Source organism: Lissotriton helveticus, chromosome 3_1 (genome assembly GCF_964261635.1).
Source record: "Lissotriton helveticus chromosome 3_1, aLisHel1.1, whole genome shotgun sequence".
Classification (NCBI taxonomy): Eukaryota; Metazoa; Chordata; class Amphibia; order Caudata; family Salamandridae; genus Lissotriton; species Lissotriton helveticus.
The window spans coordinates 754,284,054-754,860,769 of record NC_136061.1 but is presented as its reverse complement, the minus strand read 5'-3'; the positions used below and the strand labels follow the sequence as shown (position 1 = coordinate 754,860,769).

At 46.0% G+C, this 576,716-nt stretch overlaps 1 protein-coding gene across 1 annotated transcript; it reads left to right on the top strand.

Annotated features, from left to right (window-relative positions):
• The first annotated feature begins 297,324 nt into the window (after nt 1-297,324).
• CTR9 (CTR9 component of Paf1/RNA polymerase II complex) lies at nt 297,325-560,585 on the top strand. The gene is made up of 25 exons (XM_078680945.1): nt 297,325-297,496; nt 322,993-323,091; nt 323,564-323,803; nt 324,734-324,851; nt 341,428-341,517; nt 360,552-360,700; nt 367,026-367,133; nt 369,137-369,244; nt 391,621-391,857; nt 417,005-417,094; nt 417,182-417,310; nt 417,971-418,154; nt 418,760-418,848; nt 440,250-440,435; nt 452,797-452,884; nt 456,809-456,957; nt 480,280-480,396; nt 481,100-481,245; nt 514,881-514,952; nt 523,319-523,454; nt 533,359-533,508; nt 534,783-534,940; nt 557,820-557,925; nt 558,971-559,083; nt 559,295-560,585. Exons 1-25 carry the CDS (start codon nt 297,452-297,454, stop codon nt 559,671-559,673), a joined length of 3,486 nt encoding a protein of 1,161 aa, XP_078537071.1. The 5' UTR covers nt 297,325-297,451; the 3' UTR covers nt 559,674-560,585.
• Nucleotides 560,586-576,716: the final 16,131 nt, after the last annotated feature.

Genomic DNA, 576,716 nt, shown 5'->3' with positions numbered 1-576,716 from the left:
CTTTTCACACACGGATTGACGTCATTGACTCCAAAATAATGGCAATGGAGGGCCGGCTGGACTCTGTTCAGGGTTCGGATCAGGACCTCCTCTTTCTTCACAGTAAGATCGTCGATTTGGAAGATCGCAGTCGTAGAGACAACATCCGTTTTTTTGGTTTTCCAGAAACCATTGAAAAACAAGATATGAAGTTCTTTCTTTGTAATGCCCTTCCTACTTTGACTGGTATTTCTTTCACTCCTCCTCTTAAACTCCAACGTGCTCATCGACTGGGTCCACCATGTTCTGGACCCTCTGTCAGGCCCAGACCAATCATTGCTTTTTTTCTTCGGCATGAACAAACCAGACAGATTCTATCACTGGCCCGTACACGTGGCCCCTTTATATTTCAAGGTCATACCATCCATATGGCTGCAGACTTCTCTAAAGAAACGAATGAACGGCGGAAGGCGTTTCTTTCCATGAGACCACAGCTACGTCAATAGGACATCAAGTATGGCTTATTTGAGCCTGCACGTTTTTGAATTACCAGGAATGGAGTATCCAGGGACTTTTATGATCCTGCACTTCTACAACAGTTTCTGGACGATATCAAATCCGATGATATGGAAACCCAGTCTTCTTCGAATATCCACCCTTCTTAGTCCAAGTCTCCATCTGCGAATATGTCAACGTCTCATTTGTATACATCCCCTGAATCTAGACAACACGGAAGAGATCCTACTCGCCTGCCTCGCTCTCAAGATGACAGGGAATCAGCTCTACACTATGTATCCTCTCTTACTAACACGCAGCAAAGAGAAAAGTCCAGATCGCCTCTTAAGACGCCTTCTGATGCTGATTGAAGGCCTATGGCAGTGTCTGTTGTTCATTATGTTTTCGCTACTTATTTCGCTTATTGCGACTTTAATGCACGATACAATAAGGTCCCTTCTACTTTGTGTTTTTCTATGTTGCTTCATGTTCTAATGTTCTTTCTATTCGATATTATTAGATGCTGACTGATATTTTTGCTTTATTGTATTATTGCTATTTTTTGGATTAGGTTAATTCCTATTATCTGATGCTTCAACTGGTTACTTCTTCACCAGTGGATCTATAGTATTATGAACTATGCGCATTGTTTTATTTTGTGATATCTATTTTATTGTTCTACTGTGAATTTCCAACAAATTAAAGTATTTATGCATTGTAGGTCTTGCTCATTATATATTGTATATGCATTACTTATTACACATGGGACTTACTCCCCATTTATGCCCTTTTTCCATGTTCTGGCTATTGTGTTTAGATGTACACTGTTCATCTGTTTTATCAGATACTTTGGGTTCTGACATGAAACACTTTTATTATATTGTCTTATTCACTTATATATATCTTGTCTCTAATCCTGCTCTCATGTTTCCCCATAAGTGCTTTTCTTCTTTTCTACACTAATTCTTTCTTTCTCTCTTCCTATGGCATTCTTTACTTTGTTCTGTTTCATACATTATTTCTCATGTTTCCTTTATATACCTTATTTCTTCTTTTTTTACTGTTTGCTATGGGGACTCCTTCACTTCCTTCACTTCCTTTAGTCTTCTTTTCTTATCTTCTCGAGTTATTATTGACTGCATGGTATTTATACCGTGCATTTAATCATTCTCTTTATTCATTGGCTGTTTTTTATGATGATACTTAAAGTTTTCACACGTTTTTGACAATGTTACCTTGCTCTATTTTGTTTCGTATATTCCATATTATCCTTTGCTCTCTAGATCCCCAGTTTTCTTTCCTCGAAGGGGGTCCGATTACCCATTGGCGCTGCTTTCAGTGCGCCCAGACCCGTAGATAACAGTCTAGGTTCTCTTCTCTTTTTTCTATTCTATTGTTTTTTTTCTTTTGTTGGTTTTTTCCTGATTTTTTTATCTTAGATACTTACTTTGCCTCTTTAAACTACTTCTGTATTTTCTTTTCCTCTTCTCTTCCTTTCTTTTCTTTTCTTCTTTTCCTTTTTCTCGACTCACTTTGTCTATTACTTCCCAGTGCAACATTTTTCTTCTCTAATCTTCGTCCACTTGCTTCCTTTCTTTTCTTTTTACCTCTTGACCTCCCCTACCATGTCCTCTCCTGATTCGTTGTCAGTGATTTCCTGGAATGTTAATGGTCTCACTCATTATATTAAGCGTAAAAAAGTACTAACATACTTACGATCTAAACATGTGGACGTTGCTTTATTGCAGGAAATGCACTTGGATGACATTGACTCTAGTAAACTCAGCAGAGATTGGGTCGGTAAGGTGATTCATAGTAGTGTCTCCAAACATGAACCCACCAACCCTAACCCTGTTCGTAAGTGCGGGGTGGCTATACTTCTTCGTAAGTCACTTCCCTTCACAATTCTCAACACGTGATCTGATCCAGAAGGTCGGTATGTATTTGCCAAGTTGAAGATTGGAAACTCTTTCATCTGTCTTGGTTCCATTTATGCCCCATTAGGCTCCAAAAAACAGTTTTTTCTCCGACTGAACCGTCTTTTCACGGAAATTGATGCCTCCCAGTTTCTTATTGGAGGAGACTGGAAACTGGCGCCAGATCCGGCTCTGGACAGAACAGGTTGTTTTAACACTGTTAATGCTCCAGATTGAGCCATTTTCCGGGACATTCTTGCTGATATTGGTCTAGTTGATCATTGGAGATTGAGTCATCCTCAGGACAAAGAATACACGTTTTTCTCCCCTTCGCATGGTACATTCTCGCGTCTCGATTATTTTCTTCTTTCACAACGGGCAGTCCAATTAGTTACACAGTCCCAGATCCTGGAAGCAGCCATCTCCGATCATTCCCCTGTTCTCCTATCTCTTGACTTGGGTCTTTCCAAACCAGGACGTAAACCATGGCGTTTGAATATAGCTAGGTATAGAGCGCCAGCAGGTGAACTCCCTTTGCAATCACAACTCCAAGATTATCTTATCCTCAATGATGCATCAGTCTCTTCTAAGAGAATGGTTTGGGCAGCGGCCAAGGCAACGCTTAGAGGTCAACTCATGCGGGACGCTGCTTTTCGCAATAAGGAAAATGCAGATAAGCAGACTGCCTTGGAAGAGGACATTCGCCGACTTTCTCAATCATATATTTTAAATCCAACCCTCCAGGTTCGGAAATCTCTGGAGAAGGCACGAATGTCCCTTAATAGTCTCTTTACTTCTAAAGCTGAATACGCTTTACAAAGAATGAAAGGACGTCATTATGAACAGGGGGAAAAGGCTGGTCGGCTATTGGCTGCGCAATTGAGACAGAGGGAGGCCAATATCGCTATCCCAGCTAATAAATCAAGTAATGGTGATGTGCTCACTCGACCACAAGAGATTGTTGATGAATTCGCTTTATTCTACAGATCTCTTTACTCTCCAAGCACTCATATAGATACACTTGCGATGTCTAATTTTTTAGATACAGTCCATCTCCCAAAACTCTCCGATGAGGGTAGAGCACTACTGGAGGGTGTTATTACAAAGGATGAAATATCTTCAGCGATAGCGGCATTGCCATATCATAAAGCTCCGGGAGACGATAGTTTTCCTCCTGAATTCTTTAAATGGGCCGGCCAGAATATAATCGACACCTTACATGCGGCATTTGGTGAGGCAGTAGAGGAATCTTTTCTTGGTCCTATTTCCAACAAGGCCGTCATAGCTGTCTTACCGAAACCTGGCAAGGATCCTTTGTTGTGCAGTAGTTATAGGCCCATCTCTCTTTTAAATTCTGATGTTAAGATACTTGCCAGCATTCTTGCTTCACGCCTTCGTAAAGTCCTACCTTCTTTAATCTATAATTCGCAGGTAGGTTTTGTTCCGGGTAGGTCATATCGTAACCATTTACGTACTCTGTCTCATACTTTGTGGTCAGCTAAACATCTAACTGACAATGCGTTACTTCTTTCTCTAGATGCCGAAAAAGCATTTGATCGTATTGAATGGGAATACCTTTTTTCTGTCATGCAAAGGTTTGGGTTAGGTGCTCAGTTTATAGATAAAGTGTGGCTGCTTTACGATGACCCATCAGCTCAGGTCAATTGCGGCGGTTTCCTATCCACTCAATTCCCAATCAGACGAGGTACTCGTCAAGGTTGCCCACTTTCCCCTCTTCTTTTTCTTCTCGCAATGGAACCCTTAGCTGCTGCGATACGACAATCCACTGAGGTAATAGGTGTTCCCCTTCCAATTGGTCACTCAAAAATGTATTTATGTGCAGATGATGTTCTCCTTTCACTCACTGATCTTCCCCGTTCCCTTCCTGCTTTCCTCCGAATCATTAATGATTTTTCTTCTTTTTCTGGTTACAAGATAAATTGGGATAAGAGTGAAGCATTACCCATGACTATTGGTACAACAAAGGATGTGATTTCTGGTTTCCCTTTTCATTGGCAACCATCCCGGCATAAGTACTTAGGAATCCTAATAAATAGAGGATTGGAGAATATAGTCACGGACAATTTGACTCCTTTAATCGTGCAAATGCAAAGAGACTTTGATAAGTGGAAGGCTCTCGGTTTGTCCTTGTGGGGGCGAGTACAGGCGGTCAAGATGGTTACTCTTCCTCGCTTCCTTTATGTCTTGGGAATGCTTCCTTTTCACATCCCCTTAACCACTCTGAGATCCATTGACTCCAAAATTAAACTTTTGTCTGGGGCACGGCTAAACCACGTCTTGCCTTTGCAAAATTAAAATCTCATCAGCTGCAAGATGGATTGGGCCTCCCTTCTATCGAGCATTACTCACTTGCTCTTCATCTTTCGCAACTTGTCTTTTTCCTACCCAAATCTAAAGATATACCTTAATGGGTCCCCCTTGAACGACACTTGTTAGCTTCTGGTCCAGGTTTGTCCCTTCTCTATGGTAAAGGGGTCAGTTCTTCTGATCCTAAAAACCCTATCTTATCTGCAATGTCCAAATCTTGGCAGAGGAGTCATCGTATACTTAAATCTAATTCACGCATCCATATTAAAGCTCCTTTATGGAGTAATTCTGCCGTTCGGGTTGGAGGTCGCACTCTGTCCTGGCCTATTTGGCAGGAAGCCGGTATTCAGACAATAGATCAGTTGTTTCACAATGATACTCTTATATCTTTTTCTCAACTATGTGAGGAATTCCATCCACCATCCACTCAATCTTACAAATACACCCAGCTCCAACAAGCTCTCACGAAACATTTGGGTCCCCCGCCTGACTTGATATCTGTATCTCCTCTTTTGTCTTATCTACAGTTGTGGGGGAATCTTAAAGGTGTGACTTCTGGTCTTTATAAAACTTTCTTACACCCTCTATTTTCACAACCTCTCTCACAAGCTCTCCAGTTGAAATGGCAGTCTCGCCTCTCGGTTACATATTCCAATACTCAATGGGATCAAATATTGGAAGGGTTACATAAGGGAGTTCTTGAAGCCCGTCTTAAATTTTGTGTTTTCAAAATTCTACACGAATGGCACTGGTCTCCAGTCAAGTTACACCGTGCTAAGTTAATATCACATACTTTGTGTTGGAGGTGTTCATCCTCTGGTTGTGATATTACGCATATTGTTTGTGAATGCCCTTATACAACACCTTTTTGGCTTTTTGTGCGGAAGACGTTGGTCACTACTATGTCACTCCCTCTACCCCTTACCTCTCTGAATATTATCTTGCATGATTTTCGTGGCCTTCCGAAGCTTTCTAGACCACAAACTCGTCTTCTCCATACCGCTCTGGCCACAGCAAAAATCTGCATACTAAGGCACTGGAAATCTCCTCTCCCTCCTTCACAGGAAGAGTGGTTGGTGGCGATGATGCAAACAGCTCTACATGAACGTACCATTTATAATTTGCAGGATCAAGCTTCCATTTTTCTCCAGGTGTGGTCTCCTTTCCTGGAAGCCACTGTGCATGAGGATCCTGGCCTTACTCCTCCTTCTCCTTTGATTGTTCCTCCTTCTTAATCCTGTTCTTTTGAACTCTTCCTTTTGTATTGCCCAGCTTTACATTTTCTTTCCTTCCCTCTTTTTATGTACCTTTGTGTTGTGTTGCTCTGGGATTTTTGTCTATTCTTTCTTGTTTTTTTTCTCTTATTTCTTCTCTTATTATTTTCTTTTTTCCATTCTTTTTTCCTTTCCTTCATTCTTCTTCTATCTTGTACTTATTTTATAATCTTTGCGTTATCATTGCATTTAGGATTATGGAATATACGTTATTTTTATGTTCTCATATTTATTATATTTTGTGTAATACTTTTCTTCATCTGTACTATTTTTTAACTACCAAAGATTTTACTTTGTATCATTATTTGCACCTGTACTTTTATCTTCAAATTTCTAATAAAACATTTCAACACAAAAAACAAAATACAATTGTCTATGACATTCTCATATGTACCCATGATTTTCAATTGAAAAAACGGATTAAAAAGAATGCTAGAGTGGCACACCCTCTGCAGTTCCTTGGAACCTCCCCAACGCTCTACCATGACCTGTCGGCTATCACCTTAAGTAAGCACAGGGACTTTAGGCCGGTTACAATGCATTTAAAAGAAATAGGGATTGCCTGCTCCTGGGGCCATCCTTTTCGAATTATCTTCCGGTAAGAGGGCAAGCTGCAGCAGATTTGCTCTCTCCAAAAGGCAAGAGAGGTTTTAGGAACGGCAAGGTCACAGTCCCCAGAGGCACAGCGCAATCTGCCAAAGGTTTCAGCCAAGCACATCTCCGTTAGCAAAAAGTTGGGAAACCATCATCACCACATAAACCAGACACAGTCAGTATTATCAAAGAGCGAGAAGTGGTCATCTCCTCCCTCTCCAGTGGCCCTCTTCAACCAGCTCACTGCTGAACGCAATGACGGAAGGCATCACAGAGTACATCCTAGAGGCGGCACCACAGACTGGGTTCTCCTCTCCTTGTGGACTCACTTAGGTCACTGCCCCTTTACTTGTTTTTTGATGACGCACTTTGGTCATCATGGACTATTGTTTTACACCATCCTGTTCGATGGTTGAGGGCTCAATGTTTATTGTTCTGGGGTTCATTTTTCTTTGGGTATACTGCACCGGTGCTGAGGCCCCCTGCCTCAAGATGGGGAGGATGTGTGCCGTTGGGTCGGTGCTACTCCGAGCTGACCGTGACTACCGGCCTTCTCCCCCATTAGGTACATATAATGGGTAAAGATCTTAAGGTCCTCTCTTTTAATGTTCGGGGGCTTAACCATCCCGTAAAGCGCTCGGCTATCCTCTCGCTGCTAAAGATGCAAAGGGGGACATTTGCATGCTACAAGAAACCCTCTTACTAACCAAAGACTACAAGTACCCCCAAAACCAGTGGGGTAGCTATATTGCTTAGTGCGAAATTTGAAGGTAAAGTCCTCTCAACACTTTATGAAGTGCGGGTAGGGTTCTTGCTCTTCGGGTGCAATGTGGCTCCACTCTTTTCACTCTCCTCAACATCTACTCTCCTAATACGAACCAGGAACCTTTTCTCATGAAGACTCTCACGGACGGGCTTGCATCAGCTGACGCAGCAATTTTCATAGGAGACGATTTTAACTTAGTAATGGATAATTACTGGGAGCGCTCTTGCCTGTGACAAGTACAGACAGAGGCGATCTCCACTGAGGGTAAGGGACGGCTTGCAGAATGTGGGCTGCACGACTTTGCCGCCTTTATTATCCAGACACATGAGATTACACATACTATTCAGCTGTGCATAAGTCCTACAGGCGCCTAGACCACTTCCTAGCATCAACAACACTCTTGCCTAGCAGACGGGAGACTGCAATAGAGCCTTGCTCATAATCGGATCATGCCCTAATCACAGTCACACTACACACAAGAGAAGCCACTCCCACTCCGACACAATGGTGATTGTGAGAGGGGCTGTTAAAATCACCAAACACAGCGAAAGCGATCCGGGGGGGGGGGGGAATTATGGAATATAAAAAGTATAAGGATAGAGCAGAAACCCAGTTAGCGGCAATTTGGGAGGCCCTGAAAATGGTGGTACGGCGGGAGTTCATGGCCATATCCCCTGCCGAGAATAGAAAGTGCAGGGAAACAAGACAGAGTATCACAGAAGAGATGAGGGAGTTGGAGGTGATACATAAACGCACAGGAGCGCTGAGGGTTTGGCGGGAGTTGGAAAGAAAGAGACTCCTATTAAAACGTCTTGACTTGGACAGGTCGGAGTATGCGCTACTGCGATTATGACATAGGTTTTACTGAAGCAGCAACAAATGTGGGAGGATGCTGGCTCATCATTTGAGGGCTCGGACACTGGCAGGGGCGATACCCATGATAAAGACATTGTCGGGGGAGGAGGTTTACGCAGATAGTCAGATAGCTGATACATTTAAACAGTTTTATCAATCATTGTACACTGAAGAGGATACAGGGCAGCCAGCCACGAGTGAGTACCTTGAAACGTGCAATCCCACACCCCTTCCCAAAAATCAGGCGAGTCAACTGGATGAGCCCATCCAACCAGAAGAAGTCATATCGGCCATAACTCGGTTGAAGTTAAACAAGGCCCCAAGGCCTGACGGGTACCCAGCCTTATTTTAAAGACCTTCTGTGTAGAACTGGACCCTCTACTCACAAGACTGTTTAACTCCTTTCTGGATAGTGGCATGTTCTCTGATTCCATGACAGAAGCAGCGATGTTAAACCTCTCAAAGATCCCAGTCAATGCAGGTCGTACCTTCCAATCTCCCCACTTCACCTGGACGCGGAGCTCCTTACGGGGGTGCTAGCTGTACGTTTAAGTCAAATGATGGCGGGCCTGATAGACCCGGACCAGACAGGGTTTAGCCCCACTCGACAGGATGGAGATAATACGAAGCATCTCCTACATCTTATGGACAGCGTGCACCGATCTGGGAGGGAAGCCCTATTCCTGTCAATAGACGTGGAAAAAGCATTTGACAGGGAACGGTGGAGCTACCTGTTCAATACTTTACGTCACTTCGGTTTGGGAGAGCGATTCATAAACTGGATCCAATGTTTATATTAGACACCTCGAGCTTTTGTTAGAGTTAATGGGACGTCCTCCACATCCTTTCGTATAGCAAGGGGCATGAAGCAGGGGTGCCTGCTTTTGCCCCTCCTCTTTGCCCTATATATGGAGCCCCTGGCCCAGTAGATCAGGAATCACACCCAAATAAAAGGCCTGTGTTTAGGAGGGTACATCCATTAAATAAGTCTTTATGAAGATGATGTGATTTTATCGCTAGTGGAACAACTCACCTCCCTACCAGCTCTATTGGAGGAGATGGAAAGTTTCTGGACCCTATCAGGTTTTAAAGTTAAATTGAGCAAATCGCAGGTGCTCAACCTCACTACCCCGCCAGAGCAGGAGGAGTCTCTACGGGAGATGTTCCCCCCTACAATGCTACCATGGGCTTCACAGCCGATAACATATCTGGGTATTCTATTAGCTCCGACGATCTCAAGGACGCTGGTACTGAACTATTCCGCACTGTTAGAGCAGACAATGAAGCCCTAGCCGGATTGGAGAGGCTAAAATTAACCTGGTTTGGTCATATAGCAGCAGTAAAAATGACATTGCTGCAGCAAATCCTATATATCTTTCAGCTGCTACCGTTGGTTCCCCCCTGAGGGCCCTGCGCTCCCTCCAGTTGGCCATCAATAAAGTTGTTTGTGGAGGGAAGAAGACACGCCTGCCCTTTTCTTAAATGTCAAAACCCAAGCAGGAGGAGGGTGCAGCCCTCCCTGTAATACAGAGATACCTACAGACCTCTCACCTCCGATATATTGTGGAGCGGAATCGACCACTCTCCGAAAAGCACTGGACCTTCATGGATCAGGCAGTAGCTGGGATTAACATCTGGAGGGAGGCCAGCCTGCCACGCAAATTGAGGGCTTGGGGTCTCTGCTCGTCACCAGTCACAGCAGCAACGATGAAGGTATGGGACACAGTGGCGCTCAGAAGGGGTCTGATGACATTCCCATCCCCATCCCTGGAGTGTGGACCCTTTTATACGAATATTCTCCAAAGAATTCCAGGAGGTAACATGCCCCAAATATCTCCAAATACTACACTTGCTTCCTGAGGAGAAAGATGCAGTGGCATCCTACAAAGGAAGGGTTGGGTCTTGAGCTACGGGTCATGGATGTGGATCGCTCCCACATTGAGAAGAATGCATGCCGGTGCGGATACCCCTTTATTCTTTCTTGTTTTTGGGAGGGAAGGGAGGGTTCTTTCTTTTTTCTTCGCATATATAATTTTGTTCTTGTTGTCAAATTGGTACATACAATCTACTATGCTGCCGGCCCCTGGGCTGTAGGTAAAGAAGCTGTGTTCATGTATTATGTCTGCGACTTTTGCTGCTGGCATTTATGGTTGTAGGCATACAGCTGTGTAATGCTAATACTGCAGGATTGTCACTTAAAACTAATAAAAGATTGGTTCCATAAAATCCAGGGATAAAATACTTAGGGACCTACTCAATAGGACATTCTGGAGTGGGGAGCAAGGCTGGATAATTTTTCCCACAGGACGCATCCTTGAGTGGCTCCCCGCAGGCCCCAATAATATCCTCCAAAATCCTGTCGTACACCACACAATGAACAGGTTTTTTGCTTCGGACTAGCAAAACAGTGAATGGCTGCACTGCTGGGCAGCTTCTCGCCCGGCTCTACGAAACCCCATGGTGATGATCGCACCTGGCACAGGGAGGGCCTGCTGGCTCAGTGCGCGCTGGGCGGGCCCACGACCAGGCCACCGGCCCCCTCAGGGAAGAGACAGACTCTCCTCATGGACCATGCTGTAGTGGCGGTGCAGCGGGTCGGCATAGCAGTGGAAGACAACACTGGGGTGTGACTGTGCCCAGCCCCCCACCTTATTACAGGTGTGGGGGTATCTAGAGTTTGCAGGCAGAGGAGCAGGGGTGCCTAGTGAGCACCTCCTGGGTTTTGCCGTAAAGAGACTGTTGGCTGTTAGACGGCATGGGGAGCCTTCCTTCTTCTACCCCCCGTAGAGGGCACCACAGGGGCCATGCCGCAGTGATCATGGAACCCAGTGCTTGGGGCCTGGGGGCTGCTCACATTGCAGCTAGATGGATAGCACGACTGGGGGCACGGCTGGAACTTTGAGGAGCAGCCCTTTCTTCCTGGCAGAGACTGGCGAGCCCTTGGAGATTGCCCTGATACATTTGAAGGATCCTTGAGGTCCTGCGGGGGCATCCCTGACTGGCTCTTGACCCTGTGAAGTTGAGAGGGGTGATTAGGCTGCACCTGGGATGTACCTGGGTGATTGGCCCACCAAAGAAAAAGTGCAGGAACAATGTTGTGGGGTGTGACCCCTGTGAGTGGTTGACGCTTGTTGTTCAAGGGCTTTGGCGTGTAGCTTAGGTATCCCCAAAATTGCCTTCCATATGAGCAAGGGAAAACCGCCAGGTTCCGTGCAGGGGAACACCATGGAACACTATATGATCCAAACACCAGCTTTGCATAGGCAGACTCGACAGGGGGGTGCTTGCAGTGATCCTTCGAGGGACCCACCCTTGGAGGGGCCATCCCATATGGACATCCTGGCAGTCCTTCAGTGCTCCCGAGATGGCATTGGAGGGAAAGATAGAGACGGTGTCCATTGAGGTGAACCTCCCGGATGCAGACCTGCGGAAAGTGATGGATAAGGTCAATGCCATGGAGGTGTCCATTGTCGAGCTTCAGGTAGAGGTGGCCTCACTTAAAAAGCAGGAGGCCACCATTACATCAAAAATTGGGACCCTGTGTCTGCATCACACAGTGATCATATGCTGACTGCTGGGACTCCATCACCCGGGTAAGAGATCATGAAGAATAGGAATGGGGCCAACGTTAAAACAAGGCATAAGGCTGTTGTCCTGGAATGCAAACTGACTGGGGGACAGATTAAAGAGGGGCATAGTAGTACAATACATAAAACATCATTCACCAGATTGGATCCTTTTGTAGGAGACTCACTTAATAGACAATGCTGGTGAAGCAATAAATAGGTGGGGATACCAACTCGTGGCTCACTCATCTTTTAGCTCAGGATCAAGTGGCGTCGGAATAATGGTAAAAAAGAACTTCCAGGTGGCAATTGACCGTATATGGAAAGACAACCTGGGCAGGTTTGTAGCGGTTTCAGGAAGATGGGAAGCTCGTATATTAAATCTGATGTCAGTGTATGTGCCGCCAGGCCCCCAAATATTAGCTTTTAGAGACCTGGGGGATCCCCTACTAATCCTCCCTGAAGGGAGATTGCTAGTTGGTGGGGACTTTAACTCAATTGTGTCATGACGCTTAGATCGGTGCCCACCAAAAGAGTTGCCGCCTTCCCATACACATATCCATGGTTTCCTGGGGGCGATGGTGCTGGTTGACACCTGGCCGGCACTCCACTCTATGGATGCACAGTATACATTTTATTCAGGAGCCCATCTCAGTCTATCTAGAAGTGATGACGTTATTATGCCAGCAGATCAACTGGGGCAAATCAGAAAGGTGCGTTACTTGGCGAGGGGCATTTCGGACCACACCCCAGTCTGGGCTCTTGTGGAGGTTAGGGAACCGCGGGTAGGCAGGACAGCCCCAATAAACCCATAATATCTTAAAAACCCACTAATTAGAGACAAATGTATGAAAGAATATGCACTTTATTATCAAGAAAATGAGGGCTCGGTAGAGTCTGTACAGACACTATGGGAGGCCTTCAAGGTGGTGATTAGAGGTTATGCAATCTCTCTGATTGCCGGAACCCACAATTAACAAGTTTAGAAACAGATACACTATACCTGGAGATGGAAATACAAAACTCACAATCTGAGGAGACCAAACATTTGCTGAGAGTGAAAACAAAAGAATACACATCCCTTGTTACGGAGGCTGCCATAAAGACGGGAAGCTGCTGACATGGCTAGATCGCCGAGAACAAGCCAGTAGGTTGGTGGTAGAATTGACAGGCAATTCCAGTCAACAGCTAACTAACCCACAGGAGATCGCAGACGAATTTGGGAATTAGTATAAGCATGTTTACAATAAAGCATAGCATCCACAGAGGCGGAGACAGACTCCCTGCTGTCCGATATGCCCCTACCTACTCTCTCTAAAGAAGACCAGGCTAACCTGGATATAGAATTAGTGAGCACAGAGGTACAGAGAGCAATAAGAGACCTTCCGGCAGGTAAGGCGATGGGCCCCCATGGTTTACCGATCATATTGTATAAATTGACCCCAAATAAACTAGCACCATACCTCACGAAAATGTTTTTGGAGAGTCGTGAGAAAGGGATTCTTCCGCAAGAGCAGAGAAGGGTCACCATCGTGGTCATCCATAAAAGTGGGAAACCCAGGGATAAGTGCCCCTCATACCGGCTTAACGCAGAGGCCAAGATCCTAGCGAAGTTATTGGCTACTCGCTTCCTCCAAATTATAGTATAACTCATGCATCCAGACCAGTCTGGCTTTATGACAGCACAAAACACTTCTCTAAATCTTCGACGTCTACATGGAGTAATGGGAAGACTGTACACATTGCAGGAAGACGCTATTGTGATATCCCTTGATGCCGCCATGGCTCTTGACACGATCAAGTGGCCCTATATGTTCGCAGTCTTACAGAAATTCGGATTTGGTCCAGGTTTTTTAAGCTAGGTTGAACTTCTATAGACGGGCCCACTGGCCCAAGAAGCAGTGAACAATAGGAAGTCCCCAGTGTTTACTCTTCAGAGAGGGACTAGACAGGGGTGCCCCCTTTCCCCGCTGCTCTTGGCTCTGATGCTGGAGCCTTTGGCGATGTGGATCTGGAAGGATCCAGTTGTGAGGGGTCTCCGGTGGGTGGAGGAACGGGAGGAACGCATCTCCCTGTACGTTGATTATGTTTTATTGTGTACGTCGTCACCTAGACATTGCTAAACAGGGTGCTGCTTATTATCATTAATTTGGGGAAATATTCGGGTTACTGTATAAATTGGATGAAATCATTCATCTTCGTCCTCTTTGGGAAATGTTCCTCCCTACCCAAGGGATATACCATTACTGAGGTGGTTGAAGTGTTTAGGTACCTGGGGATTTACATCACCAGCGACCCGACAAGTTTCTATGAACGCAACCTCTTACCTCCAACACAGAGACTCAAAAGTGACATTACCCACTGGAAGACACTCCTGCTCGCTGTTGCTGTTGCTGTTGCAGCGCTCTTTAAAATGATATCCCTACCACGTTTCTTATATGTATTGCAGAACTCTCCAGGCCCGGCCGTCTCAGAATACTTTAGAGCTATAGAAAGCTCCCAAAGGGAACTTTTGTGGGACAGTAAACCACCCTGAATCTCCACCCATTAGCTTAGAAGGGGATGGTATGATGGGGGAATTGGCCTCCTGGACATTAGGAGATACTACTGAGCTGCACAGTTAGCAGTCATCAACCAATGCATTTATAGGCCCCCAGCAGCCAGCTGACCTGGGATACCTGATGGATAGGGGGCTGCTTCCTGAAGAGGATTTCTCAAGAGTGCTGTATACTAAGCCCACCAGGCTGAAGCTGACCGGCCCCACCGCACAGGATATCCATATATGGCAGGCGGCGTCTAGAAGCCTGGGCTGCTAGGGTTGAATCACACAAGCCACTCCTCTCTGGGATAGAGAGATGATAGGTACCCTGAGTAAAACTGAGGGCTTTGACCGATGGGATGTTATCGGCATCTCCAAGGTCGGTGATTTGTGCAGGGTGGGTGACATAGTCCCCTTCACACAGCTACAGTCTGAGTATGAAATGGCAGGTACACTTTGGGTATCTATAGATACAGCATGCATTGTGAGCGATAGTCCCCAAAGGGGAATCCCTTTCAGAATCCTCTCCACTTGAGGACAGAGACCTGGGCAAATACATGCAGCGGAAATCCATTTCCATGACGTATATGGAACTAATTAATAATATGTCGGACCCCTTGATCCGGCTCCACACTCGATGGGAACGTGATATGTTTGGCATTGAGGACGAGGAATGGCTGGAGGCCTTGGCCTCCCCCAGGGAGACTGCCATCTCCTCCATGCTCAGATTTGTACCACTAAAAATCCTCCACAGAATGTATCTTATTTGCCCAGCACCAGTGAAGATGGGCTACAGGACTGACTCGGGTGTGTGAGGCGATGTGGGCCAGAGGGCACCTTAGAGCATACCATCTAGGAATGTGTACATATTCAGAAATATTGGCTGGAATTGATAAAGTGTATGGAGGAAATAATGGAAGTCAAAATAGAACCTACTATAAAGTTGTGTTCATTGAACATATGGGGACCCCAAGATCTAAACAGCAAATGGAGGATTTGGGTAAAGTTGGGTAAAATGATTGCGAAACAGAACATTGCCAAAAATGTGGGGAGCCCAGGAGACACCAACATTTTCAGAATGGCAGAGAGACATGGACTGGTGCATGTTGATGGAGCGAACAATATACAAATCAAGGGGATGCCCCAAAAAGTGGACTCAGACATGGGGGAAATGGAACAATTTTAGGGGAGGAATTTGCGAACCCCCATGGTTGGAACAGGACCAGGGCCCCTTGCAACTTGAGTAAAGTTCGATTTAACAGCTTTTTGCAGCAAATGTACGCACAGTGGTTTGTGACCAAATGTAATGATGCGGGCATACTCCTCACTGATAATGTGAGTAAAATTATTGTATGTGTAACGTAGTCATCAATAAAAAGAAGTTAAAAATAATAATCATTGGGACCCTGGAGTTGTGGGTTGAGGACATGGAGGAGCTGGCCACGCCACAACTTCCTTAACGGGATGAGGGTTGTGCAATGGAGAGCTTTACTAAACGCTGGATACGGAATACCCTGAAACCCTGCAATTTGTTGGCTTTTTTTTACCATCGAGAGAGAGCATAAGGCATTGTTGGTCTCCCCCGAGGCCGGGGGCGCCGCAGAGGGCGGTCATTGAAAGAGTCCTAAACTACAATGACAGAGACTGTATACTTCGCACAGCCAGAGAAACTGGCAATGCCCATTTTGAAAAACTTAAGATCTCCATATAAACGGACTACATTCAGAAAGTGCATTGGAATCAGAAATCCTTCCGGGAAGTCAAGAGAAAGCTGAAAAACATGGAACTCAACTACATGCTCTTGTATCCTGCCAGACTGTGTGTGACCTCAGAGGGTAGGGCTCACTTCATTGACTTACCGGAGGATGTCTGGATATGGATGCAGATATAAGACAAAGTGTCAAGGGACAAAGTTGGCTCCTGGAGGATTGGGGCTCGCAGCAAGGTGGGGCTGCACAGTCCAGAATGGAGGGTTAAAGCAGATCCTGAGGAAAGGAATGATGAGGGACATGAGGGCTGGAAGCCCTCGAGGGTTGTAATCCAGGGAGATGGCAACATAACGCTGGACTCCTCTGCAGCTGAGCCAGGTACGGGGGAGACTTGACCGCCCAAAGATGGACATGGAGAGGAATGACACTCCCACTTGACTGGGGCATCCCTTACTGCTTGTGCATTCTTTTGAGGGGGCATGATGGGGCGAAGGAGTCCTACTAGGGGTGTGCGTTCAGTTAAGCATGGTTTGCTTCCTAGATTCAGCATTGTTCCATTTACATTATGGGTTAGTACGGCTTCACACTTCTGCAAAGAGGTTCTGGGGAGCCTTCTTCATGTGAAGTGGTGGGCCATGTTCGAGCGGGAAGGGTTTAGGCTGTGGGTCTTGACAGCATCGACCTAAAGGGTTGAACAAAACAGTCTGTTGTTATGTTGTTTGTCTGGGGTGGGGGGAGTTGGGTGACCTTTGATGTTTCAACCTCTAGTTTTTGGGGAGGTCTGGTTTGTAATTGCAGTGCATGTGCTGGTCCAGGTTGCTGAGTTTCGTATGGAAAGGGTCCTTGGTTGGTTTGCTCTTTGAGAATTAGGCCTGGGAGGTGGACAGAAACTTCTAATGGCTAATTGCACAAATATTGTTACCTGGAATGACTGGAGATTGAAGGGCTACACCAAATGGCACAGGATTCACTCATATCTAAGGCACAATCAGGTACAAATTGCCTGTCTACAGGTAACACATCTATGGGAAGTGAGGCTCAGAAGTGGGTGAAAAAGTGGAGGGCACAATTTTTCTCACATGATCTACTCCTCTTAAACTAGGGGGGTTGCCATCTGGATCATACCAAGGATCGCACCTAGGGGGCTGTTTCCTCATACATACTGTAAAGGAGATGTAGAGGGGCACTACTTGTTGCTCCAGGACACGTTCAATGGTAAAGATTACTATTTTGAACACCCCCAATGTAGATGATGGGACGTTTTATGGAATAAACACAAGGAGATGATGGACGGAGCGCTGAAACTTTTCAGACACTCACCCCAGTAACAGATGAGTTGAATCCATCATTGTTCTTTAGCTCACTTCAGACACATCTATATGTAAATCAGTCTTGACCCTGTGCTTCATGGGAACAGCCCAGCCTGAATTGCCAAGCCATGTCTTACCTGGTTCAGAAACAAGCATCCTGGGACCAGTTTCCGGCTAACCTCCCTCATCAGCCTGGCGAGTTTGAATCCAGTGGCAAAGTGATCAAGGGACCCACGTCTGGGCATACCCTGCCAACTTAGGGCGAACAAAGCAAACATAAGGAGATGATGGACAGGGCGCTGAAACTTTTCAGACACTCACCCTCAGTTACAGATCTGGGTTAAATCCATCATTGTTCTTTAGCTCACTTCGCCACCCCAGTTCAGACACAATCATTCTTGACCCTGTGCCTCATGGGAACAGTCCAGCCTTAACTGCTAAGCCATGTCTTCCCTGGAGCGGAAACAAGCATCCTGGGACCGGTTTCAGGCTAACAGCCCTCATCAGCCAGGCTAGCTTGAATCCAGTTGAAAAGTGAGCAAGGGACCCAAGTTTTATGGAGTGGCACATGAACTGCTCAAGGGCAGTATAGGCTACCTGATAATCTGGGTGAGGGATTTTAATTGTGCCCTGGATGGGGACAAGAACCTGCACCGGTCAAAGCAAGGGACAAAGCCTCTCATGACGCGGTCACTCTCTCTGGTTATCCAAAATCTAGGGTTCCTGGATGGATGGCGCACACTCCACCCACAGACGCAAGAATGCACTTGCTATTCATTGATGCATAACATGTATAGTCACTTGGACCTTCTTGTTGCTGGGATCTGTCCCAAACGGCTGCAGGGACTTGTTCACTTGGGAAGGCTCCTCTTGGACCATGCTCTGGTACTGCTCTGCCTACAATGGGGAGGGGATGCACACCTGCTAAAAATTTGGCACATGCCTCCAGAGCTTTTGTCACGTGCGGTCTGTAGAGAATCACTGGCGCTCGTGCTCAATGAATTGGGACTCCACTACTACTAGGGCCACTGAATGGGGAGCCCTCAAGGCGGTACTAAGAGTTGTCTGCATAGGGACCACCTGCAGCACCCAGAGGCAACTGGGAGCAGATTTCAAGGTTCAGGAACAGCAATTAGCAAATCTCCACAAGGAGGAGGCGTGCATGGTGGATGTGCGCAGAGAGGTTATGGGGACTCAGCGAACCTTACATGCATTGTGGAATACCCTATATAAATGTACCCTTAAGGCTTATCTGCAGCGATTTTACACAGAAAGGAAGATAAACAGGGAGGTTTCTAGCCTGGATATTGAAACATGAACTCCGCCTATACTTCATCTTCGAACACTCGGGGGAGCTTGCTGACAAGCCATCAGAATATTGTGAATAACCTTGGGGCACATTTTTGGGATGTCTATCGTGCCTGGGAGGTTTACCAGGTGAGCGTGGTGGAGGGGTTCCTTGCAAGGGTTGACCTGCCACACCCATTGCCAGAATATGCATGCGACTTGGATGGTGCACTTACCCTGGAGGTATTGAGGTTGGCTTTGCGAGATCGTAATAAATCGAAGGCCCCCACAGGGGATGGCTTCCCCAGGGAATTCTTTCAGACCTATTCTGCGCTACTCACGGAGAGACTCTTGGAGGTCTTTCTGGAGGCACAGAAGGAAAATACTCTTCCCCTTACTATGCATGAGGGCATTACCTACCTCTTGTTGAAGACAAGGGGGGCCCCGGGGAACCCTTCTCATATAGACCACTCCCTATGATGAACTCAGATGTCAAGATACTTTGCAAATTGTTGGCGACAAGGTTGCGAGAGGTTGTACAGTAATTGGTGCATGAAGATCAATATGGGTTTATACCATCTCGTAATACGCCCCTCAATCTACGGTGGCTGACCCTAGTCCTGCGTAGACCGATGTATGGCGCTTGAATCAATAGACTTGGAGAAAGCATTTGATACCGTTAATTTGTGCTCTCTGATAGCAGTAATGCTGGGAATGGGATTCAGGCTAGCGTTTGGAGATTGGATGCAATTACTCTACACCTAACATTTGGTCTGTATCAAGGTGGGGGTGCAGTTTCAGAGGCCTGGGTGGTGGGTAGGGGCACTTGGCAGGGTTGTCCTCTTTTGCCGCTCCTATTCACCTTGGAACTTGAGCCTTTGGTGAGCCTACTGTGTAGGCAACTGGAACCATTTAATGCCTAAATGTAGATAGAATTTTGAAGGGCCTTACTGGGTCAATTGTGTTTTGGAATACATTGCCCCTTTGAGTTATGGGTCGGGCGGCCATTGCTAAGATGGTCTTCCCCTGAGATGCCTGTATATGGTACAGAATTAATTGTTTCTGCTTGGTCCAGGAGTATTACAAAAGCTTAATAATAGCTTGACGATTTCATTGGTATGGGTGGGAAGGCAGAGCATGGTTCACCTTGTTGTTCCTTAAGGGATACATGATTGAGGGAGGTCTGGGTCTCCCGGAAATTTTGTAACTCTATTACCTTGCAGTGCACTTGCAACAAGCCTCCTGGTGGTTAGTGGAGTCCGATAATTGGGTAAAGAGAGGCTTTTATGAGGCACAATTAGGAGGGACACGTTGGCATGTTTGCTGATGTTAGGGGACCGTTCAGAGATTTGAATTCCATATCTGGTGAAGAACACGGTCACGATATGGGAAGCAGTGGTTAAGAAGGTACTTTGTAGGGCTTAATTTGACATCGAGCTATGTCTTTCGGATGTTGAGCCATTTTGTACTATACACCTTGAAATGTCCATTGAATATTGGTGGACTGTTGGTTGTCTCCTAACTGGGGACCTGTACCTGGGTGAGACCTTTCTTACTTTCTACATGTTGTGTACTGGAGCCGTGGCTATGCACAGTTTGCCATTGCCTTCCATATGTGCATTCTTCACATAACGTAACATTCTTGTAGATGCAAACAGATCTAGTTTGGGGGGAATTGTGTTGTTTTTATTTTGAGAGTGCCAGGAAAATTCTTTCTGCTTTTATTTTGTTGTGCTCCATGAGTACTCTTACTTGGAGGACTTAGGCAGCTGCCCACCCCAAAGTTTTGCAGGGTCAAGCTCAGCAGAAAGTATGAACAGGAGGAATCAACTGCTGGCGTATAATCTCTCTTTGCTCATCTCCTTTTTGCTACTGAGAGTGTATGTAATCTGGATCATAGAATCCCACTAGATTTGTGACTTGCCATTTGCATGATTCTTCTTTTGTCTAATGGGACTAATAGTCTACAACTTTTTGTACACTTCTGTTGAACCAGTGACTTCATCACAGGTGGTGACTGATATTGAAACCAGATAGAGGCACTGAGAGGTAAAGGAGGGTGGGCCCATAGAAGTACTGAAGAGCGAAAGTTATAATATCTACCATGCAGCGGAGAAGATGCAACATGTGATAGATAAAACCAATGCATAAGGACTGACATGTTTGTTAATGGGCCTCTCTATGCTCTTCTCCCCAAGTACAAAAATGCTGACTTTTGTAATCACCCTGCTACTGTTGTGCTCCACAAGTTAATCAACATAAAATGTTGACTATGAAATCTACTTTTAGGACTGGCCTCTGAGACAGCTTAAACTGTCTCGCCAGACTATTGCTTTCCAACAAATTAAAACATATGCAGAGGAGCGTGTGATTGACAGTCTCCATCCATTCTGTTGAACTGTAAATTACATTTTGCTTCCACCTAGCATAGCATTCACATTTAGTGCAATGGCCAAACACTCTTTAGCCATTGGTTCTCTTCACTTTGAGTGACTGCATAAAGCCTGTGTATTTGAATGAATGAATGAATGACGGGCACTACTATAGCGCTCGGCTACTCGCAAGTGTACCCGGGCGCATTTTATTGGAACCCCTGCAGGTACAGTGGTACCAGGAACCAACTAAACATTAATTATGGCTAATATCCTTCATGCATTAGGACCCTATTATGATTAGGGGGGTCGGGCTGCCATTGTCCCGCCGCAGCCTCCAGCGAACTGCTGTTCCCTGGCAGTGGTGCAGCAGTTAGGAGGCATCAATATAATTGGTGGGACTGCCACAGTCATGCCAAACATATTAGGAGTCTCCTCTCTGCCATGGTTTCATGGCAGTTCATCCTCCATGAAAACCTTGGTGGTGAGGAAACATAAGGGTTTCTACAGGGGCCCCACTGTGCCTCTGTGCCCAGGGATGCATGCAGAGGGTCACAACATGTGCCCCGTGTGTTCATGCACCCTGGTTCGTGCACAGCATCAACTTTTCATTCCATGCTGTGCGGGAACTGTTTTTGGCTTTCCTATTGTGGTGCCCATTATCAGGACCCACTGCGGGAACATCAAAATAAAAGCCCACCAGACATGAGTTACACTTATAATCTGGCCGGTAGTCCGCCCACAGCTTTAGCGGTGCTGTGACGGGACGGACCTGGCGCTGCAACACCAAAGTCTTAATCAGGCCCTTAGAGTGGTTTTTGAGCAATAGTAAAAGTACTCCTGAAATGATCTCATAAGCCATGCCCCCTGCCTTCAGCCTTATTCCTCCCTTTCACCCAATCATTACTGTAAAGTTTTGGAGGGGGGGCCTCACTTTAAAACATTTTGCTTAGGGGGGCTCGGAGCAAAAAAGTTTGAAGACCTCTGCCCTAGAGAATGTGGTAGTGAATTACCAGCTCTCTGTCCCCACTAACATCCGAATAGGTATGTTTTCAGCTGTTTTTTCAATTTTGGTTCTTCTGGGACGAGCATCAGGTGTACAGGCATCTTGTTTCACAAACCTGCCACTTTGACGGTGAAGGGAGAATTCACATTTGTTTATATAGATGTTGCATAGTTCACATCTGCTTAGAATAGTTTCTTTCACTTCAGTGATAAAGCGTTTTCGATGTTAGCTTTCTTGTTTTTTTGTATACTAACTGTACAAACAGCTGTTCATTTTGGCTATACTGCAAGTATCTAGTTATTTGGTGACTTATGTCCTGTCTCTTTCTTGAAGTTGCTGTTGTAATGTGACATTGTAGCAGCTGGCAATTTGAGTTTGTGGTTAGATGATTTATTCTTGTCACCGTCTAAAAAAATAGCTAAATATATGGTGCATCTAAAAAGCTTGTGTAGTAAAACAGCCACATCCGAGAGTGTGTGAATCCAAGCATATAATGGCCACGTTTAGAAACCAACCTGCTTTTCTTCTTTTTATGTGCCTATGCTTACAATACAAAATAAACAACGCAAAAGGGTACTCATTGCACCGACATGTCAAGGCTAAACCTAGTGAGCTTTGCCAATGTTCATTCTTGAAAGGGACTTGGTTTGGGTACTCCCAGAAAGTGGCAGTGACGGATGAGGGGAGGCATGGATCGCGGTTATCAAGCCTGCCCTAAGATTTCACTTAAGATCATAACAGTAATAGCACAGGATGCTATTTTTGGAAGGCTATTAATAAAGTTCCTCTCTCCTGCATTCGTGAGGCAAGCTCATAAATCATATTTTCAACCGAAAAATTAATTTCGGACAACAAAGATCAGATAAATATTAATAAGTTATGAATTTAATATTCTGTTTTTGAGGCTGGATATGAAGTCGATTGTTCCTTGACATTTTGGTCAAGAAGCAATACAAATGCAGTCAGCTTACAGTACAGATACTTTTTCAAAATGTAAATAGTGATAGAGCCCCTTTGGTGACAAAGATCACAGAATTATCACTGTAAGAGTCCAACTTCCAAACTCAGACCTAGTCCAGATCAACGGCTTCAGTGCAAGGGCGCTGGAACTAGGGGTGCCAGGGGTGCTGCAACACCCCCTGAAATGATGGAGAAGACCAGCAGGAAAGGTGGGCAAACTCAGCAGTTAGAAGTGTATGTTTTGCAACATTTCTATGCAAAATAGCCTGCGAATTTAGATGTCAGAAGAAATGGAAAGCAAACAGGGACCAACGCTTTTAGCAAATGAATGCATTTTTTTTTATAATAAGGAGATCTTTGTTAATGATTGTCTAACCGACTTGGATCTAATGACACTGGCTTGGGTGAAGAAAACAGGGAAAGGAGAAGGTTAGTGTAAAAAAACAGCTGTTTCTTGCTTTCTGAGATGTGCAAATATTTTGAAAATGTTGATCCTCACTGGAAGGGCAAATAAAGCAGTTCATCTCTTAATTCTGAAGCTTTCAGGAGAGTTAAGTGAGCGAAGGTGGTACAGAGGTGAACATGGCGTGATGCATGCAGTCTAGACACAGACTCTCTTTTATTGCTTTTTCTTAAATGTTAGTTTTGTCAGTCGAATATAATACTTTTATAGATTCATAAATTAATGTATAAAGTGACAACATAGCAGTTCTGGTGACTCAGTGGACTAATACATTTGCTGCTCGTAACTGTGTTTAGCCCCGTGGTCACAGGTTAAAGTTTTGGGAAGTTTGTTCAGTCTTTCATCCTTTTGAGGTAAAAAAAACAGTACCATTGAGATAAATAAAAATAATCACCCATTATCTTTCAATGCTGCCAAATATGCAAACGTTCACTTGTTCTGCCCACAAGCTTCAACAGAGAAGAACTGTCTATCATAAGGTCATAATTACATTTGTTGGAGTTGCTGCAATGTTGAGACATAGGAAATATTATATGAATTATTGGCAGGGCCTCTATGTGGTAATTATCGGATGCAGAGGTCTGAGCGAGTGAATGTATACCTTACTATAAGCATGTACCACTCATAGGGTGTCCCCTTAGTGTACTAGGGCTGAATGTATCCAGGTGTTATCCATAGAAGAACTCTGCGTGTTTTGGGCAGTGTTATATGGAGCAAACATTTTTGCGCTGGAAAATTGACAAAAAGTAAATGCAAAGTAGCACCTTGGACTACTGTGCATTACTTTGTGTCAAGGTGGCATCTCATGGGTGAACATGGGCACGTCCAAGCTACCCCCTCCAAGGTTTTGATACAAACCCTTCTCCACTAAAATTGGTAGACATGGCTTTGTGCCAAAAAACATAACGCCTCCTTTAGGCAGGCTCTAATAAGAAAAAAAATAGTATTTCACTAACTTATCAAACATTGCATTTGTGCAGCATTACCAGAACACATCCAACGTGTAAAATGTTTTAATACATGTCTAAGCATAGTATTTTGTGTTAGAAGGGTACCCTTGCAGTGCAAAACCTATGCGGTACATTATGCACACACCATTAAACCGTGGTGCAAAGGTGGTTGCGTGATGCCAGGCAACTCTAAGGAGTACCAGAGCTGGGGAAGAGAGCAGCAGGGCCATATCTTAGTAGATATCACTCTGGGCTGCTCTCCCTCCAGCTCATCACAGCATCTATAGCTGCTGCGCTACTTTTGAGTAAATGTGCTCGTTGTGTATTACCAATACCTTACCTTTAATGGAGTTTGGGTGTTGTCAGGAGCGTAGACTGAATGAGTCTGAGTTTTTAGAATGGCGCTCACAGTGAGTGTTGGTATCAAGAGTAGAGCTCTGAGTGAATGAGTGCTGCTCATCCAGAGTTTCAAGTGGCCACACAGTGACCGATTCATGCGTTTCTGGACATTCACAAACTTACAAGGCGGTAATACCTTCAAATGCCCACTCTCCAGCAGTGAATGGAATTTAGTCCTACACAATTTACTGCATGATCGTGGGATAATATGTTGAAGTAAAATAATTTTCAACAGGGTAGTCACCATTTTGAATCTCTTATACTTGTAAATTCAGCCATTTGTGCCTATAAATCTGATTTACTTGTGCAAGTGAGTTTGTGAACTGCGCCCAAAATGTCTAATTACTAACTTGTTATGTCTATGAGTTAGGTTTCCAATCATTAATTCTAAAGATTTCCAATCTTCAACAGGGGGCCATTTAATAGTGAACATGCTCTCTATTAAAGAGCATTCCATACCACATAGTATGCATTGGATGCAGATTTTTGGGAAAATGTGATTTAAAACACACAAACACACCCATCCTTTCAAAAACGAAGTTGGCGACAAACGGTAGGGGCATCTTTCTCCCAAAGAAAAATGGCCAGTTCTATAATTACTTTTTCAGAACCACTATTGTTTAATATACTTGTCGTGTTGTGGGCGTAGGAGTGTCCTGGACGGTGAGGTGGCTCACTTGCCAGCCACCCCCACTCTAAAAATCATTCCAGCACCTCTGCTTCGATGGGATCTCGATGACAGAATAGCTTACTTACAAACTCACTTCTAGATGGGCCAGATCCTTCGCCAGGCTCTACCGGTGCTATGGTCACAGAGGCAAGGAATTCAGGAGAACCAGACAATCCATACTATACCTGGAAGGACTAATCCACAATGCTGCCACCAGCATCAAATCTATGCTACCATGCTAGGCAGTGGCAGCCCATAATGTGCAGCGGGGTTGAGGTGGGCACACACATGCACACTGCCATTCAAATGTGTGCACACATACAACCAGCACATTCACACACACAGACACACACATTCACAGCATGCACACATACACCAATACACAAACATTCATACATACACACATGTACGTACACACCCATTCAATGTTTTCTTTTAAATGTACTCGCCCACAGCGGTGATCTCAGGTGGTAGGAGAGTAGCCTCTGTTGTTTCTTGAAGGCAGGAACATTACAGGGCCTCCTCTCACTGCTTCCCTTTGTCAAAGGTCAGCCAAAGAGAGGAGGGCCTTCATTACCTCATCACAGAGTGGGGTAGGGTCAGTAAGAGTTGCTGACACAATCCACTCAGTGGCGAGCGTCACTAATGGACACATGGTCCTGGACACTTAAGGGCTTAAAACTGAAGTGCCCAGGTCGGGGTCTATCAGCGACGCGCCCTTAGTCATGAGCAGGCGCGGTGTGTCCATTGGGGCGTTGGGGCGTAGCCCCACTAAGCCACATGGACGCACGCCACGCACGCTAAGAAGTAAGTAAGCAAGCAGCACAAAAAATATCGTTAGTTTTGCCAATGCTCCTTAATCCTAGCTCACGCCCGAGTCGGCCGACTCAATCAGTCCGTGTGCTCCGCTTTGAAGCCAGGGGGTGGAGCGGCTGGGCTGCCGCAGCTTGAGTGACAGAGTCCAGACTCAGCTGCCGTAGTAGTGCGCTTGTGCATTTTTGGGCTATGATCAGCCCGAGCATGCGCTCACATTAACCTTCCTGGGACTCAAGGGTGCTGCTTCATACAGCAGCCAGCCTAACCAGAGCCGCAGCCCCCGGGTCTAATATGGGGCATTGGGGCGAATACTACCTGGGCCCCCCTAGCCAATCCTGGCGCTGCATGCAGCGCCAGGATTGGCTGGTCCACCGCGGTCCACCACACGCAGATCCATTATTGGGTGCCGCGCGTGGGTGGTCCCAAGACTGCATCGGGATTGGTTTTGGGGAGCCGGAGGAGGGAGGCTGCCTACAACGTGCCAGGAGCAGCAGGAGATAAGGTGGCGCGTGATGCGGTCGTGGAACTGGCTGCCGCTAGACGAACTTGGAAGGTAAGTTTAGGGCCCTATTATTATGCATTACGCCAGTGGTGGGAGGGAGTATTCTATAAGCAGTCCGTTTTCAAGACTAGATTAAGAATGCTCTTCTGTGACAGGTTTGAACGGCCTTCCCTGCTGGCTGTGCTTTCAATGACGGAAATGTCACCGCGCAATTTGATGCGGGAGGGAGTCTGGAGAGGATGATTCGGTGTCTGTTATAAATATCGAGCTACTAATTATTAAAGTCTTTTCAATGATTTCACTGAGTGTTCCGCACTCTTCACTCTTCCTGTGGGGCAGTGTATCGGGGAGTTCACTATCCCACCATCTCTGAAACTCTGAGGTCAGTGTGTGGGTTGTGCTTTTGGCTGTTAGTGGGCCTGATTTATCGTTCGGGGCGGGGGTGGCGGGGGGGACGTGGGGGGGGCGGTTACTGTTGAATTGCCAGATAACATCCCACATAACCTGCCTGCAACAATCACACATGCACTCAGTCTCCCATATACCGTACCGTGCAGAACATCAATACAGTGTTTTTTACATGTTCAAAGCTGCTCCGATTTGACAACGAGGACTGATTAGGCGGTTAAGCTTTTGGCAGAGCTGAATGGTGGGTGTTGTGGTGGGCATCATATTTTATTTCACCCACTGACTATTTAAATAGGTATCACCTTCTCTTTCCTCCTTTCGTTTATTTGCTCCCTTGTGAAATGGATCCAAAAAATAAAAACACTTGCTGGAAACGTACTGTTTTTCTGACATTTTTCCATTTCAAAGTGCAGCCTCAGGGTTGTGAGAACTAATACATGCAAATTCTCGTTGTATTACAATAGAATTAGATTAACATGCTGCTTGACAAGAACCACAATGTTTGTAAATCGGATCCCAGCTTTGGTATTTGGTATTTGGTATTTGGTATTTTGGTATGAACTGGATAAATGCAACACAATAGATTTGCGAGCACATTAAAAATCAAGGAAAGGCTGTTTACTTCACTTTGCATTTTGGAACACTTGAATGTAATGTTAGTTATCTTACATTTATAAGTGCAAGGTTACAACTACTAAAACTCAAATCAAGGCATGGCCTACTCACTGACATGGGACAAGCTGATATCTCTAAATGTAGGCTGTGATCTGTGTTTGCCAGAATCTGGAATTGTGAATTTAGAGAATGGGATAATGGGAAATGTATTTTTAGAAATTAACTTTCACTGACATGAAGAAAGTTTTAAGACAGTAAAATTTAGACTATCATCATTTTTTGCCAAACAAAACCACAGGTCTCCAATTAATGTTGACATGTTGTCTGTACATCTTGATATTTACCACGTCCACAACAGTTTTGCTGTACTGAATGATCACATCATATTAGTAACATGTATAAATTCCTTTGAGGTGGCCCTGGAGAGAATATCCATACATTTAATAATTACTCTTTGATGTCATTGACAGCTGTACCTGTTTTCTAACATAGTTCCAGATTTAATCAGTTTGTGAGAAAAATGCTAAGACTGAAATTGGAAGGGACCCTAGTTTTTGAAAGTCTGACTACTTCAGTGTGTAAAATGTTAGCTGTTGTGATAAAAGTCAGTGTAAGGCAATAACTGTGCAGGATGCCGTTTGCAATCACTCAACTCTATGTTTCATACGCCTGAAATCTGAGTGGAGAGCCAGACTGCCTCTTGGACTTGTTAGAGTCCCATAAGGGCATAGGAAGTAAAGCAGGTGACTCAGTAATAAAACATCAACCAGCAGGTTTAAGAATATTTCTGAGGCCCACAGCTGGAAGTGATATTTTAGAACCACTGCAGTCTAGGAGAGTATTTCAGGACTGATCTTGCTTTTGAAAGTTGTTGGCTATTTTTGAGAGTAAGACGATCCAAAGGAGGCAAAACACAATCATGTGTATATTGAAAATTGCAGGTCTCTTGAATTTAGTAGCCATCTTGCAGCCCAGTCACATTCTTTAAGAAAGTACACCTCCCATGTCTTTCTGGTAATGTGAGTTATGAAAAAACAGGACATACATCTAAAGGTAGTTTGTGCAACACAGGTTCCATGTGAACATTAAATTGTGAGTGTTTTGTATTTAAAAAATGCTTCCCTTCATTTATGAAGAAAAGCCAAAGGTGGTGATGGACGGAGCGTTGACAATACAAACACTCACCCCCAGTCAACTGATCTGGGTTTAATCCATCACCGTTTTTTAGCTCACTCCGCCACCCCAGTTCAGACATGGCCATATGCAAATCAGTCTGACCCTGTGCCTCATGGGAACAGTCCAGCCCGAACTGCCAAGCCATGTCTTCCCTGGACTGGAATCAAGCTTCCCAGGACCGGTTTCTGGCATTACAGCCGTCTTCAGCCGGGCTTGCTTGACTCCAGTGGCAAAGTGAGCAAGGGGCTCACGTCTGAGCATACCCTGCCAACTTTGCCTCAAGTTTGCCTCTTGAGTATTGAACGACCACTGATCTCTCACTGGCTGAAAGGACTTGTGTGACAAGCATCAGTTCCCAAAGTGGATGTGGTTTTTAATGGGATGGATGGATGTACGCTTTTAATGGGATATGCTAAAGTATTATAAAAGTATTCCTAAGTGCCCCCGGCTCCTGGTTTTGCAAGCACACCCGCACACAGCAACCTCGAAATGGAAGTAAAAAACAAAAAAAACTCAGAGATAGTGCAGGAGGCACTGAAAGGTTTGAAAAAATGGAAGAGGAGTGTTGGGAAAGGGTTAGAAGGCATGGGAAGGTGTGGCAGGCAACAAATGGCTAGGGGCTAATGGGGAAAGGGTGAAATATATTATAATAAGTTGAGCGGGATGGGGACGAGCGGAGGAAGCTATGGACGAGTAGAGGGAAGCAACAATGAAAGTGACGAGGTGGGGGAAACTAAAGGGGAAGCAGCACACAGAGGAGTGAGCAAGAGAACACACACATTCCTGAGCAAGAGACGGCAGCAACAAAATCTCTCAAAAGCCAGTGCTTCTCTCAGACCCAGAGCATTTCTGCTGCAGATACATGGCGGTGAATGCATTAAAACCACATAATCTTAGGGTCTCCCCCAGATTTGTGCACTGGTTCTTCTGGAGAGCCGTCCGACTGTGTTCATGGCTCTGTAGCCAGCCCTTGTAGTTCTTCTACCCTCTCTAGGAGGGAGAGCAGCCTACTGCTGTGTTGCTATTACATGCATATCAGATATTTTATTAATTTTACAGGTTTCTTTATCACGCTGTAAATTTTGCTCTGTCATTTTGCTTTTTTGCCCATGTATGTTTCCTATTCCTCCCCTGTTTTTTGTTATTTGACTAGTTCATTCATCCTCTTTTGTATGGTTTAAGGGAGAGGTAGTTCCACTTGTTTTGTTCTGCTATAGAATATGCTGTAGAACCGTGCATGGTCATTCTGTGGTTATACTGAATAAGCAGCTACCTATGTTATGCCATCTATTAATGTAATAACTGCACTTTCACAATTGCTTTATTAACCTTCCTGCTTTCTCAAAATTGCTTGAAAATGCACGATTTTTCTTCTTTTTTTTCAAAATTTTCTTGGGGGGGTTAACCCCCCCAAACACCCCTTTTGGGGTTCAGGCGCGCTCGCTGTGCTTGCGCGCTACGGTGCTGTATGCTAATCACTTTGCGCCTCACCACTTTGAAATGTCACCCACCGCCCCTGGTCATGAGTGGGAGGCTCACAGAAGTGAAATCTTCAGCCTGGCATATTTCAGCTCAAGCAGCTAGTCACCTGCGTGTTTAGCACATGTACATCGGCTGGCCTCCAGACCGGACCATAAAGACTATCTGTCAGGCTACCCTTTCCTCAGCTTGACAGACACTTTTCCAGCAAGGAAAAAGGTAGAGGGGTGGGCCCCACCTCTCTTATCGACAGGTCGTGGCTCATGCTATCTACATTTCCTGCTAGGTGACAACACCACTGAAAATCATCAGTGAATGTATTAAGCCAATTCTAAGCCAATTCGAATAAGTGTCACATTTAATGACTGTCACAATAACATGTAATTAGTTTATCTCAAGACTCCCTGCTTTAATTGAAAGGCCTTATTAACTCCTAAATGTGCCCATTTTATAAAGACAGCTGCTGCTGGCAAATCCCTAAACTTGGAAAAGTAAGCTGGAGCTTTCCTTTAGAGATTTCCTTGCCACACAAACATGCAGGAGCCTGCTGGTGTGGTACTTCCACAACCTGGAAGTTAGTGCTGCCCATTTTCTATTGGCTGGGGGAAACAGTCGGAACACTCTGATCTTAACCACGCGTGTTCCCACTAGGCAAGCTAAACCATGCGTGCCTTAACCAAGCATACGGACGGTCTAGCTGTTGGCTGCTGGGGACGGAAGCAGGAAGACCTCACCAGGAAGAGATCCGCAGTGAGGCAAGTGGGGCTGAATTGTAGTTTTCTGGGCTGGGGGGGTTGAGTAGTTTTCTGGGTTGGTCTGGGTAGTTTTCTAAGCTGGGGGGTCCGGGCAGTTTTCTGGACTGGGGGTTTGGGGCTAATTTTCAGGGATGAGGGACTTGGGGTCGTTTTCAGGGCTGTGGGGGTTCGGGCGAGTTTTCTGGGCTTGGGGGGTCGGCGGTAGTTCACATGGCTGTGGGGGGTTCTGGCAAGTTTTCAAAGCGGGGATGGTGTCGGAGATAGTTTTTAGGGCTGGGGGGTCAGGGCTAGTTTTTAGGGCAGGGGGTCGGGGTGGTTTTCAGGGCAGCCGGTTGAGGTAGTATTCAGGGCTTGGGAAGGGTCTGGGTAGTTTTTGAAATGAGGTTTTAGGGTATTATGCCTAAGGGCAGTGGAAGGGGTTGGGGTAGTTTTAGAGACAGCACAGGGGTGGGAGGGATAGTATTTGTTAAAGGACAGGGGGAGGGGAATGGGTAGTTTGTAGGGCTTAGGAGACTGCAGGGTAGTTTCCAGGGCTCGGGGGAGTCAGGGTAGGTTTTCAAAATAGGGGTTTGGGTTTTAGGCCTAAGGGCAGTGGAAGGGGATGGTGTAGTTGCAGGGACATCGCTAGGGGGTGGGAGGGTCGAGGTAGTGTTTAAGGGTTATGGACAGCATGAGGGGTTTGGAGGGGGTCATGGTATTTGAACCTCAGGGAGGGGAGGTTGTAGCTTAGGGTGGGGGAAGGAGTCACAAACTTACCCACACATACCACATTACCATTCATGCCTTTACCACAAAATTATGTGAGGCATGCGTGGTAAAGCAATGCGTGGTTAAGACGCATTCATAGTTTAGGCTGTGTGGTAGAGGCATGCGTGGTTTATCATACAACCCTTGGCTGGGAATAGGCTTCATGGCCCTGCTGTAGCTCTGCTGGCCTGCCCTTCCCTGCTGCTCACCTTATTTGCTTGGAACCCACCACCCTGACAAAGAGTGTTAGAGACGTGTATACAGTGCTTGTTATGCTCCCTCTCGAGCTTTCCAGACACCGTGGTGTAGTGTGCACCCAGAAGCCCCAGAGATTGTTGCAGGAAGTGCACTATGATTTCATAGTTTCATTTTATCTGTAAAACCCTGGTACTCCTGTTCCCTGTTGCTTCGGCCTCGGTTTGCTGCACATACGGAGCTGTAGCAGGCAGTGGTCCCCTTGTCTAGCAGCCGTGGTTTCTTTTCTCTTCAATATCCCCATTTTTTAGGAGGAGGCTTAAAGCGCTGATAACTCCCAGTCCTGTAGCTATTTTGTGAAGTTGACTTGCTTTGCTGTTATACACATTGTACCATCATCTGTGTGGAAGGTTTGCAAAGCTGTTGCCCCTGCACCATCTGAACTCTGAGGCTGGCGTGTACGACGGCTCACTCCCACTGCTGTACCAATCTTGAGAGCTTCTACACATGCTTTTCATGTTTTGTGTTTAGTTTGTTTGCACATCTATCGTGTTTATTTTGTGAGGGAGGCTTATACTGCTCCTTCTACTAACTGTGAGATGAAGGGTGGCACATTTGTTTCCTGTGTGGCACCTGTGCTGTGTGAAAGATCTGCATGCTGTACTGTACTTGCTTTGTATGAGGGTGTTTTTCATATCTTCTTTCCATCCTGTCAGAGGCGGTTTCTTATTTGGGGCACCGGGGCATTGCCCCCTTGTTTGTTTTGTTGCCCCTTGTTGGCGGGCCCCATATTAAATATTTAATAAATTACTTTTGATTCCATTTTTTTTTTGCTACATTGCTTTGTGTGGCCAGGGCCCTTTATACAAGAGAGTGGGGCGCTGGGTGAGCGGACATGGGTGGAGTGGGTGTTGAAGAGCTTGTGACACAGGTTCAGTTGCCGGACCTTCTTTCAGTGAAGTGCACAAGTCGAGTTTGACGAGTGTCTTGCTCTGACCAGCCTCACATGCGCACTTGAAACTTCGCCTACGTGCGCGCATTGTTGGATCCCAGGGGATTACAGCCACCGCCCCCAAGTCTGGCTGAGCCTATCTTCGTGCTGCTCTCATGCTGTTTACTAACATACACAGCAAGGGAGCATCGCGCAATAACGACAATCCACAACTTAATAGACTTAGCAAAAAAGGTCACTTTATTAAGATAGACGAAAACAGATAATCCTTTATTTAAAGCAAAAACTCGTTACGAGAGAAATACATTGACAAATTTCCAAAACATTTCCTCCTAAATAAATATATATTTGAAACATCCCAAAAATACTTATCAATAACCCACATACTGTACAATCCCAACATTTTCTTTCTTTCGTCTTTATGTTTCCATAACCATCTTTCCGACTACCCTCCCCCCACCCCAGAGGGAAAGGATAAGCCCGCTCTAGACTATCCATATCCCCCCAAAAAAGTGCCTAAAACCTATGAACAATAAAAGTATAAAACTGTCACCTGCCTTAACATGACGTGAATTTTTATTATTTTTTTTTAAACAAAAATAAAATAGAAGAACAGGTTGACAAGGGGATGGGTGGGTGGGACAAAAACAAACGCCGTCCCGAACCTCCTCCCTGTGACGTTTCCCGCCTGCGCATCTCCCACAACAAACACACACTTAGTCCCGCCCCTTTTCCCTACCTCGCCCAATCGCGCTAGGTGGATTGTCCCACGGCGCGAATCCTCCCAGGGGGACACCGGCTCGCGCCACGGTCCCTCTGGGTCCCAGTGTCCAGATTGGCTCAGGAGACGCGTCACATGGAGGTGGGTGTCCTGGGACGGGAGCGCAGAGCTGATCACAACTTCCATGCATGCCGGAAGGCAGCTCGCTTTAAGTCACGAGTCATCATTTTAAAAACTCAGCAGTTGACGTTCTGCCATTGTTGGCCTCTTTGGTAAGTGACCTTACTTTCACCAAAAACACATTTTATTGTGTATGCCAGGGATAATGCCCACCAGGACATCTTGGCCAAATATTTATATTATAAGAAATAGTTTGTACGATTTCTGGAAGGGGCTGTGACTTATAAGCCAAATACTGTGACAGATTGCAAACACTGAGCTCATTTATTAGTTCAATAATTATTAGTTTTAATCCATCAGAATGGAGCTCAGACGTTTATTAAGTGCTGGGCGTGTAAAGCGTGGCTTGGATGACATGTGCCGCCGCACTGTGCTGTACTTCTCAACAGTGGTAATTTCATCTCACTAATTACCTTCTACATCCCTAAATAGATGTTTGCATTGTAAGAAGATTAAAGTTTCATTTCTATCTGCGTGAAAGGAAGGTTGGAGAGCATGTCTTTTAATCACTTGGTTTATGGCCCTACCTTAATTCCATCATTTGTTTTCTCTGCCTAATATTTCCTTTCCAGTCTCTATCACTGAGGCAGTCCAATTTGTGCAAGATTTTCTCTTCCTCTGTACTTGGGTGTTTGAGTTTCATAAAAGCTTCCCTGATGGGACCAAAGATTGTGTGCGTGGCTGAGGCAGCTGGTGTAGAGTTCGGAAAGGAAATTTCTTCGTACCACACTCGGCCACATGAGATCTTAGAAGGAAAGAATGCAAGGTGAAAGGGAATGCTCCCACCTCATTTCACCCCACTGTGGCATGTAGAGATTAAACAGGAAGGAGAGTCAGCATAGAGCCAGTACATGCATTTTCAGAACGACTGTATACAACCTTTCAAGAATAAGAGGCCCCCCCCCCCCTCCCCCCCCCCCCCCGGCTAGGGGAGGGGGGCCTTTGGTTGGAATTCCGTGCCTGGAGAGTTTTGTTTCTCCAGGTCTTGTCACGGGGAGGGTCTCTCAGTAATGTGAGATGCCAGGGTGGGCGTCTGAGAGCCCTCCCCCCAAGTTAATAAAATTACGGCTCCCCAGGGAGTAGCCCTCTTTCGTCTCTCGCCTCGATTACAGGAAAGGCTAGCTGGATCAACAGTTGCAGGACAGGCCCGGCGGGGTTGGTGGCGATGTGTTGACAGACTGGCCCGGTGCCGTTTGGTGGCGAGCTGTGGAAGGACAGGCCCGGCGGCGCTGGTGCATCTGCAAGGTGAGAGACCGTATAGCGTAGCAAATGAATGGGGGGTAGCTCGCGGCATGGTAATGAAGGCCGCTGGGGCACGATAAGGTTTCGATGGGGAGAAGCATCACATGTCAGCAATAAACTTGGAGCTAGGTGAGCGTGGTGATGTGCAGTCGCTAATCAACGCAAGAGTTCCGGGATATAGGAGGGTGTTGCCTTGGCGTGAGGGAGAGAAAATGCCGGACACGGGAGGCGCAGCTGGTTAATTGTGACGTGAGGAGAAGAGCGGTTGATGGCGGACCGCGTGGTATAATGAATAAGGCGTCGGACTTCGGGGCAGAAGGGAGTAGGGTTCGAGGCCCGTCAATTACGTCCTGTAAATCATAAACAATGGGTGCATTATGGAAATCGGCAATTATACCGGCCGTTTCTATCAGGCTGTAGCTAATGTTAGTTGATTATGTTGGGGAAGGGGGGCTTGGGGGAGGGAGCCGACCGCCGGGAGGTCTCCTCCCCCGGGCGGTTTGGGAGGGCTGCGAGGGGTTTGCATTAAGAAGTTGCCAGAAGGTTCCAGATTTGGGCTGGTCTAGTAGGACCAGCATAGCCCAATTATAAATCCCCCAATCACTGCCTACCAGCCACCATTTTAGGTTTGGTGACCTGGTGGCTAGGAGGGCTTGTAGCTTTTTTGTCTGTCAGCTTTTTATAGAGAATATTGTCAGGTATTTCGGTAATTTTAGCTATCCTTGTATCGTTTACTTTGGCGCTTTAATTCCGAGATGGAAGACTACCGCGTTTTGGAGGCCATGCGACTGCTGTCGGAAGCAGGTCGCATGGACTTGTTGGTGGGAGAGGGGCCGGCGCGCCCCCAGCGCCAGGCCTCCGCCGGAGTGTCCGCTGCAGTAATGGCTTGTTCTTCGCCTAAAAGGAGGCGTTCTGGCCAGGTAAGTGAAAGGGGCCGGTCCCGTTCGAGGAAACCGGCCCCTTCCTTGCAGGCGCGTGTGGAGGCGGGGGAGGGGGGAGCGCCGGTGGATTTCAGCGCGCCTGGGATTGTTTATATGGAAGCGCGTTCGGCTCCGTTTGTTATCCCGCAGTGTCAGGTGGGGGCGGGTGGTGCTCCGGCGGAGGTGCATAGGTCTCCCAGGCATCCGGGTCAAGCGCCTGACGTGCGCTCGTTTTCTTCAGCGGGGCGGGTGGGTCTAGGCTTGGACGCTGAAGCGCCCGCGTCGGTTTCCATGGTAAAGGCCAAGCGGGGGAGGGGGGGGGCGGAGAGGGAGTAAGAAGCGCTCCGCTTCTGACCCAGTAGGGGAGCGCCGAGTAGAGCCTGAGATTGTGGTATCTGCGCGAGGGAAGCGCAGGGGTTCTATACAGTTGGAAGTGTGTCATGGGGCCTCTCAGCAGCACAATATGCCGGACTTGAATGTTGAACAGAGTTTTGTGGCAGAGACACATATTAATGTTGTTCCAGGCGCTAGAATGTTGCTAACACCTTCAAACCTTGCTGTATCAGGCATAGATGTGGCTGATGTTAGGGCTCCTAGCCAGCTTGTTACAGGTGGGTTGGGAAGACAGGTTGGTATGGAGCCTCATCCTGGCCAGGTTGTTTTTGCACAGGATGTTGGTACTGTTTATGGGGATGTGGACAGTAATGTGGGCAGCCCGTTATTATTCTCTACCCCTAGTTCTTATGTGGGTGCTGCTTTGTCTGTTGGAGGGGGTTCCAGAGGAGAGGGTGAGTGGGCCCAGATGGGTGAAAGTAGTTCTATGGCTGGTGAGGTTTTGGGCCAGGACTCTGCAAGGTCAGGGGCTGTTGTGTTTCCTGGTTTTCAGGAGGGGAGTGTCCGTTTGCGGAGGGATGACAGGAGATTGTCACAGGGGGATCATGGAACCTTTCATGGTGAGAGTCGGGGGTCTGCACCTGCGCATGGCCCAGGGTTGGGGGGATTGGGTAGGGCTGTAGTGGATGATTTTGTGGGGTTGGTTCACCCTGGTGTGAGGTTTGCAGGGGCTGTGGGTTTCTCAAATACGTTGTTGGAGCGGGAGGGGATTTCCAGGCAGGTGAGTGGAGGGCCTGTCCATGGGGATGCTAGAGGTCCTTATCTCATGTTCGGTTCTCCTGGATGGGAGCATTTCGGGACGGCAGGTTTGGCGCAGCGTGGTTTTCACAAGGATATTGAGGGCCACGCGAGGGGTGTGGGGGTCCCTCTGCAGGCCTCTTCTTCAGCGGCAGCGGGCGCTAACTTGGATGAGAGTGATGAGGAGGAGATGATAGGCGACTCTCCGGTTAGGGGAGTGCCATTGAAGGGTTGCATTAGGGGACGTTCTTTGGAGAGGTGTCAGGGGTCGTTTGTTGACGCTAATTTACGGAGGTCAAGGTCTGTTTCGAGTGTTCCATTTAGGGACCCTAGCACACCAGTCCAAACTTTTTCTTTTCAGGATAGGAATAGGGGCGGCGATCCAGACTTGGCAGGGCGCGGTCCAGTCCACTTTCGCCAAGGGGAAGCGACGAGAATGCCTAGCGCGGCCCTCTCTGTTCCACCGAGGGATCCCGCCGCGGCCAGCACACGAGGGTCTGGCGTGACCCCGCTGGCCCCAACGAGTAGCAGGTATAGGTGGCAGGCCTTGCCGGCGGCTATGGAGCTGCAGAGTCAACACGCGGGGAGGTACAGGCGCGTACAGCCTGCTCCCCCTCATGGAGTTACAAAATCTTTGAAATGTAAAGTTATTGATACCGGGTTGGGTAAGACCCGTGGTGATTTGTTGCATACCAGTGTGGATTCAGTGGTGTTGGACTACGATGAAGAGAGTCCTGAAGAAGGTGAATTGCGGGATACGGACGGGGGGGTGCCCTCTCATGCTTCTCATAGTGTTTTACAGGCTCCAGTGGTTCAGAGTACAGTGCAAGGGAGAAGAGAGCACGGCCCATCGGGTAGGGCGCCTCGCAGACCGGATGCATTGATCTCGGCGCCACGGGCGGAGCCATCGAGAGTGGTCTCTCTGTTGCCAGGTGAGCAATCAGCCACACAGGCCAAACCTATGATGGTGTCTGTGGGTACTGGTGGTGACACAGAAATAGATATTGGTGCTAGCCGTTTGGTCAAAGGTCGATACGTACAAGACACTGCAGTTGGTACAGATGATGTGGTAGAAATTACGAATAAAGTTGAAAGTGGTGTTATGGCTGGTGCTTCCAGCAAAGTTAAAGAGCCAGTGGCCAGTAAGGAGTTAAAGATCAAAAAATTGCCTTATATGGGAGTTACGAAACCTTTAGGTGCTCATTTAATGTTAAGCACCAAAGAACGCATTTGGAATGGTGAGTATGTGGAACTCCTTAAGCTACTGCACCGGGAAGTCCGGTCTAAAGAGGGATCTAAAGAGGAGGAATTTGAACTGGCTAAACGCCCTAGAGTGCCCTTGAATATCGAAAACTGGACAGCGGCATTCTTGATTTATGCCAGTGTATATTGTGAAAAGTTCCCTGAGCGCAGCGTGTCCCTTTTTAAATACATGGACGTCATTCGTAAGGCACAGATCACCGGGGGTGGTTTTGCTTGGTCTCAATATGATGAGGAATTTAGGGCCAGGATGGCTTGGGATCCTGAGGCTAAGTGGGGGGAGCTGGATAATGACTTGTGGCAACATACAATGGGGTCAGCGTCAGGGGGGAAAACCATTTTCACGGCCAGTGGTTTGCCATTAGTTTACCGGCCCTTTCAGGGGAAGCCCACCCGGGGAGGGGTGGGGGTCAATGCAACCATGCACTCGGGGTCTGGTTACTGTTGGGAATTTAACAGGGGCTCCTGCACCAGAGAGTATTGTAAATTTAAACATGAATGCTCAGGTTGTGGTAGGAAACATCCGTTGTCCAAATGTTGGGACAACCAACCCTCTGAGAGCCCCAAAGGGAAGCAAACGGGTTCAGGAACTTCAAGTACGACCTCGCAGTTTTCAGGGGGAAGGGGATACAGAGGTGCTAAGGGTGCTGGGTCCAAGGGCTCGTACACCAGTTAAGTTAGAGAGGCTGCACATTGCTTTACATGGTTACGAAGACGAGTCAGCAAAACTTACACTATTGGAAGGTTTTCAGTTTGGTTTCCGGCTAGGTTACCTAGGCTCTCGGGAACGGAGGTGGTCTGCCAATTTAAAATCAGCTGCTGAACATGCCACAGTGGTACAAGACAAACTTAATAAAGAGGTACATGAAGGGAGGATGGCTGGCCCGTTTCATGATTGGCCGATCCTTAACTTGATTGTTTCACCAATTGGAGTTGTCCCGAAGAAGGAGCCGGGACAGTTTAGATTGATTCAACACTTGTCATGGCCTGAAGGGTCGTCTGTTAATGATTTTATTGACCCAGAGGCAGTATCTGTCTCTTACTCTTCGGTTGACGTGGCCATGTCACTGGTTGTGACCGCGGGCGCAGCCGCTGAGATGGCTAAGTGTGACATCAAGTCTGCTTTCCGGCTGTTGCCTGTCCACCCGGACGATTGGAGCCTTTTAGGTATACAATTCGCTGGTAAATGGTACGTGGACAAGGCTCTGCCGATGGGCTGCTCCATATCATGTGCTTTGTTTGAGTGTTTTAGTACTTTTTTGCAATGGTACTTTTCCCATCAGTCCGGTCATTCACTTGTAACACACTATCTCGATGATTTTTTCTTTGTCGGATCCCCGGGCTCCGCGGAGTGCCAGAAAGCTCTGGACACATTCCATGGGCTCATGGAGGATCTGGGAGTCCCTTTGGCTCCCGAGAAAACAATGGGCCCTGCCACTGTCCTCTCCTTTTTGGGTATTGAAATAGATTCGGTGGTTATGTCAGCTCGCCTGCCCGAGGACAAAAGGGTCAACATGGTTGAATTACTGGATGTGATGTTGGCAAAGAGGAAAGTGTTGGTGAAAGAGATTCAAGTGCTTTTGGGCCATTTGAATTTTGCCTGCAGAGTAGTGAGAGCGGGCAGGACCTTTTGTAGAAGACTGGGCAGGGCTTTGGCAGGTCCTCAATTGCCTCACCATCGTGTTCGTCTGTCTGCTGGGGTTAAGGAGGATTTGAGAATGTGGAAGTTTTTCCTGAATTCCTTTAATGGTGTTCCCTTGGTTAGAGATGTTGACTTTCAGTGGGATGTACAAATGTTTTCGGATGCTGCTGGCAGTGATGGTTTTGGGCTCTTTTGGAATGGCAAATGGTGTGCTGAACGTTGGCCTGATGAATGGTTGAATGGTGGTCGTAGCATCACTTTCCTAGAACTGTTCCCTTTATTGGTCGCCTTGACCCTGTGGGGGGAGGAATTGGCACACAAGAAAGTGCTGTTTCGTGTGGATAACATGGCTGTTGTGGAGATAGTGAATCGCCAATCGGCCAGGGACGAACAAGTGTTGAAACTTATGAGAGTTTTCGTTCTGGGTTGTTTGAAACACGATATTCATTTTCGTGCCTTACACATTCCTGGCGTGGACAATGACATTGCGGATGCTCTGTCTCGTTCACAGTGGGGGAGATTCCGTGGACTGGCAAGGGACGCAGACAGATCCCCGACTCCGATGCCGAGTCATCTGTGGCACGTCGGCGAGGTCGGGTCATACAATTGGTGGTAGGTTCTTTGTCTGTGTCTACGCGTTCTGCGTATTCCCTGGCGTGGAAGGAATTCCTGGAATCTGGTGCTGTCAGAAGGGAGGATCTGTCGCGTCGGTCAGAGGATGTTGTTAATTTCATACTGGACCTCATGGATAAGGGTTTAACCAAAGTAACCATTGCTGGGAAACTGGCGGGGATTGCTTTCATGGGGAAGTTGTTGTGGGGCTATCCTCCATCAGCGGGGGAAATTGGTAGGAGGATGCTGGAGGGTTGGGCCAGGGAGCAAGGGCACGTTGGTAGATCCAGAGCCCCCCTATCTTGGCAAGTTCTTGCCAGACTAATCACAGTTTTGCCTTTAGTTTGTTCGAATGATTTTGAGGCATGTGTTTTTTCGATGCTGATGGCGTTCATGTTTTTTGGAGCCTTCAGAGTATCGGAGTTGCTGGGGTCGAAATATAAGTGTGGATTGTTTTGGAAGGACGTTTTTGTTATGATGAGGGAGTTCACGTCTTGTTGGCCAGTTCTAAAACTGATCAGACGGGTAAGGGGAAAGGTGTGTGGTTACAGGCACGTGCTCCGAAGCTTACTTGCCGTCTAATGCTGGCGCGGCGCTGGCGTTCATTATGTGGGGGTGGTGATGAGGTCCTTGTTTTCCGACATATCAATGGCACCCCTGTAACAACTTATCAATTGCGAATGGTTTTGCGCAAAGCTCTACAGCACATAGGTCTTGATGGCAATCTCTATGGTACTCACTCTTTCCGAATAGGTGCAGCCACTGAGGCTTTTAACAGAGGTTGGTCCGAGAGGGATATTATGCGATTGGGGCGCTGGTCTTCCAACTGTTTCCAGCGCTATGTGAGGAGCTCTGCTGAAGAGGTGCATGCGTCGTCCTCCTTCACATGATTCTAACTCTTTTTTCTTTTTCAGGATCCGTTGCTGGGCCTCGCTCCTCGGTGGTAACGGTCTGGATAGTGGGGCATTCCTTTGTCAAGTGGGCCAGAGTCCAGGCTGCGAAGAGTTATTTTGGAGATCTACTTGGTTTCAATGATCGAATGTTTAACGTGATCTGGAAGGGTAAAGGCGGGATGCTCTGGAGAGAGTTAATCCCTTGTTTGAACAACAACATGGTGGGCGGTTTATGCCCAGATATTTTAGTTATTCATTTGGGAGAAAATGACCTATGTGCTACGAAAGGTGTAGTTTTGATACGAGCTATGAAACGGGATTTAGGCCTCATTAAGGACCTGTGGGCTGGGTGCCATGTTTTTTGGACAGAGTTGATACCTCGTAGGATATGGAGAGGAGCTGTGAACCCCAGGGCTGTCGACCGGGCTAGGAGGAAAGTTAATTCAGAGGTGTCTCGTTGCTGTAGGAGCCTTGGTTTCAGCAGGATTTCACACAGGGACATTAAGTTTGAGTCTGTTGAGTTTTTTAGGGATGATGGAGTTCATTTGTCCCGTGTGGGCATGGATCTTTACTTGTTGGAGCTCCGTGAGGTATTAGCCCGGGCATTGGCTATGCAGCGTTGATTTTCTCGTTTCTCTTTCGCTTCGCGGTTGGGGGGGCAGAAAGGGAGGCGTGTCTTCCCCGCCTACCTTTCTGGGTGGCGGTGTTTTTGTGTATCATTACGGTTTTAGGCAGATTGCTGGTTGAGTATTAGTTCGAGTATTTCTTTGACAAGTGCTGGGGTATGTTGGTCATGGTTTGACCGTTCAGTTTTGTGAGGGGGGTATCTGCAGGAGTGCAGGGTCAGGCAGGGTTTATGGGTATGGAGGACCTGACCGTTGTTATTGCAATTGTGGTTTGACGAATAAAGTTTTAACGATGACGTATGTTTGATCAATGACAAAATGTTTTATTGATGACGTAATGTTTTATTGATGACGTAATGTTATAATGCTGTTATATTGTTTATTGATGTATTGTTGGGAGGGGGAGGGCTCAAATGTTTTAGGGGTGGGGGAGGGTTCGGGGGGGCTGTGTTTGTAGTTATTTATTTATTTAGTGAGGTTTAGTTTTGTAAGGCGTTGCCAAGGTTGGTATTTGTAATGTGCACCTGTGTCTTAATAAAGCGGCCTTTTACACACACAAACAACTTTTGGTCTACTTTTCTCCCACCCCTCGCCCTCACTCCCAAGGGGGGCTTGGGGGAGGGAGCCGACCGCCGGGAGGTCTCCTACCCCGGGCGGTTTGGGAGGGCTGCGAGGGGTTTGCATTAAGAAGTTGCCAGAAGGTTCCAGATTTGGGCTGGTCTAGTAGGACCAGCATAGCCCAATTATAAATCCCCCAATCACTGCCTACCAGCCACCATTTTAGGTTTGGTGACCTGGTGGCTAGGAGGGCTTGTAGCTTTTTTGTCCCTCCCTCCCTCCCCCTTTTTTGCATTAATGTTCTTTTTTCCCCTCGCTTCTCAGTTTTTTCACATTTTTGGTGTCTTTTGTTCCAATTTTCTTTTTCAAGAAAAGGCTGTTTTGTGGGTCACCGGTGTGCAGGGGGTTTTTTGCTTGTATTTGTATTCGTCGCTAGACACAGGTGCTGTGCGGTGTTTTTGTGTATCATTACGGTTTTAGGCAGATTGCTGGTTGAGTATTAGTTCGAGTATTTCTTTGACAAGTGCTGGGGTATGTTGGTCATGGTTTGACCGTTCAGTTTTGTGAGGGGGGTATCTGCAGGAGTGCAGGGTCAGGCAGGGTTTATGGGTATGGAGGACCTGACCGTTGTTATTGCAATTGTGGTTTGACGAATAAAGTTTTAACGATGACGTATGTTTGATCAATGACGAAATGTTTTATTGATGACGTAATGTTTTATTGATGACGTAATGTTATAATGCTGTTATATTGTTTATTGATGTATTGTTGGGAGGGGGAGGGCTCAAATGTTTTAGGGGTGGGGGAGGGTTCGGGGGGGCTGTGTTTGTAGTTATTTATTTATTTAGTGAGGTTTAGTTTTGTAAGGCGTTGCCAAGGTTGGTATTTGTAATGTGCACCTGTGTCTTAATAAAGCGGCCTTTTACACACACAAACAACTTTTGGTCTACTTTTCTCCCACCCCTCGCCCTCCCTCCCAAGCGCGGCCCAGTTGCGAAGAGGTGGCGCTGTCTTCCGGACATGCGGGCTTTCGGCAGGTGATCATTTATTTAGTTATGCGATTTTATATAGCTCTGACTTTACCCGAAGGTGTCAGAGCGCTTCACAATATGTAATGATACATGAGGAGGAAATTACAAGAGAACAAATTGCAAAAGCAAACGTTAAGTTACATGAGACAAAAGTGACAATAGTGAGCAACCAAAATAGTAGCGAAGCGAGGAAAGAGGTCGAAAGGAAGGGTGTGGTCAGGGCTTTATCCCGGGCAAAGCTTGGGGGCATTTTATGGAAATTACATCATAATGTCGCTAATGAGTCAACATCTAATTTTAATAAATAAAAGGCGGGTTCTTGCAATAAATTATGTTAACAACAAGGGGGCCTAATGGGGGCATAAACTAAGGGAAGGAGCTCGACAATTTCTAATATGTGTTCAGGTAGGCGATCAAGCGGCATGGCGCAGGCAAGCATGCTAGCCTGATATCGGGGGCATGAATACAAATTGGATATGCTGGCACGCCAAAAGGGGAATGATGGGCATGGCATGTTACGTTATTGACTTGGGGGGGCAATACCCCCAGGGTACTCAGCCAGTAGGTATGTTGAGCATCCCGTGGAGAAGACAACGCTTTCGTTGGCAGATGCATGTGGCATGGTATATGGTGGGGACGGTGCAGGTGGCATGGTGTGAGCTAGTGACATATGTTATACGGGGGCACTAGGGCGGTAAGTATCTCTGGTGCCCGGGTAAAAGGGGCGTGGCCGGCGCATGAAAAAGGAGGCGCGCCGGTGCAAGACCTGTTGAAGGGACACAAAGGTATTGACCAGTTAGTAATTTTGCTTTCTTTTATTAGTAGACAGGATGCCGCCCAAACAGACACGGGGGCAAGGAGGCCCAGCGTCAACAGAGGAATTCCGCTTGTTGGCAGCATTGTGGAAGGTCGCAAAGAAAGGAGGTATCGATTGGGCCCCGAAGACTCTATCTCAGGATGCAGGAACAAGCGGGCTACACAGAGTGCGGTAATGCCAACAGGGCCAGCGGGGGGGCTGGTAGTCGGGCAAATACGGTGGTACAGGAAGAGGGGGGCTGCATCTGGTACGACAGCGCGGGCTCCAGTGGAAACAATACAGGCCCCGGTGGTGGCGACACAAGGTGGTGGGGTGGCTCAGGTGTGGGTCCAGTCAGGGGGAGTATTGCAATTGCCTATGGTGGTGGCAACCACGCCTCAGGGCCCGGTGAGTAACTCAGGGGCTGCGGGGGCGGGGCTAGTTACGGTGACACCAGCGCCCCCCCCAGCGACGGTGGCGTTGGCGCATGCTCCTCTACTACACAGTCCAGTGTTGTACGGTTCGACATCATTGGCAGTGTCACCGTCAGCAAGTATAACTTGGCATGTGCCTGCGAATACAAGGGAGAAGATCTTTAAGGGGGAGTATGTGGACGTTTTTGATTTGATTAATGCGGGTGTGGTCCCAGGGAAGACCAGGTCCAGTAAAGATGAGGAACTGAAACAAAAAAAGGTTTGGGTTAAATGGTCGTTGAAGAACTGGGTGACTGGGTTTACGATCTACGCAGCAATTATGATTGAGCGGTTCCCTACATTGGCGGCTCAGTTGATAAGCTACATGTCATTGATTCGTGGGGCAGCTTCAGAATTTCAGGGGACGGCCTGGTTGCAATATGACACAAAGTTCAGGCAGATGAAAGTAGTGAGGCCTGAAGTAGCATGGGACCAGTGGGAGATTCATATATGGCATGGGGAGTTTTATTCGGCGGTGCCAGTTAGCAAACCTACACATTCCTTTCGGGGAGACAGGGGAGCCGGGGACAAGAAGCAAGCATGTTGGCAATTCAACAAGAATGAATGTAATAGAGGAACAGCATGTAAGTTCAAGCACATTTGTTCCTTTTGTGGGGTGCTCGGGCACCCAGAGATTAAGTGTTTCAAGAAAGGGAGAAAGCCCAAGGAACACCGCCCTCCCACAGCTACTGCTCAACCAAAAGGCCGCCCTACCCAATAATACTCAGAACTTGCCCACTCCCATACACCTGCCTGTATTAGCCCATCTGCTCGCCAGATATGAGAGGGGGGCAGAAGCGCAATTTTTGTATGAAGGTTTTAAATCTGGTCTTCGCATCCCGTCTGCCGCGGTGCCAAGTGCAGTTCCCCCGCGCAATCAACTATCAGTGCTAAGAAACCCAGAAGTGACTTGGGAAAAAATTGAAAAGGAGATAGCGTTGGGGAGGGTGGCGGGTCCTTTCCGGACTTTGCCAAGGCAGGACCTGGTCTGTTCACCATTGGGGCTGGTACCAAAGAAGGAAGTGGGAAAATATCGTCTCATACACAACTTGTCGAGTCCATCGGGCAAGTCAGTCAATGAGGGGCTGGATAAAGATTTGTGAACGGTGCGCTACACCACTTTTGACTCAGCGATTAAAAAACTGCAGAGGCTGGGTGGGGGGGCACTGATGGCTAAAGCAGATATTGAGTCAGCCTTTCGCCTCTTGCCAGTGCACCCGGATGACACTAGGTTGCTAGGCTTCACTTTTGATGGCAATTTCTTTGTGGACTTATGTATGCCTATAAGTTGTTCCATTGCATGTGCAATAATCGAAACATTCAGTCGTTTTTTGTAATGGACAGTGCGGGAAGTGGTGGGCACGCAAGAGGTCATGCATTACTTGGATGATTTCCTCTTTATGGGGCCAGCAGGCTCGGCAGATTGTCAAGAAGCATTGGTGGGTTTCCAGCGGATGGCGGAGGCATTGGGGGTGCCACTGGCGGCAGGGAAGACAGAGGGACCAATGACCCAATTGACTTACTTGGGTATTGAGGTAGACACGGTGGAAGGCGTGTGCAGGTTACCGCAGGACAAAATTAAAGCTTTTCAAGGGTCCCTGGATGAATGCTTAAGGGCACGAAAGGTTACACTGCATCAGTTGCAGGTTTTGGTGGGGCAACTTAATTTTGCGCTGCGGGTGATACCTATGGGCAGGGTCTTTTCAAAGAATATAGCCAGGGCAATGTCAGGTTTGAGGGCAAAACACCACCACACTAGGCTGACAGCTGAAGTTAAGGATGATTTGGTCACATGGAGTGATTTCTTGGAGCACTTCAATGGATCAGTGATATGGCAACAACCGGCACAGGACAATAGAGAATTAGAGCTTTACACGAATGCAGCGGGCAGTGTCGGTTTCGGAGCAGTGCTAGGAGCAAGGTGGTGTATGCGGCATTGGCCGGCGGATTGGTTCAGGAGGGGGTTGGTCCGCAATATCCCATTCCTGGAGTTATTTCCCATAATAGTGGCGCTTCAGATATGGGGTACATTTTTGGAAAATAAACGAATTGTGTTTTGGTCAGAAAGTATGTCGGTGTTCCTAGCGGTGAACAACCAAAGGGCAAAATGCCCGTGGGTACTCCGTTTGCTGAAAGTGTTGGTGCGGGAGTGCCTCAGGTGTAATGTGCATTTTACTGCCAAGCATGTGCCAGGTATGGTAAACACAGTAGCTGACTCTCTGTCTCGTTTTAAGACGACAGAATTCAGAGCGCGATGGCCACAAGCAGACGGTCAGATGACTACCTTCCCGGAAAGTCTGTGGAAGCTTGGTGCCCCATTGCTTTCGACCTCATAGCGGCTTCGGTTGCACCCAAGACTAAGAGTAGGTATCAAAGGGCATGGCAGGTTTACATAGCAGTCTTACAGAACAATGGGGGTGCAGGGGAGTTTACACCGCAGGGGGTTCTCATGATCATAGTAAGCCAGAGAGAGGAGGGAAGGTCCTTGACTCTGGTGCGCAGACACTTGTCGGCAATAGAGCCTTTCTTTGCAGGGATAAAAGGGGTAACAGATCCCACTAAGGACCTCAGAGTTAGAAGGGTATGAGATGTTGGGAACGACTGGCTCCAAGGGAGAAGGATACCAGGAGACCTATAGATTCCAACAGGTTGGTGAATATCTTGGGGGTCTTACCACAGGTATGTTGGTCGCATTATGAGGTGCAATTGTTGCGATTAGCCTATTCTTTAGCATTCTTTGGGGCATTCCGGATATCAGAGCTAGTGCCAAGCTCCAAGATGGACAGACAAGGGGGAATGGCTGTGGGGGATGTGGTGCTTGACGCGGAATTACTGCAGGTGAGAGTTCGGAGGTCAAAATCAGACCCGCTGGGGAAAGGGGTATGGGTGCAACTAAGAGCGGTTCAGGGGCGGGTTACTGCACGGTGATGTTGATGGGGAGGTTTCTGCAGATTAGGCTGGGGTGTGGTGATGATAGGCTACTGGTGCACGCAGATAGTACACCCTTGACGAAATTCCAGTTCACACGATTATGTAAACGGGCACTGGAATTGTTGGGTGAAGACATAGCTCATTTCACAGCACATTCGTTCCGTATTGGGGCGGCCACTACAGCAGCGGAATTGGGACTCTCATCGAGCGCAATGAAGAAGGTGGGCAGGTGGAGTTCATCGAGTTTTGAGCGCTATGTGCGACCACAGCTGGTGTAGGTAGGGTCGGTATTTGTGGCAGATTGGTATTTATGCACCTCTTTCTTTCTCTATTCTCTTTTGGTCTCGCATGCAGTGGTGACAAGTCAGAGGACGCAAGTACGCTGGTGTGGAGATTCGGTCATACTCAGAGCAGGGCAATGGTTCGGAGAGTCCGGGGTGGACAAGACGCAAAGGGCCATGGGAGTTGTTCATAATTGGATAGGGATTGAGGGGCAAAGGGGCCGAGGATGTCTCAGCTCATTTGCGGAGTGCGATCAACAAAGGTTTGCCTATTCCAGACGTGCTGGTTATTCACTCGGGTGGAAAGCATGATCCTGGGGGCAGGAGGGGAGCCAAGGAGGCCTTATTCTCTCTACTTACATGGATCAGGAGGGTATTGCTGGACACTACGATTATTTGGTCAGAGGTGCTCACTCGAGGAGTATGGGGGTGACGTTCCATCAGCCGCAGTGAACGCGTCGGTGAGGAAGATGAATAGGGAGGTAGAAAAACTGTTGAAGGGGTCGCAGATACGTGTTATCAGACATAGCCTGCTGCAGACATTGAACTCAGATGAGTACCAGGCAGGGGGGATGCACCTGTCCAGGGCAGGGTTGGAAGTGTTTGTGCAAACCATTCTGGGGGCCATTGCCTTACAACTTGGAAGAGTAGCAGGGTATTAGTGAGGGGGGAGGGCAAGAGCGCCAGTGGGGCTTCTTGCCCTGTGGTGGGGTCTCGGATAAGAGAAAAGGCCGGTGGACTCTTTTTGGGCGGAAAATGGATGACCCTGCAGCAGGGAAGCAAGTTATGGCGGTTCTGGGCTGGCGGGAGAGGGGGTCGTCCTGCTGGTGATCCTGGACTCTCTGGCCCTACCCTAGTAGCTGGTGCTTGGAAAAGGGGGTGGTGTTGTGTCCTGCTGGTACAACACGCCTCTAGAGATGCCGAATTGTAAATACATGTTAACCTGTGGCGCATATGTATGGAGCGCATCATTTATGTGTGAATCTAATAAAATGGTCAATGTGGGAGGGTTTAGCCATAAATAAAATGGTGTTTTGGTATAATAATAAAGCTACGCAGTGGACACCAGTCACTTGTAAGCATTTCCCCACTATGAGTTGACGACTTGAGCCTGTCCCTTGTACGCACAGTGGTAGGCAGAGCCACTGGAATTATAGGGTTTTGCGGCCGCAGTATTTTCTTCATAGTTATGGATTCGCTAAATTTGCACCATAATCCAGCATCAACTGGATAATCTGCAAATTAAAAAAAAAAATAGCTTCTTTCTTGAATGGATCAAAAGTTACTGAAATGTTAGCGATTTAATTCCTGTTTATATTTACATGTTTTACCTAATCTTGCATTCCCCAAGGGTGCTCAGTATTTCTGTATTTTTTTGTTTAGTTTATTTGTCTTGTCCAGTGCATACTTTGAACTGGCCACCATTCAGAGCTCCGGAGCAAAGGCTGAAAGTGGTGCAAATTTCTCACAGAGCCTGACAGTGGGTCAAAAAGGTGTTCAGAATACTTGGGGCCTTATTACGATCTTGTTGGATGGAATACTCCATCGCAAACATGACGGATAGCCTGTTTGCCATATTACAAATACCGTTGGTTATAATGGACTTGTAATACGGCAGACAGGATTTAGGTCACGTTTGTGGCAAAGTAACCCTGTCCAGCAAGATTGAACTCAGGTGCTTGGTCATCCAATCATTGGCCTCTTTGCAGAACAATCATCAGAGCAACGGTCACTTATTCCAGTTGCAATTGTGATTCTGTGCAACTATGTGTGAAGAAGGTGCACAGTTGCTAAAATATTGAGAAGGCAAAAGTAAATGAAAATACAGTGCTTAGAAGTGAGTCGGTGAGTTGTGTGTTTGGGGCTTGTGAAGTGAAGAAGATATGAGAAGTGCATTCAGGAGTCAGTGAAAAGAGGCTGCTGAGATGTTAAGATATGCAGATGGATGAGACACGGAGTGAAAAGGGTGCACATGTCTAAAGTAGAATGAGCATAACGGGCATGATAGAGACACTCTGAAGACCACTACCCTTTACACAGGCCTCAGTGATGTTTAATTCACAGACTCACTGCTTTGTTATCTCAAAGTCTGTTAAAGAGTTCTCTGGTTATACTGAAGAAGCAGCTACCCATGTAATTGTCATATGAAGTCTCTTTATTGAGGTCATAACTACACTTTTACAATTACTTTAGAAACCTTCTTGCTTCTCAAATTTTCTTAAAAATGCATCATTTACCCACTCTCTATTAAAAATAAAATTCCAGAGGGAAGAACTTTGCACAAACACCCTTTATAATGGTCAGGCTCACTTGCAATGCTCGCTCACCACAGGGCACTCATTCTGAACTTTTACACCCCATCACTTTCAAATATCACCAACCCCAATCTGCATCCTGTGCCTTTTCTTTATGTTGGGAAAACATGCACTGCAGCTGCTCATCTGTGGGTATGTAAAAGGAATTTGTACAGCTGATTGTTGTGCTGAAAACGAGCAACAGATGGGAAGTAACAAATAAAGAGGAAAGAAAAGGAGGACGCCAAGCACTGATATTACTGACCCTTTTAACAACTATACCATTTCTCTACTTTCCTTTCCAGCTTAACCTGTTCAAGATCATGTAGAACAACATGGCCTCCTCCACAATCAGCAGTCATACTTTAACCCAGGACAAAGCATGGAATTGGTGGTATTGCTGATTCTTGGTGACCTGGGAGGAGAGTTGGATCCTTACAATGTATATAAATAGGTACATTTTTAGATCTGTGGGCATCATCTGACGGTCAACCATCCTACTATCTTAAATTATTTAACAGAGATGTCTATCCAGAACACTGCCTCTTTATTGGTTGATCAATTTCAATCTATTGCACTCCTACCTCCTCACGCCCTCGGAAATCAGTTGAGATGCAGTCCCCAGGGCATTTGCCACGGGTCACGCAAGTCTCTTTTTGTTTGTTCTTTGAAATTTACATTTGCCCACTTAAAATTCTTTTACCTTCTCTTGTGGCAGAATTTATTGTGCAAGCTGATGGCACCTAAATTCTTTGTTGATGTCCAGCAGCTATAAGATGGCTCATAATTCCCCTGAATCTATTGCAGTGGTGCCTACCATTGTGATATGCTAAACTACCAAGAATTATATATGGCTACTTCAGCCAAACATGTAATCACCTTAAACTAAACAAAATCAGATGATATAACTCTAGCTCATGATCATCTTCACTGGTTCCCAGTCAGAAACCACATAAAATGTGAAGCGCTGACCACTGAGCTGTAAAGTAGTCAGAAGCTGATGAGGCATAAAGGGTAAGGTTAGAGTCCAGCTCATAATATGCAAATCAACAAAATGCTGAAGAGGATCTAGCTGCCTCTCCTCACCTGCTGGGCATGCGTTTGATGGAAACATAGATAGGAACAAAGTTGAAAGGGTAAGAATCATGTAAACTGCAAACAGTACGTGAATTTAGGATTTGTGTTTCATCATATCCATTATTGATTTTTACAAAAGCCCCGTAATCAGGTTCTGTCAGCTTTTCTGCCTAATGGTTCCTGAGCACCGGCTTGGAGCCTCTGGGATTAGTGAAAAATGAGGGCAGAAGGGGGTGGTGGTCTGGTTTAGTTTCTGTGCTTTTATTTCAGGAAAGACACATCAATTATGAACACAGTCACTACGATTTTAAAAAGAAGGCTTTATATTGTCTTCCTGTCTTAAATCCTACCATGAGATATTAAGGGTTAGGGATATCGGTATATTTTTGGTCATACCAAATGCTATGAATGTGAGATATCTTTAGGTAGACACTATTTCTGTCCCAATATAACAATCACATAGCACCTATGCTGAAAAGTGCTATTGCTGTCCAAATAAGTATATAGCAGATGAGCTGAAAATTGTTGCCACTGGCCGTTACTAATGTAACAGTTCAGCTAAAATGTGCAGACACTGCATTACTATAACCCATATTTCACAGACCAGGGGTCTAATGTTTCCACTGCAGCTATCTTTGTTCTACCTTATGGTCATAGGCTCGAATCACAGCATGACCACACATAATTTTACTGACGTTAATAGAGGGAATGCCATTGAGTAAGGTGGATTTTAAGTATCTGTAATTCTCCACAGGGTCCTTGAGATGAAAATGCACTTTTCGAGTATGCCTGTTATGCTGCCAGTGTAGGACAGTAGCACCGCTAGAATGTGTTCATAATGAAGCCTTTAATGCGTGCAACAGAGTTGAAGTGTACTTGTCTACCATATTTACGGTGTGATTGTGTCATGGTGGGCTGCCATTGAATTTCATCTGTCAGTCTGCTCATCAATTCTATTAGGAAGCAATTGAATATTCTGTGTGACTTCAACATCATATTGAAAATGAATTGTTTACAAATGTAATTAAAGTTAGTAATCACGGTAGATAAGTGAGGTAATGCTATTTCCGAGTGTGCTAAAGAAAGAGATCTGATGCACCCTATTCAGAACATCAAACTGCAGTACACCCACTGACGACCAGGCACTGAATCTATGGCTGCTCATAATGGTCTATGGCAGCACCTGGTGATGTTGCACCACTCATTAGTAACTAGATCTGGGAATTGGAGGCTGGATGTAGGTATTGGAAGCTGGAGATACATTTGTGGATATTAAACTGAACATTTGATACAGGGGCTTCCCCTTTGGATGCACACTAGGTCCTGGGGAAATTAAATGTTACTAGTGGAACTTCATAACACAATAACATAATTGCATTGTGTCTCCCTTAATTGATGTATTCTATGCATTAAATATGTTCTAAAAGACAACACATTTCGATTATTGTTAGACCTGTCCCCGTTAAAGCAGTCTTCGCACAAACATTTTTGCCATACTGTTCAATTTTTGCTGATCTCATTTTTGTTGGCCCTAGAACTCTGTGTACTTTACCACTACTAACCAGTGCTAAAGTATGTGTGCTCACATCCTAAAAATATGGTAACATTGGATTACACCCAACTGGCTTATGTGCTTAAAGGTCCCTAGTAACGTGGTACCACATGTACTCAGAGCATGTAAATTAAATGCTCCGAGTGGGCCTGCAGCAATTATTTTGCCATCTAATTAAGTAGCCCCTTCAACATGTCTCAGGCCCGCCGTTGCAGCCTGAGTGTGCAGTTGTGAGCTGTCATCTCAACCTAGCAAAATAAGTATTTTGCCAGGCCTAAACCTTCTTTTTTAATACATATAAGTCACCCCTAGAGTAGGCCCTAAACAGCCCATAGGACTGGGTGCAGTGTATTTAAGAATTTGGACATGTTTTACGTGTCCTGGGAATGAAAAACTCTTAAATTTGTTATTCATTACTGCAAGCCCTACTACCATGAGATTACATGAGGTTAACTTATGACATTTAATTAGTGATAACTTTCAAATGGGAGCAGATACAAATATCGAGTTTGGTGTCTAATAAATTTTAACTTAAACTCTTCTTTAATGGTAAAATCAATTTTAGGTCACAATTCTGAAAATTCCACTTTTATTTTTATAGCTGGCAGTTGGCTTTTGTGTAGTATTCCAAACAGTGAAACAAAGGGGAAAAGGTGTTGGAATGATAGGTTATCTCTGACTTGATAGTGGGGAGAGGCTGTAACCTACCACATTTACCCATCACAAAGACTCTGCCTCAGCACACTCACAAAGGGTTTAACAGTAGACTTGTGTGCTCCCAGACAAGCTAAGACGGGAAGCAGGAAATTCCAAATACCTCTGGGGATGGAAACCTCCAGAACCTTCTACTTCAAAGCTGCCACCAAGTATACATATTGGACCCTCAGACCCAACTCTTCAGTACACATCTGGACATGTGGAACACTCAGAAGAAGGACTTTGGTGCTACTCTGCTGCAAGAAGGACTGGTACTCTGTTGCACTGCTACTCTGCTGCGCTATTGTCCTGCTGCCTGAGTGAGAAGGACTGGATATACACCCTGAATCCAGGACCACCAGAGTGACTCTGAGGTCTAGTTGGCAGGCCACCTACTCAGAACCTTAGGGACAGAATAAGCTCTAACCACCTTGAACCCTGCACTTGGACTTTGCCTTTGCCTGCTGGGGGTCTTGCCCCCAAGTGGTGCCACCCCAGTTCTGGACCCTTGAATGTGGGCCTGAAGGTGCTCTGTCAGCCCAGCTGCGATCTCTGGGACAGAACTGAGGCAGCACAATGCAACTCCTAGAAGCACCACATCAGAACTTCTGCTGCACAACGCCTCAACCCCCCCAAAGCAGAACCTCGCTTCGCAGCCCGCAGCTCCTCAGAACTGCTTCTGGCCAACTCATCCCGATGCAGGACTACACATTGACAGCATGCTGAATGACGATGCAGGACCTTGCATCACAAACCCCATCGATGTCTTCATCAGAGCCGCTGTTGTGCAGTGCATCACTGGTATATGACCTTGCATTCCAGCCCGTAGCTTCTCTGAACCACTGCTTCACGTCGTATCCTCGACACAAGATCTCACAACGCTCTGCAACCAGTACTTAAGGTATTTTGTTCAGCTGGCCTAACCTGGTCCCAATGTCCAGCCCGCACTCCATTGTGGTAGGCCTGAATTTGTGATTTTGTACTGGTCGAGCGCGAGCAGATAACCATAGTTGCCACTTTGTGCCTCTAAGCACTATTTTCACTTAAATCTTTAAAATTCAATATCTCCGGTTTTAATGATTTGATGTTTTGGTCTCAAATAACTTATTACATTTCACTCTATTGTTCTAAATTGGTGTGGGATTTTTATTGTGCTATGCTTTCACTTCATTGCTGTTTAAAGTGCTGCATACATACTTTACACATTACCTTGCCTCTAAGTTAAGCCTGACTGATTTTGTGCCAAACTATTAGAGGGTTATGGGAAGGTTAATTTGGGATTGCTCGAGACTTCACCCTGATAACAATCGTGGCTGCTGCTTGAGTAGGGTGTCCCCCTACTCCCCGCAGCCAGTAACCCAATTTCCTATCATTATCATGGAACACAGATTAAAAATGTCATATTATATTTGTATAATGAAGTCTATAGTTTGCAGATATATACTAGGAACTAGTGGAGCACAGTATTTAAAGGCTAGGCATGTAATAACGTGCTTGCATATTTTAAGCTGTTATTGCATATGACCATTTGTGAGTCTGTGGTAACAAAGTCACTGGCATATTTTAGCAATATCCTACTTATAATAAAGGTCATATGTAAAATACCATTCATGTTAGTAACTGTTGTGTTATTGTACTAATAGTACACTTGTTATGGAGTTCTTAAAATCAAAGATTCCAATGTGTGATTAAGCAGACAGAATAGAGGTCATGAAAATGTAACTTTGTCATACGTTTTTGTAGCTCTCCACTATCTATTAATTACTTCAACATGAGTTAATTTTCAAAAATTGACTCTCCAACTTGTAATGCTAAAACAAACACAGAAAACTACAAAACGTGTTTCGTGACTTTGATAATTGTCCCTTCTTCACGGCTTACAATCAATCATCAATAAAATATCCCGGTGATAGATGTATTAAGATCCTTTCCATCGGTGCAAAATGTCTGGAAGGTTCTATACATCAATGAGGTGCGCTGGTGAGTAAATATATATCCTTTTCAGTGAGGAGTGTCTTCTACATCTTGAAATACAAATTGCACGAGCATGATATTTCTGACTATTCTATGTTTGTCGCTGCGTCCTGTTAAATTTAATGAATAAAAACTCAGGGACATTTCACAGTGGCAGAAAGGATCTTAAATAATCTACCACCACGAAATGTTATTGATGATAGATTGAAAAGGGAGGTGCCATATTTAAGACAAGAAATACTTGGCATTTTAAAGGCACAACAGTTGAGTTTGAAAATGCCAACAGCAATTAATTTTCAAAGTCAATAAATAAATTACAAAATGTTGGGTTTGTATTGTTGTAAAGGATTGAGGCATAGGATGGAATGTTCCATAGTGGAACCTTGGGGGGAAATCGGAATGTGAAGGCAGGAGGTCCTAGGATGGCAGTTGCTGCCTGGAACCCAGTGCAATAAAGCAATTTAGGTACCCTATGAGTTGTACATCCTTTTATGTGGCGACGAAAGCCAGCGGCACAGGGTTCAACATCTGCGGACCCTGAGGCGGTCCGGTCTGAATTTCCATCTTCAGGTGCCTGCAAAAATCGAGTTCAGCCATTGTGCCATGGCTGAAGTGAATACAGGTGTCTCGACGTAGCTGGGGAGCAGTGAGCACTTTTCCCGTGTCCAGACCCAGTGATAGTGCCTCCCAGATCCCAACAGTACCTTCCCGGATCAATCAAGACCAAATTAGGTAGCGCAACGCATGCGCGGTTGGTGGCAGTCATTTCACATCTGAACTTCAACCGAGTGCACACACTGAAGTGGCATACATCATCTTAAAGAAAAGAGGAAAGCTTTCCATATACTTTCCTGCCAGGAATTTCATGCCACTATTCTGAATTGGTGTGCATTTAGTGCCATTTTTAATCAGTAAAATTTCACTAAATTTATGCGACCATTTTAGGTTGGCCAGTTTGCTTTGAAGTTGAAGTTGCCAATTTTTCATATGCATTGTATTTTAACAAAGAATCTATAATTGAAGTTAAAAATTGAGTATATTACAGACTGTATCAGTGGGCATCTACAACAACAAATTCTTCTGATTTTTTTTTTACGGTGACAGGCACACCAATTCCAAATCCACATTTATGCTTGCATCAATGGGGATAGGCACATGATTATTCCTGCAACAAAATGTAATAGGAAACCACTCACCCAAACTATTTTCTGAATTGTATAGCTAAATTGGGTTAATCATGGACAAAATTGTAGCACCACCACCGTTTTTGGCAGTGCCTGGTACCCTTTCTTTGTGTTGGGAACAATGGAGGAAGGCATAAGTGGCATATTTAGTGGCCATTGATGGTGACACCCTCACTTCAAAGAAAAAAAAAACTTTATTTGTTCATAACCTTAGACCTAAAGGCAGAAGTGTGTCAAAAACTTTCCGCTTAGAAGTTGTGAATGTAAATAACGGTGCTGGGGATTGTGAAGGGGTGGTTATGAAGTTCTAGAGGAATACCTTTCTGTAATGAAAACTATAGACAAGAGGTTTAATCCTGAGAAGAATGTAGTTTTAAAACAGCACAAGTTCTTACAGCTGGTGCAACTTCCTGGTGAACCAATTGACAATGTTGTAGCAGCATTGAGAACACTTGCTGCAATGTGTAATGAAATTATGCACTATCAATTTATGAAAAAACTAACAATAGGAAAATCCAACAAAAATTGTTATCTACCAAAGTCCCACACTTAAAATAACCATTTTATCAAAGAGATGAATGTGAATGTTAGCTTGTGTGAAGTGAAGCTATTAGTGAAACAAACTGAGAAACCCCAAAAATCTGCGAATACACAATAGAAAGAGCACATAGACAAAGGGTCCCCCCTGAGTTTCAGTGTGCATGTAAAATTTGTTTGAGGAAAGAGTGAACAAGTTTGTTTTCGTTGTGCGAGCAAGACTCATTTGAGTAACAGTAAGAGTTGTCCTCCGTAGGTGGGGCTTTAAATGTGGCAAGAAAGGGCATTATGCTCGGGTATGTAAATCAGGAATAAATCAAAAGGTCACACCAAGACTACAGTGGATGATGTGGAGACTGAATCTGATGACAATTTCCGATTAACATTATCAACAACTGAAGATGAGGAAGGGTACAGTCACGAACGTTGCTTCTGTAGGGTCAATCGGAAAGAGAAAGCAACCTCTTTGTGACATATTGGTGAATGGTAGAAAGATCAAACTAATGGCTTATTTTGGGTCGCCTTACACTTTAGTGAGTACGGATGAATTTAAAGAATTTCCAGATATTCAACTTGAAGCATCCCAAATAGAAAGATTTGCCTATGGGGAAAAAGGGTGGAAGTTTTGGGTAGATTAAGGGCCAGTTTTGAATTTGAGCACAACTACACACAATGCACAGTATATTTTACGATTAATGTTTCAAACCTGGTAGAGTTGGATGAACAAGGGGAGCTTGATATTGTACTTGACTCCAATCACCACAAACAAGTAATTTTGAGGAAAAGGTTGTTCAGGGAAAATGAGTCAATCAAGTGCCAAAATCGGAGGCTCTGGGAGAGGAAGCAGGACAGTCTACCATCACAGGTGCCAACCAGGAGCTGGTACCACAGGAGGAACAGTGTTGCCATGTGTCTGTGGGTCTCTGTTGTATTTTTTTACTGTTTGCTGGATGTCAGTTGTTTGGGGTTTTATGATGTGGGAGGGGTGTTTTCCTCTCATTAAGTCTGTATCAATGTGGGTACCTGTTTGGTGCCATTTTTAGTGGGTTGTTGTTTACTTGCAAAATAAAAACATATACTTGAAAAAGAAGTGGCAAAATCTATCATTGGTATATGATTGCTGGTGATTACGGGTGGGGTATTCAATATCCCAGAATGTTCACCATTGAGTTAGGAAAGTTGAAGGGGTTTCAACATCGAATTGTTCTGAAGAAGAATGCTCGCCCGGTGGTGCACAAAGTATGTAAGGTGCCTCTGGCTTTGAGGAAGGAATTGAAAGAGGAGTTGGAGAAATTATGTGCGTTAGGTATAATCAAGCCAATTGAGGGATATGAGTGGCTTTCCCTCATAGTTATAGTGTGGAAAGTTGACAAGTCCATGAAGTTATGCGTGGACTTGCGCAACTTGAATAAAATAATTTGAATGGATCTGCAACCCCTCCCAAATATTAATGAAATGTTAACCACTCTAGATGGGGCCAACATTTTTACATCCCTCAATCAATCAATCAATCATAGCATTTGTATAGCGCACTACTCACCCGGTAGGGTCTCAAGGCGCTTGGGGGAAGGGGTCAGCTACTGCTCGAACAGCCTGGTCTTGAGTTGTCTCCTGAAGGCGAGATGGTCCTGGGTCAGCCGAAGGTGGGTGGGGAGGGAGTTCCATGTCTTGGCCGCCAGGTAGGAGAAGGATCTTCCTCCAGCGGTGGCTCTTCGGATGCGTGGTATGGCGGCGAGGGCGAGGCTAGTGGATCGTAGCTGGCGGGTGGGCGTGTAGAAGGTCAGGCGGTCGTTGAGGTACTTGGGGCCCAGGTCATGGAGAGACTTGTGTGCGTGGGTGAGGAGCCTGAACGTGATCCTCTTGTTGACGGGGAGCCAGTGCAGGTCCCTCAGGTGGCCGGAGATGTGGCTGCGACGGGGGATGTCCAGGATGAGTCGGGCGGAGGCGTTCTGGATGCGTTGGAGTCTTTTCTGTAGCTTGGCTGTGGTGCCGGCGTAGAGGGTGTTTCCGTAGTCCAGTCGGCTGGTGACGAGTGCCTGGGTGACCGTCTTCCTGGTTTCGGTCGGGATCCATCGGAAGATCTTGCGGAGCATGCGTAGGGTGTGAAAGCATGATGAGGAGACGGCGTTGACTTGTCTGGTCATCGAGAGGGAGGAGTCCAGGATGAAGCCCAGGTTGCGTGCGTGGTCTGTTGGCTTGGGAGTGGTTCCCAGGGCGGGGGGCCACCAGAAGTCGTCCCAGGCGGAGGGTGATGATCCCAGGATGAGGACTTCCGTCTTGTCTGAGTTCAGTTTCAGGCGGCTGTTTTTCATCCACTCGACGACGTCTTTCATCCCTTCGTGTAGGCTGGTTCTGGCGGTGTCGGGGTCTCTGGTGAGGGAGAGGATCAGCTGGGTGTCGTCGGCGTAGGAGATGATGTTGAGGTTGTGTTGGCGTGCGATGGCTGCAAGAGGTCTCATGTAGACGTTGAAGAGGGTGGGGCCGAGTGATGATCCTTGCGGTGCGCCGCAGATGACTTCGGGTGGCCTCGGATCGAAACGGGGGGAGGCGGACTCTCTGTGTTCTTCCGGCGAGGAACAAGATGATCCACTCCAGTGCCTTCTCTTGGATGCCGATGTTGCTGAGGCGTTGACCTAGGGTGCGGTGGCAGACAGTGTCGAATGCTACAGAGAGGTCCAGGAGGATGAGTGCCGCTGTTTCCCCGTTGTCGAGCAGGGCTCGGATGTCGTCGGTGGCTGCGATGAGGGCGGTCTCGGTGCTGTGGTTGGCTCTGAACCCGGACTGCGAGGGGTCGAGGGATCCGTTTGTCTCGAGGAAGGCGGCAAGCTGTCTGTTGACGATCTTCTCGATGACTTTAGCAGGAAAAGGGAGGAGCGAGATGGGGCGGAAGTTCTTGAGGTCGGTGGGGTCCGCTGTTGGTTTCTTCAGTAGGGCGCTGAGCTCGGCGTGCTTCCAGCTCTCCGGGAAGGTGGCGGTTTTGAAGGAGGTGTTGATGATGTTCCGGAGTTGGGGTGCGATGGTGGAGTCGGCCTTGTTGAAGACGTGGTTGGGGCAGGGGTCGGTTGGAGATCCGGAGTGGATGGTGTTCAACGTGCGGGCTGTGTCTTCGGTGGTCACCGTGGTCCAGGTGCGGAGGGTGGCGGTGGGGGGCGTTGGTTCGACGGTTGGGTGCGTGGATAGCGCGCCAAAGCTGTTGTGGATGTCGGCGATCTTGCGCTGGAAGAACCAGGCGAGGGAGTCGCAGAGATCTTGTGAAGGAGTGATGTCGTTGTTGCCGGTGCTGGGGTTGGAGAACTCCTTGACGATGCTGAAGAGTTCCTTGCTGTCGTGGGCGTTGTTGTCCAGTTGTTCCTTCAGTGATTTCTTTTTGGTGGTGCAGATAAGCTGGTGGTGCTTGCGGGTGGCGTGTTTGAGGGTGGTCATGTTGTCTGTGGTCTGGTCCCAGAGCCAGGCTTTCTTGAGGGTGCGGTAGTTCTTCTTGGAGTCCTTGAGTTCGTCGGTGAACCAGGAGGCCTTCTTGCTTCTGGGTCTGCTGGGAGGGTTCTTCAATGGTGCGAGGTCGTCGGCGCAGTCGGTCAGCCACTGCGTGAAGTTGCGGGCTGCTTCGTTGGGGTCCGTTGTGCTGGCGGGTGGGTTCTGGCTGAGGGAGGTGGTGAGCTGGTCGGCGGTGATCTTGCTCCAGCTTCGGTGAGGGACCTGTTGCGGGTGGTGGTGGGTCGTGGTTCTTCTGAAGCTGAAGTGGACGCAGTTGTGGTTGGTCCAGTGGAGTTCGGTGGAGTGGCTGAAGGTGATGTGCTTGCTGGATGAGAAGACGGGATCAAGCGTGTGGCCGGTGTAGTCGGTGGGGGTGTTGATCAGTTGCTTGAGTCTGAGGTTGGCGAGGTTGTTTAGCAGGGCGGCGGTGTTGCGGTCCTTGTTGTTCTCCAGGTGGAAGTTGAGGTCCCCTAGGAGGATGTAGTCGGCGGAGGGGAGGGCGTGCGGGCTGATGAAGTCCGTGATGTCTTCGCTGAATTGTGTGCGTGGTCCCGGGGGTCTGTAGACGAGGGTGCCTCTGAGGGTCGTCTTTGGGTCGGTGTGTATCTGGAAGTGGAAGTGCTCGGCGGCGGCGAAGGTGTTGTTGGAGTCGGTCGTGATGCGGATGGTGTTCTTGTGGACGATGGCGATGCCTCCTCCGGTCTGGTTGACGCGGTCCCTCCTGATGATCTTGTACCCGTCCGGGATGGCGATGGCGATGTCGGGGGCTGAGGAGGCGTTCATCCAGGTTTCCGTGAGGAAGGCGATGTCTGGTGATGTTGTGTGGAGGAGGTTCCAGAGTTCCACGGCGTGTCTGTGGACGGAGCGGGTGTTGAGCAGGATGTATTTGAGGTGGTTGCTGCTGGTTCTTGGCTTGGCGGGTGAGGTGCCGGTTCGGAGGCAGATGAAATTGCAGGTTTTGTAGGTGAAGGGTCCGTGGGTGTGTTTCGGGGTGGCCCGGCAGCAAGCGGGGTTCCGGCCGGCATTGAGTGCGTTGAGGGCGGCGGCGTCGTAGGTCCGTCGGGTCGTCTTGCATCGGCGGGGGCCAGGGGTCCTGGCACTGGGCGCGGTCCAGGCACGGACGGGCGCAGATGGGCTTGCCTTTGGCGCACCTTTGGCGCACAATCGGCGCGCCTGCTGCGCGTGACCGCTGCGCGTCCGCGCGGTCGCCATTTATGGCTAAGTGGGAGGGAGGAGCAGCTGGGTGGCGGGAGCGGGGAGGACACGGAAGGTGGCGTGGCCGCGAGAACGGCGGCGGCGGGAAGCGGAGAGCGGGGCAGGCGGCAGAACGGGAACAAGTACACAATAACAATTTTAAACACAATGACGCACAGAATACAACAGGTTTAACGCAAAAGTAAATCGAAACAGCAGGTGGACAGAACAGTGAGGCGGCTGCTAGGGAGGCAGGCAGACGGCAGAACGAGGCTGCGAGCAGCAGCTAAGGCGCACAAGGGGGCACACACAGCTGGGGGCCGTGCTGCGCGGGGTGTCCTGAGAACAGGTCACACTCACCTGCGCCGCGCGGTCGCCATTTATGGACAAGTGGGAGGGAGGAGCAGCTGGGAGGCGGGAGCGGGGAGGACACGGAAGGGGGCGTGGCCGCGAGAACGGCGGCGGCGGGAAGCGGAGAGCGGGGCAGGCGGCAGAACGGGAACAAGTACACAATAACAATTTTAAACACAATGAAGCACAGAATACAACAGGTTTAACGCAAAAGTAAATCGAAACAGCAGGGGGACAGAACAGTGAGGCGGCTGCTAGGGAAGCAGGCCGACGGCAGAACGAGGCTGCGAGCAGCAGCTAGGGCGCACGAGGGGGCACACACAGCTGGGGCCGTGCAGCGCGGGGGTGTCCTGAGAACAGGTCACCTAGATATGTCAGCAGCCCATCACCAAAACGATTTATGCAAGGAATCGAGGCATCTAACATCTTTCATTACCCCCAAAGGAGCTTACAGTTAGTTGAGTATGTTGTGCGGTTTAGCCTCAGATGTATTTCAGAGGTTGGTGGGAAATTTGTTCAAGGATATGCCTGGTGTAGCGTACGTTCAGGATGGCATATAGGTGTATGGCAAAAGTCAGAATGAACATGATTTGAGGCTTAATGATGTGTTGCAAATAACCAAAAGGACTGGGCTTACATTAAGGAGGGACATATGAAAACTCAGTCCATCAGGAGTAGACTATTTGGGACACCAAATATCGGGCAAGGAAGTAGAGCCTTAAATTGAGATCCTGACAGCAATTGAGGCTGTGCCCACACCAAAAGACAAGGGAGAGTTAAGATCATTCTTGGAGCTCATTGAATATTATTTAATATTTGTTGTTGACAATTTGCTGCTAAAAATATATGCCTACATCTGCTTTTAAAAAAAGGCCAGATTTCTGTGTGATGAGGAGTGTGATAAGGTCTATAAATCCATCAAGCAGGAAATCATTGCAGCTGACCCATGTAAGCCTTTTAACACCAGTGATGTATGTATCATCACCACGATGCAAGTAATTACGGCTTGGGAGCTGTCCTCATACAGAAAAGAAACAATGGGTGAGAAAAAATTATTACATTTGCCTCGAGCCTTACAGGGTGCTGAATATATTTATTCCACCATAGAAAAAGGAGGTTTGGCAATGTGGTGGGCCATCCAGTACTTTAAGAATTACATCTGGGGCAATGAGTTTCTAGTGAGAACCGATCATAACCCACTGGTAGATTTGTTCAAAACAAAGTGTGGTGAAAGGGCAACTACTCACATTACCAAATGGCAATACTGGTTGAAAGAGTTCCAATATAAGTTGTAATATGTTCCTGTGTCACGCAACTTTCCCACTGACTGTTTATCCACGTTGCCCTTTATCATCAATTTCATGAAGCTGTTCAGGACTCTGTGGATTTGGAATACATGTGTGCAATTGATGTGCTGTTGAATACTGCACTTTCGGAAGAGAAGTGGAGGAAAGCATGTTTGGATAATGAAATTATGCAAGAGGTCAGGAAGTATTTGTCAGGTACATGACTCTGTACTAAGGAAATGTGAGAAACCCTAATTTCCTTGTGGATAGTTGCAGAGGCATTGTCCATAATGAACGAAGTAATGCTCAGATGTGAACTTTTAGTTGTACCTTATGGTCTTCACAGCAAGATATTAAATCGTGCTCATGAAGGCCATTTAGGCATACGTGCCATGAAACGGAGAGTGAGGGCAGATTTTTGGTGGCTGGAGTAAATAGGGATATTGAGCATCAGGTTAGGAAGCGTTACATATGTGTTTTGAGTGACAAACTCAAGTAACAGTACCTGCTCCTCTCACGCCAGTGCAATGCGACAACGTACCATGAACAAGCAAGCATTGGACATTGCTGGGCTACTGGCCATTCGAGGGGCCACTCCTATGTTTTGGTCCTAATAGATTACATGTCAAAATGGCCTGAGTTAAAGTTAGTGGAAATGGTGAGCACCACCACAGTCATTGAATTTTTACATGAGGTATTGGTTAGAGAAGGCTACACAGACCCACTTTGTGTCTAGAGAAATGGGGGAATTTTTAAAGTCAGTAGGAATCAATCACATCAGATCCTCCTTATATCATCCCCACAGCAATGGGTTAGTAGAATGATTTAATTGCACCATTAAAGACTAGTAACAGTTAGCACTAGTTAACAGGTTGGATTGGAGGAAAGGTATTGGGATATGCTCTGGGCAATCAGAACTACGCCTCGTATACGTACTGGAATGTCACGTTTTCATTGCTTAGAGGGAGGATAGTGGGTTTATTGGTTGAACAAGGAATGGATGGATAGGAAGGTCATGGACTTGTATGAAGCTGAAAGGGTGGTGGACATAACAAGTGCAATGCAAGTACAGTACAGTTGAAAGCTCATGGAGAGCGTTACAAGTTAAAAGAGGGGGGCTGGGTGAGAGTGAAAAGCCTTGTCTGTAGCTAAAGGCTATTCCAGGAAATTAAAGACCATGCTGTGATTTTAGAGAACAGAAAGATCTGAAACAAAAGCATGATTGCTTTTGTCCCTGATGCCATGTCTGACTATGTGCGCAACAGCTTAAATGCCAGTTCTGACAATGGAGAGGAGTTGAGGCCAGATTGTTTCTACCTTTTCTCAGGGACAGAATCCTCTCAAATCCTCAGTGGAATTCAGGGAAAGTATAATGCCCCACCACTTTCATATTATTAGCCACTACTTCTCACCAGTGTTGAAAGTACAGTGTCATTGAGGGTGAAGATGATGGTCTCCTCCTCATCATTACTGACCTGTATGTTTCTGACATTATATTAAAGGGATGGGTCCAGAAGAATTGTTGAGGATGCGTTGAAATATATATATGTCTATTAATATCAAGTTCCTCCTCAGGTGATTGATTAAAATACATTTTGTGAAGGGTGAAAATCATTATTTTTGTAACCCAGAAGACTACATCTCCATGGCTCTCAAACACTAATGAAGGGAAATTTGCAGTGATAAGTTTTCTTTGATAAGAGCTCTCAAAACAAATGTATATACAAGTCTTTCAACATAACATTCATCGAGTAGATGTACTGCAATGGGTGTGCCTCATGAAAATTGAATCAACAATATCGATGTGACAGTGTCGTGTATTTCTATAGGTTCTGAATCGATCCCCCTATTCCTGACCCTATTCTGGTTAAACTTACTAGCTAGTTAACTAACAGTCAGCCCATGAGGCAAGAAATCCCCCATGATGCAGATACCGTTATCTGACGCAGTCACACTACGGCACAGGAACGTGTTATCTGATTAGGTCATAACGCTTGAGATCTAATTAGACAAGCGATATTCCTCCAGCCCCTGATAAGGCATACGACGTTCTCATAACAAATCAAACCTATGACAACCTGGATAATCCGTGCGGCCATTGTTTTGATTTCACAGAGAACTTTAGTAAAGAATGTGCTAACGAGCAAGTCGTATGACATCTTTATTGACGTACCTATGTCCATCCTTACGTCAATCCCGGCACCTTTAAGGTATAAATATTGCCGACCTTGCCCTATGCAAAACACACGCGTGGTGACAAGACGGAGCAGCCATACTTGCCGAAGCAGAGAGCCGAAGCAGACCCCGCAGGCAGCAGCCCCGCCTTCCTGACGCGCTGAGAGACGCGCTGCTATCTCAAGCCGAGAGACCCAGCACCGGCGCTTCTGGGCAGCCCTCGCAGGCAGCCTGGAATATCGAGAGCAGAGAAAGAGATACCATTCCTCATTCATCCTAAATTCCAGGTACAGAACTGAATAACCCCTCCTAGAGAATTCTTTAGTTATTCACTTGGCAAAAACAAACTTAACTTAAACTGTAACTTTCTATTCCCGCCCACGTATTAGAGTTAGGTCAGGTACACGGGGTAGGCGTATTTAGAAACACCAGTTGAGCACGTTTAGTCAAATGTATATGTGTATGTAAATATATTTTAATCATTTTAAACATCATATGGCTCAGAAACCATATCAATGTTTTTACAGTATTATTTTATACTATTGCTTCTAATGTATGCACTTTACTTAACTATAAGTATCGCAATAATATCGATCCATTTCTCTTGTACGAGAAAAGAGACTGATCAATAAATAACATCTTTTATTGAACACGCCCGTCTCTTCCTTTTCTCTACATTCTGATGAGACTAAGAATGCACGTACTGACTGAGTAAAATAATTGCCTTGTGCTCACACGACTCTTGAGATTGACTCTTGATTAGGGGAGAGCAAAGTTGTCATGTTCTATGGTTGTCAGAAACTAAATCCCTTCTTGTCTAATCAGGGAAGTTAATCCTTCCTTGAACATTCGAGAAAGTTTCTAGCGAACTCTGAGCTTAGCTGGCAAACCCAAAAATTAAGTCTAGTATCGACAGTAGTAGACCTAGTTAAACGTCTGGCCTAGGCCTTTACTGCTGTAGGTACTATTCCAATGCGCAGAGCCTATTGGGAAAATAGGAGCTACACTACATGGCGCCCAACGCGTTTGGAAAGGGCGATAAAACTAACGTAAGACATTTAGAGTAACTCAGTCGTGCTTTCTCACTCAGACCCCTTTTTCCAAATACTCCAAAGACGTCTGGAGTGGGTGAAAGGTTATTATATCCTCCAAAACCTCGCAGGAGGGAACTCCTATGTATGGTTTTTGGTCTAGTCAACGTTGAAGGATAAAACAGTTCCAGAATATTGTGCATCTAATCTCTGTTTCCATAAAAAACCTGATCTGCAAATAAAAATAATACCATCCTGTCAGTAAAATGGGAGACAGTGATGGAGAAAGAGAGGCAATTAGATTAGCTACTGAAATAGCAGATGCTGATGCTACCATGCAAGCAGCAGACGCGGATATAATACTCATTCCGGTCACCAAAAGAAGATCTATAACCTTAAAACTTATAGAAAATGGACTGACACCTAGAGGTGGCACAGTCATATTCGTAATCGAGGCACACGAATATCGGCAGACAGAGGTATACTATACATGGATACATTTTCCAGCAGCAAATGCTGTAACAAAGTACTTCCACTATTACAAAGTAGAGGAACCTCCTAATGAGTACACTCCTTTCGAGGAGGTGGAAGTACCACTCAAATTCCAAGAGCATTTGCTCTTATTTGATGGCGCCCTAAAACATAATAATCACATTACAAGGCTCGGTCCTTTAGGAAGACCAGGAGCAACGTGGCCGGTCTTAGCCGGATACACACCGCATCCAGACATCGAAAGAATGCCTGCAGCAGAGCTGTTAATACAGCTAAAACAACTACTAAAAATTCACAGACAATTAGTTCAGTATGTAATGCGGACTTCAACAATTCAGCCAGCGATTAAACTTCCACAGCTGACCCCTCACCAGGGGAACACAAATAAAATTACACCACAGAACATCCAATCCTGCCTAGGTAAAGTTCCAGCTAAACGGGAACAGATACCATTCTGGTTGGCACAGAAAATTACCCAAATAGAGGCGGTGTTTCCTGACACCACCCCGCTGGAAAAACACAGGATTCTGACTATATGTCTCCCAATGGGAATCGCACCACACATTGAGGACTGTGACACTTGGGGTACAGTCTTTGCTTCCATCTATACAAAAACACACGGTGTTCCATCCATTTCGGTAATACCAGATGTGCTTAAACAAATTCAAGATGAATACGGTCCAGAACCTGCTTTAACTCTTGGTATGAAATTACTGAAAGACTTCAAGCAGGTCTCGGCTATATTACTAGCCAACATAAAAGGTGAAGCAGCAAACGTGGCGATCCGCCAGAGGTTAAAAGAGACAGATATAGCAGACCAACCAGCTGAAATTGCCAGAATCATAGAAAAATTCTATGAAGAACTAGGCAGAGATAGTCTAGGTGGAATACCAGTAAAACCGCAACTGACTACAAGTCCAGAAAAAATGTTTTTTAATAATAATAATAATTCACCAAAAAAGAACTGGGATGGGAACAAACAATCCAATCCCAAAGAAAAGAAATTCCAGTCCAGAGGAAGGTCTCCTAGGCGAAGAGAGAAATCTCCAAACCCGAGACAAAGGTCACCTCAGAGTGACCCCTCTGGGAATAGATATAACCTTAGAAATAGGGATAATATTAAAAAACCTGATAGATATCAAGACATTGATACACGTCCCTCTCAATCTTTTCAGAATTCCTCGCAGAAATCGGAAAGAAGAGGACGATCAGAAGAGAACGCCAAGTCCAAAGACAAGGAACCTGCTCAACTGAAAAAGAAATCACAATTTCCAAAAAAGAAGGTAGCCAGTATCAAGGTAGTTAACAATGCCGAGAATACTGAGGACACAACTGAAAAACGGAGAATGGGCTCAGACAATGCTAGACAGCGCAGCAGAGGTGAGCATAGCTCGCAAAGTCCTTATGGATCATCTGGAGACAGTGGACACGAATGAATACCTTCAAGTGGAAACTGCAGATACCAGAGTTAGCAAGCCCCACAAAATATACGAGATAACATTACGTATAGAGGGAGATAAGACTAGGAAAATTAGGGGACTATTTTGGGATAACCTCACCAAAGGCTATGACATCCTTCTAGCTGAAAAAGACTGGCCACCAGAGTTTGTCAGGGAGTGCCCTCATGGCGAAGAAGTAATTATGCCTGCCTTCTCGAATCAAATACCGATTCATAAAAAATACACACTTGCTAGAAAGTGGGCAGTGGCCTTAGCACCTGCTTTATATAAAAATCATGTAGGATGGGATGAGGATTCTCCTCCTCACAAAATCCAGTTAAAATCACAACCAACTGCACAAAGGCAGTACCCAATTAAGCAAGAAGCTAAAAAACAAGTAAATGAAATACTAGATCAGCTAGAATACCAGGGGGTGATTGAAACTTGCACCTCACAAATGAACAATCCTTTGTTTCCGGTCTCCAAACCAGACAATTCGTACCGTCTAGTTTTGGATTACCGACACCTTAACACATGTTGCAAAACTTTTGCAGTGCAAAACTCACACAGTGCTGCACTAATGAATAACATAGTGCGCAAAAAATACAAAACAACCTTGGACATCTCCAACGGATTCTTTTGTCAAAACATAGCACCAGAGAGCAGATATTTAACTGCATTCTCAGTAAATGGCACTCAAAAACAATTCTGTCGGTTAGCCCAGGGGTACAAGAACAGCCCGGGGGTATTCTCAGCGAGAGTAACAGAATTACTACAACTATATGATGATGAAGCATTATCTTATGTCGATGACATTTACTTAACAGATGATGACTTGGAGACTCACTTGAAAAGAGTAAACACCATAATACTTGGTTTCGCTGCAGAGGGTTACAAATTCAACTTCAAAAAGTCCAGAATTGCCCATCTGACGGTCCTATTCTTAGGATATGAGTTATCAAGTGAAGGCAAAAGCCTGGCAGACAATTTCCTAGAGAAATGTGCCGTAATCCAAGCTCCTAAAACACTAAAAAACCTACAGTCAATTCTAGGCTTCCTAAATTTCGGAAGAACATATATTGCAAATTACGCAGAAAGGGTCAAACCCCTTTATGATCTAATTAAACCAGACTTTAAAAGATCCAGTTGGACTCAAGCACACACAGAAATTTTGAGATCCTTACAAACAGACATGCTAATTAAAACAAAATTAGAAACCCGTGATAATACACGCAACCTTGTGATCCGAGTCATCCCAGGGAGATGCGGATTCACATACCTGACTTCTAATGAAGGAGATAAGGTACCAATTGCATTCAAATCACATTTGTACACAAAAGCTGAACAGAGATTCAACAACAAAGGAAAAATTGTTCAAGCAGTTCAAACCGCAATAGCTAGAGAAAAAGACATAGCTGACGGTAGACATATCACAGTCAGAACAGCAGAATCAGCCTTTGAGGCATTAACAACACCGTGTAATTTACCAACAACAACATTGGATCCAGAATGGTTACAATGGGTAAATTCAATCACAACGGACAAAGTATATTACTTCTTTGATCCAGAACTAGAAGAATTAAAAAATCTAAAATATGAAAAAACGTATCCTCTGCCAATCGACATTCTGCCTCTACGACACTACGCCTGTGTAATCTATACAGACGGACATGCTCAACCCTCCGTTTGGGGAGAACATGCATACAATCCCACATGTGAGATTACAAAAGAAGTGTGGCACGGAGGTAAACTAAGACCTCTATTAACAAAATCACACTCAGTAGAAACTAATTCAGAACTACAAACTGAAATATTAGCTTTGAAAATGGCGCTAGATAATGCGGATCGCGAATTCCCGACACTTATAGTGTCAGATTCATATTTCTGCGTCAAAGCATATAACAAGGATTTGCAGACCTGGATTCAGAACGATTACAAAGATGACACGGATGCACCAATAAAGCAGAGACTGTTCTGGGAACAGGTAGCTCTTTTGAAAAAAGAACTACCAAAGACTCACGTGACACACTCACTGAGTCACCAGCGTGATGGCGTTCACGTTGTAGGGAATTCATTGGCTGAAACAGCCGCAGCGGCAGCCAGTAAACCGGCTCCCGTAGATCGGAAAAAGCGTACATTAAAATACATTGACGGCGAAACATTGCTGGCAGTAAAAACGTCATCAAAAGGCGACTGCTCGGCGTTACCGATCAACTATCCACTCAATTACACATACATCATAGATGCAAACTCCATTCCTTTTGCTCGAATCCCTGGAGTGGGGGATAGAGTGATTCCAAACATGGACAGGAGAAACTTGTTAATCGCAGACGCACACATGGGCGAGGGTCTCAGACACCTTAAATTAAAAGATTCTCTGGAAGAATTACAATCACGGTACTGGTGGCCAGGCATGAGCCTGCACTACACCATGTTTGTAAAAAACTGCCCAAACTGCAACAGAGATCGCAGTGGGGAGAGAAGCAGTTTAATACCTCGTCGTATCAAGGCAGATAATATTACCAGTAAAAAGAATGGCTTGCGATTAACATATACAGGCTAGTTCCCACTTATAATGTAGATCCACAGCACTCGGCTGACGTCCGGACTGTTATACAAGATTTGCGAGTCTAAATGGCATATACGCTAAGAGCATGCTACGTTCGACCATTTTTTTTTTTCTTTTTCTCAGGCAATCCAGCCTGGGGGAGGGAAAGAATGGCCAAATGAGCACAGCCCAGCGGGAATCTTCTCACTTCCTTCCTGAGGGTATGGGATGGTGTAAAGAAAAAACCAAGACAGAAAGCAATCTATAATAGAAAGGATATTAGGTTCGGGAGCTGGGTGGGTCAAACAAATAATAAGTGTCCAACGTAGTCTAAATAACTTGCCAAGAAATTCTCTGAAGGGATTCAGTCCGTACGAATTATTATTCGGAACTAGGATGTTGATCTCTGACCTTGATAGTCAGACTTCAGTGGTAACAGAAAAAAGCTTTGATGTCAAAGACCGTTTGGCTATTTTGCAGGACTTAAACAAAACAAGAAAAGACCTGAGCAACATACAGTTGAAAGAACAGCCAACAACCACTGAAGAATCACCACCTGTCCCAGCAAGACCTGTCTGGACTCCAAAAGTCGGGGATCTAGTCAGGGAGAAGATCGCGGTAAAGAAGGAATTTGGGCCTTCTTACAGAAAAGCAGTTCCTGTATTGTCTGTCAACGGGACAAGATCAGTTGTACTACCGCCACTTGCTGGAAAAAAGGAGAACCGAGTTGTATCCATCGACCTGGTAAAACCACAACATGTGGCCGATAACCAACGGTAGGCCAAGTGGACTCCCAATAAGTAGCAGAACACCAAGGTTTGCTACCAGTACAGAGGTCCTAACAAAGAGGCTCATCACATTCGAAACGCCTACAGAAGAACAACAAGGACTATGCAACAATGCAATAGAACTAAGACCTCTGAAAACCCAAATAAAGACATTTAGCAGAGACACACCAATCTATACAGAAGTACCAAGTGAAAATGCAAGAAACAAAAATCCTGAACCAATTGGAACAATTGACAGAACTGCATCTGGTTACTTCATCAACTTCGATGATTCCTCCGACGGTTTCAGCGAACAAAAGACACAGCCATCATCAAAATCCTTTAAAGACAAAGCGAAGGAACTTTTGAAACAACTAAAAGAAACATATCTGATTTCTCCATGGATTGAATTTTGGGTGGGTTTTGGTGCATTTATCCTCATACTTTGGCTCATCATGGTATTTACCTTGGGACGCTTCATTGAGGGAAAATATGCTAAAATGGACACAGCAAGTCAGAACATCAACTTGGTCCTCAAACCACACACATCTTCACACGTCGAGAAACGAGAACTTTCTTCAGAACTTTCTTCAGCCAACTTCACAGCAATTCCAATACCTGGTGGGGTAGCCTGGGACAACACTGACTATGAAATTTATGGTCCGGTCGAGATCCTGAAATATCCACACCAAATTAAGATCTCTTTGAGTGACTTTGCAAAACCAAACTCATTTGCTGATGATTGGGACTTTGATAGTATTAACAATATGATGTCTGACTTAGTAATGTCTGCTAAATTTACAAAACATGATTATTTGCAGGGTTCTACAAATTATGACAGCATGTACTGCTATAACCATTATGGTAACCATTTCGTGCATAAATCTGCACAACCTAGAAATGTTTTAAGTTATAATCAATGGGAACATTGTGCTACACCTCCAAAAGGGAGCTCTAGAACCGTTTATGACAAATATTCATATTTTTCAGGTTTTAACATAACTAATGCTGAAACATTTTATTACAAATTGTCAAACAAGACAGGGATGAAAACCATGATAACCAACACAAAATTGATATATTCAGATTCTTTCTTTGAAAAAATGAATACCTTTGGATTTGATTATTGGGACAAAAATGTTGATTTGAAAAGTGTTTGGGGTACAAAAGAATGGCAAGTACAGGGTTTAGAAGCTTTGTTTAGAGCCTGCATGATCCCAGAACAAATGATATTTTTAAATGACACCGTTCAACAAACCACCTGTCTTGGCCTAGCGAAAATCAAAGATTTAAATAACCTGTCTATTCCAAAGCCAACAATGTTTAGCAATAACTCTGATATAGACATAAACCATATACTTAACCAAAACAGAACACATCCTGATTGGAAACAATGGTTGATCTGGCCCACAGATACAAATAACTGTCAAGATAGATTCCTGAATAAAACACAGGGTTTCAAAATGAACAGGCCAGACACTAGATATCCCCAAAGACATCACCCAGGGATAATAACAACCTACAGTGTGGGCAAATTATGCCTTCAATGGCTACAAACTTCCACACTGCCTGAAATTAAGCAACACCTAACTTTACTTACTGATGGTGCTGACTTGCGTGATTTCATACTGGGACCACGCAAACAGCGTCATAAGCGTTTCATAGCAGCCTCTGTATATGCAGCATACAATGAGGCCTGGAAGGTTACTCAAATTGAGACAGCAGAAAGAATACGGGAAATTGACCGTATTAATTTGGAAAAATCACTTTCTGTAGTGCACAAGGGGTTAATGACTCTGTCCTCCAGAATTTTTTCATTGGACAGCATTGTGTCTTCAGCAATCGATATATTATCGCAAGACTTACTGTTATTACAACATGGTCAGTCACAATTGCGTTCTATTGTACAGCTTGGCTGGACGTTACAAAATCTGCGTTCAGGCTACGTGCCTTGGCGTTTAATCAACACTACGTCACTATTCCAAATCTTTAACCTTACTGATAGACAAATCGGTATGGCGCAGAAGGGTGCTGATTATACAATCTTGAGCATTGAAAAACTAGAAAGATTACCAATGACAATGTCAGAACGACCTGTCAGTGAATGGATAATCCACGGAATCATAAATATTCCAATCTCAACCTTCAGTTTTCAATACTGCCAAAAATATATACAGGCTGGCATGTACGAGAAATTGGGAAAGGGGTACCTTAAAACAACTTGGAACCTGCCCTATTCACATGCATGTGTCAGTAACAAAGGACAGAAAGTGTTTCTTAGTGGCAACAATTGTGCTATGTCACTAAGCGGCACGCTTCTGTGTAACGGTATTAGTTTGCACGGAGCCTGTGAAGGGAATTCATACAACCTTTCATGTCACCAGCAAGGCGCACCTGCAACTGAAATAGAACCATTCTTTCAAAGACTCTATAATGGGAGTTACATTCTTATTGTAGACCGCAGATGCTGTAGTCTTATGCCCGGGACTCCTTATCTCGTCACTACGACGGCGAAGGTCAAGTGCTGTGGACGTTCTTTGTTCCCCAGCTCCTTTCCAGACAGGGAGGCAAGGGCATGGCCCGGTCTGAAAATTACTTCTATTCGAATAGACACTTTAAGCAGAATGAAAACAGTGCTTCTTCAGACGCCTACAAGGCTCACGTCATCTAAAGAAACGTATGATCTACAAGTCGCAAGGACGACTGCAGAGATACATACATTATTATCAACCAATTCCCCCGTACATTTCGCGGAAATCCTGAGCGAAATCTTAAATATTTCTGATACCACTGGGGTCTCAAAGGTATTTAAGACAGTATTTTCGATGGCATTAACACCATTCAAAGCCATACTGGGTATCTTTCCAGATTTCGTCCATTCGATTTTTGGCGGACTTCCCCTGATCCTAGGACTAATTGCAGGAATCCTATTCCTGGTCCTTATTTTTCGTTATGGCAACCCATGTCACAGAACAAAATCTCACGACAATGGAAGATACGATCCTAGCCATTGGATACCGGGACCGGATATCAAAAATCCTGGGACTCTCCCGGCTTAGAGACATGACTTGGTTTCTATCATTTCGACCAATGTGGCAAAGGTGTGTTTTACCTGTACTAAGGTGTCTGCTATGCGGAGAAGAATGCGTGTTAGACACCTGTCTGACGCTACAATCGGATGCACCGGTGGATGCAGATACACTGTTGGTTCCTACCAAGGTTCACGCACTGTGCTGCCCTCAAAGGCTGCCAATTCTGATGACGGCATTCCTGGAATCTTCACCACTGCGATTGAAGAGTAGTGAAGTTCAAGATGAAAGCAGCATCGAACAGGTACGACCTTCTGTCAGCAATGCAAATCAGAATGTCAATGGAGACAATCATGCGCACGAATGCATGGTTACCCCTATTTCCGACTTAGAGGAACTTTCCCATGAAGCTGTTGACAGTTTTTTCGAAAGCCTGAATGATATGATGTTCTCTCCGGAACAGAAATAGAGACTTTTGAGTAAACTCGCACACGGCGTTCCCTGAATTCGGCCTTCAACTTTAAAAATAAAGTCACATGAACAATTACAATCCAGTTCACGGACAGCAACTTTTTTCAGCAAGCCCCTAAAATATTTTTCTATATATTTTTTTTTCCCGGGACACTGATCTTCTGCTTAAAGTAAGAAACTATTCCTAGAGAACTAAGATTTCTATTTTTTTAGATACTTTATAGACTTTATATAGACTTTAGCTGCCCACTGGTATGTTCACAATATATTTTATGTGATGAAATGGTTTCGACTTTTTTTCTGTATAGCCATATTAAGAGCCATTTCATGTGTATTTCTCATATACCAACAAGCAATAATGCATAACAATGCGTGTTTACTTTTGCATTTAATTCATAGCTTAAGTGCATACAATATATATGACTGCAATTTTCCAGTATATTTGAAAATTTCAAAATGCATTTATGTATTTTGGGGTGGTAAGGTATACACTATACTCTATAGTATGTTGTACTATGTTATACTATGCATAGATTAGTAGATATGACCATAGTTAGCGTGGAGTGGGTGTCGTGTATTTCTATAGGTTCTGAATCGATCCCCCTATTCCTGACCCTATTCTGGTTAAACTTACTAGCTAGTTAACTAACAGTCAGCCCATGAGGCAAGAAATCGCCCATGATGCAGATACCGTTATCTGACGCAGTCACACTACGGCACAGGAACGTGTTATCTGATTAGGTCATAACGCTTGAGATCTAATTAGACAAGCGATATTCCTCCAGCCCCTGATAAGGCATACGACGTTCTCATAACAAATCAAACCTATGACAACCTGGATAATCCGTGCGGCCATTGTTTTGATTTCACAGAGAACTTTAGTAAAGAATGTGCTAACGAGCAAGTCGTATGACATCTTTATTGACGTACCTATGTCCATCCTTACGTCAATCCCGGCACCTTTAAGGTATAAATATTGCCGACCTTGCCCTATGCAAAACACACGCGTGGTGACAAGACGGAGCAGCCATACTTGCCGAAGCAGAGAGCTGAAGCAGACCCCGCAGGCAGCAGCCCCGCCTTCCTGACGCGCTGAGAGACGCGCTGCTATCTCAAGCCGAGAGACCCAGCACCGGCGCTTCTGGGCAGCCCTCGCAGGCAGCCTGGAATATCGAGAGCAGAGAAAGAGATACCATTCCTCATTCATCCTAAATTCCAGGTACAGAACTGAATAACCCCTCCTAGAGAATTCTTTAGTTATTCACTTGGCAAAAACAAACTTAACTTAAACTGTAACTTTCTATTCCCGCCCACGTATTAGACTTAGGTCAGGTACACGGGGTAGGCGTATTTAGAAACACCAGTTGAGCACGTTTAGTCAAATGTATATGTGTATGTAAATATATTTTAATCATTTTAAACATCATATGGCTCAGAAACCATATCAATGTTTTTACAGTATTATTTTATACTATTGCTTCTAATGTATGCACTTTACTTAACTATAAGTATCGCAATAATATCGATCCATTTCTCTTGTACGAGAAAAGAGACTGATCAATAAATAACATCTTTTATTGAACACGCCCGTCTCTTCCTTTTCTCTACATTCTGATGAGACTAAGAATGCACGTACTGACTGAGTAAAATAATTGCCTTGTGCTCACACGACTCTTGAGATTGACTCTTGATTAGGGGAGAGCAAAGTTGTCATGTTCTATGGTTGTCAGAAACTAAATCCCTTCTTGTCTAATCAGGGAAGTTAATCCTTCCTTGAACATTCGAGAAAGTTTCTAGCGAACTCTGAGCTTAGCTGGCAAACCCAAAAATTAAGTCTAGTATCGACAGTAGTAGACCTAGTTAAACGTCTGGCCTAGGCCTTTACTGCTGTAGGTACTATTCCAATGCGCAGAGCCTATTGGGAAAATAGGAGCTACACTACAACAGAATATGGAGGATAGAATGTTGAAAATATAATATCAACATGTAAGTAAGGTAACATTTTCTATCAGTGGCGTGACTAGGGTTGGTGTCACCCAGTGCGGGTAACTAATGGTGTCACCCCCTCACAACTTACCGGATGGACCAACTCACCCTCAGCCTACACCATCTCACCCTCTGCCTGCACCATCTCCCCTCTGCCTGCACTATCTTCCCTCTGGTTGCACCATCTCTCCCTGTGTCCACACCATCTCCCCTCTGCCTGCATCATCTCTCCCTCTGCCTGCACCATCTCTCCCTCTGCCTGCACCATCTCCCCTCCTCCTGCAACATCTCTCCCTCTGTCTGCACCATCTCCCCTCCGCCTGCACCATCTCAGCCCCTGCCTGCACCATCTCTCCCTCTACCTGCACCATCTCACCCTCTGCCTGTACCATCTCCCCTCTGCCTGCACCATCTCTCCCTTTGTCCACACTATCTCCTCTCTTCCTGCACCATCTCTCCCTCTGCCTGCACCATCTCTCCCTCTGCCTGCACCATTTCCCCTCCGCCTGCACCATCTCTCCCTCTGTCTGCACTATCTCCCCTCCGCCTGGACCATCTCTCCCTTTGTCCACACCATCTCCCTTCCGCCTGCACCATCTCTCTCTCTGCCTGCGCCATCTCTCCCTCTGCCTGCCCCATCTCTCCCTCTGGCTGCACCATCTCCCGTCCGCCTGCAGCATCTCCCCTCCGCCTGCACCATCTCTCCCTCTGCCTGCACCATCTCCCTCTCTGCCTGCACCATCCCTCCCCCTGCGCCCCTCCCCCTCCTGCTGCTCTTTTAACCCTTTCCTAGTCGCCTTCTCCACCCCACCCCCCCATGGTTTCTCCCTCACAGCTCTCTGCTTTGACTGAAATGAACACATGAAATGTGCTATGAATTTGTGCGCGCGCCGCTGAGGATAAGTTTAAAAAGACACAGAGCAGAGGTTAGCCTGTAAATGTCACCTAAACGTCTTAACACGTCTGTTACGCATTTTCATATTACATGTTTAGGAAAACGCATAATAAAAATAATACTTCATAACACTTTTGTATGTTAACAAGTGTAATGGTCTACTTCCTAGCACCCTCGCTGACTGAAAGTCACATTTTACAGAATTATATAATTTCAGTGAATTATTGAAAATTTAAAAAAATAATGTATGACTCCATAGATGCAGTGGTGTCACTAGGGGGGTGCGGGGGGTGCGGACCGCACCGGGTGACACCCTCACCTGGGGTGACACCATCTGGCTACGTTACGCTGTGTATGTAACACAGCTGATCTCCCCCAATCCATAACCTTCAGGTTTTGCTCATCACCGCAACTTCGTTTATCTTGGCGCGAGGACATTCCTGTGCGTAGTTTTCCCGATATACTTGTTTTTTCCCGGCATACCGACTTGCATGTTTGCCAATAGATAACAGCTCGCAGGGATCACACATCACTGACAGTGGGCGCCAGGGGGAAGAATGGTCAGTCATTTAATGTTTTGAGTCTGTCGCTGGCGCAGGACGGTACGTCCGCCTGACCACCGTTATTCGCCAGATTTGTGCCAAAGTGAAGTCAGCTCGATGAGGGAACCCCGATGGGGACACTGGAGGACACCAGCCATGACGTCTATACTGCACCTGCTTATTAGCATGTGTTTACTGGGTCATACTGGTAACTGGAGCAGGTAATTTTCGAATGAGTGACGGAGTTCGTTCATTCAGACTCCGTTACCTCGGACCTACAGGGTGTGCGCAGGCCGCAGATTTCAGGAGCCAGTTCCATACTAGGTTTTACAGTACTGGCAGCATTTTACTCTGGTACATGATATTTATGGAAACAGGGAATCGGCCACCAAAGTGCTGTGCAGCACCATTAGACTCGCGGTCAGTCTGAAGGTAGATTCCCCCACGAGGATGAGGATGACTCATGGATTCAGGATGTTAGAGAGCCAAGGAGAAGCATAGAGGAAGGGGTGAAATCAACAAGGGGTGTTAACATATATAAGATGAAAAAGTTTACATATCTTTAGCAATGTTGGCTCAATTGAACTGAGCCATGTGGCCGTGCCCAGGGGGGATGTGTGCAGATATTGGTATCAATCAGCATACTGAGCCCATGGCATGACTGCAGGGCATACTGCATGCCCAGTGACAACTAGGACCTGGTAAACAGGAGATAGTCTCAAACAACCCCCTTGTTGATTTCACCCCTTCCTCTATGCTTCTCCTTGGCTCTCTAACATCCTGAATCCATGAGTCATCCTCATCCTCGTGGGGGAATCTACCTTCAGACTGACCGCGAGTCTAATGGTGCTGCACGGCACTTTGGTGGCCGATTCCCTGTTTCCATAAATATCATGTACCAGAGTAAAATGCTGCCAGTACTGTAAAACCTAGTACGGAACTGGCTCCTGAAATCTGCGGCCTGCGCACACCCTGTATGTCCGAGGTAACGGAGTCTGAATGAACGAACTCCGTCACTCATTCGAAAATTACCTGCTCCAGTTACCAGTATGACCCAGTAAACACATGCTAATAAGCAGGTGCAGTATAGACGTCATGGCTGGTGTCCTCCAGTGTCCCCATCGGGGTTCCCTCATCGAGCTGACTTCACTTTGGCACAAATCTGGCGAATAACGGTGGTCAGGCGGACGTACCGTCCTGCGCCAGCGACAGACTCAAAACATTAAATGACTGACCATTCTTCCTCCAGGCGCCCACTGTCAGTGATGTGTGATCCCTGCGAGCTGTTATCTATTGGCAAACATGCAAGTCGGTATGCCGGGAAAAAACAAGTATATCGGGAAAACTACGCATAGGAATGTCCTCGCGCCAAGATAAACGAAGTTGCGGTGATGAGCAAAACCTGAAGGTTATGGATTGGGGGAGATCAGCTGTGTTACATACACAGCATAACGTAGCCAGATGGTGTCACCCCAGGTGAGGGTGTCACCCGGTGCGGTCCGCACCCCCCGCACCCCCCTAGTGACGCCACTGTTTTCTATACCTAACTCATACACACATATATGCACTCATATATGTACTTATGCTGTATATATATCCTCAAGGTACATAGATGTGTAATTAGGAATATTAAATCTATATCTTCAGGCTATCTCCCTCACATATCGCAAAATCATAAACAATCAACCAGATCCTACAATATCATTATGTGCGAAATGGCAGACTGATGTAGGGGACCTGGATGATGCTGACTGGCAAGACGCACTCACCTCACCACGTGAAGTGGCAATATCCCCAAAATTAGGATGAGTGAATTAAAGATACTACATCGCATCTACTACATGACGGTAACCCTGTATCAGACAGGGAGGGCTTAGAGGACGTCCTGTTTGCGACAGTGTGGGGCAGTTGGTATCTTCTATCATACCACATGAGGATGCCCAAAGATAGTGGCCTACTGGTAAACCATTATGCGAGTTATCACAGAAGTTACTGGAGTGACATTGCATCCGGAACCCAAGAGATTCCTTTTGGGTTCTGTGGGAACTAACCAATCTCAGCCACACTGTGCAGGATTGGGTAACACTGGGTATGGTGTTTGCAAAACGTAACATAGCCAAACAGTGGGGATCACAAATTTCTCCAACGCCCCGAGAATGGTGTGAAGATATGGATGGGGCTATGGTAGTGGAAGGGGCGGCGTATATACATCGAAGTTGCCCCAAAAAATGGGAACGGGTGTGAGGTCCATGGAACGCCTAGAAAAAGAATATTTGTGCTCCACCCATGAATGAGTTAGACACAGACTCAAGTTAATTTAACGGGGGTGGCATTATGCCGAAGGTTGTCTCGCACGGTCACTGTCGTCGCTGAGCAGTTTTAATGGAAGATCAATGAACTGTGAAGTATGCTTATAAAACAAGATTTTATTTATGAAACTGTATTGCTGTAAAAGTATTCTATGTTTAATAAAGAGAATGGTAAAATAAATCTACATCTTCATTTATGCACTAATCTTATGATATTTTGTCCCTCGCTATTTTCTCCTTGATATTAGTATGCCTCGATATTGTTGTTGTCAATATTCAGTAGTACAATCATTGTAATGTGAATGCCTTCCATCACAAAGCAGTATTTATGCATGATTTAAAGTGGGAGTTTAATACAAGGGCACTACATATTTCTGAACAATATAGTTAAAAACCAAATTGAAGAAGGACCTCAACATGTCAAGTTACCTGTTTAAAATAGTTACTGTGTGTGTGGACTCAAGTGATAAAGTCTCTCTGCGAGCAGCAATAGAACCAAAAAAGCAGTCATTCTCATTTGCTTGTTTTGTTTTTGCATAACCTTATTAGAGGGGAAACTGCAAGGACAATATATTTAAAAACATGAATAAAATCAAAAATGTTTTTGGTCTGAAAAATCACACATTGACACAATAATGTCTGGGCCTTCAAGGAAAAACTTTGTATGTGGATGTGCTCATTTTGAAAGGGCAGACAGCTGTTGCCCACTGCGAAGTCATCCAATGGCTCAAGTGGGCTTGACTAATGGCTGAAGAGGCCTGCCTTAAAGTCCCCCACAAAGTAAGTAATACATATTTATATTTAGATATATATTTTCTTTTCACTGGAAAAAACAATGGTTACAGGGACCATATAGTTAGGCTCAGATTTCACCCTCACAAAACCATAGAAATTCAGCAGTTATAGTTACCTCAGTTAACTATAACTTACACCCCCTGCAATACACTGCTTAAGACCTCAAATATTATTTTACTCATGACATGGTCAGTGACATATTTTGCCTGGTGCGCATTGCACAGGGTTTTAAATTCAATTGATTTGCTCACTGGCAGTCAGTGGAGGTTGGTTAAAGCTGAGTTTGCAGATTGTATTTTTGGTAGGCCCGGCAGTACTAGGGCTACAGCGTTTTGAATAACTTGTAACTTCTAAATGATTTAGGTAGAACTGCCTAAGTAAAGAGATTTACCATAGTCTAAAAGTGGAAGTACAAGGCCACTATTCTCCAAGTTGCCACAGGGAGCCATTTGAGCATCTTTCTAAGGGCTCTCAGGGAAACAAAGCAAGTCCCTTCCACTTAATGTGCCTGCAAGGCCATGGTCAGGTCGTTATCTATTAATACCTCAAGACACTTCACTTCTGTTTTAGCAGGAGGGCACTCATCCAGGCACAAAGGCCAGAGAATATGGTCCCATAGTGCTGGGTTGATTTTAATAATCATAACCTCCGTGTTTTCACCATTCAGGTTAAGACAGCTAGTTCCAATTCAATTGTTCACCTGTTCCAGGTGGACAGTCTCTCCGAAGTTCAACTGGTATTGCGGGAGATGGGTGTCGTTGGCGTATGACACCATGGTAAGGCCTGATGAACAGATGCCTGCTAGAGGACGGATGCATGTATTAAAAATAGTAGGGCTCAGTGCTGAGCCCTGTGGCACTCAACATCTGAGCTGACGAACATCCGACAGACAAGGCTCTTCCCTGACCTGGAAGCTTTTCTATTATCCAGAAATTAGGTGAGCATTTTAGCGCCTTTCCAGTGATACCAACCTCCTTTATTCTATGTCAGAGGGGTTTTTTTTTTTGCAGAGTTTTATATAGCGCGAACTAGACCCGAACCGAATCAGGTATCAGAGCGCTTTACATATTTTTCCAGTTACGTTACATTTTACGTTTCCAGTTACTTTCATTTTAGGCACAGGGAGATTAAGTGATTTGCCCAGAATCACAGGAGGTTTTGGCGTCGTTACCGAGACTCGAACCCAGATCCCCAGGTCCGAGGTCGAGCGCCCTAGCCGTTAGGCCAACTCCTCTCCCCAAGGGTTGCATGGGAGACAGTATTGAAGGCTGCACTCATATCAAGAAGAATGGGAGCAGCTGTCCCTCTCTGATCTGGTGTTTTTTTATATCCTCTAAGGTCATTAAGAGGACTGTCTCTGTACTGTACCTGGGATGAAAGCCCATTTGCGTCTGGTGCAGTAGATTGAGCGTTGCTGGGAAGTCTGTCAAATAACTATCTGCTAATTTTTCTATGCTCTTACTATTGCCTGGGAGCAATGATATTGGTCTGTTATTCTCAAACTTGTCAGGGTCTAAGGAGGACTTTTTCAGCAATGGACTAATGATCGCATGATTCCAGGGGTTGGGCACGTATCCACTTTCTATTAAAGTATTATAGATAGTCGTCAAGGCAGATTTGATGGTGTCATCTCCTTTCAACAGTATATCTATCTATAGGAGCCAAAGGCGAGCCAGATTGGACTGTGCTCTCTGCTGCTCTGATGATGTTATTGTTCAATTCAGGTAAGGTTGAAAAGTCCACTGAGACCTTTTTATCCCATCTGGCCCAGTCAGACAAAATCCCAATTTAAGACAAAATCCTAACTTAAACTAAATGCCTTCTGTGAATACCAAAAGTAGTAAATTTAGGATTTTGTCATGAGTTAGTTCTGTGAATCAGGCCCCCAGAGTGCAGTCTTGGGGGCCGCGGGGTAGACTTAATGCTCCTGTGGTCCCTGCCGGCTCCTCGCCTCCAGCAGGAGCCGGCATTGCTCCAACATGCAAGGAGCAACCAAAAATGCTGCTTCCTGCATGTGGAAGAAATTCTTTCATCGCTCGCAAAACAGATGGAAAGCCCACTCCTAGCGGGCGGAAGCTGTTTTCCAGATTCTGCCTGCTGGGAGAGGACTTACAGTTTGCTCTCGCTTGGTGGAAGCTGTCAAAGCTCCCACCAAGCCAAAGGGAACAATTTTGACCCGAGGATGGGCACCTTGGGACATAGGGAGCAAGGCCTGGGGGTGGCAGTCCCCAGAGCCATTAATGGCTGAAAGAGGGGGGACATACTGCCTCCCTCCTTTGTTTAAGTAGGGCCAACCCTGTGGAGGTTGTGGTTACTGGGCTGGATATGACCCGTAGGTGGCCGCGTGCCCCCTCTTCAAAATACCCTTCGCACCAGGAAGGTGGTGGTCCCTGGGGCAATTTTAGTAAGTAAAAAAAAAAAAGTAGGGGGGTCTGAGCGGTCCCCCTCTTATTTTAAAACATGCCCCCGGGCAGTGGCGGTCCCGGGACCATAAAGTGCCTACAGAGGGTGCCCCCTCTCATAATTTCACATTGGCCTGGCCCTGGGAAGTGGCGGTACTTGGGGTCCATATCAGCCATGGGGAGGGGCTCTACATGTACCCACTTCCCATAATATATATCATAATATGCTCCAGAGACCTGACCCAGCTGGGGGCTCTAATACAAACAGGCATGGGAGACCGCACTTGTATTATTATTTTTTTTAGGTGATTTATGGATCTATGTGATGTTTGCCACAAAAATTACAAACTGTTTGGGACCCCATCACCAGGACTAGGGGGTCCGGGTTTTACTACCCTGCCCCTTCTCTTATTTTGTTTTACTTTATTTTGGAACTCGGCTGAGTCTGAGTCCCAAAATGGCTGCCAACACTTCCTTGGTTGCAGTGTTGGCAGCCAATCAGATCTCAGCATGAAGGGTCTGTGCCTCTAGATATACACATTTGTTTTCCTTTAATATCTCAAAAACTACTGAACGGATATACACCAAATCACAAAAAGCACTGTTTCTGGAACAAGATCTAGCTTTCTGGCATACTTGGTGTAATTCCTTTCAGATGTTCAGGCTGTAGTCGTGTCTAACGTCTCTATGGGAATTAAGAAGGGAAATGCACTTTTGTATACCTCTCCCCTTTTTCTCATCCCCTGCTTGACGGATAGCCCCAAAACTTTCCATGCTCAACTAGACAGAGTAGGGCACTTTTTTGGGAAAATGTTGTGAAGATTTGCCCAACAGCGCCAAAGTTATAAGCAAGTCAAAAAACATTTATGCCAGTAGGTAATATATAATATGATGCTGTATAAATGCATCTTCCTTATTTTACTTTGTCATATAAATTAAAGTCACTGTGCATTTTTAAGCAACACCAGAGTACATGTGTCTCTTGTGGAGTGGTACAGAGAAGTGAATTGACAGTTTCACAGGTTCCTCATCTGGATGTGCACCGCTGTCACCAGGGCGTTATATAGATATATTGAGATGGGAATCTTTTGATTGCCCTCTCTGGGTATGGTGTTAGCCAGGACCATATGACTTTAACAAAACTACATATGTATATTACCAAAACTATATAAAATCAAAAGTTCCTGGCTAACACTATACCTAAAGTGGGCAAAAAAAATAATCCTATCTCAAACTACAGCACTTTGTGGTAACACATAAAATGTATCTCCTAAAGACCATACAATACATTGTGACACGAACACTTGTCCTTTATTGAACTTTATTTTTATCTTCTCAGTCTCCTGATGCATACAGTCTGTGAACCTGTGCAACATTTTAAAGAGAATAGGAGACTTTTGAAAAACAGCCAAATCGTACAGCCCAAGACCAAAGGGTATTATGTGAAGGCAGGACAGTGAAAGTGCTCGGAAAGCTGCCTTGTGGGGCCGAATGTAAGTATGTTCTTTCTGTACAGTTCATCAGTATTGTGCCACAATTAGGAGCTAAGTGCCCAGACAGAATTGATATGCACTGGTGGTCCTTTTCCGCTGTCGCTTTCCATTATCTGTGCCCCTGTTTCCCATGGCTGAGGTGCTAGTCTCCTTGGCTCTTATCCACTGTACAATGGCTGCTGTGCATGGCCTCTTGAGAGCATCTGACCTAGTACACAGCGTTTCAGCTGCAAGTTAGACCTGCCCGCAAGCGTCTACACTTGGTACGGAAATGGTTCTCATGAGTAAGTGGCAGCACAAAATACCTGCAATACACGTATTGGCAGCAAATAGCATTTTTGAAACAACAGATAATTTGACTTTCAGTATGGTCAACAGCTTGACAGGGGTCAGAAATATGGCACACGTTCGGCATTTAAAAGCCATTTGACTGCTAGGTTCACAGAATGACCATTAAATGGAATTAGTTGGAAAAATAAAAAACACAAACAAACCCATTGCTGGAACTGAAGGCAATCAATAGCGGAGGAATTAGGATACCGTTCACTCTTGGAAAGCTGGGCGTAAAACTAGGCCTGGTATAGAAAACAAAGTGGTCCTAGACACAATTTATCTAACACATTTAAATGTAGTATTCATTTTTGCATCTGAGTAATCTTTTTTGGACTTAATCCTGAAAGAGAAAGAAAACCAACAAGCCAAATGCGCTTACAGTCTTATCAAAAATACCCAAAACAGATTGTATGACACTGAGTTCTGTATGGCAATATAAATTTGCAATTTATTTCATATTCATATATACATATTTACAGAAACCCGAAAGTTGGGTGAGTTCTGCCAGGCGCAGTAGAAAGTGCAAAAGTTTGTGCTCAAGTGAAAGAGAAAAAACGAGTAAAAAAGGATAACCCAATGATTCTGACAAAGACTAAGGTTCTATTCCCTTAGTGTTGCGCCTGCCCCACGTATATCAATCATACGGTTTGATTATAGTCTTTAAAAGGCAAGGGAAGGGGTGCAGGCATCAAGAAAAAGGGGGGATCGTCGACGTTTCGACCCTAACGCTGTGGAGGGAGGATCAACACCTCAGCTACGGGTCTTCCTCAGGACGGACAGAAGGAGGGGGGGACCTAGACTGCAGAGAGACAGCGCCCCAACAATGAGGGTGGCCACCAATTAATGGTGTGCTCCAGTGTTCCAAAGTTAAACACCTGATCTATCACTCATCCCTTACTGGAGAGGTCACAAGTAGGAAATGTATCCAAATCATCAACGGTGATTCTCGATTCTTGCAAACCAAAAAGCGCAATAATAATTTCAATTGTTTATAACCAAGAAACGCCAGTCCTTTATTTCCAAGGCGTGGTCCTGTAATTGATAAAACAGACCTCCTAGACGGGTGCCATCACAGACCCCAGCACGAAGAGAAGTCCCTTCCTAAGTCACATTGGGACTTGACAAGAATAACCCCTTGAGGGCTCAGCCAGTAGTTAACACCTTCTGGGCTAGAACTTTTGTTCTACAGCTGAAGGTGTATTGAGAAGTGCATCAAGGAGTGAAGGGATAAGTTGTGGATGTCTGGAGAAGGGCATCCCCTGGAGGTGAAGTGGTGTAATTGCACCTGAAATGCATTTACTAACAGTTATTTCTTTTAGAGGGACTGAGGGTCACATGTGCAATGTGAAGTGCCTGTGTAAGGTGATGTCATAAGCACAGTGGGGTTATGTTGTCAGACATTCCTGCTAGTGTGTCTGGCTGTATCTGTATAATCCTGTGATTTCATCTGTGATGCCTTTAGGGCCTGTAATTGGAATGCATTCTAATGATACACAAATGTGATGAGTACTGTCATTCTAAAGTGATGCTTAAGCATGTATTCTTTCTGCTGCGCTTAGGTGAAGAACCCAGACTGCTAGCCCTTAAGATGTGGAGGTGTATACTTCATGGTCAGTAGGAAATGCTCAGTCAGGGTTGTGTGTCACCAAGGCAGGGTTACCTATTTTAGATGCTTGTTGAGATAATGGGGTGGGACACCACTGGGATGGTGCCACTGCGCAGGGCCCTTGCTCCCTGGGCCGGACTGGCCATAGCGGGCACCGGGTAATCCCCCGGTGCGCCGCACAGGTGGGGGCCGGTTTTGGGCCCCTGGGGGCCATTTTTGTTACAGGGCCGTTTTTGCAGCATAGCTGCAAAATCGGCCCTGTACCAAAATCGACCGAAAACCGGCCCTGGCAAAGAGCTTGGCAGCACCTCCAACCCCCCGGAGACGGGGGGGCCGAGCACTTTGCCAGGGCCGGTTGTGGTTCCCAGTTCGGCCTGCTCGCACTCGGTTATGTTCAACTAAATGCAATGGGGGCAAGATGATGTGCATACAAGGGAGTGGTGGTACTAGACCCCATCCCCCTGTGGGAGGGGTGGAGATGTTATGCAATGTCACAAAGTGATTCCAACAGCTTATGTATATTTGTAAATTGGTGCATAGTATTTAGTAGTGCGTGTGTTTAATAAATGTACTCTTACTTTTAGAAAGCAAAGTACAGACTAGACAATCAATTATTGAGTTTTATTTCTGCGCACCTGCAAATGGCGATTACTAGCCCACACCACCTCCCTTGAGTAAGCCTTAGACTGCTCTGCAAAGCTACCCTCTGAGAGTCAGGTGCTGCCCTAGGGTGTTTGGTTCCCAGTGAAGGACAAATGTGACATGTTATTTGTGCAGGTCTCACAGATGCTGCCTCGTTTTCCAACACACACTCACAGCGAATCCTGTGGTAGGAAATACTGTTTTTCAAACTGTCTACATGTGTTTAACGTTGTTTTGGATTAAGTCGGACTAAATAAATCAACTATTTTCACCCGACTTCTCCAAAGCTGAATTTGCCAGTCCATGGGCAAATTTTCAACAGTGTCCACTGCTGATTTCTGGGATTATAAAGTGTGTATAATCAGAGGGTGACTGCGGGTGGTGTGCAAGGTTACTGGAGTGGTCAGTGATAAACCTGGTTATCCTTGTTCTGGAACATAGCACCGTGATCTCGCCACATGGTGTTACATCAAATGAGGTCTAAATCAGGGACCCAGTAAGAGCTCACCAAGGGGAGAAATTTGGAAACAACGAGCTTAAGGAGGGCTTCAAGGCTGTCACCACTAGTACAAGGCGACATCTGAGGTGTTGGAGAGGTGAAGGATGTGTGTGAAAATTAGGTATTTCCAAAAAGTAATGGACTTCAAGAAATAGTGTTAAAAATTAGCATTTCACAAAAGGCTGAAAGAGTTGGGGGAAAGCTATGATCTACATAGATGTTACAATATTCAGCTAGTTGGACTAAACCAATGAACCTTATATATATTTTTTTGTAATCAGTATTTTGTCCATCTATGCAGGTTTCCTAATTTTTGCAGTAAGTACAAAATATAGCCTAACAAGCAAGTTTACTAGCACTTCTGGATCACACTCTTGCATTCTGTGTTTTCCTCACGTAAAGGACAAGCTTGTTAAAGTCTTGGGGATATGTTTGTGGTGAGGCTGCATGTGGTAAGTGCAAACCTAACATCGCACAAAAACAAATTTACTCCAACGAGCATTTTTTTTAAAGATTTGCAACACCCTTCAGGTACAGCTAGCTGTGAAGGTTTATGGCATATCAAATGATTCCTCTGACGCACCCCACCACTTCTCAAAAAATTTGACTTTCAGAGAAACACTCAAAAATATAATTTCTATATCCTACAGAAAATCCCCCTACCCTGGTAGGAATCTTCTGTTAAAAGTACCTTCTTTCACACAAATCAGTGTGAAAATAATGAATTCCAGGAAAAGTATTTCCAAAGTTATGATCTGTTTAAATTTTCTGGATCAATCTCGTAGTCAACATTATGTTTTTTACGTCCAGTTGTTTGGTGTCAGCAATCTGAAACCCCACACTGGCCGAAAATCTTTAAAAGTATCTAAATAATACACACACAACAATACTATCTCAATACTCCTTAAAGCAATTTGTGAGAATTTGCACGTTAAAAAATCAAACTGATTATTGGGAGCCCATTAAATCTCTCAGTTTAAAGTAGTCAATGGACTCTGTTCGATCGTGCATAAAACACGAACTTCTGAGAATAACATTTTTCCAAATGTTTCAGAATGTAATAAAAGCCATCCAAATACTCATTAAAAATAAACTCAGTTGATGTCACTGCTTGAAACGTAATCACAGACACGAGGACAGCGTGTTCCATTCTTTGGGGAGCAAACAAATTTGCTACAGCAGAAAGGCGCAGGTTCGTATCGCTATATTGCCTTCAAATGCGCGTGCAGTATTAGAAATGCTCTTCTAGGTTTCTCTATGTTTACAAAAACGAGCGCAGTACAATCTGTTCTTTAATGGTTCAAAGGGGCAATTGTCGTCCATCTCCATTTTTCCACATTTATCTAAACTCAAAACATTGTGTCAGTAGTCTCTCCCAACTACAATATGTTTTGCTCTTTCGGAGTTAATAAAAAAGACGAGAAAATGGTAAATGATTTAAAACTTGAAAGCCCCAAACACCCTCTAAAACATGGGTATCTTTTACAATATTGAAGCATATGGTGTGATTTTCTTGAATGTTTTTTCTTTTCATTATATGATTTTAGCAATAACATCCCAACTACAAATACCCTGTTACGTTTTTGCTTCCACTTACTTTTAATTAAATACATCTCTTTTTCCTATCTACTTATGTGCTTCGCTCTGCCTTTTATCCCTTCCTGTTCTAAAAAGCACTCTGGCGCCTTTGGCCGTGTGTGCCCTACATAAAACTGCAAAATCAATACATTTAATAAGGTACATTATTCAATCGCATTCAACCTACCTTGGCAGATTTTCTTTTCTTCTTATCATCCTGGAAAAGACAGGGTGCTTTTCTCTAGTCGCTTTTAAAGAAAAGATTCAACACTGCCTCTTTTTCATGTAGTAGGCCACAAAAGGAAACGTGAACTTCGTTATAGGACACAGACGTGGGGCTACTTTTATGCAGATCGCAGACAGCGAATGTATTTCTCTTGATTTCTAGGCAATAATTACTTGGCAACCCTTCGCCACTCCAACGAACCTCATCAATTAAAAAGACTAGACCTAGCAACCGCTGTCTTTCATCTTCCTACTCACCTGAATTATCAATGACATTAGGGGTGATTTTGAAACAGCTGCCGCTTGAAATTAATGAACATCGTCAATGGAGTGTCTGAATGAAAGGGACGACGCAGTGAATGATGTCACAATAGGGTCCAAAACCCAAGCAGACATAATCAAGCAAAGGAACATTCGAGAAGGCCTTTTGCTGATGATTGTTAGAGATACAGGAGTGAGTGAAGCGAACTGTTTGTTCTCTACACCTGGACGGTGCCTATAGCGGAGCTCTCTCGCTAACCACGTGGTCTTGTTTTGTGATGTTTGCCTTCCGTTCTGCGTCCCAGATAGTCTCTTCAAAGATATTATTGAGTTATACTCCTACATCACAGCTCATGGAGATCGTCTACCTCTCTGGGACGTGTTTTCTTTCCCTTCTCAGTTCTTTCTCATTAATGAGGTATTTGCAATGGCTTTTGTGTCAGCACAGCTCTGCGGTGTCACACCATTACCTTTGCAAACCTTAGAAACATACAATAGTCTGTTTTAGGGAAAGTTCATTGAACATTTTCCAGAGCTGATAGTTATAAAGCCTGTGGTTGCCTTTAAGGTCGGTGTTTACATTCACCCCTCCCCTAGCCACCTGTGGGAAAGTCCACTGTTTTAATTCTCCTGCTGAATCTTGGGCAAGTAAGGGTGCCCTGTTTTTCTGGAGTGCCGTCAATAACGTTCAGCATGCTTTGCTCACAAGGAGGTAAAGTGCATCAGGGGACTGGTTCGTGAACAGCACAACACACGTGTGTTATGTGGAAGGGGGTTGCAGAAAGTGTTTTTCCAGAACATGCATCTGCGGACCTCCGATTTACATGCTATTCCTCAGCAAACTCAGAGGTGCTGGAACAATCGCCAGAGTGGGGGTGCTGACCAGTGAGCCACTTCACTGTCCAGGACCAGGAGCCTCCTCTACCCACAACATCACAGGTGTTGTATTCAATAGTGATTCTGAAAAAGTCTGTCAGATAAGGTGCCCACCCCTTGCCGTCACCTTCTAACGTTTTTGTGAGAATTGGGAGTGGTGGTGTATTTTAAATTATGTCTTCCCACAAATCTACATACAATGTGGTATGGACTGCTACCTTTTTAGAGAGCATGCTCACTAATACATTGTCTCTTGTTGAAACTGGGAAACCGTTAGAATTAATGTCTGGAAACCATAGACATTGCAAGTTGCTAATCAAAATTGCTTGGGTTCCGTCCACAAACTCTCTTGCACATGTAGATCAGATTTACAGGCACAAATTGTTGGATTTACAAGTGCAAGGAATTCAAAAAGGTTCATTGAACCCTAGTGTGCTAAGGGGATATTCCTTGAGTGGACATGCTTATAGTAAGGTATAGATTCACTCGCTGAAACCTCTGCATTTAATAATGAACACATAGAGTCCCTGCCAAGAATTCCTATATTTCCTATTTCTGAACAGTGCAGCAGCTCCAACAAATGTAATTATGCCCGTATGATAGACAGTTATTCCCTGTTGAAGCTTGGGGGCAGAACAAGTGCACATTTGGCAGCAGTGAAAGATAATGGGTGCTTATTTTTATTCAACTCAATAGTTCTGTTTTATTGACCAGAGAAGGATGAAAGACTGAACAAACATACAAAGGCGTTAACTTTTGACCATGGGACCAAACACAGTCACCAGCAGCAAATGTATTAGTCCACTGAGTCACCAGATCTGCTATGTTGGCACTATATACATTAATTTATGAATCTATATCAGGATTATAGACAACAGAAAAATACTAACATTTAACAACGAGCAATGAAAGAGGGGATGGTTCTAGAGTGCGTGCATCACGCAACGGTCAATGCTTTATTTGCCGTTCCAGTGAGGATCACATTTTTCTAAATATTTGTAAATTTAAAATGTTTTAGAAATAAATGTTTTTCTTAAAATCTAGCCTTCTCCTCTCACAGTTTTCTTCACCCAAGTCAGTGTCATTAGATGCAAGGTAAGAATGCTTCTATTTTGTCGGTTAGACAATCATAAACAGAGACCTGCTTACTATAAAACAAACTGCAGCAATTTGCTAGAACGCCTTGTTCCCTGATTGTGTTCCATTTCTACTGACAACTGACTGTGCAGGTTATTTTGAAATTAGATGTTTCTAAACATACACTTCTAAATGCTGAGTTTTGTCCACCTTTCCTACTGGTCTTCTCCATCATTTCAGGGGTGCTGCAGCACCTCTGGCACCCCTAGTTCCAGCGCCCCGGAGCAAACTAGACTATTGCAACAATCTGAGCAGAGGTTCCCTGCTTCTCCTTCCAATTCCATGGCAATGTTTTAGATGTATTAATCCTTGGACCCCGCCTACCTCCTTTCAGGTAGCCCAGCCACGCCTAATGTGTGCACAGGCCTTCTGCAGGCTCCTCATGCGGGTTTTCAGATCCCGCCACCAAGTGGCCTCCGCCCACCCCCTATCTTACTTGCACCACCTACCTCTATGCATGGGCCTGCTCCCCTCTATCACAAGCCTAACACTTCCTTACACCTCAAGATTCAGGCATTGTCCCCTGCTAGCACCCTCGAATGGAAAGCCCTCCCTTTCGACCTGACTAGGGACCCCATTGTGAGCTCCATTGAAAATAGCCTTCAAACACCACCTCCTTCAATTCTAAGGGGCTGATGCGGGTTGGCAAGCGGCCAGATCAAATCGGTTTGGAAATGGTTTCCGACCCACTCGGATCGGGAGAGTCCGACCTACGGAGTACGATGCATCCGGATGCTTCCCGATACAATTTGTTTGGACTCCCATTGACTTCAATGGGAGCATATGTTCCTAACCGCATCATAATTAGGCCCTTGGTCAGTAAGACATGTTCCCGATCCAAGTTGGAAGGAGCAAATGCCGTTAGTAGGCCTTCCTAAGCGCATCAGAATCAGGCCCTAGGTGGGAATGCTTTCCTAACTGCATCAGAATCAGGCCTTAAGTGTCCTGACTACTGTATCACCCGCACAAACTCCATCACTGCAACTCGATGGAATCATAATATATAATGTCCCATCATTGAGTGAGATAATATTAATCACGTTGTTTAGAGCGTTTGTAAACTCCAAAATTAATACATATGCTTTTTGTTTTGAAGGAAGTTCCATGACAGTGGGCGACAGGATCAAGAAACATTTGGATTTGTGGGCATTCCATCATGCATTCGATGGGCAGCTAGACAATACCCTGAGCCTGCAGGGCTCTAAAGTGCTTTGTCAGGGTTTTTTTGAAGTGTTACAGAAATGCAACTATCATACAGTACAGTGGCTGAAATGGATATACTTTATTTGGTATTCATTTGTAAGGCACTATCATTCTTCAAAAGCACAGAAGTGAAGGTTTTGTTCAAAAACATTTTTCACATATTTAAAATAATGAAATACTGCAACTTATTTAAAAATGCGATCGTTTTTTATTTCATTTTTTAAAACCAGATGAGTGTACATTCCACCTCTGAATGTATTTATTTGATAGAATCTAACGTGAAATATACCAGAGTATGCTGCAGAAAGTAAGAAACACAAAAATAGGGGCCTTGGGGCAGCAGTCCCCTTTCAAAAACAGATTGTTTTTTGATAGATAGGGGGGCACATGGATTTTTGTTCTCGGGCTGGCGGCCATGTAAGGTAAACTACCAAACCCAGACATTTCTGAAAACCTCAAATGGAGCTAAAAAATCTAATTTTTCTAACATTCTGTGTGAGATCACTGTGCCAGCACACATTTCATACCAACCAGCATTCCCCTCGGTCTCCCAATAAAACTGATAGCTCACTTGTGTGGGTCGACCAAGTGCCTATGACAGGTAAGTACAAAAATGTGTAGAGTTTGAAGGGGCACCACAGCGATTCTAAAAAGGGAGTTTCTTTAATATGTTTTTAGGCTAACTCCGCTTTGGGCACCCACACAAGTGAGGTATTATTTGACCAATGGGAACACTGGGTGGTAGGAAATTTGTATCAGTTCATTGATCCTTCAACTTTCCCACACAGACATGTGAGGAAAAGGTGACTTTTTAGCTAGATTGGAGGTGTGCAGAGGATTTGTGGTATGAAAATACTGGGAGATCCATGCAAGCCACACCGCCAGCTAAGCAACAGTTCACCAACACTGCCAGCCAGGTGCCAGTACATGCACACCACAAGTCAAGCGCCATCCACACACACCACCAGCCAAGAGCCATCCACGCACACCACCAGGCAAGTGCCAGATTACACACACGCACCCACATTCTAGTCCCCACACACCGCCAGCCAAGTGCAAGTCCACGCACACCACCAGCAAAATGCCAGAACACACATAGCCAGCCAAACACCAGTACAAGCAGACAGTCAGCTGAACTCCTATTCACACACACACACACACACACATAATCTTTCCCTGGTATCTAGTGATTTTCTGCCCTGCTTGGGGCAGATGAGCCTAAACATTTCACTGATCTGCCCCCAAGGGAGACAGAAACGGCTAAAATGTGGGCCCTAAAAAAAGGGGAACGACCCTTGACCATGGGGCCGCTCCCTGACATGCTCATAAACATATCCCTAGTGCCTAGTGGGATTTCTGCCCTTATCCGTGTGGGGAGTGGGGGGGGGGAGGGGAGCAGATAGGGTATAATACCATCAGTTGCCGCCCCAGGTGAAGCAGAAAGACTGTTCGCATTTTTTGGAGGGGTGGTGGGGGCATCAGCATGCCCCTTCATGGTAGCCCCCACCCCTGCACACAGAAAAAAATAGTCCCTGGTGTCTAGTGGGCTTTCTACCCTCCTGGGGGGGCAGATCAGGGGCTTTTTCCATGATTAGCCCCCCAAGGGGTGGGCAGAAACACCATGCCCATTTTTTGGGGCAAAGTGGGAGGGGGCACTGGCATGCCCATTCTGGGCAGCGCCCACCTCTACACTAAGAAACAAATACTGCTTGGTGCATATTGGGTTTTCTGCCCCTCCCAGAAGGGCAGATCGGGAGATATTGCCTCACCTGCCACCTAGGAGAGGCAGAAAGATTTCAGTCAACATGTATGTGGGGTGGGGGCATGGCTATGCCCTTTGTGGGCAGCCTTCACCCCTTTTATAAAAACAAAAAAATCCCTGTTATTTAGTAGGCTTTCTGCCCCCTTCCCAGTTGGCAGGTCAGGGGTAATAACCCTCATCAGCCCTCCAAGGGGGTCAGAAAGTCTGTGACTCTACCATTTGTGTTAGGGGTGGGCGGGGGCATTGGCATGCCCATTTCCCGCAGTCCCCATCCCTACATATTAAACAAAAATAACCCCTGGTGTCTAGTGGGCTTTCTGCCCCTACCAAGGGCAATAGATCAGAGGCTGGTGCCCCCATCTGCCCCCTGGGGGGGCAGAAAGACTTTTGTCTCAATTTATTTTGGGTGAGGGCACGGTCTTACCCCCTCACTTTTATAAAAAAAATCCCTGGTGTCTAGTGGGCTAGCTGCCCCCCCTTGGGGCAGGTATGGGGTAATAACCACCCTCTGCACCCGGGTGGGGGGCAGAAAGACTATCCCTTTTGTGTTTAGGGGCAGTGTCAATGGCAGGCCCATTTTGACAGACCCCGCCACTACTAATTAAAAAAAAAAAATCCTGGTACCTAGTGTGCTCTCTGCTCCCCCGGGGGGCAGTTCAGGGGCTAGTGCCCCCATCTGCCCCACGGAGGGGGGGGGGCAGACTGACTGAATTTGCCCAGAAACATTTGGGGGCAGCAAAGGCCATTGCCCAGGGGGGCGCTCCCCTCTCGCTGGTGTCTAATGGTGGATCACTGCATGGGGATCACCCTCCTGCGGTGATCCCCAAGCAAGGATCCACTAGGGAAGGGTACTATAGGAAAGGGGAGATTTCTCTCCTTTCCAATGATACCTCTGACTTGTGTTTCAGTGTTTGGGGGATTGAGATAAACCCACGAGCACCGAAGCAGTGAAAGCGCGCCATGCGTGTGATCGTCAATACATTGGGGGAAAAAATGCCTCGGATGGCTGTGGAAGCACTTCCTCAGCTCCCGAGGCTGACAAATAAAAAAGGAAACCCTACTGCTGTGAACAGCAGAAGGATTTCCTGGTTGTGTGCAGATGACAGAGCTGTTCCATCCCCAGCACATGACCACCGTGACTGAGGACGGAACTGGTCAGTCCTCAGCACTAAACCAGTTAAATCATAGTCTGGATTATCCCAAACTTCGTGCAAGGTATGTACACTGTCCAAGGGGATGTGGCACAGATACCTTCTTTAGAAAGTCTAATTTCATGATATTCACTAATTATTCTGCATTAAAGGAAGCTTCTCCTACTAAATAAATTAGTTACTTGACACTAGCATCTCGCCAATGTGCAGTCAGATTGACACCTTGATTTGTTACCTAATTCCATTTTAGGTTGTTTCTATGGTACAGCAGAGCAACTGCTTATGTAAAAAATGCCTAGCGCTAATAGCCCAAGTGTATATTGTGTGTGTTTGTGTATGTGGCATGTGTGGTAGATGCATTGTACATATAAGTGAAGCACAGTAACAGAGGCCTGTGGGTTCCATTCTGGAAGCCACTCTGCCCCAGACCGTTCCTGTGCACAAGATGGGGTTGAGGCGATTTTCCAAAATAGTGAGAGCGTATTGCTGACATTCTTGAAGTTGGAGGAAGAAGACATAGATACTAAAGTGGGGCCTAAGGAGACAGGACTCCTACAGATATCCCATTACATCACGCTGTCAAAAGGGGCTGCTAATCAGTCTTCCTGAGGCACTGGCACCTTGGTAGATGGTGGGAGTGAAGAGTGGAGCTACAGTCTCAGTTGTTTACAGTTATAAGGATTCTTTAGGTGAGGCTAGCCTTTTGTCTCCTTTTCCTGATCAAATGCTGCTTATGTGTGCTGCATACACAAATGCTGTTTAGCACTTTAAAGCTTGCAATATTGGCTTTTTCGATGCTGGGGAAAAAGTAGCAAACAGGGATTGCTTTTGGTATAGAAAGCATATAGAAGATAAAGAATAGAATTTGATAAGTAGTGTGCTGATTGAGTGTACGTTTCAGTTGTAAAACAGTCCCTCGCACATTCCAATGGAAGCCATTTCTGGAAAGTGGAATGATACACTAAATAGCGAATAGCATAACATGAAAAAGTAATACTTCTCTGGATGAGGCCAAAGTCCACTCTGTGTACATTTTAAAGACTTAAGGCATGACACAAAAGTAGCTTACACTTTTGAGTAAGTTTACAATTTTAAGTAAGTATACTTCTTTTTATATTAACTTACACATTTGTAGTAATTTACACTTTAGTACTAAGTTAAGCACGACACATGGCGAGCCATTGGTACTGCAACACCCTCTAAAGCAAATATTAGAGGTAGGAACTTAAAATAAAATCCCATTGGAAATAATATTGCATTTATATAGTAACAAAAAGTAATGTTAAAAAATAGATAAAAATTTAAACATAAATTCAAAATTGATTATTTAGAATTTACTGAATAAATATATATTTTTTTAACATTAAATTGTATTTATTTATATTGTTTACTATTTTATATAATTTAATTTAACATTAATTCCTATGAGGTTTTATTTTAAGTTCCCACCTCCATTATTTACTGTAGCTGCATTACCACTAGTTGCCCATGTTTAGTGCTGGACTTATTACAAAACTGTAAGTTACTACAAAAGTGAAGTTTGTGAATATAGAAAAATAGTAAACGTACTCAAAAGTGCATTTTGTGACTTGGCCTCTCTGTAATAAAACATCAAGGCAACATCTAAGCTGTTCATCCAGACATAACAAGTCATTATTCTTTTTGTCACAATACAGCCACAGGAAAACAAACTACAACTTCCAGCCTACCACCTCAGCCAGCTGGCACTCTGCTAGTGAAGCTCTTTCGGTATTAACTCAGAGCAAAGCAATGAACTTGGGAGAAAAAACGTAAAGACTTCCTGTCAGTGACCCATATGGTGAGGTCACCTTGTTATGCATTCCATGCCACTTCATGTAGACAAAAGAAAACACTTAAACTGGAGGGTTTGTGATAAGAGTTAGAGAAGCAGTAAACGCAATATTCCAGACCACCATGGAGAGAGCTGCAGTGGGCTGCCTTTTAACTCTGCTATTACTTGTGACCCGTAGCAGGGTTAATTGTGTAGCTGCCTGCAGTCCCTGGGAACTCAAAATAATCATTTACAGTGCTGTGTCAAACTGTGAGAGTGAGGCTGAACAGCTACCACACAGACCACATGAGCCTTGCATTGGGGCAAAAAGACAGGGAACATCAATTTTCACCATTTTAGCTTCTTGTGGGAATGAGATAAAAAGAAGTGATACTTCAAATGTTACTGATGGTGAACATGGTGGAATTGTCACACAAGAAAAGAGCCACAGGTCCAAATTAGGAGGAGGTTAATAAACTATGAGAGTGTAGTCTGTTGTAAAAGACATGGGGTTTCCCTTTTCAGGACGGTTCCCCTCACACACCAGAGGTGTCATGCTTCATCATAGGGGTGCCTCCTCAAGTGAAAGACCTAGTCTTTGCGTTGGATACGACCCCCTCTCTACGAGGGAGGAGCTCAGGGATGTTTTTATTGAGTAAGGCGGGGGATACTAAACCCCTATGTGACTTAGGTTTGTGTGCGGAGGAATGTGTAGTGCTGTGACGTGAAAGTTAAAACTGGCTACAGGGTTAGCTATATTAACTTTATTCGGCTACCCAGTGTCAGGATTAAAATCAGTAAAGAGCTGGTTACACAGTTGCCAACATTAGAGACAAAGTGTGAAATGCATCAGGGAAGTTAAAATGTGTATGAACACAATTATCACACCTTCACAGATCCACTGCCTCAATGCTATCCTCAGAGCTTTGCAAAGACATAATGCAACAATACAGTTGGGAATATAGCAGCTACATAGGAGATGAGATTAGACAACAACAACGTCATGCACGAGGCTCCTAAACCACTTCTCTGACCCCAAAACGATGGCATTATGCTTCTCCTTGCCTACTTCACTTGAAAATAGCCCACATGTCATTTAAATAAATCCCAACATAATGTGAAGACGTCAAACACTACAGTGGTAAAGGAATTGTATTGGTATTAACACCCTCCACCCACGAAGATGCCCATATACACAGTTTTCACAGCCAACCCACTTAATTTGTAAAGGAATACATCCTGGGGCCCAAAGTTTTGCTCAGAAGCCCACAGTAGCAACTACTTAATGTAGCCATGCAGAATACCAAAGGCTGCATACCCTTGAATCCACCCCATTCCTCTTTAATCCACACAAGACACTCCCTGCACCTTTATCTCACTTTTGCAGGTTTTTTTTCTTTCCCACTTTCTCCCCTTGACATGGGCCTTCCGTCTTTCTGTTCCTTTTTCTTTCTCATTGCATGTTTTTCTTACTCTTGATCTGGATTAAAGTCTGATGAGAAAAGATAAGTGGCGGTCCCCAAAAATGAGTACCGGTGCGGTGAGCCCCACCTGGAACCACCACCTCAAATTAAGCACTGCCAATCCCCACATGCAGGAGTAGATCGAAAAAGGCAAATTAAACCTCAAATAATACAAGCCTTTGTTCACGGCCTACTTAGCTTTGGGTGATAAGTTCTGTGTTTGTATGAAGGTGGGTGTTTTTCTGTGTGGTATTGGTTCTCTAAATATAGGTAGGTTTTTTGTATTGCAGGTTGTGTGACTCTCTGGTGTCTCAATTTGTCTGTCTGAGTCTTTGAATAATGGTGTGTGGTTGTGCATGTGTTTACCTACACAGGCGATCACTGGTGTGTAAACTTGTTATCACATCTGAGGATATGTGAGTTGAGATTTTATGTGTATGTGATTTGTGATTATGTGTGTGTGTATGTGTGTAGTTCTACATATCTTGAGTGATTTTGTTTTAACAGACATGTATGGAGGGCATCTGGGCAATATTGGGCAATAGTGTTTCCGAAACACACGCACGTCCATCCTAAACACGCAGGTATTAATACATATAGCAAGCATTTGCAATGCAATAGGTCTCGGGTTTATGAGAGTTTGAGCTATTGACATTGTAAATGACAATGCCTTTTATTTATGTGTTGTTTTTAAAACAGATAAATAAAAGGCTTTGTCATTTACAATGCCAATAGCTTAAACTCTGGAAAATGCGAGACGTATTCCATTGCTATGCGTTCAGCGCCCGTTCTATACATTATTTTTTTAACGTTATGGAGAGCGTGTCCTGCCTGCAAGAGCAGGCAGGACAAAGCTATTTGAGAAAATAGTGGTCGGAAGCTGTAATTAAAGCCTATCGAGTAACAGCACATGTAACAGGGTGTGTCGCCATGGGAGGTTACAAAATGAGACAAGGTGGTACTAAGGAGGGTCTTCAAAGCCACTTGACCGATGAACAGCCACAGTTTACAGTGGACAATGACACAAGCCAATGACAAATATGGGCGGAGAGTGGGCGGAGCTTCAAGTTCCTCCATGAATGCAGCATGCTTCGCAGAGCAGCGCATGCGCTGCCCAGGCTCGACCTAAAAATGTTGTATGGAAAGGGTGGGTATGATTCAATACTTTTTCAAATACTTTCGCTGCCAATGCTTTCTATCGAAATGTTTACTGTGATTCATTTTATGACACTCCAGTTAAAGGAAAAGGTAAAACATTAGGCTGACCCAAAGGCGACTGAGTAATATATATCTCTGCAAATTCGAGAAAGAGACGGGCACTGCTGGGCAAATTGTTCCTTGTGTACTACAAAGAGTCAACTGATGGTTCTTTTGCCACAGTTTCTGAGCAACTTGATTTTCCATGCTGTTCGTAGGAAAGTCAAAGATAAGAATAAGAGCTGTTTTTCCACAATTTACTCAAATTATTAATGGATTATAGGAATTGACAACTTAATAACATGTTTTGGTCGCTCAGTTATGCATTTACCACATCCTACCTACTAGTATGGAGGGAGTTTAAAACATGCCCTTTTGCCTGCTCACGCTTGGACATAAGTTCAAGTATAAAGAATCAAGGATAGACGAAGTCTCTTGCTCCAAGCTGATAAAGATCAATAGATATAATGTGACAGAGGATGGCACACCAACACTCAGATCACAGATTCATTTCAGTCATCAAGGTGCTTATCTGCCTTCCTGTTGTTAGTATATTATGATGAATATGTGTTTATTACTCCTTAACTGATAGATAGCTATCTACATTACCCAAAAGGCTGCCCTGCCCAGGGCCAGTCTCAGCCGGGCTGGTTTGTCAGTGTTTAATGAACAGCCAAAGTGGCTGTCTGTAGGCCTAATGTCCAAGGGACCACTTTAGCCTCACCTTCTGCAGAGGTGAGATCAGATAGCCACTACTTTTAGTGTGACCAGTGGCGTCTCCTCAAGGGAGTGCGGAGGGGCGGGGGAGGGGCAGGTTCGGGGGTAGTAAACTCCAGCATACGGCCTCATGAAGTTAAGTAACTAAACAAGCATTTACAATGCAACGGTTTTGCCTTTGTAAAAGTTAGAGCTATTGGCATTGTAAATGACAAATTTTTTATTTATGTGTTCGTTTTGAAAACAGATAAATAAATGGCATTGTCATTTACAATGGCAATAGCCTAATCTCTCGCAAATGCCACACATACACACCCACAGAGAGCCCCCCCACACAGAGCCCCTCCACACACTCCTCCAAAATCCCAAACCATCCCTCTCATACTGAGTGGGCGTGGCTCATTCGTGTTCTAAGTGTGATTCTTGGATTGTTCACGATCATTTCAGTGATGTAACATTGACGGCTGCTCCCCACGCTCTGAAAATTGCCTACAGTTTGCACACCACTGGTCCTTTTTCAACAAATGTGACATTTGCAGCAAAACAAAGCACAGGACGCAACAGGTTGATAGGCTGGGACATGCCATGTGACATCAAGGCGCCTAGAGTCTGATTCGAGCGCCGTGCAACCACACCTGTGCACCTACTGCACATACCAGGGTGACACCCAGGGGCCCACTACATGCCACCGGCTCCGCGGCACCCGGCACTAACACGTGGACGTCATGGATGGCGCTCGTGCGCCACTCCTGGCTACTACAGCCTTCGAGGCACCTTACATTCGGGGCCACTGTAATGACGTGTGTGATTGTGAGTGCGGTACGTTTCCTGCATAGTTACATTTGCATTCGCTTGCAGCATATTTCATCATATGTGGAATAATGAATAGAGTTCAACCAAAAAGTTTCAAAATGTAATATAACAAATATTACAAAACCGAGCATTGGGAAAGCCAACGGGTCTGGCTTTCCGTCCATGTCTGCCCACAATAGAGAGAGAGAAAACAAGAGAGAAAGATGGAGGGAGAGCGCAGGAGGAAAGAGAGGAAAAGGACGAGAAAGACAGAGAGAGCCAGAGAGGGAGAGAGAGGAGAAAGATGGAGGGAAAGGAGAAATGAGAGAGAGAAGGGACCGACAGAGCAGGGGGTGATAGGTTAGATAGAGATGGCGCGAAAGTTACAGAGCATGTGACAGACAGAGGAGAGAGAGAGAGGCGTGTCAGTATGACAGAGGGCAGCGAATGAGAGAGACGAACAGCCTGCCAGAGAGAGGGTGTTAGTGGGGATGGAGTAACAGATGGCAAGAGAGAGAGAGGAGAAAGATGGAGGGAAAGGAGAAATGAGAGAGCAAAGAACAGAGGAAACCGCCTCCTTCCAAGCACCAAACCTGACCCCTCAAGGCTGCTGGGTACTTCCAAAAGCTATTTTCTGCGAGCGCACAACAAATGTTCTGTACGTCTTTGACTTGAGGATGAGGTGGACTTCTAAGTGCTTGAACAGAAGCAGCCACAGAAAGGGAGAGGCCAGGACGTGCGGGCAGAGTTGTTTTATGGAGAAGGGGCTCTGATCGAGATGACCGGACACGGAGAGAAAGAAGGCAAGCACCGCAGATATACACACCCTCAAATCACAAGGATGCACATACAAACCCAAGCACCCCAGATAAACATAAATTACACATGCGATCCCAAATTGCAAATGCATGCAAAGCAGGAACCCGCAAATCCCCGAAGCAATTGTGCGCAGAAGAAACTACCGGCGGACCTATATTCACATGTCCATTAAAACAAGGGTAAGATCGACTTCCGCCAACCATGATTGAGGGGGTGGTGTGTTTAATGTTGAAGCCTGGTGTTGATTCTGTGGCTCCCTGCGCTTACAGTCCCTTAACTATGCTCAAAACAGAACTAAAAGTTCTATGCAAGATACTTGCACCACGACTGGGTGAGCTTACGCGGGACCTGGTCCACGAGGATAAATGCGGCGGCATGCAGGCTCGCAATACTCAGCGCACACTTCGTAGGTTGATGATGCCCTGGAGAGAATCGCGATAATTTACCGACAACGGACGGGGGGTGTGGGGGGGGGGCGGGAAAGGAACGGCCAGCGGGAGGGGCGGGAAAGGAATCCCCGAAGCAATTGTGCGCAGAAGAAACTACCGGCGGACCTATATTCACATGTCCATTAAAACAAGGGTAAGATCGACTTCCGCCAACCATGATTGAGGGGGTGGTGTGTTTAATGTTGAAGCCTGGTGGTGATTCTGTGGCTCCCTGCGCATACAGTCCCTTAACTATGCTCAAAACAGAACTAAAAGTTCTATGCAAGATACTTGCACCACGACTGGGTGAGCTTATGCGGGACCTGGTCCACGAGGATAAATGCGGCGGCATGCAGGCTCGCAATACTCAGCGCACACTTCGTAGGTTGATGATGCCCTGGAGAGAATCGCGATAATTTACCGACAACGGACGGGGGGGGGCGGGAAAGGAACGGCCAGCGGGAGGGGCGGGAAAGGAACCGACAGCGGGAGGGGGGACAGGAAAGGAAAGAAACCACTCACCTGGACTTCCTCGGCCGGCGGTCGGCCGCCAAATGGCATAAACAAACCTCGACGAGCCCAAAAAAAAGCCCCGCCCACCGCCGCATGACGTGGCCAAAAGGGAAAAATTCTCGGGAACGCCCCCGAATCTGGTCCGGCCTTGACGGACAGATCCGGCTCCCAATGGCTAGCCTCCATTTATGGAGCTAGCCAATGGGAGCAGGGGGCGAGTAGGGGGCGAGTCCCTGTTCCCCACTGTAAGACATAAGATTTTGCTAGCGCATGCGTACTTCGTACGCATTGCCAAGCAAAACCTAATAAATAAATATAACGAATTACATTGCATGCGCTGCAATGCCTAATGGCATTGCAGCGCACGCAATGTAATTAGTTTTATTTATTTATATTGGGCCAGATGTAGGTGGCCAATTACCGGTCGGTAACGGCCGAATTCGGCCGTTACCGACCGGTATTTGGCTACCGAGATGTAGGAGGACTGTAACGCTGCAAATCGGTAATTTTACCGGTCGGTAAATATACCGGTCGGTAAATTTACCGACCGGTATATTTACCGACCGGTAAAATTACCGACCGGTATATTTACCGACCGGTAAAATTGATATGTAGGTGGGACTCTTCTGAGTCCCACAAGGCCTACAAAATCAGTATTTTACCATCAAATTGTATTTGATGTTAAAATACCGATTCAGGTGTGCATGCACATGTGTGCATGCACACCTGTGCCATATGACAGGCAGACCTGCCCTTAGGGCAGGTCTGCCTGCCATATGGCCCCCGAACCTTTTTTGGGGGTGCCAGAGGGTGTCAAAGTGACACCCCCTGCACCCTTGTCAAAATCGGTATTTACCGATCGGTAAATACCGACCGGTAATGCCCCATTCATTCCTATGGGCTTCAAAGCCCATAGGAATGAATGGAGCATTACCGGTCGGTATTTACCGATTCGGTAAATACAGATATTTACCGATCGGTAAATTGGAACATCTGGATGTTCCTACATACCCCCCCTTCTTATTTACCGATTCTTATTTACCGAATCGGTAAAATTCGGTAAATAAGAATCGGTAAATAAGTTTTACCTACATCTGGGCCTTAGTTACTTAATTCCGTGTGGCCGTGTGGCCATATGCCGGAGTTTATAGGAGGTGTGACGCCCCGGCTAGGGCGACTGACTCCGGAATCTGGGGATCACGGTTCGATCCCTGGCACCGGCAGCAGATTAGCCCAGCACCATGTAACTCTGGGCAATAGCTTGCTTAATCTTCCCGATGGCCCCCAGCGCCTAAAGACCCTTACGGGTGATTGTGCGCTTTACAAATGTGGATTATTATTATTATTATTATTATATATTTTTCATTGACATTGAATGCAACAAAAAGTTCACTGTTTGTTTGGTATTGACATGTTGTTGTCGAGGAACTCCATAGGAAGCCTTTAGATCATTTTTAAAGCTCTTCCTGCTCATTCACTGATGAGTCTTTCTAGTGTTTATGTAACCATATTTGTTCTGACACCTCCAATGACATTAGGTCAGAAAGGACACAGTTATTATTCATTTTCAGGGATAGTGCTAGGATGGTGGGATTATATAATGTTTTATAACGCTAAATTTTGATTTGTTGTCATATTGCTACATTTGCTCACCCCATGCGGACTGTGCAATTTCTATTGTTTTCAACGGCCAGAATTGCTACAAAAGACCCTCAATTTGGGGGTGAGTCAGATCTTTTTGAGTCTCTACTGGGGATGCTGTCCATTTCTCTATCAATTTGGTACCCATTTTGGGCATAGTACATTTTTCAGATTTTGCTCATTACTACATCTATATTAAATGCAAAAAAATCTTTATGGTAATTGATTTTTATGTCTTGTGTAACTATATTTTTACCTTCAGTATTGCACTTTCATATTTTAATAAACCTTCATAGTTTTCCTATTTACTGATCTCAAACTGATCTCAAGATTGACCTGTTTGAGTCAATCTTGATTATTAGCTGCATTTTGAAATTCAGTTTTGAATCTTGTTTTTAGTTACACATTGCCTCATCTATTCTTAAGGACAAAAACATCTCCAGCAATGGCCGCTTCTGTTATGCAGATGAACTAAAAGGTAGCACTCCCAGATGACCTCATCTCTAATCCCATCCTTAGCCCTCGATCACCCTTCTAACTGATCCTCAGGGACTCGAGGAAGGGCAAGGAATGAAAACAACAGAAATTAAAGAGAGCTCTTACAGTGCCATTATCATTCAGTTCCTGCCGTTGCCTTCATGAAAGCGGATCATTGAGACTAGAGATTGCAAGATCAGCTCTAGGGAGTTAGAAAGAAAATATCAGGGCATCGGCTGATATCCGTGGCAACCCCGAATTGACTTTAATTTAATACACCAGTCTTTTTACCTTTATAATATTAGTTGCTTTATAAAAAGCTATACACAAGCTTTAAGGAACCCATCATTGAGCAAGGTGTTGGCATACCTGGTAATGCTTCATGCAGACACGTATTGTTATTAACTGCCTCTGTCTCGAACAGTGAATGACTATCTGGCACATGCATCAATCAAAATTGCCCTCGGTAAAATAGCGAATCAGTAAAACAGGCCGTTACTGAACTCAAAACCTGATTTACCAATGCATCAACCCCAATTCCGAATAAAATAAAGAATCGCAAATAAACCCACGCGCTAAATTACCGAATCGCAAAAAAGCGATTCGTTAATACCGAAAAATGCAATTGCTCCCGGAAATAGCAAATCACAATTAAAAAATCGCAACGGAATGCATCAAAATTCGCTATTTAGCATGAGCAGAATAAGGGGAATCTCAACCAGGAGGTAAAGTTGGTGAAAGATAAAAAAACATTTTTTTAAATAAAAAATTCCAACAGGTGGATACAATCAGAAACCCTTCAAATATGTATGTTATCCAAAATGGCTGCCCTCTATGTGCTTGCTAGGAGGAGGGGAATCAATGCAGCAGCACAGCACAGGAGGAGGATCCAGGAGAGGGTATTCAGAGTGCGCATCACATTGCTGGGCCAGAATGAGGACAAAATCTATGACAAGTACAGACTGAATTGTGCCATGATCATGCGCCTAATTGCTGACCTGGAACCACTACTGCAGCACCAGACTGGTAGGACCAATGCCATCCCTTCGCACGTACAGGTCCTATGGAGCCTGCACCTACTATCGTCTGGAAGTTTCCAGGGGGTTGTAGCGGTTGCCAGATGCGTATCGCAAAGCGCACTCTCACGCTTCTTTAGCAAATTCCTAGATGCCATGCTGACAATGATACATACCCACATTACCTTCCCCACAAGCCGACAGCAGTTTGACCGGACCAAACAGGACTTCTACCAGGTGGCACAATTTCCCCATGTCATAGGATGCGTTGACTGCACACATGTCTCCATCTGTCCCCCTCAGCCAACAAATATATATTCCGTAACCGGAAGTCCTATCACTCTATAAATGTGCAGGTCATGTGCAATGCCAAGCACATCATTATAGACATTGTAGCCCAATTTCCCGGGAGCACACACGACGCCTACATATTCAGACACAGTGGCATCCACAGGCGCCTGCTCAATGGGGAATTTGGAGAGGGACACCTACTAGGTACATACTTATACCTAATTTTGAACGCCATCATCACATATGTAATTGTATTCATGCCACTAACCCTTTGCTCCCCACCCTGCAGGTAACAGAGCATACGCCTTGCGTGAATATCTCCTCACTCCCTACCTCAACCCAGCTACACCTCAGGAGCAGCGCTACAATGCAGCACATATCAGTACCATGAATGTGGTAGAGCGAACCTTTGGTATCCTTAAAAGTCGCTTCAGGATCCTACACAAGACAGGCGGTACATTGCAGTATAACCCTGTAGCCTGCTTCAGGATAATAGCAGTGTGTTCCATGCTCCACAACATTGCTACAAGAAGGGGGATACCAATAGAGGTGAACGGAGATGACAACTTTTGTGATGAGCAACCGCCCCCCAAAACACCGACAGGGACACGTGCCAAACACAGCTGAAGGTCAAAGGAGGCGGACATACATCACACAACATCACTTCAGAGACAGGTAAGTATGAGCCTTCACTACATTTTCTGGTGTGCTAATGTTTAATACACATGAGTACTTGTCAAATGAATATGTTTAATACGTCAACATGATGATGACTCAACACATTGTGAGAGATACATATCCGTTGGCATCACAGGAGTATCTTGACGAAATGTAGGTGGCCCATGGTTACATCACCATGGCCAAATAGGCGGTAGTACATGTCTATTTGCGCCTTCCACGTACCCCCAGCCTCCTGTTGCGTGACTCATGTACATCCCCACGATGTGTGTCGGTGGCTGTAGAGCTGCGCGAACTGCGCCTCCTATCACTGGTCTCCGGAACAGAGACACTGCTGACGCTTGATGCCACCTCACTCCCCTCCTCCACTCCCAAGTTGCTGGCACTGAATGTGCCAGACTGCAGGTGCTTAACTGCAGTGGTCACCAGGCTTAAGGCCTTGGCCACATCACCGCATTAATGACCAGGTCTATCTGCAGTGATACAGATCTGCGTGACAATACAGCTGTGCTGTTGCAGATTTTGGTGACGACCGAGTCGCTGCATTTGAACGGAGCAAGTTCTGACAGTGCCTCCTGCGCTCGTTGTGTTGCCCTGCTAGGACGGTACGGGTTAGCTCCTGTAAGCACTGCTTGATATCTCGATTCCCCTCTGCTACGACTGTGGTCAGTTGACGCACAGCGTCTGTCATTGTGCACATGTTACTAGCCAATTTTGCAATGTTCATGTTCATTGTTCTCATGTGTCTCCCCTGCAGGCACTGAACACGCAGCATCTGGGACTCTACCCCACCGTAGCCATGTGTAGATTCTTCGGATCCCTCAGCAAGTCTTCCCAGGGGCCTGCGCCGCTGTCTTACACGGACACGTGCTAGTGTTAGAGCTGGCGGAGTGACATTTGACTGACGGGGAACATTTGTGGGTGCTGGCCTCTGCTCCGTCTCCATCACCTGCAGGGAGGGGACATGTGCCCTGCGTCTTGGTAGCATTGTCAGTGGTGGTGATGGTGTTGATGTCGGTGGTGATGGTGGTGGTGGTGTGGAATCACGTCCCTGCGGAGTCTCTCCATCAGTCCCTGCCGGTGTTTCAGATATGATGAGGCATTCGCTGTCATCAGAGTCCAGGGAAGATGCATCTGTGTGTGAAACAGTGCATTATTTTTATTTCTAACTGTATCTGTTATTCATTTTGCATACTTTCTACTTCATTAATGACATTTTAGACAGACTGTTAGACCTGTGCTGCTGGTCTCATTTCTTGCACATTGGTGATCATACATGCACATTTGGATGACATGACTACAATCCCATGATGCAACACTTCTGTGAGGCTATATGTGTTAGGCACGTCTTACTGTACACTGTGATTAGCCTAGGGGGATGGGCATGGGTATACATCAAGCAGCGTATCAGCACAGGCATGCATCTTACCTTGTTCTATGGTCACTGCGCCGGAAGGGTCCATTTGGGTTACTCCCACGACTGCCTCGGGTTCAATGGTCCCCTCGACGAGGTCCTCCAGGGCTGTGTTGGGAGTTACTCTGGATGTCCCCCCTCCAGTGGCAGCTGCATTCTTCACCTTTACAGCGATTTGCTCCTTCGCCCTTTTCCTGAGGTCATACCACCTCTTTTTCAGATCGTCTATGCTGCAGTGCGTGACTCCTACCGCATTTACCCTCTCCTTGATGCACAGCCAGATCTTGCACTTCTCAGCTTGAGGCACCTTGAGTGAGAACTTTCCAAAAAGCCTGTCATGCTTGCTGCTCACCCCCTCTATCAGAAGTTCTAGTTCCTTGTCTGAGAACTTTCTCATCCTCTTCCTGGGCGTGTCCGCGGTTTGGGGTGCATCCTTGTCCTTCCTGGATTGCTGTGGTGTGGCTGGTTTGTGAGAGTTGAGTATCTCTGCTCAGCTCCTGTGCTCTGCCTCCTCCTTTGACCTCCTCAGGGCACTGAATGAAGCATGGGCTGGATGACTTCCTGGTTGTGATGTCATCAGCCTGCTTCCAAAGTGACCTGTTTTTTGCGAATTCGCTAATACCGAAATCCTTAATACCGATTCGGTATTTGCTAATTCGGTATTTACTCATCTTTATTTTGAGCTCTCGCTATCGTGCTTTCGATATTTTTTAGCGATTTTTACCGATTCGGTAAATAATACCGAATCCGTTGATGCATCGCGAAAAACAAATCCTTATTTGCGATTCCTTATTTATCACTAATAAGGACTAGTTTTTCCGAATTTTGATGCATGGGCCCATATATGTTTACTTATTTTGTTTATCTAATGGTTAATTTCCGAGCATTTGCTTCACACTGCTTTACAGCTTCCTCAGAGAGTTTGTACATCCTTACAACAGTCATCAGTTACAACTCTCCTCGTACTTGTGGGAGCAAGCTTGTGTGACGTGTCACTTCTTCACAGTACTATCATTCATAAACAAATAGGTTAGTGAACGCTTTGACAAGACACTAAAAGCATGCTGGGAACTCTGCTAGAGAACCATGGGAGGAAGTGGGGTCTCCTCCTACAATGTCTCTTATTAGTCTTCAGACAAATCCCACAGAAGAGAATGAGATTCAGTTCCTTTGAAATACTGCTCTAGCACCTATGTGTGACCCACTTACCCTTCTCCAAGAGGGATGGGAATAGACTTCTGTGTCACTATAGAGAATGTGGTGGAATATGTGACTGGCCCCAGGAAATCGAGGACGGAGTATATGAACCATGCAAAGAAACACCTGTAGGCTAGCTAAGAGCTAATGAAGAAATGGCACCACTACAGAGCAATGAGGACTGTGCAATAGGATAGAAGTGCAGAAGGGTTCTGAGGTGAACTACCTGGCGGAAACCTGAGTCACACAGGAATCATGAATCAATGTCAAGTAGCTAAAGACTCACCTCTGGAGGGAATTTTCAGTGAACATTCATTCAATGGCAGAGTAGGCTGAGGAAGACAGTGAATAACTCTCAACATTTCTCCCTGGCCCGTTGAACAGTGACATGAAAGATGGTGCTGGTAGCACGTGTCTAAGCTGACTCCTAAGCAACTAGAAGAAGTTCTGGGTTGGTTTTCCATCTTTCTTGTAGACCTCGGTTTTGGTTCCTTCTGAATGCACAAAAGAAACATGGGGAGTAGTTTGCCTGTGAAGATGAAATCTTTAGGGTGTCATTCCAAGTCAAAGAGTGTATCACTGCAGTGGCTTCCAAGATGTTAGACCTGGGATTGATGGTGAATTCCCACAGTTCCTCGGCCAGCCCAGTGGTGTTGGTGTTACAACAAGGGTCAATGTACTTCACTTCTCCTTGGACCATAAGACACTCAATGGGTGACTAAGACCGATGCACACCAGATACTCCAAACTGATGAACAGGCAGGTGGGCAGGCTGTGCGCAACCCATTTCTTCAGTACCTTTGATCTGACTAGTGGATACTGACAGATTGCACTGGAGCCTAGTGCCAAGGAGAAGGCAGGATTCGAGATGCCAGAGGGCTTGTACCAGTTTAAGGTCATGCAATTTTAGCTGACAAATGTCCCTTCAAACCTGTACTCCAACATCAACAAGGGTATCATATGGCTTGACACCGCACTTACTGTCACTCTGGCATCATTTATCTTTAAGTAATACTTTGAAATTTCATATTATTTGTTCTCAATTGTTTTTCTTTATTTGTTAAATTATCAGCCAATGCTCACAAATATTAAATTGAAATGTTCAGTTGAACACACATTGTCATACTTCATAAGTTCGACACCTATGAATTTCAAGTTGAGAGATCTCCTTCAAGTGTCTTAAATCTGGAAAGGTGTATGTGGAATCAAATATACAGTGTGAACCATATTCAACTAATTGCTTCTACAATTATAACATAACAAAACTCTATATCATAAATGTACCAAAAGTGACCTACTATACATGCTTATAAGAAAATGGAACTTATGTAGGGAAGAACCCTAAAAAATGCTTGCTTATCATTTTTTAGTTTAAACCTGAAAATACAAAACATTGCATCGCCCAAAACTCATGCATTCGTTTTTCCAATTGTCCTTCAACATAGTACAAGGTTATGTACTTTAGTTTATAACATGTATTTGTTGTCCAGTGTGTTAGGATCTAACTCTCCTGTGCGGCTCACAGTATTATTTGTTGAGATAGGCATGCATTGATCACTATTGGCATATAAACATGGATCGATGTTTGCCTTTATGAATGTATGTCCTCTTTCTCCTGTGCAAACAGAAAGACATAATGTAGGAAGCTGGCTCTATATATACTATACCAAAATGAGTTATAGTGTGTACAGAGTCTAGTGGAACCCCAAAGGTAGGCAGAGGTAAAAGTAGATAGCACCTTACTCTCTTTTTGTAGTAGTGTGGGCGAGCAGTAAAGCTTTATCAGAGGGTAGTGTTGAGCATTTTTTGTACGCACTGAGTCAAGAAATGATGGCAGACACTCAAAGACTGAACTCAGACCAAATTGTTAGTATAACAAATACAGATTACTGTGCATGTTACTTTTTAGATTACTTTTTAAGTTACTTTTGCTAATCAGAGTGATATGCCTAGATATCACACTGAGACATTTCCTAGACAAAAGGTAAGTCATTCACTTTTAGTACATTTTTCAATGTTTCATACAAATAAACTCCACACTTAGAAGAATTTTCAAGGAAAAGCAGTCAATGAAATCCTGTGGAAGGAAATGAATTTAACTGGTTGCAGGTAAGTACTTCATTGTGGGAGTTGGTATTCTGGGGTTAGAGCCAGGTTTCCACCAGGCTCGAGGATGCACTCTCGGAACACCATCCGCAGGTCAGGGGCAGCTGGGTGCAGGGTGCTGTTTTGGCGTTGGGTGCCCTGGTGATTTCAATGGGGATTCTCTGGTTGCAACACATGATGCAGGTTCTGGGACGAAGATCTTTTGGAGGTGACCACCAGTTGGAGAGATAAGTTGGGATACCTGAGGATGCTGGGACACCGTCGGTTGTGCCACCTGAGGCTAGTGGACGTTGGGTGCAGGGGTGTCGTTAGGCATCGGGTTTTCTTACCAGCTCCGGTTGAAGTCGTGGGGGTCCTCCAGAAAGAGACTGCAGGCGTCGTTTGGAGAGTCGAGGCAGGTCAGAGATCACCAGATCTCAGGCCAGGATCAACAGGGAGAACTCCTCGTGGTGTTGGGCCAATCGAACTCGGGCATCAGGTGCATAGTGGTGCAGACTCGCTGATTTGTCCGGAGCCAGAGTCTGTGGGTGAGCAAATCCGGTGCTTACGGAAGGCAAAGTCTTGGTTTGAGAAGGCACGGCAGTTCCTCTGGGTTCTTGGTGACTGGTGACTGCAGGACACACCAGGATTGCACTGGAGCAGGTTCATGGTGGGAACAGGGCAGTAGGGCTGGGGCCAAGACAGTGGGCGTCCTCCTCTTCTTAGTTCAGCACGGCTTGTTCAGTCCTTCTTATTTTCTTCTGGTTGGTTCTTGTCTGAGGAGGCAAGGTTCAGGGTTGCCCCTAAATACTAGATTTAGGGGTGTTACAGGTAGGTCAAGACTAATGGATCCCTTCCTTGGGGTGGGTACACCCCTAATATGCCACCCTCCAGTGGGAGGGGGGCATAGGCCTCTCTCTGGTTGGCTGGGTCCCCCCAACTGCAAGATGGCGGGGACCTAGAGTTGTGCTTCACCTCGCCTCCCCTACCTAGAGGTGGGATTGGCAAAGGTGGGCACACCTCCCTTCCTCACTTGGTTTTCCCGCTGATTCTCCTGCCCAAAGTTGGGGTCAGAACCAGTGAGGGGCAGTTGCTGGAAGCAGCAAAGTGCTGGGTAGCTCACAAAGGCAGCAAGCCTTTGAAGCTTCCCCTTCGTGGACCCTTCCCATCCTGGGGGAGGAGACTTGGCACCTCGTCCGAGGATGTGCATTGTTTCAGACCCCCAAAAGCAGCAGGCTCTCAACCCAGGGGTCCAGAAACATGTCTGGTGGTGGCAGCTGGCGAGCAACCACTCAGCCAGGACACTAGTGTTAGGTTGTTTTTTTAGGGGGCATCTCTAAGATGCCCTCTGAGTGCTTATTTCATTAAAACCGACATTGGCATCAGTGTGGGTTTAATGTGCTGAGAAGTTTGTTACCAAACTTCTCAGCACATCATTCTCAGCATGGATAGTTCATAGATTCAGTTTTGTTCACTTTAAAAAAAATGATATGTCTTTCGTCAGCATCATTTATGATTATGCTTACCTCCATTCTTTGTTAATTTGTACGGAGGAGCATTTATCCAGGCAGGCAGCTAATATCCACCCTCTACGCTTGTTTCTATATCAAGGTTTCTCTTGCACTTACAGGGAGAGTGCTCAAGCACGCATGAGCCACAGGGCATGGCTCATTGATCGCTTCCTTCTACCCAAACTGTTGCAGACAGTTGGATAGCACTTGCTCCCGCACAGCCTGCAACATCTACTAAGCTACAGTTTGTTGTTGTTTTCAAGATTTAAACACAAAATACATTTGAATTGCTGACCAGATTCCGCCTCACAGGAAATTAATCCCTCCCTATACCTTTTTGAAAGTATAGGGAGTATTTCAACCTTCAGGCAGCTCCAAGGGAAAAGGCCAGTTTAAGAGCATCTGGATGCCATCTTGTTGTGGTGTTTCAACATTACCTCTCATTAAAAACCTCAGAGTTTCAAATAGACAATAATGTCAATCCATTCGTGACTGCTGAAGAAAGCTTGAGCCACATTTTAATGCTTGGTGAACCATGTTCTATAACGGCTTAAGGAGTACTGTGTGGCCTACTTGGACATTACTGCTGTGATCAGCAAATCATGGGAGGACCATCTGAGCCATCTGTTGGTCTGGATACAGAGGGTGAAAGGGGGCATCCTTCTTTGGTCTACTTTGGGCAACCTGGTTGCAATGGGAAGATGTGTCTGTGGGATGCCAAGATTTGGTCTTTTGTAGAGTAGAAAGTCCCTATAGCACAAACATGAGTACAAGACTTTATAGAACTAACTGGGTACTACAACAACTTTGTGGCAAACTATGAACCATAATAGTGCCCTTACTAGCCATGACATCCAAGAAACATCCCAGGGTAGAATCACAAATTTCTGAGCTGGTCTATCTCTTTGCGAGGACTAGACTTCATTGTGAAACACAAACCGACGCAGCAGCATGGGAATTCAGATAAACTTTTCCACCAGTTTTGATGATCCGTCAAGTGTACATCAACAGTGGAGTAAGGTTCCAGTTAGGCAGATCTGGGAGTGGCATCTGTTGGGGTGGGAATGTACCCTGCATGATAACTTAGATTTGCAACCCTTGCCATCAGGACATAGGATACATGCCCGCAGCTGCATATCTGTTATGCTGACATTTTTATTTTGGCCATTAGACACAACAATCATGCATGTATGTGGTGACCCAGGTGAGCCTGTAGGTTGTAAGACACAGCGCTCGGCTCTGTGGCCTAGACGGATGCATCAAGCATACCCTTGAACTGACACAAGAGGACTGTGTCAAGGGACATATACATTAAGTGGTGGAGGTCGCATAGCGTATATTTTTAATTGATAGTCTTAAGAGTCCTTTTTTCTGTTTTAAAAGATGGTGGTGCATACCAGCACCACTCGTATAAAGTGCTGTCTGAATGTACTGCCAGACCATATGCTGACATCCAGAGGGAATGTGTGCATGTTCTGTGTGTATGGCGTGCCGTTAGCAGTGCTCAATATTACATGTAATCTTGAACAGAGCTGGGGAGGGGGGTATTTTGATTGGCCCCTGGTACAGCATAGCGCAAGGTGAAAATATTTGCTTAGTCTCTTCAGACAAGGATTTGTATCTCGGTTATTTTTGAGCTGGAAATACCATTCCCTCACACTGAAGTATGAGAGGATGGAGGCAGGGGTGCTTTAGAACTGTGGCAGCGATCATTTAGTGAAGGGTATGTGATTATCTTTCTCAGGGCACTGCCATCGGGGCTGACAGTGGACAGGGGCAGATGAGTCAGCAGATTCTTTTCAGGTGCAAAGGAAATATTTCAGGCAAGACCTGCCCTTTTGTCTTCGCCCAAGGGCGACTCCTAGAAAGGCTGTTGACAGCCCTTGCAGACCATCAACATTGGTTGTGCTGCTGCACTGCATCAATTGGAGACACCCTCACCACTTCCTGCTGAAAAGCGCATCTCCAGAGACAAAGACTATGTCTATGCCACACAGGTGAAATACGTAACAACAAAAAAGGAACTACCCCAAACATTTCCACTCAGTTCCGGTTTCTTCATTGACGAAGGAGAAGACATTCTGAGGTCCAGGGCTGGTGTCTTGTACAGCCACTCTTCCAGAGATGAGGGGACATTGCATGAAGTCTGAAATATAAACGAGAGGAGCTGTAGGTCTGCCTGTGCTGGTTTGCTAAGAGAGGGAAGGAATGCACCTGCAGGTAGACAACTGCCAAGAAGGAAAATCCCAGATGCTGGGCCCAGGATCAGTGGAAAATGACGGACTAGGCAGTGGAGTGTAACCAGCGCTTACCTGAGTTTGAATGTGTCTGCCTAATCCAACCTCAAGTCATCTATTCATCCAGCAAGAGGTGTGATCTCAGCTGTGATGATCTGCTGGAGTGTTCTTCACCTATGAGCAACCATAAGCTCCAGTACGCGCAATTATGACCGTCCATGGCCTGAGGCACCTACAGTTACGAGCAACTTTGATCTGAAACACCAACAGCTATGAGACTGCTCCAGTTAAAACAAAGATGTCACAACCCAATACCAAAGTGACTGGTCCTGACTACCTATTAGCAGTGTCTCCACCTACCACTAGCAGAGTCCTCGAGTATATGGAAGGCAGTCTCGTGAGCTGCTGATGAGAGCACTGACAGGCTAAAAGAATCAGAAGAAGGTGTTGGTGCAGGGAACCCAGCTATTTTGACACCCCAAAATTTACCTCAACAAGATGCCCACAATGTAGAAGAATCAGGGATGGTGTTAAACTTTAAGTTCATGAGGCAATATGTCCCTGAGGTAAGACACCTCAAAGCATCAGAAATACTGTCAATTAAATAAAAGGGGCCACTAAATCAGTTCTAGATTAGTGTAATAGTTTAAATAATACGGTACAGGTTAATTGCCATGAGTGCTGTTAGCAAATAGAGCATTCAAGAGAAATGATAAATAAAAAATATTCTAAGTCCAAAGTGGACATCAAAATTGGGAGAGAAAAGGCCAGCATCCCTAGTAAAACAGAAAAGTCTCTGGCTCACCCCCAAAAGAGAGGTGTTTTATAAATTACTTTTACACATGAAATTAACAGAATTAGAAAATCACTCTGGTGTGAGCAAATGTAGCATTTCATTAGCAAATTAGCACTGGCTTATAAAACCTCATATTACCTTAACATCTATGCACTATCCCACTACATGAATACTTCTTCTGCCCCCCCCTATACTCATTTTGTCTGGAGATGGTAAAGCAAACTAGATACATAAACAACAGCATGTTATATGAATAAATAGGGTACCGTGATCTAGCCGAAGGACCTTGAAATAATAGTTGCAGTTTTGTGAATGAGCCAGGGAAAGTTAATCGAAAACAGCATAAATAATGACAATGGAAATAAACTAACAGGGACTATGCTTGAATGTGTTCTGCAGAAATAATAAACAGTGAGATGTACAGTTTGAAGACAAGGTTGACATCCATTTTGAACAACATGGCCAAATTGAGGCCTACTTGACAATAGTAGGCCAAACGCATTTCTGCATATCATAGGAAATTTGTTTAAAGACATTAGTACTATATCAGTGTTTACATGTGTAATCAAATGTGACTCTGCAGGGGGGCTTGGCTTAGGAGCCAACTCAAATGGTGGAGTCTTAGCGGAGCTACGGCCCATGGGTCATGGAAAGCCTTAAAATCCAACCGATCCTGTCGCGACAAAAAAGCTACTGATCTAAGTAGGAGCGCTGAGGGCCAGCAATCGTCCCAAATTGGCGGGGGCAGCGGCGCAGGAGGCATCCCTATTCGTACGGCTGATCTGAGGCCTGCAGAAAGAGAAGCGTACGCCCGGTGCAGCTGGAGGCCGGGAGATGAGTGAAGAATAACTGGTGAGGCATTGCGGTGCCGCCAAGCACCGCCTGCAGACGGAAGAGACGGGCGGACACCCATAGCGAGTGGTGCCGGGGCACAGTAATCCAGTAGGAGGCAGAGCGGACAAGTAAGCAGGCCTCGTATTGGAGGGAGCGGCCTTGCTTCCCTGCCTTCCCACACACCACCACAAGGAAAGACACGGCTACTAGGCCAAATACCCACCACACCCAGAGCCTGTAAACTCACGAGGCACTCCCAGCTATCTCCAACCTTTGTCTCCTGCCGGAGGCACAGCGCGCAGGGACACACACTGTCATGGTCTTGGACTGCCGGCCACCTCCCCCCTTAAAACACTGACTGAATTACCCAACTCAACCAGTCAACACATGGGGGTCTTTGGAAGTCAAGGGGGGGTACAGGGCCCCCCCCCCTGGCCGTATTTATTAAAATATAAAAACAAATCAAAAATTTTAATCAAATAAACATTTCTGACAATTATTAAAATGAACACTTTTCAGAAGATTAGATTGACATCCGTTTCGACATGGTATGATGGGCTAACCTTAACAAATAGCTAGTACAGCGTGTTTCCTAACGTAATCTAATCATCCTGAAAATTAAACTGCATTCTAATATTTTTAATAAAGTCCTACGGCAAGGTCGCCAACCGGTGTCAGATCCTTTTACAGCTGCGCTCTCACGTTGAAGATGCGCATGCGCAACCCAGGGCACGTTACACCCACGTGCGCTCCCTGAACTCCATTTAACCATAACAGGAGGGCCCAGACACTCGCGCACCTTAGTGATGTCATAGTGTTGTGAGGGGTGGCTACCAGCCTGAGGAAAGCGTAGACTCCCTCCCCCGCACCCTTTAAAACGGGATATCATATCCTGCCCCTGAAGTTCTGAGAGAGACCAATGGCCCCTCCCGCGGGCGGCCCCTTTCGTGAATGGGTCCGCCCCCCCGTAAGGACCTTAAAATGCTGCTCATCGATTAATGACCTTACCGCCAGACACACATAATAAATACGACATTGCTATTCTAAAAGGAAAAAGGCCTAAGGAGAAAATTGTTAATACACAGCAAAGCACAAAACATATACATATACAGATACTCCTGTAAGCGGGAAAAAAGGCCTAAGGAGAGAATTAGTTAAATATCACGGCACTGCACAAAATATTTACATCTGTTCTACCTTCCAGTAAACGGGAAATTCAAGGCCTACTGGATCAAACCCCCTAACCTATAGTCCGGCACATTGACAAACCTGATTCTTACCATTTGCCAGGCCCCAAGGTCTGCTAACAAGGGATGGAGGGTGGGGAAAATTACACGGCCCCACGGTGGGGCGAGGAGCGAGCCTGGGAGCGCGGGCACAAAGAGGCCGCTTCCCGCGCTCCCCAGGCTTTTAACCCTTTCGCCGCCGCGACCCCGTCCCCTCGCCCCGGAAGCACACAAGTACTTCCGGGGCGAGGGCGCGGGGCAAGCGGCCCCGAAAGGGACGGGGTGTGGGAGGGGCCGGGCCCCGCCATGCTTGCGTGGGGGCCTATTGGCCCCCCCTTGTATCATGGTCTTGGACTGCCGGCCACCTCCCCCCTTAAAACACTGACTGAATTACCCAACTCAACCAGTCAACACATGGGGGTCTTTGGAAGTCAAGGGGGGGTACAGGGCCCCCCCCCTGGCCGTATTTATTAAAATATAAAAACAAATCAAAAATTTTAATCAAATAAACATTTCTGACAATTATTAAAATGCACACTTTTCAGAAGATTAGATTTACATCCGTTTCGACATGGTATGATGGGCTAACCTTAACAAATAGCTAGTACAGCGTGTTTCCTAACGTAATCTAATCATCCTGAAAATTAAACTGCATTCTAATATTTTTAATAAAGTCCTACGGCAAGGTCGCCAACCGGTGTCAGATCCTTTTACAGCTGCGCTCTCACGTTGAAGATGCGCATGCGCAACCCAGGGCACGTTACACCCACGTGCGCTCCCTGAACTCCATTTAACCATAACAGGAGGGCCCAGACACTCGCGCACCTTAGTGACGTCATAGTGTTGTGAGGGGTGGCTACCAGCCTGAGGAAAGCGTAGACTCCCTCCCCCGCACCCTTTAAAACGGCATATCATATCCTGCCCCTGAAGTTCTGAGAGAGACCAATGGCCCCTCCCGCGGGCGGCCCCTTTCGTGAATGGGTCCGCCCCCCCGTAAGGACCTTAAAATGCTGCTCACCGATTAATGACCTTACCGCCACAGGCCAGGTAGTTTACCGACTATCTGGCCCCCCCCCCCAAACCGCCTACACTGAAAGGTCATAACTTCCTAATCCAAAAACCCTCTACCCCTGCTATTTAGTTCCCTATCCCTAGGGCATCCCCGACTCTGTCCACTGGACCCCCCACCCTGTGAGTAGAGCCTCTAATAAACGTCAACCCCTCATTATCAGCCGACTGTTAGTCTACTTGGTCCTGAGATGACCCCCTGTGGGATATTCTGCGATTAATGTGTATGAAATAGTTTCTCAAACCAAGTGTTGATCCTCTTTATCGAGTGATTCTTCACCGAGTGACTCCTTGCACTCGCCTAGTCCCCCCCCCCTTTTACGTGCAGCCTGGGGAAAACTGAGCCCCCCCCCTCTATGGTGCAGTCTGGGTCCTATCATCGTTACCCCATGTCCTAAAAATGAATGAGGGTGTGGGGGCACGCCTCTCGAGGCTCCCTGCAGATGCTATGACCGGGGGTATCCTGGTACTACCATTCTACCCTTCCCACTGGCATACTGTACAGTCCGCTAACCATCCACACCTAGCCACTACGCTCTGGAAAGTGTCAAGTGTATGGTACTACTTTTACGATGGAAATCCCTACTTCCTGAACAGGGGAAATGAGGCGTTGCAGAGGCCTATCATTCCTGGGGTTTCCTAGGCCAGGAATGCACCCCCTTGTGTACTGTCCCATCTCTACCGTTGTCACTACCAATTGTTGACTATGCATATACCATGCTGACACTGGTGGCCCTGCGTGCACAGGCGCCGTTATTGGAGGTATACAATATCCTGTTAAGGCAAATACTGCCATTTTTGTGAAACAACATCCTGCTACATTACTGCCGCCAGCCCAATTAGGGGCTTACACACCGAAACAATCAACTCTGTGTTGGCACCTCCTGGGTCTTTTGATCGCTCGCCCATCACACTTGCGTTGTTGTTTGCCATCCTCTACCTGACGTAAGCATCCCTTGGGCTGTCCACCTGTAGCAGCTGTTGTGATGCGGAGCACTCCAGATATCCACCATGGACCCGGCCATACATAAATGAAAAAGATAGACACAAACCATTAGTGTTTCTGGCGATAACTGCTGTACACGTGCTAGTCTTACATTGCCATCACTTGCTACGTTTGAGATACAATTAGCGTCAGATGCATACTCCTAAACACTTCCGACTAAGTGTTGAGCATAACCTTAGTTTGTGTCCCCTGTAGCGTGACTGTATAAGTGTTACGAAGAGTGCCCTGTAAAAATGGCCTTCATTAACGAATACTACCCAGTGTGTAGTGCAGTGACACAAAGCATGGAGTCGCCAGTGCATACCATAGCGCCCTCATGACTCCTTAAGGATGATTAGGATATCAGTTTAAAAGGAACAGTCAGTTTGTATTGGCACCCACCCACCCAATCACAACTTGATGAGATATACGTATTCTAAGTATCGAACCCCTCGCGCCTGACTGTTGGCTACGACCGTGGCTGACAGTGGTAACGCGTAATATAACTAAGGGGCAACCATCACCTATATGTATTATTCTTATGATACCAGACTGAGCATCATTCCCTTAACAAGTTGCAAGTAACAGGTGGCCCTCGAGCTGCCACACATGATTTTCCAATCAATTCATAGTATACCGCCACCTATTGAAAATCATGATGCAACATTAGTTTCACAGATCAGGGTTTAATGTGTTACCGTTCATTAACCCATTCTGCCTCGGCCCAGTTCAGGCCTGGTCATATGCAAATCTGTCCGACCCTCCTGCCCATATAAGAGCACCAGCAGTATCAAAGATGGGAGACTATGGTGAGTCCTTTGCGTGCTATATGTCCTCTGAGAAAATTGCCTGAAACTAACAGGCCTACTATGGCATGGCAATTCCCTGGCTGACATTTCGTGCGGCTGCCTTACTTAGGCAATCACATTTGGTACGGCTGCCTTACTTAGGCAATTGTACGGCTGCCTTACTTGGCAATCAAAACAGGGGGGGGAGAATTAAGTGCCACATGCCGATAAGTCAACCCGCAAATGCACACAGGAGACCCAGAAGTGCACACAGGAGACCCAGAACTAGCATTGTCAATATTCCCGATAGATATATCCCTTACCTGGCCACTTTACCATGTTACAGTTGGTAAGTAGCATTAACTTGTGCTACACATTTCCTAGATATGGCTCGGTCAATGTTTAAAGCATTTAGCACTATCTACAGAGCATCTCAATGAAAAGGAGTACCACTATAAACCAACTAAGTAATTCACCTTGTGTGGTACTACTTTAATTTCCTCACTCGTGAGAATTTTTAGACTGGTATACCAGCTGCTTTACCTCCCTAGCCGCCTGAGTCTGACGGCTGCTCTCCACAGCTACCACTAGGATAGCTTACTACTAAGGTTGTCTTTAACCTACCGTCAAAGGGTCGCCTAGACTGTTGCAGTGCGCCCCCTATACTGTCAGTCAACTCTCTCGCACTATGCTCACATAATCTGGCTCCCCTGATCTGGCTATATCAATGTTTAAGGCCTTCTGAACCATCTACAAATCCTCTCAAGGAAAAGGAGGAACACTACAAACAAAATCTAAGCAATGCAGACAACAAGAGTGGCAACACCCCAGATTCCCCTCAAGATTCACCAAAGAATGCACTTGCCAAGCCCTGGACGTCATAATCACCTGATATTCGTCGCATTCAGTAATGCATAAGGTTCAGAAGAGCAGAGTTGGATGTCCATGAGATAACCACAGGACGCCCCCACCTAGGAATGAGCCAGCTAACCACCTTTGAAAACCTTGTAGGTATGATGCTACTTGTTGTAGTATCATATATCTGGATGCAATGGCAGAAACAGCAAAACACAATTTAAGGCAGCACACCATGCTGAGCCCGGATGTTTAGCTTATGTAATTTTAAAAACGTAACATCGAAGTTCCTGTTGTCCCTACAGTCTTGAAAAACAGGGCACCTGTGAATAGGGCTCAAAACAGAGTCCGCTAAAGGCCAGTTTAGACTGCCGGTGCCTAGACCCAGCCCGGCGCCTGCGACAATGATTCTCGGTGTGTCCTGCGCTCACCTCCCTCAATAAAATCTCCTTGCTATGTTTTCCATCTTTACCCATAGCCTAAATCTAAATGGTATTTTATCAAACCAACCGCTTAGAGTAATGCAAACACCATCATTAGTGCAGATTCTGGCATCCCCATGTGAAGAAAGCCCCCCTTAATCATGCTAGCTACCCCTCTATCTATCTCGTCGGACCATCATGAAATTACAAATGATTCCGCACTTTTAAACTGGACCACTAGATGGTATCGCAGGCAGCTAGATATTGCTTCATGCATGCCAAAACAGAAACCCTATTCCAGGCTTTCGTCCATGCAATCTTCATTTTTCCCCCCATACATGCACATGTGCACACACAGATATACTACACATATGCATCTAGACATAAACACACACCCTGTCCCTAGTCCCCACTGGACATGCACACATGAAAAGAAAGAAAGGAGCTGACGAACCCTGGTGCAATGTTGTGCTCTGAGGTCACAAGTGGTGGTACGGCTACATACATACATATACACGGTGCCACTAAGCAATACACCGAGTTCACCAAAAGGCATTGAGAACCCACCCGTCCGGCTCCATAATGAGGTGCAACCGCACACACAGAGCAGCACATTCAGAAGCAGTCCACTGCTAAACCTGCATCCCATACCTACGCATTGGCGAAATCCTAGAAATACCTGTCCAGCCACTTACAATGCTGTAACCCTAATATGCACACAGATAACAGTGTCCCGCCTCCATATCTATGCAAAATGTTTTATGGAGCAGACGAGTAGTTCATGAATCTTGCAAAAGGCAGTGCAAACTGTGCTGGGTTAAAAGTTATCCTTCCCCCCCCTATGCGAGAAGAAAGAGGGAAGTCGCTTAATAAACAATATGCGGCTGTGAAACATTCCTGTATCTCATTAAACAAGAGAAAACAAAGTACACTCTGACGTATAATACTGCACAATGTGCTAAACACAAGAACAAGCGCCACGCAGGCCATGGTGGCATAATTTTTTTCCTCTGAAAAATGTCGCGCCCTATTATGGTCGCCCCTTTTAATGGAATACGAAACTGAGCTACATCCACTCTAATTTGAGGGTTTAATGGCATTAAATAAATAAATGGTGGCTACTACTTTGTTTTCAAATTAAATACGTACAGGTACTCGGAACCCAGTGGCCCATTTAAAGCACGGACTCGGCCCTATTAACTTGCAAAGAAACAACAATACCTTATAAACAATGGGTGGTTTACCTATTAACTTGCAAAGAAACCACAATACCTTATAAATAATGCAGAAATGAGAATTTTTAGGGTGCCTTGTAAGTCCGTCACCCCTCAGAGTATCTAACTATTTGATCGTAAATAATAAACTTGGAATTACCTATTTAAACTGTCCCTGAGACTTACAGATCACTTATTGATCAAATTGCAACGTTTCCCACCACACTCAAAAAGGGAGTATATACTCCTTTCACATATAATTCAGTAGAATGCCACTAAATTAGTTAAATCTCACCAAAACACTTTAAATATTGCTCGTTGTAACATTTGCTAACATTGAAACATTTCCCGCCACACTCAAAGGGGGTATATCCTCCTTACCCCTGTAATTTATAAGAGTGCCACTAAAACATCAAATAGCCCCAAACATAACACTTTCGATATCATCTGTTATAACTGAGGAGCATTCACTGAATCTCTCATAACACACCCTTTATTAACGCGAAAAAACGTCTTCCTTTAACCGGTCCTTCTTTGGTCTCCCATCCACTGTGTGCCCTAGCTGTCCCTGCTTCGCTTCGCGTTTAACCCAGCGTCAAACCTTCAGCTTTACACAAAGCAGATTATGCATATCGATCGCGTTTCCCCCCTCGAGAGTTCAGACCTACACAATTACACTAAAAGGCACGCAAAGACTGACATATATTTCAATTTAGCGCGCAATCCCGCAAGTGTGTATGAACCAACCGCGCTCACCCGCCTCACTTGGCTGTTCGTTAACAAGGCGCGCAAACACTGAACAGATATTCAGGATTACTTACAGGCAACCTAATGTGAACCTTCTTGCCACCTGGCCCTCTCTCACCGTTCAGTAGGTGACCGGCCGCCCGCCCCGCAAAATACCTCGTCTCCCTAATGCTCCTTGCTCCGAACCCCCTCCGCTCGACGTTGCGCCTCTGGGTGTCTTCACAGCTGATCCTGGCCGATTTTCTCTCTCTGAGCCGCCAAGACGCTGTCCGAGATCGCCGAACCCACACGCAGTCCTCCGTTGGTCAGGCTCCCCCGATCGCTGCCTCTCAAGCGGCAAACTCTTCCGGTCCCCGCGTCGATAACGCCAGACACCCGCAGTCCTCCGCAACAAAACAGTCCTCGGGGATGAAACCTGAAAAATAAAGGCAAAGAAAATTACACGGCCCCACGGTGGGGCGAGGAGCGAGCCTGGGAGTGCGGGCACAAAGAGGCCGCTTCCCGCGCTCCCCAGGCTTTTAACCCTTTCGCCGCCACGACCCCGCCCCCTCGCCCCGGAAGCACACAAGTACTTCCGGGGCGAGGGCGCGGGGCAAGCGGCCCCGAAAGGGACGGGGTGTGGGAGGGGCCGGGCCCCGCCATGCTTGCGTGGGGGCCTATTGGCCCCCCCTTGTATTTCTACAGGGACCAGTAGGCCCCTGAAAGGGGTGAAGAGGGGCGCGGACGGTCGGGACTAGGTCCCGGGGACCAGGGAGCTGGGAACTATTCACAGAGCCTGCGCTGACAAGAGGGGCTAGTGCCATATATTGGCGACCAACTGGACGGCACTGTGGTTGCTGGCCTTGGGGACTGGGACTCATTCGTTGGGGACTGGGACACCTAAAGAGTAACATTCATTCAAGGGGAAACGGCTGAATGATTGAAAGCGACAAGATGTAGTTGGGACTAAGACACAGAAGTACAGTGGACAGCCTGTACAGAAAGCACTAGGGGCGATACAGGAACAGCAAAGGTTCAAGACACCACAAGGAGGGGTCTACCCGCAGTGACAGGTACCCAGGCCCGGACTGGCGGTTGCGGGCACCGGGCAATCACCCGGTGCGCCGCACGGGTGGGGGCCGTTTTTGTTACAGGGCCGATTTTGCAGCATAAACCGGCCCTGGCAAAGAGCTTGGCGCCCCCCCGCAACCCCGCCCGGGGGGGCGGGCGGCCAAGCAATTTACCAGGGCCGGTTTTGGTTCCCAGTCCGACCCTGCAGGTGCCCCCCCCCCCCAGATACGGGAGAGGGGGCGAACCAGGGTACAAGGCAGCCTATGAATGAGAGCACATGTGCTGCGCAAAAGCATTGGCTATCCTAAGACAGGAGAAAGAAAATAGACAGCGCCCACGGAGGAGGACAGACTAGAGAACCGGAATCCTCAGACACCCTAAAAAATAGACGGTTGCCACAAAACACACACAAATGAAGCCAAAAGGACACGCAGGGGCGCAGACTAATAAAACGGATAAATATGCGGTCCCAGTGCAGGCAGCGACACCCCAGGCCCAGCAACCGGAAGAGCCGGCAGAAGCCTCAATGAGCGTGATTATTGCGGTCATTGCGGATCTCAGGGGCATGATAGAGCCTAAAATTGATGCAGTGACTGTAGACGTTAATCTCCTGAGGGCGGATCTCCGAAAAATGTCAGACAAGGTGGTCGCAACGGAAATGTAGGTTACACAGCTGAAGCCCAGCACGAAGAACCTGGAGGAACGGGTCCAGGCCCTTACTGTAGTGTAGTTCCTATTATCCCAATAGGCTCTGCGCATTGGAATAATATCTTCAATAGTATAGACGTAGGACAGAGGTTAACTAGGTCTTCTACTGACGATATTAGACTTAAGTTTTGTGTGCCAGCTAGCTCAGAGTTCACTAGAAACTTTCTCGAATAGGCGAGGAGGAGTTTAACCTCCCTGGATAGACAAGAAGGGTTTAGTTTCTGACAACCATAGAACATGACAACTTTGCTCTCCCTAATCATGAGTATATCTCCAGAGTCGTGTGAAAACAAAAGACAACTATTTTACTCAGTCAGTACGTGCATACTTAGTTCCACCAGATTGTAGAGAAAGAAGAGATGGGCGTGTTCAATAAAAGGTGTTATTTATTGATCAGTCTCTTTTTCTCATACAAGAGAAATGAATCGCTACAGGAGCAATACTTAAGGTTAAGTAAAGTGCATACAGTAAAAGCAGGATTATAAAATAATACTGTAAAAGCATTGATATGGTTTCTTAGCCATATGATACTTTAAAATGGATAAAAGATATACATACATATATACATTGACTAATCGTACTCAACTGGTGCTTCTAACTACGCCTACCCTGGTGTACCTGACCTAAGCCTAATACGTGGGAGGGAGTAAGTAAGTAGCAGTTTAAGTTAAGTTTGTTTTGCCAAGAATCTGACTCAAGAATTCTCTGTAAGGGGTTAGTCAGTTCAGTACCTGGGATTTAGAAGGCAGGAGGGCTGGTATCTCTATCTCAGGACTCGGTATCCCAATCACCCGCAAGGGCAAGTTGGAAATGCTGGAAGCTGGATTTCTCGGCAGGAGAAAAGGCAGCGTCTCTCTCAGCGCGTCAAGAGGGAGGGGCAGCGTCCGTGGGCTTCCTGCATCAGCTGGGCTCTCCGGCAAGTAGTCACTGTTCCAAGCTCATCATCACCGCGCCTTTGCTTAGGGCAGCGTCGGTAGATTTATACCTGAAAGGTGCCGGGTTTGACGTAAGGATGGACATAAGACGTCAATAAAAGATGTCATTAAGAACTGGTCGTTCTTACATTCTTTACAGGAGTTCTCGAACGAAATCAAAACAATAGCAGCGGGGATTTCCCAGGTTTGCTGGAGGCTTGGTTTGTTTAGAGAACTCGGTGTGCTTTCTAGGGGGCTGGAGGAATAGTGCTTGCTCAATGTACACAATGCACACCACTGGGGTCAAGCTATTCAAGCTGATGAAGGCTGATAGCCAGAAACCGGTCCTTGGATGCTTGATTCCGGTCTGGGAAAGACATGGCTTGGTAGTTCGGACTGGACTGTTCCCATGAGGCACAGGGTCAGAGCTGATTTGCATATAGCCAGTGTCTAACCCAGGGTGGTGTGGAGTGCAAAAAAACGATGGATTTAGGCCCAGATCCTTGTACTGGGGTGAATGTATGACATTGTTCTACATTCTGTCCATCAACTGTGTTTTTTGCAATTTTCACCCCGAGTGGGCTGGGTATGCTCAGACGTGAGTCCCAGGCTCTCCACACCACTGGGGTCAAGCTATTCAAGCTGATGAATGCTGATAGCCACAAACCGGTCCTTGGATGCTTGATTCCGGTCTGGGAAAGACATGGCTTGGTAGTTCGGACTGGACTGTTCCCATGAGGCACAGGGTCAGAGCTGATTTGCATATAGCCAGTGTCTAACCCAGGGTGGTGTGGAGTGCAAAAAAACGATGGATTTAGGCCCAGATCCTTGTACTGGGATGAATGTATGACATTGTTCTACATTCTGTCCATCAACTGTGTTTTTTGCAATTTTCACCCCGAGTGGGCTGGGTATGCTCAGACGTGAGTCCCAGGCTCTCCACACCACTGGGGTCAAGCTATTCAAGCTGATGAAGGCTGATAGCCAGAAACCGGTCCTTAGATGCTTGATTCCGGTCTGGGAAAGACATGGCTTGGTAGTTCGGACTGGCCTGTTCCCATGAGGCACAGGGTCAGAGCTGATTTGCATATAGCCAGTGTCTAACCCAGGGTGGTGTGGAGTGCAAAAAAACGATGGATTTAGGCCCAGATCCTTGTACTGGGGTGAATGTATGACATTGTTCTACATTCTGTCCATCAACTGTGTTTTTTGCAATTTTCACCCCGAGTGGGCTGGGTATGCTCAGACGTGAGTCCCAGGCTCTCCATATCCCCTGGGGTCAAGCTATTCAAGCTGATGAAGGCTGATAGCCAGAAACCGGTCCTTGGATGCTTGATTCCGGTCTGGGAAAGACATGGCTTGGTAGTTCGGACTGGACTGTTCCCATGAGGCACAGGGTCAGAGCTGATTTGCATATAGCCAGTGTCCAACCCAGGGTGGTGTGGAGTGCAAAAAAACGATGGATTTAGGCCCAGATCCTTGTACTGGGGTGAATGTATGACATTGTTCTACATTCTGTCCATCAACTGTGTTTTTTGCAATTTTCACCCCGAGTGGGCTGGGTATGCTCAGACGTGAGTCCCAGGCTCTCCACACCACTGGGGTCAAGCTATTTAAGCTGATGAAGGCTGATAGCCAGAAACCGGTCCTTGGATGCTTTATTCCGGTCTGGGAAAGACATGGCTTGGTAGTTCGGACTGGACTGTTCCCATGAGGCACAGGGTCAGAGCTGATTTGCATATAGCCAGTGTCTAACCCAGGGTGGTGTGGAGTGCAAAAAAACGATGGATTTAGGCCCAGATCCTTGTACTGGGGTGAATGTATGACATTGTTCTACATTCTGTCCATCAACTGTGTTTTTTGCAATTTTCACCCCGAGTGGGCTGGGTATGCTCAGACGTGAGTCCCAGGCTCTCCACACCACTGGGGTCAAGCTATTCAAGCTGATGAAGGCTGATAGCCAGAAACCGGTCCTTGGATGCTTGATTCCGGTCTGGGAAAGACATGGCTTGGTAGTTCGGACTGGACTGTTCCCATGAGGCACAGGGTCAGAGCTGATTTGCATATAGCCAGTGTCTAACCCAGGGTGGTGTGGAGTGCAAAAAAACGATGGATTTAGGCCCAGATCCTTGTACTGGGGTGAATGTATGACATTGTTCTACATTCTGTCCATCAACTGTGTTTTTTGCAATTTTCACCCCGAGTGGGCTGGGTATGCTCAGACGTGAGTCCCAGGCTCTCCACACCACTGGGGTCAAGCTATTCAAGCTGATGAAGGCTGATAGCCAGAAACCGGTCCTTGGATGCTTGATTCCGGTCTGGGAAAGACATGGCTTGGTAGTTCGGACTGGACTGTTCCCATGAGGCACAGGGTCAGAGCTGATTTGCATATAGCCAGTGTCTAACCCAGGGTGGTGTGGAGTGCAAAAAATGATGGATTTAGGCCCAGATCCTTGTACTGGGGTGAATGTATGACATTGTTCTACATTCTGTCCATCAACTGTGTTTTTTGCAATTTTCACCCCGAGTGGGCTGGGTATGCTCAGACGTGAGTCCCAGGCTCTCCACACCACTGGGGTCAAGCTATTCAAGCTGATGAAGGCTGATAGCCAGAAACCGGTCCTTAGATGCTTGATTCCGGTCTGGGAAAGACATGGCTTGGTAGTTCGGACTGGCCTGTTCCCATGAGGCACAGGGTCAGAGCTGATTTGCATATAGCCAGTGTCTAACCCAGGGTGGTGTGGAGTGCAAAAAAACGATGGATTTAGGCCCAGATCCTTGTACTGGGGTGAATGTATGACATTGTTCTACATTCTGTCCATCAACTGTGTTTTTTGCAATTTTCACCCCGAGTGGGCTGGGTATGCTCAGACGTGAGTCCCAGGCTCTCCACATCCCCTGGGGTCAAGCTATTCAAGCTGATGAAGGCTGATAGCCAGAAACCGGTCCTTGGATGCTTGATTCCGGTCTGGGAAAGACATGGCTTGGTAGTTCGGACTGGACTGTTCCCATGAGGCACAGGGTCAGAGCTGATTTGCATATAGCCAGTGTCCAACCCAGGGTGGTGTGGAGTGCAAAAAAACGATGGATTTAGGCCCAGATCCTTGTACTGGGGTGAATGTATGACATTGTTCTACATTCTGTCCATCAACTGTGTTTTTTGCAATTTTCACCCCGAGTGGGCTGGGTATGCTCAGACGTGAGTCCCAGGCTCTCCACACCACTGGGGTCAAGCTATTTAAGCTGATGAAGGCTGATAGCCAGAAACCGGTCCTTGGATGCTTTATTCCGGTCTGGGAAAGACATGGCTTGGTAGTTCGGACTGGACTGTTCCCATGAGGCACAGGGTCAGAGCTGATTTGCATATAGCCAGTGTCTAACCCAGGGTGGTGTGGAGTGCAAAAAAACGATGGATTTAGGCCCAGATCCTTGTACTGGGGTGAATGTATGACATTGTTCTACATTCTGTCCATCAACTGTGTTTTTTGCAATTTTCACCCCGAGTGGGCTGGGTATGCTCAGACGTGAGTCCCAGGCTCTCCACACCACTGGGGTCAAGCTATTCAAGCTGATGAAGGCTGATAGCCAGAAACCGGTCCTTGGATGCTTGATTCCGGTCTGGGAAAGACATGGCTTGGTAGTTCGGACTGGACTGTTCCCATGAGGCACAGGGTCAGAGCTGATTTGCATATAGCCAGTGTCTAACCCAGGGTGGTGTGGAGTGCAAAAAAACGATGGATTTAGGCCCAGATCCTTGTACTGGGGTGAATGTATGACATTGTTCTACATTCTGTCCATCAACTGTGTTTTTTGCAATTTTCACCCCGAGTGGGCTGGGTATGCTCAGACGTGAGTCCCAGGCTCTCCACACCACTGGGGTCAAGCTATTCAAGCTGATGAAGGCTGATAGCCAGAAACCGGTCCTTGGATGCTTGATTCCGGTCTGGGAAAGACATGGCTTGGTAGTTCGGACTGGACTGTTCCCATGAGGCACAGGGTCAGAGCTGATTTGCATATAGCCAGTGTCTAACCCAGGGTGGTGTGGAGTGCAAAAAATGATGGATTTAGGCCCAGATCCTTGTACTGGGGTGAATGTATGACATTGTTCTACATTCTGTCCATCAACTGTGTTTTTTGCAATTTTCACCCCGAGTGGGCTGGGTATGCTCAGACGTGAGTCCCAGGCTCTCCACACCACTGGGGTCAAGCTATTCAAGCTGATGAAGGCTGATAGCCAGAAACCGGTCCTTGGATGCTTGATTCCGGTCTGGGAAAGACATGGCTTGGTAGTTCGGACTGGACTGTTCCCATGAGGCACAGGGTCAGAGCTGATTTGCATATAGCCAGTGTCTAACCCAGGGTGGTGTGGAGTGCAAAAAAACGATGGATTTAGGCTCAGATCCTTGTACTGGGGTGAATGTATGACATTGTTCTACATTCTGTCCATCAACTGTGTTTTTTGCAATTTTCACCCCGAGTGGGCTGGGTATGCTCAGACGTGAGTCCCAGGCTCTCCACACCACTGGGGTCAAGCTATTCAAGCTGATGAAGGCTGATAACCAGAAACCGGTCCTTGGATGCTTGATTCCGGTCTGGGAAAGACATGGCTTGGTAGTTCGGACTGGACTGTTCCCATGAGGCACAGGGTCAGAGCTGATTTGCATATAGCCAGTGTCTAACCCAGGGTGGTGTGGAGTGCAAAAAAACGATGGATTTAGGCCCAGATCCTTGTACTGGGGTGAATGTATGACATTGTTCTACATTCTGTCCATCAACTGTGTTTTTTGCAATTTTCACCCCGAGTGGGCTGGGTATGCTCAGACGTGAGTCCCAGGCTCTCCACATCCCCTGGGGTCAAGCTATTCAAGCTGATGAAGGCTGATAGCCAGAAACCGGTCCTTGGATGCTTGATTCCGGTCTGGGAAAGACATGGCTTGGTAGTTCGGACTGGACTGTTCCCATGAGGCACAGGGTCAGAGCTGATTTGCATATAGCCAGTGTCCAACCCAGGGTGGTGTGGAGTGCAAAAAAACGATGGATTTAGGCCCAGATCCTTGTACTGGGGTGAATGTATGACATTGTTCTACATTCTGTCCATCAACTGTGTTTTTTGCAATTTTCACCCCGAGTGGGCTGGGTATGCTCAGACGTGAGTCCCAGGCTCTCCACACCACTGGGGTCAAGCTATTCAAGCTGATGAAGGCTGATAGCCAGAAACCGGTCCTTGGATGCTTGATTCCGGTCTGGGAAAGACATGGCTTGGTAGTTCGGACTGGACTGTTCCCATGAGGCACAGGGTCAGAGCTGATTTGCATATAGCCAGTGTCTAACCCAGGGTGGTGTGGAGTGCAAAAAAACGATGGATTTAGGCCCAGATCCTTGTACTGGGGTGAATGTATGACATTGTTCTACATTCTGTCCATCAACTGTGTTTTTTGCAATTTTCACCCCGAGTGGGCTGGGTATGCTCAGACGTGAGTCCCAGGCTCTCCACACCACTGGGGTCAAGCTATTCAAGCTGATGAAGGCTGATAGCCAGAAACCGGTCCTTGGATGCTTGATTCCGGTCTGGGAAAGACATGGCTTGGTAGTTCGGACTGGACTGTTCCCATGAGGCACAAGGTCAGAGCTGATTTGCATATAGCCAGTGTCTAACCCAGGGTGGTGTGGAGTGCAAAAAAACGATGGATTTAGGCCCAGATCCTTGTACTGGGGTGAATGTATGACATTGTTCTACATTCTGTCCATCAACTGTGTTTTTTGCAATTTTCACCCCGAGTGGGCTGGGTATGCTCAGACGTGAGTCCCAGGCTCTCCACACCACTGGGGTCAAGCTATTCAAGCTGATGAAGGCTGATAGCCAGAAACCGGTCCTTGGATGCTTGATTCCGGTCTGGGAAAGACATGGCTTGGTAGTTCGGACTGGACTGTTCCCATGAGGCACAGGGTCAGAGCTGATTTGCATATAGCCAGTGTCTAACCCAGGGTGGTGTGGAGTGCAAAAAAACGATGGATTTAGGCCCAGATCCTTGTACTGGGGTGAATGTATGACATTGTTCTACATTCTGTCCATCAACTGTGTTTTTTGCAATTTTCACCCGAGTGGGCTGGGTATGCTCAGACGTGAGTCCCAGGCTCTCCACACCACTGGGGTCAAGCTATTCAAGCTGATGAAGGCTGATAGCCAGAAACCGGTCCTTGGATGCTTGATTCCGGTCTGGGAAAGACATGGCTTGGTAGTTCGGACTGGACTGTTCCCATGAGGCACAGGGTCAGAGCTGATTTGCATATAGCCAGTGTCTAACCCAGGGTGGTGTGGAGTGCAAAAAAACGATGGATTTAGGCCCAGATCCTTGTACTGGGGTGAATGTATGACATTGTTCTACATTCTGTCCATCAACTGTGTTTTTTGCAATTTTCACCCCGAGTGGGCTGGGTATGCTCAGACGTGAGTCCCAGGCTCTCCACACCACTGGGGTCAAGCTATTCAAGCTGATGAAGGCTGATAGCCAGAAACCGGTCCTTGGATGCTTGATTCCGGTCTGGGAAAGACATGGCTTGGTAGTTCGGACTGGACTGTTCCCATGAGGCACAGGGTCAGAGCTGATTTGCATATAGCCAGTGTCTAACCCAGGGTGGTGTGGAGTGCAAAAAAACGATGGATTTAGGCCCAGATCCTTGTACTGGGGTGAATGTATGACATTGTTCTACATTCTGTCCATCAACTGTGTTTTTTGCAATTTTCACCCCGAGTGGGCTGGGTATGCTCAGACGTGAGTCCCAGGCTCTCCACACCACTGGGGTCAAGCTATTCAAGCTGATGAAGGCTGATAGCCAGAAACCGGTCCTTTGATGCTTGATTCCGGTCTGGGAAAGACATGGCTTGGTAGTTCGGACTGGACTGTTCCCATGAGGCACAGGGTCAGAGCTGATTTGCATATAGCCAGTGTCTAACCCAGGGTGGTGTGGAGTGCAAAAAAACGATGGATTTAGGCCCAGATCCTTGTACTGGGGTGAATGTATGACATTGTTCTACATTCTGTCCATCAACTGTGTTTTTTGCAATTTTCACCCCGAGTGGGCTGGGTATGCTCAGACGTGAGTCCCAGGCTCTCCACACCACTGGGGTCAAGCTATTCAAGCTGATGAAGGCTGATAGCCAGAAACCGGTCCTTGGATGCTTGATTCCGGTCTGGGAAAGACATGGCTTGGTAGTTCGGACTGGACGGTTCCCATGAGGCACAGGGTCAGAGCTGATTTGCATATAGCCAGTGTCTAACCCAGGGTGGTGTGGAGTGCAAAAAAACGATGGATTTAGTCCCAGATCCTTGTACTGGGGTGAATGTATGACATTGTTCTACATTCTGTCCATCAACTGTGTTTTTTGCAATTTTCACCCCGAGTGGGCTGGGTATGCTCAGACGTGAGTCCCAGGCTCTCCACACCACTGGGGTCAAGCTATTCAAGCTGATGAAGGCTGATAGCCAGAAACCGGTCCTTGGATGCTTGATTCCGGTCTGGGAAAGACATGGCTTGGTAGTTCGGACTGGACTGTTCCCATGAGGCACAGGGTCAGAGCTGATTTGCATATAGCCAGTGTCTAACCCAGGGTGGTGTGGAGTGCAAAAAAACGACGGATTTAGGCCCAGATCCTTGTACTGGGGTGAATGTATGACATTGTTCTACATTCTGTCCATCAACTGTGTTTTTTGCAATTTTCACCCCGAGTGGGCTGGGTATGCTCAGACGTGAGTCCCAGGCTCTCCACACCACTGGGGTCAAGCTATTCAAGCTGATGAAGGCTGATAGCCAGAAACCAGTCCTTGGATGCTTGATTCCGGTCTGGGAAAGACATGGCTTGGTAGTTCGGACTGGACTGTTCCCATGAGGCACAGGGTCAGAGCTGATTTGCATATAGCCAGTGTCTAACCCAGGGTGGTGTGGAGTGCAAAAAACGATGGATTTAGGCCCAGATCCTTGTACTGGGGTGAATGTATGACATTGTTCTACATTCTGTCCATCAACTGTGTTTTTTGCAATTTTCACCCCGAGTGGGCTGGGTATGCTCAGACGTGAGTCCCAGGCTCTCCACACCACTGGGGTCAAGCTATTCAAGCTGATGAAGGCTGATAGCCACAAACCGGTCCTTGGATGCTTGATTCCGGTCTGGGAAAGACATGGCTTGGTAGTTCGGACTGGACTGTTCCCATGAGGCACAGGGTCAGAGCTGATTTGCATATAGCCAGTGTCTAACCCAGGGTGGTGTGGAGCGCAAAAAAACGATGGATTTAGGCCCAGATCCTTGTACTGGGGTGAATGTATGACATTGTTCTACATTCTGTCCATCAACTGTGTTTTTTGCAATTTTCACCCCGAGTGGGCTGGGTATGCTCAGACGTGAGTCCCAGGCTCTCCACACCACTGGGGTCAAGCTATTCAAGCTGATGAAGGCTGATAGCCAGAAACCGGTCCTTGGATGCTTGATTCCGGTCTGGGAAAGACATGGCTTGGTAGTTCGGACTGGACTGTTCCCATGAGGCACAGGGTCAGAGCTGATTTGCATATAGCCAGTGTCTAACCCAGGGTGGTGTGGAGTGCAAAAAAACGATGGATTTAGGCCCAGATCCTTGTACTGGGGTGAATGTATGACATTGTTCTACATTCTGTCCATCAACTGTGTTTTTTGCAATTTTCACCCCGAGTGGGCTGGGTATGCTCAGACGTGAGCCCCAGGCTCTCCACACCACTGGGGTCAAGCTATTCAAGCTGATGAAGGCTGATAGCCAGAAACCGGTCCTTGGATGCTTGATTCCAGTCTGGGAAAGACATGGCTTGGTAGTTCGGACTGGACTGTTCCCATAAGGCACAGGGTCAGAGCTGATTTGCATATAGCCAGTGTCTAACCCAGGATGGTGTGGAGTGCAAAAAAACGATGGATTTAGGCCCAGATCCTTGTACTGGGGTGAATGTATGACATTGTTCTACATTCTGTCCATCAACTGTGTTTTTCGCAATTTTCACCTCGAGTGGGCTGGGTATGCTCAGACGTGAGTCCCAGGCTCTCCACACCACTGGGGTCAAACTATTCAAGCTGATGAAGGCTGATAGCCAGAAACCGGTCCTTGGATGCTTGATTCCGGTCTGGGAAAGACATGGCTTGGTAGTTCGGACTGGACTGTTCCCATGAGGCACAAGGTCAGAGCTGATTTGCATATAGCCAGTGTCTAACCCAGGGTGGTGTGGAGTGCAAAAAAACGATGGATTTAGGCCCAGATCCTTGTACTGGGGTGAATGTATGACATTGTTCTACATTCTGTCCATCAACTGTGTTTTTTGCAATTTTCACCCCGAGTGGGCTGGGTATGCTCAGACGTGAGCCCCAGGCTCTCCACACCACTGGGGTCAAGCTATTCAAGCTGATGAAGGCTGATAGCCAGAAACCGGTCCTTGGATGCTTGATTCCAGTCTGGGAAAGACATGGCTTGGTAGTTCGGACTGGACTGTTCCCATAAGGCACAGGGTCAGAGCTGATTTGCATATAGCCAGTGTCTAACCCAGGGTGGTGTGGAGTGCAAAAAAACGATGGATTTAGGCCCAGATCCTTGTACTGGGGTGAATGTATGACATTGTTCTACATTCTGTCCATCAACTGTGTTTTTCGCAATTTTCACCTCGAGTGGGCTGGGTATGCTCAGACGTGAGTCCCAGGCTCTCCACACCACTGGGGTCAAACTATTCAAGCTGATGAAGGCTGATAGCCAGAAACCGGTCCTTGGATGCTTGATTCCGGTCTGGGAAAGACATGGCTTGGTAGTTCGGACTGGACTGTTCCCATGAGGCACAGGGTCAGAGCTGATTTGCATATAGCCAGTGTCTAACCCAGGGTGGTGTGGAGTGCAAAAAAACGATGGATTTAGGCCCAGATCCTTGTACTGGGGTGAATGTATGACATTGTTCTACATTCTGTCCATCAACTGTGTTTTTTGCAATTTTCACCCCGAGTGGGCTGGGTATGCTCAGACGTGAGTCCCAGGCTCTCCACACCACTGGGGTCAAGCTATTCAAGCTGATGAAGGCTGATAGCCAGAAACCGGTCCTTGGATGCTTGATTCCGGTCTGGGAAAGACATGGCTTGGTAGTTCGGACTGGACTGTTCCCATGAGGCACAGGGTCAGAGCTGATTTGCATATAGCCAGTGTCTAACCCAGGGTGGTGTGGAGTGCAAAAAAACGATGGATTTAGGCCCAGATCCTTGTACTGGGGTGAATGTATGACATTGTTCTACATTCTGTCCATCAACTGTGTTTTTTGCAATTTTCACCCCGAGTGGGCTGGGTATGCTCAGACGTGAGTCCCAGGCTCTCCACACCACTGGGGTCAAGCTATTCAAGCTGATGAAGGCTGATAGCCAGAAACCGGTCCTTTGATGCTTGATTCCGGTCTGGGAAAGACATGGCTTGGTAGTTTGGACTGGACTGTTCCCATGAGGCACAGGGTCAGAGCTGATTTGCATATAGCCAGTGTCTAACCCAGGGTGGTGTGGAGTGCAAAAAAACGATGGATTTAGGCCCAGATCCTTGTACTGGGGTGAATGTATGACATTGTTCTACATTCTGTCCATCAACTGTGTTTTTTGCAATTTTCACCCCAAGTGGGCTGGGTATGCTCAGACGTGAGTCCCAGGCTCTCCACACCACTGGGGTCAAGCTATTCAAGCTGATGAGGGCTGATAGCCAGAAACCGGTCCTTGGATGCTTGATTCCGGTCTGGGAAAGACATGGCTTGGTAGTTCGGACTGGACTGTTCCCATGAGGCACAGGGTCAGAGCTGATTTGCATATAGCCAGTGTCTAACCCAGGGTGGTGTGGAGTGCAAAAAAATGACGGATTTAGGCCCAGATCCTTGTACTGGGGTGAATGTATGACATTGTTCTACATTCTGTCCATCAACTGTGTTTTTTGCAATTTTCACCCCGAGTGGGCTGGGTATGCTCAGACGTGAGTCCCAGGCTCTCCACACCACTGGGGTCAAGCTATTCAAGCTGATGAAGGCTGATAGCCAGAAACCGGTCCTTGGATGCTTGATTCCGGTCTGGGAAAGACATGGCTTGGTAGTTCGGACTGGACTGTTCCTATGAGGCACAGGGTCAGAGCTGATTTGCATAAAGCCAGTGTCTAACCCAGGGTGGTGTGGAGTGCAAAAAAACGATGGATTTAGGCCCAGATCCTTGTACTGGGGTGAATGTATGACATTGTTCTACATTCTGTCCATCAACTGTGTTTTTTGCAATTTTCACCCCGAGTGGGCTGGGTATGCTCAGACGTGAGTCCCAGGCTCTCCACACCACTGGGGTCAAGCTATTCAAGCTGATGAAGGCTGATAGCCAGAAACCGGTCCTTGAATGCTTGATTCCGGTCTGGGAAAGACATGGCTTGGTAGTTCGGACTGGACTGTTCCCATGAGGCACAGGGTCAGAGCTGATTTGCATATAGCCAGTGTCTAACCCAGGGTGGTGTGGAGTGCAAAAAAACGATGGATTTATGCCCAGATCCTTGTACTGGGGTGAATGTATGACATTGTTCTACCTTCTGTCCATCAACTGTGTTTTTTGCAATTTTCACCCCGAGTGGGCTGGGTATGCTCAGACGTGAGTCCCAGGCTCTCCACACCACTGGGGTCAAGCTATTCAAGCTGATGAAGGCTGATAGCCAGAAACCGGTCCTTGGATGCTTGATTCCGGTCTGGGAAAGACATGGCTTGGTAGTTCGGACTGGACTGTTCCCATGAGGCACAGGGTCAGAGCTGATTTGCATATAGCCAGTGTCTAACCCAGGGTGGTGTGGACTGCAAAAAAACGATGGATTTAGGCCCAGATCCTTGTACTGGGGTGAATGTATGACATTGTTCTACATTCTGTCCATCAACTGTGTTTTTTGCAATTTTCACCCCGAGTGGGCTGGGTATGCTCAGACGTGAGTCCCAGGCTCTCCACACCACTGGGGTCAAGCTATTCAAGCTGATGAAGGCTGATAGCCAAAACCGGTCCTTGGATGCTTGATTCCGGTCTGGGAAAGACATGGCTTGGTAGTTCGGACTGGACTGTTCCCATAAGGCACAGGGTCAGAGCTGATTTGCATATAGCCAGTGTCTAACCCAGGGTGGTGTGGAGTGCAAAAAAACGATGGATTTAGGCCCAGATCCTTGTACTGGGGTGAATGTATGACTTTGTTCTACATTCTGTCCATCAACTGTGTTTTTTGCAATTTTCACCCCGAGTGGGCTGGGTATGCTCAGACGTGAGTCCCAGGCTCTCCACACCACTGGGGTCAAGCTATTCAAGCTGATGAAGGCTGATAGCCAGAAACCGGTCCTTGGATGCTTGATTCCGGTCTGGGAAAGACATGGCTTGGTAGTTCGGACTGGACTGTTCCCATGAGGCACAGGGTCAGAGCTGATTTGCATAAAGCCAGTGTCTAACCCAGGGTGGTGTGGAGTGCAAAAAAATGATGGATTTAGGCCCAGATCCTTGTACTGGGGTGAATGTATGACATTGTTCCACATTCTGTCCATCAACTGTGTTTTTTGCAATTTTCACCCCGAGTGGGCTGGGTATGCTCAGACGTGAGTCCCAGGCTCTCCACACCACTGGGGTCAAGCTATTCAAGCTGATGAAGGCTGATAGCCAGAAACCGGTCCTTGGATGCTTGATTCAGGTCTGGGAAAGACATGGCTTGGTAGTTCGGACTGGACTGTTCCCATGAGGCACAGGGTCAGAGCTGATTTGCATATAGCCAGTGTCTAACCCAGGGTGGTGTGGAGTGCAAAAAAATGATGGATTTAGGCCCAGATCCTTGTACTGGGGTGAATGTATGACATTGTTCTACATTCTGTCCATCAACTGTGTTTTTTGCAATTTTCACCCCGAGTGGGCTGGGTATGCTCAGACGTGAGTCCCAGGCTCTCCACACCACTGGGGTCAAGCTATTCAAGCTGATGAAGGCTGATAGCCAGAAACCGGTCCTTGGATGCTTGATTCCGGTCTGGGAAAGACATGGCTTGGTAGTTCGGACTGGACTGTTCCCATGAGGCACAGGGTCAGAGCTGATTTACATATAGCCAGTGTCTAACCCAGGGTGGTGTGGAGTGCAAAAAAACGATGGATTTAGGCCCAGGTCCTTGTACTGGGGTGAATGTATGACATTGTTCTACATTCTGTCCATCAACTGTGTTTTTTGCAATTTTCACCCCGAGTGGGCTGGGTATGCTCAGACGTGAGTCCCAGGCTCTCCACACCACTGGGGTCAAGCTATTCAAGCTGATGAAGGCTGATAGCCAGAAACCGGTCCTTGGATGCTTGATTCCGGTCTGGGAAAGACATGGCTTGGTTGTTCGGACTGGACTGTTCCCATGAGGCACAGGGTCAGAGTTGATTTGCATATAGCCAGTGTCTAACCCAGGGTGGTGTGGAGTGCAAACAAAAAATGGATTTAGGCCCAGATCCTTGTACTGGGGTGAATGTATGACATTGTTCTACATTCTGTCCATCAACTGTGTTTTTTGCAATTTTCACCCCGAGTGGGCTGGGTATGCTCAGACGTGAGTCCCAGGCTCTCCACACCACTGGGGTCAAGCTATTCAAGCTGATGAAGGCTGATAGCCAGAAACCGGTCCTTGGATGCTTGATTCCGGTCTGGGAAAGACATGGCTTGGTAGTTCGGACTGGACTGTTCCCATGAGGCACAAGGTCAGAGCTGATTTGCATATAGCCAGTGTCTAACCCAGGGTGGTGTGGAGTGCAAAAAAACGATGGATTTAGGCCCAGATCCTTGTACTGGGGTGAATGTATGACATTGTTCTACATTCTGTCCATCAACTGTGTTTTTTGCAATTTTCACCCCGAGTGGGCTGGGTATGCTCAGACGTGAGTCCCAGGCTCTCCACACCACTGGGGTCAAGCTATTCAAGCTGATGAAGGCTGATAGCCAGAAACCGGTCCTTTGATGCTTGATTCCGGTCTGGGAAAGACATGGCTTGGTAGTTCGGACTAGACTGTTCCCATGAGGCACAGGGTCAGAGCTGATTTGCATATAGCCAGTGTCTAACCCAGGGTGGTGTGGAGTGCAAAAAAAACGATGGATTTAGGCCCAGATCCTTGTACTGGGGTGAATGTATGACATTGTTCTACATTCTGTCCATCAACTGTGTTTTTTGCAATTTTCACCCCGAGTAGGCTGGGTATGCTCAGACGTGAGTCCCAGGCTCTCCACACCACTGGGGTCAAGCTATTCAAGCTGATGAGGGCTGATAGCCAGAAACCGGTCCTTGGATGCTTGATTCCGGTCTGGGAAAGACATGGCTTGGTAGTTCGGACTGGACTGTTCCCATGAGGCACAGGGTCAGAGCTGATTTGCATATAGCCAGTGTCTAACCCAGGGTGGTGTGGAGTGCAAAAAAACGACGGATTTAGGCCCAGATCCTTGTACTGGGGTGAATGTATGACATTGTTCTACATTCTGTCCATCAACTGTGTTTTTCGCAATTTTCACCTCGAGTGGGCTGGGTATGCTCAGACGTGAGTCCCAGGCTCTCCACACCACTGGGGTCAAGCTATTCAAGCTGATGAAGGCTGATAGCCAGAAACCGGTCCTTGGATGCTTGATTCCGGTCTGGGAAAGACATGGCTTGGTAGTTCGGACTGGACTGTTCCTATGAGGCACAGGGTCAGAGCTGATTTGCATATAGCCAGTGTCTAACCCAGGGTGGTGTGGAGTGCAAAAAAACGATGGATTTAGGCCCAGATCCTTGTACTGGGGTGAATGTATGACATTGTTCTACATTCTGTCCATCAACTGTGTTTTTTGCAATTTTCACCCCGAGTGGGCTGGGTATGCTCAGACGTGAGTCCCAGGCTCTCCACACCACTGGGGTCAAGCTATTCAAGCTGATGAAGGCTGATAGCCAGAAACCGGTCCTTGGATGCTTGATTCCGGTCTGGGAAAGACATGGCTTGGTAGTTCGGACTGGACTGTTCCCATGAGGCACAGGGTCAGAGCTGATTTGCATATAGCCAGTGTCTAACCCAGGGTGGTGTGGAGTGCAAAAAAACGATGGATTTAGGCCCAGATCCTTGTACTGGGGTGAATGTATGACATTGTTCTACATTCTGTCCATCAACTGTGTTTTTTGCAATTTTCACCCCGAGTGGGCTGGGTATGCTCAGACGTGAGTCCCAGGCTCTCCACACCACTGGGGTCAAGCTATTCAAGCTGATGAAGGCTGATAGCCAGAAACCGGTCCTTGGATGCTTGATTCCGGTCTGGGAAAGACATGGCTTGGTAGTTCGGACTGGACTGTTCCCATGAGGCACAGGGTCAGAGCTGATTTGCATATAGCCAGTGTCTAACCCAGGGTGGTGTGGAGTGCAAAAAAACGATGGATTTAGGCCCAGATCCTTGTACTGGGGTGAATGTATGACATTGTTCTACATTCTGTCCATCAACTGTGTTTTTTGCAATTTTCACCCCGAGTGGGCTGGGTATGCTCAGACGTGAGTCCCAGGCTCTCCACACCACTGGGGTCAAGCTATTCAAGCTGATGAAGGCTGATAGCCAGAAACCGGTCCTTGGATGCTTGATTCCGGTCTGGGAAAGACATGGCTTGGTAGTTCGGACTGGACTGTTCCCATGAGGCACAGGGTCAGAGCTGATTTGCATATAGCCAGTGTCTAACCCAGGGTGGTGTGGAGTGCAAAAAAACGATGGATTTAGGCCCAGATCCTTGTACTGGGGTGAATGTATGACATTGTTCTACATTCTGTCCATCAACTGTGTTTTTTGCAATTTTCACCCCGAGTGGGCTGGGTATGCTCAGACGTGAGTCCCAGGCTCTCCACACCACTGGGGTCAAGCTATTCAAGCTGATGAAGGCTGATAGCCAGAAACCGGTCCTTTGATGCTTGATTCCGGTCTGGGAAAGACATGGCTTGGTAGTTTGGACTGGACTGTTCCCATGAGGCACAGGGTCAGAGCTGATTTGCATATAGCCAGTGTCTAACCCAGGGTGGTGTGGAGTGCAAAAAAACGATGGATTTAGGCCCAGATCCTTGTACTGGGGTGAATGTATGACATTGTTCTACATTCTGTCCATCAACTGTGTTTTTTGCAATTTTCACCCCAAGTGGGCTGGGTATGCTCAGACGTGAGTCCCAGGCTCTCCACACCACTGGGGTCAAGCTATTCAAGCTGATGAGGGCTGATAGCCAGAAACCGGTCCTTGGATGCTTGATTCCGGTCTGGGAAAGACATGGCTTGGTAGTTCGGACTGGACTGTTCCCATGAGGCACAGGGTCAGAGCTGATTTGCATATAGCCAGTGTCTAACCCAGGGTGGTGTGGAGTGCAAAAAAACGACGGATTTAGGCCCAGATCCTTGTACTGGGGTGAATGTATGACATTGTTCTACATTCTGTCCATCAACTGTGTTTTTTGCAATTTTCACCCCGAGTGGGCTGGGTATGCTCAGACGTGAGTCCCAGGCTCTCCACACCACTGGGGTCAAGCTATTCAAGCTGATGAAGGCTGATAGCCAGAAACCGGTCCTTGGATGCTTGATTCCGGTCTGGGAAAGACATGGCTTGGTAGTTCGGACTGGACTGTTCCTATGAGGCACAGGGTCAGAGCTGATTTGCATAAAGCCAGTGTCTAACCCAGGGTGGTGTGGAGTGCAAAAAAATGATGGATTTAGGCCCAGATCCTTGTACTGGGGTGAATGTATGACATTGTTCTACATTCTGTCTATCAACTGTGTTTTTTGCAATTTTCACCCCGAGTGGGCTGGGTATGCTCAGACGTGAGTCCCAGGCTCTCCACACCACTGGGGTCAAGCTATTCAAGCTGATGAAGGCTGATAGCCAGAAACCGGTCCTTGAATGCTTGATTCCGGTCTGGGAAAGACATGGCTTGGTAGTTCGGACTGGACTGTTCCCATGAGGCACAGGGTCAGAGCTGATTTGCATATAGCCAGTGTCTAACCCAGGGTGGTGTGGAGTGCAAAAAAACGATGGATTTATGCCCAGATCCTTGTACTGGGGTGAATGTATGACATTGTTCTACCTTCTGTCCATCAACTGTGTTTTTTGCAATTTTCACCCCGAGTGGGCTGGGTATGCTCAGACGTGAGTCCCAGGCTCTCCACACCACTGGGGTCAAGCTATTCAAGCTGATGAAGGCTGATAGCCAGAAACCGGTCCTTGGATGCTTGATTCCGGTCTGGGAAAGACATGGCTTGGTAGTTCGGACTGGACTGTTCCCATGAGGCACAGGGTCAGAGCTGATTTGCATATAGCCAGTGTCTAACCCAGGGTGGTGTGGACTGCAAAAAAACGATGGATTTAGGCCCAGATCCTTGTACTGGGGTGAATGTATGACATTGTTCTACATTCTGTCCATCAACTGTGTTTTTTGCAATTTTCACCCCGAGTGGGCTGGGTATGCTCAGACGTGAGTCCCAGGCTCTCCACACCACTGGGGTCAAGCTATTCAAGCTGATGAAGGCTGATAGCCAAAACCGGTCCTTGGATGCTTGATTCCGGTCTGGGAAAGACATGGCTTGGTAGTTCGGACTGGACTGTTCCCATGAGGCACAGGGTCAGAGCTGATTTGCATAAAGCCAGTGTCTAACCCAGGGTGGTGTGGAGTGCAAAAAAACGATGGATTTAGGCCCAGATCCTTGTACTGGGGTGAATGTATGACATTGTTCCACATTCTGTCCATCAACTGTGTTTTTTGCAATTTTCACCCCGAGTGGGCTGGGTATGCGCAGACGTGAGTCCCAGGCTCTCCACACCACTGGGGTCAAGCTATTCAAGCTGATGAAGGCTGATAGCCAGAAACCGGTCCTTGGATGCTTGATTCAGGTCTGGGAAAGACATGGCTTGGTAGTTCGGACTGGACTGTTCCCATGAGGCACAGGGTCAGAGCTGATTTGCATATAGCCAGTGTCTAACCCAGGGTGGTGTGGAGTGCAAAAAAATGATGGATTTAGGCCCAGATCCTTGTACTGGGGTGAATGTATGACATTGTTCTACATTCTGTCCATCAACTGTGTTTTTTGCAATTTTCACCCCGAGTGGGCTGGGTATGCTCAGACGTGAGTCCCAGGCTCTCCACACCACTGGGGTCAAGCTATTCAAGCTGATGAAGGCTGATAGCCAGAAACCGGTCCTTGGATGCTTGATTCCGGTCTGGGAAAGACATGGCTTGGTAGTTCGGACTGGACTGTTCCCATGAGGCACAGGGTCAGAGCTGATTTACATATAGCCAGTGTCTAACCCAGGGTGGTGTGGAGTGCAAAAAAACGATGGATTTAGGCCCAGGTCCTTGTACTGGGGTGAATGTATGACATTGTTCTACATTCTGTCCATCAACTGTGTTTTTTGCAATTTTCACCCCGAGTGGGCTGGGTATGCTCAGACGTGAGTCCCAGGCTCTCCACACCACTGGGGTCAAGCTATTCAAGCTGATGAAGGCTGATAGCCAGAAACCGGTCCTTGGATGCTTGATTCCGGTCTGGGAAAGACATGGCTTGGTTGTTCGGACTGGACTGTTCCCATGAGGCACAGGGTCAGAGTTGATTTGCATATAGCCAGTGTCTAACCCAGGGTGGTGTGGAGTGCAAACAAAAAATGGATTTAGGCCCAGATCCTTGTACTGGGGTGAATGTATGACATTGTTCTACATTCTGTCCATCAACTGTGTTTTTTGCAATTTTCACCCCGAGTGGGCTGGGTATGCTCAGACGTGAGTCCCAGGCTCTCCACACCACTGGGGTCAAGCTATTCAAGCTGATGAAGGCTGATAGCCAGAAACCGGTCCTTGGATGCTTGATTCCGGTCTGGGAAAGACATGGCTTGGTAGTTCGGACTGGACTGTTCCCATGAGGCACAAGGTCAGAGCTGATTTGCATATAGCCAGTGTCTAACCCAGGGTGGTGTGGAGTGCAAATAAACGATGGATTTAGGCCCAGATACTTGTACTGGGGTGAATGTATGACATTGTTCTACATTCTGTCCATCAACTGTGTTTTTTGCAATTTTCACCCTGAGTGGGCTGGGTATGCTCAGACGTGAGTCCCAGGCTCTCCACACCACTGGGATCAAGCTATTCAAGCTGATGAAGGCTGATAGCCAGAAACCGGTCCTTGGATGCTTGATTCCGGTCTGGGAAAGACATGGCTTGGTAGTTCGGACTGGACTGTTCCCATGAGGCACAGGGTCAGAGCTGATTTTCATATAGCCAGTGTCTAACCCAGGGTGGTGTGGAGTGCAAAAAAACGATGGATTTAGGCCCAGATCCTTGTACTGGGGTGAATGTATGACATTGTTCTACATTCTGTCCATCAACTGTGTTTTTTGCAATTTTCACCCCGAGTGGGCTGGGTATGCTCAGACGTGAGTCCCAGGCTCTCCACACCACTGGGGTCAAGCTATTCAAGCTGATGAAGGCTGATAGCCAGAAACCGGTCCTTTGATGCTTGATTCCGGTCTGGGAAAGACATGGCTTGGTAGTTCGGACTGGACTGTTCCCATGAGGCACAGGGTCAGAGCTGATTTGCATATAGCCAGTGTCTAACCCAGGGTGGTGTGGAGTGCAAAAAAAACGATGGATTTAGGCCCAGATCCTTGTACTGGGGTGAATGTATGACATTGTTCTACATTCTGTCCATCAACTGTGTTTTTTGCAATTTTCACCCCGAGTAGGCTGGGTATGCTCAGACGTGAGTCCCAGGCTCTCCACACCACTGGGGTCAAGCTATTCAAGCTGATGAGGGCTGATAGCCAGAAACCGGTCCTTGGATGCTTGATTCCGGTCTGGGAAAGACATGGCTTGGTAGTTCGGACTGGACTGTTCCCATGAGGCACAGGGTCAGAGCTGATTTGCATATAGCCAGTGTCTAACCCAGGGTGGTGTGGAGTGCAAAAAAACGACGGATTTAGGCCCAGATCCTTGTACTGGGGTGAATGTATGACATTGTTCTACATTCTGTCCATCAACTGTGTTTTTCGCAATTTTCACCTCGAGTGGGCTGGGTATGCTCAGACGTGAGTCCCAGGCTCTCCACACCACTGGGGTCAAGCTATTCAAGCTGATGAAGGCTGATAGCCAGAAACCGGTCCTTGGATGCTTGATTCCGGTCTGGGAAAGACATGGCTTGGTAGTTCGGACTGGACTGTTCCTATGAGGCACAGGGTCAGAGCTGATTTGCATATAGCCAGTGTCTAACCCAGGGTGGTGTGGAGTGCAAAAAAACGATGGATTTAGGCCCAGATCCTTGTACTGGGGTGAATGTATGACATTGTTCTACATTCTGTCCATCAACTGTGTTTTTTGCAATTTTCACCCCGAGTGGGCTGGGTATGCTCAGACGTGAGTCCCAGGCTCTCCACACCACTGGGGTCAAGCTATTCAAGCTGATGAAGGCTGATAGCCAGAAACCGGTCCTTGGATGCTTGATTCCGGTCTGGGAAAGACATGGCTTGGTAGTTCGGACTGGACTGTTCCCATGAGGCACAGGGTCAGAGCTGATTTGCATATAGCCAGTGTCTAACCCAGGGTGGTGTGGAGTGCAAAAAAACGATGGATTTAGGCCCAGATCCTTGTACTGGGGTGAATGTATGACATTGTTCTACATTCTGTCCATCAACTGTGTTTTTTGCAATTTTCACCCCGAGTGGGCTGGGTATGCTCAGACGTGAGCCCCAGGCTCTCCACACCACTGGGGTCAAGCTATTCAAGCTGATGAAGGCTGATAGCCAGAAACCGGTCCTTGGATGCTTGATTCCAGTCTGGGAAAGACATGGCTTGGTAGTTCGGACTGGACTGTTCCCATAAGGCACAGGGTCAGAGCTGATTTGCATATAGCCAGTGTCTAACCCAGGATGGTGTGGAGTGCAAAAAAACGATGGATTTAGGCCCAGATCCTTGTACTGGGGTGAATGTATGACATTGTTCTACATTCTGTCCATCAACTGTGTTTTTCGCAATTTTCACCTCGAGTGGGCTGGGTATGCTCAGACGTGAGTCCCAGGCTCTCCACACCACTGGGGTCAAACTATTCAAGCTGATGAAGGCTGATAGCCAGAAACCGGTCCTTGGATGCTTGATTCCGGTCTGGGAAAGACATGGCTTGGTAGTTCGGACTGGACTGTTCCCATGAGGCACAGGGTCAGAGCTGATTTGCATATAGCCAGTGTCTAACCCAGGGTGGTGTGGAGTGCAAAAAAACGATGGATTTAGGCCCAGATCCTTGTACTGGGGTGAATGTATGACATTGTTCTACATTCTGTCCATCAACTGTGTTTTTTGCAATTTTCACCCCGAGTGGGCTGGGTATGCTCAGACGTGAGCCCCAGGCTCTCCACACCACTGGGGTCAAGCTATTCAAGCTGATGAAGGCTGATAGCCAGAAACCGGTCCTTGGATGCTTGATTCCAGTCTGGGAAAGACATGGCTTGGTAGTTCGGACTGGACTGTTCCCATAAGGCACAGGGTCAGAGCTGATTTGCATATAGCCAGTGTCTAACCCAGGGTGGTGTGGAGTGCAAAAAAACGATGGATTTAGGCCCAGATCCTTGTACTGGGGTGAATGTATGACATTGTTCTACATTCTGTCCATCAACTGTGTTTTTCGCAATTTTCACCTCGAGTGGGCTGGGTATGCTCAGACGTGAGTCCCAGGCTCTCCACACCACTGGGGTCAAACTATTCAAGCTGATGAAGGCTGATAGCCAGAAACCGGTCCTTGGATGCTTGATTCCGGTCTGGGAAAGACATGGCTTGGTAGTTCGGACTGGACTGTTCCCATGAGGCACAGGGTCAGAGCTGATTTGCATATAGCCAGTGTCTAACCCAGGGTGGTGTGGAGTGCAAAAAAACGATGGATTTAGGCCCAGATCCTTGTACTGGGGTGAATGTATGACATTGTTCTACATTCTGTCCATCAACTGTGTTTTTTGCAATTTTCACCCCGAGTGGGCTGGGTATGCTCAGACGTGAGTCCCAGGCTCTCCACACCACTGGGGTCAAGCTATTCAAGCTGATGAAGGCTGATAGCCAGAAACCGGTCCTTGGATGCTTGATTCCGGTCTGGGAAAGACATGGCTTGGTAGTTCGGACTGGACTGTTCCCATGAGGCACAGGGTCAGAGCTGATTTGCATATAGCCAGTGTCTAACCCAGGGTGGTGTGGAGTGCAAAAAAACGATGGATTTAGGCCCAGATCCTTGTACTGGGGTGAATGTATGACATTGTTCTACATTCTGTCCATCAACTGTGTTTTTTGCAATTTTCACCCCGAGTGGGCTGGGTATGCTCAGACGTGAGTCCCAGGCTCTCCACACCACTGGGGTCAAGCTATTCAAGCTGATGAAGGCTGATAGCCAGAAACCGGTCCTTTGATGCTTGATTCCGGTCTGGGAAAGACATGGCTTGGTAGTTTGGACTGGACTGTTCCCATGAGGCACAGGGTCAGAGCTGATTTGCATATAGCCAGTGTCTAACCCAGGGTGGTGTGGAGTGCAAAAAAACGATGGATTTAGGCCCAGATCCTTGTACTGGGGTGAATGTATGACATTGTTCTACATTCTGTCCATCAACTGTGTTTTTTGCAATTTTCACCCCAAGTGGGCTGGGTATGCTCAGACGTGAGTCCCAGGCTCTCCACACCACTGGGGTCAAGCTATTCAAGCTGATGAGGGCTGATAGCCAGAAACCGGTCCTTGGATGCTTGATTCCGGTCTGGGAAAGACATGGCTTGGTAGTTCGGACTGGACTGTTCCCATGAGGCACAGGGTCAGAGCTGATTTGCATATAGCCAGTGTCTAACCCAGGGTGGTGTGGAGTGCAAAAAAATGACGGATTTAGGCCCAGATCCTTGTACTGGGGTGAATGTATGACATTGTTCTACATTCTGTCCATCAACTGTGTTTTTTGCAATTTTCACCCCGAGTGGGCTGGGTATGCTCAGACGTGAGTCCCAGGCTCTCCACACCACTGGGGTCAAGCTATTCAAGCTGATGAAGGCTGATAGCCAGAAACCGGTCCTTGGATGCTTGATTCCGGTCTGGGAAAGACATGGCTTGGTAGTTCGGACTGGACTGTTCCTATGAGGCACAGGGTCAGAGCTGATTTGCATAAAGCCAGTGTCTAACCCAGGGTGGTGTGGAGTGCAAAAAAACAATGGATTTAGGCCCAGATCCTTGTACTGGGGTGAATGTATGACATTGTTCTACATTCTGTCCATCAACTGTGTTTTTTGCAATTTTCACCCCGAGTGGGCTGGGTATGCTCAGACGTGAGTCCCAGGCTCTCCACACCACTGGGGTCAAGCTATTCAAGCTGATGAAGGCTGATAGCCAGAAACCGGTCCTTGAATGCTTGATTCCGGTCTGGGAAAGACATGGCTTGGTAGTTCGGACTGGACTGTTCCCATGAGGCACAGGGTCAGAGCTGATTTGCATATAGCCAGTGTCTAACCCAGGGTGGTGTGGAGTGCAAAAAAACGATGGATTTATGCCCAGATCCTTGTACTGGGGTGAATGTATGACATTGTTCTACCTTCTGTCCATCAACTGTGTTTTTTGCAATTTTCACCCCGAGTGGGCTGGGTATGCTCAGACGTGAGTCCCAGGCTCTCCACACCACTGGGGTCAAGCTATTCAAGCTGATGAAGGCTGATAGCCAGAAACCGGTCCTTGGATGCTTGATTCCGGTCTGGGAAAGACATGGCTTGGTAGTTCGGACTGGACTGTTCCCATGAGGCACAGGGTCAGAGCTGATTTGCATATAGCCAGTGTCTAACCCAGGGTGGTGTGGACTGCAAAAAAACGATGGATTTAGGCCCAGATCCTTGTACTGGGGTGAATGTATGACATTGTTCTACATTCTGTCCATCAACTGTGTTTTTTGCAATTTTCACCCCGAGTGGGCTGGGTATGCTCAGACGTGAGTCCCAGGCTCTCCACACCACTGGGGTCAAGCTATTCAAGCTGATGAAGGCTGATAGCCAAAACCGGTCCTTGGATGCTTGATTCCGGTCTGGGAAAGACATGGCTTGGTAGTTCGGACTGGACTGTTCCCATAAGGCACAGGGTCAGAGCTGATTTGCATATAGCCAGTGTCTAACCCAGGGTGGTGTGGAGTGCCAAAAAACGATGGATTTAGGCCCAGATCCTTGTACTGGGGTGAATGTATGACTTTGTTCTACATTCTGTCCATCAACTGTGTTTTTTGCAATTTTCACCCCGAGTGGGCTGGGTATGCTCAGACGTGAGTCCCAGGCTCTCCACACCACTGGGGTCAAGCTATTCAAGCTGATGAAGGCTGATAGCCAGAAACCGGTCCTTGGATGCTTGATTCCGGTCTGGGAAAGACATGGCTTGGTAGTTCGGACTGGACTGTTCCCATGAGGCACAGGGTCAGAGCTGATTTGCATAAAGCCAGTGTCTAACCCAGGGTGGTGTGGAGTGCAAAAAAACGATGGATTTAGGCCCAGGTCCTTGTACTGGGGTGAATGTATGACATTGTTCCACATTCTGTCCATCAACTGTGTTTTTTGCAATTTTCACCCCGAGTGGGCTGGGTATGCTCAGACGTGAGTCCCAGGCTCTCCACACCACTGGGGTCAAGCTATTCAAGCTGATGAAGGCTGATAGCCAGAAACCGGTCCTTGGATGCTTGATTCAGGTCTGGGAAAGACATGGCTTGGTAGTTCGGACTGGACTGTTCCCATGAGGCACAGGGTCAGAGCTGATTTGCATATAGCCAGTGTCTAACCCAGGGTGGTGTGGAGTGCAAAAAAATGATGGATTTAGGCCCAGATCCTTGTACTGGGGTGAATGTATGACATTGTTCTACATTCTGTCCATCAACTGTGTTTTTTGCAATTTTCACCCCGAGTGGGCTGGGTATGCTCAGACGTGAGTCCCAGGCTCTCCACACCACTGGGGTCAAGCTATTCAAGCTGATGAAGGCTGATAGCCAGAAACCGGTCCTTGGATGCTTGATTCCGGTCTGGGAAAGACATGGCTTGGTAGTTCGGACTGGACTGTTCCCATGAGGCACAGGGTCAGAGCTGATTTACATATAGCCAGTGTCTAACCCAGGGTGGTGTGGAGTGCAAAAAAACGATGGATTTAGGCCCAGGTCCTTGTACTGGGGTGAATGTATGACATTGTTCTACATTCTGTCCATCAACTGTGTTTTTTGCAATTTTCACCCCGAGTGGGCTGGGTATGCTCAGACGTGAGTCCCAGGCTCTCCACACCACTGGGGTCAAGCTATTCAAGCTGATGAAGGCTGATAGCCAGAAACCGGTCCTTGGATGCTTGATTCCGGTCTGGGAAAGACATGGCTTGGTTGTTCGGACTGGACTGTTCCCATGAGGCACAGGGTCAGAGTTGATTTGCATATAGCCAGTGTCTAACCCAGGGTGGTGTGGAGTGCAAACAAAAAATGGATTTAGGCCCAGATCCTTGTACTGGGGTGAATGTATGACATTGTTCTACATTCTGTCCATCAACTGTGTTTTTTGCAATTTTCACCCCGAGTGGGCTGGGTATGCTCAGACGTGAGTCCCAGGCTCTCCACACCACTGGGGTCAAGCTATTCAAGCTGATGAAGGCTGATAGCCAGAAACCGGTCCTTGGATGCTTGATTCCGGTCTGGGAAAGACATGGCTTGGTAGTTCGGACTGGACTGTTCCCATGAGGCACAAGGTCAGAGCTGATTTGCATATAGCCAGTGTCTAACCCAGGGTGGTGTGGAGTGCAAAAAAACGATGGATTTAGGCCCAGATCCTTGTACTGGGGTGAATGTATGACATTGTTCTACATTCTGTCCATCAACTGTGTTTTTTGCAATTTTCACCCCGAGTGGGCTGGGTATGCTCAGACGTGAGTCCCAGGCTCTCCACACCACTGGGGTCAAGCTATTCAAGCTGATGAAGGCTGATAGCCAGAAACCGGTCCTTTGATGCTTGATTCCGGTCTGGGAAAGACATGGCTTGGTAGTTCGGACTAGACTGTTCCCATGAGGCACAGGGTCAGAGCTGATTTGCATATAGCCAGTGTCTAACCCAGGGTGGTGTGGAGTGCAAAAAAAACGATGGATTTAGGCCCAGATCCTTGTACTGGGGTGAATGTATGACATTGTTCTACATTCTGTCCATCAACTGTGTTTTTTGCAATTTTCACCCCGAGTAGGCTGGGTATGCTCAGACGTGAGTCCCAGGCTCTCCACACCACTGGGGTCAAGCTATTCAAGCTGATGAGGGCTGATAGCCAGAAACCGGTCCTTGGATGCTTGATTCCGGTCTGGGAAAGACATGGCTTGGTAGTTCGGACTGGACTGTTCCCATGAGGCACAGGGTCAGAGCTGATTTGCATATAGCCAGTGTCTAACCCAGGGTGGTGTGGAGTGCAAAAAAACGACGGATTTAGGCCCAGATCCTTGTACTGGGGTGAATGTATGACATTGTTCTACATTCTGTCCATCAACTGTGTTTTTCGCAATTTTCACCTCGAGTGGGCTGGGTATGCTCAGACGTGAGTCCCAGGCTCTCCACACCACTGGGGTCAAGCTATTCAAGCTGATGAAGGCTGATAGCCAGAAACCGGTCCTTGGATGCTTGATTCCGGTCTGGGAAAGACATGGCTTGGTAGTTCGGACTGGACTGTTCCTATGAGGCACAGGGTCAGAGCTGATTTGCATATAGCCAGTGTCTAACCCAGGGTGGTGTGGAGTGCAAAAAAACGATGGATTTAGGCCCAGATCCTTGTACTGGGGTGAATGTATGACATTGTTCTACATTCTGTCCATCAACTGTGTTTTTTGCAATTTTCACCCCGAGTGGGCTGGGTATGCTCAGACGTGAGTCCCAGGCTCTCCACACCACTGGGGTCAAGCTATTCAAGCTGATGAAGGCTGATAGCCAGAAACCGGTCCTTGGATGCTTGATTCCGGTCTGGGAAAGACATGGCTTGGTAGTTCGGACTGGACTGTTCCCATGAGGCACAGGGTCAGAGCTGATTTGCATATAGCCAGTGTCTAACCCAGGGTGGTGTGGAGTGCAAAAAAACGATGGATTTAGGCCCAGATCCTTGTACTGGGGTGAATGTATGACATTGTTCTACATTCTGTCCATCAACTGTGTTTTTTGCAATTTTCACCCCGAGTGGGCTGGGTATGCTCAGACGTGAGTCCCAGGCTCTCCACACCACTGGGGTCAAGCTATTCAAGCTGATGAAGGCTGATAGCCAGAAACCGGTCCTTGGATGCTTGATTCCGGTCTGGGAAAGACATGGCTTGGTAGTTCGGACTGGACTGTTCCCATGAGGCACAGGGTCAGAGCTGATTTGCATATAGCCAGTGTCTAACCCAGGGTGGTGTGGAGTGCAAAAAAACGATGGATTTAGGCCCAGATCCTTGTACTGGGGTGAATGTATGACATTGTTCTACATTCTGTCCATCAACTGTGTTTTTTGCAATTTTCACCCCGAGTGGGCTGGGTATGCTCAGACGTGAGTCCCAGGCTCTCCACACCACTGGGGTCAAGCTATTCAAGCTGATGAAGGCTGATAGCCAGAAACCGGTCCTTGGATGCTTGATTCCGGTCTGGGAAAGACATGGCTTGGTAGTTCGGACTGGACTGTTCCCATGAGGCACAGGGTCAGAGCTGATTTGCATATAGCCAGTGTCTAACCCAGGGTGGTGTGGAGTGCAAAAAAACGATGGATTTAGGCCCAGATCCTTGTACTGGGGTGAATGTATGACATTGTTCTACATTCTGTCCATCAACTGTGTTTTTTGCAATTTTCACCCCGAGTGGGCTGGGTATGCTCAGACGTGAGTCCCAGGCTCTCCACACCACTGGGGTCAAGCTATTCAAGCTGATGAAGGCTGATAGCCAGAAACCGGTCCTTTGATGCTTGATTCCGGTCTGGGAAAGACATGGCTTGGTAGTTTGGACTGGACTGTTCCCATGAGGCACAGGGTCAGAGCTGATTTGCATATAGCCAGTGTCTAACCCAGGGTGGTGTGGAGTGCAAAAAAACGATGGATTTAGGCCCAGATCCTTGTACTGGGGTGAATGTATGACATTGTTCTACATTCTGTCCATCAACTGTGTTTTTTGCAATTTTCACCCCAAGTGGGCTGGGTATGCTCAGACGTGAGTCCCAGGCTCTCCACACCACTGGGGTCAAGCTATTCAAGCTGATGAGGGCTGATAGCCAGAAACCGGTCCTTGGATGCTTGATTCCGGTCTGGGAAAGACATGGCTTGGTAGTTCGGACTGGACTGTTCCCATGAGGCACAGGGTCAGAGCTGATTTGCATATAGCCAGTGTCTAACCCAGGGTGGTGTGGAGTGCAAAAAAACGACGGATTTAGGCCCAGATCCTTGTACTGGGGTGAATGTATGACATTGTTCTACATTCTGTCCATCAACTGTGTTTTTTGCAATTTTCACCCCGAGTGGGCTGGGTATGCTCAGACGTGAGTCCCAGGCTCTCCACACCACTGGGGTCAAGCTATTCAAGCTGATGAAGGCTGATAGCCAGAAACCGGTCCTTGGATGCTTGATTCCGGTCTGGGAAAGACATGGCTTGGTAGTTCGGACTGGACTGTTCCTATGAGGCACAGGGTCAGAGCTGATTTGCATAAAGCCAGTGTCTAACCCAGGGTGGTGTGGAGTGCAAAAAAATGATGGATTTAGGCCCAGATCCTTGTACTGGGGTGAATGTATGACATTGTTCTACATTCTGTCTATCAACTGTGTTTTTTGCAATTTTCACCCCGAGTGGGCTGGGTATGCTCAGACGTGAGTCCCAGGCTCTCCACACCACTGGGGTCAAGCTATTCAAGCTGATGAAGGCTGATAGCCAGAAACCGGTCCTTGAATGCTTGATTCCGGTCTGGGAAAGACATGGCTTGGTAGTTCGGACTGGACTGTTCCCATGAGGCACAGGGTCAGAGCTGATTTGCATATAGCCAGTGTCTAACCCAGGGTGGTGTGGAGTGCAAAAAAACGATGGATTTATGCCCAGATCCTTGTACTGGGGTGAATGTATGACATTGTTCTACCTTCTGTCCATCAACTGTGTTTTTTGCAATTTTCACCCCGAGTGGGCTGGGTATGCTCAGACGTGAGTCCCAGGCTCTCCACACCACTGGGGTCAAGCTATTCAAGCTGATGAAGGCTGATAGCCAGAAACCGGTCCTTGGATGCTTGATTCCGGTCTGGGAAAGACATGGCTTGGTAGTTCGGACTGGACTGTTCCCATGAGGCACAGGGTCAGAGCTGATTTGCATATAGCCAGTGTCTAACCCAGGGTGGTGTGGACTGCAAAAAAACGATGGATTTAGGCCCAGATCCTTGTACTGGGGTGAATGTATGACATTGTTCTACATTCTGTCCATCAACTGTGTTTTTTGCAATTTTCACCCCGAGTGGGCTGGGTATGCTCAGACGTGAGTCCCAGGCTCTCCACACCACTGGGGTCAAGCTATTCAAGCTGATGAAGGCTGATAGCCAAAACCGGTCCTTGGATGCTTGATTCCGGTCTGGGAAAGACATGGCTTGGTAGTTCGGACTGGACTGTTCCCATGAGGCACAGGGTCAGAGCTGATTTGCATAAAGCCAGTGTCTAACCCAGGGTGGTGTGGAGTGCAAAAAAACGATGGATTTAGGCCCAGATCCTTGTACTGGGGTGAATGTATGACATTGTTCCACATTCTGTCCATCAACTGTGTTTTTTGCAATTTTCACCCCGAGTGGGCTGGGTATGCGCAGACGTGAGTCCCAGGCTCTCCACACCACTGGGGTCAAGCTATTCAAGCTGATGAAGGCTGATAGCCAGAAACCGGTCCTTGGATGCTTGATTCAGGTCTGGGAAAGACATGGCTTGGTAGTTCGGACTGGACTGTTCCCATGAGGCACAGGGTCAGAGCTGATTTGCATATAGCCAGTGTCTAACCCAGGGTGGTGTGGAGTGCAAAAAAATGATGGATTTAGGCCCAGATCCTTGTACTGGGGTGAATGTATGACATTGTTCTACATTCTGTCCATCAACTGTGTTTTTTGCAATTTTCACCCCGAGTGGGCTGGGTATGCTCAGACGTGAGTCCCAGGCTCTCCACACCACTGGGGTCAAGCTATTCAAGCTGATGAAGGCTGATAGCCAGAAACCGGTCCTTGGATGCTTGATTCCGGTCTGGGAAAGACATGGCTTGGTAGTTCGGACTGGACTGTTCCCATGAGGCACAGGGTCAGAGCTGATTTACATATAGCCAGTGTCTAACCCAGGGTGGTGTGGAGTGCAAAAAAACGATGGATTTAGGCCCAGGTCCTTGTACTGGGGTGAATGTATGACATTGTTCTACATTCTGTCCATCAACTGTGTTTTTTGCAATTTTCACCCCGAGTGGGCTGGGTATGCTCAGACGTGAGTCCCAGGCTCTCCACACCACTGGGGTCAAGCTATTCAAGCTGATGAAGGCTGATAGCCAGAAACCGGTCCTTGGATGCTTGATTCCGGTCTGGGAAAGACATGGCTTGGTTGTTCGGACTGGACTGTTCCCATGAGGCACAGGGTCAGAGTTGATTTGCATATAGCCAGTGTCTAACCCAGGGTGGTGTGGAGTGCAAACAAAAAATGGATTTAGGCCCAGATCCTTGTACTGGGGTGAATGTATGACATTGTTCTACATTCTGTCCATCAACTGTGTTTTTTGCAATTTTCACCCCGAGTGGGCTGGGTATGCTCAGACGTGAGTCCCAGGCTCTCCACACCACTGGGGTCAAGCTATTCAAGCTGATGAAGGCTGATAGCCAGAAACCGGTCCTTGGATGCTTGATTCCGGTCTGGGAAAGACATGGCTTGGTAGTTCGGACTGGACTGTTCCCATGAGGCACAAGGTCAGAGCTGATTTGCATATAGCCAGTGTCTAACCCAGGGTGGTGTGGAGTGCAAATAAACGATGGATTTAGGCCCAGATACTTGTACTGGGGTGAATGTATGACATTGTTCTACATTCTGTCCATCAACTGTGTTTTTTGCAATTTTCACCCTGAGTGGGCTGGGTATGCTCAGACGTGAGTCCCAGGCTCTCCACACCACTGGGATCAAGCTATTCAAGCTGATGAAGGCTGATAGCCAGAAACCGGTCCTTGGATGCTTGATTCCGGTCTGGGAAAGACATGGCTTGGTAGTTCGGACTGGACTGTTCCCATGAGGCACAGGGTCAGAGCTGATTTTCATATAGCCAGTGTCTAACCCAGGGTGGTGTGGAGTGCAAAAAAACGATGGATTTAGGCCCAGATCCTTGTACTGGGGTGAATGTATGACATTGTTCTACATTCTGTCCATCAACTGTGTTTTTTGCAATTTTCACCCCGAGTGGGCTGGGTATGCTCAGACGTGAGTCCCAGGCTCTCCACACCACTGGGGTCAAGCTATTCAAGCTGATGAAGGCTGATAGCCAGAAACCGGTCCTTTGATGCTTGATTCCGGTCTGGGAAAGACATGGCTTGGTAGTTCGGACTGGACTGTTCCCATGAGGCACAGGGTCAGAGCTGATTTGCATATAGCCAGTGTCTAACCCAGGGTGGTGTGGAGTGCAAAAAAAACGATGGATTTAGGCCCAGATCCTTGTACTGGGGTGAATGTATGACATTGTTCTACATTCTGTCCATCAACTGTGTTTTTTGCAATTTTCACCCCGAGTAGGCTGGGTATGCTCAGACGTGAGTCCCAGGCTCTCCACACCACTGGGGTCAAGCTATTCAAGCTGATGAGGGCTGATAGCCAGAAACCGGTCCTTGGATGCTTGATTCCGGTCTGGGAAAGACATGGCTTGGTAGTTCGGACTGGACTGTTCCCATGAGGCACAGGGTCAGAGCTGATTTGCATATAGCCAGTGTCTAACCCAGGGTGGTGTGGAGTGCAAAAAAACGACGGATTTAGGCCCAGATCCTTGTACTGGGGTGAATGTATGACATTGTTCTACATTCTGTCCATCAACTGTGTTTTTCGCAATTTTCACCTCGAGTGGGCTGGGTATGCTCAGACGTGAGTCCCAGGCTCTCCACACCACTGGGGTCAAGCTATTCAAGCTGATGAAGGCTGATAGCCAGAAACCGGTCCTTGGATGCTTGATTCCGGTCTGGGAAAGACATGGCTTGGTAGTTCGGACTGGACTGTTCCTATGAGGCACAGGGTCAGAGCTGATTTGCATATAGCCAGTGTCTAACCCAGGGTGGTGTGGAGTGCAAAAAAACGATGGATTTAGGCCCAGATCCTTGTACTGGGGTGAATGTATGACATTGTTCTACATTCTGTCCATCAACTGTGTTTTTTGCAATTTTCACCCCGAGTGGGCTGGGTATGCTCAGACGTGAGTCCCAGGCTCTCCACACCACTGGGGTCAAGCTATTCAAGCTGATGAAGGCTGATAGCCAGAAACCGGTCCTTGGATGCTTGATTCCGGTCTGGGAAAGACATGGCTTGGTAGTTCGGACTGGACTGTTCCCATGAGGCACAGGGTCAGAGCTGATTTGCATATAGCCAGTGTCTAACCCAGGGTGGTGTGGAGTGCAAAAAAACGATGGATTTAGGCCCAGATCCTTGTACTGGGGTGAATGTATGACATTGTTCTACATTCTGTCCATCAACTGTGTTTTTTGCAATTTTCACCCCGAGTGGGCTGGGTATGCTCAGACGTGAGCCCCAGGCTCTCCACACCACTGGGGTCAAGCTATTCAAGCTGATGAAGGCTGATAGCCAGAAACCGGTCCTTGGATGCTTGATTCCAGTCTGGGAAAGACATGGCTTGGTAGTTCGGACTGGACTGTTCCCATAAGGCACAGGGTCAGAGCTGATTTGCATATAGCCAGTGTCTAACCCAGGATGGTGTGGAGTGCAAAAAAACGATGGATTTAGGCCCAGATCCTTGTACTGGGGTGAATGTATGACATTGTTCTACATTCTGTCCATCAACTGTGTTTTTCGCAATTTTCACCTCGAGTGGGCTGGGTATGCTCAGACGTGAGTCCCAGGCTCTCCACACCACTGGGGTCAAACTATTCAAGCTGATGAAGGCTGATAGCCAGAAACCGGTCCTTGGATGCTTGATTCCGGTCTGGGAAAGACATGGCTTGGTAGTTCGGACTGGACTGTTCCCATGAGGCACAGGGTCAGAGCTGATTTGCATATAGCCAGTGTCTAACCCAGGGTGGTGTGGAGTGCAAAAAAACGATGGATTTAGGCCCAGATCCTTGTACTGGGGTGAATGTATGACATTGTTCTACATTCTGTCCATCAACTGTGTTTTTTGCAATTTTCACCCCGAGTGGGCTGGGTATGCTCAGACGTGAGCCCCAGGCTCTCCACACCACTGGGGTCAAGCTATTCAAGCTGATGAAGGCTGATAGCCAGAAACCGGTCCTTGGATGCTTGATTCCAGTCTGGGAAAGACATGGCTTGGTAGTTCGGACTGGACTGTTCCCATAAGGCACAGGGTCAGAGCTGATTTGCATATAGCCAGTGTCTAACCCAGGGTGGTGTGGAGTGCAAAAAAACGATGGATTTAGGCCCAGATCCTTGTACTGGGGTGAATGTATGACATTGTTCTACATTCTGTCCATCAACTGTGTTTTTCGCAATTTTCACCTCGAGTGGGCTGGGTATGCTCAGACGTGAGTCCCAGGCTCTCCACACCACTGGGGTCAAACTATTCAAGCTGATGAAGGCTGATAGCCAGAAACCGGTCCTTGGATGCTTGATTCCGGTCTGGGAAAGACATGGCTTGGTAGTTCGGACTGGACTGTTCCCATGAGGCACAGGGTCAGAGCTGATTTGCATATAGCCAGTGTCTAACCCAGGGTGGTGTGGAGTGCAAAAAAACGATGGATTTAGGCCCAGATCCTTGTACTGGGGTGAATGTATGACATTGTTCTACATTCTGTCCATCAACTGTGTTTTTTGCAATTTTCACCCCGAGTGGGCTGGGTATGCTCAGACGTGAGTCCCAGGCTCTCCACACCACTGGGGTCAAGCTATTCAAGCTGATGAAGGCTGATAGCCAGAAACCGGTCCTTGGATGCTTGATTCCGGTCTGGGAAAGACATGGCTTGGTAGTTCGGACTGGACTGTTCCCATGAGGCACAGGGTCAGAGCTGATTTGCATATAGCCAGTGTCTAACCCAGGGTGGTGTGGAGTGCAAAAAAACGATGGATTTAGGCCCAGATCCTTGTACTGGGGTGAATGTATGACATTGTTCTACATTCTGTCCATCAACTGTGTTTTTTGCAATTTTCACCCCGAGTGGGCTGGGTATGCTCAGACGTGAGTCCCAGGCTCTCCACACCACTGGGGTCAAGCTATTCAAGCTGATGAAGGCTGATAGCCAGAAACCGGTCCTTTGATGCTTGATTCCGGTCTGGGAAAGACATGGCTTGGTAGTTTGGACTGGACTGTTCCCATGAGGCACAGGGTCAGAGCTGATTTGCATATAGCCAGTGTCTAACCCAGGGTGGTGTGGAGTGCAAAAAAACGATGGATTTAGGCCCAGATCCTTGTACTGGGGTGAATGTATGACATTGTTCTACATTCTGTCCATCAACTGTGTTTTTTGCAATTTTCACCCCAAGTGGGCTGGGTATGCTCAGACGTGAGTCCCAGGCTCTCCACACCACTGGGGTCAAGCTATTCAAGCTGATGAGGGCTGATAGCCAGAAACCGGTCCTTGGATGCTTGATTCCGGTCTGGGAAAGACATGGCTTGGTAGTTCGGACTGGACTGTTCCCATGAGGCACAGGGTCAGAGCTGATTTGCATATAGCCAGTGTCTAACCCAGGGTGGTGTGGAGTGCAAAAAAATGACGGATTTAGGCCCAGATCCTTGTACTGGGGTGAATGTATGACATTGTTCTACATTCTGTCCATCAACTGTGTTTTTTGCAATTTTCACCCCGAGTGGGCTGGGTATGCTCAGACGTGAGTCCCAGGCTCTCCACACCACTGGGGTCAAGCTATTCAAGCTGATGAAGGCTGATAGCCAGAAACCGGTCCTTGGATGCTTGATTCCGGTCTGGGAAAGACATGGCTTGGTAGTTCGGACTGGACTGTTCCTATGAGGCACAGGGTCAGAGCTGATTTGCATAAAGCCAGTGTCTAACCCAGGGTGGTGTGGAGTGCAAAAAAACAATGGATTTAGGCCCAGATCCTTGTACTGGGGTGAATGTATGACATTGTTCTACATTCTGTCCATCAACTGTGTTTTTTGCAATTTTCACCCCGAGTGGGCTGGGTATGCTCAGACGTGAGTCCCAGGCTCTCCACACCACTGGGGTCAAGCTATTCAAGCTGATGAAGGCTGATAGCCAGAAACCGGTCCTTGAATGCTTGATTCCGGTCTGGGAAAGACATGGCTTGGTAGTTCGGACTGGACTGTTCCCATGAGGCACAGGGTCAGAGCTGATTTGCATATAGCCAGTGTCTAACCCAGGGTGGTGTGGAGTGCAAAAAAACGATGGATTTATGCCCAGATCCTTGTACTGGGGTGAATGTATGACATTGTTCTACCTTCTGTCCATCAACTGTGTTTTTTGCAATTTTCACCCCGAGTGGGCTGGGTATGCTCAGACGTGAGTCCCAGGCTCTCCACACCACTGGGGTCAAGCTATTCAAGCTGATGAAGGCTGATAGCCAGAAACCGGTCCTTGGATGCTTGATTCCGGTCTGGGAAAGACATGGCTTGGTAGTTCGGACTGGACTGTTCCCATGAGGCACAGGGTCAGAGCTGATTTGCATATAGCCAGTGTCTAACCCAGGGTGGTGTGGACTGCAAAAAAACGATGGATTTAGGCCCAGATCCTTGTACTGGGGTGAATGTATGACATTGTTCTACATTCTGTCCATCAACTGTGTTTTTTGCAATTTTCACCCCGAGTGGGCTGGGTATGCTCAGACGTGAGTCCCAGGCTCTCCACACCACTGGGGTCAAGCTATTCAAGCTGATGAAGGCTGATAGCCAAAACCGGTCCTTGGATGCTTGATTCCGGTCTGGGAAAGACATGGCTTGGTAGTTCGGACTGGACTGTTCCCATAAGGCACAGGGTCAGAGCTGATTTGCATATAGCCAGTGTCTAACCCAGGGTGGTGTGGAGTGCCAAAAAACGATGGATTTAGGCCCAGATCCTTGTACTGGGGTGAATGTATGACTTTGTTCTACATTCTGTCCATCAACTGTGTTTTTTGCAATTTTCACCCCGAGTGGGCTGGGTATGCTCAGACGTGAGTCCCAGGCTCTCCACACCACTGGGGTCAAGCTATTCAAGCTGATGAAGGCTGATAGCCAGAAACCGGTCCTTGGATGCTTGATTCCGGTCTGGGAAAGACATGGCTTGGTAGTTCGGACTGGACTGTTCCCATGAGGCACAGGGTCAGAGCTGATTTGCATAAAGCCAGTGTCTAACCCAGGGTGGTGTGGAGTGCAAAAAAACGATGGATTTAGGCCCAGGTCCTTGTACTGGGGTGAATGTATGACATTGTTCCACATTCTGTCCATCAACTGTGTTTTTTGCAATTTTCACCCCGAGTGGGCTGGGTATGCTCAGACGTGAGTCCCAGGCTCTCCACACCACTGGGGTCAAGCTATTCAAGCTGATGAAGGCTGATAGCCAGAAACCGGTCCTTGGATGCTTGATTCAGGTCTGGGAAAGACATGGCTTGGTAGTTCGGACTGGACTGTTCCCATGAGGCACAGGGTCAGAGCTGATTTGCATATAGCCAGTGTCTAACCCAGGGTGGTGTGGAGTGCAAAAAAATGATGGATTTAGGCCCAGATCCTTGTACTGGGGTGAATGTATGACATTGTTCTACATTCTGTCCATCAACTGTGTTTTTTGCAATTTTCACCCCGAGTGGGCTGGGTATGCTCAGACGTGAGTCCCAGGCTCTCCACACCACTGGGGTCAAGCTATTCAAGCTGATGAAGGCTGATAGCCAGAAACCGGTCCTTGGATGCTTGATTCCGGTCTGGGAAAGACATGGCTTGGTAGTTCGGACTGGACTGTTCCCATGAGGCACAGGGTCAGAGCTGATTTACATATAGCCAGTGTCTAACCCAGGGTGGTGTGGAGTGCAAAAAAACGATGGATTTAGGCCCAGGTCCTTGTACTGGGGTGAATGTATGACATTGTTCTACATTCTGTCCATCAACTGTGTTTTTTGCAATTTTCACCCCGAGTGGGCTGGGTATGCTCAGACGTGAGTCCCAGGCTCTCCACACCACTGGGGTCAAGCTATTCAAGCTGATGAAGGCTGATAGCCAGAAACCGGTCCTTGGATGCTTGATTCCGGTCTGGGAAAGACATGGCTTGGTTGTTCGGACTGGACTGTTCCCATGAGGCACAGGGTCAGAGTTGATTTGCATATAGCCAGTGTCTAACCCAGGGTGGTGTGGAGTGCAAAAAAACAATGGATTTAGGCCCAGATCCTTGTACTGGGGTGAATGTATGACATTGTTCTACATTCTGTCCATCAACTGTGTTTTTTGCAATTTTCACCCCGAGTGGGCTGGGTATGCTCAGACGTGAGTCCCAGGCTCTCCACACCACTGGGGTCAAGCTATTCAAGCTGATGAAGGCTGATAGCCAGAAACCGGTCCTTGGATGCTTGATTCCGGTCTGGGAAAGACATGGCTTGGTAGTTCGGACTGGACTGTTCCCATGAGGCACAAGGTCAGAGCTGATTTGCATATAGCCAGTGTCTAACCCAGGGTGGTGTGGAGTGCAAATAAACGATGGATTTAGGCCCAGATACTTGTACTGGGGTGAATGTATGACATTGTTCTACATTCTGTCCATCAACTGTGTTTTTTGCAATTTTCACCCTGAGTGGGCTGGGTATGCTCAGACGTGAGTCCCAGGCTCTCCACACCACTGGGGTCAAGCTATTCAAGCTGATGAAGGCTGATAGCCAGAAACCGGTCCTTGGATGCTTGATTCCGGTCTGGGAAAGACATGGCTTGGTAGTTCGGACTGGACTGTTCCCATGAGGCACAGGGTCAGAGCTGATTTTCATATAGCCAGTGTCTAACCCAGGGTGGTGTGGAGTGCAAAAAAACGATGGATTTAGGCCCAGATCCTTGTACTGGGGTGAATGTATGACATTGTTCTACATTCTGTCCATCAACTGTGTTTTTTGCAATTTTCACCCCGAGTGGGCTGGGTATGCTCAGACGTGAGTCCCAGGCTCTCCACACCACTGGGGTCAAGCTATTCAAGCTGATGAAGGCTGATAGCCAGAAACCGGTCCTTTGATGCTTGATTCCGGTCTGGGAAAGACATGGCTTGGTAGTTCGGACTGGACTGTTCCCATGAGGCACAGGGTCAGAGCTGATTTGCATATAGCCAGTGTCTAACCCAGGGTGGTGTGGAGTGCAAAAAAAACGATGGATTTAGGCCCAGATCCTTGTACTGGGGTGAATGTATGACATTGTTCTACATTCTGTCCATCAACTGTGTTTTTTGCAATTTTCACCCCGAGTAGGCTGGGTATGCTCAGACGTGAGTCCCAGGCTCTCCACACCACTGGGGTCAAGCTATTCAAGCTGATGAGGGCTGATAGCCAGAAACCGGTCCTTGGATGCTTGATTCCGGTCTGGGAAAGACATGGCTTGGTAGTTCGGACTGGACTGTTCCCATGAGGCACAGGGTCAGAGCTGATTTGCATATAGCCAGTGTCTAACCCAGGGTGGTGTGGAGTGCAAAAAAACGACGGATTTAGGCCCAGATCCTTGTACTGGGGTGAATGTATGACATTGTTCTACATTCTGTCCATCAACTGTGTTTTTCGCAATTTTCACCCCGAGTGGGCTGGGTATGCTCAGACGTGAGTCCCAGGCTCTCCACACCACTGGGGTCAAGCTATTCAAGCTGATGAAGGCTGATAGCCAGAAACCGGTCCTTGGATGCTTGATTCCGGTCTGGGAAAGACATGGCTTGGTAGTTCGGACTGGACTGTTCCTATGAGGCACAGGGTCAGAGCTGATTTGCATATAGCCAGTGTCTAACCCAGGGTGGTGTGGAGTGCAAAAAAACGATGGATTTAGGCCCAGATCCTTGTACTGGGGTGAATGTATGACATTGTTCTACATTCTGTCCATCAACTGTGTTTTTTGCAATTTTCACCCCGAGTGGGCTGGGTATGCTCAGACGTGAGTCCCAGGCTCTCCACACCACTGGGGTCAAGCTATTCAAGCTGATGAAGGCTGATAGCCAGAAACCGGTCCTTGGATGCTTGATTCCGGTCTGGGAAAGACATGGCTTGGTAGTTCGGACTGGACTGTTCCCATGAGGCACAGGGTCAGAGCTGATTTGCATATAGCCAGTGTCTAACCCAGGGTGGTGTGGAGTGCAAAAAAACGATGGATTTAGGCCCAGATCCTTGTACTGGGGTGAATGTATGACATTGTTCTACATTCTGTCCATCAACTGTGTTTTTTGCAATTTTCACCCCGAGTGGGCTGGGTATGCTCAGACGTGAGTCCCAGGCTCTCCACACCACTGGGGTCAAGCTATTCAAGCTGATGAAGGCTGATAGCCAGAAACCGGTCCTTGGATGCTTGATTCCGGTCTGGGAAAGACATGGCTTGGTAGTTCGGACTGGACTGTTCCCATGAGGCACAGGGTCAGAGCTGATTTGCATATAGCCAGTGTCTAACCCAGGGTGGTGTGGAGTGCAAAAAAACGATGGATTTAGGCCCAGATCCTTGTACTGGGGTGAATGTATGACATTGTTCTACATTCTGTCCATCAACTGTGTTTTTGCAATTTTCACCCCGAGTGGGCTGGGTATGCTCAGACGTGAGTCCCAGGCTCTCCACACCACTGGGGTCAAGCTATTCAAGCTGATGAAGGCTGATAGCCAGAAACCGGTCCTTGGATGCTTGATTCCGGTCTGGGAAAGACATGGCTTGGTAGTTCGGACTGGACTGTTCCCATGAGGCACAGGGTCAGAGCTGATTTGCATATAGCCAGTGTCTAACCCAGGGTGGTGTGGAGTGCAAAAAAACGATGGATTTAGGCCCAGATCCTTGTACTGGGGTGAATGTATGACATTGTTCTACATTCTGTCCATCAACTGTGTTTTTTGCAATTTTCACCCCGAGTGGGCTGGGTATGCTCAGACGTGAGTCCCAGGCTCTCCACACCACTGGGGTCAAGCTATTCAAGCTGATGAAGGCTGATAGCCACAAACCGGTCCTTGGATGCTTGATTCCGGTCTGGGAAAGACATGGCTTGGTAGTTCGGACTGGACTGTTCCCATAAGGCACAGGGTCAGAGCTGATTTGCATATAGCCAGTGTCTAACCCAGGGTGGTGTGGAGTGCAAAAAAACGATGGATTTAGGCCCAGATCCTTGTACTGGGGTGAATGTATGACTTTGTTCTACATTCTGTCCATCAACTGTGTTTTTTGCAATTTTCACCCCGAGTGGGCTGGGTATGCTCAGACGTGAGTCCCAGGCTCTCCACACCACTGGGGTCAAGCTATTCAAGCTGATGAAGGCTGATAGCCAGAAACCGGTCCTTGGATGCTTGATTCCGGTCTGGGAAAGACATGGCTTGGTAGTTCGGACTGGACTGTTCCCATGAGGCACAGGGTCAGAGCTGATTTGCATAAAGCCAGTGTCTAACCCAGGGTGGTGTGGAGTGCAAAAAAACGATGGATTTAGGCCCAGATCCTTGTACTGGGGTGAATGTATGACATTGTTCCACATTCTGTCCATCAACTGTGTTTTTTGCAATTTTCACCCCGAGTGGGCTGGGTATGCTCAGACGTGAGTCCCAGGCTCTCCACACCACTGGGGTCAAGCTATTCAAGCTGATGAAGGCTGATAGCCAGAAACCGGTCCTTGGATGCTTGATTCCGGTCTGGGAAAGACATGGCTTGGTAGTTCGGACTGACTGTTCCCATGAGGCACAGGGTCAGAGCTGATTTGCATATAGCCAGTGTCTAACCCAGGGTGGTGTGGAGTGCAAAAAAACGATGGATTTAGGCCCAGATCCTTGTACTGGGGTGAATGTATGACATTGTTCTACATTCTGTCCATCAACTGTGTTTTTTGCAATTTTCACCCCGAGTGGGCTGGGTATGCTCAGACGTGAGTCCCAGGCTCTCCACACCACTGGGGTCAAGCTATTCAAGCTGATGAAGGCTGATATCCAGAAACCGGTCCTTGGATGCTTGATTCCGGTCTGGGAAAGACATGGCTTGGTAGTTCGGACTGGACTGTTCCCATGAGGCACAGGGTCAGAGCTGATTTACATATAGCCAGTGTCTAACCCAGGGTGGTGTGGAGTGCAAAAAAACGATGGATTTAGGCCCAGGTCCTTGTACTGGGGTGAATGTATGACATTGTTCTACATTCTGTCCATCAACTGTGTTTTTTGCAATTTTCACCCCGAGTGGGCTGGGTATGCTCAGACGTGAGTCCCAGGCTCTCCACACCACTGGGGTCAAGCTATTCAAGCTGATGAAGGCTGATAGCCAGAAACCGGTCCTTGGATGCTTGATTCCGGTCTGGGAAAGACATGGCTTGGTAGTTCGGACTGGACTGTTCCCATGAGGCACAGGGTCAGAGTTGATTTGCATATAGCCAGTGTCTAACCCAGGGTGGTGTGGAGTGCAAAAAAACGATGGATTTAGGCCCAGATCCTTGTACTGGGGTGAATGTATGACATTGTTCTACATTCTGTCCATCAACTGTGTTTTTTGCAATTTTCACCCCGAGTGGGCTGGGTATGCTCAGACGTGAGTCCCAGGCTCTCCACACCACTGGGGTCAAGCTATTCAAGCTGATGAAGGCTGATAGCCAGAAACCGGTCCTTTGATGCTTGATTCCGGTCTGGGAAAGACATGGCTTGGTAGTTCGGACTGGACTGTTCCCATGAGGCACAGGGTCAGAGCTGATTTGCATATAGCCAGTGTCTAACCCAGGGTGGTGTGGAGTGCAAAAAAAACGATGGATTTAGGCCCAGATCCTTGTACTGGGGTGAATGTATGACATTGTTCTACATTCTGTCCATCAACTGTGTTTTTTGCAATTTTCACCCCGAGTAGGCTGGGTATGCTCAGACGTGAGTCCCAGGCTCTCCACACCACTGGGGTCAAGCTATTCAAGCTGATGAGGGCTGATAGCCAGAAACCGGTCCTTGGATGCTTGATTCCGGTCTGGGAAAGACATGGCTTGGTAGTTCGGACTGGACTGTTCCCATGAGGCACAGGGTCAGAGCTGATTTGCATATAGCCAGTGTCTAACCCAGGGTGGTGTGGAGTGCAAAAAAACGACGGATTTAGGCCCAGATCCTTGTACTGGGGTGAATGTATGACATTGTTCTACATTCTGTCCATCAACTGTGTTTTTTGCAATTTTCACCCCGAGTGGGCTGGGTATGCTCAGACGTGAGTCCCAGGCTCTCCACACCACTGGGGTCAAGCTATTCAAGCTGATGAAGGCTGATAGCCAGAAACCGGTCCTTGGATGCTTGATTCCGGTCTGGGAAAGACATGGCTTGGTAGTTCGGACTGGACTGTTCCTATGAGGCACAGGGTCAGAGCTGATTTGCATATAGCCAGTGTCTAACCCAGGGTGGTGTGGAGTGCAAAAAAACGATGGATTTAGGCCCAGATCCTTGTACTGGGGTGAATGTATGACATTGTTCTACATTCTGTCCATCAACTGTGTTTTTTGCAATTTTCACCCCGAGTGGGCTGGGTATGCTCAGACGTGAGTCCCAGGCTCTCCACACCACTGGGGTCAAGCTATTCAAGCTGATGAAGGCTGATAGCCAGAAACCGGTCCTTGGATGCTTGATTCCGGTCTGGGAAAGACATGGCTTGGTAGTTCGGACTGGACTGTTCCCATGAGGCACAGGGTCAGAGCTGATTTGCATATAGCCAGTGTCTAACCCAGGGTGGTGTGGAGTGCAAAAAAACGATGGATTTAGGCCCAGATCCTTGTACTGGGGTGAATGTATGACATTGTTCTACATTCTGTCCATCAACTGTGTTTTTTGCAATTTTCACCCCGAGTGGGCTGGGTATGCTCAGACGTGAGTCCCAGGCTCTCCACACCACTGGGGTCAAGCTATTCAAGCTGATGAAGGCTGATAGCCAGAAACCGGTCCTTGGATGCTTGATTCCGGTCTGGGAAAGACATGGCTTGGTAGTTCGGACTGGACTGTTCCCATGAGGCACAGGGTCAGAGCTGATTTGCATATAGCCAGTGTCTAACCCAGGGTGGTGTGGAGTGCAAAAAAACGATGGATTTAGGCCCAGATCCTTGTACTGGGGTGAATGTATGACATTGTTCTACATTCTGTCCATCAACTGTGTTTTTGCAATTTTCACCCCGAGTGGGCTGGGTATGCTCAGACGTGAGTCCCAGGCTCTCCACACCACTGGGGTCAAGCTATTCAAGCTGATGAAGGCTGATAGCCAGAAACCGGTCCTTGGATGCTTGATTCCGGTCTGGGAAAGACATGGCTTGGTAGTTCGGACTGGACTGTTCCCATGAGGCACAGGGTCAGAGCTGATTTGCATATAGCCAGTGTCTAACCCAGGGTGGTGTGGAGTGCAAAAAAACGATGGATTTAGGCCCAGATCCTTGTACTGGGGTGAATGTATGACATTGTTCTACATTCTGTCCATCAACTGTGTTTTTTGCAATTTTCACCCCGAGTGGGCTGGGTATGCTCAGACGTGAGTCCCAGGCTCTCCACACCACTGGGGTCAAGCTATTCAAGCTGATGAAGGCTGATAGCCAGAAACCGGTCCTTGGATGCTTGATTCCGGTCTGGGAAAGACATGGCTTGGTAGTTCGGACTGGACTGTTCCTATGAGGCACAGGGTCAGAGCTGATTTGCATATAGCCAGTGTCTAACCCAGGGTGGTGTGGAGTGCAAAAAAACGATGGATTTAGGCCCAGATCCTTGTACTGGGGTGAATGTATGACATTGTTCTACATTCTGTCCATCAACTGTGTTTTTTGCAATTTTCACCCCGAGTGGGCTGGGTATGCTCAGACGTGAGTCCCAGGCTCTCCACACCACTGGGGTCAAGCTATTCAAGCTGATGAAGGCTGATAGCCAGAAACCGGTCCTTGGATGCTTGATTCCGGTCTGGGAAAGACATGGCTTGGTAGTTCGGACTGGACTGTTCCCATGAGGCACAGGGTCAGAGCTGATTTGCATATAGCCAGTGTCTAACCCAGGGTGGTGTGGAGTGCAAAAAAACGATGGATTTAGGCCCAGATCCTTGTACTGGGGTGAATGTATGACATTGTTCTACATTCTGTCCATCAACTGTGTTTTTTGCAATTTTCACCCCGAGTGGGCTGGGTATGCTCAGACGTGAGTCCCAGGCTCTCCACACCACTGGGGTCAAGCTATTCAAGCTGATGAAGGCTGATAGCCACAAACCGGTCCTTGGATGCTTGATTCCGGTCTGGGAAAGACATGGCTTGGTAGTTCGGACTGGACTGTTCCCATAAGGCACAGGGTCAGAGCTGATTTGCATATAGCCAGTGTCTAACCCAGGGTGGTGTGGAGTGCAAAAAAACGATGGATTTAGGCCCAGATCCTTGTACTGGGGTGAATGTATGACTTTGTTCTACATTCTGTCCATCAACTGTGTTTTTTGCAATTTTCACCCCGAGTGGGCTGGGTATGCTCAGACGTGAGTCCCAGGCTCTCCACACCACTGGGGTCAAGCTATTCAAGCTGATGAAGGCTGATAGCCAGAAACCGGTCCTTGGATGCTTGATTCCGGTCTGGGAAAGACATGGCTTGGTAGTTCGGACTGGACTGTTCCCATGAGGCACAGGGTCAGAGCTGATTTGCATAAAGCCAGTGTCTAACCCAGGGTGGTGTGGAGTGCAAAAAAACGATGGATTTAGGCCCAGATCCTTGTACTGGGGTGAATGTATGACATTGTTCCACATTCTGTCCATCAACTGTGTTTTTTGCAATTTTCACCCCGAGTGGGCTGGGTATGCTCAGACGTGAGTCCCAGGCTCTCCACACCACTGGGGTCAAGCTATTCAAGCTGATGAAGGCTGATAGCCAGAAACCGGTCCTTGGATGCTTGATTCCGGTCTGGGAAAGACATGGCTTGGTAGTTCGGACTGACTGTTCCCATGAGGCACAGGGTCAGAGCTGATTTGCATATAGCCAGTGTCTAACCCAGGGTGGTGTGGAGTGCAAAAAAACGATGGATTTAGGCCCAGATCCTTGTACTGGGGTGAATGTATGACATTGTTCTACATTCTGTCCATCAACTGTGTTTTTTGCAATTTTCACCCCGAGTGGGCTGGGTATGCTCAGACGTGAGTCCCAGGCTCTCCACACCACTGGGGTCAAGCTATTCAAGCTGATGAAGGCTGATAGCCAGAAACCGGTCCTTGGATGCTTGATTCCGGTCTGGGAAAGACATGGCTTGGTAGTTCGGACTGGACTGTTCCCATGAGGCACAGGGTCAGAGCTGATTTACATATAGCCAGTGTCTAACCCAGGGTGGTGTGGAGTGCAAAAAAACGATGGATTTAGGCCCAGGTCCTTGTACTGGGGTGAATGTATGACATTGTTCTACATTCTGTCCATCAACTGTGTTTTTTGCAATTTTCACCCCGAGTGGGCTGGGTATGCTCAGACGTGAGTCCCAGGCTCTCCACACCACTGGGGTCAAGCTATTCAAGCTGATGAAGGCTGATAGCCAGAAACCGGTCCTTGGATGCTTGATTCCGGTCTGGGAAAGACATGGCTTGGTAGTTCGGACTGGACTGTTCCCATGAGGCACAGGGTCAGAGTTGATTTGCATATAGCCAGTGTCTAACCCAGGGTGGTGTGGAGTGCAAAAAAACGATGGATTTAGGCCCAGATCCTTGTACTGGGGTGAATGTATGACATTGTTCTACATTCTGTCCATCAACTGTGTTTTTTGCAATTTTCACCCCGAGTGGGCTGGGTATGCTCAGACGTGAGTCCCAGGCTCTCCACACCACTGGGGTCAAGCTATTCAAGCTGATGAAGGCTGATAGCCAGAAACCGGTCCTTGGATGCTTGATTCCGGTCTGGGAAAGACATGGCTTGGTAGTTCGGACTGGACTGTTCCCATGAGGCACAAGGTCAGAGCTGATTTGCATATAGCCAGTGTCTAACCCAGGGTGGTGTGGAGTGCAAATAAATGATGGATTTAGGCCCAGATCCTTGTACTGGGGTGAATGTATGACATTGTTCTACATTCTGTCCATCAACTGTGTTTTTTGCAATTTTCACCCTGAGTGGGCTGGGTATGCTCAGACGTGAGTCCCAGGCTCTCCACACCACTGGGGTCAAGCTATTCAAGCTGATGAAGGCTGATAGCCAGAAACCGGTCCTTGGATGCTTGATTCCGGTCTGGGAAAGACATGGCTTGGTAGTTCGGACTGGACTGTTCCCATGAGGCACAGGGTCAGAGCTGATTTGCATATAGCCAGTGTCTAACCCAGGGTGGTGTGGAGTGCAAAAAAACGATGGATTTAGGCCCAGATCCTTGTACTGGGGTGAATGTATGACATTGTTCTACATTCTGTCCATCAACTGTGTTTTTTGCAATGCTCAATGTGACAGCATGCGCTATGACTTAATCTGAAAACGGGTTTCTGTGCCGTTGTATGGACATTAGTGAATAATAACCGGACAAGGGTCAGAAAATAGGAGTATCGATACAGGTCCCTAGATAAACATACTACACCCACTCCACGTTTTTATGTCCATATTTACTAACTAAGCAATAGTAAACATAACTAATAGTGCATGTTTTAACCAACCACCCCAAAATACATTTGTTTGCATTTCAAAAATGGCATATGCGAAATACACGAAAATTGAGTATAGGTACTGTATGCATTCAAGCAGTATAATCATTCAAAAAAGAGATGCACATATATATCAGCATGAATGATTTGCGAAATTACACATGAAATGGCTCTTAATACAAAAAAAAGGTGCGAGACCATCTCATCACATATAAATACAATTACTTGTACATAAGCTAGAGGTTGAGGTAACGTATTGTCCCTAGAGTTCCTAAAAATAGAAGCTCTGTTCTCTAAGAATAGTTCTACTTTAAGCAGAAGATAAGTGCCAAAAGGTAAATATTTTGGGTTTGGGAAAAAAAGTGTTCGTTTTTCAGTGAAGAAGGAAGAAAATTGTCAGTAGCTTTGTTTTTAAAGCCGAAGGCCAAATTCAGAGTTCAGGGAACGCTGTGTGCAATCTTGCTTAAAGTCATTCTCTCTGTTCTGGTGAAAACATAATTTCAGACAGACTCTCGAAAAAACAGTCTACCGCTTCTGGTGAAAGTTCGACCAAGTTGGAAAATGTCGCTACCATGCAGTCATGCGCATGTTCGCTTTCAGTGATGTTTAGACCAGTACTGCTTACAGAAGGTCGTACCTGGTTGATGCTGCTCTCATCCTGTACTTCACTACCCTTCAATCGTAGTGGTGAAGTCTCCACGAATGCCGTCATCAGGATAGGTAGCCGCTGGGGACAGCACAATGCATGAGCCTTTACTGGACCCAACAAAGTATCTGCATCCAATGGTACTTCTGATTGTAGTGTAAGACAGGTGTCCAACACGCATTCTTCGCCGCATAGCAGGCATCTTAATACAGGTAAGACACAATTCTGCCATACAGGTCTGAACGAAAGAAACCAGGTCATATTTAGATCTCTTAGCCGGGCTAATCCAAGGACTTTAGTTATGCGGTCCCGGTAGCGTATAGCTAGGATTGTTTCTTCCATTGTTGCTGGAGTCTTGTCTGTGACATGGCTTGCCATAACGAAGCAAGAGTAGCAAAAATAGGATGCCTGCTACGAGTCCCAACAGGAGAGGAAGTCCGCCAAAGATGGAATGGACGAAATTTGGAAAAATACCCAGGACTGCTTTGAATGGGGTTAACAGTCCCGAAAAAACGGTATTAAATACACTCGCGATACCATTTGTATCAGAAATATTTAACATTTCGTTTAGCATTTCTGCGAAGTGTAGGGGGCAATTTGTTGATAACAATGCATGTATCTCTCCCGTTGTCCTTGCAACTTGGAGATCATACGTTTCTTTTGATGACGTCAAGTGAACTGGCGTCTGTAGTAGCACAGTCTTCATTCTGCTTAAAGTATCAATTCGAATAGAAGAGATATTCAAACTGGGCCAAATTTATCCCTCCCTGTCTGGAGTGTCATTCGGAAACAATACTCGCTCACAGCAAATGACCATGGAAGTCACGCTTACTAGATAAGGTTTTCCTGGCAGCAAGCCACAACATCTGTGATCCACAATTATAATATAGCTCCCGTTAGAAAGCCGTCTAAAGAATGGTTCTATTTGCGCTGCAGGTGTGCCGAGCTGGTGGCATGAAAGGTTATTTGAAGTCCCCTCGCAGGCCCCATGTAAACTTATGCCCTGACACAGAAGTATACCACTTAGTGATTTTTCACAATTATTACCACTAAGAAATACACTTTGTCCCTTATTACTGTAACATGTGTGTGTATAAGGTAAGTTCCATGTTGACTTAATGTATCCTTTACCCAACCTTTCATACTGGCCTGCTTGTATATATTTCTGGCAGTATCGAAATTGGAAAGTCGTTATCAGAATAGTTATGGTTCCATGTATTATCCATTCAATGACAGGTCGTTCTGACATTGTCAATGGTAATCTCTCAAGTTTTTCAATGCTCAGAATTGTATACTCTGCATCCTTTTGTGCCAAGCTGATTTGTGTATCAGTAAGGTTAAAGATAGTGAATAGTGACGTTGTGTTGATTAAACGCCAAGGCACGTAGCCTGAACGCAGATTTTGTAACGTCCAGCCAAGCTGTACAATAGAACGCAATTGGGACTGACCGTGTTGTAACATCAGTAAGTCTTGTTCTATTATATCGATTGCAGATGATAAAATCCTGTCCAGTGAATATATTCTGGAAGACAGAGTCATTAACCCATTTTCCACAACAGAAAGTGATTTTTCCAAATGAACACGGTCAATTTCCCGTATTTTCTCTGCTGTTTCAATTTGAGTTACTTTCCAAGCTTCGTTGTAAGCTGCATATATAGAGGCCGCTATGAAACGTTTTTGACGCGCTTTGCGTGGTCCCATAATGAAATCACGCAAGTCAGCACCTTCTTTAAGTAAAGTCAAGTGTTGCTTAATTTCTGCCAGTGTGGATGTTCGTAGCCATTCGAGGCAGAGTTTCCCTACACTGTATGTAGTTATAATCCCTGGATGGTGTCTCTGGGAGTATCTAGGGTCTGGCCTGGTTATTGTGAACCCCTGTTTTTTGTTCAGGAATCTATCTTGACAGTTATTTGTGTCTGTGGGCCAGATCAACCTTTTTTTCCAATCAGGATGTGTTCTGTTTTGGTTTAAAATATGGGATACGTCTATCTCAACATCTGTAGTGCTATTACTGTCGGGTGTTGGTTTTGGAATAGACGGTTTGTTTAAGTCTTTAATTTTGGCTAGGCCAAGACAGGTTGTCTGTTGAATTGTATCATTCAAAAATATAATTTGTTCTGGGATCATGCAGGCTCTAAATAATGATTCTATACCTTGCACTTGCCAATCTTTTGTACCCCAGATCGTTTTTGTTTCAATATTATTGTTCCAGAAATCAAAACCAAATGTTTTCATATTTTCAAAAAATGTCTCTGAATAGATTAATTTTGTGTTTGTAAGCATGTTTTTCATTCCTGTCTTATTTAACAGTCTAAAATAAAACGTTTCTGCATCACTTGTGTTAAACCCTGAGAAGTATGAAAATTTATCATAAAATGTTTTTGAACTTCCTTTTGGTGGAGTTGCACAATGTTCCCATTGGTTATAATTTAAAACATTTCTAGGTTGAGCTGATTTATGCAGATAATGGTTCCCATAGTGGTTATAACAATACATCTGGTCATAATTAGATGAACCTTGTAAATAATCATGTCCTGTAAATTTAGCTGACATCACTAGATCTGACATCATATCATTAATACTTTCAAAGTCCCAATCATCAGCGAATGTGCTTGGTTTTACAAAGTCACTCAATGAAATCTTGAATTGATGAGGATACTTCAGGAGCTCGACCGGACCAAAGATTTCATAATCAGTTTTGTCCCATGCTACCCCACCGGGTATAGGATTGGCTGTGAAGTTTACTGAAGAAAGTTCTCTTTTCTCGATGTGTGAAGACTTGTGTGGTTTCAGGATCAAGTTGATATTCTGACTTGCTGTGTCCATTGTAACATATTTTCCCTCAATGAAATGTCCCAAGCATAGTACCATGATGAGCCAAAGTATGAGGATGAATACTCCTAGTGCCACCCAAAGTTCAATCCATGGAGAAATCAGATAGGTTTCTTTTAGTTGATGAAAGAGTTCCTTTGTTTTGTTTTTAAAGGTTTTTGTTGTTGGTTCTTCCTCAGGTTCACTCGGATCCTCAGAAAAATCATCGAAGTTGATGAAGTAGCCTGATGCTGTTCTGTCAATTGTTTCAATTGCTTCTGGATTCTTTTTTGCTTTTTGAATTTTCTTTGTTTCATTAGCATAGTCTGTGGTTACATCATTGTAGACTGGTGTTTCTTGATGTAAGATTTTGATTTGGGTTTCTAGAGGTTTAAATTCCATGGCTTTGTTGCATAGTCCTTGTTGATTCACTGTAGGTTTATCAATTGTGATTAGTCTCTCAGTTTGAACCTCTGTATTTGTAGCAAACTTTGGTGTTCTACTACTTCTTGGGAGTCCACTTGGCCTACTACTTATTATCGGCCACATGATTGTGGTTTAACCAGGTCGATGGATACAACTCGGTTCTCCTTTTTACCAGCAAGGGGCGGTAATACCACTGATCTTGTCCCGTTGACAGACAAGGCAGGTACTGCTTTTCTGTAAGAAGGCTCAAATTCCTTCTTTACCGCGATCTTTTCTCTGACCAGATCCCCGATTTTTGGAATCCAGACAGGCCTTGCTGGGACAGGTGGTTTCTCTTCAGTGGCTGTTGGCTGTTGCTTCAACTTTATGTTGCTCAGGTCTTTTCTTTTTTCGTTTAAGTCCTGTAAAATAGCCAAACGATCTTTGATATCAAAGCATTTTTCTTTAACCACTGAAGTTTGACTATCGAGGTCCTGGATTAACATTCTAGTCCCAAACAATAGTTCGTACGGACTGAGACCTCTCAGAGAATTTCTTGGCAGATTATTAAGACTACGTTGGACACTTATTAAATGTTTGACCCACCCAGCTCCCGAACCTAATACCTTTGCCGTTATTGATTGCTCTATGCCTTGGTTTTTTCTTTACACCATCCCGTTTCCCTCAGGAAGGAAGTGATAAGAGTCCCGCAATGCAATGCCCATGCTGGCCATACACCCCCCATAAGCTCGAGAGCTAAAAGCAGGGCAATGGTCAGAATGTAGCATGCCCCATGCGTATATGCCATTATAGACTCGCAAATCTTTTTATAACAGTTCAGACGTCAGCCAAGAGCTGGGGTCTACATTTTAAGTGACGATAGTCTCTATATGTCAATTTGACGCATTAATCATACTGGGTTTTATATATTTATTGTTTAATCCCGTCTTGAGCGAAACGCCATGGTAAAACTGCGATCTCTGTTGCAGTTTGGACAGTTTTTTGCAAATATGTGATGTTGCAGGCTCATTCCTGGCCACCAGTATGTGGATTGCAATTCTTCTAGAGAATCTTTAAGCTTAAGGTGTCTAAGACCCTCACCCATATGTGCGTCTGCTATTAACAATATTCTCCTGTTCGTGTTTGGAATTACTCTGTCCCCCACTCCAGGGATTTGAGCAAAAGGAACGGAGTTCGCATCGATTATTTATGTATAATTGAATGGATAGTTGATGGGTAGCGCTGAGCAGTCGCCTTTTGATGACGTTTTCGCTGCCAGCATTGTTTCCCCGTCAATGTATTTTCCTGAACGCTTTTTTGTAGCTACGGGAGCCGATTTAGTTGCTTCCGCTGTGGCTGTCTCAGCCAATAAATTCCCTGCAGCGTGAACGCCATCACGCTGATGACTCAATGAATGTATCACGTGAGTCTTTGGTAGTTCTTTCTGTAAAAGAACTACTTGTTCCCAAAGTGATTTTTGCTTTATTGTGGCACCTGTGTCATCTTTGTAACAGTTTTGAACCCAGTTCTGCAAGTCGTTATTGTATGATTTGACGCAGTAATATGAATCGCACACTATTAGTGTCGGGAATTCGCGATCCACATTATCTAGCGCCATTTTCAACGCTATTAATTCAGTTTGTTGTTCTGAATTATTTTCCACTGAATGTGTTTTAGATACCAGAGGTCTCAATTTATCTCCGCGCCACACGTATTTAACGATTTCGCATGTGGCGTTATAGGCTTGTTTTCCCCAAACTGAGGGTTCTGCATAACTGTTTGTGTATATTACGCAGGTGTAAAGTTGTATCGGCAGAATGTCGCTAGGCAGAGGGTATTCTCTTTCATATTCTAGATTTTTTAATTTTTTCATTTCCGGGTCAAAATAGTATTTCACTCTGTCTGTAGCAAGAGAATCTTCCCATTGTATCCATTTTGGATTTAGTGCCATAGTAGGTAAATTACATGGGCTTGTTAATGCCTCAAAGGCTGATTCTGCTGTTCTGACTGTAATCTGTCTGCCGTCAGCTTGGTATCTTTCTCTTGCTACAGCTGTTTGAACCGCATGAACAATGTTTTCCTTAATGCTGAATGTTTTTTCAGCTTCTGTGTACAAATGTGATTTGTAAGCTATTGGTACCGTTTCTCCCTCATTAGAGGTTAGGTATGTGAATCCGCATCTTCCTGGGATGACCCGAATCACAAGGTTGCATGTGTTATCGTGTGTTTGCAGTTTTGTTTTAACTAACATGTCTGTTTGTAAAGATCTCAAAATTTCTGTGTGTTTTTGAGTCCAATTGATTCTTTTAAAATCTCGTTTTATTAGGTCATAGAAAGGTTTAACCCTCTCCGCGTAATTTATAATGTAAGTTCTTCCGAAATTCAGGTAACCTAGAATTGATTGTAAATTTTTCAGCGTTCTTGGTGCTTGGATTACAGCACATTTCTCCAGGAAATTGTCAGCCAGGCTTTTGCCTTCACTTGATAACTCATATCCTAAAAATAGGACAGTCAGATGGGCAATTCTTGACTTTTTGAAGTTGAATTTGTAACCCTCTGCTGCGAACCCAAGTATTATGGTGTTCACTCTTTTCAAGTGAGTATCCAAGTCATCATCTGTTAGATAGATGTCGTCGACATAAGATAATGCCTCATCATCATACATTTGTAGTAACTCTGTTACTCTCGCTGAGAATAATCCTGGGCTGTTCTTGAACCCACGGGGCAAACAACAGAAATTTTTCTGCGAGCCATTTATTGAGAACGCGGTCAAATATCTGCTTTCAGGTGCTATATTTTGACAAAAGAATCCATTAGAGATGTCTAATGTTGTTTTGTATTTTTTGCGCACTATGCTATTCATTAGTGCTGCACGTGTGAGTTTTGTACTGCAAAGGTTTTGCAGCATGAGTTAAGGTGTCTGTAGTCCAAAACTAGACGATATGAATCATCTGGTTTGGAGACAGGAAACAAAGGATTGTTCATTTGTGAGGTGCATGTTTCAATCACCCCCTGGTATTGAAGTTGATCTAAGATCTCCCTGACCTGTTTTTTAGCTTCTTGCTTAATTGGGTACTGCCTTTGTGCAGTTGGTTGAGATTTTAACTGGATTTTGTGAGGGGGTGAGTCCTCATCCCATCCTACGTGGTTTTTATATAATGTAGGAGCTTGGGCTACTGCCCACTTTCTTGCAAGTGTATATTTTTTATGTATTGGAATGTGATTTGAGAAGGCAGGCATAATCATTTCTTCGCCATGAGGGCACTCCCTGACAAACTCTGGTGGCCAGTCTTTTTCAGCTAAAAGGATGTCATAGCCTTTGGAGAGGTTATCTCAAAATAGACCCCTTATTTTCCTAGTCTTATCTCCCTCTATTCGTAAAGTTATTTCATATATTTTATGAGGTTTGCTAACTCTGGTATCTGCAGTTTCCACCTGAATGTATTCATTCGTGTCCACTGTCTCCAGATGATTCATCAGGATCTTGCGAGCTATGCTCACTTCTGCTGCGCTGTCTAGCATTGTCTGAGCCCACTCTCCGTTTTTCAGCTGTGTCCTCAGGATCCTCGGCATGTTTGATTACTTTAATACTGGCTACCTTCTTCTTTGGAAATTGTAACTTTTTATTTTGATGAGCAGGTTCCTTGTCTTTGGACTTGACGTGCTCTTCCCTGTGTTCTGACCGTCCTCTTCTTTCCGATTTCTGCGAGGAAGTCTGAAAAGATCGAGATGGACGTGTATCAATATCTTGATATCTATCAGGTTTCTTCAAATTATCCCTATTTCTAAGGTTGTATTTTTTCTCAGAGGGCTCCCTCTGGGGAGACTTGTGTCCTTGGTCCGGAGATCTTTCTCTCCGCCGAGGAGACCTTCCTCTGGACTGGAATCTTTTTTCTTTGGGAGTGGATTGTTTATTTCCATCCCAGCTCTTTTTTGGAGTGTTTAGATTATTTTTAATAAATACCTTTTCAGGATTTTCAGTTAGTTGGGGTTTCACTGGTTTTCCACCAAAACTATCTCTTCCTAGTTCTTCATAGGATTTTTCTAGGATTCTGGCAAGTTCAAATGGTTGTTCTGCTATATCTGTTTCTTTCAGTCTTTGGCGGATCGCCACAGTTGCTGCTTCCCCCTTTATGTTGGCTAGTAATATTGCCGAGACCTGCTTGAAATCTTTCAGTAATTTCATACCCAGAGTTAAAGCAGGTTCTGGACCGTATTCATTTTGAATCTGTTTTAGCACCTCTGGTATTACCGCCATGGACGGAACACCATGTGTTTTTGTGTAAATAGAAGCAAATACTGTACCCCAAGTGTCACAGTCCTCCACATGTGGTGCGATCCCCATTGGAAGACAGATAGTCAGAATTCTGTGTTTCTCAGTAGGGGTAGTATCCGGAAACACTGCCTCTATTTGAGTGATTTTTTGTGCTAACCAGAATGGAATTTGTTCCCTTTTAATGGGTACTTTACCTAGACAGGACTGTATGTTCTGTGGTGTGATCTTATTTGTGTTCCCCTGATGAGGGGTCAGCTGTGGAATTTTAATAGCTGGTTGGACTGTTGAAGTCCGCATTATATACTGGATTAATTGTCTATGTATTTTAATCAGTTGTTTTAGCTGTACTAAAAGTTCTGGTATTGACATTTTTTCAATGTCTGGATGTGGTGTGTAGCTGGCTAGAACCGGCCACGTTGCTCCTGGTCTACCTAGCGGACCGAGCCTGGTGATGTGATCATTATGTTTTAGGGCGCCTTTAAACCAGAGCAGGTGCTCTTGGTATTTTAATGGGATTTCCACCTCCTCGAAAGGAGTGTACTCATCCGGTGGTTCCTCTATTTTGTAATAGTGGAACTCTTTTGTTACAGCGTTTGCTGCTGGAAAGTTTATCCATGAATAGAATACCTCTGTCTGCCGATATTCATGTGCCTCAATTACAAATATGACTGTACCACCTCTCGATGTCAGTCCATTTTCTATAAGTTTTAAAGTTATAGTTTTTCTTATGCTGACCGGGATGAGTATTGCATCCGGGTCTTGCTGTAGGAGACTTCTGTCATCCGCTAGGAGTTGAGCTGCTATTCTAGCTGTCTCCCTATCTTCTTCATTGTCTGACATTTTATTGACAGGAAGGTTTTTTGTTGCAGATCAGGTTTCCACGGAAACAAAGATTAGGTGCACAATATTTTGGAACACTGTATCCTTCAACGTTGAATAAACCAAAAACCATACATAGGAGTCTCCTCCTACTAAGTTTGGCGGATTTTTAACCTTTTACCCACTCCAGACGTCTTTGGAGTATTTATGGGAGAAAGGGTCTGTGTGAAAAGCACGACTGAGTTACTCTAATGTCTTGCGTTAGTTTTATCGCCTTACCAAACCGTTGGGCGCCATGTAGTGTAGTTCCTATTATCCCAATAGGCTCTGCGCATTGGAATAATATCTTCAATAGTATAGACGTAGGACAGAGGTTAACTAGGTCTTCTACTGACGATATTAGACTTAAGTTTTGTGTGCCAGCTAGCTCACAGTTCACTAGAAACTTTCTCGAATAGGCGAGGAGGAGTTTAACCTCCCTGGATAGACAAGAAGGGATTTGGTTTCTGACAACCATAGAACATGACAACTTTGCTCTCCCTAATCAAGAGTATATCTCCAGAGTCGTGTGAAAACAAAAGACAACTATTTTACTCAGTCAGTACGTGCATACTTAGTTCCACCAGATTGTAGAGAAAGAAGAGATGGGCGTGTTCAATAAAAGGTGTTATTTATTGATCAGTCTCTTTTTCTCATACAAGAGAAATGAATCGCTACAGTAGCAATACTTAAGGTTAAGTAAAGTGCATACAGTAAAAGCAGGATTATAAAATAATACTGTAAAAGCATTGATATGGTTTCTTAGCCATATGATACTTTAAAATGGATAAAAGATATACATACATATATACATTGACTAATCGTACTCAACTGGTGCTTCTAACTACGCCTACCCCGGTGTACCTGACCTAAGCCTTATACGTGGGAGGGAGTAAGTAAGTAGCAGTTTAAGTTAAGTTTGTTTTGCCAAGAATCTGACTCAAGAATTCTCTGTAAGGGGCTAGTCAGTTCAGTACCTGGGATTTAGAAGACAGGAGGGCTGGTATCTCTATCTCAGGACTCGGTATCCCAATCACCCGCAAGGGCAAGTTGGAAACGCTGGAAGCTGGATTTCTCGGCAGGAGAAAAGGCAGCGTCTCTCTCAGCACGTCAAGAGGGAGGGGCAGCGTCCGTGGGCTTCCTGCATCAGCTGGGCTCTCCGGCAAGTAGTCACTGCTCCAAGCTCATCACCACCGCGCCTTTGCTTAGGGCAGCGTCGGTATATTTATACCTGAAAGGTGCCGGGTTTGACGTAAGGATGGACATAAGACGTCAATAAAAGATGTCATTAAGAACTGGTCGTTCTTACATTCTTTACAGGAGTTCTCGAACTAAATCAAAACAATAGCAGCGGGGATTTCCCAGGTTTGCTGAAGGCTTGGTTTGTTTAGAGAACTCGGTGTGCTTTCTAGGGGGCTGGAGGAATAGTGCTTGCTCAATGTGACAGCATGCGCTATGACTTAATCTGAAAACGGGTTTCTGTGCCGTTGTATGGACATTAGTGAATAATAACCGGACAAGGGTCAGAAAATAGGAGTATCGATACAGGTCCCTAGATAAACATACTACATTACAAAACAACAAGAAACAACATAAGAGTGGTTGGGGTTCAGCAGGGCATGGAGAGGAACAGTGTAGACCTGTTCCTGGAGGATTTGATACTAAACCACCTGAAGTCAAAACGAATCTCCAACTACTTTACAATTGAGCATGCGCACAGGGCGCCCATCCCTAAGCCTAAGCCAGGTGCCCCGCCCAGGACAATTATTGCAAGGATCCTCAATTTCCGAGATAGGCACACCATCCTCCAGACAGCACGCTTGCATGGGGACCTACGATACGAGGACGCTGTGATACATTTTTTTCTAGACTTTACACTGAATGTCCAGCGGCAGAGATGAGTTTTTGAGGGAGTGAAGAGGGAACTCCGGGCCAAAGAAATCAAGTACTCTATGATATTTCTGGCAAAATTGAGAGTCATCGCCGAAGGGAAAACTTGTTCCTTTAACTCCGCAGAAGAAACATGGAAGTGGCTTGAAGGCTGGCGCAACATGGACCACAACTCCCAACGTGAGAGACGACGAGGAACTACAACAGAGGACATCGGAGAGCACTGAATAAGAGAGCACCGACCCTGGTATTGAGCAACGCAGAAGGAGGGCCTGGAAAGTTAAGTAGCCCATTCAAAACTTATACTGAGGACTGTGAAGGACAGGTCGTATGATACGATTATGGTAGGAGGGGTGGGGGGTCTACAAGACCGGACTCTCATCCTTAGAGACAATTTCGGTAGTTACAAGTAAATCAAGCTGATACAGGACTAGAACAAACATTTTGAGATTTGGGGAGGGAGGGACCTGGAGGGGGTGCCTCTATAGTTCGGCACCGGCCAACCCCCGTATAGTTACTAGGTTCAGGGCGACAAGCACTCTGAGAGTTGAGGAGGTGGGTGGTTGTCACACCCGCCAGCAGGGTAGCAGGGATGAGGGTAGTTAAAATTGGGAGAACAATGTGTTCACTATGTTTTTATTGGGATTATGGTTCTTATTTACTATTGAAATGTCGGTTTGTGATGTTAGTACAGCATGCTGATAGTGTGGTGGTGAAACCAGTACAGACATGGAATCTGCAGAGGCTGTGACATGCCACAGGAGGTGTCAGAATGTGAAAGGGCGACAACAGAGAGAGCATCGAGGGAATACTAGCCTTAATGTCATGGAACATGAATGGTCTGGGTAATCGTATTAAACGCATGATAGCACTACAGTACCTGCATCAACACTCCCCAGACGTGGGGCTGCTTCAAGAAACCCAACTAAAGGGTAACAGGTATCAAGCACTAGATAGATATGGATACCAGCTGGTTGCTCATGCTGGCTACACAACAGGATCCAGAGGAGTGGGAATACTGATAAAGACGAGTCTCCCACTGGTGGTGGGGAAGATTTGGCATGATTCCCTGGGTAGGTTTGTGGCCCTCACGGGAAAGTGAGAGGGACAGACTTATAATGTTGTCTCAAGTTACACACCTCCGGCCATACAGACAGAGTTGTTCTCAGCCCTGGGGACCCTATTGGTTGACCTCCAACCAGGGCTGCTGATGTTGGGGGGTGACATGAACTCCACTATCGACCCAGGGCTAGTTAGGAAAGTACGACAACTAGAAAGAGAGGAGGAGAACCACTTAGAGCATTCGTCGAAGCCATGGGCTTGGTGGATCTATGGTGGCTACATTACCCCAGAACTCGCAATACACCTTTTACTCAGCAGCACACCACAGCTACTCACACATAGATCATGTCTTAACACACAGGGGGGGTGAAGCGTGGTTCCGCAATGCCCGAATGAGTCCGCGAGGTATCTCAGACCACTCTATGGTGGTGGTGGAGGTGCGGGGCTGACAAGAAACAATACTTTACCACCTAGAATACATTCATGGTTCTATCAAAACAAGGATGATACCGAAAAAGTTAGGGATAGGGCGCAACTCTATTTTCAGGAGAATAAGGATATGGAAGACTCGGCCTGCACCCGGTGGGAAGCATTCAAGCCAGTCATAAGGTGACACGTCCAGGCCAGTATAGGTGGTACCAACAAGGAAAAAGGATGAAATGGGACAGACTGGAGAAGGAAGTGGTAGTAATGGATGCTTTTTTTATAGAGGGAAGAAGAATCGATCAAGTATTAGCCCACCGCCGCGACATCAAGAAGCAGGAACTGCAAGACATGGCCAACAACTCCATGAGATCGGCAGCACTGGCCATGCAAAGATGAGTATATGACCTTGGGGACAAGATCAACAAAATGATTGTCTGGTTAGAGAAGAGGGATAGAGACCAAAATTGGGTAGCAGAACTACGTGACAAACAGGGAGCTATGCACAGTACCGGGGAGGACATAGCGCGAGTCTTTGAAGACTACTATGAAGAGGTCTACACATCCACCCCTGACAGGACAGAGATGGATTGTAGGGAATACTAGCCGCAATAAGACTTCTGGTGTTGTCCGATAAGGATAGGACCGATATTGAGAGAGATATAACAACTGAAGAAATAACAGGTGCCATACAGGACTTACAGGCCGGGAAGGCCCCGGTACTGAATGGGTTACTCGGAGAGTTATTCAAATGTGCGGCGAGTGTGTTGGCACCATACCTATTAGATATGTTCAACGAGGTGAGCGAAAAGAGGGGTTCACCAACAGATCAACGAACAGCAACCATTGTAGTAATGCCCACGGCTTGCAAGCCAGCGGACCAGTGTGGCTTGCACCGGCATATATCCTTGTTGAATATGTAAGTCAAAATACTGGCTACAGTCCTGGTGAATCGCCTTCTGGGGCCAATCACGACATTAATACATCCAGATCAGTCTGGTTTAATGCCTCATCGCAGCACCAGGCTCAATCTTAGATGCCTCTATGGCGTAATGCACCTAGTAAGATCCAATGCTCGGATGGAAGCGGCACTATTGTCACTAGATGCTCGTATGGTGTTCGAGAGCATTGAATGGCACTGCCTGTTCGAGGTCCTGGGAAGATTAGGTTTTGGCCCCCGGTTTCAATCCTGGATTAAACTTTTGTAAAAAAATCTTTTGGCCAGGGTACGGGTGAATGGTTCAGTGTCCCACTCGTTTGCTCTTCATAAGGGGACGAGACAGGGGAGCTCTCTCTCCCTAGTCCTATTTGCACTGGCATTGGAGTCATTAGCGGTATGGGTGAGAGGGGATCCAGTGATCTCTGGAATTCCAGGGGGGGAACAATGGGAAGAGAAAATATCATTGTATGCAGACAATGTCCTCCTGTATGCGACAAGACCCCGATTCACAATAAGCCGGTTATTTCAGATTTTTTAATTATTTGGGGGGTACGCAGGATTTCAGATTAATTGGGATAAGTCCCTCATGTGTATGCTATCAAAAGACCCCCTGCCAGTGCTCAGTGAGGAAATAAAACTCCAAGACAAAGATAGCTTCAAATACTTGGGCATACTTGTTATCAAGACAGATACAGGATTTCTAAAAGGAAACCTACAGCCACAATTGGAACGCCTAAAACGAGATGTTGCCCACTGGAGGACTCTGCCGATCTCCCTGATGGGGAGAGCAGTCCTATTCAAGATGATTTCCCTACCAAGAATGTTGTATATCCTCCAGAATACCCCATATCCCATACCCGAAGACTTCTTTAGGGAAGTTGACAGCGAGCTAAGAAAATTACTGTGGGATGGAGGAGGGGCAAGAATTACGCTAGCAAAGCTTCAGAGAGGAGTATATGAAGGTGGTCTGGCTATACCATATCTCCAGAAATATTACTGGCATTGCAATTAATGATGATCAATGACCGGATATTCACAGACAGGAACAACCCAGCATATCAAGTAGATCATTGAGTGATGGGGCTAGAGGATACTCAGGAGCATTATATTGAGAGGCAGGAAAAGAAAGTATGCCGCCACCCACTAAGAATGTACTAGGTGTGTGGACAAGGGCTAACAAATTCCAAGGGTGGGACAATAGATTAACAGGAAGAACCCCGCTGTGGGATAGTGATATGTTACGAGAGGTGGGCAAACCGCAAGGTTTTAGTAAATGGAAATTGATTGATATAGCACACGTCGGAGACATATGGAGGGGACAGGTGATAATCTTGCTCACAGACCTACAAAAAGAATTCCAGTTAGAAGAAACGGAAATATATCGCTATCTGCAATTATGACTTGCACTGCACAGACATATCAGAGAAGGGGAACAACTCCCTGAATACAGCCCACTGAAGACCGGCTTATACTGGACCCAATCCCAGAGAAGGCACTATCCTGCACATATAGAAAGATTACTTGGGACACTACGGGAGGCATGGGAGTCTGACGTTGGTTTGCTGGAGGACGATGACTGGGCGGAGGCCATGCAAAGCCCTAGAGAAGTAGCGATTAGGGCAAGATTCCTACTGGTACAGTTGCGGATTCTCCATAGATCATACTCCACCAGCACACTCATGCATAAGTTGGGTCACACTCTCACCGAGGGTTGTCAGCGGGGTTGTGAACAGAAGGGCACCCTTTTCAAATAGTTTGGGAATGTCCTGCAATACAACGATTCTGGGGGGAGATAACGCGGGTAATGTCGGAGGTGATCAGGCAGACAGTCCCTATGGAGGCAAGATGGCACATACTATGTGTATCGGGGGATAAGACAAGGCCAAAATACCCCAAAATGTGGCTGCGGTTGGCATCAATGGTGGCCAAAAGGAATATCACTGGGGCGTGGGGAGCCACTCAACCCTCGACGATAGCTCAATGGAAAAAAGACATAGATTGGTGATGTGCAGCTGAGAAGACGATATACGAGAGTAGAGGCTACCCCAAAAAGTGTAGGGCCAATGGGATACATACAGGAATCCTTGAGGGAGGTGATGCTATCAGAGTGGGAGGGGTTAGATAGATAGGGGTAGACGGGCTTAGGGAACTATTAGGGAAGACTTTTGATCAGCTGGGATTGTCGCAATAAAGGGACTGTAGACTACGATGTAAGGTGGGATGCATATGTATAATCGAATAAGGAATGATGTAAAGCTGTAAATAATCACTGACATTTGTTTAATAAAAAGAAGTTTAAAAAAAATGTGACTGTATTCTGCACATTGTTAATGATGCACAAAAATATAAACGCACAAAAATCGTTCAGAAATGTGAGGCATCTTGCTGAAGACCACGTGCAGCCACTCATGGCATCGAAGCTACAATACCAAAGTAAAGCTGAGAACTGTTGTACGCCCATGAGTGCCTCGTGCATAGAACTAAAGTGGCTTCAGTCAAAGCCATAACCCCAAAGACTCAGCGATGGGACATTCGTTACAAAAGCAGGGAAGCTGCTTGCACTTTTGATAGTGGATCTGCATGTGCACTTAGGTAAGACCTGATTATTTGTGTAGATATTTCTAAAGTAAAGGTATAGACCCTTCTGCCTTCATATTTGTGTGCACAGCATTGCATTTTGAAGTGTATTAAAGTACTTCTTTCTTTCACAGCATGAAGCACTGGGCTACACAGTAATTGTGTCTGTTGCAAAACTGTTACGTCCTGAGACTCTGTTCCCACCCCTCACCCCCACACTGCCTCCCTGATAAGCCTTGGTCTGCCCGCCTTTCTACCACTGTGGGTCAACTGCTGAAGGGGTGTTGGTGGTCGTTTTGCACGATCATAGTATGAGGCAAAACGTCCTAAACCCACCACTGTCGATGCCCAGCAACCTCTGCTTGTCCAGTGGCCCCGAAAACATGCTGACCACCCATCTGGAGTTTTTCTCAGAACGACGACAGACGACTGGAGGACTATTTATTATTAAAATATTTTTCCAGAGACATACAATACCCTCTGACAACTGGGACCCTCAGCGTTACAGCAAGAACCAACTAGGTGCATATCCTGGGATATTATTCGAACCATTTGCTTTTCGGAACCCAATAATTGTGCAAAGATCAGGAGTTATTTAGCCTAACTTATGCCCAGTTCGTTTTTGTGTTTTCATAAGTATTGCACAACCCAGTTCTGACCTAGAGCGCCGTAAAAAACAATCATTAGTCCAATCAGTACATGTTAGCAAATGTATTTTCCGTTATCTGATCAATTGCTGCCACCTACTGGCACCTTGAGCACATTGTTGCGCTATGCACATATAGCATTGGCACTTTCATAGTGTTAAACCATGCAGAGGTGTCAACTATTTCACTATTAAAAACTTCACTAACCACTTTGATTGTATTATACTTGTATAATCTGTTTTTTATTCAATAAAAATTTTTGAAATAAAAAACTTCACTAACCAATTTTTTTAAAAAGTCAACACACAATCACATAAGGATAATACAATACAAATAAATATACACAAAGTGTGCGCTGATAAAATGACTGCAGTTACATGTATTGCTTGTTTATTCCTTCTTTAATTTCAAATTCAGGAATAAAAGGCTTTGAAGCCGCACAGAATTCTCCTATTTGCAAGCAAAATCGGGATTCTTGTACCGCCTACGCACAGAACGTGCCAATAGAGCATAATTGCAGCAGCTTAAAACGCGCAGTAGTAATTTATTTCCAGAAGAGGAATGGAGAGACTCCCATCTCGATGATAAAGCGTGTGCACACTGTTAGGTTGTCCTTTTACATAACATACCTACCCAATTTGCACCTGAAGACCATATTATGTATCTTCTGGACGCCTGTGAAAATGTAGATAGCATGTAATAGATAAAATAGTAAGTACTGAGCTGAGGGAGGGTGTCGGGTGAATGAAACATGTTAGCTGTGATGTGGTGTCACCTTCCTGAGAAAAAGAGTAAAATACGCCATATTTAAAACTTGGCCTCCGCGGGGACATGGGGAGATTTAAACTAAGACTAAGGGCCAGATGTAGGTCACTAAATACCGGTCGGTAACGGCCGAATTCGGCCGTTACCGACCGGTATTTGGTGATTGAGATGTAGGGGCCATTATTTTACAGAATCGGTAAATATACAGAATCGGTAAATTTACCGATTCTGTAAAATACCGAATCGGTAATTCCTAAGAGTGCCACAGGCCCTTAAGAGTCGGTATTTTACCACCCAATCCTATTGGGTGGTAAAATACCGAATTCAGGTGTGCATGCACATCTGTGCATGCACACCTGTGCAATGTGACACACAGACATGCCCTTGGGGCATGTATGTGTGCCACATTTCACGCATGCCTGTACTTGGGGTGCTAGAGGGTGTCAAAGTGACACCCCCTGCACCCTTGCAGGATCGGTATTTACCGATTCGGTAAATACCGAATCGGTATTGCTCATTGATTCCTATGGGCTTCAAGGCCCATAGGAATCAATGGGCAATACCGAATCGGTATTTACCGAATCGGTATATACCGAATGTTACCGGTTCGGTAATTAAAAAAAAGAATTACCTACATCTCCCTCCTTCAAATTTACCGATTCATAAATACCGAATCGGTAACATTCGGTATTTATGAGTCGGTAAATTGAAGTTACCTACATCTGGCCCCTTAGTGTCTTTCTACTCATTACCAGGAAAATGTTTATAAGGAATTAGAAACCTTTATTAAAACTCAGAAAGGACTGGCAGGTTGAGGATGAGAGGGTGCACAGACAACTTAGCAAATGTTATGTTTTAACTCTGCAACTTTTCCCAAGGTGCAAGGCTAGCAGGGTTAAAAAAAAAAGGAGAAAGGTTTAGCAGCCCGTGAATGCAATCGAAAAACATTCCACCCTATAGTGTCGTGCTGGATAGGTGGTTGTTTCTAGCCACTCCCCAAAGGCTGGCCTTACACCCACCCACCCCACACCCATCCAACACCGGTGTCACAGGTCAGTCAATAAAAGGGCCTAGGTCCTTCGTGTTTGGCACTATTAATCTCTGCTTTTGATGGGGAAAATGCTGAGAGGGCTCTGATTGGTGAGAGGAGGAGGGTGCAATAGACCCAGGCAGTGAAAAGGAGCGAAGCCGGGGATGCACCTGGGACACCACCTCTGTCAATGCAGGACCAACAGCTACTAGTTAATGATTTTATATCAGAGCAGGAGGGCTACGGGAAAGGCACCTAAAGAGAGTTTTCACTCATAAACTCTGGCTACAGTAGTTACCGCATTTAGGGCCTCATTATGATAGCGGATAATCCGCATACTCCGGGCCGGCGGAAGCCACCGCCGGCCCAGAGTATGCGGATTATCCGCCGCAGTGACTCGGAAGACCCACCGCCAGATCAGAATGGCGGTGGGAGTGCGTGTGGACCAGCGGCGGACGGCAGGTCCGTCCGCCGCTGATCCACGGTGTAAGGAGGGATATTTGGTGACGGTGTCTGCAAGACACCGTCAACCAAATCAGGATTTGCACAAACACATGCTTTTCCGCGGCGGCTTTTCTGCCGTGGAAAAGCACGTGGACTTTGGCTTTTGGGGGCCCGTTGCGGGCCTCCAGGGTGTCGGGGGGTGGGGGGTGCACATGGGGGGCACCTATGGTACCCCCCAACATTTACATGCACAAAGCGGCAGGCACCGCGCGGTGCCTGCCGCTTTGTGTATGTACATGTAAAACATGCAGTTTTAACATTGCGGCGGGTGCTGCTTCAAGCAGCACCCGCCGCAATGTTAAAACATACAGGATGTGACCGCCAGGGTGGCGGTCACATCCTAATTTGCACGGAGGGACCGCCGCTGCCCCTGCGGACGGTCCCTCCACCTCTGGGGTGGCGGACGGACGCAAGTCCGCCCGCCATCCTAATCGACCCCTTAGTGGGTATCATAGCATGTTGATGGCTAAAATGGCCCTTTATTGGAAAATCTGGAACCTGTTTTGGCTGCTAAAAAACATCGATGTGCAGCCGCTAAAATTATCATTGGAGTCTTCGCGTGTCTCCTTTTGGCCAAGTGCCTCAGGTGTTTGATTGGCAATAGGTATGCCTTTCCGGCCTGCGTCGAGGGCAGAAATGCACTTTTGTGCTCAATTGATATTGTGCCTTTGACCTTTATGTTACTTTTTTTTTTTTTTTTTGCAGAATTTATATAGCGCGAACTCGACCCATAGGTATTGGAGCAACGGTTAAGTTACACATTCAGGTAGGGGGAGAATGGGCTCGAGTAGGGGTACCACGCGGGTGGACGGCGTCCCCCCACCTATTTTACTAGGAGCTCGATTACTGGAGCCACACATTCAGTCTTTGGCCTCTCTGGGGCGAGATCGCAGCTCATTCAGAACGCTGCTCAGGCGCTGGGTTCTCTGACGCAATCGCATCTGAGGGGTGAGCGAGGGGAGGCAAGGAGTCTGATGGTGCAAGCCACATTTCGTGACGTCACTTCCTGTCGTGACGTCAACATCCCCCCCACTTATTTTTTTAGGGCTTGTGCCCTGGCCCCGGGAGATTAAGTAATTTGCGCAGAATCACAAGATGCGGACGCTACCCCGAGGCTCGAACCCTGGTTTCCAGCCCCAAAGTCGGCAGGCTAGCCGACGGACTAGTTCCTCTCCTCTTTGACCACTTGCCTTCTTGTTTGGAGAAACTTCACATGTATGACTGGTAGCCTTCTGCCTGGTTATCGCTGAGATTACAGAGCATTAATGCGTTGTGTCAGGATAACCTCTCATGTCAGACCAGTCACTGAATATATATAAAATAAAATAAAAACTGCACAGTTGAGTTTCCACACAACAACTTCCAACACTTTTCTATATTTGCAGATTAATTAATGAGCTCAGAGGCCAATGATCTGAGCATTAGTGTCTCACTTTTGTCCTTTAACCACGATGCACATTTTGGTCCTATTTTATTTTACCCAAAAACTCCCCTCATTTTATGAACTTTTAGAGGTATAACAGAGTGTCTACCACCTCGTAATCCCTGCAGAGAATGCCTGAGATTATATGAAAGTCATCCTATTTTCATTTAAACAGAGACTATGATGGAAGCTGGAGTTTGAAGTGACATTTTGGGAATTTGCTTTGCGCCTAGATGAATTCCCCTTGGCACCATGAGAAACTCCAACAAACTTCATCATATTTTGGTCAATTACAAGGTCATTCCGTTTTGGCGCTTTTCACTTACTGCCACTGCAGGCAGACTTTGATGTTTGTTTGCATTCAGATTTACACTGAGTGTAAATCTGAATGCATGGACATCCACTATACATCAGCAAGATAGCCCCCATGCTGAAATTGGACAGCTTTCAGCGCCTAACAGTTTGGGCATTAAGGAACTGCAGATAAAGTACATGAATGGTCAGTCAGTCGCAAGCACATCTCAAGTTGCCCATTTCTGTGCAAAACGAGCAATGCAACCACGATTGCTATAGTTACTTTTTTTTGTCTCAGTCTTTCATTTATAACCCCAGATTAATGCCTCATTTTCACATATTGCTATACTTTTTCTGATAGTCTTGGCATTCTAAAAGAAATCACTGAATACTTCAAACGATAACAGAATGCTCTGACACCAGCATACATTGAGTTTTCTGTGTTCAATCTGTAAGGAATTTCAGGAAATATACTTATAGAGGTCGCATCTTCTATGCGAATCAGTAAATAAACTCATATGTATTATGCATTAATTCCAAGATAAAATTTTAAAACCTTAAAATAGTAATCCAGTTAATAAATAAAACATAAAATATCCATAATGCAATAGAACACAATTCTTCTAGCAAAGTCATAACATCACACAGTAAGAACAGGGGATGAACTAACAACCCTTTGGCTTGCTGTGTCACTTTAGAAACAAATAAAACATCGGCAAATGATTCTAAGGGTTATTTACAGCACAAGAGATTCAGGCTTCTTGTTTCTGCATTACCCAGGCTCCTTTAAACCCTATATGAGAAAAACAACCAATTTCTAAGTTATAGACAACAACCGGACTTACTTAACTCTTAAAAATAAGAGGTAGGCTTAGACCTCACTTCCTGGCATAATCAGAGCTAGATTTTGATGCACACCTTAAAATAGAGGGCTAAACTGGGGTGGCATGGTGAGCAAAAGAATGATGGATTTAACCCAGCTCTCTTGACTGGGGGTGAATGTTTTGATTTGTTCTGCATTCTGTCCATCAATTGTGTGTCTTTCACTTTAAAATAGATTACATGATCCTACAATATCTTTTAACATCTAACAAATTCCTATTTTAACATTTAGGACCCAATTTATATCTTGACGGTATGGATACTCTGTTGCAACGACGAGAGAGTATCCTTTAACGCCAAGATAATGGCCCGCCCACCAGATATATAGGCGGGCAGACCACTGGTGTAACCCAGACTACTCCATCTTTACCATGGTTGAACCTCTCCATAAGTAAGTAAGTAAGTATGTAAAAATGTTATTGCACAATTATTTAAAATCATTGCAATATGCACATACAGAAAATGACATTTTAAGTAAAAAAGAAGTATTCAAGTCTGTTAGAAAGGTCAATAAAGTTAATGGATTGGGTAAAAGGAGGGTAAAGCAGAAAAGCCAAGGAAATGTCACTTAGGGGGGTTAAAATTCAAGCTTGCTCGGATGATAGAGTCGAGGAGTTAATTTCTGAGATGAATTTTACAAAACGAGTCGCCAATTGTGGCCAGTCCCCCCTCATACATGCCTCGAGCGCTTCTTGACAAGTCCTGATGTCTAGAGAAAGCCAAATTGGTCTCAGCCCAAATATTCTTTGCGCCCGGAGGTGATGGCAAATGCATAGAATGTGGATTAGGCTTTCCTCTCCCTGGTTGCAGAAACGGCACTGAGAGGAGGCTTCTTTCTTGTATCCTTGGCCAAACTTGTATGCCTTCAACGGAATTAAGCCAAACCGAAATCTCATTAATTGATGTTTAATATATGGCTTCATTGCTGATGCGAGATAAGATGGTAATATTTTCGGGGCATATAGTAGTGGAGTAGTGTGGCTCACTGGTTAGAGGCGGCAGGCCTGAGAGCAGAAGTCAGCCTGGGACCAGGGTTCAATTCCCGACGCGGCAGGGTCGTGGACCTTGGTCAGCGGACTCGATAATTCTCGCTTCGGTGCTTACTCTAATCAGGGGTTCCACTCGGCAACTCTGGGCATTAGCTTGCCTAATCTCCACAACGGCCCCACCAATTCCGGGGATGCCTGGCTCCACCTTGGGGACTCCCAGCAAGGGACCATCCCACAGGGAAAGCCAGGACGGGTTCCCCAGAGTTATACAGCGCCGGGACGCCCCGTTGCTGGGGCAGCTGTGCGCTTTACAAGTATACTACATTTACATTTACATTTATATAGTTTGGCAGCCCAGGGGCCGTGAAAAAGCTGGAGAACCTGTTGCATATCTGATTGATTTGATAGAATTTTGGCTTGCTTGGTTAAAAGCTTCGATTTCATTTCATCGGGCCAGGAAGAGAACCATATGTCCTCCGCTTCAAGGGAATTGAGGCAGAATGTCAAATATTTATTCCATGATGTAGTTGGATTGCTAAGCAGGAGCCATATGCAGTTCTTCAGCGTATGGGAGTTAGCTTGTTTCGTTTTCAGACAGTATGAGACAAATCTTGCTCCCATAATCCAGCGCATGGAGAATAAGGAAAATTCTTTCCGGATTTGGGCATGGGAAGTCGAATTTGGCAATTGAAAGACCCGGCGATAGCATGATGATTGTGCTCTGTCTAGCCAGTTGTTCATTTTGTCTTTGAAGATTATTGCGCCAAAGGAGATTGTAGACAGGAATTTTGCGTTTATTAGTTTTATCAAAGGGACAAAATCCTGGGAATGCAGAGCGCTCTTCGTTCTCATGAAGGCCCCCTCTAAACTGCGAGCCACTGCCTGCATCTCTGTTGTATGCACCGAACATCTCCCTTTATGATCAATCCAGATGCCCAGATATTTGTATGCAGTGACAGTCTCCAGTGGTTTCCCTTCTATAAACCACTTGGTTTTTTTTCCATTCGCAGGTGAAATTGCCATCGTTTTGGTTTTACTAACGTTTATCTCTAGCATATTGTTTTTGCAATACTGGGTGAGGGAGAACCTCTCCAAAACAGTAAGGGCCATTGAAGGCTGACCTCTATGTCCACCCATATAATTCAGAAAGGCAGACATACAGGTCAGTTTACACTGCCCTTCACCACCAGAAAAATCCTGTGGGTAAGGGGCAGTGAAAAATCCTCATTGCTTTCTTTGTCATGGGCGGTTCCATTTTGTTTTATTTTCAAAAAGAAAATCCCACTTTAGGATTTTAATTTCGAAAAAAAAAACTTTGACGGACAGCTCTGTCATGTTGACAGAGTTGTGCATTAAACTTAAACACGCATTGGCAGGAACCACTGTGATGACAGTTCCTGCAAATGCTTTAGTTATGACCGCCAGCTTGGCGGTCACTTCTAAATTTGATGGGAAGATTAGTCTCTGCCTGGCAGACGTTCATTTCTCCACCAGGCCAACGCGGATTACGTCCGACAAATAATAAACTGGGTCCTTAAGCATCACTCCCTGCCTTATGCGCAGTCCAGCTGCTGCAAGAAATCTATTTTCAAAAAATAATTGAGAGGGTGTTTATATGATTTGTCAAGTCCAGTTATAATATAAACTTAAGGCATCAATAGGTGAGTCCATAAGCAGCCCATTTCTTGATACAATGTTTAAAACATTTATGTTTTATAGTTGTCAAACCCTGTTCCTGCCTGACTGCTTTACAATCAATCAATCATGCCATTTGTATAGCGCACTACTCACCCGGGAGGGTCTCAAAGCGCTTGGGGGGAGGGGTATGCTACTGCTCGAACAGCCAGGTCTTGAGTTGTTTCCTGAAGGCGAGATGGTCCTGGGTCAGCCGAAGGTGGATGGGGAGGGAGTTCCAAGTCTTGGCAGCCAGGTAAGAGAAGGATCTTCCTCCAGGTAAGAGAAGGATCTTCCTCCGGCGGTGGCTCTTCGGATGCGTGGTACGGCTGCGAGGGCGAGGCTGGTGGACCGTAGCTGGCGGGTGGGCGTGTAGAAGGTCAGGCGGTCGTTGAGGTACTTGGGGCCCAGGTCGTGGAGAGACTTGTGTGCGTGGGTGAGGAGCCGGAACGTGATCCTCTTGTCGACGGGGAGCCAGTGCAGGTTCCTCAGGTGGCTGGAGATGTGGCTGCGTCGGGGGACATCCAGGATGAGTCGGGCGGAGGCGTTCTGGATGCGCTGGAGTCTTTTCTGTAGGCTTTACACAAGGCAGCTACGCATACTGGTAGTAAACTTTGCCACAGGACTCCCATTTCCTTCTCAAACTCCATCACAATTTTTAAAGGGGCATAGTCAGGCGCACAGTAAAATGTATGGACAGAACATTTGCTCCATACATACTTTTTAACACACTTCTATCACACTCTCCGATATTCCTATAAAAAATGTAAATGTCAATTGTCTCCTAACATAACTATAGTTTAAGGTGAAGTATACTATTATCCAAGATATGTATTCATAATGTTCAATCATGTGTTACAGTTACTTAGCTGAAAGCAGATTCAAATTTTCCGTCCTACGGTTAGTCAACGCCACAAGTTTTGATAATTTAACGTGAAAATTAAACAGCTCACAGTATTATGTAAAGATTACAGCTGCCTTACTGGAGTGAGTACAAATCAAATGTGATTATCCAGCTATAAGAGCATCTCAATTTTCTGTAGGTCTGACCTCAGGAATGTACCTAAAGATTGTTCAATCTTGTTTGAGATGTCTACAGAGTACAGTGAAATTAACAACAGAGCTGGAGTTAATCCCTGTTTTAATTGCTTATTGGAAGCAATGCTTGCTGTGTTATCACCTTCATCTCCAGTCTTTTCCAATCCTAACTTGAGTCATGGTGTGTAAAAGTTTAATTATATTAAAAAGCACATCATGGAGTCCTCCAATGTTCAGAGTTTTCTAAGATACTTCTATCAACCTAATCAAAGGCCATAAACGGTAGATCCTAAATAGGGCTCCCAGAAAATGTACCTGTTGATGTCCACAGAAAGCCTAGCTTTTTTGTCTGTGTGCCTAGCAAGAGGAAAGTGAAAGTGGCCTAGCCCCTGAAAGCAGCTAGGACTCTGACATGCATCAACTTAGAGAGGTATTCCATTATTGCATTTTAATTAATATAATGCATTGCACATTTCAACATGAATCAATACATTTGTTTCATACAGTTCATAAACACTGTTATTCCAAAGAATACAATTCAAGCTTAAGATTTACACAAAACATTTCAAAACATAACCCTATGCATTTCGGAACAATTGCGTTCCTTCGTCGGGGGTTCTGTTGAGACATAAAGATAAAGGAGAACATATTACTATTGGTGCCTTCTGCGGGGTCTGGAAATGAACACATGTCAAATGCGTGGGTTAATAAACACTAAGGGGAGCATTTGCGAGGAAGTGAGGTTTAAACTTAGTCTTACCAAATTGAAATGAAATTGAAGGTACTTTACTACGCGAAATGCCACTGTTCGTTGCTGGGACCTACATATAGAGGACAAAAATATAATAGCTATTTGGAAAATGAGGATTCAGAGTTTTGTTAAATTTCAACCTTATGCCCTTAGTTGGACTGCTTACCTGTGTCCACAGGTGTTTGGGTAGTGGGAGTGGCAACCTGAAAATATGAGCGATTGATATTCAGGTTTTTTTTTTAAAAAACGGCACACAAAAAAACATTGCGTGTCTAGTAATAAATGACTAACCTGCGTAGAATTACAATTAGTCGGGAAATACGACAAGCCAAGAGCCGATCCCGGCAGTTGCTGTAGAGTCAAAAATAAATGCACGATTGTTTAGAAACGCATCCTTGTTTCTAAGCATCGACAACCAGTCAATACCAAAATATGCACCACTTACCCGCAAACGCGGGATATATAGTCGACCCGCAAATGTGTGGAGTCTATGGGGAAATAGAATAAGAAGCGTATTTAGTGGTGCGTTCCCGTTTAGCTTAACACGCTTGTACTAAATAATGGTGGCTGAAGCCACGATCAACTTACCTCGAGCTTCAATGTGTTCAATCGATCGATTTCCGCCTCTCCTCGACGCAACGCGAGTGAACGAGTTCGTTCATCCTCCGTAATACAGACGAGTTTCATAGATGAAAAAATAGGACTAGAGTGACTACTCAGAGTATACGGGCGGTAATGGGGCGCCATATTGAAATGTTAAATATCGCAATGAATTCAAGAAGTTTCATATGGCTGTTAAGCTTAAAGAAGTCCGAAATTGATGGAACTTATTTGCTAAGCAATAATAATAAGCAATGGCTATTGAACTTAAAGAATTTCGGGATCAGTCAAACTTATTTGCAAAGCAGAAATAATACGCAATAGTTGTAAATATACCAGAAGATAGATGAGAAAAATGTATACTCCCACCTGGGGTGTATGATGATGTTACTTACAGGTCATCAACATGGTGATGTTATATTTAAAAAGGAAAGAATAAACAGATGGAGGGGGGGTGTTAGGGCCTGAGTGAAAAGTTGAAAGCGTAAGTCTGAACCTCAATTTCTTATAGCAACACACATATATCCAAGTCATCTATGTCTTGCACATATATAAACACATCTTCCTGTTCGTGTGTGTAATAAAGTTCTACGCAAGAAGCCTGAAACTCTCCTTTGGTGTTGTTAGCATATATCCGCATGTAAATGTATGTGTTCTGGGTACAATCTAAAGAAAGCATGCCATTTCCAATTTATCGTTAAGGCCAGAAGGAGCTAGAGTCTGTAGTTTTTTTATCCAAAAAACTTCACGTTGTAATAAAATTTTGGAATTATCCAAATCAAGTCTTTTAGGTACCAGTTCAATTATTTGGAATTTGATTTGTGCGATGGTGTGGCGATATTCCATCCAATGAAGGGCTAGCGGTGAAATCGTGCTTTTATTCCTTATTCTGCTTTTGTGTTCATATAACCTGATTTTCAATTTGCGCTCAGTTTTTCCCACGTATGCAAGTCCACATGGGCACTTGATCATGTAGATTAAATGTTCTGAATCACATGTGGATGTGTGTCTTAGTCGAATTTGCTCACCTGTCCTGGGGTGTGAAAGAGTATTTCCAGTGATCACGTTGTTGCAATTTTTGCAATTCTAGCACTTGCCTGTACCTTTATGAGTGTTCCCATCTCTCGCCACACTTGTTGTTGGACGATTGGTTAATAATTCTTTTAAATTCTGTGTTCTTTTATAAGCAAAAATAGGTTTCTCCTTAAACAGAGGTCCGAAGTCTTCTTCCATTTCAAGTATTTCCCATCTTTTTAGGATAATTCTCGCAATGTCTCTTGAGGCTGAAGAATATTTGGAAACAAAGACCATACGTTTCTTTGGTTTTTTGGTGTTTTTCTGCAACAAGATCGGTCTCGCCATTTCATTCACCTTCACGATTTGTGCATCGAGACGTTCAGGCTGATATCCTCGTGCTATGTATTTCTGCTTTTGCTCTACAAGTGTTTTTTTGCAAGTTATTTCATCTGAGGAGATTCTTTTAATTCTCATAAATTGAGATACTGGCAAATTGTTGATCAGTGGCATAGGGTGAAAGCTCCTGTGAAGTAATGCTGTATTTTTGTCTTTCGGCTTTCTATAAACAGCTGTGTGTATTGAGTTTCCTTTGAGGGTAACCATTACATCCAGAAATGGCAGCTCACATTTGTCCATATGATAAGTAAACTGAATTCTAGAGTCAACTAGATTGAGAGTCCTAATGAGGTCAACCAGTGAAGCTTCTGTTTTATTCCAAATTAAAAATATATCGTCGATATATCTTTTATAGTAAATTAATCCTGTTTGCCATGTTTGGTCTCCCATGATGTAATCGTTCTCGAATTTAGCCATAAAGATATTAGCGTATACACATGCTCCTGGAAACCCCATGGCTGTGCCATTTAGTTGAAGGAAAAAATCTTTTTGCCACATGAAGTAACTGTTTACTAAACAGAACTCGAGTAGTTGTATGATGAAGTATTTCAAGTTTTCAGGTTTGTCCTCTTGCAGCAGTGCCCACTCTATTGCTTCAAGTCCTAGAGCATGAGGAATTGACGTGTATAATGCAACCACATCAATGGTGCATAAAATGAGATTGTCTGTAGGTTCTAAGTGAATTGTCATCAAGTTTCTCAGGAAATCTGATGTGTCCTCGAGGTAACTAGGCCATCGTTGAATGAACGATTGCAAATGGAAATCAACAAATCTTCCAATGTTTTCAAAAATAGATTGGCATCCTGAAACGATTGGTCTGAAGGGTGGGTTTTTTAAGTCTTTGTGAACCTTTGGGAGAAAGTATAACTTTGGTCGCCTAGGAAAAGTTTGCCACAAGTACCGTTTGGTGGAAATATCAATCCATTCTAGCTTCTCTGCTTTATCAAGAATCATACTCAATTCATTGGTTATATCAACTGTGGGATCCTTGTCTAGCTTAACGTAGGTTTTATCATCCATCACGTGTTCCATGCCTTTAGCCAAATAGAAGTCCATATCCATGACCACTACTCCTCCACCTTTATCCGCTTTCTGTATGATGATTGTGTTGTTTCTAGCCAAAGTTTGAAGGGCACTATATTCAGCTCTTGAAAGATTTTTTAGATTCCTTTTATATTGTATAGCATTTAGATCCGTCTTGACTAGAGTCTCAAAAGTGTCCAAACTTTTGTGTGAAATTGGTGCTATAAATGTGCTTTTCGGTTTAAACTGAGATGTGGAGTTGTCCTCAGAGTCACTAGGATGTACCAACGTAAAGAAGTTTTTCAAACGAAGGATTCGCATACATTTATAGAATGATATCTCTGTTTCCAATTGTGTTGTGTGGTATGTGCTTACGAAAGTAAGTCCTTTGTTGAGTAATTCAGTTTGGAAACTTGTCAGTGGTTGCTGAGAGATGTTGATTATGAGATTTTCCCTTGGCTCCTCAAGCCTTTCTTTTTGATTTCTTTTTCTTTTGTCTGTCTGAAATGATACTCTCGTCAGAAGAAGCCGGTTGTGTTGTTTTTTTACCGCTGTATCTACGTTGAGCATACACTTCGGCCCACGTAAAGGCTTCGTTTAATTTATAGTCTATAGTATCCCTTTTGAATTTACGAAGTTTAGTCTCTTGAAGTTGTTTTCCGTATTTGTCAAGGCGTATATTCAAATCTTCCAAAAGCTTTTCCCAAGGTTCAATTTCCATTCTGTTAGATAGTTCCTTCTTGACATTATACATTTCTTCCTCAAGTTCATTAATCGTTTTTGACAACTCTTCAACCAGAAGAAGAATCAAATCCAAGGAACATTTATTAAGAATCATGTACCATTTTTCCATGAATTGTTTGTTGTTGTTCAATCTAAATAACATAGGACGGATGGCTAGCCTTAATCCACGTGGAATTCTCTTTACACAATGGTATTGAATCAAGGTCGAGGCGTGTAGACATTGATTGAGTTCACGTCTTGTTAAGTACTCCAGTTGGTGTAATTGTTGGGTAATTGATCCGCTTTGGGCATCAAATCAATCTGACATTGCACACATATCGAATTATCGAGTTAGTTCAGTTTAATAGTGTGCGATCTTCACACACATTCATTGTCTTAGCATTTTCTGCCCAAGTGAAAATCTGCACCAAGCCTTGGAAAATATGTCCTTCGAATCTATTGCAAGTATCACGGACAATCGTGCATCCACTAAAGTCTACACGGCGGATGAAGCCGCTGAAATATACAAACTTATAAAGGAAACTAAAAAAACAACACAACCAGCTTCTTCTGACGAGAGTGTCATTGCAGACAGTGACACCAATATCTCCAGACAATCTGCTAGCCAGTCTAAACTCATTGAAAGAACCACTGAAGTATTAACAACAACAACGGATCGAGTATCTGCAACAGCATCCTCCTCTTCTTTTTTAGACAAGGAGGGAGCACAAAGCAGACCACCAGAACAGCCAACACCAACAACAGCAGAAAAAAGATTAGAAGAGGAAAAGGAAAAAGAAATAAAAAATAAAGGCTTGAGGAGCCAAGGGAAAATCTCATAATCAACATCTCTCAGCAACCACTGACAAGTTTCCAAACTGAATTACTCAACAAAGGACTTACTTTCGTAAGCACATACCACACAACACAATTGGAAACAGAGATATCATTCTATAAATTTATGCGAATCCTTCGTTTGAAAAACTTCTTTACGTTGGTACATCCTAGTGACTCTGAGGACAACTCCACATCTCAGTTTAAACCGTTCATTCAACGATGGCCTAGTTACCTCGAGGCCACATCAGATTTCCTGAGAAACTTGATGACAATTCACTTAGAACCTACAGACAATCTCATTTTATGCACCATTGATGTGGTTGCATTATACACGTCAATTCCTCATGCTCTAGGACTTGAAGCAATAGAGTGGGCACTGCTGCAAGAGGACAAACCTGAAAACTTGAAATACTTCATCATACAACTACTCAAGTTCTGTTTAGTAAACAGTTACTTCATGTGGCAAAATGATTTTTTCCTTCAACTAAATGGAACAGCCATGGGGTTTCCAGGAGCATGTGTATACGCTAATATCTTTATGGCTAAATTCGAGAACGATTACATCATGGGAGACCAAACATGGCAAACAGGATTTATTTACTATAAAAGATATATCGACGATATATTTTTAATTTGGAATAAAACAGAAGCTTCACTGGTTGACCTCATTAGGACTCTCAATCTAGTTGACCCTAGAATTCAGTTTACTTATCATATGGACAAATGTGAGCTGCCATTTCTGGATGTAATGGGTACCCTCAAAGGAAACACAATACACACAGCTGTTTATAGAAAGCCGAAAGACAAAAACACAGCATTACTTCACAAGAGCTTTCACCCTATGCCACTGATCAACAATTTGCCAGTATGTCAATTTATGAGAATTAAAAGAATCTCCTCAGATGAAATAACTTGCAAACAAACACTTGTAGAGCAAAAGCAGAAATACATAGCACGAGGATATCAGCCTGAACGTCTCGATGCACAAATCGTGAAGGTGAATGAAATGGCGAGACCGATCTTGTTGCAGAAAAACACCAAAAAACCAAACAAACGAATGGTCTTTGTTTCCAAATATTCTTCAGCCTCAAGAGACATTGCGAGAATTATCCTAAAAAGATGGGAAATACTTGAAATGGAAGAAGACTTCGGACCTCTGTTTAAGGAGAAACCTATTTTTGCTTATAAAAGAACACAGAATTTAAAAGAATTATTAACCAATCGTCCAACAACAAGTGTGGCGAGAGATGGGAACACTCATAAAGGTACAGGCAAGTGCTGGAATTGCAAAAATTGCAACAACGTGATCACTGGAAATACTCTTTCACACCCCAGGACAGGTGAGCAAATTCGACTAAGACACACATCCACATGTGATTCAGAACATTTAATCTACATGATCAAGTGCCCATGTGGACTTGCATACGTGGGAAAAACTGAGCGCAAATTGAAAATCAGGTTATCTGAACACAAAAGCAGAATAAGGAATAAAAGCACGACTTCACCGCTAGCTCTTCATTGGATGGAATATCGCCACACCATCGCACAAATCAAATTCCAAATAATTGAACTGGTACCTAAAAGACTTGATTTGGATAATTCCAAAATTTTATTACAACGTGAAGTTTTTGGGATAAAAAACTACAGACTCTAGCTCCTTCTGGCCTTAACGATAAATTGGAAATGGCATGCTTTCTTTAGATTGTACCCAGAACACATACATTTACATGCCGATATATGCTAACAACACCAAAGGAGAGTTTCAGGCTTCTTGCGTAGAACTTTATTACACACACGAACAGGAAGATGTGTTCATATATGTGCTAGACATAGATGACTTGGATATATGTGTGTTGCTATGAGAAATTGAGGTTCAGACTTACACTTTCAACTTTTCACTCAGGCCCTAACACCCCCCCCCATCTGTTTATTCTTTCCTTTTTAAATATAACATCACCATGTTGATGACCTGTAAGTAACATCATCATACACCCCAGGTGGGAGTATACATTTTTCTCATCTATCTTCTGGTATATTTACAACTATTGCGTATTATTTCTGCTTTGCAAATAAGTTTGACTGATCCCGAAATTCTTTAAATTCAATAGCCATCGCTTAATATTATTGCTTAGCAAATAATTTCCATCAATTTCGGACTTCTTTAAGCTTAACAGCCATATGAAACTTCTTGAATTCATTGCGATATTTAACATTTCAATATGGCGCCCCATTACCGCCCGTATACTCTGAGTAGTCACTCTAGTCCTATTTTTTCATCTATGAAACTTGTCTGTATTACGGACGATGAACGAACTCGTTCACTCGCGTTGCGTCAAGGAGAGGCGGAAATCGATCGATTGAACACATTGAAGCTCGAGGTAAGCTGAACGTGGTTCAGCCACCATTATTTAGTACAAGCGTGTTAAGCTAAACGGGAACGCACCACTAAATACGCTTCTTATTCTAGTTCCCCATAGACTCCACACATTTGTGGGTCGACTATATATCCCGCGTTTGCTAGTAAGTGGTGCATATTTTTGTTTGACTGGTTGTCGATGCCTAGAAACAAGGATGCGTTTCTAAACAATCGTGCATTTATTTTTGACTCTACAGCAACTGCCGGGATTGGCTCTTGGCTTTTTGTATTTCCCGACTAATTGTAATTCTACGCAGGTTAGTCATTTATTACTAGACACGCAATGTTTTTTTGTGTGCCGTTTTAAAAAAAAAAAAACCTGAACATCAATCGCTCATATTTTCAGGTTGCCACTCCCACTACCCAAACACCTGTGAACACAGGTAAGCAGTCCAACTAAGGGCATAAGGTTGAAATTTAACAAAACTCTGAATCCTCATTTTCCAAATTGCTATTATATTTCTGTCCTCTATATGTAGGTCCCAGCAACGAACAGTGGCATTTCGCGTAGTAAAGTACCTTCAATTTCATTTCAATTTGGTAAGACTAAGTTTAAACCTCACTTCCTCGCAAATGCTCCCCTTAGTGTTTATTAACCCACGCATTTGACATGTGTTCATTTCCAGACCCCGCAGAAGGCACCAATAGTAATATGTTCTCCTTTATCTTTATGTCTCAACAGAACCCCCGACAAAGGAACGCAATTGTTCCGAAATGCATAGGGTTATGTTTTGAAATGTGTTGTGTAAATCTTAAGCTTGAATTGTATTCTTTGGAATAACAGTGTTTATGAACTGTATGAAACAAATGTATTGATTCATATTGAAATGTGCAATGCATTATATTGATTAAAATGCAATAATGGAATACCTCTCTAAGTTGATGCATGTCAGAGTCCTAGCTGCTTTCAGGGGCTAGGCCACTTTCACATTCTCTAGGGATGCCAGCAGACATCAATCTGACATTGCACACATATCAAATTATCGAATTAGTTCAGTTTAATAGTGTGCGATCTTCACACACATTCATTGTCTTAGCAAGAGGAAAGGCCAGTTTTATTTTTATTTTTATTTTATTTTTAGCGATTTCTACAGCGCCTGGTGACCCAAGGGTATCCCCGCGCTATGTAACTTGAACCTATTGAGACGGGAGGTAGTTGAGGGGTGTTACTTGGGAAACAAATGGGTCTTAAGTTTTTTGCGGAACGCCAGGAAGTTGGATTCCAATCTGAGGGCCAGGGGGAGTGCGTTCCAGCCTTTGGCCGCCTGAACGGAGAATTGACGGCCTCCTGTGCGGACTTTTTTGAATCTGGGAATGTGGACTCGATTCTCATTTTGCGATCGTAGCACTCTGGTTGCTGTATAGGGTGTAATCATGTTGCTGAGGATCGCTGGGCCGGAACCGTTGTAGAGCTTGTGTGTAATACACATTGCTTTAAAGTGCACCCTTTGGCGAACAGGGAGCCAGTGTAGGGTTTTAAGGGCTGGCTTGGCAGATGTTCTGGAGGGGGTGTTGGTAATCATGCGTGCTGCCGCATTCTGTGTCCGCTGGAGTTTCGAGATGGTAGCCTCGGGGGATCCCAGATAGACTAGATTGCTGTAGTCTAAGCGGGACAGCACTAGGCCCTGGATAAGGAGCTTTCTGGACATAGGAGGGAGTAGGGGCAGGATTTTACGAGTCTTACGCATGAGCCCAAAACATGTGCCCGAGGTTTTGGTAGCCTGGGTCTTCATCGTGAGTTGTGGCTCTAGCCACACCCCAAGTGTTTTGATTTCAGATTTGGGGGAGGGGGTTTCACCGAACACATCGGGCCATATCGTGGGAGGGATAGTTGTCCATTGCTTACCGAGTAACATTACCTCTGTCTTTGTCCCATTCAATTTCAAAGAGGATTCGTTCATCCAATTGTGGATGTTTATGAGGCAGTTAGTCAGGTTTTCAGGATGGTCAATCAGCTGGGACAGGGAGACGACTAGTTGGGTGTCATCGGCGTAACTCACCATTTTGATGTTAAATGGTGTTACCACGTCCTCAAGGGGGGCCATATAGACATTAAAGAGCGTGGGGCTTAGGGAAGAGCCCTGGGGGACGCCGCAAGTGAGTGGGAGGGTGGATGAGTGGTGACTGTCATCCCAGACTTGAAAGGTGCGTCCTGTAAGATAGGATTCGATCCATCCGATAGCTGTCCCGGTAAGTCCTGCCTTCGCCAGTCTGTTCAGAAGGACACGGTGGTTAACCGTATCGAAGGCTGCACTTAGATCCAGGAGGATCACTGCCACTGATCCTCCTGAATCTAGTAAGCCCCTTGCCTCTTCAATCACCGCAAGCAGTGCGGTGTCCGTTCCGTGGCCTGGGCGAAATCCGGTCTGGGATTGTCTGAGTAGTTTGTTTGTTTCCAGGAACTGAGATAATTGGATATTTACCAATTTCTTGGTGACTTTACTAATGCCAGGGAGTAGGGATATTGGCCTATAGTTGGTCAGGTCTGCTGGATCCAGCTGGGGTTTTTTTATGAGTGCTTTGACCACCGCACTCTTCCAGCTGTCGGGGACGATGCCATGGGAAAACGAACAGTTGATGAGGTCCGTAATGGTAGGAACTATTACTGGGGCTACTGTCTTAAGGAACCTGATAGGGGCTGGGTCCAGGGGCGATCCACTTTTCATTTTTACAAGGGTTCGCTCAACCTCTGCAGGGGTGACAGGTCGAAAGGTCTTAAGCGAAGGACGACAGATGCTTTCAAACATTTTGGGGACAGGATTGCTTTCCGTAAGGCTGGGAAGGCTGGAGGGAGGGAGGGAGGCCAGGATACGGGTAATTTTCTCGTTGAAAAAAATGGCTAACTCGTTACTTCTGTCAACTTTGGGCGTGTTAGAGGAGGAGGTGGTGGGGACCTTGGTCAGCTCTTTGACGATTAAAAAAGATTCTTGGGCTGAATTGGATGCTTCTTGTATACGAGTGGTATAGTAGGAAGCTTTGGCTGATTTGATAGCCTCTTTGTAAATTTTGACCGCAGCCTGGTAGTCTTCTTTGTTGGCATGTTGCCAGGTCTTTCTCCAAAGACGTTCAGCCTTTTTGCAGTTTTTACGGAGTGCTCTTAGCTCTGTGGAATACCATGGAGCTGAGCCATGTTTGCCGTTTTTATTTTCCCTGTTTCTGAGTGGAAGTATGAGGTCTAGGGAGGCGGTAATCCAATCTCTGAATCTTTTGTCTGCTGTATTTGGGTCTTCTGCCTGGGTAGGGATGTTTTTTTCCAGGGTCCGAGTCCATTCGTCCGTGGAGAGTCTGGGCCAGGTCCTATCCTTGCTAAAGGTGGGGGGTGTGCGGTTTTTCTTGGAGGTTACAGGTAATTGGAAGGAGACCATAAAGTGGTCTGTCCAGGGGAGGGGTAAGGCCTCTTTGGCTGACATAGTAGGTGAGTTTGTAAGTACGGGGTCTAAGAGGTGGCCCTTGTTGTGGGTGGCTCCGGAGTTTAGTAACCGGATGTCAAGAGCCGCTAGATCTTGAATCAAATCCAGGGCTACTGCGTTGGCCGGGTCTTCAAGGTGGATATTCAAGTCTCCGACTATCATGTAGTTAGAGAAGGAGTGGGCTTGGGTTGTAATTAGGTCCAGAAGCGAACAGATGAAGGGACCCGGAGTGCCGGGAGGGCGATAAATGAGGAGTCCTGTAAGGGAGGTAGTTGGGTTGAGTGTGACAGAAAAATGCAGGCTTTCTGCGTCGGTAATCTGGGCGTCGTAGGTTTTGAAGTGGAGGTGTTCTCGATGGATAATGGCTATCCCTCCTCCTCTACCTAGAGGACGGGGTAAGGACTGAATACAATAGCCCTGTGGGGTTGCTAAGACCATGTCAGATTGAGAGTGAGGGCCGAGCCACGTTTCCGTGAGGAAAAATATATCAATTTCATGGTCCTCTATGAGGTCGGCAATCTGAGTCGCGTGTTTGGGAAGAGAGCGGCAGTTTAGAGAGGCTAGGTTGAGGGTGGCAGGCTTGCTGGGTCTCGCGGGTAGCGTAAGCTGCGTTGGTTTGCATGAGGGGCAGCTAATGAAGGGTCCCTTGGGATTATGGATGTAATCACAGGACTGCGGGGGAGGTCTGAGGCTCAAAAGGTCTCTGCGGGAATACCGTATGATTGAGAGGAGGGAATCAGGCAGGGGTTCTGGCCCTAGGCCTTCGGCGCGCAAACGGCGCTCCCGCTGCGCTCGTCCGCTGCGCTGGGGAGGTCGGCACATTTGTGCTGGTTGTAGAGGGCGTGGCCTCGCAGGGGGCGTGGCTACACCTTTGCCGCGCTAGCGGTGAGGGCGTTTGCTCGAGTCTGAGGTCTGGTGGCGCTAGGAATCAGCGCTTTGGCACAGGTAAGCCTGGCTGGCTTTTGTGGGTTAAAATTAGTGCAAGTGCTAATAAATTTTTAAAAACAGAGCGAATAGTTACAAAATACCTCCGGCTTTCCGCCTCAGAGGAGTTCAGGTTAGTGAGGAATCGTTGCGCTGTCAAGCGTTTATATACTCGAGGTGATTGGTGGGCGTGGCCTCGCAGGGGGCGTGGCTACACCTTTGCCGCGCGAGCGGTGAGGGCGTTTGCTCGAGTCTGAGGTCTGGTGGCGCTAGGAATCAGCGCTTTGGCACAGGTAAGCCTGGCTGGCTTTTGTGGGTTAAAATTAGTGCAAGTGCTAATAAATTTTTAAAAACAGAGCGAATAGTTACAAAATACCTCCGGCTTTCCGCCTCAGAGGAGTTCAGGTTAGTGAGGAATCGTTGCGCTGTCAAGCGTTTATATACTCGAGGTGATTGGTGGGCGTGGCCTCGCAGGGGGCGTGGCTACACCTTTGCCGCGCTAGCGGTGAGGGCGTTTGCTCGAGTCTGAGGTCTGGTGGCGCTAGGAATCAGCGCTTTGGCACAGGTAAGCCTGGCTGGCTTTTGTGGGTTAAAATTAGTGCAAGTGCTAATAATTTTTAAAAACAGAGCGAATAGTTACAAAATACCTCCGGCTTTCCGCCTCAGAGGAGTTCAGGTTAGTGAGGAATCGTTGCGCTGTCAAGCGTTTATATACTCGAGGTGATTGGTGGGCGTGGCCTCGCAGGGGGCGTGGCTACACCTTTGCCGCGCTAGCGGTGAGGGCGTTTGCTCGAGTCTGAGGTCTGGTGGCGCTAGGAATCAGCGCTTTGGCACAGGTAAGCCTGGCTGGCGTTTGTGGGTTAAAATTAGTGCAAGTGCTAATAAATTTTTAAAAACAGAGCGAATAGTTACAAAATACCTCCGGCTTTCCGCCTCAGAGGAGTTCAAGGAGTTTCGCAAAGGAGAGGAACACCTCATCTCTATATGGGAGTGACTAGAAGGAGAGACTAGGATACCTCAAGAAGACTAGTACCATTTCGGTTAAGATATTCAGGAAAGGGGTTAAGTAAAATGAGAAAGAAAAAGCTGAAATAAGAGGTAGGAATTCTGAAAGAAAGTTAGCAGGTTTGAGTGTAGGAAATTCTTCAATCACTTGCTAGTGCAAAGAATACGACTGCCACTTCACAACATTCCTGGCCTTGGGAAAACAACACCTTGGAAAAAGTCAACTTAGCCTGACTAATGGAAGAAATAAGACTCAAGGACTTATGACTCCTTCTGGCACCCATTGACTGAAACTACTCTCCAAGGGTCAGGTGGCTGGCCTCCTGTTATCTACTATAAAGGCACAATAGACAGAAGGACGTGACTCCCATAAGGCCCAGCTGACCACTGTGAAATGGATCATGCACTGGCAGGAGAACATCTGGTGCTCAGAGGCCTACCCCAGTGACCTGACGAGAACAGTAGGAATGATCAGGAATGTTTTTGAGTGTTTTTCCCAGCACCAAGAACTGATTGTAACTGTAGGGAGGTGATACCTTGGGCATATGCAACATCTCACAAAACATGACAAATATATTATGGAAACCTCTCTTGCCTACAGGCAGCTGGCCATAATATACATCAACTTCAGGGAAGTCATGACGCCTGCTCAGCAGTATTGGAATGATCCGCCATCCATGCATCTTCTGCATAGTGGAGATGCCTTGGGTATACCAGTTCCCATGGGTTGAACAGGGGCTTCATATTCGGGGTCAGGGAACAGTCACTCATATTTTTTCATCTTGACTTCTAAAAGAGTTTATAAGGGATAGGAAAAGGGAAACCCAAAGAAAGTAATATTGCACGCTTCTGGCTGCTGTTTTGAAGAAAGTCTAGAATGCACTCCTACAATATAGACATCACCCTGTTGAAGGAAAACCATCACTCTGACATTAAAAGTGAATAGCGACAAAGAAAGTGAGTGGGTAGTGTGATTATTAACAGTCATACAATAATCCAGTTCACTGATCAATTGCCGTAGGCAAACAATTCCAAGAAATAAAGAGTGGCCATTCGATTCCACAAGTTTTTCTTCTACAAGATATTACAAACCTGGGCAGATATAGAAGGCAGATATGTCTACATTAAAATTTAATTTTCAAACTCCATCAGTTACAAATTGAAAACCTTTGACCAATAACTCTATTGAAAATAACCATTATATTAATAGCAAAGAACTTGGCCTGTAGACTCAGAAGTGTCTTCTCTTCTTCTATTCACAACTCCTAAGTTTGCTTTGTGCCATGTTTGCTCCTCTAGGAATCATCTTAGGATTCTCACCCACCTATAATGGCAATCCAAGGACAGCCAAGTTGTCACACTGTCACTCGATGCTGAACATGCCATTTGACCAAGTCAAATTCTTTAGTACATTGGAATGTGCTGGCCTGGATCAAGACTTCATTTCTACTCATCAATGGCAGCACAGGTAAACTGTGGGATTCTCCTAATGGCCCCTTATTGATCCTTAAAGGTGAAAGAAAGGGTGGCTTACTGTTCACCATTATGTTTATTGTGGCCTTTGAAAGAACTTTCTAAAGCAGTTTAAGACGCCACAGCAGCTAAGCCATAGCCACACTGGCAGTAGAATGAAAGGCTCTCCTATTTGCTGATGAAATTCTAACCTCACGAACCCCAATCATCCTTGCATTTCTTTCTTTAAGTGACAACTCTACCACTTTCTCTGGTTATAAAATCAATTGGGGGAAAAGTGTGGTTATGCCACCATCCTGAACACCTACTCATGCCCGGAACTTCCAATTGCTCCCATCTCATCGTAAATATTTGGGCATCTAGGTAAATGCACGCTTATGAGATATGGTAAATAAAGATTTAGGTCCTGTTTTAGATTTTAGAATAAGGAGTACCCCCTTAGCCAAGTCCTCAGTCCACTCACTTTATTTTGAGTGTGGTAAACCATAATTTTCCCAAAAGTAGTGCCCCGAATGGCTTTGCCGCTGGAATACGTACTCAGACAGTTCAACGGAGCAGGGCCCATCACAGAAAGGGTATCAAACTGCCTGCCCTATTTAGACAACATGGTCTAATGTTCTTTTTTCAGTCTGTTACTATGAGAGGGGTCTGTAAAAAAAACGGAAAAATGGTCTCAAACAGAAAACAAATAATAACCTATAAACCCTGGGGGAAAACTCCCAGGGTGTGAAGGATGTTCATTTTTTTATTTTTCAGAAACAAACTCCCACTTTGGAATTTTGTTTCTAAAAAAACAAATATGTTTGGTAAATGGCTCCCTAAAAGAAGTTGGCTACACATCAAACTTTAGCGCTTCCACAGGAGCAATCATGGTGGCAGCTTCTGGGAACGCACAGAGATCATCCCCGGGTTGGCAGTGATCTAAACAAATGGTGGTATTCTGAAAATCAGGGTGGAGAACGTTATATCCTCCACCAATCTTATGGACAGAGTAAATACTGCAAGGACTAAATGAGCCCGTTGGAACCTTTCATACTTACGATGAAAGCAGATTTCCACAGGTGGTCTCAACTCCAACTTTCACTTTGGGGCGGAGTTCAAATTGTCAAGATGGTCTGGCACCTTATTTTAATTATGCATTTGGAGTATTGCCTCCTTTCATTTTTGAACTTACTTTATGACCTATAAATAAATCCCTTAAATTCCTTCTATGGGGTGGCACCCACCCACATCTCAAACCCTCAATAATACGGGCCTGATTTAGAGTGCAGAGGAAAGGCTTTACTCCATCAGGTCAACAGATTAAAATATTCTATCTCCCTGATGGAGTACTTGTCCTTCACATTTAGAGATGTCCGCAAGCCCTCTGGACATCTCTTAACACTGGCAGGAACTACTGTCACGGCAGTTCCTATCAATGTGTTAAAAACTGGCCGCGCGGCCTGTCAAACATGATGGCTCGCACACATATTGTTTTTTTGTTTTTGTTTTCTCAAAAACAAAATCCCAAAGCTGGATTTTGTTGATGAAAAAACCAAGCCTAATGGACCCCCAAGCTATGGGGGTTGTGTACCATGGTATGGGGGTCATTTAAACCTTTTCCCTATCCCTTATTGCTGGGTTTTTTAGGTCAGTATGGGAGAGTGAAACCAGGCCATTTGACCGCTCCCACTAAATTGTGGGCGAGGCGGGGGCTGCAGTCAAACGGCCAAAACTCTGATGGCCCGCACTCCCTTAGACCGTCTGTAGAGTATGTCAGCAATGGAGCCAGAGTAGTCTCCATCGCTGACATAAACCCTCAGTCCCCCACCTGGAAATCAGATGGGCGAACTGAGGGTTTGGAGGAGAGGGTACTATGTTACAGTGGTGACAGAGTACCCTCTCTGGTAAACTCTAAATCAGACCCAATATATTGATACCCAATCTGCTGAGCTCTGTCAGTCTTACATTGAATCCTATTTTAATGCATACCTGATTTCCCTAGCAGAATAGCTACTCTTCAGTACTGGACAGCCACTATGAACAATACTAGAGCTCATCTCCTTAGAGGCCCACAGAGGTCTCCCCGCTCTTTACACTACTGATCTTGCTCAACTTTTTCTCTTCTCAGCTCCACTTTCATTCAGATGATGTTTGATTTAGTGTGGTAATTGAGTCAGCAAGTCTAGCAGTTCTAGGAGAATGCCTCCACTTGTCCTTGACATTTTTGTTCAACAAAAAAGAAATAACCACCTATGAATGGTTAATGTAGACTTAGTGGTACCTCTGGGAGAAATTGAAAGGGGAGGGAATGATGATCTCATATCTTGTGAAGCCGAGGGCGGGACAGAGACCAAGGTGCCTGCTACTTAAAAGAAATGTAAATGTGTGCAATTGGTTAATCACCAAATGTAAGGGCTGCTTGGGACCCGGTGTAAGCCTTAATTGATGGAGTCACTTCAAGTTTCATGATGACAAGTGACATAAGGGTATTGACTTCTTGAAAGTGTCCCTTTGATGGAATCTTATAAAAATGCTTGCACTAGGTACAGTCTGATTACCTATTACTAAATGTATGCTTTGAATGTCCATAAACACTAAACCCCGAGCCACTGGAATTATATGGTTCTATGTTTTTTTCCCGCATACTTATGGATCTGCCACATTGGCCACATAATCCCTCATCTAATGCATAAGCTGCACATTTAAGAAAAAACATTGTTTCTAGCTCTAACTGATCAAAAGTTACTAAAATGTGGTGACATATGTTCCTACGCAGTGTATTGCCCTGCACAATGGGTTACCTTAAATTTGCATATTTCTGTGTTTGGTTGTTAAACTGGTACAAATGAGGTCAAATCTTTGCCCAAATAGTATTACTATGTGTAAAGAGTACACAATAATAAAGTAATAGTTTACCGTCAGAAATCTATATTACCGTCAGAAATCTATAAAAACCTGCTAATGGAGGTGTCTCCTGTTCTGGTGGAACTGTTTAATAAGATCTTGAGGGAGGGAGAGGCCCCCCCAGCATCCTGGGATAACGCCTCGATAACACTAATCCTGAAGCCAGGAAAGCCCCCATCTGACTGTGGTTCGTATCGGCCAATATCAATTTTAAATGCCGATTATAAGATCTTTGCGGCAATATTGGCCAAAAGGCTTGGTCAGGTAGCCCCTGATATACTGCATCCCAATCAAAAAGGTTTCGTAAAGGGGAGGCAGCTGTTCGAGCTCACATATGACCTGGTGGGAGCCATAGATCTGGCGATAAAGGAGACTCTGCCCCTCTCGGTCCTCACCTTGGACGCCACCAAGGCCTTCGACAGGGTAAATTGGCTATACCTGTCGGAGGCCTTGTTGAGGTTCAATGTGGGGGACAAATTCCGCAGAGCAATAAAACTGCTGTATGGAAACCCTTCGGCCTCTATCCTGATCAATGGGGGTTTGTCTGAGCCATTCAGGGTAACGAGGGGCACGAGACAGGGTTGTCCTCTGTCTCCCCTATTATTCGATTTGTATATAGAGCCATTCGCACAGAAACTGAGAGAAAACCCACAAATCAAACCATTTGTTTACTGCGATTGGATTAAAAAAGTGGCCCTCTACGCAGATGATATCATGATCTTTACACCAGATATTAATACTGCGTTTCCAGTGGTTATAGATCTGGCCCTGGAATTTGGAAAGGTGTCAGGATATGAAGTAAATGCCTCCAAAACGGAGTCAATGTCATGGAACGTCAACCTGAATACACATAGTGCGACATCGAGTGTTAATTTGAGATACCTGGGGATAGTCATAGACAAAAATATAAATACGATAGCCTCTCTAAATTTTGCAAAAGTTGCAGCGCAGTGCCAAAAATTGATGAGAGCATGGGCACATCTCCCTCTCACCATCTTAGGGAAGGTAAATTTAGTTAAAATGTCCATACTGCCAAAGATCTCATTTTTATTCAATTCAATACCCCTGTTTTTTGACCCAAAATCAATTCTAAAACTGCAGAGCGAGATATCCTCTTTCATCTGGAATAATAAGAATCCAAGAATTGCGTGGAAAAAGATAAGGCGTCAGAGGGAGAAGGGCGGGCTAGCAGGCCCAGACCTTCAGGCTTACGCATGGGCCTTCCAGCTAACGCACGCACGCATGCTCTTTAAAACACCAACTGATACAGGTCTGGGCCTTATGTTTTCCACTTTGCTGAGGTGTGAGGGAGTGGGGCAGGCGAGTTTCTTGTTTAAGTTTGGTGACCCCAAATTTAAAAAATAAATAAAGTTGAAGGTACTACAGGGGATGGCCAATATGGCCAATATGTGGTATAGAGTGAGATACTCGATTAATCTAGGTTATTATTCAAGCAGAGCTTCTATATGGGATTTACCTGCACCCCCGGCCTGGGCGGAAGATGCATTAGCCCTACCACTTAAAGAGGCAGGAATTACATCATGGGGAGATTTATTTTTTGAGGGATCTCTGCTTCCATGGAACTACTTGACCAACAAAGTAGGGCCGAGATTTTCTAGATTTAAATATCTACAAATTTCAAGTTGGGCTCAAGCATCGAATACGCAGTCCTTACGTAACAGCAGGCTTCCTGTTGGGGGAGGGAGTGAACTAGAGGCATGCCTGCTTGACAAACCCCCTATAAAAAAAGAGATCTCGCTTTGGTACAATATGATTATAGAGGAATCAGATGGTATATTCTGTCTTCCAACACAATTGTGGGCAGAGTCGATGCCAGGAAAAGATGTGGAAGAACTTTGGCTAACCTCATGCAGAGTATTGTGGGATTTGGTTAAGCCAGCTTGGCTAAGAAGGAACCATATATTCACAATACATAGAGCCTACTACTCCCCGCAGAGACTGTCAAAATGTTCCCAGACAGGACCTGTCTGTTGCCCAAGATGTGGCTTGGTGGCTGCGTCCGACATTCACATGTTTTTTGAATGCCCACAAATTACCCCATTCTGGGATTCCATAAGTAGTAAATTGTCAGTGATTTTGGATTCTCAGGTTACCATCGACTTGGGCTTAGTCATTTTTGGCCTGAGTGGAAAAACTCGTAACGCTGCCTCCAACTTAGTGTTCTATTCCATTCTGGCGGCCCGCAGGGAAATCTGTAGACACTGGAAAGACGCTATGCCACCCACCTTTTATGAATGGCGTTCTTCAATCCTCCAGATCTCGAAACTTGACTTGGCAAGGGGAGGAAATCAGGGGAAAAGAGCCTTTTGGAAGCAGCTGGAGAGGTCATGTTGATACCTGTTTTTTTTTTTTTTTCCCCAGGTCCAATGATTAATGCTGACATCGCTCACCTTCTGGCTCCGCTACAGTAGTGGCGTTGCTTAAAGGGCCCTGGTATCCCGGGCATTATCGTCTAACAGAACAGCCCGTATGCTAGAGTCTCACGGCCTGCCCGCTGATACTGAAGGGATTTGGTCATCATCCCTCCTACGCTATCCCTGCCAGCTGATGATGAGTCAGTACAGAGGCACTGCCTGATTCTCTGTTCTGCGGTAGTTTTCTGTTTTGACAGATTGGAGCCAAGAACGCAAATGAGGATAAAAAAAATAAAATAAAAAAAATAAAAAATAAAAAAGTAATAGTGTCAGAATATATGCCGCATTATTTGCCTTTTCTTCTGCCATAATTTTGTCAACCCAGCTGCATAATTTGGCGCTCCCTTGCTTCACAATTCCAGTGGCTCTGACTAAACCATTCTGCAGCAGCCTATTTTATACTGTGTGTAATGCAGTTTCAAAATAATTATTTACATATTCACATTCACAGTGCTTTCTGTTACAGGCTGGGACCTTGTAGCACTATATATAAGCCTCTTTTCCCCGTGGTGCCCATCAGGATTCAATTCTGTAACTCTTAGGCCTCGCACATAAGACATCTGAAGTGATTGCATTAACCCAATTGAAGTTTCATAAGTAGCAACTTGAAATAATTTTTCTTTTACGGTGTGCATTATTTTATGTGCAGTTACCTGCAGATAAAAAACTGAAGAAAATAGTTGCACTATATTGTGGTTTTTTTAAATCATGTATTTGATCCTGCCATGCACTACAACCCACAGTTTGAAGATTTTTGGTATAGAAGAATCTGGAATCAGGAGACTTGCTGTAGAGATTTGCAGGAAATTCTTGAATCCAAGGAAAAGTCTAAGGAACAAACAATGGACCAAAAATACTAGTGCAAGTGGTGAAGCACGCAATGAAAAATACTATTGTTTGTGTTTCAGCACACATTTCTCTGAATTCAGCAGCCTTTTACAATAAAGAAACAGAAAGTGACATAACAGGAAGTTCAGGAGTCCTCATAGATTGAGAAGCAGCCAAAAGAAAATGCACCTTGGATTGGGAATGATTATCTTGTCAAGCTCCATCTATCCCTGGAGAACGATGGGATATGAAAGATTCCACAAAACAAGATGGGAGATCACAAGTCAGCTCCCTCTTGAACCGGAACACAAGCAATCCAGCAACCCAAGATCTGGATCAGACTCTTCATTCAGGTGTAGCTTGGCTCTAGTGGCACAGTGAGCACGGAACCCATGTCTGGATGTACCTGTCACACTTAGGGCATTACACTGAAGTATACGAAAAAGTGATGAGTTGAATGCTTGACTTATTCTCAGCTACTGGTATGTACTTGGTCTATCATTAAGTTGCACATCATGCCACCTCAATTTGGACTCAGCCATATGCAAATCAGTCTCGACACTGCTTCAATAGGGACAGACCACCAGAACTGCCAGGCCAGGTCCTCCCTGAAGCAGAATGCAAGCAACTCAAGACTGGTTTTGACCTGGTTGGAGCTCTTCAGTTGGATGTAGCTTGGTCTGAGTGGGACAGTGCGCTTGGGGCCATACCCATTGCACTTCCGGTGTTGAGGTTGCTCGCAGCCCCTTTTGGAGGGGGCCTTGCCCTGTCAGTTCGGGCCAGACTGTTCTCATGAGGAGCAAGATCCATGCTGATTTGCATAAATGCAGACCCTTGTTTAGAGTGGCATGGTGGACGAAAAACGATTGACTGGAATACAGCCCTAGTGATATCCAATAGCTGTGATTATTTCAAGCATTACATCCATCACCTTGTTCTTTTTGCAGTTGACACCCTAAGCATGATTATGCTCATACGTGGGTCCCATGTTCACTGTGCCATAGCACTCAAGCTACACGCTTCAAGTAGGGAGTGAAACCGGTCTGAGGTTGCTTATAGTCCGTTCTGGAGGGGGACTTTGTCTGGCAGCTCAGGACGGACTGTTCCAATAAGGAGCTGGGTATATACTGATTTGCAAAAGGCTCGCCATTGTCTAGAGTGGCATAGTTATTGAAAAATGATGGACTGGATTTTGGCCCGAGTGATTGCCAGTGCCTCAGATTAATTCAAGCATTCCATCTATCACCTTGTTTTGGTTGCATCTTGAATTGGGAAGCAGCAACAAGAATCCATAGCCCCCGCCATCTTGGATTGGGAAAGAATATATAGTTCAGCTCCACCCATTCTTGGAAACTATGGAACAGAAAAGGCAACATGAAGGATTCCAGAAGGAAAGTGAATGGTTGGGGGTGGAGTTTGGCCATGCTCAAGATGGCCAGCCTCTGATAATGAACACCATAAACCCGGCACCCTATTGAAGATTTTGATGTCCCTGGGGAATAAACGACCCTTGCACTGACAGCAATGTTATCCAAAGGTGTGGAGAATTAGGGGCTGGTGAGTCTGTATCTGTGATTGAGCTAATAAGCTTAACTGAACGTGGTGTTGAAGTAGGCAGACTCCAGACCCTCAGACTCCAAGCCGCACAAACAGGCTCATCATGCTGCTGACAGAAAGATCCTGCTAGGGTGGAGAAATGGATAAGTAAAAAGGAACGTAGGTGCATAGTGCTGGTGGAGGACTGAGACCGGAGGTGGCCTAGCCGGCGCAAAGACATATACACAGAGCCAAGTGGGACCCATTGAACCAAGACCCATCTTCTAAAATACAAAGTGGGCCGTGCGTAAGCTATGTTGCATCTGGGAGAAACCCAGGTCTTTTGGCCTGTATATCACTTCATCAAACAAGGACCCCTGGTGTAAGCGGGCCTGACCCCCACCCTTGTATCGCACATTCAGGCCCGAGGACTTGGAAAATCAAGGCCCATAAGTCGTTTAGAGCCTTGGTCTGCAGCTGATTGTTAATTGCCATATGCCTTGCTGTAACTAGCATGACAGGGTAGGAGAGGACAGTAGCAGTGAGGGACACATGGACAGTATACTACACTAAACCACCTAACACAATCCAGGCCTCTAACACCAGGCTGGACAATCTGGATGGAACCCACTCCTTCTATTTGCTCACGTCTGGCTAAGAGACAATATTTCAGAGAAGGCCCTACCCCCCGGCCCTATGAAGCCTGAAGAATACCACAGCAAGGAAGGGATCATCGTTATGGCCAAAGTGCATTGGAGGTCAACTACCACATTACACAACCATCAGAGCATGAAGTACATACTGTGAGAAAGATGCGCGTTTCCGTTACATTTGTAAGTAGCCTGTTTCTTACAGGCTCAAAAGCAGGGCACCACTAAAGAAGGCATGATTGACTTTATGAATTATTGTACCCAAGAATTCAGCCCTTTGACTGATCCCATCTTACTGCTAGCTGGAAGTATGCTCAAGGAGGACTGATTGGAGATACAAGACGAGGGTTATCATAGTAAATGAAACTCTGGGCTATGACACCATCTTCCTGGTATCACCAGCCGAAACTGTAAAAGCCAGGTCTCAGAACCAAGCCACATAAGACTTTTACACTGGAGCCATAGGGTACAAGATGGGGTGGGACCCCAAGTAATACAATTAGAGACAAGATTCGACAAGGAGAGAGCATCCGGGGACCCAAGAAAACTTCAGTGTCCCCTCCCACCATCATGAATACCCACAGGGAAGGCAGCACTCAATAATCTGATGAGAGTACTCACCTCCATTAAAACAACTATGGAGTCAGTACTCAAAGACACTAAAACAAATAGCCAGAGAGCTTAAAACTCTGCAAACAGTTCTGGGAGCTTGCAACCATGCTTGGGCATAACAGACAGGAAGTTGACAGCACTTTAACCCATGGCCCATTAGGGATTTCAACCAAATGATTTTCTTCTTCGAGCGACCTATGACCCTGCTCGCAGGCAGGTTGATCCCTACGCTGCTGCACGGCTCTGCCTGCATTGTTTTTGCCTAATCTTGTATTTTTCCCCTGTGCCTAACTTGCTTTCTTGCCCAGACTTGTTTTTATTCCCCTATGCCTGTACTTGCTTTCGTGCCCAGACTTGTTTTTATTCCCCTGTGCCTGTACTTGCTTTCTTGCCCAGACTTGTTTTTATTCCCCTGTGCCTGTACTTGCTTTCTTGCCCAGACTTGGTTTTATTCCCCTGTGCCTAACCTGCTTTCTTGCCCAGACTTGTTTTTATTCCTCTCTGCCCAGTTCTCCTGTGGCCCCCGTCCGTTTTTCCCGCCGCTGCGTCCCCACCCACCTGCAATCCCGTTCGCCGCCCCGCTCCTGCCTCCCAGTTACTCCTCCCTCCCACGTCTCCTCATATGGAAGCCGCTACGCGGCCGCTGGCGCACCTAAAGCAAGCCCGTCTGTGCCCGTCCGCGCCTGGACCGCGCCCAGCGCCAGGACCCTGGACACCATGAACGTCACAACGCTCGACACCGCTACGATGCCAGAACCCTCTACACATACAACACCGGACAATCACACACCTGCTTCCTGGCAGCCCTGAAGCACACCCACGGAGCTTTCACCTGCCGGAACCGCAGCTTCACAAGCATCCACCCCACCATGCTGCCGACCAGGAAAGAATCCAACCACCTCAGATGCATCCTTATCAACACCCGCTCCGCCCGAAAACATGCCGTTGAACTCTGGGACCTACTCGACTCAACTTCCCCAGACATCTCCTTCCTGACGGAGACCTGGCTGAACCCCGCCTCGGCATCCATCGCACCCCATCTCCGGAAAGTCATCAACACCTCCTTCGAGACAGCAACCTTCCCGGAGAGCTGGAAGCACGCTGAGATCAACGCCTTACTCAAGAAACCCAAGGCGGGCCCCAAAGACCTCAAGAACGTCCGGCCCATCTCCCTGCTCCCGTTCCTGGCAAAGGTCATCGAGAAGACCGTCAACGAACAACTGACCCGCTAACTCGAGGAGAACAACATCCTGGACCCTTCCCAGTCTGGGTTCCGCAGCAACCACAGCACCGAGACTGCCCTCAACGCTGCCACCGATGACATCAAGTCCCTGCTGGGCAACGGAGAAACGGCGGCCCTCCTCCTCCTGGACCGGTCAGCCGCCTTTGACGCGGTCTGTCACCACACACTACGAACACGCCTCCACAACGCTGGGATCCAAGAGAAGGCCCTGGACTGGACCACCTCCTTCCTCTCCGGCAGAACACAGAGTGTCCGCCTTCCCCCCTTCCGCTCCAAAGCCACCGAGATCATCTGCGGTGTACCCCAGGGCTCATCCCTCAGCTCAACCCTGTTTAACATCTACATGGCACCGCTCGCCCACGTCGCCCGTCGGTACAACCTCAACATCCTCTCCTAAGCCGATGACACCCAGCTGATACTCACCCTCACCAAGGACCCCCACACCGCCAAAACCAACCTTCACGAAGGAATGAAGGCCGTTGCTGAATGGATGAGGAACAGCCGACTGAAGCTGAACTCGGACAAGACGGAGGTCCTCATCCTCGGATCCAACCCTTCGGCCTGGGACGACTCCTGGTGGCTGACCGCACTGGGAACCGCTCCAACACCCACCGACCACGCACGCAACCTAGGGGTAATCCTCGACTTCACCCTCTTCATGACTAAACAGGTGAACGCCATCTCCTCCTCCTGCTTCAACTCCCTCCGCATGCTCCGTAGGATCTACAAGTGGATCCCCACTGAAACGAAAAGAACAGTCACCCAGGCCCTTGTCAGCAGCAGGTTGGACTATGGAAACACCCTCTACGCAGGAGCCTCGGCCAAACTACTGAGACGCTACAACACATCCAGAACGCCTCTGCACGCGTGATCCTCAACATCCCTCGCCGCAGCCACATCACACCCCACCTGAGAGACCTGCACTGGCTCCCGGTCAACAAGAGGACATCCTTCAAGCTCCTCACCCACGCACACAAGGCACTCCACAACACCGGACCAACGTACCTCAACAGACGACTCAGCTTCTACACCCCCACCCGCCAGCTCCGCTCTGCCGACCTCGCCACAGTCCCCCGCTTCCGAAGAGCGACCTCAGGCAGCAGATAGTTCTCCCACCTCGCCGCCATGACCTGGAACACCCTCCCCATCCACCTACGGCAGACCCAAGACCTGCTGACCTTCAGAAAACTCCTCAAGACCTGGCTGTTTTTACGAGCAGTAGCAGCATTCCCCACCCCAGCGCCTTGAGACCACCATGGGTGAGTAGTGCGCTTTACAAATGATATGATTGATTGATTGATTGATTGATTCTTTGCGAATCTTCCAATGCTTTTCTGATCTGATACACTCAGTACATTTATCAATAAACATGTCAACATCAAGATCCAAACCTGGCCACCAACAATCTCTTAGTATCTGTAGTGCCTGAGTGTCCTTTGTGAGCCAACCCCTTTAAATCGTTTTCTCAAAGTATTTGGAGGGAAAAATAAATCATGCCCCAGTAAAAGCCCTCCTTCCACAGTCAACTCATCAGCAATTTCAAAATAGTTTTTTAACTTGTGTTCAAGTTCCTCGTAAGTGGCCAACCATTCGTGATATATTTTTGACTAGTTGTAACGCTGTGGCATTATTAAAATTATCCATCCATTCTTTCTCTGAAATGGCTCCATCACTATGCTTAATAGCATCCAATACTGCCACCACACAATCACAGTCATCGTCCATGTTATCAGCAGGAAGAAATTATTAATGAAGAGTTATAAGTAATCAAATAAAGACCAAGATTTATCATGATTTAGTTCACAGCTAAGTTAAAAACTTTCAAAGAAGGTAATTGTGAGTAACGCTGTCAAAGTACCAAAGGGGGAATCCGTGTATTCATCTCTTGTACAGATATTTAAGACAACAAATAGTGCTATACTGTAGAAGGATGAAGGGTAGTGGAATAAAAGTGCAGTTGTCTTAGTAAAGCCTGGTCAAGACGTTTTATGGAAACACAGAGAGTACAATTTCTGTGATTCTAATGATGGTTCATCAGCACAAAAGTTTAATGAGAAAATAGCTGTTAAGTCTGAATTTGTAAGTAAACCTGATGTGGACAGAAATGTTACCAGAGAAGTAGTTCAAAATGAGATTGAATCTGGTATTGTAGAAGAATGTCATGAAGGCAATCGTGATGAAATGCCATGCAATATGTCTGTTGAGATTACTTTGCAAAGCAGTAGAGTGATATAAATGTGTAATGTATTAATTTCATTTTTTATTTTTCTGTTCTTCAGTTGCTCAGACGTGGGTCCCATGTTTATACTGTACATATGCCTGTTGCTTATATTGTGCACACGCTTGTCATAGAATGTAGAATGTGGAATGTTACGGAACATTATATATGATAGAGTAATAGAATGTTGGGGGAGAAGTTGTTGGAGCTCATGCAGAGAAACCGCCTCAATGTGCATCTGTCTCACGCTCGTTGACCTTATTGTATATGACTTGAAATAATAAATATTACTTTATTATTCATCAACTGCTGGTTTAGAGGCTTCTTTACAACACCCCTTTACCTTTCAGCAACTGGACACAATATAATGTACCTTGTGCTGGACATCTCTCTGTACCGACTGGTGAAAACACAATCTACATTGCAAACCCAGGTCCCAAAGACCAGTGCATAAAACGTTATTGTTCTATGGGTGCTGGGAGAGCTGGGTGGAGAGAGCAGACTAAAGAAAGTTAATAGTTAAGGAAGTTTGTAATTTTGAAATTGTCAACTTAAGAAACATTCTGAAAAGAGCCTGCTATAAGGCAGCATTTTGTGTTATAGCTATTACTCCTTATAAAATCATATTTCTGAAGTTAACCCCCCACACCACCACTCATAAGCAGGACTAACTTTTGTCTCTCTATCTGGCTTGGGTGTGTGAAACCCAAAATCTCAGTAGTAGTGGGCGTTATTCCTACTTCCCATTACAGCACAAACTGCCCAATACTACCTATTCAAAGCCTATCACGCCACAATATCACAACGAACTAGACTATACTAAGACACCATATTCTCAACTGAAGCACCTCCACATAACATCACACAATGTCAATGGCATGATCCATTACAATAAACTGAAAAAGGTGATTGCATACTTGACACCAAACACCCGGATATATCCTTGCTTCAGAAGACACATCTATCCAAAACAGAGTTGATATAAACTGAAAAGAGATTGGGTAGGCAAAGTAATTGGCAGAGGTGAGCCAGGGGAGCACCTTTAGGATATCCACATCTGGGTCTTCAGCGAACGAAATGTGCTACAGTCATCTTGTTAGAAACATCACTGTAATACACAGTGCAGAAGGCGTGGATCGACCCATTGGGCTGCTATGTCTTTGCAAAGATTAAAACAATGGACACGACAAAGGTGTTCAGAGCCAAAAATGCATTAAACAATGACAAAGGAACGTTCCTATCATCATTTTCCGGGCTCCTGACCAAATTTGTCTGTGTAAAAGTGGAGACGTGGGGGTTGGAGGAGAAAGAAGGGACTAGAATCTAGCCTTGAACCCCTACATAGACAGTTTCGGCCCATATGACAAACCAAATCCCAAAAACTGAGCCACTGACAGAAGATATAAAGGACAATGGCTTGACTGATCTATAGTGCTTTAATCACACAAGAGAAAAAGAATACACCTTCTTCTATTGTGTAAATGGGACAAGCTCCAGGATCAATTACTTTCTCCTGAACCACCCATTGCTAGCCATGCTACCACACTGCAGAGTTTTGAAGGGAGGAACAGCAGACCATGCCCCAGAGATGTTAGACCTGGAACTCAGTCATATTGCACCTATCGGAAAAAACACTGGGGATTAAAAATCTTCCAGTGCATCCAAAAAGCAGAAGCTCACCACGTACTTGCACCAATATCTGATGGACAACGAGGTCTCAGTCTTGTTACCTCAAGTTCGATCGGCCACAAGAAAAGCAGCTAAAGCCGGGCGAAGAGCTGATGATGGACTTCACCCAGTGAAAAAAAGAGGCTACTGGAGCATCAAAGACAGCTAGAACTAGATATAAGTACATTGACAAAATAATATAATGACCACCCAACCCAGCAGCTCCTACAACAACTTGAAAAAGCAAAGTTTAACCTAAACACTCATTTCACTTCCCAAGCAGAATACACTCTGCTACATTTAAAGTGGCTGCATTAAGAGCAAGGAGAAAAGGCAGTCTGGCTACTGTTGGCACAACTCAGCCAGGGAGAAGCTCACTTAGCCATGCCAGCCATAAGAGACCAAGAAGATTGTTTAGTGACCTACCCAGTAGAAATAGTGCAAAACATTTGCCTATTTTCTAGGTAAACTATAAAGTGCTGAGACTCCAGAAGATCCTCAGAGAAAGCAGCTATTTTTAGAAGGGCTATATCTCTCTGCCCTTTTTGAAGCCAGTTGGCAGATACTAGAGAGGGAAATAAAAAAGGAGAACATATCTAAGGCCATTTCAGACATGCCCTATAATAAGGAACCAGGAGATGACACATACTCCTCAGAATTTTATAAATTGAACAAACAGATAACAACTCCCATGTTACATAGGATCTTTGGGGGAGCTGAAGACACAGCCAGACTATGCACTGAGCACAATAAGGCAATAATCAGCCTTGTTTTGAAACTGGACAAGGACCACATTCAATGCGGCAGTTATCATCTGACTTCATAAAGATACTGGCCAAATTAATGGCACCCAGATTGAAAGGATTAACCAGAGTCTTGTCCATGACTCACATGTGGGTTTTGTATCTGTAAATTTTCAAAAAACAACATGAGAACACTGAGAGATGAAATATGGCAGGTGAGGGCAGATATAGATGAAAAAATCTTACTGTCCTTAGATGCCAAAAAAGCATTTGATCAAATCAAATGGGGTTATCTGTTGTACACGATGGAAAGGGGTGGAATAGGCCCTATTTTCTTGGCCAAACTCTTATGGCTCTATGGAGACAATTGAACACAATTTGACTTTGGAGGACACCCTTCACATACCTTCGCCATAAAAAGAAACACCCAACAGTGCTCACTCCTTGGATCACTTTCAGCAGAGCCCTGCCTTTGGCCTGGACAGATCACAGTGCTGTATTTTTTGAGTTAACTATTTCGAGAGAGACCTTCAAAGCACCTAACATCAATAGTACGACTACAACTCACCCACGGCGAAAAATAAATACTCTTGAATTAGATTTGGCCTTACTCTCTCTTACTCCCTGTCTAAACACTGATCCTGACTTTGCAGCCTGCAATTTTTAGGGCTGGATTGATTCAGCAGTTACTAAGCTCGCCCCTGAAAAACATATACGTAACCACAGGAAGCAGCCATCAACACCTTGGTATATGCCTGAGCTGAAGGAACTTAAAAAGAAGTGTAGGGCCCAAGAACGAATATGGAGGAAAGATTACTCTGCTATGGAAAAAGACCACTATGTGAAAGCTATTGAAAATTATAAAGAGGCAATAATCTCGGCAAAGTCACGCTTTTTTACTGGGAAAATTGGTTCAGCCCATAATTCAGACAGAGAGCTTTTTAAAACAGTCATGGCTTTGTCAACATTTTATGAAAGCAAACGGTACACCCCCAACGCAGAATTCTGTGATAAATTGGCAGATTTCTTTTATAGTAAAGTAAAAAGTGTATAAGACGAGTTCTGCAGTCATCAAGTTGGGGACGGCCCAGACGTGATGAGTGGTCTAGATCATGGTGAGGTAATTACGTGGGCTCACCTAGAAAAATGTAATTACCTCACGCCCGAACGAGTGGAGAGGAGTATTCTGTCTACTAAGTCTGGATCCCCTCTGGACCCCTGTCCGGTTATGGTTCTTCCTATGGTTCCTAGTACCATTGCAGGCCACCTTGCACCTCTTCTAAATAATATTCTGGACGCAGGATCCTTTCCAAACATCTGGAAAAAATCTTTAGTATGGCCTAGCTTAAAAAAATCCTATCAAGACCCTATGGAGGTCAAAAATTACCGGCTTATTTCCTGTCTTCCGTTTCCTTCTAAAAAGTTTGAGAAAGCCCTTAACTAAGACCTGCTACATTTCCTGGAGTCTAACGACAAAATGAACCCTGCAAAACATGGCTGTCCGCCTCTACACGGTACAGAATCAGCCCTCATTGTAGCCACTGAGGAGATCCGCACACAGCTAGATGGAGGATGGAAGGCAATATTAATCTTGCTAGACCTCTCAGCTGCATAACTACAGTAATCCATCAGCTGCTCATCCGGTGCTTATCTGAAATGGGGAGCACAGGAGGAGCCTCCAAGATACTAAGATAATTTTTTGCGAACAGAGAACAAACCTTAGCGATGGGAGGACATAAATCACATCCATAAGCCCTGTCATGCGGTTTCCCCCAGGGATCTTCTCTATCTCCAACCCTGTTTAATGTCTAGTTCGCCCCACTGGCTAAACTCATCCACTCTCAGGGCTTTATTGCTATCTGTTATGCGGACGACACACAAATAGTGGTATCTTTAACATCAAAGCTGGATGAAGTGGCAATAAAATTTAACAACTGTATGGTCCACATCATCAGATGGATGCGAGACAACTGTTTAAAGTTGAATACTGAAAAAACCAAGGTGATACTATTCAGTAAAAAAACAACCTCCTGGAACACAGCATAGTGGCCAGAAGTGTCTGGATCCAGCCCATCCCCAGTAAGGAAGGTAAAAAAACTAGGTGTCACTCTAGACGATCAATTGTCCTTTTCGGACCAGGTCACTCTTATCACATCATTTTGTTGTTTCACCTTCAAGATCTTAACAAAAATCTTACCTTTTATTCCGATGGATCTAAGAAAAACAGTAATTGTGGCCCTGGTGTTGTCAAAGATGAATTACTGCAATGCCCTTTATCTAGGTGCAAACAAGAGGACCATACATAAGCTTCAATCACTTCAAAATGCGGCAGCACTATTACTACTTAAGATACCCAAATTAAGGGCCCGATTACGATTGCGGTGAATCCGCATCCTCCGGGCCGGCGGAAGGCACCGCCGGCCCGTAGGATGAGGATTCAACGCTGCATGCAGAGAAATGACCCCCCGCCAGATTAGGATGGTGGGGGGGTCATCTGCGGCTGGCAAGACCGTCCGCCGCTTTTCCGCCGCGAGACCACTGCGGAAAAGCTCTAATATGGTGGCGGTGTCTATCAGACACCGCCAGCCATATTAGCATTTGATTAGGGATATGCCTTTCCGCAGCGGCAATGCCGCCACGAAAAGGCATACGGTCTTTTCTTTGGGGCCCCGTTGCAGGCCCCCAGGGTGAAGGGGGGGTGGGGGTGCACATGGGGGGTACCTATGGTACCCCCCTGGCATTTGCATGCACGAAGCAGCAGGCACCGCATGGTGCCTGCCGCTTTGTGCATGCAAATGCACTGCGTGCATTTTTAACATTGCGGCGGGTGCTGCTTGAAGCAGCACCTGCCGCAATGTTAAACATACAGGATGTGACCGCCAGGGTGGCGGTCACATCCTAATTTGCAAGGAGGGACCGCCGCTGCCCCTGCGGACGGTCCCTCCAGTTCTGGGGTGGCAGACGGACGCAGGTCCGTCCGCCATCCTTATAGTTTGGTGTCCCAAGGGATTTGTGATCTGCATTGACTGCTGGTACAGGCGAGGGTCCATTTCAAGTCCATGTGCATTTTTCACAAGACCCTGTATGAGGCAGGACCAGCCTAATTCAGTAATAATATTAGATGGCACGTTCCACAACGCCGTCTTAGGTCATCAACTGCCTCTTTGCTGGTTGTTCCCAGTGCAAAGACCGTAAAATGAGGTGGCAGAAGCTTCCTTCATCTGGCCCCTAAACTTTGGAACACTCTTCCTTTTACTCTGAGAAGCCAAACCAATAGACAACTGTACAGAAAGGCGCTCAAAACATGGCTGTTCATGCTTAACTTTTAACCACTGTTCGCTTTCTTTGCTCAGGTAATGACAGCTCTAGCGCTAACACGTCTCGGCATTCACGTGCTCTATATAACTTTCATTTAATTTCCTATTCTTCCTGGCCCTGGAAGCACTTGTGGCTACCATACAACAAAACACCTGAATTAAGACAGCAACAGGACAAAGTTGCGGGACAAAGGAAAATATGTTATATGTCGATGGCATCCTCTTGATACTAAGTGATGTTGATGTTTCTATACCATCCGTCATATCCCCAATCGATGCATTCTAAGGTTACAAAATTAACTGGAGCAAGAGTGAAACAGAGCCCATAATCAAATGTATGTCTAGGCGTGTTAGTGAGAAATATGGTTTACCTGGAAAACCTCCAATTCGAAATATCTTGGCATGCTGGTCAACAGGTGTCTAGAAAACATGGTGACAGATTACTTACAAACTTTGATGGTGAGAATTCAGAATGATTTCCTCAGGTGGTCCTCTCTCATGATTTACTCAGGTGGTCCTCTCTCTAATTGTCATTATGGGGCAGATTTCAAGGGGCAAAGATGCTAAGGGACCCCAGACTCATCTATATATTTGGCATGATGTCATTGCCAATACCCAAAGGGCTGATCTGTGCAATCAAGAAAAACATCAAAACGTTTGCGTGGGTGGGTTAAAACTCCTGACTTCAGCCCTAAAAACTACATGTAGATACAAGAGTTGGGAGGGGATGAAGTCTCCTTTATTTGTACTACCTGGGGCACCAACTGTCACAATTGGTCTAGCTGCTCAATAATAGCAATTTACAACCCACCTGCGTGTTGATGGTGCCCCACACAGTACAAGGCAGACCCAACTGGCTTGGATATTCTGTACAGTAGCAACCCATTGAAAACTACTCTACGATCTCCAGTGATCAATGTAATGTGGCTGGCCAGGAAGGACTCCCAAAATACTGGACTTGGATGTCTGTATTCATCAAGCAGCACCTCTGTGGTCTAATACAGGTAGTACGAATGGGCAGAAAATTATCAATTTGGCTAAATGGATCAGATGCAGGATACCAACTATAAGCAACCTATATGACCGAGACAACTTTAAGTCCTTTGAAACTCTCTGGTTGGGCAATAAGATCCCTCACTCCCATCATTGGCAATATTGACAAATACAACATGGCTTGAGAAGTAGACCTGGGTATGATCTCACGCCTTACCTGAATCAGCACTCCAAAATACATGGTAACTTGGGGAAAAGCAAGAGGCAGGATGTTGGAACGGAAAAGGACTCTGCATGGTAATGAATGTGTACCCCTGGCATGAGTGTCCAACAGTACTGTTGTGTAGATTTTTGTTGTCACAGGCAAACACGAATCATGCATGTGCATCATGACATAAGCCTGTCTCAAGTAGTGTAGTCTTGTTGAACCAAAAGGGGCACCCAAAGCGTTACTCTCATTGTGTTGAAAGGCTACCACCTTCACCAGGAGTTAAGCACCATAAGCGCAGTGGTGGCAGCATACCGAGTAGTGATCAGTAAGAGTGAACAAGTCCTTTATAACCCTCACCCTTTTAAGGTTCAGCTGCTGAATGCTTAACTCATCCTTGCCCTACATCATTTATCTGTGAAGTGCTGCACAGTGCAGGAGTGGTGACTCTGCGCTGGTTGTATGTGTGCCTTGGAAGGGTTCAGTACAAGGTTAGAGCAGAGCTAGGCAATGTGTGCATGGTGAGTGCAGGTACTGGGTGTATGTGTACCTTTGAGGAGTACAGTACAGTAAGGGTGTAGTGTTGAGCAGTGTATGCATGGTAAATGTGTGTGCTGGCTATAATGTGTGCCTGAAAGTAGCACAATGCACAAAGGCTACAGTACTGAGCAGAGCACACAGAGTGAATGTATGTGTTCTTGTGGTGGCACAATAGATGGAGGTAACAGTGCTGGACTGTGTGTGTGCTGTGTATATACACTGAGTGCAAGTGTTGCTGTAATGATACATTAAATGGAGGACCCTAGGTTCCATTTTGGTACACCCAAGCAAGCATGGTGAAGACATTAGGAGGTAGAGAAATATCCCAGAAAGATTTGTATATTGACGCCCTTTCAAGAGGGAGAGGAGAAATATGTACTTCTCATGAAGTGAAACTCCAACATTAAACTTCAAAGACCCTAATAATCACATTTAGTGTCAGGAAATAGACTATAAGGAGGGGAGGTCTTGACCCCAAAAAATGGTCATCTTTCCAGCAGCCAGATGGTCTGTGTCAGGAGGAGAATCTCTCCAAGACTAATACAGGGGACCAGAACTGGGGAAAAGCTGTGGAAAGAGTGCTGTGTGGAGAGAGAAAATCTGGTGTGGTACCACTGCAACCCTGTATGCCAGAAGGGGCAGTTGTCTAAGTTACTGCCTGATAACGAGGGCTGAATCTTGGGCGGGATTGTAGTGGCAACCCTTTGCGTTAGGAAGGGCCACCATGGCACAGGCTGCCATGCGGTGAGGGCTGGTGCTTTGGCGTTAGTGGCGTGGCAACCCGTATGCCAGGAGAGGCAGCCAGAAACAATCCTGTTGTGAAGATCAGGCCGAAGCCCGAGGACTGTAAAGCCACGATGGCCATTGGTTGTAACGTGCATTGATGACTGCACCTGACCCCGTGGACTGAGTGAGGACACAGTGGACGCATCACCATATCACTGGGACACAGATCAGGAGCATCGAAATCAACCTTGCCCTTTTGGGGAGCGCAGAACTTACTGTGCAGAAGGAATGCGGGAACACCTCCGATCACTGTTGGAGATGACTGCATGGGCTCAGAAGAGAGCCTGTGCTTACCCAGTGCGGTTGTGCCTCCCCAGTGAAGCTGACTCATGGAGCAGGACTGCAGCATTGTGAGTGCCTGCGGATGGGGCACCCACTGAGGCGCTGTACGCTTCCCCTCTGCTGAAGCTGGTATGAATAGTAATGGGCCTACCGGGCCCGGGGGACTCACTGCTAAGACACTTTTGACTATTTTCTAAGAGTCAAAGTAGACTCGGGATAAGGCCTACTAGTGACCATTGCCTGAATGTGGCCACCACTGAATGGGGAAGAACAGAGGCCACAATGCGAGGAGCAGGTGGGACAGGGATTTGCCAGTGAAAGACTAGAGCCCCCACCTCAAGGGGGAAATGTGCTATTGTTTATATATGTTGCAATCTGCCTTTGAATGTGTACAGTTAGAGATAAAATGTGTTTGACTGGACATTGATATATTGATACTGATGTGCACTCTTTCAGTTGTGAGACATGTTCACTACTCTGTATTTACATTGCCTCCCTCCCTTGAGGGAGCATTTGACTGCTCATCGGTAGCTACCACTGAGAGTCAAGTGCAGAAGGGGTACTTGGCCCAGTTGCTCAGGATCCATAGTAGGTCAGGCCCCATGACATCAGAAGTAAAAGGCCTCAACCACCATCGTTGGGTAACCCCTGCATGCCTGTAGCCCTCTGAAAGAGGTTCTGATACACAATCTCTAATTCTAATTGATGCACTATACTTACCACCTATGGCACGGGAGATCAAGGAACACTGGCAGACGAGACTAGAGATAGAATATTCCGATAAGGACGGGCCGATTCAAATGGACCACCATGACTATACCCTGAAAGATACTAATACTTCAAAGTACTTAACAACTGTTACTTGTCCACATATACACTGAAAAAAGCCCACCTTACCTAAACCAACAATTGTTGGAGATGCACATGACTGGAATGTGACCGTGTCCATGTATTATAGTAGTGCCATTGATTAGGTCGCTAATGGAATGACATATGGCATACACTACAAGATACCAGCAGCCTACACTTTAAGGAAAAAGCTAACCTAGTTATCCTACATTACACCCCGATACAGACTCATCGGAAGAGATGGATGTCCACCGCCCTTATGATAGCAAAAATATGTATGCTACGACAGTGCTACTCCTTACATGTAACCACACACCAGGAATGGGTGTCTGCACTTTTTAGGGTAGCCACGTATGCGCGATGAATACATGAACATCTCTCAATGTTTGAGGCTGTATGGGGTCCCTTCATTTATCAAGCGAACCCACAGGAAGTAGATACATAAACATCAGCCCCCCACCCACCGTAATTAATAGAAAGATGTGATGAAGCAGGGAACCACCCACCCAGGCCATATGAGAGAAGAATGTGGGAGCGTGAACTCTTTCATCTGTCTATGTTTCCTTTTCCTTTCTTTGTTCTTTTTCCCCTTTTACTAATGCAATATTTGATCTGCGGAACATCAGATCTACTAGGAGTAAGAAGATGCAATTTTAATGCATTTGAGATGTTGACGTGTACAATAATAACGAAAATGTATATCACAGGACGATGCGCACATTGTTACTTGTGTGAAAGATGAAAGGTGCAAAAAAGAAAAGAAAGCTAAGGGCTCCTGAAATAAATACATTTTCCCAACCAGCTTTCCCTCCTAAAATGTTCCTTTTATAGATTTAGACTTCTAGGTAAAAAACATTGAGCAGATTCGCATATCCGGAACACAGTAAAAGCATTCTCAGCATACACCAATATACTGTATATGTGTATTAATAATCCCAATTTTCAGAGGACGGGACAGGAAGAAAGAACGTGTTAGGCAAATGCATTTTTATGTTGGCGAAAGAAGCATTCAGGAAGTTATATTAAACGTGTGTCACCGTTCCTGCTTCTGTGCATGTTTTTCCGTGTACAGAAAGAAAGCAGCTGGCATGAATGTGTTGTTTTATAAGTCCCGTTTTTTTCATAAATACCGTATGTTTGCAACTGCTCCTGATGGTGGACATAAGTAACATCTATTTAATAATTAACAACAATATGTGTATCGTACGATCAGATACAGTTATAACTATGGACTTACTTGGGTTACGACTCTCGTCGTAAACCGTGCACTGATCTTTATACAGAAGAAGGCTCTAACCACCAACAATTATATATAAAAAAAAAAGAATCATAGGTATGAGCGTGAACGGGGACGCATCAGGCCTGGATGGCGCTGCGAAACAAAGTACATTTGCCATTGTGACAAAGGTTTCCAACGAACATGCAGAATACTTATTGAAAAAGAACACAATACTTGGTTGAGGAACTAAGGGGCAGATGTATCATCCGGTTTTTTTTGTCGCAAACGGTGCGATTCGCAAAATAGCAGCGTTTGCGACAAAAAAAACGGGATTTGGAATGTATCATGCAAAAAGCCTCGCAATATTAAGAAATTGCAAATTTTGCGATTCCTTAATATTGCGAGGCTTTTAAGAAATGGCAAATTGCGATTTCTTATTTGAAATGTATTAAGCATTTCAGTGTTGCGATTTTTGACTAAGAATTCGCAAATTACCACCAACTTGTAGTTGGTGGTAATTGGCAAATTCTTTTCAATATGCACTTTTTTAAAATTCTAAAGGTGCCATATGACGCTCAAATTCAGGGGTGCAGCAGGGTGTCCTTAAGACACCCTTGCACCCTTGAAATTATTCTCAAATTGCGATTAGCAAATTGCTAATCGCAAATTGAGAATAATTTCACATTCATTCCTATGGGGCTCCTGGCCCATAGAAATGAATGGGAAATTATTCCTTAATTGCGATTAGCAATTTGCTAATCGCAATTAAGGAATGTTAAGAAATCGCTAAAAAATAGCGAATTTCTACATACATACCATTTTGCACTTCTCAAATAGCGATTCCTTATGAATCGCTATTTGAGAATCGCAAAATGGTATCTTGATACATCTGCCCCAAAGCATATTTATAGCTTTTAATTGTATTGTATTGTATTGTAATTGCATTTGTACAACGCTTACTACCCCTGATGAGACGTCAACGCGCTTTTTTGGCGAGTAGTACAATACTTCGGGACCCATAGATGATTAGTGTTGAATTAGTATAGTGAAACATGCAAGTATATTTTAAGTGGTGAATAGGTTAGTCGTTATTTGGATTGGACCGTGTACAGCATTTGGAAGATACATGGAAGCAGGCAACGAAGCGTTTGGAACAGAAAAAGATTCTTAGCTGTTTTTTACGAGGTACATGACCTACCTCAAGAGTTGGGGTGCTCTGAAGAGGCCCTTGCTTGGGGCGAAATGCCTTGACTGTATTGTTTTGTTATTGAAATTTCAAGTGTGGAAAGAAGAAAAAAGAGAATAAGAACTTTCAAACGAAACTGGAAACCATGGATTAATTTATAGATTATATTGAAATTTGACTGGTACAAAAACAGATCTGGTTTGGGAGTGTGTTGCCTCTCATATTTTTGAAGTTAGGGCTGAGGGCACTCTTGCTGCAAATAGGGGGCAACACTTTGGAGCATTTTTTTCTGATAGGGACAGAAAGCCTGTTTCAAGGTTGGTTGCCATGATGGCCTGGCATGATGGGGAAGAGGCAAAGGAAACAGCCTTTTTCTCAGGACGCAGCTATCATTACTGAAGCAGGTGAATTACATTGGATCTTAGGAATGTGAGGGGGTCATAACATCCCATTTATGGGGTGCAGTGTTTTTGGTTTGTTTTCTGTTTGAGGCAATTATAGGTCTAACATTTAGTGTGGATTATGTGCTACAGACAAAGTACCACTGAAATAAGATCATAAGCCCAGTGCCCTGCACTCAGCCCAGTCTCTATCCTTCTCCCAATCCTTGCTATAAAGTTTTGAGAGGTGGGCGTCTTCAAAACCTTTTTTTAGCGCGACTTACAGCAAGCATTATGAAGACCTCTGCTTTAGGGCCTATCAAAAACAAAGGGAAGGTGGTCCAATGTTGGAGAGTCTTTTAAACTTTGTCGAAAAGGGGGGCAGTCCTCTGTGCCCCATCTGGAGCTCAGATTTTGCTACCAGTAGTGTTGTGTCTCACTTTGTCCACGCACACTAGGACCACAAGCACAGCTGGTAAGTTGAATGGATAATCTTTAATGTATTATCCTCTCCTTACGGTGCAGTGCACGCAGGCAATACCTTCTTCCTCGTGGGGCATTGAGAAGTGCCCCCATTCCCCTTCCCTGACTGAAGTGGTTTCTGGTGTCTAGTCCCCTCCCCATGTGTCCTGTTCAGGGTCCTAGTGGCAGTGCCCACCTACACATCGCTCTGATGTTTCACCCTTTCATGGAAAAGAAAGAAGAACCCAAAAGAAAGCAAAACTGAAAAGAAATGAAAAAAAAGAGAGAAGAAAAGAAAGGAAAAAGAAAAACACTTACAATAGTTACACACAACAATATTCATTGTTGGCTTTGTCCCTGATGTTGGCGACTTTCTGTCCCATCATTACATTTCCTCAATGAGCCATTTTGCTCTTCTGCTCACTCTCTTTTGGCAGGACATTTCTGTTTCCTCGTTTTGCATTTTCCCTGCCGCTCCAGCCCGGGCAGGTCCTTCAGTGCTGTGAGGTACTCTTTCCACACATTCCTCGTCTTCATCCTTTAGAGCTTTTGTTTTGTTCCTTGGCGATGCCTCGCTTTCCTCATCGACTGATGTTCTGAATCCTTTGAAGTGTGAGCTATTTTTGGTGATACTGTAATGTATCACCATAAATGCTACATTATCATGGGCCCTTTCATGTTTGTTAACGTTAGTGGTTGACTGGAAAAAAGACTGTCTGACTTCCTTGTTTGCCGTTGGTGCACTAGTACTAGATCTCCTTGCTTTAATTCAGTTGCTGTGGCATTACGCCATGCATCAGCGTATTGTTTCATCTTCTGCTTTGCCTCATGATCTCTTTCAGCAATGTCACTGTGTTCAGGTGGTGCTTTTGCTTTCAGTTGAGGCAACCTGGTCCTGCTTGTTCTCCCCAGTACTGCCAGGCATCTTCCAGTGGAATTGTGCAGTGTGTTGCGGTAGTCTCGCAGTATTTGGCACAGTGCTTGACCTAATGAGTTCTGCGCCAATTTTGCTAGTTAGATGAGTTTTTTATGTTGCTCATGAACCTTTCTACCATGTTGTTTGCAAGTGGCCACAGAGGTGTTATTTTCCTGTGAAGTATTCACAGTCACGCCATGTACCTACGGAATTCTTCTCCTGAAAATAGAGGTCCATTGTCTGTCTTTAGTGTCAGCGGGGTGCCCCATGCTGCAAATATGACATCTAGTGTTGTTAGGGTAGCGGTTGCTTATGTTGATGACACCTGACGTACTGTGGGAAACTAGGAGTATTCATCTATGATGATAAGCAGTCCCCGATGTCCAGTGGTCCATAGAAGTCAGCGACCATTTTCATCCACACCGCCAAGGGGAGCCCAGACATGCCTAGTTGTTCTGGTTTTGGTGGCCTTCCCGCTATCTGTTATAGGTGACAGCTTATGATCATGTCCTCGATTAGCATTTTTTTTAACCACTAGGCCCCTGTGGGATTCATGAGCCAGGCTTACGGCCTGCCGCCGTAGTGTTTTTGGTATCACTATCCTGGCTCCTCGAAGTAGAATCCCATGCTCTGTTTCCGACAGCTCCGCTTGTATTTGTTTGAACACTAGTAGTTCTTCTCTTCTGACTCCTTCACTTATTGGACTGCTGTTGTTTGCATGTCTCTACCTCTGTTGCTGTATTGTACTTTTGACTGCTTGTAGCATGGAATCACATTGTTTTTTGCATCAGTTCTTCAATTGTTATTGGGGCAAGTGTGTTTTGTTGCAGCACAAAATTGAGGTACTCCTCAGCCATGGACATGGTCTCTGGTGCAGGAGGTAGGGGATGCTGTTACATGTAATTGGCAGGGTTATTCTCTTTTCCTGGTCTGTGCACTTTTTTGTTTGGGTTACCATATATCGTGACTAGTGTTTGGTGGTCTGTCACGATGGTGAATGGCTTCCCGTAGATGAACATGTAGTAGTGTTCACACACACACTACTGCTACACTCTCTTTCTCTGGTTGCGAGTATGCCCTTTCTATGTTTGACAGGATCCTGATTCTGTGAATCGACCCATTTGCAATGAGAAAAATGCTTGATGCATCTGGCCCCCTGAGCCACTGGCTTAACTGCTTCCTTGATATGAAGAGTTATTTGCATGTCCTTCAGCTTCCCCAGCCCTTTTTGGATTGCAGGGTGTTCACTCAGAGTGTTGTGATGCTCTTCCATGTGGTATGTCATTGCTAGGAGGCCAACTACCTGAGCAGTGGCATTGCATAGTGGCGCTGGTATGTCTCCATGTAGGAAATGCACTTCTTCTTTTGGGATGCATCCATTATAGAGCAGTCATTACAATGACCTACCTTTACAACGCAACTGCCTTTACATTGCATGCCATTACAATGCATGCCATTACAACACATGTCACTACAATGCATGCCATTACAATGCATACCATTACAACGGATACCATTACCAAGCATGCCGTTACAACACATTATAAGGTAAGTAATGGAGATTTTTTTAGTATTAGGGTGGGTATGGGTTTTGGGGTACATGGGAATAGTAGTTTTTACTCCTACACTATCCAACACTTTCCCTACTATTGCACTCACTGCAGTGAGAATAGTAATTTTTACCCCTACAGTATCCAACACTTACCCAACTGTTGCAATAACTGGAGTGGGAATATTCATTTTTACCCCTACACTATCCAACGCTTACCCTAGTATTACCCAAAAAGTATTATGCATTGTAATGGTATGTGTTGTAATGGAATGCGTTGTAAAATCATGCAATGTAATGGTAGTTGGGATGTAAAGACTGCGTTGTAAAAGCATGCGTTGGATTGCACGCGTTGTAACGTCATTGATTACTTCTTTTATAGATGTTTCGAGGTATGTTAGTGTCTCTACAAATTTCACCACTGGTTTCATCGCGTCCCATGTGAAAACATTGATGGTAGAAGGTGATAACGGAGGCTTGTGTTTCAATTTCTCATATTTTAATATGCACATGATGTTGCATCTGGCTCCACTGTCTAGTACAAATCTCGTTGCGTGGCTACCAACCTCAATGTCCACTCTTGCTGTTTTCTTTATCTTTCGTTTGCTAATGAACTAGATATGGCTGTGCGTGTGATCTTGCGCTGGGACAACTAACATTAGATATAGTCGTTCCGTGGTCTCACGTGCATTTGCAGCATCTGAATCAGCTGATGGGCTGCAATTGTTTTTTTTACATGTGCCCTGCGTATCTGCTTGACTCACTCTGTTTTGAAATGTCTGCCCATGCAGACACTCGCAAAGTATTTTTTTCGGTTGCATTTCCTAAATTGTGTCCCATGGTAGGGCAGGCACCAGCATACTGGGATTCTGGTCTGCAGCAGTAGCATGTGTGTTCTTGTTTCTGCTTTAGTAGCGGTGATGTTTTGCCATGTCTGCTGCTGTTCCCAGCCATGTGATTAGCCTGTTCCATCGTCCGCGCTCTCCCATTTTTCATCTGCATGGAATGTGACGTGGCTCTGGCATCTGTGTGTGCCATTGTTAGTATACTGTCTAAGGTGTATGATTCTTTTAGTACTCTTGTACGCATCCCATCTGAATGACAAGCTTTGATGATGAGCAGCCGTATTGCCACTGCATTGCACATTTTTCAAATTCACAGTATGTGACCAGTTTGCGTAACCTCGGTCCCAAAATCGTGAAGGGACTTATCTGCCCGTTGGCACGCTGTGATGAATGTGTACATTTGAAGTCTACATTCCTCTGGGGGTCTAAACTGTTGGTGAGACACTTTATCTGGCTTTTGCATGTTGTAATTGCCTCTGACTGGAAGATAACAAGCAGATCTTTGACCTCATCACCAACGAAGTTTAGAATTAGTTCTTTGTTTTGTTCATCTGAGTTGTATTTGCATGTAGCGAGCATGTAGCAATCAAACTGGCTGATTCATTTCTCCCACCAAGCACATTTCGTCTGAGAGAGACAGAGAGGTCGAAAGGCAGTGGTCGTCAGAAGATTGCGCTTTAGTTGCCCTCTCATTGCGTTCCTCGTCATTGCTGTGGTCAGTGGGTCTCAACGATATGTTCCTCATTGGTAGGTTGCTGGTGGGCTTTTAATTCTTTGTTACCACTTTTTAGTTGGTTTTTCCTATTGGCACGCTGTTTTTTGCTTTGAATGCACTGTGTCTGACTTCAAAATGGCCACCAGCACTTTCTTCGTGCTGACTGACTCCTCTGCCTGACTTTAAAATGGCCACAGAGGTCTCAATAGATCGAGATTTGGCCTTTTCTGTGTGCATGACCTCAAGATGGCCGCCGGGCTTCCAATATCTCTATTGGGTGCCGCGCCTGACCTTAAGATGGGGGCCGAGGTCTCATAATATTTCAGTTTGCAATTTAAATCACTGTGGAAGACTCAGGCGGGTAAGCAGACAGTCGGGGGGCAGCTGAGGCCACTGTGGTGTGCACCGCTTGCTTGTAGGGCAACAAAGGAGGCGGTTGCAGCTATCACAAGCTGCAATGTCAAATGCTCTTATTTAACCCCTTCCATGCTGCCGCGATTCTGCTCCTGTGCTGGACATTCCAAGCACGGGTGTGTTCATGACGGCCCCCAGCCATCATCAGCACACGAGCACTGTAGTGCATGACCAGATGTCATGTCCTTCTTTGTAATACCTCTCACACAGGGGTCAAAAGGAAGTATATGCTACGAAATAGAGTGCATGACGGCTGGGGGCCGTCATCAGCATGCAAGGGGTTAAAGGCAGTGCCTTGGCTTGGTAGTGCTTACCGTGTTTGTTTTCCTTTTCTCCTCCACGTTGTGATATGGGGTGGGCTTACAATGTTGCTTCTTCTTTTGGTCATAGCGGTCCAGGGTCGGCTCCTGGCTCCGTTTTGATTTGTAGCTTGCCGGGATGTGGTGCATCCATGTCATGGCGCGATCCCACTGGATCGTCACCAGATGTCATGTCCCTCTTTGTAATACCTCTCACACAGGGGTCAAAAGGAAGTATATGCTACGAAATAGAGTAATCTATCCTATTCTACTTCCAGACAAATGTTACTCATACAAGATTTGGGATAGCAGGGTGCAACAAGAAAAAGGCTCTGGCAGGGGGGGCACAACAGGTGTTTGGTCGAGAACCCTCACTCACCCGAGGATGACATGCTTCATCATTGGTTTCCTCCAACACAATGGGACCGCAAGGTGCTCAGTGTGGGCTACAATGTCCCCTCGTGGAAGAAGCGGGAGTGTTTTATATAAAGCACGTAAGATTTAATACCTCAAGGGTGAAAGTGAGGGGCAGAGTGCAACAAAAAAGTGTGTGATTGAAACTGTCTCAGTAGGGACAACAAATTATTAATAGCATGATCCTAGACACTAGCTTTCTTAATTATGATGTCAGAAAAGGAGCTAACTGTCGGAGCGACGCGCAGGTTGGCACTAGGACCCTCCACAGGACACATGGGGAGAAGACTAGCCACCAGACTCTCTACATGCCCCACAAGGAAAATAAAATTGCTTGCATGCACTGCACCCTTAGGGAAGGATCATATAATAAAGAACATCCATTCCACCAAACTTACATTTTTCCGGAGTATTGGTTTACCGCCCCCCTGGCTCGGTTAGACAGTTCTTAGACTCTGCGCCTCCAGCAGTTGCAGATCTGGCCACTACATCGGCTAATTTCACGCTGTTGGGCGATTTAAACATGCACTTCGAAGACACCGACGATCACGCTGCCCAAGAACTAATTGCCGGCCTATCTGCATTACAGCTGACCCAACTCGTCTCCTCACCCACACATGTGAAAGGACATTTGCTGGACCCTGTGTTTAGCAACTGCCCGGGTCTAGTGATAGAGCCCCCTATTGTTCTCCCGTGGACAGACCATCGACTTGTCCCGTTAACTTGGTGCATCCCTAAATTGCCTGTTCTTTCGACAGGATTACGGGAAGCTCGAGATTGGCCCAAACTGACAACCGATGAGTGGGTTCATGAACTTCAAACCACAATACCTCTTATTACCACAGATCCGACAGTAGCCAATGACACCTTTAATAATTGGATAACCCAGTCATTGGACACCATTCTCCCAGTGAAAAAAACACGGGCCAAAAGATCTAGGATGTCAGCCCCTTGGTACACCACAGAGCTTAAGGAGATTAAACGTAAGTGTAAAAGGCTGGAGAGGAAATGGCGTCTGGACTATACAGATCTAGATAAAGCTGTATATAGAAACTCCATCAGGGACTATAAGCTGTAGATTAAGAAAGCTCAATCCCAGTATTATACGCAAAAGATCACTGATGCTAGGTCCAATTCTAAGGAAATTTACAGGATAGTAAAAAGCCTTACTGTCCTTCCCCAGCCCCCTATAAACAGTGATAATTTACAAGTCCGCTGTAATGAACTGGCAGACTATTTTTTTAATAAAATAGACCTTATATACTCTGCCTTTCCAATCACCCAACCAAAGACCCCAATAGCCACTTCTGGGCATTCCAAACATGGCATGACAGATAACATGTCACCAGTGCTGGAAAATTTCCCTTTGCTGCATTCGGACCTATTAGCCACCTTAATGACCCAGGTAAAATCGGGCTCCCCAGCGATCCCGCCCCTCCGAGCTTTTTAAGGACCGTTAGTCAAACCATCCTCCCGGTTATGCTGAAGGTACTCAATGCCTCAATCTCCACCAACACAGTTCCATCCAAGTGGAAAGAGGCTAGGGTAAAGGCACTTGTTAAGAAGCCTAATTTGAACATCAACAATCTCAGCAATTATCGTCCAATCTCGCTGCTCCCCTGGGCCAGTAAACTATTGGAAAAATATATCAACAGCCTCCTGACCAATTTTCTGGAGAAAAACAGTCTCCTCGATCCCTAGCAGACCGGCTTCCGCCCCAAACATGGGACGGAGTCGGCCTTGTTGGCGGTCCCGGAGGAAACAAGGGGCATTTTAGATCGGGGAGGATCGGTGGCGGTCATCCTCCTCGATCTAAGTGCCGCTTTTGACACTGTAAACCATACTATCCTATTGCAGCGTCTCCGGGACATTGGGATTCAAGGAGGAGCGCTGGAGTGGATTTGTTCATTCTTAACCAATAGAAATTTTCAGGTCTTCGAGGGAACTACCATCTCTACCAGCAGGCCCTTGGATTGTGGAGTTCCGCAGGGTTCTTCACTCAGCCCGACGCTGTTTAATGTCTATATGAGGCCGCTGGCTGGGATCGTCCGTCCATATGGTATTAAGAACGTGACCTATGCGGACGATACCCAGCTGGTGGTCTCTTTGGCGCGGGCTGGGGACCCTGTGGGTACAGTGGACCTGGTGGGCTGTTTGAGTGAGGTCAGCAGCTGGATGACCCTGTCTTGTCTCAAACTTAATGGGGACAAGACAGAGGTCATGCTGTTGGGCCACTCAGCTCCATCTGCGATCGATCAGATCTGGCCAGCTTGCCTGGGTACTCCTCCAGTCCCTCGGGATGCCATCAAGAGCTTGGGTGTCTGGTTGGACAAGTCCTTGACGTTTGACCATCAGGCTGTTGTACTATCTGCCACTTGTTTTGGCCTCATTAGAATGTTGAGGAAGATTCTTCCGCTGCTACCTTTTGAGGCGAGACAAATTGTGGTCCAAGGACTGATTCTTTCGAGGCTAGACTTCGGAAATGCGCATTATCTCGGGGCCCCAGATTTCACACTAAAGAAGCTACAAGTGATTCAAAACTGTGCGGCTCGGACCCTGCTTCAAATCCCCCGCAGGACCTCTGTGAAAGCTGGACTAACAAGACTGCATTGGCTCCCGGTGAAGGACAGGATTAGCTTTAAATCTCTTTGTGTCGCCCATCGGTCTTTCTGGGAAACTGGTCCAGTGATCAGTCGCCCTTTAATTACTCCTTACCTTCCTTGCAGACAGCTACGCTCCACCAATGCTTTACGTGTTGTTGTGCCAAAGGTCAAACGATCTAGATCAGGAGGTCGTTCCTTTTCCCTGAATGCGGCCAGGCTTTGGAACAGTTTACCTTTTTATTTAAGGTCCAACTCGGACCTTACTTCTTTCAGGAAACATCTGAAAACTTTTTTATTCAATAAATAGTCTGTTTTTGTTTTGCTCATCAATTCAACTGATAACACATTGTTAGCATTCAGAGCTTGGACGCCCCCGGGCAGCTATCTGCGCTCTACAAAACTCATTTTCATTTCATTTCATTTCACTTACTATACTGGCTTGTGGTTCTTGTGGGTTGGGACAAAGAGGAGGTGAGTGGGGTGCACTCTGGATAAATACTATTCTAGAAATTCTAAACTGGATTTAGCTCACTGCTGAATTGTGTTGGCTAACACAATATGTGAAAAACAGAAAAAGTAGACCAAGATCTACAAGAAGTGAACACTGTTCCTAGTGGAAATATTCCATTTTCCAACAAAACAAACAAATATCAATTTTCTGTTAAACATTTAGGTTTATAGTTTTCACAATAAAATAATATATACATTCAACTAATAAAGCGTGAATACATCAATCCTATTCACCTATTTAACACCTAATGTATGTTCTTGTGCAATGCTTTGCTAGAGTGTATTATTTCAAACAGAATACCTGTCTTCATACACAATTACAATTAGTTTTAGTGACAAACAAACTTCAAGGCATTGCTGTATACGTTTATATTACAGAGACAAATAGTGGTTTTGTAGCTGCGTTGCCCATGTTGGTGCATATATAGTTGTTGAGGATCGAAATTAGAAGTGCACTACATGTCCCATCACTCCTGTGATAACACGAACCTACCTTAGAACTCTTTATATTGCTGTATGGTATCCTTCCGCGGTAATCGACCACCACTTCGTCAGTCAGTGTCGGAGTTTGCAGCTTCTTCTATATCAGGTATGAGGCTCATATAATTAGGTACTTAGACTACTGACGTAATTTCACCCTTTTTTGCGATATAACGGTAGTGATATTTTGGTTTATTTCACTTTGTAGATATTTCCGGAGTACATTACATGTTACACTTAGCATTTACCTTGTACACTGGATGTTCGTTAGCTTGATTACTAGACCCCCTCATCTATCAATCTGGTCCAGTCAGTTTGCTTAAGCAGGTATGTGAGGGTTTAAGTTTTTCTCACACCGAAGTATAGATGAATTTGATAACATAGAGCATCTTGCAGACACTCGTGTTTTGTCATTATTTATAGCTCAAGTTCATATCATCACGATGACTTTCCTCCATACCGTCACGTATATCAAGCATTAGTTGAACATCAGGATCATTATCCCAAGCGCCAGGTATGGGCTGACTTCCCCCTGTTACCGTTTCGTAATGTACTACAGTTGTTTGTACTTAGTAAGGGCTATTTTTCTCTTCATTTATGCAGTATCTTGAACACAATAGCGAAAGGAGCACCAAGGGACCTATTGTTCAAATCTCAGCACATAGCTACTTAGAGGATTTTTCGCTGCAGCCATTTCTGAGGTATTACTCTCTCTTATTTAGTTGTGCACTTCACAGTCCTTTTACAGTCCTCTTTGTTTTATTAGGCTTATTCTCATTTGTTCTTATCTTTTAGTACTGACTGCCATTCGACCATGACGTTATTTGTACTGTTTACAATGCACAGCCTATTAGCAAGTAAGTTTATCCACTACATACCTAGGATTTATTTGTAGCTCAGGATCGTGCACTTGAGGCATCTAGGTATAAGCAGTATTCACAATCTCATTAAGGGATGAATATAGAGGTTCACCAATGAGTATCCTGTGGTCACTATGGTGCAACACCATCCTTCAGTTAGAGGACACTAGTATATGTAGTCTATTTTGTTAGCAATGATGTTCATAGGCTATAATTTCTGTTTGTCGTAGGCCATGGAATAGAGTATTTTTACAAATGTATCCCCTTTTGACTGTCTGATTGCTTTATTATCATGTGTAAGATGTTCTAATAACAACATCCTGAATAGTTCTTCTTTTGTATATTTTAGGATTCCGCCCCTGAAGAAGGGTACCTAAGGGTCCCGAAATGCATTGGGCAACGCAGCTACAAACCCACTATTTGTCTCTGTAATATAAACGTATACAGCAATGCCTTGAATTTTGTTTGTCACTAAAACTAATTGTAATTGTGTATAAAGACAGGTATTCTGTTTGAAATAATACACTCTAGCAAAGCATTGCACAAGAACATACATTAGGTGTTAAATAGGTGAATAGGATTGATGTATTCACGCTTTATTAGTTGAATGTATATTTTATTTATTGTGAAAACTATAAACCTAAATGTTTACCAGAAAATTGATATTTGTTTGTTATGTTGGAAAATGGAATAATCCCACTAGGAACAGTGCTCACTTCTTGTAGATCTTGGTCTACTTTTTCTGTTTGGGACAAAGAGGGACATGTGTTACTCACACAAGATGTAGGGTAGAAGGGTGCAACAAGAGAAAGGGGGGGCACAACAGGTGTTTGGGCAAAAACTCTCACTCACCCGAGGGTGACATGCTTCATCATTGGGTTCCTCCAACACACTGGATGCGCAAGGTGCCCAGTGTGGGCTACAACTTCCCCTCGGGAAAGGAGCGGGAGTGTTTTATATAAAGCACATAAGATTTCAATACTTCAAGGGTGAAAGTGAGGGGCAGAGTGCAACAACAAAAGTGTGTGTTTAAAACTATCTCAGTAGTGTGTGTTTAAAACTATCTCAGTAGTGTGTGTTTAAAACTATCTCAGTAGGGACAACAACTTTATTTTTACGTCCTACGGGATAGAGGATAAAAACAATGTGAGAAGGGGTTATGGATGTGGACCCTGTAGTATGGTCAACATGTGGGAGAAAGTGCCATCTTTGACTGAGTGTGCCCTGGGCTCCTGTCAATCAGGTGACAAGGGCCTGTGTTCCTTCCCTAAAACTGTGTTGAAACTAAAACCCAATTGGCATCTCTGGCCACATGTCAGCCCCTGGTAAATGGTACCCTAGTTACCCCGGGCATTGTGACCAGAGAAGACCCCTAAGGGCTGCTGCACTTATTGTGCCACCCTTAGGGTCCCTGCACCCTGACACACACACACACACGGCCTTTGCAGGCTGAGTGTCCTGGTGCAGAACTAAACAAAGAGTCGACATGGCACACATTCCTGTGTGCCATGCCCACAAACCCACTGCCCTGGCATACATCAGTCACCCCTCTAACTGGGTGCCCTATGCTAGTGGTGTGGGCACAGGTGCATGAGCCCTGTGCCCCTGCAGTACACAGGGCCATTCCTGGGCACTGTAAGTGCAGTGAAGATTTTAAGAGTAACCACATAAAGGAGGGGACCCCTCTAACGTTACTTTGAGGTCAGGGAAAAGAGGGGAAGGAAAATAACAATTATAACAAAAAATTCCCTCATGACCTATATACTTTGAGTTATCCACATAGTTTGATTACATATTGTTCCGACACAACAATAACCTCATAACCACTGAAAATTATTTCTTTAATCTTTTATTTCTGCTTTCTTTACTAATTCATTTTTCATTCTTTGAATTCATATTTGTTTGCCTTTTATTTACATTTCTTATAGCATCTTTTTGTCTTTTTTATATATATATATAGATGTACACAAGAACATATACCAATAATTACAAAAAATATTATACAAAAGATAGCCCCTTGGCTATAAAAACACAGCAATAAAATCTACTCATACCACAACATTCATCCTATCTATTTACAATCACACCATACCAATGCAGTATCCAAATAACTCATGGTATCATAAGGCAAAAACAGAAGAGATTTTTTTGCCTAATGTAAGGCCACCAAGTTGTTAAAGATAGCTTTCACGCCAGGTCGACGCGCGTTTCGGTGGGTTATCCACCACCTTCCTCAGGACCTATATGGATACAAGCATTCCTCACACAACCAGAGCCAGGGGATCTGAAATCAGAAAGGGAATGTAAGTATTGTTGTGCATATATACAACATCATTTTACAATCAAACAATATACATATTTACAAATGAGCCGGCTAGTGGTGGACACACTTATGACAGGTCACCTAACCTCTTATTAAACATAGAATAACTAATGCATAGTGAAATGCAAGTGATATACTAGAACAGGACCTCTACCAAAATGAAAGTAAAACGAGACAAGAAAAAAAAGTATGAAAGTCATCATGAATTGATTGGGTATATGTGACTTAATCTCAGGCCAAGAATTAATAAAAGAGACAGATATCCAAGAAATTCCCACCCAGTGCATTCTATTCACATCAGGATTCTAAGTTCACTGTTAGCACTACTTACTTTTCCTCTATATTCAGTGTGACCACTAATTTCCCCACGAATTAACCAATGGTACTGGAAATTACAGAAGCACGAGTTTCTCCAACAGAAAAATTCTATTTCCTAGGATGAAAGGGCGTAAATATATCAGATGACAATGTCAGACTAAAGGACCTGGTAGTTCCTGAGATAAACAAAAAACCCACCTTCTCTATTTTGAGGTGCGTCAGGAGATAATTTATAGGTTGTCCTATTGAGGCGTAGGGTTCCTTCTCATTGCTGATGATATAATGTATGTCACTCTTCTATAATCCTATAGGAGAGAGCACACCATCCAAAGACAGGCATTGGTATTTAAGCCGGTCATTTTGTAATTATAGTATACTAATACAGAAGGCTGCCCGTACTAACCTTTGAAAGACGTATTAATCAAATTATTGTAGTGAACAATAGTCCCTTCTTATGTCCACCAATCTTGATGTTTCCTAAACGTCACTGCAGCAACCTGCAAAGTAAAGAAGCCCACCCAGTCACCACGTCTTAACACATAATAACAACTCTTAAATCACCACTGCGATCGAAATGATCTTCCTCTCTCTTCAATACTAAGGTGTAACAAACGAGGTTTCTATCTAAGGTAATAGTCAGAAATATGCTACTCTCTATCTCTAACAGGTCCCGGGGTCCACTAATTCTAAGCACAAAAGTATGCACCCGCGGGTCGGCCCAAGACATGAAGCATTTTTTATACAGTCCGCTTAACCTGGCGGTAAATCGGCACCCAAATTTTCTCAAAACATGCGGACATTTCCAATGCCCAAGTACAAACAAACGGGTCCGTGTAATCGGATCCGTGTAGATGTATATGCAGCTCCACAGTTGGGTAGACGCTGTATAAACTAGGGACTAATTCCAAATACGGCCGATTGATTACTAGCGGGGCAATGCTCACCTTCCAAGTTAGAAGTCTTCCTCGTGCGGGCGTCTCGCGAAACCGTGTTTCTCCGAGGCAAAGAAAGAACACGGGAGGGGCGGCGTATATAAGCTCAAAAAAGTGCGCCAAGGTGAATATTAGTTGCAGCTGAGTCGCTGACCTTGTTTTCCTCTGTTGTTACTCTACTTAACATCGAAGACGGACTAATCCTCAAGATACACTGTGAGCGCCATCTTTGACAACCAAACAAATAATATATAAACACCAGTGTTTCTTATATAATGGCACATACTAAATTTAAAGCTCTACTAAATGGTCTAACAGACTCAAGAGTCTTGAAAACATAAGATAGCTAAAAAGTCTCTAAACTAATCGGAGAATCTAATGTGTATTTCACATAAATAGATTTTGATAATAATTCTAACTATTATCGTTATTAAGGAACATTTTGTTGTCCCTAATATACAGATGCAGCGCATATTTGTATGTAAAATAAAAATGACATAACACCTAGTTGTGGGGAAATTATTTACAAACAGGTCAACTATTTAAAAAATACCAATAACTGCTTCCTCTAACCAAGTGAACAGAATATCTGTTATATGATATTCCAAAAGAACTACGGTTATTTTGTGACATCACAAGAACGACACCCGTGTAATGCCATCAGAATGCCATGAGATATCATGGAAGGACTCATAACAATCAAAATATAACATATTCCAAAGAGAATCTCAAAATGACAGTTGGCAGACAGGCAGATATGTTCATCAGATTTCATCAATGTTCTAATCCAGCCATAATACTGATTACATAATACCGCCTGATATAAAAACTGGAAAAACCCATCCAATAATGGCTTTAGGTCTACATGGTAATATACCATGAAATATCCTCATTTAGACCTTGTTTTATACTGTCAAAATAAAAAATCCAGAACGTTTCTCGTTTTTTGCGAGTTATTTAATTTGATTGACTCATTTTAGCTTGTATTTTTTCCAGAATACACCATTTAAGTTCTGTTTCATGATGTTGTTTTTCCAAAAAATGTTTAACCAATGGTGCAGAGATCTTTTTTGTTCTTATTGCAGACTTATGTTCGCTGAACCGATGTCGGAATTCATGACCTGTCTCTCCCACATAGGCTAAACCACAGGGGCAAAGGAGTAAATAGATGATGTTACTACTCCTACAATTTGTAAGAGACCTAAGTTTCACACTAATGTTATTGTAGCACACAGATTCAGTGACCACAGCCGCGTCACAAGCATGGCAAAAACCACATTTGTGGTTTCCCAAAATAATTGGGAGACCAGTAAGAGAGGTTTGAGTTTCAGCTAATTTTGGTTTGTTCCTCGTGTGGACCAGTCGGTTCCTCAGATTGCGGTTTCTGCGATAGGCTATCAATGGTAAAGGGAGTTGGGTCTCTTGTTCATCAGAATTGAGAATTCTCCAGTTTCTGTTGATGATATTTGTGATTTTAAAGTTGATAGAGGAATGATTAATCACGCAGGTGACTCACCCATGGGGGGCTTGTGTGGTTCCTTTTAAAAGAGCATCTCTATTGTAATATTTTGCCCGTTTGAAGGCTTGGCGCACCAAGCGATGGGGATAACCACGTTTCATAAGTCTCATTTTCAGGGCTTCCCCATGTGTATGGTAGTCACTCATGTTGGAACAGTTACGGCGAATGCGAAGAAATTCCCCAAAGGGGATAGAATCCTTTTGACAATTGCGATGAAAACTCCCATATTGTAAAATTGTATTCTTCGCTGTCGGTTTCCTATATAGACTGACTTGGAGGCTACCACTGCTTCCTTCAATCAGAATATCAAGAAATTCAACCTTGCTTATACTGTAATTGGCAGTAAATGTGAGGTTCTGGTCACTCATATTTAGCCACAAGATGTATTCCTTCAGTTCTGTCTCATTACCTCTCCAAACAAAAAAAATATCGTCAATAAATCGACGCCATAAGAAAACATTTTCGAAAAACGGGGCATTCTCATTAAAAATATTCCTAAGTTCCCACTCTCCCATATACGTGTTTGCCACACTGGGGGCGCAAGATGCCCCCATGCTGGTCCCCTTGATTTGCATGAACAACGAGCCATCAAAATCGAAAAAGTTGTTCAATAGGACAATCTCCAAACATTTCAATATGAAGCCGTCAGGTCTATTGCAGGGGTATCTCTGCAATAGCGCAGCCACTGCTTGTAACGCTTGACACTGAGGAATGTTGGTGTACAACGCCTCAATGTCAAGCGTCACTAAGATCTCTGTATTGGGATTGAAAGGAATGTTCTCTATCTTGGAGATAACGTCTCCCGTGTCCTTGATGTATGACGTGTATTTTTGGGTCAATGGACACAAAAATGAGTCAACGTATTTCGAAAGAGGCTCTGTGCTTGAGCCTATTGTTGAAATAATAGGACGCATAGGGGGATGTTGTTCATTTTTATGGGTTTTCGGCAGCCCATATAGTGCAGATGTAACAGGACAAGTTTTGTTCAGAAAGACAAATTCGTCCTCACAGATATCACCATCATTTAAGGCCTTCTGTGTAACTTCACTAATGACTGACTTTAGTCTATTCATCTCTCTCATATTTGCTGGTCTATAATGTTCTGGTATAGACAACATTTCCAACATTTTTGCATCATAGTCTCTTTTATTCAGAATGGTGATCCCCCCACCCTTATCACAGGGTTTAATCACAATATCTGTGTTGGTTTCTATTTTTTTCAGAGCCATATTTTCAGTTTTAGACAGATTAAATCTGGGTTTGTTTGACCCCTTCAACAATCGGGAGACATCCTTCAGGATATTTTGCTCAAAAATGTGAACTTCAGGTCCCGCCATATCCAGTGTGGGAGTGAAAGTAGATGCTGGTTTGCATTTAGACAAGTTCTCATTTTCTATCATCTCTGGTCTATCCGCAAAGTATTTCTTCAGTCTCACCTTCCTGAAGAAGGAAAAAAGGTCCTCGTGTAACTTGAATTTATTAAGTACAGTACACGGGACAAAAGATAAACCCCGACTCAGAAGGGACAATTCTTCGTCATTGAAAACAACTGATGATAAGTTGTAGATAGGTAAGGCATCTTCTTTATTGACTGCCCTATTGTTAACCCCTTCCTCTACCACCAGTATTGCTGATTTCTGGTTTTGACATACTGCTGTTGAGGTTGAGGGCTCATCGAGTGGTGTCCCCCTCTGTCCTGTTGCCAGTGAACATTGCGTCCCCTGAATTGGCCCCTGGATAAAAAACCACGACCATGGCTATTCTGTGGTTGTTGTCTACCTCGAAAGGACCTTGAATTGTATTGTGTCCTACCATCCTCATAAAAGTTGTAATTGTCGGATCCAGAAGAGCCTGTATCAGAAAAGGTAGTATATTGTCGTCTGGGATTGTTGGCATACATAGGAGTATAGTTGGTTTGAGTGCCACCTTGATAGTACTGAGGATTCAAGTATGGATATATTTTTTCCTTAGTGAACCACCTGATATCTTTACGTAGTTTTTCCGATTTTTTATTCGTAAGGTAGGTATCGAAATCCTTCATTTCTACCTGGATTTTGTCTAATTTATTCTTAGCTTCCTCCATCGCATCGGATGATTTCAATTTTTCTTCCAGTTCCTGTATCTCTTTACTCAGACTATTCATCACATCCCTAGCAGTCTCAATGATTAACATCATCCAGTCCCTGGAGCAGCGGTTAGATATTAATGACCTCCGCTCCAGGAACTTACGAATTTCAATGAATAGGGCTGGTGCATTCCGGACTCTAAGTCCAGAGGGAATGACACCCACCTTAAGGTATTCAAACATATAAAACGCATGGGATTCTATGCGTTTAAGTTTCTTCTTCATATTGAGGAGATTTTGCCATTCACTATTGTCTCCTAATGAGGTGGTAGTAGGGGTTGAATTATCTATCACTTGGCCCATTAAAGAGGAAAATTCCTCGTCCGAAAACCCAAACGTCTGTAGGCCTTCCATCTTCCAACAGATATAATGTCTGGTATTTTCTGATATAACTAAGACAAATGGTACTATCTCAAAGAGAGATTACAAAACTCAATAATAACTAAACAGTGAGAATCCTCATCCTAAGTGCAACAAAAAGAAGAGAAAAGAAAACCAAAATTAAAATAAAAAGGAAACTCAAAAAAGAAAAAAAAGTGCTAGGACCTAAGCCCAAGGTTTTATAAGAAAACCAGTGGGGACCAACTAAATGTGTGCACCAAAAACCAGCTCGCAACGCCAAGCCCAAGGCTTAGACAATCTCTTTAATCAAAAAGAATCCCACAGTTCAAAAACCGTGAATGTAACCACATAAAGGAGGGGACCCCTCTAACGTTACTTAGAGGTCAGGGAAAAGAGGGGAAGGAAAATAACAATTATAACAAAAAATTCCCTCATGACCTATATACTTTGAGTTATCCACATAGTTTGATTACATATTGTTCCGACACAACAATAACCTCATAACCACTGAAAATTATTTCTTTAATCTTTTATTTCTGCTTTCTTTACTAATTTATTTTTCATTCTTTGAATTCATATTTGTTTGCCTTTTATTTACATTTCTTATAGCATCTTTTTGTCTTTTTTATATATATATATCGATGTACACAAGAACATATACAAATAATTACATAAAATATTATACAAAAGATAGCCCCTTGGCTATAAAAACACAGCAATAAAATCTACTCATACCACAACATTCATCCTATCTATTTACAATCACACCATACCAATGCAGTATCCAAATAACTCATGGTATCATAAGGCAAAAACAGAAGAGATTTTTTTGCCTAATGTAAGGCCACCAAGTTGTTAAAGATAGCTTTCACGCCAGGTCGACGCGCGTTTCGGTGGGTTATCCACCACCTTCCTCAGGACCTATATAGATACAAGCATTCCTCACACAACCAGAGCCAGGGGATCTGAAATCAGAAAGGGAATGTAAGTATTGTTGTGCATATATACAACATCATTTTACAATCAAACAATATACATATTTACAAATGAGCCGGCTAGTGGTGGACACACTTATGACAGGTCACCTAACCTCTTATTAAACATAGAATAACTAATGCATAGTGAAATGCAAGTGATATACTAGAACAGGACCTCTACCAAAATGAAAGTAAAACGAGACAAGAAAAAAAAGAATGAAAGTCATCATGAATTGATTGGGTATATGTGACTTAATCTCAGGCCAAGAATTAATAAAAGAGACAGATATCCAAAAATTCCCACCCAGTGCATTCTATTCACATCAGGATTCTAAGTTCACTGTTAGCACTACTTACTTTTCCTCTATATTCAGTGTGACCACTAATTTCCCCACGAATTAACCAATGGTACTGGAAATTACAGAAGCACGAGTTTCTCCAACAGAAAAATTCTATTTCCTAGGATGAAAGGGCGTAAATATATCAGATGACAATGTCAGACTAAAGGACCTGGTAGTTCCTGAGATAAACAAAAAACCCACCTTCTCTATTTTGAGGTGCGTCAGGAGATAATTTATAGGTTGTCCTATTGAGGCGTAGGGTTCCTTCTCATTGCTGATGATATAATGTATGCCACTCTTCTTTAATCCTATAGGAGAGAGCACACCATCCAAAGACAGGCATTGGTATTTAAGCCGGTCATTTTGTAATTATAGTATACTAATACAGAAGGCTGCCCGTACTAACCTTTGAAAGACGTATTAATCAAATTATTGTAGTGAACAATAGTCCCTTCTTATGTCCACCAATCTTGATGTTTCCTAAACGTCACTGCAGCAACCTGCAAAGTAAAGAAGCCCACCCAGTCACCACGTCTTAACACATAATAACAACTCTTAAATCACCACTGCGATCGAAATGATCTTCCTCTCTCTTCAATACTAAGGTGTAACAAACGAGGTTTCTATCTAAGGTAATAGTCAGAAATATGCTACTCTCTATCTCTAACAGGTCCCGGGGTCCACTAATTCTAAGCACAAAAGTATGCACCCGCGGGTCGGCCCAAGACATGGAGCATTTTTTATACAGTCCGCTTAACCTGGCGGTAAATCGACACCCAAATTTTCTCAAAACATGCGGACATTTCCAATGCCCAAGTACAAAGAAAACGGGTCTGTGTAATCGGATCCGTGTAGATGTATATGCAGCTCCACAGTTGGGTAGACCCTGTATAAACTAGGGACTAATTCCAAATACGGCCGATTGATTACTAGCGGGGCAATGCTCACCTTCCAAGTTAGAAGTCTTCCTCGTGCGGGCGTCTCGCGAAACCGTGTTTCTCCGAGGCAAAGAAAGAACACGGGAGGGGCGGCGTATATAAGCTCAAAAAAGTGCGCCAAGGTGAATATTAGTTGCAGCTGAGTCGCTGACCTTGTTTTCCTCTGTTGTTACTCTACTTAACATCGAAGACGGACTAATCCTCAAGATACACTGTGAGCGCCATCTTTGACAACCAAACAAATAATATATAAACACCAGTGTTTCTTATATAATGGCACATACTAAGTTTAAAGCTCTACTAAATGGTCTAACAGACTCAAGAGTCTTGAAAACATAAGATAGCTAAAAAGTCTCTAAACTAATCGGAGAATCTAATGTGTATTTCACATAAATAGATTTTGATAATAATTCTAACTATTATCGTTATTAAGGAACATTTTGTTGTCCCTAATATACAGATGCAGCGCATATTTGTATGTAAAATAAAAATGACATAACACCTAGTTGTGGGGAAATTATTTACAAACAGGTCAACTATTTAAAAAATACCAATAACTGCTTCCTCTAACCAAGTGAACAGAATATCTGTTATATGATATTCCAAAAGAACTATGGTTATTTTGTGACATCACAAGAACGACACCCGTGTAAGGCCATCAGAATGCCATGAGATATCATGGAAGGACTCATAACAATCAAAATATAACATATTCCAAAAGGAATCTCAAAATGACAGTTGGCAGACAGGCAGATATGTTCATCAGATTTCATCAATGTTCTAATCCAGCCATAATACTGATTACATAATATCGCCTGATATAAAAACTGGAAAAACCCATCCAATAATGGCTTTAGGTCTACATGGTAATATACCATGAAATATCCTCATTTAGACCTTGTTTTATACTGTCAAAATAAAAAATCCAGAACGTTTCTCGTTTTTTGCGAGTTATTTCATTTGATTGACCCATTTTAGCTTGTATTTTTTCCAGAATACACCATTTAAGTTCTGTTTCATGATGTTGTTTTTCCAAAAAATGTTTAACCAACGGTGCAGAGATCTTTTTTGTTCTTATTGCAGACTTATGTTCGCTGAACCGATGTCGGAATTCACGACCTGTCTCTCCCACATAGGCTAAACCACAGGGGCAAAGGAGTAAATAGATGATGTTACTACTCCTACAATTTGTAAGAGACCTAAGTTTCACACTAATGTTATTGTAGCACACAGATTCAGTGACCACAGCCGCGTCACAAGCATGGCAAAAACCACATTTGTGGTTTCCCAAAATAATTGGGAGACCAGTAAGAGAGGTTTGAGTTTCAGCTAATTTTGGTGTGTTCCTCGTGTGGACAAGTCGGTCCCTCAGATTGCGGTTTCTGCGATAGGCTATCAATGGTAAAGGGAGTTGGGTCTCTTGTTCATCAGAATTGAGAATTCTCCAGTTTCTGTTGATGATATTTTTGATTTTAAAGTTGATAGAGGAATGATTAATCACGCAGGTGACTCTCCCATGGGGGGCTCGTGTGGTTCCTTTTAAAAGAGCATCTCTATTGTAATATTTTGCCCGTTTGAAGGCTTGGCGCACCAAGCGATGGGGATAACCACGTTTCATAAGTCTCATTTTCAGGGCTTCCCCATGTGTATGGTAGTCACTCATGTTGGAACAGTTACGGCGAATGCGAAGAGAAATTCCCCAAAGGGGATAGAATCCTTTTGACAATTGGGATGAAAACTCCCATATTGTAAAATTGTATTCTTCGCTGTCGGTTTCCTATATAGACTGACTTGGAGGCTACCACTGCTTCCTTCAATCAGAATATCAAGAAATTCAACCTTGCTTATACTGTAATTGGCCGTAAATTTGAGGTTCTGGTCACTCATATTTAGCCACAAGATGTATTCCTTCAGTTCTGTCTCATTACCTCTCCAAACAAAAAAAATATCGTCAATAAATCGACGCCATAAGAAAACATTTTCAAAAAACGGGGCATTCTCATTAAAAATATTCCTAAGTTCCCACTCTCCCATATACGTGTTTGCCACACTGGGGGCGCAAGATGCACCCATGCTGGTCCCCTTGATTTGCATGAACAACGAGCCATTAAAATCGAAGAAGTTGTTCAATAGGACAATCTCCAAACATTTCAATATGAAGCCGTCAGGTCTATTGCAGGGGTATCTCTGCAATAGCGCAGCCACTGCTTGTAACGCTTGACACTGAGGAATGTTGGTGTACAACGCCTCAATGTCAAGCGTCACTAAGATCTCTGTATTGGGATTGAAAGGAATGTTCTCTATCTTGGAGATAACGTCTCCCGTGTCCTTGATGTATGACGTGTATTTTTGGGTCAATGGACACAAAAATGAGTCCACGTATTTCGAAAGAGGCTCTGTGCTTGAGCCTATTGTTGAAATAATAGGACGCATAGGGGGATGTTGTTCATTTTTATTGGTTTTCGGCAGCCCATATAGTGCAGATGTAACAGGACAAGTTTTGTTCAGAAAGACAAATTCGTCCTCACAGATATCACCATCATTTAAGGCCTTCTGTGTAACTTCACTAATGACTGACTTTAGTCTATTCATCTCTCTCATATTTGCTGGTCTGTAATGTTCTGGTATAGACAACATTTCACACATTTTTGCATCATAGTCTCTTTTAGTCAGAGTGGTGATCCCCCCACCCTTATCACAGGGTTTAGTCACAATATCTGTGTTGGTTTCTATTTTTTTCAGAGACATATTTTCAGTTTTAGACAGATTAAATCTGGGTTTGTTTGACCCCTTCAACAATCGGGAGACATCCTTCAGGATATTTTGCTCAAAAATGTGAACTTCAGGTCCCACCATATCCAGTGTGGGAGTGAAAGTAGATGCTGGTTTGCATTTAGACAAGTTCTCATTTTCTATCATCTCTGGTCTATCCGCAAAGTATTTCTTCAGTCTCACCTTCCTGAAGAAGGAAAAAAGGTCCTCGTGTAACTTGAATTTATTAAGTACAGTACACGGGACAAAAGATAAACCCCGACTCAGAAGGGACAATTCTTCGTCATTGAAAACAACTGATGATAAGTTGTAGATAGGTAAGGCATCTTCTTTATTGACTGCCCTATTGTTAGTCCATTCCTCTACCACCAGTATTGCTGATTTCTGGTTTTGACATACTGCTGTTGAGGTTGAGGGCTCATCGAGTGGTGTCCCCCTCTGTCCTGTTGCCAGTGAACATTGCGTCCCCTGAATTGGCCCCTGGATAAAAAACCACGACCATGGCTATTCTGTGGTTGTTGTCTACCTCGAAAGGACCTTGAATTGTATTGTGTCCTACCATCCTCATAAAAGTTGTCATTGTCGGATCCAGAAGAGCCTGTATCAGAAAAGGTAGTATATTGTCGTCTGGGATTGTTGGCATACATAGGAGTATAGTTGGTTTGAGTGCCACCTTGATAGTACTGAGGATTCAAGTATGGATATATTTTTTCCTTAGTGAACCACCTGATATCTTTACGTAGTTTTTCCGATTTTTTATTCGTAAGGTAGGTATCGAAATTCTTCATTTCTACCTGGATTTTGTCTAATTTATTCTTAGCTTCCTCCATCGCATCGGATGATTTCAATTTTTCTTCCAGTTCCTGTATCTCTTTACTCAGACTATTCATCACATCCCTTGCAGTCTCGATGATTAACATCATCCAGTCCCTGGAGCAGCGGTTAGATATTAATGACCACCGCTCCAGGAACTTACGAATTTCAATGAATAGGGCTGGTGCATTCCGGACTCTAAGTCCAGAGGGAATGACACCCACCTTAAGGTATTCAAACATATAAAACGCATGGGATTCTATGCGTTTAAGTTTCTTCTTCATATTGAGGAGATTTTGCCATTCACTATTGTCTCCTAATGAGGTGGTAGTAGGGGTTGAATTATCTATCACTTGGCCCATTAAAGAGGAAAATTCCTCGTCCGAAAACCCAAACGTCTGTAGGCCTTCCATCTTCCAACAGATATAATGTCTAGTATTTTCTGATATAACTAAGACAAATGGTACTATCTCAAAGAGAGATTACAAAACTCAATAATAACTAAACAGTGAGAATCCTCATCCTAAGTGCAACAAAAAGAAGAAAAAGGAAACCAAAATTAAAATTAAAAGGAAACTCAAAAAAGAAAAAAAAGTGCTAGGACCTAAGCCCAAGGTTTTATAAGAAAACCAGTGTGGACCAACTAAACGTGTGCACCAAAAACCAGCTCGCAACGCCAAGCCCAAGGCTTAGACAATCTCTTTAATCAAAAAGAATCCCACAGTTCAAAAACCGTGAATGTAACCACATAAAGGAGGGGACCCCTCTAACGTTACTTTGAGGTCAGGGAAAAGAGGGGAAGGAAAATAACAATTATAACAACAAATTCCCTCATGACCTATATACTTTGAGTTATCCACATAGTTTGATTACATATTGTTCCGACACAACAATAACCTCATAACCACTGAAAATTATTTCTTTAATCTTTTATTTCTGCTTTCTTTACTAATTCATTTTTCATTCTTTGAATTCATATTTGTTTGCCTTTTATTTACATTTCTTATAGCATCTTTTTGTCTTTTTTATATATATATATATATAGATGTACACAAGAACATATACCAATAATTACAAAAAATATTATACAAAAGATAGCCCCTTGGCTATAAAAACACAGCAATAAAATCTACTCATACCACAACATTCATCCTATCTATTTACAATCACACCATACCAATGCAGTATCCAAATAACTCATGGTATCATAAGGCAAAAACAGAAGAGATTTTTTTGCCTAATGTAAGGCCACCAAGTTGTTAAAGATAGCTTTCACGCCAGGTCGATGCGCGTATCGGTGGGTTATCCACCACCTTCCTCAGGACCTATATAGATACAAGCATTCCTCACACAACCAGAGCCAGGGGATCTGAAATCAGAAAGGGAATGTAAGTATTGTTGTGCATATATACAACATCATTTTACAATCAAACAATATACATATTTACAAATGAGCCGGCTAGTGGTGGACACACTTATGACAGGTCACCTAACCTCTTATTAAACATAGAATAACTAATGCATAGTGAAATGCAAGTGATATACTAGAACAGGACCTCTACCAAAATGAAAGTAAAACGAGACAAGAAAAAAAAGTATGAAAGTCATCATGAATTGATTGGGTATATGTGACTTAATCTCAGGCCAAGAATTAATAAAAGAGACAGATATCCAAAAATTCCCACCCAGTGCATTCTATTCACATCAGGATTCTAAGTTCACTGTTAGCACTACTTACTTTTCCTCTATATTCAGTGTGACCACTAATTTCCCCACGAATTAACCAATGGTACTGGAAATTACAGAAGCACGAGTTTCTCCAACAGAAAAATTCTATTTCCTAGGATGAAAGGGCGTAAATATATCAGATGACAATGTCAGACTAAAGGACCTGGTAGTTCCTGAGATAAACAAAAAACCCACCTTCTCTATTTTGAGGTGCGTCAGGAGATAATTTATAGGTTGTCCTATTGAGGCGTAGGGTTCCTTCTCATTGCTGATGATATAATGTATGTCACTCTTCTTTAATCCTATAGGAGAGAGCACACCATCCAAAGACAGGCATTGGTATTTAAGCCGGTCATTTTGTAATTATAGTATACTAATACAGAAGGCTGCCCGTACTAACCTTTGAAAGACGTATTAATCAAATTATTGTAGTGAACAATAGTCCCTTCTTATGTCCACCAATCTTGCTGTTTCCTAAACGTCACTGCAGCAACCTGCAAAGTAAAGAAGCCCACCCAGTCACCACGTCTTAACACATAATAACAACTCTTAAATCACCACTGCGATCGAAATGATCTTCCTCTCTCTTCAATACTAAGGTGTAACAAACGAGGTTTCTATCTAAGGTAATAGTCAGAAATATGCTACTCTCTGTCTCTAACAGGTCCCGGGGTCCACTAATTCTAAGCACAAACGTATGCACCCGCGGGTCGGCCCAAGACATGGAGCATTTTTTATACAGTCCGCTTAACCTGGCGGTAAATCGACACCCAAATTTTCTCAAAACATGCGGACATTTCCAATGCCCAAGTACAAACAAACGGGTCCGTGTAATCGGATCCGTGTAGATGTATATGCAGCTCCACAGTTGGGTAGACGCTGTATAAACTAGGGACTAATTCCAAATACGGCCGATTGATTACTAGCGGGGCAATGCTCACCTTCCAAGTTAGAAGTCTTCCTCGTGCGGGCGTCTCGCGAAACCGTGTTTCTCCGAGGCAAAGAAAGAACACGGGAGGGGCGGCGTATATAAGCTCAAAAAAGTGCGCCAAGGTGAATATTAGTTGCAGCTGAGTCGCTGACCTTGTTTTCCTCTGTTGTTACTCTACTTAACATCGAAGACGGACTAATCCTCAAGATACACTGTGAGCGCCATCTTTGACAACCAAACAAATAATATATAAACACCAGTGTTTCTTATATAATGGCACATACTAAATTTAAAGCTCTACTAAATGGTCTAACAGACTCAAGAGTCTTGAAAACATAAGATAGCTAAAAAGTCTCTAAACTAATCGGAGAATCTAATGTGTATTTCACATAAATAGATTTTGATAATAATTCTAACTATTATCGTTATTAAGGAACATTTTGTTGTCCCTAATATACAGATGCAGCGCATATTTGTATGTAAAATAAAAATGACATAACACCTAGTTGTGGGGAAATTATTTACAAACAGGTCAACTATTTAAAAAATACCAATAACTGCTTCCTCTAACCAAGTGAACAGAATATCTGTTATATGATATTCCAAAAGAACTACGGTTATTTTGTGACATCACAAGAACGACACCCGTGTAATGCCATCAGAATGCCATGAGATATCATGGAAGGACTCATAACAATCAAAATATAACATATTCCAAAAGGAATCTCAAAATGACAGTTGGCAGACAGGCAGATATGTTCATCAGATTTCATCAATGTTCTAATTCAGCCATAATACTGATTACATAATATCGCCTGATATAAAAACTGGAAAAACCCATCCAATAATTGCTTTAGGTCTACATGGTAATATACCATGAAATATCCTCATTTAGACCTTGTTTTATACTGTCAAAATAACAAATCCAGAACGTTTCTCGTTTTTTGCGAGTTATTTCATTTGATTGACCCATTTTAGCTTGTATTTTTTCCAGAATACACCATTTAAGTTCTGTTTCATGATGTTGTTTTTCCAAAAAATGTGTAACCAACGGTGCAGAGATCTTTTTTGTTCATATTGCAGACTTATGTTCGCTGAACCGATGTCGGAATTCACGACCTGTCTCTCCCACATAGGCTAAACCACAGGGGCAAAGGAGTAAATAGATGATGTTACTACTCCTACAATTTGTAAGAGACCTAAGTTTCACACTAATGTTATTGTAGCACACAGATTCAGTGACCACAGCCGCGTCACAAGCATGGCAAAAACCACATTTGTGGTTTCCCAAAATAATTGGGAGACCAGTAAGAGAGGTTTGAGTTTCAGCTAATTTTGGTTTGTTCCTCGTGTGGACCAGTCGGTCCCTCAGATTGCGGTTTCTGCGATAGGCTATCAATGGTAAAGGGAGTTGGGTCTCTTGTTCATCAGAATTCAGAATTCTCCAGTTTCTGTTGATGATATTTTTGATTTTAAAGTTGATAGAGGGATGATTAATCACGCAGGTGACTCTCCCATGGGGGGCTCGTGTGGTTCCTTTTAAAAGAGCATCTCTATTGTAATATTTTGCCCGTTTGAAGGCTTGGCGCACCAAGCGATGGGGATAACCACGTTTCATAAGTCTCATTTTCAGGGCTTCCCCATGTGTATGGTAGTCACTCATGTTGGAACAGTTACGGCGAATGCGAAGAAATTCCCCAAAGGGGATAGAATCCTTTTGACAATTGGGATGAAAACTCCCATATTGTAAAATTGTATTCTTCGCTGTCGGTTTCCTATATAGACTGACTTGGAGGCAACCACTGCTTCCTTCAATCAGAATATCAAGAAATTCAACCTTGCTTATACTGTAATTGGCTGTAAATTTGAGGTTCTGGTCACTCATATTTAGCCACAAGATGTATTCCTTCAGTTCTGTCTCATTACCTCTCCAAACAAAAAAAATATCGTCAATAAATCGACGCCATAAGAAAACATTTTCAAAAAACGGGGCATTTTCATTAAAAATATTCCTAAGTTCCCACTCTCCCATATACGTGTTTGCCACACTAGGGGCGCAAGATGCCCCCATGCTGGTCCCCTTGATTTGCATGAACAACGAGCCATTAAAATCGAAGAAGTTGTTCAATAGGACAATCTCCAAACATTTCAATATGAAGCCGTCAGGTCTACTGCAGGGGTATCTCTGCAATAGCGCAGCCACTGCTTGTAACGCTTGACACTGAGGAATGTTGGTGTACAACGCCTCAATGTCAAGCGTCACTAAGATCTCTGTATTGGGATTGAAAGGAATGTTCTCTATCTTGGAGATCACGTCTCCCGTGTCTCTCAGGAACTACCAGGTCCTTTAGTCTGACATTGTCATCTGATATATTTACGCCCTTGCATCCTAGGAAATAGAATTTTTCTGTTGGAGAAACTCGTGCTTCTGTAATTTCCAGTACCATTGGTTAATTCGTGGGGAAATTAGTGGTCACACTGAATATAGAGGAAAAGTAAGTAGTGCTAACAGTGAACTTAGAATCCTGATGTGAATAGAATGCACTGGGTGGGAATTTTTGGATATCTGTCTCTTTTATTAATTCTTGGCCAGAGATTAAGTCTCATATACCCAATCAATTCATGATGACTTTCATACTTTTTTTTCTTGTCTCGTTTTACTTTCATTTTGGTAGAGGTCCTGTTCTAGTATATCACTTGCATTTCACTATGCATTAGTTATTCTATGTTTAATAAGAGGTTAGGTGACCAGTCATAAGTGTGTCCACCACTAGCCGGCTCATTTGTAAATATGTATATTGTTTGATTGTAAAATGATGTTGTATATATGCACAACAATACTTACATTCCCTTTCTGATTTCAGATCCCCTGGCTCTGGTTGTGTGAGGAATGCTTGTATCTATATAGGTCCTGAGGAAGGTGGTGGATAACCCACCGATACGCGCATCGACCTGGCGTGAAAGCTATCTTTAACAACTTGGTGGCCTTACATTAGGCAAAAAAATCTCTTCTGTTTTTGCCTTATGATACCACGAGTTATTTGGATACTGCATTGGTATGGTGTGATTGTAAATAGATAGGATGAATGTTGTGGTATGAGTAGATTTTATTGCTGTGTTTTTATAGCCAAGGGGCTATCTTTTGTATAATATTTTTTGTAATTATTGGTATATGTTCTTGTGTACATCTATATATATATATAAAAAAGACAAAAAGATGCTATGAGAAATGTAAATAAAAGGCAAACAAATATGAATTCAAAGAATGAAAAATGAATTAGTAAAGAAAGCAGAAATAAAAGATTAAAGAAATAATTTTCAGTGGTTATGAGGTTATTGTTGTGTCGGAACAATATGTAATCAAACTATGTGGATAACTCAAAGTATATAGGTCATGAGGGAATTTTTTGTTATAATGATTTTAAGAGTATACGGTGCTGGGAGGCTGTCATTACGAACTCCACAGCACCAAAATGGCTACACTGAAGACTGACAAGTTTGATATCAAACTTCTCAGCACATTAAACCCACACTGATGCCAATGTGGGATTTAATGTAAAATGCACTATAGAGGGCGTCTAAGAGATGCCCCCTGAAACCTTAACTACAATCCACGTCTTGTCTGAGAGGCTGCCTGGGATGCCACACAGCAGACATGTTGCTGGACCCCTGGGTAGAGAGCCATCCTCTCTCCTGGGCCTGCAACAATGCACATCCTGGGCGAGGTGCTAGGTCTCCTCACCCAGGATGGGCAGGGAAAGCTTTAAAGGCATGCTGACTTTGTGAGCTTCTCCTGGCCGCTTGCTGTACTCAGCAACTGGCTCCCACCGGATCTGCCCCCCACACTGGCGGGAAGACAGGTGGGAAACTCTAAGTGAGGAAAGGGGGTGTTCTAGCCTCTGCGACCCTCACCCCTCAGGTGGGGAGGCGAGGTGAAGCACAACTCCGGGCTCTGGCCATCTTGAGGATGGGGAGCCCTGCCCAATCAGAGATTGGCTCATGCCCCCTCCCATAGGAGAGGAGCAGGATAGGGGGTGTACTCACCCCAGGACTGGGACCCATTGGTCCCTGCCCTTACGCTACTTGTAACGCCCCTAAATGTAGTATTTAGGGGCTCCCTGAACCTTCCTTCCTCAGATCCCAATTTCGAAACAAGAGGAAGAACAAGAAGAAGGACGACCTGCCATGCAGCTGCTAACCAAAGGACAAAACCAACTGACTTGGCCCCATCCCGGCCTGTTGATCCTTGAACCTGCTCCTGCTAAACCCCGGCGTCTCCTGCGGACAGCAACCTTGAAAACCCCAGAGGACCTGCCTGCCTTGCTCATCTAGAGACTGGGACTCCCATGAGCAGTGGTTCTGCTCAAACAAGCATCACCCCTGGTGCCAGCCAGGAACCGCAAATCCAGAACACTCAGCACCCGCCGAGCCCAGCCAGAGCCTGAGTGGACAAAGACCCTGAGGACATCCCCCCCGGCGAGTGTGCCTGAAATCCAGTGCCCAAGGACCCTCCTCGATGACCCAGACGACGCCTGCAGTCTCACAACCAGAGACCCCTCCAACCGCGACCAGCAGAGGGTAAGATTTCCCGAAGTCAAAAGACACCCCTGCACCCAGCGCCCCACGGCCCCCTGTGCCCAACTCCGTGGTTCCTACCTATCCTCCAAGATCCCAACTTACCCCTCGAAGTGTTGGTCGCTCCGTCCCTGAGCCTGCAGTCTTTGTTCATCTTCCAAGTCTTCCATTGAATAACATAAGTGTGGTCATCTGTCAAAATACTGAGATGGTAGTATCAAGAAACTACATATCGGGAGACATCTAGGCAAGTCAAAGAGATTATATGCCAAAGTACTAGAAATTTACTCAACAAAACCAAAGTCTGCAAGATCTATAATCTAGACAAAGCCCCGATGTATAACAAAATAAATAAGACCCTAAAGGAACTGACCCGGCTGAGGTCTGTCAGTTGGTATAATGGGGAGCCCCGAAAATTATCAAATGGGCTCTACAACCACCTGACCTGGCTAGAATATGTACAGCGTTGCCTTGCAGACAAAATCAGGCAGAGCAATTGACTACACTAACCTTACGTATCACAGTGGCGCTCCATCATAGCCTCTGAAGGGAGTGAGGAGACGCCTAGTCGGAGTGTTTTCAAGGCGGAAGTGGAATTAAAACCACGCCAAATTGGAATTGACTACGACATTCGCATACACGTGACTTCGAAAACAATGTGTGGATATGTTGTTGTCAGAGCAACGCAACCAAGGAGGGAGAATCCTCCGGCGCACTTGATGAATAGTTCCCATGGCAACATAATGAGAAAAAAACACCCGTTGGCGCTTAAATACACGCTCTGCTGCCAATATGGATTGTACTATTGCAAGGGCCCGACTCGATGATACAAGGTAGGACGCCAACAAGGCAATAAATGACTATCACCAGTCACAATTTACGGGGACAGCAGTAGTATATTAAAGGGGATGCAACCAACAAAATCAAACGGGCTTGTATCATAAACAAAGCCACAGAGCACTTGCATAGAGAAAAGAAAAAAGATCAGGAAATAAATCAGAACATTTTGAAGTAAACGGCCTCAGTCTACGCTGATGTATGATATATAGTTACCATTAATGAAGGAGAGCCATAAAGGTGCAGTAGAGGGAGCGGCCCAACAGTGTAACAGAAGGGCCAAAGAAAGCTCAGATAGCTGGGATAGAGTATAAACCAAAATCTGATAGCCATAGGGCACAAGTATATTATTCACCAGGTGCAGTGTAGAGAATACGGTGCTGATAAGGATGCAAAGCTGCAGCATGAGAGTCTAGAGGTACGCGATTTAAATGGTGCACAACGGTATATCATCGTTTAGACCAGTCTGATGGCTGCCTAGTCTAAACACCCAAGGATGTTCTCTGTGAAAAAGTATTGTGTCTAAGGGGCCCATGTCTCTGTGGTAGTGTGGCTTATCTAGGACCACCCATCTGAAATCCTCCTCTGTGTGTCCTGCATCTAAGACATGGCGTGTGAGTTTGGTGTTGGATTTCTTGTGCTTAAAGGAACTCCTATGTTCATTCATTCTGGTTTTGACCTTGCGGGTGGTCATGCCCACGTACTTCAGTTTACAGGGGCATTGGATCAAGTAGATAACTGCTTCAGAATTACAATTGTTGTGGTTGGTGAGCTTCCAGGGTGTTTTAAGTCCAAGATCCAACTGTGTACTCCGTGTTGTCAAGTGACACACCACGCATGTGCCACAAGGAAATTGGCCCTGTATGGGTGCCCCTGTCTAGATGGTACGTGGAATGTCTGTAGTATGGGGCTGGCAAGGTCTAGTGTGCACCAGAATGTTGCTCAGTTTCCTACTGCGTTTGAAGGCAAACAAGGGTTTCTCACAAAACTTCTTGCCTTTATTCAGTATGTACCAATTGGAATTGACAGCCTTCTTCATGGTGTCACTCAGGTGACTATATGTACTCACACAAACCAGGCGATCAGAGGGGATTTCAGTGTAGGTCTCTAGCAGCACTTGCCGATTATTATTGCAAGCCCTCTTATTCGTTCTGCGCACCTAATGAGAAGGATATTTGAGTGCAAGAAGGTTCTCGCTAAAGTTGTTGGCATGTTCCTGGTATTTGGTCAATTCAGTGAAGTTCCTCCTAAGGCGCATAAATTGCCCCACCGGGAGGTTGTCCCGGAGAGCTTGAGGATGAAAGCTTTTGTAATTAAGGAGTGCATTACGAGCCATAGGCTTCTGGTACAGTTCTGTGTCTATCCGTCCCTCTTTGGAATAGAGTCAAGGAATGGAAGTGATTCTTTGCTTGACTCACATGTGAATTTGAGATGGACATTCATGGAGTTGAGCGAGAGGGGGAAATCCTGCAAAGAATCCTGGTCGCCCTCCCAGATGACCAGAATATCATCAATGTATCGCTTCCACAGCACGAGTCTGCTGTGGAAGGGATTTAACGTTGGATAGATGTGGATTTTCTCGAACCAGTGCATGTATAGATTGGCCATGCTAGGGGAAAAAGTGCTGCCCATAGAAGTGCCAATCACCTGCCAGTAAAATTGGTCCTCAAAAGAGAAAAAATTCTCTCTCAAGGCAAGAGTGGCGCAGTCCATGACGAAGGATGTTGGAGTCTGGTCACAGCAAGGGTTATTTAACAGAAGCTGTTCAATTGTCCTGAGGGTATCTTCTTGTGGAATATTAGTATATAAAGCCTCAACGTCAAAGGAGGCCAGAAGGTGTATGTCAGTATCAAATTGAATGGTGGGCAAAAAGGACAGGACATTTTTGGTATCCTGAAAATATTATGGCATCTTGGCCACTAGAATGCCTGAGAAACCAGTCCACAAATTGTGACAGGGGTTCTAAAATATAATCGATGCCTGATACGATGGGTCAGCCCGGTGGAGGTCTCTGGGCTTTATGTATCTTTGGCATGATATAAAATGCCAGGATCCTCGGGTGGCTAGGTCTCAGGAACTCTGCCTCACTCTTAATGATCCAGCCAGACTCCGCAGCCTTGTTGATAATGTTGGCGATGGTTTCTTGAAATCTAGGTTTGGGGTCACATGAGATCGGCTTGTAGTATTTGGTGTCCTGTAGCTGGTGTAAACACTCAGCCCGGTACATCACAGCATCCATAACCACTGTGGGTCCACCCTTGTCGGCTGGCTAAGTAACAATCAGGGGATCCAATCCCAATTCTTGTGAGCACGGTTCCTCCTCCCTAGTCAGATTGAAGAAAGGGCGTCTAGCTGATCCCTTGTTGGAGATGAAGGACTGCAAAACTACTTTTTCAACGGCCACCACCTCAGGTGTTACTTGTTGAAGTGTTGGGAGAAATGTGGACTTGTTCCTAAGGCCCGTGTTGCAGGTAGTCTCAGGTCTGGTATCGGCAGGGTCATCAAAGAAAAAGGACAAATGTATCTTCGGAAAGAAGGCGAAGAGTTCCTGATGTGTTTTAAAATCGTCACCCATATAGGTAGGCACAAAACCCAGCCCTTTCTCAAGTGCTTGTGTTTCGAGTGGAGATAGGCATCTCTGGCTCAGGTTGACTATTAAGTCATTGTTGTGCTAGTGGACGCGCTTGTCATGCTACTCATGATCCATTGTTCTAGGTCGCGACCAGAACAACAGAGACCCCAGGTACTGTGGGATCCTGTCACAGAACAACGGATTCTGGCCATCTGGGAGGGTAACCTGGCTTCTTTGAAGGATTTCTCCCTCTGGCTCAACTCCTTGAATGTCCATCTCAAATCAAGTCAATCAAAGAATCACTTCCATTCCTTGATCTGAGACTCTATCCCAAAGAGGGACGGATATACACAGAACTGTACCAGAAGCCTATGGCTCGCAAATCACTCCTTAACTACAAAAGCTTTCATCCTTGAGCTCTCCGGGACAACCACACGGTGGGGCAATTTTGCCACCTTAGGAGGAACTGCACTGAATTGACCAAATACCAGGAACATGCTAACAACCTTAGCGAGAACCTTCTAGTTTTCAGAAATGTCTGGGTTTGGTAGGTTACCTTAGATGGCCGTTGAGCCCGGGACCAAAAAAACCCAGTTGACCCCCTTAAAAAACTAGGTTGTTATGTGGTAGATAGGTGGCACCTGTGTTTTTGGTCCCGGGTTCGAGGAACCTAAAAAACCCAGACATTTTTTAAAATGATACATCGTGGGAGTCCAGGGAGGTGTGGCTTGCGTTGATCCGCCAACATTTTCCTTCCAAGAAATCGCTGCATACCTCAAATTTAGTTAAAAAGTCAAATTTTCCTCTAATATCTGTGTGGGAAAGTTGTGGGATTACCGCATAGCACAAATTTACTACCACTCAGCAGTCCCCTCAGTCATCCGATAAAAACAATATCATACTTGTGTGGATGGGCCAAGTGCCTATGACATGGAAGACCCAAAAACGTGTAGAGATTGAGGGGGGCCCAAAGCGGATCCAAAAGGGCAGTTTGTTTATACGTTTTAGGCTAGCTCTTCTTTAGGCATCCACACAAGTGAGGTATCATTTTTCTTGGGAGACCAAGGGGATGCTGGGTACTAGGAAATTTGTGCCTGCGCAGTGATCCTCCAACTTGCCCACACGGAAATGTCAGGAAAATTTGACGTTATAAGTAAACTTGAGGTTTGCAGGGGATTCTGGGTAGGAAAATGCTGGGGGATCCATGCAAGCCACACTGCCAGCCAAGAGTCAGTACACACACACCACTATCCACACACACCACCAGCCAAGCGCCATTTACGCACACCACCAGCCAAGCGCCATCCACACACATTGCAAGGCAAGCGCCATCCATGCACACTGCCAGCCAAGTACCATCCATGTACACTGCCAGCCAAACACTATCAATGCACACAGGCAGCAAAGCAATATCCACGCACACCGCCAGCCAAGCACCACCCACGCACTCGACCAGCCAAGTGCCATCCCCGCACACTGCCAGCAACCAGCCCTGGCAGATTGCTGTTCGACCGGCACTGGGAGGTACAGGGCGTGCTAGTAAAAAGCACTGCTCCCGCTTCTGTTACTGGGGCCCGATATTGCAGCCCCCACCCCCCTGGCCCACCAGGGAAATGTCTCGTGCCCACCAAGGCAAGTCCAGACCTGCAGCCAAGCACCATGCATGCACACAGCCAGCCAAGCACCAGTCCACATACACCGCCAGCCAAGCGCTACTTCACGCACACCACCAGGCAAGCGCCAATCTACACACACCATCATCAAGCGCAAGTCCACCCACGCCATTAGCCAAGTGCACGTCCACACACCACCAGCAAAATGCCAGCCAAAGATCAATACAAGCAGAACGTTAGCGAAGCTCCAGTTTACGCACAAACAAACTCTCTCTGGTTTCTAGTGGATTTCTGCCCCCGCCTGGGTGCAGATGGTAAGAAAAATATCACTGAAACAGCCGAAATGTGTGCCTAAAAAAAAGGAGCGACCCTTGCCTAAGCAGCTTCTCACTGGTAGCCCATAAACATATCCCTGGTGCCTAGTGGGCTTTCTGCCCCGCCCCGCGGGAGGCAGATAGGGGGCTATTGCCCCGATCTGAATTTTGGAAGGGCAGAAAGCCTTTTTTGACAGTGGGGGCATTAGCATGCCCATTCTCGGCAGCCCCCACCCCTACGTATTAAAACCAAAAAAAATCCCTGATGCCTAGTGGGCTTTCTGCTCCCCCCTGGGGGCAGATTAAGCACTATTGCCCCATCTGCCTCCGGGGGGGCAGAAAGACTGGAATTTTGCTGGGGGGTGGGAGCATTGGCATGCCCATTTTGGGCAGCCCCCACCCCTACATCAAACAAAATGAAATCCCTGGCTTCTAGTGATCATTCTGCCCTCAAGGGGAGCAGAAAGACTGTTTGTTGCCAAAATATTTTGGGGGGAGCAAAGGCCCTTGCCCAAGGGGCAGCTCCCCAATCCCTGGTGCCTAGTGGCTGGATCCCTGATTCTATAAGGTGTATGCTCCATCTTTCTATCATTGGACATACCTTTGCCTTCGGATTTCCAAATATAGGGGCTCATTAGGATCGCGGATTTCCCGCATCCTCCGGGCCGGCGGAAGCCACCGCCGGCCCGGAGGATGCGGGAAATCCGCCGCGGATGCTTTAAAGACCCACCGCCAAATTAGGATGGCTGGTGGGTCTTTGAATCTGTCCGCCGCTTTTCCGCCGCGGTCGCCTTCCGACCGCGGCGGAAAAGCATTAACATGGCTGGCGGTGTCTATCAGACACTGCCAACCATATTATGATGGAGTAAAAAGTATGCTTTTCCACGGCGGCTTTTCCGCCGTGGAAAAGCATACGGATCTTCACTGGGTGAAGGGGGGGTGGTGGGTGCACATGGGGGGTACCTATGGTACCCCCCTGCATTTGCTTGAACAAAGCGGCAGGCACCGCACGGTGCCTGCCGCTTTGTGCACGCAAATGCCGTGCATGCATTTGTAACATTGCGGCGGGTGCAGCTTGAAGCTGCACCCGCCGTAATGTTAACCAAAGAGGATGTGACCGCCACCCTGGCGGTCACATCCTAATCTGCATGGAGGGACCGCCGCTGCCCCTGCGGACGGTCCCTCCTACTCTATGGTGGCGGACGGACTCAGGTCCGTCCGCCATCATAATCGGCCCCATAGTTAGGAGAGCTTAATGATCTATCACTAGAGTGAATGATTTACCATAAAAAAATAGATGATAATCCTCATAAGCACATACAACAGCAAGACTTTATTTTCTTGGTAGCGAATATACCATCTCCAGTTCAGTTAAACTTCTACTTGTGTAGATACCACGACTTGGTGAATCTTTTCCTGGTTAATGCTGAGCCGGAATGGCACCCAGTGCAACTGTACTTGCTTGTGCGGTTAATTAAGTGCATGAATTGAGGTTAAAGTAGGCCATGTTCTCTGCCGATGTTACTTTCTCTTTAACTTTGTAGAATATTTGTTTGCACGCTTGAGTCCAAATGTGCCTTCTTAGTTAGTTAGCTTAAGGGTGAACTATTTGCTGAAAACATACCTTGAACAGTAACTTGCCTTGCTCAGGCAAGATCTCACTTCAGAGACATAATTCTGTATGGGTGTATTACTTGCAGTCTATTTTTAAAGTGTAATTCCTGCTTTTTAAAAGATTTGACCAAAAAGGTTAGTTCTGTTTTGTGGAATTCACATTCTTTCTCCAATGTTAATCCTGCTTCAATCATATATCTGTACATCCCTTGAAAGCATGATATTGTTCTGTTTGATTTTTACGAGATACAAGAATGTCATCACTATATTTAAAACAATTATTTACTGGTCGATTCTCACAATTTCTTGAAAGATTCCCACAGCCAGAGATTCCAATTTAATTTTTTTATATTGAAATAATCCCACATGATTTCTGAAAGTGGTGATGTAGCGAGACTGTTTATCTAGTACCTATTGATAATCTTCACATACATCTAACTTATATCGTTGCTGAATACCCAATAAAAAGAAATTTAAAAAAACCTTTGAAAATATCGTAGCTCCACTTACACTACTAATCCTCTTACGGATCGGTAGCCAGTGCATGGCTTTCTGGGCCCGAACATAAGAATTGGCCTGGCTTCTGGACTAGGCGTGTGAGCATATATTCAGGGATTTCTAAGTAAAGACCGTTGGCGTAGTCCAACCTGGATAGAACTTGCACCTGGACCATAGTTTTTCTATGTGCTAGCGACAGAAGGGGCAAGAACTGCCTAAGCATTTTAAGCACTCCAAAATATGAGCCCACTATGGCTTGTACTTGAGAGTTCATGGATAAATTATCCTCCATCCCGACTCCTAATTTTTTGACAGTCTTGACTGAGGCGATGGGGGGGAGACATGTCCTGTGGCCACCAGTTCAGCCACACATTGTCTAATGGGAGACCGAAAAGGATAATCTCCAATTTATCGGGATTACACTTAAATTGATGAAGTTGGAACCAGGAGAACACCTCTGAGAGGCAGGCATTTAACGCTTCCCCTGACTGACTTCTTATCACAAGTGAAGAGCAGTTGAGCATTGTCCGCATATGATACGATTTTCGCTCCATGGACTTCCTCCAGATGCGCCAAGGGGGTCATATAAAGGTTAATGAGTGTGGGACTAGGGATTGAACCTTTTGAGACCACCACCTGTTAGGGAGGGGATGGGTGCTGCAAAAGGAGGAGACCAGACCGTTTGTTTTCCAGAATCGAAGCAAACCATCGGAGTACGGTGCCCCCGCGGCCACATTCTTGAAGTCGGAGAAGAAGCTGATCATGGGACACAGTATCGAAGGCCGCTGATAAGTCCTAAAGTATCAGCACGGCCCTCCCTCCCTCCCTGGTCTAAGGTCTCCTTGATGGCCTCCGAGACTCCTAGAAGTGCGGTTTCTGTACTAAAATTGGACTCTGGTGATTAGTTAACATATTTTTCCAAAACCTTCGAGAAAAAAGGGAGCAGAGATATTGGCCTATAATTGGTGGCTAGCTCCGGATCTGCTCTTGGTTTCTTCAGAAGGGGGAGTATTTTGGCATTCTTCCACCTGTTCTGAACCAGCCCCACTTCCAAAGAGGTATTAAGAATCCGATATGGCAATATTACATGCCATGGCTATAAGCCTTATCATCTAAGCAGTTACACTGCTCAACAAACATGATACATGGACATCTACTTTTAGAACATTGAATACTTATACTAAATAAGTAGTTCAATATTGGATGAGGTCTTCAAATCTCCCTACATTTTGTACCGTGTTTCTTGCTCCCCATTAAAACCTGTTCATAATGGTAGGTGTGAATGCTGGTTTTGTCACCAATCATTATATTCAGATACACAGATCATGTTGGATGTTGCACCAGTATCTAAAACAATTGTAGTACCATATGACAACCTTTTAATTATACTGAAGCTGTTATATTTATTTGTGATCCAGGAAATGTACTTGTTTATAACCATTTTTTCTTTTGTCTTTGTCCTCTATTAAATATAAACTTTCCTCTATATTTCTGATATGGGATACATCACTTCATTATCATTTTCACTTTTAATTTTTAGTATATGACAAGTTATCCTTTCTTTCATCCTTTCCTGTTATATAAAATGTTCGATCCATGGTGTTGGGTTGTTGACTATACAGACATTTGCAAAGTGATTTTTTTCCAAATTTTCACCCCATAACTGGACATATTTCTGAATGTGTAACCATCAATCTGCATCTATAATATAAGTTGACATCTTTAATTATTCATGAGGTTGTATAATCTGTCATCTTTCTACTTATATGTCGACTGTGTTTTACTGTTTTGCTTCCTCCAATTTCCATGTTGGCTGCTTGAGCTTCTGCACTTGCTTCAGAATGCGCCATATGCATTATTATTGGCAGGTTAAAATAGTCTCTTAATTTTATTCTGGATGCGAAAGAAGCACAGCCTCCAATGAAATGTAAGTGTATTGCTTCTTCATTATTGAATTTGTGAAAGCCACAATGTGTGACTGGTTTTCTTAGTTGTATCATAAATGCATCTATACTATCATCAGCTTCTTGTCACGTTATGTTAAATGTATATCGTTTAATGTCAATATTTCCATGGGAGTCAAAACGTTCCTCTAAGCATTTAGTTATCTCTTTATATGTTTAGATTTGTTCAGGAGGATGTGTTGTTAAGAACTCTTCTACTTCATCTCCTATTAAACTAATTGGTCTTCTGCTTGTTCACCTGTGTGTTTCTTACTAATTGCCCATTGTGACTCTATACTTTGTGAGTCAGACCTTTCAAATATTTCACCTGAAATAGTGTCTCTGTGTTGCCATATGAGATAATTTGACAAGAAACTGATAGTGTGATGTTTGACACTTTTGTTGATATTACGATTATTTGACTATTTATAGATAGTTGTTTTACAGTAATGTTGTTTTTCCTCCTCAAGTATTTGTGAACTTCAGGAACAGTGTTGTATTTTCCTTCACCATTTCAATATGGCTGCTCTATTATTTTTTTTTATTAAGTCTGTAGCAAATAAAAGAACTGTCTTTGTTCTGTCATCAGTTTCAACTCTTTGAGGTGTTTTAAGCACATGCATGTGCAGACACATGTTGTGCTTGAGTGTTTCTTGCATGCGCATGTGCAGATAAATATGGCGCGTTAGAGGTCACGTGCAATGTTTTCTTTGATGTGCGAGCCTTTACGCTCTATTCTGATATCTCGCTAACTTGATCCTTGACTGTGACGCTTCTATATTGAACGAAAGAATTAAATAAGATCACATAGATTCACATGCACAAGAAGATTTAGCGTTGATCATATCTTAACACTGAAGGCAAATCGTTGGATTTGTAAAACTGAAAATGTTACAAAGGGCTTGAATCTGGCTGTAGAGTGGCAAAAATTAGCGTCTATGGTTTACACTTGTTATAAATCTAATATCATTAGTCTTCTGTCTAATGGTCAGACTATCTAAACTTCAAACTGAAAGGCTTAAGGCTGATGATTACGTAATTTATGCCTGTAATTATGTGATTTTCCTTGCACATTGGAAGGAATGCTTTTTCACTATGTTTACCGTCAATTTCTGGACCTTGTATCTATCAATGCTCTTATAATGCTTTAATGATATATGGCATGCATTTGTGAATTTAAAGTTGAGCTGTTGATCTTAATGCATTGATATACACAATGAATGTATGAATCTTCTAGATCTTTGGTTGTTTCATCTTATAAATATATATGAAAACCAAGATCTTTGCTTGAACTAATATATTATGGATTAACAACATGCATGACACAAGCCTCCTCTTTCCTTTTTCTGTTTTTTACCCTCTTTCCTTTCCTATTTCCCTCTCCTCTCTGCCCCACCTCCTCTTTTTATTATTTTTTCTTTTCCCTCTTCCGCTTCCTTACATCAGCAACAATGCATTTGTTGCAGTCAAATAATATTTTTTCAATATATTTTATTCACTATCATCTTTTGAATGAATTCATGGATACTGTTTCCATACTAATAATATATACGTAATAGGATGACTTCCTTCAATCCTGAATTGAATAAAGTTATAAATCTTTTTGAGAAATACCTTCTGCAAAATGTTGTTTGTGAGACAAACACAGAAATTGTTCTATTTTTATGTATGCGGATGTCTTACTGAGATGGCCGCTGTTTTTGTATGTTAGTACTCTTTGAATTAATCTATGGTAACTGGGACTATACTTTCAAGATATAGAAAAGTGGCCATCAACAATGGCCTTCGATAATTCTGTGCTCGAGGAACGAGCCAAAAACCTTCCTGAAAATATCTGCTTAGTAAACTTAATATGTTATTTGTCAGATAACCACATCAACTGGTTTAGCTCGACTGATGTGGGTGCTGTACTAAATTGGCCGCCACGTTTTCAGTACGTCTGTTGCCATCTAGATTACATAACACCTGGAAGCATAAATAAGCTTCAACCACAACAATCAGAACAGCTGTTTCGCTGTGGCCAGGACGCTGATCCCGGATGGTATTGTACTTACTCGACAAGCAAGGTTTACAATAACGTTTATATTCTTATTGTTTATCCTTGAGCCAACTAGTTAGAGTACAAATGCTTTATCGCCTTTTTCTCTGCAGTTTTTTCCAGTGCAAGTGTCAATTCGCCAAATGGTTATTAGCAAAACCATATCCAGACCGCACATTGAAATTAAAGTATACCGCATGCAATATTAAGGTACTTTCTTTACTTGAATCACACTAAAGGGTCTCCTTGTTTTAAAAACGCTTCGTAAAATCACATTAGCACTTCTTACTTATGGCGGTTTTCTTGTTTATTTAAATACAAGTCCTGATTGATCAAATATAAAATGGCAAAACTATAGTAAGACCTCACATTGCTGGCAAAAATAAGACATTTCTTCTATGTCAATCAAACTTTTAGTTAAATGATCTTGACTAATGGCGGGTTACCTGTTACGATTCATTTATGATGATCGTGAAAAAATTCGCCCCCTTTTCCTTAAAAAGTTTTCCTGAAAATATTTATAAAAATCTTTTTAAATTACTAACTATCCGGAAATTGCATGCTATTAAGCATTTCATAAACACCTTGACTCCTTGTCCAACATGACTTTGATCTTACCGATCAAGTCCAACATTTGCAATCTCATAATTGATTTCCATTCAATTGAGCATAATCAGATAATGAATCTATTTATCTTTTAGATTGTTTTGATGTAGTTAATATTCAACTGGACTAATTGCTTTAAAGTCCTCACTTTGATTCTATCTTGAGTAAGTCTCTGCTAAAACTTAATTTCACAATAGGTGGCTGATGGATGTTCCACCCTTTTTCATACCCTTTTCTTTCGATGAATTAGATTATAAGTCTAAGTGATTTTCAGTTTTTCACAATAATCAAGTATTTCTTTTCTTTTTCACTTTTTGCAGGTGTATATCCTGGTTTTCGTGATGTCTTTATTTGATAAAAAGAATTTTTGTTTATCCATTTTACATAGGGGTCTTCAAGTCCACGTGTGACTTTCTTCGTTCTGAAGATGATCTATTAGATGTATCATGAGACAAGACCGAAACATCAACACATTTAACCCATTTTCTACCTCAAAACATTTTGTAATATAGGAATACATTTTTTAATGTTGAATGATAATTTCTATTTGTAAATAGGCGAGAGAAATGGGTTATTTACAAAAGGGATTTGAGACAATTTTATTTGAAAGTTTCTCAATCTCTGTCACTTGTCTATGTGAATGTTGTTTCGTACCCTGGTAATTATTTAATTATATACATTTCTACAAAAAAGTTATACACCCGCTGTTGTTCTTTTTGATATATTCACTTTTTAGGGCTCGGCTGAACGCGCGGAAGCGCGTCTCCGCCGAGAACTTATTGTGGCCGTGTCTCCTTTCCAGGAGACATTCCTGGCCGCGCGCATCGCCTTGGAGGCGATTCGAAACGAGCACGCGCATGCGAACGCGCTCGCTGCATTCACTGTAAACTCCTCAGACTCAGTGCAAGGCTGGTAGACGTGATAGCAACTTAATCGTACTATTCATTACATATACCGTTATGCCCGTTATAACCGTTGTGCCTACCAAGCATTTCCAGCCACGAGACGCACTATGCTTCAAAGTTTCCTAGTAGGTTTGTCCCATCAAATGACCATGCCATTTATTTTTAACTGAGTTTGCTTTCCCTCGCCCCCTCTCTCTCCGTCCATCTTTCTGCTCTTCTGTGTCCCTCCTCGCTCTCTCTCTCTTCTGCCCCCCTCCCTCCTCGCCCCCTGCTCTAGAAGCTTCTCCCTGTTGTACCACAGACTTCCCACGGCGCTCGTCGTTTGCACCAAGGCCCCCGTGGCCACTGCAGACATCAGTGGGAGCGCTGCTGCTGTGCTCTAGTCTAGCGCCTGCGAGAGGTAGCACTTTATATCAGACATCAGTGGGAGCGCTGCTGTGCTCTAGTCTAGCGCCTGCGAGAGGTAGCGCTTTCTATCAGACATCAGTGGGAGCGCTGGTGCTGTGCTCTAGTCTAGCGCCTGCGAAAGGTAGCGCTTTCTATCAGACATCAGTGGGAGCGCTGCTGCTGTGCTCTAGTCTAGCGCCTGCGAGAGGTAGCGCTTTCTATCAGACATCAGTGGGAGCGCTGCTGTGCTCTAGTCTAGCGCCTGCGAGAGGTAGCGCTTTCTATCAGACATCCGTGGGAGCGCTGGTGCTGTGCTGTAGTCTAGCGCCTGCGAGAGGTAGCGCTTTATGACAGACAGCCGCAATGATTCCGCCGCCGTACCTGCAGCTATCTCCTGGCACAGAGAAGAGGTCAGACCCCTGAAGGAATTCACGATGTATGGTACTCAGTAACTTGACGATCTTTGTAGAACATTCCCTGGGAGGGAAAGTGCTTCGAAGCACTTGCACCTTCCACAATGTAAATGGCAGCTCTAGAGTACAGGCTTTGAGCATTGGAGGCCGTGAGGCTGTGAGTGACGGGCCACCTTCTTGTAGGAGGAAAGGCCTTGCAGAGGAGCGAAGGGCCGAAGTTTCAGCCCTCTTCGGAAATGATGTGTCTGATGCTGTCAATGGCGGAATATCCTGCAGAAAGTGGAGTCCCCGCAATAACGTGGCCTAAACTTTGTGTGAACAAAATATCAAATACCAAATGCCCCACATATACTTTACAGAAATATCACCTGATTAGAGTTAATAATATAACATCTACACCCAAGGGCGAAGATCGCCACAATATTGATGTCAGAGGATATTCTGGGATCAATATTCCGACACACAGCCCTGCAGAAAGGAGTGAGTGGGAGCTCATTTTTCCTTGGCGTGCTTCTCTCTAAAGAATTAGGCATTTCGCATCGACTTTTACTCCCAAGGTCACTGGTACAGAGCAGCAGCCACCAGCACTGCTACAGTGGAGTCCTGTTGTCCTGTTTGCACTTTCAGCGAGGCGACTGTTTCTCGTGGTACTGCTGTGCCAGCCAGTGCAAGGTTCTTAAAGATATGAAAGAAGTGAGTAGTGAGTAGTGAGTAGAGTAGTGAGTAGTGAGTAGTGAGTAGAGTAGTGAGTAGAGTAGTGAGTAGAGTAGTGAGTAGAGTAGTGAGTAGTGAGTGCAGAGTAGTGAGTGCAGAGTAGTGAGTGCAGAGTAGTGAGTAGTGAGTGCAGAGTAGTGAGTAGTGAGTGCAGAGTAGTGAGTAGTGAGTAGAGTAGTGAGTAGTGAGTAGAGTAGTGAGTGCAGAGTAGTGAGTGCAGAGTAGTGAGTAGTGAGTGCAGAGTAGTGAGTAGAGTAGTGAGTGCAGAGTAGTGAGTAGTGAGTGCAGAGTAGTGAGTGCTGAGTAGAGTAGTGAGTAGAGTAGTGAGTAGTGTAGTGAGTAGTGAGTAGAGTAGTGAGTAGTGAGTGCAGAGTAGTGAGTGCTGAGTAGAGTAGTGAGTAGTGAGTAGAGTAGTGAGTAGTGAGTGCAGAGTAGTGAGTAGTGAGTGCAGAGTAGTGAGTAGTGAGTGCAGAGTAGTGAGTGCAGAGTAGTGAGTGCAGAGTAGTGAGTGCAGAGTAGTGAGTGCAGAGTAGTGAGTGCACATCATCAGAGCTGTATGAATAATAACTGTATCAGCCCCGTGCGTGAGGTGCATCATCCACATTGCTCAGGTCACCCAAATTCCTGCACTCTCTACCACACTGCTTTCAAGAACAGCATACTCTTGCACACACACTCACTGCTCACCAATTCAAAGTTTGCTAAACATTTTATGCAACGCATTGTCATACACAATGCCAATAACTCAAACTTTAATGCTGCGAGCCCTATTGCATTGTAAATGCTTGTTTTATTATTGCAATTGACTGCTATAATTCATAGATTTAAGGCCACTGGTTAGGGCACTTGAGCCTGATTATATTTAAACAAAAATCTTTGCAGGCACTGTTACCTAATAGAAATCTTTACTTACCCAAGCCTCCAAGGGTTTATTGGGTTGCCCAAATTACTTAATTGCATTTGTGCACAGACAACAGTCTGTTTTTGGGTAACTTTTTATAAGTGGTTTTGTAAGAACATTGAGTTGAACTTTCCCTCCTCCCTCTTTTTGTTTATTAAAACCTCATACATGTCATCAGACTTTTTTAGGGCAAGCCCGTCGAGGAACTGGACCCCCAAGGAGACAACGGGGCACGAGACGAGGATGGTATCAGAACCAATATACTCTGGGCGACAGCCAAACAATGAACCAATACTACGAATGGTAGAAACTAATCAAACAATAATGATTGCCCGTCGAGGAACTGGACCCCCAAGGAGACAACGGGGCACGAGACGAGGATGGTATCGGAACAATATACTCTGGGCTACAGCCAAACAATGAACCAATACTACGAATGGTAGAAACTAATCAAACAATAATGATTGCCCGTCGAGGAACTGGACCCCCAAGGAGACAACGGGGCACGAGACGAGGATGGTATCGGAACAATATACTCTGGGCTACAGCCAAACAATGAACCAATATTACGAATGGTAGAAACTAATCAAACAATACTGATTTTCAATCTATCAACCCATGTTCCTTCTCAATCTGAAATCTCACTACTTACATCAGGCCTTTCTTTTGTACCTACATACAGTAATGACACGTTTCAGACCAAAATTGAACTTTACAAATTTTCCCGAACCACAAGTCTTAAGAACTTTTTTGTGTCCCAAGAGACTATTACAGAAAAGGATACAACGCGCTTACGTAACCATTCAGCTTTCTATCCTTCTAATAAAATGATTTCCAAAGAGGTCCTTACATTTGAGAATGCGATTCTGACTGAAGTGGAAAACCTCTTCAGAGATTCACATTTCGTGAAATAAAAACTTTCCAAAGATGAACATTAGGCCCTACAGAATTTGCAGACTCTCCTGAACACTGTTATAAAGCCCGCAGATAAGGGTGGAGGGATAGTCTTTTGGAAGAAAATTTCTTATAGAGATGAGCCACTAAAACGACTCTCAGTATCAGATCACTATAAAAAAAACTCCCCAAGAATCCAACAATGGAATTATCTAAACTGATCTTTAAACTTAGTAAAAGTGGATCCGAGGGAGGTTGGCTAAGTGATAAGGAAGCCTCTTTCTTGATTAATATACACCTACAGTCCGAGTGATCTATATCTTACCCAAAATACACAAAAATCCTGTCAATCCACCTGGACGACCAATCGTCTCCGGATGTAACTCCATTTTAAAACCCCTTGCACAATATGCATATTTTTTCATAAGACCTTTTGCTATTGACAATCCCACATGCATCAGGGACACCACAGCTGTGATTAATTATGTGGAAAAACAACCATTCAATCCTATGAATGAGTTCCTGGTCAGTATGGACATCGAAAGTCTGTATACTAATATACCTCAACAAGATATATTAGAAATACTGAATGAACTCCGGGATTCAAGACCTCGACCACTTAATATACCCACAATATTCATTATGGAATGTATTGAAATATCACTGTGCAAGAATTTCTTTCTTTTTGAGAATGATTTTTACCAACAACTTAAAGGAGCGGTGGGAGCAGTTTTTGCTCTCAACATTGCAAACATCTTTGTCTCCTGTTTTTAAGAGCAACATATTGAATGTGTTACTAATCCATATCAAACTCATATAACCAAATAAATAAGATACATCGATGATGAATTGATGATATGGAGAGGTGCTCGTGAAAGTCTTTTAAGTTTCCATACATGGATCAATTACTTAAATTCAAACCTTAAATTTACGATGGAACAAGACAAACGTCAAATTAATTTTCTTAATATCACAGTCAAGATAAATGAAAATAATCAACTCTAACAACATTACTTACTAAACCAACAGCAAGGAATACATTACTTAAATACAACAGTCATCATCCCAGCATTGACAGATGGCTTACCTTTTGGACAACTTTTACGCTTGTGCAGAAATTGCTCTAAAGTAGATTATTTCATGGAGGTACAGAATTGAAAGAAAAACTGAGAGCACGTTGGTATCCTGCAAGACTTCTAAAACAAATCACTTAAAAGAGCTTGGTATAATAATCGATAAGCTCTGCTAGAAGTAGAAAGAACACTAAATTAATCACAATTAGTTTGTCTTTCCACATTTGGAACCCAATCAAATAAAATCAAAAGATAATAAATAAACATTGGAACCTTTTAAAAGGATTCCCATAATTCAAACATTAGCCTCTCTTTGCCTTTAAAAGAGGATCCAAACTATGGGGTCAATTAGGATGGCGGACATCCTGTTGGAGGACGGGACCGTCCGCCACAGGGGCGGAGGTCCCGTGCCTCGAATTAGGATGCACCCGCCACAGTGGCGGGTGCATCCCACATTTTTAACATTGCGGCGGGCGGTGCTGAAAGCACCGCCCTCCGCAATTCTAAAAATGAATGTTGTGCGTTTCAAAGCACAGCATGACAGGCACCGCGTGGTGCCTGCCATGTTGTATTTTGAAACGCAGGGGGGTACTATAGGTATCCCCCATGTGCACCCCCCACCCCCCCTTCACCCTGGGGGCCCGCAACGGGCCCCCAAATCAAACACCATATGCCTTTTAGTGGCAGCATTGCCACCACGGAAAGGCATTGTCCACAGCACATCCTAATATGGCTGGCGGTGTCTGATAGACACCGCCACCATATTAGACCTTTTCTTGTGACTGCGGCGGAAAAGCGGCGGACGGTCTTCCCGTCCGCCGCGGTCCCCCCCCGCCATTGTAATATGGCGGGGGGAAATAGGTGGCGGACAGGCACGGATGGCGGACGGATCGCCACCGCCTGCATGGCGGTGGTGATCCGTCCGCCATCCTAATCAGCCCCTTAGAGATCTTCTGGTCCAAGCGTATGACACACCAAACACAGCAATTGCAGACAATATGGCTTAACTGTAACCAGTGGTTGGCCATTTTAAATGTAATATGTATGTAGCCTGTAACACTACAAAAACCACAAAGACTTTATCCAGCAATGGCCTGCAGGTTACACAAACATATTTCAAACTGTAACACAAGTAATTTAGTCTACTGTATTCTATGTCCGTTTGGACTTCACTACATTGGCAAAACTACTCAACAGATTAAAAAACAAATATTACAACATCAATCGAGAATACGATGTAAGGTTGAAAATGTCCCTATGGTTGAACATTTAATCAAATTTAAACATTAAGAGAAATATATGGTTTGGTGGGTCACTGAAGTGGTAAAATCTTGAAAAAGAAGATCCAACGTTGATCATATCTTAACACTGAAGGAGAATTGTTGGATTTGTAAAACTGAAAACATTACAAAGGGCTTGAATCTGGCTGTAGAGTGACAAACATTAGCGTCTATTATTTTAACTTGTTTTAAATTCAATATCATTAGCATGATATTTATTGGTCAGACCATCTAAACTTCAAACTGAAATGCTTAAGGCTGATGATTACTGAATTTATGCTCATAGGAACGAATGCTTTTTCACTATGTTTACGTCAAGATATATATTATAGTGGTCATTAACAATGGCCTTCGATATTTCTGTACTCGAGGAAAGAGCCAAAAACCTTCTTGAAAATTTCTGTTCAATAAACGTAATATGTTGTTTGTTAGACAAACACATCAACTGGTTTATCTCGACTGATGTGGATAGCTTACTAAAATGGCCGCCACGTTTTCAGTAAGTCCGTTGCCATCTAGATTACATAACACCCAGAAGCATAAATAAGCTTCCGTCACGGCAATCAGAAACGCTGTTTCACTGCGGCCAAGATGCCGATCCTCGAAAGTGTTTTACTTACTCGACAAGTAAGGTTTACAATAAAGTTTATATTCCTATTGTTTATCCTTGAGCTGACTACTTTGAGTACAAATGCTTCATCGCCTTTTTCTCTGTTGTTTTGTCCAGCGCAAGTGTTGACTCGCCAAATGGTTAACGGCGAAAACAAGACCGCGCTTTGAAATTAAAGTATAACCCAGGCAATAGTTAGGCATTTTCTTTACTTAAATCACACTAACGAGTCTCCTTGTTTTAAAAACCTTTTCATAAAATCACATTAGCACTTCTTACTTATGTCGGTTTTCTTGTTTATTTAAATACAAGTCCTGATTGACCAAATATAAAACGGCGAAACTATAGTAAAACCTCACCAACGATAAGACATTTCTTCTATGTCAATCAAACTTTTAGTTAAATGATCTTGACTAATGGCAGGTTTCAAGTCAATTTTCATTCATGATGATCGTGAAAAAATCCCCCCCCCTTTCCTTAAAACGTTTTCCTGAAAAGCTTTATAAAAATCTTTTTAAATTATTAACTATCCAGAATTGCATGCTATTAAGTATTTCGTAAAAATCTTGACTTCTTGTACAACATGACTTTGATCTTACTGATCAAGTCCAACAATTGCAATGTCATAATTTATTTCCATTCATTTTAACATAATCAGATAATGAATCACTATCTCTTTTAGATCCCTTTGATCTATTTATTATTCTTACGGACTAATTGCCTTATTAAAGTCCTCACTTTGATTATACCTTGAGTATGTTTCTGCTAAAACTTCATTTAACAATGGGTGGGTGATGGCTTTTCCACCCTTTTTCAGACTCTTTTCTTGCGATGAATTAGATTACTGATCTAAGTAATTTTCAGTTTTTCACGATAATAGTGTATTTCTTTTCCTTTTCACTTTTTCCGGTGTATATCTTGGATTTCATGATGCCTTTAATTGACAATTCACCCTACTAATTATTTAATTATATACATTTCTACAAAAAAAGTATACACACGCTGTTGTTCCTTTTGATATTTTCACTTTTTTGATTATTGCATTTGTCTTCTATAATGCATATATTTGAGGCCACTGATTAGGGCACTCAAAAGTGACTGTGATAAATTGAGCCTAATCATCTTTAAACAAAATCCCTTGCAGGCACTGTTACCGGATAGAAATCTTTCATTACCCAAGCCTCCAAGGGTTCATTGGGTTGCCTAATTTACTTAATTGTAATTGTCTATATTGATTGAGCGCTTTGTTTAAATGTTGCAGTAATCCTTATCTTTGTGTGCAACGTGTCTACCCATTTAACTTCACTTGCCAGACATGCTTTTTCTCCTGCAGCTATGATGGGCTTTTCTGTCCTTCTGTATTTTGGCAGTCTTGTTCCTGATCAGCAGGGTAGGATAAAAGTTACCACCACTGTATACAAATACTGCTTCTGAATGTGTCGCCAAGACTTCAAAGATGTTGACCATGTGTTTGTCTCTTTGCTCGTCGCCAATGTCAAGAACCAGGTAACATCAATTTTCTTTTTAAATTCTTTATGGTCAACAGCCCTTAACTGTCCCGTCTCAGTGCTGCTCATATTCATCTATTCGCTGTGCCTCATTCTAGAATGGAGGAATCCCTACCTTACCTGCATGCACTAGAATGGAGGAATCCCTATCTTACCTGCATGCAGACATTTTCTCATTCTTTATTACATAATTACGAATGTCTGCTCTGAAAATAAACCAAAGACCAATGACATGCAGTCCTACAAATGTCAGAGATCGACCTGCAGAACTTGGAGGATATGGCAAAGAATGGCTGGCTAGTTATAGAGGATATGGCAGATGCTGATCTTTTGATTATGAAGCGTATGAGGTGAAGGGGCAAAGAAGACTCTGGTATAGAGTTTGGAAAGGCACCCGAATGCCATGTAAACTGCAGTTGAGATGACTAAAGAATGCAAAAACAGTACAAGACTTCAGATGAGGGTGGTACCTCCTTTGCAATGACATTCATATTGCCAACTATGTAGATGCCTCCATACTCAAATGGAATTGCCCTTCAAAAATTTGAATACCCTCTCCAAATAGTACGCCTCAATCGACTTCACAGGGATAACCTCTCTCTCCCTCTACCCCAAGCCTCCCTTCCCCAACTTCATCCAAGCATGACTTCAACTTTCAAGGAGTCAACAGAGGAAAACAGGTTTTTTTTTTTGGGGGGGGGGGTTATTACCTTTATTTATCTTTTCAACAAAGGCTCAGCAGGTGTACAGCATTAAACAGTACATACTGGTGGATTGTACAGGATTAGAGTAGGACCTCTCAAATTATGCTATAACAAAGCATCAGGAATCAAGGAGCCTGGCAGTATACTCAATCCAATTCCTCCTTTGTCGTATCCTCACTCATACCTGACTCGTTCTGATCACTCTCGTTCGAGTCAGCAGTCAGGAATGCATTACAAAGCTCCCTTCATGTTCTAAGATCCTAGTTTGTCATCTCTTCGACTAGCTTTCATATGGGCTTCCTTCGCCAGTGTCCATTAGCGCAAATCCCTCAACCACTCATCAACCTCAGGGGTATGCTTCCCCATCCACATTATGGCAACCCTATGCCTTGCTAACACTAGTAGCAGCTGCAAGAGTTTGTAAGCTATCTTGCTCTTCTTGGGTTTCCAAACGTGTCCCAGCGAGTAGTGCAGTGGTGACACCTCCACCCGATAGCCAGTGCCACTCCGCAAGCCTCTCCACTACCTATGTCAAAAATTGACTTACCGCAGAACACCCCCACACTAAGTACATGAAGTCCACTCCCACTTCTCAGCTCCGAGGACAAGTATCCGGGCGGTCTGGCACAATACGGTGCAACTTCACTGGGGTTATGTAGGCCCGGTCTAAGTAGTTGTAGTGTATTTGTTTGAAATGTGCATTGCATGATACTCTACGAGTGAGTGTACTTATTGCTTTCCACGTCGTTTCACCTAGGGACTCAGTAATGTCCATGTCGCATTTGCCCCAGGCGAGGTGCCTGTCAAGTCATCCCTCACTACATTGTAGAGGAGAGAGACAAGTCTGCGCCCAGCACCACATGTGAGCATTGTAACCAGCGTTTGTGTCATCTGTGGGATGGCGTGATACATAGGCCATGTTGCATTAAACAGGTCCGATAGTCCAGCATAATGTAGATCGTGGCCCAGTCCCAGCCCAAAGTCCTCACAAGCCTGTTCATAGGAAATGAATGTCTCGTCTGGATATAAGTCAGCCAATATTTCACAACCTCCCTCCCTCTAAGCCTGGAAGGACATATTGTCCATCATTTTCCGCACTGGAGCAAGAATCCATATTTTTAAGTTCAGAATGAAACGGAACGCATCTTAAGATCCATTCCACGAAACACTGCCAGAGGCTCGCTGTCTGTCTGACTACATACAGCATGTCATCGGGAAATACTGCCCCTTCCATCAACGCCGGTGGGAGCATGTCCGGCAGGACTCGTCCCTTCAGCAGTCTCTTTTCCCAGTTCTCCCTCATCCTGCTGCCGTGTTGCATGCTGTAAGTGAGCCACATATTAGTAAAGATTAAATCTAGGGGCGTCCAGTCCCCCCATCTCATACAGCCGGTTCGGAGTTTCCAGAGCCACCCTACTGTGACGTCTGGCCCAATAGAGGGATACTAGTTTAGAATTCAACAGCTTAAATAACAGCAAGGGGATAGGGCACAGCGAATTTTGGAGCATATATAAGCAACGCAGCAGCACTATCATTTTGGACACTGCCAGTCCGCCCTTCAAAGAGAGCTGCAGCTTGTTCCACAAGGACACTGACTGCCTCAAAGCATCAACCGTCCTGTGCACATTGAGGTGCAATAAAGGGCTACCACTTGACCAGTATTTTATGAGTATGGCTGATCTTTTTACGTCAAGGCCAATAAAAACAATGATATTGGCAAAATCCAGCCATTTTTCTGTCTGAAACATATAAAAAGCAAATACATGAAGAAATTACTTCAAACGTATAATAGCACTGTCTAACAAACAGAGGCATGGTAGTCACATTAACAAAAAAGATTAACAAAGACTTGACACTAATTTTAAAGAACCAGCTCCTGGTCTTTCCTGAATCTCAAAACAGGACTACATACAACCCTAGCATAAATTTGGTTCTGGCAGTAGTTAAACACTGACATTGAAACGTGCCTCTACCAAGCCTTATATTCATATCCTTAGCTAAGCTGATGTCTTTCTCACCATTGAGCATAATAACTCTTGTTTACATTTCATACTTCTTTTCATAATCCATCATTTATATACTGCTATTCCCTAAGGGTTCTTCTTTTAATCAGATGATGGGATTTGTAGTTGTAGCCGTGTAACATTACAGTCTTGTGCAGAGCATACTGCTGAGTCGCATCAAGGGGCTGGGTGAATTCAAGGTATACATGAGTGTTTGTGCGCTACTGAGAGCGCTGGATTTGATGTTGAATGCAATGTGAGTTTTCAAAGAGTGCCTATCACTAGCTCATAAAGTTTTTCAGATGACATGCTCATCCTTTCCTTGTCCTTATTGGAAAAGAACACAGAGTGATGCTCAAAGGTGTAGCAATTGCACTAACTTTTCTACAGAGAGTGTATGAAGGCAGTCCGAGTGTGTAGAGAGGCAAGTGTTATGTATGTGAGAGAAAGATGGTGAAGAAGTGGAGCAGATGAAATAAAGTACATGCTGAAGGAGAGAGTGAAAAGACTGTAAGAGCTTTAGAGTGTTTAAAACAAAATGTGTAATTAATGTTGCCAAAGGCAATTAATCTACACTTGAATTCACATGTGCATACTGGCATGGAGCTATTACAATTGAAACAAACTTGCTATGACATGTTAAAGTGGGTTTCTTGACTGAGGCTAACATGCCACAATTAGGCCTCAACGCCACCTTGTTCAAAACTGATGCTGTATCATGTTTATTCTATGTTTATATTTCTTGCTTGGCACTATGCGCAGCTAGAGGTGGATTGTTCGTGTCTGAATGGCACAGTTCTCGAAGGTCCTTCAGCTTGCATGCAGTAATGCATTCATTCACAATGGTTTGCTGTTGTTTATGTAACTAGTTTGTTCTGAAACCTCTGATGATATTAGGTCAGAAACGGAGAATTCATATTCATACAGTTAGTGCTAAAGTGGTAAAGCCAGGGCTTTAAATGGGCAGGTACTGCCTGGTACAGAGTACCAGCACTTTTTTATTTTGAGAGGGAGAGTACCGACACTTCTCAAGAGCGACGTAATACTTTTAATTGGACAGTAAAAGGCACTTTTCAAAAACAAGCAGGTACTCTGTTACAGAGTACCTACACTTCTATGTTTCCATTTTAAGCACTGGGTAAAGTTATGTGGCGTGTTACAATTTATAACTGGGATTTGTTGGAGCAATGATCGTACCATGCTGAATTTGCAGATTTTGTAGTTTCCTATGGAAGAAAACTGTATATAGAATCTTGCAATTGGAGGTGAGCCCCTAGGAATGATGTCCATTTTTTAATTGATTTTGCTGTACATTATGACTTAATCTATTTTCTGCTTTTGCCTGTTCTATATTGTTACTATACTGAGCGCTTACATAGCAAATGACTTTATGCATTTAAATTAGGCTGTTAAATGTGTATTTTACTATCTCTATATTGTACTTTTAAATTTAGTAAGATACATTCGTGGTTTTCTAAAGTCCGCTCTATAACTCACTTTTTGAGTAAGTCCTTTCCTTATTATTGACTGTATAGGGAATGTTGCTTTGAACCTTATCTCTGGGACATATTGCCTCATGATTTGAGGTTAACACTGTGCCAGATCCTCGCAACATCAGGGCACATCATTGAGTTGCAAATGTTCTATCGGTACTATGCGCCCACAACAGCAATGAAGGAAAGAAGATTAAGAGGGGGCATACAGAAAGATGTAGCGAGGAAAACGGTCTATGTCATTAAGAGAGAGATTGCAAAGAAAAGTTGTGTCAAAGTGTAAACAAGAGTGACAGCATCAATAAAAAGTACATCCATTCGATAGACATTTTGTATTGATTAATTCACAATGACATCTTTTCAGAATGTATACATTTTCAACTATATTTATTCACAATAATATTATAGTTGCTCTTTTATCTCACATGCCATAAAAATCAGCGCTAACAAGTGCTGGTAAAAACAATAGACCTGTTTTGAATTCGGATTACGTGGCCCTTGCAGTATAATGTCTGTATGCACTGACATAAAACACTAAAGCTGTCAAGTAGTAGCATGGTGTGCAAAGCAAGGGATCATAGCCTACACGATTTAGGCCACGCCCTTCAGTACACAGGTCATGCCTTTGTGAAGAAATTCTATATTTAGCTTTTCAGGCCATACCGGGTGATAGATCAACTTTTCGATCCTACTGAAAGCATTCAGTTCGATCAGAAATTCCGCTTTTGCCTTGTGTTTTGGTAATATGGCGCTGACACGTTACGTGAACTCGAGTAAACATTACGCGAGTGGATGCTAATTGTCGAAAATATCTAGACAGGACTCAGAGGTGTCTGCTAAAAAGGCACCCACTCGTGCACCAAAGAGGGCTCCTCCACGACACGCTTGAAACAAACGTGAGCTCCTCACCCCAAAGAAGACATGCCGAGCTCACAGGTAGCGCTTCCCGTGTGGGCGGGGGCTGCCCCGGAAGTAGTTCCAAGCAGTTGTCTCTGTGCTTGCCAGCCAATCTTGGCCTTGCTGCCGAGCAGCGCGGATCCAGTGGAAGCTGCTCCGAATTCAAGGGACGACCAGCACCCCAGTCGGGGGCTCCGCCAGCCGCAGCCATGTCTCGGGGCTCCATCGAGATCCCCCTGCGGGATACTGATGAGGTAATGTGGGGGAGCGGGTGGATCGAGGTCAAAGTGGGGAGGGTGGGGGTGCATGTGCACTGCAGCGCCCTCTTCCTGCTGTTGATTCGGCGATTCAGCTTCCGGGAGCCCGACAGCTGCTCTGGGTAGCCGAAGATAGAAACGAAGGGGACTAGGCACATTATTGATCTCTAGTGGCCTCACTGTTTACGAAATCTAGCGCAGCAGATTGTATCCTTCCCGAGAGGAGAACCTGTGGCATTTGAGGCGCGGCGTGGCATTGAATGCCTGCTCTCATAGTGGTTTCAGTGCAATGCTCTATTTGCCTTTACGGTACATATCCAAGACCACCGAAGTGCCACTTACTGAAACTCGCTTCTTTTACTCCTCTCGGTGAACTTCAGTGTAGTTGTTGACTAGCTAGGCTCATTTACTCTGATGACTCAAGGGCAGGTCATTTTATTCCTGGGCGTTAAGCATTTTGTACCACAGAGAGACTCGATAACCGATCACTTAATTTCTTTACACCGCAAGTTTATTTCTGTCAACGAACCGTGCCCGATTTTTGGACGACCGGGTTGTGTGCTTAAAATGTCGTGTTGCTTATAACTTCGCTAGCGATACCACAATAAAGCAATAGCCACCACTGCTGGTTAGTAGGCACTGCTATTTTAATGTAAGAAAGCAGGGGTACTGCAATGCACTCTTTTATACAGCCCCCACTCATAGTGTTATTGACAGTGATGTACAGACTAACACACCGGTGCACTTATGGAGGCAGAGCCTTGTGAAAAATGTATATTTGTGTTCAAAGTTATCTCTGTGAATGGCACAAATGTTAGGCTACCTTTTTGTATTTATTCCCTTGCTCGTATTAGTTTCTGAAAGTGAACTGGGATGTCCAGAGATAGGTAGAGAGATGTTTTCCAACTGACCAGCTTAATTTAGAAGGGGGAACACGTTTTAGGTTAATTTCGATGCCACTCCGAGTACAATATCCAATAATTATGGTCTAATTAAATTCCAAAATAAATTAACTGTAATAATGCTCATTATGTCATAGGATTCTATAATCAATGTATTAACACCTGGCGAATTCTTTTTGATACTCTTCGATTTATGATGTACCCAGTAGTCGATTATTAAGAAATTACATCAGAACGCAGGTGTAATAACTTGTTACAGCTAAGTTCTGACAACACCATACATACTTGCTGATCCAGCAGCCGATGGGAAAGCAGGTCGGGTCACGGATCATAATTAAAGCAGTTGTTTAAAGAACAAAAAGCAAAACTTTTTTTTCTCTTTATTCTGCTGTGCTTTTGTGGATGTACATTGGCAAGAAGAAAGAAAATATTTATGGCCGCATGTTCATTTTTTTGCCCTCCATGTCTAATTATAGAAACGTTATAATCTTTCTGCAAGTTTCTACTGCGCCTTTTTTTTTTAATAAAAAAAATATCAAAACTAACTTGCATTAAATTGCTTCTAATTTATTTTTGCAGTGTTTAATTTTGGACTAGAGATTCTATTTTTAGTGTTCATGTTTACATAAATGCGCTCTTTTCCATATGAAAGAGCTATGATCCAAGGATTGAAATGGTGTATCGGGAAGGTGATGATGTGACCATGTATTATAAGGAATAAAGTACCCTGTGCTGTTCATGATAAGGGGACTGCAAGTCATCCTGGGGTTCTATAACCTTATAAAGAAGCTTAACAGTCGGTCTTATTCCTTGGTATGGTCTTGGAATTCGCCAGTGACTTGCAATATCCTTATAATGTATGACAAGTAGGGGTGGGCATTAAACTCTGCTCCGCCGGCGGAGTTTTACCTGCTTTGTCTGGAGCACGAAATTCTGGGAAAAACTCAGTGAACTGCAGCATGGCGGCGTTTTGCTTGTATGAGGCTCACCACCGTTAAGTTGGTGAGCAAGGAAAAATTGAGCACTGGGACGAGTCACTATGCAATTACTCAACGCAGGCGGTCGCGGCAGGCTGCTGCTGTTCGCATTGAGAGAGCTGACACTCGAGTCAAAAATCTACTCGAGGAGTAGAAAGAAGCAGCACCCTCTGGTGCAGCGCAGGGTAATGTTGACGCAGATTTTATACGGTGGAACTAACTCGGTCGCTAAAAATCAGTGCGAGCAGCACAACATGCTGAAATGCCTCAGCTTGCGGAGTCTTGTGGAGTTTTTATGTAACTCTGCGGAGTAAAGCTTTGCGAGTTCTGCCCAGTCCTAATGACAAGGTGTATTTTTATCCCACATATAATAATAATAATCTGAATATGTAATTTAAAACAGTCATGCTACTCTTACCCTACTTTTCAAGTTGATGCATTTGTGTGTAACATTAAGTGGGTAGTGGTATGCTTGTTTGTATAGGACACTTTTCCTTGTTCAGCTCAAGCACATTTATTAAGTATGGTATGTACATGCTTAAAATAATGGCACAGTTGATTAATTAAGCAAATATGCTGGATTTCCAATTTGGGAACGTACAGAAATCAAGTTTGCTAAGAAAGGATTCATGTGTATTTATTTTTTAAATGAAGTTCCTACCTTTGGCTTTCCAGATAGCTGTAGTTTAATTCACACAATATAACTGTCTCAATGAGATTTTGAAACCCTCCTATAGGCTTGTAAGAAATCCAACAGAGACTCAGGAGGAGTATGTGACAAGAACGTTTATGCTTGCTATTGCGAAGCTCCAACAACAACCTTGGCCAGATGGGAACCACATTCTCTTGTTTACTCCGGTTTACCAGGACAAGGAACATATTTGGACTTCAGAGACAGGATGTTGGGACTAGACACCAACTATAATAATACAAAATGTAGTTCCTCAAACCCCCAGAAAACAGTGAAAGTTAGCGTTAAAACGACAGCCTGCTGCATCTGTTAAAGGTAATAAAATTGCAACTTTAACCTGAAAAATTATTTCTTGTATAAGAATTTCTTAACCTTTTGCTACTCATTTTAATTAGGTTAGACACATTATGACCCCAAAAATCTTTATACCAACCTGCCTTAAAGAGTCTTGGCTAATTCAGTCATCTGCTTTAGTGTGAATCTGTTCTCTCTAATTGTGTTTTTATCCTACTTTTATGACTCTCCGTGCTGCCAAATGTTCATCAGCCTGGCAAGACATGACCAGATTTCTACTTATTAGTGCTTTTTCTTCAGTTTAGTTAAAGAGAACTAAAACCATCCAATAGAATTGTGCCTTTTTCTTTAGTGAATATTCTCTGCCTAGGTGAAGACTGGACAGTACATGACTCCAAGAGGCAACCTTCATAGGTCAAGATGGGAGAGTGCCAGCCTAAGACATTTAATAGGCCAACAAACAATTGTTCACTAGCAACTCATTTGGACAACAAATAAAAACATAACGCAAGGAGTGTTAGTTCCTTGCATACAAATTAGAGTTTGTAGTTAGAACGGCAAATTGTATCCTTCTAACACTGTTATTATATAGGTTCAGAATCAATCGTTTTTAAAATTGAAGCCCACATACAACAACATTTCTATCAAGCCCACTTCAGCCGAACATGGACGTAACCTTAATTTTGGTTCGTGATATATATCCCCAAACAAAGCCTCCTTTAAAGATGCACTCCACAGGGGCTTGCTTCACAGAACTTTTTATTGCAAGAAACGGTTGTGACGGCCCAATTAATAACAATCCCTGACGCGTTTCAGTGCCTCTGAGACCTTAATCATAGGGCAGGCAGGCAGGAAGGAAAGCCAGAAATGAACTACCACATATTTTACCTATCATGCATGTGCTTTCCAGTAAGCAGCATGCTGGTAGTAATAGTTCCGATTTTTCCCCTCTGGTGGGGTCTGCTTTCCGCCGATAATTTTATTGCCAATGTTCATTTAAATGTTTTCACAGGCCTCTGGTGGGCCTCGGGTCCGTGCCACCATTCCTTAAATTACGATGTCCCCTGCGCTGGAACAAGCTGTGATGATTCACTGCTACACAGACCTCGAGTAGCCATGCGCTATACAAGAACCTTTCCATTCCATTCCATACCTTCCTCCGGTGTTCTCGGCGGAGCAATATTCCACGGCCGTAGCCGCCGTGTTAACATTCCCAAACAAAGCCTCCGCGCTTTAAAGATGCACACCACAGGGGCTTGGTTCACAGAACTTATATATTGAATGGGAGGAAGGCGCCTGCCTGTAACAATCTTAAGTGACTGCTTGCTTTAGTGGAACGCTATCTTTAACTCTCGGCTGTTATTTATTTCCTGGTTTCTCCTTCTCGATGGGTCGCGAGCAGCCCCTGAACGGAAAATGAGGACGTTCCTCTTGTCTTAAACAAGCAAATTGATTCCCTGTCAATTTATTCATGAATTCCGCGAGCATTTTTTGTTTGGACAACCTGTGCCATCACGAGCTGTTTCACGACGTGGACGCAGCCAGGGAGCGCGCGGGCGGTGACACGGCTGTCACTCAAGACCGTCAGGCAGAGACAGGGACGCTGGAAGAACCGGAGTGAGCAGGAGCTGTGCAGCGGGGCGAGGAGATGGAACAACATAAGCAGGGGAGAGCACGTGCGAAGGACAGAGACACGTTGAAAAAGAGAGTATATGTGAGAAAGAGAGAGAGAGACAGGGGAAAAAGAGGCAAGAGGGAGAGAGACAGCGGGAAATAGCGAAACAGAAGCGCGAGAGGCAATGACAGGCGGGAAAGAGAGTGATAGCAAGAACCAGATATAAACAAGCAGCAGCTATTTGAAGCACTTGTGCTGGCCTTGCGGGAGCGAGCAGCAAGGGTGCGAGGGCCATGTGTTTTCAATTAGCACGCGTGCCGCTGCTCGCTCCCGCAATGTGGATGCCAGCAAAAGCACGAGTGTGCAAAGGAGCAGGCTGATTTCTAAAGGTCATCTCCTAGAGCAGCGCATGCGCGCTTCCTGGGCGAGACCTAAGAAGAAGCAATTGGTTATTGGTGTAATGGGGGGGGAAGTCCCTTATGGAATAAAGTTTCAATCCATTTGATAGGATTTTCTTTCCTAAGTCCTAGGACTCTCCCTCCTATTGTAGTAGACCACGTTTCAACCCTCTCGAGGTAAGGGGTCTCTTCAGGACAAGGGGTTCTGGGGACTGTAATGGGACAGTTGATGAAAATGACAAAGGCTCAAATTGAGCTGTGAATAGGAAAGTAACCTAACGTGGGCTTACCCCAGGCATTTACATTTGGCCAAAGGTTAGGAAAGTTGTCCTTGATGTTGATGGTCAACGTATAGTGACCTGATGGAACAACTAGGCATGTTAGAATATGTGGAAAGTGTAGACAAACCAGACTAGGGGATAAGAAACAAAACCTAGCTGGATGAGCTTACCCTATCGTGGGTCATGCAGACTCCAACAAGGAATCCCTCAATAATGGCTTTCAAATAGATGTCTGGGGATATCTGTTGATAAAGTACCCTAATTAGGTGGATATGCATTATAATAGTAGGCAATGTGTGGGAAGAAAGACGCTTCCTGTACTCACCAGGAGTCCGGAAGGCAGTTGAGTAAGTATAGGGCACTGGCCACCCTGTCAATTAGATTACACAACCTGAAAAAATGTAATACATTTCCCTCATGCTGCATTCAGCATGGAGGAGTCTAAAAGACAGCATGAGTAATGAGCAGTAAAGTAAGGAAGGTAACCGTATCTTGAGGTATGTCAAAAGGTAGAACAGCAGTATAGTCTAGCTCACCTCAGTACTTAAGTATCGTCCTTCTCGATGTGGAGCTGCTAATTTCCAACCTGCTCCGATGTGTTTAAATGTGCCAGTGAGGGGCTGCGAGGTAGGCGCGTCATGGCCTCTAGAACCCTTGGAACTAACGTAAGGGTGGCGGCCATATTAGAGGTACCATGGAAAGGATTATTGCCCATTGTCTAATATTAACCGCACTGATAAAAAAAAGCCTCCATAGTTGAGGAATCCTCAAAATAGAGCACATGATGGTGACGATTAAGGTAGTGAGGCTGTAATATGTACTGCATCGAATTTCTCATGGTCAACGTCACATGCACGGACGCCTGGTGACCGTACAACTATGAACTACGTTGTGATAGTTGGCAGCCATATTTGGAGGGGCTAAGGAAAGGGCAATAGCCATAGCCTGGTTGAGATAGAATCGGAAGCATCAGTAATAATTAATTTTAGGTAACGGTAATGGAAAACCGCTAACAAGGATTTTGGTAACATGAGCAAGTGGATATGCTAGAACTATCTCTTCTAATGGATAGAAGAGGTCCTATATTAAGGTGTGGAAAAAGATGGACCATAACAAAGCAGTGAAAACACCTTTAATCTGACCCAGGAGGATCAAAAAATGTCTGCTTAGACCTGCGGTGGCAACCCGAAATTGAAAACCAGTTCATGTAAAATTGAAAGATTGGAGGCAACTCAGTGCCATTTACTAAGAAAGATCGGCCGTATTGGAATAGTATTCAGTGACAAGCAATGGTATTGGAATTTACAGCTAGCATAGCTATATACTATGTATACGCAGAGGTATGTAGTGACTTAGAGGGAGTGGTGCTATTAAGTCTTGAGAATTGTATACTTTAGTAAGAAGACTTCAATTCAAAAGCCCGTATGGTGCCAATTCTGCTCTGTAATAACCTCACAAAGATTGAAGTGAGTAACACCTATCGATGTAAGGCAATCTGGTGTCGTGATTCCCAATCCCTATTCTCTGGGAGACATACTTAGGGATGTCGTTAGTAATAGAATTTAATACATAATCACTTCATCATAGTAACATATGGGATAGAGAATCGTAGATAATGATGAAATGAATGTACATGGTCAGTTCATCACGGAAGTATGGTGGTTATAGTCGGTTACCATAACGGATACACCTTAAGTAGGGGACATAGACATTACTAGGGAACCCAGCAATGGTGTACCCTATAGAAAGACGTATTACCTCTAATTATATTCATAAGTTGAAAAGAAACATTTAGTGACCCTGCAGCCTTGACAATAAGCATAGAAGACATTCAATACTGATAAGACCTTGCTCTGATCACAAGATATTCATCCAAGGTCTAAAAAGTGCCTATTTAGAGAACATATACAGTCCTAAAAGTGGTCGTGAAGTTGTACTGCTATAGGGGTTGTCTGCAGTTAGTTTAAACTGATAAATTTGCGCAACTCCTCAAGGCTATTCAAACCCTTTCGGATGGAGTCACATTTCATGATCCATTTACACTCTAGGGCTTATAAAATCAGTGACATGTTACCACCTCTCTGTGGGGTCTTAGCTTTTTGCCTAAGACATTTAAGCCCTTGTCATGGAAGGTGGATCGCAGATTAAGGTTTCATTATGCTTTTCCGTGCTGGTACTCAAAATGACCAAAATGAACACATGCAAATAGTGGGTGCCTAAAGTTTCTTGTACACCTGCACAACAGGCAAGCTTCAGCTATGTGAAGGCCTCTATGTACTCTCCGAATCCCAAAACGACTAAACCATATATGCAACTTTTGGCACTACAGCAGGCAAAGGTGATATTAACATGAAGCAATTCACGTCTCTTTCTATAAGGTGTTTGGGAGGTCAGCTTCTACAACCCTAGACAATAAGCAGATATCTCATGGGGAGCCCGACATCTCTTATGCCTGACTCAGGAATCGGGTCCTGGTACAATTTTTGAGAGAGAGAAGGATAACCCTAGTTGGAGGTATAGGTTATGGTGATTTTCAACTTAACTCACTGTGGCAGACTGTTAAGTACTGGGCTAAGTCTTCTCCCACGTTTCATTCCTATTTTGTGGAAAGATAATTGTGAGGAGATGGTAGATATTGCTACGCATGAACGATAGCATTTTATTAATGGATAACATTTTAGCCACTTAGTTTTAGAATGATGTGAGTCTGCAGCTAGTAAAAGGACTGATGAGCCTGTGTGTAGGTGTTCACCCCTGTATAAGCTGTAAACCAGAATAAACGAGAATGCAAGCATTGCAGTGGAAATAGGTCTCACCTTTTTGCTTTGTCAAAGCATTTTGTTGACTCAATTCAGGGTTGATTCAGTGTTTGCAAAAGGAAAAAAATGGTTATTGCCTGCGCTGAACAGCATCAGCAAAACAAGCCCTAGGGACAATGATGTATATGCTTGCATGCATCACTATGCATGTGCATGTATCTGTCGATGCTGCTGTGACCCATTCTGATTATGTGTGCATGCTGCAGCACTTTCGTGTGCTCATACGTTATAAAGAACGTGCCATTTTGGGTGGTTGGCCCTAGCATGACAACATATGCTCTTGCGTGGGTCAAGGCGAATGCATGCGCTTGATTTAAGGCACTGTCATTATTCAAATTTACTTTGGATGAGGAGCACACATCTTTGAGCGGTTAAGGGGGAAAAAGTGCACAAAACCACATCTAGGGAAAGAGCACGCAGGTAGTAAATTGCAGCTGCTGCGTCCCAGAAAAAATCTTATGAAAATATAAAGCATGCAAATGAGAATGAGTGGGAGGCGGAGCATGTGAATGGCAGTGACAAGCAGTGGTGAGCAGGGAGTTGCAAGGGAGCAACAGAAGAGACCCTGGAGCTTTCATGTTTTCATGAACACTACTAGTGCAAAGGACTATCCTATAGGACTTGTGGCCAGGTTCCTGATGACAGGAGGACAGAGTTGAGCCACGATCCAGCTACAGAGCTCTGTTTAAAAACACAGCATTTTTCTACTTGGATGTCTGGTTTACACATGTCTGAGGGGAGTATTTCAACTACTAGTGGGGGTGGGGGAGGGTACTGCAACAAAAACTGTTTCCCACACCCCTCTCCCCAGCACACAGGCCAGGCCACTCAGCCAAACCTAGTAGAGTCTTCCTAGTCTGTCTGGCTAGGAATAGTAAGGAAACAGCCTCAATTGTTGCAGAGCCTAATCTGCCTTACATCCACCTGTTTAGGTCATTCCATCTGGGGAGCTGACCTACCTCAGCAGTGTTGGCACCAAATTTAAAATACCCTTTGTCTACTTCTTAAGTGTTCTCACCCTTTCTCTTGGTGTTGGGATCAGAGATGTGCACATTTGCTAACCCTATTTTTACCAGGGCTACCCCCAGCATACCCAATGAGGTTACCCACAACTTGCGTAACCCCACCATACATAGGGTCAGGGGGCCAAGCTTGCTCTTTGACGTGGTCAGTCCACCATGCCAAGAACAGTAAAGCTCGAAAGGCTAACGCACAGCAGTGGTCACTGTCAGTTGTCGGTGCCCAGAACTGCACCGTTAGCTCTTCACAAACAGGTGAAGGTGCTAACTCACATGCTTTTTGGGGCCTGTCTGCTGTTCTAGAGTGGGAGGTTACTACATCTTGTAGCGCACCCTCCTTCCACTCTATCTGCTGTTATCTGAGGAGCCATCATCTCAGGCCTAACAGTCGCCTGACTAGTCAGGATTTCTTGTGGATCAGGTGTTGCTGGTCAAGTGCCAACTTTGGAGTTCTCCCCTTCTGGTGTAGAATCTCCTTGGCTCCCTGGAATTTTGGCTACATGTTGCCCACCTGTCCTACACTACAGTTGTAATTACTTTTGGACTACTTTTGATTACTTTCAGGATTACTTTTTCTACTCAGTGTGATATGCCTAGATATCACACTGGGACATTTCCTGGATAAAAGGCAAGTAAGTCCGTTTTTCTCAAAACACAGTTTCTTAGGTTTTCATACAATTCTCAACTGCACAGAAAAACAGTCAATGCAGTCCTATGGGAGAAAATTAGGTTATCAATTTAAAGGTGAGTAATCTGTCGTGGGAGTTGACTTTCAGGGAGTTGAGTTTCAGGGGTTAGAACCAGGGTTCCCCCAGGGTCAAGGATGCACTCCAAGAGCACCCTCAACGGCACTAGGGTGGCCGGGTGCAGAGTGCTGCGGCCTAATGTTATCCAGTGGTACTAGCCTGGAGGTGGCATGCTTATCTGACTAGCTGAATTTCCCGCCTGTCCAGGTGCCAAGAGGGCTCTGGAGGGGGTGGGGGGGGGAATGGGGAGGGGAGAAGGGTGGCTTCCACTCATTTGGGGGAGCCAGATTCGCATTCCAATGGCGGCAGCTTCTTTGAAGCTTAGCGACCCAAGGAGGCTAATCAGTAAGTCATGCTGTGGGAGGGGGTATGTAGAAACTGGGTTTTTGTTGCAGCCCCCCCAGCCCCCCCCAAAAAACACTTTTTGCATTGAATTAGATGCAATTTTTTTTTTTTTAAACCTTTATTCGTAACAAGTGGTGGAAGACAAGCAGGAGATCATCAATGACATACATACAAAGCATACAATGATACAGGTGTGCTGGAGTGCAGCGGCGTACAGGAAGTGTCCAGGTGTCATATCCAGAGGGAGAAGTCCAGTGGGCAGAAATAAGGTCACGGCAACAGTAGTGGCCCGGGACGTGACACACCATGACAGAGCATACAAACATACCAATAATACGGACAGCGGGCAAATATCGGTACAAAGAGGAGATCAGTGGCAGGGTCGCGGGCACATACGCACAGCGCAGTGGCCCCTGAGGCAAGGCATCATAAGCTGCATCCCAGGAGAGAGGGTAGTAAATCCCCGTTCCTCCGCCAATGATCATAACATACTCCTCACATCGAGAGAGGTCGCAGTGCAGATATAGGGATCCTCACATCATGTGGACTGGGCAAGTAGCAGAGAAGCGTGCAATTCCAACAAACGAATCCACATTAACCCACCCCAACCCGATCAGCACTGTCCGAATCAGAATCCTGCACAGCCCTGGTAAGAAGGTACACCTGCAGTGGACTCCAGAAGTCTCTGGGCCTGCAGCGCACAGGCATCAATTCTGCGTAAATATTATATTGGTCCTGACAATAAATGACATCTCTCAGCCAGTCATCGAACCGTGGTATCCTGCCCCTCCCCCAGCAGCAAGCCACCCGCCTCTTTGCCAGCAGCAGAGTGACATCCACAAACCTACGATACATTGCCGGCACCGCCCTGGTATAACCCAACAACAGGACCAGAGGGTCAAGTGGCACTCCATTGTCGGTCATAGCCTGAAGAGCATCATGGACCCGCACCCAGTACTCCGAAACCACTCCACACTCCCACGCCAAGTGGAGAAAATCAGCACCTGGCGCATGACAACGAGTGCACCTGTCATCTTCCGCCAGTCGGAACCTGAGCTTCCTAGCCGGGGTGTAGTAAAAACGCTGTATGAATTTGTAGTGTATGATCTTTAGGCGGCAGCTAGAGGAGATGTTGGCGGTTACACCACAACAATACTTCCATTGGTCATCAGAAATGGAAATGCCTAGCTCAGCATCCCACTGGGTCCGCGCCCGCCCTGGCGAGACAGCACGTTGTCTCCTGATGGCACTATACAATCGAGACACCAGGTGACGTCCATCAGAAAGCAACAACTCATGAAGTGGCAGGGTCACACCAGGCTCTCCGGGGAACTCAGGCAACAGTGATCTCAGGCCCTGTCGTAGCCGGACATAGTAAAACATATCAAGTGGGGAGTACACCCCATCCCCGAAGAATTGCTCCAGGGTACGGAAGGTGCCCTCACGAAACAGGTCACCCCAGGTGTGAAGCGCAAGACGACTGCAAAGGCGTCGAAACCCAGCCTCCTGCAGAAGAGACAGGGCAGGGTGATACATCAAAGGCAACGCAGGCGAGTAAAGAAAAGCAACATCCAGCACCTTTGCGATGCGCTTCCAGGCATCAACAGTGCAGGCGACCGTCGTTTGGTGTGTGTCAATGTCCTCAGCACGACCTAGGACCATGCCCTCCAATGGGAGAGGGTGAGCGACCCACTGCTCGGCGGCCACCTGAGGCATGAACGGCGTGGGGCGCATCCAGTGGTAGGCGAAGTGCGCTTGAGCGCTGACATAATAAAGTTCAAACTCAGGGACGTCAAAGCCCCCATCGACATAAGGCAGCGTCAGCGTAGACCACGCCACTCGTGGCTGTTTACCCCCCCAGAATAGCCGAAGCAACTCTGAGCGGAGTCGTGAGAAAAAATAAGCCCCAGGATAATACGGAATGTTTTGAAACAAATACAGGAAGCGAGGTAACACCACCATTTTGATGAGAGATGCCCTGCCCGCCATAGACAATGGCAAAGAACTCCACCTCGTGATGCAATCTGCCAAGTTAGTGATAGCCACACCGTAATTTAACCGTAGTGTCTCCTCCTTGAGCAGTGACACAGCAATACCCAAATATCGCAGGCCGGAGTCACACCACTCCAGGGGGTAGTCAAGTGGGAAACGGTGGACCGCTGCAGTGAGTGGAAAGAATTGGGATTTCTGCCAATTGATATGAACCCCAGATATACCACCAAAGACAACAAACTCACGTAACAACGCATTAAGATTCGACTGTGGGTCTCTCACATAGAGGGTAACATCATCAGCGTACATGGATATGCCAATCTGCCGCTGAAGGCAATTAAACGCGCTCTGTTGATGCAATTGCCGGATCCTACACGCAAGAGGCTCTATAGCAATGGCGAACAAGAGGGGGGAGAGTGGACACCCCTGCCTGGTCCCTCTCGTGATCGGGAAAGGGGAGGACAACACACCATTTACAACCACTCTGGCCATAGGGTCAGTGTAGAGTAGTTTAACCCATGAGATAAATATTCTGGGAAAGCCCATCCTGCACAGGACGTCAATTAAATAACCCCATTCCACCGAGTCGAACGCCTTTGTCGCGTCTAGAAAAACAGCAGCCACCGGGAGCTCCGGGGAAATGGTCGGGATCAAGGAGAATAATGTACGAAGATTATGGGAGGTCGCCCGCCCAGGCACAAAACCTGACTGGTCAGGCAGCACTACAATGGGCATAAGTTCAGAGAGACGTACCGCCAATACCTTGGCCAGAATTTTAACATCGCAGTTAAGCAATGAAAGAGGCCTATAGGAACCCACATCAAGGGGATCCTTTCCGGGTTTGAGCAAAGAGATGATAGCAACTTCCCTCATAGACCCTGGCAGGCGCCCCACTTCAAGGGATTCCTTGAAAACCTCCCGCAACACCGGAGCCACAATATCCACATAACACTTATAAAATTCGGCGGGGAGACCATCTAGGCCTGTGGCCTTGCCATTATTAAGAGACATGATGGCACTCCTGACCTCGTCGACCTCCAGGGGCCTACCTAGAAAAGCCCTGTGATCATCAGAGAGCCAGCAAAGCGACAGCTCATCCAAAAATCCCCCATATCTCACATCTCCGGAGTGCTGGGAAGTGTATAAGTGTGTATAGTGTTGCAGAAATGCGTCCCGGATAGTCTCCGAGTCCATGCAACGAGTGCCACCAGCCAAGACCAGTTCCAAGACATCTGAGCTGTGCCTCTGGTGTCTCGTAAGGGCCGCCAGGACCTTCCCTGGTCTCTCACCCTCACAATACCGTCTAGCTACCCAGTATTTTCCCCTATGCTTCGCTTCTCTGGCCGCTTCTTCCTCGTATTCCGATAGTTTACTCCTAAACTGGCGCATGAGATCAGGGTCAGGGCCAGCAAGTAGACCACTCTCTAGGCGCTTTAGGTCGGCTTCTAAGTCAGTAAGTGTACGGACAATGGTCCTGAGTACCCCACAGCTCTTGGAAATAGTGAGCCCCCGAATCGTAACCTTGAATGCCTCCCATATTACCTCCACACTGTCCACAGACCCCTTATTCCTCGGAAAGAAAGCCTCTATCTCCTCGCCCAGCTCCGCCTTAAAAATGGGGTCCAGTAGGGCTGATGGGAATAGCCTCCAAGGCGGGCGCGGTCGGTGTAGGCCAGGTACCGACACCACAGCCCGAACCGGACAGTGATCAGAGAAGGTCCTGGGGAGGTGTGTCACCCCATGCAACCCTGCCACTAGCCCCCTGGAAAGGAAGATATAGTCCAGCCTCGCCCAGGTACGGGCCTGTGTCGTGAAATGAGTGCCCTCCTTAACAGTGGGGTGTACATATCGCCAGCTGTCTACCAGCCCTGCCTCTTCAACAATGCCCCGCATGACATCTCTGGCCTGTATATTGTACTGATGACTCCCCTCCGATCTGTCCTCAAGAGCCACCATTGCCAAATTAAAATCCCCCCCCCACACAATATGAGAAGCATCAACAGCAAGCACATGACCCCACAGTGCAAGAAAAAAAGCTGGAGTATCAACATTCGGTGCATAACAATTCACAAAGAGCACAGTGATCTGTCCAATCCTTCCCCACAACAGTACATATCTCCCATCAGAGTCCAAGTGTGATCCCAACTCCTGGAAGGCAAGTGACTTTTTAATCAATATTGCAACTCCCCTTGCATAAGAGGAGTACGATGAGAATTTCCTCACAGTGGCCCACCTCCCACCAAACGCATATGTCGGTGACCGACCCAGATGTGTTTCCTGTAAAAGTGCCACCTGTATGGCATGTCGGTCTAGATACTGCAACACATTTCGGCATTTCCTGGCATCATTGAGCCCACGCACATTCCAAGAAAGAATCGATATCTTATCCAACATTTCGACCGACATTACTCATAGGGTATACGTGTCAAAGAGCCCCGCACATTCGCAACAGGCACACCACACGAGCCATAACAGGAGGCCGTAGCCGCCACACCCCTACCCCACCTAGTAACATGAAAAACACAATCAGCCACGCCGTCTTCCAACCCCAGAACCAACCCCCCCCTCCCAAAACCGGACAACGCACAACCGTGCAACAGGCATGCAACGCCATACGAGAACATCCAGAGCGCATCGCATCCAACAAGTGAATGTAAAGGTACCAAAGAGTCCCTACCTCCCACAGCCCACCTGACCAACCCCAACCTGTCAGGACCCCCTACCGCCCCCCCTCCCCACACCCCAGGCATCCATCCATTCATACCAAACACCATCCGCACAACAAGGGAAAGTGTGAACATAGTAGGGGAATTCCCGTTGGGGGTGCCCACCAGAGGTGCACTTCACCACCCCCTCACACTACGCCGCCCTTCCAGCCGATGAGGCAAAGATACAAGGCAGGCACAGTGGTAGGGAGGGTGCCCGGAGCAAGAATGAAGCCACAACCGCAACCAACGCCAACCCAACAGTCACACCATGCAGCCTCTCGGAAAGGCACGGAGGCCTACCTATCAGCCCACAATATCACACGCTACGGAAAAAACAGCAGGCAGCAACAGGTGTAACAATGTCAATAGGAAGCGTTCAACACAGTCATCATGCCATCAAAAACCTGGTCAGGGGTCGTCTTCCTCTCCCGCCAATTGGCGATCATTCTGTCCCAGTCCATCTTGGCGGTCAGCAGCAGCACGTTCCCTCTGCAGCCGCTTCACAAAGTCTTCCGCCTGCTGCGGATCCGTGAAAAAAGTCTGCTTTGCCTGATGAGTGATCCTTAATTTGGCAGGGTAGAGCAAAGCGTAGTCCACCTGGAGGTCCCGAAGTTTCCTCTTAACCGCCAAGAATTTACGCCGTTGTTCCTGCACCATCGGAGTGAAGTCAGGGTATATAGTGAAATTGACACCCTCGAAGGAAAGTGAGCGGGAAGTGCGGGCTGCATGAAGAGCCGCATCACGATCCCGATAGTTCAGGAGGCGAGCAATGATAGGGCGTGGGGCCGCACCGGGGGCCGGTCGCGGTCCAAGCGAACGGTGCGCCCGTTCCACAATAAACTGGGTAGAAAAGGCTTCTGCCCCAACCAAGAGCCTCTCCACATACGTTTCCATTTTTCCAACATTCGTAGACTCCGGCACACCCACTACGCGAATGTTGTTGCGCCGACTTCTCGCCTCCAACTCCTCATTCTTAGCGGCTATTACACGTAGGATATTGTCCATCCTCGCCAACTGAGTGGTATGAGTGGCCGCAGTGTCGTCGTGATCGGAGATACGCTGCTCCGCCGTGGTCAGGCGCTCCTCATGGACATCAAGTTTCTGTACCACCGCGTCCATGCGGGAGGATAGTTTGTCCACCTTGTCCACAATGGTGGCGAAGCCTTGCCGCATCTCCTGCATCATCAGCTGGAAATCAGGGGTGGCCGGTTGCAAGGCAGCATCAGCGGCAGGCGGAGGAGGAGATCGCGAGGTCCCAGCCTCCTGTACAAGGCGGGTGCCCCTTCTGGAAGTCGCCGAGTCAAAGGAGAGCTTAGGTTGCTTATTATCAGGTGTACCCATGGTGGTACACACAACGCACGCACTAATGGCGTGAGCAGGGAGGCACGAGGGTTGAATCTCGAAAGCAAGTCCACGGTCAACCCAGCGATGCTCTCAGCAGGGGACGCCGCGCAAATAATGTCAACAGTGGGTCGTAGAGTGCACACCTCCGTACAGAACCACCAGCAATCACAGTACAGACGCACCAGGTCGATACTGTCAACAGAGTAGCCGCTGTAAGGATACCAGGATGTAGTCCAGAGGGGTCCAGTGATGACTCTGTCCACCTCACCTCGAAGTAGAGAGGGCTGTGCCACTCACTGTCCGCAAACAGAGACTGCGCGTAGGAATCAGCCCCAACAGTGTCCCGCCGGGTCCAGGGTGGTGCAGACCAGGATCACAGGGCAAATCAGGCACAGCAGGGGACAGCTATGGGCCGTGGTATGGGAATGGCGCGAGCGCTGCGCAAACCACCGGAAGGGGCTCGCCGCGCAGCCTAACACCGCCGGCTCCGCAATACAGCGAGAAGGGCGCCAAATGTCAAAAGTCTAGGTCCGCTGTGGTACGTGAGTTAATATCGCCCATAGACCGTATGCCAAAGTCAAGTGTTGAAACACAGCAGGGAGTGACCATGTAGTCCGCGGGGGTACGCCGCCAACAGACGAGTATAACAGGCTCCACAAGAAAGACAAACACAATGGTGCCAAATGAGCGAGCAAACGGCCCCCCCGTAGTGCAAACAGATGAAGTCCTCTCACCAGCAGCAGATCCTCCCAGGTCGCAGCACGACGTCCGCAGGCGCCCAGGAGTAGACCATAGAAGGGGGCACGAGCAGGCATGCATGCCCCGCCACTCCCCTCCGTGTTACGGCCGGTGGCCCACTCAGGGGCGACATCCACGCTCCCGTCAGAGCTCCTCAGTGACAGCCCAGCGTGACCCCCGCAATGCCGCCGCTTCACCCCTGCTTACGATCATCAGCCACAAGCGCCGCCGCCGGCCTCGTCCATGCAGGCAGCACAGGAAAGTCCCTGAGGGGGGAGGGGACAGGCCTCCTCCCCACGTGTCAAGCAGCGGGCTGGAGTAATCCGGGACGCCGGACAGCGGAGCGCCTGGTCTCCAGAGCAACAGGCGGTGATTCTGCAGGAGCCACGAACTCCGGATCGGACCCACCGATCGGCGCAGAAATCGAACCGAGTGCAGAATACAATCCCCCAAGGCAGATTCTCGGGTCAGATCAGGGGTCGGCGATGATCCGTAGGATAATTGACCGGATGAAAGCTCCGGGCTGCAGGAGCCTCACGGCAGTGCGGCCATGCTGCAGTGCGCCCTCTAGCGCCCCCCCCCGAATTAGATGCAACTTTGACTGAAGTGTATTTGGTTCCTGCTAACCAGGTCCCCATTACTGGTGTTCTTTCCCTAAAAATGTACAATTGTTCCCCAATTGGAAAATCTTTAGCACCCCCTGTAAGTCCCTAGTAAATAGTACCCTGGCACTTAGGGCCTGAGATATTAAAGAGAGTCCCTCAGGGCTGCAGCATGCATTGTGCCACCCTAACGCTACATGTCTTGGTGCAGACAAAAGTGAAAACATGACCTGTCACACATCCCTTTGTGCCATGTCCCCTACCACTGCATATGATATTTTAAGTCACCCCTACAGCAAGCCTGATAGCCCTAAGCCAGGGTGCTTAATATTATGTGAGTGTATAGAAGCATGAGCAGGTTTGCCCCAGTGCAGAGAGAGAGGCTTCAGATTGGTGCTTTTCAGAAATTACGACTTGTCTACTTGCTAGGGTTGGTAAGTTTATCCATCAAGTTAGAACTGCACTTGATTCCCACCAAAAGGCCACAGAACTCGAGGACCCTGTTATTTAGCAAACTAGTTGTCACCTAATTTAGGAATTTCTTGCAAAGCTACTGGAATCAGAAATTTAACCAGGGTCTTACAGGGGGCTTTTTAAGAACTTTTCTATTGCCAATTGGCATTATGGAGAGAATAACTCTGAACTTTCACACAACTTGAGACTCTCTGAGGTTTTAAACGGGGTAGGGTATTTTGGGTGGGGGGTGATGTTTGTGTTCTATACTGTATAGATTTTAAGTAATCGCACAGTCAATAAAGTTTTTTTACGTATTGATGCCCCAGTGCTGGTGAGCCCCATTGCTGCCAGTACAAATGCATGATCTTGGTGAGGGGTCCCTTAGGGTGGCACATTTGTGCTGCTGCCCTTAGAGACCCTCTTTAGTACCTCGGGTTCTAGGTACCAGGGTGCCATTTACTAGGGACTTACAGAGGGTGCTAAAAGTTTTGCCAATTGGGGGAACAATTGAAACGTTTCAGGAAAAGAAGACTGATACTGGGGACCTGGTCAGCAGGAACCCAGGACACTTTAGTCAAAGTTGCATCATATACTAGGCAAAACATGTGGGGAGGGGGTACTGCAACAAAAACCCAGTTTCCTACAGTTGGGTTTCAACTTCCACTGGAGGCACAAATGTTCCTCGCTATAAATAAGAGTACAGGATTTTTCACAACACTTGTGATGTCTGAGCTGACATGCAATTCTTTTATGAAACAACTTGGTGTGGTCAAACTTGTGTTTTTTGAAGCACCCCAGCGGCCTTGCCATCTTTACTTCATTACTTTAATTTAAGCCTCTTGAATTTCCACTGTTTAATGTTTTCGGTGCTAGGCAAGGGTCACATCTCTTGAAGACTTTTGTCATGGAGTGATCTGTGGTAGCTCAAGTATGGATATTCTGAAAGATTAATAACTTAGATTCACCCAGTATCTATCCCATCCGTATGCTGGCTTTTTCTTGGCTTCTGCAACACAGTTGGTGACTTTGGCTCCATTTAACTTTCAGCTTCTTCATATTGACTGGGGAGTTACTTGTGGCTCTAACTCTTTCCCCTTGCACTTCTCTCATGTTCTCCTTGCACTTCTATCCTGTGTCCCTGACTCCTCATACCACCAGTTTGCCAAGTCTTTAGTGCCCTGCAGCAAAGCCTATGCTTCTATTAAAAGAGAAGGGGATGGTGAGACGCCATCAAAAGTAACCCTCCTGAATTCCTTTAAGCAAGTAATCTCTATGGACTGTCTATTGGACCTACCTGTAAGGTGCACACTTAAGCACAAGCAAGGTACTGACCTCCTACCAGGATCCACCTGTCGGACCTCCAGAGATTGTTAAAATGCCTCTAATAATCCGAGCAGCCTTGCCAAAGAGGAGGGCTGGCCAGATCACAGTTGAAGACAAGTGTAGTACGATAGCTGCTGGTTATGATTGTGACCCACATTTATTACACGACACACTGCCTCCCTGGCCTCCCAATCCTATAGCATATCTATTCCACCTAAGCTGTAAGAACACATCTGATATTCATGGATATTGGCATTAGACCATAAGAGTAAACAGCCCTGCCTTCTTACCCTATATCCTCCTGGTAAGCCCCAATCAAACAGAGAGTTCTATAGGCAGATTGTCACCTACATTCGAAGAAAGTCTTGTTTTTGAAAAACCAGAGCCAAGATGAAACTCAACAAACGCTGCTGATCCCAACGGCAAGATGGCTTGGATTTAGGGGCTCCTGGACATTTAAAAAATCTGTACTGTGACATGTACTTTCCAAGATGTGTATCAGTTATCCTTGCCCAGTGGCCCTACCCACCAAATGCCACCAGCCCTCTGCTTCATGGAGGCACCAGAAAACCATCCTGTCACTGGTAAACAAAAGAAATGACAGGCTTATTTTGTATTGACTTGTGATAAATCCTGACTAAAATGTGCTAGGATGCCAAGACCTCCAAGACAACATTGAATCTCAGCTGTAAAAGTCATTGCCTATGGCCATGAGCCCTAAAATTCTCAGCAATTCCTGGACTTAATGAAAGGAAGTGTTTTCACCCTGTACTACATATGCTGCTGGTTTTAAGGCCTAATGAATACATTGGTATAGCATTCATTTCCACACTGGTCCACTGATCTAATTTCTGAAGCTGTGGGCCTTGCCTAGATCGACCCCAGTCCTTCTGAGGCTTTGGCAAAGCTTGCCCATATTAACACTGCCCCATTCATTTCAGTGTGTTCTAGCCCCTTGCCGTGTTTATCGGACAGGCTTGGTCGGAGAGCATTACATTTGAACTGTACCAGTCAGGCTGCTGTTTTTTTTTGCCATCATCTTTTCAACTGTTTTGTCTACCTACGTGTGCTTCAAAACATTGTTTTGAAAAGGATATAACTGAGTTTCTACCATTACAGACATTTTTATATTGTCTGGTATCGTCCTCCACTTCACCGGTCATGACTTATGCCTTTACTGTTTGACCAAATCTCCGTGCACACTCTGTCGCCTTACACACTCTGTTCCCTTACACTCTTAAGGATGCAGAATCAAGGGCTTGCAGGGAGAACCTGCTGTGTCTTCTAAAACGGCTTGCTGCCTCCTGCTGCCAGCAGTATGCGATTCTTAAAACTAAGAGCGTTTTGGCCAATAAACATGAACAGATCAAGTAAACTGACGTGGATTCTTTTATTGTTTTTTTCTTCACTTCTTTAGTTAACATTTGTACGCATAACTAAAATTATTTTGTTACGTTGCAAAGTAGAAAGTCCGTGTTCTTTCTCTGCACTAATGAAAGTGCACTTTTTAGGTTTCGCCTCGCCGAAAGCTGCGCAGCAGACTTTCGCGCAGGTGAAATCTTATGAGTTACAGTATGTATGTTTGTGCCGCCTCTCTGTTCCATTGGCTAGCTCCATAAATGGAGGCTAGCCATTGGAACAGAGATCTGTCCGTCATGGCCGGACCAGATTCGTGGGCGTTCCTGACAGTTTTTCGCATTTTGCCCACGTCATGCGGCGGTGGGCGGTGCTTTTAAAAAAAAAAAAAAAAAAAACTTTGTTTTCGCCATTTCGGAAGTGTCCTTTGCAGGGGTGGGTTGCGCGATGTCCCGCTGTCCGTTCCTGCCCCCCTCCCGCTGTCCGTGAGCCCGTTCCCGCCCCCCCTCCCGCTGTCCGTGTGCCCGTGTAATGCTGTGGATTGCTTAACCCGCTTAACACTAGGCGGTTTCCTACCCGACAAAAAAAAATGGGAGCGCCCGAGAAGTGGGAAGCCCCGCAGTATTCGGCGCTGTCTGAAAAAAGTAGCTCATTTATATTTACTGCACGATAGCAAGAAGCAATTGGACTCTTGGAAATCTGCTCCAAGGGCGGCGCGCTAGTAACTGATACAAACTCGTAATTGTTCAGAGAAAACGGAGCCCTTCAGCTGCAGAGGTCTGGATGGGTGAGCGGCGATGGCGCCCTCTGCAGCTTCCCACCCAGCCCTCCAGTTCCGGGGCATTTTTAGCATCGGATGGCTTCCGGTGCGCCTCGGAGGTGACTCGCCGCAGCGCGAAGGCTCCGAGTTAATGCCCCAACAGCTTCCCGTGAGTCCGCTCTTCTAAGAAGCCGAGTGGGGAGGGAGAAACCTGCTGACGAGACAGCTTGAAAGTGTGTTTGACGGGCACACCCTTGTTGGTTTCTGCATCTCTCAGCCTGCATTCATTTTTAATCACTTCCTCTGCTCGGCACGTAACACCGCCTCAAGGACTTACCCTTGCTTGACTGAGCTGTCAGCCGGGCCCCGCCGCCGTGCGGGAGGAGGCAGGCTGCTGGAAATCTCGGTCAGAGGTAACGCGGTGGGGCTCGGGCACCACGCAGGCTGTGCAGAGCAAACACACGCCAACATCGCTGGCCCGGTCACACATTTTTGCAGCGGGCGGGGGCGAAGTGGTATTAGCTTTTGTCAATGCTGAGACCCGCCCTTTGGACGGCACCCATGCCCTTGGAGTTATTGGACGGTTAAGATGGGTGATCCCACCTGGTGTCACCCAGAACCTCTTTACATTTCAGCCGGGTATGCCCAATTGAGTTTTTGACCTTGCCACCCTATGTTCGAGGTCAAATGCAGCAAATTAAGAAGGAAGGGAGGTTAGGGTTAAGTCCATGACCCTGGTCTCAGTTGTCCTGCACTGTGAGATCTAGAAGTTATTGTATTGTCCACCTCTACGGTGTTGCTTATGCCAACACAATGCGTTGCATTCAACCTTGAGTGGAGGAACGTCTGAGTTGGCTCTGCTCTGAATTTATCTTGGTATCCCACGCCTATACACTAAGATAGAGTCCCATGCTGGCCTTTACGTCCCCATTACCTCGTATTCACATCCCAAACCTCAGAGCGGAGCTAAGAATTTGCCACCACCACCCTCAGTTGTCTTTCCTTCTCACGGCATATTGTTGCCTGAGAGGTACCACCGTCCTGAGAACAGGGCATGCAGCTGTGGGTGCCCAGGCGAAGGAGACGGCAGTTCCTGTCTCACAAAGCAAGCGGAAACATGTCCGTGTGCCCGTGCTTAATGCTGTGGATTGCTTAACCCGCACCCCTCCTGCTGTCCGTTTGCCCGTTCCACCCCCCCCCCCCCCCCTCCCGCTGTCCGTGTGCCCGTGCTTAATGCTGTGGATTGCCTTCTCACGTACTTTTTTCAGGCTGTTTTTAACTAGACGTTTGAAATCTGTTTGGCTGCCTGTTGTCTCCTAACACCTCATAGTAAGCTATGTGGTGTGGGTTTGCTCGCTTGCAGTGTCAGGTCTGCTCACTCTTTCAGTTCCCTCTTCGAGCTTCCCATTTACTTTGATTGCTTCTCGGGTCCACAGCAAAATGGAAAGGTAAGACGTGTAGATCCACCCAGGAGGGCCCGTGCGCTTAGACTATGAAGGTCTGTCTCTGCAGACCCACAGTGGTACCCACAAAGCACTCCACTACAAAACACAGAGTTACCTGGCCCAGAAGATTGAGATATCGGGAGGTTGCAGACCTGCCAGAAGTGCCAAGGAGTTGCTGCTGAGGCCACCCATATTCAGGAAGAAGAAAACCTATGACAGAGCGTTCTCTGGGGCAGCCCCCAGAGTCTGGAACTCACTCCCTCCGAATATCAGGAAAATTACTAACATTATTACATTCAAAAAGGAGGCTAAGAGCTTCCTAATGAATAAGTTCCTTACATAGTCAAGTACGGACTTCAACGCCACCGCATCGGAAAGGGCCCACACGGAGCATCGAATGGAAACTAGAAACCATGTCCAGTAAGCAGTAACGACCTAGAGGCTAGAGCACAGAGAGAACTAGAAGAAGATCGCACAATCAAAGCCAAGACAGTATGGTCTATACAGGAACTTAGCATTCAATTTAATAGGATATTGAAGAAAAGTTATAACATTTATGTCAACCTGGGGATAGACGCAGGTTGAAAATTTAGCATTATGTTATCCCGGTGTTAGTACTAACCGAATCTACCTCATATCAGTATGATACGCCTATTACTTAAAGTATAACTAACCTACCTTAGTCCAGTAGGGCAATGCTATGTGAATTGTAGCAGTAGGTTACACCTAATATATGGAACTATAACTACCTACCTCATTCCCTTTAGGGTAACGCTATGTGAATGGTATGGCTAATCTAGCTCATGTATATGTATTCTGTATTTCTAATCTACCTCTTGTTTATATATTCTGTGAAGCGCTCTGATACCCATGGGTCACGTTCGCGCTATATAAAACTTTCTAAAAATAAAAAAATAACTCCAAATGTGAAGCTGTGTCTCCCTTTGAATTTTTTATTTTTCAAGTCTGACGTGGATTTGAGACCCTGGGAATGATTAAAATTTGGAGCATTAATGATATTCGGGAAATTAAGATACCTTCATTCAAATGTGGTTATTAGGGAGCTGTGATTCCTCCGGGGAGCTCTTTTTAACTAGTGCAGGGATTTCAGCAAGTTGCTGAAAAGTGTGGCGGGCAAGTGTGTGTAACAGTAACAATGTCCGTAGGCAATGCTTAGTAACTTCAGGAAGTCTTAGGACAATTTATAACAACCAGACGTAGACGCCAGTGGTTACTTTTCAACTACTGTAACTAGTTCTGTACTGTATCAGGGTCTGGGCGCCTTAGTGGAAGGATAAAGTGTCAAGTGTGAACACTTCCCTCAAAACCCAGTGTTTGTTTTTTCAGCAACCGTGTTTCTTACTCTGTCCTTGGATGGGGGAAGCACACACAGGGTCTAGGCAGATCGTGTTTGGTGACTGTGCCTTGGAGCAGGCGTCCTCTTTATTTCTGCATTGGGTGAGAAGCAGCGTTTGCACTTCTTGGTGAAGAGGCAGAGGCCCTCCCAGCTCTGGAGAAATAGAGGAAAGCACAGAGAGAGTTAAGTCACATGAGCCATCATGTTTTTTTTTCTTTTGCAGTTTTATATAGCGCAAACTCAACCCGAAGGTATTGTTACATTACAGACGGACACATTCATTTTAGGCACAGATTAAGTGTTTTGCCCAGAATCACAGTTTTGAGCAGACGCCGATACGCCAGAGTCGGCAGTTCTGATCGTTACGCCATATCGACTTGGCAGCGCAGCGCTGGGGGAACCAGTGCAGTGGCTAACACAGAGGCATGTGCGCCCCGGATGTCACTTCGCAGGGCTCTGTGTGTGTGGCTCTGTGTGTGTGGCTCTGTGTGTGTGGCTCTGTGTGTGTGGCTCTGTTGGTGTGTGTTGGTCTGTGTGTTTTTGTGTGGCATTTGCCAGAGATTAAACTATTGGCATTGTAAATGACAATGCCATTTATTTATCTGTTTTCAAAACCAACACATAAATACAAATGTTGTCATTTACAATGCCAATAGCTCAAACCTTTCAAAAGGCGAAACCATTGCATTGTAAATGCTTGTTTTTGTTGTAGGAGAGATCCTCTTTCAGACAGAAAATGAAAACCAGTGTGCAGTTGTTTCCTCGTTTTCCATGGCAAAATTCCAGTTTTATAAAAGGTTTAAACTTCTGTTCCTTACTTTAAGGGGGCATGGAAACAAGTTGTGCAGTTCTCTTTTGTGAATGGGCAATCCTGACTTGTGATTTCCTTCTTGGTGGATGTAGAGCATGATTGGCTTGCCTGCCTTGTTGCATTCCTTGGAAACATCCTTGGTATTGGCCCTTTGTCTTCTGTTGCATATTAGTACCCTTGCTCATAAATGAACACATTTTTTTGTGAGTTTGGTGCATTATACTCTTTTATAACTACTTGCCTGTGGTGAGTGTTATTATTCTTATCAAGTTTTTATTTTTAAACTTTAAACCCAAAAGTCTACGTATCATCCAATCAGTTTGCATGTTTGAAATGTATCATTGTGATATGGTGACAGTAATTTCCTCTGATTAGGGTGCTAGATGACTTTTTGCTTAACTGTGCTTTTTGCTGCTTCAAACATGATAGAATCAGGTTAAAATCTTAAGATGAACAATTGTAAATAAACATACTTTAGTAACATTTTCTAACTCGAAAAAAACTTGTTTTGCAGGTCATTGAACTTGACTATGACCAGTTACCAGAAGGAGATGAAGTTATAAGTATCCTGAAACAAGAACATACACAACTGCACATATGGATTGCTTTGGCGGTCAGTATTACTTCACTTAAGCTACAAGTTTTTAATAGGATAGCATATAAGAAAATGTCCATTCAGCTTCAATTATATATTGTTTTGAATCTGTGTTCCCGATTATCAATGGTGGCAAACTCGAGCTGTCGTCACTTTTTGCATGACAAAGGTATATTGTGGGGAAAATGGCTACATAAATAATTAAGTCGATCTTTACATTCCCAATAACGTATTGTTTCGGGGACTATTTTTAAACACAGCCAAGTCCTATAATTGTACAACAGAGTAAATGTTCCAAAATGTGAACAAAAGCAAGCAATAAGTAGAAAGCGTTGTTACCATTCTTTTTTGTAAAATAAGACTGCTGAATGGAATCTGCATGTGTTTGGGTATGCATTTGTCCTAATGTTGAACAACTTCATCAGAATTTATTGTAACAGTAGAACATTTTCAGAATCATTTGTAACCATCTGAATTTACTCCCTTCTAGCTGGAATATTACAAGCAAGGAAAAACCGAAGATTTCGTGAAGCTTTTGGAAGCTGCCCGAATAGATGGCAATTTGGACTACAGAGACCACGAGAAAGATCAAATGACTTGCCTCGATACTTTGGCTGCCTACTATGTGCAGCAGGCCCGTAAGGAAAAGAACAAAGATATCAAGAAAGAACTCATTACACAAGCGACGCTACTATATACAATGGCAGACAAAATTATCATGTATGACCAGGTAATTCTAAAGGAATTGTGTTTTGCTGTAAATTATACTCAAGTGGGTTTACAGAATAGGATTTACAGTTGGCAGACAAGACTGTCTACAAATGAACGTTTGATGTCCGGATAAATATTGTGAGTTGGTTGAGAGCTGACAGCAGCAATGATTACAGACAACTGTGTGCTTAGGGTAATTAAGACTGCAGGTGAAGGTGGGCACATAAGATTGTTGCGCATGTAACTGAACTATGGCTGTTTGAGCCGGAGATGTTACAGGACTCACTTGTATAGAAGGGATAGGATTGTCTCACTTGAAACTGTAAACAGTAGAGGTGTGATAATCCAGCTCAGGGCCCAAAGAGGAATCTCCTTTTCAGATTATTTGAATTATTATTTCTGAAACTGAAATGAAGCAGCTTGCTAAACCAAGTTGGCGCTGTCCTTCTCAAAGCCTTCTCAGGAGTCTATTGTCCACTAGGACTCTCTGGAATAGGAGCATTATTTTTTTTAGTTTTATGGAATTTATTTATTTTTATTTGGCTCTTGCTCTCACATGCATCGACTTTCTGCTCCTTGAGTTTCCACTGTAACGAACGTATTGCATGACATAAGTGGAGCAGGGCAATGGGAGAGAGAGAGTGATGTCGAATTGGAATAGTGGTTTCTATACTTCTAAGATTTGCATGAATGCAGTGATTGCCAACACTGGCTTTTTTTCTTGGACAGTTCATTAACATACATTCACCATTTTTGGTCGCACATTGAAATGATGTTGGTGCAGTCATTGGTTTAAGAGATTAAAAAAATGTTAAAGTGTCAGTTATTTTAACATATATGTAATGCCAGTGGCACACACGTGTTATTTTTTACGCTTTTCTATAATATTTGTGCCTAATATTAAAAAAGGTCTTCAGAGTGCTAAACCACATTTCTGTTTGTTGTTTAGAACCATCTTTTAGGAAGAGCCTGCTTTTGTCTGCTAGAAGGTGACAAAATGGATCAGGCTGACGCACAGTTCCACTTCGTTTTAAATCAGTCTCCAAATAACATTCCAGCACTTCTTGGTAAGGTGGCTTGGAAGGGTGTGGTATGAAATGTTCAGCTTTTTTAATAGTGTTTATTTGTTGAAAACAATTATGTTCAGTCTGTGTCTAAATTCTGTGTATCTTCTAACTGACTAATTCAACAGTATCATTTCTGACTTTGAGGTTTCACAGTTGTCCACAGCAGTGTGATGGACCTCTAGTTTTTCAGCATTAATCTTTTCTGGATTCACATACTTCGCCATCTAATGATTGGGTCCAGAATACCTCCTTATCTCTTTTTTTAGGTCTCGCCTAGCCAGCTTTTGCGCTGCTGTCTCTGCGAGACATGCTGTATTCAGGAAATGGGCTTTAAAAGCTCAGCCCATTTTCAAGGACTTTCTCTGTTTCCTGTGTTTGTACTCAGAGCTTGTGAGCACTATTTCTTTCTTTAAGCTGGAGCACTTGAGACCAGTGCTCGTGGTTTACAGAGCTCTATTGTAAACAGGGCTGTAAATCTTGCTCTTATCTTGCCACACTTAATGTGCATTTAAAGACCGAGGTCTGTTTTGGCTGCAACGGCCTCCTCCCTTCCTCCTATTATTGTAATGCACGGCCTGGTGTCACAGTCCCTGCCTTCCTGTGGCTACTGCTGCCTCCGTCTCAGAGCTCAACAAGCATTTGCAATGCAATAGGTCTTGCATTTACGAGAGTTTGAGCTATTGGCATTATAAATGACTGCCATTTATTTATGTGTTTTGAAAACAATGCCTTTTATTTATGTGTTTTCAAAACACATAAATTGATGTGTTTTGAATACTTGCAAGCGGTGCATATCACGCACTTTGTACTTCTAGTCGTTGCTTACGGAAAGCAAGGCTGGCAGTAACCACGCCTCATTGCTTCTCGTAAACGAGGACTCTAAGTACAAAGTGCGTGTTTACGCACCACTTCCAGTTTTTTTTAAAACATATAGATAAAAGGCATTGCCATTTACAATACCAATAGCTCAACCTCTCGCAAATGCAAGACCTATTACATTGCTGATGCTTGTTTTTTTTTGGCTTTGCGTTGTCTGCACCTATTTGGTGGTATGTCCATCCCCTTGTGATGTCAGGCATGCACCTGTTGGAATCCCCTGCGCGTGGTCTCAATCTTCAGAATTTTTCTATTTTTTGCCGTTTGGTCTGGATGCAGCAGCTGTAGCTCTGCAGAAACTGAAAAAAAAGCTGCAAGGATTTTGACGGACCATCTAACAAATTTGAGAACAAACAACCCACATAGAACTTCAGTAAGAACACAAGCGCAAAGTGCAGGAGAAAACCAAAAATCACAGAAAAAGTAGTTGGCCCACATGGTGACGGACATGCTGTCAGAGAACCCACAGATAAGGCTATAGTCCTCGACAGAGATGGAAAATAAGCTTTTTTCAGGTTCTGCCCAAGTGTCATCATAAATTTGCCTAGTGAGACAACCAACACTTATGCAATCTCTGCTTGCCAAGAAACCATATTACAGAGGGCTGCTAAGCGTGTTCAGAGACCGGTAGATCCTGGAGTAGTACCAGAGAAGGACGGCCTCCCTTGCAGAAGAGGGAAAAAAGTTGCCTATACTTGCTTGAGATTCGCCCTGGATGCTGCAGATCTGGGAAGTAAGCTTCCTGGTCATAGGGACAGCCCTGAGGAGACTCTCCTGGCTGCGAGTGTCAGCCTTGGGAACAGGCCAACATCATCAACACACCCTTAACAGGAGACCACATGTTACGGTACCAGTCTACAACACTGCAACATACAATGACAAGACAAAGGGAATGGGGGCACTGCAATTTCACAGACACCCATGAAGAGGGGAAAGCCCCATGAGAAGACCAACAGGTAGGGGTGTTTTCAAAGCTCAACACCGCAATCCACGTACCAGTATGCAGTCTCACAGCAGCAACAGCACAGTAGTGCCTCTTTCAAATAATCCAGAGACAGCCCTGTGATGGTTTTTACTTTAACCAAAGCGAGATAGATAGGGAATTGAATTATGGCCTTTGCAGTAAGACACGGGTCTTCAAAATATGTCAATTATTTTCTATTTATTTCAGAACAGGTAGTTGGAGTGCATTCTATGTTCACAACGAAGAACAAACTACTTAATCCAGTAGAATCCTTCTTAGGGCACAGTTACTCAGGATAAGCTGTTTCCACCGGCTATGCTGCTTCCACTCTGCAACCCAGGCCGATACTTCCCAAGAGGCAAGACAAACCGAGAAAAGAAAGGACACTACAGTCACTTATCTGTCCTTAATGCTTATAGGTTCTAAGGTGCTCCCCTTCACCAGCTTTTAGGATCACCACTATTCAGTGAGGTAAGGAAGGTAGGGGGTTGAACAGGTGTAGGTAACAAGGAGGGTGAGAATCATTCCATGCACTTATTTGCGCCAAAACCCCCACCACCCCTTTGCCTCCAACCTCTGCTTCCACCCCTCTGTTCCCGTCACTCGCCTGGGGCTATGGTCCCTGGTGACCATAACGTCGGTATCTCAGCGTCCTGTGCCTCCAGGGAACTACCAGATACTAGCACGGTGTATTTTGGGGTTCTTTTCTCCTCCTCTCGCTGCTCGGGATCCTCGGACTCGTCCTCGTACGTTCTCCTCTCCCTGCGCTCGCCTTCCGCTGCCCGCCGCGCTTCTCCTGATGAGCTCGTCCCACACCACCTGCGATAACAGTCGTTCTCCCCTTCGTCTGGTAAAGCTAGACCGCTGAGTGTTACGTTGTCGGGCACCATCTTGGAGTTCTCGGCGCCTCCTATATTACATTGCCTCTCTTCTTGGGATGGACGATCGGGCCATTCTGACACAGCGAACCTGGATAAGTAGTCCACATTTCCTTGTAATTTTTCTGGCATGTGTAAAGTCTGAAATGAAAAAGGTTGTAAGGCCAAGAACCAGCGTAAGACTTTAGCATTGGTGTCCTTGTTAGTGGCTAACCATATCAATGGAGCATGATCTGTTACCAGGAAGAAGGTACGTCCTAACAAATAGTACTGCAATGATTCCATGGCCCACTTAATGGCAAGACATTCCTTCTCCATTGTGGCATATCGGGTCTCTCGTGGAAATAACTTTCGACTTAAGAATAGCACTGGTTTAAGCAGGCCTTGGGAATCTGGTTGTGACAAGACTGCTCCTAGTCCTCTGTCTGAGGCATCGGTTTGGAGAACAAACGATTTCTTATAATCAGGACAGGTTAATACTGGAGCTTGGCATAATAAGGTTTTTAAGGTCTCAACACTATTTTTTTGTGCTTGACCCCATTGAATTTTGTCCCTGGATGGTTTGTTTCTTAACAGATCTGTAAGGGGACTAGCTACCTCTGACAATTGGGGAATACATCTTCTATAATACCCCACTAATCCCAGAAAAGCCCTCACTTCCCTTCGAGTGGTAGGTTTAGGAATCTTTTGAATGGCTTCTAACTTGTTTATTTGGGGTTTCAGGGTGCCCTCACTGATAGTGTATCCCAAATAGTCAATTTGATATGTTCCCAGTGTGGTTTTCTTTGGATTCATAGTGAGTCCTGCCTGAGTCAAAGTATCGAATAAGTTCCTAAGGTGCTCCAAATGAGTTCCCCAATCTGGGCTGTACACTACGATATCATCCAAATATGCAACGGCATATTTCTGGTGTGTTCGTAGTAGAACATCCATAAGCCTCTGAAAAGTAGCTGGAGCCCCATGTAGCCCAAAAGGCATTACTCTAAACTGATATAACCCAGAGGGTGTTGAGAAGGCTGTCTTCTCCTGAGCCGACTGGGTTAAGGGTATTTGCCAATAGCCTTTGGTCAAGTCGATAGTAGACATGACCCTAGCCGTTCCTAGTCTTTCTATTAATTCATCCACTCTGGGCATGGGATAATTGTCGAATTTGGAGTTAGCATTCACCTGGCGGAAGTCTATGCAAAAACGGATGCTACCTTCCGGTTTGGGCACTAACACAATGGGAGAACGCCAGTTACTCTTGGATGGTTCGATTATACCGGCTTGTAACATCTTTTCAACTTCCTGTTCTACTGCCTCTCTTCTAGCCTCAGGGATACGGTACGGTTTGATGTTCACCACCCTTCCAGGCGGAGTGATGATGTCATGAGTAACTAAAGAGGTCAACCCTGGATTGCCTGAAGTAAGCCCTGGGTATTGGTCCAACAGTTGTTCTAACTGTTGTTTTTGTTCAACAGACAGCTTAGGTCCCATGGTTGGTTTTTCGTCTTTCCCAGTAACTTCAAAACTTTGGGGTAAGTCTAGCTTTTTATGAATAGTCGCCTGACTGATTGTTTGGACTGATCTCTGGTCTGTATTGATCACCTCGGGCTCTTCCCATTTCTTGATTAAGTTAATGTGATACGTTTGCCCTATTGTATTGGTATGGGGTACAGCAACCCTATAGGAAACTGGAGTTACTTTTTGGACTACAGTATAGGGTCCCTGCCATGTGGCCAACAATTTCTTGTCTGAGGAGGGAAGGAGTATTAGAACTTTGTCCCCTACTGCTAATTCTCTCATGTGGGCAGAGCGGTCGTACTGAGTTTTCTGCCTATCTTGTGCCTTTTCCATATTCTGGTGAACTGTGTCTGTTAGACCTGTCTGGCTTTTTGGCAATGTCCTTCCTAATTTTTATTTATTTTGTCCCCTTTTTGCCCCTCATACCCTTATTAATTTTTGTGTCTACTGACTTTTTATAGGTGTTGGCCAGGGGGATAGGTGTTCCCTCTCCCCCTCATAGTTTTTTACCTCAGGTCCAGAGGCCTGTTCTGACAGGAAAGTTGGCACCACCTAAAATGGTGGCCACCAACTGCCCCAACTGTCACCAACAGAACTTGGCCATAGCCTAACATAGGGCATTCCAGAACCTTCTGGTCCATTCTGGACCACTGAAGGGCAGCCTATATAAGGCGGAATGCGGGGCAGCCATTTTGTCTACCTGTGGAAGTCAGCTGGAGGACAGGCTGTAGCCAAGGGTGGGAGAGGTCAGACATAGGGTTGACCTCCTAGATAGGGAAGCTGCCTTGGGTTGTCACCTCAAAATTCCCCTTTTGGGTTATTTGTCCTGACCCCGCTGTGTAGGATTACTGGAGACCCTGGGCGCCTAGCTTGCCCCTTGTCCAAACTGTACAGGGGAGGTTTGAGGAGAAGGAGACTGCAGTGCTGCGGTGCGCAGTCCTCTGCCCAGCAGAAAGAGACTCAGGAAGGATAACCTTTCTCCCTAAAATCCCAACCCCTTCTTCAACTCAAGTGCTAAGAGGACTTTGTGAGGAGAACTGGGTACAGAATCAAGCTAGCGCTGTCCCTACCTTCCTGGGTGCTGGGGAAGGCTGGTGTCCTGAGGAGCCCTGGCTGGATCTACAGACAACTGGTCCCTGGAGTCCTTGGTGGAAGGCATCAAGCGTTTTGGTAAAGCGCCCAACCCCGGGATCCACTGAGCCTGGGAAGCTTGTCAGGGCTTCCCTTCGAAAGCGGGACCCCGGGGGCACCTTCCGCGCTCCAGTCGCGTTAGCGAGTGGAGTCCCGGTTTACCAAGAAGAGCCTGGGCGAGACGCTTTGCTGAGGCGCAATCGCGCATGCCCAGTCGGCTGTAATAATCCCTCAGGAGGGGCCTAGGTCCGAGCAGGCCCAGTGCGGTGTCGCTTCTCCCCCGCGCATGCGCAGGAGAGCCCGGGGGCGTGTGGAAGCGCCGACGCGACGCTGAGGAGAGCTGTCCGGAGGCAGCCTCGGCGAGTGGCAGAGATCGAGTGGGGCGCCGAGGGACCGATCCTGGACGGTGAGGAGCAGCCCTGTGGCGAGGCTGCATCACCGTGTCTGCGCTCCGTTTTCTGTGTGCAGAAGAGGTCTCCGCTCCTCTGAGAGGGAGCGAGGGGGCCAAGTAGCAGCGGTGAAGAGCCCTCGAGTCCAGAGGGTGAGCGGAGGACTCGACTGTTGCCTGCTCATACAAAGTAAGCGGTGAGGAGTGAGGGGAGGCGAGGGAGAGCTGGTTAGGCCTCCTTTTCGTCTGGGTTCCTTTCCACACTGGTTGAGCCTGAAAAGAAGAAGGAGGGGGGAAAAGCCTGGAAAACGAGGGGCTTAACTGTGGAAACACTGCTTATAACAAGGAGCCTGGTTAGCTGAGGGGTGTAAAGAATATAAGAGTCCCAGTCAACCCCTGGCTCTTGTTCATTAATGACAGTTGCCCCCCCCTCTGATGGAATAGAGTGTTTGGAAGGCAAAACAGAAGCACATTGCATCATTAACTGTCCTATGGACTTAGAGGGGTTATCTACCAGACCTGGTTGTGGTGCACATTCAACTGTAAGGCGCTATTGGAATTAATTATCAATCTGCATAGTAATTTGAGAGTGTTATTGCTATTGCTGAGACCAGTTATAGAGTATAGGTCATCTTTAGAAACTATGCCTAATTAAGCGCTAGAAATGCTAGGAATGTACCACTGATGATTTAAGCTAGCACCTTGATAGAATCTGTAACAAATTCCCTGACTAATAAGATTTGTGCTTTCATCTCATAAGGAAATCTACTTGTATTTAGGTGTTGCTGGGGTTTTTCCTCCCAAGGTTCTAGCAGAAGTGATAAATAACCTGATTGATTCTAAGGTACAGGTTATCCTTATGTACAAGTGTAATAGGAGTTCAGGGATATAGCAACTGCTTTAAAGACAACGTGTTAATCTGCTATTAATTTCAAAAGTGTAACTGCTGATTCTAAAAGTGATCTGAAATGTTTTGAGCTAATTACATGTGAGATACTTATATTTGACAACCCAGAGAACATTATTTTTATATAAAGCAGTACGTATTTTCACATAATTATGATGTAGTGTTTTCTTTTTGAGTGCTATTGTGTGGAATTACTTTTGGGTGGTCTGCAACCTTTACACTGTGCCTCTGAATGTTAGTCTTGCCCTAGGCCAGGCTACCTAATTCCAACATATTGGTGCCTAGCGGTGGGATTGCGGACTTGGTTGCAGCTACTTACTAGTAATTTGACGTAATACACCTAACCTACACCAGGAGTTTTCTCCTTGCGGCCCTCCCAATTAGTCCTTTTGTTTTTTCTAAATTTATTCCTGGTGGTGGGTGGAGTTGGTTTTAGGTTACCCTTACCCCTCTGAAATTTCTGGTGTGTATCCAGGTTTGCCAGACTCACAATGGAGTTTGCAGTGGAAAACCTGGAAGTCTATTCCGTGCCCCAATTGAGAATGTTCTGCCAACAAATGGGGGTCTTTTTCAAACAGGGTGCCAGGAAGGGGGAGCTCCAGACTAGCCTTAGGGCCTGGGTGGAGGCACACCAAGAGACAAAGGAGGAGGATGAAGAGGTTGACCAGGACTTGGTGGGGGAGGTAGAAGAGTTATTCCGCGATGAGGGGGAAAACTTACTCACCGAACCAATGTCCTATTCCAGAAAGGGCAGTAGCATTTCTGGGAAAAGCCTAACAGAAGCCGAGCTCACCGATAGGAGGGAGAAAAGACAGCTAAAGTGGGAGTTGGCTAAGTTGGAGCAGGAGAAAGAGGAGAGGAGGATGGTCCACGAGTTTAGACTGAAGGAACTGGAGCTCCAAAGTCTGCGACGGGGGTCCTCTCCTGTTAGGAATGGTGGCAGCGAACCAAAAGAGTCAGCCAGGGAGACCAAACCCTATATCCCAAAGGACCTGATAGCGAGCTTCAGTCAGGGGGATGATGTAGCTAAGTGGCTGGCCGCTTATGAGGTTTCTTTGAAGGTTCATGGAGTGCAGGAGAAGCACTGGGGGGGTAGCTTGTACAAGTACATGCCTCCTGCTGGTCGGGACACCTTGCTGGCCCTGGATCCAGAGGAACAGACAAACTACCCCACCATGAAGCTGGCGTTATTGAGGAAGTTCGGGCTCACCCCAGAAAGGTACCGACAGAAGTTTAGGGGGAGCCACAAGATGGGCACTCAGAACTGGGTGGACTTCCTTGATTATGCCAGAAAGGCCTTAGAGGGTTGGGTCAAGGGCAGTGAGGTAAAGGATTATGAGGGGCTGTACAATCTATTTTTGAAAGAACACCTCCTCGAGAAATGTTTTCCCGAGCTGCGCCAACACCTGGTAGACAGCAAGCTGACCAATCCCCGGAAGCTTGCAGAGGAGGCGGACATCTGGACAAGTACTCGGGTGTCCTCCAAGGGGACTGGAGGGGAATCTCAAAAAGCCGGACAGGGCGCCCCCCAGAAGAAGGAGGGGGGGGAGAAAAAGAAAGAGTTCTCTAAAGGTCCCCAAAATAACTTCCAAGGGAAGGGAGCAGGTTTCACCCCTAGGGCAAACCCGCCCCGGAACCCTTATCCTGGCCAAAGCCAGCAGCCCAGGGTTCCCCACTGTTTTGAATGCGGTGGCGTTGGACATTATAAGGGAGATGTCAGATGCCCAAAGAGACCACCCCCTCCCACCGGAGGAAAGTCACCGGGAGTAGCTAGTGTAGCGCTCGGGGAGGAGTTGCCCTTAGATAAGGGGGGTGAGTGGGCGGGTGTCACCTTAGTGTCCCTGGGAGAGCGGGAGATGGTGCCAAAGATCCAGGTGCCCCCAAATACTACAAAGTATGGGCAATGGGTTACCATCAATGGCCAGAGAGGGGAGGCTCTGAGGGATACAGGAGCCAGCATGACTATGGTGAGAAGTCAGCTGGTGTCCCCAGAGCAGGTTGTTCCTAATGTACTCCACCCCGCCGCGATGGCTGACGGCAGAATGGGCCACTATCCAGTGGCTGAGGTTCCCTTTGAGTGGGAGGGGGTTGCAGGTTCACTTCGAGTTGCCGTAAGCCCTGCCGTGCCAGTCGATTGTCTGTTGGGGAATGACATGGAACACAACACTTGGAGAGAGGTGGAATACCGGACGCATTCTGCGATGCTGGGTACACCTAACTGGGCCTGTGTCAGCACAAGGTCTGCGACTGCCCGGAGAGGGAGTTCGCCTGGGTTGGAGCCTGGAACAATGGCCCAACCCGCTGCTAAAAAGGGTCAGAAACGGAGACAGGGACAGCCTGCTCCGGCTTCCACGCCCCATGAGACAGATCGGCCACCTGCAGTGGTAGGCCAGGAGTCCGTGGAGGGGGAAGTAGACTCTCTGGAGGATTTGCCCATCCCTGCTGAATGGCATGTGGAGGGAGGTCCTACCAGAGAGGACTTCTGTAGGGGGCAGAGGGAGTGCCCTACCCTTGAGGGACTGAGGCGTCAGGCCGAAGCCCAGGCAGCAGGTGATGTTACGGGACACTACCATCTTTACTGGGAGGATGGACTCCTCTACAGTGAACCCAAGGTACCTCTACCTGGCTCATCAAGGGCCTTGGTGGTCCCGCAGCAGTACCGAGCCTTTCTGCTGGAATTGGCTCATGCGATACCACTGGCAGGACACTTAGGCCAGGACAAGACCTTTGCACGGCTTGTCCTCCACTTTTACTGGCCTCGAATGAAAGTGGCGTCCGACACATACTGTAGGACATGTGTAACCTGCCAGGCCAGTGGGAAAACAGGGGTGAAGCTAAAGGCTCCCCTGGAACCGCTTCCAGTCGTTAGCACCCCCTTTGAGAGGGTGGGCATCGACATTGTAGGGCCATTGGATCCACCAACAACAGCTGGTCACAGGTTCATCCTGGTTCTGGTGGATCATGCCACACGGTACCCAGAGGCCATCCCTCTGAGGACTGTTACTGCACCTGTGGTGGCTAGGGCCCTGATGGGAATCTTTACTAGGGTAGGATTCCCAAAGGAGGTTGTGTCCGACAGGGGGACTAACTTCCTGTCTGCTTACATGCGGACCATGTGGAAGGAGTGTGGGGTGACCTACCGGTTCACCACTCCCTATCACCCCCAGTCCAATGGACTGGTTGAGAGGTTCAATAAGACCCTGAAGGGCATGATAAGAAGTCTGCCAGAGAGTTTACGGAGGAAGTGGGACGTCCTCCTACCTTGCTTACTGTTCTCCTACAGAGAGGTGCCACAGAAAGGAGTGGGCTTCAGCCCATTCGAATTGTTGTATGGGCACCCGGTGCGTGGGCCTCTCAGCCTGGTGAAGGAAGGATGGGAGAAGTCTCCCAGAAAACCTCCCCAGGATGTGGTGAGCTACATGTTGGCCTTCAGAAGCCAGATGGCCAAGTTGTGGAAGCAGGCTGCTGACAACTTGGAGGCCAGTCAGGCAGTCATGAAGGAATGGTATGATCAGAATGCTCACCCGGTGGAGTTGGAGCCTGGCCAGAAAGTCTGGGTGATGGAACCTGGAGAGCTAAGTGCCCTTCAGGATCGTTGGACAGGCCCATTTGAGGTGTTGGAGAAAAAGGGTAAGGCCACCTACTTGGTGGATCTTAAGACCCCGCGGCAGCCCCTACGGGTGCTGCATGCCAATCGCCTCAAGCCCCACCATGAGAGGCCAGAGGTCATCCTGATGTTGGTGACTGATGGTGCTGAGGAAGCAGAAAGCGAACCTCTCCCAGACCTCTTTTCATGTCAAGAGAAGGATGGGTCGGTGGAGGGAGTGATTCTCTCCCCGTCTCTCACTCCTGAGCAACGAGAGGACTGCCGACAGGTATTGGGGCAGTACTCTTCACTGTTTTCCCTTGTCCCAGGAAGAACCCACCTGTGTACCCATGATGTGGACACAGGAGACAGTCCCCCAGTGAAATCCAAGACCTATAGGCTGTCGGACAAGGTGAAGGCAAGCATCCATGGCGAAGTTGCCAAGATGTTAGAGCTAGGAGTGATAGAACCGTCCAGCAGCCCTTGGTCCAGTCCGGTGGTGCTAGTCCCAAAAGCCGCCCCACCGGGCACCACACCAGAACTGAGGTTCTGTGTGGATTACCGAGGACTGAACTCAGTTACCAAAACTGATGCTCATCCAATCCCCAGGGCGGATGAGTTAATTGACCGGCTAGGAGCTGCCCAATACCTCAGTACCTTTGACCTCACCTCAGGGTACTGGCAGATCTCCTTGACAGATGGAGCAAGGGAAAGGTCAGCCTTTTCCACGCCCGAGGGACACTTCCAGTTCTGTGTGATGCCCTTTGGTCTCAAGAACGCCCCTGCCACATTTCAGCGACTGGTGAACCAGGTCCTCTCTGGAATGGAGGGTTTCTCGGCTGCTTACCTGGATGACATTGCTGTCTTCAGTAGCAGTTGGGAGGACCACTTGCAACATTTGCAAGCAGTTCTCCAGGCGCTGAAACAAGCTGGATTGACCATCAAAGCCAGCAAATGCCAGATTGGGCAGGGGTCGGTTGTGTACCTCGGACACTTGGTGGGTAGGGGGTCCGTGCAACCCCTACAGGCGAAGATTGAGGCAATCATGGCCTGGGAACCCCCCAAGACACAGACTGAGGTCCGAGCTTTCTTGGGCCTCACAGGTTACTACCGTCGCTTTGTGAAGGGGTATGGCACTATTGTAGCGCCCCTCACAGAGCTCACATCTAGGAAACAACCTCGACGGGTAGTTTGGACAAAGGCTTGTCAGCAAGCCTTTGAAAAGTTGAAGCAGGCAATGTGCGAAGCACCGGTCCTGAAGGCTCCCAATTTCTCCAAGGAGTTTATTGTGCAAACAGATGCATCCGAACATGGCATTGGGGCAGTGTTATCGCAACTCAATGAAGAGGGCCTGGATCAACCTGTAGTCTTCTTATCCAGGAGACTGCTTCCCCGGGAACAGAAGTGGAGTGCCATTGAGAGGGAAGCTTTTGCGGTGGTGTGGGCTCTGAAGAAGCTGCGCCCATACCTCTTTGGCTCGCACTTCCTGGTTCAGACTGACCACCGACCCCTTCGTTGGCTGATGCAGATGAAGGGGGAAAATCCCAAGTTGTTGAGGTGGTCCATCTCCCTACAGGGAATGGACTTTCGGGTGGAACATCGGCCTGGAGTGGACCACGCCAATGCAGACGGTCTCTCCAGGTATTTCCGCCTTAGTGATGAGGACTCCCAAGGGGTTGGGTAGTTCTCCCCACTTTCAGCTGGGGGGGACGCGTGTTAGACCTGTCTGGCTTTTTGGCAATGTCCCTCCTAATTTTTATTTATTTTGTCCCCTTTTTGCCCCTCATACCCTTATTAATTTTTGTGTCTACTGACTTTTTATAGGTGTTGGCCAGGGGGATAGGTGTTCCCTCTCCCCCTCATAGTTTTTTACCTCAGGTCCAGAGGCCTGTTCTGACAGGAAAGTTGGCACCACCTAAAATGGTGGCCACCAACTGCCCCAACTGTCACCAACAGAACTTGGCCATAGCCTAACATAGGGCATTCCAGAACCTTCTGGTCCATTCTGGACCACTGAAGGGCAGCCTATATAAGGCGGAATGCGGGGCAGCCATTTTGTCTACCTGTGGAAGTCAGCTGGAGGACAGGCTGTAGCCAAGGGTGGGAGAGGTCAGACATAGGGTTGACCTCCTAGATAGGGAAGCTGCCTTGGGTTGTCACCTCAAAATTCCCCTTTTGGGTTATTTGTCCTGACCCCGCTGTGTAGGATTACTGGAGACCCTGGGCGCCTAGCTTGCCCCTTGTCCAAACTGTACAGGGGAGGTTTGAGGAGAAGGAGACTGCAGTGCTGCGGTGCGCAGTCCTCTGCCCAGCAGAAAGAGACTCAGGAAGGATAACCTTTCTCCCTAAAATCCCAACCCCTTCTTCAACTCAAGTGCTAAGAGGACTTTGTGAGGAGAACTGGGTACAGAATCAAGCTAGCGCTGTCCCTACCTTCCTGGGTGCTGGGGAAGGCTGGTGTCCTGAGGAGCCCTGGCTGGATCTACAGACAACTGGTCCCTGGAGTCCTTGGTGGAAGGCATCAAGCGTTTTGGTAAAGCGCCCAACCCCGGGATCCACTGAGCCTGGGAAGCTTGTCAGGGCTTCCCTTCGAAAGCGGGACCCCGGGGGCACCTTCCGCGCTCCAGTCGCGTTAGCGAGTGGAGTCCCGGTTTACCAAGAAGAGCCTGGGCGAGACGCTTTGCTGAGGCGCAATCGCGCATGCCCAGTCGGCTGTAATAATCCCTCAGGAGGGGCCTAGGTCCGAGCAGGCCCAGTGCGGTGTCGCTTCTCCCCCGCGCATGCGCAGGAGAGCCCGGGGGCGTGTGGAAGCGCCGACGCGACGCTGAGGAGAGCTGTCCGGAGGCAGCCTCGGCGAGTGGCAGAGATCGAGTGGGGCGCCGAGGGACCGATCCTGGACGGTGAGGAGCAGCCCTGTGGCGAGGCTGCATCACCGTGTCTGCGCTCCGTTTTCTGTGTGCAGAAGAGGTCTCCGCTCCTCTGAGAGGGAGCGAGGGGGCCAAGTAGCAGCGGTGAAGAGCCCTCGAGTCCAGAGGGTGAGCGGAGGACTCGACTGTTGCCTGCTCATACAAAGTAAGCGGTGAGGAGTGAGGGGAGGCGAGGGAGAGCTGGTTAGGCCTCCTTTTCGTCTGGGTTCCTTTCCACACTGGTTGAGCCTGAAAAGAAGAAGGAGGGGGGAAAAGCCTGGAAAACGAGGGGCTTAACTGTGGAAACACTGCTTATAACAAGGAGCCTGGTTAGCTGAGGGGTGTAAAGAATATAAGAGTCCCAGTCAACCCCTGGCTCTTGTTCATTAATGACAGTTGCCCCCCCCTCTGATGGAATAGAGTGTTTGGAAGGCAAAACAGAAGCACATTGCATCATTAACTGTCCTATGGACTTAGAGGGGTTATCTACCAGACCTGGTTGTGGTGCACATTCAACTGTAAGGCGCTATTGGAATTAATTATCAATCTGCATAGTAATTTGAGAGTGTTATTGCTATTGCTGAGACCAGTTATAGAGTATAGGTCATCTTTAGAAACTATGCCTAATTAAGCGCTAGAAATGCTAGGAATGTACCACTGATGATTTAAGCTAGCACCTTGATAGAATCTGTAACAAATTCCCTGACTAATAAGATTTGTGCTTTCATCTCATAAGGAAATCTACTTGTATTTAGGTGTTGCTGGGGTTTTTCCTCCCAAGGTTCTAGCAGAAGTGATAAATAACCTGATTGATTCTAAGGTACAGGTTATCCTTATGTACAAGTGTAATAGGAGTTCAGGGATATAGCAACTGCTTTAAAGACAACGTGTTAATCTGCTATTAATTTCAAAAGTGTAACTGCTGATTCTAAAAGTGATCTGAAATGTTTTGAGCTAATTACATGTGAGATACTTATATTTGACAACCCAGAGAACATTATTTTTATATAAAGCAGTACGTATTTTCACATAATTATGATGTAGTGTTTTCTTTTTGAGTGCTATTGTGTGGAATTACTTTTGGGTGGTCTGCAACCTTTACACTGTGCCTCTGAATGTTAGTCTTGCCCTAGGCCAGGCTACCTAATTCCAACAGTGTCCCATAGTGTAGCTAGGGTCTCTTTCAAGGTTTGTATGTAACCCAATAGAGGTTTGCCCTCATCTTCCTCCTCTGTCCACTGTTCTGCTGCCATATCTAAGAGAGTGCGGGGTTTTCTTCCAAACAAGAGTTCAAACGGGGAAAAGCCAGTGGACTTTTGTTCATGTGTTCGAATGGCAAATAACACTAAGGGCAGCTTCCGGTCCCAATCTTTCCCTGACTCTCCTATTAGTTTCTTGAGTATAGTTTTAATAGTCTTATTGTACCTTTCTACTAGCCCATCTGTCTGGGGGTGATATACTGCCGTTCGAATTTGATGAATGCCTAGAACCTTACATACCTCCTTCATTAGCTTAGCCATAAAAGGAGTGCCCTGGTCTGTTAACAACTCCGCAGGAAACCCCACTCGAGAAAAGAAAGACACCATAGCTTGGGCGACTGCCATTGTAGTCATACTTGTGAGAGGAATAGCCTCAGGGTATCTTGTGGCGTAGTCTACCAGGACCAGTATGTATTGGTGTCCCCTAGCAGATGGAAGTAGAGGTCCCACTAGATCCATCCCGACCCGTTGAAATGGAACATCAATAATTGGTAAAGGTTGTAACGGCACTCTTTTGTCTTTTGAGGGATTGACCAACTGACATTGTGGACAAGTGGGACAAACTTTTGCGGTCTCTCGATACACCCCTGGCCAATAGAACTTCTCTAATAAGTATCTCAATGTCCGTTCCTGTCCATAATGTCCTCCCCCTGCTTGGTTATGAGCTAACTGCAATACCTGTTCTCTGAAGGCCATGGATACCAGCAACTGCTCCGTCTTAACTCCCTTTCCTTCACTGACTTTGTACAACAAAGAAATATGGTCCTACCTTCTCTGATTCAAACTCCTGCAATTTTTGCAAGAATTTTTTCATTTTATATACAAAATCCTACACCATTAATCCATATTTGTATATAAAATGAAAAAATTCTTGCAAAAATTGCTTTAAATTGAATGAATAAATTGCTATTGATTAGCACCATCTCAGGTTGGAATGAGTTTTTCTACCTTATAGAGTACAAGTCGTGGTTCAATTCACATATCGGTTTAGGCACGTTTTTTTGTTTCTTGTTAATAAGTGCTCAGCCGAACTGATTAGAGCCAACTCCCTGTTGTTCATACAGCCCTAATTATCACAGCATGAGGCCCCAAAGTGATAATTATCACAGCATGCAGAGAGGCGCCCCACGCTGCTGGAGCACTCAACTGCACATTAATTATAGTTGAGTGCTCCAGCAGCCTGGGGCGCCTGTTGACATGCTGTGATAAGTGGGGTCTCATGCTGTGATAATTGTTACTTGCGGCTCAAAAGCTGTTCCACTGTGAAGCGCGTTCACAGACCTGAATCGGCTCGTGCCCATACTACAATCGGCTCGTGCACAGGTTTGTCTCCAGGTCTGTCTCCCTTGGAGGCAAACACGGTGACTATAAGTCTCGTTGGCGGCAGCGCTTCGCGCTGCAACGCCAGCGAGACCTAAAAATGAATGCCCCCTCTTTTATGAAACTTTGTAGGGAAAGCCAATTCGTCAGATTCATATAATTTACTTTACCTGCACTTAACTACAATGCTGCAGTAGGGATAGGAAGAGTTTTACCTCCACATTTGAGCAGAACATTATTTTTTATCTTTCCCAACTTTAGATTATTTAGTGAAAAGCATCCTAGTGTAAGGTAAACTTTGATATTCAGTTATCTTAATGGGGTCAGCAGCATTGATTTGATGTGCCTTCTAAATTAAAGGTATTTTTACAGAGATATTTTTGTAGCAACGACCTGGCAAGGTATTGTTTCAAACAGTAAGATACCAGTGAATAACATGCACAAAGGGCCATAATCAATGGTCTCATGGCATTTCATGTCAAATGTTCCTTTTCAAAAACCTAATGTCCAGGTTTACTGTTATCCACTTGGCCAGAACACTTTAGTCCCATGAAAGAAGAGTTGCTTTGGGCCTTAGAAAGCATTTGGTTCAGACAAGCTCAGTGATGACACATACCTGTTGTCTGAAAAAATGGACTTACCAATAGTACTAAAGTCATGCATAAAACAATGTACACATTTCTGGTGTATTGTCATATATATTTGCATAATTGACCTCGCCAAATGAGCATGAAACTTTGTTTGTCTGGATACATTGGATTTTATGATGCTATGAACACTCTGAAAAGTATGGGTTTGGTGGAGGAGCTATTCAAAAAGAGACCCTAAAGTTTGTGTTTAATGTTTATCATATTACAGGTAAAGCATGCATATCCTTTAACAAAAAGGACTACCGTGGGGCCTTGGCTTACTACAAGAAAGCACTGCGCACAAACCCGGGGTGCCCAGGTGAGGTGCATGATTACGATGACAAAAAGATGATAGTTTTACATTACACTTGTTTATGGCTACCTCAGAAATGCGATCTTCAATCTACAGAATGGTGACCACATTGATGGACCATTTTGTTAGCATAATAGCTTTCTTGTTGAGGGTACATAAAATAGCGGCAACAATTGCATGATTTTTATAATAAAAAAGATTTCAAAATGTTTCAGGCTAGTTTCTGTGGATGACGTAGTGAGCAAAGTTACCCAGCTGGAAGTTTACCCTGACATTGGTGAGGTTCTCCCTTTGAAAGGGCTTCCATTTGTTTTAATGCCATTGGGAATGTTTGATGTTTTTTCTTCAGGTACTTACGATAGCAAAAGTGCAAACTGTTGTGTATGTCTTTCAGCAATTTACTGTCCATTTAGATTTTGGAGTTTAAATGTTTGGAGCAACTCTTTCTGAATAGTTGAAGGATACAAAAGTGATGCCTTGCTTACTGAAGTAGATGAGCAAACCCTATTGGTTATAATTTTAAATGCCCATTTTAAGTTTGCGGTAAGCTTGCAATAGGCTTTTCCAACTCGGAGGAATCCATTTTACCAGGTGCAAGGACCAAGCAACTGGCTCGCATCTGGTCCAAACTTCCATTGGAATCTTGGGGGACACTTTTAAAGAACACCACTCCAATCCCCCTCTCAAGCCCCATTATTGCAAACGATAACTACAATAATTGGCTCGAATTTTCACTTAATACGGTTCTCACAAGGTAAGTGACCCAAAAAAAAGTTGGAGCAAAAGAAACACCTGGTATACTTCTAAACTCCGGATATTAAAACAAACATGCAAAAGACAGGAAAGAAATTGGAGGAAGGATTTCTCTGCTAACAGTAAAATTAATTACAAAATGGCGTTAAAATTTAGCAAAACTGAAATAAAAGCTTTTTATTCCCAAGAAAATATTACTTTGGCTGCAATCCCCCCCCCCCCGCGAAATTAAAAAAATTGCCAAATCTCTTTTCACACCCCCCAGTCCCCCACTATCTCTGATAACCCTCAACACCGATACAATGAGATAGCAGAATTTTTTTCTGCCAAAATTCTATACATTTATAAATTGTTTCTGAAGGCCACAAACCACCCCACTAACAGACATTTTAGTTACTGTAGTGAATTTTCATGAATATAAAGCGGTTTTAAAAGTTCACACTTGAAAACTTTTCAAGGTAAATCTGACAATCTTATCCAATGGGAGAAAATTCAGGTTGCAGGTAAGGTATGATCGTGTTACTTTTGTAATCCAGTACTGGGGTCTCAACTTAAAACAGGTAGGTAATTACATTTCAGTATTTCATAGGATTTTTAAAGAATATTTCAAGTTTTCAAAAGTAGACAGAAGAAATTTCAGAGAAAAGCATACAATGGATTCCTATGGAGAAAATACAGATTACTGATAAACCCGGTAAAGATGACTTTCCCGGTTCAGCACCTGGCTACAAGGTACAGAACTGGCTTCTCCCCTGATCACAGGTGAGTACCTTGGAATTCGGGTGATTTTATATAAATATTTCCAGTTTCCAAAACTTGACACTTAGAACATGTTCGAGTCAAAATGGGTCAATGTTATCCAGTGGCAGGTAAGTGAGTTACTGGTTTCCAGGCGAGTACCTGGCAGGTGAAGTTAAGGTTCTGGGCATAGACTCAGGGGTCTCCCAGGGTCAGGTAAGTACAGTTGGTTCAACCCCAGCAGGACGGGGCCGGCCGGGTGCAGAGGTAGTTAGGCCCAATGATATCCAATGGGGGAAAGGGGGCCTTCGATTGGTGGCTGCTGGCTAGCAGGCTATGCGGCTGTCGGAGCTTGGCTCCTGGTCACTTGCTCAGGGCAAGTGGGGAAGTAGGATAGGACAAAGGTGGCACAGCCAGCAGCACTCGGGTGGCTGGGTGCAGGGTGCTTTTGAGCCGTCTGGCGCTCAATGTTATCCAATGGGAAAGGTCAAAAAGGAACAAAGGCTGCAGGCTCGGGGACGGAGACTCTCCAGGGGCGACCAGCACTTCGAGAGGTAAGTTGGGATCTTGGAGGACAGGTAGGTACCCCAAAGGGAGGCACAGGGGGCTGTAGGGCGCCGGATGCAGGGGTGTCTTTGGGTGTCGTAAAAGCTTACCCTCAGGTGGTCGCGGTTGGGGTGGCCCCTGGTTCTGAGTCTGCAGGCATCGTCTGGTTCAATGAGGAGGGTCTTTGGGCACTGGACTTCGGGTCCCAGTCGCCGGGGGGACGTCCTCGTGGTCTTGGTTCGGTTGGGCTCGGCCCGGCGGGTGCAGAGTGGGCTGGTCCGGGGCTTCCTGGCTGGCACCAGGGGGGTTGTTGCAGCAGAACCTCTGCTGATGGGAGTCCCAATCTTCAAGAGGGTCAAGGCAGGCAGGTCCTCTGGGTGTCCCAAGGTGGCTGTTCGCAGGAGTCGCCGGGATTTAGGCAGGAGCAGGTTCCAGGATCAACAGGCCGGAAGGGCTGGAGCCAAGTCAGTTGTTGTTGTCCTGTTGTTAGCAGCTGCCCGGCGGGTCGTCTTCTTATTGATCTTCTTTCTTCTTTTCTTATCGGGATCTGAGGAAGGCCCCTAAATACTGAATTTAGGGGCGTTACAGATAGGGCAAGGACAGGGACCAATGGGTCCCTGCCCTAGGGTGAGTACACCCCCTAGCCTGCTCCTCTCCTGTGGGAGGGGGGCAGGAGCCTAGCTGTGATTGGGCAGGGCTCCCCATCTTCAAAATGGCCGGAGCCCGGGGTCGTGCTTCACCTAGTCTCCCCCACCTGAGGGGTGGGATTAGCACAGGCTGGCAACCCCCCCCCCCCTTCCTGACGTTGTTTTTCCCGCCAGTCTTCCCGCAAGAGTGGGGGGGCAGGACTGGTGGGGGCTGGTTGCTAGGTACAGCAAATGGTCTGGAGAAGCTCACAGAGGCGGCATGCCTTTGAAGCTTCCCCCTGCCCATCCTGGGGGAGGAGATCTAGCACCTCGCCCAGGATGTGCATTGTTGCAGGCCCAGGAGAGCGGGGGCTCTCCTACCCAGGGGTCTGCTGCGTGGCAGTCTCTGCAGCCACTCAGCCAGACATGGATTGTAGGTTAGGTTTTCAGGGGCATCTCTAAGATGCCCTCTGGTGCATTTTACATTAAATCTCACACTGGCATCAGTGCGGGTTTAATGTGCTGAGAAGTTTGATACCAAACTTGTCAGTCTTCAGTGTAGCCATTATGGTACTGTGGAGTTCGTAATGACAACCTCCCAGCACCGTATACTCTTAATGGCATCACTGCACTTACAGTGCCCAGGAATGGCCCTGGGTACTGTAGGGGCACAGGGCTCATGCACCGGTGCCCACACCACTGGCATAGGGCACCCTGCTAGAGGGGTGACTGAGGTATGCCAGGGCAGTGGGTTTGTGGGCATGGCATACAGGGATGTGTGCCATGTCGACTCTTTGTTTAGTTCTGTACCTAGGCACTCACCCTGCAAAAGCAGTGTGTGGGTACCAAGGTACAGGGCCCCTAAGGGTGGCACAATAAATGCTGCAGGACTTGGGGGTCTTCTCTGGTCACCATGCCCTGGCCAGGGTACCTAGGGTACCATTTACTAGGGGCTGATAGGTGGCCAGAGATGCCAATTAGGTTTTGTTTCAACACAGTTTTCAGGGAAAGAACTCAGGCCCTTGGTACCTGGTTGGCAGGAGCCCAGGGCACACTCAGTCAAAGCACATCAGCAGTCAGAAACAAGCATTTACAATGCAATGGTTTCGCCTTTGCAAAAGTTAGAGCTATTGGCATTGTAAATGACAACATTTTTATTTATGTGTTGGTTTTGAAAACAGATAAATAAATGGCATTGTCATTTACAATGCCAATAGCTTAATCTCTCGCAAATGCCATACACACACACCCACAGAGAGCCCCCACACAGAGCCCTCCCCACACACACACACCCACACAGAGCCCCCCCCACACACACACAGAGAGCCCCCACACACACAGAGCCCCCCACACACACACAGAGCCCCCCCACACACCCACAGAGGCCCACACACACACCCACACAGAGCCCCCCCACACAGAGCCCCCCACACACCCACACAGAGCCCCCCACACACTGCAAGCCCCCCCACACACTGCAAGCCCCCCCACACACTGCAAGCACCCCCCACACACACTGCAAGCCCCCCACACACACTGCAAGCCCCCCACACACTGCAAGCCCCCCCCCACACACTGCAAGCCCCCCCCCCACACACTGCAAGCCCCCCCCCACACACTGCAAGCCCCCCACACACTGCAAGCCCCCCCACACACTGCAAGCCCCCCCCCACACACTGCTGCTGTTTACAAGGAGGGGCCGCATGTAAAGGTCAAGTTGGACGCAAGCGGCCCCATGGGCCGTACATTGAGTATCACGGATTTAAAGTATACTCGCAGCAAGTTAGAACGGTAGCCGGGCCCTAAAGTAGCAAACCCATTACTTTCAATAAAAAAACGGGAAGTAATTATCACCGTGACCACTTCGAAATGAAGCAGTTTATTCCACCATGCATCTTCAGCAACAAAAACAAAAGACAATGGCACTTAACCAACAACCACAGCGCTTTTAACAATTTCACTTTTCTCACAGACTTTACCTACCTCCACTAGGCTGACCTGTGCTGAAAAGGATGCAGATTTGTTAATAACAAGCACCCCTACATCTGATTAAACTAATATACTTGATGCTCCACGATAGGTATTGTTGTTCAATCCACATCCTCATAAAAATAGCTTAAATTTACAACGAGCATGGACTAGGTAATCAGATGTAACTAGGGCGGATGGCATTTATGTTCAATAAACTTGTGAGACAGGGGTTGCATTGGTTTTAGATCTTAAAGGCACACAAGCAACGAGGGGGGGTGAGGAGCTCACGCACACAAGCAACGAGGGGGTGAGGAGCTCACGCACACAAGCAATGAGGGGGCAGGGGGTGAGGAGCTCACGTACACAAGCAATGAGGGGGTGAGGAGCTCACGCACACAAGGAATGAGAGGGGAGGGGGGTGAGGAGCTCTCGCACACAAGGAATGAGAGGGGAGGTGGGTGAGGAGCTCTCGCACACAAGACGGAAAACAAAGACGACAGCCACGAGTTTACCTTAAATGCAAAAACAGGAGCATACATACCAGGCAAAGATGGAAAACAGACACGACAACGAGCCACGCAAAGACGGAAAACAAAGACGACAACAAAAAAACAAGACGGAAAGAAGCCACGGAGACGACAATCGCGCAGCCCACTCCGGCAAAAGACACTTCGAAAAAGACCAAAACATGACGGCGTTGTTAAAAGGGCGTAGAGCGAAAAAAATCGCCGGAACGCCCACGAATCTGCTCGGACAATGACTGACGCATCTTTGTTCCAATGGCTAGCCTCCATTTATGGAGCTAGCCAATGGAACAGAGAGGCGGGTTAAAGCCCCATACTGAAACTCAAAAGATTTCACCTGCGTGAACACTGCTGCGCAGTGGACGCCAGGCGAAACCTAAAAACACAACCAAGCTTGACACCTCTACTTATTTTTATACGATTTGATACCCCAACATGATTTCTCCAGAAGCACCAAGATCAAGTATTTCTGAATATGGTTAATGGACAAACACCAACACTTCCAAATGCATCGCTCAATAAGGTGTTAAAGTGGGCAGGAACCACTGAGACTGGCTTTACCAGACTTTTTTTTAAATATAATTTGGACAAACACCCCCCCCCCCCCGCTCTCTTGTCTTCCCTTCATTCTCTCGCTTCTTTAACTATGAATGGCTTTGAAAAGTGAAATTATCAGATATCTATCAAAGCAGAAATTTTCTTATAGCTATCATCAGGGCTAGAGGCTCAAGACAATCACACTCACTAACTGCAAACTTTGTCTCTCACGTCCGGTTATCCCAAAAATGCACAGGCCTCTGAGCCTTGTGTCTCTATCCACAGGGCCCATATGCCACCTGTCCTCGCCAAAGATGGTTATATATTTACATTTCCCAAGTGCTACTTTTCCTCCATGGAAGCAGAATAGTAAGCCTGGCTCTGGTGTTCGGTGTACATCGTATATGTGCTGTGGGACTTCAGTGTATTGATGAAAAATCAGGGTTTCTTTAGCTACATACAGGTCATGCATAAGTAGTCTTCAGACGGTGCAGCTAATGGAAGTGAGTTGTACATACAATTTACCACACTTTCTACATAATGCACTAATCTACCATCCGACACAATTTGTAAATTTGAACAAAAATGCTTTTTGCATCTAAAAAGGAACAAACCTTATGAGCACAACTACTTTGTGTTGCAGTTTCATTCCAATCAACCTTTTTATTAATATAAGTTAATAAAAACCATCAAAATATTACATACAATAATTTCGTGAAACACGTAAAAAGCAATGAATAAAATTGACTCTATTGACTAGTTCAAATTTATTATAAGGTGCTAAGTGTTCTAAAATCAATCGTAATTAGAATAAGTGAAGTGCCATTGTGCATGCGGTTTATATCCTGCCTTGTTTATGCCACTAGGGCAGCCTAGGTGCCCCGCTGTCTTTAGTGATGTTCGCTGAACTTGCATTCATAGTAGTATCATTGTTCCCAGGCTGCCTTATGTATGGGTTAAAAGCTGACCCTTCGGCTGCACACATGCATGATTTTAAGTGAACACATTATCCCCTATAAATTGTTTAAAGCTGTTGCTAGGTTTCGAGTGGTGTTCCATACAGTACTGTGTGTTAAAATAACAAATAGCAATCTAACATGACTACAATGGGTTCCTCATACTTTCTCTCTTCTTGGCACTAAATCTAGTCAACACCAATGCATAATTCCAATGATCCTTCCTACATTCAGTGAGAGCTAGGGAAAGGCTATGTATATTAGAGGTGGGCGAGACAAGAGGTTTACAGGGAGAGACAAGCCAAGGGTCTGGCTTGGATCTTGGAGACCATGCACGAGCAGAGGCATGAAAAGGTTTGCTATGTAAACCACATAACAAAAATCATGAAAAATATGATAAGGCCTTTTCAAAATTCAAGGAAGTGTATTTCCTCAAAATTTGAAGCTTTGACATTAATAAATCCCGATATAGCAGAGAAGTATTCATTAAAAATTATAGTTTTTAAACATGAACCATTGGCATACTAAGAGGCAAGACAATTTTCAGATAAACACTAAGTAACCCAGATAGTTATAGAGCAACATTATAGTCTATTAAATCAAGAAATTAGGTTTTGTTCAACTGGTATTCTTTACTCACATACTTGAAAGAACTTTTTGTAAAACGTTTTAGTTAAATAAAATATTTGCCTGAGATCACACAATGTAAGCGGGGAGACACATTTTATTCAGGGTTTCTCGTTTTACTTTGCACAAATCAGCCAGGAAATGGGTATCTATTTGTCTTTCCACTTGTTAAGGCTTTGCTTTTTTTTGTTTACCTTTGTGCATTTTCTGCAATTTTTATATAGCGTGAACTTGGAGCGCTTTAAATTAGCGTTAACTAAAATACAGTCATGTTCATGGTTTATAGGCAGGAGAAGATAAAGTGATTTGACCAGAAACTCAGGATGTTGAGCAGAAGCAGACTCTCGAAACTGCTTGGCAGTAACGCCACATCCTAGATAGAGGGAGGCAGGAAGACCCAAGCAGTATGAAAGTTTGGCCCGTTAAGGTCTCGAGGGTCCAACAAGACCTCGAGCTGAGCCAAGCTTCAGGCTTTAGCTGTCAGTGTCTCGCCCACATATAATGTATGTTTGTTTACATGCACACTGTACATATCAATTGCATTCAGATTGCAGAGGATATGTAGTGAGTCAGTTTGCTGGCACTGCCTTTCTTGACTGTGATGTAGAAAACGTGCATGTTTCTATATTGCTTGTCCAGGACCTCTGTGTAAGTGATCTTCAACTTGTATACAGAACACGGAAACTTGATTCTTTACTACGTGAAGATAATGCGACATAGCATGTCTGTCCATGCCACAATTGTGTTTTATGATTACGGAGGATGTGAAATCCGTGTTTACATACACACTTGCCACGTGCCTCAAGGATGGGCTCAATTGACATCTTTGCATGCATACACACCCTTCATGTGTCGTCCATGTGTGCAGCGAATTAACGTGCATACATACGAAAGGGTGCTACAATTCCTTGAATTATGGCATGTCCCTAAATCCCTCGAATAGGAAGACTTCAGCACTCACCGTCTGATGATACGAACTGTCCCACGGCTGAGGAGCCTCCCCCACTGTTCTCCACGAATTGCACCTCGGACACGATGATGTTGTCCTCCAAAACAGAGCCACAGCCCGTGCACACAGCATCTCCGCGGGCCTGGTCCACGTCTATATCAGCACAGCCGCAATTCTGGCACACCCGCCGCCCGCTCATGGTGGCGGCTCACCGGGGACCGGGCAACTCTAGGGTACTAAATGTCCCTCTCAACACAATAGCGGTCACCCAAGTTGCTACGAACTGAGCACACTAGTGCGCCTAAAAGAACCCCTGTCTTCCTGTTATTCTGCATTTGCCGCCAGCACTTCATAGGCGATGCACACACGCTGCTGCCGAGCAGCAACACTGAGCTTGAAACATCCGACCCGGCACAGCTACAGCTCTCACCAAAACTAACTGCTCTCGCGAGAGTTTGCTCCAGCTGAACACATACAGGAAGTGGAAGGTAGGAGGCGTTTGTGAACACAAAAGAAGGACGACAAAAGCACCACGGATAAAGGCTACCGATGAACTAAAATGAAACTACAAGGCAGGACAGCAGCAAGCACGGCACGGCCGGACCAGATTCGGGGGCGTTCCCGGCTTTTGGCTGACGTAGCATGACGTAGCCAAAAGCCAAAGATTCTCGAGAACGCCCCCGAATCTGGTCCGGCCATGACGGACGCCTCTCTGTTCCAATGGCTAGCCTCCATTTATGGAGCTAGCCAATGAAGCAGAGGGGCGTGTTCAAGTCACCCATACTAGAAACTACAGATTTCTCTGGAGGCGGAGCTTACAGCTCCGCCCTCCAGCGAAACCTAAAAAGTGGGGGCATGGCACTTTCTCTCCCCCCCCCCCCCCTAAAAGCGAGTGGCCGGGTACGGTGAAATCTGACCTCAAAAGTCACCCCTGCATCCAACTGCCCTGCTCGCTCCCTGGAGAAGAGAACCCGAGGTGCACCTATGTTCCAGAGCCCCCCAACTTACCTGCCCAGCTGTTGGTTCCTCCTGGGAGACTTCCTGGACCGAGCCCGCAGCTAAAATACAAAACCATCAATCCCCACTATCCCCACTTCCCCACTGAAAACAGGGCATCCGATGCCAAAACAGCACCTTGCACCCGGCCGCCCCAGTGCTGCAGTGGGTGTAGCTTGTGTGCTAAACTGGATCCCCCTTTGCCCTCAGCACTCTGCACCCGGTCTCCCTGGTGTAGCAGAGGGTGCTTTTAGAGTGCCTCCTCGACCCTGGGGGAACCCTAGTTCTAACCCCAGAAACCCAACTACCACAACCAAGTACTTGCATGTAAACCTATAAATTCATTTCCTCCCATAGGATTGCATTAACTGCTTTTCTTTGAAAATTCTTCTAAGTATGGAGTTGGTTTGTATGAAACCTTGAAAAACTGCAAATGTACAAAAACTGATTTATTTAACTTTCTTCTATGAAATGTCACAGTTTCATATCTAGGCATATTTCGCACTGAGTAGAGAAAGTAACTTAAACAATTAATCTAAAAAATAATGTACAGAGTAATCTGAAAAGTAACTGACCAGTAATTCAAACTGCTTTACAACCAGTGACTTACCTGTAACCAAACCAACTGCATTTCAATTGTATTTCAACTGCAATATACCTGCAAAGTGTTATTTTACTTACCTGCACCAGGCCTGGCCTGGTTCTGGAAATAAAATAACTAAATAATAATTGTGTACAAATTAAATTGGTCTGAGTTCAGTCTTTGAGTGTGTGACATCATTTTGTGCCCGAGTGTTTACAATAAATGCTTAACACTACCCTCTGATAAAGCCTTACTGTTCACCCATGTAGGAAACTGGCTTTATATGTACTACACCAAAATGAAATGAGGTATAGTGTGTATAGAGTCCAGGTGACCCCAGAGGTAGGCAGAGATTAAAGTTAGATAGAACCTTACTCTCATTGTGGTAGAGTGGTCGAGCAGTAAGGCAGTATCATAGGACAGTGTTAAGCATTTGATTACACACTCAGTCATCAAATTAATTCACACACTCAATAACTGAACTCTAGGCCAATGGTGTTTGTATACAAATACATACGTTTGTTTTGTTTTTAGAACCAAGCACATCTGGAACAGGTAAGCATTAAATACTATTCAGTAATAAGTTACTGGATATAGAACAGTTTGAAAATGCAATAGAAATTGTACTTTGTTTAATTTTGCAGGGGATGCAGTAGGATGCAACACTTAGCCTATTAATTTCAATGTACTGTATTTGCTTTCTCCGTAAATTACAGGTAAGTTACTTTGTAAGTTACATTTTTTACTCCGTGCTGGGTACCTGAATTCAGCACTAGGCCATTTCCTGTAAACAGGTAAGTAAATACGTTTTGGTTATTTGTGTGGTTTTTAAGGAATATTTTTAGATTTAAAAACTCCACACTTAAAAACTTTTTGGAAGAAAATTGTCAATGTTATCCTATGGAGGAAAAACAAGTTAACGGTTCACAGGTAAGTAATTGACTGTGGGAGTTAAGGTTCTGGGGTTAGACTCAAGGTTTCCCCAGTGTCAGTGATGCACTGTTGTTTCACCATCAGCGGCACTAGTGTGACCGGGTGCAGGGTGTCGAGGCCCAATGTCATCCAATGGGGTGTAAGGGGCGTCCGGTTGGTGGCTGCTGGCAAGCAGGCCCCTGTGTTGTGGGAGCAAAGCTCCTAGGATTAAGGTCAGGGCAAATGGGCAAAGTAGCACAAAAGGAGCACCCTCAGCGGCACAGGGGCGCCCGGGTGCAAAGTGATGTTTTGACGTTGGGCGCCCTGTTGTTTTCTATGGAGAACCTCCGGTTTACAAAAGCACTGCAGGCAGGGAGACGAAGGACTTCTGGGTGCGACCACCACTTGGAGAGGTAAGTTGGGAAGTTAAGGGTTGGTTAGGCACCGTTGGCTGTTTGTGCACCTGAGGAGCTGATCGCAGTCCGAAGGGCAGAACTTTGATCTGAAAATGCATTGGTCCCACCTTGAAACGCAGGTACTGGCGATGTTGTTGGATTGTTGGGACATGAAAGTATGCGTCTTGAAGGTCTATGGTGGTCATGAAATCCTCGCTGGATAGAAGAAGCAGGATTTCCAGTAACGTCAGCATGTGAAACGATTGGGACTTCAGGAACTGGTTGAGAGCCCTCAAATCCAGAATTTATTTATTTATTGATGCATTTTTATATAGCGCGGACTTTACCCGAAGGCGTCAGAGCGCTTCACAATAGGAACAGAAATGAAACATAATGAGAAACATTACAAAAGAACAGATTACAAAAGCATACGTTACGTTACATAAGGTAATAGTGATAATTGTGAGCAAACAAAATACATGAGGTAGTAAAAATTGTGAGCAACCAAAAATACATGAGTTAGTAAAGGTAATAGTGACAATTGTGAGCAAACAAAATACATGAGGTAGTAAACATTGTGAGCAACCAAAAATACATGAGGTAGTAAAAAGTGCACAAGAGGAAAAAGTGACAAGTGTGCAGTTACAAGAGAAAACAAAGTATAATTTGAGGTATAATACTGCAATAAGTGCTAGACACTCAGGCACAAGAACAAGCGTTACGTAGGCAAAGGTGGCACTTGTGCAAGTATCAAAGGTAAAAACATGTGAGAGGTAGCAAACCGTGTGTTACAAGGGCAAAGTGGTGTGTGCATGTTACAAAAGGGCACCAAACACAAGTACATGGAAAATACTGCAAAAAGGCAGACACTCCAACCACAGGAATACACTGGGAAGGCACTTCCATGGTCATGGAAAGTAGAAATTATCAGTAGTGGGAAGTCTTCCTCCAAATAACAAGAGGACATGAATTACTGTTGGAGGTGTCTCTGGAGGAGGAGAACTTTGAGGTCCCTTTTGAAGGCCTGGGAGGAGGCGGTGGTCCGGAGCTGAGGCCGGAAAGGAGTTCCAGATTCTCACCGCGTTGCCTGAAAAGGATTGGGCCATTGTTCTTTCCTTCTTGAAAGTGGGAGGTTCAAGCAGTAGATTCTCCGCATTGCGTGAAGGTCTAGAGCCTCCAGAGAGTTTCAGTTTATTCGCCAGGTAGCGGGGAGAGGAGGAGTGCAAGGCTTTGTGGGTGATACAAGCGGTCTTGTAGATAGCTTTAGCCTCGAAGGGAAGCCAGCGGAGGGTGCATAACATCGGTATGATGTGATCGCTTCTTTTGGCCCCATAAATGAAACGAGCTGCTGAATGGAAGACAGACTTAAGTGGGGACCGGTGAGATTTGGGGAGGCCCGTAAGAAGAGAATTGCAGTAGTCTAGTCTGGAGAGGACCAGCGATTGCACCAGGGTTATAAGGTCCTGCTCCGGGAAGAAGCGACGGATTCCCCAAAGAAGGCGCAGTTGGTAACGAGCAGATTTTGCAATAGAATTGATGTGGGGAGTTAGATTGAGTTTTTTGTCAAGAATGACACCAAGAGTGGAATGGAATGGAGTCAAGAGTAGATCTTAGGATGGAGAGATCATGAGTGGAGGCAACCTTGAGGTAGAGTTGAGTGTCGTCTGCATAGAGATGATAGTGAATCCCGGATTTGCTTAGGAGGTTTCCCAGTGGTTCTAAGTAGAGATTGAACAATGTGGGTGCAAGTATAGAGCCTTGGGGAACACCTTGACCCACCGCCACAGGAGAAGAAAGACTGTTCGCTATTTTGATCATTTGAGATCTGTCAGAGAGGAAGGATGCAAACCATTTAAGCACAGTGCCCTCCATGCCTATTCTCTGTTGAAGAATATTGAGGAGGGTGTTGTGATTGACAGTGTCGAAGGATGCAGAAAGGTCAAGGAGAATTAGCAGACAGGACCCCCCCTGAGTCGAGAATCCTCAGCGCATCATCAACCACTTGCAGTAGGGCTGTTTCAGTGCTGCAGTTTTGGATGAAGCCGGACTGACAATTGTCAAGAAGATCATTGTCCTTGATATGACGAGAGTTGTTTTGCTACACATCTTTCTGTGATCTTCGCAAGAAAGGGAAGGTTAGTGATGGGGCGGAAGTTGTTGAGGTCATTCGCATCAGCAGTGGGCTTTTTAAGCAGAGGGGTGACCTGCCCAGTTTTGAAGGAGACAGGAAGGGAGCCTTGCCAGAGGGAGAGGTTGATCAGAGTGGTCCAATAGGAAAGGGAATGGGTATAGAAGTCAAAGGCAATGGCACTGGGGATAGAGTCAAGAGAATGGTTGGAGGGCTTTGTTTCGCGTATGCACTTGAGAAGGGCATCTTCAGATATGGGGTCATAGTTCTGCCAAATGGCTAAGGATTTGCGCTCCTCTGGAGGTGTAGGATGAGCGACCTGATCCCCAAGTGATTTCACTTTTCCATCGAAGAAAATAGCGAAATCCGCTGCTCTCTTTGTAGAATCCTCCACCTTGGAAGTTGGGGGAGAGCAGCTCAGAATCTTGATGAGATCGAATAGTTTTTTGGGTCTATTTTTGGCGTAGTCAAGGCGGGTTTTGAAGTGCGTCGCTTTCTCAAGGAAGATGTGCTTGTGGTACTTGGATCTTGCTGTGCGAAGCATTGCTAAATTGTCAGTGGAGGGCAATTGCCTCCATTGCTTCTCCAGGAATCTTAGCTGCTTCCTTTCCTCATAAAGGGATTTGTTGAACCAAGGTGCTGAGGGAGTGAGCCTTGGGAATGGGTCGCCAATCTCCGGTCTTCTTGAGGATGAGGAAGAATCGAGAGTAAAAACCCTTCCCTCTTTGATGTTTCGGGACCACTTCGACTGCACCTTTTAAAACAAGAAGACGGACCTGATGGTAAAGCTCCTCGAGATGTGGAGGAGGCGGGCCACGAGGTGGAGTACAAGGAGGAATCTCTACAAACTCCAGGGTATGACCCCGTTTTACAATGTCCAAAACCCAGCGTTCCGAGGTGATCGAGGACCACTGAGAGTGAAACCGAGAGATTCCTCCTCCAACACTTTGAGGGTGACAAAAGTCATTGGCGTTTAGGATTGGATCCACGATAAGAAGACTTTCCTCTGTATGGTCTGGAGGGCTGCTGACGAGACTGCTGATTGGGCGTGTAACGTTGGCCGCTCTGATTGTAGGAGCGGTATTGTTGCCCACCTCGAACGTTGGAAGAAGTGCCGCGTCCGCGCGCACCTCGAAAGGACTGCTTCCGAAACTGCAACGTGCCCAAAGACTTTGCCGTATCGGTGTCCTTCTTAATGGACTCAAGGGCGTCATCGATATGGAATCCGAATAATGATTCCCCATCATATGGCATATCCAGTATTTTGGATTGGACTTCCTGCCGGAAGGAGGTGGACTTTAGCCAGCCCTGTCGTGCGGTAGAAAATCTGAGGGCTTGAGCTTCTGAGGAGAAGGTTCTAGAGGGTGCTGGCGCCTGATTGGCTGTAATTTGGACTAACATAATGACACTAATGTGTTACAAATAGTTTTTCTCTTTACCATGCATTCCTATGTAGGAATCGTTTTTAGAGGATTTCAGTTGTATTTCCTTTTCTTTATCTTGTATTATGTTTATATATGTTTATATATATTTAGCATTATTGCTATTTTATTTACCGTGGGACTCCCACTTCGACGACGGGGAATATTCAAGCATGTGAATCTATGAAAGACACCAATACTGGAGAACCACCTGTTTACAGGTAAGTAACAATTGTTCTTCTCATCCAAGGGTTAATTCTCTCAAGGTTGGACTACAGTAACGCCCTCTATTTGGGCGCACCTGAAGCCACCATTAACAAGCTCCAATTGATTCAAAATTCTGCAGCCAGGCTGCTTACAGGCTCATCTGCAAGGTCCTCAGCTAGACCTGCCCTAAGATCTCTGGCTGCCAATACGCGAGAGGATAAAGTTCAAATCCCTGTGCATTGTCCCCAAATCCCTACAGGGTAAGGGACCCCCTATCTTGAGGAGCTTAGTGTGCCCTTACAAGGCTAACAGGGCCCTTCGATCCGACCATGGGCATCTTGCCACTGTCCCCAGAGTGAAGAGAGCTCGAACAGGAGGACGTAGATTCTCTGTCAATGCAGCGACTCTGTGGAACGCACTCCCTCTTAGGATTCGAACTGAACCCAGCCACTCAAAGTTTCGTAAGCTTCTTAAAACCTTTCTCTTTCCTCAGGACTCCTAATTTAGTACTCCCCTCACAGTATTCTCTGCTCTATATCGCTGGGACGCTCCCGGGTAACCACGCGCTTTACAAATCTGTTTCTATTCTATTCTGTTCCTCCGGGTTTCTTGAGGTTGCTGGCTGCAGGACACTTGGATTTAGCAGGAGCAGGTTTGAGGGGGGAGACAGGCCGGTAGGGCTTGGGCCAAGTCAGTGGGCGTCGCCCTCTTGTTAGCTCTGCACGGCACTTCGGTCCTTATCTTCTTTCTTGTCTGGATCTGAGGAAGCAAGGTTCATGGTGCCCCCTAAATATTAATTTAGGGGTGTTACAGGTAGGTAAGGGCGGGACCAATAGGTCCCTTCCCTGGGATGAGTACACCCCCTATCATGCCACCCTCCAGTGGGAGGGGGGCAGGAGCCTGTCCCTGGTTGGCTGGGTCCCCCATCCTCAAGATGGCGGGGACTCAGTGCCTCACCTCTCCTCCCCCACCTGAGGGGTGGAGTTGGCAGAGGTGGGCACACCTCTTTCCCTCACTTGTTTTTCCCACCGTCTCTCCCGCCAAAGTGGGGGGTAGAACCAGGGAGGACCAGTTGCTGAAAGCAGCAAATGGTCTGGGGAAGCTCACAAAGGCGGCATGACTTTGAAACTTCCCCGCTCGTGAACCCTGCCCATCCTGGGGAGGAGGCTTGGCACCTCGTCCCAGGATGTGCATGGTTTCAGGCCCCCGAGAGCTGCTCGCTCTCGACACAGGGGTCCAGAAACATGTCTGTTGGTGGCAGCTTAAACAGCCCCTCAGTCAGGGCACTAGGAGTTGGTCGAGTGTCAGGGGGCATCTCCAAGATGCCCTCTTTTGTGCATTTTACATTAAATCCCATACTGGCATCAGGGTGAGTTTAATGTGCTGAGAAGATTGATACCAAACTTCCCAGTTTTCAGTGTAGCCATTATGGTGTTGTGGAGTTCGTAATGAGAAACTCCCAGCACCCTATACTCTTAATGGCAGCACTGCACCTACAGTGCCCAAGAATGGACTTGGGCACTGTAGGGGTTCAGGGCTCATGCACCGATACCCTCACCACTGGCATAGGGCACCTAGCTAGAGGGTGGTGACTGATGTATGCCAGGGCGGTGGTTTGTTGGCAAGGCACACAGGGATGTGTGCCATGTCGACTCTTCACTTTGTGGCCAGAGATGCCAATTGGGTTTAGGCTTCAATGCAATTTTAGGAAAGGAACATAGGCCCTGGGTACCTGATTAGCAGGAGCCAAAGGCACACTCAGTCCAAGAACATCAGAAATGCAGTAAAAAGTGGGGTCATACCATGCACAAAAGAGGGCACCTTCTCACAATCCACATTACCACAAATGGAGGTAAGGTATTCTCTAATTTTACCTCTCCCTACCTTTGGTGTTCCACTGGACTCTCTGCAGACTATAACTTACTTTGGTATAGTATATACAGAGACAGCTTCCTACAGGCGCTCAGGTGCAAATTGAAAGGTTGACTGGACTCTGTGCATCCTAGGACCTTGCGGTTGTTGGTCACGCTGGTTGAGGGTGCAGAATCTGGATAGCTGGGCCACTCTGGTAGTGGGTCGCTGCAATGCGGACGTCCCTTGACGGCTGCTCTGTCTTGGTGTTGTGGTAGTCTGGGTTGGACTTTCACAGGCTCTGTTTAATGCAAGTGGTCTGGTATCCTGGGTATTGCTCCTGCACGTCACTGGTTGGTTCTGGTATCCTCTCATCTGGTGGGAGGACAGATCTGTCCTTCAGGAGCAAAGATTCCTCTTCCTGGAAGACTGCTGCGTTATGCTGGCCAGGGAACGGCAACTCGGTAAATCGGACTTTGTGTTTTTGGTACCTGCGGACTGCAGGGGAGGAGTCCTCTACACCAATGGAGATTGCAGGCAATTTGTGAAGGGCTGGCAGTCTCCCGGAGTTCTTGGAAGCTGGTCAGCTGCAGGACGAGTCGCTGGTCACGAATGTCGAGACTGGTGCAGGCAGGGTTTGGTGCCAAAAGTCCACCACAAGTCTTCACTTATCAGCTTTATTGCAGCTCTTCTTTGTCCTCGCTTGATCTGTCGATCGGAGTTCCTGTTGTCAGGGTGCCACCTAAATACTCAATTTAGGGGCGTTAAGCGGAATGACGGGTAGTAGCCAATGGGCTACTTACCTTTAGCGTGTGTACACCTTCTATATGACCACTTCCTTTGTGAAGTGGGCAAAACCCTGACCCAAAGAGCCTAATTCCACCAAAACTAAGATTGTGGAATTATAAAAGTCGTGTTCACATCAGGTTATGGGTGGTACTTGCCCCAAAGGGGAACATGCCTCCTGACTAGCTAATTTCCCCACCTGTCCTTGTGCCAAATGGGCCTGGGTGGCATTTCCCCTGTCTTGGGAAGCCTTGGGTTGCATATCGAAGGCAACAGAGACATTTGAAGCCTCCTGCTTTTGATATGCTGAACACTTAGCCATCCTGCTTGGGGGAGGTGATAACACTCCTGGCCGGAACAGGCATCGTTTATGCCCTCGGAGAGCAGCGGTTAGAAACTTGTCTGTGGTGGCAGGCTGGTCTACACCAGTCAGCCAGCACACTAGTAATCGGTAGGATTTCAGGGGCACCTCGAAGGTGTCCCCTGTGTGCTTATAATCATAAATCCATCCCTGGAATCTGTGTTGGTTTATTAATACAAGATCTTTGATACCAAACATCTTGAAGCCATCATGTAGCTGGGGAACTCGAAAATACCAGTGTCCAGCACATGTACTCAAAATGGCTTCCCTGTTGACATGTAATATCTAAGAATTGACCACACATGTAGTATAGTGCATCTTGTCTTAGGGCTGTAAGGCCTGCTGTAGGGGTGACATACTTATTATACTACATGTAGTGTCTGTATGCATGGCACACTGGAGGTGTGATATTTCATGTCTTCACTTTTCTCTGCACCATGGCTCGCAACCTGCATTGCCATGTTGGTGTTGAGGGGTCCTTTAGGGTGGCACAATACATGCTGCCGATCTTAGGGACCCTCTTTACCCTCCTTCTGCTAGGTACCAGGGGCACCATTATTTACTAGGGACTTACAGGGGAGTGCTAATTGTATTGCCAATAGGGGGAACAATTGTACAGTTTTAGGGAAAGATGTCTAACATTTGGGGACCTGAATAGCAGAAACCTAGTGCACTTCTGTCCACATTGCATCGGCTACTAGGCAAGAAATGGGCATGACCTTGTTAAAAAGTAGCACTTTCCTACACCCCACCAACAAATGATCCTGGGTAGATGGTTGAATTAAAGGATTTAATCTAGTTGGCTAGGATAATGGTGTGAGGTTTATCATTGTGTGTGGCTCTCTGTCCCTGCTGCCGGTAATATTAGCTGACCTAAGATACATTGAGACACCATGTTAAGTAAGTTGGTGTCTTGAGAAAGAGCAGCTCAGTTTTGGAAACTTGTGTTTCAGGAAACCTGTTGATATTTGGATTTGTTGAATCTCAAGTGGGTGTTAGGAGTGTATCATTAACCCTGCTTCTTAATGATGTTTAGGTAGTGTCATCAGTAATAGATGGTGTTATTTCCAATGTAAAAAAAAAAAAAATCAAACCACTAAACGTACTGTAATTGTTTACAATACGTAGTTTGCACATATGATTGCTACTCTTAACTAATTTCTGTTCCTGTAGCTGAAGTCCGGTTGGGAATGGGCCATTGTTTTGTAAAACTGAATAAACTGGAAAAGGCTCGCCTGGCATTCGGAAGGGCTCTTGAACTTAATTCCAAGTGTGTGGGTGCCTTGGTTGGATTAGCTGTCCTGGAACTCAACAATAAAGAGGTGAGTTTACACTAGTGTCAACTCTTTGTATGGCGTATATTTAAGAAACATGTTGTTTAGTTTGCACTTGTTTTTAATGAAGTACACAGTAGTGCAACAGTGCATGACCAAATGTGAGGAAGAAATGCTTATGCACAGAACTGTTGGTGATTGCAAGGGATAGAAACTCTTACTTGGCCTACAAGTTCTTATACTCTGATCTATTTTTGAGATTCAAGGGCAAAATGTTTGCCTTTGTTCTGGACCACAGAGATCTGTCTAATAGAAACAAGCATTTGCAATGCAATAGGTCTCGCATTAGGAAAGTTTGAGCTATTGATATTGTAAATGAAAAATGTGTTATTTATGTGTTGGTTTTGAAAATAGCAAAATTAATAGCTTTGTCATTTACAATGCCAATGGTTATAACTTTCGCAAATGTGACACCTATAGCATTTGTAATGCAATATGTGTTGTATTTATGTGACTTAGATGTATTGATATTACAAATAACAATGGCTTTTAATTTGCTTTAATAATTAGTACTTTAATAAAAGTTATTGTAATTTATAATGGCAATAGGTTAAACGTTTGTAAATAACTTGTGAAGATTATGTTCAGTGTATTTTATTGTGACGAAAATCGAAGAACAGAAGTGAAATATTAACATCTTTTTGTGACATATTTCTAATAAAGCTTGAAACATTGAGAGAACATATTTAAAAAGTTGTTGTTGAATGGTTGCACAGATTGATATTGTGGTGGCGCCGAGTGGAGCTGTGGCGTTCAGTAGTGCCCTTCACAGATGATCGGTACGAGCATCGAAGAGCAATTATTTGCAAATTTACTGAATTGCATTTTTCTCTCTAAAGTCAGGGTAGAAATGTAACTCTGTGCTCCACTGCTCGTGGCATACCAGAGCAGCGAAGTGCATGGGGCTTGCAATACGAGCCACAAATCCATCTTTAATATTCGTTTTTTGCCCAGCTGGATCTTTTATTAATCCGTGTTCCAACTTGCCTGACTCATTCACACACACACACACAGAAATCTATCACCCAAACGTGAACTGACTAACAAGTGTAGCAGGCGCAGGATTAAATACGTGGAAAATAAAAGATGAAAACCTATGCGGGCGGGGAAAGGGCCACGGATGGTGAGCAGTCATCGTCCAAATGCGTCCCTGCAGCTGCAGGCCTGGCCAGGGCACACCGAAGCCAGGCCTGGGACAGGTGAGGCAGCTGTCAGTGCCAAGGCCTCAGCAATCAGCAGCTATTTACTGTACCCACAGGTACGGGCGGGGCTGATGTGGGAGGTGGGGCGAGGGCTCTGTGAGTAACCCTCGCATCGCGAAGGATGATGTGAAAATGACTATTGACAACAAGCTGTTGCTTATTACAGCAAGGGAGGTTCATGATTTCACGTTGACTCATTTGCATACCGGTTCTTTCTGCGCCTTTGTGGATACCGCCCCCTCTTTCTTCCAAGGCCAACTGTGATAAGCTCTAAAAACAATAGCGGCTTGACACAGACTTGGCTCAGATGAGTGCTCTCCCACGTGCGAGCAGCCAGAGCCAAATCAGCCCGCTGCAGCGCTTTTCTACAGACGAGATTGGGAGGGGGAGTTTACATGATCGAGGCATACGGGTAGTTTTACCTTTAGGGGGAAAGTATGTTTGAATGCTCATTAGGCTGCACTATGGCACCAGGACACCCTCACAGGTAGTATTGCGCGCCACAAATCTGCATAACACACCTCAAGCCTAACTCAATTAAAAGTGTTCAAAGGCCAGAATTCATTGGCAAATATCAACAAGTGAAAGCCCAGGGGAGGGAGGTGCACGGGGGCGGGGCTTACGTGTAGGGCGGTGAGGACAAGAAATGCGAGAGCAGAAACTGAAAATAAGCTGCGGTGGGGGCAGGAGGAGCGCGTCACCAGGTACGAGACTCCTCCTGGCTCGTTATTACAGCGTGGGTGGCGGCGGCGGGGAGCGGAGACACCTTGCTCGGTGTGTGGCCAGGGAGCGGGCAGCGGCGTGGGGCACGATTGAAAGGCATGACGTGAGGCTGCGGTCGGGAGTCGGATTAAAGCAGAGGACCGGCAGCAGCGGAGGGCAAGCTCGCTGTCTACTGTAGTGGTGAGGAGGGGGGAGTAGAGGAGGGGTGTGTGTGCGTGGCTGTGTGTGTGCACGTGAGCGGGGTGGTGGGGGGGCGTGCAAGTGTGTGCGTGTAGGTGCGCTAGTGTGTGTAGGTGCGCCGGCGACGGGAGGGTGTGTGTGTGTGTGTGTGTGTGCCTGTGTATGCGTGTTGCTGCGTATGCGTGTATCTGTGATGTGCGCATGCGTGAGTGTGGGTGCGCGTGCACGCAGTGTAATCCAGCCGAAGAGAAGCGCGTGGCAGTTTCTTGTCCTTCATTCCCCCGAGTCAGCTAGCTATAAGTCTCCACCTGGACGCATCCTTTGGATGCGAATTCCAGGCTCGACCTAAAAAGGAAGCAGACACTCCACTACTTACCTCCATTTTTGAGCCAGAAAGCATATGCTTCAAAAATTGATGTTAGGCCTTTTGATTCAAGTCACACTATTACATACTAATAAACTCCAGTGATATTTGGCTTTCTCAGTGTCCAGTCTACTGTGTAACTCCTTATCTCCACTTCTCATTGTGCAGTAGGTAAATATGTTATGGTACTGAGGTTGAGGTGTCTAAATAGGTTTTTGTCATTTAAAAAACTTTAACACTGTCTTGAGCTGAGTCAGTGTGTCGAGTTAAGGCTAAACTACATAAAATACAATATATGATTCACAGGTGTCATTATGGTTTATAGCTCAAAAGCCAATAGTCTTTTAGAGTGATTGTCTTTAAGCAGGTTCCTGAATTGGGTTTTTGCCTTTGAGACTCAAAATTGAACTATTATGAAAAAAGCCATGTTGGTGCTCTGGGAAAGATGTCTTTCCCCTTCTAGCATGATTGAGGGAAGCTGTAGTTGTAGTTGAGGTCTGATATAGGTGCATGCTCAGATTGTTCCCTTTGTCAATGGCAGAACAAGAGTACAGGTTAGAATTCCTATATGAAATCGGAGTTGGAACAGAGGGGAATGAAGGACAACACTGACATAGTTTGTGGTGGAATAAAACTAAAATGTTTGTTCTGTTAGCTGTTACTGGGATGGTTACGGAGATGAGGAAGGATCATTAATTCTAGGATTAAGAGGACGTCTTACACATAATGTCAGTCCTACATAGCAGTCTTGCAGTTGTAGTAGTGAAAGGGAGACATTGCCATGCAGGTAGCATGTAGTGAAGGGTCAATCACTGTCCCATTGCATCATTAAATGCCAACCCCAACACTAGGTGGTGGTAGTTGTACTACTGGGAGCCAGGATTTGGTGGAGTGAGTGGAGTGTATGTAGAGTAAATTTGTTGTATTTCTCCTAGATCTGCAGGTGAGAGTTTCCATTTTTAGGTCTCGTGACCTATCAATGCGCATGCGCATTGAGAGAAGCGAGACTATAGGCGCTTAAACAAGGTTTACCCAAGGTTTGCCTAGACTGGCGATTTGGTGCTGTGCCCGTGCGCTTTTAGGTCAATGCGCAAGCGCATTGACCTAAAATGCGCGTGCACAGCATCAAATCGCCATCTGTTCCCCAGCAGCACTCCTCCCACTCCTTTGAAGTGAAGCTTAGCTTCACTTAGCTTCACTTCAAAAGCCCCTGCCGCTCTCCCCGCTCCGCCCCCTGCTGCGGCCGTGTCGCACTTCTCCTCCCCCTCCCCACATTAATGCCCTCCTTGTCTCTCCCTATCCCTCTTACTTCACCTTTTTCTCTCCCCTTCCCTCTGCTTCGCCATCTCTTCTTTCCCTCTCGATTCCCCGTGTTTCCTCCTTTCCATATTTTTTCCGTTCTCTACTTCTCTCTGTCCCTTACCTCTGAGTTGTCCGCTCTCCCCTTTCTCTCACCGCACACCCCTTCCCTCCCTCCACTCGTCTGTTCTCTCCCTGCCCCCTTGTTTTTTTTTCCTCGCACAAATGTGAAAGCACTGTACAGCAGCAGAGAACAGGCTCCGCTTCCCTTGTGTCGTGTTTCCAGTGACTGCGGTAGTGTCCCTTACCTAATGAATGAGTGCTAAAATATTAATTGTGCACAAATGCATCCCGGACGTTCCTAACAAACGACCAGAATTAACGGGCAAGGCAACTGGCTGTTATGCAAGCACATAAGTGTTTCATTATTAGCCAACAGTGTGAAGTCCAACATTATCAAGTGCAAAAATAGTATTTTACAGCATGCGGTGCACATATTCGCCGTAATATAAATAAAAGGGCTACATGAGAAAAAATATTTTAAGATACATCTTTACCAAATGTGCAGCTCACAATGTAATGTCCCAGTCCTGCTATATGCACGTGCACTCCTTTCTCCCTCTCTCCCGCTGCCTAGTCCTCCCACCCCTCCCTCTCCAGCGCGCGCTCCACTCGCATCTGCCTGCTGCTCCCCCGCCCACCCCCCCCACTCCCCCAACCAGCAATTCACACACAGCAACGCCACTCACACACACAACGCAACTCATCCACGCAACGCAACTCATCCACGCAACGCAACTCATCCACGCAACGCAACTCATCCACGCAACCCCACTCATCCACGCAACCCCACTCATCGACGCAACCCCACTCATCGACGCAACCCCACTCATCGACGCAACCCCACTCATCGACGCAACCCCACTCATCGACGCAACCCCACTCATCGACGCAACCCCACTCATCGACGCAACCCCACTCATCGACGCAACCCCACTCATCGACGCAACCCCACTCATCGACGCAACCCCACTCATCGACGCAACCCCACTCATCGACGCAACCCCACTCATCGACGCAACCCCACTCATCGACGCAACCCCACTCATCGACGCAACCCCACTCATCGACGCAACCCCACTCATCGACGCAACCCCACTCATCGACGCAACCCCACTCATCGACGCAACCCCACTCATCGACGCAACCCCACTCATCGACGCAACCCCACTCATCGACGCAACCCCACTCATCCACGCAACCCCACTCATCCACGCAACCCCACTCATCCACGCAACCCCACTCATCCACGCAACCCCACTCATCCACGCAACCCCACTCATCCACGCAACCCCACTCATCCACGCAACCCCACTCATCCACGCAACCCCACTCACCCACGCAACGCCACTCACCCACGCAACGCCACTCACCCACGCAACGCCACTCACCCATTTGCAAAACCAAAAGGTCAAACTCTTCTATTGCGAGACCTATTGCATTTTCAATGCTTGTTACAGATTAGTATTTATCAGTGCGTTGTAACCCTGACTTTATTGATGTTGGTGTTCATTCAGAACTCAGGGTTCTCCATGTATGTGTGGCCAGCCAGTGTTAAATGGGGAAAAAACAGGATATTTAAAAATATTTACTTGTATGTTTGTGGCATTTGTATACTGCAAACATAGCCAAAAGCCATTTGGATACTGTCCACAGTTGAAGTGTAAAAGTGACTTGATAGAAAGCGGCATTCTGAAAGTGGTGATGAACTGGTTCCTCATTGTAGTATGTATATATCTATCAAGACTTCATAGTAAACGCATATGTGAGTGATTTACAATTGCAAAAAATTAGCCTGCATTGTTTGATAACAGTAGTGAATTTTTATATTCCAAAACTGAAAATTAATCTGGATGACTGTTGATGCCAGCTAAACCACCCCTTGAATTGTTAAGTTACATGATCATTATGTTGGTTTTCTTAGCCTGTACTAACATGTGGCATGTTAGTGAGGGCATTTATGTTGGCTAATACGAAATCGAATAGTGTGATCATCACCATGGCCATCGAAATGATGTTTGTCAGCAGTTTAGACATTTTAATGGGTTTCCCATTTTCCTAAGTTTTTCTACCTTTCTGCAAGACGATACATAATTTTGTTTTGTTTAAAAATATTTTTTACATTCTACTCTGAGTTCTCTTTAGAATGTTTATGAATAAGTTAAATAGTAAACCTGTTGATAAAATCGGATGAAATGTAAAGGTGAAGGAGTTTAATAAAGGCACCCGTCAATCCCAAAAACAGCAAAAAACTTTTACAGGGATATTTTTTCCAATAAAATCAGCTGTTGCTAATAATATTTCCTGGTTCTTGTTCATAGACACATTTTCCTAGTGATGCAATGCTGTTTTTGTTTAAAATTTACAAAATTGTTTATTATTTTGGTATGTTTGACTTTTCTTTACGCGTAGGTCATGCCAGTTTATCTGTAAACATATATGTGGCCCTCTAATAACATTTGCTATTTTTCATGTTTTCCCTCAGGCTGATTCCATCAAAAATGGTGTACAGCTTCTTTCTAGAGCCTACACAATTGATCCCAGTAACCCAATGGTATTAAATCACCTGGCTAATCATTTTTTCTTCAAGAAGGTAAGATTATTTGTGGGTTTTTTACTTTCAATGTTGAAACTTGGAGACTAGCAAAAACATTTTAGAGTGTGCAAAAACCGAGAATGTGATGTTGATCTGTACTTGCCATTTTTGTGGCATTCTGTTGACAAAAGTCTGCTTGTAGATAACTTGATTGATGGTTGGGGGAAAAAGGCAGGTCAGATTTGTTATGTGCAGGAGACCATGTTGGTTTCCACGGTACAAGCAAAGTTAAATGAAAGAATTGGAAGTTCAGTGAAGGATGGGATATCCATCACCGTTGTGATGAAGAAACCCGTCCACCGATATCTAAATCCCATAGGATATAATGGAATTTACATTGCGGCGGATGGAATATCAGTCACCGCTGTGATGGAGTAAACAGTCTTCCAAGATCTAACTCAGGCTCTTAGTTACTTTTTTTTTTTTTTTTTTTTTTAAGAGTCATTACTGTGTACTTTATTTTTATTTATTAATTTTGGTCCATTAACTCACTCTCCTTTCCTACCTTCTCGTTGAATCCACCTATATTCAGGTTATGTTATTGCGTTGCATGCCTATGTATTCCTATGTTATTCTGGAGTCTGTATCATGTTATGGTGCATAGCCTCATCTTAACTCACTTCTTCCATGGAGAAATTGAATTGGCTCTGTTTTGGTGATCAAGGTATGATTCTTCGGTTAGTTTCTTCTCCTTCCATCTTGGACCTCTTGGTTTCAGGGTACTGATCCTCTTTGACATGGTTGTTTGGTGCCTGTATTTCCTCCTCTCCAGTTCCATAATTGTCTTTCTGTCCAGGATCCATTATTTGTTGAAAATGGATGTCCCTTATTTGACCACCTCAAGCCACTGTTGGGGCGCAGCTGTTCAGTCCCCTTGAAGTGCTGTTTATGTAGGAGGACTTATCAACATTTGTGCTAGTTCTGTTCCATTTTCATACGGTTCAGTTGATTCGCCTGTTTCAAGATGAAAGTGCTTGATCTACTCCACTAGGTTTCAATTTGTGAAAGACCTGTTATTGGTTGTTGTATACCTAGGTGTTCATGCTGGCAATACCTCCTGGCCAGAAGTCCTTCTTTGTTTCTTGGCTTAGTGCAAGCACCTAATTGTGGCCTCCTTCGACTTTATGAATGCATTATCTAATTAATTGTTTCACAGGTTTGTGTCCTCTTACACTCTTATTTTGGTTCCTGCTCAAACGATTCTTGAGGTCTGGTTGAGTTTGCCCGGTTTGAGATTATTTCCCCCTGTGCCTTCCGGTTTTTAAACATGAGGCCTGGATGGGCTAGCCTCTAACCTTTCTCCGAGGCTGGAGTGTGTACTATATCTTTTTATTTCCTTTATCATGAGATTTACTTATCCTGTTTCAGTATGTCACCCAGATATTGGCTGATGGTCATTTATTTTTGAAGGACATTTATAATTCCTTCTGTTATTGGTATTTACACCTCTTTGACTAAGCCCCTGCTTCTGGCAGGAGATGGTCTTGGAGGAGTTGAAGATCGACTTTTGCTGTGTCTTTCCAGTTTGGCCATGCTCGGAAGTCTGAATTTGGGCTTTGGTAGTGACTGGGACAAGGACGAGGGAGTTAGAGGGAATGCCAAATTGTTTCTGGTAATCTTAATTACTCCTAGACTTGCTTGTCCATGTGCCGGTAGTTATGGCCCGTGGCCCTCTCTTAAATGGCCCAGACTTCTGCCATGGTTATGTCAGGATGGTATTGGGAATATGTGTCTTATATTGTTCTGTTTTGGTGGCAGGCTGGCATAATCCGCAATATTCATGAATATTTTTCTGTTTCGAGAAGGGACGATCATTAATGACTGGAACACCTAGGACTAAGAGTAATGAAGATTATTGGTCCATTCCATGCCACTATGCCATCATTTACTCTCCCCTCCCTTTTACTCTATTTATGCCCACGCCTCAAGACATGGTCCACTTATTAGCACTGACACTTTCCTCTACTGACCTATAACTAAATTATGTTTATGTCTTGCAGGATTACAGTAAAGTACAGCATTTGGCTCTTCACGCTTTCCATAACACAGAGGTAGAGGCCATGCAAGCAGAGAGTTGCTATCAGCTGGCCAGATCTTTCCATGTACAGGTGAGAAAATCTAGACCACTCATATGCATAAAATAATTTGTTTAAATTGAATTTGTCTTTAAATGTTGAAGAAACAATAACGGTCCATTTCACTTTCAAATTCACAAATTCTTTAATTCCTGAGAATGCAAAACTGACTTTTGACTAAAGCTGGTGTGATACATTGTGCAGGAAAACCACATTTGCAAAATGATTTTTGCTGGGAGGATTGTGAAAGCAAATGGATAGAGAATTGTGTGAGGCAACCCGGGTAAAATTTCAATCCCAGTTAGTGGCTTCAGTAGTTCAGAAAGCAACTACAGAGTTAGCGACCCAAAAATGTTTGCCCTCGAAAGTAGCTTAAGGAGGCAAAAAATTCTATAGTAGGGTGAGACAAAAATAAAATAAAAGAGAATGCTTTAAAGCAAACTGGGACGAAATTAATAATGCCATTAGTGAAGTCAACTCAAAGAAATCCTTTAGTAAGGTCATTAGTCTTGCTCGCATTTAAAAAAAAACACATTATTCTCCTTCGTAGGTGATGAAAACCAAGGCAGCAGGCTAAATTAACATGGCGCTGTACTCTTCAAGTTCAGAAAGTTCCAAACTGTAGTCTTGCAGGCTGGTTTGCTTTCGCCCCAGCCTGCGATGGTGCTCCTCCTCACGTCTGGCTGTTGTGTAAAATCCTTTAACCAATGTGCCTGTGCATAGGAGGTCACTCAACGTTGCTTTAGTGAGAAGAAGGGATTGGTGTCCTGAAATGCGTCGGCATGAAATAATTAAAAGATGGCCCAAGCAAGCAGGCTGCATCTCACTAAGGCAACGCTGAGTGACCTCCTATGCGCAGGCACATTGGTCTAAGAATAAGCTTAGACACTGTAGGGGTACACAGGGCTCATGCACCTGTACCCTCACCAGTGGATTTAGACAACCAGCTAGAGGGGTGGCTGACCTATACCATAGGCAGTGGGTTGCAGCATGGCACACCGGTATGTGTTCTATGTCGATTTCTTTTCTCTGTACCAAAACATATGAAAGAGATCGAGAAAGAGAGTGAGAGAGATGGAGAGAGATCGAGAGTGAGGGAGATCGATCGAGAGTGAGGGAGATCGATCGAGAGTGAGGGAGATCGATCGAGAGTGAGGGAGATCGATCGAGAGTGAGAGATATATCCACCCCAAGGAAAGGATCCATGGGTCCCTACCTACACTCCCCTTGAACGCCCCTAAATTTAGTACTTAGGGGCAGCCCTGAACCTTGCTGCTTCAGATTCGGGGAGGAAGAAGGACCAAAGAGCTGTACTGACCCAGGAATAAGAAGAGGATTCCAACTGCTTTGGCCCCAGCCCTACCGGACTGTCCAGTCTACGACCTGCCTATAGGAAGAACCCCATAGAATCCAGAAGCCAGCAACCTTCAGAGCCCAGAGGACCTGCCCTGCAATCATCTTACTGACACCGTCACCCATGGGCACCGGATTTGCTCAAGCAACGACTCTCCTCCAGAATGTGGATTCCGGCGACTCCATGATTCTGCATCCAACGCCCACAGCCTGAGTTCGAGTTCCAAACACCAGAATGAGATCTCCCCAGTGATCCTGTCCTGGGATTTGGTGATCCCTGACCTCCCTCAAGCTTCGAGACTACGCCTGCAGCATCAACCTAAAGGGTCCCCCCGACCGCGACCTGAGCTGGTAAGAAAACCTAAAACCAGAAGACACCCCTGCTCCAGACGTCCCATGGCCCTGGGTGGCCCAACCAAAGGTGTCCAGGTATCCCCGAAGATCCCAACTTACCTCTCCAGCCAGTGGTCGTATTCAGAAAGTCTTCTTGCCCATGCCTGCAGCGACTTTGCAAAACCGAAAGTCTCCATTAAAACGCACAGGGTCTCCGGCGACCTTTTTGCCCCTGCACCCGTCCGCCCCAGTACCGCTGGGGTTGCATCTCCTGTGTTGGTCGTTGGCCCCTGCAGCACTTACCATAACCCCCAAGCTTTGCTCCCTCACCTGTGTGGCCTGTTCGCCAGCAGTCCCTAACGAAGGGCCCCCTTAGCTCCATTGGCTAACATTGGGACTCTGCATCCGGCCGCCCCAGTGCCGTTGGTGGTGCAACTTGAGTCCCCATCTAGACCTTGGGGAAACTTGGTCCTAACCCCCAAAACTTGTAAGTTGTGTCCTTACCTGAGAAACTGCTAACACTTTTTTCTCCCATAGCAACCCACCTTAAGAGATTTTGGGCCTAAAAATGTTGAGTTGAACTGATATTTGTATGAAAAGAAATGAACTCTGTCGTAATTACCTGTAAGTGACTAATCTAAGTGTATGGTAACTTGGCATACCACCTCAAGTACCCAAAGTAACTAAAAAGTAATCCACGAGTAATGACAAGTAATTTCTATGTAATTTAAATGGTTTCTAAAGCATTTACAGACCTGTAACGATTGCAGTTTCAACCACAACTGCATTACCTTGAACATTCTTGCATTTGAGAGTATATTTTACTTACCTGTGCCAAGTCCTGCTTGGTTCTGAAAAGAAAACATTAGTATACCTTTTTTATACTTACCTAATTGGTCTGGATTCGTTCTCCGAGTGTGTGCCGTCAGCTTTGATTGAGTGAATACAATAAAGGTTTGACACACCCTCTGGATAAGCCTACACTACCATAAAGAGAGCTGTTCGTACTTACCTAATTTAGCCTCTGCTATACCTCTGGGGACTCCCTGGACTCTGTGCACACTATACCTTACTTGGTATGTACATTCAGAGCCAGCTTCCTACAATTTTCAATATGGAATTAGAACAGTCCTTGAAAAGCACAGATTGGTGAGTTACTTTCAAAACTCCTGTGTGTGGGACTGTAATGAGAATATTTTTTATTTATTTAAATAGTAACCCAGTATTTCATATGACTATTGAGGTGTCACTTAAAATTGACAAATATTACATACTCAAGAGAACCGTGCATCCAGATGTGGTATATAAATAAATAATACCGGATCTAGGTTTGACTGGACATAGCAATAACAGATAGCTCAATAAATAAGAGTCAAGATTCGAGGTAGTAGGAGTTTGCAGGTTTAATACAGCATAAAGGACAGGAACAGGACAACCTGCACGGGAACAGGATGGCAGGGCCCTACAGGGGGGACAGGGAATGAGCGCGCTAACTTTAATAACAATGTACAACATATATATACTAAAACAATTGCATTATAGTGAATACAGTAGGCGGAGCAGTGGGTGTGGTCAATAGCAGTCGCGAAAGATAAGGGTGAAAGTAGGTGTAACAGGAGGCGTATACATGGACATGTGATGTAAACGTAACAGAATATGTCATAAATGGGGCGGAAACATGGAGGGGGCTACCTAAGGAGCCGGGACCTCTAACCTAATGGTGCGCGCAAACTGACAATGATGTGTTACTAGGAGAAGCTGGGGGCTATGAACTCTGTGCTAGGAGCAGAGACTGAAGTCTGGAGAGTCAGGGCGACATGTACCTAAACCCTATCTAGTATCTAATGTTTAGAGGACATGTTGATATAAACTAAGAGTCAGGAGGGGAGAGGCTAACAGACTCTAAGACTGGAGCATGCATTATTCTACATGTAGTGCGTGATGAAGAATATTAAATGACCATTAAATGCAGTATTTCCCTTACATGGAGACGTAAAGGCTAGACAATGACAGAAACTATTGATGCGATTCAGTAGTTTAGGAATGCAGAGAAGGAGGGCTGGACTGATAACTAGAATCATAACATACTGTTGGCAGACTCGTAGGCAGAGCCAGGCCGAGCCGGGCACTGTGAGGCAGGAAGTAAGTGAAGGGTCGAGGATACAGGTGGGGGCTGTATCGCTCCTTAGCGAGGGTTCAGGAGACAGGAGCTGAATCTGGTGTCCGGGCCCTTTTGAGGCCTAGAAACGGGGACTTTACAATGAAATAACGTGCACACTGAGAAACGTGGCAACGTAACTTTACATAGGCCTGATATTCGTAGTATTCACGAGAACTGGGAACTGGCATACTAGAGATGGACACAACTGTAATTGCGTCTTTAATCGAACATGGGGGATACATATGCATATTAATCATGCACACATAACATAAGATGGGGGACACGTAGAGACACAGAACATGGCAAAATTTACTTTTCCACATTCCCTCCTTGTCACTACGTTTCCATCAGGAAACATTAATATTCATGATACCATCTATCATTTCATACAGTATCATTTGTTCGTCTCGAATTTTCTTGGAACGGGATTTAGGACGGGACTTGGGGCTAGGAATACAAGAGGTAGCACAAATGCCGCAAATCGCAGGGCCACATTGTATACAGAGGCAGCAACTGAATATGATCGCTACTGCAATACCTAGAAATAACAATACTTTCCATCCCCAGGCGGAAATTATATTCCAGAACCAACCGGACCATGTCCAGGTGCCTGGATCTTGGTGTAACATATGGGCAATATTATGGAGTCTGGTAATAGCTGAATAAACAGACGGTGCGTTATTAGGAATGAAAATGCAGCAACTAGATCCGATGACTCTACATGCCCCGCCCCGATCGGCCAGTATGACGTCAAGGACGAGACGATTCTGAAGCACGACAATTCTCATAAAGGATTGCTCTTCGGTTAAGTTACCTAGAGCAGAAGTAGTCTCAATCACTACTGCTTCAAGGGTTCTCGTTAATCTACGTATCAGTTTACTATTCACGACAGTACCTAAGTAGGGGAAGACACCTTTATTGATATCTATGTATTGTTCTAGAGCAGTTTCAGTATAATCGACAATCGGGAGGTCTCTTTTGTGTCTAGTATGTACTAGGTGGGAATTCCTATGATAGTCAGGTGGGGCTAGAAAAACTGGTGGCAGTAGGAAGGCAATGTAACAGGTACCCTCCCAATCGAGGGGCAGACGAACATATGCGGTCTGACCACAAACAAAATAAGAATGACGTGAAGCTTTGAAAATAGATTTCCTACTGTCACTATACTTGACAATAGTAGTACAATCACTATGGCCTACATGTACGGAACCATTATTTCGGACACATAATTCACCTTTTACTGGTAATACTGACATAGAGGGTAAGTCTGGAGTAGTATCAGACTGAACATTCAGGACCATGAAATTCGAAGAATAATTACCCAAATTATAAACTTCATTTTCTAGATCTAACCCTGTTCTGTGGGGAAGACCTTGCTTGTCTGGGAAACATGTACTGTTAAGAAAAGACATATCTGTTGAGGATGACGTTAACGTGGACCATGCTCCACATGAACCGTTATGTGAAAATGGATAAGGAAAGAGTGGCAGAACTCCCTTCGGTGTCTGGAAAGGGGGGAGTCGACCACACACCCAACAATTTGTGGCATTGCTGGTCTGGTGTGAGTAATGTAACATGCGGATAAAGGAATTATTACGCATAGCAAGACGATATGAGAGTTCATGAGGAGGCAGATCACTAAATGTGTGCTCTACTGTAACATTAGAAGACTTATTTACATGAGAAACTGGAAAACACAAATAAAATGCATAACTTATGCAGGTAATCATAAGGCTGAGATATAGCAGAAAACATAAAATAATAGTGCAACTTTTAGAGTTCTCACTAACTCTCTCTCTGTGGGGGTCTATTATATACATGTCAGAAACCGGTCTAACCGTTTCACCTAGGGGAGGACTTAGACAATCAAACTGGCTGACTTATTTTACTAGACCTTAATTTTTGCTTATACTCCTGCTGCGGAGTTTTCTCTAACAGGGAGGAATCTGTATCATTGTCTTTTGCGGGACAGTCCTTGAGAATAGTACTTTGGCAATCCTTGAAATCCTCGGAAATGTTCTTTGAAACAGTCTTTAGTCCGTAAAATCTTTTCACATGAGACAGGTGGACCCAGCCCTTCCTGCCTTCCAGCTTGACGGCAGTACGGGTGGCCAGGAGGACCTGTTTGGGCTCCTTCCAGCGGACTTGAACGATCAAAATTCCGGACAAGAACCATGCATCCGGGAACGATTTCATGCGGTGCCACCTCGGTATTGTCTGGAAATGCGGCGGCAACCTGTGAACGACAAGAGTGTAGGGCAGACATCAAGGAAGCTAGGTAATCTGTCAGCATATTACTTGAAACATCGGTAATACTTCGGGGTCTAGGTGTACCCCACATATTAGGGGGGCGGCCGAATACGACCTCATACGGGGACAGACCTGATCTGGAATGTGCGACCATGCGCATGTAAAACAAAGCGACTGGCAGAGCTACTAGCCAGTCCACACCTTTCTCTTTACAAATCTTGGCAATACGGATTTTCAGGGTCTGATTATGTCTCTCTACGAGACCGGCTGCTTCTGGATGGCGTACACAATGGAACTTCCACTGGTACCCTAACAACAGGGAAACGTGTTTCATAAGCTCAGATGAGAATGGCTGGCCGTTATCAGAATATACAACTCTAGGGAGTCCATAACGGGGGAAGAATTCACGAACCAACTGCTTGGCAGTGGTCGTGGCTGTGTAATCTGGGACTGGATATGCTTCTGTCCACCTGGACAAAGCGCATACAACTACAAGGACATACTTGAAACCTCGACATCGCTCCATCTGAATATAATCCATCTGGAGGACTTCAAAAGGGTGGTCAGGGGGCTGGAATCCACCTTGTTCCAGCGGGACACTTTTACCTGGATTAAACTGGCAACATATCATACAGGTACGGACTTTCTGCTTGGCTGCAGCTCGTAAATGCTTGTTGAACCAAATGTTCTGGATACTATCTAACATAGCTTTTTCTCCTAAATGTGCTGGACTATGTGCGGTATTGATAATGACTTGAACCATAGAGTCGGGGAGAAACCATGTGGCTTTTCCCTTCGTTACCCATCCCTGATCTGTCTGGACCCCTCCTTGTTCGGACCATTTCTTGATTTCATCGGGAGTAGCATGTGACTGGATATCTATGACATCTTGAGTAGGGTCCTTAACTGTCATACAGGTAGTCGGATCTGGAGTAAGTGTCTGTGTCGGATTAACTGGTATGTCTGGTGTCTGTGCTGTAAGCTTGGCTGTGCGATCTGCTAGATCATTACCTTGAGAAATGGTATCAGTAACTTTCGTATGTGCTTTGCATTTCATGATAGCAATAGATGTCGGTAAGTGTATGGCATCTAACAGAGCTTGAATAAGGAGACCATGCTGAATCTTGGTTCCATGAGAAGTCATGAAACCTCTCTCCTGCCAGAGCACTCCAAAGTCGTGTACGACTCCGAATGCGTAGCGTGAATCTGTGTAAACATTAACTTTCAGGTTCTTGGCGTGTATGCAGGCTTGTGTCAGAGCAACTAGCTCTGCTGCTTGAGCGGACAGAGTGTCAATACGGTGTGTTTCTATAACTTCAGTGTCAGTAGTCACTGCATACGCGGCTACTAGTTCTCCTGTACTTGTTCTCATACATGAACCATCCACATAAAGTGTCAGGTCGGGATCTGGTAATGGAATATCTGTCAGATCTTGTCTTGGCTTTGTCATAATGTTAACTACTTCCACACAGTCGTGTGTGGCAGGATTCGAAATAACTGACGGTAACAGTGTAGCAGGATTTAGAACGTTGCAGCGTCTGATTTCTATGTGTGGCTGGAACAGTGTCAGTTCATAACCTGTTAAACGTGCAATTGTCAAGTGCTGAGTCTGTGTTCGGTTTAAAAGAACTTCCACGGAGTGTGGAACTTGTACTGTCAAGGAATGTCCTAATACTATGGAATCACTTTGTCTGATAGCTAGTGCTGTGGCTGCAACTGACTTGAGGCACGCAGGCAGAGCCTGGGCTACAGGATCTAGTGTGCTCGAAAAATAAGCACAGGGCTTGTATTGTCCTGTTTGGTCTTGTGTGAGAACAGATAATGCTGTACCTTCGCGTTCAGTGACGAAAAGTGTAAAAGGCTTACTGTAGTTCGGTGTAGCTAGAACTGGAGCTTGGCATAAAGCTTTCTTTAACTCATTGAAACTAAGTGTATGTTCAGATGTCCAAGGGAGGACAGTCGATACGGCTGCCTCCTGTGTCCATTGTCTACAATAAGAAGTAAGGCCGATAAAAGCACGTACCTCCTTCTGTGTCTTGGGCTGAGGAAGACTCGCTATTAACTGGATACGGTCTGGTGTCAACTGCCTACCCCACTTGGACAGTAAGTGGCCTAAGTAGATCACTTGCTGTACACAGAATTGAAGCTTCGAAGGGGACACCTTGTGCCCCATCTCGGCAAGGAAATACAAGACTGTAAGTGATGCTCGCTCGCAAGCACGTTCAGAACGGGCTGTGATCAGTAGATCATCGACATACTGGAGCAGGGCAGTGTCAGTTGGCATGTGAATGTTGTCTAGTTGTCTCTTAAGTGCTTGACTGTAAATACTAGGACTTTCTGTGAAACCTTGAGGAGCTCGTGTGAACATATAGCTTCTTCCATTTAAACAAAATCCGAAAAGAAACTGGCTGTCTGGATGAATGGGGACACTGAAAAACGCGTTCTTGAGGTCTATGACTGTAAAAAATGAGGCTTCGGAATCAATGGCTGTCAATAGGGATGAAATATCTGGGACAACTGGGTACTGGGGAATAATACATTTATTGAGTTCTCGAAGGTCAATCACTAATCGATATACTGGAGGTGCATTTGGATCAGTACGTTTCATGACGGGAATGATCGGAGAATTACATACATTGGAGTCAGTTTCTACAACTACTCCTTGAGCCATGATCTCGTCAATAATTTTGGATAAGGCTGCTACAGCCTCAGGTGGCAGTCTGTACTGTCTGATTCGTGGTAACACTACACCTGGTTTGAGAGTCACACGATGGGGTGTGATTTGCATATAACCTACATCAGTTGGACCTTGCGCCCATAGATGCTGCGGAACATTAGACAATCTCGGATCAAAATCTCGTAATACATAGTGACCCTTGAAGTCACGTAGAAACAGGCGTATTCCCTCTGGGGAGCAGCAAATAACTGCACCTAATTCTTTCAGTGTCTTAATACCTAACAAATTTTCTGGGCATGACTTTGTAAGTAACAAATCAGTAGTGCGGGACAATGGACCTACTTCTAGAGTAACTGGCTTAGATATCTCGTTTACAATAGGCTTTCCTGAAAATCCAAGGGAAACATTTCTAGAGCCTGAGAGCGGAGCCCCTGGAACTTCGGCGTGACTAATGGTGGTCCTACTTGCCCCTGTATCAATCAGAAACTTTCTGTCTTTCCCTAGTACTTGACTATGAACATAGGGACCCTCTTGATCTACAGGAATCTCGATGAGAGGCAAGCCTACCTCCCTCTCTAGGCTGTTTCATGAATATGGCTGATACTCTGGATACTCGGACTGTGCATACTGGTACATCTGCTGTGTAACATGCTGTGTTGCAGCAATAGGCTGCGGTGCTGGAACTGTCTGTTGTGCATTCTGTGGCTGAGAAGTCTGTGAAACTTGTTCTTGTCTAGGCGGACGTGGTCTTTCTTTAGTCTTACCGGTAGCTATGTTGTGTTTCAAAACTGCACATTCGTTTATATAGTGACCTGGCTGTTTACAATAATTGCAGGTCCCTTTAACGGGAACTGCAGGATGACTGGCTTGATTCGTACCCCTCTTCTGACTGTCTTGAGGAACAGATTGTGCAACTAGTACTTTCATTTTCGTGTCTTTCATACGTTTTCTTTCATGATCTTGCTCTTCTCTGATTCTATTCTGGTGATACTGAAGCATCTGTAACATCTGGGACGGGGTACTAGCTTGCCATGTACTTTCGACTTTCAAAACTCGATTCTTAACTTGTGGACTTGAATTCTCGACTAATTTAGTAACAAAAAGATGAGGGTATGACTCGCTACTCGTCTTCAAGCCACTGTTTATAATAAAGCATTTCTCAAATCTAGAATAAAAATCACTAGTGTCTTCGTCTGGTTTCTGTTTACAGGCTGAGATTGCATCCCAGTCTTCCTTTTTAGTGGCTAATAATCTTGGCAAAACTTGTATCAATAATTCAGGTAATTCTTTACATTTCTCTCCAAGACCGGTACCTGGTACTCGTATCTTATCTTCAGCTTCTAGAACTGCCCAATCGATCTTTTTCTCTCCCACCTCCCATTCTTTTTCCTTGAGTTTTTCATATACCCCTGCGGGCAACAAGACCTTTAACATTTTAATTATATCTGGATACGTGTATTCTCCCATACGGAGCATGTCTTTTAATTCTCGGTGGAACCCTGCTGGATCTTTGTCATGGCAGGGAATTAATTTCTTCATCTCTAAGAGTTCCATCTTTGTAATCGGAGTGTAAACAAACACTCGTTGCATTTCACCATCCGCTGTCCTGACTGGGTGTACTTCTCGTAACGGATTCTGTCTGTCTATGTAAAAGGGTTTACTTTCTGGGGGTGAGACATGGACAAAATGCGGGTTCAGGAACGTTCTATATTTGTGGCGCTGTTCTAGAATGACACTAATTAAATCGGTACCTAGACCTTTCCATCTATACTGGAGTAACTCGTTCAGGACATCGTGTAACGGACCTGGATCAGAATGTTGACCCTCATACAATGTGATGAGGTGCTGGATCATATACATACCCACCAGTCGTTGCTCGGCTGGGGGCAGTTTCAGAAACATTTGTGCCACTATTTCATCTGGAAAAGTGGTAGAATCAGTAGTCCATCGGACTGCTGATCGGACTAGTTCTTGTTCATGCATAGTACTTAATTCACTATAACCGATTCGTGATTTCAGAATGTGATCGGTAGCTTGAAATACTTGTTCTAGAGAACCTTGTTCTGGTGCTGGGTAATGAAGAACTGACTTGTGTTCTAGGCGTAAATGGCGGTCTGGAAATCTCGATTTTCCTACATACGCTATTCTGGCGGGATTCTCGTCGTCTACCTCTTCTGTAGAAGAGTCATTTTCTTTCTCGTTTACTTGTGCTGCTTTACGTTTCTCGTGTAACCTTATTATTTCTTTACAAATTTTCTTGTACATACTCTCTATACTACTGATGGTTCTGTGCTTACCCTCGGCTATATTATCACTCCACCTTGTCAGGATTCTCATTTCGGCCGGATCTTTAGTCGGAGAATCTTGTTCTCTTATTAAACAATTAATCAGAAACTTTAATAACATGAGCTGGATCTCAGCTTTCCTTTGAGACATGGCTTCGCCAATACTTTCTGGATCATCCCCTGTACGGATGAAACGATATATTCTGTCTAGATCTTCTTTCATATTCGGTAGGGTATCCAAATACCCGGTCACCCGTCTTACACGGATGGAATATATAACCGTACTATCATCACCTGCAACTGGATCATAGCGGCATTCAGTAAGAGCTCGTCGGATATCTGCAACGGACTTATATTTGGGCGTACGCTGTAACGCACTTTCATGTAACTCGACTAACGTTACTCGTTGGTGTGGTGGCGGGGTACCAGGAGGACCTCCTCCTGCGGCCCCTAAACTGGAATCGTCGACTGATACTCTTCGTACTGGCGCGGCGGGAAATTGTAATGTAGGCTGGACCGGGGGTACCGTAGCAGGTACTCCGGTGACTGGAGGAGCAGGATTTACATTATTTACAGGAGCTGGCAGAACAGGATTTGCATATTCTGGGACTGTGTCGTCCAAATAGGACGAAATAAAAATATCAGCTGCGGTCGGTTTGTGACGTAGCTTGGTCGGAACTAATGGTGGCGGAAAATTACTGGATGCCTCCGGGGTTGCTTTTGGCAAGCCCTCGGCAAGAAGAGGATACATACCCTTAATGAGGGCATGCCTCTGTCTGTCTGACTGTTCGGTTTTAACTCGTTCACCTATCTCGATTAGTTCCCTTTCTTGGGCTCGTTCTAAGGATTCTCTACTTAGTTCTGACTTTCTGATTTCTTTTTCGGTTCTTTTATGAGATTCTTTGCGCCATAACTCGATGGCATCTTTCTGTGACTGTCTGGCTTTCTTTTTCCATAATGCTTCTTCTACTCGCATGATGCACTCGGCATCCCACGTACCTGATACAGGCCATCTATACTTTTCCTCTAACTGTTTGGTATACTCTACCCATAAATCTAGATATAATATGGCACTTATGCCATGCTTCTGATACATAAAATGACCTGGACTGTCCCTAGGCGGGACAGGAACTGCTGCTTCTAGCAGACCTTTTCTGGTTTTTAACTGACGTAGTTTAGAAAATAAGGGCATGACTGAACTGTAACCTAGACACAATACGTAATTACAATACACAATGAACACGATAATTACTCCACATTCATACCACGACATTAAAATACATGAAGAACATTTAAAAATAACAGTTCGAACAGAATACATGAATTTTCTCGAGGACAGAACTGACTAGTACAGAAACTAGATGCACTGCTAAAACAGTACGAAACTCACCGGTCTCATAAAGAGACACGTCAGGACCCGCATCCACCGAAGTGGACACTTCGTTTTGGGATCTGTGTACCACCAAACCCCACGGACCAGAGACAATTAGATTGACCCTGTCTAGATACTACCCCAGCAACGGTACTCACCGGGCAGCAAGAACGGAAGGCCTCGGACTGGACTGGACTGCTTCGACGCCGGACGGACGAACTTCGGACTTCTGTTACGGGTGGGCCTCCGGATACCTCGGACCTTGGACTCTCGGCTTGGGCTCTGGTCGGGACTCGCCGCGTTCCTCCACCGCCTCGTCTGGATGCTGGACCGCAACCTCCGTCTCCTCCGTGGGCCTGAGGGATACTTGAAGCAGAAATATCTGCCGGTGCGCAGAAGAGTTCCGTCACGGCTGCAGAGGGTCAGGGGGCATACGTGGCTTCACCGGCGCGTGGGGAAAGGGCAAGTCCATGTTCGGGCGCCATTATGTGGTATATAAATAAATAATACCGGATCTAGGTTTGACTGGACATAGCAATAACAGATAGCTCAATAAATAAGAGTCAAGATTCGAGGTAGTAGGAGTTTGCAGGTTTAATACAGCATAAAGGACAGGAACAGGACAACCTGCACGGGAACAGGATGGCAGGGCCCTGCAGGGGGGACAGGGAATGAGCGCTCTAACTTTAATAACAATGTACAACATATATATACTAAAACAATTGCATTATAGTGAATACAGTAGGCGGAGCAGTGGGTGTGGTCAATAGCAGTCGCGAAAGATAAGGGTGAAAGTAGGTGTAACAGGAGGCGTATACATGGACATGTGATGTAAACGTAACAGAATATGTCATAAATGGGGCGGAAACATGGAGGGGGCTACCTAAGGAGCCGGGACCTCTAACCTAATGGTGCGCGCAAACTGACAATGATGTGTTACTAGGAGAAGCTGGGGGCTATGAACTCTGTGCTAGGAGCAGAGACTGAAGTCTGGAGAGCCAGGGCGACATGTACCTAAACCCTATCTAGTATCTAATGTTTAGAGGACATGTTGATATAAACTAAGAGTCAGGAGGGGAGAGGCTAACAGACTCTAAGACTGGAGCATGCATTATTCTACATGTAGTGCGTGATGAAGAATATTAAATGACCATTAAATGCAGTATTTCCCTTACATGGAGACGTAAAGGCTAGACAATGACAGAAACTATTGATGCGATTCAGTAGTTTAGGAATGCAGAGAAGGAGGGCTGGACTGATAACTAGAATCATAACATACTGTTGGCAGACTCGTAGGCAGAGCCAGGCCGAGCCGGGCACTGTGAGGCAGGAAGTAAGTGAAGGGTTGAGGATACAGGTGGGGGCTGTATCGCTCCTTAGCGAGGGTTCAGGAGACAGGAGCTGAATCTGGTGTCCGGGCCCTTTTGAGGCCTAGAAACGGGGACTTTACAATGAAATAACGTGCACACTGAGAAACGTGGCAACGTAACTTTACATAGGCCTGATATTCGTAGTATTCACGAGAACTGGGAACTGGCATACTAGAGATGGACACAACTGTAATTGCGTCTTTAATCGAACATGGGGGATACATATGCATATTAATCATGCACACATAACGTAAGATGGGGGACACGTAGAGACACAGAACATGGCAAAATTTACTTTTCCACACAGAGGTCACCGATGGTCCTGTTTTCAAAAGATAAATAAGAGAGATTCTGTTGGAAAATGGCCCTCTATGAACGGTCTTCCCAAACGTCTTGTCTTCCTCCTCCTCTTCTTCTGACCTTTTTGTTGGCTTTAGGATTTGGAACACTTTTCCACTGGGAACTATTGTAGGAAGCTGGCTCTTTATACAGTGTACCAAAAAGAGGTACACTGTGTAAAGAGTCCAGTCAAACCCCAAAGGAATAACAGCCGCACAAATAACACCCCACATGCTTTCTTTTGTAGTAGTGTGGGCGAGCAGTTTGGCACATCAGAGGGTAATGCTAAGCATTTATTGCACACACAGAGGCAGTGAGTGAGAGACACACTCAAAGAAATCCAATACCAATTTATAACGAGCATTTACAATGCAACGGTTTCGCCTTTGTAAAAGTTAGAGCTATTGGCATTGTAAATGACAAATTTTTTATTTATGTGTTTTGTTTTTGAAAACTGATAAATAAATGGCATTACTCATTTACAATGCCAATAGCTATTGCAATAGCGAGATCTATTGCATTTGCACCCACACGCACACACACAGAGCCACACACACAGAGCCACCCACACACACACAGAGCCACCCACACACACACAGAGCCACCTACAAAAAAAGCTAGCCACACACACAGAGCCCCAACACACACAGAGCCCCAACACACACAGAGCCCCAACACACACAGAGCCCCAACACACAGTACAGAAAATAAGTTGAGGACTGTGCGCCAACGCTCTGTAATGAGTACACATTTGCAGGCAGCTGCACACTGTAAAGAATGCATGCTTATTTTGTACATATATATTCAACCTAGCTCGTTCACATATTGTAAGCACTCTGCTATGTCACCTATACTGAGCAGACCTATGTCACCAAAATACACTGCAAGCACCCACCTATGTAGCCTATGATGTGCAGTTCAACTACCATACCCTAAACATGAAGCTTTATAGCAAAACACACAGCATGCCCAGGCCCGTCACCCACGATACACAGTGCAAAATCGGCTCCACCAGCTGGAAAACAAAAACCTAGCTGCCAACCACAATACTTTTCTGAGCCCGCTGACATCTGTGTCATACTGAGCACTCCGCTTACAGCCACGGGGCATTACGCACATCAACCTAGAGTGGGTAAAATACGATATTACACCGCCCAATGGGGCACACACGGGTTTATTCTCAACTGGCATTCACCGTGGCCCTGTGGGCACAGGGGTGCCAGGTTTGGCACGGCAGCCAGGCATGTGTATATGTGCACACAGTAAAAGACCTGCTCCGAACATGGAGCCAATAGAAAGTTTGTTTTTAGTTTCAGCGTCAGCCAAGACTTTTCCATTTAGCTAACATTACATGTGTGGCATACTTCCTTATATGGTCTTTCACCCAACCCTCTTCAGATATTGCTTCCTCCCATTGGCTCATTTCAATGTGAGTGACAGCATTCAACCTCCAACAGCAGCACATCCATACACAAAGTGATTTTTTTGAGTTCAGACCTTTTTTTTTTTTTTTTTTGGAAAGGGCCTGGCAGCTTTCACAACAATACAGATTTACAAAACCACTGGCAAAACCAAGCAGGTATCGTCAAAGCCTGGCAGGCAGGCCGGACCTATTGGCTTTGCCTGTGCTCGTTTATTATTCACCCCTGGAGCAGGGGACTGGGTGCATCATGCATGCACTCTTCACGGGGGGAGTTTATACCGCAGATCACAGGCGCTTTTGGTGTGCAGCTGGCCTGGCACGCTGCCACCCTGCCCACATAGGGGAGCCCCCCCCCTTCCTGTGGGAGAAGGGGGGTGCATAAACATGTCTCACATGAGACGCATTACGTTTTAAGAAATGTTAGTGAACATTTTACCAGGTTTCATTTTTCTCATTTTCATTAAAACATGTATTGCGAAGACATACACAAGAAATACGTGCACTGGGTTTATAAATCACTTCAAATCTGCCCCTCCCCCGACCCCCCTTTTCATGTGTAGTTGTGCCGCCTCCTATCTGAATGTTACAGTGCGCATTTTATAGCGCTTGTTCGCCGCCTCGTGGCGCTGCTTTCTGCACTGGAGGAGGCACCGGCCCTACAATACTCGTAAAAAGAGTTTTTTTAAGCCAGGCAGAAAGTGGGTCATTACATGTAGGAAAAAGGGGGAAACTACTCTGTTCAGCATTGTTTGAGGAAACAAAACGTTTCTTTGGTGGAGGCTGTAATGTTGCCTTATTAACTCATATTTGACTCACTGCGAAATACATTTGACAAAGGGCACACGTACTCCTGGTCCAACGGCATAATCTATTTTTAATTCATAAATACCATTTTCGAAGTTAGCAAATATTTGGGGGCGAAAAGGGAGTGAGTAATGGGGTTTGACGCCGCAAGACATTTGCCTTTATGACCCCAATTATAGCCACGATTTCTGCACTTTAAGTTCACACACTAAAAGCGCTGCGAGTCCGTACACGCGTTAGCAGGGGCTATAGACATGCAGACCGCAGGATATAAAACCCCAGCAAGGGATGCCCATTTGTTGAAGGTCCCTAAACTGCGCCCCGGTATTTCTGCAGACCTCCCCCCTAAGGGCACCCCTTGTACCCCGTTAGCTCGGCTCAAGGGTCGCCCGTAAGGAAATATATTTACTAAATTGCTGCATGCCGTGTAGAACCGCATATCAAACGTATGTAAAAATATTCAAAACAGAAGACACGGACAGCGGGAGGGGTGGGCAGGAACGGGCACACGGACAGCGGGAGGGGGGGCGGGAACGGGCACACGGACAGGAGGGGGGACGGGAACGGGCACAATCAAACAGAAGGCAAGAAAAATAAAACAAAAAAACAAAGCACTCACCTGGACTTTTTCCGGCGGCGGTCGGCCTGTAGCGATGTTGATTAAAAAAAAAAAAAAATAATAAAATGTTTTGCTGCCGGGTAGCTGTGTCATTTATGTCATAGTGATGGTCCTTGATAAAGTATGTGGGCCTGAGTGGCATTGAGAGAGTCTACCTGTTTCAACACAATGCCTGCTAACTGCCCGTTCTGGGTTTTCCATGCTGGCACCCTGCGAGAGAGTGCCACCTGCTTGCACTCGAGGGCTGTGGACCTGGGCGAAAGTAATAATTAACATCATTGGGGAGTTATTAACTCGTAGTGCTGAGAATAAACATTGGGGGCAGGAGCTATGAGAGCAAGGTGTGCTTCCCTCTGTCTTTGTTATGAGATCAAGCTCTGCTAGCATGCTGGCCAAAGGGCTGAGGACATTTCGATGATCGAGTTGTCGTCCCTCAGTGGGGGAGGACTTGTAATGCATTCATAATTTTGTTTAGCAAGGACGTAGGAAGGGATCAATAACATCCGGGATGTTTAAAGTGGCTATGGAGCAGGTGGAGTCTCGTAGTGGGGTTAGAACAGAGGACTTATTTTTACCAAGGAAATCCTCTAGTGATATTTTCTTACCAGTTTCGTTTAGGTGTTATTTGATTTATTGCTGCGTAAATGGAGCTGTCAACACCGGGCAGTTTGTGGATTTGCAGATCATAGAGTTGTTTTGTCTCTAAGCCTTGCTGGCAGCCGTCGTGGTTCTTGAACTAGCAGCGCTAATGGTCCAAGCTAGTTGAGGCCCAAGCGTTTGCATGTGCTTTTTCGGACGGCTTGTTAGCGTGCAGCACTCTCCTTTTGACCTTTGTATTACCTCCCCGCTGGCAGAACAGTCTGTGCAACAACTTCCACCTAACAAAAAATTGAGTTTGCTTGCTTGGACCTTTGTTTGGCCGTTGTCAGTCGGCTCTCTATGGGGGGCCAGGGTGCTGCTGAAGACATCTGGGAGCAAACGTAAAGGATCGTAGAAGCCTATTGGGTGCTGCATCACCAAAATGGTGCTGCGTTTGCCCTTCTCTCTTTTCTGGGGGGGTGGAGATTTTGATTTGGGTTTTTTTTTGCCTAATTTTTTTATGGACTCCCAGAATCTTTTCTAGTGGAGCAATGTGCCATTAAGATGCTGCTTATATGATGTTGCATGCTCATTAATCACTTCTTGTCTGATGGGGTGCCTTTGTTTGCCTTTGATTTTCCTTGCAGGAGTGACAGAGTACTTATGATGAGTGTCTGCACGGGCATGTAGAGGGGGATAGTCGTGGGGAGGTAACTCAAGAACTCCAGTAGGGCAGCTGTGAGCAGTCGGGCACACGGCCCCACATGTCGCTCCTGGGCTTATCCAGGCCGCCTCCACAGAATCAGGCCTCCACCTGTACGCCATGCCGTCTAATGTCGAGCTCTTGCGGCCCTCAAGCAACTCTTTCACTTTCCCAGTCTGCCCTGAAGTAGCCCATGTTCCAATAGGCCCCAAGAATGCAGCGCGATCCACTCCAGACCTGCTCCCCGCCCGTGCAACACACTGCACTTCCCTCACGTAAGCATGCCCTAACACCTACTGTGAGTGAGCTATTTCGGACATCTTGCCGAATCCTGGAAGCCTCTCTGGGTGCTGGTGAAACACCATCCAGAAATTAGGCCTAGGGCGAGGCCGGCAACAGCACAGGGAGGGTGAAGCAGGCCCCCTGGGGCCGCCTCCGACTCTCAATCTGCACGAGCAGCACAGCCTCGCATGGGCGTTTAGCATCCCATTCCGGAGCCGCTCACCAGCCGGAGAGCTGTAGGCGAAGGAGAGGGGAGGCTGTTGCCTTAGATGTTAAACTCAGCCCCCTGGTCCCTCTCGAAGCCGGCAGCAGTATCCCAGGCCCTGAATCTGCGTGTTCCTCCCTACTGATGTGCCGACGTGCTGATCAAGGAATCCGAAACCAGCAGTCAAACATACATTCCAATCATTCTTTTTAATGTTAAGGAAAAGATTCTCAAAAGCATTACTTACAGTAACTGGAGGTTCCTGACGAGAAAGGAGCATTACGTGAACCCACCCGCTCGCCCTAGCCCCTAGAAAAAAATGGCGGCCGCAAACATCCGCCCCAAAAAAAAAAATAAACACCCACAATGGGCCCACCGCCGCATGACGTTTTAAAAGGGGCGGAGAGGGAAAAAATTGCCGGAACGCCCACGAATCGCCTCGGTAAATGACGGACAGATCTCTCTTCCAATGGCTAGCATCCATTTATGGAGCTAGCCAATGGAAGAGAGAGGCGGAACTAAGGCCATACTGTTCTAACATAAGGTTTTGCCTGCGTGAAACGCTGCTGCGCAGCTGTTCGCCAGGCGAAACCTAAAAATGGCGCATACTTTTATCTGAATTTAGATAACAAGATCATCAGAATCGGGTAAGTACGTTTCGAGCTAATAATGTTTACAGTTTTCAATAGTTGACAGTGCAATTTGTGGATCTGTAATTTTATCCTGTGGAGGAAAAACATGTACTGCATTCGGGCACTTCACAGTGACTTACGGGACCAATCTCCTGGACTTGAGGTGAGTATGGGACAAGTACCAAGGTCACACCAACAGGTCACCTCGGGAGGTTCTGGGGTGTCCGTGGGCAGAGGTGTGTTACAGCATCTAGTGTCCCATTCACTTTAATGGGGAATGGCCCGGCTGCATGCTGGCACTGGGGGACTAGTCGTGGCTGAACCAACAAAGGGGGCCCAGGTCTTGCGATGCTCAGGGATGTGGGTACACCTTTGGTCCTCGTCTCCTTGGGCTGGGTGCAGAGGTGTTCTGAGGCATTGAGTTTTTGTCACAGAGACACTTGCAATAGAGGGGGCCTGCACACACAGGCTGTAGGCGGCAGCGTTAAGTTCAGTGTGGGCTAACCCAAGGTGGGCTTTGTTTCTGGAGACCACACTGGCACCATAGGCCCTCTAAAAGTTGGCCTAGGAGACACGAGTGCAATTGTGTTTTCTGGTGTCTGGTTTGCGGTGGTCAGTAGTCCACACAGTTCTTTTGGACTTCTTCAGGATGCAGGTTAGCAAATCTAACTACTCCACGGGAATTCCTGGGCCTTTGTTGAAGGCAGGCAGTCCTCCCAGGCTTTTGGAGGCAAAGCAGCTGCAGGACAGGATGACTTTAGTGCAATCTGGCCGGAACAGAAGACAGACCAGCAGGGTTGGCGCCCAGTCAGTTGCTTCTCCACAGTCCTTGCTTCTTGCAGCTCTTCTGTGTCATTTGTCTTCTAAGGTCGGCAGGAATCTCATTTCCTGGTGCCAGGGGCTCCCTTAAGTACTTAAAGTACTTATGGAACGGGGAGGAGCCTCATCAAGATGGCCGCTCGTAGCTGATGCTCCATGGTAAACTCTCTCACCAGCCTCCTATGCGGCATTCCGCCGTGCTGGTATCTTACATAAAACTAAGATTCTGCAACCGGAATGCAGGCGGATCACTTTAAGGGTAAAATCGCCCTTCTCCGATCTTGTATTGCTGAGTAATGAGCCGCGAAGTCCCTTCCACTGAATATACTAAGATGGCTCTTGGGAACTGTGAAATCGCACCCGGTGGTCGAAAGAAGTGCTCTGCGATGCAGCTGATCTCTGTTTATCCAGCTGACAGTGCCCCCCACCTCAAAAAGTGATTTGCACCTTTCGTAAGACCTGCTTGCAGATCCGAGAGAACTTCCTTGGGAATACAGAACACAAGATAACGGCTTTGATCGATCTGCGCTCGGCATGACAGAGAAGGTGTTTGGTAGCAAGTGATCACTCACCTCGGCTTGGCGGTGGCTGGCCGGGACATCGAGACTGGAGTGCGTACCGCCGAGACAAGACGGCGAAATCAGGCGGACTACGGTAGCCCGATTCTGAAGTTCGTTCCGGCAGCAGAGTGAGTTTGTGGCAGCTGAGTAAGTGAGACACAGCGTTACATCCATGACATCAAATGGCCCAACGGCGGCTGGAGCTCCCTCCTTCCCTGCGGTGCAGTAAATTCAAGGAAGTGAGAATTATTTTTAAATCGCTGCTGAGGGCTTGTCTCAACACGCTATATGCAGGGGCTGTGTGGATCGCACACTATAGAAACCAGTAAGACTCTAGAGTCGCTCCCCCTGTCCTGCTAATGGCAGCTGTTTCTTCCTCTGGCGGTTATCACTCGACATCACACGCTCCCTCTAAAGACATGCGGACCCTGGCTCTGCTCATCATGTCGATCCCCTGCTTAGTCTGCACCCCCTTTCCTCCAGAGTATAGAAAATTGTGGGGATCCTCTGAATTTCTACATGAAGAACTAATCCCCTCCTGCCTGACCTCAAGATGGTCACCTCAGTCATTGACTCTGTGAACTCTCCATCAACAGCTGAGACCCAGCCATTTTGACTGATGCCCGGTGGAGCTACCTCACGAGCTAAAGGCGAGATGGGCTATGGATTCCCTCCTTTGCCATCACCTACCCAGCCGGTCCTTGGGCAAACTCTCCTCCCCTTATCCCCCCCCTCTCCCTTCACCCTGAACCTTACCGCCTACTGATCTACTCTTCTCGTCTTTCCAGCTATTGGCCCCTGCCCTCACCCGTCCTTGCTTACAGTTCCCACCCTGTTTATCCACTTTACTTGCTTACATGAACTCTCCCTCGTCAGTTTGAGACCTAGATATTTGACTGATGCCCGATGGAGCTACCTTGCTTAGCTAATGGGGAGATGGGCTGTGGATTCCCTCCTCATACGTCACCTACCCAGTTGGTCTTTGGGCAGACTTCCTTTCGTCTCTCCTGCCGTTTTTTCCGTCATCCTCCCCCTCACACTCCCCCCTCCCTACTTCTCTCACCTTTCTTTCCTCTTTCAGTGTGTTGCTTATTTTTGACGTAATGTGTAACTGTTATCATTTTCTGTAACATTGTATAACCGAATGTAAAGCGCTCTGATACCTACTGGTCTACACAGCGCTATATAAAACCCATTAAATAAATACTCAATTTGGGTGTGTTAGGGGAATAGTCAATGGGCTACTTACCCTCGGGGTCACTATGCCTGCTGTATGCCCATTTCATGTGGGAAGTAGGAGTTCTTAATTATTCCATCATCAAGATGGCAGACTTATTATTTGTTTTATCTGCTGGAGGACTCGGTGGAAATATTTGTAAATATCACAGGTCAGCCTTGTAGGACCTGCCACTTGTGAGAGTGCATACTTCTTGTGGTTTACATGGAGTTATTTCCTCCCCTTGATTCAAGTGTAACAAGATTAGCATTCCATTTTTCCTTCCATCATGGCAACAATTGAGATTCTTCTAGTTCATTAAATCATCCACTTGGCATAGTAATGTTCATTTATTGTTGTCTATGCTTTTTGTGTCTATTGGTGATTAATTCTTTGATTCGTGCTTTGTGCCTTTGTTCAAATCTAGGAGGATTATGACCAGGCTTTCCAGTACTACTATCAAGCTACACAGTTTGCTTCTGCTTCCTTTGTGCTGCCGTTTTTTGGCTTGGGCCAGATGTACATCTACAGAGGTGACAGAGAGAATGCATCGCAGTGTTTTGAAAAGGTTTTGAAGGCATACCCTAACAATTATGAGACAATGAAAATCCTTGGATCTCTTTATGCTGCTTCTGACGACCAAGATAAAAGGGACACTGCAAAGGTAAGTTGGAGAAACATAGTTCCTTTGCTAGTCTGTAGCTTGATTTGGGGGTTTGGTAGATCTATGGAACATCATATTGTACCACAACCTGGGTTGAAATAATGCCAGTCGTGCTTTTTTTAATGGGCTAAAGTGTATTCAAACTATGACAGAAAACAGCTTTTTTTTTTTAAACAAAAGGTAACATGCAGGCAGATTTGTAACTTTCAGTATCTTTTTAAGGATGCTCTTAGATTTTTTTTTTCTTTACAGACAAGCACATAAAGTACGCCTAAAACATCTTCCCACACACAACAATTGGGGCATTTCAGCAGTGTAGATGGTTGGAAATCTTTTGGATACATAATAAATAAACGTATAGGCCAGACGACTTTCATGTTAACTCGTATGCAGCCCTTCCTCCACAAATACATCTTCATTTGCCCTCCTCCCTGCTCAGTTTCTTTATTATTTAATTGATTTTGGAGTACTGAATCTTTGAATGCTGCTTCAGTCCTTAATGTCACTGTAGGAAAGTGCCCCCTTTTGACATGGTCACTCCCACTTTTTACCTGGTATTTGATGTGATTTTGACTGGAAGTGCACATGGGTTCCGAATAACCAGGTCCTTAGTGCCAGATCTCTTTCACAAAACTCTACAATTTTCCCCCAATTGGAAATACCTTTAGCACTCCCTGGAAGTCCCTAGTAAATGGTACCCTGGTACCTAGGGCAGGGAGGCTAAAGAGAGTCCTTGAGGGCTGCAGTAGGAATTGTGACACCCTAAGGGACCCCTCCTCAAACACATACAGACTGCGACTGCTGGCTGCATGTCTTGGTGCTGACAAAAGTGAAAACACGACATGGCACACATCCCTGTTTACCATGCCCACAGACATTGCAACAAGTATAGGTAAGTCACCCCTACAACAGGCCTTACAGCCCTAAGGCATGGTGCACTATACATGTGTGGGCATATCTGCATGAGCAGTTATGCCCCTGTGCTGGTCAGTTCCATTCCTACCAGTTCAAGTGATCAGGGAAGCCATTTTAAGTACATGTGCTGGACACTGGTGAAAGCGAGTTGCCCAGCTACATGATGGCTTCACTGAAGACAGGGATGTTAGATATCGAACATCTCTTATTAAGCCCACACTGTTTCCAGTGATGGATTTATTAATACATGTACCCAGAGGGCTTCTTAGAGGGGGCCCCGGGAAACCTACCAACTACTGGTGTGCTAACTGACTGGTCTTAGCCAGCCTGCCACCACAAATGAGTTTCTGACCTCCACGGGTGAGGTCCTTTGCTCTCAGGAGGTCAGAAACAAAGCGTGTTCGGGCAGAGGTTATAACACCTCCTCACACAGGATGACCTGCAAATTAGCATTCTAAGACGGGAAGTTTCAAAGTACCCTAGTATCGCTGGAGGTGACCTGCTGGTGCTGCCTTGGACCATGCCCCATACTCACCTTAAGTCCATGAGATTGTTCTTGTGAGCCACTGTACTCTACCTGTATGCTGTATTTGTTTTTCCTCCCAAAAGAATAACAGTGCAGCTTCTGAAAAATGCTTGTCGACTTTTGAAACTGGAAACAATTTCTATCTCGAAACGTACTTACCTGATCGTATTTATTCTGGTGCCTAAATATATATAAAGATGTTATTTTTATAAATTGACGTGGAGCCCCTTATTGAGTCGTGAGCATTGTTTATTAACTGTGTGTGATTTTGCCGATGTCTAACACTTCTCTCTGATAAGCCGAAGGCTGCTTGACCACATTACCCCCTAGGATACAACCTTTGGATTGCTAGAGCAAGCCTATGCCCAATCATAAGGGGATACCTGGATTTTTTGCTTGAGATACCTTTTTTTTGGTATATCATATAAAGCGCCAACTTCCTACAGTCACTGCCTAGCCTAGTTTGTTATAATCACAAGTTTCCCCAGACATTAGGATTGTACACTTGTGTTATGATTTAAGTGTTTTTCTGTATGCTTCTTTCTAAGCTTCAAGGAGGTTTGAATGTGCAAGAGCCAGTGTGGCACTGCCACACCACACAGCCCAGACCACCATTTTTTAAAAGAGTGAATAGTCCACCCCTGTGTTTTCATGCATGAAAGTTTCTAGACATTCCTTGCAAGTAGCCTGTATCTAAAGGTTCGAGGCATGTGGGCTGCTGAATTCATATCTATTGCATAGATCGCCGCCTAGTGTTGGGTCCGGATGATTGCACATTGTTGTCCTGGAAGAGTCTTCGAAGTATCACGAGATAGGTGGCTCCTCCCCTGGACTACAGTGCGCATGGGCATCGACTCCATCCCCAGATTGTTTTTTTCCGCCATTGGGTTCGGATGCATATTCTATAACTCCAGTTCGGAAACTTTTCCTTAAGGCCCGAAGGCCTTTCCCTTTACCGTCGGTATTGTTTTGTGCTCGGTGCCCAGCTCTGTTCAGGCTCTGTTCCCGAGTCGGACATCCAGAGGAGTCGCGTGGCTCTTCGGTGCTCGAGGCCCGGTCGACGCAGCAAGACTTTCCACACATCATGGAACGGAGTCCGTTCAAGAAATGTCCCGTGTGCGGATCTAAATATCCCCACATCGACGTCCACCCGGTGTGCAACAAGTGCCTATCGCCGGACCACGATGAAGCCAACTGTATGGCTTGTTCCAGGTTTCGATCGAAGAAGACGATTCGTCTTTGGCGCGCCAGGAGGCCCGGCAATCGGCCCCGGCACCGGTGGACATCTTCGACAGAGAAGAAGCAGACGAACAGGAAGTTCATATGCAGATTTCCCCTCCAGCGGAGGAGATCGACTACGACACGGACGTCGAAGTGCTCGATGCAGAAGAAGTCGTCGACGAGGTAGGAGACGACAATGATGCCTATGGGGCCACGGAAGATAGCTCATGTGAAGAGCTAAGCCCCGATCACACAATCACTACGGCTCAGGTCGAGGGATCGCCACATGGCCTTAACCAAGACCTTCCACCCAGATCCACGGCCTCGCCTAAGGGCCCGGCTACGGACACTTCTGCGGAGCCGCCATGGTCAAACCGAAACCGAATCTGAAACCTTGGGTGTCGACGACAACGAAAGTGATCGAGACGCCATCGAAACAGAAGACGTCTGTCCCTCCGGCCGCCTCCTCGTCCTCCGATACGACGGGGCAGCCGAAGCCGTAGAAGGCTGTTGCCCCGGGGGAGTCTACCAAGGGCGCCGAGCCGAAGTCGGTCAAGGGCGCCGAGTCAAAGTCGGTCAAGGGCGTCGAGTCAAAGTCGGTCAAGGGCGCCGAGTCAAAGTCGGTCAAGGGCGTCGAGTCAAAATCGACCAAGGGCGTCGAACCAAAGACTGGGACCCCACACCCAGTAGTCAAGGCCCCTGACAAGAACACGTCGGCACCGAAGGCCGTCGACACGAAAGGAGGGCACAGCTCGCCGAAAAGGGCTGATCCTGTACCTCGGCCGGACAAGAACAAGGCATCGACGCTAGAGTCTTCACTCGCTGGTGGACCGAAAACGCCTGTCGGGTCGACGAAACCGTCCGCTTCCTTTACGAAGCAAGTTTCGGACTCTCTACAACGCATCAGGAACAAGGCTTCCGCGGCCGCTCCGAAGGATGCTTCCACACCGAAGCCGGCTGCTGCAACGCCAAAGTCTTCGACGCCACTCCTGTTTACGTTGCCGCCGAAGGTGGCACCGAAGGCCTTTGCACCACGCTCGGTCGCCGAAGCGCCCGTGCCAGTGTCTACAGCGTCGAAGCATTCTCAGCCGCTTGGGAGCTTAAAGCATCGACAACCCTCGGTGGAGGAGCAGTCGGAACACTTTATCGACGCCGACACCGGGAAACTTACCCTCTACAAGAGGAAAATCACAGCAACCCAGCCTCTGGAGTCCTACACAATTCCTTTGAAGTGCAAAAAACCTGCTACAGACTCCCCAGTTCTAATGGAGCCGCTTGCTCCACGGACTCCAAGAGTGGCTACACCCTCACCCACTTATTCAGATGTGGAGGGTGGAGAAGGTGATGACGAGGAGTATAACTTTCCTGCCAACACTGATCCTGAGGATCAGCAAGACTCATGGACAGATGCAGGTGACCCATTGGATCAGCATACTGCCCAGGACCCTCAGGTCTACAATGTCAAGCCCTCTCCTACTGAGGATTCAGCTGCATTTAATGCTCTAATTGAGAGGGCGGCTAAAAACCACGACGTGGAGCTACACGCTGACCCTATCGAAGTGGACTTCCTCTTTGATACCTTTTCAACAGCTGAAAAGACTGTCAAGACTCTCCCCATGCTGAAAGGGGTTCTGAAACATGCTGCAGACATTTTTAAGGAACCCACACTGGCCAGGGTGGTCAACCCTAGGATTGAAAAGAAATATAAACCGGCACCTGGCGACCCTACCTACATCAAGGGCCAGTTGCCATTGGACTCTCTGGTCGTTTCTAAAGCCCGGAAGAAGGCAAACTCGCAGACCACGGGTGATGCTCCTCCCCCTGACAAGGAATCTAAAGTGCTGGAGGCATCAGGGAAGAGGGTGGCGGCTCAGGCGGCCAATATCTGGCGTATCTCAAACACGCAGGCACTCCTGGCTAGATATGACAGGGCGCACTATGACACACTAGAGACCCTGTTACAACATCTTCCAGAACAGTACAAAGAGGCAGCTGAGACGCTTATTCAGGAAGGGAAGCTCATCTCCAACGCTTCTATTAAATGTGCACTGGACGTGGCCGACACCGCGGCCAGGGCTATTAACACCAGTGTGATGTTGAGACGTCAGGCCTGGCTCAGAATCTCCGGTTTCAAGCCGGAGATACAGACCACCATCCTCAATCAGCCAGTGAACCCAGATAGGTTATTTGGTCCTGAGGTGGATACCACCTTGGAGAAGATAAAGAAGGATACCGAGACTGCAAAGTCCATGGGGGCTCTACAGTCCCAGCAGTTTCGAGGCAGTACTTTTCGTCGCTCAAGCAGTAGAGGTGTTTCCAGAGGCCAGATGTCCCAGCAAACACAATACATTAAGGGAGGGGCGCAGTCCTCTTACACCAAGCAGAGTAGAGGCGGTTATCGGGGCAACAGCGCCAAGGGCAGAGGTCGTGGAAACAACAACTCCCGCTCCTCCGCTACCAACAAACAGTGACGCCCTGTCACTGCCCCCCGACCATACTACACCTGTCAGGGGGAGACTCCAGCAGTTCCTGCCGGTGTGGAAATCCATCACCACAGACAGGTGGGTCAGGAAACTTATCCAGTTCGGTTATTGTCTGGAGTTAACATCCACTCCACCCAACATGCCACCAAAACACCGTCCTATCTCCACAGAGCATTTGCACTTATTGCAGCAGGAGGTACTCGTCATGCTGCAAAAAGGGGCAATCGAGCTCGTGCCAGTGGAAGAAGAAGGCACGGGAGTGTACTCCCTGTACTTCTTAATCCCCAAGAAAGACGGGTGCCTCAGACCCATTCTGGACCTCAGACCCCTAAATCAGTACATTCTATCAGAACACTTCCATATGCTCACACTGCAGCAGGTTCTCCTGTTGCTCAATCAGGGAGACTTCCTCGCAACCTTGGATCTCAAGGATGCATATTTCCACATTCCACTGCATCCATCACACAGAAAATACCTCAGGTTCACCATCCAGGGTCGGCATTATCAGTTCAAGGTTGTTGGACTTGGCCTTTTCCCCCCAAAATTTTTCGCTTTTGACCCCCTAACTTGATTGTCTCCCCCATGGGATTAAACCTGTATAGGCCATGAGTGGTGTGAGACACCTTGTGAAAATGTAATTACCTGACCTAATGTGAGCACTTGTAAAATCCCCCATTTTAAAACTACACCCCCATTTTGGAAATGTACCTGACTGAAATGTATTGTTTTTAAAATGGATGCCATGGCCATGGGTTTTGCCACTGGACTGACATAGGTCAGCAGTCTAGATTATATTACCCAGCTACCCCTAGTTTTGGAGGGAAAGCCTGGCACCCAGGGTGCTCACCCCCTCCCCTAGAACCAGTTTAGGCTAGATGTGCCAACATTCTAGAAGGTCCTGGCATTGCCTGGGAGGAGGGTATAAAGAGGGTGAAGTGTCACCAGAGAGTCAGTCAGCGCTGGGACAAAGAAGAGAGGGGACCTGCTGTGAGGTGCTACCGCCACATGGGCCTGTGAGCTGGGCCCTGCACCCCTATGACCCCCCCTCTGCTGTCCCCATGGGCCCCTGACCAGGGAGGGCCCCTACCCAGGTCCCTGACACTGTGGGGACCGGGAATTCCGTCAGCGTTGCGCGGAAGAAGCGCCAAGGAGGTGAGGAGTGTGCCCCTGAGGCTGATGATTGGGACTGTCTGTACTCCTAAACGCTATAAATCTAAAGCGCCGTGCTGAACCCAGGGTTGCTGACCTGCCTCAGATAATTTGCCCCTGGAGCGCCTAGCAAGCACTGTGGGAAGAGAAGCACTGGGGCTGTGTGGCCTGAGGAACTGTAGTGAGACTGTCCACCCCCCCATGGGAATTTGTGGCCCTGGACTGTGAAAGAGCTGTGCTGTGCCCCTTTGAGGCCCCAGGGTCCTGGGAGCTGTGGTCCTGAACTGCCTCAACTGCCTTCAAGCGCTCTCAGGCCGTGCCCCCTGATAAGCGCTGTTCTGTACAAGCCTGCTGTGACTCCAGAGACCATGGTTGTGCCTCCGAGCGCTGGGTGTCCTTGAGGGCTATTCTGGCCAAGCGCTGCTGGCCTCTAGGAGCTGTGTGTGACCTGAAAGCGGTGCCCCTTCGAAGCGCTGCTGTTTCCCACTCACCGCCGCAGCCCCGTGAAGCTCTGGGTCCGAAGCGCTGTTGTCTGCTCCGGCGGCCCCCGGTACCAGGAGAGGGCCGCCGCCGTGGTGTCAAGGGCCGCGCCCAGCCCGATTGCGTGGAGTCTTCCGCGGTGGCCCCTGGAGCCCTGAGGAGACCGCCGCGCGTTCCAAGCAGGCCGCACTAGGCCTGAAGCCATCGCGACCTCCACCACGTGACGGGGGCGCCGGCCGCGTCACCGGCCCGCCCCCGCCAACGCCGCACAAGGATTGGACCCCGCGGCTACATCTCTGGAGGCTGCAGCTGATAGGCGGGTGCAGTCGTGCCTTTCCCCAAGCTGGGCCCTGATTGGTCCTTGGCCTGCCGGAGCTTGAGAAGGCCGGTATCGTCGACGAGTGGACCCTGGAGAGAGGGCACGGCCCCCGTCTGGTCCTCAGCCCCGATCTTGCCCAAAAGCCAACGCAAGGGCCCCGGAGGGCCGAAGACAAAAAGGTAATCCCCAGGGGAGGAGGGCGGAAGGCCGGAGAAGGCCTCGAGTTCGCCCCTCCCCCGGGAGAAACTGTGGCTGGGTCCCGTTGGCCCTACTTAGCCAAAGAAAGACCTGGAAGTGGGTAGAACATGGGCAAAAGCCCTTAGTGATGGTCTGGCCATAAAGCTAACCCCTGGCTGGGGGATGGTTCTTCATAGACTACCGCTAGGCCCCGTTTAATGAAGGGTGTGCCTATTTGATGAAATGTTCTACTGATTGGGTTACTGTTATTAAATGCAACGTTTATTCCAGCCTGACCAGTAATGAAATGTTTACCCCCATTTAATGACTGGCTGATTCCTGCAGCTAGGAAATATTGTTGGCTGTGTAGTGCAGCGTTTGTTCTCCTAATGGGATGACACCTGAATGCTAAGGGATTATGACAGCACAAGGTTACATGATTTTCACTAAAGTGTTTAGGCCTGCCTGAAGGAAGCTGTTTACTCAGGCCCTGCAGTTATCTGTGGTTACTGTTTTTATGCTAAAGATGTCCTGCCCTAAGCTGGCCTGACGATTGATTCTAGGCCCCTGCTCATACCCCGAGGTTGTTGGTAGAGGGAGCCTAGCTAATCCCTTACAGGTGTTCCTGAGCTTTAAGGAGGGCCTCTACCTGATGTTAATGCTAGGCGATGTATGTTCCGCCTGATGTTTGATACACCTAGCCAGGTGACATGCCTAATGAAATGCCATAGTTACCTGTGCCAGATGGTCCCTGAGGTTAGGCATGGCTCTTAGGTTACTGTTTATACGGTTATGGTGAGGCCACTTTCCTGCCTAATGGTTAATCGCATGCTTTTGTGCCTGTTATTACAGGTGCTCCTATTTATGAGGTACTATGTTGCCCTGATGTTTTCTTTTACAGGGGTTGGGTTGGCGTGATTGTGCCTGATATAAATATCTATGCTAAGGTGGTATTTTGCATTTACAGCCTTCCCTGTAGGATGAGAGTCTGAGTTGGCCCCGCCAGATTGGGCTCCAGATCTAATGACATTTTTAACCCATCCTTTTTCCCTTACAGCATGGACTTTGGACTCAACCCTTTTTATCCCATGTAAATAATCCCCCTCTGAAGTACTGGGCTCTGGTGCCAGTTGGTGCCGTGTTATGATGACACTGTTGATGCATTTTTGCCTTGCAGGTTGGAGATACTAAACTGCTTAATTTTCCAACTCAAACTGGTGTCCTGCCTCTTTTGTGGTGTGCCTGGTGTGTTGACTGAGGGTACTGCGTGAGTGCTTCACATGTCCTCCAAGTTTGGCCTGCCCGCTTGATGCCATGCTACCCCCTTTGAGACTTGGGCAACCCCCAATTCCAACATTTGGTGGCAGAGCGGTGGGATAGGACTTGTGTTTGCGCAGTACCACAGCGGCCACGGGTTACACTGCAAATAGAGCTTTGGAGGTAATCCGAGCCTTGTTGTGGGGATTATTGTTGCTTCCTCCTGAAAGTGTTTGACAATTGTGTCCCCTTGTTCCACTGGGAGGGTGTGTCCCGGGTGTACCTCGCCACGATGGGGTTGATTTACCAGGAAGTGGAACTAATGGAGTACACCGAACAGGAGGTGATAGACTTCCTCCTGGAGAGAGGGATACCCCCAGTAGGGAACATTAGGAGGAATTTGTTTCTCTATGAGGCCCTCAAGAGGGGAGAGCCCTTAGAGGTTAATGGGGACTTGTCTGACTACCCCCCCGAAGTGTTGAAGGGTCAGTGGGTTAGAAACCAGAGTGAGGGCTCCCCATCCAGAACCCTGGGAGGTAAATGCTCCGATGAGGAGGAGGAAGAGTCTAGCAGGGCAGAGACGCCAGTAGCTGTGGAGGACACCGAAGATAGGGAGTCTCGCACTGGGTCCAGTCCCGGGGGCACTGCCCCATCCCTTTCCCTGTCCCCAGAAGAGTGGGTAGATAGGAGGGAGGAAAGGGAGTATCAGCTGGCGCTGGCAAAGCTCAGGCATGCCGAGGGCTTAGCGCAGCTGAGGGTAGAAGAGCAGCGACTAGAGACTGAAAAAGTCCTAGCGCAGGAGAGGATGGCGGAGGCGGAGAGGGCCTTCGCCAGAGAGAGATCAGCTCAGGTGGGTAGGTTTTCCCCTGAGAGTGGTTTTAGGAGTCTGGATTCACCGAAGAGGGTGGGATCCAGTGGTGGCAGCGAGTGTAGGTCCAGTGCAAGGAGTCCCACTCCCGAAACCCAAGAGACTGTGCCTGATTCCCCGGAAGAGGAGGACGGGTTAGTGTTTAGGGGCAGGGGAAAGCTGTTCCATCAGTCCTGGGGAGAGTTCGAGGAGGAGTGTTGGACTGTACTGGAGGATTGGGTGGTGAGGAGAGCAGTGGAGGATTGGGAAGGGCTGTGCCATGCCGTTATCCGGGAGCACATGCTAAGGAGTTGTGTCCCAAGACTGCGTCACCATCTGTTGCAGTGCGGGTTCTCAGACCCCAGGGAACTTGCACGGGAGGCAGACCTCTGGGTAAGTGCCAGAGCGTCTGGGAAGACATTGGGGAGTGATCCAGAAAGGAGAGGTGCAGGGATCTTCCGACCCAGCGTGGCGGGAGAGGTGAGAAGCCCAGCTAGGTCCCAGGATAGTGGGCGGGTTGTAGGGCCTCACATCCCATCTAAAGGAGGGAGTGAGACGGGGAGGTGTCCCGAGATGCCCCAACTGCAGTCACAGGGACTGGAGAGTTCTTTTAGGGAACCCCAGGTTGGGAGTCTAGGCTGTCCCGGTGTGCCTTCTCGTGGAAAGGATCCCCTCATGTCAGGAGGACCCGGAGCATCATTAATTGGAGCTCCAGTGGTTCGGGGGTTTGACCAGTCACAGGGTTTAGATCCTGGACTGGGGTTCCAGGTTAAGGGGTTGCCTGACCTGGAGGGTGGGGTACCTGTAATTCAGGTCCCTACCAATTTGACTCCTAGGGGTACTACTCCCAGTGGGAGGGTGCGGAACTCTGGGAGGGGGTGCAGAGGGAGGAAGGTCTCTTCTCTGTCACCAGCTCAGCCACAGGGCGCAGATCCTGGGTTGGGTGGCCAGGGACAGGGTTTGCCTGCTCTGGTGGGAGGGACCTCTGTAACCAGAGTCCCCCCGGAAGTGACTCCCAGGGGTACTACTCCAGTTAGGAGGGTGCGGGACTCTGGGAGGGGGTGCAGGGAGAGGGAGGACTCGCCCCTGTCACCGGTTCAGCCTGTGGGTTTCGGCTCCAGGTTGGGGAGAGAGTTGTGTGAGGGTGTCCCCCAGCGTAGGAGATGGAGGAACCCTAGGAGGAGAAGTAGGGGGAGGAGAGCCTCGCCCCTAAGGGCTGGTCAGTCTGAGGGTGTAGACCCCAGATGGGTGGACCAGTGGCAGTTTGGAGAGAAGAGAGTGGTCCAAGGGAATTACACGCCTGAGGCTAGAGCCTCCCACTCTAGGAAGGAGAGACATCCCACTAGGGAACACCAGTGGGGTGGTGATGTTGGTGAAAGGAGGGATGCGAAAAAGAACCATTGGGTTCCAGAGTGGAGGAGAGACTGCAGGTGCTCCTGTAGTTGCAGGCCTGCGTCCACCTTTTTCCGCCCCAAGCAGGGAAGCCCATCAAGGCATTGATATGTCTACCCTGGCTTTTGGCTGGGGGGGAGTCGTGTTGGACTTGGCCTTTTCCCCCCAAAATTTTTCGCTTTTGACCCCCTAACTTGATTGTCTCCCCCATGGGATTAAACCTGTATAGGCCATGAGTGGTGTGAGACACCTTGTGAAAATGTAATTACCTGACCTAATGTGAGCACTTGTAAAATCCCCCATTTTAAAACTACACCCCCATTTTGGAAATGTACCTGACTGAAATGTATTGTTTTTAAAATGGATGCCATGGCCATGGGTTTTGCCACTGGACTGACATAGGTCAGCAGTCTAGATTATATTACCCAGCTACCCCTAGTTTTGGAGGGAAAGCCTGGCACCCAGGGTGCTCACCCCCTCCCCTAGAACCAGTTTAGGCTAGATGTGCCAACATTCTAGAAGGTCCTGGCATTGCCTGGGAGGAGGGTATAAAGAGGGTGAAGTGTCACCAGAGAGTCAGTCAGCGCTGGGACAAAGAAGAGAGGGGACCTGCTGTGAGGTGCTACCGCCACATGGGCCTGTGAGCTGGGCCCTGCACCCCTATGACCCCCCCTCTGCTGTCCCCATGGGCCCCTGACCAGGGAGGGCCCCTACCCAGGTCCCTGACACTGTGGGGACCGGGAATTCCGTCAGCGTTGCGCGGAAGAAGCGCCAAGGAGGTGAGGAGTGTGCCCCTGAGGCTGATGATTGGGACTGTCTGTACTCCTAAACGCTATAAATCTAAAGCGCCGTGCTGAACCCAGGGTTGCTGACCTGCCTCAGATAATTTGCCCCTGGAGCGCCTAGCAAGCACTGTGGGAAGAGAAGCACTGGGGCTGTGTGGCCTGAGGAACTGTAGTGAGACTGTCCACCCCCCCATGGGAATTTGTGGCCCTGGACTGTGAAAGAGCTGTGCTGTGCCCCTTTGAGGCCCCAGGGTCCTGGGAGCTGTGGTCCTGAACTGCCTCAACTGCCTTCAAGCGCTCTCAGGCCGTGCCCCCTGATAAGCGCTGTTCTGTACAAGCCTGCTGTGACTCCAGAGACCATGGTTGTGCCTCCGAGCGCTGGGTGTCCTTGAGGGCTATTCTGGCCAAGCGCTGCTGGCCTCTAGGAGCTGTGTGTGACCTGAAAGCGGTGCCCCTTCGAAGCGCTGCTGTTTCCCACTCACCGCCGCAGCCCCGTGAAGCTCTGGGTCCGAAGCGCTGTTGTCTGCTCCGGCGGCCCCCGGTACCAGGAGAGGGCCGCCGCCGTGGTGTCAAGGGCCGCGCCCAGCCCGATTGCGTGGAGTCTTCCGCGGTGGCCCCTGGAGCCCTGAGGAGACCGCCGCGCGTTCCAAGCAGGCCGCACTAGGCCTGAAGCCATCGCGACCTCCACCACGTGACGGGGGCGCCGGCCGCGTCACCGGCCCGCCCCCGCCAACGCCGCACAAGGATTGGACCCCGCGGCTACATCTCTGGAGGCTGCAGCTGATAGGCGGGTGCAGTCGTGCCTTTCCCCAAGCTGGGCCCTGATTGGTCCTTGGCCTGCCGGAGCTTGAGAAGGCCGGTATCGTCGACGAGTGGACCCTGGAGAGAGGGCACGGCCCCCGTCTGGTCCTCAGCCCCGATCTTGCCCAAAAGCCAACGCAAGGGCCCCGGAGGGCCGAAGACAAAAAGGTAATCCCCAGGGGAGGAGGGCGGAAGGCCGGAGAAGGCCTCGAGTTCGCCCCTCCCCCGGGAGAAACTGTGGCTGGGTCCCGTTGGCCCTACTTAGCCAAAGAAAGACCTGGAAGTGGGTAGAACATGGGCAAAAGCCCTTAGTGATGGTCTGGCCATAAAGCTAACCCCTGGCTGGGGGATGGTTCTTCATAGACTACCGCTAGGCCCCGTTTAATGAAGGGTGTGCCTATTTGATGAAATGTTCTACTGATTGGGTTACTGTTATTAAATGCAACGTTTATTCCAGCCTGACCAGTAATGAAATGTTTACCCCCATTTAATGACTGGCTGATTCCTGCAGCTAGGAAATATTGTTGGCTGTGTAGTGCAGCGTTTGTTCTCCTAATGGGATGACACCTGAATGCTAAGGGATTATGACAGCACAAGGTTACATGATTTTCACTAAAGTGTTTAGGCCTGCCTGAAGGAAGCTGTTTACTCAGGCCCTGCAGTTATCTGTGGTTACTGTTTTTATGCTAAAGATGTCCTGCCCTAAGCTGGCCTGACGATTGATTCTAGGCCCCTGCTCATACCCCGAGGTTGTTGGTAGAGGGAGCCTAGCTAATCCCTTACAGGTGTTCCTGAGCTTTAAGGAGGGCCTCTACCTGATGTTAATGCTAGGCGATGTATGTTCCGCCTGATGTTTGATACACCTAGCCAGGTGACATGCCTAATGAAATGCCATAGTTACCTGTGCCAGATGGTCCCTGAGATTAGGCATGGCTCTTAGGTTACTGTTTATACGGTTATGGTGAGGCCACTTTCCTGCCTAATGGTTAATCGCATGCTTTTGTGCCTGTTATTACAGGTGCTCCTATTTATGAGGTACTATGTTGCCCTGATGTTTTCTTTTACAGGGGTTGGGTTGGCGTGATTGTGCCTGATATAAATATCTATGCTAAGGTGGTATTTTGCATTTACAGCCTTCCCTGTAGGATGAGAGTCTGAGTTGGCCCCGCCAGATTGGGCTCCAGATCTAATGACATTTTTAACCCATCCTTTTTCCCTTACAGCATGGACTTTGGACTCAACCCTTTTTATCCCATGTAAATAATCCCCCTCTGAAGTACTGGGCTCTGGTGCCAGTTGGTGCCGTGTTATGATGACACTGTTGATGCATTTTTGCCTTGCAGGTTGGAGATACTAAACTGCTTAATTTTCCAACTCAAACTGGTGTCCTGCCTCTTTTGTGGTGTGCCTGGTGTGTTGACTGAGGGTACTGCGTGAGTGCTTCACATGTCCTCCAAGTTTGGCCTGCCCGCTTGATGCCATGCTACCCCCTTTGAGACTTGGGCAACCCCCAATTCCAACAAAGGTCCTCCCTTTCGGGGTGACCACAGCGCCCAGGGTGTTCACAAAATGCCTGGCGACAGTGGCGGCGCACCTCAGGAGGCAGAACGTTCACGTTTACCCTTATCTGGACAACTGGCTTATACAAGCAAAGTCGGCACAGCAGTGCGCCGCCAACACGTCCCACACCATTCACCTTCTTCACGATCTGGGATTCTCACTAAATTTCCCAAAGTCGCACCTTCAGCCAGCCCATGTGCGGCAGTATCTGGGCGCGACGATCAATACTCTGGCAGCCACAGCTCAGCCAAATCCTGTGAGGATCGACAGTATTCAGTCACTGATCCAAAAGTTCAGGCCGCAACACTCGCTTCCAGCAAGAGTGTTCATGCAGTTGATAGGCATGATGGCCTCCTGAATTTCTTATAGTCCCGCACGCGAGGCTACATATGCGTCCGCTCCAAGAATGCTTGGCTCATCAGTGGACTCAGGCTCAAGGACAGTTGAACGACCTAGTGTTGGTGACCGGTCGGGCATACAACTCTCTGCATTGGTGGAATCCACACAACCTTTGCAAGGGCCGACCGTTCCAGGAGCCTGTGCCACAGATTATCCTGACGACTGACGCATCTCTCCAGGGATGGGGAGCTCATGTACTCCACTACACGGTGCAGGGACTATTGACAACGCAGCAAAAGAAGATGCACATCAACTACCTAGAACTGATGGCAATCTTCATGGCATTGAAGTAATTCAAAGTACATCTGTGCAACAAAGTCGTGTTGATCCGGACGGACAACATGACGGCCATGTACTACATTCAGAAGCAGGGAGGTACACCCTCTCCGCAGTTGTCTCATCTGGCTCAGAGCATGTGGAAGTGGGCCATTCAAAGGAACATCTTCCTCATGGCGGAACACCTCCCGGGCAAGGACAATCAGATGGCTGATCTGCTCAGCAGGTACAGCCACCAAATGCACGAGTGGGAGATACATCCATCAGTACTCCGCCCGTACTTCCAGCAGTGGGGTCATCCACAAATAGACCTGTTTGCCACAAGGGAAAACGCAAAATGCCAAAGCTTTGCCGCCAGGTTCCCTCACCCACAGTCGCAAGGCAATGCGATATGGATGAACTGGTCAGGCAGATTTGCGTACGCTTTTCCCCCGGCACCTCTCATTCCGCTGGTGGCACGAAAGCTAAAGCAACACTCGATGACACTCATCCTGGTTGCTCCAACGTGGGCACGCCAACCATGGTACACCACGTTTCTTGAACTCTCCGTGGTGCCGCATCAAAGGCTGCGCCTCACACCCAGGCTTTTGACGCAGAACCGTGGCGACATTCAGCATCCAGATCCGCAACAGCTCAACCTGGCGATCTGGCTCCTGAAGTCTTAGAGTTTGGCTACCTTAACTTGCCTCCTGAATGCATGGATATCATACGGGAAGCACGAAAGCCCACCACCAGAGCTTGCTATGCAGCAAAATGGAAGCGGTTTGTCGTTTACTGTACTGAACACAACAGGTCTCTTTATACGCAGATGATGTTACATTATATGTAAATCTGAGAACTTGGATCCTCTGATCAAAGAATTAATCCGGTTTGGGGGTCTATCGGGCATGCTCATCAACTGGGCGAAGTCGGTTCTCTTCCCGCTAACAGAGGTCACAGAGCAGTTCCAATCAGGATCCCTGCTCTGTTGGTTAGAGGGCCCAGTGCAAAAACTAGGCATTTGGGAAAGCCGTAATGTTGAAGAATTGTGGCGCTCCAACTATGGACGACTGATTGAATTGCTGGAAAGCTGACTGAAAAGGTGGATGGGACTTCCTTTGCCCATGGTGGGCGGGCAGGCTGGCTGGCTATAGCCAAAATGGCCATTCTGCCCACATTTCTATATCTAATTATTTATTAATCTTCCCCTCCCTCTTCATAGCAGCTTTAGGTGGAAATTGCGCTCAAACATGATCACTTTGGCATGTGCCGGGAAACAACCCAGTGTCACTTGGAAAACCCTAAAAATACCCTTTGTGCAGGGTGGACTGCGCATCTGACATGGATCTTTATTATAGCTTTTCATAGGCACAGTTTGGATTTCACTGGGTATACCCTACGGAGTTTATGGCGCATACAGTGCCTGAAAATGACCAAGTGGAGCCACATCCACTGAGGACAGTTATCTAAAGATCGCAGCCTAGACCGTGGGCATGGCATGAGCTGCGCTGTAGGGCACGGCTATTGGTGCTGTACATCCCCTCTATACCGACAGACATCCCACATTACCGTTCTCTGCAGACGCTAGGTCCTGCTCCAGATTGAAGAGACTCCAGCTCAACACAATGGGAGATGCGTTCACAGTGGGAAACTTTCCTTTCCTTTTTTTTTATAACTTTATTTACCGACATTTACATAGCAATGTTATTTGTACAGTTGTTCCTTCACAATTTGTTAACAGTTCCATGTTTAAGGCCGCATCGTGCAATGTTATACACAAAAGATTGGACTGCTTGACACATGTATTACAATGCATGACCATTGCGGGTTTGTCTTTGCTTTTGACACATCTTCAGAAATCAGGTAAGACTATATGCACAGAAATTGACTGAAGTCTATACACAATATGGTTTCATAATTCTACTTTTCAACCCACACCTGTCAGAACTATGCCATCAGGAGTGGAGCTTGGGGCGTCAGGCTCTAAGTTTTATAAATATGATTTGAGCGGACCCCAGATGTCCTTAGGTCGAGATTTGCGTGGAAGAAGTGTAACATATAGTTCGCAGTTCGTGTTACAAAAAGTGAGGCTGGCTAGCCATGCATTCGTTGTGGGAAGCCGTTTGCTGCCCCATCTAAGAGCGAACTCCAGTTTAGCCAAAAGCAGCGCCAGCGCAATAAACTTGAGTAATGTTTTGGGCATGTTGAAGACGTATTCTAGAAGTGCATCCTCCAGGGTGGGTCTTATTCCAGTTGTCATCTGTGATAGTATGTCAAAAATGGCAACCCAGAACTCCGCAATCTTGGGGCAAGTCCATGACAAATGAGGAAAATCGGCATAAGGGCTGTTGCACTTCCGACCGTTATGGGGTCGGGAGGGATCAATAGCATGAAGTTTGACCAGCGTCATGTATGCTCTTCATAGGAATTTAAAATGTATCAGCTTATGCCTGCTGTTGAGCGAGATATGTGCACAGCAGTAAACCCATTGATCATCCAAGATGGGATGACCCAAGTCCAGCTCCCAGGCAGCTCGAATCTTCGTGACGTGGCACGGTACTAGAGCCATGCATGATCTGTGTAACTTTGAAATCAATTTTTTCCCGTTGGGGTTCGTTATTAAAAAGGATTAAGGTCCGATGAGCTGTGGTTAAAGAGTATATTCCGTAATCTTAGCACGCAGAGCCCTGCGCACCCTATTGAAAATATACTGTTCCATAAAGGTCAGGCCAGACCCCTCCTCCCTCCCGCGTTGTTGAATATATGCCCACCCGGGAATAGGTCACCGAGCTTTATCATTGAGTGGGATTTGAGCACTCTCAAAACTAATTTCTCCTCTGTGATAAGGGAGCCATGGGTTGTGCGCTATGGGAATCTCAGAAGAGTACAGGGATCCGCTTTCAGTGACTCGTGAAAATGTATGCCATGCCCAGCTCATGGTGGAGACCGTCTGAATGTCCTTGGGAACGCGAGGAAAGCCCTGGGGCCTAATGGTGTGGAGCAGAGTCGGAGCGCCAAGTCAGGGGAATGCGCGTGTTGGGATGATACCATGAATGGGCAAAGCTGGCCTGTGCCACTAGATAGTACATTCTAAACTCAGGGCCCCCCTCTTTCGTAAGGCAAGGTCAGGGTTTCCCATCGTATCCTAGCCCCCCTCCTCCCCCCCCCCACACACACACACACCTCCCCATGCGAGCCTGACAAGGTGTGACCTGAGGGTCTTTTAAAAAAAAGCATCTGCTAGCGGAATGGGGATATTGTGGAACATGTATAGAACTTTCGGAAGAACGATCATTTTCATAAATGCAATTCTTCCGGACCTAGAAAGTGGGAGCCGTAGCCAACGTTCTATCTGCGCTTCAAGGTTGTGTATGGCTGAGCCGTAATTCAGCCGCACCTATTGCTCTGCCTCTCTATGTATTTGAATGACCAGATACCTTACCGAGTCATGACACCATTACAGTGGAAACTCACATTCCCATTCAATGGTGCCTGTCCTTAAGGGGAATAGCACGGACCTGCTCCAGTTTATGCACAATCCCGAATATCCGCTAAAACGTAGGATCTCCCTGATATGAGGGTCGAGATTGGCCTGCGGACATACAGCACAATGTCGTCCGCATAGAGCGAGATGAAGAGGGGCCCTGTATTAAACTGTATACCTCTATGCAGATGTTTCTCTTAAAGGTGGCGGATCAGAGGGTCTAGTGCCAAAATAAAGAGTAGGGGAGAGAACGGTCAACCCTGCCTGGTGCCCCGTGTAAGAGTAAATGGGGTGGATAGTGTGCCGTTCAGATGGAGTCTCGCCATGGGAGAGGCGTAAAGCACCGCCGTGAGGTCAATGAAACCTTTGGGGATGCCTAGCTTCCTCATCACGGCCCTTATGAAAGGCCATTCCAAGGAGTCGAACGCCTTCTCCGAATCCAACAGGATCTCTGCCACCGGAACCTCTGGAGCAATTCTATGGAGCACTGCAAACAATGTACGCAGATTTAGCGCCGTGTACCTGTGGGGGACGAAGCCAGATTGTACTGGGGATATGATGCGATCTAAGAGTAGCGCGAGCCTTAACGCAATCATTTTAGCAAGGATCTTGTAGTCCAAATTCAAAAGTGATAGCGGCCTATATGAGCCACAACTTAATGGATCCTTGCCAGGCTTGGGCAGAGAGACTATTACTGCCTCACGTGGGTGGCAATGATTTATTTTCTAGGGCTTCCGCATAAACCTCAAGAAGGTGCTGACCAAGAATATCTTTATAATGTTTGTAGAATATGCCTGTGAAGCCATCTAGCCCAGGCGCTGTGGTGCCGTTCAGGGCGTCTATGGCGCTAACAATTTCTGCCTTAGACAATGGCTGCGCTAAGAACTTCTGCATATAGTCCTCAAGCCATTCCATCGCATTCTTGTTGAGGTAAGCCTTGTGATCGCCGTCGTTGTGTCACTCGTGTGAAGTATATACATTGGCGTATTAGTGATGGAACTCCTCTCGGATCGCCGCCGTATGAATCTGCCCGTCTTCTGAACGGATAGATGCAATATAGTACTTCCCCACCCAAGGACGCAACAGTTGTGCCAGTGTGTCCCGGTCTGTCCCCCGCTCCATACCTCCTGGCAGTGGTGTATTTCCCTAGAAACTTTGTTTCGCTATCAGCGGCGTTCCTGAATTCCATCAATAGCAACAGTCTACTGGGTCTACTGACCTGTTTAACCGGGTCAGGGTGTGCCAGCAGTTCTTCGTCCAAGACCTTCAGTCGGTCCTCTATGCGGGCAATTGTTCCTCTCAGCAATTTCAGAACCCCAGCATGTTTGGCAATGCATTCCCCCTTATATATGCCTTCAATGCCTGCCACACAATTGCCCACATGCTGACCGAACCCATATTTAGATCAAAATAAGTCTCTATCGACTAAAATTTCAGCAGAAAATACTGGATCTTGTAGGGCCTGCCCCGGGAACCTCCACTGCCTTTCACTACCCTCTGGTTTCGGAATCCGGAGATGCATGTTGACCGGTGAGTGATCAGAGTACATTCTAGGCAAAAGGGTCATGGAACGAAACCAGGGAGCCATAATATGGGAGACCAGCCAAAAGTCCAGTCGTGTCCAAGTGTCGTGGGGGGCTGAATAGTGACTGTATGCCTTGTCATTGGGGTAACGCATGCGCCATATGTCCACTAAACCAATTGAGTCACAGATGTCCCTAAGTATCTTGCTGGCTTGTGGTTTCGTGGTCGGGGAGTCTGCCATACGGTCTAGTGTGGGTTGCAGAAGAAGGTTAAAATTCCCCCAACACCCCTCCCCAGGCAAACATAGTCAGCGCCTAAAGAAAGCAGAATCCCTAAGGAGGTAGATCCTTATACGTGGTTGAGACTGGACCTTATACTAGCTAAACAAAAAAAATTGTCTCAAACACAATTACTTCAAAGAAAAATTAATTAAATGGATGGAAAAAAATATCTATTAAATTCCTTCCAGGCAAATCTTTTATTGCCATTCACTTCAAATTTTATGAAATTTTTACAATTGTATTAGCAAAAAACAAACACTGTACATTTAATATTCTAACACTTTAAACACAAAATGACATGAATATTGACCAATTAATGCAACATCAAAACATACTACAAAAACAAAAATATTTAACACAAAATACATATATCAACAGCAATAAATGAATATTCAAACTGTGCGTGGAACTATTGCCAAATTAATGGCGAACAATACAAATCACTGGACTAGCAAGTCCTAGTTTTTATTTATGAATCAAAATTCATTCCATCCAACACAAAAGCCGACGCGTTTCGAGGCCAGGACTGATGTCCCTGGTCTCTCATCAGGGCTTTGATTCTTTGTCGGGTTGGGGTCATGTGGCAATGTGTCGCGTTCCTTATGAATCTGCGGCAACTGGGGCTTTATTTTGAGGTGGGGTACCTGCGCTGGGCCGTCTCCCGGCCGGACTCTGAGAGGGTTGTAACCATGTGGCGGTTCGTCTTTCTATGCAACTTCAGTGGCCCGTAAATTTTTCAATAACAACTGCGCTCGCCTAGACCTATATGTCTGTGCCTCCCAACAATCAAATGTGTTCTGTAAGATTCAAAAGGTACCCCACCTCAAAATAAAGCCCCAGTTGCCGCAGATTCATAAGGAACGCAACACATTGCCACATGACCCCAACCCGACATAAAGAATCAAAGCCCTGATGAGAGACCAGGGACATCCGTGTGTTAAATATTTTTGTTTTTGTAGTATGTTTTGATGTTGCATTAATTGGTCAATATTCATGTCATTTTGTGTTTAAAGTGTTAGAATATTAAATGTACAGTGTTTGTTTTTTGCTAATACAATTGTAAAAATTTCATAAAATTTAAGTGAATGGCAATAAAAGATTTGCCTGGAAGGAATTTAATAGATATTTTTTCCACCCATTTAATTAATTTTTCTTTGAAGTAATTGTGTTTGAGACAATTTTTGTTGTTTAAAGAAAGCAGGATGGCATGTAAAGAGTGAAAGAAATCCGGGTCATCCACATTTGGTGCATAAATACACATTAAAGCGGTTATAACCTATAAACTTCGCTGTCACCAATGTGAAACAGCCAGCTCTATCTGTAGTCACTTTATATAGTTGAAAGGGCAGCCGTTTGTGTAGAAGTATGGCAGTTCCTCTAGAGTACGTGCTGTAGTTCGCAAAGTAGCGGTGTGCACCCTAGCTGGAGGCAAACATGGTAGGGGAGGAGGGGGACAAATGTGATTCCTGCAGAAAACATCATCAGCCCTATGGCGTTGCAAATAGTTTAGCACATGCTTCCCCTTCCTGGCGTTGTTCAGACCCCGCACATTCCATGTAAAGAAGGCAATGTCAGAAAAAGTGGAGAGCCTACCCACCATCATCACAGGTGGTCAGAGCTGTAAAGAACATGCTTGTGCTCATTTTGGCACACGGAACCTCATGAGTAACCAATAGTGTCAGGAACAAATGATACCATGTAATCAATGAAACTACTGTTCCCCCACCCATCCCCATAATCAAAACCTAGGGGAAATCCCAAAACCCAATAACAATTTAAAGCAAATATCTATTTTACCAATTGTAGACATAGCAAGAATGTGTGAACGCACTAGGGAGGAGGCAACGCCTCGCCTCACCCCCGCAAACGTGAAACATGTATTAAAGAGGAACACAAAAGAGCCAGAGTCCAATATTTGAAATTACGTGGCAAGGGAAGAAAACGGGGAACACTGGGAGAAGAATGAAACAAACGCAGTCAATACTTATTGATGTTGTGCCATTGTCAAGTCTATTAGCTCGCTGAAAACAGGTCCATACTGGAGCCAGAGGTGATCGGTCTACCGTGGGCGAATTCCCTGGTGTGGCAGTGTTGGCTCGGGTTTCTCAGAAATTCTTGGGCCTCAGCCGGAGTTTCGAAAATCCTTGATCTGCCATCTACGTCAACTTTCAGACATGCAGGGTACAGCATACCATATCTGAGACCGGCCTTGCCCAGCGTGGTTTTGATAGTTACAAATTTCAGATGGGGCTCTTGAACCATCGCCTGAAAGTCTGGGTACAAGGAAATGGCCGAGCCCTGCCATTCCAGCGACCCACGTTCTCATGCCATCCGCAATGCTGTGTCCCTGTCTTTAAAGTTCCGAAGCCGTGCCAAGATGAGGCGAGGCGGATAGCCAGGTTTAGGCCGTGGACCGAGGGATCTGTATGCCCTCTCGACAATCAAAGTAGCCGTGAAGTACTCTCGACCAAATAAGTCAATTAATAGGCTTTCAACAAACCCATCCAGTTGACCCGTATGTGTTGATTCAGGCACACCCATAATGCGCACATGGCGATGTTCTTCAATAGGCCTTCCATCCTCTTCAACCGTTTCGTAGCTTGGGATGAGCCATCGTCCAAGTCTGAAATCCTGCCCTCCACGGTGTCAAGTCAGTTCTCGTACTGATCCATTCGGGCCCCCATTTTGTCGAGGCGTTTGTCGAGAGCGTTGAAGCGAGTGTCCAATGCATGGAAGCCCGCCTTAAGTTCTGCCATAAGTGCCTCATTGCCCTGCATGTTGAGCTGCGGCGGGGCAGGAGCCTGATTACCTCCCTTCTTCATCGTAAGACTCGTCAAATCACTTCCTCCTCCAGCCTTCTCAAAGGTGAGTTTCCGCTACTTCGGATCTCCCTTCCCCATGGCCTTGGGGAGGGGCCACAAGTAATGGTGTCGCAACAGCCCTGGGACCTCGGGCGCAGACGGTCTTGCAGTAGCTTCAATCTAGGCTTGGTCCGCTGAGGGGAGAACAACCTTCTCTATGTACCCCCATCGCCTCCATTTGTGGCTGTCCCAGGTGGGGTCTTCTGGCAGTAGCTAGGCGGGCCTTATCAGCCTATTATGCCACCATCTGGCTATTCCACCTCCTCCAGAGTCATACAGAGAGGGGGGGCGGTCGCTGGCCGGCATGTTGATAATTTGATAATCGGGGTAGAGGACCCTGCCACCATGGGTCCGCCGTGTACCTGTATGCCCCACCTTGTGGCCCGGTGATGTTGGGAGAAGCACTGTGGTGCACCAGGCTGTGTGGATGAACAAGGACCTGCAAAGGGAAGGGAGCGCTCTGCTGCCCAGTCCACTGCAGCAAATGGAGGCCTCAACAATAGTTGTGGCGCGTCATGGCTGCGGGATATAAACGCTGGCTTACCCTCTGCTAAACGGGGAGCCCGTGTTGATTGGGAGCGCCATATGGAGTCTTTTGCCGCCAGGAAGTAGCGCGCCCCCGGTGCGTGTCTACCCGCCGCTCAGCACAGGAGCGATCTAAAGTTAAAGGGCAGTGCCCACAATCCCGGACGGCACGGTGTAGCAATCCAGGCTGCGGCATGTATGCCTCAGCACGCACAACACTGGAGCAGGGGTCCCTGACCTCACATGTTCGGGAGAGAGGTGCCGCAGGAATCAGGATGTCACGCGGAGTGGAGTCTCATAAGTGCCCTGGGGCATATCGGCTCGAGGGCTCCAGGATGGATTGCGTTTCTGGGAAGTTCGGCGGAGCTCTGATACTACTCAGCCTCGCCCCCCTTCCCAGTGGGAAACTTCATAGAACTGTGCCAGGCTCGGGAGGTAGAATAGTTGGGGGTACTACTCCTAATGACTTCCTACCAGCTCTGGGCTGCACTGCGCACCAGTTATTCTTCCTTCCCAGTAACGCTGCCCACTTCCCAGCTTCCTGAAGAACGGGTCTCCCCACAAATTGATCTTACAACTATACACTGAAATGCAGCGCACAATGCCAGTATGCAACCCTAAGGCGCGTCTGGAATGGGAAGCCCAGCTGGGCATACCTATTTGAGAAGACCAGTGGAAATTCTGCTGCGCGCAGGCAAGAAAACTGCCCCATGCTCTTGCTGCAAGCCAAATGATTACTTTTTCTACTCAGTGTGATATGCCTAGATATCACACTGGGACATTTCCTAGATAACGGGTAAGTCAGTCCGTTTTTCGAGAGTGAGCCAGTGAATGGGGCACAGGGCCCCTGAAATATTGTTTTATTACCTTTATTTCATGAGTAGTTTGACTCTAGCATTAGCAGCATTTAGATTTCAGATGTGTTTTGTAGTCTGGATGTGAGTTCATGGATGTCTCGATTTCCCTCCCGTTTCTCCTGACATAATGACTTGATTGGTCCCTTACTATTGATTTTAAAATGTAAATTGCATTTTTTCACTGGTCATAGTTGGTTGTGTGAATAAAGCAAACAATTTACAAGGAGGCCTAAAACACAATAACGTACTTGTTATATCAATCGGAACCTATTATGCGTGGTGCAGCGATCACGAGAAAAAGACCTCCTAATTCCCCAATAGTGAATGAATTTACATAAGCAATTGCAAGAAAGTGATCAGTGCACACTTCTTTCTAAACACAAATCGATTTACTGAGATCATTATTCTCATGAAGTAAAATACAAGAAATTTCATGGAAACATGTTTAAAAGATCTCTGGAAATGATATAAAACCAACCCAATATTGACCTGAAATACCGAAAAAAGAATTGGCTTGATTTGGAAATACTGGGCCCATTAATCATCTATTAATTAAGCAGAAGAAGAATTCTATGTTTTTAAACCTCTGAGACAAGACACCATTATAAGAAAGCATCACATGACTGAGCCCTGAAGAAGTCCCGCGAAGGGACGAAACACGTTGACTACACCATTAAGAATAAAAAGAATAAAGGACTATAAAATGTCTTTTCTGAATTTTCTTGTCTTTTCTTGTCTTTTACTTCATGAGAATGATCTCAGTAAATTGATTTGTGTTTGGAAAGAAGTGTGTGCTGATCAACTTCTTGCAATTGGTTGTGTGAATAAGCCCATTAGCGTTGTGTACTGGAATTCCTGGATTGACAAAAGTTTTCTGGATAAACAATACTTTATTGATTACTGGCTCAAGCATCATGTCTTTAGGACCCATTAAAAAAATCAACATATACAGCTTAAAGTTGTGTTTCAATGGCATAGAACGATTATGTTAATATTTTGTTATGAAGGCTTAAAAGGAGCTATTTGTAATTCTAATTCTTTTTCCATAGAGCCATTTAAAGAAAGTGACAGAGCAGTATCCAGATGATGTAGAGGCATGGATCGAACTGGCACAAATTCTGGAGCAGACAGATATCCAGGTGTATATTTTATGCAACCCCACCGTCTGATGTTCAGCACTCTACTGTGAAACTTATGCTAAACTCCTCCATTTTCACCCACTGCAGAATGCCCTCTCGGCCTATGGTACTGCTACTCGTATCCTTCAGGAAAAAGTGCAAGCTGATGTCCCTCCAGAGATTCTAAACAACGTGGGTGCTCTCCATTTTCGCCTTGGAAATCTGGGGGAAGCAAAGGTACAAAATAATGATGAAAATGTGTTGTTGGCATCCTTCCCATAAATGGAGTATTGATTACTTGTTCCCTCACAGCAACCTTCAGTTAACTTGACACTGCAGACTGTGGGGTACCAGTGCATATAGCGCATAGTCTAACAATATTATAGTCGAACAGTGAGCAAGTGTTGTATTTTATTAATTTATTTTAAGTCCGGAGTTTAGGTCTCCTTACTACCATACTTGAAAGCTTATGGTCTATGGGTCTAAACTCAATACCACAGCATGCTGCTACATGATCATGCACAACTTAGGTAGTCTAGCATTACTTCAGTAAATCACTCTAGTAAGGAATTACTAAGTTTTGAGGCATAGACAGTAGATAATGTCCTGGAATGCAGAACTAAAGTAGGTTTAATTGTGAGACATGTGCTTGTGAGATTAGCATGATTTGGGTGTTAAAAAAATAATAACATATATGATGCACACAATGACCTGAGCTCTTGTGTCTAGAGGCTAGATCCTATAGAGATGAATATGGTATATATGTTGTCCTCGGACAAAAATGATTTGTACTAGGGTAACCATTTTGAGTAAGAAGCAGATGAATTGATCATGTTTGATTTAAATTAAGTCCCAGCAACCTTTTTTTTTTTTTTTTTTTTTTCTTCCATTGATTAGAAATATTTCTTGGCATCCCTGGATCGTGCAAAGGCTGAGGCGGAACATGACGAGCACTATTACAATGCTATTTCTGTCACCACGTCTTACAACCTTGCAAGGCTTTATGAGGCAATGTGTGAATTCCATGAAGCAGAAAAACTTTATAAGAACATTTTAAGAGAACATCCCAATTATGTTGACTGTAAGAGATTTTATACTTTGAATGTTACATGCACATGTTTTGGTTTGACCTTCAATACTAACTAACTTTATCCATGGAAAAACTTCTCGTCTCCAAAAATATGCATTACATACATGAGTTATAATTGACACAATTTAGCCCAGTTGTTGTTGCTGTTTTGTCTATTTTATGTTGTTTATGTGATGTTGGTGCTGGGGAGACCGTGTCAGATTATTGAAATGAGAAGTAACAGGAAGGGAGGAATAGATACCTGAGATTTATCCGTGTATGTAAGACCTAAGCATATGGATCTAGGGCACTGGTAACCGTTCAAGACTCTTTTGTTCAAGGATCACCGTTTTCCGAACTGCAGGAGAGTTATCCCTCATTTCTGTATTCTTTAACACCATCAATGCTACAGAGATTCATCCCCCATGCTGATCGATGAATCCCATTGTTCATGACGAGCTCAGCTCGTCATGAGCACACACGCAGTGTACTGCATGACGAGCTGAGCTCATCATGAGCATGGAAGGGGTTAAAACCAGTATATAAATTTGTAATTGACTATTCTATTTGGTAAGGATCATGTTGCATAGTAAAAAGGGCCTTTTACTTTCTTGTAGGTTATTTACGCTTGGGAGCAATGGCCAGAGATAAAGGAAATTTCTATGAAGCTTCGGATTGGTTTAAAGAAGCACTTCAGATCAATCAGGTTTGTACTAACATGAGAAACTAATTCCTTTAGGCGCTTGTTATGAACTTGTGTGTTCTTTTTCGAGATTAATGATCGGTATATCTACTATTTATGCACCTTGTGCATTTATTTCATGGTTGAGTTTTTTTCAATAGTGAAATTTTTGAGGCGACAAAACTAATTTGGATAAAATTCTTCGTGATTCGGTTTTACTTTTATTTGTGTGCCAATGCAAAATCCCTATATTGTTTGAACTTTACATATAAGGAAATACACTAATAGGTAGAGTATACAACTTTTTTTAAATGGCTCTTTATTTGCATTTACATGTCTTGAGTGTCTCCACATACATAATTAAATCCCATCCAAAACAATGGGGAGTAAGTGACAGCAGTACATGTGCCTCCCCCACCCACTTCAATAGCCAATGCGTATCCTTAGTCCTCAGTCCATGATCGAGCAGCCCAGCATATCCTTCCAAACTACCGTTAGTAGCAGCTCAGGAGTAGCTGAGGGAAGGGAGTAGAGCTCAGAACAAACCATTTTAAATTAAACTGATTCAACATAACTCCTGACCCTGAGTCCTCTCACAATGACTGGAGGTGTGCTTTCAAAAGGCAATGCCAAACCCCTGCCCTGCACCTGCCTCTTCTCTTTCTCTCCCGTACAGTCCGCCTGGTCCCCAAATGTGTGTACCTTGTTGTAGGAAGCTGGCTCTGTATATGGTATGCCACTAGGTGGTTATACCATACACAGTTCTCCAAAAGTGTACAGGGCTTAATATAAAACCCAAAGTGCTCTATTAGTGGTAGTGTGGGTGAGCAGCCTTAGGCCTAACACAGAGGAGTGTAAGACATTTATTGCACAACATTTTTTTTTTAAATTTCCAAAACCTTTATTGACAAGTTCAATACAATCAGAATACATTTTGCATCAGCTCAGAGCGACATACACAGTGGATGTATAATCGAACTACGTAAATGCAATGACATTACCAACATACAAAAGACGAATTCCGTGAGATTTATTGCACAACATTGACCGTTAATGGACACACGACTCAAGAATGAGATCTATACCAATTTTAGAAAAATAAGCTTTGTTTGTACTTTATTTTAAGACCTAGATATAAGCAATAAGGGAAGTACATTTGTTATCCTATGGAGGAGGAAAACAATAATGCGGTTAAACTGGTAAGTACGCAACTTTGGGACCTAAGGTCAGCACAGGGCAAGGGTCAGGTGAGTACCAAAACGGCCCCACCAGCGGCACAGGGGCGGCCGGGTACAGAGGTCAAAGTCGGCATGGCACCTTGCGTGCCACTCCAGCAAGCACTACCTGAAGGTATAGGTGAATCGCCACACAAGTGGGCTAAACAGCCGGAAGGCAGGTTGCACTGTACCACAGGTGAGGGCATATGAGGGCATATCTGCATGAGTAGATGTGCCCCTACAACACTTAGGTCAATTCTTAAATATTGTAAGTTCCAGGGAAGCCATAAGGAGTACATGGGCTGGAATCTAGACAACTTGAGTTCCACGCCACCATAATGGCTTTACTGAATCCAGAAACGTTTGGTTCTTGTAATTAATCCACACTGATGCCAGTGTGAGATTTATTATACCATGTACTAAGAGGGCATCTCACAGGTTCCACCTGAAAAGCTACTGACCCAGGTGTGGTCATTATCTGGCTTCAGGCAGCCTGCCACACACAAACACCCCTGGACCCCTGGGTAAAGAGCTTCTGCCCTTTGGGACCAGAACAATGCACATCCTGGGCAGAGGTGTCACACCTCCCCCAGGAGAGGCCCAGTGCTTCAAGTGGAAGCTTCAAAGGCCTGCTGCCTTTATAATGCGACTCCCAGCCTCTGCTGCTTGCAGCAGATGGCAGCCCCTTGTATACACCCCCACTTTGGGCGAGAAAACAGGTGGTAAAACTTAGAAAGGCTAAGAGGTGTGCCCACCTTTGACAAATCCACCCCAAAGGTGGAGGAGGCGAAGTTAAACACAGTGTTCGAGCCATATGGGCTGCAGACCATACACTATTGCATTAGATCACCATCCGGTGGTGGGCCCGGATGATTACGCTTTGTTGTTGTCTTTGAAGAGTCTTTGTCTGTTGGATGACTCCTCCCTTAGATCGTAGTGCGCATGTGCATCGTCTTCATCTTCAGATTGGTTTTTTCCGCCATCGGGCTCAGATGTGTTAATCGTTCGGTCCCGTTACCGATCTCTTTTCGAATTCATAAATCAATCATAATGCCATCGGCATCGTCTTCGACAGTGATTCCGGTTACCCGCATCGAAGAAAGGCTTCACTCTTCGATTCCAGCGTTCGTCGGGGCCCTCTGGCCCAACTGCTCCATTGGGCCTTTGGCTCATTGAAAGAACACCCTTCAAGAAGTGCCCTCGTGTGAACGCAAATTCCCCCACACCGATCTTCATGAGGTTTGCAATCTGTGCTTATCTCCAGAGCACGAGCGTCAAGACTGTGAGGCCTGCGCTTCGTTCCGGTCCAAGAAGACCATCAGGGACCGTCGAGCTCGAAGAGTAATGGCGCAGTCATCTTCATCGACACCAGACCTCATCATAGATGAGGCTCCGATCGAAGTAGACGCCGGAGAACAGCAGCACGAAGACATCGCTTCCGAAGCAGAGGATTCAGCTTCTGGAGCCGAGGATCAATCCGAAGATGACGATCTTCCAGCTGGTCAACAGGTCGTGAGTGCAAGCATCGACCCTGTTCACCCCACCATACTGGGACAGGCTTCGGTTCCACCTCCACCTTCGGGTTCAGGTGCACACTGACCAAAACCTTCCGACGCCCCGCTTTCTGGCTCGGCAGCGAAGAATATAAAAAAAGCCTCCAGTCGACTCGGGCTCGAGTCAGTCTGTCGGTTCCGAAAAGCAGAAGGTCCGTAAACCAAAATTAACACCGGCACCAAAGTATCCTTCGGTACGGAAAGTGGTCGAGCCGAAAGCAAGTTCGGCACTGAAAGAGGTTCTCAAAGCTACCGAACCAAAGACCACCCCGTTTCTGGAAAAAGTGCACCCGAAGACGGTTCCTGTACCGAAACATACTTCGGCTCCGAGGGTAGATGAGTCCAAACGCACCCCGGGAACGAAAATTTTGGATCCAAAGAGCACGGATCCTAAGAAAAAACAAGATAACAAGTCTTCTGAACCGAAACCAAAACCTGCTCCAAAGACAATGGACACTGTAAAAACTAAGCATTTCGGCCCCAAACCAGATAAATCTGCGCCGAAAAAGGATTTTCCAGTCGAAGAGCTTTTCAAACCTGACCCAAAGCAAAAGACTCTTCATATTCATTCAAAGACTGGACATATCACTACAGTGCCTGAAAAGAGGAAAATGGACTATCCTAAACCACCACCAGTTCCTCTAAAAAAGCATGCTCAAACTTCCCCCATAAGGATTCCTTCACCAGAAGTAGAAATACTAATAGATATTTCTCCTGTACATTCACCTTCTAGTAAACATAGTCTTATACCACAAGATGAGGATGATGAGGATAGCTGCTCACAGGAGGTAAAGAGTGAACATCACATAGACGACATTAATGACCCAGATGATATTCCTGGGCCATCAGGTGACCCCTGGGAAGATTATAATGCACCAGATCTGCCACAAGACGATGCATACCCGTCTAGACCATCTCCCCCAGATGACACTATTGGGTTTACGCAGCTCATTTATAGAGCAGCCACTTTCCATGGAGTAGACTTGCACACTGATCCAGTGGAAGAAGACTTCATAATGGACACACTACTGTCGTCACATAAGACCACAACCACACATCCAATACTTAGTGGAGTGGTAAGACATGCACCTGAAATATTTAAAGACCCAGTCAGAGCCAGGGTAATTAACCCCAGACTAGAAAAAAAAAGTACAAAGCGGCTCCAACTGATCCAGCATACATTAAAGGACAGTTGCCATTGGACTCACTAGTAGTGTCAAATGCGAGAAAAAGAGCGAACTCGCAGACAACAGGGGATGCTCCACCCCCTGACAAAGAGTCTAAGCTTTTAGATGCTTCAGGAAAACGCACCATCTCACAAGCAGCCAATGTCTGGAGGATTGCTAACACTCAAGCTTTGTTAGCAAGATATGATAGAGCTCATTATGATGAGTTAGAGTCACTCATGCAACACTTGCCAAAACCAGGGCTTCTGACCTAATACAGGAAGGTAAGGTTATTACAAATACCTCCATACGCTGTGCACTAGACACTGCAGACTCTAGAGCAATAAATACAGGGGTATTGTTGCGTTGACATGCACTGCTACACATCTCTGGGTTCAAACCAGAAGTACAAGCCAGTATCTTAAACCAACCATTTGACCAGCAACACCTTTTCGGTCAAACAGTCGATAGTGCACTAGAAAAGATGAACAAAGATACAGATACGGCAAAATCCATGGGAGCTTTACAAACGCAAGCCCATAGACCTTCCTTTCGTCGCTCCTCATATAGGGGCGCCTCTAAGGGTTTCCAAACTGACAATGCCTCCTCTTCTTACAAAGCGCCCAACCAAATCTCGCCCAGTAAGGGATATTATAGAGGAGGGTATAGAGGAAACCACAGTAGGGGCAGAGGTAGAGGAATCCACAATCACAACGCCTCTACTCCCAAACCGTGACTTCCCTTCCATCCCCCTAGACTATTTCACTCCTGTCAGGGGGAGGTTACAACAGTTCCTACCTGTCTGGAACTCCATCACCACAGACAGGTGGGTAACTCAAATAATTCAGTCAGGTTATTGCCTGGAGCTCACTTCCACTCCTCCAACAATACCACCCAGGCAGCGTCCCATGTCACAAGAACACCTCATACTGCTAAGACTAGAGGTAGCATCTCTACTGCAAAAGAATGCAATAGAACCAGTCCCAAAACAACATCAAAACACCGGAGTTTATTCTCTATACTTTCTCACACCCAAAAAGGACGGGTCAATCAGACCTATTTTAGATCTAAGGCCCCTAAACCTGTACATACAATCAGACCACTTTCATATGGTCACACTACAACAGGTTCTACCGTTGCTAAAGAAAGGCGACTTCCTTGCCACATTAGATCTCAAGGACGCCTACTTCCACATTCCCATACATCAATCGCACAAAGTACCTACGGTTCATACTAGAAAATCAACACTACCAATTCAAAGTACTCCCTTTCGGAGTAACTACAGCACGTCGAGTGTTCACAAAGTGTCTAGCAGTAGTAGCAGCACACTTAAGAAGGGACAACATTCATGTCTTCCAATATCTGGACGACTGGTTAAAAAAATCCAAGTCATACAACCAATGTGTACAGCACACGCATCAAACGATATGCCTGCCACACAAACTGGGATTCACAGTATATCAAAAGAAGCCACATCTCGAAACCGTCCCTGTCTCAGCAGTATCTAGGTGCCACAATAGATACCTCCAAGGCAATAGCGTACCCCAACCCAACAAGAATACAAAGTATGCAGGATCTTATCAAAAGATTCCAGCCACAACACTCACTACCAGCTCGAGTGTTCATGCAACTAATAGGAATGATGACATCTTGTATTTTCATAGTACCATACGCAAGACTACAAATGCGCCCCATATAAGAGTGCTTGACAAGTCAGTGGAATCAGGCTCAGCAACAAATAACAGATCTGGTGGTGGTAGACGACCGAACATATCGCTCTCTGCAATGGTGGAACACCAAAAACCTTTCCAAGGGCCGGCCGTTTATAGAACCTGTTCCACAAATGATACTAACCACAGAAGCATCTCTCACAGGATGGGGAGCGCATTTACAAAGACACACAGTACAGGGTGCATGGACACTGCAACAAAAACTACTCCACATAATTCATCTGGAGTTACTAGCGGCTTTTTAGCTCTAAAATAGTTTCAGCATTACCTATCGAACAAAGCTGTACTAGTCCGGACGGACAATATGACCGCATTGTAGTAAACTCAAAAACAAGGAGGAACACACTCCCTACAGCTCTCCCGGCTGGCGCAGAGCATACGGAGGTGGGCCATTACTCAGAACATTTTTTTGTTAGCAGAACATCTACCAGGAGTTCACTATCAAGTTGCAGATCTGTTAAGTCCTCAGAGACAACAGATACACAAATGGGAACTTCATCATCAAGTTCTTCAGCCATTTTTTCAAAAGTGGGGTCAACCAGAGGTAGGTCTGTTTGCTACACACCACAACTCCAAATGCCCAAGCTTCGCTGCCACATACCCACACACATTATCCAAAGGCAATGCGATATGGATGAACTGGTCAAACAAATTTGCGTACGCTTTTCCACCTCTCCCACTAATTCCATTAGTGGTACGCAAGCTACAGCAACATTCTCTCACATTGATTCTCATAGCACCAATGTGGGCAAGACAACCCTGGTACACCACGCTGCTAGAGCTCTCAGTAGTACCACATCACAAATTAAAACTCTCCCCACATCATGGAGAGATTATGCATCCAGACCCAATGCAGCTCAATCTAGCGATCTGGCTCCTGAGGTCTTAGAATTTGGATATCTAAATTTACCACCTGATTGCATGAATGTCATAAAAGAAGCAAGACACCCTATCACTAGAGCATGTTATGCAGCGAAGTGGAAAAGGTTTGTTGTATATTGCACAAATAACATCAACCCCATCCAAAACATCATATGCTACCTGTTACATCTGAAAAAGATCTAACTTAGCGTACTCCTCTATCAGGTTACAGCTTGCTGCTATAGCAGCATATCTTCAAAACAGACAACATTTGTCATTGTTTAGAGTACGTGCACTCAAAGCGTTTATGGAAGGACTCAAAAGAATAATTCCTTCCATAATACCACCCTCTCCAGTATGGAATTTAAATATTGTTCTCACAAGACTTATGGGTCTGCCTTTCGAACCATTGCATAAGTGTGAATTACAGTTCCTTACATGGAAAGTTGCTTTTTTAGTAGCTGTTACCTCACTTAGAAGAGTAAGTGAGATCCAGGCATTAGCAATTCAAGAACCATTTATACAACTTCATCACAATAAAGTGGTTCTTAAAACAAATCCAAAGTTTCTGCCAAAGGTCATTACACCTTTCCACCTCAACCAATCTATTGAGTTGCCATTTTTTTTTCCCCTACCGCGAACAGTTGCAGAAAGAGCTCTACATACATTAGGTGTAAAAAGAGCGCTTCTCTACTACATTGATAGGACAAAACCATTTCGTAAAACTAAACAACTGTTCGTGTCCTTTTCTCCTCCACATAAGGGCAGTCCTATTTCAAAATCAGGCATTGCAAGATTGATTAAGTGCATTCAAATTTGTTAGAAAAAAGCAAAACACACTCTATCCATTCCCCCTAGGGCTCATTCTACCCGTAAATTAGGGGCATCTGTGACATTCCTAAGAAATATACCATTAGATGACATCTGTAGAGCAGCTACATGGTCTACTCCGCACACATTTACAAAACACTACTGTGTAGATGTACAGGCAAAACAACAAGCAAGTGTGGGCCAGGCTGTACTCAAAAAATTATTTCAAACTACTGTAACAGTTACGGGTGGTCGCCGCTAAGTGAGAAACTGCTGTGCAATCTATGCAATAGTGTGTGGTCTGCAGCCCATATGCCTCGAACGGAAAATGCTACTTACCAGTACGGATCTGTTCTTGGCATGTAGGGCTGCAGAACCACACACGCCCACCCACTTCCCCGGCTACCTGTATCTGTTCCAGTATTCTCTTATTTAGATACACAACACATGGTCATCTTTATCTGTACTCCTACAACTCCATCATTTGCCCAATGGCGAAAACAATCTGAAGATGGAGTCGATGCCCATGCGCACTACGATCTAAGGGAGGAGTCATCCAACAGACAAAGACTCTTCCAAGACAACAACAATGTGTAATCATCCAGGCCCACCACCAGATGGTGATCTAATGCAATAGTGTGTGGTTCTGCAGCCCTACATGCCAAGAACAGATGCATACTGGTAAGTAGCATTTTCCTTTCTGTCCCCTTCATATTAAAGATGAGGGGACTCTTCCAATCAGAGCTAAGACTATGCCTATCCTACAGGAGGGTGGCATAATACAGGGTGTAGGCGCCCCAAGAGACCTGCACATTGGCCCTACCTGTTACTCCCTTAAAACGCCCCATATCTAGTATTTAGGAAAGTCCTCAGACCTTGAGACTAGTTACCTGTGACTTAAGAAGATGGACAAAGAAGACGCCGAAGGGCCAATCGTGGAAATTTATTAGGGAAAAAGCACTGACGCAGGGGACCTGGATGGCAAGGACCATGTGCACTATAATCGAAACCACATCAAATACCAGGCAAAACGTGAGGGCTAAGCATGTGAAAAGAGGCACTTTCTCACACAAAAGGGTTACTTTGACAGGTTGGATTGCAGTTTAAAAGTGCCATTGGGAAGTTAGCTGTGTGCAACCTGGTAGCTGCAATCAAGTAGTCTTATGCATGGACTGCACACGTGCACATGTACATGTATTCATGTGTAACCAGCCCAGTGCTCCCTTATGCTAGTTACGTTGTAGCTGGCTTATCTTAAAAGGTGGACACTGGTGGTAAACACATGCAGTGAAACTCACCCACAGAGAAGGTCCAAAAACCAGGTGCTAAAAAAAGCAAACAAATCTTGGCACATTAAATGGGCAGAACCCCTTTGCAAGAGTACTGCTAGACCTCTTAATGATTTGATTTGATTATTGGATTTGTAGAGTGCACGAATGCCCGAGAGCGTCTTGGCGTAATGGTCTGTGGTAGTGTAAGGATGTCCTTCCCACATTATTGAGAATGAGGAGAACTGCTCTGACCTGATTCACTACTACCTTACAGACAGAACCGTTTACAAGGGAAGACTGGACATATGGTTGATCTAGGTTCCTTGATAAAAACCAAACCAAAGATCCGTTCCCCAACATGCATAACCCAGTGATATAAACTGCTGATGAAATGCTCAAGCATCACAAACTGTACACCTAACTCCTTCAATTGCTGAATATCAGTCAGAGAGACCAGGATTAGATTGAAGCACCCACTTTAGTTTCCATGACACATTTCTGGACTAGCAAATCAACACCTAATCAAGTACCCCTTCCAAAGAAAACCAAGCACATCATCCCAGGTGAGTATTCGAAACAAGTTTCCTTGTACTTGTCTAATATAAACTATTAAAATGTAATTTTTGCTCTTCTGAATGAAGCATCCATTGCTCCGTAAAGGCAGTTCTTCATGAAACTTTGCAACGGACGCCAAAAGAATTGCTCGCATAATACCCAAACTGATTGTTTTTATCGCTAGTTTTTCTTAGACTGGAGAAATCATTTTTAGGATATGCTGCATTGTTTTCAAAGGTTTGCCTCATGCAACTTTGTGTCTCTAGTATCCAGAGAAGCAGAAATTGGATGAAGCATTCTCAGGTTATTATCTGGAAATTCCAAGCGTGTTTAGAATTGCTGTCAGTTCTCCTAGATTATGGAACACTCTATTGGAAGCATTTCTTCACTAGGGTCCCAAAACACATTTGCACAGAACTTTCCGGTCACTATTTTGGACACCAATGTTTGGGATAAGGGGTTCTGTAGTAGGGGATCTCTGTGTATAGTCATAATCTAGTGAATAGTCCCGCCCATGTGCGTGGACCCCGGAGCAATTAAAAATAATTTCTTGAGCTGTCTTCTGTGCTATCCTGCATAGACACTTGAGAGAAAATTAAAGACAATAATGCAGCCTATACCTGTAAGGCTACACTGTCCAGTACTTCAACTAGAAATGCAAAGGAAATTCCACCAATATCACCTGTAACCACAGTCTGCTAAGTTTCGTCCATAGAGAAACTTCCCCTTTAAAAAATCCTTGAAATGATAGAGAGGAAGGGATGGACAGACAAGCCCCATAGGCTGCCATTATATGTCTAGAAAAGGGATACCGTGCCTTTAAGGAACTCTCCAGAGACCCTCGGTATCCCATGATGCACAGCAAACTCCTTTTACTTTCAGTTCTTTTTGAAGGTGTATAAACAAGGCCTGTAGCATACATTACAGTACCATTTTCTCCACCAGGGAGGAGGGCGGGTGCGTATGACTATAACAGATACCCCTACTACAGAACTGGAGTTACAGGTAAGAAACTACTCCTTCTGTAGAAGGGGATCTCTGTGTATACATAAACAAAGTGGAATCCACTCAGGTGATAGTGATCCCTAAGGTGATGGGGAACACACAATGTTGTTTAAATGCCCCTCACACACCAACAGGCCCCTTGGTGTCATGCTTCATCATCGGGGCCTTCGCACCCCTCTACGGGATGCGGCGTGCTACGACTCGCGAATACGCAGGAGCACTTGACGTGAACTATGTGTGGGGGTGTGTGTTTTTAACAAGGATGTGAGTGAGGTGAGGTGAAAAAAGTGGGTGGTTAAAAAATACCTGGCACGTGGGAAGAAAAAAACTTTATTAAATCCCCGGCTGGTATTATTAAAATTTAAAGTGCAGGGCGTGGTTATAAAAAGATACGTATTAGGGTATCAAACCACTGTATTAAAAGTCAACATGTTTCGGAGGTCAGAGCCCCCTTCTTCAGGACAAGGGTGTATGCACTTACCCTCCCCTTACTCACATGTAAAATGTAAAAGTGAAAAATAAAATTACCACAATGTGTAATGTTCCTCACAATGTTATATGTAAGTGAGTGTAGTTGCGCCCAGTTGGCGTAAGAACCTGTGGAAACAAAATCATATATAAACAGACAGTTTATCACAGTTTTAGAGGAGAAGGATAATGCTTCTCTGAAAAAACATCAGGTGAAACCAAAAAATAATTGGAACCTGGAAGAAGAAAGAAAAAAGACACTACACACATATACACACGCATACCAACACAAATTGCTGCTCAGATGGAATATGAGCAGAACAAAGAGAACAAAAGATCTTACTTAAAGTTCACAACTAGAGGACTTCATGAGCCTTTAACGTATATTGGGGAATCCTTTCCTAATCAGAAACCTAGGAAATCAAAGGTTCAGCAAATCAGTGGAAGAACTCAAGCATCTGAGCGCCACAAGAACAATGTACAACTGCTTCTCAAAATGGTCTCATAACTCACGGTTACAGCAACAACAAATCGCCTGCCATCCCTCAACGCGGCTCCGATGAAGTGAGCAGCAGAGGGATTCGGGCCTTTAAATACGCTTGTCTGGGGGTAATTAGTGAGGGTTAATTGATTAATGCAAAACGGTACAAGCCCAAATACGGAGAGATATCACCAAATACCCGGTAATGCGCTAACGTCCTACACTGATCCTACGTGCATGCGCACAACAGAGTACAGCCGGCGCATGCGCGATAGACTGATCTAATGCGCATGCGCACATGCAAACGCTTTGTAAAAGACGCGAAGCTAGCGGTATCATATTGAAATGCTTGGAAGTGGATGGCAAGATCTAATGCGCATGCGCACCTGCAAATGCTTCGTGAAGGACGCGAGGCTAGCGGTATATATTGGAATGCTAGGAAATGAATGGAAAATGGCCTATTTAAACCCAAAAAAAACAAAAATAAGGCAGGGATAAGGTGTTATGGCCAGTAGACAAAAAGAGGATTACCCTATTTCAGGGGTGTGCCTACCATTTCCGTAGTTGCTCTCACGGGTGTATTTCACATATAATAATTCTTAAGAGGAAATTTTTAAGAAAGACTGTGGTGAGAGAGGTTAAGGTCAGCTCCAGAAAGGGTTCAACATCCATCAAAAATCGATGGTACCACGTTGAGCTGATGTGTATAACCCTATTGGTCCACAAACAATTATTAAGTAACCATATGAGTATATTGACCAAAGCTCATTGTAAAGGGTGGGCAGATCGAGTGTTTATCTAAGAAGGTTCCATGGAATGGAATCATTCAGTCCAGTGGTGTCGGTCCCCAACCGAAACACCCACCGTTGTTCTTTTTCCAGCAGACCTGTCTCTGAGGGCAATTGTTCAATAACTGTCCACTGCAGCTCATTCACACAGTGTTGATTTTCAATATAATGGGTTGACATTTTGGTAGTTTGTTTCTTGCACCTGATGTTGCTCTTGTGTTCATTTAACCTGACCCTAACAGGTCTGGTGGTCATGCCCACATATTCCTTTCCACATGGGCAGGTAATTAAGTAAACTACATTTTTGCTGTTGCAGTTAGTAAATGCCCGCTGTTCCCATGTGGTGCCATTGGAAAAGATTAGGTTCCGCGTCTTTTTTGTGAGGTGGCAGTTATTACAGTTTCCACATGGGTAGTGCCCATGTATGCCTTGCAACCTCGTCTGATCCTTGACCGGGGGGGGCGGTCGAGTGTGGACAAGTATGTCCCTCAAGTTCCTACCTCTTCTGTGTGCAAAGAGGGGTTTCTCCAAAGATAAGCCACCACTCGTTAAAGTGCGCCAATGTTTGTGGACCAATTTAGTCACTTGGTTGCTGACCGGGCTGTACGTGGTAACACAAACCGTCCTATTGGCGGCTTCCTCCCTTGGTGGATTGTCCTCCAAAAGGGCATCCCGGTTATTGTTACGTGCTCTGGTACAGGCTTTTTGGATCACCCTTTCCGGATATTTTCTCTGTCTTAACTTTGCACTCAGATCTTTGGCTTGAGTTTTGTATCTGGCTACATCGGTACAGTTCCGCCGTAGGCGGAGGAACTGCCCATAAGGGAGGTTCTCTCTCAGATGACGAGGGTGAAAACTGTCAAATCTGAGGAGACAGTTCTTAGCCGTTGGTTTAAAATGTGTTTCAGTTTTTAACATGCCTGCTTCGTGGTAGATATTCAAATCTAAGAAAACCATGTTGGTATTGGATGCCTGGTAAGTGAATTTCAAAAAGGCATTCTGATTGTTGAGCCAGTCGATGAAATCCGTTATCATGGTTGCATCCCCATCCCAGATAACCAGGACATCATCTATATACCTTCGCCAGGAACGAATCCTCGCCCTGTGTGGATTGTCTTGGTGCAGGATTTTGGTCGATTCCAAATGGTGGACATAAAGTCCAGCTAGGCTCGGGGCAAAAGTGCTGCCCATACTGGTCCCATGCTTCTGCCAGAAAAGAGTGCCCTCATATTCGAAAAAATTTTTCGTAAGTGCCAGGGAAATGCACTCCATCACTACATTCCGTGGGGTGTGATATTCCCAAACTGTAGAATGTAGTACCTCCTCAATGATTTGAATGGTCTCATCGTGGGGGAGACTCGTATAGAGGCTCTCCACATCCAGGCTTAGCAACATTTGCGAGGTTGGGTCAAATGGCTGATTGTTCAGCAGTTGTAATACTGCTTTCGTGTCACGTAAATAGGTGTCAGTGGCCTGTACCAGAGGTCTCAAGAAGGCATCAGCAAACTTGGATAAAGGTTCCAGGATAGATGAAATTCCCGAAACAATGGGGCGACCAGGTGGGTTCGCCAGGTCTTTATGCACCTTCGGGATGGTGTAAAAGTAAGGAATACGAGGGTTCTTCTGGGTCAGAAATTCTGACTCCTTTTTCGTAATCCAGTCATGTGTGAGTGCCTCTTCCACCATACCACCAATCTGAACTCTTAGAGATTCTGTCGGATCCTCAGTAAGGATCTGGTAGTTCCTGTTGTCGGAAAGAAGCCGTCTGCATTCTTTATCATAGGCTATGGTCGTTTGAATGACCACTGCACCCCCCTTGTCTGCTGGTTTTATAATCAGGTTTTTGTTCATCGCCAGTTCTTTTATGGCCTCATTTTCTGTTCTACTCATATTCTGAAAGACCTTCTGTCTGGTTTCTAGGCCCTTCAATTCCTGCATCATGGCCTTTTCAAAGGCCAGGACTTCCACAGGAAGCTGGTTATCAAGTGGAGTGAATGTTGACTTGGGTCTCAGACCAGTGTCAGAAGACTCCGTTGGTAGGTCCTTATCTTTGAAGAATGCTCGCAACTTTATAGTTCTTATAAACTCCTGCATTTCCTTATGTAGTTGGAAAATGTCTGGTCTGTTGGTAGGGACGTAACCCAGGCCTCTATTCAGTACCTCCTTTTGCAGGTCTGTCAGGGGCCATGGGGTTATATTGATGACTAAGTCCCCCTGTGGCTTGTCGACGCCTGATTGGCTGCCATGCTCCTGGTTGTGTATAGTCATAAACTAGTGAATAGAATGGCAAGCCCATCCCAACAACAATCCGGCGGTGGAGAAAAAGACAACACCATTACTGTACAGATTTCTTAACGAAGCCTGCCCAACCTGAGCATCTGCTCTGGCATCAGAGTCCAGACAGTAATGCTTAGCAAAGGTATGGACCGACTTCCAAGTGGCAGCCCTGCAGATCTCCGCAATGGGAACATTACGTAGCAAAGCCGTCGTAGCCGCTTTGCCCCTGGTGGAATGAGCCTTAGGCTTACCTCTTAAGGTCTTATTAGCCTTCTGGTAACATAACTGGATACAGGACACAATCCACCTAGAGATGGACTGTTTAGATGTAGCAAGACCAGTCCTGACCGACCCATAGTTAACAAACAGTTGGTCTGACCTACGAATCTCCTTAGTCTTATCCAGATAGAATTTCAACACCCTTCTCGCATCCAGAGAATGAAGAGACCGTTCCGCTGGAGTGGAAGGATTCTGAAAAAACCGTAGGTAAAGTTATAGTCTGATTAACATGAAAATCAGAGATCACCTTAGGAAGGAACTTAGGATGAGTATGCATTACAACCTTAGCAGAATGAAAAACAGTATAAGGTTCTTGACAACATAATGCCTGAATCTCACTCACCTCTTCGGGCCGATGTAATGGCCACAAGGAAAGCCGCCTTCCACGACAAGTGCTGCAGTGAAGCCTTATGAATGGGTTCAAAAGGTTCCTTCATCAATCTAGACAGCACCACATTCAACTCCCAGGAAGGCGAAGGACTCCGAACAGGAGGAAACACTTCTACAATCCTTCCAAAAAATCATTAATCACAGGGACCTGGAAGAAGGAAGTCTGTGAAGGACATTTCCTATACGCAGTCAATGCTGTGAGATGAACCTTAATAGACTATTCACTAGATTATGACTATAACAGAGATACCCCTACTACAAAACTGGAGTTACAGGTAAGAAACTACTCCTTGTTTGCCAAGTGTATTGCACTAATCTATTACAAATTGTATTATTCTATCCAGTTTGGCGCAATTTGCTTTTTCCAGATTGACAGTACATGTGTTAAATTCTGTTTACAGGATTAATCGATGCAAACATTATGTTTGAGGCATGTGGGCTGCTGAATTCATATCTGTGCATAGATCGCCGCCTAGTGTTGGGTCCGGATGATTGCACTTTGTTGTCTTGGAAGAGTCTTCGAAGTATCACGAGATAGGTGACTCCTCCCCTGGACTACAGTGCGCATGGGCATCTTCTCCATCCTCAGATTGTTTTTTTCCGCCATTGGGTTCGGATGCTAACTCCTATACTCCAACTTCGGAATCGAAAACAAAACTTTTCTAAAGGCCTTCAACTTCGACGGTATTGTTCTCGTTCGGTACCTCTCTAATCGATCCATACTTCCATCTTGAATCGGTCGTCGACGCGGGCCGACCGTCGATGGAAAGAAGCCCGTTTAAAAGGTGCCCACAATGCCACTCCAAGTTCCCACATACTGATAAACACTCGGTATGCAACAAGTGCCTTTCCCCAGACCATAAGGAAGAAACCTGCCCAGCCTGCGCCCAGTTTCGATCCAAGAAAACTACGAAACCGACGGGCTGCTAGGCAAGAAATGCAGCGACAGGCACCGGAACCGGAACATTTTTGATGATGACCAGGATCTACAGGACGCCCCAGATTCGGACCTAGAAATCGTCACCGTCGAGGACTACTCTGACTCCAATGACGAAATCCCGTCAGGGCAAATCGTGAGTACCCTACCCCCGACACCGATTAACCCGTTACCAAAGGCGCCGGTCGAGGCATCGCCAAAAGGCCTTAGCCAAGATCATAAAAAACTTTCGCCAGCCCCGCCTTCCGGCTCGGCTCCGAAACTGAAACCTTCAGAAACCCCAGGGCCCAGTACCATCGTCCCGAAGAAGGTTCCAGAGCCAAAAAGGGTCACCGACCCGAAGGACGTCGATCCAAAAAAGGCCGCGCTGCCAAAGAGCGTCGAGCCAAAGAAGACTGTCGACCCCACAAAGGCCGTTCAGCCGAAAACTGTCGACCCCAAAAAAGTAGTCGACCCGAACAAGGGCACACAGCTAAAGGGCACCAAACCAAAGAAGGTCTCCGACCCAAACAAACCTGCGGTTCCGAAAACCGTCGACCCGGCAACTGGTGCCGTACCGAAGACCGTCTCGAAGCCGGAAAAACCTGTTGAACCAAAGACAACGGCTCCAAAGACACCAGTCGATCCAAAAAAGAACATCGACTCGGTAAAAGACACTCATCCGAAGAAGCCTATGGAACACAAAAAACGTGTCGACCCGAAACCACTCGTTGACCCGAAAACAGGGCCCGAGCCGAAAAAGTCCAGCAAAACTACAAAAGTCGTCGAAAAACCAAGTGTTACCGACCCCAAAAAGTCTTAACACTAAACCCAGGACTGTAGAGGAAGAACTATCCCACCCAGATCCATCAGATGACCAAGCTAAAATCTACATTAATCCAGAGACTGGTAAAGTTACCATCCTGCATAGGAAAAAGAGGCCTTTGGACTTTGAACCTTATTCCCCTATTCCACTGAAGAAAAAGGACTTTGGGACTTCTCCCTCAAGACCCTTCAGCCCCTTTCAACCTATCATGCCTTCCACACCTTTCGCACCTTCCTCACCTTCTCACCATGGGGACGATGAGGGGGACAAAGGTTATGAGCCACAGCCTCTATATGATTTCCCACAAGATCCTAATCAAGAGGAACCTTGGGAAGAGCCAACAGACCCTTAAGACACCCAACCCATCCCTGATGTGCCCACTTACCCTACTAAGCCGTCACCTAGTGATGACACAGTAGTCTGCTGTCGACACCATTTTGGACAAAATGAAGAAAGAAACACAAACCGCAAAATCTATGGGGGCATTGCAATTTCTGCAACATAGGGGCTCCTTTCGACGCTCCTCATACAGAGCAAATACACGAGGAAATACTTCACAAACATCTCCCTCATACAAAAGTAACACACAAGGTTCCTTCAACAAAAACACAACTAGGGGAGGTTACAGAGGTAACGGTAACAAGGGAAGAGGGCGTGGAGGCAATAACACCAGGGCCTCCACTGCCACAAAACAGTGACTTCATTACGCTACCTCCAGACCACTTAACACCAGTCGGAGGCAGACTACAGCAGTTCCTACCTGTCTGGCACGCAATTACCACGGACAGGTGGGTGAGAGAAATTATCCAGTCTGATTATTGCCTAGAACTGACTTCTACGCCACCAAACATACCACCCATTCATCGTCCTATGTCCTCAGAACACATCACCTTGCTACAACAAGAGGTGAAATGCATGCTGGAAAAGGGGGCCATAGAGCAAGTCCCTTTCCACCAACAAGGGACAGGAATATACTCCCTATACTTCCTTATTCCAAAAAAAGGACGGCTCCCTCAGACCAATATTAGACCTCAGACCCCTCAATCAATATAGACTGTCGGAGCACTTCCATATGATCACACTACAACAAGTGCTCCGGTTGCTACAACAAGAAGATTTCCTAGCAACGCTGGACCTCAAGGATGCGTATTTTCACATACCCATCCATCCAGCCCACAGAAAATACCTCAGGTTCACAATAGAAGGTCAACTCTACCAATTCAAGGTTTTGCCCTTCGGGGTTACCACGGCTCCAAGAGTGTTTACAAAATGCTTAGCGACAGTAGCGGCACATCTCAGGAGGCTTCAGAAAAGGGGGTGGTCCCCGGAAGCTTGTTTCCTTTCCAGTAAAGAATTGGCTTGGTAGTTTGGTCTGCCCTGTTCCCATGATGCACTGGGCCAGGGATAGACTAATTTGCATGTAACCAGGTTCTGAACTGGGATGGTGTAGTGAGCGAAAAAACGGTGATGGATCAAGCCCTGATCTTTTGACTGGGTATGAGTGTTCTGTTTAATTCAGATGCTCTGTCCATCACCACCCCTTTTTCTGAATCGTTTTGGCCACTATAGGAGTGGCAGGGTATGCTCAGACATGAGTCCCTTGCTCACTGCACCATCAGGATTCAAGCAAGCCGGGCCGAAGACGACTGCAATGCCATAAACCGGTCCCCGGAAGCTTGTTTCCTTTCCAGTAAAGAATTGGCTGGGTAGTTTGGTCTGCCCTGTTCCCATGATGCACTGGGCCAGGGACAGACTAATTTGCATGTAGCCAGGTTCTGAACTGGGATGGTGTAGTGAGCGAAAAAACGGTGATGGATCAAGCCCTGATCTTTTGACTGGGTATGAGTGTTCTGTTTAATTCAGATGCTCTGTCCATCACCACCCCCTTTTCTGAATCATCTCAGGAGGCAACACATCCATGTGTACCCTTACCTGGACGATTGGCTTATACAAGCAAAATCCTACCAAGAGTGTGCAGCACACACGTCCCAAACAATTCAGTTGCTACAGAGCCTAGGCTTTTCAATCAACTACCCAAAATCGCATCTGCAACCATCCCACACACAACAGTACCTGGGAGCCACTATAAACACCTCAGTGGCAAAGGCATATCCGAACTCAGTAAGGATAGCCAGCATGCAGATGCTCATTCGCAAATTTCTGCCACAACACTCTCTGCCAGCTCGAGTCTTTATGCAGCTCATAGGCATGATAGCCTCCTGCATATTCATTGTCCCCCATGCCAGACTTCAAATGCGTCCATTACAAGAATGCCTAGCATGGCAATGGAACCAGGCTCATGGACAACTAAAAGACCTAGTGTTGGTAGACAGTCGCGCTCATAACTCTCTGCAGTGGTGGAACCCACAAAACCTTTCCAAGGGGCGACTGTTCCAAGAGCCGGTTCCACAACTAGTACTAACAGCGGACGCATCACTGACAGGCTGGGGAGCCCATCTCCTTCAATACACGGTGCAAGGGCTCTGGACAACCAAACAAAGGGAACTGCATATCAACCAACTAGAATTGCTAGCAATATTCCTAGCCCTGAAAGCATTTCAGAAATACTTGTACAACAAGACGGTGTTGATCCGGACGGACAACATGACCGCAATGTACTATATCCAGAAACAGGGAGGAACGCACTCTCCACAGCTGTCCCATCTGGCACAAAGCATATGGAAATGGGCGATTCCCAAAAACATTTTTCTCCTGGCAGACACCTTCCAGGTAAAAACAATTAGATAGCCAACCTGCTCAGCAGGCACAGCCAACAACTACACGAATGGGAGATTCACCCCCAAGTTCTCCAGCCATTCTTCCAAGAGTGGGGTCACCCAGACATAGACCTGTTTGCCAAAAAAGAAAACTCCAAATGCCAGTACTTTGCCGCCAGGTTCCCACATCCATTGTCACAGGGCAATGCGATATGGATGAACTGGTCAGGCAGATTTGCGTACGCTTTTCCCCCAGCACCACTGATCCCGCTGGTGGCACGCAAACTGCGGCAACACTCACGCTAATCCTAGTTGCTCCCACATGGGCGAGACAACCGTGATACACAACGTTCCTAGAACTTTCAGTAGTCCCTCATCAAAGACTGTGCCTTGCACCCCATCTTCTAACTCCGAACCATGGAGAAATCAGACACCCAGATCCCAATCAGATGAACCTAGTGATCTGGCTCCTGAGGTCTTCGAGTTTGGATACCTTAACTTGCCCCCTAGACTGCATGAACATCATTAGGGAGGCAAGACGCCCAACCACAAGAGCGTGCTATGCAGCTAAATGGAAGAGATTTGTTATTTATTGCAACAATAACCAAATCAACCCATTAGACGCTTCCACACAAAACAGTATATATGTTACCTGCTGCATCTTCAAAGATGTAACTTAGCATACTCTTCTATACGACTACACCTCGCTGCTATAGCAGCGTACCTTCAAAACAGGCAACACCTTTCCCTGTTTGGAGTACCAGCAATCAAAGCCTTCATGGAAGGTTTGAAAAGGGTGATCCCTCCTAGACACCCCCCTTCCCCAGTCTGGAATCTAAATATAGAGCTTACCAGACTTATGGGACCTCCTTTCGAACCTCTACACTCATGCGAACTACAATTCTTAACGTGGAAGGTTGCATTCTTAGTTGCCATTACCTCCCTTAGAAGAGTGAGCGAATTACAAGCACTAACAATTCAAGAACCTTTCATGCAGGTACATGCCAACAGGGTGGTTCTTAGAACCAACCCTAAGTTCATGCCTAAGGTTGTATCCAATTTCCATATCAATCAATCAATAGAACTGCCAGTATTCTTTCAAAATCCACAGTCAATAGCTGAGAGAGCCTTACACACATTGGATGTAAAGAGAGCTCTACTTTATTATGTGGACATAACTAAATCATTTAGAAAGACAAAACAACTATTCATTGCTTTTGCACCACAACACAGAGGAAATCCTATTTCAAAGTCGGGAATAGCCAGATGGATAGTTAAATGCATTCAGATATGCTATCAAAAAGCTAAACGCACTTTAACAGTCCCCCCAAGAGCACACTCCACAAGGAAAATGGGGGCATCCATGGCTTTCCTAGGAAATATTCCTCTTGAAGACATCTGTAAGGCAGCCACATGGACCACCATACACACGTTCACAAAACACTACTGTGTAGACGTGTAAGCAAAACAGCAAGCTGCTGTAGGCCATGCTGTCCTCAAAACTTTTTCAAACTGCTGCAGCTGGTACAGGTAACCACCGCTAGAGGAGATACTGCTATACAGTCTATGCACAGATATGAATTCATCAGCCCACATGTCTCGAACGGAATATGCTACTTACCAGTATGCATCTGTTCTTGGCATGTAGGGCTGCTGACATTCATATCACCCGCCCTCCTCCCCGGTGCCTGTCGCAACTGCAGCATTGTCTTTGGCATGGCCATCTCTTACTTTACTATCTCTGCCACAATGGCGAAAAACAATCTGAGGATGGAGAAGATGCCCATGCGCACTGTAGTCCAGGGGAGGAGTCGCCTATCTCATGATACTTCGAAGACTCTTCCAAGACAACGTGCAATCATCCGGACCCAACACTAGGCGGAGATCTATGCACAGATATGAATGTCAGCATCCCTACATGCCAAGAACAGATGCATACTGGTAAGTAGCATATTCCTTCTTCCACTGTACGAGGTTTGTTTTCCACTTTTCCGCTGGTAGATTTTCAGATATTTGTATGCAGTATTCCTCTACCTAGGTACAAAGAATTAGTAAGTGAACCAACGATCCACTGTTATCCCATCTCAAACTTTCTTGGTCCTCCGTTTATATTAGGACCATCCAGATGCCTGGTCATTGATTGGCAACCTTCATGTGGCAAAACAAGAATGGGGTCCAGGGCAGAAGAAATTTGAGCGAATATTGAAGCAGCCATCTACACAGAATGACACATATTCCATGCTGGCCCTCGGAAACGTATGGTTACAGACTTTGCACCTGCCCACCAGAGACCGAGAAAAGGTAATTGACTTGCAGCACGTTCATTCTAAAGTTGTACTAAATGCAGAGTCATAAGCTATTTAATAAAAGCCTGTTCATTGGGTGATCTATAGGTTAGTTATTGAGACAGTTTTTTTTAGTGGGTTCATTTTTGCAAATATTGAGGTTACCTATATTGCTTTAAAAATAATAATGCTTTGTAAAATAAGGGATGGCTCTTAAATAGGTAAGACAAAATGTTTGTAGCAATTGTTGCAGTGGATGCACAGGCTCTGTGTACATTTGTTTTTTACTGTTGGGCTCGGTCATTTGGAACATGTTTTTCTTCAAAGGAATCTTAAGAGGCATGAAGTACATGGTTACTGCTTCCTATGCAACATTGCTCTGGGGCACAGACTCCATTTTAGATTATTTTTTTTCGCCATCTGATTCAAATGCGGCGACCGGGGCTCCAGACAAAAAAGATAGCCTCCGAGATAGTTGGTGGGCTGACTGTAAGCTATCTTGTCTTCTGGCTCTGACAAGGTGGAGGAACACTTTAAGGTAACAGGACTGCACAGATGGACAATGCCCCAGACTGTGAGTATAACAGACACCTACACCAAGCACAATAAAGCCCCTTCAGGTCGGGCTACTAGTCCCTCGAAGTCAAACAGTCCTCTAGCTTTGGCTCGGGTCGACCTCAAGAGAAGTTTATGGAGCCCGTACCCCAACCCACCCATATTCAGACTGTCAACCTATTTGACCATCTGCCAAAACAAGGATCTTAGCCTCCTTTGCACCAAAGCCCACACCGGTGTCAAAGGCAAACAGACCCCAAGATGCCACCAGCACCCAAATATCTTTTAGAACGAACACCACCTCTGATGCCATAGCAGCAGAAGCCAAGACCTACCTCAATGCTGATAATGCCGACTTCTAAAGCCTCCACACCACTGAAGAAGCTGGCTCTTGATATAGTATACCAAAAAGAGGTATTGTTGGAAGGTCCTAGTGACAGGGATCCCAGGGGACCCTCATCAGCTCACAGGCCCTAGGTACCCAGGGTACCACTTACTAGGGACTTACAGGGGACAGAAGTACCAATTGTGGATATATTTTAGGGAAGAAGCACTGGAACAGGGGACATGATTGGCAGAACCCTGTGCACTACTTTCCTTTTTGCGTACATCTTGGTTTTAAAATAAATATTGAAATGAGCTTATTTTTCTGAAATTAGTATGGGTCTCCTTTTTGAGTTGTCATTTTATTCACCACTGTGTGTATAACAAATTCTTACACTCCTCAGTGTTGGGCCTAGACTGCTCGCCCAGACTACCACAAATAGAGCACTTTGTGTTTACATTGAGCCCTGTACACTTCTGGTGGAATCTCTGGACTCTGTGCACGATATAACCATTTAGTGTCATTTCAAAGGCGGCAGCTCTTTGAAGGTTGCCACCCAAGGAAGGCTAATCGGGGAGGTTATCCTGTGGAGTTTGTTTTGGGCCTCCTGAGAGTAGAGGTTCTCACCCTGGGATGTCAGAAGAGTGTCTCGGTGGCAGGGTGGCAGACACCAGTCAAGGAGCAACCCAGAGGCTGGTAGGTTTTCAGGGGGCACCTCTATGATGCCCTCTGGGTTCATGTATTGATAAATCCATCTGTGGAATCAGTGTGGGTTTCTCAATAAGAGATGTTTGATACCAAACATCAATATCTTCAGTGAAGCCATCATGTAGCTTGTGTAGGAAAGTGGGTTTTTGTTGCAGTAACCCCGCTCCCCCCCCACACACTTTTGCCAGATTTCTGATGCACTTTAAGGGTACCCAGGGTCCCAGGGCCTTTGTTCTTTCTCTAAACCTGTACCATTTTTTCCACAATTGGCACAACTCTGGCCTACCTGTAAGTCCCTTCTGAGGGGTATCTATGGTACCGAGGGTATGGTAGCCAGGAGGGCTGCAGCTTGCATTATGCCTCCCTCGGAGACCTCTCACCATAAACATGCACCACTGTCATTGCAGCCTGCGTGTTGTGGCGCAGCTAAAAGTGAAATGTCGACATGGCCACATCCCTGTGTGCCATGCCTGCCCAGCACTTCATGAGGCCTTGGTAAGACAAAGCAAACACAAGGAGATAATGGACAGAGTGCTGAAACTTTTCAGACACTCACTCCCAGTCACAGATCTGGGTTGAATACATCATTCTTTAGCTCACTTCGCCACCTCAGTTCAGACCCAGCTTTATGCAAATCAGTCTTGACCCTGTGCCTCATGGGAACAGTCCAGCCCGAACTGCCATGCCAGGACTTCCCTGAACCGGAAACAAGCATCCTGGGGCCGGTTTCTGGAGATCACCCTTCATCAGCCAGGCTAGCTTGAATTCAGTGGCAAAGTGAGCAAGGGACCCACGTCTGGGCATACCTCATGTGAGGACCTATCTGCGTGAGCAGACAGGTCCCTGTAATATCTAAGGCCATTCTTAGATATTATAAGTAGAGTAGTGTGGCTCACTGGTTAGAGGTGGCAGGTCTGAGAGCAGAAGTCAGCCCGGGACCAGGGTTCAATTCCCGACGCGGCAGGGTTGTGGACCGTGGTCAGCGGACTTGATAATTCTCACTTCAGTGCTTACTCTAATCAGGGGTTCCACTCGGCAACTCTGGGCATTAGCTTGCCTAATCTCCACAACGGCCCCACCAATTCCGGGGATGCCTGGCTCCACCTTGGGGACTCCCAGCAGGGACCATCCCACAGGGAAAGCCAGGACGGGTTCCCCAGAGTTATACAGCGCCGGGACGCCCCGTTGCTGGGGCAGCTGTGCGCTTTACAAGTATACTACATTTACACATAAGTGCCCAGTAAAACCATCCTGAGTATATGGTCTAGAAACTTGTCATTACAAGTTTCCTAGCACCATAATGGCTTCACTGAATCCTGGGATGTTTGGTATCAAACATCTCAGACTAATAAACCTGCACCGATTTAGTGTCAGATTTATTATTCCATGCACTAAGGGGGGTCCCTTCTAGAGGGGACCCCTTGACCAAACCAACCACTGGTGGGTTCCTGACTGGTGAACACCTGCCTGCCAGCACAAGACAGGTTTCTGGACATCTGGGTGGGAGCCTTCACTCCCAGGGCCCAGAAACAAAGCCTTTACCTAGGTTATGAAGAGCCATCTTTTGCTGGGGAGCTTCAAAGTCCTTTCTACCTTTGCAGCGTGACTCCCAGCCTCTCCTGCCATCAGGAGCAGGCCCTCCCCCCCCCCCCCCCCCCCCTTTTCGGCAGGAAGACAGGTGGGAAACTTAAGCAAGCCCAGGAGGTGTGCTTACCACTGCACCTTCACCCCTCAGGTGGGGGCGGTGAGGTGAAGCCCGCTCTTCAGGGCCAACCATCTTTCTGATGGGGGACATCCCCCAATCAGGGTTAGGGAATGTGCTCACTCCCTCATGTGGGCACATTCCTCCCTCACCAAGGGTATAGTCACCCTATGGTCAGTAACCCATTGGCTACTACCTCGAGACCCCTAGAACACCCCCTAAATACTGTATTTAGGGTCAGCCATGAACACCGAATTTTGATTTGTCGACCTAAGACGAAGAAGGACCGAAGAGCCCTGCAGCAGTAGAGAAGACCACGACTGACTTGGCTCCAGCTCTACTGGTCTATCTCCTCCTCCAGCCGCCCTGCTTCCAGAAATTGGCATGGCCCGCAGCCAGCAACCTCAAGAACCCCAGAAGACCTGTGCTGCCTTCGACAAAGACTCCAGTCTCCTGTGGACACCGGATTTGTCCAGCAAAGAGACCAACACTAGTCCCCGGACCCCGGACCCCAGCGGATCTGTGAGACTGCACCACTCTGCACCCGACGCCCACGGCCCGAGTTCGAGTGAACCACTTACCATGAGGAGTCCGCCAGCAATCCTGACCTCGTCTGCACAGGTGGCTGACCTCTCCAAGACCCCTCCTCAACTTCTGCAGCCTTTGTTCGAAGGGTCACCCCAACTGTGACCCTATCCAGCTAAGGAAGCCAGACTCCAAAAGCCACCCCTGGACCCTCTGCACCGGACTTTGGGGAGCCCAGCTATCCAACTTACCTGTCCAACCATTGGTCTCCCTCATCCAGCCTTCTGGTCCAAGCCTGCAGCATTTCTTCCCGACCAATGTCCTCCATTGGTTTGCATTGGGAGTCCGATGCCTATTTTGAACCCTGCACCCTGCCGCCCGAATGCCGCCGGAGGTGTGCTCTTGGTGCCTACTATTGTATTATGCTTTATTTTTCAATTACTTAAAATTGTTAGAATATACTATTGTTATTAAAAAGAAAAGAGTTAAAATTCCACGCATGTTGCTGCAAACTAGTTGGGCGTAAAACCTTAAACACTGATATCAAAACTGGCTGTAAAATGCAAATACATTAGACTTGGAGGGGAGTTTTGTTAAAGTCTCTCTTGCTTGCTAGCCGACTGGTTTCTGTTTGTAACTCGATTTTCTGCTTCAGCGCGGCTCGGAATGATTCTGTAAATTTCCCCAGCCACGCGACTGTTTGAGCTCTTGGTGCCTACTAATGGCCCCCTTTATGCCTGCCTTTGATCCCTGGGCCCTGACCCAGAAACCGCAGTTACCTGCCTGTGAACGTGCTTTTCTGAGTACCCCTGCCTCCATAGCACTACATTGGGCCCAACCTCTCCTCTGACCTCTGCACCCGGCCTCCCCTATGCTGCTAAGGGTGCACTCTCTGTACCTACCTGACCCCAGCTGTAGGGGTGACTTACAAATATTACATGCAGTGTTAGGGAATGTGTCAGTTTCTGGATTACAGGAGACTGGACACCGCAGCGGCGAGTCTCGAAGCCTGGGACCCAATTGATGAAGGTCGAGACCTGGAACCGATACTGAAGAGTTCCTTCGTTTTAAATATTTTGGAAATTAATACCAACTGATAAGACACATAACATTTTTAGTCTTCGACTAGCAGACAGGCACAAAGTTTGAACAACATTACGAATTTACTTCACCTGGAGAGAACACTATTATTAGAAATTAAGGTATCCCATGAGAACCGTCTTTTGGTGCATGCTAGGAAATACAGCCTAGAAGTTGTATAACATTGGTTGATTTAATATACGACATATGAGAGTTAACATTATAGTCTTGATAAAGATGGTGTAACCAGGATGATACCATTGAAACGTGTTGACGCCTTGAACCCTAATTTGTGTTGTTGGTTGGCACAACAGATATAAAATAACTTTCATCATATCGTGTTCCAGCCTTAAAGTTATCTTGTCACGGATAGGTCTTACTGATGACCGTGTATTGTCTTGTAGATACCCATTCATTTTTCTTTATCCTCTTTTTTTCTCATTTTGTTTGTTTTATGTATATGTTATTTGTGTAGGACATTATTACTATTGTGTATATGTATGTAATATTTGAGATAGAATTTCCTTGGATATTGGATTTTATAGCAATGTTTTTAATAAATCTATTTGTACAATCCTACTACTACATCTGTGTGGTGGCACACTATATTTAGCAAAACTTAAAACTTGGTATCCTCTCTTTGGCGCTATTTTTGTAAGAAGTGCAGTGTGTGGCTTGGATGAATGTGAGAACATTGTACAATATATAGTTCACCAAAGGATACATTAATATCTATTGAGCTTAAAAGAGAACCCTATTCCTTTGGTGTAAAAGGGGTCCCTCTCACATGTTTTTGTCTGCACCAAGACCTGCAGCCTGCAATGGCAGCATTACATGTGCTTGGTGAGGGGTCCTTAGGGTGGCACATTTCGTGGTGCAACCCTTAAGGACCCTCATTAGTGCCTCATGCCCTAGGTACCAAGGGTACCATTTAGTACGGACTTGCACAGGGTGCTAAAGGGTTTGCCAAGTTGGGGACACAATTGTACAGTTTTGAGAAAGGACACTGGGGACCTGGTTAGCAGGAGCCCAGTGCACTTCTAGTTGAAATCACATCCGTTATTTGGCAAAAGGTGGGGGTGACCATGTTAAAAAGGGCTACTCCCTACATGGGGTGGGGGGGATATAGATTCCAGGATACAAATATATCCCAAGACTTGGTGGCTCTACAGACTACTAGCCAGAGAGGGTCCTTCCAAAGGCCGCAATACCACGTAGGTTCTAAGACCACCTCCCTAGACCCAGTCTCTTACCACAGGTAGCAGCAACACCAGCCCTACTACCCTTAGACACCTACGGGCTACATCTGAAAGAAACAGGTTAGTATTAGATTCCTCACCTTAGAATATCCCCAGGCGTCAGACTGGATCCGGAAATTTTTGCGTAGCAGTACCCTTGCGCGTCGGTAGGCGCCGTCTGCGGCTCCGCGTCCGTCGTTGGCGCCGTGATGACGTCGTCGGAGTACTTAGACGCCGCCTCCGCGCGCTGATGTCAGTTCTTCTTTTTTCCGCGCCAGCAGCGCAGATCCGGAAAAAGTGGTACCTTAGTCATTTTTTTACTAAACTTTTTACGATCCCTTTTGATCATTTTTCGAGTCTTTGACTCCGAACGGTGCCGGTAGGGATGCCAGGTTTTAAACCCTGTGAGGATTGCGACCAACTGATCTCGGTCACCGACCCTCACCGCCGGTGCCTCCACTGTCTCTGCGTCGACCACGACGACAAGACCTGCTCCGACTGCCGGGCCCTGACTTCGAAAGCTAGGCGGGAGCGGTCCCGCAAGCGGCTCGAGCTCCGGCAGTTGGCCCCGCGCCGCGAGAGGTCCCGGTCCGGACGGAGGTCGTGGGACCAGTCACGGGGTCAGAGCCATCATAGCTCTGGGAGTCGCCATCACAGCTCTGGGAGTCTCCATCACTCCTCAGGTTTGAAGTCGTCAGGTAAGCACAAGAAGTCGAAGAGACGTCATCGCTCTTCCGACTCGCACCCCCCTGCGACGCGGCCGGGGGTTTGGGTGACACCGCCGACGCGGCTCAGTCGGAGTCGCGGGCGTCGCGACCTGCCCCATACCCTCCGGTCCCTGGGCAGCAAGCGACGCCGGAGGAGATAGAGCGCTTCCTCGTGGCCATGAGGTCCCTCACTCCTCCGGCGGGCTCTGAGGCGCCTTCGGGCCCAGCGGACCCGTCTGGGGGCCCTAGCGGGTCGGGTGCTTCGGCCCTGACGCCGCCGGCACCTTCGGGCCCGGCGACGCAGGGCCCCACTGGATCCGCTTCTGGGTCCAGGTCGTCACGGTTGACCGGACGACCTCACCGGGGCTGGTCCCTCAGGTGTCGCCTCCTGCGCCGTCCTCGGGCGGCGCCGTCCCCGATGCCTCCCTCGATCCGGATCCGGCGTCTGCGACGCCGCTTGGGGAGTTTTACTTCAACGAACCGGCCCCATCATTTAACAACCCTGATTATCAGGAGATGGGTGATGAGGAGCATTGGGAGGGGTCTGAGGACCCTCTGACACGTGAGTGTCAGTCCCAGGAGGACTGGACAGGTGGACTTGGGGATGCCAGTGGTCTGGACACCTCGCCAGAAACTGGTTTTGTCTCGCCTCCTACCGTGGCTACGGAGGAGGGGGCAACCTTCAGTGTGGTGTTGACGCGGGCGGCCAAGGCCTTGTGCCTTGAGCTCGCCGTCGCGGCCGTGAGGACTAACCTCCTAACTGAGGTCCTTAAACCGCAGTCAAGCTCGGCTGAGCCTCTGCTGCCGTTTAATGAGGCCTTGACTGACGTTCTTTTGGGCACTTGGTCCAGGCCCGCTACAGGTCAGCCTGTAGATAGGAACGTGGCCAGATGCCACCGCCTGGCCCCGGGCGACCCTTGTTTCCTGTCCACCCATCCCACCCCCGAGAGCCTGGTCATCCAGGCCTCAAATTCCCAGAATGCATTCCCGTCGGCTCCGCCTGATCGGGAATCCAAGAGGTATGAGCAATACAGCAAGAAGGTATTCTCCTCCCTGAGTCTGGGACTGCGGTCTTCCAACACCGCATGCCTCTCGGGCCGCTACACCCACTCCCTGTGGGACGCGGTCGTGCTGCCACAATGCCCGGCGGCGGTCAAGGCTAAACTCGCCCAAGCCCTTGCGGAGGGTCGAGATGCAGCACGTTTTTCCATCTGGTGTGGCTGGATACCACCGACTCACTGGGCAGAGCGATGGCAACGACGGTGGCGATTCGTCGCCACGCCTGGTTGAGGTCCGCCAACTTTTCGGCCGATGTCCAGAATACCCTCATGGACATGCCGTTTGATGGCCGTCGCCTTTTTGGCGACAAGGCAGACCATGCGCTCGAGCACTTTAAGGACTCCAGGGCTACGGCCAGGTCCTTGGGCCTCTCGGCCCCGCGCCAGCAAACGGGTGCCTTTCGCTCCTTTCGTGGCCAAGGAAGGGGTGCCCCCACATGTGCTTCCAGCCACGCACCGCAGACTAACATCCAACGCGGTGGCGGCCGTGGAAACCACACCTTCCCCCGCAGCATCGCCTCAAAACTCTCCTAGTCCGTGCTTTCAGGCCCATGTGACGCCAGTGGGGGGCAGGGTTCGCCATCACCACCTCCACTGGCGCACTGTCACATCAGACAGGTGGGTGCTGCAAATCGTCCGATGGGGCTACTCCCTCCCCTTCGAGGCGACCCCTCCAGCCATGCCACCGCAATACCACCGAGTATCGGGGGATCATTTGCGACTTCTGCAGGAGGAAGTTACGGCCCTCTTGGCCAAGAGGGCCATCAAGCGCGTTCCTGGGCCAGAAGTAGGGTGTGGTTGCTACTCCCACTACTATTTGGTACCCAAGACGGGCAAAGGTGGCCTACGCCCTATCTTGGATCTACGGAACGTCAACGTCTTCCTCCGGAAGGAGAAGCTCAAAATGCTGACACTGGCTCAGGTCTTAGCTGCCCTGGACCCAGGAGACTGGATGGTAGCGTTGGACTTGCAGGATGCTTATTTCCACATCCCCGGCCCACCGGCGCTACCTGCGGTTCACGGTAGGCCAAGAGCACTTTCAGTTTACCGTGCTCCCCTTCGGCCTTACCAGCGCCCCATGGGTGTTCACGAAGATGATGGCGGTGGTCGCAGCTCATCTGCGCAGGTTAGGGGTTTCAGTTTTCCCCTACCTCGACGACTGGTTGTTGAAGGCGGGCTCGCCCCAGACAGTCGTCTGCCACCTCCAGAGAACGGCAGACCTCCTGCACCAGCGGGGGTTTTCCATCAATGTGCTGAAGTCACACCTGTGCCCCTCTCAGAAGCTCCTCTTCATTGGAGCGGTTCTCGACTCGGCGCAATTTCGGGTTTACCCTCCCGAACAGCGGGTTCGGGATATTCAGGCTCTGATTCCACTCATTCAGCCTTTATCCCGGGTCTCGGTCAGGTTGACGCTGCAGCTTCTGGGGCTGATGGCCACCTGCATCCTTCTGGTGCATCACACCCGGTGGCGGATGCGGGCTCTGTAGTGGGACCTGAAGTTTCAGTGGGCCCAGCATCAGGGCAACCTGTCCGAACATGTCCTGATCTCGGAGGGCACTGCGAGACAGCTGCAGTGGGGGCTCACGGACCGCGATTGGGTCAGCGGCAGATCCCTCTCCCTTCCCCAACCGGAGCACGTGGTTGTGACTGACGCGTCCCTCCAGGGCTGGGGAGGCCACATGGGAGAGGCGGAGATCAGAGGCCCCTGGTCTCCGGCGGAGTCCCGGCTCCATATCAACCTTTTGGAGCTGCGGGCGATTCATCTAGCACTGAAGGCATTCCTCCCCTCTGTCCGGGGAGTGTAGTGCAGGTGTTCACGGACAACACCACCTCAGTGTGGTACTGCAACAAACAGGTCAGGGTGGGGTCGTGGACCCTCTGCCTAGAGGCTCTGCGCCTTTGGCAGTGGCTGGGACATCAGGGCGTGACCCTGGTGGTTCAACACCTGGCAGGTTCACTGAACGCCAGGGCGGACGAACTCAGCCACCGGTGCATGATGGATCACGAATGGCCTCTGAACTCGGACGTGGCGCAAGGTCTCTTTCTGCAGTGGGGAGAGCCTTGGTTAGATCTATTCGCCACAGAAGAGAATGCGCAATGTCATCAGTTCTGCGCGTTGGAATTTCCAAGGCGGCACTTGCTCCGAGACTCTTTTCGTCGCGAGTCGAGTTGCGGTCTGTTGTACGCCTTTCCGCCTATACCACTTCTGCCCAGAGTGCTGAAGAAGATCAAACGCGACTGGGTCCAAGTCATCCTTGTGGCTCCGGACTGGGCACGAAGGTACTGGTATCCCGAGCTACTCAGTATGTCAGTCGATCCCCCGTTTTCGTCTGCCTCTTCAGGAGGACCTTCTGTCGCAGCAGCAGGGGACGGTCCTCCACCTGAACCTGTCCAGTCTCCACCTCCATGCTTGGAGATTGAGCGGCGACAGTTGAGGCCATTTGACTTGCCTCCTGAAGTCTGTAATGTTATTCTGGCAGCCAGGCATCCCTCCACAAAGTCGGTATACGCCTGCAGGTGGAACAGATTTGTGGCATGGTGCACAGCAAAGGCTGTGGATCCTCTCTCTGCCCCTCTTTCTGAGGTTCTTCTCTTCCTTCTTTCTCTTGCCCAGCAGGGCTCTGCTCTGGGCACTATCAAGGGCTACCTTTCTGCCCTTTCAGCCTTTCTAAGGCTGCCCGATCAACCTTCTTTGTTCAAGTCCCCTATTGTAACTCGTTTTCTGAAGGGCATCACACACATGATTCCTCCTGTTCCGTTTGTGATGCCTCAGTGGGACTTGAACCTTGTCCTTACCTTTCTAATGTGCGCTCCCTTTGAGCCACTTCACAACTGTCCTCTCCGCCTTCTTACTCTGAAAACTGCTTTCCTGGTTGCCATCACCTCTGCCAGGAGAGTGAGTGAGCTCCAGGCTCTTTCATCCAAACCCCCTTTCCTTTCTGTTCATCCGGACAAGGTTGTGTTGCGGACTAGACCCTCTTTCCTGCCCAAGGTTGTCACGGCCTTCCATATCGGGCAGTCTATCACCTTGCCCACCTTCTTTTCCCCACCGCATCCCTCAAAAGAGGAAGAGCGGCTCCACCGTCTGGACCCAAAACATGCGATTTCATTCTATCTAGATCGCACACGCCAGTTCTGGGTGGATGACCAACTCTTTGTTGGTTACGTGGGTGCTAAGAAGGGACGGGCGGTGCACAAGAGGACCATCTCTCGGTGGGTTGTCTTGTGTATCAAGGCTTGTTACTCCTTGGCAAAGAAGGAGCCTCCTGTTGGGCTGAGGGCCCATTCCACTTGGGCCACGGCGGCTACCACTGCCCTAGGCCGGGGAGTCCCCTTGCAGGACATCCATCAAGCAGCTACATGGGCATCGCTGCACACGTTGCAAGACACTACTGCCTGGACAGCCAAGTCCGGAGGGATGGCTTCTTTGGCCGTTCCGTCCTCCAGGACTTTCTGGTGTGATTATTGGTTCGCAGACCCACCACCGGGGTTTGTATCGCTGGGGTATCTATTCTAAGGTACGGAATCTAATACTAACCTGTTTCTTTCAGATGAACAAGTTACTTACCTTCGGTAACGATATATCTGTAAGAAACAGTAGTTAGTATTAGATTCCTTACCGCCCCAACCATCCTCCCCGTTCTGCGAACCGATATCTAGGGTTACGGTCATCCCCTTTCAGGGCCCTAGTTTCAATGGCACCAGTGTTGGTTTTTTACATGGCTCTGCGTTTCTGGCGCGGAAAAGCTGTGTCTAAGAACTGACGTCAGCGCGGAGGCGGCGTCAAAGTACTCCGACGACGTCATCACGGCGCCGACGACGGACGCGGAGCCGCAGACGACACCTACCGCACGCAAGGGTACTGCTACGCAAAAATTTCCGGATCCAGTCTGACGCCTGGGGATATTCTAATTTAAGGAATCGAATACTAACTACTGTTTCTTACAAATATATCGTTACCGAAGGTAAGTAACTTGTTCACTAGTCGCGGGCATAGGGGAAACCATAGATGAAAGCCAAGGGAGGTTCCGGTAAGGGGGCCTCCACCACTAAACATTTCTGATTCCATACAGTTCCTACACCACTACACAACACATGTTGGAAGTCAGAATCGGGGATTCCCTGCCACAGAAAATCACTTCAGACAAATAGGTTCTTACCATAGTTAAACACAGTTACTGCCTAGAGCTTCACTCATACCTCCAACATACCCTTACTAATGTTTCCAGTTATACTCCTCCCATCTCACCTTAAGTTAATTTATTTTGTTTGTATTTGGTTAAACTTTAAATTGCTATTTTCATGAGAGTTGCTGTTGTATGGACTGTCTGTTTACATATGAAGTTTGATTAAATCAGTAGTTAGATGAGAATTTAATTGGCTTGTCCATTTGTTTATACTGCGTGCTCCTATAATAGCAGCATGGTGAGTCTAAATCAGATATGCAATTCAAATGTATCTCTTTTATTTGTTTGTTAGGAAAAACGTCATCAGGATCGCGCACTGGCCATCTATAAACAAGTCTTGCGAAATGATGCCAAGAACCTATATGCTGCGAATGGCATAGGTGAATATAAATCTTTTCTTCAGCTCCCCCTTTCTCCAGTTCAGGACAGTCCGAATATGAACAGACTTGAAAAACATTACATTGGTGTATAAAAAACAATCTTTTGAATGTTGATGATAATCCAATTCCCATTGCCACACATTTTTATATCCTATCGAGGCTGCTCTGCATTATGCTATGGTAGATTAACCTCTCCGATACTTACTCTTAAGTCTTAATCCCAGTTTAACATTTATTTCTTGATTACATTTAAATAACCCATGGTAGTACTTGTGTATTACTTTCATTTTTTTTGTTGTCAAGATCTTTTTATTGGTTTTAACAAGTTACAACAACATTTGAGGCTCGACTGCGCTCTGACATGTGCCAATATTATCAGGTATCTATAAATAATACACAGTTTTTCCACAAGTTCTTGGCATATCTATTAGTGTTGCCAAGCAAAAACATCCCATTGTCACAATGTGTATATATATTATACACTCTACACATTACTGGATTTGCCCATGCGCTACGAGCAAGTGATAACTACCTAAACAAAATGTAAAACAAATTAAACAAACAATCCAGCGGAATCTATTGTACATGACCATGAAGTGATTGAGGAGCGCAAAGAGCGGACATAAAACCAACGCTAGCGGCTGGCAGGGCCTGACGACTCCGGCTCAGGAAGATGGGAGGAACTGACATGGGAGAGGGAGGGCCCGACAGCCTCAAACGCCAAGACTCCCAATGAAGCCAGTTATATTTGAAAGAGGTGGAGAGCCCTGAGACGAGGGCCACAGGCAAAAAGTGGCAAGCCTTCCGACCGATAACCCACTAGTGGACTCCATATATTGTGAGTCCGCTGTGATACTCATCATGCGTTCCAGGGCCAGGGCATGCCATTGGGTGAGATAGAGGGTCTCTGGTTTCTTCCATGCTGCTGCCTCTGCCATTTTGGCCGCCCCCAGGCATAACCACATGATGGAGCGGTCCCCCTGGGTTTGATGCTTCAGGCAGGGGACCCGCACCCCCAAAAGAAAATGCTCTGGGGGGGTCTGGGATGGGGTAGCCCAGAATCTGTTTGATCTGAGAGAGAATTTCCTTCCAGAAGGGTTGGATGGAGGTACAGCCCCACCATACATGACTGAAGTCGCCCAAGAGCCCACACCCCGCCAATATCCATCTGTCTGAGGAGTTTAGATGTAGATACCAATTGAACACAAGTTTGTAATAGGCTTCCCTTAAAAACATAGACGGGTAGTATTTTGTAATATCTTTATAGAGTGAACTCAATTGTTTCTCTGTGAGGGGGGAAGGCAGAAGAACGTCCCAAAACCTTCTATGTCATGGGACCTGAGGTGGCCCACCCGTGAGCAGGAGAGCGTTGAGAAATGAAATGCAACCCCTGGTCGTGCCACCAGCATGGACGGATCTCCCTATTGGGAGCAGGTCTCTGGTAGCGATGTACCGCACTTGGGGGTGCTGTACCCAGTGTTTCACTGGAAATACTGGAATTCTTCTGAGGGCGGTAGTTTGAAGGCAGCGGGGAAGTCAGTGAAGGGGCGCAGTACTCCTCGAGAGAAGAGAGCCGACAGCATGAGACACCCGCCCTCCCTCCATCTGTCAAAGGGAACCTCTGTCATTGCGGGGGGGAAAGCAGGATTCAAATAAATGCGGGTGAAAGGGGATGGGAAGGTCGTCAAGGGTAGTACTTGGTGGCTACATCCCATGCTTTAAGAGTTACTGTATGAGAGTGTAATTTAGTTTTCCTTGATGGTTACACTGGAATGGTTTGTTGTTCAATTTGGTTCACACTTTTTCTGAGCACCAACTGCTCAGATGTTTGCAAGATTCATGCCACTTGACGAGCCAGTTACATTTTATATATGCATTGGTTAGTACTGCTGACCGCAACTGATTATTTTTGTAGTTTTAAGCACAAAATTAGATATTATTGTTTCTTCATCTGTCTTCATCTGTCCTAACACTGTTCTTGGCTAAAGCATCAGCAGAACATTCTGTTAATGGTTGGTTCAGGCCACCTTTTGCTATTTTCTATCATGATAAGCTGCTCTTATCAAAGGTTGTACCTGCCTTCCGCAAAGGCCCGAACATCACTTTTCCGTCAGTCATTTTTTCTTCTCACTCTACCAGAAAGATGAAAAGATGCCACTGCATAGACTTGACTGGTAAGTGAGAAGTACCTTATTATATCGCCCACACAAGACAAGCCAGAGTGGATAATAAGCTCTCTCTGAGCCTCGCTGGAGCAGAAAGAAAAAAACTATCTCCAGTTGGTTTCCCTTGTGTATCAAGAACTTGCCGTGCTTAAGTCAAGAAAGGTCCTCTGGCTGGTGTCTGTGCTTATTCAGTGAGAGATGCTGCATCGACTACTGCCACCAGAGGCCTTTCGACGGCTAATATTTTCCAAAGGGCAACTTGTGGTGCTTTACACAGCTGAGGTTCACAGTGACCGATAATTTCACAGGGCTGTGGTACATGACCTTGGTTAATTTGCACCACTCATGCCACATCCTGGAGGGTATTGCTTTGGGACTCATTCATAAGGTGGGGAAAACAGAAGAAAAAGGTACTCTCGTTCAGTAAATACCTTTCTGGTGGCTACCGTATTTTCTTTTAGATGTTATTTATTTCGCTCTAACCGTACCTTACGCAAATGTATTGTATGCTGCAGTTTTCCCTTTAAGTAAAGCTCTCATGTTCTCTCTGCACGCCTCTCTGCACTGAGAAAATGCTAGGAACTGACTCCCAACATGCGAGTGGACAAAGCTTTAAATGAATGCACTGGAGAGCAGTTATTAGGGAAATAATTTTCCAGATCCAGGCAACGAACCTCCAAGGAGATAGTCTCCACCAGAAATATTACCAAAGGTAAATAACTTTAACACTGGTGATTACTGTTTATGACGAAGCCCCTATGCATACGAAACAAACCAAAATACTATGCATGCATCTACTTACTAAGCCACTTCAAAAAATAAAGCTCAATTGCATAACCGCGATGTGGAGGGAAGGGAATTTTCCTACACACACTGTGGCAGCATCCCTGGATGAATTCTTTCTGGAAAAGAATTATGAACCAGTTGTATGAAATCTATCTTCCTCTCTGCTGGAATTACTCCTTATGAAATATGAGGAAGTGATTGTGCTTCTAGATTACTCATCTTCTTTGGAACATTGGGTTGATAATTACCAGAAGCGAGAGCTCTCACTTATGAAGTAGCCAGATGATCCCAGACTTTAATACGCGGTGCGTTAGTATGGATTAGTGTGTGATGGTGTAAAAGACAACCTAATACAGGTGTTGCTGCTCACACATGTATGAAAAAATACGGGGGATTGGATGGATCGCCATGGTTTGCATATATTCGATGATGGAGGAGTGGGTGAGATTGCTAGACACACAGATTTTCTAGTCTGAAGCGCCAGTGCCTACTGTACACGGTGCAGAGTTTGAACTTTACTCTTTTATAGTGGTTGACCGCAACCATCCTCAATCAAAATGTTTCTTTACCTGTTACCTAATATGGCAGTTATTCATTTTATTCCGTCTTTTTTGTTAATAAGTCACATTTTTGTGATTTTGAACCAAAGGTCGGGAACAGTGAAGCATCTTCATAATAAAATCACAATCATGACACAAGACCACAAGAGTCCAGGCCCAAATATCATTCACCATCAAGGAATTTTCTTCAATTGTATTTACTTGTTGCCATGCTGACTTGACTGTCCATGTTTATGAAACACCAAAGTGAAAAATTAAATGTTTCTTTTAAAATCTAAATAAAGCTGAGTTGTGTGTATGCGGGAATGTTGGAAATGTGAGCACAATTTTGAAGGTTTGAGCTTTCACGTATATTGTAGCACACTATTATGATGGTGATAAATACTGAATTGTGTGTGCGGCATCTCTTTCAGGAGCTGTATTAGCACATAAAGGATATGTTCGTGAGGCTCGAGATGTTTTTGCCCAAGTGAGAGAGGCAACAGCAGATATCAGTGACGTTTGGCTAAACTTGGCACATATTTATGTTGAACAGAAACAGTACATCAGTGCTGTGCAGATGGTAATAACCACCTTTGATTTCGTTGTCCATGAGAGATGTTTTTGTCACATGCATTAACATAATTAGTTTTTGTTTTTCCATGAGTATTTAAACAGTATATTCCAATATTGTGAAATGACTGTGCGTAATTTAGTTATGCAAGTGTAATCTTGTGTATAACTTCTTTCAGTGTTTCCCTTTAGTTTGCTTAATTTTTCTGGTAATTGTGCTTTCTCACTTTTATTTTGCATGACCAGTGTTTGTCTATTGCATTCTCTGCATGTATTTGTCGCAGAGTAGAGTAAAGATACTTACTTCTCATTTGCAACATTTCTTTTTGTGCCAGGTTTTGAATTTTGATGATTAATCGTATGACCTTTGGCAGGAACAGTTGGTCAAAATTCAAACATTACAAGCAAAAATGTGTGATTTTTGTGCGAGGGCAAAATTTGCACAATATGTACATACTGCTCATAGTTCTCGCGTAAACTTAGTGCGCTCTGCATTAATAAAAGAATGCAACTACACATCGCCCTAGAAAGTGAACTATGTCCTTGAAAATGCATCAGGTCTTTGTACAGTCAATTGGTTGAATAAAAAAAAATGCCGACCCACCAATTTAGACACATTAAACCATGTAACAAAGTTAGGTAGGAAGATGAGCAGGAAACTGATTCTTTGTAAAAAGAATGATGCAGAAATTGGGGTAGTTTCGAGAATAGTTTTTAACAATTCCCTCTAATTTGTTTAAACGTTTTGATTTCAAATTATTTGATTACATTTCAGTTGCATGTCTGGGGTACCACTCCCCATTCTGTAAACAAAACAAATTGAGCCATGAGTGCAACAGTACTCTTGCAGGACTTAGTACAGCCCTCCCGTGAGGTACCACAGTACACCTACGGGAGCTGCTGCAAATGCTTCCGCACCATGGCACCGCACTACCATGGGTTATAAACGCTCTGGGTCCTGCTGGAGTACTTCACTACTCCAAAAACGTTTGTTTAAAAAAAAAAAGAAGACATAAGACAATGAGTGTTGGGGCCGACCAGCCTAAGGACATGTGCAGCGAGGGTTGACAGCAAGTGGGAGTTGGGCATGCAAGGCATATCCAAACTGAGGTTTGGGCATTTGTGGGGAGTTTGGTGCAGAGCCTGGCCCAAGCCTCCTCAAAGCAGGGATAAGTATGGGGAAATGTTTTATTTCTCCGAATATTTCATACTTTGCATATGTGCTACATTCTACAACACACATACAAAGTGGATAAGTAATGAAGCTCATATTTTGTAGTGGAAGGGTCCACTTACAATGCAAATGCTATGCCCAAGATAGAGCATATTACTGTAGTCTTGGCGAGAGGTGACCCTCACCTGGCTTACGGTTTTCTGGGCCAAAGAAGGAAGTCGCCACAGAAGAAGCAGGCTGAAAGTAAGGTTTAATCCATCCCAACTCCTAGGTTTTTCACTTTGGGCTTGGGAAGTGGGATAGATACCAGGGAGACAAGCCACTAGGTGATGGACCATATATTAGGTTTTCCACCATCATCACGTCGCTCTTATCACCATTAACTTTGAAGTAGTTAAGGCCCATCCATTCAGTGACAGATGTGAGACAGATTTTCAGCTGAGAGGCCCGCTTACCTGACTTGTGAAGTGTAATAATAAGCTGGGTATCATCTCCATATGTATGTAGGGTGAATCCAAATGATTCTATATTTGCTAGGGGGCAAATATAAATGTCAAAAAGTGAAGGACTTAGGAAGAAGCAATGTTGACCCCCATTCAAAAGTGGTAATATCTTGAAGTGGAAGGGTTTCCTAGCAACGTGGAAGGATTGTGTTTGGAGAAAAGAAACTAGACAAGTCAATGCTTCGTCACAGGTCACACAAGCAAAAAGTCTCCTTAAGAGGTTTGTAGAAACCTGGCTCTTTATGTGATATATCAGTAATCTGATATACCGTGTAAAGAGTCGAGGGATTCCCTTTAAGTGGACAGGGGCTTGCTCTAGCAATCCCATGGTGCTCAATTAGGAGTAGTGTAATCGAGCAGACTTAGGCTTAACTGAAAGCAGTGCAAGACATCTGCAAATACACACAATGATCAATAAATGACACACACGACTCAAGAAGGAGATCTACACCAATTTATTAAAATAGCAATTATCATATATGTTTAGGCATCAGAGAATAATCGTTATAGTAAGTACGTTTTTAAATAGGACTTATTTTCAGTTCAAAAGTGGACAGAGTGCAATTTTTAAGTTCTGCAATGTTACCCTATGGAAGGATGAACAAGTTCTGCAAATATGTATAGTACAGTGATTTAAGGGACTAATCTCCAGAAGTTAAGGTGAGGTAGGGCAAGGTCCAAGGCACCACTAGAAGTGCACCACCAGTGCAGCCGTGTGCAGGGTGCCAAATAGCTTCCGGAGCCTAAAGTTATTTTATGGAGATCGGTCGCTGCGAAAAGAGGCTGCAGGATATGGCTAGGAGGCCAGTTCGACTGAACCAACGGGGGGCTCAGGCCTCACGATGCTCTGGGACATAGGGACTCCTTTGGTTCTCTTCTCCACGGACCTGGGTGCAGAGGTGTCCTTAGACATCCGTTTTTCCTTGCCGGAGCAGTTGTTTTAGAGGGGGCCTGCATGCAGAGGCTGCATGTGACTTCGGAGGGTCCACAAGGGGTGAAGCCACAATAAAATCAGGCTCTGAACCGCTTGAGAAGCTTGTGGGCACGATTGGCCCACTTCGGCTCAGGCTGTTGGGTTTTGGGGTTCCAGAGGCCTCATTGTCCCTTATTTTTGAATGCTGCAAGATTCAGGGAACCTATCCGTTGTCCCACTTAAGGTCTTGGTTCTTTATTGAAGGCAGGCAGACCTCCCATGTTTCTGGAATTAGTCGACTTTGGTGCAGTTTTGGATTAGGGATGCAGACAGGTCGGTAGGGCTGGTACCAGGTCAGCTACTTCTTCTCCCCCCTTTGCTTTTGCGGCTCTTGGGTGTCCCCTGTTTTCTTAGGTCATCAGGATCTGCATCTCTGGTGCCAGGGACTACCCTAAGTGGGAAACAACGACTTGCACAAACGACTTAGCCCGTGGTTCAGGCTAAGATGTTCTAGTGTTTGGGATGAGCAGTCACGAGGAGCGCCGGAGGGTCAGGAGAGGTAGAAGGAGTTTGGTGGTGGGGAGGGGGGTTGTATGTTAGTTTTTAGGGGGTAGATTTTAAGGGGCGGGGGTATGAGTAGTTAGTTTTAAGAGGGTGGTGGGGGTTCGTATTAGTTTTTAGGGGTTGTGGTTAGTGAGCGTTTTTAGGGGGTGGGAGGGGTTTGAATGAGTTTTAGGGGGTGGGGGAGTTCGGATTAGTTTTATGGGGTTGGCGATCGTTTTCAGGGGGTGGGAGGAGTTTGTGTTAGTTTTTAGGGTCTGGGAGGGGTTGGAGTTAGTTTTGAGGGGGTTTGTATTCGTTTTTAGGGGGTGGTGGGTGCAGGACAGTTTTCAGGGGTGGTAAGGGATGGAGTTAGTTTAAAGGGAGGGGGTTCGTATTCGTTTTTAGGAGTTGGAGGGTTAGTGACAGTTTTTAATGGGGTGGGTGGAGTTAGTGTTGGTTATTAGGAGGTTGGAGGGATTTGTGTAAGTTTTTAGGAGGTGGAAGTGGGGAGGGTACGGAAGGGGTTGGGATAGATTTTAGGGGGTGGTTTTTACCAGGCATTGAGTTTGGGGGAGTTTGGGTAAGTTTTTAGGATGTGGGGAGGGTAGGGGGTAGATTTTAGGGAGTGGGAGTGATTGGGGATAGATTTTAGGGGGTGGTTTTTACCATGCATTCCTTAAATTGTGGTTAAAGAATGCGTGGTAAAAAAAAATCATTATTGAGACTCGGTGGTAGTACGGACCGCGTGGTTTAGGGTTTGGTTGTTGAGGAACTCGTTGTTCCAACATACAACCCCCCCCCCCCCCCCCCTAAATACTGAATCTAGCTGCATTTTGAGAGTGTAGGGTAGTAGCCAATGGACTTCTGACCTTGGGGTCACTACCCCCCCCCCCCCCCCTGTTTGACCTCTTTCTGTGGGAAATGGGCATAGTCCTGTACCTGAATTCCTAAGTATGCTGTAAGAATCCGGCTCTGTATATAATATTGCCACTAGGTCCAGGGGTTCACTAAAAGTGTACCGGGCTCAATGTAAAACCCAAAGTGCTCTATTGGTGATAGTCTCGGCGAGCAGCCTTAGGCCTAGCACAGAAGAGTGTAAGACATTTATTGCACAGCAATGATCAATGATGAACACACAACTCGGAAGGAGATGCGGACCAATTTTATTAAATTATACTTTGTACTTTATTTTAAGATCAAGATCTTCTTAATGAGGTTAGTAAATTTTTAATTAAAAAGTAATTTGCGCTTTGAACAAACAACACTTAAAAACTTTCAGCATAGTTCAATGTTATCCTATGGGAGAAACAGTTTTAAGGTTAATCAGGTAAGTATGCAGTGTACAGTTCCAGTCTTCGGGACCACATGTAAGCAGTGAGAAAGGTTCAGGTAGGTCCCAACACTGCACCACCATCGGCACAGGGGCAGACTGGTGGGTGTACAGGTCAAAATCGGATTTTGGGCCAATGATTTTCAATGGAGAAAGTGGTGCCTGGAGCCACACTGCTTACAGATAAATCGGTTGCAGGGGCCGGGCTTTGGGGTTAAGTTAGGCACCGGCCACAAAGCAGCACCAAGCATACACCATCAGCTGCACAGGGGCGGGCGGGTGCAGATTTCAACGCAAGGTGTGGCTTTTCAATGGGGATTATACTTTTGGCAAAGAAGCTGAAGGCGCGGAACCGGAGTTTGCAGGAGGAAGACCAACGACAGCAGAAGTAAAAAGAGATGCAGGGGAGTAGTAGGGGCACTGTCAGTTCAGCTCACCAAGGCACAGGGACATCGGCTGCAGGAGTGCCTTTCGAAATCAGAGTCTTCTTACCAGAGCCTCTGGATTCACATTGCAGGTGCCGTCGTGGAGGGCAGGAGAGGTGAGGTTAGGTCAGCCAACGCTGGACACAAGGCGAGTATCCCCGGGTAGACTTCACTGTAGGTGAGCGACTCGGACTCTGGCCATGGGCGTCTGGTGCAAATTGGGCAAGAGGCGCGGATTTGCATGAATTCGGGGGTCCTTGTAGCTTGTTTCTTCTTGGACAGGTCTTCTGCTGTCCACGGGAGATTGGAGTCTTTTTGGAAGCCAGCAGTCCTTCCAGGGTTTTCAGAGGTCGCTGGCTGCAAGACTTCGCAGGAGCTGTAGACAGGCCGGTAGGGCTGGGGCCAAGGCAGTCGTCTTCAGTCTTCTCTTGCTTCTTAGGTCGTTGCATATCTAGTTTCTAGATCAGGGAGAGCTACCTAAATACTACATTTAGGAGGCTTTTTAGGGGATTAACAGGTAGGTCCAATGGGCACCTTACCTGGGGTGGCTACACCATGGAATAATAAATCTGACACTGGAATCAGTGTAGGTTTATTATTCTGAGATGTTTAATACCAAACATCCCAGAATTAATAAAGCCATTATGGTGCTAGGAAACTCTTAACCCCTTGCGTGCTTCTGTCTGCCAACGTCCGTCACGCGCACTACCTTCGTTGTGCTGCGCACGTCCGTTGGCCGACGCTGCCCCGCCCACTCCGCTGAACCGCCGTACTGCGGCGGAATTGCAGCTGCGGTTAATTACCAGTTTCTAGACCATATACTTGGTATGGCTTTACTGTGCACTTATAATATCTAAGAATGGCCTTCGATATTAAAGGGCCCTGTCTGCTCATGCAGATATGACCTTGCATGAGGTATAGTGCACCCTGCCTTAAGGGTGACTTAGCTATGCCTTATGCAGGGCTGGGTAGGCATGGCACACAGGGATGTGTGCCTTGTCCACTCTTCACTATTAGCTGCACCAAATCGCGCCGGCTGCAATAGCAGTGATGCATGTTTGTGGTGAGAGGACTCTGAGGGTGGCATAATCCATGCTGCAGCCTTCAGAGACCTTTCTCTGACTATCATGCCCTTGGTACCATAGGTACCCCTTACAAGGGACTTACAGGTAGGCCAGAGCTGTGCCAATTGTGGTAACAATGGTACAGTTTAGGGAAAAGAACACAGGCCTTGGGAACCTGATTGTCAGAGGCACAGGGCACACTCCGTTAAAGTGGATTAGAAATCTGGCAAAAAGTGGGAGGGTTACTGAAACAGAAACCCACTTTCTTACAAAATGGTAGGTATGTTTCAATATAGAAATTCTTTAAGTTTTCAGTGCAATTTTTGAGAGGCTGTCATGTTATCCTATAGGAGAAAAAATAAAGACCGCTTACAGGTAGAGTACAGCGCCTTACAAGACCAATCTCCTGGACTTAAGATGAGTATGGCGCAAGGTCACACTGGGTGGCACTGGGGCGGCCGGGTACACTGGTACAATACAGCATCAGGTGCCCAATGTTAGTCTATGGGGATCGTCTTCGTGAAAAGAGGCTGCAGGTTTAGACTGGGAGGCTAGTTTGGCTGAACCAACAGGGGGGCTCAGGCCTCACAATGCTCTAGGACGTGGGGACACCTTTGGTCCTCTTCTGCACAGGCCAGGGAAGACTGGCGCAGAGATACTTTGGGGCATCGGGTTTTCGTCACCGGGCATACTCCCAGTTGAGAGGGCCTGCCTACAGAGGCTTCAGGCGACGATGGTGAGTCCACAGTGGGCAAGTCTAAGGTGGGCTTTGTCTCTGAAGTGTTGGGGTACCACTTTGGCCCACTTCAGCTCGGGCTAGGTGTCACAGGTGCAGTCATGCTTTCCGGTGTCTGGTTTTTGGTGGTTTGGAATCTACTCGGGTCTTTTTGGGTGCTGCAGGATACAGGGAAGCAGCTCTGCTGCTCCATGGGAGCTTCTGGTTTGTGGGTGAAGTGCTGCCAGTTCTCCCACGCGTTTGGAAACACAGCAGCAGCAGGACAAGCGGTCTTTTGTGCATTTGTTGAGGACATCAGACAGGCCGTCTGCATTGCCCAAAGTCGGTTGCAGGTCTTCTGTTTTTGCGACTCTTCATATCCTCCATCTTTCAGGGTGGCAGGATCTTATTTCCTGGTGCTAGGGGCTCCCCTAACTTCTAGATTTAGGGGTTTTGGGGGAGTGTAGGGTAGTAGCCAATGTGCTACTTACCCCTGTGGTCAATATGCCCCCGATATGACCACTTCCTGTGGGAAGTGGGTCATTACCCTATTCCAGAGTTCCTAATTATGCCATCACAAAGATGGCAGACTTCTAAATTTTGTGTCCACATCGGGTAGCCCGCCTTAAGAATGGAACCACCCTGAGGGTGAACATGCCCCTCTGACTACTAATATTCCCACCTGTCCATGTGCCAAAGGGGCCCTGGACAGAGTGGGTCGGCATCCTCCCTTGTGAGGGAAGCCAGATTAGCATACCAAAGGCGGTGGGCTCTTTGAAGCTCCCTGCCTTGGAATGCTAATTTGCAGGTCATCCTATAGGAGGGGGTGTAAACACCCTCTGCCCGAGCAGGCTTTGTTCCTGACCTACTGAGAGCAAATGCCCTCACCCTTGGGGGTAAGAAACTCGTCTGGGGTGGCAGGTTAGCTAATACGAGTCAGTAAGCCCACCAGTAGTTGGTAGGGTTTCAGGGGGCACTTCTAAGGTTCACCCAGGGTGTATGTATTAATAAATCCAACATTAGAATCAGCGTGGGTTTATTAATGTGAGATGTTTGATTCCAAACATCCCTGGTTTCAGTAAAGCCATTATGTAGCTGGGGAGCTCTTTTTTTACCAATGTCCAGCATATGTTTTAAAATTGCTTCCCTGCTCACTTGCACTGGCAGGAATGAAACTGGCCAGCACATGGGCATACCTGCTTATGCAGGCAAGCCCACACATGTAGTATAGTGCACTCTGCCTAGGGCTGTAAGTCCTGCTGTAGGGGTGACTTACCTATTCTGCTTGCAGTGTCTGGAGGCATGGCACACCGGCTGTGTGCCATGTCGTGTTTTCACTTTTGTCTGCACCAAGACACGCAGCCTGAAATGGAAGTCTGCATGACTTGGGTGAGGGGTCCCTTAGGGTGGCACACTGTGCTGTAGTCCTTAGGGACCCTCTTCAGTACCTCGGGCCCCAAGTACCAGGGGTACCATTTACTATGGACGTACAGAGGGTGCTAAAGATATTGCCAATTGGGGTACAGTTGCACAGTTTTAGGAAAGAAATCTGGCACTGCGGACCTGGTCTAGTGCACTGCCTGTCAAAATCGCATCAAATTCCAGGCATAAAGTGTGAGTGACCATGTGAAAAAGAGGGCCTTTTGTACATGCCTCTACTCAGAAGGACCAAAGCGTTGAAAACTTCGAAGCCTGTGAAGACTGTTTCCTGAAGGCGCCGAAAGCGATGCTCAAACAGTATCTGGCATACTGCGCCTTGGCCGACACTTAGGGGACACAGAACCTGGGTCTTTCCAGCGAGGAAGAAGAGGCGAACGTCTGGGAAGCTGAGAGGTCTAAAGGAAGAGAGTCTGACAACAAGGAAATCTACATCAAAAACCTGGAGGCCGTAGGGAGTGTGGTGAGAGATGTAAAAAAGGAGCAGCAGCAAAATGATAAAAATACACTGAAAGTTGCAGACTCTAAGTCCACAAAGGCTGTCTCGACATTGATGTTGTTGAAACATTCAACAGGCAAAGAACAGCATAAATAAAAAGAGCTGCATGGGTCCCGATCAAAAGACACCGATGGGGGCAAACTTCTGTGAGAAAGTGCCATCTTTCTTGCCTTGGTATGCCCCCACTTTTTTCTGAACTGCTGATGTGCTTTGACTGAGTGTGCCCTGGGTTCCTGCCAACCAGGTACCCAGGGCCTGTGTTCCTTCTCTAAAACTGTGCTGAAACTAAAAACCCAATTGGCATCTCTGGCCACCTGTCAGCCCCTAGTAAATGGTACCCTAGGTATCCAGGGCATGGTGACCAGAGAAGATCCCTGAGGGCTGCAGCACTTATTGTGCCACCCTCAGGGGCCCTGTACCCTGGCACCCACACATTGCCTTTGCAGGCTGAGTGCCTAAGTACAGAACTAAACCAAGAGTCGACATGGCACACATCCCTGTGTGCCATACCCACTGCCCTAGCATACTTCAGTCACCCCTCTAGCTGGGTGCCCTATGCCAGAGATGTGGGCACAGGTGCATTAGCCCTGGCAATTCCTGGGCTCTGTAAGTGCAGTGATGCCATTAAGAGTATATGGTGCTGGGAGGTTGTCATTACGAACTCCACAGCATCATAATGGCTACACTGAAGACTGACCAGTTTGGTACCAAAGGTTTGAGGCATGTGGGCTGCTGAATTCATATCTTTAGCATAGATCGCCGCCTAGTGTTGGGTCCGGATGATTGCACATTGTTGTCCTGGAAGAGTCTTTGAAGTATCACGAGATAGGTGGCTCCTCCCCTGGACTACAGTGCGTATGGGCATCGACTCCATCCCCAAATTGTTTTTTTCCGCCATTGGGTTCGGATGTATATTCGTTATCTCCAGTTCGGAATCGATATAGACTTCTTTAGGCCTGAAGGCCTTTTCCTATACCGTCGGTATTGTTTTGCGCTTGGTGCCGAGCTCTGCTCCGGCTCAGTTCCCGAGTCGGACATCCCGAGGAGTCGCGTGGCTCTTCGGTGCTCGAGGCCCAGTCGACGCAATAAGACTTTCGAAGACACATCATGGAACGGAGCCAGTTCAAGAAATGTCCCGTGTGTGGATCGAAGTATCCCCACATCGACGTCCACCCGGTGTGCAACAAGTGCCTGTCGCCAGACCACGATGAAGGCAACTGTATGGCTTGTTCCCGGTTTCGATCGAAGAAGACGATTCGACTTCGGCGCGCATGGAGGCCCAGCAGTCGGCCCCGGCACCGGTGGACATCTTCAAGAGAGAAGAAGCAGACGAACACGAAGTTCATATGCAGATTTCACCTCCAGCGGAGGAGATCGACTACAGCTATGACGCGGACGTCGAAGCGCTCGATGCAGAAGAAGTCGTCGACGAGGTAGGAGACGACAATGAGGCCTATGGGGCCATGGAAGATAGCTCAGGCGAAGAGCTATGCCCCGTTCGAACAATCACTAAGGCTCAGGTCGCGGGATCGCCACACGGCCTTACCCAAGACCTTACACCCAGATCCACGGCCTCGCCTACGGGCCCGGCTACGGACACTTCTGCGGAGCCGCCGTTGGTGAAAACGAAAGTGAAACCTTCGGTGTCGACGAAAACGAAAGTGATGGAGACGCCGTCGAAACAGAAGACGTCTGTCCCTCTGGCCGCCTCCTCGTCTTCCGATATGTCGGGGCAGCCTAAACCAAAGAAGGCTGTCGACCCGGTGAAGTCGACCAAAGGCGTCGAGCCAAAGTCAGTCAAGGGCGTCGATCCAAAATCGATCAAGGGGGTCGAGCCGAAGACTGGGGCCCCAAACCCAGGAGTCAAGGCCGCCGACCCGAAGTCGTCGGCGCCGAAGGCCGTCGACGTGGAAGGAGGACACGGCGCACCTAACAAAGCTGTTCCTGTACCTCGGCCGGAGAAGCCCAAGCCATCGACGCTCGAGTCTTCACACACTGGTGGACCGAGGACGTCTGTCGGGTCGACGAAACCGTCCGCTTCCTTTACGAAGCAGGTGTCGGACTCACTGCAACGCATCAGGAACAAGGCTTCCGCGGTCGATCCGAAGGATGCTTCCACCCCGAAGCAGGCTGCCAAAGCGCCAAAGTCTTCGACGCCACTCCTGTTTACGTTGCCGCCAAAGGTGGCACCGAAGGCCTTCGCACCAAGGTCGGTCGCCAACGCGCCCGTGCTAGGGTCTGCAGGGTCAAAGCCTTCTCAGCAGCTTGGGAGCTAGAAGCATCGACAACCCTTAATGGAGGAGCAGTCGGAACACTTTATCGACGCCAACACCGGTAAACGTACCCTCTACAAGAGAAAGATCACGGCGACACAGCCTTTGGAGTCCTACACGATTCCTTTGAAGCGCAAGAAGCCTTTTACAGATTCCCCGGTTCTGGTTGAGCCACTTGCTCCACGGACTCCAAGAGTTGCTACACCCTCACCCACTTATTCAGATGTGGAGGCTGGGGAGGGTGATGACGAGGAGTATAACTTTCCTGCCAACACTGATCCTGAGGATCACCAGGACTCTTGGGCAGATGCAGGGGATCCGCAAACTGCCCCGGACACTCAGGTGTACAATGTCAAAACCTCTCCTACTGAGGATTCTGCGGCATTCAATGCTCTAATTGAGAGGGCGGCTAAAAACCACGACGTCCAGCTGCACGCTGACCCTGTTGACGTGGACTTCCTTTTTGATACCTTTTCCACAGCAGAGAAGACTGTCAAATCTCTCCCAATGTTGAAAGGGGTTCTGAAACATGCTGCAGACATCTTTAAAGAACCCACACGTGCCATGGTGGTCAACCCTAGAATTGAAAAAAAATATAAGCCGGCACCTGGCGACCCTACCTACATCAAGGGCCAGTTGCCATTGGACTCTCTGGTCGTTTCTAATGCCCGGAAGAGGGCGAATTCGCAGACCACTGGTGATGATCCTCCCCCTGACAAGGAATCTAAAGTGCTAGAGGCATCAGGGAAGAGGGTGGCAGCTCAAGCAGCCAATATCTGGCGTATCTCAAACACTCAGGCACTCTTGGCAGATATGACAGGGCGCGCTATGACACACTAGAGACCCTGTTACAACATCTACCAGATCAGTATAAAGAGGCGGCGGAGATGCTCATTCAGGAAGGGAAGCTCATCTCCAACGCTTCTATTAAATGTGCACTGGACGTGGCGGACACCGCGGCCAGAGCCATTAACACCAGTGTAATGTTGAGACGTCAGGCATGGCTCAGAATCTCCGGTTTCAAGCCACAGATACAAACCACCATCCTCAATCAGCCGGTAAACCCTGATAGGTTATTTGGTCCTGAGGTGGATACCACACTGGAAAAAATAAAGAAGGATACCGAGACTGCAAAGTCCATGGGAGCTCTCCAGTCCCAACAGTTTAGGCAGTACTTTTCGTCGCTCAGGCAATAGAGGTGTTTCCAGAGGCCAGATGTCCCAGCAAACACAATACACTAAAGGAGGGGCGCAGTCCTCTGCACCAAGCAGAGTAGAGGCGGCTATCGAGGCAACAGTGCCAAGGGCAGGGGCCGTGGAAATAAAAACTCCCGTTCCTCTGCCACCAACAAACAGTGACGCCCTGCCACTGCCCCCCGACCATACCACACCTGTCGGGGGGGAGACTCCAGCAGTTCCTGCCAGTCTGGAAATCCATCACCACAGACAGGTGGGTCAGGAAACTTATACAGTTCGGTTATTGTCTGGAGTTAACATCCACTCCACCCAACATGCCACCAAAACACCGTCCTATGTCCACAGAGCATTTGCACTTATTGCAGCAGGAGGTACTTGTCATGCTGCAAAAAGGGGCAATCGAGCTCGTGCCGGTGGAGGAAGAAGGCACAGGAGTGTATTCCCTGTACTTCTTAATCCCAAAGAAGGACGGGTCCCTCAGACCCATACTGGACCTCAGACCCCTAAACCAGTCTATTCTCTCAGAACACTTTCACATGCTGACGCCGCAGCAAGTTCTTCCGTTGCTCAACCAGGGAGACTTCCTCGCAACCTTGGATCTCAAGGATGCATATTTTCACATTCCACTACATCCATCACACCGAAAATACCTCCGATTCACCATTCAGGGTCGGCATTATCAGTTCAAGGTCCTACCTTTCGGAGTAACCACGGCGCCCAGGGTGTTCACAAAATGTCTGGCGACGGTGGCTGCACACCTCAGAAGGCAGAAAGTTCACGTTTACCCTTATCTGGACGACTGGCTTGTCCAAGCAAAATCGGCCCAGCTGTGCGCCGCTAACATGTCCCACACCATTCACCTTCTTCACAGTCTGGGATTCTCACTAAATTATCCCAAATCGCACCTTCAGCCAGCCCACGTGCGGCAGTATCTGGGCGCGACGATAGATACTCTGGCAGCCACGGCTCAGCCGAATTCTGTGAGGAACGACAGCATTCAGTCGCTCATCCAAAAGTTCAGACCGCAACACTCGCTTCCAGCAAGAGCGTTCATGCAGTTGATAGGCATGATGGCCTCCTGCATCTTCATTGTCCCGCACTCGAGGCTACATATGCGTCCGCTTCAAGAGTGCTTAGCACGTCAGTGGAATCAGGCTCACGGACAGTTGAAAACCCTAGTGTTGGTGACCGGTCGGGCATACAACTCTCTGCATTGGTGGAATCCACACAACCTTTGCAAGGGCCGACCGTTCCAGGAGCCTGTGCCACAAATTATACTAACGACGGACGCATCTCTCCAGGGTTGGGGAGCTCATCTACTCCACTACACGGTGCAGGGACTATGGGCAACGCAGCAAAAGAAGATGCACATCAACTACCTAGAACTGATGGCGATCTTCATGGCGATGAAGGCATTCAAAGTACATCTGTGCAACAAAGTCATGTTGATCCGGACGGACAACATGACAGCCATGTACTACATTCAGAAGCACGGATGTACACACTCTCCACAGTTGTCTCATCTGGCTCAGAGCATGTGGAAGTGGGCCATTCAGAGGAACATCTTCTTCATGGCGGAACACCTCCCGGGCAAGGACAATCAGATGGCGGATCTGCTCAGCAGGTATAGCCACCAAATGCACGAGTGGGAGATACATCCATCAGTACTCCACCCGTACTTCCAGCAGTGGGGGCATCCAGAGATAGACCTGTTTGCCACAAAGGAAAACGCAAAATGCCAACACTTTGCCGCCAGGTTCCCTCACCCACAGTCGCAGGGCAATGCGATATGGATGAACTGGTCAGGTAGATTTGCGTACGCTTTTCCCCCAGCACCTCTCATACCGCTGGTGGCACGAAAGCTAAAGCAACACTCGATGACACTCATCCTGGTTGCTCCAACGTGGGCACGCCAAACATGGTACACCACGTTTCTAGAACTCTCCGTGGTACCGCATCAAAGGCTGCACCTCACGCCCAGACTTTTGACGCAGAGCCATGGAGACATTCAGCACCCAGACCCGCAACAGCTCAACCTGGCGGTCTGGCTCCTGAAGTCTTAGAATTTGGCTACCTTAACTTGCCTCCTGACTGCATGGATATCATACGGGAGGCAAGAAAGCCCACCACCAGAGCTTGCTATGCAGCAAAATGGAAGCGGTTTGTCATTTACTGTACAGAACACAACATCAACCCGCTAGATGCATCCACTCACAACATCATCTGTTATTTGTTACATCTTTACAAATGCAAGCTGGCATATGCTTCCATTCGGATACACTTATCCGCCATAGCAGCTTATCTCCAAAACAGGCAGCATCTCTCCGTTTTCAGAGTGCCTGCCATTAAAGCCTTCCTAGAAGGACTGAAACGGGTCATCCCTCCCAGGACCCCGCCAGCTCCTGTATGGAACCTTAATGTGGTCCTCACCAGGCTGATGGGCCCACCTTTTGAGCCTCTGCATTCATGCGAGGTTGTTTTTAACATGGAAAGTGGCTTTTCTAATAGCCATTACGTCTCTGCGACGTGTTAGTGAGCTCCAGGCGCTCACTGTACAAGAGCCATTCATACAAATTCACTCGAACAGGGTGGTGCTGCGCACTAACCCTAAATTTCTTCCTAAGGTGGTTTCACAGTTCCATGTCAATCAGACCATTGAACTGCCCGCGTTCTTTCAAAACCCAAAGGCAGTAGCCGAAAGAATGCTCCACACTCTTGACGTCAAACGAGCTTTGATGTACTACATCGATAGGACCAAGGATTTTAGGAAGACACAACAACTCTTTGTTGCCTTTTCGGCCCAGCACAAAGGCAACCCCATTTCCAAAGCAGGTATAGCCAGGTGGATCGTTAAATGTATTCAAATTTGCTATCACAAAGCTAAGCGCACTGTAACGGTCCCCCCAGAGCCCACTCCACCCGCAAGTTGGGGGCCTCCATGGCTTTCCTTGGTAATATCCCTTTGGAAGACATTTGTAGAGCAGCCACATGGTCTACACCACACACATTTACTAAACACTACTGTGTAGATGTGCACTCCAAGCAGCTGTAGGACAGGCTGTTCTTAAGACACTTTTTCAAACGTCTGCAGCTGGCACAGGCGGCTGCCGTTAATGGAGGGACTGCTGTATATTCTATGCTATAGATATGAATTCAGCAGGCCACATGCCTCGAACTGAATATGCTACTTACCAGTATGCATCTGTTCTTGGCATGTAGGGCTGCTGACATTCATATCGCCCGCCCTCCTCCCCGGCGCCTGTAGCGGCTGCAGAATTCAAACTTACTCTTAGCATGGTCATCGCTCACACTGTTACACTCCATCTTCGCCACAATGGCTAAAAACAATCTGGGGATGGAGTCGATGCCCATGCGCACTGTAGTCCAGGGGAGGAGCCACCTATCTCGTGATACTTCGAAGACTCTTCCAGGACAACAATGTGCAATCATCCGGACCCAACACTAGGCGGCGATCTATGCTATAGATATGAATGTCAGCAGCCCTACATGCCAAGAACAGATGCATACTGGTAAGTAGCATATTCATTCTCAGCACATTAAACCTGCACTGAAGCCAGTGTGGGATTTAATTTAAAATGCACCAGAGGGCATCTTAGAGATGCCCTCTGAAATCCTAACCTACAATCCACGTCAGGGCTGAGTGGCTGCAGAGGCTGCCACACAGTAGACATGTTGCTGGACCCCTGGGTGGAGAGCCCCCCCGCTCTCCTGGGCCTGCAACAATGCACATCCTGGGCGAGGTGCTCGGTCTCCTCCCCCAGGATGGGCAGGGGGAAGCTTCAAAGGCCTGCCGCCCTTGTGAGCTTCTCCAGGCCACTTGCTGTACTCAGCAACTGGCCCCCACCAGTTCTAACCTCCACTCTGGCGGGAAGACTGTCGGGGAAAAACTATGTCAGGAAGGGAGGGGTACCAGCCTGTGCCAACCCCACCCCTCATGTGGGGGAGACGAGGCGAGGCACGAACCCGGGTTCCGGCCATCTTGTGGATGGAGAGCCCTGCCCAATCCCAGCTAGGCTCCTGCCCCCCCTCCCACAGGAGAGGAGCAGACTAGGGGGTGTACTCCCCCCAGGACAGGGACCCATTGGTCCCTGTCCTTGCCCTACCTGTAACACCCCTAAATTCAGTATTTAGGGGCTCCCTGAACCTTCCTTCCTAAGATCACGATACGAAAAGAAGAAAGAAGATCAAGTAGAAGACAACCCGCTGTGCAGCTGCCAACAGGACGACAACAACTGACTTGGCCCCAGCCCTACCGGCCTGTCGATCCTGGAACCTGCTCCTGCTTAATCCTGGTGACTCCTGCGGACAGCAACCTTGGGACACCCGTAGGACCTGCCTGCCTTGACCCTCTTGAAGACTGGGACTCCCCTCTGCAGAGGCTCTGCTGCAACAACCCACCTGGTGCCAACCAGGAAGCTCTGGACCAGCCCACTCTGCACCTGCCGTGCCCAACCGAACCAAGACAACGAGGACGTCCCCCCGGTGACTGGGACCCGAAGTCCAAACAGACGCCAGCAGACTCAGAACCAGGGGCCACCCCAACCGCGACCAGCCGAGGGTAAGCTTTTCCGACACCCAAAGACACCCCTGCACCCGGCGCCCTACAGCCCCCTGTGCCTCACTTTGGGGTACCTACCTGTGCTCCAAGATCCCAACTTACCTCGCGAAGTGCTCGTCGCCCCTGGAGAGTCTCCGTCCCCGAGCCTGCAGCCTTTGTTTCTTTTTTACCTTTCCTATTGGATAACATTGTGCGCCCGACGGCTCAAGAGCACCCTGCACCCAGCCGCTCGAGTGCCGCCGGCTGTGCCACCTTTGTCCTATCCTACTTCCCCCCCCCCCTTGCCCTGAGCAAGTGAACAAGAGCCCAGCTCCCACAGCCGCGTGGCCTGCTAGCCAGCAGCCACCAACCGAAGGCCCACTTCCCCTCTTTGGATATCATTGGGCCTACCTACCGCTGCATCCGGCTGCCCCTGTGCCGCTGGTATTGAACTAACTGTACTTACCTGACCCTGGGGCACCCCTGAGTCTATGCCCAGAACCTTAACTTCACCAACCAAGTACTCACCTAGAAACAGGTAACTCACTTACCGGTCATTGCATAACATTGACCAATTTTGACTCGAAAATGTTCTAAAGTGTGAAATTTTGAAAACTGAAAATATTTATATAAAATCAGCCAAATTCCGACGTACTCACCTGTGATCAGTGGAGAAGCCAGTACTGTACCTTTTAGCCCAGTACTGAACCGCAAAAGTAACCCCAACTGGGTTTACTAGTAATCTGTATTTTCTCCATAGGAACCCATTGTCTGCTATTCTATGAAATTTCTTCTAAGTGTCTACTTTTGAAAACTTGAGATATTCTTTAAAAATCCTACAAAATACTGAAACACAATTACCAACCTGTTCTAAGTTAAGACCCCAGTGCAGGCCCTAGGTGACCAGTGCTGGATTACAAAAGTAACGCAATCGTAACTTTACCTGCATTCTGAATTTTCTCCCATTGAATAACATTGGCAGATTTTCATTGAAAAGTTTCTAAGTGTGAACTTTTAAAACAGCTTAATATTCATGAAACTAAAACGTTTTTGCTAATCTGGTTTCAGCTTAGACCCCAGGACTGAATCTATGATCTAGTCCTGGAATCAACTGTACTTAAATGTAGAAAACCCATTGAGCTCAATGCTATAGTGTGTTTTAGGATTATGTTGCTTATAACCAATACTGTATTCACTGTGTGCACAAAGTTCAAGTTCAAAAGCTTTATTCGAAATGTAAAAACAATTCATAAAAGCATGTACAATACAATCACAATTTAAAATTTCGTAACAATTACACTTTTAAAAAAGACAAATATTGGAACTTAGTTTAAAAATTCTTAAAAAGTTTCCAGGGGAGCATTTAAGTTAAAAATAACAGTTACAAATATTTTATCAGTACAGGCTATATCTATTCAATTATGATAGACCTTCTCAATCTCAATATTGCTCTAAGATACATGGTTACAGATGATGACACCCAGCTGGTCCTAGCGATCCACAAAAATGGAGGAGCAGTGGCCGCTAATTTCCAGGAGGGTATGCGAGCCATCAGTACCTGGATGGATCAGAATTGTCTAAAGTTAAATTCTGACAAGACTGAGGTCATGGTATTTGGTGAGCTGACCCCGTCCTGGTCCCCAATTTGGTGGCCTTCGGAGTTAGGAACCCCTCCATCACCAGTATCCAAAGTTAGGAATCTATCTATCCCCCCTTTTGTATATAGGGACCAGGACTGCCTCTTGCCAGGTCTTCATGAAACCAATTTGATTTGAACAATTTAATACTTTTGTAAGTATTGGGACCCAGAGGTCAGGGAGGTTTTTGAAAACATCAATTGAACACAATCGGGACCGGGGGCTTTAGCCGCCGGGCTTTCCCTTAAAGCTTTTTGAACCTCCTCCATTTCAAACTGGATATCTATTGGGAAGGAAACACCTGTATTTTCTGCTATAAGTCTTAAAGGATGTAAATCTTCTAGGGTAGGTGGAATGCTATAAAGAGCCTGGAAGTGTTTCACCCATTCCTGCGCTGATATTGCGTTGTCTATGCGGGGACCCAACCGTTCTTGATAGAACGGAGCATTTACAGCCTTCCAAAAGGCAACTTTATCCTTTTGTTCGGACGCCAAATGCAAAGCAGACCACGCTTTAGCTTTAAGATCTTTTTTTCTATTAGTGAGGGCTCTACGGTATCTACGTCTTGCAGATTGAATCTGCATTCTGTTAGATAAACTAGAGTGTAGGACTTTGAGTGCAGAAAGTGCTCTTGTACAATCTGCATCAAACCATCCGTGGGAGCCCTTAGCTGTATTACGGGGAATTCTCACTAAAAGTTCTTTAATACAAGAGCAGATTTTATTGAAAGATTTAAGAACAGAAGTAGGTTCTTCTTCTAAGGAGAGACATGAGTTAATTTCCTTAAGGGTACTAGTTATCAGACTTTTTGTAAATTTTTCTGGGATTACCTTCTCCCACTTAATGCAAACCCCATTTTGTTTCCCAAGAATAGGGTTCAAGTCATAATGAGTGAGATCAGTTTGGGCCCGGTTACTAGCGTCAAAATTGTAGGTCACCGAAATAGGATAATGGTCGCTCATACCAGTAATAACGGTCTCCCAGTTGGTTACAAGCGCAGCATATCTGGATGAAAAAAGTGCAAAATCTATAATTGATTTTGCCCCTCTACCATTAAAGGTAGGATTAAATATTTTAGGTGGTATACAAAGCTCGTTTATAAAGGCTAGGGAATGATCTCCCATTATGTTATTCAGTAAATCCCCAATCATTGTGTGGCAAAAATTATGAAATATCACCCCATGAGTGTCATCCTCCAAACCACACACCCCCTTTAAACTCATTGGGCATGTGGTACAGTTAAAGTCACCTAACCAGATAACAGCCATATCACCTGTTAGAGTTTCTTCAATGATTTTAAGGGTAGCCGAAAGTTTTTTAATAACCTTCTCTATTTCTGGGATCGGAATATTATTATAGAAATTTATTATAACTAAATTTTTTAACAAACCCCAAGTAGTGATTAAAATTTGATAGTAGTTGCTATCCATATAACTTTTTAGGACAGTTGGACCAGTGGTGATTGATAGAAACAGGGATAAACCTCCCTTAGGTCTGCCTCGTCTACCAGGTATAGCAGGAGTAAAGAACGTTTTATAACCCAATAGATGAAGTTCTTCAATTGCCCATGTTTCCTGGATGGCAATGATAGAATGGGTCATTGCTGTTATCTGCCAGTGGGTGTCATTGATTTTTCCTGCAAGACCCGCCACATTCCAGGTAATAATCGAGCCTGGAATTTACCTAATTGGAGGAGATAGTGGATCATTTGAGAGTGCTGGGGTCAGATCAGTTGTGATAGTTTGTAGTGAGGGACCCGTTATATCTCCCATATTTTCTCTAGGTTCAGGGTGGACTAAAAGTTGTTCACCTGGAAGATGTAAATCGGATTCAGAGTTTTTCTCCCCGGAAATTCCCTGGGTACGTCAGTCTATATCATCTAAGCCTAGGAGGGCATGGTATCTTTGTGATAGTGAGGGTGAATATTGGTAAACCTCTTGGTTTCTATGGTGTTGAGAATCCCGTTGATATTTGGGTAATATCAGTGTCCATGGGTAGAAGTAATTTAATTGCCGAAGCTGTAACCCCAGGGTCTCATTTTACTGAGGCCAGTCATTTAGGTAGTTCATGACTCTAAAGTCTTTAAAGTTGATTATTATTACGTCTCCACTGCTGTCCTTTAGTCTCACACCCAACCATTTAGTCCTTCTCACATGAAGTATCTCTCCATTAATGTTAGGAGGAAGGGGTCTATTCCTTTTTAACCAATGTATAGATTTGTTTTTGAGGCTCGTATAGTCCTCATATTGGCCTGGGAGTAGTTCAGGAACCCCTGTCAGCACAGCAACATAGGGCCCTGATTCAGGCGGAAGCGTAATTTGGATCTCACGCCGAGTTCTGTTTACTGCCGTATTTTGGGCAATTGGATTCTTATTACCAGGTATAGGAATAACCTTATTTTTGACCATATTTCCCTCTATTCTAGTTTTATTTCCACCGTTAGGGTCGCTGTTTACTGAAGCAGAAATCTTGGTTTTAGCCTCAGTATTTTTTTGACCTGGTTGACTTTGAGATAAGGATGAAGGCTTTTTAAGCGCCGACTCAGGCTGTGGAGAATGTACCGTGTTTATGTTTTCAGAAGTAATTTTAGGATTTGTTTGACCTTTTGTTGTTTTAATACCAGATCTATTATGTTTATCGTGGGAAATTGATGGAATGGTGAGTTTCCTACATACTGTGTTCTTAGGTGTCTGTTTGGTGAGTTCCCTTGTAAGTTCTAAATTGGTTTGGGTTGTGCTTTCCAATTCTCCTAGCTTTTCTGTGATGATTTTTAACCTGTGTACTATGGGTAATATTAATGATTTAATTGAGTACTCAAGATTCCCAACTAATTCTTTGATTAAAGGGGATTGTACTATGTCATTAACTTGGCCCTTTGTCTCATTTAATGGTCGTTCTTTTTCTATATTTTTAACATTCCCTTCTTTGATATCCAATTTCTTCCTAGTCTTAGTCTTAGCGCTTCTACCTTGAAATATATCCACCCCTCGTTTCCTCTTTCTGCGTACGAGCTGGTTTTTGGAGGTTCTGGGGGAGAGGGTAAGTGGTTGAGGTAGTGTCAATGAGGAACCTTCAGCTGAAATCTCTAACGGGGTTTCCTTTTCTAAAAGATCTATTATTGGATAAGATAGGAGGATCTGTTCCCGTAATTGTAACGGGATACTAATATCACCTTCTTTGTCTTGACCATCAAGTTGATGTAGGGGGGACGCTACACCCCATGAGGCACTATTATCTTTGGTTAGTGGTGGAGAAACTGGCGTAGAGTGCAAGGAAGATAATTCCGTGATACTAGTATCCTTTAGGGAATGCTGTGTATGTGTTACAGAGGGGATACGTGGGAGGGATACAAATGATGGTAATAAGTACAAATACTTAGAGTTATTAGTTGTACCTGATAGGTTAATCATGGAAAGCGGGGGCAGTGACCCCACGGGTAACGAGAAACGGCGCTCGGTTTGCTCGATTGCCGTAGTCACTACTCCAATAGTCCTTTGAAGCATACGGTCAATTGCTGTCAAAGAGTGCGTATTGGACTTTACAAGTTTAGCCGGTTTTGAAGAGGGCATGATGATGGTACGAGGGGGGCTGAATAAGCACAAAAAATCAAAACAACTAATATATAGAGTTCTTACTATGTGGTATGGAGGAATCCTACGATGAAATCCGCATAAATCAGGGACCAAGGGGGGTGGCCCAGCCCAGCCTCCTTCGGCCCCCGAACGGCCACAAAACGGCCCGCCCTTTGCCCGGGCTTCGCCCTGTGCTCCCGCGCTGCGGGGGCTTCTGTCAGCTATGTAGTGAGCGAGGTGGGTGGGTCCGAGCTAGGGAACGCAGACCAGGTGTTACAGGTCACGCAGGGACTCCTGGATGATGGAGTCCCTGCAGCGTTCACAGTAGCCGGCTCTGCCCCCTTTCGCAGCCCACAGCACAGCGCCCGGTGTCACAAAGCTTCCGCCGGAGTCTCAGTTTCTGAAGCGGCACCCGCGCAGCAGGAGTGGCGAAGTGTGGGCTCAGTCCCGTTAAAATCCTTCGGCGAGGTCCTTCACAATCAAGGGTCCACAACAGTCTAAAGGTGCAACAACTTTATTGCTCCTTTGCAAAGTAATTACATGAGAGTACTCGTAACGAGAAAAGCATATTTTTATAACTGTTGGTTCTAAAAATAAAACAATATATCTGTGGATATAAAAACCATTGGCCTGGAATTCAGTCATTGAGTGTGTGAAACCTTTTGCTGATTGAGTGTGTACAACAAATGCTTTACACTGTCCTCTGGTACTGCCTTACTGCTCGACCAAGCTACCACTTTGGAGAGTAAGGTCAGTTCTGACTTTAGCCTCTGTTATACCTCTGGGGTTGGTGGACTCTATACACACTGTACTTCATTCTAGTCCAGTATATATAGAGCCACTTTCTCACACCTTCCAATCACCTGTCAACACTAATGCACGACAGGGGGTGAAGGAAAAAGAGCTGAAGACTAAAGAGCTCCAGAGTTCGAAAAGGAAGAAGTCATCAATGGTTGAAGCCGAGCAGCAAGGGCTCAAAGCCGGAATTGTGGCACTCCTACAAAGGAAGGAGTTTGACCACTCGTTAAAGGGGTTTTGCATCCCACTGAAGCCTCTGGCGCAGAGAGAATCTTAGGCTGGTCAACTAGACATCAAGGCACCTTTGATGCCGGAGCCACATGAAGAGAAGCAGGAGTAGTTCTTAGATTACAACGAAGACTATTCCACCGCACTTGAGGATCAAGACCAATAAAGCGAGATGTGGAAGGATCTCAACACCAACCCCCCTGAGGAAGGTTTTGACAACTACCTCTAGAGGCTATCGCCACTGTAATTTTTATCCCGCTAATTGCCTCATCCTCAGTGCACTTGGACAATTATGACCTTTGATTAGTGTCCAGTCTGTTTCTGATGCCTATCTAGTCATACAGATTTGTCTGCCAAGCAAGTTATGCTAGAATGTATTACATAAGTTTTGTAATGTTAAGAGTGCATTCTTACTTAAGTAGTCTATTTTGATAGTTACATCAGTTCTTTTTTCATTTCTCATTCAGTATGAAAACTGTCTCAAAAAATTTTACAAACACCAAAATACAGAGGTACTTCTGTACTTGGCCCGAGCACTTTTCAAATGTGGCAAGTTACAAGAATGCAAGCAGATTTTGCTGAAGGTAAGGAACACAATATTAATATTTTTATATCCTTGTGTCCTTAAATTACATTGAGTATGTTGGCTAACGAATGATGAGGTTGAGAAAAGGGTATCACGCGAAATTTAACGGATAACATAGTTCGGAACTGAAATGCTGAATACAGGAGATTACTCAAAATATATTTTGTTCTCGCAGACCACTAGGGGATTTGAAGAAGAAAAAAGCTAATGAGGGACAAAAACAAGAGGAAGCCTTTTAAAGGAGAGAGGTGTTCAATAGAGACAAAATTATATTCTGATGTTTTAAAACCAGTGATGTGCAAGAATTTCCCACTACTGGATTTTTAGAAAATCCAATTTTATAAAGTTGTCTGTCACTATGATCATGTAGGTATGTATGAGTTTTTAGGGAAGGAGCCCTGACCCTGGGTTCTGGTTTGCAGGGACCCAGTGCAAAGGTTAAGCCCTTCCAGCTATGATGTTTAGTGAATCTTGTCAGACTGCTTAAAATGCTGTAAAATTAGATTTTGAATTTGTAGTTGTCTATAGTTTAATTACCCGATGACTCCGGTGTTCTAACCATAGCTGTCTGTAGGATCCTATTAGACCTCTTAACAACATAGCACGTCCTTAGTAGTCACAATGCAAAATGTCTTAATGTTTACATCTAAAATCTGTTCATTGACTTGGTGTAATAAGCCACTTTTTGGATTTCTCAACAGGCTCGACATGTGGCACCCAGTGATACAGTTCTTATGTTTAATGTAGCTCTGGTGCTACAGCGGCTTGCCACGTCTGTACTGAAAAATGAGAAGAGTAACTTGAAAGAAGTATTAAATGCGGTAAAGGAACTGGAGCTTGCTCATAGGTAAATCCTTTGACCTACTCATAAGTAGAAAATAATTGACCCGTACTTCTCTTCTCTCGCAGAATTCGGGGATGGGATTTGGTTGACTGTGTGAAAGAATGCATGTCATTTTACACACATAAATGCGCAGTTATGGGAGTATGGGTGACTCAGCTGCTTGCAAATGTTATGCTTAATTCGACTTCCTAAACAGAAGGTGCAGTGCTTTGCTCTTGGGGTCCTGCTGCAGTACTTAATACTGAGACATGAGAACACTGTTGAGAAACATTGCTATCCCGCTAATATTCTAGGGTATACTTACACTGGTAGAATTTACAGATCACAAAATCTGAATTCTCAAATTATTATTGCAAAAGCTGGTACCCTTGAGAAAGTGAGCCTTAGAAGCTAAATCTGGAGGATGCTTCTGATTGCAGATTCCTCACTTTAAAAAACTCCCCAGATGCAAGATCAAAAAATCTTTTCCAACACTACTCCAATGCGCTTCGCCACTCCGTTCTTTTCATTCCTTTGCTTCCGACAATGGTCCGGAGGATCCTTGGCTTCCGACAAAGATCTGGAGCTCTGCTCTCAAATTTGTTGGCCTCCAATAAATCCAGTGTCCTAGGGAATGATGTCCACTCACCCCCATTCCTTCCCTGAAAATGCAGGTTTTTAACCATGCAGTAGGAATTTTGCTCTTTATAAGATATATCAAAATGAGATGTATTATATTAAGAGTCCAGGAGTTCCCTTATAGATTGACAAAGACTTACTATAGCAATCCCAAGGTGCTCTTCTAGGGGGTCGTGTGGTCGCACGACAAGTCGAGCTGCACAGCTTGTGCGTCCTTTCGATCCAAGAAGACCATTCGAGATCGGAGGGCCAGTCGACGCAACAAGGGGAGATCAGCTCCGGAGCCAGTGGATATCTTCGAAGGTCCATATGTCCCGGAGGAAGATTCCGATGATCTCCAAATCGTATCTGAGGCAGATGACTCCAATGACTCCATACCATCAGGTCAACACGTGAGTACAACTGCCCCTACCCCAGCCCCAACACCTAAACCAAAGGCAAAGGTCAAATCTCTGCCTTCGTGGCCCAGTTGAGACCGAAACACTGCTTCCAAAGCCCCGCAATCGAGCCCGGCTCCGAAGAAAATAGTAAAGCCTTCTGCGAGCTCCATACCGAGCAAACCGCACGTGCCGATACTACTAGCTCCCTCGGCACCTAAACCGAAAGAAGTCCCGGTTCCGAAGAACACTCAGAAAGCGTCAACTCCTAAGGACAAGACGTCTCCGAAACCAATGAAGCCTGTTTCTGACTCTTCCAAGCCGACCAAAACAGTTTCCAGCCCAAAATCTTTGGTGCCGAAACCTACAAAGCCTGCTTCCGATGCAGCCAAGCCCTCGAACCAGGCCTCGACTCAGAAAACATTACCTTCGGTGCCGAAAACTACGCCAAAGGATTCTATAGTAACTCCTAAGGCTAAAGACAAGCAAAAACCAGGCCTGGAGCCGAAAAAATCGGCGCCGAAAGCAATTCCTCAAGAAGAAGAGCTTTTTAGATCTGATCCTTTGCAAAAAAAGGATATACATAGATCCAAAAATAGGACATCTTTCCACTATGCCACATACGAAGAGGAAGCTAGATACAGCACCTTCAACTCCAGTGCCTGTCAAGAAGGATTCTGCTACATCACCTATGCACCCTTCTTCTCCTGTATCTCCGTTTTCACCTTCTATTCCTTTTAACATTTCACCTCAAATGTCACCTGTTCATTCACCACAAAATTCTCCACCTCCATCTTCACCTCTACACACACCTCCTCAGAATGATGATGAGTATAACCTAGGAAATGAGGGAGACCCAGGTGAGCCCTTTCCATACCTTAGTGATGCACCAGACTGGGAATATCCAAACCCACAAGCTGTACCGGATATCCCTGACCCACATACATATCCATCCAAACCATCTCCTCCTGAAGATAATATTGGGTTTGGACATCTACTCAATAGGGCTGCCCTCTATCATAATGTAACAATGCACTCCGATCAGGCAGAAGAAGATTTTTTGTTAGACACTTTTGAACACTCCCAAAAGTCTGTTCAAACATTACCTATGATTAAAGGGGTCATTAAGCATGCCCCGCAAGTGTTTAAAGATCCTGTACGAGCTAGGATCATAAACCCAAGAATATAAAAAAAGTACAGCCCTGCTCCTGGGGATCCTGCTTACATTAAAGGACAGCTACCCTCAGATTCCCTAGTCGTTTCAAACGCTAGAAAAAGAGCAAATTCACAGACATCAGGTGAGGCACCACCTCTTCATAAGTAGGGCTCCCGGTTTTCCGTTTTTACGGATATTTACATATAAATACAGACGGAAATCGATATTTCCTTTGTCTGTATTTATATTTAGAAACGGCAAAACACTGGCAAATGTTGCCGCGCTGCCGCTGCATGCTGTTTCCTTTGCATGCCCCTGGAAATTCATTTTAATCCCTTTCAATCAAGGTCTTTTAGCGCCCTCATGTGGACCTATAGGCACAGGGTCTTTCAGGGACGGCCGTACCCCTGAGCCAATCCTCGTCAGAAACTGTATTTCTTCTTTCCTTGCCCGGTTTGACATGCCTTCCTGCCACCATCCGCTTTTCTACCTGCACCGGCCCTTCTCTTGAAGTTCGGCATATTCAGGGCTCGCCACTCAAGCCCTGCACCAACACGCCACCGTTTCTACTGGCAAGGTTAAGTGGATTTCCCCTGCCCCACCTCCCCCATATGCCCCAGGCCCCGGCAGCAGCAGAGGATCGTATGCTCTGTCGTCATGTGGGTGAGGGGGAGGTGGGGGTTGTCAATGTTCTTAATTACTGTGTGCGATTGCCACAGGGTGCCTTGTGTCCCATAGTATCAGGTCTTGGCTAACCTCGCGCCACGGAAGACAGACTGGTGAGTTCGGTCCTTTTATGCCCCGTGTTTTGCAATGATTTGTTGAAGTTTGATAAGTTAACATATGTTGCCGAGATGGATGGACATTTTCAGACAACTGCAAAACTAATCAGCAGCTCTGAATCTCGCACTGTAAAATTTAGCAAAACCACATAATTAAAGCCCTAGTAAAACCAAACAAAAAAGGAAAACTTCAAGCAACTTTTAGACATTTGTAGTGTGTATAACGTGTGGAACCTCTGCTGAAGCCTTGTTTAAATGTACGTTTTTGAAACCCCACATGTGTCTCATAGTATCATTAAGGCTCGGAGCCTGCAGTGTCTTAAGAACAGAAAAGCTTAATAGTTTATAGTGGGTGTTGAGGGAAAGGGCCGGCCGTCGTGCCATTCCATGATTGATTGCCTACTTAGCATGAGGTTAACGAACGCGGGGGAGGGGGGGAGTGAGCGGGATAGGGGTCAGACCGACTCGAGAGCCAGGAAGGCCTGTAACAAGTCCTTTCACCCCAGTTTATGGATCTAGGCCCCCAGCTATTGGAATGCAGGCAAACACTTCCACTGTATGGGGAACCTTTCCCTACATCTGTGCAGAGGTATTCAAACTGGATCCCACTTTGTCTTTGTATTAATACCATAAGCCATACTCGAGGATGAACATCAAAAGACTTCTGCTCCAGCATGCGCAGGATCAAATTTTAAATGTTTGCATTAGTCATACATCTATTTTTCTCGCATTACTGTGATCTTGATGTTACTGCTGCATTTGAGTGCAGCCTAATGTTGTCAAGAGTTCCCATTATTTGTGACCAGCCATTATTTTACACTGCCATTCCTTGACCCAATGCGCGATCCTTGCTGAAACTGTGGCCTAATGGCACTTTAGTACGCCTTGAGACAGAACAGTGTATAGTTGAACACTACTTTCTACAGCATTTCACCACTAAACATTTATGAATAAAGCCTGCATCAAGTTAGGTTTTGTCTTTCATAGGGTGGTGTGCTGCAGGAACTTTTAAGTGAACATGAGCCGGGTGCCTATCAAAATTGTCTAATAGCACTATTCTTCACCTGCAAACAATGCTGCATCTTTCTACACTCTTGCATCCTCAAGCTGCACGCTATCTCAAGAAGTATTTCATATTTCTAAAATCGAACATGAACACTGATAGCTCTTATTGTCTCCTTTCCTTTTTTCTTCGAAATAGCTCTCTCCTTCCCTTTCATCTTCTGTATGCCTCCCCTCTCTGAACACTATCTTTGGAGCCACTTGCATGTCTGCCTTAATCTTTATTAATGCATTTTTGCTGGTGTGCATTGTCAGTTTAAATAAATGCGGAAAAATACTAGCTGTAGCGGCGTCTTTTGCGTGTGGCAAAAATAAATGTGGATAAATACAGAAAAAATGCCCTATGGATAAATACAGACGGAAATGGCAAAAAAATAAATACCATAAAACCGGGAGCCCTATTCATAAGGAATCAAAAATAATAGATGCTTCATGCAAAAGGATAGCTGCACAAGCTAGCAATACATGGCGTATAGCTAACACACAAGTCCTCCTCGCGAGATACGACAGGGCTCATTATGACCAGGTAGAAACCTTTTTACAACATCTTCCTGACCAATATAAAGCACAAGCAAATGACCTTATACAAGAGGGTAAGCTAATTTCAAATGCCTCAATCAAGTGCGCTCTTGATGCAGCAGACACTGCATCTAGGGAAATAAACACTAGTGTCCTCCTGAGAAGACATGCGTGGCTACGCATTTCAGGATTTAAGCAAGAGGTGCAAACAACCATCTTAAATCAACCATTTAACCAACCATTCAACCAACAACACTTGTTTGGTCCAGAGCTAGACATAGCATTTGAGAAAATGAAAAAAGACACTGATAGAGCCAAATCTATGGGAGCTCTGCAGTCCACTCAAGCAAGAGGCTCTTTTCGTCGCTCCTTTTACAGAGGAGGCTCCAAACAAACAGGAGCAGACATTTCAGCTTCCTTTAAAAACAATACGCAAACATCCTCCAATAGAGGATATTTTAGAGGAGGCTTCAGAGGTAATAAAAATAAAGGAAGAGGTCGAGGTAATAACAACAATCGAATCTCCTCCACCACTAAACAGTGACTTCCTTCAGCTCCCCCAACAGCATTCCACTCCTTTAAAGGGGAGATTAGCACAGTTCCTACCTGTCTGGAACTCCATCACAACAGACAAGTGGGTAAGACAGATTATCCAGTATGGTTGCTGCCTAGAGCTTACAGCTACCCCTCCAAATATACCACCCAGACAGCCTCCAATGTCCACAGAACATCTAACGCTGCTCCAACAAGAGGTTCTCTCATTGCTGCAAAAAGATGCAATAGATTTAGTTCCATTGCAACATCAAGGAACAGGGGTCTACTCACTTTACTTCTTAATACCCAAAAAGGATGGGACACTAAGACCAATTCTAGATCTAAGGCCTCTCAATCTGTATATAAACTCAGATCATTTTCACATGATCACTTTACAACAAGTGCTCCAATTGTTGCAACAAGGCAATTTCCTAACTACACTAGACCTCAAAGACGCCTACTTTCACATTCCCATACATCCTTCTCACTAGAAGTATCTCAGGTTTGTGCTAGAAGGACAACACTATCAGTTCAAAGTCCTTCCATTCGGGGTCACAACTGCACCACGAGTGTTTACAAAGTGCCTAGCAGTAGTAGCAGCACATCTCAGAAGACAACATATCCATGTCTTTCCATACTTAGACGATAGGCTCATAAGAGCCAAGTCATTCAACCAGTGTGTTCAACACACATCTCAAACATTGCACAACTTGGGGTTTACAATAAACCACACCAAGTCACATCTACAGCCCTGTCATGTACATTAATACCTAGGGACTACCATAAACACCAATACAGCTCTAGCTTATCCTAGTCCAGCTAGGACAGAGTGTTAAAGCCTTAGTCACAAGGTTTCAAAACCAACACTCTCTCCCAGAGTGTTCATGCAATTAATAGGCATGATTAATCTTGCATTTTTATTGTACCCTATGCAAGACTGCAAATGCGCCCATGCAGGAATGTCTAGCACATCCGTGGAATCGGGCACAAGGACAACTTACAGACCTGGTGTTGGTGGCCAGCCGCACACATCGCTCTCTGCAGTGGTGGAACACCAAAAACTTGTCCAAAGGGCGGCCGTTCCTCGAGCCTGTTCCACAGATAGTACTGACAACAGACGCATCCCTGACAGGATGGGGAGCACATCTGCTCCACCACACAACTCAGGGAAGGTGGATCGCTCAACAAAAGGTGCTTCACATCAATCACCTAGAGTTGCTGGCGATTTTCCTAGCACTGAAGTCCTTCCAAGTGTCATACGGAACAAAGATGTCTTAATCCGGACGTACAACATGACAGCCATGTACTACATGCAAAATCAAGGCGGCACACATTCTCTGCAGCTGTCCCAGCTTGCACAAAATATTTTGAGATGGGCCATTACACAAAAGATATATCTGCTTGCAGAACACCTTCCAGGAGTTCACAATCAGATAGCCGATCTGTTAAGCCGACACACAACAGATTCACGAATGGGAACTACATCTGCAAGTTCTTCAACCATTCTTTCACAAGTAGGGTCAGCCAGACATAGACCTGTTTGCCACACACGAAAACGCAAAATGACCAACCTTCGCCACCAGGTTTCCACACCCGCTGTCCAAGGGCAATGCAATATGGATGAACTGGTCAGGCAGATTTACGTACGCTTTTCCGCCAATCCCACTAATACCACTAGTAGTATGCAAGCTCAGACAACAGTCTCTCAAACTAATCCTGGTAGCTCCCACATGGGCACGCCAAACTTGGTTCACCACACTGCTAGAACCAAAAACTGTCTCTGACCCCATCCATGCTAACGCAGAACCATGGAGACATCAGGCATCCAGATCCAAGTCAACTGAATCTGGCGATCTGGCTCCTGAAGTCTTGGAGTTTGGTTACCTCAACTTGCCACCAGACTGAATGACTATCATTAAAGAAGCCAGAAGACCTACTACTAGAGCTTGCTATGCTGCTAAATGGAAGAGATTTGCCATTTACTGCGCTAATAATCAAATTGATCCTTTAGATGCTTCAATCAAAAATATCATCTGTTATCTTCTCCCTTTACAAAGATGTAATCTAGCATATTCATCTATATGTTTACATCTTGCAGCCATTGCAGCCTATCTACAAAACAGACAACATATGTCGTTATTTAGAGTACCTGCAATCAAAGCTTTTATGGAAGGATTAAAAATAATCATTCCTCCTAGGTTTCCACCCTCTCCAGGGTGGAACCTAAACATTGTTCTTAACAGGCTCATGGGGCCCCATTTGAACCTTTACATAAGTGTGAACTGCAATTGCTCACAAGGAAAACAGCTTTCCTTATTGCTATCACCTCTCTTAGAAGAGTTAGTGAGATTCAAGCTTTCACTATACAAGAACCATTTTTGCAATTACACCGTAACATGGTGGTTCTACGGACTAATCCTAAATTCCTTCCTAAAGTAATTACTCCTTTTCATCTAAACCAACCAGTAGAGTTACGAGTGTTTTTTCAAAACCCAGACTATGTAGCAGAGAGAGCTCTACAGACACTAGATGTAAAAAGAGCTCTTCTCTATTACATTGATAGGACCAAATCCTTTCGCAAAACAAAGCAACTATTTGTAGCTTTCTCTCCCCCACATAAAGGCAACCCCATTTCTAAATCGGGAATTGCAAGGTGGATTGTTAAATGTATACACATATGCTACCACATGGCAAAACGCACATTAACAGTTCCTCCTAGAGCGCTCTCCACATGCAAACTAGGAGCCTCCATGGCTTTCTTAGGTAACATTCCCCTAGAAGACATCTGCAAGGCAGCAACATGATCTACAACACACACCTTCACTAAACACTATTGTGTTGATGTACAAGCAAAGCAGCACGCTGCAGTAGGCCAAGCTGTCCTCAAAACTCTTTCAAACTACTGCAATGGATACAGGTGACCACCCCTAGGGGAGACACTGCAGCGCAATGGATGCAAAGTGTAGGATCTGCAGCTGATATGCCTCGAACGGAAAATGCTACTTACCAGTATGCATCTTTTCTTGGCATGTAGAGCTGCAGATTACTACACTCCCTCCCGCCTCCCCGGGACCTGTATCTGTTCCAGTTTTTATCTTAGATATACACGCATGGACATCCCTTCTTTATTTCTACTAACTCCATCATTTCCCATCATGGCGAAAAACAATCTAAGGATGGAGCCGATGCCCATGCGCACTATCGTCCAAGGGAGGAGAGTCACCTATCTCGTGACTACAAAGACTTCTTCCAAGACGACAACAACATGCAATCATCCGAGCCCAACAGCAGGTGGCGATCTAATGCAAAGTGTAGGAATCTGCAGCTCTACATGCCAAGAACAGATGCATACTGGTAAGTAGAATTTTCCTTATATATTTTTATGCACCTGAAACAAATCGTTCAGGTAAGGATGTTTTTAAATAAGAATACTTTTCTGTTCAAAAAGTCGACACCTAGTGCGAAATTGCTAGAAGCTGCAATGTTAATCATTGGGAGGAAAAGTCAATGCAGCATTCCGGTACAGTACAGTGACTTATGGGGCCAATCTCCAACAGTTAAGATGAGTGGTGGGCAAGCTCCAAGGCAGCACCAGCGGCACTAGTTTGGCCGGTTGTAGAGGTGCAAAACACTATCGGGTGCCCAATGTTACTCCATGGGGGATCGTTCTTTGCATAAAGAGGCTGCAGGCTAGGACTGGGAAGCCAGTCTGGCTGACCTAACAGGGGGGCTCAGGCCTCACTATGCTTGGGGACTTAGGGACACCTTTGGTCTTCTTTTCCACAGCCTAGGTGCTACGGGTGCAGAGGTGTCTTTAAGCATCAGGTTTTTCTTACTGGGAGCAGTGGCTGTAGAGGTGGCCTGTGTGCAGTGGCAGCAGGCGACAGCGGAGGGTCCACAAGGGTTAAGTTCTCCATGGGCTCGAGCTCTGAATGCTGAGAGACCACGTGGACAGTGTTGGCACACTTCAACTCGGGCTTGGAGCGACCGGTTCAGTAGTGTCATCGGGCATCTGTTTTCTGCAGGCACAAAGTCCTCGCAGGAGTCTTTGAATCTTTGGATGCCTGCAGGTTGCAGGGAAGCAGGTCCTCTACTTCTTGGGACATCATGGTTCCTGGGTAAAATGCTAGCAGGTCTCCCAGGCTGTAGGGACTCAGCAGCTGCATGACAAGTCGGATTTGGGCATAGTTGTTGAAGTCAGCAAGCAGGCAGACAGGGTTGGCGCATGGTCAGTTTCTGGGTCTTCAGTTTTTTCAGGATGCAACTCTACACATCCTTCTTTCAGGTCATCAGGATCTGTTTTCCTGTTGCTAGGGGCTCCCCTAAATACTGAATTTAGGGGTGTTAGGAGAGTGTTGGGTTGTAGCCAATGGACTACTTAGCCTTGGGAATCCAACACACCCTATAAGACCACTTCCTGTGGGGAGAGGGCATAACCCTGTCCCAGAGTTCCTCTGTTCGAGGCATGTGGGCTGCTGAATTCATATCTATAGCATAGATCGCCGCCTAGTGTTGGGTCCGGATGATTGCACATTGTTGTCCTGGAAGAGTCTTCGAAGTATCACGAGATAGGTGGCTCCTCCCCTGGACTACAGTGCGCATGGGCATCGACTCCATCCCCAGATTGTTTTTTTCCGCCACTGGGTTCGGATGTATATTCGTTATCTCCAGTTCGGAATCGATATAGACTTTTCTTAAGGCCTGAAGGCCTTTTTCATATACCGTCGGTATTGTTTTGCGCTCTGTGCCCAGCTCTGCTCCGGCTCAGTTCCCGAGTCGGACATCCCGAGGAGTCGCGTGGCTCTTCAGTGCTCGAGGCCCAGTCGACGCAGCAAGACTTTCGACGACACATCATGGAACGGAGCCAGTTCAAGAAATGTCCCGTGTGTGGATCGAAGTATCCCCACATCGACGTCTACCCGGTGTGCAACAATTGCCTATCGCCGGACCACGATGAAGCCAACTGTATGGCTTGGTCCCGGTTTCGAACGAAGAAGACGATTCGACTTCGGCGCGTGGCGCGCCTGGAGGCCCAGCAGTTGGCCCCGGCACCGGTGGACATCTTCGAGAGAGAAGAAGCAGACTAACAAGAAGTTCATATGCAGATTTCACCTCCGGCGGAGGTGTACGACTACGACGCGGACGTCGAAACGCTCGATGCAGAAGAAGTAGTTGACGAGGTAGGAGACGACAATGAGGCCTATAGGGCCATGGAAGATAGCTCAGGCAAAGAGCTATGCCCCGTTCGAACAATCACTAAGGCTCAGGTCGCGGGATCGCCACACGGCCTTACCCAAGACCTTACACCCAGATCCACGGCCTCGCCTACGGGTCCGGCTACAGACACTTCTGCGGAGCCGCCGTTAGTCAAAACGAAACCGAAAGTGAAACCTTCGGTGTCGACGAAAACGAAAGTGATGGAGACGCCGTCGAAACAGAAGACGTCTGTCCCTCTGGCCGCCTCCTCGTCTTCCGATACGTCGGGGCAGCCGAAGAAGGTTGTCGACCCGGTGAAGTCGAACAAAGGCGTCGAGCCAAAGTCGGTCAAGGGCGTCGATCCAAAATCGATCAAAGCTGTCGAGCCGAAGACTGGGGCCCCACACCCGGGAGTCAAGGCCGCCGACCCGAAGTCGTCGGCGCCGAAGGCCGTCGACGCGGAAGGAGGACACGGCGCACCTAAGAGGGCTGATCCTGTACCTCGGCCGGAGAAGACCAAGACATCAACGCTCGAGTCTTCACATGCTGTCGGGTCGACGAAACCGTCCGCTTCCTTTACGAAGCAGGTGTCGGACTCACTGCAACGCATCAGGAACAACGCGTCCGTGGTCAATCCGAAGGATGCCACAACCCCGAAGCAGGCTGCCAAAACGCCAAAGTCTTATACGCCACTCCTGTTTACGTTGCCTCCGAAGGCCTTCGCACCGAGGTCGGTCGCCACAGCGCCCGTGCAATGGTCTGCAGGGTCGAAGCCTTCTCAGCAGCTTGGAACCTTGAAGCATCGACAACCCTTGATGGAGGAGCAGTCGGAACACTTTATCGACGCCGACACCGGTAAACTTACCCTCTACAAGAGAAAGATCACGGCGACACAGCCTTTGGAGTCCTACACAATTCCTTTGAAGCGCAAGAAGCCTTCTACAGATTCCCCGGTTCTGGTTGAGCCACTTGCTCCACGGACTCCAAGAGTTGCTACACCCTCACCCACTTATTCAGATGTGGAGGCTGGGGAGGGTGATGACGAGGAGTATAACTTTCCTGCCAACACTGATCCTGAGGATCACCAGGACTCTTGGGCAGATGCAGGGGACCCAGGGGATCCGCAAACTGCCCCGGACACTCAGGTGTACAATATCAAACCCTCTCCCACTGAGGATTCTGCGGCATTTAATGCTCTAATTGAGAGGGCGGCTAAAAACCACGACGTGGAGCTGCACGCTGACCCTATTGACGTGGACTTCCTTTTTGATACCTTTTCCACGGCAGAAAAAACTGTCAAAACTTTCCCTATGTTGAAAGGGGTTCTAAAACATGCTGCAGACATTTTTAAGGAACCCACACGTGCCAGGGTGATCAACCCTAGAATTGAAAAGAAATCTAAACCGGCACCTGGCGACCCTACCTACATCAAGGGCCAGTTGCCATTGGACTCTCTGGTCGTTTCTAATGCCCGGAAGAGGGCAAATTCGCAGACCACTGGTGATGCTCCTCCCCTGACAAGGAATCTAAAGTGCTGGAGGCATCAGGGAAGAGGGTGGCGGCTCAAGCAGCCAATATCTGGCGTATTTCAAACACTCAGGCGCTCTTGGCCAGATTTGACAGGGCTCCCTATGACACAGTAGAGACCCTGTTACATCTACCAGACCAGTATAAAGAGGCGGCGGAGATGCTCATTCAGGAAGGGAAGCTCATCTCCAACGCTTCTATTAAATGTGCACTGGACGTGGCGGACACCGCGGCCAGGGCCATTAACACCAGTGTGATGTTGAGACGTCAGGCATGGCTCAGAATCTCCGGTTTCAAGCCGAAGATACAAACCACCATCCTCAATCAGCTGGTAAACCCTGATAGGTTATTTGGTCCTGAGGTGGATACCACTCTGGAAAAATAAAGAAGGATACCGAGACTGCAAAGTCCATGGGAGCTCTCCAGTCCCAACAGTTTAGGCAGTACTTTTCGTCGCTCAGGCAATAGAGGTGTTTCCAGAGGCCAGATGTCCCAGCAAACACAATACACTAAAGGAGGGGCGCAGTCCTCTTCACCAAGCAGAGTAGAGGCGGCTATCGAGGCAACAGTGCCAAGGGCAGGGGCCGTGGAAATAAAAACTCCCGTTCCTCTGCCCCAACAAACAGTGACGCCCTGCCACTGCCCCCCGACCATACCACACCTGTCGGGGGGAGACTCCAGCAGTTCCTGCCAGTCTGGAAATCCATCACCACAGACAGGTGGGTCAGGAAACTTATCCAGTTCGGTTATTGTCTGGAGTTAACATCCACTCCACCCAACATACCACCAAAACACCGTCCTATGTCCACAGAGCATTTGCACTTATTGCAGCAGGAGGTACTTGTCATGCTGCAAAAAGGGGCAATCGAGCTCGTGCCGGTGGAGGAAGAAGCGCAGGTGTGTATTCCCTGTACTTCTTAATCCCGAAAAAGGACGGGTCCCTCAGACCCCTACTTGACCTCAGACCCCTAAACCAGTATATTCTCTCAGAACATTTTCACATGCTAACGTTGCAGCAAGTTCTTCCGTTGCTCAACCAGGGAGACTTCCTCGCAACCTTGGATCTCAAGGATGCATATTTTCACATTCCACTACATCCATCACACCGAAAATACCTCATTCACCATTCAGGGTCGGCATTATCGGTTCAAGGTCCTACCTTTCGGGGTGACCACGGCACCCAGGGTGTTCACAAAATGCCTGGCGACAGTGGCTGAGCACCTCAGGAGGCAGAACGTTCACGTTTACCCTTATCTGGACAACTGGCTTGTCCAAGCAAAGTCGGCCCGCTGTGCGCCGCCAACATGTCCCACACCATTCACCTTCTTAACAATCTGGGATTCTCACTAAACTATCCCAAGACGCACCTTCAGGCAGCCCATGTGCGGCAGTATCTGGGCGCGACGATAGATACTCTGGCAGCCATGGCTCAGCCGAATTCTGTGAGGATCGACATCATTCAGTCGCTCATCCGGAAGTTCAGACCGCAACACTCGCTTCCAGCAAGAGTGTTCATGCAGTTGATAGGCATGACGGCCTCCTGCATCTTCATTGTCCCTCACGCGAGGCTACATATGCGTCCGCTTCAGGAGTGCTTGGCACGTCAGTGGAATCAGGCTCACGGACAGTTAAAAGACTAGTGTTGGTGAGCGGTCGGGCATACAACTCTCTGCATTGGTGGAATCCACACAACCTTTGCAAAGGCCGACCGTTCCAGGAGCCTGTGCCACAAATTGTCCTGACGACGGACGCATCTCTCCAGGGTTCGGGAGCTCATATACTCCACTCCACGGTGCAGGGACTATGGACTACGCAGCAAAAGAAGATACACATCAACTACCTAGAACTGATGGCAATCTTCATGGCGGTGAAGGCATTCAAAGTACATCTGTGCAACAAGGTCGTGTTGATCCAGACGGACAACATGACAGCCATGTACTACATTCAGAAGCAGGGAGGTACACACTCTCCACAGTTGTCTCATCTGGCTCAGAGCATGTGGAAGTGGGCCATTCAGAGGAACATCTTCCTCATGGCGGAACACCTCCCGGGCAAGGACAATCAGATGGCGGATCAGCTCAGCAGGTACAGCCACCAAATGCACGAGTGGGAGATACATCCATCAGTACTCCACCCGTACTTCCAGCAGTGGGGTCATCCAGAGATAGACCTGTTTGCCACAAGGGAAAACGCAAAATGCCAACACTTTGCCGCCAGGTTCCCTCATCCACAGTCGCAGGGCAATGCAATATGGATGAACTGGTCAGGCAGATTTGCGTACGCTTTTCCCCCAGCACCTCTCATACCGCTGGTGGCACGAAAGCTAAAGCAACACTCGATGACACTCATCCTGGTTGCTCCAACGTGGGCACGCCAACCATGGTACACCACGTTTCTAGAACTCTCCGTGGTACCGCATCAAAGGCTGCACCTCACGCCCAGACTTTTGACGCAGAGCCATGGCGACATTCAGCACCCAGACCCGCAACAGCTCAACCTGGCGATCTGGCTCCTGAAGTCTTAGAATTTGGCTACCTTAACTTGCCTCCCGACTGCATGGATATCATACGGGAGGCAAGAAAGCCCACCACCAGAGCTTGCTATGCAGCAAAATGGAAGCGGTTTGTCATTTACTGTACAGAACACAACATCAACCCGCTAGATGCATCCACTAACAACATCATCTGTTATTTGTTACATCTTTACAAATGCAAGCTGGCATATGCTTCCATTCGGATACACTTATCCGCCATAGCGGCTTATCTCCAAAACAGGCAGCATCTCTCCGTTTTCAGAGTGCCTACCATTAAAGCCTTCCTAGAAGGACTAAAACGGGTCATCCCTCCCAGGACCCCGCCAGCTCCTGTATGGAACCTTAATGTGGTCCTCACCAGGCTGATGGGCCCACCTTTTGAGCCTCTGCATTCATGCGAGATTCAGTTTTTAACATGGAAAGTGGCTTTTCTAATAGCCATTACGTCTCTGAGACGTGTTAGTGAGCTCCAAGCGCTCACTGTACAAGAGCCATTCATACAAATTCACTCGAACAGGGTGGTGCTGCGCACTAACCCTAAATTTCTTCCTAAGGTGGTTTCACAGTTCCATGTCAATCAGACCATTGAACTGCCCGTGTTCTTTCAAAACCCAGAGACAGTAGCCGAAAGAATGCTCCACACTCTTGACGTCAAATGAGCTTTGATGTACTACATCGATAGGACCAAGGATTTTAGGAAGACACAACAACTCTTTGTTGCCTTTTCGGCCCAGCACAAAGGCAACCCCATTTCCGAAGAAGGTATAGCCAGGTGGATCGTTAAGTGTATTCAAATTTGCTATCACAAGGCTAAGCGCACTTTAACGGTCCCCCCCCCAGAGCCCACTCCACCCGCAAGTTGGGGGCCTCCTTGGCTTTCCTTGGTAATATCCCTTTGGAAGACATTTGTAGAGCAGCCACATGGTCTACACCACACACATTTACTACACACTACTGTGTAGATGTGCACTCCAAGCAGCAAGCAGCTGTAGGGCAGGCTGTTCTTAAGACACTTTTTCAAACGTCTGCAGCTGGCACAGGCGGCCGCCGTTAATGGAGGGACTGCTATATATTCTATGCTATAGATATGGATTCAGCAGCCCACATGCCTCGAACTGAATATGCTACTTACCAGTATGCATCTGTTCTTGGCATGTAGGGCTGCTGACATTCATATCGCCCGCCCTCCTCCCCGGCGCCTGTAGCGGCTGCAGAATTCAAACTTACTCTTAGCATGGTCATCGCTCACACTGTTACACTCCATCTTCGCCACAATGGCTAAAAACAATCTGGGGATGGAGTCGATGCCCATGCGCACTGTAGTCCAGGGGAGGAGCCACCTATCTCGTGATACTTCGAAGACTCTTCCAGGACAACAATGTGCAATCATCCGGACCCAACACTAGGCGGCGATCTATGCTATAGATATGAATGTCAGCAGCCCTACATGCCAAGAACAGATGCATACTGGTAAGTAGCATATTCAATACTTTGATTTAACAGGTGTTTGCACTATCAATGGGTCTGTAAAAGGAGATGTGAAGCAAACTTCCTGTTTCTGACTTTCAGCAGCTTCTAAAATAGCCTGTTAAAGAGACAGGGGTCCTTTAAGTGTTTAAAATTACTGCAGATCACAAATTATTTTGGCGTTTGTGTCATGGAGGTTGTGTTTTGAGTGATGTGAACGTATTGTTACTCTAGTCTTGAAGAAAGAGGTTGGCTTTTATTTGCTCTAGTCTTGTTACTCTTAACTTTTTTAAAGATGAAGTCTCTTATAAAGAGCACCTGAACCACCACTTGGATGTCTTTGTGTGCAATTTAAAAAAAATATATATCACAGCAAAACTGGAAAACATTTAGTAAACTAACTAGTAAAACATTAATATCGAAAATGTAAAGAGAGGATTGAAGAGAACTCATTTCATCTAGTATTTGTGGAAGATATGTGTATTTAAATTTCACCTGATAGTGTCAAGCATGGGTAAAAATTCTGATGTTACAGGCTAAAAAGTTCCAAGTGCCGATTGAGAGATTTTTAAGTTTTACCTTCTGACCAATTCTTTTAACCACAGATTCCCCACCTTCAGAATATCCAAGTCATCAGACTAGATCCAGAAAGTTCTCCCAGCATTGACTCCTGCAGGTGGTACAGTGGCAATCTTGCACGCCCCAGAAGTGAGGGGACTGAGCCGCATATAGTGTTCTGATGTCAGTTCTTCTCTTTCAATACCATTCAACGTAGATCTGCTCTGTTTTCTGGTGACTCTCAAAATAATTTAAAGCCAATGGATGATGTTTCAGCTGAAAATGACAGGTTTCTAACGATGCCATTAGTTCAGAAAGCAAATGTCTCACAGACCTGAACAACCTGTGCCTTGGGTGCATGGGCTCCAGGAACTTCCAGAAGTCATGTGAAAAGTGCAACACCATGTACCTGAAAGTTAGCAGGGAGTGGGAAGCCTGGCTGTATGTCACTGAAGAGAAGAGGTGGTGTTTGAAGCTGTGGGCCCACTTCAAGTCATGGAACCACTCCTGATCATGAGGCCGGGCCAGAGCAAAAGTCCCATTCTCATTCAAAGTCTTCAGGTAAGTCGAAAACATACCACAAACACAAGAATGCCAAGCTGGGATCAATTCCATTCTACCACATGATCTCAAATGAGAGATTGGGAGGGTGACACTCAAAGAGTCCTGCGCCTCCAGTGTCTTCTGACACTGATCCAGTCCCTCAGCTAATCCTAGCATGCCCTGAATTTATTTCCCAGGTCATTCTCAGCCGTGCAGTAGATGGAGGCTCCTCTTGGACCTCTCAGCTGCCTTTGACACAGTTGACCATGACAATCTTAAACAAAGACTCTATGAAGCCGGCATAGAGGGAACTGCTCTGGACTGGATCACTTCCTACCTTCAAAACCGAACTAATGTCGTCCATACCCCACCTTTCTCGTCCAAACCGTGCTCCACAAAAGCAGGGGGCCCTCAAGGTTCTATCATCTCGCCCAGGCTTTTCAACATCTACATGAAGTCATTACCTGTACTGATCAATAAATTTTACCTCGTGCTATAACTATGCAGATGACACGCGAATACTCCTTCAACTGGAATGCCCCAAAGACCTTAGAAAATCACCAATTTTCAGCTGTCTCAGGGCCATGGATCAGTGGATGACTTGGAGCCATCTCCAATGGAATGCTTCAAAAACTGAAATACTCGCGTGTGGCAATTGGAAACATTACAACCCGATTGCCGCATGGCCTAATGAACTGGGATCACTGCCTAAAGTATCTAAGGAAGTAAGAAACCTCGGAATGAACATGGACTCCAAGCTAACGATAAATGCCCAAGTGGATAAACTAGCAAAATCAAGCTTTGTCACTATAAAAACACTGCGACAAATTTTCCCTCATTTGGGATTTCCACACAAGGTCCAAGCTACCATCTTTCTTGTTCTGTCCAAACTCGATTACGCCAATAGCCTCTACCACGGATCACCTTTAATGACCATGTTTATTTACGGGTTTGTAACGCGCTCGAATCGACTCCTTCCGGAGTATCTCTGCACACACAAAACTAAACAGACATAGACCAGGAGCACAGTTGTAAGCAATCAGTATGGAAAATTAAGTAAATTAGGTCTGGAACAAAAACGTTTTCAGTTGTTTCCTAAAGCTCAGATGTTCTGAGCATTGCCTGAGCGCGAGAGGGAGCTTATTCCATAGCGTGGGCCCGACGACGGACAAAGCCTTGCCGCCCTGTCTGGCCTTCCTCGCGGCTGGCACTCTCAATAAAAGCTGGCTGCTAGACCTAAGAGACCGGACAGGGTTATATGGGATACATTTTTCTGTCCAGTAATATGGCCCTAGTCCATTTAGGCTCTTATGAATTAGGCAGCAAATTTTAAACTTAACACGGTTTCGAACTGGAAGCCAGTGTAATTTGTCCAGGAGGGGTTTAGATGGTGATCTAGACGGGGCGTTTAACACCAGCCTAGCTGCCGTGTTTTGCACCACCTGGAGTTTAGCTAGTACTCCCTCATTGGCTGACAGCAAGAGTCTGTTACAGTAATCAAAACAGCTCAATATCAGAGCCTGCACCAAGGTTTTTCTAGTAGAGTCAGGCAACAGGGGAAAGACTTTCCGCAGGAGACCGATGGAGTGGAAACATGAGCCCACCACCCAGTTGCCATGCCATGAAAAGATTACAACGGATTCAGAACTCGGCTGCCAGACTACTTTTGCATATCAAACCGCGTGATCACATCTCCCCTGCCTTGAAAGCCCTGCATTGGTTACCGGTTGCCAGAAGATCCACGTTCGAGCTGATTTGTATTACCCACGAAGCAATACATGGAAGGGACCCACTCTTCATCCGGAATAAAATCACCAAAAGCATTCAACTAGGAAACCTCCGCTCTAAAGGAGCATCTCGCCTCAAAATCCTACCATTCAAGAAAAAAAACATGGGTGGCACATCCTTCTCTGTTCAAGCAGCCAAACTATGGAACTCTTTACCCCCCCAACATAAGGTCCACTAACAACCACCTTATCTTAAGAAAACTACTCAAAATGTGTCTCTTCCCCACATAAGCACCATACGCAAACAGAAATTTACAGCATATCCCTCTGTATATAAGCATTTGTTTTCACTATAGATATGTAAATATCTTTGTGTACTACTTTGTATAAACATGTAAAACAATTATGTTGAGAGAAAAAAAAATCATCTTTGGTCTACATGTACATACTTCCAGTGTGCATCTATGTACCTTCCATGTGCTGGATCTGTGTGTCTGTTACTTTTCTCCTGAAAAAGCCTATCCAATGCACTACCCTATTTCTCATCCTGTGCCTCCTATCAGTATCTTTAATCTACATATACTTACCTCCTTTATGCATCTATATACTTTCAATGTACTTATGAATCTATATATTCATCACTTTCTTCTAATTTAGCATTTCCAATGCATTACCCTATTTCTCGGCCTATACTTCGCTCAATATATCTTCTAGCCCAACCTTCTGACTCATCTCAAACTTTTCTACTACTCTTTCCAATGCACTGCCCTAGCTCTCATCCTATACATCGATTAATATATCCTCTACATCAACTCTCTCATTTTTCCTAAACCCCATACCACTACTAGGATCGCCCAAATAACCCTTTTTAGACTCTCTCCCAAAAAACAAATCCTACACTCTTTTATCCCTCCACTATCCTTTTCAATCAGGATTAACAGACTAACATGTTCACTTCTCAAATTCCATATTCAACTATACTAATTCACCACTAATCCTCTATAGGGTTCCAGAGTAGTGTGCTACTCGCCAATAAAGAGTCTCAACACCCCATCAGGTTTACAAGTGCTATATAAATGCAAACCTTTTTCCTTTTCTACCCCTCCCCAACCCTTCTCAATCCAAATAAATGACTAATATATCCACCACTAAAATTACTCTCATGTTTCACCATCCTGATGGGTTCCAGAGTAGCGTGCTACTTGCGCTTCAAAACCCCATCAGGGGTAGCAAGCGCTAAATAAATACAAACCTCTTTCCCTCTTCTATCCTGCCACCTCCCTTCTCTTCCCAAATAACTGAATAACATATCCACTACTCAAATTACTTCATATTTTACTATACTAATTTTCAACACTAATCCTTCATGTGTTCCAGAGTGGCGTGCTACTCGCCAGAAAAGCGCTTCAACAAAGTGCTATATGAATGCAAACCTTTCTTCCCCTTTTATCCGTCCGCTATCCTTCTCACTCCAAATAATCTGACTAAATATACACCACTGAAATTACTTCATATTTCACCATATTAATTCACCACTAATCCTTTATGGGCTTGCTGAATAGCGTGGGTCAACAAGCGTTATATAAATACAAACCTTTTTCCTCCTCTATCCTTCTGCTATCATTCCAAATCCAAATAACTGACTAACCTATTTAACACTTAAAATGTACTTGCATGTTTCACTATACTAATAAAACACTAATAGTCTATGGGTCCCGGAGTAGCATGTTACTCGCCGAAAAAGCGTTTTGACGCCTCGTCAGGGGTAGTAAGCGCTATATAAATGCAATTACAATACAATACAATTCAATACAATATCAAAGGTGTCAGGGGCTTTGAAGCTCCTGGCCTTGGTATGCTAAATTACTAGCCATCCGGCTGGAGAAGGTGTGACGCATGCATTGTTTCTGGCCTCCGAGAACGTGCCTTCTTACCTACAGGGGATCAGAAACATGTCTGTGGTTGGAGGCTGGACAACACTAGTCAGCCAGCACACTAGATAGTGATTGTTTTCAAAGGGCACCACTAAAGTGCCCTCGGGTTGCATGCCATCATAAATGTTGTACTGGCATCAGGCAGATTTATTAAGACAAGGTGTTTGATACCAAACACAATAGGTTTCAGTGAAGCCATCATGTAGCTGAGGAACCTTTGATGACCAGTGCCTGGTACATGCACTTAAAATGGCTTCCCTGTTCACTTGTACCATCTAATAATTGAACTAGAAAGCACAGGATCGTGTCTGCTCGTGAAGATATGCCCTTGCATGTGATATAATGCACCCTGCCATAGGGCTACAAGGCCTGCTGTAGGGGTGACTTACATATAGTGCATGCAGTGATATTGGCATGGAACACAGTGAGTGTGCCATGTGGTGTTTTCACTCGTGATTTGCATCCTGATTCTGTCATGGCAGGCTGCGTGTAATTTGTACGGGGATCCCTTAGGGTGGCATAATACAGGACCACCTTTGAGACCCATGCCCTAGGTACCAGGGGTACCACTTACTAGAGACTTAAAGGTGCGCCAACGTCTGTGCCAATTGTGTGACAATTAGAAAATGTTACCTTGTTTTAGGGAAGGAGCCCTGACACTGGGTCTGGTTTGCAGGGACCCAGTGCACATCAGTCGAAAAACATCTGTACCAGTGGCAAAAAGTGGGGGTGACCGTGAAAAATGGGACACTTTCCTACAGTTTGCACATTGAGTGCCTGCACTTGACATCTGCCAGGCTGCGACAAGGGCATCCGTTTACTCCTTCACGAAGCAATATTGCCCTGACAGCCAGGCCCGGCGGGGAGGGACATTTGAGCCCAAAACACAGACCCTCCACCTTGGGGATGTACTGCTTTGGTATCTATTCTAAGGTGAGGAATCTGTGTTTAGATGTATCCATCCGAAGAGCAAATTACTCCCTTTCTGTAACTCCCTAACTGCAGATTCCTCACTGCCTTCCCACTTCCCTATTCTGTGGAATGGTTTGTATTCATCTTCTAAAGTAGGGCTCAAGTTAGGATTTTGCACACTGGTACTAACAATTATTCAAGCTCTTCATCTGATGGAACGGAAAGAAATAAGAAATTGACGTCAGCGTGCCGGGTGGCGTTTATGAGCAGCTCCTCTCTGTCACTTCTAGGGTGGTACAGAGCCAGTGTAGACCCACCCAAAATCATTGCTGGGAAGGGTTACTAGATCCAGTCTGGCACCTTGGTAGTATTCTAGGGTGAGAAATCTGTAGTTTAACTATCCACCAAGAGCATAACTTAAGGGTAAGTAACTTCTTTTAAGTCACCCCTACAGCTGGCCTTACGGCCCTAAGTCAGGGCGTATTATAGCCCATGTGAGAACATATCTGCATGAGCAGATATGCTCCTGTGCTGGCCAGTTCAATTACTGACAGTACAAGAGAACAGGGAAGCCATCTTAAGGTATGTACCGAGCACTAGTTAAAATGAGTTCGACAGCTACACAACAACTTCACTGAACCATATGTTGTTTGGTATCAAATACCTCGTATTAATAGACCCACCCTGATTGCAGTGATGGATTTATTAATACGTATACCCAGAGGGAACCTTAAAGCTGTCCCTGAACTCCACCAGCCTTCTGGTGTGACTGGTCCGGTCCAGCCAGCCACCAAAGATGGGTTTCTGACCCTCCAGGAGGTCAGAGGTCAAACAATACCTGCTCTGGGGAGAAGTGTTGTCAACTCCTCCTTAGGAAGGCTGGTAAATTGGCATATCAAGGCAGGAGGATTGAAAGGCCTCTGCCGCCTTTGATATGCGACCAAGGCTTCCCCAGACTGGGGTATGCCACCCACTTCCATGGGCCCATGTGGCACCAGGACAGAAGGGAAAATTAGCTATGCAGGAGGCGTGTTGCACTTCTACGCTGAACACACCTCTAGGGTGGCCCAGCCTAAAGTAAACACAAATGTGGAAATTCCACCATCTTGTGTGTGGTGGAATTAGGAATCCTGGGACAGGGTTATGCCCACTCCACAAAGGAAATGGTCATCTAGGGGGTGTAGTGATCCCAGAGGTATGTAGCCCATTGTCTACTATCACTCACTCCCCTTAACGCCCCTAAATTGAGTATTTAGGGGAGCACCTGATACCAGGTCTTCGGATTTCAACGGACAAAAAAGAAGTTGACCAAGATGACTGCTGACCTGACGGCTGAGGAGCGTGACTGCTTTGATGCCAACCCTGTCCGCCTGTCTGCTGTACTGACTCTCATGGAGCAACGGACTTGTCCTGCTGCTGTGCAGGCACCAAGAAACCTGGAGCGCTGCCAGTGGTTCACCAATTGCCAAAGTAACTCCTTCGGAGTAGAGGCGCTACTCTACTGCAGCTACAGGCACCAAAGAAGCAAGACCAGGTTCACTGACCTGCTGCTCACCGGGTATACTGATGCAGCAGCTGCCCAGAAAGAGGTAGCAGTCCTCCTACTTGTCAGATCCATCCTTTCTCCAAGTGTGGGGATGCCAGGACCGACCGAAGCTGCACAATACCAATACCTGGGGTACTGGACCCCTTGAAGCAACCAAGGATTGTTGTGTCCAGACCGGACACCAATGACTAGGAGAAACGACCTGCACTTCGTGGGTCTTCAGGGACAGTGAGACTCGCATTGTGAGTGGCCCAGCTGTCCTGCAGCCGAATCCAAGACAAAGAATGTACGACTGCCACCACCCGACACCTCCAAGTACCTCTGCACCCCTGCTCTACGGCCTGAGTACAAGGGAGGTGACGGTGCCAATGGGGTCCCCAGACCAACAGGAGCTAAACCCACCATTGGATTTGCTCAGACTGAACTCCCAGTCGCCACCTGCAGCCTCTTTCGGCAGACCCCCCACCAACCGCTAGTGACTCTTGCAACAACAGGGGTGTGGAATTTATTAAAATATCTACTTGTCCATGGGGCAGGTTGCTTCATAAATCTACTTGTCCAGTAACAAAATCCACTTGTCCCTTTGGTGACATGTAGTGCGGCGACAAATTATGTCAGCTATCTCATTATATAAGAGCTCTGATATAGCTTCGCTGAGTATGCCAGGGCTCATACCATAGTAGTGTTTGAATACTTGCAATGCCATTATGTTGCCACGTTTCCACAGATCTACATACTGGGGATGAAGGTAGTGGTAAGCAATAGTTCCAGGTTCAGAATGTCCTTTTGAGTCTGTGCAAACCTACTAACTTGTATGTTTTAAGGGTTTACAACAACTCTTCTCTAATCTTTTCCCATACTGAGAAATGTTGGAAATTTACTCATGACAAAGGCAGACGTAAGCCTTCTTCCAGAGTTGGGAAAAAAGTGGTTAGATGGAAGGTAAATTTGCAAACACTCGTATGAGCAAATCTACATATGCATATCTGCTCATCTAAAATGCAGTTCACAAATATTTTTGAGTACTACTATTTTTTGTCCTACTTTTGTATATTGTTGGGAATTCACAAAAGCCGTATAGCTGCACTTAATGCAAGGACATATACCATGGGTGTATTTTTGAGACTTTCTTTATAATTAGGCCCCTAACTTAGTTTGGCCATGACCTTTTACGTTCATTAAAATTCTGTCTCTCGCTCTGTATCAGCTGGCTTCACTGTGCGTGACAGCATTCCGCTCTTTCGAAAAGAGCATATCAGCACACAAAGTAGTTTTGATCACTGCCAGTAACTAGTGTGGCAGTGTGCTTTTTGAGAACAAAAACACATTTTGCTTTTGCCAATGTTTGTTATAATCGTGAGGGCCCGGCAGCTCCCACAACAATAACGTTTTACAAAAACCATGGCAAAACAAGTCACACATTGACAAAACTAACAAGCATTTACAATGCAATAGGTCTCGCAGCATTAAAGTTTGAGTTATTGCCATGGTGTATGACAATGCGTTGCATAACTTTTTCAGCAAACTTTGAATTGGTGAGCAGTCAGAGTGTGTGCAAGAGTATGCTGTTCTTGAAAGCAGTGTGGTACAGAGTGCAGGAATTTGGATGACCTGAGCAATGTGGATGATGCACCTCACGCACGGGGCTGACGCTGTTATTATTCACACAGCTCTGATGATGCACCTCAGTAGCCCTGTTTATATCCTGCAACTTGTCATTTATTTTGTGATCATCGGTACAAGTTATTTTGGTATAAGCACAGAAAACATACTTAGTTTGTAATTGGCCCAATTCATGTCAATGGTCATATTTTGATTCAAAAAGACCACCTTGCTGCTTGTAACGTGTTTTGAAACCCAGTTACCTTTCTTTCTATTATTTATTTCAGCGGCACTAGTTGCAAACACAAGAATACATTTAGTATAGTACGTATAAGAAGCATGTAATAATATAAATTATTAGCTGAATTAACTCACATGGGCTCTCACCAGTGACTCTGTATCAGCATTTCTTGTCCAGTGGCAGTGAGAGAGAATATGGTGCTCAATCAAGTTATGCAAAGTATTTCTCTTGGAAAACATCTGGTGTCCAGGTTTAGCAAGCTCGGGCATCATAAATAGCGATAAAGTGGATAGCTCTGGGTGGTTAATGCACTGTTTATATCCTGCAACTTGTAGGGAATTGCTGTCTATGTTCATCAAAGTCTATAGGACCGGGCTATTTCATTATTGACTGAAGTGGGAAGGCCGAGTAAGCATGACGAGAGGGTATTGAATACACTGCTGCATTCCACATATTTTCCTGTTTTAAATCGCTCTTTCCCTTTCTTTTTTTGCTCTTTGTAAACATGTGCCGTGTGTAGGAAGGTAGATCCCTGACTATGGTTGCCCCCAACTTTTTTGCCTGGTGTTTTGCTGGTTTTCTGACTTAGTTGACCTGGGACCCTGCTATTCAGGGCCCCAGGCCTACTGCTCTCTCTGTAAAATGGATTCCATGTACCTTAGGTACATATCTAATTGGATACTGAGTCACCTTATCAGTCCCTGTACAGTGTACCTTAGGTACCCAGGGCATAGGTGTACCCAGGGCCTGCCAGGGGCTGCAGCATGTATTATGCCACCCCTGGCTGGCCATCCAAATCTGACACAACTGGCTGCTTGACAGCTGGGGCAAGGTGGTGTAATCACCCTTTGCTTTAGATATAGTATTCCTATATCTAACCCTAAATGGACACACAGATCTCCTATGGCAGGCCTTGACAATCCTGAAGGCAGAGTGCTTGGAATCGTGTGAGATGGTGCTCTGGCATGAGCTGAGCCTGTCTGCGGCTTTCGGGATCTATCCCTTAGCCGTTTCCATGATATCGCATACCATATACTCTTAAGTGCATTATAATCCTCGCGGTTATATGCCAACTCTGGTATTGCTTTATCAAAACATGTCGAGTAAGGTGTCATACGAATTGGAATACTAACCCCTCGCCAATTCTGGCGACGGGGTTAGCATTCCACCCTCCTAGAGGGACACGACATGTATGTAACCTATAACCCCGGTTAAAGTCAGACAGAGCCTTAGCATCCACAAAATGGATGCTGCCACCGAGACACAAGTCTGCCCTCCTGCTGCTGGGAGTCCTCCCAGAGCAGGAGGCAAGGACAAAGGGTTTCCTGCCAGGGGCGGTGCCAGCACCGTCCCAGACAGGGTTTTGTGTATTCTAGGTAGGCAGGGCTTTAGAGGAAGGTGACTGCAAGTGGCACCCCGGTGCTCACTGTGCATAGGCCGGCTTGAACCAGTTCCAGGTGCACACCAGACCCTGAGCTGGGGAAAGCCCGCCAAAGGAGAGGGGTGTAACCACCCCCCTCCTAGTCCCACCCATAGGGCAGGACTTAGTCGCGTGCCAGCCCCTTTTTGCAGGATAAAGGTAGGAACTGGCCCCCTTCCAAATTAGATCAATCTTTGAATCCTGAACCGACCTTCTACAAGAAGAACTCAAGACTCTACGCAAGATTTTCTCCCTTGTGACTAAGGAGTAGTCACCCTGCAGCAGCAGGCACCAACCAAGCTTCGCGGTTTGTTGCCAGTCTCTCCTTCGGATCAAGACTGCTTCATCACGACGAGAACCGGCTTCCCTGGCACCTCTGACCTCAACCCACATCATCAGCCCAGCTGTGATCCGTGGGTGCGACGAGACCTCGAGGGACCGGCCATCTTCTGAACTGCACGACGCTTGTCCAGCACGACATCCGAGTGACCCTCGACCGAGTGCTTTGGGGTAAGAGAAGCCCCGACCCTGAGCAGCTCCAGCACTGAAGCTCAGCCCCCTTGCATCCACGAGATCTGCGTGGGGCCCTTCTGCTCTTGGCTGCTCACCGCGTTGTCCAGGTCGCTTGCCCATTGGCTAGTGGCCCCTTCACGACGCTCCACAACGACAAACACTGCTGGTCTGGTTGCTCCAGACTGGCCCTTGCTTCCCTCCATCAGAGAAGTATCCTGGACCCTCCTGGTCCACTCAAGACGCCATTTTAGGTCCACCGCGTGGGCCTTGCATTTGCCAAGACTTGTTGCCCCAATCCTGGGTCCAGCGACGTCGACAGCAAGAACCTTCGTGGGACAGCTCGCACCTCCATCCTGGTCGCCGACAACGCCTCCTGGTCCGAGAGACTGCAGAGCCCAGCAGCGCCCACTCGCCTGACTGCGGTGACTTCGCCCGGTGCCATCCTGGTGCCCACTTAATCACTGGCTAGTGATTCAGAACTTGGTCCCCTCTGCTTTCAGGTTTTCTTCTTCCCTGATCCAGGCTTGGATCTCTTCGAACTTTTCTTCCCTGGCCGCCTGCCAGCAACTTCTTCTTCAGGCTCCTGGTCCGTCAACGTGGGTTTCCGACGCAACTTGAACCCTATGCAGCCGCAGCCCCTGGGCTAGGTAAATCCAGCACTCCGGTGCCCCAGCATAGTCCAACACTCCAAGTGTTCGGATCCACTCCCGTTTTCGTCCCAGCTAGTCGGGTTCGCCCGAGAACAGTAACTTTGTGAATTCTAGTTTCCATAGACTTTGTCCCGCATCCCGCGTGAGAGTGCACACTCTGCACCCGAGTTCCCTAGGCCTCCTGCTAGTAATCTAAAGGTTCAGTAGTCCAGTCCTAGCGATCCCAAAGCCTCTGAGAATCGTTACTTACCTGCTAGTAATTCGCATTCCACTTTTGTAGTATATGGTTTTTCGTGCCCCTCGGGCATTTGTGTAACTTGTGCAACTTGAAGTATTTTTATAAGAGTTTTGTTGTGTGCTTAGCTCCCTGTCTCATAAAGAGCCAGGGTAGTCTTGTTATAAATAAATATACTGTTTATTTTCATAACAACTTGTGTGGTGTCCTTTCACTTGGTGTTCAAGGGGTAATGTGATGGTAAAACAGCTGGCTTAACACGCCCTCTAGAGTCTTAGCCTTAGACTGCTCGTATCCATGCTACTAGGATAGCTGGTCTATAAGGTTGACTTACAACCAATCATCAATAAGGGTTGTTTGGACTGATATATAGTGATCACTAGAATAGTGAACACTGCACATCAGGCCAACTTCTCACACCGTGTTTTCTTTTGAGCCAACTTTTAAATGATTTGGGTAGACCGTGCTTAGAAATCCTTACTAATTACAATGCTTTTATGAGGCAGGCTTCTGGTAAAGCGCCAGCAGGAAGGAACTATTTGTACATAAAATAAAGCTTGCGATTAACCCCTGCGCTGTCGGTTTCTGTTGGGGATCAGGCGAGATGACTGCAATAGGTGCACGCGCATTCCAAAACGAAACCTAGCGTGGGGGCGGGACTTCCGTCTTGTGCGCGAAGCCCGCGCCCACGGAGTTCCTGGTCTGAAGAGCAGTGCGTGACGCGGGGCTCCCATGCCTGAGGGAGAGCCCCGCGGAGGCGACAGAACACCGGATTGGCGGTAAGTGGGCCTTGGGGGGCACGTGTGTGTGTGTGTGTGTGTGTGTGCGCGTGTGTGTGTGTGTATGTGTGCGACGGCGGGGGTGTCTCTGTATGTTAATGTTAATGTTAATATGCATTTCTTAAGCGCTCGTACGCCCGGGGGCTTCATGGCGCTATAGAAAGGAACACAGCGCGCCAATTAAAAGTAGAGATAGAGCGGCTCAGCAGAACGCCTGGGAAAAGAGCCAGGTTTTAAGGGAGTGTCTGAAACTGAGGATGTTATCGCTCAGTTTTAAGTGAAGGGGGAGAGAGTTCCAGAAGGTAGCTGCAAGATGGTCAAAGCAGCAACCTCCGAGACGCTTCCTCTTGTAAGAAGGGACAATCAGAAGGGATTTGTGCATGGACCGGAGATTACGGGAAGGATTGTATCTATTGAATAGATCTCTAATAAATAGAGGGCCAGAGTCATGTAGAGACTTGAATAGAATACACCCGGTTTTAAAAGCTACCCGCTGCTCGACAGGCAACCAGTGTAGCTGTTTTAGCCCTGATCTAACAGACTGCCTTTTTGATAGGTTAAGAATGAGTCTGGCTGCCTGGTTCTGAACCAACTGGAGGCGCTTTAGCTCTCCAGCCTGGAGCCCAAGATAGAGGCTGTTGGAGAAGTCTAATCTAGACAGAACCAGGGAGATAACGATCTGTGTGAGGGCCTCCAGGGAGAAAAAGCAGGCAATTTTCTTAATTTTCTTCAGCTGGAAAAAGCTAGATGACACAACTGCACCAACCTGCCTTTTCAGGGAGAGATCCTCACTGATAAAGATTCCTAAGCTCTTAACTGAAGATGACTTAGACGGAGGGGCTCCCATGCTGGATGGCCAGAAGCTAGGGTTCCAACTAAGTACACTCTGCCCAGGCAAGACCAATTCAGTCTTGCCTGGGTTGAGTTTCAAATGACTGCAGCTCATCCAACTCAGGATGTGAGACATGGTGTTTTGAAACTCTTCCACTGAGTCCTTGGTGTTTAAAGGGAAGATGAGCTGCAAGTCATCTGCATAGTTGAAGATGGTGACTCTAGCTTTCCTAAGAGAATACAGAAGGGGGCGTAGGTATAAGTTAAAAAGCAGAGGTGACAGGGATGAGCCCTGAGGTACTCCACAGATGGTAGGTATAGCGGGGGCTGTGAAAGAACCCAGTCTAACAGATTGGGTGCGGCCAGTGATGAATGAGCGAATCCATCTCAGCGCAGGGCCCCTGAGACCTGCCTGCTCGACACGGTCGACCAAGATGGTATAGTCAACCGTGTCGAACGCAGCCGAAAGGTTCAGTAGCACCAGAGCCTGGTGGGTCCCCTCATCAGCATTCCGCCTCAAAGTATTCTGCACCGAAAGAATAACTGCTTCAGTTGAGTGACAAGGGCGGAAACCCGCCTGATTGGGTGCGAGATACTTTGATTCTTCCATAAATTTGGAAATACTGTCACAGACATGAGCCTCCAGTAATTTGGCACAGTAAGGCAGCAATGATATGGGCCTATAGTTAAGCGGGTCCAGCGGGTTAGCTCCGACCTTTTTTATATGGGGAATAAGGAGGGCTTTTTTAAAGTTGTCAGGGACTTTACCCTGTGAGAGAGATCCATTCAGCATGGAAAGCATGCCCTCGGGAATGGTAGTTCCCACTTCTCTCAAAATGTGTGGGGGGCAAATATCATCAGGGGAGCCTGATTTGACCTTGACAAGAAGCTTAGATAAACTGGCGTCGTCAATGGGGGGGAAAGATTCCAAAGTTGAAGGATTGTAATAGGTGTCAACCAGAGGGGAGGGAGACAGAGTGGTGAGGATACTTTGTTTTATGGTGCAAATTTTATTAAAGAAAAAAGTGTTTAATGAGTTGCAGAGATCCTGGGTGGGGGCCACAGGTGGAGAGGTTCTGTCACTGCCACTAAGACTTTCCACGATGTTAAACAATTCTCTTGATTTATTGTGTGACTTAAGGATTTTTTCCGAAAAATAATCAGTTTTGTGTTTCTGGATGAGTTTCTGATAGTCCTTTCGGGCCCTACAATAATTGGCTTTATCCAGTTCTGAGTACGCTGTTCGCCACTTCCGCTCCTTTTGACGAACTTCAAGTTTTAAAGCTTTCAGATGAGGTGTAAACCACCTGTGAGCGTCATTGGGGCGGGAGCGGGGAAAGTTGGAACAAGGGGCATGTGCATCAGCTGCCTAAAGTAGCCAGCTGGAAAAGGCTTCTTCAATCCCTTCAATATCCTGATCTAATGGGGGAAGGGATGAAGTTAAGGTGTCAAGAAAGGCAGAGATGTCAACATTATTCCATATTCTGACTTTCCCTCCTTTCTGAAACGGCTGCTTTCTACTCTTAACGATGGTAATAGAAAAATGAATCAGAAAGTGGTCCGACCATTTGTGCATGTATGTGCGCTCCTGTGTGTGTATCTGTGTGCGACGGCGGGGGGACGGGGGAGTTTCTCTGTCTGCGTGCATGTATGTGCGCTCATGTGTGTGTGGGCGCATGCGTGCAGGGGGAGGTGTGCCTGGGTATGTTTGCGCTTCCCAGGAGACAGCCAGGCCGAGTGCGGCGCGTGCCAGTCGGCGCGTGCCAGTTTCAAATCGCCTCCAAGGCGATGCGCGCGGCCAAGATTGTCTCCTGGGAAGCAGACACGGCCACAATAGGTTCTCGGCGAGAACGCGCTTCCGTGCGCTTAGCCGAGACCTAAAAAGCTGACTACAAATTTCAGACCTACTGATTTTGCCATTGCTTGTTTATTTTTCTTTCCCATAATCTTATTGAAACTGGTTACACTGATTTTCCATTATGTATATTTTTGGGAAATACTAGCACGCACCAACATATGTTGCTAAATGATGCTGCAAAGAAATGGTACCTGAAATTTTACAGTAGTTTAGCTAAATGTTATTTTCTGCTTTCAATTTTTTGTCAACATTTTATTTTGAAAGCATAGAATCATCAATCTTGCTTTCAAGCTTCTGCAAATATTTGCATCAGATTAGAGAGCATTCTGGGAGCATTAGATATAGCCTCATATTGATAAATTTCTAACATGTGTGTACACATTTTTATACTGGAACCATTGTCAGTAGTGCAGTCAGAGCTTACAACATTTACATAGAGCGCTCACCCTAATAATAAACACTTTCAATTAATGAACCATAAATACAAGTTTGAACAGCATTCACATATGGACAAAAATATTACATTAACGGCAGGCAGTGCCCTTCCCTGATACATTATGCGATACTGCACACTGGCATCCAAAGGGTTTGTGCTGAAGGGGGCTGGGCCTAGTTGTCCCAAGGACAAAATCCACATAAAAACGTGTTGCCCTTGACCCCAAACAATATGTCCTGGGCGTCGGGCTATAGGAATTCCACATCCCTGCAACAAATCAAATGCCAAAAAAAAACACTGCACCCGTGCCCTAGAGCATGAAAAGAAGTGGACCAAGGGAGTCCCTGTCTTCCAGAGCATCAGGATGGTTAAGCCCCCCTGTGGGTTCCCAAGACTGGTCCCCCAGTCCCAGATTGCAGCCTCTTTCTGACTAAATGCTTCTCTCATTGAAATAAATGGGATACTGGACGCCATAACACCCCTCTGCACCCGGACGCTTCAGAACCTCCTGAGGTGACCTGTTGGTGTGGCGTTGGACGTTGCCCCGTGCTCACATTAAGTCCAAAAGAAGAGTCCTGTAAATTGTTGTTAAGTGCCCGAATGCAGTATATGGTTCTTCCCCTCCCCCTTCCCCCCCCCCCCCATACTCCCTTTAGAGTGAATAACATTACTGATCCAAAAAGCTCATTGTTAGCTGTTATACTTTAACAAATCATAACTCGAAAAGTACTTGCCTGAGTATGATGATCTTGGTATCTAAATTCATATAAAAATGTGTTATTTTTATAAGCTTGTGTTTGGTTTCTTTATTTAGTGTGTATCTCACTTAATGCCTGTCTGTACAATAAATGCTTAGCACTACCCTCTATATGCCTAACTGCTCGCCCACACTACCACAAAAGAGAACATTTGGGATGTTATCTATAAACTGATTTAAGTTTGAGTGGACTCTTTACACAGTGCACCTCTTTGATCTTCAATATAAAGAGCCAGCTATCTGCATTGCTGCCGATCTAAATGTTTCTTAAAACGTCTTGTAATTAATGTTCTGGTTGCTCTATACATCTGAAAATTTTAATTGTTGGCTTGAACAGTTTACCCTATTGCTTGAAGCAATGTTTGACATTGTGCTCTTTAATGTCCTTGGTCCATTGCTTTGGCACACTGTGAGACTCCTTTACTCTGATTATTCCTCTGTGTGCATTTGAATCATATGCTGGAAAGAACATTCAATTGCATCCTGCACCAGATTTCTGAAACTAAACACACAACAAACAGATTCTGTGTTGCATAATTTAAAGGTATTACATATTAACATTGTAAAAATATACAATATCGTTGTCTAGCAGTACACACATGGGTTCCAAATTTCTGTTAAGGAAGTATTCTGTAGCTTTTTGTTCTGCTAGTCGAGAAGCTTTAGGTACAGAGACACTTCAATTTAAATCCTCTGTCCCATGGCACACGCCTTTGATAGACAATTACTTACATTTTATATATATATTTTTTGTTAACTGTCTTACAATGTGATTTATACATTGTTCATTATTCCTCTCCAACCTGACCTCGCCAGTCTGATATTTGTGATCCCTTTACGTGTAAAATTCATCTGCGTTCAGATCAAGAATACTTACTTGAAGACATACCATTATGAAGAATCCATGCCTAGAATAATACACACATGTTTGAACTAATGAACTGAATGAGCCTTAAATATACTATCCTAAGTTTTAACCCTTTCAACAAAGGTCCTTACCCTAACAATATCGATACTGGTAACTCTTAACATTTTTAATACGCTATCCTGTGTAGGTTGGTTTTCGGATGAGGAAAAGCATATTTCCAATTTTAGTTTTGTTTTCTTAGTCCTATTTTTTTTTTTTTTTTGATAGTGGTGTCTTGTATAATGTTATTTCTTCATAAACTTTTCCATGTGCATACATTTTTTATAGGAAATGTTAAACATATTCCCTTCTTTTGCAGCTTCATTGAACCTTTTATGTAGACATGTGATTCATCAAGTTACAAGCTGTAATGTCTGCATGAATTATTTTGTAAATATTATTTTGCTTTTGCGTTTAGATCCTTCAATTACCTGAGTAAAGTAGGAGACAAAATGAGGTTTGATTTGGCTCTTGCTGGTACGGAGGCCAGGTAAGCTATTTTTTCTTTATTGTTCTATATTGTTATGGGTCACCCGTGTGAACTGATATTACTACATATCTTCATCTTTATTATTTGGTCTTATGCTTCAAGAATATTGTTTATGGGAAGAGAGCCCTATAACACATAGGTAACGCTGGGTCGTCATTCATACTGCTTCAATCTGGCTAGCAAAGTTTACAGAAGCGAATCACACCCATTATGCTGTTGATTAAAAAAAAACACCTATGATGTTCTTTCTTCAGTAGGCCCTTTCCTTTTTATCAACAATCTTTTCTTCTTCCAAGGACAGGGTTAGGAAAGTGCCTTTCTCTCTTCCCCCTCAAAACCCCTATACTCCCAATCTTCAAGCAGCATTTCTCCCTTTCATTTTCCCTATCTGATACATACACTCCACCACAAGATTTAATAAAATCTCTTTTGGTCCCACACTGAACCTGCCTTGCTTGTCTGAAATATCTCAATTAAACAAGTTCATGTGCCTTCTTTCGCTGGATTTGCACTGAGGGCATGCATCCTGGACCTGTTTTCTAGTGCTGACGGCGCAATCTGATAGCCTCCTTTCTTGAGAGATGCAGAATGTTACATCTTGATTAGAAGTATTCAGGATCTTACTTGTACAGTCACCAATGCCTCCCTCGTCCGGTTTGAAGATGGCCCCCTCGGTGTCTGGGCTCTCAACCATCCATTTTAGAATGGGTTGCCAAGTGCACACACAGTCATTCATATGGCCTCAACAGAACGTATCTGTTCACAAAATCTAAAACCCCAGGGTTCCAAAGTACCTCTTCATGACTGATAAGGTGTGCAGTGAAACTGCATCCCTGCTTTGTTACAAAGCCAGGCCAGTGCCCTCGGTTAAGCAGGCTTCTGCCAAAGACCCATGATAATTGATTAGTCTTTGCCATGTCTGTCTCGGACATTTTTTCGATGCTTTTTATATCATAAATTGATTGCCCTAGTGAACATTTTAAAATAGCAGTTTGCACCTCAGGCAAACTATGAACCTAGAAGCCCTAGCTACAGCCCCTACCCCCTGCTTTTCTTTGAATAAGTGAATAACTAGGCTGTCCTCTTGAAAGCTACGGCATACATGAGTATTAGGTTTCTTCTTGGTCCCGATACCTATCCAAGCTATTGAATTAGTTCAACTGTCCTTGGTTTGTATAAAAGACCTTGGACAACAGTATCTGGATTAAATGTACTCTTTATCCTTACTTGAAGCATTTCGTTACCACAGCACTTTGACATTTTAAATGTTTGAGAAGAACATAAAGTGTTAGTTACTGGACCTACTTTCAGTATGGTTTCTTCACTGAACTCTTCTGAAGTTCATATAATTCAAGGAGAACATAATCCAATGGTTTTTCAGATGGAATATCAGCCTTCAGTACTGAAATCATCTTACCCAATTGGTTTTGAATATTTATTTTACTTTAATGGGCTATCGAAGCAGTTTTCAACTACACAACTTAGATTCTCATGTTACAATTTATTTTCTAGTAGCACTACCGTAACCTAGATTCTGGCCGGTATTGAGCCACTAAGAACTGCTGTTTTTAGCAAAAAACTACAGATCTTTTGATTTGGTTATTCACCCTAGAGAGGTTTCTGACACTTCTACCATCAAAATTATACCCACCTACCACATTGGTAACTAGTTCTTCCACTTTACCTACATTTTTAGGTGTCGCCTACTGTGAGAAAGTGCCATCTTTCTTGCATTGGTCTGCCCCAACTTTTTACTGAACTGCTGATGTGCTTTGACTGAGTGTGCCCTGGGCTCCTGCCAACCAGGTACCCAGGGCCTGTGTCCCTTCCCTAAAACTGTGTTGAACCTAAAACCCAATTGGCATATCTGGCCACCTGTCAGCCCCTAGTAACTGGTACCCTAGGTACCCAGGGCATGGTGACCAGAGGAGACCCCCCAAGGGCTGCAGCACTTACTGTGCCACCTTTAGGGGCCCTGTACCCTGACACCCACACACTGCCTTTGCAGGCTGAGTGTCTAAGTGTAGAACTAAACGGAGAGTGAACATAGCACACATCCCCGTGGGCCATGCCCACAAAACCCACTGCCCTGGCATACCTCAGTCACCCCCCTAGCTGGGTGCCCTATGCCAGCGGTGTGGGCACAGTTGCATGAGCCCTGTGCCCCTACAGCACCCAGGGCCATTCCTGGGCACAGTAAGTTCAGAGATGCCATTAAGAGTATATGGTACTGGGAGGTCATCATTACAAACTCCAAAGCACCATAATGGCTACACTGAAGACTGACAAGTTTGATATCAAACTTCTCAGCACATTAAACCCGCATTGATGCCAGTGTGGGATTTAATGTAACATGCACCAGAGGGCATCTTAGAGATGCCCCCTGAAAATCTAACCTGCAATTCACGTCTGGACTGAGAGGCTGCCACACAGCAGACATGTTGCTGGACCCCTGGGTGGAGAGCCCCCCCGCTCTCCTGGGCCTGCAACAATGCACATCCAGGGCGAGGTGCTAGGTCTCCTCCCCCAGGATGGGCAGGGGGAAGCTTCAAAGGCCTGCCGCCCTTGTGAGCTTCTCCAGGCCACTTGCTGTACTCAGCAACTGGCCCCCACCAGTTCTGACCCCCACTCTGGCGGGAAGACTGGTGGGAAACCCTATGTCAGGAAGGGGGGTGTGCCAGCCTGTGCCAACCCCACCCCTTAGGTGGGAGAGGCGAGGTGAAGCACGACCCCGGGCTCCGGCCATCTTGAATATGAGGAGCTCTGCCCAATCACAGCTAGGCTCCTGCCTCCCTCCCACAGGAGAGGAGCAGGCTAGGGGGTGTACCCACCCCAGGACAGGGACCTATTGGCCCTTGCCCTACCCTACCTGTAACTCCCCTAAATACAGTATTTAGCGCACCCTGAACCTTCCTTCCTCCGCTCCTGATACGAACACCAGAAATAAGATCAAGAAGAAGAAGAAGAAGAAGAAGAAGAAGAAGAAGACCCGCTGTGAGAAAGTGCCATCTTTCTTGCCTTGGTATCCCCCCACTTTTTTCTGAACTGCTAATGTACTTTGACTGAGTGTGCCCTGGGTCCCTGCCAATCAGGTACCCAGGGCCTGTGTTCCTTCCCTACAAAGAAAAGCTATGCGAAACAAAATACCCAATTGGCATCTCTGGCCCCTGTCAGCCCCTAGTAACTGGTACCCAGGGCATGGTGACCAGAGAAGACCCCTGAGGGCTGCAGCACTTATTGTGCCACCCTCCGGGGCCCTGTAACCTGGGTCCCACACACTGCCTTTGCACTGCCTAAATTTAGTATTTAGGGGCTCCCTGAACCTTCCTACCTTCCTCAGATCCCGATATCAAAAAGAAGAAAGAAGATCCAGAAGAAGACCCGCCGTGCAGCTGCTAACAGGACAACTGACTTGGCCCCAGCCCTACCGGCCTGTTGAGCCTGGAACCTGCTCCTGCCTAAACCCGGCGACCTCCGTGGACAGCAACCTTGGGACACCCAGAGGATCTGCCTGCCTTGACCCTCTCGACGATTGGGACTCCCATCAGCAGAGGCTCTGCTGCAACAACCCACCTGGTGCCCACCAGGAAGCTCCGGACCAGCCCACTCTGCACCAGCCGAGCCCGGGCTGGGCCAACCCGAACCAAGACCACGAGGACGTCCCCCCAGCGTCTGGGACCCGAAGTCCAGTACCCAAAAACCCTCCTCGACGAACCACCCGACGCCTGCAGACTCAGAACAGGGGCCACCCCAACCGCGACCAGCCGAGGGTAAGCTTTTCCAACACCCAAAGACACCCTGGCGCCCTACAGCCCCCTGTGCCTCCCTTTGGGGTACCTACCTGTGCTCCAACATCCCAACTTACCTCTCGAAGTGCAGGTCGCGCCTGGAGAGTCACCGTCCCCGAGCCTGCAGCCTTTGTTCCTTTTTCAAGATCCTCATTGGATAACATTGAGCGCCTGACGGCTCAAAAGCACCCTGCACCCAGCCGCCCGAGTGCCGCTGGCTGTGACCTCCTTGCCCTATCCTACTTCCCCCCCGTTGCCCAGAGCAAGTGACGAGCCCAGCTCCCAACCGAAGGCCCCCTTTCCCTCATTGGTTAACATTGGGCCTACCCACCTCTGCACCCGGCCGCCGCTGGGACTGAACTAACTGTACTCACCTGACCCTGGGGGACCCCTGAGTCTATGCCCAGAATCCTAACTTCACCAACCAAGTACTCACCTGGAAACCGGTAATTAACTTACTTGCCATTGGATAACATTGACCCATTTTTGACTTGAACATTTTCTAAGTGTGAAGTTTTGAAAACTGAAAATATTCCTATAAAATCAGCCAAAGTCTGAATTCGAAAATACTCACCTGTGACCAGGAGAGAAGCCAGTGCAGTACCTTTCAGCCCAGTACTGAACCACAAAAGTAATCCCTAGTGGGTTTACTAGTAACCTGTATTTGATCCATAGGAACCCATTGTCTGCTTTTCTATGAAATTTCTTCTGTCTACTTTTGAAAACTGCAAATATTCTTTACAAATCGTACGAAATACTGAAACGCAATTACCTACCTGTTTTAAGTTAGGCCCCCAGTGCTGGCCCTAGGAGACTAGTGCTGGGTTACAAAAGTAACGCGATCGTACTTTACCTGTAACCTGAATTTCCTCCCATTGAATAACATTGTGAGAATCACCTCAAAGTGTGAACTTTTAAAACAGTGTTATATTCAGGAAAAATCATCACTGTAACTAAAACGTTTTTGCTAATCTGGTTCCAGCTTATACCCCAGGACTGAATCCAAGATCTAGTCCTGGAACTACCAAAGTAATCCATAAAGTAATCAACTGTACTTTCCTATGAAACCCCATTGAGCTCAATGCTAGAGTGTGTTTCAGAACTGTATTGCTTATTAGCTAACCTGTGATTATTGTGTGTACAAACTTATTGCTCCTCTGGAAAGTATTTACAGGAGAGTACTCATAATGTGTAAAGTATATTTTTAAAACTGTTGGTTCTAAAAATAAAACAACCATAAATCTGGATATACAAACAATTGGCCTGGAGTTCAGTCCTTGAGTGTGTGAAACCTTTTGCTGACTGAGTGTGTACATCAAATGCTTTACATTGTCCTCTGGTACTGCCTTATTGCTCGACCAAGCTACCACTTTGGAGAGTAAGGTCAGTTCTGACTTTAACCTCTGTTATACCTCTGGGGTTGATGGACTCTATACACACTGTACTTCCTTCTAGTCCAGTATACATAGAGCCACTTTCTCACACCTGCTGTGCAGCTGCTAACAGGACGACACCCACTGACTTGGCCGCAGCCCACCCGGCCTGTCGACCCTGGAAACTGTCCCTGCTAAATCCCCGCGACTCCTGCGGACAGCAAACCTGGAAGCCTGGAGGACCTGCCTGCCTTGACCCTCTCAAAGATTGGGACTCCCTGAGCAGAGGCTCGGCTCCAACAACCATAGCCCTGGTGCCAGCCAGGAACCGCAAATCCAGCCCACTCTGCATCCACCGAGCCCGGCCCGTGCCCGAGTGATCCAAGACCACAAGGACATCCCCCGGCGACTGGGACACGAAGTCCAGTGCCCAAAGACCATCTTCGACGACCCAGACGACGACTGCAGCCTCAGAACCAGGGGCCCCCCAACCGCGACCAGCCGAGGGTAAGATTTCCCGACACCCAAAGACACTCCTGCACCCAGTGCCCAACGGCCCCTTGTGCCCTCCTTTGGGGTACTCACCTCTTCTCCAAGAACCCAACTTACCTCTCGAAGTGGTGGTCGCACCTGAAGAATCTCCGTCCCCGAAGCCTTTTTTCACTTTGTAACTTTCCCATTGGATAACATTGAGCACCTGACCGCTCAAAAGCACCCTTCACCCAGCCGCCCGAGTTCTGCTGGAAGTGCAACTCCTACCCTACTCTACTTTCCCACTTGCCCTGAGTAAGTGACCACAGCCGCGTGACCTGCCTGCTTACAGCCACCAACCAAATGCCCCCTACCCTCCATTGGATTGCATTGGGCCTGCTCTCTCTGCAGCCCCTGTGCGGCTGAGTGTGTAACAACGGTATCTTTCCGACCCTGGGAGACCCCTGAGTCTATGCCCAGAACCTTAACCTCACCAGTCGAGTACTCACCTGAAAGCCGATAACTCACTTTCCTCCCATAGGCTAACATTGACTGGTTTTCACTGAAATTTCTTTTGTGTCGATTTTTGCAACTTTAAAATATTCCTCTAAAATCAGCCGAATAACGATTTCCGATATACTCCCCTGGGATCAGGAGAGAAGCCAGTGCTGTACCTTCTAGGTCAGTGCTGAACCGCAAAAGTAATCTTAACTGTACTTACCAGTTACCTGCATTTTCTTCTATAGGAAACCATTGACTGTTTTTCTCTGAAAGGTCTTCTAAGTGTTGATTTTTGGAAATTACAAATATTCCTTAAAAATCGTACCAACTGCTCAAACGTAAATACTTACCTGTCTTAGGTAGAGGTCCCAGTGCTGGATCTAGGAGTCCAGTGTCAACTTTGAAAATACATTTATATCCTTTAAAAAGTACAACTGTAACCAAAACGCTTTTACTTAACTGTTTACAGCTTAGGTCCCGGGACGGAATCCAGGATCCAGTCCTGTGGTTAGCAAAGTAATTCTGAAAGTAATCTATTGCATTTTTATAGAAAAACCTATTGAGCACAATGTTAAATTGTGTTTAGAATTGTGTTGCCTACTCCAACCCCAGTAACTATTGTACTTACTAAGTCTATTGCCTGTCTACAAAATAATTACCGAAAGTCACTCATATTGAGAAAAGTATATTTTGAAACCTGTTGGTTCTAAAATAAAACGACTATATCTTTTGATATAAAAACAATTGGCTTGGAGTTGAGTTCTTGAGTGTGTGAAACCTTTTGCTGACTGAGTGTGTACAACAAATGCTTTATACTGTCCTCTGATACTGCCTTGACTTTAACCTCTGTTATACATCTTGGGATTGGGGAATCTATACACATTGTACCTTACTTTGGTCCAGTATGTATAGAGCCACTTTCTTACAACTGTCTAACAAAAAACACATTTTAGGGCTTGCTATTTTGCCACTGGGAAAAGCTACACCACACATACATACGCTTAAGATGGAGTATTCTTAAAGCCCAGCTTATATTAGCGTTTTCCCATACACCAAAAGTAGTTAGGACTAAAAAAACAAGGAAATACTACTGAATTTCTTCTCAATATTTGTGATGAAACAGGCAGTCTCGCAAATTGCATTCACAAAGTGTTAGGTAATTTTTAATGGATGCATCTAAAGGCATCTTCACTGCACTCCGTAATATTTAATGCACCACCTGATAAACCTTTGCCTAACTACATACTTTTACAGACCACACTCGTATCCTACAAGACTAATTACTCTCTAGGAGGCAAATTCCTTAACCTAATTTACCACACCATCTATTGTGCGTCATCAATTACCCGATAAAAGCAGCTTGTTGCGGTTCGTATACCACATGCTGCGCTTTTACCCGTCCTCGAAAAAGCTTCCATTACAATTGCAAACACAAACAAGCATTGGCATAGCCAATAGGTCTCGCCTTTGGGACCTTATAAGTGTTTAGCTATGCAACAGTTAATGTTGTTGCAGTAAGGATATTGTGCTGCATAACTAAATACTGATAAGGTCCCAAAGGCGAGACCTATTGGCTATGCCAATGCTTGTTTTTATTTGCAGTGTATTATTCTCTTCCAATTTTTCTAATGCCGCCGCTCTTAACGACCCAGCCGATCACAGACTATTTGGTGCAGTAATGTTCAAATGTTATCATACTCAAGAGGTTCCACTTTGTAAGACAATTTAACCTGTCATTCCTCGCCTTCTAGCATGTGCACCTATTCTACATCCTTCGCAGCCAACACTAGGGTTGGCACAGATTCTAGTGTCTTCTCAATTTATAGGCCTGATTTCGAACCCGTTGTTTTTTAAATTTCTTTGGTTGTAAAGTTTTAGTCCCAGACAAACAAGTCTTTTAAAGTACCAGTCTACCAAGGGCAAGTCTTTCATATTGCGTTTCTGCCTACAGTACAGAAGCATCTCACATTTAATGTACTCTAAAACAGTTAAGGGATCAAAATTCTAAACTTGTAGCTGTTGCTAGCTCTTCGTAATGAATATCTATACGACTCACTAATATTCCTAAATATACTTCTAATAGATGCCCAATGTTATCTGGTATTTAAAATGTTGAAATTGTTTTATTTTCATTATGTGCAAATTAAAACAAATGCCATAATTTTATCATAAAAAAGTGCACTGTACTATTGTTAAAAATGTATACATATATATTTTTTATTGTTTATTCCAGACAGTGCTCTGATTTGTTGAGTCAGGCTCAGTACCATGTGGCCCGTGCCCGCAAGCAGGATGAGGAAGAAAAAGAGCTACGTGCCAAACAAGAGCAGGAGAAAGAATTGCTGCGTCAAAGACTGCAGAGAGAGCAGGTACTGCTTGAATATTTCACTTTGCAGAGCTTCTTTAAACTGAATACATTCAACTTTTTCCAAGAGAAACAGTTTGTATATGCTCTTCGTGTTCTAAAACCCCCTCACCAGGTGCCTACATTATAAGAAAATTCCCACAACGCACCTTAGCCATACACTTGGGGGGTGGCAACAATTCAGACTCTTCAAGAAACATTGGCTCCGTTTTCATGTTGTCATGTTGTTGTGGTACAAGAAGTGTATTTCTGCTTTTACCAGTAAATGTATAAGCTACCCACACTAGTTCTCTCCAAATATTCATCGGTTATATAAGAAATTTATTTATGCATTTACCATTAAAGTGTGTAATCTAACAATACAAGAAATGCATTTCTGATTATGCCATTACTAAGTATAAACTCACAATGCAATACAGGCAATGTGAATTACTACACCATCATGCTCCTCCTCTTGACAGTTGTTACAAACCAGTGAAGCAACTGGTTTTTCAGTAATGCCGTACCTTATAAATAAATACTAATAATCTCTTCCTTTTTAATGTCTGCCTAACTCTTATAAAACATTGTTGTTCCAGAGCTCACTGATATCACTTAATTCTGCTTCCAACAAGTTATTATGTTATGTTGTATTAAAGGACATATTTGTAGGCTTCCATTGTAAAGTATCCTGGGTGGTCTAATGGAAAGCAGATTAAATTCTCCTTTGTCCTAAAATAATTCCAAGATCATGCCTTTGCTTCCTGTGGCACATTAGCACATCAAATGCATCCTAAAAAATTGCTTCCCCACAGGCAGTGACTCTATAGAATTAAGGGGGTTGCACTGTATGGCTAGCATCTTTATTTCTGCATAATATTTAAGAATTGGCTATGTCATTATAGCTCCTTAATGAATATCTATACAACTCACTGATAATCCAAAATATACTTTTAATAGATGCCCAATGTTATCTGGTATTCCGAATGTTAACATTGTTTTATTTTCATTATGTGAAAATTAAAACAAATGCCATAAGAGCTTCTCAATACTTTCATTAATCCAGTAAATGTCATATTATCAAAGCACATTTAAAAAGAAAAATGCAAATATGAAACCACCTTCAAATCTACATTATATCACAATACCTCTGATTCAGGAGTTTCTGCTGAAAGGATTAATGTTGCTTGTGCACATACGTGTAGTCCCATGGTGATTGATCTATTCCAAAAAGGTGAATTTAGGCTAAGCTCCCGCTGGAGATATGCGTTTAACCGGACTATCGTTGAGCTAGCATACATGAAAACATGCAAAGACAATGCAGTTTGTGGTACCAGTTAGTGGGGTACACTTCATGAATAGTCTTTTAAAGTTCTTAGAATAATTGTTTTCTGAACAGCCGTACAAAAGTTGTAGCTCACATAGTAAAATAGGAAGCACCTCTTGGCAAAGCTGGAGGCTGAGCCGGGGTTTACTTCTCTCCTCCCACAACAACACAGCTCTTCAAGCGGACATGCCCAAATAACAGTTAATCTTGGGCTGTGAAAACCAGATGGCTCATAAATCCTTGGGCATTCAAATCCTTGGAGATCTGTGACAGGATAAAGCATACAGGCCTATCACCAAGAAAATGGGAGTATCTGTTCTTTATGAATCCGTGTCTTAAGTGTGTAAGCAATATATCATCAAAATTGTCTAAAGCTCAATCTTAATGTTTTTGCCTCTTCATTGCGCTTCTTATTATGAACCACAAGTTAATCTTTACTCAGGGTTGCTAAAATGCGTATTCACCATCATTCACTTGTTTTGATGATTAGCAGGCTAACTCATCTTTCAAAGATAACCATGAGTCCTACTTTATTCTAGAATTATGCTAAGGCTCTGCTAAGCATTACCACACTTGGACTTCGTTCTCTATCGGTTGGCTATTCCAGTGTTTTGGTCAACCTACAGTTGGTCCTAAAATCGCATGCAACATTTTTAGAATTAGTCTAGTTACAGTTAACAAAAATGTATTGATTTACCATAATTAGGGTCCGTCCCCTGTGATTAAGGCACTCTTTTCTTTCCTTTTTTAGACTGTTAAAATAGAGCAAATGAACCCGACCAGCATATATTGGGGCGTTTTACATGAGCACTACTTAAATTACACACAAGTTCACTTTTATTCTTTTTTTAAAGGACAAGATGCTTTCTCAAAACTGGAGTAAAATAGTTCAAATAATTAATATTCCCTTTGCTAACACTGTATGTAGGATGCTGACTTTTTGTATAGTAGACCAAATATAGGTACACCATGTGAAGAGTCCAAGCAAACCCTGCAGGAATTACAGACGCACAATTAACACCCCAAATGCTCCCTTTTGTGGTAGTGTGGGTGAGCAGTTAGGCATATCAGAGAGTAGTGTTAAGCATTTATTACACACAAAGGTAGTCAGTGATACCACACTCAACAAAGAAATCTGACACCAATTTCTAAAAATAACACCTACTTTTATATAAATTTAGATACCAAGATCATCGGAATCAGGAAAGTATTTTTGACTTATGAATTTTTACAGTTTTCAAAAATTAACACAGTGCAATTTCTGGATCGGTAATGTTAACCTATACTGCATTCAAACACTTGTCAGCGACTTACGGTACTGTTCATCTGGACTTGAGGTGAGTTTGGTGCAAAGTCCAAGGCCACACCAACATGTCACCTTGAATAGCTCTGGAGCGTACATTGCAGAGGTTAGTCACAGCGTTGCGTGTCCCATTCACTTCAATGCGAGAACTGTCTGGTTAAAAAGAGGCTGCAAGCAGGGACTGGGGCACCAGTGCAGAGAAACCTACAGGGGGCCTCGACCCTTGAGATCCTTGGGCACACAGGGACACATTTGGTCCACTTCTTCTCGGCTGTTGGGCTCGGATATAGCGGTGTGTTTTTTGGTCGGATTCTGGTGCAGGAGTCTCTCGCGGTTGGAGGGAACCTGAAGAAAGAGGCTGCAGACAGACTGGAAGTCCAGTCTGTACAAACACACGCATGGGCTTGCCTCGTGTGTCTGGGGACCCCGTTGGCAAAGTCCGCTCCCTTGGATACATCCATAAGTGGAATCAGTGGGTTCATTAATATGAGGCGTTTGATACCAAACACCATGAATTTCAGCGAGGCCTTTATGTAGCTAGGAAACACGTTTTGACCAGTGACCAGTACAAAACTTAAAGATGACTTCCCTGCTCATGCAGCTATTTCCTCACATGTAAGATAATGCACCATGCCTTAGGGATGGAAGGCATGCTGTAGGGGTGACTTACAAAAACTGCATGCAGTGTTAGGGGATGTGGCACACAGGGTGTGTGCCATGTTGTATTTTCACTTTTTAGAACACCTTGCCACGCAGCCTGCAGTGGCAGTCTGCGTGATTTTGGTGCTAGGTCCCTTAGAGTGGAACAGGATATGCTGCAGCTCTTAGGGACCCTCTTTAATTCCTATGACCTAGGTACCAGGGGTACAACTAACTAGGGACTTAGAGGTGCTGAAAGCCTGGCCAAATGGGGGTCAATTGACCAGTTACCTTGTTTTGGGGGAAGAACACTGACACTGGGGACCTAGTTAGCAGGAACCCAATGAACTCCAGTGAAAGTTGCCATCAAACACCTGGAAAAAAGTGTAGGGGGTTGGCGGGTGGGAGGGAGACTACTGCAACAAAAAAAACTGTTTCCCACCAAAAGGCAGCAAAAGCTGCCCCAACAGGCTTTCACGTTAGGAAATCAACACTATCATACACTGGACATGGCATAACATCGTCTTGATTTGATCATAACAACCACAACCCCTTTTGGTCATGATAACCTGGCTTTTTATTGGCAATCCCAATAAGATCTCTAGTCGGAAATGATCTCAACTCCCTGCCCCATAGTTGTTTAATTGCCAAAGGGTGAGGAATGCTGAATTGCATCTTGCCTAAAACTGATTATAATTTTTGCACTCGGAGGGGGGCTCCCTGAGCACGGGGATGGACAAAACACTGTTCAAGTTTTACACCAATTGCCGCCACCAAGTACGTGCAGAAAGATCAGCATTCAGTCTGCAACCTCTGCCTGCCTCTCGACCACAGAAGCGAAGACTGCAACGCCTGCTTGGCGTTTACACCCAAGACCCTCAGATTAAGGGAGAGGCAGACAAGGGCGAACCACAACATGCAGGGGCCACCTCCATCGCTGCAAGACTGGGGCCACCTCCATCGTGACAAGACTTGGGCCTCTTCAGTAGAGAAGAGGACAACATGACCGGAGGACCGCACAGTTGTCAGGGTCCATAAGAAGACGTCCAAGGAGGTAAGGGAGTCGTCGACCCCTAAATATCCAAGTGACACTCTAAAGAGTGAAGCAAAATCCCCGAGTGACACTCGTAGAAGTGAAGCTAAGTCCTCGAAGGTAGCTCTGCCGCCGAAAGCAACAACCTCCCGGGACAGTCAGGTTGCCCTCGAGAAGGACACCTCGGCACCGAGGAAAGAAGGACCGACATTGACATCCTCGGAGAGAAGCGCCCCAACCCTCGACGCCGAAGATGCTGCCGAGATGGAGAGGAAAAAGAGGAGGCTTGAGGCCGAAATGGCAAGCATCCTACAGCGGAAGAAGGACTTCGACGAGAAGATGAGTGAATACACCATCCCGCTGAAACCCGCGGTCGAGGTCTAAAGGGACGACGAGACGCGGAGCTGGCGAAAACGCCCGAACCAGTCTCGGAACTGGGAGAAGAGGACTACTATTTCGAGGGAGAAGGCGACGAAGATCTGCAATCCTATCGGGACTCGAAGTCCTCAGAGGCACAAGACGTGGAATGGCAAGATCTCGACGCCGGAAGAGGGCGTAGACACTTACCCTTCGAGGCCTTCGCCGCCAGACAACATAGGGATTTACAACATGGTCATGCAGAAGGCTGCACAGACTTATGGACTGAAAATGGAGGAGGAGAAGCCCAATGCATGTTTCCTCCTGGAAACTCTACTGCCTCAACAGACCAGGAGCCAATTCCTGCCCATGCTCCCTAGTGTGCTGGACCAGGGAAGAGAGGCCTTTAAGGAGCCAGCAGTATGCAAAGCTGTGACACCTAGAACCGAGAAGAAGTACAAAGATTCTTCAAAGGACCCTGCATACATCCAGGTGTCAGTGCCATCCGACTCCATAATTGCAATAACGGCTAGTAAAAGGGCTAATGGCCTAATGTTCACACAAATGCTGGACCACCTCCAGACAAGGAGAGTAGGAGGATGGACCTCACAGGGAGAAAGGTGGAGAGAAATGCGGCAATACAGTGGCACATTGAGAATTCCAATGCCCTGCTCAACAGGCACGCATACCAACACTGGGATGGAGTGGGGCAGCTCATGAAGCATCTACCAGATTAGTACCAGCAAAGAGCTGCTCACCTGGTAGAGGAAGGAAAGAACTTGGTGAACACATGCCTAAAATCGGCAATGGATGTTACAGAAACATCTAACAGGCTAATGATGATAGGAGTGACTGAGAGAAGACCAGCATGGCTGAGAATTTCGGATTTCAAGCCAGAGGTAAAATGTAACATCTTAAATACACCCTTTAATGGAGAGCAACTGTTCGGCACACCAGTGGACAACAAGTTGACGCAGCTCAAGGACAACGAAACAGCAAGGTCCATGGGAGCACTGCAGTTCAGGGGGATGAGAAGAGGCACACCCACAAGCAGGCCAGGTCGTAAAAGTGGAGGCAACGTGCAGACCACATCACACCAAACTTTCCAGCAAGGCTACCAAGGAAACAACCAAGTCCAGCAGCAACAGGGTCAGGAGCAGCAAAACTGGCAGTACCAACCCCGGGGACAGTCCTTTCGATGGCGCGGAAACGGACGAGGACAAACACAAAGAAGAGGACAACAGCCCTCAACCATGTGACTCCAAAATGCATCAAGCCCCCACCCTAGCAACACCTCGGGGTGGGCGTAAAGACAAAAAGAGAAAATGCAGCCAAATATTCAACGACAAACAGTACGTCGAACACTCTAGACTGGTAGGGGGAAGAATAAGAGACTTCATCCAGGAATGGAGGACGGTCACATCAGACAAATGGATACTAAATATCATACAATACGGATACTGTATAGAGTTGGAAAGACAACCTCCAAACAGAAAACCAAGAAGAAAGCCACACTCAGCAAATGAGCTCTCGCAGCTAGAGGTGCAAGAATTGCTCAGCAAGGAGGCAATAGAAGTGGTACCGCAAAACCAAGGGAACAAGTGGGTTTACTCAGCCTACTTCCTGGTGCCAAAGGTGGATGAAACACTAAGACCTATACTAGATCTAAGGTTCCTGAACAGATTTGTGAGGACTCAAAGATTCAAGATGAACTCCCTACAAGAGGTAATACCATAAATACAGCAAGGAGACTTCATGGCTACCAGAGATTTAAAGGACGCATACTTGCACATCCCCATCAACCACAAACACAAGCGACTACTAAGGTTTGTGATCCACCAAAGCCATTACCAGTTCACAGTACTGGCATTCGACCTGAAATCTGCACCAAGGGTGTTTACAAAATGCCTAGCAGCTGTCGCAGTACACCTACAAAGGCAAGGGATACACATATACCCCTATCTCAACGACTGGCTCGTAAAGGCTAGTTTATACGATCAATCCAAATTACACATCCAGCAGGTCATACGAACACTGACAGGGCTGGGTTTATCGATTCATTGGGAGAAATAGTCAATGGAGCCAGAGCAAATCAAGATATTCTTAGGAGCGGAGATAGACACTATACAGGCCAAAGTGTTCCCCAGCAGGAAGAGAACCTTGGAGATACTGACGGAAACACATCATTACCGCAATGGGCAAGTTCTGACAGCGAGGACGGGCGAGCGAGCTAATGGGAATGATGGTGTATTGCATTCACCTAGTCCAAAATATTCGACTACACATGAGGCCATTCCAGGAATAGATACAACAGCAATGGTCACAGGCAACCGGGAGTTGGGAAGATCTAGTGGTTGTCACACACGCAGTGCATCAGGAAATAGCGTAATGGAACAAACAAGGGGAAACCTTTCACACAACCAACTCCAACAGTGACCATCACAACGGACGCATCCCAGCTGGGGTGGGGCGCGCATATGCACAAGCTCAAGGCGAGAGGGCTGTGGTCGCAACAGGATATGGTCAAGCACATCAATTCCCTGGAACTAAAACAGTTTTCGTAGCCCTGAAAGCTTTTCAGAAGCAGTTGTACGGAAACCGGGTGTTGATCCAGACAGACAACACTACGACCATGTTCTACATCAACAGGCAGGGAGGAACACAGTCAGTAGCGCTATTGAGGCTAGCACAGGAGATTTGGACATGGGCCATCCCACTAAAGATAGACCTACTAGCAATACATCTCCCAGGGAAGGATAACATAGAGGCAGACAGACTCAGCAGGCAGGCAGGCGTCAGCATCACACGCATGGGAGATCAACCAACAGGAATTACTGAAGGTATTCCGGAAGTGGGGTACACCCCAAATAGACCTATTTGCAACACACCAAAATGCAAAATGCCAACACTTCGCATCCAGAGAACCAGACCACCGGTCACAAGTGAATGCGATATGGATAAGTTGGTCAAAGACATTTGCATACGCTTTTCCACCAATCCCACCGATACACAGGGTACTCAGCAAATGCAGGTTCAGCAACTGATACGAATAGCACCTCAGTGGGCCAGACAGTCATGGTTCTCGCAAATTGTGGAGATGGCGCAGGTACCAGTACACAGATTCCCAAAAAAAAGGGGCCTGCTAACAATGCAGAACGGAAGGGGGCTACACCCAGAGCCAGAGAGCCTCAGCCTGGCAGCATGGCTCCTGAAGACCTAAAGTTTGCACAACTCAAGCTACCGGCTAGCACAATGGCAGTGCTCAGGGAGGCAAGAAGGCTTACCACAAGGAAATGCTACGTAGCAAAGTGGAAGAGATTCTCAGAATGGTGCATTAGAGAGAAACTGCAAAGAAAGATCACAAGGGAGTCAACAGCGATAAAATACTTAACACATCTACTGCAACGCAAACTAAGCTACACGTCCCTAAGGGTACACTTAGCGGCGATTGTGGCTCATACTAGAGGAAAAACGGGGAAAAGCTACTTCACCTCCCAAGTCGTTAAGAGATTTCTAGACGGGGCGAAGAGAATCGCACCCCCGAACAGAATGCCAGCACCAGCTTGGAACCTCAACGTAGTGCTGACCCAATTGATGAAGGCACCATTCGAGCCCATGCACAAAGTTACACTGCACATGCTCACACTGAAGATGGCCTTCTTAGTAGCCATCACATCACTACGGAGACGGAGTTGCAGGCGCTAACGCTTCAAGAGCCCTACCTGCAGATACACAGTGATAGGATTGTTATGAGAACAGACCCTCACCTCATGCCATAGGTGGTGTCTCGGTTCCACATCAACCAAACAATCCAAATACCTAGTTTTTTCCAAAAACCAACCACAAGCACACACTGGACGCCAGAAGGGTGTTGATGCACTACATAAAAAGGACAAAGGAGTGCAGAAAGACAAAGCAACTCTTTGTTTCCTTCACAAGCAGTTTCTTGGGACGACCTGTCACCAAGAATACCATTGCATGATGGATTGCACAAACCATTCAACTATGCCACAAACAAGCTGGGCAACAGTTAAAAGGAGCAGCTCACACTCAACAAGAAAGAAAGGAGCTACATTTGCGTTTCTAGCCAACACACCAATTCAAGACATTTGACAAGCTGCAACATGGTCTTCAGTGCACACGTTCACTAAGCACTACTGTGTGGATCTCCAAATGAACAAAGAAGCGAAGTGGGACAGAAGATCTTACAACACATTTTCAGTAACCAGTGCTCAACTTCCACACAGCCACCACAATAAGGACAAACCGCTACAAAGGCTATGCACAGCGTAGTGAATCAAGAAAGATTCACGCTGCAAAAAATATAGTTTCTTACCTGTTGGTGTAGTTTTGCAGCTTGAAGACTTTCTGGATTTACTAGCGAACCCACCCTCCTCCACCAGAAGGATGAGAAAGGAGGACCGGATTAAAGATGAACAGGACTTAAGCATTCAGAGGAAAACCAAGAATAACACAAGAAAATTAAAAAGAATCCGAAGATGGCGACGAAAGGTGGGAGCTACCTCCGGAAGCGCGTCAACGTCATGAAGGACACCAACCAAATGGTGGGTTGTCAACGCCCACCTGGGCCACGGAAGAAAAAAAAAGAGAAAAAAGATTACAATTCCGGACCCAACCACTAGACGGCGGAATAATGCACATCATAGTGAATTCAGAAAGTCTTCAAACTGCAAAACTACACCAACAGGTAAGAAACTATACGTTACATCAACAGTGATGAATACATAACATGGGGCTTATGAGTGATTACACAAGTTGATTTTTTTAAGGCATGGAAGAATATTTGCCCAGAATCACAAGATGTTGAGGCGACACCAAACTGGAACCTGGTTCCTCCGGTCCGAATTCAGCATCTCTGCTGGCAGCGCTGCATCCTTTTTCTTCCTCCCACCCACTACTGCATTCAGGAAGGGCATAATGTTTTTTAGCCAAGTTGCACTTCTGCATAACTGCTGTACAACATGCCTGAAAGTGTATTAAATAAACCACAAAAAAAAAACTGAGTTGGCCAGCGTTGACCACATGATAGCGCTTTCTTCAATCACTGCTCCGTTCGACAAAACAAAAATATATTAGGGCTGTTTTCTTGTGAGATATTACATTAGAATATTACCAACCTGTTTATGTGCAAAAGTAAGCTATCAGTTTCCAAAGTAGTTCAAGCTGGGGTAAGCAAGAAAGCATCTTGACAATGTAAACTGCTCTAGAGTTGCTGTTTCTGACAAATATTTATTCCCTTTTTCTACTAGGAGGAAAAACGCAACAAAGAACAAGAAGAGCAAAAGAAGCTTTTGGAACAAAGAGCTCAGTACATGGAGAAAACCAAAGGCCTCTTGTCATTTACTGCTGGAGAAATGGACGGTCCAAAGGAAAAGAAAAAAGGAGGTGGTGGCGGAAGGGTACTGTACACAACTTTGGTGTTGCTAACATTATTCTTTCAGATACGATTTGAAGAAATGTGTTTTCAGGATTGGATTAAATCTGAGATTCTCTGGACAAATGTACTAGAGTCATGGGTGCAAATGTATCAAAACCCCGTTTTGAAGTCCTTTATAGCGATTTTTACCGAATCGCTATTAGAGGACTCGCAAAATGCTATTTATGTAGGAATCGCAATAATAATTGCGATTCCTCAATATTCCTTAATTGTGAATCGCAAATTGTGATTCGCAATTAAAGAATACCTTCCCATTCATTCCAATGGGCTGAGAGGCCCATATGAATGTATGGGAAGACATTCGCAATTTGCATGTACCCAACAGGTACTCGCAAATTGCGAATGTAATTTCAAGGGTGTCAAAAGGATACCCTGTTGCACCCTTGAAATATGTATGTGTGCACATGTGCAAATGCAAAAAAGTGCATTTTTCAAAGAAATCTCGAATTACCATCAACTTGAAGTTGGTGGTAATTTGCGATTTCTTAAGCCAAAATCGCACAACTTGGGTGCTTCCTGCGAGAGCCTTTCCGAAAAGGCTTTTTCCCGTTCGCAAACAGGCCGATTCTGAGAATCGGCCTGTTTAGGAACGGGAAAAAGACTCCTACATATGCCTCTCAGTTCTTTACGTTATAACGCTTTGTTTAATGATTTAGACTTTTTACACAATGACTTTCAAGGAGCAAACAAGATTTGATTCTAGTATCCCCCCTTCACTCATCTTTTGGATAACTTCCCATGCCCAGGTGCAGGGCTTTGTGAGAGATGCATGCCATTTTGAATTTGGTCCTAGCATCAAGGTCGGCCTTTCTCAAAATAATAGTGATTTGTTCTTAACTCATTTGATGTGCTTGGTTGTTGCATATAGTATGGCTTTGTGAATCGCCTGTTGCTGTTTTGAAGAGGCTGGGTAGATTTGAGAGAACTAAGGCTTTCACAGTGTTTCTAAAGTCTGAGGGAAGGATGGATGCTTTCAGTTTTCTGAGAAGGTTTGGTTGGAATACTGCAGTTATGGTCAGTTGGGGAAGTGAGGTACTAAGGAGATATTTTGATCAGTACCCTATTAAGTTTGAGAAAGAGCTAATACCCCCTCACTATTGTTTAAATAAAACTAGGCTGGGACGCTGCACAACTTGTTATGCAGATGCCCAGTATTTTAGCTGTGTAACATTTCCTCCTTCTACCAGATAATGTCCTTTGTTCTGCATGAGATACTTATTCAATTTTTCATTGCAGCGGTCTAAGAAAGGCGGAGACTTCGAGGAGTTTGTTAACGATGACTCTGATGAAGACTTGCCAACCAAAAAGAAGAGGAAGAAGAAAGGTAGTGGGAGTGAACAGGAAGGAGGAGAAGAAGAGAATGGGGAAAAGAAAAAGAAGAAGAGGAGGAGAAAGTAATTTTATTTGCTTCTTTACTTTTCATCCCCTAAGTTATATTTTTTTCAATGTAGACTACAAATCAAGCGCTTAGAACATTTTAATGTAAACCTCTTACAGCAGACTCCTTATCTTTGTAGATCTGACCAAATGTCAGAATGGATCTTGAAAATTGAAGTATTTGAATCAAGATGTGGGCGTATAGGTGGTACCGGAAAGACACTGGTACTTCAATATCAGTGTCTTTCTAGTATGCAGTTATAAGCCTCAATGTAGGTGACATATTAACTCCTTGAAGGTGCCACATTATTGCCATGAAGTCATGTAATTTTTTTGACACACTTCAAACGGTAGGATCTGGGGGCTTGTCCTGTTTCTGTGTATTTTACTTCAACTTAATCTTACTCATATCAAAAATCTGTTGTTTACGTGGGGCTATGTGGCTGCTGAACTCCAGTTTTAAACCCTTTCTTAACTGCAAGACTACAGTTTTGGTGCCCTACACCCTCTAGATAGGTGAACCAATGACCATTTATATGTAACTTATCCACTGCCCAAGTTTCTTGAAAAATGCAAATGTTATTAGAACCCATAAACAAGTACCATTCTGGGTCTTGCAGTTTAGGATGTATCCCCGCCAAATTCCAGAATATTATATTTAAGTTATTATTTGCCTCATTTTTAAGTATTGTTGGGCCTCTACAAGTCTCTATAACAGTGAGATGCTTGTTGTCAATGATTGGATTAAGCAATCCGATGCAGGGGGGAGTTTGTAATGGGCACGCAACCTCAACTTCACCAGAGATACTAAAAAAGGATACATCGTTACTTGCCTCATGATGTAGATTCACTACGGTTGACTCGTTGGTATTATTAGCCTCTGGAGGTATTGTACATGAAGGTGCATGTGTAAGAGGAGTAGGGCTACTGGTGTTGCTGAGTCAATCTACAACTCGTAGTGGTGATGAGAGCTCAACCTGAGATGTACAACCCTGCAATAAATCGTATTGTACACTACAGTGCTTGAATCTAATATGGGAGTTGTTTAAGGGATCTGTCCTAAAGTCTAGTGTCACTAAATCATCCACCATTCTAGCATCTTGGGCAGTGGATAAGTTGCATATAAATGGTTACACAACCTATAGTGTGGAAGCAAACCCACCCAAAAAAACGAGCAGAGCAAGCGAGGGACTGATCTTTTTTGTGAAGAACACTATAGCTTGTAAATACAGACAGCTGATAATAGAATTACAAGGTATACTGGGCATTCACCTTACTTTTTCAACAGGCCTCAACTCAACTATGTTTAATATCTACGCTAGTTCTGAACCCTATAACAAGAAATCTGCAGTATTTTCCCAGATTATTTGGTGGGGGTATACCATTGCAAATCTAAGATCATAGTTCCAGGGGATTTCTATGCCACCTTTGACCCTCCTCCTTATTGAGTATTTTATTGGAGGAGGAGAATGAGTTCTGGGGTATACTGAGTCTGGCATTGGTCAAAAATTGTTATAGAGCAAAGGCTGTGTCCCTGCAGATTGCATCATTGGTTGCAGGTAGGAGCCTGAGGGCTTGTAATGATAGGACTCTTTCTGACAGGAGCAGGAAAATCACTTTCAAACGTGGTGAACGCACAAGTGGGGGAGAGGAGTTGGCCTAACGGCTAGGGCGCTCGACCTCTGACCTGGGGATCTGGTTTCGAGTCTCGGTAACGACGCCAAAAACCTCCTGTGATTCTGGGTAAATCACTTAATCTCCCCGTGCCTAAAATGAATGCGTGTCCTCATGTAACGTAACTGGTGCTATGTAAAGCGCTCTGATACCTGATTCAGTTCGGGTCTAGTTCGCGCTATATAAAACTCTGCAAAAAAAAAAAGTGTAGTTGATTACATCATTGTTGACTTCAGAATTTGGTCACTAGTTGAGGACATGTTAATTGCCCCGAGATCTGACGGCAACCACCATCCTTTGCTGTTAAAATTGAGGGGCTCCACACTGGACAGACAGCCAACCAGTTGCCTGTCCAGGGTGAACAAACCACATGTAACTAATAACCGTAGAAGAGTTACTTGGCCTAATGTACTTGCAGACCCGAACTCATATGCTAGATCTATGAATTATTTGTACATTTTATGTCTGGTTTTTCCAGTAGCCTGTATTGCGAACACCCTTGGGTATAACCTCGATACTTTGAGTACACAATTATTTTTTGGGAGCATTGCAAGCTGTGTATACAAAAAAAGTTGGGGTGGTAGACCTGCTAGTAAAAGGACCAAAAGATGGTTCAATTGTGAATGTAAATCCGCAAAGACGGCCCTGCAGCTATCAATGAAGGACCATAGCCAGCCTGGGGTTGTTCAGGCACGCAATAAATATAGAACTGCAATGGCAAAACAAAACGAGAATTTGCGGATAAAAACTGGCAGGATCTCGTGCTAGCAGCCAATTGTAAAGCTACCCACTTGTTCTGGCATATCCTTGCAAAGGGTAATATGGATAGCTCAAACACCCTTAGTTATCACATTCAGCTGGAGATTTGGGTTGAGCACTTTACCATACTATATTCTAAGAACTCAGAAGCTGACTGAATACACAATATAAGAACTGATCTAACTATTTCTAATATCCTCCCTGCTATGCTCACAGCTGACACAGCGCTAGTTTTTAGTTTGGACGAGACGGTGCTAGCAATAAACAGACTTAAGGCAGGAAAGACCCCTGACCCCGATCAAATAACAGGTGACCTAAACAAATCGGAACCTATGGTATGGGCTCCATACATAAACACCTTAACAAATTGCATATCGTCTGGTGGGGCTATTCCTCCAACTTGGGGGTGGGGGTTGAGCCGAGATGATCACCATACACAAGACCAATTAGTTTAATAGATAATCTGCAAAAAAATCTTTGCACGCCAAGTTCTGGGAAAACTCCAAAGCTGGATGGATGAGAAGATGATACTGTCCCCCTACTAAGCGGGGTTTGGTTCCGAAATTAGCACGTGTGACCCGGCTTTCAGATTTATTCTGCTAACCTGGAAATATTAGAAATATGTGCTATTGAAAAGACAAAAGCTTTACATGGCATTTGTCGACCTAAGAGCTGCGTTCGACCTAGTGTCACGCAAACTGTTGTGTAAAGTAATGCTTGACTTAGGGACCCCAATTAAACTGGTGGCTTTGATAGCTAGACTCCAGGAGGATAATTATGCCCAGGTCAGATGGGGAACACGCGGTGAATTAACTGATAAAATACCGATACAGCGTGGTGTGCGCCAGGGATGCGTGCTTGCTTCTGTATTATTTTCTTGGTTTATTAATGATGTGGCCAGCAGCTTAATGGACTGCAGAAATGACTCTCATGTTATGAATGTCACGAAGGTCCCAATCCTGCTCTTTGCAGATGATTCTTTAATTATTACCACAACCCTAATGGGTTTGCAAATCTTAGTGGATATGTTTTTGAATTTCTGCAGGAGCTTGGAACCTAATGTTGCCAAAACCAATTTATGGTGTTCGGGGAAAACCAAGGGTAAATCTAGAGAGGTCAGGATCGCATTGAAACTTTTAGAGTGCGTGAAATGTTTTGACTATTTGGGGATAAGACTGAGCGGTGCACTTGGCTGGGAACAACAATTGTAAAAGAGCCATTTAAATCTCGTTCACGGTTCAAAATCAATACTGAGATATTACAGGCACTCATACTCGATCACTGACCCCAGCATTAGAAGTGTATTGAGCAAAAGCTCAGAGTGGTACCTTGTTCGGAGCAGAGATATGGAGATATATCAACACAAATAAACTGACAACATCTGAAAATATCTTTGCTAGATCACTCATCTCAGTACCTTTTACCACTCCCCTAATCCCACAGTTTTTTGACCTGAGGACAAAAAGAATTGGTGATATGGCCTCATTGAAACCTTTATTGTATTGGCTGCGCTTGTGGATAACACCGCAGCTTTCTGATTATTGCAATTCTCTGAAGGAGGTTTTGTAGATCAGTGGCGCCAAAAGCCTACCTTGGTTTAAGCATGTCGCAAGTTGGTTTACAACACTTGGTATGACAGAATTATGGGAACATCCAGAGAAGGCAAAGAGAAGATTGTTCAAAGCTGAAGATTATGTATTGGGCAGCTGTGGAGGAGAGCTACACCACGAGTTCAACAAATGGCTAATTAACTTCACAATTTTTATGTGCTAAGCCATGCCCTTCCTTTGAACCCTTCCTGGATCAAATTACGTCACCACTTGCTAAAAGTTTATGTGTTAGATTTAGGTATGGTAACCTCCTACTACGGTTTCCTAGCAACCGGGCCGCAGGTATATCGCTAGAACTTTGCCCTGCATGTGCCAAAACAAGAGACGGAAGACCATATCCTTTTTTCTGAATAAAATACCAAAAGATCCTTGGAGATCGGTACGACCGACTTGCCTAAACATTGGAGCCAGACAACATCAAGTTGCCTACAGAATCCTGAAAACTGATACCGCAGGACCAATAGTTTATGCAGTCAGTCGTTTCTTCTTCTCGTTCTGGATCAAACAACAAAAGTTTTGCACATAGCCGGCGCCGATCTTTATTATTAAAATTAACCCCTATGATTAAGAAAATTAATCTATCGGTACAAATGAATTGCACGCTGTACACAAAAATGTTATCACATGCTATCTTAGTGTTATGATTTTTTAAATGCATGATGATTCATATGACGCTTGTTTGATTACTGTTTTTAGAATTTTAGCCATACCTATTTTTTTACCCATTTTTAGATATGACTGAAGATTTTTATCTTGTTTAATCGTTTAAAACCTAAGTCTTGATTGTATTTGTATACTTTGATGGTTTTAAGTAAACAGCTGAATAAGGTTATTCAAACTGAGGTGAACCAATGAGTATAGATGCTCCGCCTCCTCGCAGATGCATCCCAAGGTCCTAGTAGAGTGGGAAACTGAATTTTCTGCTGCCAAGTACCTGAGGTCTAGATTTCTGGTTTTATTCAAAGGCACTGTAGTCTTCTCCCACTGAGAAACCCGGGCACCACTAGAAATTAGAAGAGACGCTGGCACCAGTCTCATTCAACGAAGATGTCTTCTTCAAGGTACTATGATAGTTGAACACAGAGATTTTGAGAGGCTGCTCTGTCTCCTGATTAGAAGGCATGAGTAAATTGCTACCGGTACCTAACCACTCTAAAACAAACCCAGTACGTGTTGTTTCTCATGGTCCAACATTTGGGCTCTGCCTCTCCTTCACTAATGCATTCGCAGAGAAACCATGTAGCTTGACTCTTCCCCGCAGCACCAAACTCCCGATCAGCACTTTTCCTTCGCAAGCACCTTCTTGCACTAAGCCCTTGATAGGGTCTGCACCTATCGTAGATAGCTCTATGCCATCCTCTACACCAGTCTCTGGGCTTATCCAAGCTGTCTTCAAGGACTTGATGGAAAAGATTAACATTTGAAAGAGTTAGAAGTCTTATTGCAAAAAGCTACAAAGCTGCTTTCTGGTGGGTATTTTTATTTATTCGTTATTGCACTACTATGCCCGAAAGTATTCAGTTTGAAGGTACCAGATTACAAACAAAATAATCTTAAAATACACATTAATTACAGCTACTGCAACAAAGATGTTCAGATTATCAATTAAAAGACCACACTACATACAGAGGAACTCAAAGGATAGGTTTTCAAAGAAACTTAAAAACTTTGAAAATACTTTGGATGTAAATCAGGAGGAATTTGATTCCATTACAGGGTATTAGCTGCACTGAGTAGAGTTCCTCCTACTTTCTGATGGTGCCATTTAGAAACTTTGGTTCCATTGTGGAACAGTCCTTCTGATCTGAAAGAGACACGTCGGTGATAGATTCCTTACCTTAGAATATCCCCAGGCGTCAGACTGGATCCCGAAAGTTTTCGTCAGCAGTACCCCTGCGCTTCGGAAAGTGGCGTTGTGCGACTCCGCATCCGTCGCTGGGTCGTATGCGCCAAGATGACGTCACGGAGACTACTTAGGCGCCATCTCTGCATGCTGACGTCAGTTCTTTCTTTTTCCGCGCCAGCAAGTGCAGGTTTGTTTAGAGCACTTACCCTAGTAACTTTTTGACTGACTTTTTTGAGATTTTTGTCTCTACTTCTTTTGAATCTTTGACTCTTGGTGCCACGTAGGGTTGCCTGAGTTTAAATTCTGCGGGGCCTGTCGCCGTGTGATGTTGGTGGCCGATCCCCACGGCGTCTCTCTACTGTCTGGAGCGCGACCATGACCCCCGGTCATGTTATGATTGTCTGGCCATGGCTCCGAAGGCTTTGCGGGAGCGGTCCCGAAAGCTGCTGGAGGCCCGGCAGTCCTCTCCGTGCCGTTCGAGGTCCAGGGGTCGATCATGGGACCGACCACTGAGCCATCACCATCGGTCCTCGGGGTCGAAGTCTTCACACTCGGAATAAGAGAGGTCATAAGAGAAAGTCGAAGAAGCGGACGAGGGGGGCAGGGGTACCTCGCCTGCGGCTCCGTTGAAGCCTGTGAGTCCCGCGGCCTACCCACCTTATCCGGGTCCATCGGCGCTCCGGCCCAGGTGCAAGATTTTATTGCTGCCATGGACCGCCTTTTCAGGACTCTGGCTCCCGCCGGCGCTTCTTCATGGCCCATTGTCCCAGCTGAGGGCCCTTCCTTGCCGCCGGCCCCGGCGGCGCAAGGTCCTCCTCTCACGGCTCCAGCCCTGGCCCCTCCCGCGGCTCCGTTCCCAGCGCCGCAATGGGTTCCGTTCGTTCCACCTCCGCCCTTGCCTGGGTTTCCGTACAATTTTGCTCCAGATTGGAACCCTAATTGGGACATGGAGCTGGATCGGTGCCGACTGGCACTGTTGGACCATTTCTATTCCCATGTCCCTCCCCCGCCGCCGCAGCCTGTACCACGGGCAGTGGAGGATGGGGTCTGAGGACCCTCTTGCACAGCAATGCAAGTCTGAACAGGAGTGGGCGGAAGAGTAGGAAGATGCAGGTGGCCTTGACCTTTCCTCTGAGCCTGGCTTTCTGTCTCCTCCTGCTCTGGCCATGGAGAAGGGCGCCACATATACTGTGGTGCTCCGTAGAGCAGCTGAGGACCTTGACCTTGATCTGCCTACTGTCACTCTCAAAACCAACCTCTTCACTGAAGTTTTTCAGCCGGCGGCAAGCTCTATGGAGCCTCTGCTTCTGTTCACTGAGGTGTAAACGGATGTGTAGATGGACACCTGGTCGAGACCAGCCACAGGGGTTCTTGTGGATAAGAACATGGCCAGGCGTCATCGCCCGGCACCGGGTGACCCTCCCTTTTTAACGACCCACCCAACTCTGTAGAGCCTGGTCATCCAGGCCTCCCCTTCCCAACGCGCATTCCCTACCACCCCACTGGATAAGGAATCAAAGAAGCTGAAGCAGTTTGGCAAGAAATTGTTTTCCTCTGCCTGCTTAGGACTGCGGTCGGTGAGCACTGCATGCCTCCTAGGCCTCTACTCTCACGCTGTGTGGGACACGGTGGCACAGACGCTGCCTCAGTGTCCGGAGGAGGTTCAGGCAGTACTTTCCCAAGCTGTTGCTGAGGGGAAAGACGCAGCAAAGTTCGCCATCCGGTGTGGGCTGGACACCGCTGACTCACTGGGTAGGGCGATTTCCACGACAGTGGGCCACCGTTGCCACGTCTGGTTGCGGTCCACGGGGTTTTATGGGGATGTTCAGAGTTTCCTCATGCACATGCCCGTTGATGGTACTCGCCTGTTTGGCGATAAGGCAGACCGTGCGCTGGAGCGTTTTAAGGACTCTCGGGCTACGGCCAATTCCTTGGGTCTCTCCAACACACGTCCGGCCACGTCTGCTTTTCGTTCCTTTCGTGGTCACGAAAGGGGCGCCCCTACACTTTCGTTCAGCCTGAAACCTGCGCAGAACCAACCTCTGTGTGGAGTCCGCCGCCGCGGTGGGACAGGGGGCCTGCTTGCGGGTCAGTCTACCTCCGCTCCTGCAGCATCCGCCTCAAAGCCTTCCTAGTCTGAGCTGTGGGTGCACCCCAAGCCGGTGGGCGGCAGGATTCAACATCACCTCCCCCACTGGCGTTCTGTCACCTCGGACCGGTGGGTTCTGCAAATCGTCCGAAGGGGATATTCACTCCCCTTAGAGTCTGCCCCTCCAGACATGCCACCTCAGTTCAACTGTATGTCGGGGGATCACTTTGCGCTTCTCCAACAGGAAGTCGCGGCCCTCTTAGCCAAGGGGGCCGGTAGTAGGACGTGGTTGTTATTCCCACTACTTTCTGGTCCCTAAGACGGAGAAAGAGGGCCTGTGCCCCATCTTGGACCTCAGGAACGTCAGTCGCTTCTTCCGGAAGGAGAAGTTCAAGATGTTGACTCTGGCTCAGATCTTGGCTGCCATGGACCCTGGAGACTGGATGGTAGCGTTGGACTTGCAGAACGCATATTTTCCTATCCCAGTGTTGCCGGCCCACTGGCGTTACCTGCGGTTTACGGTAGGCCAAGAGCAATTTCAGTTTGCCGTGCTCCCCTTCACCCTTACCAGTGCCCCACGGGTGTTCATGAAAGTGATGGGCGGTGGTCGCAGCTCATCTGCGCAGATTAGGAGTTCCAGTTTTCCCCTATCTCGGCGACTGGTTGTTAAAGGCAGGCTCACCCCAGGCAGTTGTCTCCCACCTTCAGGCTACTGCCGACCTCCTGCATTTGCTGGGGTTCTCCATCAACATGCCGAAGTCGCACCTGAGTCCCTCTCAGAAGCTCCCCTTCATCAGAGCGGTACTGGATTCGACACAGTTTCGGGGTTATCCTCCCGAGCAGCGAGTCAAGGATATTCAGGCTATGATTCTGATCTTTCAGCCTCTATCCTGGGTTTCAGTCAGGATGACCCTCCGGCTCCTGGGCCTGATGGCCTCCTGCATCCTGCTAGTGCAACATGCCAGATGGCATATGCGGGCTCTGCAGTGGGACCTGAAGTTCCAGTGGGCACAGCATCAGGGCAACCTGTCTGATCATGTCCAGATCTCGGAGGGCACTGCACGACAATTGCAGTAGTGGCTCATGTATTGCGATTGGATCAATGGCAGATCCCTCTCTCTTCCCCAACTGGAGCACACAGTGGTGACGGATGTGTCCCTCCTGGGATGGGGCGGCCACATGGGAGATGCAGAGATCAGAGGCCTCTGGTCTCCGGCGGAGTCCCGGCTCCATATCAACCTTTTGGAGCTTCAGACGCACCAACTTGCACTGAAAGCATTCCTTCCCTCTGTCCGGGGAAGTGTAGTGCAGGTGTTAATGGACAACACCACCTCCGTATGGTATTGCAACAAACAGGGCGGGGTGGGGTCGTGGACCCTATATCAGGAGGCTCTGCGCCTCTTGACATGGCTGGAACATCAAGGTATTAACTTGGTGGTTCAACACCTGGCAGGTTCTCTGAACGCCAGGGCAAACTAACTCAGCCGCAGGTGCTTGAGGGATCACGAGTGGTGTCTGAACTCAGACTTGGCGCAAGGTCTCTTTCTGCAGTGGGGAGAGCCTTGGTTAGATCTATTCGCCACCGAAGAGAACACGCAATGTCATCAGTTCTGCGCCTTGGCATTTCCAATGGGCACTCGCTCGGCAACGCTTTTCGTCGCAAGTGGAGCTGCGGTCTGTTGTACGCCTTTCCACCCATACCACTTCTGCCCAGAGTGCTGAAGAAGATTTGGCACGACCTGGCCCAAGTCATCCTTGTAGCTCCGCACTGGGCCCAAAGATACTGGTATCCCGAGCTACTCAGAATTGCAATCGATCCCCCAATCCGACTGCCTCTTCAGCAGGATCTTCTGTCACAGCAGCAGGGGACGGTCCTCCACCTGAACCTGTCCAGCCTCCACCTCCATGCGTGGAGATTGAGTGGCGACAGTGGACCGCTTTCGATCTTTCTCCCGAAGTCTGTGATGTCATTCTGGCAGCCAGGCGTCCCCCCACTAAAACGGTATACGCCTGCAGGTGGAACAAATTTGTGGCATGGTGCACAGCAAAGGCTGTGGATCCCCTTTCTGCCCCTCTTTCCGAGGTCTTTCTGTTCCTTCTCTCTTTGGCCCAGCAGGGCTTTGCCCGGGGCAATATCAAAGGTTATCTTCCGGCCCTCTCCACCTTTCTACGGCTTCCAGATCAGCCTTCTCTTTTTAAGTCCCTGGTTGTTAATCGCTACCTCAAAGGCATTATACAGACGTTTCCTCCTGTGCCTTTCATAATGCCTCAGTGGGACTTAAATCTTGTCTTGAAATTTCTGATGTGCGCTCCTTTTGAACCCGGTCATAACTGTCTATTACGTCTTCTCACTCTCAAAACCGCTTTCCTGGTAGCTATCACCTATGCCAGAAGAGTGAGTGAGCTCCAGGCACTTTCTTCTAAACCTCCTTTCCTTTCTGTTCATCCGGACAAGGTGGTTTTAAGGACCAGACCTTCTTTCCTGCCATAGGTTGTCACGCCCTTCCACATCGGGCAGCCCATCACTTTGTCCACCTTCTTTCCGCCTCTGTATCCTTCGAAAGAGAAAGAGAGGCTCCACCGTCTGGACTCAAAATGTGCGCTCTCGTTCTATCTGAAGCGCACACAACAGTTTCGGGTGGATGACCAGCTCTTTGTTGGCTACGTGGGCGCCAAAAAGGTCGGGACATGCACAAATGGACCATCTCTCTGTGGGTCGTTCTGTTCATCCAAGCATGTTACTCGTTGGCTAAGAAGGAGCCTCCTGTGGGGCTGCATGCCCATTCTACTAGGGCAACAGCAGGCACTACTGCCTTGGGATGCGGTGTTCCCTTGCAGGTCATTTGTCGGGCAGCTATGTGGGCCTCGCACCTTTCCCAAGCATTACTGCCTTGACAGTCCAGTCCGGAGAGACGACTTCTTTGGCCGTTCTGTTCTCCTGGACTTTCTTCGTCATCAGCAACCCAGCCGTCTACAGCCCCATTTGTGCCTGAAAGCTTGGCCTTTCATGACATTATGATTCCACGTTCACTGGAAGAGTTTCTGAGCTTTCACAATTGTCTTCGTCCATTAACATATGAGAGCATCTTCCTATGCATATTTTGGCTAAAGAGGATGAAGTAGATTTGGAAAAAATCCTTAATGGCAAGGATCAATCCCAGAAGGCTAATTGTCCACAATAATCAATGGTTAAATACTTGCCTAAATATGTGTCTGAATCACCACAGGTTAAGTGTTTTTATGACAATCAGGATCATTATGACAACTTGAGGAGTTATGAAGATTATGAACCCCTTATAGATAGCAGTTACAACCACAGTGAAGCACAGATCCAAGTAGATTACTTTGTCATTTCAGCAGATGATTGGAAATTTGTTTGCAGAGCAGACCAATTTAGCTCCACCCTAGTGGCAGTCTATGCCTTTTGTCGTTAAGTCTGTTTGGCCAGAACAACATCTGTTGGTTCCTTCTCTTCCCCTGCAACGTCCACCTATCCCATGACAGCCTATGCCACTGTGTTCTTAGTCAGCCCCTGGGGTATTAGTGCCTCTTACTCCAGCTTCTGACAAGCATGATGAAGGTCGTGCCGAAGAACTTCTTGCTGGTAGTGGGGACTCTGGAGATGTTTGCTCGGACTCATGCCACGACTGATGCTGTATCCTAAAACTGGAAAAAAAGCTTGGCCTTCCCTTGAAATCAGCCAAACAACCATGGTTTTTTTTTTACAATTTTAAGAAGTAACTTTAGTCTATTCCTTTTTATTATTTTGTTTGGCAAGGTAGGGTAAAGCTGCTGAAGATGCCATACAACATTCCTGTTGTCATTCCCCCGCTTGGTGGAAAAGAAAATATTGTGCACCAAGTTCCGCCCAGCCCTGCTTTGCGAACTGTTCATGCTCTGACTCAATCATTGCTGCAACTGCTCTGCAAAGATGATGCAACGTGATCATGCCTGCTTCCAATAGAGGGTAAACTTATTATTGCCTTGGCCAAAGAGTTGGTTCCATAGCTGCAGAGTCTGTTAGGGCAGACGGAGCTCTTGCCATCATGGTCTTTCACGACTGACAGATGTGGAGCGAACTAACCACTCCTACATTTCCTTCCAGAATACAAACAGGATAAGCGATTGTGCCTCACTCGCCGTTATTGATGCGTCCAATGTAGGCTTTAGCCAGCTAGTGAGAGTAACAGCTCTCTGACAACAAAGATAGCTGAAGAGCACTTTGTTTTGCTGGGCAGAGCAGGGAAATATGAGAGATGTACCATTTGAAGGGCAGACACACTTTTGCATGCCCCAAGGTGATGCACTTTATGGTATCAAAATAGATACAGAAACCGCACCCTTCCTCGTCGCGCTGCATTTTAGTGCACTCTGAATTTTGACACTCCAGGCGAGCTTAGTTGTACAAGGGAGGCCCCTCACAATATGGATCTCTGAAAAGGCCATGTGTTCAGTACTGTCTGTTCTACAGTGATCTTGAGTATTGCCATATCGTGGCGAAAAAATTATAGTAAACCATTCTCAGGCTCTAAGACGAGGCACACATAATCGAGTCTTACTTTCTACCACTAGCAGCCTCCCCTTTGTCATCCAGTTAGATCGTACATTTTAGATTTTGCTGTGGAATAGGGGAAATCACTTCAGACCATTTGGTAGTTTAGAGCTTTTAACAGAAACTGCCAGCCTTGGAGGAGAATCATTACTGCAGCAATTGCAAAAGGAGATCAAGTTCCTCCTCAGTGCAATCAAGGCTTCTACTCCTGGTGTTTTCTAGAGATAAGGAAAAGAGGTTGCTGGAGATGAATCTTTGATCTTCTGAAGTCAAACGTGTTTCTGAAGAATGGTCATAGGTAAGAAGGTCTCCTTACCACTACAAGAAGGAAATTCTTGACATCCTTAGAGACCCAGGATGCTTATTTTTACATCCCTATTCATCAGAACTGCTAGCAATATTGACGGTTTACTGTGGCTGGGCAGCACTGTCATTTCAAAGCTTTTCCATTTGGCCTTCAGTCAGTCCAAGTTTATAAAGGAAATGCCTAGTGTCAGTTTCAGCACATCTACTCTAGATGGGATGCCACGTTTTGCCATACCAAGACTATTGGCTCATAAAAAAGTTCAACTATGAAAGAGGTGAAAGACTATATTATGTATAAGTATACCCATCACCAGCACCTATCCTGACTTATCTTTGAACATGCCACAACACTTCTCAGGGGAAGGCGTTGATCAGGAATGTCATACAATCTTACAAAAACTTTGCCTTTTCGGAATCTGTAGTATCAAGCAGTAAGCAGCAGTAATGTATAACAGTAAGGAGATATTTGCGATTGTGCGAAGTTTCCTTTCTCCCTGCGCTGAGCAAAGCACTCTTCCCTCATCTAATGAGTGGTGTGAGGAGCTCTCGTCCTTTTTCATCGATAACATTGTTAAGATTCAGGATAGTGTGGGCCTGGCGGTCAGCCCCTCTGAATCTCACTCCCTGACTCTTGGGGCTAACTTGCGGGCTGGAGTTGTCGCATTTGCGTCATTCCTACCCACTACTGAGCCAGATGTGTTGGCGCTCCTGAAGGCCCTTAAATCTGGCTCCCCAGCGGATCCCTGCGCGGGTCCTGGCGGGGGTAGCTGAGGTAGTCTGCCCAGTGGTTGTATATATGGTGAACCTTTCCCTTCAGCTGGGGTGTGTCCCTGCGAAATGGAAGTGTGCTAAACTCCTTCCCCTCCTGAAGAAACCCACTCTGGACCCCTTGCAGCCGGCTAACTACCGCCCCATCTCGCTACTGCCTGCGTTTGCGAAAGTATGTGAGAAGGTGGTTTTCCGGCAGCTCGAGGCTTTTGTGGAATCATCGGGTGCACTCCATCCGGCGCAATCGGGCTTCAGATCCCCCTACAGTACGGAGACCGCTCTGGTGGAGATGTCGGAGGCTATCAGGGAGTGTCTGGATGGGGGCGGCAGGGCTGCCCTCATCCTACTCTACCTCTCTGCCGCCTTCGACACAGTGCCCCACCAGAGGCTCCTGGATAGATTGACGGCGGTGGGCATTTCCGGTGTGGCCTGCAATGGATAGCATCCTTCTTGGACTCCCGCTCACAACAGGTGTGCATGGACTCCTGCTCCTCGACAGTCAGGAACTTGGGGACGGGGGTTCCTCAGGGATCGACCCTGAGCTACCTCCTCTTTAATATATACCTGACGCCACTTGTCCATCTGGCGGAGGAGATAGGAGCCAAGGTGATTGCATACGCTGACGATACGCAGCTGCTCTTCACCTGGAATGATGCTATCCTGGACACCGATAGGGCCCAACGGTGCCTAGCCGCGGTTTTCCGCTGGCTGGCCAAGGCCTCCCTTAAATGCAATGAGGACAAATTGGAGATCCTTCTCTATGCACAATTCCCGGAGGATTTTAGGTCGTGTGTGTGGCCTCTGGACTTTCCCCGCCCGGTGCCCAAATCAGGCCCGGCTAAGAATCTGGGTATTTGGTTCGGGGAGGATCTCAGCTTCTCGGACCACATAAAGAAGCTGACGGGCGTCTGTTTTGGGACCCTCAAAATGCTTAGGAAATTCTTCCCCCTGCTCCCCGGGGCAGCAAAAGAAATAGTTACCTGCGCCATGATTGTGTCTAGTTTAGACTATGCGAATGCTTTGTTCGTTGGGCTTCCTGTCTACCTGCTGCATAAGCTACAAATTATTCAAAATGCGGCAGCTAGGCTTCTTTTTAATGCCCCTACGTGCACCAGTGCACGTCCACTCCTGCGGGAGCTGCATTGGCTTCCGGTGGCCCAGGGGGTTCAGTTCAAAGCTTTGACGTTGGCTCATAGAGCACTGCATGGATTGGGCCCTGCGTATCTTCAGAAACGTTTTACATTCTACTTGCCTAACCGGCATCTTCGTTCAGCGGCACAACGCAGAATGGTTGTTCCTCGCTTCCGCAGAATCCGAATGGGAGGCAAATCCATTTCGGTTAAAGTGGCTGAGGCTTGGAACCTACTGCCTGTGGGTCTACAACACATTTCTGTGTTCATGACCTTTAAGAAGCAGCTCAAAACACACATGTTTAATTCAGTGATCTAACTTTCTGTACCCTCACTTTTGCTCTTTTTCTCCGCGCCAGGACACTCTAGAGTAACAGTGCGCGTTACAAAAACCATTATAACATAACATAACAGTATCATTGGTGTGTTAAATCAAGGATGAGAGCACACATGCAAGAATTGAAGACACAAGGCAGATGGTCGTCGTCGGAGGCTTAAAAAAGTATGCATATATATGTCCTTGAGCTCTGGGCCTTCTAGCATTTTTCCTTGCCTGCTAAAAACCACAGACCCAAAGCAGGGCATCGAAGGCATCATGCAAAATGATACAGATTGTCCCAGGGTGGATAAGATAGATTATTTTGAGAAGTACTCTGAGTGTCTGTCTCTAAAGCCCTTGAATGGTCTCCTGAGAAAGGAGGCATTTTCACAACCGCTTCTTTGTATGCTGTAGGGAGCAGGCTCTATATATGGTAACCACTAAGTGGCTATATCATGCACAGAGTCAAAAGATTCCCCCAGAAGTGTGCAGGCCTCAATGTAAAGCTAAAGCGCTCTATTTGTGGTAGTGTGGTTGAGCAGCCTGAGGTCTAACATAGAGGAGTGTAAGACATTCACATGCTGCGCATTATTCCGCCATCTAGTGGTTGGGTCCGGAATTGTCCTTTTTTTTTTTTTCTTCTTGTTTTGGTCGCTGTCGACCACCATTTGGTGCCAGGTACGTCCCCTGTGTAACGTCAGACTGTATCCTGGAGGTCGACGTGCGTGGTAGCCATCTTCAGATTCTTTTTTCCGCCGATGAGTCTGGAAGCAAGACAGGAAGCTCCTAAAATTTTTCATATTTTTCTCAAAAAACTTCAATAAAACTGAAAAAAGGCTACCCCTAATCTCATCTTTCATCTATGCCATAACCGTGTACAAGAGTGGAGCTCCAGCTATGGCACCACAGAGGACCTAGTCAGTCCACAAATGGCGAGGTAGGGGACATGGAAAATATCCTCTTCAAGTTTTGTCCCAAGTGCCACACAAGGTACGCTCAACGCGACCCATACTACGTCTGCAACCTGTGCCTGCCAAAGATTATCAGGACAAGGACTGTGAGGCTTGCTTGGCGTTCCTGCCGAAAACACTCAGAAGCTGCTGAAACCAAAGAGAGGCCCACTATGCTGTGATGTCGCAGATCACGATGAAAACATCCCTCAAAGACCTGGGTTTCTCCAGCGACGAGGAAGAACGTGGAGTACCAGCAGAATCGATGCATAAGGGATCGGACGTCGAAATTCTAGAAGGGGACTCCAAAAAAACTGATAAGGTAAGACAGCATGTACATCCGTCGGAACCCAACGGCCACAAACATAAGGCAGCCCGACGCCAAGCACAAAAGCGATAGAGGGTCAGCCATAATTAAAAGAACCCCACGGAACCCAACCAAAGGTTACCAAGGAGAGAAAATCGCCGTAGACGCAGAAGGGTTGAACACGAACCCGCGAAGAAAAGCACTACACTGTTGAAACTGAACATGGCTGCTAGTATGAAGATACAATCTCCGGCCTCCGACACCGAGAGAGCTCTCGAGGTCGAAAAGAAAAGGAAAAGACTCTAGGACGAAATGGCAACACACCTCCAAAAGAAGGAGTTTGATGCGTCCCTGAAGGATTTTCGAATCCCTGAAGCCACAGTTGCCGAACCAGAAAGCGTTGATGCCGAAGAGGCGAAAGATGCAGAGGGAGAAGAAAAAGGTATCTTTGACTCACCCCCAACCCCAGAACCTCGCGACGAGGAGCCTGAGGAATAAGGGGAGCTACCGGATGAAGAGGAAATCTCTGAAAATTTCGAGAATTCATGGAACGACCTCGACACAGAGAGCCCTGAGGAGGATGTATGCAGTTATGCTTTGAAAGCATCACAACCAGACGACATAGCTTTCTACAATGGCTTAGTCAAAAGGGCAGCAGGGACGAAATAGAGGCGATCCTCAATAAACTGCCAGAAGAGGACAAGAAAAGAGCAAGGTCTATTGTCCAGAAAGGTAAAAACGTGGCCAATACATGCCTTAAGTCAGCCCTTGATGCTGCAGACACTGCCAGTAGGCAAATGTGCACAGGCACCATCCTCAGAAGACATGCCTGACTCAAACTATCAGGATTCAAACAGGAGGTTTAAACCTCTATCGTCAATAGACCATTCACTGGGGATGCACTTTTTGGGAAAGAAGTGGATGAATCCCTTCAGCAGATTTAATTAGGACAAGACTGCTAGGGCAATGGGGGGCCTACAGTATAGAGGGTCTTTTAAAAAGGTGATTTCAACAACAGAACGACCACAGGAAGAGGTGCATTTTGGCAGGGACAACAAATGTCACAGCACCACAAGGTCAAAGCCCTGGGCAACAATCAAGTCAACAGGGAAGCTACCAAGGCTGGCAACAACAGCAGAAGCAGTCCCTTTCGGGGGAGAGGCAGAGGCCAAACCCCCAGATTAAGGGGAAATGGCACTAACTGACTCACTCGCTCAAAAAAACCCACACAAAGCGCAAGAGGAGCGAAAATTATCCTTTCACCTCAAACAGTGGATAAATATCACAAAGGACAATTGGATATTAAATTTGGTAAAATACGGGAATTGCATAGAGCTAACAAAAACACCACCTGTAAACCTACCAAAAACAAGAATATTCCTGAGATCAGAACTAACACAGCTAAATTCAGAGATCAAGGAACTATTCTAAAAACAAGCAATAGAAGTTGTACCAAAACAGGAATGTTTCAAAGGAAAGTACTCGCCGTACTTCCTAGTACCGAAACAGGACCTAACTCTAAGGCCAAACCTAGACCTAAGGTTCATAAACCGGTTCATACTAACAAAACGCTTCAAAATGTGTACACTTTAAGAAATAATCTGATAAATTTAGAAGGGAGAATACATGGCAACAATAGACCTCAAGGACGCCTACTTGCATATCCCTATGAACGAAGGACACAAAGTATCTGCGGTTCCAATACAACGGACCACCTTATCAATTCAAAGTACTTCCCTTCGGGATAAAATCAGCTCCATGTGTCTTCACAAAGTGCCTAGCCGCAGTGGCGGAACACCTAAGAAGGAAAGGAATCCCTACCTGGATGACTGGCTCATAAGAGCAAACTCAAAGCAAACATGTCACAATCATGTTCAAACAGCCATCTAAACCCTACAGGAACTGGGTTTCTAAATAAACCACAAAAAATCTTCAACAATTCCAGATAGGAAATAAAAGCTTCCTAGGAGCAAGATTAAACTCAAAGAGCGCCAAAAAGGATACAGGCTACACATCAAGACGCGACCCTCTACCTGAGGGGACAATCTGACAGTGAGGAAGTTCATAAAACTGATGGGCATGATGGCATCTTGCATCCCACTTATCCCTCACGGCCGACTGCACATGTGCCCATTCTAGGAATGGCTTACCAACAGCTGGTCTCAAGACACTGGGAGTTGGGAGGATCTAGTGGTTGTTGCACAAAAAGTGCAAGCAGAGATACAATGGTGGACATCCAACAACCTAGGACAGGGGAGACCTTTCAGGAACCCAACTCCATCTGTGACAATTACCACTGATGCATCCCTCAACGTTTGAGGAGCACATTACAACCAGCTCAAAGTACATGGTCAACGGAACGACCAAGATTCCATAAAACACATACATTTCCTGGATATGAAAACTGTCTTTCTTGCACTGAAAGCATTCCAGAAGCACATCCAGGGAAAGACTATCCTAATCCAAACAGACAATGCAACAACAATGTTCTATCTGAACAAGCAGGGAGGTACAAATTCCTTTCCCCTGAGCAAACTTGCACAAGAAAGAGGGAAATGGGCTCTAGCTCAAAGAATCAACCTACATACAATACATCCAGCAGGAGTAGACAACATTACAGCGGACCAGCTGACCAGACAGAACAACTGCTCCCACATATAGGAGTTGAAGCAGAAAACAGTACAATACCCTTCCAACCTCTGGGGAACGCCAGTGATAGACCAGTTTGCAGCAGTGCAGAACAAGAAATGCCAACTCTTTACCTCTAGGTTTCCACACCACTTGACATAGGGGATTGCACTCTACTGATCAGACATTACGCCTTTCCACCAAAACCCCTGATGCAAATTGTGCTAGAAAAAGTCAATCAACCAGGAACAAGCATGATCCTCATTGCCCCTCAGTGGCAAAGGCAAACATGGTACTCAACCTTGCTGCAACTATCCAAGGGTAAAATGATCAAAATCAAAGCAGACAAGGACCTGCTAACAATGCAACAAGGCCACCTCTTTCACCCATAACCAGCAACGCTGCATCCGGCAGCTTGGCACCTGAGAACATAGAATTTGGCCACCTCAATCTGCCTCTACGAACAATGGAAATTCTAAAAGAGGCAAGGAAACCATCAAAAAGACAATGCTATGCAGCAAAACTGTAGCGATATACCACCTCGTGCACAGCTAACAAAATCAATTCCATCAACACACAAGAAACAGTCATCACATACCTAACTGACCTTTTGGATAACAACATCAACTACTCAAGCATAAAGGTGCATCTTGCTGCCATGGTAGCCTACACAAGAGGGAAAGCATGCAAACGTTTCTTCACAAAACCTGTAATTAAAAGGTTTTTAGAAGGATCAAAAAGCATTGCCCCACCTAGAGCAACACCAGTTCCCGCATGGAGCCTAAATACAGTACTTGCTCATCTAATGGCAAAACCCTTTGATGCATGTAGCAGACCTTAAGCACATTACTCTAAAGACAACTTTTCTCATTGCTTTTACTTCACTACGGAGAGCAAGTGAACTAAAGGCTTCAACAATACCAGAATCATACTTGCAAATCCACAAGGATAAAGTAATCTTACCAACAACAAAAACCACCTTTGGTAAGAAATGTGTTATCAAAATATCACTTAAATCAAAATATCATCCTACCAATTTTCTTCAAAAACAAAAAGAGAAAGAAGCCTCCATACCCTAGATGTAAGGAGGGCGTTGCTGTATTATCTGCAAGACAGAACAAATACAAAAAACAAAAATTTAGTTTGTCGCCTAGGCACATACCAACACGGGATCACCGGTCACAAAGGCTGCAATTGCTCGATGAATAGTACAATCATCCAATCATGTTATGCCTATGCCAAAAAAACAACTAACAATGCAACCAACAGCTCTCTCCACCAGAAAGAAGGGAGCAACCCTAGCTTTCATGGCCAATGTACCCATTGACACTATTTGTGCAGCAGCAACATGGGCATCACCTCGCACTTTTACAAACCATTACTTTGTGGAGATACAAATGAGCAAGGAAGCTCAAATTGGACAGAAGGTGCTTCAACACCTGGTTGCAAGGTCTTCCTCTCACCACAGCCTCCCAAACACGGGAAAAACCGCAAAGTAATCTAGTGCACAGCATGTGAATCCAGAAAAGGATTCACGCTGCAAAAAAGAAATGATTACTTCCAGTAGGAGTAGTTTTGCAGCTTAAAGAATTTTCTGGATTCACATGCGAACCACCCGGCCTCCCCTACAAGGAAAACAAACTGGTGGGGAAGCAAATAATCACATCAGTTATTTAATGACCATCTCAAGATACAAAATAGAAATACGAACAGAAAAAAGAATCCAAAGGTGGTCATAACGCACGTTGACCTCCAGGATACTGTCTGATGTCTCACAGGGGACGTACCTGGCAACAAATGGGGGTTGACCACGAACCAAACATGAAAGAAAAAAAAAAATCCTGACCCAACCACTGGATGGAGGAATAATGCACAGCATGCACAGCATGTGAATCCAGAAAATCTCTTTTGTGATTTGGCTTAAATCTGTTCAGTGATTTTGAGAAATGAAAGGTCCCAATGTATTTATATTGGAATGGTTTGTACCACGAATTTAAACACACAAAGCACTTCTTTGGGCTGAGAGGTATTTTTTAACCAGTTGGGCCCTTCGGCCCAGCAGGACTCAGCAAGGTCCACGTGAGATACCATTGGACTTTGCGTGGCCCTCCCATGTGGTACTGCAAGAGACCACATGACCGTGCAAGTGTAAAAAAGTGAAGCTTGCACTGTCCTGCAATACCTTTGAGCTCTTCTTATGCAGTGGTACCTCGAAAATAAATACAAAAAATGGAAAAAGGGGAGGGCTTTAGGGGCAGAGGTTGGCCGCAGAGGTTGGCCGCAGATCCTGGCCACAGGTTACACCTTGTGTTCAAACCCCTTCTCTGCACTTTCAAAAGCTATGTTCAGTAAAGGAGTTGGATGAATATGAAATCGAAAAAAAGGAAAAACTAAATAAAAAAAACCTAGAGGTTAGTGTAATTAAGAATTGGAATAAGATCTAACCTATGTTTTTTTTTAAAAAACTATCATTAAACTGAAAATAATAACAAAGGTTAAAGTGACGTTATGGTTAGGTGTTGTAACAATATAAAAATGAATGTCTTCAAGCCGAAATATACACAAATTAATCTGTTATAGTTTACTGTGGTTACTAACTTGGGCCCCCGCCATGCATTGTCTATGGCCTCACATAATACATTACCCATACCTTAATTTATCCGGGGGAAGGCAGGGCGTGTCAGACAGTGGTCAAGACGAGCATCATGCTTAAAACAGTGCTGTGTTTTTAGCGACAGAAAACAGGCAGTGAGACACTGAATTGCTGGCTATTAGTAACTTCTTTTGTCACTCATGTCCTGGCTAGAGTAGGTGTCAACGGAGGGTGGGCATCAAATACCACTCAGATGCCCCCATATTTTTAATACAGGGTCCTACTGTAGATACTTTTACACTTTAGGGAGACCAGGCTTCCCACAGCATGTTAGCAATCCTGTATTTGAATACATTTTTTAAATGGCTAACTGAACGTAACTGCAATGTTTGAACTGCAATGTTTGAACTGTTAAATCTGTTTAGAGGTGACCAGGTTATGGAATAATTGGGAAAATGTGTCGTTCTGGGGAGACCAGTGCTTTTGGTTTCGTTTTTTACATGGCCGGGGTGGGGGCAGCATGTAACAGTTTGAAGGCCACTGCTGTATAGACTCCAAACTCCTATAAGCACTAGTATAGATATGAATTTCACTACAATAATAATCCCTCTGCAAAAAGTAGCTTGGGAACTGGGATGCTTATATTTCAGAGTAATTGAGATGCAAGGTTTGAGCAATGGATGTTTTGCACGTGTAGATTATCAGGGTTTTCCAAGTGCAGAGTGTACAAAAATAAAATAAGGCCCCAGAGCTTTGAGCTCCCACTCAGTATCCAATATGAGCCAATGAAATGGTCTGGTTGGTGTATACATGTATTCCTATTGATACATGGGTAGGGACCGCTATCCCAGAGAAATTATAAGGACAAACATAGGGAATCCAAACACTCAAATGAAATATAGCTAGGCTTGCATAATTATTATAGCAGTCTAAAAAAGATCAAGGGACATAGATTATAGACTCCTTGAAGGTTTCTTGTGAAAATGTTTTATTCAGATGTTTTAAGTGCAATGCACATCTTATATAGCAAAGAGATCATGAAGATTTGTTAGAACATGTTTCAGTCCTTCACACTGGTTTGGGATTTGCCAAGGATCATGGCATTCAATGACTTCTGAGAGCGTGACACATGTAAAGGTAATAGAAAGCACCCAATAGGCAAATGAGTCATTTGGCATGCTACTTAAAGAACCCTGTGGTATATAAGTAGGGAAAATCCAGATGATGGTCAAACTAGCATCATGTAATAAGAATGTCCTGGTTGCGCAAGTTGATGAAAGGCTGAGGCAGAGTGCAGTCAGGCCGTTTTCTGGAATATTCGCATGCATTATTCAAGTTTATTATAAAATTGTTTCTGGATTTCAGGCCGCAGAAAGGAGATATTGGATCTGATGATGGTGATGAAGAAGGTACTGCGAAACCTAAGAAACGTCAACCAAGAGAGCGTAAAAAGAAAGAGAAAAAAGAGAAGGTAAGCATGTTTAGGTGCCATAATACAGCCCAAGCTCGAGAGTTGGGGTAGGTGTAGTGTTCATTGCACAATTACAGTGGGTGTGTTGCTTTTTTTAGTTTTTTTTAATTTAGTTTTTTTACTGTGCCATCTTGTTGAATTGCTGCCATTTATATATTGGCCGCTAACGAACCTATTAGCTCAACGAGGGTTTAAATACTATCACTTTGATTACCCTTATTATGAAATATTTGGGCTGCATTATTCATTACAAAAAAGTCATTAGATATCTTGGGAACTGCATTTCATTACATCCTCATCAATTCAGTCACTATAAAATAAAAAGTCTTGCCTCCTTAGTGTTGACCTGCTAATAACTATATCTGGCTTGGATTAACCTTAAATTCTAGCCATCTACCTCTCAAATCTTTTGTACACATTCTAAAATACAACATTTCAGCATATTAAAGATGCATATTGAAAAGCAGTTATTCTATAATTTGGCTTGTTGCCAGAAAAAGCATCATGCTTCTTTTAGTAACCTGCAGGTAATTTGTTTCCCCTACACACCTAGTCTTAACTGCACACTTATCTCTGCATAATCAATTAGTACATAAAACTACACTGTTCAGTTGGATGAGGTTCATAATATTTTGATAAGGCACCATAGCAGGCATCGCATATTAGTGAACCAGTGGAGCATTTGCATCGGTTAGCTAGAAGCAGGAAATGTGCAGTAACCACCTGGAATTCACAGCTAATTTAGACATCATATGTATTGGTAGTTAAGGATGACAATCTGCCATCCTCTTCCAGGGACTTCAGTTAAAAACAGAGGTTGCTAGATGCTAAAGTTCATTGAAGTTGTAATGAGTTATGTTTCCTACAACCAAGGAGTTTTTTTTTTGTGGGTTGAAGTCACTTCATGGACAAATCATGGTGCAAATATTAGTGGGATTATTTGATCCCATGCTTGGGTGTGATGATTTGGGCCTTCGTATCGAAGTGACGTCATGCAAAATAACATTTTGCTTTTTTGTAAAAAAAAATTAATTTCTATTTGCAGCCGAAACCTGAACGGATGCCACCTTCAATGAAAGGAAAAATCAAATCAAAGGCAATCATTTCTTCCAGTGAAGATTCTTCAGATGAGGATAAGCTCAAGATAGCGGACGATGGGTATGAGTGCTTTGTATAGTTTGCATGAGCAGACATGAATCATCAGTTAACCCTCTTCCCCAATACGCAGCCTTCATTTTGACAGTTATTACATGCATCTGAAGAAGAAAATGTGTTTCCCTTTTAAAAGTTGAGTAGTTTCAGTTGAGAGTATACATGTTCACCTCACATGGACACATCTTCAGATAATGCATATATTACTTTGTTTCAGAAATGCTAAGAACAGCAACAGCGATTCAGACGATGCACCGCAGAAGAAGAAGAAGCGTATCATGTCCGATAGCGGCTCTGATGACAATAGAAACATGTCGGGAAGCGAACCCGGGACTCCCCGGAGGGCCATCATCCGCCAGTCCGACGAAGATTCTGACAACGATCAGTGGGCTAGAAAGCGGCAACGCTCCGATTCGGAACAATCAGACAATGCCTCCGCCCGCTCCGGAGGCAGCGGCTCTCCTCCACCTTCCCCAAGTGGTTCGGAAAGAGCGTCATCTAGGGGATCAGACAAGGGATCTGATAATGAAGGCTCTCGTGGTGGTTCAGGAAATGAATCTGAGCAAGAGGCAAATCGAGGGTCAGATAGTGACTAGACTGGCAGGTGTTCCTTACTTTATTCTATTTGTAAATATACTTCACTGTCCTACTGTCGGAGAATTTTCTTTTTTTTTTTGTTCGTTCATTTGAGACTGTGATAAACCCCCCGCACTTTTTGGGCCTGGGTTTTTTTTTTGTCTTTTTCTAGCAAGCTTTGTAAGACTGAAAGGAAATTTAATTACAACAGAATTCATTATTCTCCCCATTTTTATGAGGTGAATGTCATGAAGGTGAAAAATAGTGTGGCATTTATGAAAGCTGCATATGAAAATAATAGCTGCATAAAGACCCCAAGCTTCAACTAACACTTACTATTTTATTGGTCATATTGACTGTGGAATTTATACGTGTGCAGGGGTACATGCAGCTCTACGTTGTAGCTTTTAAAGTGGTGCAGCCACTATGCTTTATGAGTTCTGATCACCTTTTGGAAAAGGGAATGCCAAATCTCATATTATACTGGGAATATTATTTTTAAGGCAGACACATAGATTCAGGTTAAAGCTATGTTTTTGTACCCAGGTCCCACACATATGTAGAGGCAAATAATTGACTAATATCAATGAGAATTATTTAGTAGAATTTGCTTTTAAGTTGTAAAAAAAACACAAAAAAACGCCAGTGTTATGTAATAAAAGCTACTCTATTGCCAACAGCTGTAGTTGATTTAATATAATGGGCTTCCATGTTGATATGGCAGTGTTAGCAGGAAAGAGTTGCTATATATTGAAGTAGAAATCACAGAGTTTAATACCAACTGTTTATCACTCTACATCTTTCCTATCAGTTTAAATTATTATATCAGTAAAGGTTAAGACGTAAAGGATTTCTCTCAACGTTGATCTTTGCCTATGGAACATTTATACATGACAATATTTGTTTTATTAAACACAAACTTCAGTACAGTACTTGAACGTGTGCCTGACTTTCTGGCTTGAGCTAAATTCTGCTACATGTGTTCTGGTTAAAATACGCACGGTTTGCATTATTGTTAAATCTGGTGGTTGGGTCTAGATTCGTTTGGAAAAATCAACACTGATAATATTGATGAATGCTTAAAACTTTAAGGTTCAAATCCACAGTTGAGATTTTTGTCCACTTGCATACTCTTGCTTAAATGTCTTTTTTTTTTTTTTTTGCATTGAGAGATCTATACATTGATATGACGTTGTACTTGAATGCAAGAATATATTTAGAATTGGAGCGAACTGGATAAATCAGAATATATTTTTCCCTCAGCTTTTTGATCATTTGTGTTACTTGTATGTTTGATATTAATATGGAGCAAACGTTGTTCCAATACTGAGGTACTTTCATCAGGAACATGACTCTCAATGATGACTATGGGAAATGTGTCAATTATTCACAACATGACTGTGGTAAAGCTAGATTTGGGCTGGCAGTGACTCTTAAGCGATTCTAACTTAGACATTCTTTGTGCGTCTGTAATGCCAACTTCTGCTCTAAGCCTTCTTTACAAGCTCTGGTGTTGGATTTAACATTTTTCATTCAAATCTGGCACAAACGCCCATGTGGTGGCTTATAGGATCATTGACGCTGATGCATTAAGCCCAGCATTAAAGTAGATCCCTGCATCAAATTCAGCTGTGAATGCTGGGCATCGCTCAGTCTTAATAAACAGGAAATAAGTGTTGTGTTGAGGTCCTATACGCATTACTGGTGTTTGGATTATCCCATGCATGAGATCCAAAGGCTGTAAATAGCCCTGAAGGTGGTTTGGATAGCAATACAGTATATTAATATACCTAATACCTGGGAGAACTACCAAGTGTCTCTCTGAAGAAGTTATACCAGCTCGGCAATTTTAACTGGATGAAAGCTTCTATATACACATTTCATATAGAAAGCTGTAGCACAGTTTGAAATAGTATTGAACAAGGAAACTATACACATGTATAAGAACTTTCTATTTGAAATATTAGAAACACCCGCTACAGCAAAAGCTTTTGAATGAAATTAGATTTTTACACAACCCACGCAAGAGGTCTTCCTTAAACAACCCATGGTTAAGGTAGCCCACCCTCAAAAGCAGAAAAATATCTACGGCTGTCTTGCAAGGACGTATACATTATAGGTCATCCGCACCACAACTTATGCCACCGAACCCTAAAGGACTGCCAGTTTCAGGGCCCAAATGAACAGACACAGGAGAAAGAGAATCAGGACAACAGCCTATCTAACAATAAGCTTATCAGGGTTTTGTCCTTGTTGGCATGATAGGACAGGCACTTTAGGTATGCGGTCTTTAAAAATCCTCCCTGAAGATGAGCAAGCAGAGGAGCAGGTAGTCATTCAAAAGGACCAGACCTCACCCAACGCAATATTAGGAAGGCTTCAAAAGAGCTGGGGCCAGTCGAATCACTTCATCATCACATGGTATTGTTGCTCACATCAAACCACTCCACTGTTTCTCGTTCTTTAAGGCAGAGCTGGATGGGTCCAGCATACGTTAGAAACTGAGATTGGTAATTCAATACCAAGGATATTGCTGCAGTACCAATTGATAATTTATATCCCAAAAAAGTCTTTACCCCCAAAGCTCAGTATATTAGCCATACTGGACGTCTGTTGTCCTACAGATCACCACAGTCATACAGGCATTAACAGCTTTGAAAGAGACCACCCTTTGAACAAATGTAGGGAAAGCGGCCAACCTGCCTTTTCTCCGGGATTTCTTTCTTTCATGTTTAACTTACCTGGCACATATCCTTCCCAATCACAGCACCATGGAAGATTTGAGATTGCAGTTCCATGCATGACAGTGATTCAGCATCGCAACGTGCGTGTGAGTGCTGGCTACGAAGGGAGTGGTGTTCTGTACCTAAATCTAGTCTGTCCTCCAACCATTCATCTTCTTTACAGGGGCGTTGGCCCTTAATTTTCATTGTTTTTAGAAAGAGTTTTCTGTCTTTAGTTTCACATGGTGCCAAAGGAAATCCAGACATTTTCGCCTTAATCGAATTATCCACATCAACACGAAATGTACTGACTACATAGTCTTAAAATAGAAATGGGCAACTGTTTCGACAAATTTGTTTACAAATAGAAGCTGAGAAGGCAAAGGGTAATTCTTTCATGGTTAAGGAACTTGCGCCCACAGTAGATCACAAGTGTTGATTTCAACATTAACATTTATTGAACACACAAGAAATAGTCCAGATTGGTGATAGACTGGAAGCAATAAGAATTTATTACTGCTTTTCCGGATCATATCCGCAAAGAATGTCTTCATCAGACGCTTATATGTTGCCACAGCTGCAAAGGAAAAAAACAAATATATCGCTACCTTTAGCTTGTTGTTCAGGTTATTTTTTTCCTAGTGGTACCACACCAGGAGACGACTATACATGATGTTAAATTTGTTCACCTTTGACTTCATGAAAAATGGCGAAACGCATCCAGCGCAATCCAAAATATCATTCTTTTACAGTAATTAGAAGAACTTAAAAGGTCATATTGCATCATTTGTCCAACTGAGCCAGCAGAAATACTTAAACGACCAATTGATTCACATGAAAGTAGGCTTGTAGGATGTTTTTGTAGGCATACAGAACCTCTAATTCTAATGCCTCCTGTCAAATTTGTCAGAAACAAAAACTAGTTTTGCCATGAAAATTGATGCTACTCATATGGGAGAAAGGACCACATGATGAGTTACAATGAAAGACGACACCAGACGGCTAATCCCTCCCTAAATCAGAGAGGTCATGGTCGTTTTCAGCGTATTTATCCCAGACCTATAGTCGGCAACCAGAAAACCCTCTCGCATTGTTCTTTATTGAGCAAAGTGTCTACATCTTCCCATAGGACACTACACACAAGCTCTTGGAGAGATTAACTGAACAGTCAAAGCCTACTGCATTCCGAGTACTTTCTAGAGGAAAACATGTCTCCAGATGTCTTAAGCTGCAGTTCGGAGGAAGGCTGGGTGACGTACCTCAGAGGCGCAGATAGCACTGCACTGCAAAACACACCCTGGAGGCCAGCTACTAGGGGGATGTGGAAATCGCTTGACGTGTATCTGGACTCCTATGAACCCCTGTGAGACCACTTGGGGAGGACGGCTGTTCACAAATCAAAACGATACAAACCCAGACTAGGCTCATCGCCACATAACACTTCTTGTAAAATATCTTCACCCTTTCTTTTCTATTCTCTCTCTTTCACCCTGTCCTTAATCTCCTAGCAAGTCAATGTAAAGGGGTGCAGCTAAGCACGCATACCAATTACCTTTAGCTACGGCAATACCAAAACTGCTGCTACAACAGAAATTAGCTAAAATTAAGTTTTTTTCCGAAGCCCTACTGTGCGCCTTGTTGCTTTCCTACAGCCATTTGTGTATACTCCAACCTAACTAACATGTCTGAATGACTGTTAAAAAATCTTTTTTTAATGGCCCAGACTTGCTATCCGTAATACTGTTTTTAAGAACCTGCATTTTCTGCCTAGATTACGTTTTTGAATCCTAATAGCGTGGAAACTCCCAACAGCTAGGGCAGCAAACCGAAAATGTTAATGTTTTTAAAGGGTTTGGATGTATGATGTGAAATACCATAAATGATTGTTGCAGTTTAATCTGTCTAAAGTTCGGTCTCATTTATTACATTTAATTTCATTCTGCGTTTCTTAATCCTTTCAGTGCAGTATTGGCCTACATTCATGCTAATTAAATATACAGTCTTTTAAAGTTGGACATGGAAGACCCTACCAATGAAGCAGTGTATTCCTTTTTGGGAGCTTTTCATAACGCCATGTAAACCGCGCCCCCTGGGTGATTAATTAATTTCCAGTAAGCTGCAAAGCTGTTCAGAAGTAGTAAGCACCTCAACCCATAGTGTGAGCCCCAGGCTATGGCGATGAACCTTTGCAGACTGCTTTGCGAGGACACAGCTTTGCTTGAACCAAATTAATGTATTTGTCTAAGGTCATCACTCACTTACCCACTGATCACTCAGTTTTCCTAATAGTCTCTTTCCTCGTTCTGTGATCAACGTGTTGGTTGTGGTTTGCACAGGTACAATTTATTTATTTATTTGAAAAGTTTTATATAGCACTGGCTAGACCCGGAGGGATCAGAGCGCTTTATATGAGGACGAACATTGTTTCAGAGCATAGTTACAAGTTACATGAGTTACTGGAGCGAAGTTACATGCATTAAAAACATAGATGTAAGGAAAAAAGCAGTCAAGGGGAGAGAGATTCAGGGGAGAGAGGATAGGAGCGGGGGGGGGGGGGGTAGACCAAGAATGAGAGAGAGGAAGAAGAGGGGGAGGGTGAAGTAAAACACAACCGGGAGACGAGGAGAAACAATGTCCGACGTCCTGTGGGCTGTGATCCCAGTGGAAGAGGTATCATTCCCACACTTCTACTGTTTGTGGTTCCCTTTGAACTGTGGACTCTCTCAGAGGGGTATCAGAAACTCCAGGGCATTAATACTGGATCCCTCCCCAACAAGGGGAGGAGGACTGCTTTGGCAAGGGGCGCCATTCCCACATCTCCACGGTCTTTGGCTAAAACCACTTTGCCATCTTACTGTTGTTAGCAGAACAGGTGAGGTTGAGACTGTGGCACGCTGCTATGAGTTGAAGTTTGTAGAGACTACATGGTAATTGAGGCACTCCTAGGAAAAGCACTGGCATTTGTAGTCTGGTGGCAGACAGCATGCTCCACTCCTGTTTGATGGGACTACTTGATACAAAGCATGTGATCTTCTAACACTAATGCTGTAAGGTTTCACCTAGGTTTGCAGCTTAGTGTCAGACACGCACGACCCACCGAGAGGGCAAAGTGTTGCTCTGATGTAGCTGTCATCCAAATATGCTGGCTTGACAAAATATTCTCAAATGGAAGCTAAATTTAAAGGGATTCGGCGTTTGCAGTCCCCTCTGATACCAATATTTTAGCTTTAAAAACATGCCAGTTGCGCATCCAGCCACAAACTATCTGACATGCAGACTATGTGAATCAGTAACAGATGAACTTCAAATCTAGTGTTTGTGAATATTTTAGTTCCTAATGGCTGAAAAGCCTTTTAATTTCTTTATTTCTACCTACATAACTGTGTAACCTTCAACGAGGGCCTATTGAAACAGTACTTTTTTTTAATTCTTTTATGGGCATGCAAGCTTAAAACACCTGCATAAATTAAGTATTAAGCTGCTGCATGCAACTGGTTCCTGTATTTACAGAAGGGGCAATGACCGCTTTGAATAAGGTGTATTCACATACATTTTCCCACAAGAATTCTTATTTATATGAACACCAAGTCATTGAGGTCTGATTGTCTCTTTTACTCAATTACCGTGCCCCTTTAGCTTCCATGTTTTAGCCATTCGTAGAGTAATTCAAGATCTTCTCAGTTTGAAGATATACTCCAGTGCTGATAACACATACAAATTTTTATTACTCTAATATTTTTTCAAAACGTTTTATAATTAAGACCAATAAATACATATACAAATTATTAATTTCTTAGAAGAGAAAAAGAATGCACCTGCAGACGTGCATGGCTGCACGGTAAACATTACACTCTGGCGAATCATAGCCAGAGAGGAATGTTAAAATAGCCTGTTAATTTAGTAATAGTAAAACCTTATCTATCCATTCATTCACTGATTCTTCACTTCTCATAGGACTATGTTGCTAGTGATTTTTAATTGCTCGCAGCTGCCGTTTATCAATTTCAGCAAAAGTAGTTTCTGGAGATGATTTCAGCGCTTAATTAATCATCCTGAAAGAGGTACGGACTAGTCCCCTGAAAGTGGCTTAAAACAATCCTTCCCTAAATACAGTTAAGATCAAGGTAAAGTAATAATTTGGGTTTGTACGATGAATACTCATCCGTAATAGCTCTTCATAGTAAATTTGATCACAAATATTTCTTTAGCAAGTATGTGATAAGTGAAGTGTAACAAGCTGTTGACTGAGACATTCCTATGAACTTGCATCTAGATGATTTGTACATGCATTCACAAAAAATCCGCCTAACCTAATTTCACCCACTGTATGAAAGTTCTGCAGATTTTAAAACCAATATGACTATTTTCTACATACATTTGTATGTTTTGGATATGTATTTATGGTATGATTTTGACGATTATTAGGAGGAAAGTATGAAGCATTCACCCCTGATGAGGTGAAACATGCTTAACTGCAACAAAAATGTAAATAAGAAATTATCTGTTTTGTGCATATACTTTTTCTGTATCTATACATTTAACAAATAAAGGCGTTAAAATGAAAAATATTTTTCCAATGTTTGGTTTATGTTAACCAAATAAAGATTGATATTCTTAGATTGATCGAACATAATATGCAGTGACATATCCTGAAACCTGCCTGGTTTATAATAGATGTGTGTGTATTATATATTGAATTGTGTAGCTATTTGGTTTTTGTGTGGCCTTTTTGGAAGAAATGTCCCGCCTTTTGTTTTCCGGGTACCATGACTCTGCACCAGAGGTAAAATGAATTCTCGAAGGAGTATGGTATCATTTGATAGTGAAGGATGTACTGACCTCTCAATGTTAAAACTGCAGGTAAAGTGGGCAGTCAACCGATGCTTGACTTCTCTAATAAGCTTGAACAAAGTGAAAAACATGTAAGGAGCTAATATCTATTAAGAATCTTCACAAAAAATGCATTGAAATAAACTGAAAAGCAAAGTTGAAAATGAGAATGTCGAAAATAAATTGGCAATTGGCAATTAAGCTTTGCCTAGCTGGACGTATATGCAACTATCGTGCAGATGAACTACCATAACCAGTATGTACCAGGAGGGTTGCCGACACGCTAACAAAAACCCAGAGCTGAAGGTAATTTGTTGTGTATCTGTTTGTCTTTTGTGTGGCGAACTTTTGAAAAAATGTATTTCTAATAGCTTCTTCTAACCTTGGATTCCCCTACCTCGTGAATATTCCCCCAGGGGTTAAACTGGATCTGGAAACTCAAAGGAGGTGCTGAGATGGCAACACACCGGCATAGTTGCGCTCCAGAAGTGATCCCCCATGTAAACGCCACCCAGGTGTGCTGATAGTGGTTCCTTTTTTTATGCGCTTTCGGTAATAATTAAGAAGCTATACTTTGTCAAGATTATTTTTTTTACAAATACATCACCTCCCAAAATAAAAGGGTTTACACCTTGTAGGGCAGTCGCAAAGAAATGTCTGTGATAGACCCCCACAAGGTATGCCTGAGCAGGACTCCAGGGCCTCTGAGAACTACTACCACATGAACCCAAAGACCGTATCGGACCGCCAGGCAAAACTCTACACTGCCAAACATTAGAAGACTCCGCACTATGAACAGTCTAAAGGAAGGTTCAATCTCCCAGATTCATGAAACCCATTTTCTGCGAATTATAAATTGCGAAAAATACCGAATCGCAATTTAGAATGCGCATAATGGGATTCATGAAATAATGCAATAAAAAATAGCGATTCGCATTCGGCTGCAAACGCCGATTGCGATTTTCCCTAAATCGCAGAATAATCGCTAAATCGGTCAATTTCCGTGTTGAAATTGCGATCTCGCTATTAGCAAAATCGCAAATTGCGATCTCGCTAATAGCGAGATCGCAAAAACGGGAAGTCGCATTTCGAGCACAGTGATGACATCACAACCAGGAAGCAGGCAGTTCCCTCCCTTATTCTGAATACTGAGGCTGATTGGGAAGCAGCACTGCCCAGAGCTCCACTCTAAACCACCTCCAGCTTTGATTCAGGACACACCCCACTGTAGCAATGTCACAGGATGCAGCAGGGAGCAGTTCTACTGGGAGAAAGAGAAAAATAAAATTCTCAGAACAGGAGCTAGAACATTTGATTGAGGGAGTCCGTCGAGATCATGACAGACTGTTTGGGAATGACTCCAGGAGGGTGCTAGAGGCCGACAAACGGCGAATTTGGTGGCACATCCGCGCAAATGTCAATTCTGTTGGAGTCACCCAGCGATCAATCGACGGTCTCAAGAAGAGGTGGTACGACCTCCGAGGTCGTGCCAAGGAGAAGATCGCCGAGAGGCTGGGTGAGCGTGCTGCAACAGGAGCGGGAGATCCAACAGTCCCTCCCAACACCCCATTGGAGGACCTCGTTGAGGACACCTTGCAACCTGAGGCATGCGTGGGGGTAACCCGGCTGGACTCCTCCCGACCCACACAAGAAAGCCAAGGTAAGTGCCATGCGACTGCGACCCTGTCCCCTAACAATGGCCATGACCCTAGAGCTACCCATTAGAAACCCCAGTCATGCAGCCCATGCACACCAGAAAATCCATAATGCATTGTGGGACATGTAGTCTGACCAATTTACATTCAGCCCCATACAGCCAGATACGTCCTAATAGAGTCAATCCAACAGTCAGTCAGGGAATGCTAGCCTGCATGCATGTAGCAACCTTCCATGTGCAAGATACATGTTATTAATCAACGTCCACTTTACATCACAGGTGGCACTGAAGATACCAGCAGCGACAGTGAGGGGCTGCAAATTGACGAGAATCCTAGGGATTCTGAGGGTGATGCACATCCAACCCCAAAACCAGTTCCATCAGGCCGAGCACCAGCGCCAGCAGCTAAACCACTACCTGCAACGCCAGTGTCAGCAGCCTTACCACCACCTGCAACGCCAGCGACAACAGGCGCTCCACAACCGCCAACTGTGAGACCCATGCCAGTGGCATCGGCAACACCAGCAGTCGCCAGGCCACCAACACAACGCACACCTACTGTGCGCACCCAGTCCAGCGGACAGGTCAGGGAGCGGCGCCAAACTACACCGAGCGCCGGCAGGAGGGGTGTGACTTGCGTGTGCCGGGTCTGTCAATAGAGCGCCGCATGCTGCGCGTCCACCAACAACAGGCATGACACCTTGCAGCAATACATCTGCAGCTGCACAATACAGCCAGGAATGTTGGCCAGCTGTCCGACCGGATGGAGCGAATGACCACAGCAGTGGAGGCAAATACTGAGGCCATGCTGACCCAGCGGGACCTCACCCAGCGCCGCCACCGCCAGCTCCTAACACGCCTCTCGGCGTACACGCGCTCAAATTATATAATTGGAAACGCAACATCACAGATGTCCCGAAGATCATTGGCCATGCAAATTCAGATGGTCCAATGCTGCCAGGACGTGGCACAGGCACTTGAGCAGGCAACCACTGCAGTTCAGGCTCTGCAGGCAACTGGCCACGGGCAGGCAGGAGGGGAGGTCGGTAGTGAGGGAACATCTAGCCACAGCAGCCTGTCTTTGCCACCGGTTAGGGTTCCCCGCTGCAGCAGCAGGCCTACTGCGGCATCACAGGCGATTCCGGTTGAAGATGTGGAGAGGCGAATTGGATATACACAAAAAGGGGTGGAGAGGCAACACAGAAAAGAGGAAGCACAGTGACACATTCAATAGTATAAAAATACTGCCCTCACTCACACACAATGTGTGTGACATGCTTCATCATCGGGTCTGCTACAACGCCCTGGCGTAGCCACGCACAGGGCGGAGCATAGGGAGGGGAACACAAAACACAAAAAGTACAAACAAGACACTATTGAAAGTGACAATGTTCACAAACAAACTGTGTCAATCACAGACTGGGTATGGTGGTAGAACAAAAAAGTGCAGACAGGAACGTGAGTTAAAACTGGCTCATGGATACCTAATATACCTTTATTCGTAGGTTCCAAGGTCAGGATTAAAAAAAATATATCAGGATGGTGGTGTCAAGGAAGGAGGATTTATGAACCTATAACACCCCTCCTAAGCTGCTGGAGTCAACATGTTTCGACCTAAACGTGCCCCCAGTTGTTAGGTCACTATGGTCTTCTTCAGGACATCTACCTTGCCCAGTCCCACATTAGAACCCCCTTACCTTAGTCAGTAGTATAGGAAGCTCTAATAGATCTATTTGATCTTAGTAGTGTGGAGGAAGTACCGCCCACATGGTAGACACTTACTGAAAGGAATAACAGAAAATCGTTATGATGAATATCATATCATAATTGGTGTATACATCATAAAGATATGCAAGAAGCCTCGGGCCGTAGGCGCCATTGACATTTTTGCTCATCATGCAGGGACATGCTGATGAGAAAAGCATGATGCCCTCTAACAAATCAGGAGATGTATGACGCAATACACCTAAAATGTATCTTTTGAAAAAATGCAATATTATTGTGAATACAACAATAATATTTATTCAATAACAGTACATCAGACTCATGTCATTATTTCAATTGTCATGCATGAGTAAAGTCTTGGGTGAGGGGAGTGGGTGGACTAGAAAAAGTTATTAGTGATTTGGTTGCGGCGTCTGTGTCCCTCAGCTGGATTTTCCCCGCGTGCATGACGCGCATGTGGAGGTGGGCGGTTGTCCCCTTCCGACTCACTGCCAGATATCTCAACAGGTATCCTGCGCTTGGTAGTAATGTTGTGGAGTATTGCACACACGGCAACAATGCGGCAGCAGACTTCAGGCTCGTATTTGAGGGCCCCACCAGTCTTATGCAGTATGCTAAAGCGGCTCTTCAAAAGCCCAAATGTCCTCTCAATGCAATTCCTAGTGCGGATGTGTGCTGCATTGTAACGCCGTTGCTGTGGTGTTGCAGGGTTGAGGTAAGGGGTGAGGAGGTACTCACGGAGACCGTAGGCGCTGTCACCTGAATGTAAGGAGCAGAGGGTGAGTGCATGTTCTGCGCAGCTACATGATCACAGTGTATTATATGGGGGCATGTGTACTTACCTAGGAGGTGTCCTTCGCCAAAGTCTCCCCTGGCCAGTCGTGTGTGAATGCCGCTGTGCCGGAATATGAAGGAGTCATGTGTGCTCCCCGGATATTGTGCCACTATGTCCGTAATGTAAGTGTTTGCGTTGCATACCATCTGGATATTGAGGTAGTGGTAGTTTTTGCAGTTGCGGTACATGTACTCCGTTTGTGCTGGTGGGCAGATGTGGGTACAGTCAATGCATTCAATGACCTGTGGGAATTGGGCAACGTTGTAGAACTGTATCTTGGTGTCATTCAAGTCCTGTTGGGTGGTCGGGAATGAGATGTAGTGGTGAAGGCGGCTCAGCATTGCCTCAAGGAAACTCTTTAGGCAGCGGGACATGGTGCTCTGGGATATCCCCCCTGCAACAGAGACTATCCCCTGGAAGCTTCCGGAGGCCAGTAGGTGCAGGCAGCACAAGACCTGGACATGTGTAGGCACGTCATTGGTCCTCCTTGTTGGGTGCTGCATCAGGGGGTCTAGGTCCCGGATCAGCTTTAGTATCATTTGCCCATTCAGGCGGTACTTTGTGTAAATTTGCTCCCTTGTTTGGCCCAGCAGAGTGACCCGCAAGCTGAATATTCTCTCCTGGATCCTGCGTCTGTTCCGTGCTGCAGCCTGGAGCCTGCGCCGCCTGACCACCATGTAGAGTCCTGGCATTGTGAGAGTCCTCATGCTACTACTGTGTTTCCTTAAATGTGTTTGTTCAGGACTGCACCTGTGGCTCATTAGGTTTTTAAATTTTTATTTTTATTTTTCCTTAATGGTTACCACCTTTAGTTTGGTTCTCCTTAAATTGCGGGTCGCAAATAGCGATTTTCGGGTTTTTCGCTATTTGCGTGTTTTCATGAATAGCGTTTGAGAATATTTTGCTGATTCGCTAACTAAATCGCAGAATCTATGGATTCTCGCTATTTCCGAATCGCTATTGGGGTTCCTCCTAAATTCTGCGATTTATTTTGCGAATTCGCAATTTCTTTTTTGCAAACTCGCAAATACTGTGTTTTTCAAATGATGAATTGCTTTTCTGTTAATTGCGATCGCAATAGCTAATTCGCAGCTATTGCGATCGCAATTTTGCTTCATGAATCTGGCTGTATATCTGCTCCCAAAGTCATTACCACAACATCGTGGTCAAAGTCTCTGTGTAAGCCGAAGAAGAAGCTCAAAATGTCTATGGGGGAATCAGCCCCTTTTGATTTCCAGAGAGGGGATTGAATTGCCTCTTGATCTTGCTCCCGGACTCCTGAAGAGCAGATTCCATGTTTGATCAAGATGCAAGCCATATTTCCGGGTGCATCAGCAACATCTCAGCAAATAGAGGTCTTTAATAAGGCCACGCTGCTCATATTTGGCATGCTACAGGCTCCCTCTGATGCACCTTTGGACCCCACGGATCAAATGAAGCCTCCACTGCGGGTTACCCCAGCAGTTCACCCTTGCTGCCGTTGGTGCCTTTTGCACTTTGGTTCTGTGCCACTTCATGTGCAGGTTCTCTTCACATCAATTCCGGTGCCTACCCGTTACCTATAGTAGTTTCCAACTCTAAACTGGCCTCCCCTTGACCAAGGCCGTGCTCTGAGCCCACCAGAGCAAAGCCTGTAACCAATCATTCTGTCTCAAATACATTCCATTTACCATGCGGCAGAGCTCATATTTTATTTCCTGAACCAAAGCAGAATAGCTGATGTAAAGACTATAGTGAGGGGGACAATTCAATGAGGACAGCTAGTATCCTGAATTACATACCAGTGGTCTGGACACCTCACCTGATACTGGACTTTTGTCTCCCCCTGGTCTTGAAGAGTATGCTTTTGCTATTTTTATATATCACACAACAAGTGTCAAAAGGGAAGTCTGTAAATCTCAGATATTACAGCTCGCCTACACTTATCCACTAATATTTAACTCACACTATGTGTAGGACAGCTTTGCTAGAAAAATATATTGGTTGGCATAGCCTTCATATGGACGAAAACCCTCACTCACCCAAGGGTGACCTGCTTCATCACAGGGTTCCTCCAAACACAAAGGGACCGCAAGGTACCCAATGTGGGCTACAACTTCCCAGCCGGGAAGGAGCGGGAGTGTTCTCAAGATAAGCAGGTTTGTTATAATAACCTCAGTGAGGGGCAGAGTGCAAAAAAAAAAACAGGATAACATCCATAACCCTGTTTCACGTTGCCATTTTTAATTTCCCCATTAAGAAGTAAAAATTTAAATTGGTTATTCCTATTATATTATATTTCATCTGAACATCCCTGATGCTGTGTCCGAATTTCAGAACACTATGAAACACATCCAATGCTGGATGAACGAAAATCATCTAAAACTCAACCCGGGCAAAACAGAACTACTTTTGCCCGGGAACAGTTTATCCAGCTGGAGTGATAACTTCTGGCCAGTAGACCTGGGCATCCCTCCCGTAAGGTCCATTGCTGTAAAGAGCTTAGGCATCACGCTCCACTCGGACCTGTCCTTAAAAACCCAGGTGGGCGCTGTGGTCTCAGCAAGTTTTTTCCAAATGAGGAAAATAAAAAAGATTGCTCATCTTTTCACCCAGTCTGCCTTAATCCAGGTTACTATTGCTCTGGTTATGTCCCGCCTGGACTATTCCAACAGCGTCTATTTGGGACTTCCAGTGGGCCTGTCGAAGAGACTTCAACTTGTCCAGAATCAGGCGGCGAGACTCATCCTACAACAGCCAAAATGGTCTTCTATTAAACCTGGACTAGAAAAGCTACACTGGCTTCCGATCTCCCAGCGCATAGCCTTTAAAGCAGGGTGTATCACCTTCAAGGCCATACAAGATAAAGGCCCTGCCTTTATTCGTTGCCTGATCTCTAAATATATACCCACCAGAAGCTTGCGCTCTGCGCAAAAATCCCTACTGGAGGTGTCTCGCTTCAAAAGGAAGCGACAGGGAGGCTGCTGTTTTCGCCATCTAGCAGCCTCACTTTGGAACTCCATTCCCTTATCGATTAGGCAGAGTGAGGATTTACTTACCTTTCGTAAGGGATTAAAGACCTGGTTGTTCGCCCAAGCCTACCATTAGCTATTGTCAGCTCAGTGTTATGTTAGACGGATTCTTCACCTTTCCTATAGCGCCATGAAGCCCATGGGCGTACGAGCGCTCTACAAATTGATTTTAACATAACATATTGAGATAATTTTATATTCCTGCATGTTTTCTTCTCTGCTATTTTTATGCCTCGAGCTGCAGGGTTCCTTGACGTACAGTACCCTACAAATGTGGTCAAAACAAACATTCTGACAGTTTCTTCAGCCTGACCAGATGCCTATGAACTTCTATCGCCTTTTAACCCCCATCCCTGAGGTGCGAATTTCGCTGCGGTGCGGGGATTGATTTAGGGGGCGTAACCCCTTGCGTGCTCAGGACGGCCCCCGGCCATCCTACGTCATGTTGGCCGTGTGCGCAGGACGGCCAGGGGCCGTCTGAACTCCGCCCACTAATTAATTAATTCTCCAGCACAGGCGCAGAATTTGTGCCGCGCTGAGGCCCCCGGCCGTCCTGAGCTCAAGCCCAGCATGAGGTGAGCACACAACTGGTTAATGATTCCTTGACGGATAGCCTCTTGGTCAAAGCCATGCTCTAGTGCCCCTGGCCAACAGGCAGGCAGCTCGCTGCCACAGACAAGCACTGGGAAATCCTGACTTCTTGACCCAACACTCTGCACCAGAGAGTCCGATGGTCCAGGCATCCACCGGCAGTCAATCCTGATTCCTCCCCTACCCCCCCAACTCCCCCAACTCCCCCCCCCTGCCCCCCCCACTCCTGACCCAAAGTCTAAACGCACGGATACCTTTGGCATGCAATTTATCTATTTTGCTAGCTTTCCTTTACAATCAGTGCCAGCTGCCTCCCGGGCCACCACAGTCATGCTTTATGTGGTACAGTTGGTCAAATACTTCTGCAGTTCCCATAGATTTATAGGCATGGTCCCTTGCACACTGCACCACTGGATTCAAGCTAGCCTGGGTGATGAGGGGTGATGCCCCGAAAACGGTCCCAGGATGCTTGTTTCCAGTCCAGGGTGGACCTCGCTTAGCAGTTCGGGCTGGACTGTTCCCATAAGGAACACAGTAAAGACTAATTTGCATATGGCTGGGTTCAAACTGGAGTGGCGTGGTGAGTAAAAGAATGATGGATTAAACCCAGATCCTTGTGACGGGGGTGAGAGTTTGCATTGTTCAGCATTCCGTCCATCAATTGTTTCTTTTGCATTTGTCTTTAGCCCAAACCATACAGAATGACCAGGATTTGGCAACATTTGTTATTCAGTCTGGTCTCGACACAGCTGATTGCATTAGCACAAGTATGCTGCTTTGGTGCCACACTTGAACGAGGTCTACGGCTTCTCCGATTTCAATGCATCTTTAATGGACCTGGCATTTGAAGGCTCTTGCTTCTATGGTGAGAAATGCAAAAACAACAATTGATGGACGGAATGTTGCACAATGGCAAAACATTCACCCCCAATCACAGATTTGGGTTTAATCCATTGTTATTTTGCTCACCACACCACCCCAGTTCAGACATGGCCATGTGCAAATCAGACTTGACCCTGTACCTCATGGGAACAGTCCAGTCCAAACTCCCAAGCCATGTCTTCCCTGCACCAGAATCAAGCATCCTAGGACCATCTTTGGGCGTACCGACTCTGCTGGCACGCCTCCGGGCCCCGCAGACTCGGCTGGGGGGGTCTAGGTCTTGCTGCCGCCACCCTTGGATCCAAGCCTGGATCCGGATTAGCGCCGGTTGACCTTATTACACCTTCCCCGGTGCCGCTTTCTCCGGCACCACTACCTCCGGCACCACTACTGCGTTCTGTGCCGGTCGGCTCTCCGGCCGGCGTCGACCCCTGCCTCCATCCCGATGCCGATGAGTGCTTTTGTCCTTGTGTTCCACCCTGGCCTTTTTCAGCCTGTTTGGCAGCCAGAGGAGGGTGAGGGTGGCGACGGAGGGGGGTCAGGTGACCCTTTAACTGACCAGCTAGAGACTGAGCCGGACTGGAAAGAGGAACAGGGGGATGCCAGTGGTCTTGACACTTCACCCGACCTAGGCATGTTGTCTCCTCCTACCGTGGCTACAGAGTAGGGAGCGTTAAACGCTGTGGTGTTGCATAGGGCAGCCAAGGCTCTCAACCTTGAGCTTCCTACGGTGGCAGTCAGGACTAACCGCCTGACAGAGGTGCTTCAACCAGCAGCAAGCTCTTTGGAACCCCTGCTGCTGTTTAATG

Bases quoted from the DNA above. Each gene is read 5' to 3' on its own strand.
- CTR9 (XM_078680945.1), top strand. From the start codon at position 297,452: ATGTCTCGGGGCTCCATCGAGATCCCCCTGCGGGATACTGATGAG. The intron at 391,858-417,004 runs GTAAGTTGGAGA...CTTTTTCCATAG, and splicing joins ATAAAAGGGACACTGCAAAG to AGCCATTTAAAGAAAGTGAC. The intron at 452,885-456,808 runs GTGAATATAAAT...CATCTCTTTCAG, and splicing joins ATATGCTGCGAATGGCATAG to GAGCTGTATTAGCACATAAA.